The sequence below is a fragment of the Aotus nancymaae genome, unplaced genomic scaffold (genome assembly GCF_030222135.1).
Source record: "Aotus nancymaae isolate 86718 unplaced genomic scaffold, 86718_ANA_hifiasm-v0.15.2.pri h1tg000021l, whole genome shotgun sequence".
NCBI lineage: Eukaryota > Metazoa > Chordata > Mammalia > Primates > Aotidae > Aotus > Aotus nancymaae.
In genome coordinates, this window is record NW_026988433.1 from 25337042 (window position 1) to 25913757 (window position 576716).

The 576716-nt window shown below is 44.5% G+C and overlaps 4 protein-coding genes and 1 non-coding gene across 7 annotated transcripts; 1 reads left to right on the top strand and 4 right to left on the bottom strand.

Annotated features, from left to right (window-relative positions):
- Nucleotides 1-2965: 2965 nt before the first annotated feature.
- Nucleotides 2966-35050, top strand: PRDM4 (PR/SET domain 4). Of its 2 annotated transcripts, none has more exons than XM_012469160.3 (12): nucleotides 2966-3009; nucleotides 3380-3646; nucleotides 7491-7624; nucleotides 10157-10342; nucleotides 12000-12794; nucleotides 18077-18226; nucleotides 19900-20018; nucleotides 21240-21325; nucleotides 22172-22299; nucleotides 23260-23571; nucleotides 24959-25127; nucleotides 33361-35050. In XM_012469160.3, exons 2-12 carry the CDS (start codon nucleotides 3636-3638, stop codon nucleotides 33671-33673), a joined length of 2403 nt encoding a protein of 800 aa, XP_012324583.1. In that variant the 5' UTR covers nucleotides 2966-3009; nucleotides 3380-3635; the 3' UTR covers nucleotides 33674-35050. The 2 variants fall into 2 exon arrangements, with proteins under 2 accessions (XP_012324583.1, XP_064235960.1); XM_064379890.1 differs by having other exon boundaries at nucleotides 3003-3183.
- On the bottom strand, nucleotides 26376-28850 carry LOC105728661 (tax1-binding protein 1 homolog). The gene is given in 2 exon segments (XM_012469161.2): nucleotides 26376-27701; nucleotides 27703-28850. Coding segments are annotated over 2 exon segments (2313 nt in total). The 5' UTR covers nucleotides 28750-28850; the 3' UTR covers nucleotides 26376-26435.
- A 29122-nt stretch (nucleotides 35051-64172) lies between the features above and the next one.
- PWP1 (PWP1 homolog, endonuclein) lies at nucleotides 64173-95057 on the bottom strand. The gene is made up of 15 exons (XM_012469162.2): nucleotides 94864-95057; nucleotides 92202-92260; nucleotides 91909-92093; nucleotides 87456-87541; nucleotides 87259-87355; nucleotides 78131-78241; nucleotides 76818-76948; nucleotides 74663-74724; nucleotides 70931-71027; nucleotides 70239-70300; nucleotides 69250-69361; nucleotides 67797-67887; nucleotides 67579-67700; nucleotides 66306-66411; nucleotides 64173-65175 (listed from the first exon to the last, which is right to left on the bottom strand). The coding sequence occupies exons 1-15, from the start codon at nucleotides 94933-94935 to the stop codon at nucleotides 65066-65068; spliced, it is 1503 nt and encodes a 500-aa protein (XP_012324585.1). The 5' UTR covers nucleotides 94936-95057; the 3' UTR covers nucleotides 64173-65065.
- A 26707-nt stretch (nucleotides 95058-121764) lies between these two features.
- Nucleotides 121765-471981, bottom strand: ABTB3 (ankyrin repeat and BTB domain containing 3). 2 transcript variants are annotated; one of them, XM_064379892.1, is made up of 17 exons: nucleotides 470513-471677; nucleotides 264356-264505; nucleotides 239088-239292; nucleotides 202158-202310; nucleotides 172189-172354; nucleotides 169683-169772; nucleotides 167401-167502; nucleotides 165381-165474; nucleotides 165127-165262; nucleotides 164184-164404; nucleotides 162399-162577; nucleotides 147415-147520; nucleotides 141931-142033; nucleotides 139532-139613; nucleotides 131792-131860; nucleotides 129328-129441; nucleotides 121765-123887 (listed from the first exon to the last, which is right to left on the bottom strand). In XM_064379892.1, exons 1-17 carry the CDS (start codon nucleotides 471645-471647, stop codon nucleotides 123678-123680), a joined length of 3315 nt encoding a protein of 1104 aa, XP_064235962.1. In that variant the 5' UTR covers nucleotides 471648-471677; the 3' UTR covers nucleotides 121765-123677. The 2 variants fall into 2 exon arrangements, with proteins under 2 accessions (XP_064235962.1, XP_064235961.1); XM_064379891.1 differs by lacking the exons at nucleotides 164184-164404; nucleotides 165127-165262 and having other exon boundaries at nucleotides 470513-471981.
- LOC135276268 (small nucleolar RNA SNORD74) lies at nucleotides 414571-414650 on the bottom strand. Its single transcript, XR_010343844.1, has one exon. It is a non-coding gene; the product is annotated as a small nucleolar RNA SNORD74 (small nucleolar RNA).
- Nucleotides 471982-576716: the final 104735 nt, after the last annotated feature.

Here is a 576716-nt window from a genome sequence, read left to right on the forward strand (position 1 = left end):
CTGGGGCGTAGAGTCAGAACACTTCAATCTTTGGTAATCTTGACATAATTTTTTTAATTGACTTTTTAAGGTATTTTTACGTACAATAAAACTCACTGGCTGGGCGCGGTGGCTCATACCTATAATCTTAGCACTTTGGGAGGCTGAGATGGGTGAATCACGAGGTCAGCAGTTCAAACCCAGCCTGGCCAACAGAGTGAAACCCCGTATCTACTAAAAATACAAAAAATTTGCAGGGTGTAGTGGCGAGTGCCTGTTATCCCAGCTACTTGGGAGGCTGAGGCAGGAGAATTGTTTGAACCTGAGAGTTGGAGGTTGCAGTGAGCTGAGATAACACCACTGCACTCCAGCCCGGCCAACAGAGTGAGACTCCATCTCAAAAAAACAAAACAAAACAAAACCAAAAACCTCGCCAATGTCAAATTTACTATTTCCTTAATTTAGACAGATATATACACAACTGGTTTCTTTCACTCAGCATAATATGGCTTTTGAGATCCATCCATGTATCAACAGCTTGTTCCTTTTTATTTTTAAGTAGAATCCCACTGTATAGATACTGTACACTACCATTATTCATTACCAGTTGATGGACATTTGGGTCATTTCCTGTTTTGGTCTATTATAGATAAAGCAGCTATGGACATTGGTGTACAAGTCTTTGTACATGTTTTTATTTTTCTTTGGTAAATACCTAAGGAATTTGGAGAATTGTATGGTATAAGAGGTATAAGAAATTGCTGGCCAGGCATAGTGACTCACACCTGTAATCCCAGCATTTTGGGAGGCCAAGGTGGGCAGATCACTTGAGGTCAGGAGTTTGCAACCGGCCTGGCCAACATGGTAAAACCCCATCTCTACTACAAATACAAAAATTTGCCAGGCATGTTGGCAAGCACCTGTAATCCTAGCTGCTGGGGAGGCTGAGGCAGGAGAATCACTTGAACCCAGGAGGCGGAGGTTGCAGTGAGCTGTGACTGCACCACTACACTCCAGCCTGGGTGACAGAGTAAAACCGTGTCTAAAAAAGGAAAAAGAAAAGAAATTGCCATTCTAAAACGGCTGTGGCAATTTTTTTTTTTTTTGCATTCTCACCAACACTTGTTATAGTTGGTCTTTTTAATTTTAGCCATTCTAGTAGGTGTGTAATAGCACTTAATTGTGCTTTGATTTGCATTTCTTTGATACCTAATGATGTTGTACATCTTTTTCTGTGCTTAATTGCCATTCATATATCTTCTTTGGTGAACTGGCTGTTGACATTTTTGTCTCATTTTTTAAATTGAATTGTCTTCTTATTGGGTTTAAAGGGTTATTTACATATTCAATGCAAATCCTTTGTCAGATACTTGTTTTGAAAATATTTTCTCCCAGCCTCTGGCTTGACTCTTCAAAGGAACAAGCTGTTGATACATTTCGCGGTATCTTTTCAAGACCAATCATTTTAATTTTGATGAATTTTGATTTGTCCTTTTTTTTTTTTTTGAGACAGGGTCTCTGTCACCAGAGCTGGAGTGCAGTGGCACAATCTTAGCTCATTGCAACCTCATACTCCTCGGCACAGGCTATTCTCCTGCCTCACCCTCCCAAGTAGCTGGGACTACACACGCTTATCACTATGACCAGCTAATTTTTTGTAAAGACAGCGTCTTACTTTGTTGGCCAGGATGGTCTCAAACTCCTGGGCTCAAGCCATCCTCCTACCTCCGCCTCACAAAGTGCTGAGGCAAGAGCCACTGTACCTGGTCCAATTTTTTTAATAGTTGGTGGCTTTTGTGTCCTATCAAGGTCACAAAGATTTTTGCCTTTATTTTCTTCTGTAAGTATTATGGTTTTAGTTCTTACATTTATGTGACCTGATTTTTATGTTCACCTCTAAACTTAATAAAAATTGTTCCAAAAGAATAGACATCCAAACCCAAACCTAGTGAAAGCATTCGCCTGGTAATAAGACACATCATCATTCTCTAGGCTCCAGATTTGAAGTGGCATTTCAGGGAATACTGTCTGTCAGTTGGGATGATTACCTTCTTGATTTAGATTTCTATGTGTTGTCAACAGAGAGCAAAACCAATGTGACCTGCCTGCCGATGTTCAGTGCTGTTTCCTCATCTGGAATGTGCTTTCTCCCCATGAGAAGTAAAGGAAGGGAAACATTATGGGGGTTGACACCCCTCCCAGCTCTCCTCCAAAATGATGCATGTGCCTCTTCCCTTTCACATTAGACTGAATTTTCAAAATTCATCAGTCCCCACTACACTGCAGGCAGGTGAAGGTAAGGGCTTGTGCCTTGCTCTGTATCCCTAGATTTGAGATGTAATTCAACAAACGCTTTGTCAATGAGAGGAATTCCTGAGTCTGTTGTTCTGCTGGCGTATGGAAGCCGCCAGGCAGTGTGGTGTAGTTTCCACGTCTACTGCTCAGGAGCTTGGGACCATCTTCCTTTAAAACCATCTCGGTACCCTTAGCGTTAGGCGCGCAGTAGAGAACTAAGGGCAGAGAAAAGAGGAAGAAAATTTGTTTAAAATCCCAAACCCCAGCATTTATGACGGGAAGCAGGGAACTGGGCAGCCTTCAGGTGTAGCAGACGGTGAAAAATATTCAGTATAGAATCCCAATTCCTCCTGGGCAACAGCGACAACTCTCGGGGCTAAATTCCGTACTTCGAATTTTTGGGGCATTGTGTGGACCCAGACTTCCTAGCAGTGGAATACCATGAAGACTGAAATCCTGAGTCTGCGGGATTTAGGGGATTCAAAACTCACTCCCTGCGGGCACAGCAACCCTGGTCGCCTAGCAACCATGGGTCGATCGCTCGGCGCTCGATTCGACCCGGCCGGACGGAGATACTGAGCTCCCGGCGGAGCTTCTCGCGGCCTGCGCATCTTCCGTGCGCACGCGCGGAGGTGCCTGGGCTGGGAGAGGGCCTTGGCGGGGAGGGTTGCACGCACGGGGGGCCTAGTGGCGGGCGTCGAGAGTGGCTGAAGAGCCGGAAACGCACCGCGGAGGGTGCGGTCCTGAGGAGGCGGCGGGCCGGGAAGGGCCGGGCCGGGCGGGAAACGTTAGGGCAGCGGCCCCCGGGGTGAGGGGGCCGAGCGGACGGGCAGGGCCCCGAGGCGAACACTGCCCGGATGAGGAACAAAGCGGTGGGGCAGGCGCGCGCGCCCCCAGCGCAGCTGGCAGGTGGGCTGCGCGCGGGCCCCGCCGGGGCGGGGCGGGGCGGGGCGAGGCGGCGGGGCCTGCGGGCCCCCGGCAGGCAGGCGGAACCACAGCCCTTGGGAGGCGGCGTCCGCAGCGCCTGGGGCTCTCAGGTGACTAGAAGACTGGGGCTGTGACCTCCCTGTGGTTTTGGTGACCGCTCTTTTCTCCACTCCGCCAGGTTGGGAGGCCTCCCTTCCTAAGCTTCTGGACGGAAGGCCTCAGGTGTTCTTCGACATGCTCCAACCCGTGGCGGGGTGCAGGGCCTCCGGCCCTTGGGAGAAGTTGGGAGGCCCTGGGCGGCCCCGGGGACGAATGGCCGCGTCGGTGCTGCGGCTGTGAGCAAGATACTGTAGCATGTAACCCTGGAACGCAAACCCTGATGCCGGTTCCCCACCACCCGAGCGCTCCTTTCTCTGACATTTGGCCCCAAGCTGATGCATCACAGGTGAGTAGGGAGGTAGGCTTCAGCACTGGTGACGTCTTTGAAAACTGTCTGGCAAGTGAGTGTCCAGGGTCAGTGCCGTTGTTTTCTGGTGCTGTTGAGAAGGTTACAGGTGTGATTTGCAAAGGGAACAAGAAATCAAACTAGTATTGGGTGGAATGTAATCTCATGCATCCTAACTTACTCTACGTGTGAAAAGTTGTTCCCAATAGCCTCACATTTATTGTTGGCTGGCTGACACCTTTTTCCTATGTCTTTTAGTTATTTGAGTGTTCAACAATATATTTTTCTGGATTTCAACGTGTATTGTTATTTCATGCTTCACCTTGAGTTTTGCTGGTGTGGCAGGGACGTTAGAGTGAAAGAATTAAGTTCCTAATTCTCCCAGTACAGAAGCAAGCCAAATAAATCGTTGTATTTGGCTGGGGTTTTTTTTTTTGGTTTTTTTTTGTTTTGTGTTGTTTTTTCGGGGCCCTCTCAAAGGCCGTGTGTTTAGAATGAGGGAAATAAGGCACAAATATATTGAAATTATTGAAGCTCTATTGTAGTTTGCAAAGTGGCTGCATTTCAGTTAGCTTCTTATATTTTATGCGAAGAAAAAGGTGTAAAATCAGCAACTGGCAGATGGTTGCATAGGGCAGTTAGAGACACATAAACTAGAACTGTGTAGGAAATGATTTTACTCTAAATGAGTAGGGAAGATAGAGCTTAGTATCTTGATTCTTGCCTTCTGGGAGTAGAATTGCACTTTAGAATGAGAAAGTCTTATGAGGATCATATTGTAAATTCCCTTCATCTGCTTTCTCTCTGGGATACTCGTTACCTTTCGTTTATGGCTGCTGAGGTCATCACGTTTTAGTGACTGACAACAAAGCAGAAATCTGCTGAGCCTCTCGCATTAAACTCTGGTTTGAACTGGTTTGAGAAGGCCTAGGACTCAACCTAGAAACACCATGCTGATTTTTATCTTGAGATTAAATAAATATTAAGGAATTTTCAGAATGAGAGTTGAAGCTGCAGACTTACAGTTGTACTTTTAAAAAATTATTGTAACCAATTTGTGAAGTAGGCTGTTATCGCTGTAGTGATTGTAGTGTTTTAGTTATGGTTGTAGTTATAAACAGTTATAGGGAAAAGTCTGTTTTAAACCAATTCAAGGCCAGCAACTTTCAAAATTAACATAGATATGTTTTCTTTAGGCTACAGGAATTTTTTTGCTTTTTTTTTTTTTTTTTAAAGACACAGTCTCACTCCGTCACCTCAGCTGAGAGTCTACTGGTGCAATCAGAGCTCGTTGCAGCCCCGACCTCCCAAATTCAGCCTCCCCTGTAGCTGGAACCACAGGCAGGAACCACTACGCCTGGCCATTTTTAAAAAAATGTTTGGTAGAGACAGGGATCTCCCTTTGTTGCCTAGGCAGGTCTCCAACTCCTGGACTCAGGTGATCCTTGGCCTCCCAAAGTGCTGGGATTACAGATATAAATCACCACGCCTGGCCTGCTTCATTTTATAGTGTAATAAAAACTGTTATTAGCATGCTGTTCTTCATAAGGTGTACCTCATTTCCCAGGTGTTTCCAGCTGTCTTTCTGGTAAGGACGATGAGTTTGCATTGCTACATCCAATTAAAAAAAAATTTCAGAATGTCTATTCTATACAAGGTAGTAGGTTGGCCTTGTACATTTTATTGATGTCTTAGAGCTCAGTTTTATGGGATACATGGCCAGGGATAAGGGTGAAACCTATGGATGTATAATAGTGCAGGAAACAGGTCTATGTGGAACTTTAAATATACACCACAATATAAGTAGACAGACCCTAATGTATTGCAACTGTGTAAAAGGCCTAATAGTTGTTTTATTATAATTTGTCTTTTTTTTTTTTAACTATAATTAAGAGCTTGATTTCTTAAATTATATCTGAATTTAAATCCCAACTCTCCTTATTGGTTATGTGATTCTGGGTTAAGTTTCTTAGCATCGCTGAATCTTAAATTTCCTCATCTTTGAAGTGGGATTAAGACTAATAACCTCCAGCCTGGGCAATATAGGGAGATCCCATCTCTGCAAAATAAAAACAGATTAGCCAGGCATGGTGGCACATGTCTGTGGTCCCAGCTACTTGGGGGGCTGAGGTGGGAGGATCTCATAAGCCTAGGAGTTAGAGGTGGCAGTCAGCTGTGATATTGCCACTGCACTCCACCCTGCAGCAACTGAGCAAAATCCTGTCTCAAAAACAAAACAACGGCTGGGCGCAGTGGCTCACGCCTATAATCCTAGCACTTTGAGAGGCTGAGGCAGGTGGTTAACAAGGTCAGGAGATGGAGATCATCCTGGCCAACATGGTGAAACCCCATCTCTACTAAAAATACAAAAAATTAGCCAGGTGTGGTGACAGATGCCTGTAGTCCTAGCTACTTGAGAGGCTGAGGCAGGAGAATTGCTTGAACCTGGGAGGCAGAGGTTGCAATAAGCCGAGATTGCGCCACTGCACTCCAGCCTGGGCCACAAGAGTGAAACTGTCTCCAAAAAAACAAAACAACAACAACAAAAGGATTAAGAGAGATAGTGACATGTAAATCACTTAGCCCAATACATAGTAAGCCCAATACATGGTAAGGGAGCCATAAATTTTAGCTATTATTATTATCAGATTGATTGATAAAATGGCGTTGCCATTTTTCAGAATTAAAAACTATTTAGATTTGCTTTCACTGCTAAGGAATATGTAACCACATTTGATTCCTTTTCTCTGCTTTATCCCTCCAATATGCAGAAGAAGAATGCATTATGATCATGCCCAGTGTAAGGACTGGAGGTCATTAGAGAGCCTCCTTTGGGAAAGTGTGATGGCTAACCTAGTGGCTCCATAATGTTTATAATATGGCAGTCTCTAAATTCTAATGTAAGAACTAATGCTTTCTGATAACAGCCTTCAGTGCTATTTTATTCAAATCAATACTCTTATTTGAAAGACTTTTGTAATGGCAGTGCAAAATGGATTGCATAGAAAAGGTGATTTCTAGATTCTTCAACTTGCCAAAAATAGTCTGTAGTTAAAAAAAAGTTTGATGCAATAAACACTTTTTGGCAGTGTTTTGCAGTTTGATCTGTGCTCTTTCACTTAATAGCTATGTGATTTGGGGCATATGACATGACCTCTTTGAGCGATAGTTTCCTCATCTATCTTACTTTGCAGTATTGATGTGAAGATTTGAAGTCATTTTAAATGAAGTGGTAGCAAAGCTTACATAGTGACCCTCAGTATATGGAGGACATTAAGATTAGGACATGAATATACTGATACAGAATTCTGATACAGAATTTTAGTAAACCATTGCTCAATGGGGAAAATATGGTGCTTTTCATATCATTGACACTCTGGATCTTTAACTCCTGTTAAAAATCATTAGTGAAATTTATTTGAGTAGGTTAAAATGCACTGCCTGAAAAACTGGTTTGAAATAATAAGCCATTTGGAGAAAAATACCTATTATAAAAGACAAAACTTGAGTGATTTAAAAAAAACAAACTCTCATTGCCATTGTGCTCTAAGGATTGCAACTTTACTTTAGACGTTGTGCATGGAGTTTCAAACAAAGCAGAATTCAAATCTTATTTCTGCTATGTGACATTGACTTGAGTTTGTTAATGTCTCAATCTCAGTTTTCTTTCTATCAGTAAAAAGAATTTGGCACTAGCTATCTAAGAGAATGGTTGAGCATAAAAGTCAAGTAATAGTTGGCCAAGTCCCATTTCTCCATCCCCGCTGTTTCAGGTTCTTCAGTATCTTAATACAGATCATGGAGGTAAATTTTTGCATAACTAGTTGTATATGGTCTTTTCTAGGATGAATGAAATGAACCTGAGCCCAGTGGGGATGGAGCAGCTGACTTCATCCTCTGTGAGCAATGCCTTGCCAGTCTCAGGAAGTCACCTGGGATTGGCTGCCTCACCTACTCACAGTGCCATCCCTGCACCAGGTGAGTGGTAAGGGAGACCTACTGCATTTCAACACTTAACTATGTTGTCAATTCTGAATGGAGCCTAGAAGAGATCAGAGCCCCTTTAAGGGTAGAAGGGAGAAGGTAAGCAAGCCTGAATGGTGGTTCCACATGTAGTAGATAATGGAAAATAAGATTTTTGGTAGAAGTAGAGTATTAGAATTCTAGTGGATAGGAGTAGCAATTTTTTTCTGATAGTCCTCTTTCAAGTTGGTAGTTTTTGTCCAGAGCTGTAATAACTTAGCATTTTATTTAGGGTTGCCCATTCATCTAGTTCACACTGTATGCCCTGTCCATGGGTTAATAGAAGAGAGTCAGTTAAAGTTGCTCTAATAACTATTCCCAGAGAGCATGGGGGAATTGGGCTTTGTCTTCCACCAGGTTTGAAATTGAATGGCAGTAACTGCAAGTGCACCAGGTCTAGAATTATGTGGAAAGAAGTGTGGTACTAGACATGGGGCTTTTACTGCAACTCCACATGAGCCTCCAGTACAGCAAAATAGCATAGGAAAAATTCATTCTCTTATCACTGTCCTGTTTTTTTTGAAGCTGGATTGCAGTGGTGCGATCTCGAGTCATTGCAACCCCCATCCCCCTGCAGGTTCAAGCGGTTCTTCTGCCTCAGCCTCCTGAGTAGCTGAGATACAGGCACACACCACTGTGCTTGGCTAAGTTTTGTATTTTTTTAGTAGAGAGGGGGTTTCACCATGTCCAGGCTGGTCTCAAACTCCTGACCTCAGGTGATCTACCTACCTCAGCCTCCCAAAATGCTGAGATTACAGGCGTGAACCACTGCGCCTGGCCATCACTATACTTTTAAAAACTTTTTTCTGCCTAGCTTCATTTTCTTACTCTGTTGAAATGGAATAGAAATGGAATTAATATTCTATTGATTCTTACGGTGATAAGCTATCAGTTCTTTAGGATCAATGACATTGTAATGTATTGAACTTTCTTTGTCAAAGTAGGAGTTAGTGTAAATAAATATATATATTGTTTAAATAGTTCTCTAAAGAGAATTACTTGCTTAATAAAATGCAGCAGTTAAATAAGATTCATTGAAACTAGTATCTCTACATTTATTTAAGTGTCCACAAAAGAAATTTAAAAAAAATTATTAGTGGTTAACTCATTTGATTGTTTTATAGGCATTCCCTTTAGTGAACACTCTTGTTAAGGAGGAAAAACCTATTAAAAAATACTGCCGGCCAAGCATGGTGGTTCATGCCTACAGTCCCAGCACTTTGGGAGGCCAAGGCAGGATCACTTGAGCCCAGGAGTTCGAGATCAGCCTGGGTAACACAGGGAGACTCCATCTCTACAAAGAAAAAAAAATTAGCTGGGTGTGGTAGCACACACCTGTAGTCCCAGTTACTTGGGAGGCTGAGATGGGAGGACCACTTGAGCTCTGAAAGCTGAGGCTGCGTGAGCCAGATCATGCTACCACACTCCAGCCTAAGCAACAGAGCAAAACCTTGTCTCAAAAAAAAAACAAAGAAAGAAAAGAAAATATTGCCCCTGGCAAATATATGCAAATAAGCACTGACCAAGTTAGTAGGTATTTTTTATGATACTTAGGCACAGTATAAGTCACTTCACTTTGCAAGTAGATATAACCCAAAGTAGAAACAATCTAAGGTTTAAACTTTTTATTAAGCACGAAGGTATAGCATATATACAAAAGATTGTATGAAAGGGTGTATATACAGTTTTACATCTAACTAAGTTACGTTATTTTCCAGGTAGAAGTGAAATATTCTGACCATATAGAATGGTCAACATAATAAAGTTTAAAAATACCTCCCAAAATTTATAATATCACTACCTAGGGACCATTCCTATGAATATGTTATGTTTCTTTCCATTGTTTTTTTTTTTTTTTTTCTATATGTAATTTGTTTTCTTGTATTTAAACTAGGTTTTTAATTCTAAATTAAATATTTTGGCTGAGCATGGTGGCAATCTCAGCACTTTGGGAGTCTGAGATGGGCAGATCACTTGAGGCCAAGAGTTCCAGACCAGCCTGGCCAACCTGGTGAAACCCCATCTCTAACAAAAATACAAAAAATTGTTGGGCTTGGTGGTGCGTGCCTGTAATCCCAGTCACTCAGGAGGCTGAGGTAGGAGAATTGCTTGAACCTGGGAGGCAGAGGTTGCAGTGAGCCGAGATCACACCACTACACTCCAGGCTGGGTGACAGAATGAGACTCTGTCTCAAAATAAATAAATTAATTAATTAATTAAATATTTTGGTATTTAAGTGCAATACAGACAATTGGAGTATCAACTTGTCAGTTTTAAAACTAACTTAAGAACTATCTTTGGGAGTAAGACTAGTTTGTTGAGGCCTATTTGTTGATGTTTTCACGTCATCTATCTAAGGATGAAAAAGGCTACTAGGTGAGGGTTTGCCCATATGTAAAAACCTTTCTAAGAGTTCAACCAGTGGTATAGTGAGAATTTTTAATTTTGTATTTTATTTTATCTGAGAAAAAACATTTTGTTTTGTAGGCCTGCCAGTGGCAATTCCAAACCTGGGTCCCTCCCTGAGCTCCCTGCCTTCTGCTTTGTCTCTAATGCTCCCAATGGGTATTGGGGATCGAGGGGTGATGTGTGGGTTACCTGAAAGAAACTACACCCTACCTCCACCACCTTACCCTCACCTGGAGAGCAGTTATTTCAGAACCATTCTACCTGGTAAGTGTCACAGTTATTTGGGATGTTAGAAAAAAAGAACAGAGCCAGCTTTTAATCTCAGTTCCAGAAGATTTGAATGATACTTTTTTCTGTTTATCACTCTTAGATATTAATCTCTAGGCAGGAAAAATATCTTTGTTTATGTACTTTTCCTCTTAGAATGTGCATATAACATTAATACGGTTTGACTAAGTTGAATTTCTTAATTGCACATAATTTTTCTTCTCCTCCAATACCTCTTTCATTCAGTGTTTATGATTCTGCAGTTACAATTCCAGCCAAGCACTATAGAGTCTTGGTACAGTGTCATTGTTTTTTAAAGTTCATTGAATTTTTATTCTGTTATAAAATTACTATATACTTATTGCAGAAAATTAAGCAAATAAGGGAAGGGAACCACTTAGTCCCATCATCCATCTTTTTGGTGTACTTCTTCCTGCTTTTTATTTCAGTGTATAGGTATTTTTTTTTTCCAGTTTTCATAATTAAAACCATGGTGCGCTCGCTCGCTCTCTCTCTCTGTCTCTCTCTCTCTCTGTCTCTCTCTCTCTCTCTTTTTTAGAAGATGAGGTCTCACTATGTTGCCCGGGCTGGACTGGAACTCCTGGGCTTAAGTGATCCTCTCACCTCACACTCTTGAGTAACTGGGACTACAGGCACATGCTTGCCTTGAGACCATGCCATACTTTCTTTCTTTTTTATAAATAACTTTTTGAAAAAAAGAGACTGGGTTTCATGATGTTGCCCAGGCTGGTCTCGAACACCTGAGCTGAAGCCATCTGTCCACTTTGTCATCCCAAAGTGCTGGGATCACAGGCATGAGCCACTGTGCCTGGCCCAAGACCATACTTTCTTTGCTGTTACCTAGACATTTCCTTTGCTGCTACATGGTTTTCATAATTATGCTTTTTAATGATGTATTACTTTCTACTGAATGGATATTTGATTGTTTATTAATCTTTATTTTTGGACAGTTTGGTTTTTCTGGTTTTTATTACCATCGTAATTAATGCTCTTATGAACGTCTTTGTATATAATATTTACAAAATGGATTTAGAGAAGATTACCTTAAGTGGAATTTCTTGTACAAGAGGGTATGAACATTTTTGAGGTTCTTAATATATATGCTTCACAAAGAAGTTTTAGTAGTTTACCTTCTCACTGGCAGTTTAGTAAGTATTTCACCACATCCTCCCAAGTACAAGTGTTAATTTTTTTTGTTTTAATAAAACCGGTACAATTGTGACTTTGTATTAAATAGTTTAATGTGTTATGATAGTTTAATGATATGTAATTAAGTTTTATTTTACACATAGAAGATTTGTTTTTAAATCATTTTCCCTTTTAATAATTAGAGCAAATATTATTGCCGAAGGACTCAGGAATTGCAACCATATGTATATTAAAGGCAGCGTTTATGTTAGTGATTTCCAGTCGGCTTCAAAGGAACATAGTTAAATTTTGTAGGATTTTTGGAGTTTTACAGGAAAAACTCAATTATGTTATATGTATGTTGCTATTTATAAAATATGGGTATTGATTAAGGAAGCAGGAGATTATTTGAACAGTTATATTTGTAAGGAAATAGCTTCTAGTACTTGGAATTCTTTAATAATGTATTAAAAGTCTCTGATATCTCATCCTTTCCTTTTCACAGGCATTTTATCTTATTTAGCTGACAGACCACCACCTCAGTACATCCACCCCAACTCTATAAATGTTGATGGTAATACAGCATTATCTATCACCAATAACCCTTCAGCCCTAGATCCGTATCAGTCCAATGGAAATGTTGGATTAGAACCAGGCATTGTTTCAATAGACTCTCGCTCTGTGAACACACATGGTGCCCAAAGTCTTCATCCCAGTGATGGCCATGAGGTGGCCTTGGACACAGCAATCACTATGGAGAACGTTTCTAGGGTTACCAGCCCAATTTCGACAGATGGAATGGCAGAGGAGCTGACAATGGATGGTGTTGCAGGCGAGCATTCCCAAATCCCAAACAGCTCCAGAAGTCATGAACCTCTGTCTGTGGATTCTGTGAGCAACAACCTTGCAGCAGACACTGTAGGACATGGTGGTGTGATACCCATTCATGGGAATGGCCTGGAGCTCCCTGTGGTCATGGAGACAGACCACATTGCAAGTCGGGTCAATGGCATGTCTGACAGTGCCCTCAGTGACTCCATCCACACTGTGGCCATGAGCACCAACTCTGTAAGCGTGGCACTCTCTACCTCACACAACCTTGCCTCCCTAGAATCTGTTTCCCTCCATGAAGTTGGCCTCAGCCTAGAACCAGTGGCTGTCTCCTCCATCACCCAGGAGGTTGCTATGGGGACAGGTCATGTAGATGTATCTTCAGACAGTCTTTCTTTTGTACCACCTTCACTGCAAATGGAAGACTCCAATTCAAACAAGGAAAACATGGCAACCTTGTTTACAATTTGTGAGTATGCTTAGCCTTTCTTTTTTGGAAATATTTATAAAAAGGGCCATCATCCCTATCAAGTTAAGTCATAAAGTTTGGCATTGGTTAAGGGGTATAGAAAGTAATTAGATTGTGGAACTTTTCTTTGCCTTGGTATTGTCCTTTATATTAATGTGGTGCCTTTTCTTCAAGTAAGCCAAATGATGTACATACATTTAGTTGGTTCTTACAGTGTCCTCCTGAAGAAATGAAATGTAAAGCAGTTTTTTTTTTTTGAAACAGAGTCTTGCTGTATTGCCCAGGCTGCAGTGCAGTGGCACGATCTTGGCTCATGGCAACCTCCGCTTTCTGGGTTCAAGCAATTCTCCTGCCTCAGCCTCCCTAGTAGCTGGGATTACAGGCGCCTGCCACTGTGCCTGGCTAATTTTTGTATTTTTAGTAGAGATGGGGTTTCGCCATCTTGGCCAGGCTGGTCTCGAATTCCTGACCTTGTGATCCACCTGCCTTAGCCTCCCAAAGTACTGGGATTACAGGTGTGAGCTACCGTGCCCGCAAAGTAGTCATTTTTGTATTTTGCAGATAAGCTTAGTATGTGTGGTAGTGTATACCTGTAGTCCCGGCTATTATGGAGGCTGAAGCAGGAGGGTTGCTTGAGTCCAGGAGTTTCAGGCTGTAGTATGCTGCGATCACACCTGTGAATAGTCTCAGCTACTCTGGAGACTGAGGAAGGAGGGTTGCTTGAGCCCAGGGTTTCAGGCTATAGTATGCTATGATCACACCTGTGAATAGTACTGCACTGCAGCCTGGGCAACAAAGTGAGACCCTGTCTCTGAAATATAATCATAATGATAATACAATTTTTTTAAAAGTAAATTTAGCCCATTAATAGTTAAGATATCTCCCAGGGTTTCACAAATAGAGAGTTAAAGGGGTAAATTCTAGAAACATTGTTCGTGACATGCCTAGTGAAAATTATTAGGTCACTTTTATAACCCTATGGAAAAATGTAGATGGATATAAATGCATTTTTTTCTTTGCCAGAATGCATGTAAATTATTCTTAGGCATATAAAAGTTTTTCTTACTGGGCAACAACAACAAAAAGCAATATAAAAACAGTTGACTTAACTGGTGTCACTACGTTTCATTCACACAGAAAGCATGTTGAGTGCTTACTTTATTTTATTGATAGGGTTTCTCTATTGCCCAGGCTAGAGTGCAGCGGTGTGATCACAGCTCACTGCAGCCTCAACCTACTAGGCTCAAGTGATCCTCCCACTTTAGCCTCCCGAGTAACTGGGGACCCAAGTGTGTACCACCACACCTGGGTAATTTTTAAATTTTTTGCAGAGATAGGAGTCTCACTATGTTGCTTTGGCTGGTCTTGAACTAGCCTCAAGCAGTCCTCCTACCTCAACCTCCCAGAGTGCTAGAATTACAGGTGTGAGCCATCACGTCTGGTTCTTTAGTGCTTACTATGTGCTAGCCTCTGCTAGATGTAGGGATAGAACAATCTACCAACAGATGGTATGTGTACATTCCTTTAAGGAGTTTACAGTCTGGAAGCATAGGAGACTGTTGCAATGTAGTATAATAACAAGTGTTAAGATGGGATGAAGTGCGTGGTACTAAAGTAGCCTGAAGTGGAGCAACTAGCCTGGCCGTGGAAGGGTCAGAGAAGACTCAACCAAGGGAAGTAACATTCATGTTAACACAGACCTTAAGGACAAGGAAGGTATGGGCAGTTGAGAGTCAGGAATATTTACAAGTTGTGCAACCACCACCACTGTCTCCTTCCAGAACATTTTAATCACCCAGGAGTTGGCACCTGTAAGTGCCTTGAACCGAAAAAAATCATGAATGTTTCTGAATTGCTGAAGCATAAAATGAGGGTGAGAAGAGGGGTCACGTAGTGAGAGAGAAGTAGGAGCCAGAACACAAAGGGTCTTCTAAGACTAGTCAGGAGTTTTAGGGAGTGAGGGTTGGGGCAAGGAGGTGTGGAAGATACCATAATTTACATGAAAGGTGATGATTCTATGACCTAGAGTAGAGGTAATTAGGATGCAAAGAAGTGAAGGACATTTACAGAGAACCTAGTTGAGCTTATTGATTGGATAAAGTTGGAGGAGGGAAGGATTAAGGAGAAAACCCTGGTTTTTGGCTTTAGAAACTAGATAAGTAGAGAAGGCCATGTGTTGGCTCACACCTGGAATCCCAGCACTTTGGGAGACTGAGGCAGAAAGATCATTTGAGGCCAGGAGTTCAGTATCAGCCTGGGCAGCATAATGAGACCCTGTCTCAGGAAAAAAAAAAAAAAAAAAAAAAGCAAACAGAAACTAAGTAGGTAGGATAGTGAAAGGCAAAGGAGAATTAGATTTTTATTTTATTTTGGGCGGAGTGATGATGAGTCAAGTTTTAGACATGTTGATTTCCGTGTCTGTAAGATACCCAGTAGAGATGTTTCATGAAAAGTTGTGTGTGGAGCTGAGAGAGATCTGTCTGGAAATATTTAAAGATTATCAACATTAAGATAGTATTTGTGGCTCTAGAAGTGGAATGAAATCATCTAGTAAGAGTGGAATGAGAAGAGGGCTAGGGATATCAAGATAGAGCAACAGAAGAGGAGCTTCCAAATAGACTCAACGGGAGGGTCAAAAATAGGAGGAAGCCCAGAACCGTTCAGTGCCACAGAATCCATGTGGTAGAGAGACTTGTTTTAACCTTTTAAAGTATCAAATTTAGAATTTTAAAATGTTTCAATCCAAGAATGTAATTAACATAAGACTCGTTAATTTAGTAGAAGGTGAAAGGTGGCCTAAACTTATTGATTGTTTCCTAAGGGGGCAAATGGAACCTCTTCTAAGTGTTTGTATGATAATGAGATATAATTTATATATACATTTTAAATGTGCAATTTAGTGGTTTTTTAGTATATTTACAAGGTTGTTCAACCACCACCACTGTCTCCTTCCAAAACATTTTAATCACCCTGTAAAGAAACTCATACCCATTTGTCACTTGCCATTCCCTCCTTCCGCCTGTTCTCAGCAACCACTAAGCTACTTTCTGTCGCTCTGGATATGCGTTTTCTGGATGTTTCATATAAATGGAATCATGAGATACGTGGGCTTCTGGATCTAGCTTCTTGCCCTTATTGTAATATTGTCATGGCTCATCCATATTGTAGCATGTATTTGTACTTCATTTCTTTTTAGAGCTGAATAATATGGATATACCATATTTTGTTTATCCATTTATCAGTTGATGGGCATTTGGTTGTTTCTGCTTTTTGATTCTATGAATAATGCTGCTGTGAACTCTTCATGTACAAGTTTTTGTATGAACATATGTTCTTGGATATCTATCTAGGAGTGGAATTGCTTTATGTTTAACTTTTTGAAGGACTGCCACATTTTTCCAAAGTGGCGATGCCATGTTACCATCTTAGCATCAGTGGATGGGGTTCTAGTTTCTTTACATTTTTGCCAATGGTTAATTTTTTTTTTTTCTTTTTTTGAGACAGTGCCAGGCTCTCTGTCACCCAGGCTGGAGAGCAGTAGCGCAATCTCAGCTCACTGCAACCTCCACCTCCTGGGCTCAGGCCATCCTTCCACCTCAGCCTCCCTAGCAGCTGGGACTACAAGAGCTCACCACCATGCCCGGCTAATTTTTTGTATTTTTGGTAGAGACAATTTGCCATGTTCCTACCTGGTCTCATGAGTTCAAGACCAGCCTGGGCAATATGGTAAAACCCTGTCTCTACCAAAAATAATAAAAAGCCGGGTGTGGTGTTGCATGCCTGTGGTCCCAGCTACTCAGGAGGCTGAAACAGGAGTGCCGCTGCACTCCAGTCTGGGTAACAGAGCGAGTCCTTGTTTCAGGAAAAGAAAAGAAAAGAAAAGAAGACAGATAGATGGCTATAGTTCTAGAGTTTATGTATTCCAACTATTTTGTGAATGATTTTGGAGTTTGAACGTAATGATTGAATAATAGTATCATAAATGCTGTTACTTAGCAGAGTGGAAGGGAAAGTGTAAAGAATAGAGCAGAAGATTTATAAAGGAGGACACTAATAAGCTTGTGAAAGTGAAGTTGTGGTAAGAATAGAGAACAGTATATAAAGGCAGCATCCTCTGCCAGTGCAGAAAGACCATATGAAAAATAATAAATTGAGAGTTTTAAGTAAGTAAAGTCTGCTAGAATATACTTCTGTCTGCCTTTTGAAAGAATGGGCTGAAATCATTTTTGTCTTAAGAATGTGTCATCAAAACTTGGTTGACCATCTTGTTTCTAGTGAAGCAAAAGAGTACAGTGGTGCAGCTGCCTCTGAGCTCAGTGGCCTATGTTCATAGCACAGGTCAGAGCATGGGTCACTGGGGTCAGAGCCAGCTGCACCACTGTAGCCGTATTTTCGCTTTGCATGACTAACAGCATTTCAACTCAGTATCCTCTTATAGTTTAGAATTGGAATCTTTTGGACTTTAGGGCATCATATCTAAATGTATTACTTGTTTACTTAGTGTAAGGGATAATGTTCTTGATTGTTGAAGTAATGTGCTATTTTTTCTTTTATTATTTTTAATTTTTTTTTTTTAAACAGACAGAATCTCTGTTACACACAAGCTGGTCTTGAACTGCTGGGCTCAAGTGATCCTCCTACCTCAGCCTCCCAAACTGCTGGGTTTACAGGCATGAACCACCATACTCAGCCAAATTTTTGATCAGTGTTTGTCTTATGCACTGAATAGGAAACTTGTCCTGTTGGATCAAAAGAAAAAAATCGGATCTTATTGAAGTCTGAAGAGTGGTGTAAGAGTGGATATATATGTTAGTGTAAAGAAATGAGTCTTTGTTCAGAATATCTCTATTAGAACCATGCTTCTTACTGGATACATTTTAGTAATTAGCATTTAAATTAAACCTGAGGCTGGGCACGGTGGTTTACGCCTGTAATCCCAGCACTTTTGGAGGCTGAGGCAGGTGGATAATCTGAGGTCAGTAGTTCAAGACCAGGCTGGCCAACATGAGGAAACCTTGTCTCTACTAAAAATACAAAAATTAGCTGGGCATGGTGACACACCACATGTAATCCCAGCTATTTGGGAGGCGGAGGCAGGAGAATTCCTTGGACCCGGGAGGCGGAGGTTGCAGTGAGCCAAGATCACACCATTGCACTCCAGCCTGGGTGACAGAGCGAGACTCTGTCTCAAAAAAAAAAAAAAAAAAAAAAAAAAAACCCTGGTGATAATTTAACCTGCTTGAACTAAACCCATTTGTATTGCTTGAATTTGCCATCTATAGGGTGCACTCTCTGTGACCGTGCCTATCCCTCAGACTGCCCCGAACATGGACCTGTGACTTTTGTTCCTGACACTCCAATAGAAAGCAGAGCAAGGCTTTCTCTCCCAAAGCAGCTTGTTCTTCGTCAGTCAATTGTGGGAGCAGAAGTTGGTAAGAACCTTGGAACTGTAAAACACCATTACGTCTCTTCTTCCTTTGTAGGGTAGAGTTGTGAAAGTAGATGTGTATAATTTAGTAATTATTTGGACCAAAAGTCAATTCATGGCTTAAGATTTAAGCTTTTAGGGAATATTGGTCTTGTCCAATAAATCAAGTCAAAAACATTATTGGGAAACTTCTCCTTTGTTAGAATCAGTATTGAGTAAAGCAAAATATCCTAGACTCAGTCTTTGAAGATTTGACTTTTATTCTCAGCTGTCCCATCCACTAACAATTATTTTAATAACACATTTCTTAAAACTTAGTTTCTTTTATAGAAACATGGAAAATTCACCACTGATAATCACACAGATTTAGATCGAATGTTTGTAAAGTGTATAATACTCCTTAGGAAAAAGGAATAAAGAATGTAGATTGCCAGACTTTACTTAGCCATATTAGAATTTAGCATGGCTTCTGAGTTACTGTGACATTTCTTTGGAAATATAAAATTAGGTCTCAAAAAAACAAATAAACCCTGGTGATAATTTAACCTGCTTGAACTAAACCCATTTGTATTGCTGGAATTTGCCATCTACAGGGTGCACTCATTATTCTTTTTTTTTTTTTTCTGAGACGGAGTTTCGCTCTTGTTACCCAGGCTGGAGTGCAATGGCGTGATCTCGGCTCACCGCAACCTCTGCCTCCTGGATTCAGGCAATTCTCCTGCCTCAGTTTCCTGAGTAGCTGGGGTTACAGGCATGCGCCACCATGCCCAGCTAATTTTTTGTATTTTTAGTAGAGACGGGGTTTCACCATGTTGACCAAGATGGTCTCGATCTCTTGACCTCGTGATCCACCCACCTCGGCCTCCCAAAGTGCTGGGATTACAGGCGTGAGCCACTGTGCCCGGCACTCATTATTCTTTTAGCTGCAGTTTGGGCATGAGTCATTTTAAAGCACCAAACGGTTTAAGTAAAATAGAACAGTGATTTAAGCACAAAAGATTTTAGAAGTTTGATTTATTTTTATAATTGCTTTATATTTTTACAATAGAATAATGTTTTCTGTTCTTATTTATTTATTTATTTATTTTTAAGAGACTGGCTCTCACTCTGTTGTTCAGGCTGGGGTGCGTTGGCCTCACATCTGGACTGCAGCAACTCGAGTGCAACCTCAACCTCTTGGGCTCAAGCAGTCTTCCTGCCTCAACCTTCCAAGCAGCTGGGACTACAGGCATGTGCAACCATGCCCAGCCAATTAAAAAAAAATTTTTTTGTAGAGACAGCATCCCATTATGTTACCGAGGCTGGTTTCAAACTCCTGGCCTCAAGCAGTCCTGCCTTGGGCTTCCAAAGTGGTGACTCATTATATTTGTGAGTTACCATGCCAAAACTTTTTATGTTTAACTCCAAAATAATGTATTTGGAGAGACGTGTATAAAACTAGGTTCAGGAATTTCTGATACTGCTTCTTACTCAGGATTTATTGTGAGCCCTGTGTTATCTGTTCATTAGATTTTATATATTTACAGGCTAGGACCCACAAGGCTTAGCCATCTCTGAGGAGTGCTAGCATATTAGGTTCACTGAAAATAAGATTCTTTGCATGGGTGAAGCATCTCTCTCTTCTGTATCCTGCTGTTTAAATCATTGATTGTGGAGTTGGTGTCCTTCCACGGATAGGTGTATGGACTGGAGAAACCATTCCTGTGCGGACTTGCTTTGGGCCTCTAATTGGCCAGCAGAGTCACTCCATGGAAGTAGCAGAATGGACAGACAAGGCAGTTAACCATATCTGGAAGGTCAGTCTTTATGAAACTTTTCTGTGGCTTTTGGCTGTTTTTATTAGTTAGAGGTAGTTAAAAAGAAATGCTAAGAGTCAAAATCAGCCAGAACTGATACAGTGCCATTCACTGGTTAGTCGTTCATTTAATGTACATTTTTTTAAAATGTTACATTCTGTCATTCTTGGTAGCCAAGTTATAACACACAGCGAAACACCAGTGACTGGAAATAGAAGACAAACTGTTTTTGTCTGTTTTGTGAGTTAAAATGCATTTTAATTACTTGTGACAGCTGAGGCCATAGACTTTGTTTATATGATAAAAGTCTTACAGTCAACTAAAACATTTCTCAAATATTTACCTTAGGAAACAATTCTGGGATAAAAAACTAAGATTATTTTTCTAGTTTTCTTTTCTTTTTTTTTTTTGAGATGGAGTCTCACTCTGTCGCCCAGGCTGGAGTGTGCAGTGGCGCAATCTTGGCTTACTGCCACCTCCATCTCCCGGGCTCAAGTGATTCTTCCACCTCGGTTTCCTGAGTAGCTGGGATTACAAGCACCTGCCATCATGCCCAGCTAATTTTTGTATTTTTGTAGAGACAAGGTTTCCCCATGTTGGCCAGGCTGATCTTGAACTCCCGACCTCAGGTGATCTGTCCACCTCAGCCTTCCACAGTGCTGGGATTACAGGCATGAACCACCACGCTCTGCCTATTTTTCTAGTTTTCTAATGAGAGAGGTTAGAAATGCAAGATTTTCATGTAGACATCTGTTGGGAATAATGCTTGCAAAATTGTAGTAAGGGGAAAATGGGTCTTGTGATCATTGGAAAGGTAAGGTACCACTGTCATTGGGAACTTTAAATTTGGAATGCTAGGCCCAAGTGGGAAAATAATGAGAAGGAATGATCCTAATGGACATTTAATCATTTAGTGCCTACCATGTGATAGGTGATGAAGACAGGGAGACCATTTTTTTGTCTTTCCAGGCAAAGGGTGAATAATCAAAACGTTAATCTCTTCACTGAGCACTGACTGTATATCTCTGAAGATCTTTATTGTATTGCTGGAAATAGGGAGAATGTTGAAATGATAGCATGTTGGAGAAGGCAGGAATATATTTTCACACTAACTGGGAAAGCTACTGCACATGAGTAAATGAGATGATCGCTGGCCTAAGTGTAGTGTAGTACTTTATTGCATGTCAGTGCATTTGACATGTGTTTGCTTTCTGTTGGCAGATATACCACAATGGTGTCCTAGAATTCTGCATCATCACAACTGACGAAAATGAATGTAATTGGATGATGTTTGTGCGCAGAGCCAGGTATGAGTAGTCTTGGATGAGAAAAATAGTTACCATTTAGATGTTTTTCAATAGGAAGCTTTGCATGAAAGAGGGAAGAGATAAGAATCCAAATTACACCAATACTTGGACATACTTAAAGCCTAAGGCAGCCAGACATGGTGGCTCACACCTTTAATCCCAGCAGTTGGGGTGGCTGAGGTGGGAGAAGTGCTTGAAGCCAGGAGTTTGAGACCAGCCTGGGCAACACAGCAAGACCCTCATCTCTAAAAAAATTTTTTTTCAAATTAGCTGGTGTTGTGGTATACCTGTGTAGTCCCAGCTATTGGGAGGCTGAGGTGGGAGGATCACTTGAACTGAAGAGTTTGAACTATTATCGTACTATTGTGGTGCTGCTGCCTTCCGGCCTGGGTGACAAAATGAGATCCTATCTCAAAAAAAAAAAAAAGAAAGAAAAAAAAGCTTACCAAGAACAATATAGTCACCACTGAATTTGCAAGTGGGTGCCTTTTCTTTATATTGGCTGTTAGTCCACCCCTGAGTTACTGGAGTTAATTCTTGTTTAGCTAGCTATCTCTATGTCTTTGTCATACTTTTTTCTTTAAGACTTCATTTTATTTACCTTTTTTGCTTCCAGTAACAGACTCTAGTGTTTTTGACTATAAAAGGTCATTAGCTAATGTGCTGAAATAAGAATTGTGTTTCTCTACAACTGCCTCCTCATAGATAGGACAGGGAATTACAAAAACATTCCAGAGAAAATAGTTCTGCCTAAGCTTTCATATAGGATTTTGCACTGGGGGGAATGTTATGTTTAGTATGCATTTCAAAATTAATGTGCTTGATCTATTAAATGTGATAACTTAGGAACCGGGAAGAGCAGAATTTGGTGGCTTACCCTCATGATGGAAAAATCTTCTTCTGCACTTCACAAGATATCCCTCCTGAAAATGAACTGCTTTTTTATTACAGCCGAGATTATGCTCAGCAGATTGGTAAGTTAATATAAGATGCATTTATCATGAATCTAGCATAATAATAATATCAAAGACCAGGATTAAAGTTTTGTTAATTATTTACATGTTAACTGAAGCAAATCATATACCTTTGTTTGTATAAAAGCAAACTATTACTTCTATATTTGAGGTGTTATAATTTGTGAGGTTCTTCACAAGCTGAATGTTATTGACCAAGCAGTATTCATATGACATGATCTTTTATGGTAGGGCTTTGGTTTGGGGCATTGAAGTTCCTAAGGCTACTTTTCAGGCTAGCACCATTGAGATATAAATTCACAAAGGACAAAAAAGTTCCTCAGTTTGATTTAACCTGCATAGGCTTTCTCTTTGCTGTGCTGTTTAATCATGACGAGTGATATTTAAGAGTTTGTGTATGCTACAAAATCTAAATATTTTGCCTAGAAAAGAGACCTTATAATCCAGTATTTACCAAGTGCTTTCTTTGTGCCTGGTACACTATTTTATGTGTGTATTTAAAGATAAGGTTTCATTCTGTCAGGCTGGCATGTAGTAGTGCGAGCATGGCCAATTGTCACCTTGAACTCCTGGGCTCAAGCAGTCTTTCTGCTTCAGCTTCCTAATTAGCTAGGACTACAGGTGTGCACCACCATGCCCAGCCAATGATTTTTAAGTTTTTTTTATGGAGATGGGGTTTCGTTGTGTTGCCCAGGCTGATCTTAAACTCCTGGCCTCAAGTGATCCTCCCACCTTGGGCTCTCAAAGCATTAAGATAACAGGCATGAGCCACTGTGCCTGGCCCTTAGTACACTATTTTAGATGCTGGGGATAGAGCACTGAATAAGACATTTTAGTTTTATAGGAAGTGGGCAAATAGGAAATTTTGGGAGAAAGGAGAACTGCAAGCAATGATTGTTAATATCAAGAACAAGTTTTAAGATTCAAGTATCAGGAAATAATTAGTAATTTTTTTTTAAGGTGTTCCTGAACACCCAGATGTGCACCTCTGTAACTGTGGCAAGGAATGCAATTCTTACACAGAGTTCAAAGCTCATCTGACCAGCCACATTCATAACCATCTTCCTACCCAGGGCCATAGCGGCAGCCATGGGCCAAGTCACAAAGAAAGGAAGTGGAAGTGCTCAATGTGCCCCCAGGCTTTTATCTCTCCTTCTAAACTTCATGTCCACTTTATGGGTCACATGGGTATGAAGCCCCACAAGTGTGATTTCTGTAGCAAGGCTTTTAGTGATCCCAGCAACCTGCGGACCCACCTCAAGATACATACTGGTAAGTTGTGTTTGGACCAACAGAATGGAATTTTTGCAACAATTAGAAAATGTGGTAGTAAAGGCTTTGTAGAGGGATTGTAGGTGGGGTTGAGATTTGATGTCAGAGAAAGAATCCAGGGTGGTAAACCTTTGTGGTTTAACAGATTCCTTGGAAGCTGCCACTTCCAATTATTAAGATGTTCTGCTTTCCAGGTTTCCCCACCATAGTTAGAAGGTGCCTGGGAAAATGCAGTTAATAATCAGGAAGTTGATCAATGTGTTTGAACATAAAGGGAATTATATAGAAGCTTCTGAGTCTGAGCTTCTCATTAGAGCTCACCCCCTAGTCACCAGCCAGAGACAGTTTTTCTACTTTAATATTATTGCTCAGTAAATACTGCCACAATTTATTTTTTGAGCTTCCATTTTCTAAACTCCATGCAAAACAACGCCTTTCTTTTAGTATTTAAAAAAAAATTTTTTTTTTTGAGACAGGGTCTCACTCCATCACCCAGGCTGGAGTCCAGTGGCACCATCTTGGCTCACTACAAGTTCTGCCTCCAGGGTTCAGGTGATCCTTCCACCTCAGCCTCCTGAGTAGCATGGACTGCAGACCTGTGCCACTACACCTAATTTTTTTATTTTTAATATAGATGGGGTTTTGCCATGTTGCCCAGGCTGGTCTTGTACTCCTGGGCTCAAGTAATCTGCCCACCTCAGCCTCCTAAAATGCTGGGATTATAGGCCTGAGCCATCATGCCTGGCCACTGACTTTTTGAAATGCATACTACAAAATAACTGATGGTTTTAGCTTTCTTGTTTGGGTCATCTTTTCTCCAAATCTTCAGAAATTTCTTCTCATTCTTTTGCAACAGAGACCTTATGGTCCACAAAGCCTAAAACTCTAGCCTTTAAGAGGTTTGCTGACCACTGACTTAGAGGAATCTTATTTTTGCATTCCTGGAAGGATTTTTATTTCATCCCTGGTTTCTGAGGCCATATTATATGTTTTTAAAAAAAATAGAAAACTATAAAATCTAGCTTGTAAAAATGTTTCCCTATAGACAAGTCCTAGAATTCATGAAGTTTTTTGCTTAATATTTGTGTTAGGTAGGGCACTAATCTTTTTTTTTCAAGTTTTAGATATCACCTATAAATTTTTTAAAAATACATGTTTAGGTCAGAGGTCCTAAAGGAGATCAGATTAATTTGCTAGCTTTAGTTGCACAATATAAACTCAGTGGCTCTGAGTGGTCCCACATAGACAACCCCAGAAAGTAAAGTGCCACTTAGCAGTCAGCTCTGTTTCATTCCTGCCTCTGCTGCATGCCCATGTATGTACCTGCTTGTCTCAGGGATGCCAGCAGTTGTTTTCCTCATCAGTAATACTTTGGGGTGATTTTCAGGTCAGAAGAACTACAGGTGTACTTTGTGTGACAAGTCTTTCACCCAGAAGGCTCACCTGGAGTCCCACATGGTTATCCACACTGGGGAGAAGAATCTCAAGTGTGATTACTGTGACAAGTTGTTTATGCGGAGGCAGGACCTCAAGCAGCATGTGCTTATCCACACTCAGTAAGTAACCCTGCAGCCAAGACGTCGTTCCTCAGGTGGTGAGTCTTTGTGTGGCTGCAGCTCACCTGCTGATTGAAGGGCTTAGGAGTCCTGGCTCATTATCTGTTTCCTGCCTTGGTACCATGGTAGATGCCTCCTGTGTTCCATGTAGCCAAGCTAAGGTTGGAACACTGTTTTTGGTGTTAGCCTAGAAGATTTCACTTGTTGGCTTTCTTTTTCTTATTTTTCACATGTACTCTTTTGTCACATCTTCAAAAATGTAGAGGCAAAAAGGACAATTGACTACAAGTGGTTGCTTATAGTTAGATGATAGTGTGCATAGGAGAGGGTGATGGAATGAGAGGAGTGAGAGTCAGCAGCTACACCGTGAAGAGCCTTTGATCCTATTAAGAAAATTCAATTTCATTCTAGAAATAATGGTGAGACACTGAAGGATCTACCAGCCCCTGCCATTCTGGAACTGTTCTGTTGGGGTGTGTGTGTGTGTGTGTGTTTCTGAATTGCAGTAAAAAGAAATTATCATCTTAACCATTTGTAAGTGTCCAGTTCAACCGTGTTCGTTACATTCACATTGTTGTGCAAGCACTGTAGGATTTTAAGGAAAGAGTGTCATAGTGATATACCCATTCTATTAAGAAGATTACTCAGGCAGCTGAATAGAGGATGATTGAGGGTGGAGAAGACCAAATATTGGAAGGCCAATTAGGAATTTATTGCATGAATCCAAGTGTAATTAAATGTCTAGACTGCATTAGTCACAGTGATCGTAGAAAGAAGAGAGAGATTTTGTTGTCTTTAGCTTTTAGCAAGTGTCACAAGAGGAAGAAAACATATGGAGATTCTCTTTAGAAATCTGTCTTCACTGGAAACATTATATTCTTTTTTTTTTTTGATAAATGCTTTTTATTACATAATATTTAGTAATGCTCAATCAACAAGGTCAACAGAAACTTGTAAATATTCTGTTAAATAATCTAGCACACTATACATACACATTTTTCAGTGCAGTAGCATTCAAATAATCCTTGTATCTATCCTTTATTCAGACAATTCTGCAAACTAGGGAATAAATAAAGTTATGAATGCATAAGAACTTTTTTTTTCAAGCAGGTAAGATTAACAGAAATTAAAATTTATTGATAAGTCAAAGACTGACCCTGATCCCAGTAACACCAAACTCAAAGTAGCTCTTGGTCAGAAAGTACAACAGAGGGTGCATGAAAATCATCACTCCATGGTCTCTCAGTAGTCTATTTGAGGTGATTTTTTTTTAACCACTAAACTGTATTAACTCATAATAAAAAGTAACTAGTCAAAATTTAGAACATTCTGATCAAAATGGGTCTGCACATGCCTTTCAAACACCTGCTGGTCATAGTCAGGAGGGAACTGCTCACTGCACATTGGGCATACCTTCCAGTGACTTTCAACATGTTCTTCAAATTTACTCTGATCATAGTTGGGAGGGAACATTAACTCACAGAGGGGACACTTCTCGTGAACATCAAAGCTGGAATCAAAGCAAAAGCCTGTCCCATGCCCACATAAATGTTGACTTGGAAGATCAGGAACAGTAGGCACATTCTCATCTTCTTTGCTATCCTCGGGGTCCTCTAAGCCATCAGGCCGACTAAGGTTTCGAGCAGGCTGGCTGCAGACAACATTGTCTTCCAGTCCCTAAGAGAGGACTCTCACAGGTGGCCTTTGTATTTCATCTGGGTAAAAAGCACCATCTGCTCCATCTTCCATTTTCCTTTCTGCTTGATTTTCTAGAGTCCTTGTAAGTTCCTTCTCCCTAGAGAGGTTTTCCAAATGTGAAGTCAGAACACTTATTTCTTTGTCTTTTTCTGCCAACTGAAGTTTATAATTGTCCTGTACTTCAGCTAGTTCAAGTTTTACATTTTCAGCAATTTTCACTTGTTCTTTCCATTTCAGCTCCATTTTTGCAAGTTCATCAGCATATTTATTGCATTTTGTTTTCTCATCCTGTAAGAGTTGTTTACATTTATTATACTTTTCTGTTTTGTCAGCAATTTCTTTGGTCATTTCACAGACTTGCCCCTTTGTTATTATGTCAAAATCTGTCTCTGCAGAAGGTGATGATGGCTTTACATCTACAGTAGAGGCAGAAGCGGCTGGGTCTGTGTTTACTGAAGCATCATTTACTTTCTGCTGACTCCCAATATTCTTTGTGAAGACATTATTATTATTAGCTGATTGATCTGAAAGTTTGTTTATTTGTTTTTGGAGTCTTTGGCATTCCTTAAATTTTTCTTTATAATGGTCTGCAGCCATCTGAAGACGGAGTTTCAGATCTTCAACTTCTCTTCTTAGCTCATGTTCCAGTGTATCAGTCTTGTCCTGATCTTTTTTCATAGCATTTAGTTTAAGTTCTGCCACTGCATCAGCTAACTGCTTTTTCACTTTCTCGTTTTCCAAGCGTGCAGTATGCAGGTCTGCCATTGTTCTGTCTTGGACATTGACAGCATCACTAAGTTCCTTAGCCAGAAAGACAACTTCTTGCCGAGTTGCCTGAACCTGTTCTGCTTTACGAAGTTGCTCCTTTAAAAAAAAAAGTGTCTTCTTTATTACTTGAGGTTGTAAGCAGGAAAGTCCTTTGCAGATTTTCCTTTTCAGCCAAACATAACTGCAGTCTGCCAATCTCTTCTTTAAAATGAGTAATCATGCCTTCTTTGTTCCCATCTAAATTTTTTTAAGTCTGGACCTCTGACATAAGCTTGGTATTTTCTGTTTCTGTATTCTTCAAATGTACCTTATAAAGTTCCTTCTCATCCTTTTCCGTCTTCAACTGACATTCAAGTTGTTCTCTTTCTTGCTGTGCCTTCCTGAGTTTGTCCTTTAAACTGTCCAATTCAGTTTCTTTTTCAATTGCTTTATGTGTTACTGACACAATATCTTCCTCAAGCTGGAGGGCTTTGGATGTAGCATCACTGTACCTCTTCTTAAACTCTTCATTTTCCATTTTTAAACTTTGTGTTACTTCAGTAAGATCCTTTTGTTCTGCTTGCAGCTGGTCACATCTTTCTTTCTCCTGATTAAGTTCTCTTTCCATTCTACCAACTTGTTCTCGAAGTTGTGCTGTTTCTTTTTCCAGAACTGCAGTTAACTTTAACAGTTCTTTTTCTTTCATGGTTTTCTCAATTTTCAACTCAAGAAGGCCTGCTTTCGTGGTCACCACTAACATGTCAGAATTTCCTTCATCTTCCATAGTAAGCAGCTCTTCAACTGGAGAAGCAGCTCGAAACTGGAAAGGTGTACTTGCTCCACGAATCTCACCCTTATGGGTAACATAACAGAACTGATAAAATTCTCCATCATCATTTGGAAGGTAATATCCCTGGAATGCTAGTACACAATTGACTGTTAATCCTTCCACATAATGTTCAGGCATAGGGGACCACGAAAACGTGTAATAATCGTGAGCAGTACTCCATCCAACCTTGAATATACCAACCCAATCTTTTGGATGTGGATGAATATATGGAGTTAAGGTATAATGACATTCCAGGTGTGCATTAGGAAGATAACTCTTGGCCACATTTTGAAAGATGACATGGGCAAAGTTGGAAGTCTGCAATGGGACTTCCTGAAAGGATGTCATTGTGAATCCAGTGGAAGGACTCTCAGACCGAGTGAGAAAGTTAGACAGGTTTCTGGTCCAGATCCGCCATCAGCCGCCGAACCTCTTCCGCCACTACTGCCTGCCTCCATTATATTCTTAATGTAGAATTTGGATAAACACTTTGCTTTGACAGCAGTTCTGTCTCCTTACTCATCACAATGCAGCTGGAGACATTAAACAGCCAAGGAGTCTGGATCTACCTTCCTAACTCTCAGAAGGACATTCTAAAACAAGACTTCTTTAGTTTTATTGCTAGTGCGAAATTTTAGAAAATTAGACAAATTATCAAATATTACATTGGACTGTGCAATATTGGAGCCAAAAGAGATCCTCAGGATCGTCTAGTCTAAGAGCCTTTCTAGGCAGCCCAGCTTGCGATAATAAAATACCACAGATTGTGTGGCTCAAACAACAGGGGAGAGACACAGTGAGAGAAGGCAGCCATGCCAAGCCAGGAAGAGGGCCCCCACCAGAACCCAGCCAGGCTGATACCCTTATCTCAGACTTCTAGCCTCCAGGACAGTGAAAAAATACATTTCTCTTGAGAGAATGAAACAGAAAGAATGAGAGCTCTGATCTCTTCTCATAAGGATACTAATCCCATCATGGAGGGCCCATCCTCATGACCTCATCTAACCCTAGTTGCTTTCCAAAGCCTCCACCTCACATTGGGGGTTAGGGCTCCCATTACACTGGCTTTTAGGGCTTCAACATGAATTTGGGGTCGGGGGACAAATATTTGTCCAGAAGACTGCCCGTTATAATTGCTAGAAACTGTGAAAACAACAGTTGGTGCTAGGACCCTACCCATGGGAATTCTAATTTAATTGGTCAGAGTTAGAGCCCTGGCCTTGGTATTTTAAAAAGCTCTCCAAGTGACTCTCGTGCCCAGCCAGGGTTAAGGACTACTGACTTCGTCCATATGCAAGACTGATTTCCACAGTGTCTCTGGCAAGTGGATATATTGTTTCTTAAATATCACACAATTATAGTTTGAGGAAAAGTTTTGCTTCAATCAAGCTAATATCAGCCTCTATATTTCATTTTACATTTGCTTAACAAATGTGGATCTGGACTCTTTGTCAGGATGAGAAAATATGATAAGCCTCTTTGCCCTTCCATAGAATAGAAGTTTTTTGGACTGTCAAAACTTAAAGGTGGTTTAAGTCACTCATATAAGAAGCACTATTCCCTCAAAATATTTTTGAATAGACTTTAGGCTTCCTATGGAGATCATTGGTAAAATTTTCAGATGCTTGTATTTTTACTTTGGGGCGTTTCAAAGTGGATATAATAGTATTGGCAGTCTTTTTATTTATCTACTTAAAAAGAAAACAGGCTGGGCACAGTGGCTCATGCCTGTAATCCAAGCACTTTGGGAGGCCGAGGCTGGTGGATCACCTGAGGTCAGGAGTTTGAGACCAGCCTGGCCAACATGGTGAAACCCCGTCTCTACTAAAAATACAAAATTTATCTGGGTGTGGTTGTGGGCACCTGTAATACCAGCTAGTCGAGATCACGCCACTGCACTCCAACCTGGGCAGTAGAGCAAGACTCCGACTCAGAGAGAGAGAGAAAAAACAACTGTAGCTGTAAACCCAATTGTAAGAGTTCTCCCCCAGTGTTCCCCCGAGAGTGGAAGGATTGTGACAGAACCTTGCTTTGCCCTACCTGTAAGAAAGAGGAGCTGAGAGGAAGAGCAGTGATGTTTACTCCGCAGATCATTTTGTCTCATGGCTTTAGATACTTAATGATTTATGTCTCCAGCCTCATACACCTCACTATCACGCAGCAGCTCTGATGCCCTGGATGTCTACTAGGCAGCTTAAACCTAATCTGTCCAAAACTCAACTCAATAATACCCCACAAACTTGATTTCTTCAGGTGCTGAACAGCTCATTAAATGGCACCACCATTATTCACCTCAGTGGTCAAGCCAAACACCTTGGAATAATTCTCAACTCAGTTTTTCCTTCCTTCCTTCCTTCCTTCCTTCATTCAACTATCACCTTGTCCAGATTACCGGCTTTTCTTGTATGGATGGCTTCAGTAGTCTCCCAGTTGATCTCCCTGCTACTGCTTCTATTTCTCCTCATTTATTCCACGGCACAGATGAACACATATACACACAGTATTCTGTCCATAATGCCAGAGCAATCCATTTCAAATATAAGTCATTTTTGTGCCTGCCTCTACTCGTAAATCTCTGGTGGCTTTCCATCGTATTTGTATTAAAAGCTTTTTAGGCCGGGCGCGGTGGCTCATGCCTATAATCCCAGCACTTTGGGAGACCGAGACAGGTGGATCACGAGGTCAAGAGATCGAGACCATCCTGGTCAACATGGTGAAACCCCATCTCTACTAAAAATACAAAAATTAGCTGGGCATGGTGGCGCACGCATGTAGTCCCAGCTACTCGGGAGGCTGAGGCAGGAGAATTGCTTGAACCCAGGAGACGGACGTTGCGGTGAGCCGAGATCACGCCATTGCACTGCAGCCTGGGTAATGAGCAAAACTCTGTCTCAAAAAAAAAAAACAAAAAAAGCTTTTTACCATAGTCAGAGGCCCCTTATGATGTGGTAATAGTACTTAACTACCTCTCCCGTTCACCTTTTAGTTTTCATATTCTGCTTTGGCCACTCTGACCCTCCCCTTGCTACTCCTTGAGCATACCAAGCACATCCAGTCTCAGGGCCTCTGCCTTAGAAACTTCTCCCTCCAGATACCTGCATGTCTTCTTCCCTTCATTCAGGTTTCTGCTCACATAGCTCCTCAGAAGGGCCTTCCTTGACTGTCTTATCTAAAATAGGACCCATCTCTTTTACCTGGCTTCATGTGTTTTCATAGTCCTTATTGCTATCTGATATCATGTTATATACATTTGCATATGGTATAATCGCTCCACTAGAATGTAAGAATCAGGAAGGCAGGGACTTTGTTTACCCACATCCTATAGCCCTAGCAGCTAGGACGGTGCCTGGCATATATTAGACACAGTAAATGCAAACATGTAAAAACCAGAAGGCTATAAAATAAAAAGTCAGACTTCTGATTTGGGTTTTGTTGTGGCCTTGGGCAAGTTACTTAGTAGTTTTTATGCACATGTTTCCTATCTGCAGAATTAAGAGGTTGGATTAGATTGGTGGTTTTAAAACTGCTCTGGGGAATTCCAGGGATTCTTCAGTGACATCTCTTGCTAGAAGAGGATGGGAGAAATGCTAAGGAAGCCAGGCTTCAGAACCCCCAACTGCACCCTATCACTCCTTCCAGGATTTTATTAATAACTTTCTTTAACTGTTTCATATTGGGGTTTCATAAAGACATGGGATTAAGCTGCCCAAAAAAGTTAAAAAATTCCTGATCAGTGTGATCTCTAAGGTTCTTTTCAGCTCTAAAATGTCTAGGTCGGGGTTACTCAAACCTTAACACTGTTGACATTTTGACCCACTTAAGTTTTTGCTATGGGGCTGCCCTGTGCATTGTAGAATGGTTAGCAGCATCCTTGGCCTTTTCCCACTAGATGCTCATTGTACCACCCCTCCCCAATATAACAATCAGAAAGGCCTCCAGACATTGCCAGATGCCCCCATAGAGGCAGTCGCCCCCTACCTGAGAACCACTAGTCTATGAAAAGGACAGAAAAATGGCAATTCCATTAAAGTGGCATTCAGGGAATACAAATAACAGCATAATGAGATACATTATATGCTGGCTAATTGGCAAACATTTTCAAATTTTAGTCTTCCAGTTGTTGAGAATGTGAGAACCGGAACCACCAGTGATAGATGTGCATATTCAAACAACTGTATTGGAAAACAGTTTGTCATTATCTTGTAAAGTTGAAGATGTGCATATCCTTTGATTCAGCTGTATAGCTCTTGGGTATATACCCTAGAGAAACATATATACTGCAGAGCACCATACAAGTATAGAAATGTCCAAATGCCAGGTGCAGTGGCATGCACCTGTAGTCCCAGGTACTTGGGAGGCTGAGGCAGACAGATCACTTGAGCTCAGGAGTTCAAGGCTGTAGTGCACGATGATCGCACCTGTGAATAGCCATTGGACTCCAGCCTGGGCAACACAGTGGGAACCTGTCTCTAAAAAATAATAATAAACATTTTTAAAAATTTAAAAGCATTCATAGCACTCTTGCTTGTGATAATAAAAAACTGGAAGCCACCAAAATATCCATTCGCTAGAGACAAATCCAGTACCATAGTTAAGTTGTGGCATATTTGTAAATAGTATACAGCAGTGAAAGGGAGTAAGCAATTGATACATCAACTTCAATGAATTTTATCAGCATCATATTGAGAGAATGCAGCAAGACAGAAAAGAAATATGTATAGAATACATAGAATTTACATAGAATTCAAGAATTTATATAGCGTTCTAAAATAGGCAAAATCAGCCTATGCTGCTTTAAACTATGCACGTTTTATGAATCTTCTGTATATCGCCTATGCAAAAGCCTGATTCAGGAGGATAGAGTTGCTCTGACAAAGGCCTGAGGTGATGAAGAATAAGTGTTGCCTCAGTTGTTATTTGCAACCCCTAATCAAACATTTTTTCTTGTGTTCCTCTTAGAGAACGTCAGATCAAGTGTCCCAAGTGTGATAAGCTGTTCTTGAGAACAAATCACTTAAAGAAGCATCTCAATTCTCATGAAGGAAAACGGGATTATGTCTGTGAAAAATGTACAAAGGCTTATCTAACCAAATACCATCTCACCCGCCACCTGAAAACCTGCAAAGGGCCCACCTCCAGTTCATCAGCACCAGAGGAGGAAGAAGAGGATGACTCAGAAGAGGAAGATCTAGCAGACTCTGTGGGGACAGAAGACTGTAGGATTAACAGTGCTGTATATTCGGTGGATGAGTCTCTCTCTGCACATAAATAAAAGGAAAAGAAGCTATTTTGGATGAAAATACAAATGGAAAAATACACATAACCAATTATCTACTATAATGGTTTTTATATAAAATAGTTCCTGATATATTTTCAGCCAATAGTCAGAACAGACTGAATGGGAATGAATAAAGCACTTACAGAAGAGCATCCTATTGAAAACACTTTAAAACATATTAGGAAAAGAGAGCATGTGGCCTGTTTTAATGATGGACTGGGAGGGAAGTGTTAACTTCTGAGGTCTGTTTTTTATTTACATGATAACCTGGGAGATGCATTTATGCCTGAATCAGAACTGCCTTCTGCTCAAACAAATCAGATTTATTGTTTCACATTCTTCCATTAATCTGTTTTCCTTCTGGTCCTGTGACTTGGTAACATTCTAAACTTTGTTCTTGCCCCATAGCTATCCTGACTGCTGACTGTGTTTTATGCAGACTCTTGTGACTTATACTCTAAACAGCATGGATTGGGACACAGCGGCATAAGTGTGTTACTTGGCAGCTAGTAAGTTTAAAGTAGCACCTGCCTTAACTGCTCCTAGCTGCTTGGGAGTTTAGGGTAGATCTTGCTTTCCAGAGTTTCAGCAGGTGCCTATAGGGCAAATAAAAAAGCAGCAGTCAATCATTAGGCAATGATGGAGAGAAGAAGAGGAGAAGAGATGCCTGGCCTCTGGCCAAGAGACTGGCTTTGATGGACTGAGCAAGTCATCTGATTATTGTTACATAGAGATCTTTGTAGGTTTAGGCATGGCTCTCTGTCTCCAGTAAAACTTCCAGCCATTCAAACAAAGGGGCCCTGGAGGTATAGAGAGCCCAAATAATGCCTGCTGGATTGTCAAATGATGAGTACATGTGGACTCACCTGAGGAAGGGAAGGAAGGGAATAATCTTTTATGTTTTGTTTACCTTATAGAAAGCGTTAAGATGCCATTAAAACATTGCCAACTCAAAACAACAAATGACTACAAATGCATTAAATTCACGTGCAAAGTTAGGTTTTCCCAGTTGTCTCGATGCTGAGGAACCTCATCAGAGAAGTGTGGAAAAGACCAAAGGATTTGGAAGGTAAAGAAGGTTGAATGGTCACCACATGGGCCTGTTTTTAGGGTCCCAGCTTAGTTAAGTCACCTGTGCCCCCAGTCATTGTGTCTCCAATGCACATCCAGCATTTTTCAGAAGCAGACCCACCCTTAAGTTGACAGGGTTGATGGAACATGCTCTCCTGCTCAAGGCACAACCTCTGGGCTGGAGTAGAGGACTCTGGTGGGAAGGTTTTGCTGCTAATGTATTTATGGAATGAATGTATTTCATTCAAGTCTGTGTTCCTCTAGGAAGGATTGACATTAAAGCTTTTTTAAAATACAGGATTCCTCTGGTAGTCTCGTTTTATGGAGAAAGGAGACAAGTGAGTCTTCTAGAGAAAGTCAAGTACAATTTGAATTTTTCTGAGGTTAAAGGAGAGAAAGCATTTCCAGAGTATTACAGCTTTGAGATCATGTTCTTACTCTTTTGCTATTAGTGCTTAGACAAACTGCTTCTTGTGCTTCCAGCCCTCTTCTGCCCTCTTCCTCCCTAAGGTATGCCTTTACTGTTACCTCCTTGGAGAAGTGTGGCAGGTCTGCAGTGTGGAGGGTTGGGGGTTGTATTGTGGGTGGTTAGGGGTGGCTGCTGACACTGGGTCGTGATGCCTCCATAAGGGCAGCCATGGTTCCTAGGGCAGCTTCAAACTCAGTCTTTTGCCAAAGGCATCCAGCTGGCAGGCTCCCCCATTCCCAGGAAACCACTGGTACTGGGACTATAAGCTCCCCTTTCTTCCTTTATCTCAGTAGCACACACTGAGTTAATTTCCTTCATTCTCAAGACTGAAATAATGCCCAAAATAGTTATACCTAGAGTCACAGAAACACAAACAGCAGAGGAAGCTTGGAAAACTTTTTAGTGAGAATGTGGCTGTTAGTGCTTAGTATTTATAACTGTCTTTTTTTTTTTAACTTCTTAGTTTTAAATTCTAGGTCATTTTCACAAGATGAACAAATGATTAAGTGCCTTTTGACACGACTGTATTCAGCCTTTTCTGCCCATTTTGGGTGGCCTTATTTATTGCTGCTGTTGAGTAAAATGGTCACAGTGAGAGGCAGGATGTGTATGTAGGCTCTAGAGCCCTGCAGAATGTTCTCTAGTGTGGGCTTTGCTGTGTGATGGTTTGTAACCTTGGCCAAATTATGTAAGTTCTCTATGCCTCTTTACTGTAAATGGAGATTATTAAGAGTGCCACTTCATTATACTGTTAGATGTTAAGTTCATACATGTCAGTGGCTCCCACAGTGCTCAACACAGAGTAAACAATAGCTAATATTCTTCAGTTTTCCATTAGTCTACATTTTCCATTTTAACGTAGGTTTCTATGCTAAAAAAAAAAAAATTGAGGTATAGATGACCCAAGAAACCCTAGATTTTAGTAATACAACTAAAACTGGAATAATTTGAGTTTTCAGGGTCAAAGCCTATAAACTAGTTCAGAGTATTCTTGTAGCTCCCAGTGTATACTAGGCGTTTCCTTCCCAAAAAGGTGAGTTGCTCATAATCCTGGCATTTTTGTTGTGCTGAGATTCTCAGAGGGCATAGGTAACAGGAACTAGGGTCTTCAGCCTTTTCATACTGTTGACCTGTGTACTCACTTTTTAGTAAACACTCCTTTCCTGTGTCCTGATGCCAGAAGCTGTCAGCCCCTCATCAAGTATGTAAGCTTAATTATCTGATCACCAAACTGCATCTTGGAGGCACACACTAAGGAACAACATACCTCCATGTACACAAGTGATTATGGTCTGTTACAGGCTGAACAGACCACCCCCGACCAATACCCCAGATTCATATGTTGAAGTCCTAACTTCCAGTAGTCTCAAAACATGACTGCAGTTGGAGATATGGTCTTTAAAGAAGAAATTAAGTTAAAATGAAGTCCTTAAGTTAGGACCTAACCCAATATGACTAGTGTCCTTAGGAAAAGAAGATTTGGGCAAAGCCTTATACAAAGGGAAGATGTGAAAACAGAGGAAGAAGATGGCCATCTACAAGCCCAAGGAAAGAGGCCTGGAACAAGTCCTTCCCTCACAGCCCTCCGAACAATCCTGCCATTGCCGCCATCTCAGACTTCCAACCTCCAGAACTGCGACCGAGACAATATATTTCTGTTTAGTCTCCCCAGTCCATGGCAATTTCTTGTGGCAGCCCTGGCAAACTAAACAGTCTAACCAAGTATACACTCTTGATAATGACTGCTTAAAGAGGAGCAGCTTCCAATATAGTGACTTCAGTTTAACTCCGGTTTACAGATGAGCATGAACAATATAAAGGCAGTCAGCATTTCTAGTGGATTTGCTGCTAGCAGATTTCCCTACTACTCAAAGGGCTGAAATCATTCAACTTCTTTGCTCCTTAGGTTTTCTTGCATATGTTCTGTTGCAGATCATTAGGTACTCAGGCCTGTGTAGTCCTCAGACAAGGACAGCATTCTTTTCAAAAACCATTTATTAAATGCTGGCACAGTTTAAGGCATGGTAGGAAGAACAGAATAATACTTGGGCTCTGCTGCCTTTGGATAGTTTTGCAGTAGCTCTAACACCTGACCTCACTTCAGGATTATCTAAGGAAATAAGAGACGTTTTAAGTGTCCAGGTGAGCCCCAGCCCTACTGATCAGCCTCTAGGACTCCCTAGGTGATTGTGAAGCAGTCCGTCCACAGGAGTCCTATTCTGGGAACCATGCAAGATATATATGACAGATACCTATACCTAACGCAAGCCAGACTGTGGTCAGCCTTATAATAGAGGAACAGAAGGTTCTTATGATCTAGGGGCAGGAGTGAAAAGTCACTTCTAAGAAGAGAAGTCTAAGAAAACTGGTAAGAAAAGTGGGCAAGGGCTGAGCACAGAGGCCCATGCCTGTAATCCCAGCACTTTGGGAGCCTGAGGCATGTGGATTGCTTGAGGGCAGGAGTTTGAGACCAGCCTGACCAACATGGTGAAACCCTGTCTCTACTAAATAAAAAGTTAGCCGGGCATAGAGGTGCATGCCTGTAATCCCAGCTACTTGGGAGGCTGAGGCACGAGAATTGCTTGAATCCAGGAGGTGAAGGTTGCAGTGAGCTGAGATTCATGCCGCTGCACTCTAGCCTGGGCTACAGAATGGCACTCTTTAAAAAAAAACAAACAAAAATGGGCAAGACAAGCCTGGATCTGTGGTGGAGACAAAGAAGACTAGGCTTTGAGAAGAGTGAAGAGACTGTATGAAAAAATAGATCATAGATCTGAGATACAGGGCTGAACATTTTAGAATACCTAGTTTACCAAATCAGTAACAGTTATTTTCGTTTATTTCATTATTCATAATTGAAATAAATTATTTCAGTTATTTATTTTTGATATGGAGTCTCACTCCGTCACCTAGGTTACAGTGCAGTGGCACAATCTCAGCTTACTGCAGCCTTGACTTCCCAGGTTCAAGCGATTCTCCTGCCTCAGCCTCCCTAGTAGCTGAGATTACAGGCGCCCGCCACCAATGCCAGCTAATTTTTGTATTATTAGTAGAGACAGGGTTTCATCATGTTGGCCAGGCTGGTCTCGAATGCCTGACCTCAAGTGATCCATCTGCCACAGCCTCCCAAAGTGCTGGGATTACAGGCATGAGCCACCGTGGCCAGCCCAGTTTTTAAATTATTATTGTACTTTAAGTTATATACTTTATGTGTGCAGAACGTGCAGGTTTGTTACATAGTTGTACATGTGCCATGGTAGTTTGCTACATCCATCACCCCATCTAAATTAGGTATTTCTCCTAATGCTATCCCTCCCCTAGTCCCCCCAGCCTCCAACGGACCCCAGTGTGTAATGTTCCCCTCCCTGTGTCCATGTGTTCTCATTGTTCAGCACCCACTTATGAGTGAGAACATGCGGTGTTTGGTTTTCTGTTCTTGTGTCTGTTTGCTGAGAATGATGGTTTCCAGCGTCACCCATGTCCCTGCAAAGGACATGAACTCATCCTTTTTATGGCTACCTAGTATTCCATGGTGTGTATGTGCCACAATTTCCTTATCAAGTCTATCACTAATGGGCATTTGGGTTGGTTCCAAGTCTTTGCTATTGTGAACAGTGCCACAGTAAACTTACATGTGCATGTGTCTTTATAATACAATGATTTATAATCCTTTGGGTGTATACCCAGTAATGGGATTGTGGGGTCAAATGGTATTTCTAGTTCTAGATCCTTGAGGAATTGCCACACTGTCTTCCACAATGGTTGAACTAATTTACACTCCCACCAACAGTGTAAAAGTGTTCCTATTTCTCCATGTCCTCTCTAGCATCTGTTGTCTCCTGATTTTTTAATAATTTCCATTCTAACTGGCATGAGATGATATCTCATTGTGGTTTTGATTTGTATTTCAAGTGACCAGTGATGATGAGCTTTATTTCATGTTTTTTGGCCACATAGATGTCTCCTTTTGAGAAGTGTCTGTTCATATCCTTTGCCCACTTTTTGATGGGGTTGTTATTTTCTTGTAAATTTGATTCTGGATATTAGCCCTTTGTCAGGTGGGTAGATTGCAAAAATGTGCTCCCATTCTGTAGGTTGCCAGTTCACTCTAAGATAGTTTATTTTGCTGTGCAGAAGCAAATAGATAAATGGGGTTTAATTAGATCCCATTTGTCTATTTTGGCTTTTGTTGCAATTGCTTTTGGTGTTTTAGTCAGGAGATCCTTGCTCATGTGTATGTCCTGAATGGTATTACCTAGGTTTTCTTATAGGTTTTTTATGGTTTTAGGTCTTAATTTTTGTATCAGGTGTAAGAAAGGGATCCAGTTTCAGCTTTCTGCATATGGCTAGCCAGTTTTCCCAACATCATTTATTAAATAGGGAATCCTTTCCCCATTGCTTGTTTTTTTCAGGTTTGTCAAAGATCAGATGGTTGTAGATGTGTGGCATTATTTCTGAGGCTTCTGTTCTGTCCCATTGGTCTATATCTCTATTTTGGTACCAGTACCATGCTGTTTTGATTACTGTCGCATTGTAGCATAGTTTGAAGTCAGGTAGCGTAATGCCTCCAGCTTTGTTTTTTTTGTTTGTTTGTTTTCTTTGCTTAGGATTGTCTTGGCTATAAGGGCTCTTTTTTGGTTCCATATGAAATTTAAGGTGGTTTTTTCCAATTCTGTGAAGAAAGTCAATGGTATCTTGATGGGGATAGCATTGAATCTATAAATTACTTTGGGCAGTATGGCCATTTTCACAATATTGATTCTTCCTAACCATAAGCATGGAATGCTTTTCCATCTGTTTGTGTCCTCTCTTATTTCCTTGAGCAGGGGTTTGTAGTTCTTGAAGAGATCCTTCACATCCCTTATAAGTTATATTCCTAGGTATTTTATTCTCTTTGTAGCAATGGTGAGTGGGAGTTAACTCATGATTTGGCTCTCTGTCTGTTATTGGTGTATAGGAATGCTTGCGATTTTTGCACATTGATTTTGTATTCTGAGACTTTGCTGAAGTTGCTTATCAGTTTAAGGAGATTTTGGGCTGAGACAATGGGGTCTTCTAAATATACAATCATGTCATCTCCATATAGAGACAATTTGACTTCTTTTCCTAATTGAATACCCTTTATTTCTTTTTCTTGCCTGATTGCCCTGGTCAGAACTTCCAATACTATGTCAAACAGGAGTGGTGAGAGAGGGCATCATCCTTGTCTTGTGCCTGTTTTCAAAGGGAATGCTTCCAGTTTTGCCCATTCAGGATGATATTGGCTGTGGATTTGTCATAAATAGCTCTTATTATTTTGAGATATGTTCCATCAATACCTAAGAGTTTTTAGCACAAAGGGCTGTTGAATTTTGTCGAAGGCCTTCTCTGCATCTCTTGAGATAATCATGTGGTTTTTGTCTTTGGTTCTGTTTATGTGATAGATTACGTTTTATAGATTTATGTATGTTGAACCAGCTTTGCATCCTAGGGATGAAGCCAACTTGATCATGATGGATAAGCTTTTTCATGTGCTGTTGGATTTGGTTTGCCAGTATCTTATTAACAATTTTCGCATTGATGTTCATTAATATTGGCCTGAAACTTTCTTTTTTTAGTTTGTCTGCCAGGTTTTGGTATCAGGATTATGTTGGCCTCATAAAATGAGTTAGGGAGGATTCCCTCTTTTTCTATTGTTTGGAATAGTTTCAGAAGGAGTGGTACCAACTCCCCTTTGTATCTCTGGTAGAATTCAGCTGTGAACCCGTTTGGTCCTGGACTTTTTTTGGTTTGTAGGCAATTAATTGCAGCCTCAATTTTAAACCTTGTTATTGGTCTATTCAGGGATTCGACTTCTTCCTGGTTTTGTCTTGGGAGGGTGTAAGTATCCAGGAATGTATCCATTTCTTCTAGATTTTCTGGTTTATTTGCATAAAGGTGTTTATAGTATTCTCTGGTGGTAGTTTGTATTTCTGTGGGATTGGTGATGATATCACCTTTATCATTTTTTATTGCATCTATTTGATTCTTCTCTCTTTTCTTCTTTATTAATCTGGCTAGTGGTTTATCTATTTTGTTGATCTTTTCAAAAAACCAGCTCCTGGATTTATTGATTTTTTAAAGGATTTTTTTGTGTCTCTATCTCCTTCAGTTCTGCTCTGATCTTAGTTATTTCTTGTCTTCTGCTAGCTTTCAAATTTGTTTTGTTCCTCTAGTTCTTTTAATTGTGACTTTAGGATGTGAATTTTAGATCTTTCTCTTTTCTCTTGTGGGAATTTAGTCCTATAAATTTCCCTCTACACACTGCTTTAAATGTGTCCCAGAGATTCTGGTACATTGTGTCTTCGTTCTCATTGGTTTCAAAGAACATCTTTATTTCTGCCTTCATTTCATTATTTATCCAGTAGTCATTCAGGAGATGGTTGTTCATGTAGTTGTGCAGTTTTGAGTGAGTTTCTTAATCCTGAGTTCTAATTTGATTGTGGGTCTGAGAGACTGTTTGTTATGATTTCCATTCTTTTGCATTTGCTGAGGAGTGTTTTACTTCCAATTATAGGGCCAATTTTAGAATAAGTGTGATGTGGTGCTGAGAAGAATGTATGTTCTGTTGATTAGGGGTGGAGAGTTCTATAGATGTCTGTTAGGTCCTCTTGGTCCAGATCTGAGTTCAAGTCCTAGATATCTTTGTTAATTTTCTGTCTCATTGATCTGTCCAATATTGACAGTAGAGTGTTAAACTCTCCCACTATTATTGTATGAGAGCCTAAGTCTCTTTGTAGGAATCTTAAGAACTTGCTTTATGAATCTGGGTGCTCCTGTATTGGGTGCATATATATTTAGGATAGTTAGCTCTTCTTGTTGCTTTGAACCCTTTACCATTACATAATGCCCTTCTTTGTCTCTTTTGATCTTTGTTGGTTTAAAGTCTGTTTTATCAGAGATTAGGATTGCAACTAGGCTGCCAAAAAAGCAACCCCTGCTCTTTGTTTGTTGTCGTTCTTGTTTTGCTTTCCATTTGCTTGGTAAATCTTCCTCCATCCCTTTATTTTGAGCCTATGTATGTCTTTGCACATGAGATGGGTCTCCTGAATACAGCACACCAATGGGTCTTGACTCTTTATTCAATTTGCCAGTCTGTGTCTTTTAGTTGGTACATTTAGCCCATTTATATTAAAGGTTAATATTGTTATGTGTGAATTTGGTCCTGCCATTATGTTGCTAGCTGGTTGTTTTGCCTTTTAGTTGATGTAGTTTCTTCATAGCATTGATGGGCTTTACAATTTGGTATATTTTTGCAGTGGCTGGTAACGTTCATTACTTTCCATGTTTAGTGCTTCCTATAGAAGCCTTTGTAAGGCAGGCCTGGTGGCGACAAAATCTCTCAGCAGTTGCTTGTCCATAAAGGATTTTATTTCTCCTTCGCTTATGAAGCTTAGTTTGGCTGGATATGAAATTTTGGATTGAAATATCTTTTCTTTAAGAATGTTGAATATTGGCCCCTACTCTCTTCTGGCTTGTAGGGCTTATGCCGAGAGATCCGCTGTGAGTCTGATGGGCTTCCCTTTGTGGGTAACCTGACCTTTCTCTCTGCATGCCTTAGCATTTTTTCCTTCATTTCAATCCTGGAGAATCTGATGATTATGTGTCTTGGGGTTGCTCTTCTCGAGGATCTTTGTAGTGTTCTCTGTATTTCCTGGATTTGAATGTTGGCCTGCCTTACTAGGTTGGGGAAGTTCTCCCAGATGATATCCTGAAGAGTGTTTTCCAACTTGGTTTCATTCTCCCTGTCACTTTTAGGCACACTAATCAAATGTAGATTTGGTCTTTTCATGTAATCTCGTATTTCTTGGAGGCTTTGTTCATTTCTTTCCACTCTTTTTTTCTCTAATCTTGTCTTCTTGCTTTATTTCATTGAGTTGATCTTCAGTCTCTGATATCCTTTCTTCTGCTTGATCAATTTGGGTATTGAAACTTGTGTATGCTTCACGAAGTTCTTGTGCTGTGTTTTTCAGCTCCATCAGGTCGTTTATATTCTTCTCTAAACTGATTATTTTAGTTAGCATTTCATCTAACCTTTTTTCAAGGTTCTTAGCTTCCTTGCATTAGGTTAGAACATGCTCCTTTAGCTTGGAGAAGTTTGTTATTACCCACCTTTGAAGCCTGCTTGATGAATTCTGTAAATTCATCAAACTAATTTTCTGTCCAGTTTTGTTCTTGCTGGCAAGGAGTTGTGATCCCTTGGAGGAGAAGAGGTGTTCCGGTTTTTGGAATTTTCAGCCTTTTTGTGCTGGTTTCTTCCCATCTTCATAGATTTATCTACCTTTGGTCTTTGAAGTCGATGACCTTTGGATGGGGTCTGTGAGTGGACCTCCTTTTGTTGATGTTGAAACTATTTCTTTTTGTTTCTTCATTTTCCTTCTAACAGGCCCCTCTGCTGCAGGTCTGCTGGAGTTTGCTGGAGGTCCACTTCAGACACTGCTTGCCTGGGAATCACCAGCAGGGCCTGCAGAACAGCAAAGATTGCTGCCTGTTCCTTCCTCTGGTAGCTTCGTCCCAGAAGGGTACCTACCAGATGCCAGCCAGAGCCCTTCTGTATGAAGTGTCTGTCAGCCCCTACTGGAAGGTGTCTCCCAGTCAGGATACACAGGGGCAGGGAGACACTTGAGGAGGCAGTCTGTCCCTTATCAGAGCTCAAACCCTGTGTTTCCTGTGCTGGGAGATCTGCTGCTCTTTTCAGAGCTGTCAGGCAGGGACGTTCAAGTCTGCTGAAGCTGTACCCATAACCACTCCTTTTCCCAGATGCTCTGTCCCAGGATGGTGGGGGCCTTATTTATAAGTCTGCTGCCTTTTTTTTAGAGATGCCCTGCCCAGCGAGGAGGGAGTCTAGTGACATAGCCTGCCTGCAGAGGCCTTGCTCAGCTGCCATGGTCTCTTCCCAGTTTGAATTTCCCAGAGACTTTGTTTACACTGTGATGTTAAAACTGCCTACTCGAGCCTCAGCAATGATGGATGCATCTCCCCCGACCAAGCTTGACTGCCCCAAGTCAAGGTCAGACTGCTGTGCTGGCTGTGAGAATTTCAAGCCAGTGGATCTTAGCTTGCTGGTCTTTGTGGGGGTGGGATCCACCGAGCCAGATCACTTGGCTCCCTGGCTTCAGCCCCTTTCCAGGGGAGTGAATGGTTCTGTCTCACTGGCATTCCAGGTGCCACTGGGGTATGAAAAAGAAACTGCTGTGGCTAGCTTTGTGTCTTCCCAAATGGCCACCCAGTTTTGTGCTGGAAACCCAGGGCCCTTATGTCATAGGCACTGGAGAGAATCTCCTGGTCTGTGGGTTGTGAAGACTGTAGAAAAAGTGCAGTATCTGGGCCAGAGTGCAGGGGACAATCCCTAATGGATTCCCATGGCTAGTAGAGGGAATTCTCCAGCTCCTTGTGCTTCCTGCTTTGGCTCGCCCTCCTTGGGCTGCACCCACTATCTAACCAGTCCCAATGAGATCAACCAGGTACCTCAGTTGGAAATACAGAGATCATCTGCCTTCTGCATTGATCTCGCTGGGAGCTGCACTATTCGGACATCTTGCCATTAAATTATTTTTAATTGTAATGATAGTGTTTATTTATGGCAGGCATGTTCTAATGCTTTATAAATAACATTTAATCTGCACAGAAGACCTGTGATTATCCCTAATTTACAGAAGAGGCTGGGGTGCAGAGAAGTTGAGTAATTAGCAGCTCTAAGATTTAAACACAAGATTTAAACACATAAATCCTTCCCAACCATGGAAGTTTACTGATTCCTTAATAGTGGTTTGGTTAAAATTGGGATCTCACCATGGCATAATATATATCCAGGCTACAAGTCTTTATTTTTTTTTTATTTTTTGAGCTGGAGTCTCACTCTGTCACCCAGGCTGGAGTGCAGTGGTGTGATCTTGGCTCACTGCAGCCTCTGCCTCCCAGGTTCAGGTGATTCTCCTGCCTCAGCCTTCAGAGTAGCTGGGATTACAGGTGTGCACTACCAAGCCCGGCTAATTTTTATATTTTTAGTAGAGACGGGGTTTCGCCATGTTGGCCAGCCTGGTCTCGAACTTCTGAGCTCAGATGATCTGCCCGCCTTGGCCTTCCAAAGTGCTGGGATTACAGGTGTGCACTACAGTGTCCGGCCTAAGTTACAAGTCCTTAAAGGAAATCACATTAAACTATTCCATTTAGATAACACATATTTATATCCACAAGTTAGGGAGCACATGGAAAGCATGCTTTGTTCTGTGTGTTTTCTGTCCCCTGCACCTGCCACCTCACCCTCCAGCATACCTTCTTATGCTGCTACATACTTGCTGAGGCACAGGCTGGGCATGAGCTTTGGGGTTGGACAAGCATCAAGATCAGTTTATAGCAAGATTTGGGAGAGAAAAATCACTTAAGGTGAAAGTCACTTACTTTGGGAAATTTTACTTCTTGAATGATCTGTTAATTGATCAATAGACACAACTTCTTGGCTAGCACTGCCTAGGTGCTTGTGACACATTTGCTTGCAAATATGCTTTCTAGTGGTAGTAGTACATTGTAGTTTATAGTTTTAATCCTCATAATGTAGCGGGAAATCAGAGATCTGGAGAGACTGATGGGGTTGTAGGAGGATTTTATTTAACGTGATCATGGGCTCAGCAGAATCGAAAGGACAAAGAAAATGGGTTATTTTTTATGCACCTGAGATGAAGCAGCAGGTACAGAAGCCAGAACAAAGAACAGTTAATCACTTGTGACATGTACTTTACATTTGAAAAGTAACATTTTGAGAAACACATTCCTCAGTTTCTATCTGCTCTGTGACCTTGCAGCTGGTCAGCAAGAGAAACAGGAATTTCTAGATGCCTGGGAACTTTGCTAAGAATGTGAGGAGGATAGATAAGGGTTAAATGGTTTGCAGGAAGGCAGTTTAATATTCTGCCTTAGACAGAGCTGGGGAGGTATTACAGTACACAACACCACAAAATTTATTATATAGCAACTACAAATGATAAGGTTTTGTTTTACTATCATTGCTATGATTTAATTTCCTTCTTCATTTTTCACCCTTTGTTGCCTTTTAATAACATTTCAATAGAAAGCAACACCACTAATGGAAGCATCTAAGTTACTATTACCTTTAGAGGTATGCCATTTTTGGTTTGTTTTTTCTTTCCTTATTCCCTTCTTTTTATCTTTTTTGGTTTAATCTGATTGGTGTTTTAATGAGCTTATTTACTAGATTTATTTAAGTATATCTATGACCTTGTAGCTGAATGTCAGGGTGGAAGAGTTAATCAAGAGTGTTGTAGAGCCTTTTAAGGAAAGCATTTAAGAGCGCCTTTATACTTTTACTGGATGATTGACAGCAGGCTAGTGTGTCAGCTCATGGTGAACGTATAGCATTGAGTTAGATTCTTTTAAGTTGGGAGCTCCTCCCCTGCCATGAAAGGCATGAAATTAACTCTACCTTAGCTCCTGATGGTACCTTTGGGACTGTGCCTGTCTTAGGTTGTCCCTCCCCTGAGGAATCTTACCCTTCTTTGGCTAAGCAGTCATCTGCATGAGGCCAACCAGGGCAACAGTTGGAAGGTTGGAAGGCTCTTGGGGGCTGACCCACAGAGCATTGTGGGTCCAGGAACAGAGCTATTACTCACCTTTAAGTTGCTTCCTTGTTGAGTTGCCTGCTTGGGAAAGATTATTAGTAAGGATTTTTGGGCTCTTAATACTTGGCTTTGTTTCAGCTTGTTCCATCCAGACATTTGCTAACAGTTGGGTTTAGCTAGATGAACATTCCTTACATAAGCCCATAGAAAGCATCACTAATATACATGTCATTTTGAGGTAATTCCATTTTTTCTTGAGGTACAGGCTGGTACTTAGTTAATGCAATTAATTGACTGGTGGTTTACTTGGATACTATTGCTTCTATAGTTGACCAAATACTTCCAATTAGGAGGGGTAAGAGACAAGGAAGTATTAGGCATCCTCCTAATATGATTACTACTCCCACTATCAGGGTTTTAAAACCTTCAAACCATGAGAATCATCCTCCAAAGAGGGAATCTGGTGGCCCCCCTTTCCATGTCTGAACTGGAACATAAGCTAGTTTTTGCATCCTGGCTGTAATTTCCATGACTGCTTATCCATTATTATTAATTTCTAGGCAGCAGTTTGATAGGTTAAATTTTTCACGTACCCCTTCTTCTTGGGCCAAGAGATAATTTAAAGCTAGTCTGTTTTGGTAAACGGCATTCCTCATTTTTGTGGATCGTACAGCCAACAGGTTTAAAGCTTGTGCAGTTTCATTGGTAATGATTTCAAGTACTGCTTGTAACCTTGTAATGCGATTGAGCATATAGATAGGAGTACAGTATCCCCATGACCCGTCTTGTGCTTAGGTAGCTAGCACATAATATTGAGTAATTCTTTCAGAGGGCCAATCAGTGTCTTTCCAGTCTCCTATTTTTATACCTCCTCTGATATCCACACTTCTTTTACTTCTGTTTCCCACTTCATTATAAGCAGAGTAACCTAGAGGTTTTCCCAACTACTAGGGGAGCAAAAAGGAGGATGGTCTGATTGTCCCTAGTACGCAGGCCCCTGTCCAGTTGGCTGGTAACTGCTAATAGGCTGGCTGGCTGCAAATCCAATAAAGGCCAGAGGGTGCCTGCCAACTATTAGGTGCCTTAAACTGATACCAGGAGTGGTTTAAAGCTGGGAAGCGAGAGAATGAGTTGTAGCGTGGCAATCTGGAGTTAACTTTACCTTGTTTATTCCTGCCTCGCCACAAAGTTTTCCCTACTGTTTGATTGTAGTATTTCTGCTCTAGACAAGCCAGTTCTCCTACTGGATTAATGAAAGTGTTTCCCCAGTGGGCAATACAGTACTTCCCGAAAATGGAGGTTTTTAGGAGCCAAATGCTTGAGCGCTTAAGCGTAGGCTTGGGAGGGGTGAGGGTCAAGGTAAAGTTTTATTGAGGCATTAACTCTTTTGCTTCCCATGGCCATTGATTTCCCATGATAATGCCTCCACAGACATAGCAAGAAGAAACAGCTAGATTATTAGCTATACTTTTAGCCAGTTGAACAAACAGATTACTGGCTACCGGAGGGGGTTCAAAAACCTCCTGGTTAGTTCTTTTATAGTTTTCATAAAATGACTTGAAAACTCGGAACTGAGGTTGAGGGGGATGGGCCCGAGTTCCCTTTTTGATAATATACAAATGGGTGGTTGGGAATGTTTCTATAAACACTATTATGAGGTGACCTGTAGTCCATGTGGATAAATCTGGCTTTAGGATAGTAAGCTTTATAGGATTGCAGGATTTCGTTTCACAATTTGGCTTTGTTGGCATTTCGGTAAGCACAACTGGTTCCTGATGCTGCCGTTTAGGGTACCCAGCAGGGGACCGTGTTGTGCAGTACCTATAGTCCCTTCCTGGGGTCCCAGGGGAGCAAAGTGGAGCAACTTTTGGCCCACACACATATGAAGTTTGCTATGATATCTTTCCCAGGTTGGGTTACCACAGGTAGCAGAGTAGGCTATGCCTGAGTACGTTGCTTGGCAGTCATCGAAATGCAAAGGAAATGCTTCCTTATGGAAAGGTGGGACCTCAGTTCTGTTTAGGAGAGGATCTTCTTTTGATTCCCTTTGTATTTCAAACCAGATCCCAGGCACAGACCTGGGGTCATAACATACATAAGGTTGCTCATTGCCTGGGTTACCAACTGAATAAATTGTTGGATTGTAAGTACAAGCCCCTAGCTGAGTTCCTGTACACTTATAATATGTTTGTACAGCAAGGTCTTAACTACTGTATTCCTAATTCAAGTAGTCTGCAGGCAGTAAGTACATTATTTTACCGGTTGCCCTTCCTTTTGTACAGATATTGAAGTTAACAATAATAGAATAAAAATTAACATTTCTATACCACTATGCAGGAGCAGGGTAAATCTTTCCTTGGATGTAAGGGTTGGCAAAGATGACAGCATAATGATAGAATAGATAAGAACACTAAGATAGCAATTAGACTTAAAATTTCAGTCCATATTTACTTTTGATGACTCCTTAAGCTTCAGCCATGCGTGGACTGGTCAGCCTCTGGTGGTGCGACTAGAGCAGGGCTGTCGCCTTCATTGACAGTTTGGTCTCATCTCAGGATTAGCCTGTTTGCTCGCTGGTCCACTTCTAGGCTGCTGCGGGTTTTAACCGGCTATGATGAATCCAGGGCACACTGCCTGCAGCCATAACAGCAGTCAGGGTGGACAAAATTACAATATGGGGCTTATCCCAAGTTGGCCCTAAAGTAGTCAGGTTCCACTTTTTAACCCAAACCGAGTCTCCAGGTTTGAAGGGATGTCCTGGGTCTGTTAGGCTGATAGGTAATTTTTCTTGAACCCAACCTCCTATTTCTTGCATAGTTATGCCTAAGGCCTGCATTTGCTTTCTTAGGGATAATTCTCCTATCTCTCTCATTTCCCCTTTAATTTGGGTGATGATTGATTGGTGGTGGCTGGCCGAACAGAATTTCACAGGGTGAATACCCAGTCTGTTTGGTGGGAGTATACCTGATTCAGAGGAGGACCATGGGCAAGACCTGATCCCATCACAGATGGGTTTCCTGGCAGAATTTATTTAATAGTTGTTTGAGCATTTGATTTATACGCTCAGCTTTTCCTGAGCTCCATGGGTGATAGGCAGTATGCAATTTCCAGTTTCTTTTCCATAGCCGTTGTAGGTCTTGGACAATTTCAGCTACAAATGCTGGGCCATGTCTAATCCTATAGTTGAAAGTAGCACAAATCTGGGGACAATATCTTTTAATATTCTAGTTACTTCTCATGCCTTTTCTGTTTTGATGGGGAAAGCCTCTACCCAACCCAAGTAGGTACAGACAAACACTAACATAGAGCAATAGCCTCCTGCCTGGGGCAACTCTGTAAAATCTAAAAGCAAATTTTCACAAGGTGCTGACCCTACTCCTTGAATTCCTGGGGGCTGGGTTGGCCCTTGCTGTGGGTTGTTCTGAGCACAGATTAAGCATTGTTCACAAATGGCTCGGGAGATGACAGTGAGCCGTGGCACATACAAGTAGCACCTACTAGCGTTTCTAGTGCTGTCTTTCCCGTATGAGTTCCTTGGTGGAATTGTTTGACAAACCCGGGGGCTGTTACTTCAGGAATAGCTAACCTTCCATCTGAGAATTTCCACCATTCTTCTTTAGTATAGGTTCCATTTTCTTGAGCAAACCAGGCCTTCTTATTTGTGGAGTAATCTGGCTCCTCTAGAGTCAAGAGTTCTGGGAGGAGAGGCATGGCACAGACTGCCTTTCTAGCTGCTATACTAGAAGGTAGGGTATTTATTGCTGCACTCCTAGCTTCTGCATCTGCTTTCCTGTTTCCTTTGGCCTCCAGGGTTCCACCTTTCTGATGGCCTTGGCAGTGTATAACAAATTGGTTCCCATACAGAGTTGTAAGATCTCTTCTGGATATTTTACACTTGTTCCTTGGGCTGTTAAGAGTCCTGTGTATTTGTATTTGCTCCTATGTACATGCAGTGTACATAGAAGCATATACAAATATATACTTTGAGTTGATGTATATGTTGGCTTTTTTACCCTTAGCTAGCAACAGTGCTCTTGCTAAGGCTATTAATTCTCCTTTCTGGGCTGATGTTCCTGCAGGCTTTGGGCCTCTACAATTGAAGCTAAAGTTACAACTGCATATCCAGCCTGCCTGACTCCTTCTGTTACAAAGCTGCTACCATCTGTAAAGTATTCAACATCAGCATTTTGGAGGGGGCGATTTGTGAGATTTTTCCTGCTGGAGAAAACTCCATCTACTGTTTCTATATAGTCATGAAGGGGAGTTCCTGGCTGTAGTGGGAGCAAGGTAGCAAGGTTAAGAGTGTTTATAGTTTCTAAAGTTATGTGGAGATTTTCACATAACAGTCCCTGGTGTTGGGTCATTCTAGGATTTGACAGCCAGTGATGCCCTCTTTGACCCATTAGCATTAGGCCAGATTGTGGTACCCATACGGTTAACTGCTGTTGTAAGTTCTATTTTTAGCTTCCTGTATGAGCATGGCTGCAGCCGCAAGGGCTTTAAAGCAGGGTGGCCATCCCTGAGCTACTGAGTCCAGTTGCTTAGATAGGTAGGCTATTGGGTAGTGCCATGATCCCAGAATCTGAGTTAAGACCCTGATAACCATTCCCTTTCACTCATGAATGTATGGGAAGAAGGGCTTAGTTATGTGTGGTAGTCCTAAGGCAGGGGCCCTAACTAGAGCTGTTGTGATTGCATTAAATGCTTTTTTTCGCTCAGGTCCCCAGATGATGGGTTCCTCCCCCCACCCCCCACCCCCACCGCTTTGGTGGCTTCATATAGCGGTTTTGCCTATGGCAAAACTCTGCTGCCCCTAGGATCTCTCTTACTTGTTGGCAGGTTGGGGTTAGAATCCTGCACAGCTTCCTTGTGTGCACTACCTAGCATACTGTGCTCTTGGCAAGTATGTGATGCTCCCACAAAAAATCTGGGCTTTTTTTCTGGATACTTTATACCCTGCCTTCCGTAGAAGGTGGAGGAAGTCTTGGGTTCTTTGTGACAATCTTCTAAAGTGGGGGCTGCTAAAAGAAGATCATACACATACTACAGTAGGACACAGTCTTTATTTGGTGGAGTGTAGGCATTAAGGTCAGATGCCAGGGCCTCACTGAAGGTCGTGGGGGAGTTCAGTGTCCTTGGGGATGCCTGGTCCAAATAAGTTGGAAACTTCCCCATTGAAAAGCAAATAAGTGTTGACTGACTAGTGCTAGGCAAAGGCAAAAGAAGGCATCTTTTAAGTCTAAAACAGTGAACCATGCTGAATCGGAGGGGATTAGTGAGAGCAGAGTGTATGGGTTTGGCACTACTGGGTGAATAGTTACTGTAGCCTGGTTTACAGCTCATAAGTCCTATGCTGGCCTATAATCATGGGAGGTAGATATCCCATCGTCAGGTAGTGGCTTTTTCACCAGTAAGAGCGGAGTATTCCAAGGTGACTGACATGGCACCAGAATGCCATGTTTTCTGAGCCATTCTAGATGCTTTTCTATGCCTTGGACAGCCTCTGGGGCATAGGGTACTGGTGCAGCTGCACTGGGATAGCTCCTGTTTTTAGTTCTACTACCACCATGGTTTATGGCTAGCCCAGGTGGATTATCTTCAGCTCATACTTGTGGGAATTCACTAATTAGCCCTGACAATATGACTTCTTCCACTAACCTCCAGGACTGCTTTATGGATCCTTCCATATCCTTAGCAACTAGCCGCCATTCTTCAGCTTGTGGTACTGGGAGGGCTAATACCATAGCTGTTGGTTGGTTAAAATCTAGAGTCATGTGTCCCTCTGGTTTAAAGGATATCTGTGCTTGAAACTTTTGAAGCAAATCCCTTCGTAACAAAGGGACAGGGCAGCTGGGGAGATATTGGAACTCATGCTGGACCTCCCGCCCTCCAATAACACATCTTTTTGACTGGAAGATGTGTTTTCTGACACTCCTGTGGCCCCACTAATGGTGGTGTAAGTTTTAGACCGTGGCCCCACCAGTTTTGTCACCACTGAATGCTGAACACCCATGTCTATCATAAAATCTGTTTTTTGGCCCCCTACCTTTACCCTGACCATAGGCTCCTGCGGGCCTAGAGAAATGGAGCCTGATGTGTTTCAGTCTTCAAAGCTGTCTACCCTAGCCAAGCCAATTAAGCCTGTATCCTGATTATTTGGGGCCTGCTGGTCTAGGTATTGCATAGGGGTAAAATCGGTGGCTGTATGGGGATACCCGATCTTCATATACTACTCTCTCTGGGCACTCAGCTTCCCAATGTCCTTTCTCCTTGCTCACTGCACATTGATCTCTCTCTAATCTAGGCCAAGTTTCAGACTCCAGTCTGACTACACCTCTCCCATGCCCTCTTCCATGTCCTCTTGTTACACCAGCTCCCCTCTCAACTAAGACAGCCACTAACAAGTCTGCCTTTTCTTTTGCCTTTCGCCTTGCCTTTCTTTCATCCTCTTCCTCTCAATTGTGAAACACCTTGGTAGCCATCTGTATGAGTTCGGTAGCATTCTTGCCCTTAAATCCTTCTCACTTCTGTAGCTTCCACCTAATGTCTCCTTGTGCCTGGCTGACAAAAGCCACATTTACCATACATTGGTTGGCAGGGGCTTCTTGGTCAAATGGGGTATAAAGCTGGTATGCTTCACAGAGCCTCTCATAAAGTTCACTTGGGCTTTCACCAGGTTTTTGGTGGACCTCTGAGACTTTCCCTGTATTTATTATCTTCTTCCCATCTGCCTTCATCCCATTTAACAGTGCAGTCCTATATGTTTGTAGGTTTTGCAGCCCCTCCTGTTCATTGGGGTCCCAACATTGAGGGAAATGTTGCACTGCATATTGCAGGGCATCATTAATGCCTGCTGGTGCATTATTTTCTAACTATTGGAGAGCTGCTTGGTTTATTCTCCTGTGCTCTTCTGTATTAAACAGCATTAACAGCAGTTCCTGGCAATCCAACCAATTAGGATTATGAGTAGCAAAGATGGACTGTATTAGATCAGTAGCTCTTAGGGCTTCTCCGTGAAGGAGGGGATGTGTTGTTTCCAATTCAAAAGGTCAGTAGTAGAAAAGGGCTGGTGGATAAAGATTCTTTGTCCACCATGAACCTGCCCTGCTCATCTAGATAGGCTGGTGCCTGTGTTTCGCGGAAAGACATCTCTGGCTCAAGTACAGCCAGATTGGAGATGACTGGCCATGTCACTCACTTTTTCTTTCTCTTTTCTTTCCTTATGAGGGGGAGACATTGAGCTCTTGCTCCCCTCTAAGTCTGACTCTACTTGAGCCCCTGCACCTAGGCCTGGCACGGCATGGGCTCTGGCTCCTTGCTCTTCACCTTGCCTCAGGTGTGCTAGGGATGGGTATATTGGAGCAGAAGGGGGTAGAACTTCTCTTTCTTCAGGGGGAGCCTGTAAAATCAGTTTCTCTAATACCTCTTGCCCTTTCTTCTCTTCCCTTGTGGGCTTGGGGGTCTGTAGGTTCCTTGGCCTCCTTTGGCCCTGTCTGTGCCACTAAGGCTTTGTGGTAGGCAGCTAGGCAAGGTTGCAACCACTTAGGGTGTGTCTGGGGTACATTTAGCCATGCATCAATATATGGAAACTGATCTGGGTGCCCTGGCTGTCCTCCGACCCTGGTCACCACCCTAAACACTCAACCAGTGGTTTGTCTATCATTCCCTCGGCCAGCCATCCAACCCCAAAGGAAGGCCATTCTAACTCACACAAGTTCCTTAACTTCTGAGGTGACAATTTAACTCCACAGTCTCCTGAGAAGCCTTTTTAAAGTTCTCTAACATGCACTCTAGTGGTGTGGGTTTTGACTCTTTTCCTCCCATCCTCCCACACAATGTGTACTCTCACAGACTTTCACTTTGGATTGAACATCGTTTCCTGTTACGGGAGTTTTCAGACTGCCATTTAGCTAGTAGAGTGCCTTAATCCCACCATAGTCAGCTGCAACTGTCGGGCCGCTCCTGTCAGCCGTACGCGGTCAGCCCATAGTAAATCAGCCCTCACTCGCTTCAGAACATGCAATCCATGCTAAGGGATCTGTGCCTCCCCACGTTGGCTCCTCCCAGAACTGTCTCTTTCAGACACTTCCACACTCCTTCCCCCTTTCCCACTTTCCTCTACAAACTGGCTTAATGAGTTACCCCTGTTCAGTGTGCCTGTGGCGATGTGAGTTTCATCCAAATCAGCGAGCTGCTCTCCATTCCCCCAGCCTTTTTGGGCTGGATTAGTAGTTATTTCCCAGGAGTTGATCAGACTCTCCTTCCACCCTCCTGGGGCGGGCTCTTCTTCTCCCTAAATGCCTTACCGTAATTCCTGAAGTATGTTGGTCCTAGAGATCGTCCTGCAACCCCTTCCAAAGGTCTGATGTGCTGTCCAGGAGTGGATGCCAGGGCACGGCAGAGCCGGTCTCCTATCCGGGCTGATGTTCTCCCAGCAGTGCCTAGGGTCGCAGGTCTCCAGCGGCCCGGGGCCTTGGTCCCACAGGTAAAGGAGACAGTAAGCCTGCCGTTTCAAGTCCCTGTTCAGGCGCCAGAAAATGTAGCAGGAAATCGGAGATCTGGAGAGACCAATGGGGTTGCAGAGGATTTTATTTAACGTGATCACGGGCTTAGCAGAATTGCTTCCTAATTCTGAGTAAAGGACAAAGAAAATGGGGTACTTTTTATGCACCTAAAATGATGCAGTAGTTACAGAAACCAGAACAAAGAACAGTTAATCAACTTGTGACATGTCTTGTGATGTACTTTACATATGAAAAGTAACATTTTGAGAAACTCATTCCTCAGTTTCTATCTGCTTGCAGCAGGTCAGCAAGAGAAACAGGAATTTCTAGATGCCTGGGAACTTTGCTAAGAATGTGAGGAGGATAGATAAGGGTTAAATGGTTTGCAGGAAGCTAAGGAGGTATTACAGCACAAAACACAGCAAAATTTACTGTACTTTATAGGAACTACAAATTATAAGGTTTTTCTTTACTATTATTGCTATGATTTAATTTCCTTCTTCAATAGAGAATTATAAAAGTAGGTTTTACCCTCAGTTGTCTAGATGTTGAAAATGGAAGTTCAGAAAAATTACTTTTCAAGATATTCAAGAAAATCAGAACCATTCTTATTCGATAAGGGAGGAGCTACTTGTATTGGCAAGAATAATCTTTGGGGTTTTGGGTACTTGGTCATTGTAATGTTTTCAGATACCACTATTCCACATTTTGGGTTTGCATTCTTTCTTCCAAAATAATCTAATTGTTATTTAAGAAACCTGATGAAGCCATGAATTCAACCTATGTTGTATATCAGTAACCTGCAGGAATCAGACTCTGTTTCTGATTTTTCACTGTATCACTCTGTGGCTACAGAGAAAAGAAATTATTTCAGGGCAGTCATGGAAGCAAACTCCCTGCTTCTTTGATCTACCTAAACATGTCTGTTGTATATGGATAAGAAGCATGCTTCAATATTCAAATTTTCTAATTCTCCTAGTATGGATTTTCATAAGTTATGTTTTTCTAGGAATTTGTCTAATACACATTTTCAAATTTATTCACATAAAATTGTTCATATCTTCTGTTAAGTGTCTATAGGGTCTGTAGTGATGTCTTCCTTTTCAAGTCTGATGTTAGTAATTTGTGTTATGTTCACTATTCCTATATGTTTATCAACTTTCTTCCTATCATAAATCTATTTTTTCTTTGAGGATTTTCTATATTGTGTTTGTTTTCTATGACATTAATTTCTACTGTTATTTCCTTCTGTCTACATTTTTGGGTTTAAATTTCTGCACCTTTTTTTGGAGGGTGACAGGGTCTCACTCTGTCACCCAGGCTAGAGTGCAGTGGCATGATCTTGGCTCACTGTGACCTCTGCCTCCTTGGTTAAAGCAATTCTGCCTCAGTCTCCCGAGTAGCTAGGATTACAGGCACATGCCACCATGCCCAGCTAATTTTGGCATTTTTAGTGGAGATGGGGTTTGACTATGTTGGCCAGCCTGGTCTTGAACTCCGGACCTCAGGTGATTCACCCACGTTGGCCTCCCAAAGTGTGGGGATTACAGGTATGAGCCTTGGTGCCTGGCCTCCTTGCTTCTTTTGGATTAATCAAGTATTTATTATTTGCTTTCTCCCCTTTTGGCTTTTTTTCAGTACTCTTTTAGTAGTTCACCTAGAGATTACAACATGCATCCTTGATTTATTAGAGTGTAATAGTGATACTTTTGTCCCTTCCAAAACAATGCTGAGATCTTAGAATATCTTAACTCGATTTGTCTCCTTTTACCCTCTTGTCAGGCATTTTAATCTTCCAGACATTTTAAACCCTATAAAACATGATTATTACTGTTTTTTTGTGGTAATATTCACTTAAATTTACCCATGTTGATCATTATTCTTTCTTGCATTTCTGTGTTTCAATCTGGGATCATTTTTATTCTGCCTAAGTTTAGCATAACTTTATTGTTATTTGAGACCAGCTCTCACTCTGTTGCTCAGGCTGGAGTGCAGTGGTATGACCTTGGCTAACTGCAACCTCCACTTCCTGTGCTCAATCAGTCTTCCCACCTCAGCTTCCCATGTAGCTGGGACTACAGGGGAGCACCACCACATCTGGCTTTTTTTGCACTTTTGTAGAAATAGGGTTTTGCCATGTTGCCCGGTTGGTCTTGAACTTCTAGGCTCAAGCAATCTGTTTGCTTTGGTCTCCCAAAATGCTGAGATTACAGGAATGAGCCATCATGCTTAGCCAAAGTCTCTTTACTTCATCTTTTTAAACAAAGTTTTAGTTAAATATTTTTACTTACTGTAAAATCCACCCATTTTAAGTGTACAATCCATTGGTTTTTAGGATATTCAAAATAGTGCAACCATCACCACAATTCTATTTTAAAATCACTTATATCACCCAAAAAGATCCATTTTGCTCATTTGCAGTCACACCCTATTCTCACTCCCAATCCCAGGAAATGATTAAGCTACTGTCTGTATGGATTTGCCTTTTCTTCTGAAAATTTCATATAAATGGAATTATATATGTGTCCTCTTGTGTCCAACTTCTCTCATTTGGCATGTTTTAAAGGTTCATCTATGTTATAATATGTATTAGTAGTTCATTCCCTTTTATCACAGAACAGAAATCCATTTTATGGCTATCCGACATTTTGTTTATTCATTTGCCCACTGATGAATATTTGTATTGTTTCCACTTTTGGGCGGTTAAGAATGACATGGCTGCTGAACATGTGCATGTAAGTCTCTGTAAGGACATGTTTTGTTTCTCTTTGATATATACCAAGGAGTAGTTTCAGGTTCATAAACATGTTCAACTTTTGCCATATTCTTTTTGGATTTTGCCCTCCCTCATCCTATTCTGATTCCAGTTACACATATGTTAGACTTTTGTACCATGCCTGATGTGCCTCTAATGCTCTTTTGTCAGGCATTTTATATACATGTGTATATATATGTATGTGTGTGTGTATATATATATATAAAGTATATATATATAATACATATATATATGTTTTACTCTTTATTTAATGTGACCCTCAAATTCACTAATCCTTCAACCCTACTTTGTGAGTAATCTTATATAAAATTCTCTGAGTTCTAGGTTTCTCGTTTTATTCTTTATAGATTCCAATTCTTTGATGATATATTCAATCTTGTTTTTTCTTACATTTACCAATCCTGGCTGTTTCAAAGTTCGTGTCCAACATAAGTCCAATGTGTGAATTTATTACAGATCTATTTTTCTCATGGTACTTTTTTCTGAAAATATAGCTTGACTTTTTAAAAAATTAAACTTTAAGATCTGGGGTACCTGTGCAGAACATGCACGTTTGTTATATAGGTTCACATGTGCCTTGGTGGTTTGCTGCATCCATCACCCCATCATCTACATTAGGTATTTCTCCTAATGCTACCCCTCCCCTAGGTCCCCACCCCCCTGCTATCCATTCCCTAACCCCCAAACCCCTGAAAGGCCCCAGTGTGTGATGTTCCCCTGTGTCTGTGTGTTCTCATTGTTCAGCACCCACTTATGAGTGAGAACATGCAGTGTTTGGTTTTCTGTTCTTGCGTCAGTTTGCTGAGAATGATAGTTTCCAGCTTCATCCATATCCCCGCAAAGGACATGAACTCATCCTTTTTTGTGGCTACCTAGTATTCCATGGTGTATATGTGCCACATTTTCTTTATCCAGTATATTATTGATGGGCATTTGGGTTGGTTCCAAGTCTTTGCTATTGTGAACAGTGCCACAATAAACATACATGTGCATGTGTCTTTGTAATAGAATGATTTATAATCCTTTGAGTATATACCCAGCAATGGGGTTGCTGGGTCAAATGGTATTTCTAGGTTCTTGAGGATTTGCCACACTTGTCTTCCACAATGGTTGAACTAATTTACACTCCCAACAGTGTAAAAGTGTTCCTATTTCTCCATATCCTCTCCAGCGTCTGTTGTATCCTGATTTTTTAATCATTGCCATTTTAACTGGTGTGAGATGGTATATCATTGTGGTTTTGATTTGCATTTCTCTAATGACCAGTGTTGATGAGCTTTTCTTCTTATGTTTGTTGGCTGCATAAATGTCTTCTTTTGAGAAGTGTCTGTTCATATCCTTCATCCACTTTTTGATGGGGTTGTTTTCTTATAAATTTGTTTTAAGTTGTTGTAGATTCTGGATATCAGCCATTTGTTAGATGGGTAGATTGCAAACATTTTTTCCCACTCTGTTGGTTGTTGGTTCACTCTAACAATAGTTTATTTTGCTGTGCAGAAGCTCTTTAATTAGATCCATTTGTCAATTTTGGTTTTTGTTGCCATTGCTTTTGGTGTCTTACTCATGAAGTTCTTGCCCATGCCTAGGTCCTGAATGGTATTGCCTGGATTTTCTTCTTGGATCTTTATGGTGTTAGGTCTTATGTTTAAATCTTTAATTCATCTTGAGTTAATTTTTGTATAAGGTGTAAGGAAGGGATCCAGCTTCAGCTTTCTGCATATGGCTAGCCAGTTTTCCCAACACCATTTATTAAATAGGGAATCCTTTCCCCATTGCTTGTTTTTGTCAGGTTTGTCAAAGATCAGATGGCTGTAGATGTGTGGCATTATTTCTGAGGCCTCTGTTCTGTTCCATTGGTCTATATCTCTGTTTTGGTAACAGTACCATGCTGTTTTGACTGCTGTAGCCTTATAGTATAGTTTGAAGTCAGGTAGTGTGATGCCTCCAGTTTGGGTTGTTTGTTGTTATTGTTTCATTTGCTTTGGATTGTCTTAGCTGTGAGGGCTCTTTTTTGGTTACATATGAAATTTAAGGTAGGTTTTTTTTTTCCCCGATTCTGTGAAGAAAGTCAATGGTAGCTTGATGGGGATAGCATTGAAACTCTCAATTACTTTGGGCAGTATGGCCATTTTCATGATATTGATTTTTTCTAACCATGAGCATGGAATGTTTTTTCCATCTGTTTGTGTCCTCTCATTTCCTTGAGCAGTGGTTTGTAGTTTTTCTTGAAGAGGTCCTTCACATCCCTTGTTAGTTGTATTCCTAGGTATTCTCTTTGTAGTATTGTGAATGTGAGTTCACTCATGATTTGGCTCTCAGTCTGTTATTGGTGTATAGGAATGCTTGTGATTTTTGCACATGGATTTTGTATCCTGAGACTTTGCTGAAGTTGCTTATCAGCTTAAGGAGATTTTGGGCTGAGACAATGGGGCCTTCTAAATATGCAATCATGTTGTCTGCAAATAGAGAAAATTTGACTTCCTCTTTTCCTAATTGAATACCCTTTATTTCTTTTTCTTGCCTGATTGCCCTGTCCAGGACTTCTAATACTATCTTGAATAGGAGTGGCGAGAGAGGGCATCCTTGTCTTGTGCCTGTTTTCAAAGGGAATGCTTCCAGTGTTTGCCCATTCAGGATGATACTGGCTGTGGGGTGCTGTCATAAATAGCTCTTGAGATATGTTGCATCAATACCTAGTTTATTAAGAGTTTTTAGCATAAAGGCTGAATTTTGTCAAAGGTCTTCTCTGCATCTATTATATGGTTTTTATATTTGCTTCTGTTTATGTGATGGATTATGTTTATTGATTTGCGTTGTTGAACCAGTCTTCCATCCCAGGGATAAAGCCGACTTGATTGCGATGGATAAGCTTTTTGATGTGCTGTTGGATTGAGTTTGCTAGTATTTTATTGAGGATTTTTGCATCGATGTTCATCATGGATATTGGACTGAAATTTTCTTTTTTGATTTTTTCTCTGCCAGGTTTTGGTATGAGGATGATGTTGGTCTCATAAAATGAGTTAGGGAGGATTCCCTCTTTTGTATTGTTTGGAATAGTTTCAGAAGAAATGGTACCAGCTCCTCTTTGTACCTCTGGTAGAATTTGGCTGTCAACCCATCTAGTCCTGGACTTTTTTTGGTTAGTAGGCTATTAATTGCTGCCTCAACTTCAGGCCTTGTTATTGGTCTATTCAGGGATTTGACTTCTCCCTGGTTTTGTCTTGGGAGGGTGTAAGTGTCCAGGAATTTATTCATTTCTTCTAGATTTTCTGGTTTATTTGCATAGAGGTGTTTATAGTATTCTCTGATGGCATTTTATATTTATATAGGATCCATGGTGATCCCTTTTATCATTTTTTATTGCATCTATTTGATTCTCCTTTTTTTCATTATTAGACTGGCTAACGGTTTATTTTATTGATCTTTTCAAAAACCAGCTCCTGGATTCTGATTTTTTTGAAGGGTTGTGTCTCAATCTCCTTCAGTTCTGCTCTCATCTTAGTTATTTCTTTTATGCCAGCTTTTGAAATTTTGTTTGTTCTTGCTCCTCTACTTTTAATCATGATGTTGGGATGTTGATTTTAGGTCTTCCTTTCTCTTGTGGGCATTTAGTCGTCTTATATATTTCCCTCTACACACTGCTTTAAATGTGTCCCAGAGATTTTGGTACGTCGTATCTTTGTTCTCCTTGGTTTCAAAGAACATCTTTATTTCTGCCTTCGTGTTATTATTTATCCAGTAGTCATTCAGGAGCAGGCTGTTCAGTTTCCATGTGGTTGTGCAGTTTTGAGTGAGTTTCCTAATCCTAAATTCTAATTTGATTCATGGTGCTATTTCTTAGTATGCTTAGAAATTTTTGCTGGAATGCCAGAGATTGTTTGAAAAACTATAGAAGCTGTGGATGCAAGTATCCTCTTCAAGAGAGGATTCACCCTGTCCTCTCTCAAACTAGAGCAGGGACGCCTCAATCCAGTCAAAAACTGAGCTTACTCAAGGCTGGGCTTCAGATTAGTTAGCTCTACTTCTGGTTCATCTTAGCTTTCAGGGTGAATGAAGCCTTTGAAGGGTTACAATGAGAGCACCTGGAGTGTTTTTAGAGACCTTCCTTTTTAAAATCAAGTTCAATTTTTGTTTTTGCTCTGCTGCATTTTAGTTTTCTTACCTTGTACAACATAAAATTTGGTAAATGGCTAAGAAAATCAGCATAGTCACATGGGGTTCTCTGCACATCCCTTCTCCCAGGATCTTTGCCCTCAAGTCCCGGCTGCCTTAGAAGCACTTCAGTGCCTTCAAATAGATGCATGCCTCCTGTTCAAGCTTGTTTAGTATAAGGCTACACTGTCACATCTGGAAATGGGAGTATGAAACAAGTTGTTTTTGAAACAAGGCTATCTGTTCTGACAGGATGTTGTAAAATTACTTATTTTGAAAAGATCTCCCTTGGCCGGGCACAGCAGCTCACGCCTGTAATCCCAGCACTCGGGGAGGCGAGGCAGGCACATCACCTGAGGTCAGGAGTTCGAGACCAGCCTGGCCAACATGGTGAAACCCTGTCTCTACTAAAAATACAAAAATCAGCTGGGCATGGTAGCATGTGCCTATAATCCCAGCTACTCAGGAGGCTGAGGCAGAACTGCTCAAACCTGGGAGGGGGAGGTTGCAGTGAGCCGCGATAAGCCATTGCACCACTCCTGTGTCAGCAGCTGAGCCACCACACTTGTCTAAAATAAAAAACCTCCCTCCACCTAAAAAGAGTATATAAGAATACAGTATACATTTCGTACACCACCTTTACTGAAAAGAGCTTCATAAGATGTAGTTTGGGTTGTCCTGAAAAATTGAGGCCTTAAAGTTCCACCTCTATAATGCTCATAGAGTGTCATAGAAGTTGATTATTTCTAGTTTGTAAAACAATTGGTCTTGCAGAATTTGAATTCCCAGACATAATTGGCTGGCACCTGCCCACATCTGGGTAAATTTTTTTTTTTCAGACATTGTTTCACTCTTCTTGCCCAGGCTGGAGTGGTGTCTTGGCAATCTCCACCTTCCAGGTTCAAGCAATCATCCTGCCTCAGCCTCCCAAGTAGCTGGAATTACAGGTACCCACCACCACGCCTGGTTAATTTCTGTATTTTTAGTAGAGATAGGGTTTCGCCATGTTGGCTAGGCTGGTCTTGGACTCCTCACCTCAGGTGGTCTGCTCACCTCAGCCTCCCGAAGTGCTGGGATTACAAGAGTGAGCCACCATGCCCAGTTATCTGGGTAAAATGTTTTAAAACTATCAGGTTTTCACTTACACAAATATGACTGGCTCTATGGCATTTCTATGTGCTATGTAATTAAAACACCAGTCACCAACAAACTACCAGTGATGAAGACGTTACACGTTGTTCCCCAACTTTCTATGCCAGACAGGCATTCTCTCCAAGCCACACATTTTTGGGGTCAGACCTATCCACTTAGGTGCAAAATGTACCCATGGTAGGAAGTGATGGGGAACACTTTCTTCAGTCAGTATGACACAATGGAGCCTCCTTTTACATTTATAATCTGGGCTTGCATTTTAATCCCTGTTTGTTTTCCAGTTCCCACGGCTTGACTACCCCTATTTCCTGTCTACTTAGATCTTACCCACTGCCTGTACTGGCTTTTAGCAGTAACTGCAAGTCCCAGCCAGCACTCTTCTGGTTCCAGGTGCTGAGATCTGCTCTAACCAATTGCTTCAGAGGCACATTCTTTTGGCTCTGAAACCACCCCATGCTTAGTATTCACACTAGCACTTTCAAGTTGGAAACGGAGATGTCAACCTGGCTTACCATTTGAAAATTTTGGAATGTATTAAATAGAAATCCTTAGATTTATATGACTACATAAAGCAGTGGAAGTTCATGACTGGGTCTTTTCCTGAGAACTGAAAGTCCTGGGAAGATGCCTATTTTTGAGTTATTCTTCACAGAAGAAAACATCAAATTTGAGAGAGAATTAACTGAGTTTAAATCTATTAGAAGTCTCCCTCTGTTATTAATTTTTAGTGATCTGGGCCTTATTTTGAGGCCCAAATCAAAGAAACAGAATACTCTATCCTTTAATCTCTTTAATTCAGACATCTGTCCTTTGTAGAAAGGTGTTTTGGTGAACCCAAGTTGTTACACTAATAACATTCCACAGTATTAAAACCAGAATGATTGAAGTCACATTCACATTCATGAATTATACAGGAAGTATCAATGGCTCATGAACTGATTATTTTTCTACCAAGTTAGGGTTGGGTATCATCAAACTAATTTTTAATGCCTACTAAAATTCATACTTAATAGGAAGACAATCTGTAATTAAAATTGTCCCTTGTTAGGTGGAGAGCAAAGACTTATTCACGAAGAATCTCCCATGCCTTGTATTGTGCTAGTCTTTGATAACAACACTGAATATCATGCTAGGAAAATAGGGGCATGTAGCTTTTAATTCACTTACCAAATTCTAAGCGTCGCCTTGAGAATACTTTTCAATCATGATCATTAATTTGAGAACAGTTTGGAAAGTGGAGTCTCTGGGGCACTTGCCTCTGTTTACGGCCTCCTGTGCAATCTTAGCCAAGTAACAACCTTTTCAGGCCTAGGTTTACCCATCTTTTAATATTACAGGATTTTATGCTTTAAAAATTCTATAAATTACTACCTATTTACAAACCTAGATTAATTCTGACAGATGGTATGTTTAAGGAATTACTTTTAAAAAACCCTATTTATTCTTTTTAAGAAATGCAACAAGAGCCTTACAAACCATCCATCTGAAGAGCAAGCACAAATACCGGCTCTGTTTGTGGTGCCACCACAGTTGCAGAAAGGAATGTCAGACAGTCAGAAATCAATTGTGTTTCAGTCACTCTGCAAGGCTGCTGCCACACATGCAACACTTTTAGGCCAACTTTTTAAAATTCCCAGTTAAGGTAAACAGGAAATCAGATGATCTTCGTTAAGATTCCATGGGTGTGTCTGAGCTCCTGCTGCCAAAAGGGCCACTAACAGATGAATTTCTTGCACTCCCAAGAACAAGCCTCTCTCGTCTTCCAAATGCTTCATTTACTAAAATACAAATAAACAGTTAAGAAACTACCAGATCAGGAAATTAAGTCCATATAAAAAGACACTAAAATGCAGAATTGAGCAATGAGGTTCTCTATTCTGGAGCAAAAATTTTATCAAAATGTACTTGGTCATTCACATTACCCTTTATAAAGTACTAACTTAGAAGTCCAAGTTAACATTCTGAATGAAGTGAATTTTTTTTTAAATGGTCCAATTTACTTTTTGTACTTTGTTTTCTTTGCCATGTCCTGGATTTACCTGATGTGCCTTGGTAATAGACGTCCCATTCCCTTGTAAGTGACTCTCTCCTGCCCTAATTCTACCTCTGATTACTTCCTATTTTTTCTTTCACTTTTCTCTAGATAAGTTTTTGGACTTAAGACTCACACACATCAGAATAACCCAGAGAAAAATCTCAGAATCCTTCTTTTGCATGGGAGGGAGGATGCAGGAATCATATAGTGGGGAGATGATATACATATTTATTTTATCTCTGTGTTTATAGAACTCACCAGACTACCTCAAAGTAATAAATAAGCAGCCAGGATCCCCTGAAGGGAGGGGAGTGGTCCCTTCAGGAAAGCTGGATTTTGGAGAATTTTGTAGTTGAGAAAAGGGTGAATTTATTCACACTGGTAACTGTGGGGAGAGGGCTGAGACCATGCTATGTTTCTTTCCAGCTTTCCCCAAAGATCTTTCAATTTTAAGATATGTATTTGTTAAATGATCTACACTTAAAGTGTGAAGACAAACTTGTGAACATAAACATTTCCAATTACATCTGATCTTTTCTCTTTCCTAAGCAGACTATATACTACCTTTGCTATCTTCCTGATGTAGTCAAGTCACACATTCTGCACTTGGTCTAGGCCAAAATGCTGAGAAGTGATTCAAGTCGTACATTCTGTGTCAGTCCTTACAGAACTCATTCAGAAAGAGGAGAGGCCAGTGTGAGGCTCACACCTGTAATCCCAGCTACCCAGGAGGCTGAGGATCAAGGATTGTTTGAGGCCAGAAGTATGGGACCAGCCTGGGTAACACAGTGAGATCCTTTTTTTTTTTTTTTAAAAAAAAAAAAAAAGAAAGCAAAAAAGTAGGGGTGTGTGCAGAGAACTAAAACTCCTTACCTGAAGAGACTGTGCTTATATCCCAGACCCGAAGTCCTTCTTTTTGACCTCCAAAGGCATAAATAAATGGCAAGTCAGGGCAACATGAAGAACAGAAGAGAACTCCCTGGAGAGAGAAGAATAGGAAGACAGTGAATTCAGTCTTTTCAGAGAACCCTAATATCCAGATCCTTACTCTCGTCTCTGTGATTTAAATGGTTATTCAAAACCAAGTTACCAGTATCTTTTAAGTGTACTGCAAAGGTAGCTCACAGTCAAGTCAGAAGGGCTATTACTACAATACGAAGCCAGAGGAGTGCAGCACGCTGATTCTTGCATGATGATATGTGCATCTTCTGACCACTCAGGCCAAGCATCTTCGTTATCACTGTCTCTCAGAGATTTCCTAATAAACCTAATATGTTACGTATTTCCAGAAACTTTAGCTCCCCTTTTAAACAGTGACAATGAGATCAGCTTAAATCATTTTTAAACTTTGTTTTCTTTTTTACATTTTTATTAATAGGTATATATTTGTTACAGAAAAAATGAACAAGAAAAATATATAAAAATATCACAGGGAGATAACCATGGTTCATGTTCTGGGATATAATCTAGATTTAAATGTAAGCATGTAAGCAATTTTGCATTTAAAAATAAGCATGAGATGGTATAAAAATTGCTTCTGTAACCTGTCTTTCCATTATTTATACATGTATTTATTTATTCATACACAATTTTGAACAGCTGTACAGTGTTACTATGTCTGCAATCTAACTTATATAACTCAGTGGTGCCCTACAGTAGGTGCTCAGTAAATATTTCTTGAATGAATCTGGTTATTTCTAAATTTTTCCTACTACATAGTAATTCATTTCAGTGTAGTCAGAACTAGTTATGCAAAGAGACAGTGATACATAAACTGACTCTAATAACTAAGGTGCCCTGAGGTTCAAGATTTCTTGGGATGGTCCTGATTTCAGGGTAAAAAAAAGAAAACAAAAAGTGGCCATTTCACTTGTGTTCTATAAAACCCTCTCCACAGCGTTCTTTGTCTTACCAAGCAACTGTTCATCATGTGAGTGGGAAAAGAACCAGTCACTGAATTCCTCACAGTGTCCTAAGTCATAAAGATCCCACCAAATTTGACTAAGCTCAAAATTAAGTTCCCCAACACATCCATATTTGTTAATGCAATAACTCCAAGAGAAAAAAGTGCAACACAAGTTACAGAGAAAGATAAGGTCAGAAACAGAGTAAGCAAAAAAAAACAGATACCCAGGGAGATTCTTACCATTTTCATGTCCCTAGAATGAACTAGACTTGGCCTATCTCCTAAGATGTCCCAGATCTTCACGTATTTGTCTGCTGAAGCAGTCACGAGACAGCCCTTGATTTGACTGCTAAGATCAAGACCTAAAGGAAGAGAAGATTAGTTCAGAGACTCTCACTTTGAAATACAGATTTACTTCACCATAAGTTAAAAATGAAAGAAACATTATTCTTGCTCACCAGAGATTTCATCATTGTGTGCATTAAGTGTAAAAATTGGTTTATCTGAACGTGCATCCAAATTATATACAAAGCCATCATCTGTACTGGCCTAGAAAGAGTAAAAGATGGGCAAGGTCATTCTATGTGACAAATCTAACAATAGGTAAAAAGTCTAAATCATAGTCAGAATCAGCTATATGACTTACTGGTGGAGCTTATGAAAAATTAACAGGGACAGATATCATTTACTTTTGGACGACCTGAGTTTGCACTCACAAAGACTAATTCAGTTGACAAGTCTACTGGATATGAGAATGAAGCTGTGGTGAGTGGTCTGGAATGGGGCTAGAGAGGTAGAAGCAAAGAAGTCAGTTACATCCACGTAAGCAGAGGCCTGGTGAGAATGGCTACTCAAGGTGCAGGCTGAGGAGGCATCCACAGAAGTGGGTCAGAGAGGGAAGAAGGGATAGGGAAGAGTGTCAAGGAAGCCAAGGCATGACCAACAATCTAATCAGCCAGTGTGGCAGCAGAGAAATTCAGATAAGGAACTTAGGACTGAAAGGCAGATTAGAATGGGTTGTTACACTACCAAGAAAGGGAGAAGAAATGAAGGAATTAGGAGACAGAGTCAAAAATGGGAGACAGAAACCTGAGCCTGTATACAGGCCAAGGTCAACAGCCAGTACAAAAAAAAGGATAAAAAAAGGATGGCTGAGGCAGCCTCAAGGCTGGGCCAGGGAAGAGAAGGCTTGGCTCTTCTTTTGAGATGAGAGGGAAGCAGGTGAACCATTTCATCTCCTACTTTTACCTCCCACTTCCCTAAATATTTAGGATTTTAGTATCTATGACCATTTGTTAGCAAATAACCTCTGGAAGTTTATGTGCCTGAATAGTGGGAGTGGAAGTACAATACAACATTCAAGTACAACTGGACTTCATTCCTAAGCATTGTAAAGTGAGTCTGGCTTCAGGCTGCCGACTAGGAACAGCATGCACCTCTACTAACAGTGCAGAATTGAGATTAAGTATCTCAGAATCATTACTTCAGGAACCTTATTAAAAATTGTTCACGTCTTTTGAGAACGCTGTTTTTAAAAAACTCTTTCCTACCTTGGCAAAGCACTACATACTTATTTTAGGAAAACTGGGCAATACAGATTTAACTAATCTACCCTCTGGATGAAAGCTGGAACCTTCTTTTTACATGTACTGAAATGTCAGTGGAATCTTTGGATGCTGTGTGGAAACTCATCATCCTACCTACATAATAAGGGTATTTAGAGAGAGCTCTTATACTTTTTTTTCCTATTTGGGAGATTAAAAAACAAAAAACCTTATGCTTTCAACCCTAAACCCAAATACTTCATACTGTTAAAACAGAAAAAGCTTTTCAGATATTCTACCATGGAATTTTAAAAAAGTAAGTCGCTAGTAACCTAGAAAAGCAAAACAACAACATGCGTACTCTTACCAAAAAATGACAAGGTGAAAAGTGATTCCAAGTCACTCTCTCTATCTGCCCACTGAATCGCCATATTCGATGGCTTTCATCTGGACTTCGGCAGTCATACAAAGCCACTGACCTAGAAGCATTCAGGCAAAGTTAGGGTTTTAAGAGTTCAATTCTCCTATATGTTTTTAAGGTTGTTTATAATAAAATAGCACTGTGAAGTCAAGATTCATCTAAAGCCTGTTTTGAGGTTGTAAATAAAGTAGAAAAAAAATGAGCTCAGTTTCAGTAATTGGTAGATTCTGATCTTAACACTTGAAGGCACTGGTGGCTCTAATGTAACAGCTAGTCTTGACCTTCTCTAGGTCAGATCTTCCACTTGCAAGAATCCTCTCTATGTCCAAAAACCCAAACAATTTCTAATTTTCCCTTCTCTGGTCGAGCTCAGAGCCTGATTACTCATGTCTTAGGAACACTTACTCTCCACAAGCAGGTTACTGTGTTGGGGGAAGCAAGGGATACACGCTTGTAATTCTGCATGAATCACAAGAAATGTAAACATATCATGCCTTAAGAGGATAAGAAATGAAAATAAAGACTGCAAAGTTGGTTTTGGCTTCTACTATCTGTTTCTCCCACCTGGAGACCCAATCTGTAAAAAAGAGCACAGAAAGGTAGAAACCGCGGGGTTGACCACAGTGGCCCCAATTCTTCACCTCTCCCTATATCCATGCCCACTGTCATGTGACATGGGAATTCTTCCCATAAAGGCAAAGTACAGCCTCTAAAAGCCAAAGTAGTAGGTAGTTCCTATAGTTTCATTATTATGACAGAACCATGTTGTTCCTTTGTAGACTGAAAGGACCAGAGTTAAAAGGAAAAATAAGTAGTGTGAATAATTTAAACATGTAGGTGGCCTCAGGGATATATTCTGCCTGGGCATCCATTAGACTTTTTGAGTTCTAGAGGATAAAAACAGAGCAGCAATCATTCCTGCTGTGCTTGCTTACTTGTCATACGAGCCAGAAATCAGAGTCTGCGCTTCAAATGGATGAAACTGCAGCGTCTGGACCTAAAGGGAAGAAATATAAATGCAGAGATCTCTGCTCATTTGCTTTTCATAAAATTACCTAATATATGGTAAGAACTGATTTGACAGTATTTCTATAAATGCTTCCCTTTGAAATAGAGTAAACAAAAGAAACACAAATATACTTCATAATCAAAGGGCCCAAACCAGGCTCCTTAAAAAGAAAATATAGTTTCCCCAAACTGTATGGCAGAATACATATGTCCCTCAAATGTTAAAGGATACTCAGAAGACAAAGGGAAGTAGTCAAACGTATCTGATCAACTCCTCATGCTCTAGAAGTCCCAAAATAATGTGCATTAGATGCCTGAGGAATAATGCAGTAATGGATGTGAATTCTTTAATTATCATTGTGACCGACAGGATATAAATATGTTACAGGGCACTAATGTTCCTAGTAACCATACCTTTCTGTACCCATTTTTTCATTTCTACGATGGCATTATACCTACCACACAGGGCTTTGTGAAAATCCTAAGAGATAACATGTGAAAGCATGCTGCAAGCCAGATAACATTATTTTCAAAGCCATATATAAACGTTTGAGATTATTTTTAGCCAATATTTGTGTCAGATTTTTAAGAATCACTGTGATCAACTAAATCACCATACCTTGTCTGTGTGTACAGCGAGGCTAGCTACTGGCTTCCCCGTGGACATATCCCACAGAATTACAGTGTTGTCAGCTGATGCACTTGCCAAAACATTTCTGAGAAAGAGAAGAATCAAATCAGGCAATCTTTTTTAAAAGTCAAGAGCATTAAATATGAGAAAAGGATTGCATTTACAATAGCATCAGAAAGAATAAAATACTTAGGAAGAAATTTAACAAAAGAAATTTAAGACTTACATAATGAAAACTACCAAAACTTATCAAAAGAAAGGAGAGGATCTAAATAAGTTGAAAGACACCCAATGTTCATGTATTAGAAGACTTAACAGTGTTAATATGGAAATACTGTATCTACAGATGGAGCTCTAAACTGATCTGCAGAGACTAGCTTGAACCCAAGAAATGGAGGTTGGAGTGAACCTAGATCATGTCACTGGACTCCAGCCTAAGCAACAGAGCAAGACTCCGTCTCACAAAAAAAAAAAACAGAAAAAAAGAAAAAATTCATATAAAAATGCAAGGAACTCAGAATATCCAAAATAGTACTCAAAAAAAGAACAAAGCTGGCAAGCTAACACTTCCTGACGTCAAAACTTACTGACAATCTACAGCAACCACAACAATGCACTACTGGCATAAGGAAATACAGATTAATGGATTAAAACTAACAGTCCAGAAATAAACATTTATAATCACTGTTTTTTGACAAGGGTGCTAAGAAAATTGAATGTTCAATGAGGGAAAAAAGTCTTACCAACAAATGGGGCTGGGCACAGTGGCTCACACCTGTAATCCCAGCACTTTGGGAGGCCAAGGCAGACAGATCACTTGAGGTCTCGAGTTCAAAACAAACCTGGCCTAAATGGTAAAACCTCATCTCTACTAAAAATACAATAATTAGCTGTGAGTGGTGGTGCGCACCTATAATCTCAGCTATTCGGGGGGCTGAGGCAGGAGAATCACTTGAACCCTGGAGGTGGAATTTCCAGTGAGCTAATAGCACACCACTACACTCCACCTGGGTGACAGAGTAAGACCCTATCTCAAACAAAACAAAAAAACAAACAGTGCAGGGACAAATGAGTCATCCTTATGAAAAAGAATGAAGTTGGACCCCTACCTCACACCATACACATAAAAAAACTCAAAACGGACCATAGACATCAATGTAAGAACTAATACTATGAAACTCTCAGCTGGGCATGGTGGCTCATCCCTGTAATCCCAGCACTTAGGGAGGCTGAGGCGAGTAGATCACGAGATCAGGAGTTCAAGACCAGTCTGACCAACATGGTGAAACCCCATCTCGACTAAAAATACAAAAATTAGCTGGGTATGGTGGTGGGTGCCTGTAATCCCAGCTACTTAGGAGGCTGAGACAGGAGAACTGCTTGAACCCAGAGGTAGAGGCTGTAGTGAGCCAAGATCACACCACTGCACTCCGGCCTGGAAGATAGAGCAAGACTCCAGCTCAAAAACAAACAGCAAAAAAAAAAAAAAAAAAAAAAAAAAAAAACTCTCAGAAGAAAACACACATGCTTTATATACATATAAACCTTCATAACCCTGAATTAGGCAATGGTTTCTTAGATACATACATACATATGTATAAACATAACATATAAACCTTCATAACCCAGAATTAGTCAATGGTTCTTTGATACAATACCAAAAGCATGAACAACAAAAGAAATAAAGTAGACACCATCACATGAAAAACGTCTGCTACAAATGATAGCACCAAGAAAGTGAAAAAACAAACCACAGAATACAACAAAATATTTACAAATCATGTATTCGGTAAGAGTTAGTATTCAGAGTATACAAGAACTCTAAAAATTCAACATCAAATACAAAAAAATCAGGCAAAGGGAGGCCAGGCATGGTGGCTCATGCCTGTTATCCCAGCATTTTGGGAGGTGGTAGGATCACCTCAGCCCTGGGAGGGCAAGGCTGCAGTAAGCTGTGATTGTGCCACTGCACTCCAGCCTGGCTGACGGAGTGAGACCCTGTCTCAAAAAAAAGTAAGCAAAGGACTTGAAAAACATTTCTCCCAAAGATAGATAAATGGCCAATAAGCACAAAACAAAGATGTTCAACATCACTAACGATTCATTAAGAAATGCAGATTAAGCCAGGTGTGGTGGCACACCCCTGTGCTCCCAGCGACTTGGGAGGGAATGCTTGAGAACAAGAGTTTGAGACCAGCCTAAGCAACATAGTAAGACCCCCATCTTATCTTTTTTTTTAAAGGAAGGTGGTGAGGGGAAATGCAAATTAAAACCTCAATGAGATAACCACTTCATCTGCATTAGGATGGCTGCTTTGAAAAACAGAAAATAACAAGTGTTGGGATGATATGGAGATACTAGGGCCCTGTGTGCACTATTGGTGAATGTAAAATGGTGCAGCTACTATGGAAAATAGTATGGTAGCTTCTAAAAAATTAAAAATAGAATTACCGTAAGATCCAGCAATAACTGTTCTAGGTACATCCCTGAATGAATTCAAAGCAGGGACTTTAATATTTGTACACCTACATTCATAGCAGCATTATTCACACTATCCAAAGGGTAGAATCAATTCAGGTAAATTCAGATAAAGGAATGGATAGCATACATTACATACAACGGAACATTTTTTAGCCTTAAAAAGGAAGGAAACTCTGTCACTTAATAGAACATGACTCAACTTGAAGACACTAAGTAAAATAAGCCAGACACAAAGGAATAAGTCTGATTCCATTCATATGAGGTGCTTGGTCAAATTCACGGAGACAAAAAGTGGAGTAGTGGTTGCCAGGGCTGGGAGTGGGAGAAATGGGGAGTAAGTGTTTAAAGGGCAGAGCTGCAGTGTGGAAAGACGAAAATGTTCTGGAGATGCATTGTGGTGGTGGTGGTTGCACAACTCTGTGAATGTACTGAAAGCCACTGAACTGCACACTTAAAAATGGTTAAAGTGGTGATATGGTTTGGTTGTGTCCCCACCCAAATATCATCTTGAGTTGTAGCTCCCATAATTCCCATGTGTTGTTGGAGGGACCCAGTTGAAGGCAACTGAATCATGTGGGCAGGTCCTTCCTGTGCTGTTGTCATGATAGTGAATGGGTATCACGATATTGGATGGTTTTATAAAGGAGAGTTCCCCTGAACGTGCCCTTTCTCCTGCCTGCTACCATGTAAGACATGACTTTGCTCCTCATTCACTTTCTGCCATGATTGTGAGGCCTCCCCAGCCATGTGGAACTGTGAGTCAATTAAACCTTTCCTTTATAAATTATCCAGTCTTGGGTATGTCTACATTAGCAGTGTGAGAACAGACTAACACAATTGGTAAGTTTTATATGTATTTTGCCATAATTTAAAGAAAAAAGAATAAAAGAATATGTGGATAAGATGTGAAAACTAAACAGAGAGAAATGTCTTCTGGGAAGAAACACCATCCTGTTGCACCATAGGCACTGCCATACACTCTGTTTTTTTCTAGTGATGGTGGAGAAAGAGCACTTGGTCACCAAGCATGTAACGAGCACCCACAGTGATGAGCTGGCAGGTGACCTGGAGGATGCAAAGAAACAGATGGCAGAGCTCCTGCCTGCAAGCAGAGCATACTACAAGAAAGGAAGACAGATACAAAGGCCCACGGCACAAGTAAAGAGACAAGTGTAGGCATGAGGTAAGATCACAATGGCTATGGTCTTTTACAATCATTCAAATGTTACTTCTTTTTACCTGATTAGCTTATTCCATGAAAGGTCAAGGACAGCATTGGTATGCCCTTCTGCTGAGGAACTCTGTAAAAATTGTTTTAATTATTTTTTTGTATTAAAGTCTCCCCATAATAAAACTGAATATATTAATTTACAAGATTCTTTAAACCTTAAGATTATTTTGTTTTGGCCAGGCGTGGTTGCTCACGCCTGTAATCCCAGCACTTTGGGAGGCCGAGGAGGGCAGATCACCTGAGGTCGAGAATTCGAGACCAGTCTGACCAACATGGAGAAACTGTCTCTACTAAAAATACAAAATTAGCTGGGCATGCTAGTGCATGCCTGTAATCCCAGCTACTCAGAGGCTGAGGCAGGACAACCGCTTAAACCCGGGAGGCGGAGGTTGCAGTGAGCTGAGATCGTGCCATTGCACTCCATCCAGTCTGGGCAAGAAGAGCAAAACTCCATCTCAAAAACAAAAGAAAAAGAAAAAAAAAAGATTATTTTGTTTAGTTTTGTTTTGAGATAGAGTCTCACTCTGCTGCCCTGGCTGGAGTGCAGTGGCATGATCTCGGCTCACTGCAACCTCCGCCTCCTGGGTTCAAGCGATTCTCCTGCCTCAGCCTCTCGAGTAGCTGGGATTACAGATGCACTCAACCACACCTGGCTAATTTCTATATTTTTGGGGAGATGGGGTTTTGCCCTGTTTGCCAGGGTAGTCTGGAACTCCTGGCCTCGTGATCCACTAGCCTCGGCCTCCCAAAGTACTGCGATTACAGGTGTGAGCTACTGCACTCAACCTACTGATAGCATATAAACTTTTGAAGAATAAAATAAATAAAACCTCGTCTCCCTGTTACTTTAGAGGCTCATCATAAGTTTCATTATAGGGGCTGGGCGTGATGGCTCACACTTGTAATCCCAGGATGTTGGGAGGCGAATGTGGGAGCACTGCTTGAGGCTGGGAGTTTGAGATCAGCCCAGGTAACACGGCAGAACTCTGTCTCTACAAAAAAGTAAAAATTAGCCAGGCAATGGCGGAACAAACCTATAGTCCCCACTACTTAGGAAGCTAAGGCAGGAGAATTAGGGATCTCTTGAGCCTAGGAGTTCAAGGCTATAACTGTAATTGTGCCACTGCACTCTAGTCTGGGAGACAGAGCAAGACCCTACCCCTAAGGGAAAAAAAAAAAAGAAAAAAGAAAAAAGAAAAAAATTTCATTACAGGGAACAGGGAAGAAACTGTTTTTTCTTTTTTAAAGACAAAGTCTCATTCTGTCACCTAGGTGGGAGCGCAGTGGCACAATCATGGCTCACTGCAGCCTCAACCTTCTGGGCTCAAGTGACCTTCCACCTCGGCCTCCCAAATGCTAGGACTGTAGGCATGAGCTGCCATGACTGGCCGAATCGTTCCTTTTTTTGAGACAGAGTCTTACTCTGTTGCCCAGGCTAGAGTGCAGTGGTGCGATCTCAGCTCACTGCAACCTCCGCCTCTTGGGTTCAAGCAATTCTCCTGCCTCAGCCTCCAGCATAGCTGGGATTACAGGTGTGCACCACCATGCCTGGCTAATTTTTGTATTTTTAGTAGAGACAGGGTTTCACCATGTTGGCCAGGCTGGTCTCAAACTCCTGACCTCAGGTGTTCCACCCACCTCGGTTTCCTAAAGTGCTGAGATTACAGGTGTGAGCCACCGTGCCTGGCCCAGCCTAGCAGTTGTTAATCTAAGTACTATAATTATACAATATCAATATGGTTCCCAACCCTCATAAAACTTAACAGTTTTTAAAGCTACAGGAGTTAATACATGGATAGTAAGAATTCAACACGATAACAGAAATTGTTTTAAAGTTCAAGATTAGTATATCTGTATAAATAGCTACTGTATATGGAGGAGGCTCATAACCTGATAGTCCATCTGTGGTAGCTATTCATATTAATATACTAGCTTTGAACTAGTTTTGTAAAGAAAGAACAACATGACAATGGAGGTTTTATGCAATCAGAAATAAGTTTTCTTTGGATGGGCTTTTCAAAACTAAAAATTACAATAATTTCCTAACTATCCCATCTCACCAAGAATATCTGATTGAAAAAGTGTATATTCTTACCTTTCACCCCTACTCCCAAGTAAACTTATCTTTGTCATTAGAGTTTAAATATTTATTAACTTCTTTACCTTCTTTCCTTTCTTTTTCTTCTTTTTTGAAAGTTTAGTTCCAAGTGTGAAGACTGGCTCTAAAGAGTCCACTATATCAAGGTCCCACACTTCAATAACAGGGGTCATGTTTCCTACAGCAATATAATTTCCTATCGGAGGAAATAATGCACGTATGATTACACAAAAAAAGACATATAGAACTTCTAATCAAATACATTACATTGCAGGTTAACTGAAAAATGCTTTAGAGCAGTACTTCTCAAACTTATATGCAAACGCAGCATCTGAATGTTGTTAAAATGCAGACTGTAGGCCGGGTGTGGTGGCTCACACCTGTAATCCCTGGCACTTTGGGAGGCTGAGGCGGGTGGATCACCTGAGGTCGGGAGTTTGAGACCAGCCTGACCAACATGGAGAAACCCCGTCTCTACTAAAAATACAAAATTAGTCGAGCATGGTGGCACATGCCTATAATCCCAGCTACTCAGGAGGCTGAGGCAGGAGAATCGCTTGAACCTGGGAGGCAGAGGTTGCGGTGAGCTGAGATCACGTTATTGTGATCTGGGCAACGAGAGTGAAACTCTGCTCAAAAAAAAAAAAGCAGACATTTCAAGTGGTTCTGGGCAGGCAGTAGTTCTAACTAGCTCATAGGTGATGCCCATGCTGTGCTGCTGCTGGTCTTTGGCCCACAATTTTGAGTAACAAAGGCTCAATCTCTTGGCCTCAGTGTTCTCACTTATATAATGAGAATAGCCCTCCTCCTTTCCTCCTTCATGGGGTGCTGTGGGAATGAAGATCAGATCAGATCATGAACATGAACAAGGTTTGCAAACAGGATGTAAGATAGGATAATCAGTGTTTACCTTTATTAAAAAGTACAGACAGGGTCAACTAATAGAGTGCAGATTTGGTTACAAAGACTAACATGAAAACCTAATCACTTGTGACAAGCCTCTTCATTTCGATTTTACCTTATGTTTTCTAAAACAGTTTACGCCACTCAACTCTAGCTGGTAACATCTGATACATCATACTATTTAAACTGAGTCTTTATGAGAACTTTACAGTTCTATAGTGCAAAAGGCTTTCCAGGTCCTGTCCTTCAGCCTATAGTAGAGCAGCTACCTCCTTAGCCGATCTAAAGTCTGGGGATTTATGGCCCCCAAACAATAAAGTGATGGTGTGTTAAGAATTATATAACTTCATAAAATAATAGTAACCTAAGAAAATATCAGCAACAATTCTGAAAACATTCAAGAGAATAATTTATAGATCTAGGAGAAAATATCTAAGACTGGAAATCATTGAGCAACCTTAAGTTTTCTAATTACCAGTAGAATCATCTGGGCTAGGATCAAAATTCAGCCATTCCACACTCAGAGGATATGCAGACAAGAGTATATCGTGGTGTACATAAAAGGAGTCTTCTTCTTGATTATAAACTGAAAAGATTGGGAAAAGAGACTTTAGTGCATCAGAACAAGTCATCAAAAATCACATCCCACTCCTGCCTGGGGGAGAGAGAGAGACTGTCTCAAAAAAAAGATTCCAATATCATGACTAGGGAAAAATTTTGCATGTCTAATATAGTCTCAACTTCTGGCATACCCCATAGGAGACAATGAACACTGACATCTGATACTCCACCTGCATCCTTATCAGATAAACAGTCCTGTCTTCTAGCTTATTCATAGAAAACAAACGCTCATAAGGTCTCCACAAGAAGTACTTATTATTTTATCTTCTAAAGGTCTAGCTGATTATAAGTCAAAAAGAACAAACCAAAAATAGCACTGCAGAGAAATAATTCATATTTGGAATCTAAATGCTTGTCAAAAATTACTTTTTAAATATTTTTAAAAACGGTTTATGAAGACGAACAATGCAAACAAAGCTCCTGAGGAAACCCTTTTGGAATATGGCTCCTTAACATTTACAGCTATAATGTTAAGCAGCAAACACTGTAAAATCAATGACTAAGAAGTCTTTTAAAAGTTACATAGAGGGTGGGCGTGGTGGCTCACGCCTGTAATCCCAGCACTTTGGGAGACCAAGGCAGGCAGATCACAAGGTCAGGAGATCGAGATCATCCTAGCTAACACAGTGAAACCTCATCTCTACTAAAAGTACAAAACATTAGCCAGGCGTGGTGGCATGTGCCTGTAGTCCCAGCTACTCGGGAGGCTAAAACAGGAGAATACCTTGAACCCAGCAGGGGGAGGTTGCAGTGAGCCTCGTGCCACTGCACTCCAGCCTAAGGGACAGGGCGAGACTCTGTCTCAAAAAAAAAAAAAATTTCACAACAGAACCCACTAATCAGAACCCCTCCCCATATGCTTTTTATTAAAAAAGAGGTAAATATAAAACAAGCTAAGGATTTTATTTTTAATTCCTCAGATCTCTGCTTCTAGAATAGATCCTGGGATTAGCAGATTTGTGTAATGTTCTATCACAGCTCTATAAAGAGAATTCTTGTTCAAAATTATTGACTGTGGTCCTACAAAACCCTCAACCATGTTCAATGTATTCAGCTTACATTTTACATAAAATTGGTGATAATACTTTAGAACATATCTCACATTTAACATGTGAGATAAATATTTGGATCAGTTTTAGAATATAAATTTAAAGTTATTCTTGCACAGATATGCTGGGCAATTTGGAGATTCCTTCCAAACTCAAATAATAAAATATATCTATAATAACCTAACTTAGAAGGAACTGGAAATACAACAGCCTTAACTTCTTTCTCAGCTCCTCTTTGATCCTGAGTTCAAAGGAATGACTATAAGTTCTCAGATAAGAATGCATAAAAAAAAATCAATGATGACAAAAAAACTATAATAAGGTCTCAATTTTTGGAATTAGAATTGGTCTTAAAAGCAAAGTAAACAAGTAGTTTTCATTTGAAATATGTAAAAGTTCAAAGATATCAAGAGTTAGAATAATTTCACATTAAAGTGCCTGCTATTTAAAACCTTTTTAAGAAAGACTGCATAAGAGGATCACAATGAGCCACGGGATAAAATGGGCCTAATCTATAGGCTTCCAGCGGGCAACCTTAAAGATTCTGAAGAGTTACAGAAATCCAAGTTAATCAATGGAAGCTGCGATGAGGCAACCTAGAAGATGCCAATAAACATTAAGCCTAAGGGTTTTATTTTTTCAAACTGTGCCACTGCATTTCCTATAACAAAAGGACTTAGCAGGCTAATAATCTCTTTCAATCTTCAAAGTTTCAAGATGATCTGAAGACTGCTGGAGGAGGAGAGTATCTAGGCAAGGATGGACTCGTCTGAAGATATGAGCACAGTGGAAGGGGCAAAAAAAACAAAAGGGGAGAAGATCCAAGACGGCCGGTTAGGAGGAATTCGGGATTGCAGCTCCGAGAGAAAGCGCAGAGGGTGAGTGGACGCTGCATTTCCAGACGGATTTTTACTGCCCACAGACCAGGAGATTCACAGGCGGAAGAGCACCACAGGTCACCAGTGCCGCTGGTTTGACTAGCGTGGCTGCTCGGCCTGCGCCCTGAGGCAGGGGGCAGCGGCTCCTTCTGCAGAGTGAGTGAGACTGAGTACCCTGTAAGCCAGCAAGGGGAGCTGAAACAGGGAGTCAAGCCAGGAGATTCCTGGGCAAAAACGCACCACGAATCTCAGAGCCACCGCTTCAGCTGACGCAACGGCTCACAGGGCAGTGGATTTTTACTTCCCACAGACCAGGAGATTCACAGGCGGAAGAGCCCCACGGGTCGCCAGCGCCGCTGGTTTGACCGACGCAGACGCTTGGCCTGCGCCCTGAGGCAGGGGGCAGCGGCTCCTTCTGCAGAGTGAGTGAGACTGAGTCCCCTGTAAGCCAGCAAGGGGAGCTGAAACAGGGAGTCAAGCCAGGAGATTCCTGGGCAAAGAAAGCGCCACAGGAAACACAACTGAACCCGGGTTGGTCCAGCTCTGTGGAGGAGGGGCATTCTCCATCAGGACACACCCTGCAGTTCCCAGGGCAATTTGCCGTAACCAAGGCAACCCACCACTACAGAGACTCCGTCACTACAGGGGCGGGCCAACATAGCGGAAGCAGTTCAAACTGCACCCATATAAAAAGGACTGCAGGGAAGTTCATAAGGAAGCTGGGCGGAGCCCACAGCAGCTCAACGAAGCCTCTGCAGGCTGAGTGTGACTAGGCTGCCACCTTGTGGGCAGGGAAAACAACAGCAAGACAGCGGAAAATCATAAAGCCCTAACTCCCTGGGACAGAACACCTTGGGGGGAAGAAAAGGGGGTATATGAGTTCTGCTGCTGCAGACTTAAAATTACCAAAATCAGAAAGACAGCAACTACAAAGTTGATAGGCGAATAAATCCACAAAGATGGGAAGAAACCAGCGCAAAAAGGATGAAAACACCCAAAATCAGAACACTTCTCCTCCTACAAGGGAGCACAACTCCCCACCAGCAAGGGAGCAAGACTGGATGGAGAATGAGTGTGATGAAATGACAGAATCAGCTTTCAGAAAGTGGATAATAAGAAACTTTCGTGAGCTAAAAGAACATGCTCTAACCCAATGCAAAGAAACTAGGAACCTTGAAAAAAGACTTGACAAAATGCTAACGAGAATGGACAACTTAGAGGAGTATGAGTGAACTGATGGAGGTGAAAAACACAACACGAGAACTTTGCGAAGCATGCACAAGTTTCAACAGCCGAATTGACCAAGCAGAAGAAAGGATATCAGAGGTAGAAGATCAACTCAATGAAATAAAACGAGAAGGCAAGATTAGAGAAAACAGGGTAAAAAGGAAAGAACAAAGTCAACAAGAAATATGGGACTATGTGAAAAGACCTAATCTACGTTTGATAGGGGTACCTGAATGTGACGAAGAGAATGCATCCAAGCTGGAAAATACTCTCCAGGATATTATCCAGGAAAACTTCCCCAACCTAGCAAGGCAGGCCAATATTCAAGTCCAGGAAATACAGAGCACACCACAAAGATATTCCTCAAGAAGAGCAACCCCGAGGCACATAAACATCAGATTCACCAGGGTTGAAATGAAGGAGAAAATACTAAGGGCAGCCAGAAAGAAAGGTCAGGTTACCCACAAAGGGAAGCCCATCAGACTCACAGCAGATCTCTCAGCAGAAACCCTACAGGCCAGAAGAGAGTGGGGGCCGATATTCAACATCCTTAAAGAAAAGAACTTTCAACCCAGAATTTCATATCCAGTCAAACTAAGCTTCATAAGTGAAGGAAAAATAAAATCCTTTGTGAACAAGCAAGTACTCACAGATTTCATCACCACCAGACCAGCTTTACAAGAGCTCCTGAAGGAGGCACTAGACATAGAAAAGAACAACCAGAACCAGCCACTCCAAAAACACACGAAATGGTAAAGAGCATCAACACAATGAAGAATCTGCATCAACCAATGGGCAAAACAGCCAGCTAGCATCAAAATGACAGGATCAAATTCACACATAACAATATTAACCCTAAATGTAAACGGACTAAATGCCCCAATCAAAAGACACAGACCGGCAAATTGGATAAAAAGCCAAAACCCATCAGTGTGCTGTATCCAGGAAACCCATCTCACATGCAAGGATACACAAAGGCTCAAAATAAAGGGATGGAGGAAGATTTACCAAGCAAACGGAGAGCAACAAAAAAGCAGGAGTGGCAATTCTCATCTCTGATAAAATAGACTTTAAAGCAACAAAGATCAAAAGAGACAAAGAAGGACATTATATAATGGTAAAAGGATCAATGCAACAAGAAGAGCTAACAATCCTAAATATATATGCACCTAATACAGGAGCACCCAAATACATAAGGCAAGTTCTTAAAGAATTACAAAGAGACCTAGACTCCCACACAATAATAGTGGGAGACTTCAACACCCCATTGTCAATATTAGACAGATCAACGTGACAGAAAATTAACAAGGATATCCAGGACTTGAACTCGGACCTGGAACAAGCAAACCTAATAGACATTTACAGAACTCTCCACTCCAAATCCACAGAATATACATTCTTCTCAGCACCACATCACACCTACTCTAAAATTGACCACATAATTGGAAGTAAATCACTCCTCAGCAAATGCAAAAGAACGGAAACCATAACAAACAGTCTCTCAGACCACAGTGCAATCAAGTTAGAACTCAGAATTCAGAAACCAACCCAGAACCGCACAGCTTCATGGAAAATGAACAACTTTCTCCTGTATGTTGACTGGATAAACACTGAAATGAAGGCAGAAATAAAGATGTTCTTCGAAACCAATGAGAATGAAGACACCACATACCAGAATCTCTGGGACACATTTAAAGCAGTCTCTAGAGGAAAATATATAGCAATAAGTGCCCACATGAGAAGAAAGGAGAGATCTAAAATTGACACCCTATCGTCAAAATTGAAAGAGCTAGAGGAGCAAGATCAAAAAAACTCAAAACCTAGCAGAAGGCAAGAAATAACTAAGATCAAAGCAGAATTGAAGGAGATATAGACACGAAAAACCCTACAAAAAAATCAATAAATCCAGGAGCTGGTTTATTGAAAAGATCAACAAAATAGACAGACCACTAGCCAGACTAATAAAAAAGAAAAGAGAGAATAACCAAATAGATGCAATAAAAAATGAGAAAGGGGATATCACCACAGATTCCACAGAAATTCAAACCATCATCAGAGATTATTACAAGCAACTCTATGCACATAAACTAGAAAACTGGGAAGAAATGGATAAATTCCTGGACAGTTGCCTCCTCCCAAGCCTAAACCAGGAAGTAGTCGAAACCCTGAATAGACCAGTAACAAGGTCTGAAGTCGAGGCAGCAATTAAAAGCCTACCACCCAAAAAAAGCCCAGGTCCAGATGGGTTCACAGCTGAATTCTACCAGACATACAAAGAGGAACTGGTACCATTCCTACTGAAACTATTCCAAATAATCCAAAGAGAGGGAATCCTTCCCAAATCATTTTATGAGACCAACATCATCCTAATACCAAAACCCGGCAGAGACTCAACAAGAAAAGAAAACTACAGGCCAATATCCATGATGAACATAGATGCAAAAATCTTCAATAAAATACTGGCAAGCCAACTGCAACAGCACATCAAAAAGCTTATCCACCATGATCAAGTAGGATTCATCCCGGCGATGCAAGGATGGTTCAATATACGCAAGTCTATAAATGTAATTCACCACATAAACAGAACCAAAGACAAAAACCACATGATTATCTCAATTGATGCAGAGAAGGCCTTCGACAAAATTCAACAGCCCTTTATGCTAAAAACTCTCAATAAACTAGGTATTGACGGAACGTATCTCAAAATAATAAAAGCTATTTACGACAAACCAACAGCCAATATCATACTGAATGGGCAAAAACTGGAAGCATTCCCTTTGAAATGTGGCACTAGAAAAGGATGCCCTCTCTCACCACTCCTATTCAATATAGTACTGGAAGTTCTAGCCAGAGCAATCAGGCAAGAAAAAGAAATAAAGGGTATTCAATTAGGAAAGGAGGAAGTCAAATTGTCTCTATTTGCAGACGACATGATTGTATATCTAGAAGACCCCATCATCTCAGCCCAAAATCTCCTGAAACTGATAAGCAACTTCAGCAAAGTCCCAGGATACAAAATCAATGTGCAAAAATCACAAGCATTCCTATACACCAATAACAGACTTAAAGAGAGCCAAATCAAGAACAAACTGCCATTCACAATTGCTACAAAGAGAATAAAATATCTAAGAATACAACTAACAAGGAACATAAAGGACCTCTTCAAGGAGAACTACAAACCACTGCTCAACGAAATAAGAGAGGACACAAAGAGATGGAGAAACATTCCATGTTCACGGTTAGGAAGAATCAATGTCGTGAAAATGGCCATACTGCCCAAAGTAATTTACAGATTCAACGCTGTCCCCATCAAGCTACCAATAACCTTCTTCACAGAACTGGAAAAAAACACCTTAAACTTCATATGGAACCAAAAGAGAGCCCGCATAGCCAAGTCAATTCTAAGCAAAAAGAACAAAGCGGGAGGCATCACACTACCGGACATCAAACTATACTACAAGGCTACAGTAATCAAAACAGCATGGTACTGGTACCAAAACAGAGATATAGACCAACGGAACAGAACAGAGGCGTCGGAGGCGACACAACATATCTACAACCACCCAATATTTGACAAACCTGACAAAAACAAGCAATGGGGAAAGGAATCCCTGTTCAATAAGTGGTGTTGGGAAAACTGGCTAGCCATATGCAGAAAGCAGAAACTCGACCCCTTCCTGACTTACACTAAAATTGACTCCAGATGGATTAAAGACTTAAACATAGACCTAACACCATAAAAACCCTAGAAGAAAACCTAGGCAAAACCATTCAGGACATAGGCGTAGGCAAGGACTTTATGACGAAAACACCAAAAGCATTGGCAACAAAAGCCAAAATAGACAAATGGGACCTAATCAAACTCCACAGCTTCTGCACAGCGAAAGAAACAGTCAATAGTGACTTGGCAACCAACAGAATGGCAAAAATTTTTGCAGCCTACCCGTCTGACAAAGGGCTGATATCCAGAATTTACAATGAGCTAAAACAGATTTACAAGAAAAAAAAACACAAGCCCATTCAAAAATGGGTGAAGGATATGAACAGATACTTTACAAAAGAAGACATACATGAGGCCAACAAGCATATGAAAAAATGCTCATCATCACTGGTTATTAGAGAAATGCAAATCAAAACTACATTGAGATACCATCTCACGCCAGTTAGAATAACGATCATTAAAAAATCTGGAGACAACAGATGCTGGAGAGGATGTGGAGAAATAGGAACACTTTTACACTGTTGGTGGGAGTGTAAATTAGTTCAACCATTGTGGAAAACAGTGTGGTGATTCCTCAAGGACCTAGAAATAGAAATTCCATTTGACCCAGCAATCCCATTACTGGGTATATATCCAAAGGATTATAAATCGTTCTACTATAAGGACACATGCACACGAATGTTCATTGCAGCACAGTTTACAATAGCAAAGACCTGGAACCAACCCAAATGCCCATCGATGATAGACTGGACAGGAAAAATGTGGCACATATACACCATGGAATATTATGCAGTCATCAAAAACGATGAGTTCGCATCCTTTGTAGGGACATGGATGAACCTGGAAACCATCATTCTCAGCAAACTGACACAAGAACACAAAATCAAACACCACATGTTCTCACTCATAGGCGGGTGTTGAACAATGAGAACACATGGACACAGGGAGGGGAGCACTATACACTGGGGTCTGTTGGGGGGGAGTTGGGGGGACAGCGGAGGGGTGGGGAGTTGGGGAGGGATAGCATGGGGAGAAATGTGAGATATAGGTGAAGGGGAGGAAGGCAGCAAATCACACTGCCACGTATGCACCTATGCAACAACCTTGCATGTTTTTCACATGTACCCCAAAACCTAAAATGCAATAAAAAAAAACAAAAAACAAAACATAGGGAGAGTGCTCCAGACATTGTGGAAGTCTACTTTTAGGATATAAAAAATACATTTTACATTAAAATCACCCAAGTGTGAGGTAAGCCATTTAATCAACATTTATTAAATCAAAAATAGCAACATTTAAAAGTATTATTTAAAAATTCCTATTTTCATGCCTACTTCTGATTACTGCAAAGCATTCACTTCTGGCTTTGATACAAATATTCCTTGAAGTGGGAAGGACAACCAAGATGATTTGGTTCCAAAAGAGAAATGTGGCCTTTTATGTTGAATTATTATGAGGAAAATAAAACGTTTTGCAAAGGGGAAATATCTGAAATAACTCTATTTTAAAAACATGAGAAAAATCTGTCCATCCAGTATAATCCACATAAAGAAAAAGTGGCCAGAAAAAAAATTAGGAGTAAAAAACCAAGTGAGAAGTTATTAACTCAAGGAAATAGAATTATACATTTTTCTTTTCTTCTCACAGCGATAGGCTTTGTCACCCAGGCTAGAGTACAGTGGAGCAAACACAGGCTCACTGCAGCCTAGAACTCATGGGCTCAAGTGATCCTCCCGAGTTAGCCTCCCTAGTCCTCAAGTAGCTGGGATTACAGGCATGTGCCCCCAGGTCCAGCTAATTTTAAAAAATTTTTGTAGAGACAGTCTCACTATGTTGCCCAGGCTGGTCTCAAACTCCTGGGCTCATGCAATTACTCCTATGAAAAATTTCCAGGGGACTTATTTCCATAAAAAATTCAGATACCAAAGTATCTACTGGACTATACATGCCCCCAGAACAATAAACAAGAAATTAGCCACCTATGTAAAGTTTAACTATGTAACCAACTTAAATATAGGATTTGGCACCTAAAAATGAAACAGTAACTATTTCATTTATTATTTTACCATCACTTAGAAAATCTTGTAGTAAGGGATTTATCACTTACCATGCACCTCTAAATTGCACTGGTCTTGTTCAGCTCGGCCACAAACTATGAGATTATCACTGGGCTTAATCAAGAAATCTTCACGTTCATATTGTTCCTAAGTGAGAGGAAAAAAAAGTCATCGGCTAGAACAAGAGAGTCAGTAAGGTTTTTCAAACACTTAAGAGCATAATTAGAAAAACAATGTAAATATTTACCGTATCTTTCAGAGTAACGTAAGGATCCTGGTCATTACTCCCGTAGACTGTAAGACCCAAGAGAGATTCACCAAGAGTCTCAGCATCTGTAAGAAAAATTGATAAATTAAAATGAATAAAATAGTCATCTTGACAAAAACATTTTTTCTGTGACATCCATTCTTGGACTTAGATGCAACCATCTATAACTAATTCTGGATCATCTAGAGTTGGGAAAAAAACTACGTAAGAAGCAGCAGGAATTTAAAAGCTATTTGTATTTGATCTTTGCATTTTGGATAGTCTCGGAATTCACGATCTTCATATAAAGAATTGTATCAGAGCATTAGACCCTTTTAGAAAATATTAGAACTCTCTTGAGATTCTCTAGCTCCTTGCAATCATGACTGAAGGTGCTACAGAGAGGGAGTCTTGAGGACCTGGAAGTAAAATGACCCTGAAACATGAAATCAACACAATAAATAAGGACTGCCTGGTCAAAACAATTGAGAAAGGACGGCTATCAAAAAATTAACCAGGATGCATTACTGCACATGTTCTCAGAACTGCTGATAGCCCACAGACCTTATTAGCATATGAAAAATATGCACAAGAAATACTGTTTTCTACTAACTTACTTGAAAATGAAATTATTCTTTTATGGCACATCTACAAGGGTAACAAAGGATAACTCAGGAAAAGGAAGATACACTAAATTGTTAGAGGAAGCCACTTTAAGGAGGCAGGACTGATAGGTCTTAAACATCTGATATGCAACAGAGAAAGCAATTTCTGCTACCTGAGAAAGAACTGATTCTCAATGCCGTCTCTCCAGGCTGGGTTAGCTCTTTGTTTCTCTGTAAATTCACAGCACTCTGTCCCTAACGAGGTTGGAGTCCACAACCCAGAGTCAAATGGAAAAAACTATCCTCTGCTGGACTGTATCTATAGAAAAGATGCAGTGAAAAGAATAAAGGCTTTAGAGCCAGAGAGTGGTCAAAACTAAGCACTTTCACCAGCTATGTGTAAACGGAGGTAATGATTCCTTTCTAAGTACTGCAGATAAAGAAAAATGAGGTTAATAGTAACCCACAGGACAGATGACCAAGGGAATGAGGAAAAAAGAGGAATAAACATCTAGATGGAAAAATGGATAAATGACAATAAAATTCAATATAGATGGAGTAAAAAAAAATCAGGGTTACTTCTTGTCTGAAGGAAAAGAGGTACACTAGCGATAATAAGATGGAAACTAGAGGTACCAATTCTGGAAGAAAGTTCATCCACCAGGATGATGCAAAACTCCCAGCTACCTCTGCAACCCCTTTCTTCCCTGTCCTCCTCCTCATTCCTAGTGCCCCAAGCCAGGCCCTCATTGCTTCTGGCCTAATTTATCTTAAGTTTCTGCTCCTCTAAAGAGATTCACCCTATCTCCCAACCTATTCTCCACTGCTGCCCGAGTTAACTTCCTAAAGTGCATGTTCAATTATCATGTGTTCCATGCTCAAAAACCTTTAATGATTTCCTCCCACACAGAGAACACACAGATTGCTAAGCCTGGTATTCTGTTTACTGGGGCCTAATAAGTCTTTCTTCCAGACTTCACAGCAACTCCCCATCCACCTTCTCTGTTTCATTCATGCAGATCAACTTACCAAGCATTTCCCTCCTTTGGGTCTTCTTCTAGGCTCTTCCTCTCCCCATAACACACATTGGGCCAAGCTCAACATTGCTCTGGCACTAAAGGCTTCCTATAGTTTGTCACAGACCACAACATTTTCCTCTTACTTGGCTCAGGTCTACCTCTGCAAAGTTATCTACAGTCCTCAAATATGCCTGCCTGAGGCATTCAGGCCAAGTCTGCTGATTGACTTTGGTTAATCCCATCTCCATGCAGAACCTACTTTCTCATTTCTCATTGCCCGTCCATTGTTTACTGATTGTCCTGTGTTCAACACAGACCACGTCTCATGTCCTATTCTTCACGCACTCCAACCACACTGCTCTTCCAGATACCCCACAGTGCTCACCATCAACCCGTGCGTGTCTGATTTTAAAACTTTGTATTATAGAATTTTTTTTTTTTGAGACAGAGTCTCTCGCTTTGTCACCCAGGCTGGAGTGCAGTGGCAAGATCTCGGCTCACTGCAACCTCTGCTCCTGGGTAGCCTCCCAAGTAACTGGGACTACAGGCATGCACCACCACACCCAGCTAATTTTTGTACTTTTAGTAGAGATAGGGTTTCATCATATTGGCCAGGCTGGTCTCAAAGGCCTGACCTCGTGATCCGCCCGCCTCGGCCTCCCAAAGTACTGGGATTACAGGCATGAGCCACCATACCCAGCTATAGAATTTTTGAAAAATGAATAGAAGTAGAGAGGGCATCACGAACCTTGTATCACCTCACTTTAACAATTCACATTATTTTCTCAATGTCATTTTCAGCCCTCCCTCTCCCCATCTCTGGAGTTTTTCAAATTGAATCCTCGAAAGTATATTATTTTTCCTCAGATACGGTCATTTTTAAGTGCCTAATTATAATTGCTGTAAGACTTTTTTAAACTTTTATTATTTAGACATGGAGTCTCACTCTGTTGTCCAGGATGGAGTGCAGTGTCGTGATCATAGTTCACTGCAGCCTTGAACTCCTGGGCTCGGGCAATCCTGCTGCCTAAGCCCCTCATGTAGCTGGGATTACAGACATAAGCCACCATCCTCAGCTCTGCTATGACTTTCTTATGTAGTATTTCAACCATCAATGTAACAGGTAGTTGTGATTTAACAGGTAACTGTGATTTTACTTTGTAGCAGATAACATTTGTACTAAGGGTTAATTTTTGTTTCAGATCATCTACATTTTATAACTTGGGAGTAGCTGATTCTAGCTGTCAAGAGTCTCTTCAGCTTCCAGATATGCAGACTAACTAGGATTTACAAGTTAAATAAATAACTTATTTCACCTACTCAGTGTGCCAAATGCCTGTTTCTCAAACCCTAAGATTTGGGGTTAGTGCCACCTAGGGTAGCACATTCCAAAAGAAACAAAGAGAGCTTATCCAGCTTTTGTCAGCCCCTTTTCCAGTTATCTTTTTTTTTTTTTTGAGACAGGGTCTCACTCTGTGGCCCAAGCTGGAGTGCACTAGTTCAATCTCAGTGCACCGCAAACTCCACCTCCTGAGTTCAAGAGATTCTCCTGCCTCAGCCTACCAATTAGCTAGAATTACAGGTTCATGCCACCACACCCAGCTAATTTTGGTATTTTTAGTACAGATGGGGTTTCACCATTTTGGCCAGGCTGGTCTCAAATGCCTGACCTCAGGTGATCTGCCCACCTCAGCCTCCCAAAGTGCTAGGATTATAGGCGTGAGCCACCGCACCCAGCCCATTAATCTTTATACTTACTTTCCCCAGAAGAGCAATATTGTTGTTATTGCAGCTCACTTTATTCCCACCCAAGGCTTTCTCTACAACCTTCTACTTCTAATCTGTCTTCTGCTCTGCTTCCTTTTTCTCTTCCCACCCATGATTTTTTCTTATTGAGATAGAGTCTCACTGTGTCACCTAGTCTGGAGTGCAGTGACACAATCTTGGCTCACTGCAACTTCCACCTCCCAGGTTCAAGCGATTCTCCTGCCTCAGCCTCCTAAAGAGCCGGGATTACAGGGGCCTTCCACCACACCTGGCTAATTTTTAGTAGAGACAGGGTTTTGCCATGTTGGCCAGGCTGGTCTTGAACTCCTGACCTCAAGTAATACAGCTGCCTCAGCCTCCCAAAGTGCTGGGATTACAGGCATGAGCAACCGCACCCGGCCTCTTTTTCTAATCATCTCCAACAATAGTGTCTCAAAATGCTTACAGTAGTCCCCCCTTATGCATGGGGGATACATTCCAAGACCCCCAGTGGTTGTCTAAAACTGCAGTTAGTATCAAACCTTATATACATTGTTTTTTTCCTATACTTACCTAGGAATCAAATAGTTATAATATACTGTAATAAAAGTTATGTGGAAGTCATCTCTCTCAAAATACTGTACTTTACTCACTCATTTTCAGACTGCAGTTGACTACGGCTAACTGAAACCAAAGAAAGCAAAACCGTGGATAAGGAGGGACTTCTGTATTCTGAGAAAACTGACTGCAGTTGAGGAAAAGGTATATGGATATAAGTTCGAGCACACCACAGCACAACTGCATAAAAGGACTCACAAGCAGGTTACAGATTATTAAACCTGACAGACGTAATAAAATACACAGTACTTTTTTTTTTAGATCCTAGATTTATATCTTAGATTGGTGGGTTAGAGCTTATCCTCTAAACTAGTCTAGGAATCATGCTCTCTGCCCAAGTCTTCGACCAGATTATCTTACTGATGTCAGGAATAATAAAATCTCAAAGTAAAGCTTTGGAACACCACAAACATGATCCAACGCACTGAGCTTATACTTACAAACCAGAAGTGGATAAACTCTAACCTGGGTCATCTTCCTCATCGTATTTATCTAAGTCGTACTCGGCCAGCTCATCATCATTGAGGGTCCTGTCATCCTCCGCTTCACCATCCTCCAGGGGCTCTCTTGGGCGTGCCTGGGTGCGTGCACTCTGCATGCCATCTTCTGAAGGACTGCCTGTCTCCTCTTCATCACTGCCACCTTCTTCTCTATCAGCACAAAAAGAAAAAGAGAATCACCCAAATGGTACCTTCCAATAACAAGACCACCTCGTCATCATTATTTAAGGTGTAGATTTCATCTGGTCCTAAACTTACTGCAATTTCTCCTTTGCCTCAGCAATGAGACGTTTTACTTCTTCTTTATTCAGCTCTACCTGTAAGAGAGCAAACATTTCATTACAATATATGTAAGGAAATCATTAGAATTCTTTGAATTAAAAAGTAGTTTGCAAATGAATGTAAAATGTAACGCCAAGCAATGTAATCAAGAATCAAACATCAATCCAGGCACTACATTAAAAAATATAGATGTTATAGATCCTTACAATTAAGATCCCTCCCCATCTCAAACTTCAAAAATCATGCTCATTCTACTCTACCTCTCACTCAGTCTTAAAACCCCAAGACTGATTTTGGTTAAGCGGCTCTGTGGTACCCACTTGGTTTTCTTCCAGCTATCTCTGACTGCGTCTAGGGCACTTCTCCCTCTCTTCCCCGTGGATGTTCCTTAACAAACCACCCTTGCATTAGTCCTCTGTTCTTTTCTCTATTATCACTGCCACACAGTCACTCATCTGGCTCATGTCCTTGCAAAGCTCATTCATTCTCAAGACTAAAACTACTGCCTCTGAACTGATTACTCCAAACTTTCTTCCTCTAATCTTATTCCAGTTCCATTTCTCCAACTGCCTATAAAACTTCCCACCTGAACATCCTTTATCCTAGTATTACCAAATTCAAAGCTGAAGTCACTCTCTCTACTTCAAAACTGACATTCCCTCACCTAATCAATGCTTTAGTACCTTTTAAAAGCACCCAGATCACAGCTGGGTGCAGTGGCTCACACCTGTAATCCCAGCACTTTGGGAGACTGAGGTGGGAGGATTCCTTGAGTCCAGGTGTTTGAGACCTGCCTGGGCAACACTGGGAAACCCCCATCGCTACAAAAAAATTAAAAAATTAGCCAGGCATAGTGGTACGCACTGTAGTCACCTCAACAGACAGAGGTGGTCGGACTGCTTTGAGTCCAAGAGGTTGAGGCTGTAATAAGCCATGATTGCGCCACTGCACTCCAGCCTGGGTTACAGAGCAAGACTCTGTATCAACAAAACAAAAAACAAAAACATCCCTATTAAAACTGAACTGTAAACTCTTTGAAGACAGAAACTGGCTTGTCATTGCATAGTTCAGTGCCTGGCCCATGGTGGTGATGCTTAATGACTGATAAATAAATCAATCACCTAGTTTCCACTACAACGCCCCTAGTAATATGAAAATCCTCTTGAGAATTCTATTGTGGGATAGCTCTAGAAATTAAAGGTTGTTTAATTAAAAGATATTTAGTTGTCCAGTTTCTTTTAATTTTTAAGAGATGTGGCACAGGCACAGTCATAGCTCCCTGCAGCCATGAACTCCTGGGCTCATGTGATCCTCCCACCTCAGCCTCCTGAGTGACTGGGATCACAGGCACGAGCCACCACAAATGGCTTGTCCAACTTCACTTATTTGGTCCAAGTTTTTCTTTCTGGGATTTCATAAAATAAATTCAATCTCTTTTCTTCCTATAAGCTCTTCAAATAGTGATTCCCTAACTCGTCTGGGAATCTTAAAAATTTTAGGGTACACTCCAGACTAATTACAACACAAATACTTGGGAGTGGGACATAAATATCAGTATTTTTTGAACCTCCCCAAGTGTTTTCAATGTGTAGATTCCTCTGGAAATCACTGTCTTCAAGTACTTGACAGGCTATATGTCTCTTTTTAATAACTGTTTCCTCCAACAATTTTTATATGAAATGATTTTCTGTCCCTATGCTACACGCACTCACACACTGAGTGCTTACCATCAACCAACCCTGGAGAACAGTGGTAAATAAAATACAGTCCGTGCCCTGGTGGAATTTACAACTACTGGGACTACTCTAATCCCTCATTCCTGTTAACTCCATGTCCAAGCCACATTCCTATCACCATCATCATCTTGGTCAATTACATTCAAATCGACCCCTGTACTCTTTGAGCACTTACTCCCACTGACATACTATATGTGCACGTCAACTCCGTAAAAGCGGGGACTTTTTCTGTTTTGTTCATGTCTATCCCAGGACCCCGAACAATGCCTACAGAAAGCACTTAGAATCCAGTGAGTAAATTACTTAAGTAATCTTTACCTCTGCTACAGTCTTAGTCTCCAACGCCTTTAGGTTTTTCATAATGTGTTAACAGTTACCTCTCATCCTCACTGCCACCATCAACATCTCACTTGTATTACTACAAGAAATTCCGAATTCACCTCCCAGTCTCACGACATCTTAGTTTCCACACCAGTTTTTCTACAGTAAATTCATCCTCACTCCTTCAGACACCCAGCACAGGAGTGGAAAGTGGAGTTTTCATGCTCTTCCCAGTTATGCTTGAAAATGCACTGGGGTGCGAGTGAAGCTGTGGTGTTGCTAAAAACCTTTTTGGGCTATTTCCCACCAAAAGCAGCGGCTCACCGCTTTCCGACCAGAGAATTCCACGTGCGTGAGAATTGGTCTGAGCTTGAGGGTGGGGACAGTGAGGAGGCGCGGTCCCTGACTCCCTACGCTCAGGCGAACCAGACCCTCTGAGCTGCAGATCTAGTCGCGACAATCCGGGCAAAGCCGGCCTCACCCCAGCCAGTTGTGCCAGCCAACAACCTGAGTTCCGGGTCCACGTTCCGCCCGGACCGTAAAGAAGCCGCTCCCCTTATCTCCCAGCGACAAGGCCTCACCTTGTCTGGCGTCTCTTTGGCCACGCCGCAGCGGACCCAGGCCACGCACGTCACCTGGCGGCTGCGGTTCATGGTTCTCAGCTCAAGGGCACGTCAGGCTAGAAAACCGACCTTAGCGGGAGGGATCACCGCAGTACTGCAGGCTCACGCCTGGAGCTTTGCACGGAGCCGCTGCCCGCAAAGCGCATGCGCCAACTCTAGCTCGGTCAGCGTCGGCGCTCGTTTCTGACGTCATATGGAGACGCCGAAGGGAAAATGGGAGGGGACACAATGGAAGCGGAAACAGCCGGGCGAGGAATCCACGTGGGCTGGGCTGGGCTGGGCTGTGTTGAGTATCGAGAGAAGGCTTTTCAGGACTGCCTGTCACGATGCCTGCCGGCGTTGTAAAGGCAAAGAAACTATTTGGGACTGTAGGGGTCAGTCAGAAGCAAAGTCCCACCAATCTTTATTTTGTTTGCAGTTGTGTAGACTTCAGGCTGACAAATGGTAGAGGTTTGTAGTTTGCTTTTTTTAAAGCTTTCTCCGAAATTAATTTGTCGTTTCACTGAGATCCCACCATTACATTTCATTACATTCCTAAATGTTACTTTCTCACCTTGAAACATTTAACATCTATTGTATACTAAGTATGCGGTAGTGATTTAATATTGGCAAACACAAAGCGCTTGTTATATTGAAGGCGCTGTTTTTAGTGCCGTATATTCACGTGATTACTTACCCCTTTATGAGAAGTCTTATTTCCACGTTACACAAGGGAAACCAGCGATCCTTCCCAAGGTTACACTGCTAGTAAGGGGTGTAGCTGGGATAGTCACCCAGGCAGTGTGACTCCTTTGTATCTATGTCATGCTTTTCAGCTAAGATCGGTCATCAGGTAGAACTTGTGAGTGGCTGGACGACTGTAGAATGGAAAGTCTCAAACTAGCATCCCAGAAAAAATCTGGGTTTTGATCTCTTTCATGGCTGTGTGGCCCTGTCCTGGTCATTTACCCTGAATGCATCTACCTTTGAGAGAGGCAAGCAAAAGGAACAGGAAGTTGGCTGCTATGGTGAAAAGTGGCAAGGATAAACTGTACACATGGTCATCTCCAGTCGTATTATCAAAGTGGGGGTGTCCACCTGTGGGCTCCATTCGGGGACCTTTTTGCAACACATTTATCTTTATAACCAATATTTTACTTGGTTCTCACAACACTTTGTTTTAAAGATGAAGTTATAGAGTCCCCAGTAGTCAAATACCTTCCTATTCTGAGATTAACACACACAGGAGCTGATACAATTACAAGTTCTGTAACCAACTCTACACAGCCTAATGCCACTGGCGATCTCCCAGCCTAAGGAGTGATCCTCCCAGGAGTAAACTGCTCATTGTGTAGACAGATTATTTGTTCATTAAGGCTTCTCCCCTGCTCTGTTTCTCTAAAATGATTATTCTGTGGTTTCTTTGCTTTTAATCCATTTTAGAAAGACCATATGGCAGATAGTATTTTTCAAGGATGGCTGCAATAATATAGTCCTTTCCACATCTTTGCCTGCAATGTGATCTTGATACTCCTCCATCAAAGCACCCCCGCCACACACACACCAAACGTGAATCTGGATAGTTGTAGATCTCCTTTGGCCAATAGGGTATGACAGAAATGACTCTTCCAAGGTTAAGTAATAAATGGGATGCAGGTTTTGCTTCCCTGCCCTCCACACCCCCTTCTCTACTTCTACACCCCTTGCTCCCCCCACCCCATCCCCCACCAGGAGAACACTAACATTTGGAGCCCTGAGCCACCATATAAATTTTGTCTACTGTATTAGTCTGTTCTCACACTGCTAATAAAGACATACCCAAGACTGGGTAATTTATAAAGAAAAAGCGGTTTAATGGACTTACAGTTTCAGTTGGCCAGGGAAGCCTCACAATCATTGCAGAAGGTGAAAGAGAAGAAAGGCATGTCTTACATGGTGGCACACGAGAGAGTATGTGCAAGGGGACTTCCTTTTATAAAACCATCAGATCTCAAGAGACTTATTCACTATCATGAGAAGAGCACTGGAAAAACCTGCCCCCATGATTCAACTACCTCCCACTGGGTCCCTCCCACTAGGTCCCTCCCACGACACGTGGGGGTTATTACAATTCAAAGCCAGATTTGGGTAAGGACACAGAGCCAAACCGTATCAGCTACCCTGAGCCCACTATGCTGTTAGGAAAGCAGACCTCGTGGAGAGGCCACATGTGGTACTCCAGCAGACACAGATGAATCCAGCTCCCAGACATTTATTAACTCTCAGCCTTTGAGTTTGCTCAGCTGAGACCCAGCCATCATGAAACAGAGACAAGGCATCCCCACTGTGCCTTGCCGAAAGTTCTGACCCCCAGAATTTGTGAGCTTAGTAAAATATTGTTTCTAATTACTAACTTAAAAAAACTTCCAATTACTAACTTAAAAAAAAACTTCCATCTTTTTTTTATGGTAAAATATACGTAACACAAAATTTACCATTTGTTAAAAGAGACAAATATAGGGTGGGGTCAGTGGCTTGGCCTAAATCCACTCGGCTCTCCTTTGAGAGACCAGCACTTTGGGAGGCCAAGGCAGGAGGATCACTTGTGCCCAGGAGTTTGAAACCAGCTTGAGAAACATAGCAAAACCTTGTCTCTATAAATAAAAAAATTAGCTGAGCATGGTGGTACGCACCTGTGGTCCCAGTGATGGCAGCAGCTCCTGACATCATGCCAGCTGCAGCACGGAGGCACAGCTAGGGCTGCACACTCCATGGAGCTGGTGGAAGCTCTGCCCCTTTCGAGTTGGGGCAGGGACTCCCCGGGTACTGCTGCAGTTGCCCAAACCGCAGCTGCAGACCCAGGCCTTCTGCTCTGTGGAGCAGGCAGCAGCCACCCAAACTGCAGCTATGGACTGAGCCTCCAAGTCCTCTTGATGAGGGCAGCAAGAGCTGGCAGGATCTGCCCTAGCAGGTGCAGATGCAGCTGCAGCCACCTGAGCACTGGCTGCAGACCTGGGCCGCCTCCTCCACAGAGCAGGCAGGAGTTAGAGACAAGTAGGAGCCCTGCCCCTCCTGAGTTGGCGGGGTGGGAGTTCCCAGGGTGCAGCTGTGGCTGCCCTCCCAGGCATAGGACCGGGCCAACTATGCAGCCTGTGCCCTCATGGACCTGGGAAGGACCCCCCAACCCCATCACTCAGGCGTGTCTGCTCCCGCTGCCTGATTTCTCTTCTCTTTTGGAGTCCGCTCAGATCTTGGAGCAGGCTTGGGGATGAACCCCAGGGCCATGAATGGCATCAGGAGGCCAACAGATTCCTGGGCTTAAGGGGGCAGTTCCTCAGTAAGACCTGGCTTGAAGGCTGTGGGCCAGCTGCCAGCTCCAAGGCCAGGAGTGGGGACTCTGGTGCCTCTGGTTCCTCTCCCTGGCCTGAAGGCTAGGAGCCAGCTGCCAGTTTCTTTGGTGCCTCTAGTTCCTCCCTGGCCTGAAGGCTGGGAGCCAGCTGCCAGTTACAAGGCCAGGAGTGGGGACTCTGGTGCCTCTTCCGGCTGCCAGTGGCAGCCTATGGACCAATTGGCATGCACTTCCTCCCCTCTGAGGCCCATAAAAGCCCAGCCTCAGCCAGAGCACGAGAGAGGATGGCCAGAGCACGAGAGAGGATGGCCAGAGCAGGGCAGAGGATGCAGAGGATGGGGAGACTATGGGAGGACCAGCTGCAGAGAGGAGCTATCCTCTCTGCTATCCATCTGATAGCTAGAGATGACACTACGACCTGCCAGCAGAGAGTAGCCACCCTCTCTAGGGCCTCCTTTCTGCTGACAGCTGAATACTTGCCTGGATGACCTGCCTACAGGGAGGAGCTACCCACTGTGGGTCTCCTCTGAGCTGTTCTAACACTTAATAAAGCTCGTCTTCAGCTTGTTCACCCTTCACTTGTCTGCATTCCCCATTCTTCCTGGACTCAGGACAAGAACTTGGGCAAAGGCGCCACCGGCCACAGAGGTTTCTGGCCAGATAATCAACACCTCAAAGATCCCATAACACCAACTACTTGGGAGGCTAAGGTGGGAGGATTGCTTGAGCCTGGGCTCCAGCCTGGGTGAGAGTGAGATCCCATCTCAAAAAATAAAAAGTAAAACAAAAAAACCCTGAGTTGCAGGTTTGGTACTTCCTTCTTGCAGAGTCCAATAACAATAATGAAAAAAAAGTGACTTTTGGCCAGGCACGGTGGCTCACACCTGTAATCCCAGCACTTTGGGAGGCCGAGGCAGGCCTATCACTTGAGGTTAGGAGTTCGAGACCAGTTGGGCCAACATGGTGAAACACTGTCTCTCCTAAATATACAAAAATTTACTGGGCTTGCTGGCATGTGCCTGTAATCCCAGCTACTTGGGAGGCTGAGGCTGGAGATTTCCTTGAACCCAGGAGGCTGAGACTGCAGTGAGCTGAGATGGCGCAATTGCACTCCAGCCTGGGTGAAGAAGGCAGACCCTATCACAAAAAAAAAGAAAAAAAGTAACTTTTTATTCCAAAGCTAGCTTAAGGGAAGAAGTATAGGCTTCCTGCCTTAAGAGTACCGCTTCACTTCTGAGGCAGAAAGCTAGGGCTTTTAAAGGTGGGTGTGGCATAAATGGCATGCATGGGAGGGGACAGTAGGGGCCTATATGACGCTTCAGTGCCTTATCTACTAGATGGTTAAACTGGCACCTTCATGGACAGAACCAAATTGTAAAAATGGCCCTTGTCTCCTGATACTCTCCAGGCGAGACAGCATTTTGTAGGAGACACACCTTGGTTGTAAATAGACTGTTGTCCCTCAAGGCAGTCTTCCTGGTGGGAGAGATTTCCACTCTGGAGCGCCTAAGCACATAGTTAGATAAGCTTGCCCTGTAGACAGTGTCTGGGGAAGAGAAGGTAAAAGGTGATAATTGCATTTCGAAAGAGCTAAGTAGGAAGTGGGGAACAGGGTAAAAGGAGAAAAGAGAAAATGATAACAAAATTTAAAAAAATAACTCATTCTCTTAAAAAAAATGGGGTGCCTGGTTACAACTCTGTCATCCAAGCTGGAGTGCAGTAGCATGATCGTAACTCATTGCAGCCTTGAACTTGGCCATTTTTAAGAGTATAATTTAGGGATAGTAAGTACTAAATCACCAAGTTTCGAGGTCATCTTTTAAATGCAGCGATAATAGCAAGCAGGTGAGAACTGTGCTATGTGAACTGATTTATTAGCAGAGGCTGATTTATGAAGTCCTGGCGAGGCTTACGTGGGCTCACCTGGTGGACAGGAATGGGCTTAGGTTTGAGTATTTGACCCTAGGTCTTGTCCCCAGGTCTTGTCCCCACGTGGGCCACCCTCTCATGGGCCAGCTTCCGCTCCATGATGCCCCAGTCACTGTCGGGTTTGCTGTCACACCCAGCACGGCACCTACCGCAGGGTGGGCTCTTGATAACTATTAATATTTGTTAAATGAGTGAAAAACTTAAATAATAGAAGGTAGGCTAGGACTCCAGTTATTTTGGGCCTGCTAAACTCAGCCTCTTTTACAGGACTTATTTCTGACATTCTGCCACTTCACCCCAAGCTGTGAATTCCCTTTAAAAACAAAAATCACAGGGCAACAGGTATTATTAGTTCCTTATAATGAGAATTGAAAGAGATCGAGCTTAAGTAGCTCTGTTTCTAAGCCTGATTGTTGGGAACTGATGCACACATTTAACTCAGAAAAGTCTCTTTGCCAGAGGCCAGAAAAAATGTTGCCTGTGGCACATTGGCTATTCTTAGTTAAAGGTCTCAGAGGATTGAACTCTGCATGCCAGCCTCTTGTTGCACCCTCAGCTCAGTGTCATCTGTACTTAGGTTCATACACATTTTTTCTACATGGCCTTGGGTGCTGGGAAGGAGATGAAGCCTGTGGTACCCGCCTATGCCTTGCACGAGGCTCTCTTTCTTGCTCCTCCTCTAGCTGATAAGGAGTGGGAGGAATAATAGCTACCAGTTACCAGGTGCTGGGGTCATATACCATGAATAGATTAGGCAGTCACAAAATCAGGTGTACAAAATGGAACTTGATTTTTCTAGAACTCAAGTTAATTTGCATTTTCACGAGGACGAGAGCCATGAGGGTCTTGTTACCACAGTATTTGCAACACCTGGCAGAGTGCCTGGCACAGCAAATGCCAGTAAATATTCATTGAATAAATGAATAATATTAGAGTTCTAAACTGAAGTTCAAAGACACTAGGAAGGCTAGGCGTGGTGGCCCATGCCTGTAATCCCAGCACTTTAAGAGGTTGAGGCGGGTGGAACACCTGAGGTCAGGAGTACGAGACCAGCCTGGCCAGTGAAACCCATCTCTACTAAAAATACAAAACTTAGCCGGGTATGGTGGCGCGTGCTTGTAGTCCCAGCTACTTGGGAAGCTGAGGCAGAAGAATCACTTGAACTGGGGAGGCAGAGGTTACAGTGAGCGGAGATCGTGCCACTGCACTCCAGCCTGGGCAACAGAGCAAGACTGTGTCTCAAAAAAAAAGACATCAGGAAACTTGCCCTGTGTTATATAGTTAGTGATGGCAAGACAGTACCCTGACTCTTGAGATAGGATCCTGTCTGTCATGTGGCACAAGTTTTCTGGTAGAGTTGCTCATCAGTTCATTCATTCACTCCTTCGTCTTTCAGGACTCTATTGAATGTGAGTGAGCGCCAACCAACTCCAATTGCCTTAGGCAAGAAACAGAATTTATATACTTGGATAGCTCAAGAACCTACTAACATAAATAATGTCAGACATAGCTGGATCTCGGAGCTGAAACCACTGTCATCAGGATTGGACCTCTCTACCATATTTTGTCTGTCTTCCAATCTGTTGACTTAACTTTAAGCCGTCAGCAGCTTCAGGCTTGCCTCATCTTCACTACTTGCAACTTCAGCAGAAAAAGGACTTACCTTTCCCTCTACTTCTCTGTGTCTCATTTGCCTCTTCGGTTCTGGAATGATCACTAGTCACTAGTCACTGTGGAGAAGGTGATACTCTGTTTAGCAAAGCCTGAGCCACATGCCCAGCCCTGGAGCCAGGGAGACAATTAGCCACGCAGGGAACACAGAGTGTGGCAGCAAGAATTCTCTGGAGGGAACTTGGGGTGCTGCTGCGAGGAGTGGGCTGGCAAGAAGCACTTCCACTCGTGACGTGCAGCGACTGTTTTCTTTGCCATCTTTATGCAGGACAGTTTGGGAGACAGGGAGCTACCAAAATGAACGTGACACAGCCCTTCCTTTCTCCCCAGGACTTTGTGCTCTAGTGTAGGATCAGAGGTTTATGGTCAGGGGAAAGTTCAATAAGACATCCAAGCAAATGTGGCTGTGACAGCCTGATGGGTGACTGCTTCATCCTGTTCACCGTCCAGTTGCTGGGTGGCAGCTGAGTTTTCTGACTATCTACGCTTCCCCAGAAACAGCATTTCCTCCTCCTTGATGCCATCGCCATCACCACCTGTCAGAAAACTCCTTTCTATAGACTTAAGGAGTAGTTTTCTGCACCCTCTAGCTTCTGTGTAACCCTTCAGTGTTCAAGTGAAACTTCAACCCTATAAGCTTTCCAACTCAAGTTCTACCTTGGTTTTCTGCTCCAGTCTGTCTCCAGATGACCAGCTGTGTGGTACCAGGGTCACAGTCCCAGAGGTGAGGCTGGAGCAGGGTGAATGAGGAAGAGAGAGGGCAGATGGGTGGCAGGGAGCCAGATGATGCAGTGTTGCTGTGGGTGGTTAGGGAGGTATGGGGCTGTGGGGAGGGGCGTAGGATGATGAATGACACCATCCAACTTAGGTTTCAGGTCATTTCAGCTCCCATGTGTGGACTGCAGGGTGGGGTGAATGTGGGGAGAACTATGAGGAGGTCATTGCAGTAATCAAGGGGCAGATAGCGGTGACTTGGACAAGAATGTTGCCTGGCTGCGGGGTCGAGGGAAGTGGACGAAGATGCCATCTCCTGATGGGAAGGCCTGTCAATAATTTGTGCCCACATTTAATCTACCACAGCTGGGAAGACTAATGAGAAGAAGGAGGTGACTGATCTAAGACCACACACACATCATGTAAGTGTCAAGATCGGGGACGGAGCCTGGGTATTCCAGCTTCAGTCCTGTGTGGTCCCTTCTATCCCCACGCAGCCTCTTTTGGAAGGAAAGACAGAAATGTGCTCCTGGGGAAAAGTGAAGGCCTTCACCAAAGCCCTGGATATAGTGAGGTCAGTCACGTCTCTGCATCTCAAACCCCACCTGATCTGGTTTGGCTGTGTCCCCACCCAAATCTCATCTTGAATTGTAGCTCCCATAATTCCCATGTGCTGTGGGAGGGACCCGGTGGGAGATAATTGAATCATGGGAGCGGTTTCCCCATGCTGTTCCATCATAGTGAATAAGTCTCATGAGATCTGATGGTTTTATAAGGGGAAATCCCTTTCTCTTCATTCTCATTTTTGCCCTTGCCTGCTGCTCTGTAAGACATGCCTTTCACCTTGAGTCGTGTTTGTGAGGCCTCCCCAGCCCCGTGTGAGTCTATTAAACCTCTCTCTATAAATTACACAGTCTTGGGTGTGTCTTTATCAGCAGCATGATACCCACCTATGTGGCACTCACAGAGATTTCTGAGAGGATAGAGAAATGGACCAGACTGTTCACGAGAAGCAGAGGAAGGGCGATCTCTCCCTTCGTGATGGCAGAGGAGAAAGGAGGATCTGAGCATGGTTCCTGGACCTCTACAGCCAGGCTTTGGCAGGCGTCAGTCACCATATAGGTCAGGCTGAGTGGACACTGGTCATACGTTTGTCTTCTCCACTAGACGGTCTTATACATCTTGGCATGCCCAGGGCCTGGCAGAAAGTACACGCCAAATAAATACTTGAGGAAGAAATGGAAGATGACTTCTCAGACCTTGTTAAGGATGGGATGGTGTACTTGTTGCATGGCTGTGCGATTCATCACAGAAGCAAAGTTGTTGCAGGATGATAATTACAGCTCCTAAGTACCACGTTTAGTGTTGGATCCCCATGCGTGGCACAGAGTGGGTGTTGAGTAAACACTGAATGAATGAATGGATGAGTGAAACTTCTCAATCCCTCATGTATAAGCCAGATTCATGCTCTTCAAAAAAAAAAAAAAAAAGAAAGAAAAAAAAGAAAGAAATGCTCGGGAACTCAAGAATGCAGAAGTGTGGCTCCACCTAGTGGACAGTCCAAGGTTATGCCTGGACTTTTTTTTTTTTTTTTTTTTTTTTTTGAGACAATCTCTCAGCTCTGTGACCAGGCTGGAGTGCAGTGGCACGATCTCGGCTCACTGAAACCTCCACTTCCCGGGTTCAAGCGATTCTCTTGCCTCAGCCTCCCGAATAGCTGGGACTAAAGATGCGTGCCACCACGCTGAGCTAATTTTTTGTATTTTAGAGACAGGGTTTCACCATGTTGGCCAGGATGGTCTCCATCTCTTGACCTCATGATCTGCCCGCCTCAGCCTCCTAATGTGCTGAGATTACAGACATAAGCCACTGCGCCTGGACTTTTTTTTTTTTTTTAAAGACGGGGTCTGGCTCTGTTGCCCAGGCTGAAGTGCAGTAGTGTGATCTGTGCTCACTGCAACCTCTGCTTCTTGGGCTCAAGGGCTCCTCCAACCTCAGCCTCCCAAGTAGCTGGGACTACAGGTGCACACCACCATACCTGACTAATTTTTGTATATTTTGTAGAGATGGGTTTCCAACATGTTGCCCAGGCTGGTCTTGAACTCCTGGGCTCAAGAAAATCTCCTGCTTCAGCCTGCCAAAGTGCTGGCATTACAGGCATGAGCCACCACACCTAGCCTATGCCTGGACCTTGGACATTTGATTCCCACTTGCTTTATTCTGTGCCTTCTCTAGTTGTTCCCACTTTATCCACTTTGACACAGACCTCTGAGTATGGCAGCGTGGCCTTGCAGGTGGGCAGAAGCCTATCTGGAGCCCTGAAATCGGCAAGAAATTGTAGGGGGCGGGGTAGACTAGCTGAGTTGGCTTAGAACTGCCGATGCTATGCACAGGACATTGGACCAGGTGTGCGGAGGCCTGTCACTAGTTTGCTGTGTGGCCCTGGGCAGCCCACTTGCTCTCTCTGAGCCTCGCTTTTATTATCTGGGAAGGCAGAGGCTGAGATCAGACACAGCTGTGATGACTGAGCCCTTATCTGGTGCCCCTGAGCTAGTTCTCAGATTCCAACACATCCTCCCTTGCCTGGTGGGGACCATTAGGCTTTAGGTTAAAGTAAAGAGCCCAAGGCCTCACAGCTAAGAAGGGTCAAAGCAGGAATTGAACTTGGATCTCTTTAATGCCAATGCCTGAACAACTCTTTATAGACTTTCAAGGCCTTGCTATGATTCTACACATCTTGTTGAATCTGCCCCTCTTCTTATGAGAGGCTGTATGTGAAAATGGTTAAGGGCGGTGGCCTCTGAAGTGGAACTTTCTCAGTCTGACTCCTGATTCTACTTACGTATCTACTCCTGGGGTGTGTGACCTGGGGCATGTCACTCAATCACTCTCCGTTTTGGTTTATCCATCTGTAAAATAGGAAGACGACAACAAAATGTTGCTATAAAAGTTTACACAGGGCACATGCCTGTAATCCCAGCACTTCAGGAGGCTGAAGCTGGTGGATCACCTGAGGTTGAGAGTCTGAGACCAGCCTGGCCAACACGGTGAAACCCCATCTCTACTAAAAATATAAGAATTAGCTGGGCATGGTGGCAGGTGCCTGTAATTCCAGTTACTCGGGAGGCTGAGGCAGTAGAATCGCTTGAACTCAGAAGGCAGAGGTTGCAGTGAGCTGAGATCGCACCACTGCACTCCAGCCTGGGTGACAGAGTGAGACTCCATCTCAAAAACTAAAAAAAATAAAAGTTTGTACACACACATGGTCACTTAGAATGCTATCCAACATACCCAGTTTTTATGTTTTAACTATAAATGCATATTTATACATGTATGTATATAAATTCGTAAGTACTTGTATGTTTTAACTATTATTTTCTGCGTCTGAAATTTTGTTGCTCCTTATAGCCTCAAAGAGCTGTAAATTTAGATCTTTAATATTATGTCTAGGTAAGGTTATATTTACAGTTCCAGAGACACACTGACAGGACTGAGGAAAAAAAACCTTCCTTCAGATTGTACCCTGCTTTAAGGCAATCCTGTCTCTAGGGCACTAAGAATTAACATATAAATTGTATAAATATTGCAATTATATTGTGAATGTTACAAGTATATTGCATTCCATTGGTGGGGGGGTAATTTCTTACATGCAAATATTTGACTTTCTTATATGCAAATATTTAAAATAAATAGAAATTTTTATCATCTTATTTTGGCCTCTTTTTGTACTTTTGTACTTTTTTTTTTTAGTAGATTTGGGGTTTCACCGTGTTGGCCAGGCTGCTCTTGAACTCCTGACTTCAAGTAATCCTCCTGCCTCGGCCTCCCAGAGTACTGGGATTATAGGTGTGAGCCACCACATCCAGCTTCTTTTTGCTTTTATAATTGGAGCCTCCAAAATGGATGTGACCTGGGTTTCTCTTGACCTCCCAGAAGCCCTGATCTAGGCCAAAGTACTAGGATTGGAAGAAGCTAAAAGCCCCAGAAATCCCTCTGAAGGGCCGATATGTCAGTACCTGAGCTCTGCTGGCATAGGGCGCCCCGTGATGACACAGCTAAGTGGGATTGGACTTGGCTCAGGAATGCAGCACACTCTAGCTCATCCCAGAGGCTGTTCGTGTTGCTTTTCCTGTGGTTGGAGAAACCGTGGAGAGAGTCCTGGCCCCTATTCCTTCAATATTACTGTGAATATTCCTGTACTTTGCAGTGAATGGAGGCTCAACCCCATCTCCCAGTACAGAGCCTCTTAACCTCAGCACTGCTGACCTTGGGGCTGGATAACTGTGGGTTGTGGGGGACTGTCCTGCACAGTGTAGGATGTTCAGCAGCTTCCCTGGCCTCTGCCCACTAGGAGCACCCCATTGTCAGTCGTGACAGCCGCACATGTCTCTAGACATTGCCAAATCTTCCCGGGTAGAGAGCCACTGCCGTAGAATAAATAGAAGAATTCATGAGGCAGGTGGTTTGCGAAACCTTGTCCAAGTCAGGTGATGAGTCTGCCCTGGTCTGATACTTTGGAAAAGGCCGCGATGATGTTGTGTATAGTGGTAGTTGTGTGTGCGGGGGAGAGGTTGGCCTTGTATTATCTGAATAATTGATCAATCCTCCTTCATGCCGTGTAGGAGACAGGACCGTTGTCTTCTTTGGATGAAAAGGAACACTTTTTTGTACTACTGAAAAGTCATGTTTCACTAATAGGATGACAGGGACATAACCTGAAGGCTGAAATCTTAGGAGTTGGGGGCCTTCTGTCAAAAGTGGTTTCTTATTATTACTTTTATACTCTCAGAGGACATTTCTAAGGAAGACATTTCACACTGTGACCTTTGTCCCCTAGATGTACATTCAGAAGGGCCCCTTTTAGCTGCCTTAATCCATCTGGGCTGCTCTGACAAAAATGCCATAGACTGGGGGGCTTAAACACCAATTTATTTGTCATGGCTCTGGAGCTGGGAAGTTCCAGATCAAGGCACCTGCAGCTTAAGTATCTGGCGAGAGCCTGCTTCCTGGTTCATAGACTGCTGTCTTCTCCCTGCGTCCTTATATAGCAGAAGGGGTGAGGGAGCTCTCTGGGGTCTCTTCTATAGGGGCACTAATCTCATTCATTTGGACTCCACTCTCGTGAACTAAGCATCTCCCAAATACCCCATCTCCTGACACCATCACATTGACGATTATAAATTTTGGGGGGACACAGTCTATAGCACAAGCTTTACAAAAACTTCCTTCTCTTTAATCCCTGTCTCTGCTCCTTCCCTTTAGTGGCCCATCTGTCCCACTTTGGACACAAGCTAGTTTTGGCAAACCTCACACGTGTGTGTGTGTGTGTGTGTGTGTGTGTTTCTTTTTGTATTTTTAGTAGAGACAGGGTTTCACCATGTTGACCAGGCTGGTCTCAAACTCCTGACATCAGGTGATTCACCTGCCTTGGCCTCCCAAAGTGCTGGGATTACAGGCATGAGTCACTGTGCCCGGCCACATGTGTGCTTTTATAAAAAGCCCTTAACCTTCTGTGTCATCATTCTCCGGAATGGAATGGTTTTTGTCTAATGATTGGTAAAGAAGCTATTCATAAAGTTGTCAGCAGAAACAGGTGGCTGGAAAGGGTGATTGCTTGCGCAATGTTCTAAAGCTTTTTCACAGCGTTCCCCTGGTGAGAGACAGCAGGGGGAAAAAACATCTAATGGGTAAGGTAATTGAACAGACATTCATAGCGGGCTTGAAAAACATCTCACACCTCTAGTCAGAGGAGAAATCATTGGCAATAGATGGGTGCACAAATGACTATTAGAAAATGTCTCAGAGAACATGGAGTTCTTAAAATGACTTATTACAGATGAATACAGAAACATCTTAAGGATCTTACCCAAGTCCTGACCATATATATAGATTATCTTTTTTTTTGGAGACAGGGTCTCACTCTGTCATCCAGGCTGGAGTGCAGTGGTGCGATCATGGCTCACTGCAGCCTTGACCTCCCAGACTCAAGCGATCCTCCCACTTCTCCCACTTCAGCCTCTGGAGTAGCTGAGACCACAGGTGTGCACCACCACTCCCAGCTAATCTTTTATTCTTTTGTAGAGATAGGGTCTCACTATGTTACCCAGGCTTGTCCCAAACTCCTGGGCTCAAGCGATCCTCCTGCCTTGGCCTCCCAAAGTGCTAGGATTACAAGTATGAGCCACTATGCTTGACCCACATTGTCCTTTTCTTTTAGGTATAGTTTCAAGTGTCTGCTGAGAGAGAGGAACAGAAGAACCTAAGACCATCGCAGTGACCTGGGAGAACAGAGCAGTCCTTCTCAGACCTCAGTGCTCTCAGCACTGGGCCTCTGGTTAAAACGCAGATTCCATGGTAGTAGATCTGGAATCCGGGATGAGACTGAGCATTCCCAGCAAACTCCCAGTGATGCTGAAGTCCGACTCCACTCTGAAATGCAAGGAAGCAGAGTACTTATTTGTGAGAAAGCTACAAATGCTTACACAGTTGGAAAAACTGTGATCCAGCAGACAAGTTATTTGACTTGCCCAACGCTGCAAACAACAGTGGGAGTGAGTGGGGTCTGCGACTGGCGATCTGTTGCCTGAGCCGTGTTCAAGTCTAGATCATGCTGTTTCCCTCATTCCAAGTATGAGGAGCAGCTGCTGCACTGTAACTTCCCCATCTGAGAGGGAAAGGATTTTATTCAATGATGAAAAGCCCAACTTCAAGCTGCATCCTACCTATATCTACGTAAGGCGCCATTGCCCTCCTTCAAAGCAACTGTGTTTGCGTTGACCACTGAGTACAGAGACATCTCCACACAATGAGCCAGAACAGCCCGACTCAAGGCTGGCATTCCCGAAGGCTTGCACCTGGTAAGGCTCATCACTGAGTGACTGTTTGGGATTCAATTATCTCCCACCGAGTCCCTCCCACAGCACATGGGAATTATGGGAACTACAATTCAAGATGAGATTTGGGTGAGGACACAGGGCCACACCAGATCAGGTGGGGTTTGAGATGCAGGGACGTGACTGACCTCATTATATCCAGGGCTTTGGTGAAGGCCTTCACTTTTCCCCAGGAGCACATTTCTGTCTTTCCTTCCAAAAGAGGCTGCATGGGGATAGAAGGGACCGCACAGGACTGAAGCTGGAACACCCAGGCTCCGTCCCCGATCTTGACACTTACATGATGTGTGGTCTTAGATCAGTCACCTCCTTCTTCTCATTAGTCTTCCCAGCTGTGGTAGATTAAATGTGGGCACAAATTATTGACAGGCCTTCCCATCAGGAAATGGCATCTTCGTCCACTTCCCTCGACCCCGCAGCCAGACAACACTCTTGTCCTTCCGGCTGCTCAGCCCTGAGACCATACCCCAACTGTGAGCCGCTCCACGTCCTGACCTCCTGCTGCCTCGACATGAGAGCTATTTACCAATTTCCTCTCTTTGCTAAAACAACAACGCACTTCTCATGAACTGGGTCTTCTCAATCTGCCCCCTTGCTTTTGCCCCCCAAGAATATACTGCTGTATGTCCAGTGGAAATGGAAACAAATTGAACCATGTTTCAGCTGAAACTGGCACCATTAAAAAAAACAAACGCCAACCATGAAAAAACTAGAATGCCTATACAAGCTTGGAGATGTTTTGGTGCTTTATTCTTAAGACGCTTTTGAAAGGTTGCAGCTAAAAGTACAATTTGTTTTGATAGCATTCTCAGCAACAGAAAGCAAATGAATCTCCTGTCCTCCCCCTGGAAGTAAAGAGGAGCCTAGTGCTGCTCTGCAGAAAGTGGCCGCGGAATTTGCCTTCTCTGTCCTTAGAATGAAAGGCGTCAAGGCAGCCTTCATTTGCAGGCTTTGCAGGACTTTGCTGATGTAAAAAGCCTTAGCAACCGTTGAGTTTTTGAAGTCTTTCTCTGCTCTAATAGGAGGCTAAAAGCCAAGCCTCTTGAATTCTGATCATTCTCTGGGCCTGGAAAGAGACTGAAACCCAGCTTGCTGGTCACGCCACCACACCTGCTCCAGCACACTCTGCGGTAACAGACAGACCCAGAGGCCAGGAGATGCCTTTTGGGGGTGTGTCCCTGGTAAGTGAAGCGCAGCACTGAGTGACTGTTTGGGGTGAAGTCAGCCCGTAGGGAACATTTCTCAGATACTTTTCTTTCTTTACCAAATGAGGCTGAGCACCCAGATTGGTGAGACCTTGGCCCAATAAAAGCCAAAAGTCCGAGTTAGTGTATCAGTACAGAGAAAAAGAAAATGAGCATAAAGAAAAAGTCTCGTAAAAATCTGAGTTAGGAAAGGTGCAGGCTCAGACAAAAGAAGCAAAATGGGCCAGTCGCATCTCCTGTTGGCCCCAGTTTGAGCTTGACCACGGCAATCAGTAACCGTAGACACATCTGCCGGAGGCGCCCGGCCGTCCTGCGGTGGTGGGTCCTCGGTGGCCGTCCGTCCCCACTCCTGCACCTCACTTCACACCAAGAGTTGGCTTGGCAACAACTAAGTCCCCCAGGCTGTGTCTATGTGTCAAGTGTCAAGGAGCACCTCAGGGGACCCCGTCTTCCACATCTGTGTCCTCAGTCCCATGAAACATTGGTCCATCTGCATTGAATCCTTACGCCACCAACACCTCTTTCTCCCCTGAACAATACTCACCAAAAAGATGACATCCAGAACAAGCAGACCTTGTCATCACAGCTCATCACAGATACACATGACTAACATCTGTCTTAGCCCATAAAGCTTTTTCTTCCTCCTTCTCCTTTTTTTTTTTTCTTTCTTTTTTTAGAGACAGGGCCTCACTATGTTGCCCAGGCTGGCCTCGAACTCCTGGGCTGAATTGAAACTCTTACTTCAGCCTCCCCAGTAGCTTGGACACAGGCATGTGCCCCCACACCCAACTGATCATATTTATTATATTATTATTATTATTATTTTGAGACAGGGTCCCATTCTGTCACTCACCCTGGCATGATCTTGGCTCACTGCAACCTCCACCTCCTTGGATCAAGTGATCCTCCCACCTCAGCCTCCTGAGTAGCTGGGTCTATAGACACCCACCACCATGCCTGGCTCTCTCTCTCTCTCTCTCTCTCTCTCTCTCTATATATATATATATATATATATATATATATATAGTTTGTTTGTAGAGATGGGGTATCAGTTTGTTGCCCGGGTTGGTTTTGAACTCCTGGGCTCAAGCAATCCACCTGCTTCAGCTTCCCAAAGTGTTGGAATGACAGCTATGAGCACAGTGCCTGGATCGATCATATTTTTCAAAGCGGTGGAGAGGAGAGAAGCATCTTATTCTGTCCCGTGTCTCTTTAGAGGAGGCTCTGTAACTGAAGAGGCATCGGAAACAGGAGGGCTTCCAGGCCAGGTCAGCCTCGGTCCACATTCCCTCTCTGCCACTTTTTAGCATTGTTGCCTGCACCTCAGTTTCCCTATCTGTAAAAATGGGGATAAAAATTCTTACCATATAGGATTTACCATGAGAAGTGAGATAAATACATAAAAGGAGCAGCACACAATAGAAAGGAATGGAAAACACCAGCCTCCTGTGTACTGAAAAGGTCCCTGATGTTAGTCACATACACGGTCTCCGACACAGCACACGGAGGCACGGCATTCAGGCGTCGTTTCCTTTGCCTCTGGGATGAAATGTGACAACTGGCTGACGGTCACATAGTCACATTCCCTCCCGAAGATCTCAGAGCAGGAGATGAACCAAATGCTGGGGTCCTCGGGGACTCTGGGGAATGAGGCTGTCAAGAGAGTGCGGTGAATCAAACCGGACCCTGGTGAATGAACCCTCATACTCCACAGAGGAGTAAACCTGGGGCTGAAGGCTTACAGAGCCACTGCTGGCCTTTGGGGAACTGAGGCTGCTGGGGAGGTAGCATTAACCAATCCATGATAAAATCAGGGGCGGCCATGTCCAGGGCACACAAAATCCTTCTTCCCTCTTGCTTCTCCCTGCATTTTGACAGCACTGTCCCTTCCACCATTGCTGCAAGAGTGCCTCTCTGTCACCCGTTGTGTTAATGCAATGACATTCCCATTCTGCAGGAGGGAAGACTGAGGCTGACAGGAGACCTCGCTCACCAGTCACTTGTGCCAAACTGATGCATGACTCATGGTTTTTCTGAGTCTGGTTTAAATAATGCATATCAGGTGTGGTGGACGTGTGCAAATTCACATACTTGGATTTCATTCTGCTCTCAAAAATGACCTTTCCCTAACTTGATTGTTTTACTGAAACCCGTTTTTCTTTTTTTCTTTATAAAAAGAAGTCCTATTTTTCAGTGACCGAATTGCTTCTAGCTACTTTTTCTCTTCCCAGCTGGTAAGGTTTTGTGGACAATTTTTCTTCCTTCTGTATTAGATAAGTAAGAATAATGAATTGATCTGCTGCCTCACAAACCTGATGAAGATAAATAGGGTGGTGTGCTGTAATAAAATGCAGCAGTGGCCAAAAAAACCTGAAGGCTGGGAGGTCATTACAAATTCTGCATAAGCTATATCAAGATTGATATCCAGTTTCTGAGGCCAAATAGATGATCTGTGTCAGAAGGAGAGAACTGATAATGACAACACCCCTGAGTTGTAAGGAACCTTTAAATTCTACCCTGCCTTTATTGCTTGAATCTCTGTCAAAGGGTTGACTAGCATTTTCTGGAATGCCTCCTATCATGGAGAACTCACTACTCCTTTTTCACTCCATCTTTGGAAGGCATTGCTCTGACTGTTCAAAGTTCTTATTTATACTTAGTGAAATCTAAATCCTTGAAGAGTCCTTGTTATCATACTAAGCAAGCTAGTTCCTTTCTTTTCTTTCTTTCTTTTTCCTTTCTTTTCTCTTTTCTTTTCTAAGAGATGGGGTCTTGCTCTGTTGCCCAGGTTGGAGTGCAGTGGCATGCTCACCGCTGACTGCAGCCTCTAACTCCCAGGCTCAAGCAAACCTCCCACCTCAGCTTCCAGAGTAACTGGGACTACAGGCATGGACCGCTGCACCTGGCTAATGTTTTTAAATTGTTTTGTAGAGATGGGGTCATACTATGTTGCCCAGGCCAGTCTTGAACTCCTAGACGCAAGCAAACTTCCGCCTCAGCCTCCCAAAGTGTTGGGATTACAGCCATGAGTCACCACATTCAGCCTGATTCCTCTTATCTATGGGGCCTCTTTGGCTCTTTGAAGACAACTAAAATTAAGATGGTCATCAAAGTCTTCTCTCCTACAGGCCAAACATCCCAATTCCTTTGGCTGTTTTGTTTTTTTTTTTCTTTTTGAGTCTTGCTCTGTCACCCAGGCTGGAGTGCAGTGGCACGATCTCGGCTCACTGCAACCTCTGCCTCCTGGGTTCAAGAGATTCTTATGCCTTAGCCTCCTGAGTAGCTGGGATTCCAGGTGCCCACCACCACGCCTGGATAATTTTTATATTAGTATTTTGTATTTTTGTATTAGTAGAGACGGGGTTTCATCATGTTGGCCAGGTTGGTCTTGAACTCCTGGCCTCAAGTGATCCGCCTACCTCGGCCTCCTAAAGTGCGTGGATTACAGGTGTGAGCCACCCTGCCTGGCCCTTTGGCTGTTCTTTCACCTTTGGTTAGTTTCTCTGTGACTTTCATCAAGCACAGGGGACATTTGTCATGTTCATGGCCACCCATCATCTTTCTATATTTGTAGAAATCACACAGTACGTTTCCTATCTCCTGACGGAGTGGCGAGCACTGAAACTGCCAGCCTCCCCCACAGCTAAGGTGCAGGCGTGTGCCCCAGGTTCTGCCTGTCAGACGTGGATGTACCCAGTGACATTTTGATACTGAAGGGCCAACATGAGGAGATGGGAGCTTCCATTTTGCTGTGCAGGTGGAGGCAGAGCACTGAGTTTTGTGGTAGGCCGAGTTCCTGATGTAGGAAGACATGCGTGCCTGTGGAAAGGGCAGTCACTGAAGCCACGTTCCTGGCAACTACAGAAATGCTGTTACTGATTTCTGCCTCCATATCATTTGGTGGAAGCAGTGGCAGCCATGACCTCATCAGGCCGGTTTGGTGTCATGGTGTGTAAGTTATTCCAAAAGGCTCTGCCTTTAATGGTTTCTCCAGCCTTCCCAACAACTGTATAAATCCTCTATTAGTTTTGAATAAAACCTGTTGCTAGAAACCTTGACTCATACAGGACATGACCTGAGTGCATAACTCCAGCAGAGCCCTCTAGTGCACAGAGGAGCACCATCACCTCCACCATTCTAGCAATCATGCTTCTATTAATACATCCCATAGCTAAATGAACTCTTCTAAGCAGCCACATTATGCACAATCTGACTTTAACATTAAACTCACTGGTCAACTGAAACTGTCACATTTTAGGGGCAAGGAATTTCTAGAAAAAACAGACTTCATGTTCTTTCTCATTACTTATTCAACAGAAAACACTATTTGAGCTTTTCCCTTCCTCAAACAAAATATTTAACGTATGAGAGCGAGTCCTTTGAAGTGCCAAAAATGCAGTCGTTCCCTTCACAAGTAAAGAAAATAATGAGTATTTGTGGATAAAATCCTGCCACTTTTTCTTCTTCCCCACCTACTCATTCCCCACAGCACACGTCTGAGAAGTATCAAGGTCACCCGGCAACCACTTTGAACCAGATGCTCCAGCATCCCTCTCCGCTATCCGAGTGTTGTGAAGTGAACACGGAAGGGGCCGCGTCTTTGATTCTTCTGTTGTTGATTCTCCTGGGTGTCCGTGCCACCCCAGGGGGGCTCTGTGAGTGCAGAGAGAAGCCTCAAAACATAGTCTGAAAATAAACAAGAATCTTTTCTTTTCCTTCTGCTGCCAACCCTGAAGGAAACAGGACAAAGGAAAGGGGTGAGGTCGCCTTTGGTTACCTTTGGTTTATGCCATTACACAGCAAAAGTGGGTCTCTTATGTATATTAGGGCATTGATAAATACCTGCAAAATAAGCTTGATTTAGATCAACAACAGATCAGGGAAAAGTAAGGTAGGGTGAGGTTATGTGTGAGTAATTCCTCAGGCTTAATTCAGGCTGTTAGAGCCCTCCACCTAGGAAGATAGAACTTCATTTATTTATTTTTAAAATTATACTTTAAGTTCCAGGATGCATGTGCAGAATGCGCAGGCTTGTTACATAGGCATACATGTGCCATGGTGGTTTGCTGCACCCATCAACCCGTCATCTAGGTTTTAAGCCCCACATGCATTAGGTGTTTGTCCTCATGCTCTTCCTCCCCTAGCCCCCCACCCCGTGACAGGCCCCAGCGTGTGATGTTCCCTTCCACCCTGTCCACATGTTCTCATTGTTCAACTCCCACTTAGGAGTGAGAACATGCGGTGTTTGGTTTTGGAAGATAGAATTTGAAATGAGTTTTTTCAGATGTATTGTGAAAATGTCACCCCTGAGTTGGAAAGAAAGGCTCATAGTAACCCTCAAGGTTGAGACTCCAGAAAGGCTAGGTGCCAGAACAGGTGTCACAGGCAGGAAGTGTTCGAGATGAATCTCTGACCTCGACTCCACACCTTTGCTACTCAAAATGAGGTCCCTGGACCAGCAGCAGCAGCAGCAGCACCACTGGGACACTTGTTAAAAACAATGATTTCAAGCCCTACCCCAGCCCCACAGAGTCATTTTAACAAATTTGAGAAGCACTGCCCTATACCATCAGTGAGACATTTAGAAGTCGTCAGTTACAGAAAGACCTACTTCGGGAGCAGCCTGGACAGCATCGAATGACCTCATCTCTACAAAAAACAAAAAAATTAGCCAGGCGTAGCTCCCATCTGTGGTTACTCTGGAGGCTGAGGTGGGAGGATCGCTTGAGCCTGGGGAGATTGAGGCTGCAATGAGCTGTGACCATGCCACTGCACTTCAGCCTGAGTGACAGAAAGCCCCTGTTCCTCTCTGGTTAAAAGGTGAAGGGATGCTGGGGAATGCTACTCAGCAATGAAAAGGAACAAAACTCCACATGTGCAGCCTCCCCTTGAATGGGTCTCTGGGACATTCTGCCGAGTGTAAAAAGCCAATCTCGCCATTCGAGGTAGCTAACACCTGTAATCCCAGCACTTTGGGAGCCTGAGACAGTCAGATGGTTTGAACCCAGGAATTTGAGACCAGCCTGGGCAACATGGTGAGACCCTGTCTCTACAGAAAATTTAAAAAAAATTAATTTGGTAGTGGTGGTACATGCCTGTGGTCCCGCTACTCAAGAGACTGAGATGGGAGGATTGCTTGAGCCCGGGAGTTTGATACCAGCTTGGAACATGGTAAAACCCTCATCTCTACCAAAATAAATAAATAAATAAAAATTGCATGGTGGCTCATGTCTGTGATCCCATCTACTTGGGAGTCTAGTTCAGGAGCGTCCTGGACAACATAGTGTGATCTCATCACTACAAAATTTAAAAAAAATTAAAAAAATTAGCCAGGCATGGAGGCTCCCACCTGTGGCTACTCTGAGTTGGAAGGATTCTTGAGCCTGGGAGGCAAAGGCTGGAGTGAGCTGAAATCACACTACTGCACTCCAGCCAGTGCAACAGAATGAGTTCCTGTGTCCAAAAAAAAGAAAATAAAAGAACACCAATCTCCAAAGGCCACTTACTATATGGTCTCATTTACATAACATTCTTGAAATGACGAAACTCTAGAGATGGTAAACAGATTAGTGGTTGCCAGGGCCAGAGTCATTAGAAAGGGTAGCATTAGGGAGACCTTTGCGGTGAGGGAAGAGTGACTGTGGTGGTGGGTTCACGAATCCACACGTGACGAGATGTCACGGAACCACACACCCACATTGTCGATGTCAGCTTCCTGGTTTGGTTATTGTACTAGATTTATCTAAGATGTCACCATCGGGTAACTCTGTACTATCTCTGTAACTTCCTGCAAATCTGTAATTGTTTCAAAATAAAAAGTAAAAAAAAGAGAAAAAAACACCCAAACCAAAGAGGAGATGCTAAGTAGTCATGTAGCAATGATCTAGTGAGATGCCATCTTCATAAGACAGTTGAAGCCTCATTCTAAGGCTCGTATCTGGTTTCCTGCCGGAAGCCTGTTTTGCTGAAGGCATCACTGTACACTAAGGTCCCTTTTGTAAAATCCTCCTGAATGCAATCTAGAATGTTCTATCACATGAAATGATAAGGAGAGTGTGACAGGTTCCAGTCTAGGCCCACAGGACATCAACTCACAAGGAGTTGAGGAAACGGGTCCAGATGGAAAAGAAGCCTCACCAAGGTCACCCAGGTAGCAGACGGCGGATTCAGGGTCGGCGGGGAGACGTGGTGCCCAGCACAGTGCCCCTCTGTTGTACCCATCAGCCTCTTCCCCAGAGGTTTCCAATAGCATTAAAATTCAGAACTCATCTGAAGGTTAACTCCGAAAAGCAACATCCAAAGAACGTATCAGTGACATCAGGGCATCTCTTCTAATTGCCTATTCACGCAGACAGATTGTCTTTTCAGATTCAGGGCTAAACTTGGAGATGTGTCCTTTCACAGGGCACTCGTTATCTGCCTGCCTCATCAGTGATGGGAACTAAAGCGCAATGTGATTGCTGAGTATGAGTTCTATTTTTTTTCTGCCAAGCAGGAAGTTCAAAATCTGTTGAGTTATTTTTAAAGAGGGTGGAAAAAATAGGCATCATAGCAGCCTCTGCAATGGCCCTGGCCAAAGGCACGTGCTGTTTTTTTCAAGGCATTGGCCAGGCTGGGAGGAACGGAGGTGACGTGAAGTTCCACCAGGGAGGTTTCTTGATGGAGGGATGGGGGATGAGTGTCCACACACTCAAGTGGCAGCACAGGGCATACGGGCTTGCCTGATAACTTGATGATGACAGCAATCTCAGATTTTTCTAAGTGACATCTAGCAGTTTGTTTCATTTAGGGGTTTGTGGCTACCCTCTCCTTCTCCACAGAACCGTGGTCCTCAAGCCCCGAGCTGAGACTTGGCTCTGGCAGGTCTAGGCCCTGCTCAGTCATTTGTGGGGTCTTGGACCTTAGACACACACCACGGGAGTCTTGTGTCATCCAAGTCACACACGTGAATCTCACATTCCTGTGTAGACAATGAATTTGGAAGAGTGAATCCCTGCAACTCTAATCTTTTGAAAATATGTTTATACAAAAGGAAATGCAGGTGTACTCGGCTTCCATTTGCAAACATTTCTTGATTACTGACTTTGTGTGAAGCACTGTGCTAGGAACTAGAATCATAAAAGAGCTCCATTTGGGGGGAATTTCCCTATATGCCTCGGAATAAGTAGCAAAACCCTAGAGAATCACAAATCGCCATGGGAACTGCTGCTGTAGAAAGTTCTAGAAATGAAGGTAAAGTCATTGGCCTTTCTTTCCTTGTATGAATCATCAGTTTCTCTTTCCTTCCTTTCTCCTTCCTTCTGCTTCCTTCTTAGAAGTTTAAAAATGCCCTTTGCCTGCTACTAACGGTGTGGGACTTGTACAAAATATCTTTTTTAATCCTCCCGACAACACTATTCACTAGTTATGGTGTTTTGTTTTTTTTTTTTTTTGAGAGGAGTCTTGCTCTGTGGCCCAGGCTGGAGTGCAGTGGCACAATCCTGGTTTACTGCAAACTCTGCCTTCCAGGTTCAAGCGATTCTCCTGCCTCAGCCTCCCTGAGTACCTGGGATTGCAGATACCCACTACCATACCCCATTAATTCTTTTTAGTAGAGATGGGGTTTTGCCACGTTGGCCAGGCTGGTCTTGAACTCCTGACCTCAAGTAATCTGCCCACCTTGGCCTCCCAAAGTGTTGGGATTACAGGAGTGAGCCACAGCAGCTGGCCACTAGTTATAGTTAAACCCATTTTTTTTTTTTTGTAAGAGGAAGGTGAAAACTAGGCAGAGTAAGTAACTTGTCCAAAGTCTCAAAGCTACTCAGGGGTTGGATCCATTTGGAACAGGGTTTTCAGGCCTGTGCTGGAGTCCAAGGCTCAGCAACCAGCACTGCCAACAGCAGGTGCTCAGTAGGTGTCTCTCTGAATGGAACCCTCATGTGGAGAAGCCCAGGAAACTGCTGGCCATGGAGGCTGTGTAGGGGCCAGGCAGAAAGAACTAGAAGTGGGAGGATGTGAGCTCTTCTGCGGCTACTCATTCATCTGTGACTCAAGGTGGCAGATGCAAGGTGGGGGTGGAGAGAGGTGGGCACTGAATTTTGAAGCCAGAGGACCCAAGACTGGTGAAATAGATTTTCTCAAAGAACACTTTATCCACACAGCCCAATGCTAGCAAAACACTGTGTGATGAAAGTCGTGTTATGACAACATGCAGTTGGATAGCACTTTTTGCCTGGGGCTTTCCAGGAAGAAACAATGTGGGATCCAAAAGCAGAATCGCAGAACGGGGAACACAGAACAAAGGCAGAATCACAGAAACTCAGGGTGGAGGAGGTCCCAGAGGTCCTCGTCCAGCCCCACCCTATGCCTGACTGCACGGTTTCTGCTTGGGCATCTCCGTGATGGGAGCTCACATCCTGATCTTCATTTTGAGTGGATGCTCCTCCTTTTGAGGAGAATGAATGATATCCAGGGATGGTATATGTAAGACCAATGGCCATGGGGTGGGCGCAGAAGCTAAGTTGGTGTCCTCGTGTAGCTGCACATACACACTCCTTCCAGTGTCCCACTGCAAATGGAAGGGGCGGAGGGAACTTGTGGCAGGCAGCTCCCCGCTCCCCACTTTCCTCCACACCCTACGATGCTAAGGGGCCCTTGTACGGGCTTTGCTGAGGCCTGAATGTCAAAGACACCTGTCAGGTAAACGGCAAATGCAGTAGCATGCACTTTATTATTCTAAAAGCAATAAATCAAATGCCTACTCACCCTGAGGCTACACTGAGGGTGACACACAGTCAAAAATAAACCGACTTTCTGTTTCCTTGCCTGACTCACAGTTCTGGCCCCGGGCACTTGGTTGCTTCCTAAAGAAGAAACAGACCTGGATTGCTCAACAGGTTTGGGCCATCATTTCCGGGAGGTGGGGTGATATGAGCTCTTTACCAGGCCTCACTGACCCAGGTCTTCCAGGCTGTCTGGGCCTCGCCCCCAACCTGCTTGTAAGCTTTTGTGGATTAGCCAGGGGTATTCATCTCCACACACGCCTGCGTTGGGCCCAGGCTGGGTCAGGAGCCGCAGCAGAGCCACGGGGGACTTGGGTTTGTGCTAACCTACCCTATGTTAGCCTGACAGACTCCATCTTGCTGAGAGCCAGATAGACTCCACCTTAACCTCCGCCTCACCCCTCCCACCATTTCCCCCTTGAGTGCATACCTGGGTCATGCTACTGTGCTGGGCTATGCCGTGCTTAGAACTATAGAGGCACATAACCATTGTAACCATATCCTGCCTGACAAGCCCACTTGCTGTTGTGAATACCCCCTTGATTGACTGTATGGCGAGTACCGAATACCCACCTTGGTAACCAGCAATCATGGGAACCACTTGTGTATAATCTCCTTGGTAATCAACAATCATGGGAATCTCCTGCCTCCTGGTTACCAGCCTCCTTATCTAACTTGCTTGTTCCGCTTCTGTAAACTCAGCTTCAGCTAGACTCCCCCTCCCCTATCTTAAGCAACGTATAAAAAGGAATCAAGCCCCTTCCTTGGGGCTGAGAGATCTTTGAGCGTGAGCTGACTCTCCGTCACTGGCAATAAAGAACTCCTGATTCAATCTCAGAGTGTGGCGCTTTTCCTTACAACTTACTTGGTTACAACAGTTTGACCTCAGCAATGGTGACACCCAAGAAGAGCAATGCCTGTCCCTCCGTAACCCCCACCCCCATCCCATAATGCTGCCACCATCCCCTAGCATCTGCCCATGCCGGTCCTTGGTGGGGGCATGCCACGTGGAGATAACTTGACTTTCTCATCTCCCCATCCTCAAAAAGTGTCATCAAGACACACAAGTGACAGCCAGAACTCCACCCTCTGCAGGCAAGGGTTAGGCATAGGTGTTATGGCAGTGGCCCAGGCGGCACCACCCGTAGCTTCTCTGCTGATGGGAGAAAGATCCAAGGGCCTCGCTCAGAAGTGTATGCCACATGGGGACCAGGGCTTGGTTGCCACACCGCCAGGAACATCTGTCTTTCCTCTAGCATCTTCATTTCCCTCGGCTTTTTCTGCAGGGCCACATTTTCCAATCTCTTCACTGAGTGAAGTTCTCAGGCTTGAACTATTGGGATAAAGAGCTCACTCAAAGCACACAAATGATGCACGGCCTGGGAAAATCGTTTCTTTTAATGACAGAGAAAGCACACCAGACGATAACAGAAGCCCCATTGGGAGTTGCCACTGTACAAATCAATGCCTGGAGGCCCTGAACTAGCATTAGACATTCACAGGGAAGTCAGCTGAGGTTAAGGAAACATCCACGCAGCATCTCTGAGGATACAGAAGAGGGAGGAGGAAGGTGACAGCCACAACGCACGTGCTGTGTATCTGTAGCTTGAACTCTTCTTCAGGCAGTCCTTTTTTTCCTTCCATATTGGATGGTAGTGGGTTGGGGGAGGTTTGCGAATGACATGTGGAAGAGAGGCCCCATGTATCAGCCTCGCAGAAGAGCCAATACTGTAGGCAGAGGTGGCCCGGATGCTCCACAGGCCACGCCCATGAAGCTGTGGGACATCAGTCCTCTGAACAATGGTTCAGGGAGCTCGAACAACAGAAGAACAGTGGCTCCTTCACAATCTGGGGTCTGACGCAACTTCCTGAAGGCATGCTAGGAAATAGGTTTATCCACAAAACTTGGTCATCCCCTAGGGTAAAAGTCATTCTCCTAGTTTTCACTGAAGGTATCTAGGTTTCAAATTAAAGAACGAGAAGAAAGGCTGCAACTGAAAAGTTATCTCGAATATTGTGGCACTTCACCAATCTCTTTTGCTTATAATATACGGCAGAGCCAACGAAACCCTGTTGATATAAACTTTCATTATAATAATCCTATACTGTACACTCTCAGAATACGGAAAGAATCCATCCTATCGTACGTTTCATCTTTAAAAATAATCTAACATAGTCATACTCTCTGGCTAGTAACAAACTATTAACATCTTCTGAGAATACAGAGAAAACTCTGGGATTAATAGTAGATTCTCTGACAGCGTGCTGCCCCCCTCCCCCCAATTCAGCATCATCTATGAACACATTTCTGCAAAAGCATCCCCAAATCATCTGTAATTAGGAAAAGAAATGGATATGTTGGTTTCACCAAATGGACTTTTAGCTAGAAATGATGGAACATTTTTACCTTGGCAAAAATGAAGCACAAACGTAACATTTCACAGGTTTGGGCCCATGCAAATGCATGTTATGTGCGGGTGTTTTATTCTCACCCCGAAACCACGATTAGCATGCAGGTTGTTTTCAACTACTGAATTAGAGATACTTATTGGCAGTGCACCTCTTTTGTGTAATCATCATCACTAAGGCAAGATTATTTCAACTTGTATAGAATATCAGCAGTATCTTATCAGATGCATGTGTACACAGTATGGACCTGTGACTTACTATTTTAAAAAAAAAGAAAAAAAATCTCAAAACACAGATCCCTAAACACAATTTAGTTGAAAATGAATTGTTAAGCTTTTAGAAATATATTTTAAACTACAAGACTGCCCTGTTTTTGTTTTTAACGAACATTTTAAAAAGTTCCCACCCCTAAAAATTTGCCAAATTATTTCCTCGTTATGGGTCACAGCCTCACCAATTTGCTACCATGGCTGATACTCACTGAAACACAACTACCAAGGTCCTTAATGTGTAATACAATCTCTTCAGGGCTGGTACGGTTAAGTCCTCCAACTGCTAACCTGGAACCTGAGTGACCTGTAAAAGGCCTCAATCCATTCATTCGATGGCGGTCCCCGGCAGTGGGTATTCAATGGTGCTAGGGGTGCTTTCAGCTGGGGTTAGCTTGGTTGTCTAGTTGCCCGTTAAGCTCTGGACCCAGCCTATCTGATCTGCAGACCAGTGGAAAGTCCTTTGTTTTTCAACAGGAACACGTGGGAGCAGCAGAGGCAGCTCCTTGGCCCAGCCAAAAACAGATGCCAGGTGGAATTGTCTGTGTTCATGTAAAGCCAACGTGGCAGGAGAACTGGAAAGTTCCCGGGAAGCATTCGCTGCACTGGGCATTTCATACCACGGAACCCTTGGAAGATGACAAGTGGATGGACTGAATTCTGATGGCCAACGTCCTCTGTAAGTCCTGGAGCACATCCTGGCCCGTCCCTTCACCATTTTTGTCATACAGGAGCTGCTTGAATGCTTCGTTTTCGATGAGGACCATCATGTTTTTGAGAAAGTAGCCTTCACAATATGCTGAGAGCTCCGTGACTCCAAGAAACTGTGGAGAGTGGAGAGGAAGTGGGAGATGGTTATGATTCTGCCAAGCACCTTTCAGATTATGCCTTCAGATCTAATGATGGCATGCACCTGCTAAGGAAGACTGGCTGCAGAATGTCTCCGATTCCCCAACACACACCTGTGGGGTGTGACTTTGCAGCTCACCCTATCAAAGGGCCGGAGACCGTTCCTCTGCTCCTTGGCCTTGTGCCAATCAAATCAATTCTCTGGGCCTAAGTCTTCCAAGTTACAAAAGCAAGGGGGTGGACTACAGGGGTATCATGCTCTGCTGTGCCATTTAGGACAGGGACACATGAAGTCATTCTGCGGTCTCCAAGAGGTTTATAAAGCTTGATGAAGTTTATCAGTGAGTGAGCTAGTTATCCCACAAATGTCCATATGGATGCACAGAATCCTGGAGCTGGGAGAGATCTTAGCAATCCTTTCATTCCTTTTTTTTTTTTTTTTGAGACAGGGTCTCACTCTGTTGCTTAGGCTGCAGTGCAGTGGCATGATCTCGCCTCACTATGACCTCCACCTTCTGGGTTCAAGTGATTCTCCTGCCTCAGCCTCCTGAGTAGCTGAGATTACAGGTGTGCACCACCAATCCAGCTGATTTTTGTATTTTTAGTAGAGACTGAGTTTCACTGTGTTGATCAGGATGGTCTCGAACTCCTGACCTCAAGTGATCTGCCTGCCTTGGCCTCCCAATGTGCTGGGATTATAGGCCTGAACCACTGCATCCAGATTAGGAATCTTTTCATTCTTTCAACATGAATCCTGCTCTTACAATCACAGAGTACAAGGCTTCCTGGTACAGGTGGGGAAACTGAGGCTCGGAGTTGCCTATCTCTGATTCTGAGGACACAGTAAGCACCCCCCACCAGCACACCTGGCATTTGCTTTGTAGATGAGTGTCATTCAGCACAAGTTAGTGTAAGTGAAAAATAAAAGGATATATACCTACATTTATAATATTTGATAGTATTTATTGAATGATGACTGTATACCAGCCACTGGTCTATCGCCACACAACTAATTAATAACAGAACTAAGACTGGCACTCTCATTCCCTAGAACAGTGGTTGGCAAACTATAGGCCTGCAGGCCAAATCTGGTGGTTTATAAAAACCACCTGTTTTTATAAAGTTTTATTAGAATACAGCCTTACCATTCATTTACATATTATCCGACTGCTTTTTGCAAAATTGAGTAAGTACAAAGCCAACTGTGTGGTCTGGAAAGTTGGAAATGTTTATCTGGCCCTTTACAGAACATGTCTGCTGACACTCGTCCTAGACTATAATTTTTTCAAGGGCAGAGACCATATCTACTAATTTTTTTTTTTTTTTTTTTTTGAGACTGAGTCTCACTCTGTGGCTCAGGCTGGAGTATGGTGGTGTGATCTCTGTTTATGGCAGCCTTGACCTCCTGAGCTCAGGTGACCCTCCTGCCTCAGCTTTCTGAGTGGCTGGGACTAGAGGTACGTGCCACCATGCTGAGTTATGTGTGTATTTTTTTTTATTTTTATAGAGACAGGGTTTCACTATGTTACCCAGGCTGGTCTCAAACTCCTGGCCTCAAGTGATCCTCCCACCTCGGCCTCCCAAAGTGCTGGGATTATAGGCATGATCCATCATGCCCTGCTCCTTTAATTTCTTATATTCTGATGAATAGAGCTCCTAGCAAATACTGGCTACTCAATAAACACTAGTGAATAAATCCTTTGGTTTCCAAACCTGTGTTCTTCCCATGATGATGCAGTGTTGAGCTTACCCACAACAGCTGAGATTCAATATGATGAACAAGCTTGTTCTTTTTCTCAAATTAAGAGACACCCTGAAAGGGCCACCAGAAGCTCCAGGGCCTCTTTTCATGACTGAATAGCTTGTGACAGGTTTACCAGGAAAAAAGAGATGGCTGCATTTGTGGAACGAGTTTCTCCTCCGTATACAATTCCACGGCTGTCTCAAACGGTTAGATGTAGTACAGAGGTAATATTGCCAAGGTCCTCCTGCCATTTGGAACGTGGCTCTTAGCATCTAAATGCCTGTATTTCCTGGAGTTACAAACGTGGGTGGAAGCAGTGCACAGAAAGGGCAGGGGGCAGCTGGCATTGCCCTGCCCTCCACGTGACTATCACAAAGGGCAGGTATTTCTCTTGGAAACAATCCAGGTATTGGCCTGGGAGGCTGAGGCTGAGCTGGTTGTGTGTGTGTGTGTAAGAGGCAGTTTTTCTGCCATATGTGTTCTGTGCCTCTATTCCCAGCCGGGGCTCCATTGCATCAGGCTCCATTATTAAATCACGAGACGTGCTACAGAAGCTGCTTGCCAAAGAGGCTGAAAAAATTAAGATGGGATTGTGAAACAGAGGCCTCGCTGCCAAGGTGGGAGGCCACTGTGGATGCCAGGTTCACTGGGCAATTTGAGTGACCATGGTCAGGGAGGAGGGCAGAGGACCACTAGGCTAATCAGGCTTTCTGTCTTGGCGGGGAGGGGGACGGGGAGGGGGAGCTCTCTTCTGCAAAGTCATCAGTTTAAGATCGAAAAAAAAAGATGCCTGTGTCCTGAGAAACCAGATTTTGGTATAATCCTCATTTAACTAGAACACCAAGTGTATGTGTGTTTATGTGTGTACAACGTAGACTGATTACACTTTTTGATTTGCTGATAGCCAATCAGAAAATCTTCAGTATCAAGGATTATTGAAAATATTTCCAACATTTATTAAGCTGGACAGTAAACACAGGGTTAAGAACCTGTGCTTTGGAGTGAGACAAACCTGAGTTGAAAAATCTCAGTACTACAATTCTGGGAATATACCCCAAATAACCGAAAGCAGGAATTTCAGGTCAGGCATGGTGGCTCACATCTGTAATCTCAACACTTTGGGAGGCCGAGGCTGGTGGATCACCTGAGGTCAGGAGTTCAAGACCAGCCTGGCCAGCATGGCGAGAGTCTGTCTCTACTAAAAATACAAAAGTTAGCCAGGTGTGGTGGCATGTGCCTGTGGTCCCAGCTACTCAGGAGGCTGAGGCAGGAGAATCACTTGAACCTGGGAGGCGAAGGTTACAGTGAGCCGAGATCATGTCACTGCACTCCAGCCTATGTGACAGAGCAAGACTGTCTCAAAAAAAAAAAAAAAAAAAAGCAGGGATTTGAACAGTTATTTATATACCCATGTTCACGGCAACGTTATTCACAATAACCAAAAAGTGGAGGCAACCAAAGTGTCTACTGATAGATGAGTCAATAAACAAAATATGGCATGTACATACAATGGAATATTATTCAGCCTTTAAGAGGAAATCCTGATGCGTGCTACAATATGGGTGAACCTTGCGGACATCACGGCAAGAGAAATAAGTCAGTCACAAATACTATATGATTCCACCTACATGACATCCCTTGAGTAGTCAAATTCATAGAGACAGGAAGTAGAATGGTGAATAGCAGGGCCTGGGGGAGGGGAGGAATGAGGATTTAGTGTTTAAAAGGTAAAGTTTCAGTTTAGAAAGATGAAAAAATTCGATGGATGGATGGTAGTGTTGGTTGCGGCACAATTGGAATGTACTTAATGCCACTGAACTGCACATTTACACATGGTTAAAGTGGCAAATTCTATGTCACGTACATTTTACCATAATAAAAAAAAAGCTCATTCCTAGCTGCGTGACCTTAAGCAAGTCACTTCACCTCTCTGTGCTTCAGTCTCCTTATGATGACGTGGGACTAGTGATAGCATTTACCTAAAAGGGTTGTCGTGAAGATTAAAAGAGATAACGCAACAAGGTTGTTAGCACAGGTGCCTGCACATTAAAAGGGCTCACTGAATGCTGTCTAAGACAAGCAAGCAGCATCTCACATGCAGTCTGATTTTTCACAAGCAATAGCAGCGTCATGCACGTGCAGTGCCACTGTCCAGAGCTGTGTGTGATATGGAATCATGTGTACTGGGTTTCACTTATACAAAAGAGGAAATTTTTAAACTACTAAAAAAAAAATAAAAATAAAATAAAATAAACCAACTCCTTGTTTTGGCAGGGCACAGTGGCTCACACCTGTAATCCCAGCACTTTGGGAGGCTGAGGTGGGTGAATCACCTGAGGTCAGGAGTTCCAGATCAGCTTGGCCAACATGGTGAAAACCCGTCTCTACTAAAAATACAGAAAAATTAGCCGGGTGTGGTGGCATGCGCCTGTTAATCCCAGCTACTCAGGAGGCTGAGGCAGGAGAATCGCTTGAACCCGGGAGGCAGAGGTTGCAGTGAGCCTAGATTGCACCATTGCACTTAAGCCTGGGCAACAAGAGTGAAACTCCATCCCAAAAAAGAAAAAAAAAAAAAACTACTCATCTTAACTGGTTTTATTGTTTCTTCCTGCAACTGTTAATCCCCACTGTGCTCAGCACATGGAACAAGATGCAATGGGGCCTGGACAAAGTATTTTACTTCTCCTGGGCCCAGTCTTCCCACTGATGAAATGAATTGGATGAAATCAGAGGTTCCTGAAAACTGGAGTGAAGACTGGTCTGAGGGCTGATGTCACTCTAGCAGCTTGTTAAAAATATAGACTTCTGGGCTCTCTGAAGGGATATTGCTGAGGTTAGTAGGGCGGGGGGACTACACTGGCATTCAAAACGCTCCCCCAGGTGATTCTAATTAGTAGCCAGGTGTTGGGTCCACCTGATAAATAAGCAGATGCCAAAGACTTCAGCAGTGCTTACAGCCTGTTCTCAACCTTGGCCACATCTGAGGATCACCTGGGAAGCTTTGAAAGATATCTTTTCCCAGGTTCTACTCCTGGAGGCTGATTTAATTAGCCTGTGATAGGTTCCAGGCATAGGGAGTTTAAGTGAGTCCCCAGGGGATTCTAACACGCAGCAGGCATTGAGAACAATTCTGGAAGGGTGTTGACTTCTGAGCATGCATTAGAATCAGCTGGAGGGCGTGCAAAGCCACAGGTGGCTGGGCCCCACTCAAGTTCCTGATTCAGTAGATCTGAAGTACGGCCTGAAAATGTACCTTTCTGACAAGTTCCCTGACTGCTGGATTGGAGACCCACTGTTCTAGAACCTTACAAACTGTCGCTTAGACCAGCAGCAGAGACATCACCTGGGAGCTTGTTAGAAAAGCCAAACAGGGCCCATCCCAGCCTGTGGAATCCGAGTCTGCGATGTGAGTCGTATGTACATGAGAGTTTGAGAAGTACTGTTTGAGAACTCTGCCTTTGAAACTTCTGTGATCCTACCTTCCTTGTTCTTCAAGGGAGGTGAAAGGCATCTTTTCTAGAGCAGGAAGCAGACTTTGGAAGAGGCCAGCAGCTTAGCACTGAGAGAACTGGCCCAGCACTTGGTCTCTGCCCTGCCTGTGTTTGCCAAGGAAAAGCCTCCCCAGCTTCAGCGCTCCAGTGCACGCACTACACGAGTATGAGATTGATTACCTTGGCATGGTTGTAAATATCCACACAGTTGTCGGTATTGATGCTTTTCGCGCAGATAATCTCACAGTGTCGCTGCAAAGCCTCCAGCTGGAAAAACTTCGCAGCAGACAGAAGCTAAAAACCACAGAAAGAGTCTGTTAGAGGCTGGGAGATGGCTGGGAAGGAGGTAACAGTGAACTACAGTGGTGAGACAGTCTTCATCCTCATCTTCCACAGCAGCGTCACGGGTAGGGGGAGGGAAATAATGCATAAAGGTAACACTGCAGGAAGAGGACAAAGATAGGACTCCACTGTGGGTGAAGATGGGGGAGGGGAGGGCCAAGCGTACCCAGTTCACACCCATTACAACAGGATATCAAACCCAAATGCCCCAAATTGTTATGTCCAGAATAAGGATGAAAATCAGGGTATTATCAGCAAGATGGAAATCAAGGTGGCTCACTCCCTCTGTTGTCTGGGTCTCCACTCAGGTGTCACCTCCTCAGGGGAGCCTCCCTCCATCCCGTCCGTCCTCCATGCCCTGTCTCACTCCTCACAGTCACAGCACCCCAGATGTGACATCGTGTCTGCCTCCCTCGCTAGAACCCAGGAGGGCAGGGATCTTTGTCGGTTTTCATCACTGCTGTACTGGGAGATGCTCGACAGATGTGTGTTGACGGAACCACCGGCTTCCGACTTCCGGCTTCCGGGAGGGGAAGGAAGAGCCAAGAGCAATAGTTCCAACGACTGCTTTTGGGGATGGGGACTGGAGGGAGGGCAGGGTGGGCCTGGGCAGCTGCTTTGTATTCAAAGCTCTTCTGTATGATTGAAATGATTTAAATGTACATTTTTAAAATTTTTAGTTAAAATTATTTTTATTTTTGTTAAGGCTAGACAAATGAAACAGTGAGAGTGGAGAAGGAACAAAGAAATCCATAACTGTTGTGATCAATTAGCTGTAAACAGGAGGGTGCAGCGGCTCATGCCTGCAATCCCAACGCTTTGGGAGGCTGAGGTCATGAATTCGAGATCAGTCTGGCCAACATGGTGAAACCCCATCTCTACTAAAAATACAAAAAATTAGCTGGGCGTGGTGGCGGGCACCTGTAATCCCAGCTACTCAGGAGGCTGAGGCAGGAGAATCACTTGAACCAGGGAGGCAGGGGTTGCAGTGAGCAGAGATTGCACCACTGCATTCCAGCCTGGGTGACAGAGTGACACTTTGTCTCAAAAAAAAAAAAAAGTAGTTGTAAACACCACTGCACTTTTGTTTACAAAAGAGCCCACATCCTTGAGACTAAAATGGTCAGAGGAGTAGTCCAGGGAGACAAGAGAGTAACTGTGTCTGTCTGTGTGTGTGGAGGTGGGGATAGAGTGACCACGGACGGTTTCACAGAGTAAGAAGAAAAGGATAAACGGGCCATACAGTGAACACATAGTCCTAATGGCAATCACTGTGTGCCAGGCACTGTTCTAAGCAACTGAGCAATTTTTTAAGATCATCTAAAACACCCAATGAGGTAGATAGTTATCCCGTTTTATGGGTGAGGAAACTGAGGATGAGAGGTTAAATAACTCGTCCACAGTCACACAGCTCAGAAGCGGCAGAGTCTGGATTTGACTAGTCTGGCCCGGCACCCGTGTTTTAACCACTGTGTGGGGTCTCCTCTTCAATAGCTGATTGTGTCCTGACATCTGTCATCAGCCACAATCCTGGCTCTTTTGATGAGGATTAATTGGGGGTGATTTTTGGCTTCTGTTTCAAGCTTCCAGTTTCGATTAGGAAAATGAACAAGATTTCCACTTCTGGCAAAGAACGGGGAAATCTTGGCTTTGGACAAAACGGGGGCAGAAGCATGGCTCCTGGACATGCAGGGCTAGAACTGGTGGAATTACAAGAGTTAGACAGGGGGAGGGGGAGAGTGAAGGAAGCAGGCGTGGGCTGCGTGACTGTGGGACGCTCTGTCTGAGGAAAGCCGAGCGGAGACTGTAATCTGCCCTCAGCTTCTGCGTCTTGGAAGAATGATGGACAGTGTTGTGATTTGAGGGGTGTTTTTAGGGAATCTAATTCTTTTATAAATAACAAGGGAGAAGACATCATCTAGGATATTTCCTGATTATGTCACTATTAGAGCCTCAGCTGTGCCCAGAGCTACAGCTAGCCTCAGACTTTTCAAATTCCTTACCTTCCCTGCCCTCCTGCCACCAATGCCAGTTAAAATTGGGTTTCACTCAGCAGCTACTGAAAGCAGTCGGGCAAGCAAACACACTAGCACCCCAGCCTGCCAGGGAAGGGCTCTGATGAGAAGCACTTCCTGTCTGAGAGGACGAAGGCGTCAGGAAGGAACAAGAGCTCCAAGCCTTCATCCAAATGAAAACCCAACACAGGTCCTTCCTGACACTGCCATGCACGCTGGTGACCCAAGTTTACAGAGGTGCCACCCAACGGGACCCATGACAGGCAACACCACGAGGAACCCCTTACCTCCATGATCTCATTGTTTTTAATGAGCAGCGACTCTGGGCCGCCGTAGTAGAGATATTGCATAACCAGCTGGAAGAAAACACACAGAGAAGAGTGTTAACGGCAAAGATGCATCATCTTAAAACCATTTGGTGGATGTCCCTAACTTAGGCTAGTTCCTGAGACCTCTAGGACATCCATTCCAAAACGCTGCCCATTTCCAAGTCGCCAGTGACCAAGAGCTCACTACTTCAAGGAGGGAAGACTGCCCCATTTTGAACAGTTTCATCTATCAGATAGTTTGTTCTGATACCATGCTGAAACTTGGCCCCAGATAGCTTCCCACCCCCAGTTCCATGCCCACTCCCAAGACCAAACTAAACAGCCCTAAGCTGCTGCTCCTCATGATGGCTTTTCTGTCTCTGCATAATCATGGGGTCCTCTCCCACCTCCCACCCCAGTCGTGCTGCCCGGAACTGCTGCACACGTGGCGTGGCTTAAAGAACCTGCACCAGAGGGTCATTCCCCTGCCAACATGGCCCAGTTTGACTCAAAGCTTCCTGCTGAAGTCCCAGAGGGTGACTCTGGGATGCCACAGGGCCACCTGCTCCTTATTACAATGCGACGTGCTCCAGGATGAAGCCAGGAGGGATCTGGGGTTTCTGGGGATCACCGATGATATAAATGGTCCAGGCCAGGCTGTTCTTTATTCATGTGACTCATGATGCCCAAACAGCAGGCCAAGTTTCCAGAGCTTTGCAAACTGGTATCCCTTGAATGGAATGGGGCCCAGGGATGTATCTGACTTTGCTATCTTATCTTACCTACGACAACTGGGTGTTAATTTTTTAGGTGGTATGTACGCTCTCCAGTTTGTCCCAGTCTCCTCTACTTCCTAATGTCTTTTTTTTTTTTAAAAGACGGAATCTCACTCTGTCACCCAGGCTGGAGTGCAGTGGTGCAATCACAGCTCACTGCAACCTCTACCTCCTGGGTTCAAGTGATTCTCCTTCCTCAGCCCCAAGTAACTGGGACTACAGGCGCACACCACCATGCCCGCCTAGTTTTTTGTATTTTAGTAGAGGCAGGGTTTCACTGTGTTGTCCAGGCTGGTCTCAAACTACTGACCTCAGGCAATCTGCCAGCCTTGGCCTCCCAAAGTGCTAGGATTAGAGGCATGAACTACCGCTCCTGGCCCCTATTGTCTTCTACCTGCATACCCGACAAACTCACTTTACCTCTCTGGCTCTAGGGCAGCTGTATGGGCCAAATCTACAGACTGGTTACCTCCCGTTTTTGGGTACTTGTAAAATGAGCCTGGACTGGGCTGTCCTCTATGGTCCCTTCACGCTGAGAGTCCATGACCACTATGAGACACTGATGACGTGCAATGAGCCTGCAGTTGGGCTGCCTCCATTTCTGACCCGGCTCTGCCACTTAACAGCTGGGGGACCTGAGTTAAGTTAGACTCAGTTTCACGTGTGGAGTGAGGATAATGTTACCTGCCTCATGGAACTGTGACGAAGACTAAATGAGTCACTGCATAGAACAGGCCTAGCAGGGCCTTGGCGCACAGCAAGCGCTCTGCAAATGTCAGCTCTTTAATTTTCTCTGAGGCTGAAAAATCTTTTCCCATGTTTCTGCTGCATGCTGCCTGGTTTTCACCCAGGCCATCTGAAAGCCTTTGCAACTGGTCTCAAACTGCTTTTTGCATGTGTGTTTAAGTTGTTTTTAAAATGCTGTTTACAGCTTTATTGAAATTCTTATTTATCATTATTATTTTAGAAATGGTCTCATTCTGTCACTCAGGCTGTAGTGCAGAGGTGTGGTCACAGCTCACTGTAACCTCAAACTCCTGGGCTCAAGCAATCCCTTTACCTCAGCCTCCCAATTGCTAGGACTACAGGCACACAGCACTGTGCCGGGCTAATATTTTATTTATTTTTAATGTGAGACAGGGTCTCACTCTGTCACCCATGAAGTGCAGTGGTGCGATCATAGCTCACCACAAACTCTGCCTCCCAGGCTCAAGCAATCCTTCCACCTCAGCCTCCTGAGTAGCTGTGACTACAGGTGCGCGGCACCATACCTGGTTAATATTTGTATTTTTTGTAGAGACAGGTTTTCACTATGTTTCTCAGGCTGGTCTTGAACTCTTGAGCTCAAGTGATCATCCTACCTCGGCCTTCAGAGCACTGGGATTACAGGTGTGAGCCCTCATGCCTGGCCAAAACTGCCCTTTATGCTCCAACCACTTGCTTGCATCAGAACCTCCCACCCTGTCTTCCAGTCCCGTGCTTTTGCCCACACTGTTCCCTCTGCTAGGACGCCCTCCCCTTCTTCTATCCACTGCGCTCTGCCTGCTCCTTCTGCATCTAGTAAGTGGTCGTCTGCTCGAGCCTCCTCAGCTCTCCGCCCTGCCCCAGGTCACCTCAGGCAATCCCTCTTCATCCTCGACTGCAGTGCTGATTCTCACTAGAGTCTGAGGGCACAAGCATGTCTTGCCCATGGCTGTGTCCCAGGGCCTGGCGCCCAGCAATCAAACAGCCTGCAGTGTGCACACTCCACCCGTAAACACGAATCCTCGCCTCTGTGTTTGAGTCTCCCATGTACTGACTTTGGGCTCCTGGGACCATCTGCTTGGCGGCGGCTGAGGCTTTGTGAAATAACACAGCATTGTTTACCCTTCCCTCTCCCACCCTGATGGGTCATAAGCATTTAAAATACCAAGTCAGCCAGTGCTGAGATCTGGCCTTATTAAAATCAATTTACTCTCCTAGCAGTTTTCATTTATAAAGGCTACACAAATAACAATACGAGCCATAATAATGACTGCCCTGAACATTTACAAAGCATTTCCCTAGCAGGTCAACTCATATATTCCAGGTGGCGCTGTGGACTTGAACGCTGCTCCTTGGCGGACAGAGATCCCCGGGCTAAGGGAATTTAAATTGGGCCGGCCTAGGCCTCCTTCAAACTCTGCCAGCACAGGCCTTTCTACAAGGGGGTGAAATGAACACTTATTAGGCCAAAGGGCCTGTTTCTGGAGTTGTTTTTCTTGGCAGCTGCCAACCTTCATGAAGCAGGGATTCAAATGGCGCCCACAGCCTCGAGGAGGACCCCCCCCAGCAGCCTCCAGGTGCAGTCTCAGCTGTGTCCGGCCTTTGCCTGCGTGTGATGTGAAACAGACTTTGGGGAGGAGACCCGAGGCAGCCTCATTTACTAAATTCCTCTGTCAGCTTGGAGAGAAGTGAGCCGGCCCCTTGGGGTCTCCTGCTGGGTCGCATTCAGCCCTCCTTGGTCTATTTCAAGCCACAAATGAGGCTTTTCTTCGTTTATGGGGAAAGGGCAGGCATGTGGAAACGTCCCCAGGGCCTGTTAAATCTTCCCTTCCCATTACAGTAACGTGAGGCTAATGTGGCCAGGAAACCTTCCCCAGTCAAAAGCAATTACAGGCCTCAGGATTCCTCCAGGACTGCCCTTTCCCATGGAGGTCTCCTTCGCTTGGCAAGCACTTACTGAGTGCCTATTACGAGCCAAGTTCTTATTACAGGAACCGCCCCAGTTCATCCCAGGCTTCACATTGTAAGCACCCGCTTCATGAGCGCTGCAGGGGCGGGGAGGGGGGGCGGCACACATTTTCCAGCTTCCAGCTCATGCTCCAAACGAATGGGCCAGAAGATTCTTTCCTCAGGGCTGGGTGAGTTTAGGGAGGGCCCAGGTGCCCACAGAAGGGAGGAAGTTAAGAGAACGGGTCTGGGAGTCAGCCAGGCCTCGGTTTAAACCTCAGCTCTGCTAGGAGCAGCAGTGGGAACCTGGGCCACTGACTCCGCCTCTCTGAGTACCTGCCTTCGTCTGTAAGGTGGGGATTACGGCTGCCTCGCAGGGCAGCTGGAAGGATGAAATGAGGTGAGGGGCAGAGACAGGTCCAGAGCAGCAGCAGCAGCAGCACCTGGGTTCTTGTTAGAAATGTGAATTCTGACATGGTACATATATACCATGGAATACTATACAGCCATAAAGAATGAGATCACGTCCTTTATGGCAACATGAATGGAGCTGGAGACCTGAACCAATCCATCTCACGCCTGTAATCCAGCTCCATCCCTGTACTGCACCCAGGTTCTCACTTAGAAGTGAGGGTACACATGGACGCAAAGAAGCAACAGTAGCCACCGGGGCCTACATCAGGGTAGAGGGTGGGAGGAGGGTGCTATGCTATGCTTATTCCCTGGGTGACAAAATAATCGGAACACCAAACACCCATGCCACGCAATTTATCTAACGAACTTGCACATGTGCCCCTGGAACTAAAAGTTAAAATGTAAATTTTTTTTTTTAAACATAAGAACATTTTTATGTTTTTTTTTTTTTTGAGACAGACTTTCACTTGTTACCCAGGCTGGAGTGCAATGGCGCGATCTCGGCTCACCGCAACCTCCGCCTCCTGGGTTTAGGCAATTCTCCTGCCTCAGCCTCTTGAGTAGCTGGGATTATAGGCATGCGCCACCGTGCCCAGCTAATTTTTTGTATTAGTAGAGACGGGGTTTCACCATGTCGACTAGGATGGTCTCGATCTCTTGACCTCGTGATCCACCCGCCTCGGCCTCCCAAAGTGCTGGGATTACAGGCTTGAGCCACCGCGCCCGGCCAGAACACTTTTATTTTAATCACTTAACACTTGTGTAGTATTCGATTTTGAGACTGAAACACTTGTTTCCCTTTCAACTGATTAGGAAACAGTCTGAGTTGGCAGAAGTTAATCCTCACATTGTTCAGCTAATGAGACAGAACATTTGAACATTGTTGTGTTCTCTTGTTAGTTTTCATCATTTATTGTATGGTCAATTTTTAAATCTCTGTATACCTTTCCCTAGTTTTTAAGTTATTGTTACCTAAAGTTAATGAATCCAGATTATATGCTCCTTATATAACATTAAAATAAATGCTTTGCCTTGCATTGTGGGATACAGGCAGAAGCTAGAATCAGGTTTTAGGATTCTGTCTGTAAATTTTCACACCTGCAGAATCAAACTCTGGGGTGGGGTCCAGGAGTCTGCATTTTAACACATCCTCTGTGTTTTAACAAGCACCCCACCCTTCTCCAGGTATTCTGAGAGCTGTGAATGTGTAAGAAATGCTGTAACTGACAGTACAGGTTCTCCAACCTGGCTGCACACTGGGATATTGGGAGGAGGTGGGGGAGACCTCAAAATGCCGATGCCTGGCCCCCAGCCCTAGATTCTGATTTAATTGGTCTGACTTATGGCCCGGGCATTGGGAATTGTCAAAGCTCCCAGGTGATTCTAATGTGCAGCTAAGGTTCAGAACCACTGGCTTCGAGCCTTACACATAGTGCCCAAGACATGAGAACTGTTCCTACTCTCAGCACATTCCCACGTAGAAAGGGTCTTCTAGAACAATGTCCCTGGCTTTGCTACCAGGCAGACTGGGTTCAAATCCTGGCTCCATCACTGACTAGAACTAAGACTTTGTGCATATCATTTAGGTTCTCTGGGCCTCAGTTTCTTCATCTATGAAAATGAATCCCAGCACTTTGGGAGGCCAACCAAGGTGGGTGAATTGGTTGAGCTCAGGAGTTTGAGACCAGCCTGGGCAACATGGCAAAACTCCATCTCTATAAAAAGTACAAAACTTAGCTGGGTGTGATGCAGCACTTCTGTAGTCCCAGCTACTCAGGAGGCTGAGGTGGGAGGATGACTTAGAGCCCGGGAGGTAGAGGTTGCCATGAGCCAAGATGGTGCCACGGTACACCAGCCTGGGCAACAGAGCCAGAGCCTCTCTCTCTCTCAAAAACAAACAAAAAAGGGAATAACAATCCAGATAACACGTGTAAGCACAGATCAGTGCCTCACTACTCATGGTTCCACAGACATTCCTTATCTCCCTCCAAAGCAAAGCCACGCTGCATGGAACCCAGCTTTCCAACCCAACAGCTGCCATTCAGGAAAGAGCTGTGACCACTTTGCTCTCAGTAGAAAATGGTGGGGAGTGCCTAGGGTGAGGGGACATGGGCACTTGGATGTCTGAAGTATGCCAACTCCCCAGGCCAACCTTGGGGTCCAGCCTCCTCACTACTCCCCTAACCTGAGGGGGACAGCTCACCCAGGCTTGTCTTTGGAAACTTTTTTTTTTTTTTTGAGATAGGGTCTTGTTCTGTTGCTCAGGCTGGAGTGCAGTCACACAATGATGGCTCACTGCGCCTTGCTTGACCTCTCAGGCTCCAGCGGTCCTCCAGCCTCAGCCTCCTGAGTAACTGGGAGTATAGGTGTGTGTGACCATGTCTGGATAATTTTTGTATTTTTAGCAGAGACAGGGTTTTACTGTGTTGCTCAGGCTTGTCTTGAACTCCTGGGCTTAAGTGATCCTCCCACCTCAGCCCATACTGCCTCCCAAAGTGCTGGGTTTACAGGCATGAGCCGCCGCACCTGGCCTGGAAACTTCTTTCATCCTTTCTCCAACCCCTAGCTGAAAGTAACCTATTCTACAGGGTCCTGTGCTTGGTGGGGAAGTGGTTTATCAGTTATGCCTTAAAACTGTAACAACCCACTTAGAAATTGCCATGATGCAGCACATGCCAAGTTGAAGGTTTTTTCATGTTGTCCCACTTGGTCTCTGCAAGAACCCGGGATGTGGAGGTGATAAAGAATAGCATGTTAAAGATGAGGAAACGGAGGCTCAGAGAAGCAGAGTGTCTTATCCATGGCCGTTCAGGAAGGGTTCCTTATTTTGAAGCTTTAATTATAACCAAAGAAGTGCATCTCTAATGGTGGAAATTCAGGTACCTCAACAGGTTTTAGGGGATAGTGGGGGTATGGGCATGGTGCCTTCCTGGCAGCTCTCTAAACAGCAGGACCTGGGGGACCAGAGTCACTGGTGGAGGGAAGAACTTTTCCTGGCACGGTTGCATTCGAGGCCCACATTCGCTCTAATGTGTCTTTTTAGCCTCCAATATGCCTTAAGGCCCAGCTGGAGGGACTATTCATCACTTTCCCTCAGAAACACCCCAAGACGTTCTACTTCTGTGCCTCTGCTTATGCTGTTTCTCCCCCTGCAATACTCTCTCTCTCCTGTCAGCCAGATAAGGAAACTGAGCCTCAGAGTAGTTGGATAATTTGTCCAGAGTCATTCAGGAGGTATTGATTTTAAACGAGGGACTCCTGGAATGCAGCTCTGTCCTTCAAAGCCCAGATCTGGACCCTCCCCTCATGTCGCCGGGCTCAATCAAAGTGTTGGGACTCCGCACACGCTGTTCTCTTTGCCTGGAATGTTCTAACCCGCTTTCTTGAGCCCTAACCTTCCTGAGCCTCACCAGCTTCTCAGCTTTGGATGTTTTGGCTCGTAAGACCTCATCCAGGAGGTCGTCTTCACTTTCCCTGGTCTGAGTTGCTGCAGCACGTTTGCTTGTTCCTCTTGTGTCCCCTACTGTATACTGTAATTGACGAACTACTCAGTCACTGCCTCCCGCCTGCCAGACTCTGAGTTCCCACAAGAGGACATACTTTATCCTGTGTCCCCAGCCCTTAGCTCAGTGTCAGGCATAGCAGGCACTCAGTTAATGCTGCAGGGATGAATGGATGGAAATGGAAGGGGCGCTGTGAGGCGGGGCCAGGAGTTCTGGAGACTGACAGCTCATTCTAAGGACTTCTCCAAGAGGCCAGTCCTCAGGCTGAGGATCTGAGGCAACCACCTGTGCCCTGTGCCCACCAGCACAGAGTCCAGGCCACACCAGGGGCTCACCTGAAAGATGGAGTATTTCACATAACCGATCTCTATGCAGGTGCTGTCATTTGTCGGCTTGCTGGAGAGGAGTGCTTTGAACCTGAACAAGGACATAAAAAAAGAGATAAAGACTCACACAAAAATCCATGGCTTGCAAAAAACTTAGCTCTCCTGACAACAGAAATACCTTGTTTCTTCCCCTGCAACTTGGAAATATAGCAGTGGTATATCCTTACATTTCTTAATTTAAACCCTCCTATTATACCATAATCTAATTTGAAGTTAAAACTTTAAAGTTAAAAACCAGTGTTTTAAACAATAACATTCTTTCTCAAACTGGCGATTGGAAAAGAATGAATGCCTGTAAAACCCCATCCCTCTTTCAGGGCCAGTCACATGGCCGCCATCTTCCTGGCATCTTTCCTGAGCCTAGGGCTGTGGCTTCACTCCCTCCCCTCTGGTGCCCATGGAACATGCTTTGCTCCGTGAGGGCAGGGACTTCAGTGGTTCCTGCTACATCCCCACAGCCTGTCCCTGTAGGAACCTGACATATCATAGATATGTAATCAATGTTTGTTGATTACCTAATCCTCTCCCTTATGACTTTGTCTTGGGGTTTCTTTCTTTTTTTAGGATGGAGTCTCACTCTTGTCACCCAGGCTGAAGTGCAGTGGCACAATCTTAGCTCACTGCAACCTCCGCCTCCAGGGTTCAAGCGATTCTTCTGCCTCAGCCTCCTGAGTAGCAGGGATTACAGGTGCTAATTTTTGTACTTTCAGTCGAGATGGGGTTTCACCATGTCGGCCAGGCTGATCTTGAACTCCTGACCTCATGTGATCCGCCCACCTCAGCCTCCCAAAGTGTGGGGATTATAGGTGTGAGCCACCGTGCCCAGCCCTGTCTTGGGTTTTCAATGCACTTTCCTGCCCATTAACTAAAAGCTCTTTGTGGGTAGAGATCTTTGAACTAGCACATTCTTTCTCAAACTGGTGATTGGAAAAGGTTTTGTGGGTAGAGATCTTATTAATGGAACACAGTGACAATATGTTTAAGAATAAGCTGATATGTGTCTCTGTTTTTTAAACTTATTTTTGAAATTATAGATTTACAGAAGAGTTGCAAAGACAATACAGAGAGTTTCTGTTTATGCTTCACCCAGCCTCCCCTAATGTTCACATCTTACACAGCCATAGTACCTTTGTCAAAACTAAGACTCTAACATTGGTACAATATTGATCTGGTTTGTCTATAGTGTCATGACTGAAAACTGTGCAAGGGAAAACATATTTTTCTTGTGGTGGCAAAGCAGACGTGGGGTTTGTGTTTGGTTTTGCGGGAGGGGGACTGGAGATTCCTGGAAGCTTTCAGAAATGCAGGGAGTGGGCGGGCACGGTGGCTCACACCTGTAATCTCAGCACTTTGGGAGGCTGAGGCGGGCAGATCACGAGGTCAGGATATTGAGACCATCCTGGCTAACACAGTAAAACCCCATCTCTACTAAAAATACAAAAAATTAGCTGGGTGTGATGGTGCAAGCCTGTAGGCCCAGCTACTCAGGAGGCTGGGGCAGGAGAATCACTTGAACCCGGGAGGTGGAGGTTGCAGTGAGCCAAGATTGTGCCACTGCACTCCAGCCTAGGCAACAGATCAAGACTCCATCTCGACAACAACAACAACAAGATGCAGGGAAGGCTGGTGGTCACACACATTCTCTTAGTGAACTTCCTGGAAGGCAGTTCCATATTTGGGTTCCCAGTATCCTTACCCAACTCAGGTACCCCCTGCTCACCACCCAGCTGGGACTCCTGGCATTCTTTATTTCAGCATCTTTCTCTCCTGCCTCCTCCTCATTTCAGCATCAATCTCTCCTCTGCTCCAGCCGCACTGCTCCCTATTCAGGTCCCTGGATAATGTGGTTCTAAATTGTCAACTCAATCTCAGCTCAAATCAAAAGGAGAAGAAATGGCAGCTGGAGAGCTAGCAGAGAGGGTGAGCAGTTCTTCCTATTGCTACATGATACTACTGTCTGTCAATTCCACAGTTAGGGAAAAGTCAAGTCAGAACCTGTGTATTTCAGTGGCTTATGCCAAAGTCTGTTCCCTGACATTTGGAGAGTGGCCCTCTCAAGGCTGCCGTGTGTGGGGTCTCAGGTTGTTCACTGCACAAGGCCACCTAGCCAGGGGAGCCAAAATCCAACCCATGCTCTGTTCCCAAAGCTCTGCCCACTTTATTTGCTCAGAAGAGGGGGGCGCCTTCTTCTAGATTATGCTAGCAGCTGCCTTGAGCTCTTGAATTCTTGATTTACTGAAGATGATCTGTCAGTCCAGTGAAGAGACCACCGAAATTGAACTTTGAAAAATAGTAGTAGCGACAGCCAAAGTCATAATGCAGCTACTTTTAAAACCTTGGATACATACCTTGGAGAGGCTGTAAATAACAGCACTTTGTGAGCATAAAATGGTCTTCCTTCTACCAGAAAAGTAACATCAGACATTTCTTTATTGTTAAGAAAATGAGGATCTGGAATGGGAAAGGGAAAAAAAAGTAGCTTTAGTGGAAAAAAGGATGAAGTTTAGATTTTTCCTGTAGAAAGTGCGAATAAGAGTAAGCAAGGAAATCTTGGTGATAAAATACTCATTGGCAAGACAGCAACCAAACATCAGACAGGACTAATCAGAGGAACAGTCAAGTCGCTGAAATTCAGTTTTTCGTGGGAAATCCTTATAGCTTATTTGTGATTAAAAGTAGCATTTCCCCAGAGAAGACTCAGCTATAGCTAGAGTGAACTTTCCAGATGTGAAAGGCAATCGCCTGCCCACCTTGTCTCTAAGAATGCCACTCTGCGGTGGCTCACGCCTGTAATCCCAGCACTTTGGGAGGCCGAGGTGGGTGGATCATGAGGTCAAGAGATCGAGACCATCCTGGTCAACATGGTGAAACCCCGTCTCTACTAAAAATACAAAAAATTAGCTGGGCATGGTGGCGCGTGCCTGTAATCCCAGCTACTCAGGAGGCTGAGGCGGGAGAATTGCCTGAACCCAGGAGGTGGAGGTTGCGGTGAGCCAAGATCGCGCCATTGCACTCCAGCCTGGGTAACAAGAGCAAAACTCCGTCTCAAAAAAAAAAAAATAAATAAATAATGCCACTCATCCCCCCACTCCTGCTTTGTCTCAGGGCTCAGTGCTCTCCCTGCCCAAAGGAAGAGGTTTAGAAGAGCTGCCCTCTCGCCCCTGCATTCCAGGTGATTTAAGTCCAAGCCTTTCTCTCCTGGGGTCGGTAACAAATGAGCCAGTCCTCTGCCCTCATCTTCTAGGATAACAAAGATTTAGCTACTACTTACTGAGCACTTACAATGTGCAATTTGGGTGCACATTATCTTCACTGTGCAGTTGAGAAAACTGAGGCACAGAGAATTTACAGTGACTTGTTCAAGCTAGTGACAGGTGGAGAAGCCACGATTTGGACCCGGACGTTCTGATTGGATGGCCTGCTTTGTTAAACACCAGGATCCTGCAATTTGCCTGTCATTTCAGCCTTGAGACCCAAGGCTCCTGAAGGTGCCAATCTGTCCTCAGCTCAGCACTTCTGTCTTGTTGAGAATATCCATCAACACCCTCTGTCCTCCTAAGTGTTTCTTGAATCTTCCATTTCCTTTGACATTACCCTAGTTTGGGCCACATCCTCTCTTTCTGGGAACTCACAGGTGCCTCTGTTGGTCTCTCTGCCTCCACTCTTAGCCCCCTCAATCTGACAGCCCACCTCACTGCAGGAGCCATCCTTCCTCAAAGCTAGCTCTGGTCATGTCCCTCCCCTCCTCTGCTATAAATCATTCAATAGCTCCCCGGTGCTCCCATGATAGAGTCCAAACATGTTAATGAGGCCACTTGTGACTGGGCTCCACTACCTTCTCTGGCCTCTCCCTGTCAAACTGTGTGTGTGCTTGAGCTATGGGTGGCTGTCAGTTCCCCATGGGTGCTACATGCTCTCTCCCCTCTGGGCCTCTGCACACACTGTTCCTTTACCTAGAACACCCTTCCAGCCCACTCCAAACCTGGCTCATCCCTAGGTGGTCTTTAAGTTTCAGACATAGTGGTCAGATGCCCCAGGCTGGTAAGCCTTGCCAGATTCCACCACCTTCCCCAAACCCAGTAGACCCAGCTGAGTTCCCACAGCATATGCACCCCTGCTGTAGCCTCATCATGCTACGGTGTATCTGTGTCAGTCCATTTCAAACCCTTTCATCTCTGTCTAGTAGAGAAAGGTGATAAAGTTCAGTAAGAGTGTGGGCTCTGAGCTAGAAATCTCAGCTCTGTAACTTTGGGCAAGTTATTTATCCAACCCATGCCTCAGTTTCTCCTGTAAAATGGAAATTATAATACCCATTATACTCCTTCATCACAGAGTAGTGAGGAATAAACGAATGAAGGATTTATGGAGAGCATTTAGCAAAATGGCTGACAAATGAGTATCCCTCAATAAACATGACCATTATACTATTAGCAGATGCGCAACGGATGTTCTTTGAATGAATGAAAGAATGCCTTGACTCCTGTTGCACACACTTGCTCTAGAAGGCTGCAGAGGACCCTGGGGCCCTTCTTAGCCTGAAGGCCGGTTTGCTGTTGATGGGCCCTTCTCCAGGGGTTCAGGGGCTGTGCTGAAATGAAACCCCACTGCTTCCTATGGCTGGATTTATGGGTTGTCCTAAACTACTGAGGGCAGGACAAAGCCCCTGCCTTCCTGGGAGCTGTGACTGCTCAGCTGTTGGGCTCACCCTGGCTGAACCTTGGGCCCCTGGCCTGGCCGCATTTTCCCCAGACAGCTGTAACTCGGACCCAGAATTTGCCTTCCAGACTGATTCTCTTCACTCAGCCCCTGAACCCCGTGTGCCCCGATGGCAGTCCTGGTGGCCCTCCACTTACCTTGCCCCGTCAGTACAGAGCTACCTCACTTCTTCTTATTTAAAAAAAACAAAAAGGTTCTTACTTTAAAAATATCACAAAAGCATAAACAGTAAAAATCACCTGTGTATTCCCACTTTCTTTAAACACTGTAATTAAAAAACTCCCCAGAACTTCTGAAATGATCCAGGTAAAAGGAAAAGAGACTGCCAGGGAAAGCCTGAGAGTTGATGAAAACTCATTTCTTCACTTGAGTTTCTCTCTGCTCAGTAACCTGCCTCCCTCTGCTCACCCATCACACCCACCATTCATCTGCAGCCAGTCCCGCATTCCTGCTTCCCAGACGGTTACTATCCCCTCCTTATGCCTCTTTTTACCACTCTCCCAGAATTCACTGGGAGGGCAAGAGGACATCATACCACAAACAAATCAGTGCTCTCCGATTTCCCTTAGTCCCCACCACTCCCTATTGTCTAATGCTGAACCCATTTCGCTCATTTATATCACCTGCCTGGGCCCAGGAGGTGCTGGTTTGAGACCCTTGTCACTGATCATTCTTGTCTTTCTTTTAAAGCAGGTCCCAGAAGAACCACAATTTGGCGCCCTTTAGTTATGCTAGCTTGAGCTGCTAGACTGGAGATGCAAAGTGTACCTGCTCCATATTCCGTTTGGTAATACTGACATGATGCTTTTTCTTTCATATCATGAGCTTGAGCCTCTCAGGTCTGCCTTTTCTTTTCTTCTTGGTGCTAATCCTTGGAATTCTAATGGTTGGCCTGGAAACCAGCCACTTTTAAAATTTTTTTTAATTTTTTGAGATGGAATCTCACTGTGTTGTCCAGGCTGGAGGGCAGTGGCATGATCTTGGCTCACTGCAACCTCCAGCTCCCAGGTTCAAGTGATTCTCCTGCCTCAGAAAGAACCCAGTGCCTGATAGAAAGGTTTCTTCAAAGTCTCAGAAGCTGGGACTGCAGAATGACAAACTTACGGCTTCTGGGCACACCTGGGTTCAAGCTCCAGCTTCACCCTGTAGTGATACTGCAGCCGTAATGTAGGATGCATCAGAGTGCCTGCCTTGTGGGTGGCCTGAAGGGGAGTTGAGAGGGAGGTCAAGTGCGTGGCTGGAGCCGGCACAGTGCACGCCTCCTGAGTAGGTAGGACTATAGGCATGTGCCACCATGTCCGGGTAATTTTTGGTATTTTTAGTAGAGACAGGGTTTCACCACATTGGCAAGGTTGGTCTCGAATGCCTGACCTCAAGAGTAGTGAGGAATAAAGGAATGAATTTATGGAGAGCACTTAGCAAAATGGCTGACACATGAGTATCCCTCAATAAAAATGACCATTATAGTAGATGCTCAATTGGTGTTGATGCTATTTGATCTGTCTGCCTTGGCTTTCCAAAGTGCTGGGATTACAGGCGTAAGCCACCAGGTCCAGCCCTAAACCAGGCATTTTTAACTGCTGGTGAAAGAAACCTCAGCAAATTCAGGAGGAGGAAATGTTCCCTTCCCTCCTATAGCTAAAGGAAAGCAGATTTTATGCCAGTGAAAAAGACCTTGCAAAAGTTTGCTCTAAGGAGGGTGTCTTACGAGGCACCTGGACATCAGAGATTGTTGCTATGTCCAGGGAACGCACCTCTCACTCTCTTAAAGTTTGCTGATTTGACTGGTCTTTATAACATGTTGCCCTGATAACATTTTAATTAATATCTGTTTTCTATACGGTAGAAGCACTTGTGACTTGGGCACATCCCAGTTTTCCCCACACATGGTCAGAAAGAGAGACAGCCTTTGAATCAACTGCTAAAATTTTCCATTTCAGCAAAAAGTTGTGTCTCATTTAAATTAACAAGTTATTCAAGATGGGAACAAAAATAACTTAAAAATAGTCCCATGAATTCAGCCTTTTAATTAATCTAAATTGGCTCATCCCTTTCAAATGTTGCTAAAGAGTAGAAATTTCAGAGTCTTCTATTACTCAGATGTCCTTCAATCTTCTTAGGAAAGGGAAAAAGGAAGTAGGAAAGGTCTCCAACCTATCTAGAGAAAAGGAATCCTTTATCTTGAATATTTTATAACTCTCCAGGCAGCAGGGCGTCAGGCCCTTGCAACAGAAGGCTCATGTTTCAGGCCTCAAAGCAGCCTGATACTCCTTTGCCTTTTTGTAGGCTGGTCAACCAGCTGTAACAGGCCCATAACCCTCTGAAAGAACCCAGAGCCTGATGGAAAGGTTTCTTCTTCAAAGTCTTAGAAGCTGGGACTGCAGAATGGCAAAATTACGGGTTCTGGGCACAACTGGGTTCAAGCTGCAGCTTCACCCTATAGTGATACTGCAGCCGTAATGTAGGATGAGTCAGAGTGCCTGCCTTGTGGGTGGCCTGAAGGTGAGTTGAGAGGGAGGTCAAGTGCGTGGCTGGAGCCGGCACAGTGCACGCTTCCACGAGGAGGAGGTTATTGATACTCTCATGGGACTTCTGAGCATCCAGCCTCTGCAGCTCAGGTATGTACCCTCATGTTTTTATGGGTGTATGTGGGGGCGCTTTGTTCTCCCTTCTCCTAGTTCCCTGTAGAAGGATCTCCATTAGAGGAACAGCCCTGGCCCCTCACTGTCTCCTGCTCTTGCTTCTTGGTGAGGAAGGAGGACTTTTAGAGGGGAGGGTTTGGGGGACAGAGCTGCCATGTTCAGGGTGGCCTTCTTTCAAGAGCCACCTGTGCAGAGGATGTGTATGGAATTAGGAGGCCTTCCGCAGCCCCCATTGTCTGTGACTAGGGGAGAAAATCCCTTTAATTGGCAAATCTCCTTGTCCACATCCCCAAGGTATTTTCTCCAGTGTCATCACATAATGAAGGAGAAATTCTGATCTCCCCCAGCCTGACTCCTGTACCGATCCTGTTTGCCCTTGAACTCTCTCCCTCCCTCCTTTTTTATGGCATTCTAAGGCTCCTGGTCCTTAAATCACAAAGCAGCAGCCAACACAGGCCTGGGGGAGCTACTCACCCAAGCGTGAGGTCTGTTTCCGTTTGATCTCTGTCAGCTTGGGGATGGGGTAGGGCCCGTAGCAGTGTGTGAAGATGACGCACAGCTGCTGGCTGATGACTTCGTTCTGCAGAAAAGAAAGAGGTCGTGATACTGGGGGCTGTGGCCAGCCTCAGCCAAGCTGTGCCCCGGAATGCGTCCCTCCAGGCGATAAGAGCTCACGCATTTACTGCAGGCCCCAGGAGAGGTCCCCTGGGATAGCGCACAAGCCGTTTGTACTCACGGGTCCTGTGCTTACTTGCTCTGTTTTGTCCACTGTCTATTTCTAGCAGGTTCACTGGTGAAGCTTAAAAAATTTGCAATTAAATTCTTCTCTCTGGCCCTCATAATTTGCTTTCCACTTGAAAGCAGGTTTTTGTAGTTTATAGAGAAAGAAAAATAAGTTTTTACCCCAAACCCACCTTTACCAGTGCTCTAAAATTCTGGAAGCAGCGAATTACCCTGAAATTAGCCCTTTTGATCCTGTGACTGTGCTCTCCATTAACGAGACAAACCCTCCTGATTCAGCTTTCTTGTGAACTTGATTCCGGTGCTGAGGCATTTCCGGACCCAGAAGTGCTCAGCTGAATCATTAGTGCCAAACAAAAGGTGGGAGGGAGATGATTCTGCAACTCAAAACTCCAGCTGCCTGTCACTGCTGGGGACATAGGAGCCTGCTTCTCATTGACCCCCATCATCCACGTTTGCCTCTCCCCACTTTGCAGTCATTACTATTCATTATTCTCCCTCCAGCTGCAGAGTATAGGAGGAAAACACGAAACACAGCATTTTGTTTCTTTTTATTGGGTAAAAAGCTGTCGAAAGTAGGGGCTCAAAGGGGTTACATTGGAAAAAATTTACAATAGATTAAGGGAAAAAATTAGGTTACAACACAGTTTGTACCATGTCTTTTTGGAAATAAAACCCTCTACAAATATATTTGGATTGACAGATATGTATAGAAAAAGATCTAAAAAAGTAGGGTAGTTACCTTTGGGTGAGATGAGAATGTTTTTTATTTATATTTTCTACAACAAACAAGCATTGCTATTGTAATAAAAACAGTAAGTATTCTTTCGATTTTAAAAGATGGGTTTGGAGCCACTAGTGATGTCAGTGCTTCAAGCTGTTCTTAAATCTACCTAGTTCATTGTGTTCCCAAGGCAGAAGCATACACTTGGCATGTGAAAGAAAATCCAAACCCTTCAATTAAAGTGGGTAGATCACAGAGGGAACAGTGTCACCTCAGATGTGATTCACAGAAGCACAATCATAGCTGAAGGACAAAGGGACTCAACTGTCAAAGATGAGACTTTATAACCAAAGGACATTCAGTGCTCCCCTCACTTAATACTCATTAAATTAATTGGCTGCCTCTGGGCTTAATGCAGTGCTTCTCAAAGTGTGGTCCCCAGACAGGCAGTATCAGCATCACCTGGGAGCTTATTAGAAATGCAAATTCTTGGGCCTCGGCCTAGACCTTCTGATGTAAAAACTCTGGGAGTGAGGCCCAGGAATCTGTATACTAACAAATTTTCTGGTGATACTGACATTCCCTTAACCACAGGTTTCATGCACTGAAATTCTCTCACGGCTTTGACCTGGGCTGTGGTCTGCAAATTTGTTTCCTCTGGCCTAAAGCCCTGCCACCCAAAATGTGCTCCACAGACCACAAGCAGCAGCCTCCTCTGGGACCCGGTCCTTAAGAAAGGACCTGTAAGAAAGATACACTCCCGTTCAGGCCCACCAAATCAGAACCTGCATTTTTAACACACTCTGCAGGTGACTCCCATGCACATCTGTTTGGGAAGCACTGTGTGGTAAGAAGAATGATAGCCTCCTAGAGGACCGCATGCCCTAGTAGCCCCAGGACTGGGACTGGGACCGCATTGCCTTACATGGCAGAAGCTACTTTGCAGGAGTAATTAAGGTTAGTGCTTTAGTCCATTAGGGCTGCTAACAAAATACTCTAAACTGGGAGGCTTATAAAATGCAGGAAATTTGTTTCTCACAGTTCTGGAGGCTGGGAAGTCCAAGATCAAGGTGCCAGCAGACTTGGTGTCTATGAGAGCCCGCTTTCTCATAGATGGTGCCTTCTAGCTATGTCCTTACGTGGTAGAAGGGGTGCTGAGGCCTCTCTGGGGTCTCTTTTGTAGACCTACTCACCTCCCAAAGACACCACCTCCTAATATCATCACCTTGGGGGTTAGGACTTCAACACTTAAATTCCAGGGGGACAAACATTCAAAACCATAGCAGTTCCTCATGAGTTGACCTTCAAATAGAGAGATTATCCTGGATTATCTGGGTGAGCCCAAAGTAATCACATGAGCCCTTAAAAGTAGAGGCAGGGCCGGGCGCGGTGGCTCACGCCTGTAATCCCAGCACTTTGGGAGGCCGAGGCGGGTGGATCACGAGGTCAAGAGATCGAGACCATCCTGGTCAACATGGTGAAACCCCGTCTCTACTAAAAATACAAAAACTTAGCTGGGCATGGTGGCGCGTGCCTGTAATCCCAGCTACTCAGGAGGCTGAGGCAGGAGAATTGCCTGAACCCAGGAGGTGGAGGTCGTGGTGAGCCGAGATCGTGCCATTGCACTCCAGCCTGGGTAACAAGAGCAAAACTCCGTCTCAAAAAAAAAAAAAAAAAAAAAAAAAAAAAAGTAGAGGCAGAAGAGGACTTCAGAAGGCAGCGGGGAGAAGAGGATGACAAAGAGGTCCCAGTCTGAGAAACTGATGCTCTGTTGCTGGCTTGAAGATGGAGGGGCCACATGGCAAGCTTGTGAGGGGAGGAGTTAAGTGTGACACCAACAGTCAGCAAGGAAGTGGGGCCTCAGTCCCACAGCCACAGGGAACTGAATTGTACCCAAAATCTCTGAATGAGCTTGGAAGCAGTTCTTCCCCAAAGCCCCCAGAAAGGAACACAATCCTGCCGACTCCTTGATTTTGCTCTTGAGACCCTAGGCAAAGAACCAAGCAGGGCCACACTCACCCAGATTTCCAACCCAGAGACACTGTGAGGTAATAAACAAGTCTTGCCTTATACCGCTGAATTATGGTCATCTGTTACCACAGCAATAGAAAATTAACACATCTCATCTAAAGTTTACATCAGTTGGACCATATTTCATCACCTCTGTGACCCAGAGCGCCAGACACATGGTGGCCACTTGATAAAAGTTGGTCATAAAAAAGATAAGACCTGTTAACTGCAAAAACACTTTGTACAGACTGTATTATGAATGTTAGGGATGAGATCTCACTTGTCTACACCAGGGGATGTCTCATGCATCTTGCTGGTGAATCAGCTCTAATCTAACCAACTATGAGTTAAGTAATAAAAACCTGTTTCCTAGACTCTTGTGCCTTGAGAGAGACCTGTACAGCCTGTAGACTCTTCTGTGAGTTTTTCTTTTATGGCAGACAATGGTGGTGCTTTAATTCAATTCAGCAGGTATTGATTAAACATGGAAGAGGTGTCCTGCAGTGTAAGAGGCACTCTGTTGGGGCCACAGAAGCAGGCAAGGCAAGACCCCTCCTCTGCTGGAACTCACAGTTGACCTCTCTTTCAAACTTCAATGTGTACTGTATCACCTGAGAACGTAAATATAGGGCTGGCCATGCCTGTTCCGAATGGACAATCTTCAAATATTTAACAATGGTCGGGGGAGGTGCAACTCCCCACTTTTTAGGTTACAGCAGTGCATACTCGCTGCATTCCAAAGAGGACATTGTGGAAAGAGAGGAAGAGAGGAAGTTTAGAGTAGAGAAACTTGACAAACACTGCCTCAGCCAGGCAGCCCAGGTCAGCGTCAACAGCGATAACTCACCTGGATGGAATGTGCCCTTGATAAGATGTCTTTATCTCTGGGGTTTCCCTCGGAAAAATCCACAACCCAAGTCTTATCATGAGAGAAACATCAAACATATTCCACTAGAGGGGCAGTCTACACAATGCTTGACCAATACTCCTCAAAACTTTCAAGGTCACCCCAAATAAGGAAAGTCTGAGAAACTGCCTCTGTTGAAACAAGCCCAGGAGATATGACGATGAAGTGTAATGTGGTATTCTGTCTGGGATCCAGGAGCAGAATAAGACACCAGGTACAAACTAAGGAACTCTGGTTATATCTCAAAGAACTAAAAATAGAGCTACCATTCAACTAGTAATCCCGTTACTGGCTTATGCCCAAAGGGAAACAAAACATTCTACGCAAAAGACACCTGCACTCATGTGTTCATTGCAGCACTATTCACAATAGCAAAGACATGCAATCAACCAAGCTGCCCATCAATGGTGCACTGGATAAAGAAAATGTGGTACATATACATACACCATGGACTACTATGTAGCCATAAAAATGAAGGAAATCATGTCCTTTGCAGTAACATGGTTGCAGGTGGAGGCCATTATCCTACGTGAATGAATGCAGAAACAGAAAACCAAATACCCCATGTTCTCATGTGTAAGTGGGAGCTAATCACTGAGTATACATGGATATAAAGTTGAGCATAACAGACACTGGGGACTCCAAAAGAGGGGGAGGGAGAGAGGGAGGGAGGAAGAGCTGAAAAGCTACCCACTGGGCCCTAGGTTCACTAGTTGGATGACAGATTCAATTGAAGCCCAAACCTCAGCATCATGTGGTATATCCATATAAGAAACCCGCACATAAACCCTGTGAATCTAAAACAAAAAGAACAAAATCCTACGGAACTATGTATAAGGTATAGATTTTAGCTAATAATAACGTATCAATATAGTAATACAGCCTATTAATCATAGGGAAAAGTGAGTGAGGGGTTATATGGAAACTCTCTGTACCATCTTCTCAATTGTTCTGTAGATCTAAAACTGGCCTAAAAAATAAAATCTGTTTCAAAAACCTGGTGTGGTGGTGCATGCCTATAGTCCCAGCTACTTGGGAGGCCAAGGATTGCTTGGATCCAGGAGCTCGAGGCCAGCCTGGGCAACATAGTGAGAGCTTGTCTTTAAACATTTTTTAAAAAATTGGCTGGGCATGGTGGTGCATGACTGTGGTTCCAGCTACTAGGAAGGTTGAGGTGTGGGGATGGCTTGAGCCCAGGAGTTGAGGCCAGCCTAGGCAACAAGTAAAACCCCACCTCTAAAAATAAATTTAAAAAAAACTTCCCACCATGGAAATATGATTATAATGAAAGCACTAGAAGTTCAGAAGAGAAAAGGAAAGAGGGAGGGTGGAAGCTTCAAAAGGACATCAGGGGGTTCCCTACACTTCATCCATTCATTCCCCAGAGGTTTAGGGAATGCAGACTTTTCCCCACGCGCTAATCTACATATCCATCCATCCATCCAGTCAGTCTCGAAATATTTATTGAGCATCTACTAAGTGCCAAGCACTGACTGGGCCCCGAGAGTTGGACACTGCGCAGAGGATCAGGGTGCTACGCCAAGTGTCGGCACCAAAGATGCTGCCTTCTGCAAGGCTTTCTAGCTGCTGCTTTTTCAAGGAACAGAGTCCTAAGAGCAAACTCCCTGCCGCATCCTTGAATCTGTCCATGTTTGTAGCGGTGTCTGTCCTGTGCCCTTTCCAGTGCTCCTCCACTAGACAGTAGACCACCAGTGTCATTCGTCGTGATTACCTGGAACCCAGAACGATTCTGAACTTCAGGAGTGCCCCTCTGAGCATGTGGGCTGGTGTCACTCCTATCAGGTGACTGCCGTTAGGGAGTGAGATCCATGGTTCAGGGGAGTCAGATGGGGATGATAAACTGGGTTATCCTATGGGCTTGGTAAGTCCCGGATCAAAACCCAAAGACAACAGAATGGAAACAACCAAACTTGAGGCTTGCTCCATTCTGGAGGTGGTTGTGCTGAGACAGATGCCTGGATCCTCTGAGCAGCACATTTAAGCACAGTGCTTTAGGCCCAAGGCACAACAGGCTGCAGTCTCAGGGCAGCAGGTCGGTTGGTCTTCACATGCAGGATCTGACCTGGGAGGCTGGGACGAGCCCAGGAGGGCTGGGTGGGTGGGGGTTGGGTTAGGCCCGAGGACACAGCCCCAGGTTAGTGCAAGTTATTGGCATGCCACTGGGTACCTGCCATTCCAGGTCTCTCACGGAAAATTCTAGATGTGCAGATGGAGTAACTTCAGGTACTCTGGACTTGGAACTGTGTTGCCATACAAAATAACTAAAGGGGAGTGAAGCAAAATATATATATTTTTGAGATGGGTTCTCTCTTTGTTGCTCAGGCTGGAGTGCAGTGGTGCAACCTCAGCTCACTGCAACCTTAGCTCACTGCAACCTTGACCTCCTGGGCTCAACTGATCTTCCCACCTCAGCCTCCCAAGTAGCTGGGACTACAGGTATGCACCACTATACTCAGTTAATTGTGTATGTGTTAGTGTGCATGTAGATGAGGTCTCACTATGTTGCCCAGGTTGGTCTTGAACTCCTGGGCTCAAGAGAGCCTCCTGGTGCAGCCTCTCAAAGTGCTGGGATTACAGGTAGAAGCCACCGCACCCGGCCTTGCAAAATTCTTAATAGAATGGTTACCAGGAAACGCTCCTGAGATGGAGTCCTGTGGATTTGGGGGGCTAACATCTTTCTTCTTCTCTCTTGACTCCATTATTCTTCTGAAAAGATGTGGAAACACTTTCTTTTCTTCTGAAAGGAGCACTGGAATTAATCCCAAATGTCCTTTATAGGTGGCTCAGGTTGGAGTTCTATGTGGTGGTAAAAACACGGACAGTGGGGCCCGATGGAGTGGGTCCCAGTCCTGGCTCATCACTCACCTGCTCTGTGACCTTGGCAAAGTTACTCAGTTTCTCTGGGCCTCGATGTTCTTTTACAAAGCAGATTAAAAATGCTTGCTTGATGAGGTTGCTATGAGGACTAAAAAAGAATGTATCACCATATGCTGTTAGGTTGGACCAAAGGAAAGTGCCGCAATTTGACCATTTTTAACCCCTAGACAGTAATTTCTCTTTCTTTAAGAGGTCATAGAATTCATGGCAGATTTTAGGAAAAGAAAAAACTATCCTCCTTATTAAGCATATACATCCATCTTAAGACCTGTTTCAAATGAACAAATGCTCAAATGGGAAAAAAGCTGTATCTCAGAATCAAGAGAAAGTGGAATTATTATTACTTTCAGGGACACTGACAGCACGCTCCCTGTCCCAATCCAAATCAAGGAAGACTCAACTTTGGCCAGGCATGGGGCTCATGCCTATAATCCCAGCACTTTGGGAGGCCGAGGCGGGTGGATCACCTGAGGTCAGGAGTTCAAGTACAGCCTGGCCAACATGGCGAAACCCTGTCTCTACTAAATACAAAAAATTAGCCAGGAATGGTGGCACACACCTGTTAATCCTAGCTACTCAGGAGGCTGAGGCATGAGAATGGCTTGAACCTGGGAGATGGAGGTTGCACTGAGCCTAGATAGTACCACTGCACTCACTCCAGCCTGGGCAACAAGAGCAAAAATCCGTTTACCAAAAAAAAAAAAAAAAAAAAAAAAAAAAGGCTCACCTCCACAGACAGCTTCCTTGTGGAGCAGACTGGGCTTCCTTGTGAGGGGTGAACACACCTGGAAAGGTGGAGGCAGGGCTACTGGCCCCAGAAGGATCCCAGCAGGATCCTGAGGCCCTGAGCGCACCACTCATCCTACTGCTACTGTGCAGTCACATGTCTACTTTGATATGTCCCTTCTGTTCACGGCAAGTGATGTGGGGTATCTACTTATGGTAGTCATATGTTTCCTTTCTAAACACGTTTAAGAAAAAGATCAAGTAAATAATAAATTGCATCGATGGTATTTTTATTTACTTGAGGCTTTCTTTAAGTAGTATTTTTTCCAGATCTGGCAAAGATTCTGATAGCAGGATTCAGATAACTGGGTTGGGAAAATCACTGGGCTACATGATTTCCAAGGCTCCTCCCAGTGCAGATGCTAGGGGCCCATGACTGCCCCTGACTTGGGACCATCTTCCCACCAAAAGGAGTCCCCATGGCTGCAGGCTATGTCTGCTTCTGCCCTTAAAGGGGATGAAGCTGTCATTCCACAGTGAGATGTACAGTGCAGATAAACCCTGAAAGGGAGCAGAGTGACAGGGTGACCTCACAGTTAAGAGCACGGGCTTTGTGTCTGGGTCAGGATCCTGGCTCTGCAGGGTGACCTACTCTTGGGCCTCAGAGTCATCACTGCTAACATAGGAATAAAAATACAACTACCTGCCTCCCAGGAGCTGATGAGTAGGAAGTGCCTAGAATGACATGTGGCACACAGTGATCATTTTCATTAGATCTGTGTCCAGGCTTAAGCGCCTGGAGCAGGTCACTTCCTAAGCACAGGTCCTGACCATAGAGAAAAGGGAGGCCAGAGGGATGGTGAAGAACTGAATGAGGAGAGGGAAGGACTGAAGAAATAAATGAAACAAGGAATTGAGAAAGACAGGCCCAATCAGTTGCTAAATACAAACTGGTCCCTGGGGTCAACAAATTAAGAATTTTCAGCAAACTGTTTATATAAAATCTTATTTTCAAAGGTTTTGAATACACACTCTGACTTCCCTCTCTTAGATGGTTTGACTGCAGTTTTGCGTGGAACTGGGAATGTCTCAGTTGACATTCTTTGTTTAGAATTATTTTTCTTTTTTAAGAGATGGGGTCTTGTGATGTTGTCTCAAAATCCTGGACTCAAGTGATCCTCCTACCTTGGCTTCCCAAATCATACGACTTCTTGAGCTGTTTGACGCTTCTGGGATTTGATGCTGTGTCTATTGGTGGTTGTCATTTTGTTCATGGTTAATTATGAGAGAGGTAGAAGCACAAAGAAATTGGACCATTGCTTAGAGGCTTTATGGATCCCATTTATTTTTTTTCTGCTTACATGGAGGTTTTTGCTTTTGCTGACATGGATAGTCACTGTCCAACTGGGGGCTTTGGAAACAGACTCACCTCTTTGAGGGTGCCTGAGATCTCAAGGATGATAATGGTCAGACTGATGTTTTAAAACACATGATTACTTCTGCTTCTGGGAAGATGTAATAGACATTCTTTCCCTAATCCTTTTGCAAAGTGCAACTAAAAACCCTTGACATTATATATAAAAGGAACATAAGAAGACTTTGAAAGGCAGAGGGAAGAAAGCAGATGACCTAGGGAGCTTGGGACTGGAGGAGCACACGGTGGTGAGTTCATAGACTTCCTTTTTGCCTCATCATCCCATACTTGATGTTGAAGAAGCCACAACGGAGAGCACAGACGGGAAAAAAGCCACAACAAAAGCCTGCTCTCTCTAGCCAAAGGACCACTAAAGGGATAGCCTAGAAGGCAGGAAACTTTTAGACAACAGCTGCTCTACTCCAGCCAAACAGCAAAGAACACCTGTGGACTCACCTTGCCAGCAAAAGTCAAGTAGGAAGCCTAGACTTCTACCCTTGCCAGGCTGCAACAGGGCACCCCTGAAACCCCACCAAGATGGTGTTATTGAAGGTCAAGTATGGAGCCAGGACTTTTATCCCCGCCAGCCAGTAAAGAGCCTCACCCCCACCCCCTGACACCAGATGTCAGTGGAGACCCAGGAAGCCTGTGTTCCCCTCCTACCCAGCAGTAATGAGGCATCCCTCCCACTCTCTGCTGGGTGGTGTCAGAGGACGCCACTGGAGAGTCAGTCTCTCACCACTGCTCAGTAGCCATAAGGCCACCCCCACCACATATCAGATAAGACAACATGGGAGCCAGAATACTTACCTGCTCCTACCTCCCCCAATAACTAGCCCCTAACTTGGGGGCCAACAGAGGCCAAGTAGGGGAACCTGGATTTCTACATCCACCTGGCAGTAATGAGGTGACAACCACTCTTCCCCTGTCAGGGTAGTGTCAGAGAAAGTCAACTAAAGAAGGTCTAAACAAGATCAAGAGCCTCAGAAAACATCCAGATTTCAATCAAAGACCACTCGTAATACCATGGACCAAGAAGATCTCCAAGTGAATGAATAAAAACATAAATCAATGCCAGCACCAAAATAGCAGGATGAAAAGACAAGTTACAGAGTGGGAGAAAATATTTGCAAACCACATATCTGACAAAGGACTAGTATCTGCTATACATAAAGAACCCTCAAAATTTAACAGCAGAAATGCAAACAATTCATTTAGAACACAGGCTTAAGACACGAAGAGACATTTCACTTGAAGAGAATATATAGATGGTGGACAAGCATATGAAAATATATTCAACATCATTAGCCATTTAGGGAAATGCAAATTAAAACTATAATGAGATATCACTATACACCTATCAGAATGGCTAAAATGAAAAACAGTGACAACATCAAACAGTGAGGATATGGAGAAACTGAATTACTCAATCTTTGCCAGTGGGAATGTAAAAGGGTACAGTCACTCTGGAAAACAGTTTGACAATTTATATAAAAACCAAACATGCAACTACCATACAACCAAGCAGTTGTACTTACAGGCATTTATACCAGAGAAATGAAGATATATTCACACAAAAACCTGTGCATAAATGTAACAGCTTTATTTGTGATATACTAAAACTGGAAACAACTCAGATGTCCTCCAACAGCTGAGTGCTTAAACAAACTGGGGTACATCCATTCCGTGGAATACTACTCAGCAATGAACAGGAACAAGCTGTGGATATGTGTGACAACCTGGATGTTCTTCAGAGAATTATGATGACTGCCAAAAGCCCAATCTCCAAAATTACATACCATACGATTCCATTTAAATCACACTCTTTACATGACAAAACTAGAGAAACGGAGGCTAGGTCGGGGCTGAAGAGAAGGGTAGAGGCAGGAGGGAAGTGAATGTGGTTATAAAAGGGCAACATGAGGAATCCTGTGGTGATGGTAATTATCTGCATGTTGATGATCACATCACTATGTTGGTTGGGATATTTTACCATAGTGTAAGATACTGCCGTTGGGAGAAACTGAGATCCCCCGGTGTAAATGGTACACAGGAATCTCTCTGTATTACTTCTTACAACTGCACGGATCTACAATTATCTCAAAATGAAAAGCTTAAAAACTTAAAAAACCTACAGATCACACTTCGCCCCTGTATCTAAAACCTCTCTCGTCATGTTCCATTCATTACACATGGAAGAAAACCCAAACTTTACCTGGCTCGGTGCAATCTGATTTTTATCTCTTGCACTTTTTCCTTCGCCTGAGCACACAAAGCATGTTTCTACTAGGAGCCTAATCACCTGCAGTTCCCTTACATGGAATGCTTTTGCCCCAGATCTCTGCATGGCTGGAAGCTTTTCCTCACTCAGGTGGTTGTTCAAATGCCACTTTCTCAGTGAGATCTTCCTGACCATTTTGTCCCCCAGAGACCATATCATGGTCCAGTTTCATTTTGTAAACATCACTGATCATGTTCTGACTCCGTTTTGTTGATTTGTTTTCCTGCTTCCCATCAGCAAGCTCCAGGAGAATAAAGAACATGTCCGTCCCATCACCGCTGTAGTGCCTGGAACCAAGTGGGCACTCCTGATTATCTCTTGATTATGCCCAGAGGAATCAGGTGTTAGAAAAATAAGCTGTGTAATCCCAGCACTTTGGGAGGCCGAGACGGGTTGATCACGAGGTCAAGAGATCGAGACCATCCTGGTCAACAAGGTGAAACCCGTCTCTACTAAAAATACAAAAAAATTAGCTGGGCATGGTGGCACGTGCCTGTAATCCCAGCTACTCAGGAGGCTGAGGCAGGAGAATTGCCTGAACCCAGGAGGCGGAGGTTGCAGTGAGCCGAGATCACGCCATTGCACTCCAGCCTGGGTAACAAGAGTGAAACTCCGTCTCAAAAAAAAAAAGAAAAATAAGCTGGAGGCCAGGTGTGGTGGCTCATGCCTGTAATACCAGCACTTTGGGAGGCCGAGGCAGGCGGATCACCTGAAGTCAGGAGTTTGAGACCAGCCTGGCCAACATGGTGAAACCCTGTCTCTACCCAAAACATAAAAATTAGCTGGGCATAGTAGTGGGTGTCTGTAATCCTAGCTACTTGGGAGGCTGAAACATGAGAATCGCTTGAACCTGAGAGGCAGAGGTTGCAGTGAGCCGAGATCACATCCCTGCACTCCAGCCTGGGCGACAGAGTGAGACTCCATCTCAAAAAAAAAAACAAAACAAAACAAAAAACCAGAAAAATAATCTAGGAACTCTTTTTAAACAGATTTATTTTTTAAAAAAATGAATATATTGTTCTGCTCCTGGAGAAGTCTAGAGACACTGAATTCATGTGAAGTTAAAATTTAGAAGCAAGAACATAGAAGCAGATGTGCCGTCAGATTTCAAGTGTGGTTTGAGTAAGTACCAACCAAGAATGGTGGGAGGAATGTGCCCCACTTTACAGGACAGCTGTTCCCATCAGTTGACTATAAAGTGGATTTATTTGCAAGAATCTATTCACTACTCTGATAAAACAAGATATTTGGCTAGGAACAGTGGTTCACACCTGTAATCCCAGCACTTGGAGAGGTCGAAATGGAGGATCACTTGAGGTCAGGAGTTCAAGAGCAGCCTGGCCAACATAGTGAAACCCTGTTTCTACTAAAAATACAAAAATTAGCCAGGCATGGTGGTGAATGCCTGTAATCCCAACAACTTGGGACATGAGAATTACTTGAACCTGGGAGGTGGAGGTTGCAGTGAGCCGAGATTGTACCACTGCACTCCAGCCTGGGCGACAGAGAGAGAGCTTGCCTCAAAAAAGAGAAAACAAAAGATATTTGTTCTGACACACATTTGAACAGGAATCCTAGAGTGCAGGGAGAAGGAACAACGCTGGCCGGCTGTGTGATGGACAGCCACCCTGTCCCCCAATAGGAGACTGTTCTTCTCAACTTGGAATTTCTGTCATCATCTCTCTCTAGTTTTTCTTTTGACCATAAGAATATACCCCATGCTTAGGGAATGGGTGACTTCACCCTGCAGGCACGGGGAAATTGATTGCCTCCCCCACCCTGCATGGTGGTCAGTGCATCTGATGTGTAAAGCCACATTTCACCAGTAAGGGAAGCCATTGAAACCCCTTTAAAGGCAAAACGCCCTTCACTGACTCCCTACTCTTAAGACTCAACCACACCCAGCTAATTTTTGTATTTTTTTTTTAAGAGATGGAATTTCATCATGTTGCTCAGGCTTAAGCAATCCTCCCATCTCAGCCTCCCAAAGTGCTGAGATTACAGGCATGAGCCATCACACCTGGTGAGCCTGATTTTCAAATGACTATTAAACGGTGGGAATGGAGGGTAGTTTGTATGCTTCAGTCTGGAGATTCTTATACATGGGCTCAGATTCTGAGAACTATCTCCTATCTAATCCTATCTAATGAGCTGTCCAAGTCAAATGCACCGTGGCTCCAGGCAAAACAAAGTGTGGTGTTAGACGTGGCAGCCCTTTGGGAGACAGCGGCAGAGTAGGGTGAAAGGAAACCACTCGGGTGCTAGTCACGTTCCATTTCTTGGTCTGGGTGTGGATTGCACAGTTTGTCTATCTTATGAAAATTCATTTGGCTTTGTAGTTAGGAGCTGGGCACTTTTCTGTATATCTGTCATACTTCAAAGTAAAGTTTAAGAACGCACAGGTTAGGTTTACTTAACACACACAATGTCTCAGTAAATTCTGGAATTCCCAATATAGCCTGAAGAAAGGTTAAAAACAACAAGCAAACAAAGAAAACCTCAAAAACAATAGAACACCAGACCCCGGCAACAGACCCAGCAACGTTTCTCACTAAGGCAGATTCTTAGGTGATTTCACGTGAAAGCCTCTTTATTCATTTACTCATTTTTAAGTCGGGCGGGGAGTTTGGTTCTGAAATGCTTCCAGCAGGTTTTACTCCTCATGGATTCACTGAAGCTTGTTACCCTAGGCCTGGTGCACCTGCTCCCATTTGGGGTCCTGGTGGGTCTCGACCTCAAGCACAAATCCAGCCTGCAGGTGGCCCAGGGACACTGGGCTGAGGACAGGCGCTAACGAGAACACCTAATGGGACTCGCTTTGCACCCGAGGCCGGAGCTCAGAAAGCAGAGAGGCTGCGTTGCTGCCTCCTTACTGAAGGGCCTTCCCTGCTGTGTGGAGGAAGCAGCCCCAAGTCCCCTCTAACGCCCCGTGGACAGCCCCGCAGCCCAGCCCGGCAGGGGAACCCACACTGCTTTTGGTTCAGAGGCCAATTTCCCCTAAGACTTCCCAGGCTCCATGGTAGACCCCAGAGTTCCACGAAGGCTGTTCTGGGGAAAGAGGCGAGAGGGCTGGTGCTGGGGCCCTGCAGGGACTGGAGAGCGTCGCCGATCAAATGACCCCAAAGGGATTTTTAAGAATTAATGTTGTAATAGTCGAAAGGCTAAGAGGCTGCATTTCCCTGTTGCTGGGGATATAGGCATCAGCAGGGGTGAACCCCAAGGGGTCAGAGCTAGGTTCATTGACCCTCTCAACCTGAAAAGCCGCCTCCCAGGGCCTGGCTTTCCAGAAACCTCAGCAGGGTTTGTGTTTCTTTTTATCCAGAAGGCTGCACCTATTTCCCTCATCCTACCAATTCCTATCGTCCATCCCGGCATGGTCTAGTCTCAGCCCCTCAGGGAGGTCCACCCTTCCACTCCTCCCTCCTGAACTTTCTCACCTCTCCTAGCCTGCACCCCCAAATTTAATACTGTTTTATAAACTGCCTCATAATGCTGCTGGGGCACACATGTTGGTATCATCTCTCCAGCTCTACCGCCAGTTCCTTGAGTTAGAAGATACGTAAGCTGTCCCTGTGCCCAAGTGCCTTACCAAGACAGCTACCCCACAAATGAGTGCACAGATAGCTTTCATTTGCTGGGGTACATTTGCCACTGGTCGCTATGACCGTAGTGATCCCACTCAAATGGGAACACCAGGCTAAGAGACCTCAGGCTTCGTTCTCTGCCGAGGACCCCAACAGCCTCAAACCCCACATACCTTGCTGGCTTTCAAGATCTCAAACATCAGGGGCAGGCCTTGGGTGACGAGCTCCTCCGTGTATTCCTCCTCCTGAATGGTCTTAAACTCCTTTAACAAGCACTGGATGAGAGGCCTGCGGTGCTGCTGGAAGGCAATCCGCAAAGACTCCAGCCACGTGTGCAGAGTCCACGGGACGCCTGGAGCGGGGAGAGGAGCCAGGGAAGGTGGTGGGGGAGGAGGAGAGAGAGGGGAAAGGCAGAAAAGAACCAGAGGAGTAGGCGAGTTTTTATTTGGAGGTTGGCTTTCCCCAGGACACTACTAAATGATGAGACCAAGGGATTGACTTTCAATGAATAGAACCAGTGTAGGCTTTTCCCCAAAGACCTGCAAAAGTGGAAGTTAAAGGTCATAATTCAATTTCCTTAACTCTGGGTGTCCATCTCTGCATGCTACTCGTATTACTAGGGGCTGGATTTCACAACATATAATCATCGCGTAGCATACTGGAATTACTATGCACGCTACTTATGTATATTCCATACTTCTGGATTCTGAGTGCAGAGGCTCCATCCCCTCGACTTACTGGGGAGAGAGAAGCTCAGGGGGAAAAAGAGTCTTGCCCAGGATTAAAGAGGGATGTGCCCAAGCATCTAGAACTCATCCATGCCCAGATGAGAGCTCAGAGCTGGTGAAATCCACTGGTGGACTTCACCATGTACAGCTCTAAGACAGATATTTATACGCGAATAAGAAGACATGGGAGGATATTCCTGCTGCTCCTCTGTGCAAAATAACATTTCCATCTGCAGGTACTTCATCAGGTCTTCCTCCTTTAACAGGGGCCTCTCCAACAGCTGATTGCTGTAATTTGCCTCTCCCCTCTCAAGCAGAGGCACAGACGGAGGAGGACGCCTCTCACTACTGTTTATAACAAGTAGCCCATTCGGAATCTTAGCTTCATAATCATGCAAAATAGGCCCTTAGGGCAATGTCACAAACATTCCTGTACTAACCCCTCCCCACCTTCCCTGGAGAGAGGCCATTTCCAGAACAGCATTAAGGCCTGTCCTCAGCCCTCAGCCTGCCTTAATCTGCCACACTTTGTGTTTAAGGACCCATGGCCAGCTCCGGCTGCTTCCACACCAGGGCTAAAGCCACTAGACTGGTGAAGGCTAGGCTAGCCTTGTTCCCCAGACACGTGGAGGAGATGGCTCTGGGCTAGCTCGCCCAAGGAAGAGCCAGGCCAACCTTCCTGAGAGTGGCTTTGCCCTCTGAAGCTCAGCAGGACTGGTAGTGAGAAAGGGGCGCCCTCACCCTAGCCACTGCCTAGTGCTGCTTCGTGGAGTTGGGTGCTTTAAAGGCAGTGATTCCTCAACCACTGGGAACCACCTGGGATGATTGTTAAATATAAAGATTTCCAGCCTTTATCCATCCAGACCCTCGACAGCAGAGCCTCTGGGTGTAGGGCCTGGCAATCTGTATTCAGACAAGCTCCCCAGGTGATTTGAATTCCTGCCCCAGGGTCCAGAGTTTGGGAATCATGGAAAGATGGTCTGAGAAAGGGTCTTTGGGGCAGGCAGGATGCTGCTATCTATGGGGACAGTGTGGGCATCTTGGCCTGGAAGTGTTCCGACCGGTAAAGGGGAAGCTCCCTGGGCCCCCCTTGGGATGTGTGTGTGTGCATGTGTGTGTGTGCATATGCGTGTTTTGCATGCATGTGTGTATGCACGTGCACGTGTTTATGTGTGTGGACCTAAAGCTGGCGGCACCACGGTGCCTGTGGTGGAGGGCACCCAGACTGACCTATGCTCCTGATATCAATTGTGACATCCACGTAGCCATGCTCAGCGCTGTGATACATGGCCTCCCTCAGGGCCCTCAGTTTGGCCTTGCTGTTGCGGCTGGCGCACAGGGGGGGCGGGGCTGTCTCCGCCAGGTCAGTCCCCTCGGCCAGAATCTCCTCCAGGGACAGGATATCACTCTTCTCCTTCTCTGGCTGGGCGAGCAGTTTGCGGAACACATTCCTGTCAATCATAAACCCAGAGAGGATGACACTCAGAGATGGAAGTGGCTTTGCTGGGGCAGGACAGGGGCGGGCTGGGGAAGCAGGGGGCCACTAACTCGGGCAGGGTGATGACAGGATCAAGGGGTGGCAGTTTCACAGGCCTAACCGTGGGTGCCACGTTTTGGGGATGGAGGAGATGATGGGGCATGGCTGGCCTTGTTTCCTTGAGGCAACTTGAAGCTAAGTGATTTCCTCAAATATCTCGAAGGTTCTGGAACTCTGCGCTTTTCACCATCAGCCTACCCTCCCTCCACAGTGAATGTGCTTTACCAGGGGTATGTGTAATAAAAGCGGATGGGGGGAAATTCCGAAGGAGATGTAGAAGGGAAGTAACCAAATATGAGAGGTTTTATTGTTTTTAAAATGGATTCTTCTTACTTCATGACAGCTGACATGATGCACTCTGACCAAAACTGGCCAACAGTGACATCTCTCTGTGAGTTGAAAGCTGGCCAGGAGCGGGTAGAATAAGGCATTCTGAGTGGATGTGCACTGCATGGAGTTGGCTGTCAGCTGGCAGGTGGGGTCCCCCTGGCCGGGCCTGGGGCCTGGGGCCTGGACCACCTCACACTGCCTCTGGGCCCCACATCCAGAGAGGCAATGGGTCTGGGGTAGGCCTGGGAATCTGCATTTTTAACAAGCACCACTCGGGACCTCTGGCTCTGGGCCATCCTAGCCTACCTGTGTCCGTGAGCTGCAGCCTGGCTGAAAGAGTTCATATCACCCTGGGGGGTTGTAGAAATTCCATTCCTGTACATGGTTCCTATCAGGGGATCGGCACCACGCTCCAACAGCAAACTAACCAGCTCAAAATTTCCTGCAAGCCCAGAGAAGGGGGTTTTATAAGAGAATAAAGCAAAAATACAGTCACAGGCACTTCAAGGGCCAGGGCGTGCTGGAGCCCCCTGGCCGGGGTGAGAACCGGCAGCTCTTACCTACAGCGGCTGCGAGCTGCAGGGGCGTTTCCGAGTAGTTCTCCTCGCCGTGCTCCACCGAGCCTTCCACCTTGGCCCCAGCATCCAGGAGGAGCTGCGGAGGAAGAGCGGCCATGGAGACGGTGAGAGGAGATACACTGTGCTCAGGCGTCAGGAAAGACGGCTGGGATCGGTGAGATGCCAGCGCTCCTTCCCACCCTCGGGGTCGGTGACTGCGTGCACAGGCTGGAGGGCAACTGTACCTCAGAGGATGAGCTGAGAGCCTCTCATTGCTGCTAGAACCCCAGAGCACTCGGAGTGTGTTGCATGCACAACAGCATCAGCGTCACCTGGGAGCTTGTGGGAAACGCTGACTCTCAGGCCCCACCCAGAGCTACTGAATGAGAGTCTGCATTTTAGCAAGATCTCCAGGGGATGTATACATACATTAACATTTCTGGAAGCACTGGCACAGGAAGGCTGGAAGACTCCCTTCCTGGGTTGGTTACACAAAGCCTCAGAGGGCACTAGGGTAGCCTCGTAGAACCACAGACTCTCCAGAGTGCTGAAGGACTTTGGGGTCCCCCCGCCAGAGCCAACCAGGAAAAGAATCCACCTGGATGGCCCTGAGGATAGTTTAGCAAATGCTAAGGTTTCTGGCCAGCAAGATCAGTTAATAAAGTGGCAGAGTGAGCTTCCAGAAGTTTTGCTTCCTATGATGTCATTCTGTGCATCCCCTGAGATAGCTGGGCTTCTTAAAGAGGCGGGGATTCTGTCTATGCTGGATCTCATTCACAGTGAATGTGCTGTCAGCACTGCTGGTGGAAAATGGGGGGAAAATCTGCTATCTTTGCTGCCTACCTAGGGCTCCCTGAGGGCACGGCCATGGGGGAGCCGCCTACTTGGCACTCCGTGACTCATGGCCCTGTGGCAGGGAGGTGGCCTGACTTCTGTGTGGCTTGGCTGCTCACTGTTCCCATTCCTGATTTAAAGGCCGGGAATGTCCTTGCATGTTAAGGAATGATATCTGTGTCCACCAGACCATCCAATCCCCTTCTTTCTTAGTTTCTTCTTCCAGGAGTGGACTGGGCATGCTGTTCCATAGGCAGAAGCCAGCTCTCAGTGTGACACGTCACACTCTCAGCCTCCTGAAACATGACTTGGGATCTGTTCTAAGGATTCTCATGACCCAGGAAACAACAAAGGAGTCCCATGAAATTCCAGCATTACAGAGCTGTCCCTGCTCTGCATGGAATCAAGAGGCATGGACCACACAAAAGGAGGTGAGTTCCTGATGTGCCCAAAGCTCAGCACTACAGGAGCAGGTGCGTTCAGGAACCTGGATGCTGATCTCTCTTTTCTGATGAAGTAAAAAGATCAAGCTTATGATTTAGAATGTACTGTATGGCTGTTCACTGAACACCAACTCTACAACAGCCAGAAAAAATGCAAGTGATACACATTTATATGCCCAAAGGACCTCCAGCGAGAACATGTCTCTGTGCGTGGAGCTGTTTCAGAAGACACACGGCCAGCGCCCTACCCTAGACCTCCTGGATCTGATTCTCAAGAAGTGGGATCCAAGCAAGGGTCTTTTGGAAACACTCCCTTGGTGTCTTGGATGCTTCTTCCCACTGGCTGGAAACCAGTGGATTCTACACAAACACCGGGGTCACACCTCAGGAAAGGTTCTAAGGTGTCAATAGCAACCAAGTCTTACTTTCATGTTGCGACAAGCAAAATGAACAAATCCACAAAACCAGCCGAAGCCCCACCCCAGAGCAACCAGGAAGAACTTCGTGGGTCTGCCACTCTGTGTGTGAGGCTGCATGTGGATACGTGATCATTTCATATTGGTTAAAGGCTGGCCATATAGATCATTACATAAATATTTTTATTCACATGATATGAATATGCTGTATTGAATTGCAGTTAACCAATATGAATGTCTTAGAGAATATGCATGCTGGGAGAGGTATAGATGTGTGTTATGAAGAGGTAAAATCAAAGGTCAGATGTGGATAGGGAAATACGTTAATACCTGAACTACAGGAATATGTCCATGCAACACAGCAAAAGTCAGAGCCGTCCAATGGCGGGTCTCGGGGTGGACGGATGGATATTTATGAGGAGTACTGACAACCTATAAACAAATTGAAGTTATTTTCAAAATGTGACCTTCACAATACTTAGGCTAGCAAATCTAACCTATCTGTGGCTGGGCACACGGACTAGAGATGTACAAAAAGACATCCTGGAAGATGCCTTGGGCAGAGCTGGCGATACAGGGCAGGGATTTTCCACTGCTGGATGCTCCAAACACCTCTCACCAGAGCCATGGATCTGTGCTGCCTGTGCTTGTAAGAACAGAGACCAAAGCAGCTCCCCAAAGGCAGGACACTGGGAGTCCATGTTTTGGAGATTTCACCCATGGAGGCAGTCAGAAAATGTCTCAGTGACTTTAGGTCCTCTGTGCATAAGAAGGACTCCTTTCCCTCTCCTCTGAAAAGAATTAACGGATGATTCTGATCGCCTCTAAGGTGCTTTGGAGAAGCTGTAATGGCAGTTACAATGAGCCAGCTTTCTGGCCTGTCTCCTTCCTCTTTCTGCCTAACGGAGGGTGGTGGTTCTGGGAGCTACAGGATGTCAGAGAGCATGAGGTGCCACTACCATGCCATCAACACTTTTAACAGAGATTCTCAGTGGTGGCAAACCCCAGAGAAGGGACGGTCAACTTTCAGCTTTCAAGCCAGGGAAGTCCATCACTCCTCTGATGAGGAACTTCACCGTCTGATCACAGCTGGCCCCACCCTGTTCTCATTTCAGTTTCTGCTAGCTTCCTGGTTGACAAGGACCCTCTCGCACTGCCGAAATACGGGCATGAAGCTTTCCCAGGACACATCGCAAATGAACAATCTGAGATTGGTCTTTCAGAATGGGGGCCTCAAAACACCCCAGGCCAAGAGAGAAGAGAGAGGGCAGGTGAAGGCCAGCGGCTTGCAAGACCAGCACCCACACGGAGCTTTTCTACCAAACACTCCTGGGGTCACGTCACCTCAATGCCTGCTTCACTCAGAGCAGTTTGGTTCACTAAGCATCAACTGGAGGAAGGCCTGAGCTGAGATCCATGGGATGGCCTAGAGAGGACCTGAGAATGCCCCAGAACCCAACGCTGAGGAGCCCTTGCGGGGGTCTGCATGGTGCCTGAGGATTCACGGCAGGAGGGAAAATTCCCACAGATTTCAAAGTGATAGGATCCAAAATGATTCTGGATCCAAAACTATGTCTATTGTCTGCTTTCCTCAGATAAATAGAAAACTCACATTTAAAAAAATCACACACACACACACACCGTACTAAGACTGCACGGGCATCTAATTTTGAACTGAAAAGGTTTCCCAGGGTTGCTGAGTCATGATTTCAGCCTGTCAATCTCTTTGCTGTCTGAGACTGCCAATATCTGGCTGCCAGAGAGAGCAGTCTTCAGACAGCATAGCACATGGTAAAAAAGTGGGATTTCACCTAGAATGAGCTTGGGGTATGGGTGGAGAGACCAATATTAACTGAGTTCCAAACCTACTCTCTATATCCCTTCTGACAACTGTGTGAGATGGGTGTGATTATTTTCCCATTCTGCAGACTGGGAGAGAAACATGGTTAAGGCACTTGCCCAAGCACAAAAGCAAGTCACCACAGCAGCGGTGGTATCAGAACTTGAACCCAAGTCTGTCAAATTCTAAGGCCAGTGTTGCAAGGGGGAGGGGAGAGGAGGGTTCTGGGAATGTGCTTTCTGCTTAGACCACATTGTCTCAGGGAAGCTTTGAGATTAGCTTTAAGATCTGTCAACTCCGCCAACAAGGTGAGCCAAAGAGGGTTTGGAGAGGGAGCGTGGAGGATCTGGAGAGGGAAACTTCAGCTCAGGGATCGGGCCAGTGCCTCCTCTGCTGTGTGTTAGAGGAAAGAGAGGGCTGATGGTTCAGGAGTGCCCTTTCTGCCCCATCCCAGAAGAAATGGATCGGCCGTGGGAATCAGGAACTCAGGAAATCAGGACTCCAGTGCTCCTTGCAGCTAGGTTGGTTGTTTTTAAACATAACATGCATGCAGGCAGCTCCTTGGCGTTTGGTTGGGCTGGCTCATCAGGATGGACAAAATCTGTCAGGCGGTCTCGCCAGGGCCACAGCAAGTAAGAGGACACAGGAAGGAGCTATCTGTCGCACTGTGCACCCTCAGCGGTGGCTCATGGGAGAAAAAGCCCCCCTTTCTTGCTCGCCTTCCCCTGGGGACTGCCAGGCCGAGGGACCCTGCAGGCCTCTGCACCCTCACCTCCACATTCAGGTCAGCTCCGGCATCCAGCAGCATCTGAACCATTGCCTCGTCCCCACGGACGCAAGCGTACATCAGGGGAGTCATGCCCTGCGGTGAGTTAAAAACCAGAGAACGGAGAACATTTACAAGGTGGCTGTGGTCAGTCGACGATAACAAATGGAAAATCTTACTTGCGTTTTGGAGGCCATGCTTGTGCTCCAGCGTGACAAAAATAACATGTAGCCCTGTGACTCGTAAGGTCCACACAACCCTCCACATCGTGGAGACCAAAATAGAGGCAACAAGGGAGTCCCCACGCCTTCTCAGCATTTATTTTTCCTTGTATTGGAGGATTTTCGTTTGTTTGTCTGTTTTAGGATGCAACAGACCTAAGAGTGTTTGCTAAACACTCAAAGCTCTTAGAAACTTTCTAGATTGATTCTGCAATATCAGCCTTAAGCTATCTCATTGGTTTCTCTGACATTTTCTCTTTCACAAATATAACAAGTGTCATCTTTGCTCTATAAAAGCTGCTGGTCAGCACCGAGGGAAACTGAATGCCTCTGAGCACGTGGCATTGCTCATCACTGACATCTGGTTTGACATGGTCATTTGCAAGCAAAAGGCAAGCAAATGAGGAATGGCCTTCAGGAATACCAGATTCACCAATGACTCTCGCTTCTATAAATGAAGCATCACAATTAACCAGAAGGAAAGGATGGATTTTGAGTAAATAGTGTCATGAAGGCGGTTATTTGGGAAAACATCCAAATTAAAGACTTTTCTCACACCAGACACCAACATCATTTCTAGTCTGATTAGAGATATATGGGAAAAATTAAAACCATAAAAGATATCTAACTGGTCTGTGGATCCCTTTCTAGGCATAAAAGAAATAGAAGAAATCACAAATGAAAATCATTATAGCATTGAGGACACATAATTGAAAACATTATAAGCAAAATCAAAAGGTAAACAATGAATTGAGACATATTTATCACATTATCACAAAGGGTTATTTGCCTAACATGTAAACAGCTCTCCTGAATAAAGAAGAAAAACAATAAAGCTCTAATGAAAAACAGGCCAAGATAAGCAGAAAAGTAATAGTGAATACACATAGCTGGAGGGTGGGTAAAAGGAGACAAAATTCTGGGAAAGTAATTTAAGATTGAGAACCTTAAGAAAAGCTGGTGCATTTGAGTCACTATTTGCATTTTAAAAATTTCCCTAATGAAATAATCACAGATTTGAACAAAGACTCATGTAAATATGTTTAGCCCAGCATTACTAATAAAAGTAGTTTGAAACAACATCTAACAATTGAGGTGTGGTCGATGAATAAATAATGTAACCATTTTGTGTAGCTATTAAAAGTGATTAAAAAAAAAAAGACACTGGGCCCAGTGGCTCATGCCTGTAATCCCAGCATTTTGGGAGGCCAAGGTGGGAGGATCTCTTGAGGCCAAGAGTTTGGGAGCAGCCTGGGCAGTATAGCAAGACCCTGTCTCTACAGAAAATATAAAAATAAGCCGGGTGTGGTGGTGCACACCTGTAGTCCCAGCTCCTCAGGAGGATGAGGCAGGAGGATCTCTTGAGCCTAAGAGTTCAAGGCTAGCCTGGGCAACAAAGTGGGATCTCATCTCCTAAAAAAAAAAGAATATTTAACAATATTGCAAAATCACTTCAATATAAAATATTGGAAAAAGCAAGATATAATAAATCACTGGGGTTTTAAAAAGAATGTATATATACATGTATATCTGTGTTTGTGTGTGTGTGTGTGTAATAAGCTCCTTGGTGGTGTTCAATACAATTATTATAGCTGTGGTTAAATAAATAGTCCCTGTCATTTCCTCTCTGGAACTCATTGCATGAGGTGCCATGTGAGAAGCAGCCCCATCTGTCCCTTGTGACTTTCCATGTGAGACTCGCATTTAAAACTGCTGTTTGTTTTCTCTGTCCATGATGGTTCACCACACAAGGCATCTTCCTAACTGGTGGGCCCACGTGTCTCTCTCTGTACCTCAGTTTTGGGAGTTAGAGGGGATAGCTGCCTATCTCTGAGGCGCCTCCTAGGGTCCCCAGAATGACTTTTGTGTATCTTAAACACGCCCTAAAAGTTTGATGACATCTGTCTGGGCTTGTCCTGTGCAGGAACAGACAGACAAGTGGAGAACTAATTTTAACCACGCTGGAAAAAGGACTTGAAGGACAGATACTAAAGATAAATGATGGTTACATGGTGATGGCATTATTTCATTTCTGGAACGGGCCTATTTTTCCTCTCTTTTCCATTTCAGCTGCAATGATCATGTGCTACGTCTATAAAGATGAACCAGAATATTTTTATAAGATATTTTAAAAACTGAAGAAAAACACAAGCAAGCAAGCAATCTAAGCCGCCAGCAGGGGGAGCCTCTACCCAGCGCCTGCGGTGGGGATTCACCCGCTGTCTCAGTCTTGCCAGGGGTGGTGCACGCGGAGGAGGTGGGGAGCCTGTTCAGACCCTCGGGCCCTGTACCTGTTCGCTCATGGTGTTGATCCCATCCGGCCCCAGCAGAGACACCGCCTGCTTCACCAGGTCTGTTCTTCCACAGTTCAGCATCCGGAAACCCAGGTCCTGCTTAAACTTGGCTTCGATGGCCACTGCATCCAGCTTCCGAGATGCACAAAAGCAGTCGTCGGCCCTAAGGCAGGGAGAGACATCATGTGGGTGCAGCAGCTTCCCAGAGGGGTACAGGGTCAAACGCCGCAGGAAGCACCCTGGGACTTTGCATTTGCTTTTCACGTAAATTGCCTGTTCCGAGGCTCCAATTAAAATGATTGCCTCCGGATGTCTCTTGATCCTTGGTCCTTTATAACTGCTGTGAAGCTGTCTAGTCTCCTGTGTGCTCCCATAGCATACTGAGCTAAGTATCATAATGACTAATTGTACCGAATATGTACTACGGACTAGGCACTCTTGCTAAACTCTTTGCATGAATTAATTCACTGAATCCCCACATAACCCAAGAGGTAAATCCTATGGCCCCTCTTTTACCCATGGGCAAACAGACACAGATAAGGGACCTGCCCAAGGCTACCCAGTCTGAAAGCAGTGGAGCTAGGATTTGAACCCAGGAGGTCTGTGTGGAGAGCTGGCCATTCATCTACTGTCCCCCTGTCCTGCAATCACAGGACCTAACTATTTGCCTGTTCACTTGTCTGACAGCCTACTCTAGGCTGGGGACTTCTGAGAGCAAGGGACTTATCTGGAGGGCCTCTCCATCCCAGGGCTGGAGAGGTGTTAATGGGAGCTGAATAAACACAGAGTGGGTGGATTCTCTGCGTACAAAACAGTCACAAGACAGAGAACCAGCAAGATGAAACGGGAGTATGAATGGCAAGGTGCATGGGAAGCTGTCATCCAGCCAGCCCCGCGCATCGGGCATAGAGAAAGAGGTTAGGGAATGCGGGGAGGAGAATCAATGGAATCAAGAAGGTGCTACAAACTCTGCTTGTAAAGGATATTACTTCCTTCTCACAATGAACTGATCAATTAATTATTAAACCAAACCACTAAGCATTTATTGAATACCTGTTTGTGATAAGCTCTACTCTAGGTCCTGAAAACACAAAAGTAAACACGTCACCATCCCTGCCCTTGGGGCCCGACTGCCTGGAAAGGGAGAGGACACAGGCCCGGGTTGTTATAATTCAATGTGGCAAATGCAAGGTTGAGGGGTCAGAGGCACGCACGGTTACAGAACACATGTGCCGTGGGAGTGCAAGGAAGCTGCCAGGCAGAGACTAGGGGATCCAGCAAGCCTCCCTGGGGGAGATGACCATTGAGCTATCTGTGTCTTTATTTTACTTTATTATTTTTGAGACAGGGTCTTGCTCTGATGCCCAGGCTGGAATGCAGTGGTGCGATCATAGCTCACGGCAGCCTCAGACTCCTGGGCTCAAGTGATCTTCCTGCCTTAGCTTCCCCAGTAGCTGGGACTCCAGGGATGTGCCACCACACCCAGCTCATTAAAAAAAATTTTGTAAAGCCAGGATCTAGCCTTGGCCTCTTCAAGTGCTGGAATTACAAGCATGAGCAACTGTACCTGGCTTGTGCCTTAACTCAGAAGATGGGAGAAGAGAGAGCAGAAAAACTTTGAGCAGGGCCAGTATGAGCAAAAGCATGGCGTTGAGACATACAGGCTGTGTAAGGGTAACCATGGAGGTTTCAGCATTTTGGGGGCATAAACGTCTAGGCAGAAGCTGAGGTAGGCGGGGGCTAGACCACGGAGAACCTGTGACGTCGTCCTTAGGGCTTCAAACTTTATCCTTAAAAGCCATGAGGGGAGTGATATGGTTGGATGGACCAACCCTAGAGAGGATGAGGGTGGGCCTGAGCCAACCCTAGAGGCAGGGAGACGTGCTAGGGCCAACCAAACCCGCTGAGTGGATGGAAGCCACCGCCCAAGTGCGAAGTGACGAGGGGCTGAGTTTAGACAGTGGCTGCTGGGATGGAGCAGAGGCGTGGACTATGTCTTCTCCACGTGTGCCTGCCTTGCTTCTCAGATACACACCACCCTTGCCCAGAGGCAGGTTGTCAGCTGGAGTCAGAGCTGTCCCAGACCTCCTCACATTCCCTGTACTTGCCGACTCAGCCGGTGGGAAATAAGGGCAGGAGCCAGGTGTTCGAGATTCCTGGGTCTGTTCCTGCCTCTAATGAACCCATTTTGTTGTGGAAGGAAGGGCAAAGTTTGTGAGGAATCAGAGGGGCCATTGTTCCAGGTTTATGGTGCTGAGACTCCTGAGCACCTGAGGAGTGAACACCCACGAGAGCCCCAGGAAGTGGATGCAATGTGTGGGCCCCTGGCCTGTCCCTGGGTTCGACACATCACTCATTTCTGCCTGGCGGGGGAGCCTTGAAGGCTATTCACAATGGGAACCCAGGGGTAGGAGATGCTTTGGCTCTAGATGCTAGACACGAAGCGTTTGCTTCCGGCCACCAGGGGGAGCTGCTGGGACACAGACAGAATCCAAGACCCCATCTCCTGTTGAGATGGGGTCTGATCTGCACACCTGTCTCAGGAACTAAGCGTCAGGCCAGGCCTCTATTTGTAGGAGAGCCTTGGGAGAGACAATGAAAAGTACTTAGGGGCCCAGAGTTGATCAGAATCTGGACTTCAGGATTAAGACCTTTTCATGGCAGGTGGGAAAGGCGAGAACACCCCAACACTGTCAGAAGGCTCCTCAGGGAAGACAGAGGGCCACCCTGGCAGTGGGGGAGGACTGGCTGGAGGACCGGGGCCTGGCTTCAGTCTGTGGTATCAGCATCCAAGACCTGATCCTCTAGGGCACAGAATGCGGCTGAGCCACAGAGCTTCTTGGCCTAGCTTGTGGGGGCTTTGAACATGGCTCTCCTATAGCTGGGGTTACCAGATTTAACGAATAAAAGTCCTTGAAAAATGTTTCATGGGACACATTTATACTAAAAACATTATCCACTGTTTATCTGAAACTGAAATTTAACTGGGTGTCCTGTCTTTTATCTGAGATAGGACAGAGACTAGGGGCCCAGACAGAACACAAGGAGAAACCAGGGACCCTTCCAAAATGTAAATACAGCATCTATCTCCAGGGGAGGAGGGGGACCTTGGCTGCAGCTTCATCCAAGGGACCAATGATCCCTAAAAAATGGATAAGGAAAGAGCTTCAGGCAAAATTAACACAACAGAGGGAGGCAGGCCAGACTAAGAGGGCAAGGTCTCAGAGCACACATCACAGAGACTTCCTGGAGAGGTGAGCACGGGTCTGGGTGTGACATACTGAAAAGCCTGGACCCTAGACTGGGGTCGTGTGTGCACAAATCCCAGGGAGGTATCAGATTTGACTCACTGTAGAGAAAACCTTTCTTCTCACAGACCGCAATCCAATTCTGGAAGAGGCTGCTTTGTGAAAGCAAGATCTCCCTTCTTGCCTGCAAAGATGCTGTAAATCATTGTCACAGCAAGACACCCTTTGTAGCTTCTTCTTTGTTGTCTAAGTTCCTTCTGATATCCTTCATGCTTGATGGATTCAATCAAATATGCATTTTTGCATGAAAAATATGCATTCTTCATTCCATGTGACTGGATAAATGTTACTGAACGCCTACGGTGTGCTGGGCCCCACACTACGGGGCTGCAAAGGTGGGAGGCACAGACCCTGTGTTCACAGAGCTCACAGACTCGTAAATGAATAATTCCAGGAACATCAGGAGAAGTGTTTACCAGCTATTGAGGTACTTGATTTTAATTAGAAAGAGACAAATGGCAAGAAAATTACCGTAGCTAAGATGATGATGATAATTCTTATTACAGGAAGCTGACGTTTACTGAATTCTCACTGTTGAAATGTAAGCTCTTTCCATGTATGAACTCACAACCATCACAACAGGTCCTGACGTAGGAGCTGCTGAAAGCCCCACTCCACAGATGAGGAAGCTTTAAGGGAACTGTCCAAATCACAGAGCTGGTAAGTGGTGAGCCAGGTTTTGACCCGACCCCCCATCTTGTCCCCTTCAGTAGGCCCTGGCCCTCTCCCTCCACCACACCTGTGAGTCCACACATACGGCTGCCTACTTGAACTCAGCTCTGGACGGCTCTCAGACCCTCAAATTGAGCAGGTCCCAAATGGAACTTTTTATTAACGTACCTATCCCCTCCCTCCAAACTTGTCCCTCAGTCATCCCATCTCAGTAAATGGCACCACTGTCCACCCAGGTAGTAAGGCCAGAACCTTCTTTCATGCCCATATCCATTCCATCAGCTGTTGATTTTGCCAATGAAATCCCAAATCCATCCACTTCTCTCCATGTCTGCTGCCCCATCTGGGTCTCCAAAGACCAGCATCCATCTCTGATACCCAGTTACTGCCACAGCCTCCTAGCTGGTCTTCCTGCTTTCATCCTCCCCATCCAAACCAGTCTCTTACACAAGGTCAGAGTGAGCTTAACACATAAATAGAACCATGTTATGCCCCTGCTTAAAATCTTCCACTGCCTTCCAGGGTACTGAGGATAAATCCAGCTCTCCAGGCGGGGCCTGCTGGGCTCTACAGGCTCTAGGCCCCACCCCCTTCCCAGCTTCCCTTCCTCCTTCACTCTGCAGGAGCGACTGTCCTCTTTCTTCTGTCCCTTCAACAGGCAGGGGCTTTCCAGCCTCAAGGACTCAGCTCCTGCTGTTTCCTCCCCCGGAAGGTCCTTCCCCTGGCTCTCTGCAGGACATCTCTGACACGTCCATCCAAGCCAGGGCTCTCCAGGCCAATTTCATTTGTCTCCTTGTTAGCATTTTTCACAGTTTGTGACTATTTTGTTTACTTAAAAAATATTTGTTTTTTTTCCAATAGCATGTCAGCCTCCAAGGGGCAGGACCACCTCTACCTTGTCGTCTATTGTATACCCATCAGTGCCTGTGCCTGACACATACTGTACCAATGCATAGGTGAGACGTGCATGATCCACCATATTCTTTTAAAAAGGTTAATTACACTTTAACCATTAAGCATGGTATGTATTTATGGTGTACCACATGAATACACTGTGGTACGGTTAAATCAAGCTAATTGCCATAAGCATGACCTCACATAGTTACCATTTATTTATGGTGAGATCATGTGGTGTTTGTCTTTCTGTGCCTGGCTTATTTCACTTAACATAATGTCTTCCAGGTTTATCGACTTTGTCAAAATGACAGGATTTCCTTCTTTTTTTTTTTTTTTTAAGGCTGAATAGTAATTCCATTGTGTATATATACCACATTTTCTTTATCCATTCCTCTGTTGAAAGGCGGGTTGATTCCATATTTTGGCAATTGTGAATAGTGCTGCAATAAACATAGGAGTGCGGAGATCTCTTTGATATACTGATTTCATTTCCTTTGGATATATAGTCAGTGATGGGATTGCTGGATCTTATAGTAGTTCTATTTTTAATTTTTTTTAGGAACTTCCATACTGTTTTCTATAATGGCTGTAGTAATTTACATTCCCACCAGCAGTGTACAAGGCTTCCTCTTCTTGACACCCTTGCCAACACTTTTATATTTCATCTTTTTGATAACAGCCATTCTAACAGGTGTGAAGCAATATCTCATTGTGGTTTTAATTTGGATTCCCTGATGATTAGTGATGTTGAGCATTTTTTCATATACCTCTTGGCCATTTATATGTCTTCTTTTGAAAAATGACATGTTTAGGACCTTCGCTCATTATTTTTTTTCTCTCTGTCACCCAGGCTGGAATGCAGTGGCGTGATCTTAGCTCACTGCAGCCTCCGCCTCCCAGGTTCAAACGATTCTTCTACCTCAGCCACCTGAGCAGCTGGGATTATAGGCATGCACCATCATGCCCAGCTAATTTTTGTATTTTTAGTAGAGACGGGGTTTCTCTATGTTGGCCAGGCTGATCTCGAACTCTTGAGCTCAAGCGATCTGCCCGCCTTAGCCTCCCAAAGTGTTAGGATTACAGGCGTGAGTCACCGCATCTGGCCTTCACTCATTTTTTTAATCGGATCATTTCCTTGCTCTTGAGTTGAGTTCCTGATGTACTTTGGATATTAACCTTGTATCAGATGTATGGTTTGCAAGTATTTTCTCCCATTCCATAAGCTGTCTCTTCACTCTGATTGTTTCCTTTGCTGTGCAGAAGCTTGTTAATTTCATGCACTCCCATTTGTTGATGTTTGCTTCTATTGCCTGTGCTTTTGGAGTCATCACCAAAAAAATCATTGCCCAGGCCAATGTTACGGAGATTTCCACCTGTGTTTTCTAGCGATTTTATAGTTTCTGGGCTTACATTTTGAGTTGATTTGTGTACATGGATGACAAAAGGGTCTAATTTCATTCTTCTGTATGTGGATATCCAGTTTCCCCAAAATCTTTTACTGAAGAGACTGTCCTTTCCCATTGTGTGGTCTTCATTCTTGAGAGAAGACCCCCAGGAGACATCTGTTTATCAATTGGTCATCCAAAATAAATAATAAACAGTGGTTCTGATAATACTGAATTTTACCAGCTAAGTCAGGCAAGTAAACTTGAGCAGGTAAGAAACATTTTCCATAAAAATCTATGGCAACTTTGCCTTTCTGTTCAACTTGATATGTCAGAAATGTTTCACTCTGCGAGAAAAAACGTTCCTGCAGCATTCCTGTAAATGTTACTGAGAGCCCCATACAGTCTTTCCAGAAAGTACCTGAAGGATCTCTACCACCATAAACCAGCATGCCCACCTGTGGCCTGGAGAAATAAGTGTGCCCTCCTGAGTGCCTGACTTACTTATGCAGAAATCTATTCAGCTGGTCACCTGGGGCATCACTAGAAGGCAACCAGCTTTATGGTTTTCCCTTCAAGTGGCTTTCAATGACACAGTAAAAAACCTGATGAATTTAAGTGAGAGGGCAGCTTACCGAGGTAGTCAATTTCTCTGATTTCTCAAGTGCCCCAGCCCCGAGAGATAGGCTCAATATCTTCTACCACTTCAGGGACATGACTTCAGAAGGATGTTTTCCAGGAGGCCTGAGGACAGCAAGTGATGGCATTGCTTTCTCTCCCTTGGGAAGGAGGCAGTCTCGAGGTGGGGAGTTAATGCATTCTGCTGATCCCTGAATGCTGTCTGAGTGCCAAATGCAAGCTGGTGAGGCGCTGGACATCTGTATGCATTTATTATGTTTTAAAGCTAGCATAGAAATTATGAGCATAAACCTGCTATCTCAAATCCCAAATCTGCTACTTGGCAGTTGTGTGATCTTGGGGCCAGTTACTTAAACACTTTGTTGTTCAGTTTTCTCATCTGTACAGTGAACTTAGTAATACCTCTTCATAGGATTTTGGATATGAATTAAATGAGATAATTTGTGTATAATGCTTAGCAGAGTACAGCGCTCAGCACGCAGCCCTCATTAAGTGTCAGAGATCTCCTATCATAATCATTAAATACATCATAAAACATAGTGCAGACTTTGGAAAGGATATACTCTATTTGGAAGAAGCAAATACAGAGACACAGAGACTACAGTCCAGGTGTTTTTAAGGTCTCAAATTAGATATCATATCTAACAAATACCACCAGAGTCACAGTAGACCTTACCCAGTGGGGAAACCCTGGCCCCCGGGAAGGCTGCCATCCCTGTGCAGCATGGTTTTGCAAATTATAGCAGAGGATGGGGATGGAGTCAGTGCTAGATGTTTCTGGAATAGTTCAGAGCCCCTTAGAGTGCTGTTGGCCTACCCCACCAGGCTCATGGCCCTCCTTTTTCTCTCCGATTCCAAGGACCAATCCTGACTTCACTGTGGCTAGAGGTAACTGACAGGTCCCAGGTTCCCTGGGAGTTTTACTTTGGTGTAAATCTGTTAAGCCCACCCCCGAGGATCTGTGCTCAGAAGCCAGACTGCCCGGGTTCATCCCTTGGCTGTGCCCTCACTCACCAGGCAACCTGGCACAGCTTTAATTTCATTTTGTTTTCTCATATGTAAAACAGGAACACTAATCTTACTTAGCATGATTTATTTACTTAACAAATACTTACACAGCGCTTACTATGTACCAGGCATGTTATAAGCTTTTTACAAATATCAACTTGTTTAATCCTCGTAATAACCCTATAATGAAGGCATTATTATTTTAAATCTATTTCAAAGATAAGGAAAATTGGGCACAGAGAGGTTAATCAACTTGCTCTTTGTCACATGGCTGAGTAGGAGTCAGGATTTGAACCCAGCAGTCTGGCTCCACAGTCCATCCTGCTGATCGCTCTGCATGGCCCAGTTCTTAGTGACGTGCTGCCAAACACTGGGCTGCTGTGGCTTGGAAGAACAGGCTTCCAAAGGGATTCCTCATACTATGACTCTGGAATCCTGTACCCCAAAAAGCCCATGCAGCCCCAACAACCATGATCACTCATACAAACACCACCCTTTATTACATGCTTATTATGTTTCACACGGTGTGCTAAATAGACAATTTTCACCACTTGAATTGATCCTCTCTTGGGAGGAGACCATTGTTATTATTCACATTCTACCAGCAAGGAAATTGAGGCTAAGGTCTGAGTGTCTGACACCAAAGTCTTTGCCCTCTTGGAGGCAGGGGGCTTACTTGCTAAGGGATCTCCGGCAGGTGAAAAAAAACTCTCTAAGCCTCAGTTTCCCCCGCTGCCAAACAGCGATGAAAATAGTCCTCACTGTCTACATCTGCAATGAGGTTTAAGAGAGATAATACTTTTGAACCACTTAGCACGGTGTGTGATGATAATAATTGCCTAATACATGGAATGCGTAATTCATGGCTATGATTTTATAATTGCAGGTCCTCTCTCCAGGGATTTAATCAGGCCATCTGGACACCCCCCTCCACCATCCTTCAGCCACACAATCCTCCAATCCCAGGGCAGGTCTGTCCTTGCTGCCAAGGCCTTTTCCAATTGTTCTGGAGCCCGGCCCCTCTGAGCCCAGCCCTCCCTGTGGCCTGTCACTTGCGGGGCCTCGTGAGAGCTCTGCTGTGGCTCCAGTGGCTTCTCACTTCCCTGTCCCTGTGTTTCTGTTTTCATTCATCTGGGTCTCACCAGCAGGTTGGCAATCTGTGACAGAGCAACTTCCAAGCCACCTCTCCGAGGCAGCAGCCATCTGCCTGGGGAGCTGTGTGAGAGGAAAAGTCACTTTTCCTTGCTCACATGGAAGATTCCCGAAGCCCCCACTGCAGGGTGCAGGCTGAGGTGTTTGGCTGTTGTGGGGAGGAATATGAGAGGATGCTGCCCCACTCTGCTGCTCGGGCCTTGGGATCTGTGGTTTGGGTTACACTATGGTTCTGTCCAGAAGTTAGATTAGTTGTCTTGGAAGAGAGCAAAGATAATAATAATAACCAAACACTTACAAACAGCTTTCCTAATGCACTATATTTAATATAATAATGACGACTGGCATTTATAGACAGCTTTTCATTTGTTAAGCATTTCACATATAATAGCTCACTTAAATCTTCAAAATAACCCCATAAACTGTGGACTTATACTCATTTTACAGAAGAAAAATTGCGGCATCGAGGTTGCATATCACTCGCTCAAGGTCATATAGTTTGTAGGTGATGGAGCTGGCATTCAACCCAGGCATCCTGACTCCTGAGCCCACACTTGCATCTTGCTTAAACCCTCAGGAACCCCAAAAGGTAAGTTTTCATGTCCCATTTTACAGATGAGGAAATAGAGACTCAGAGGAGTTACATATATGGCCCTAAAGTCACTCAGCTTCTTAGACTTCAATTTCAACCCAGACCTGTCTCATTCCAAAGTCCAGGCTCAAGTAAGACCTGCGTTTGTAGGTCAGAGCCCATACTCCATCCCGGGCCAATCCATAGAATTCAACATTACTGAACCCCCCTCTGTGTCACGCACTGGGGATTGATTCAGAGAGCCCAATAGGATGTATGTGATTTCTGCTCTGGAGAACCTCAGAGTCTAAGGGAAGTACCATCATTCATTCATTCATACAGACCTTTTTTTAGCTTTTATTATTATTTTTAATTGGCACATAGTAATGCACACATGCATATTTACTGAGCTCCAGTACTGGCCAGGCACTGGATTAGGTGCTGTGATAACAGCAAATGAGTCAGAGCGGGGCCTCAGCCTCACAAGCCCATTGTGGAAAAGGAAGTGAGCTGTTTGGCTACTCAGGTAACTACATGATTGAAAATGAAGGTACGTGGGGAGAAAAATGAGAGTACAACACTAATAGTAATTAAGGACCAAGTCACCAGACTTTCATATTTCTCTGTGGGCATAACAGAGATGGATGCTATCCAGTAGACAATAATGCTGATCTCACTTGTCTGGATACTCAGGAAGTCACTGAAGGGCGGCAGGGGAACTAGTGGAGTTGACGTGCATGCTGACACAGCACATGACCTTGCTGGGTTACCCTGAGCAAACTATCCCATCTGTGGCTGTGCTTCCCTGCTCTTATCTATTAAATGGGGAGAACAGTACACATGTGTTAAGATTTTGGTGAGGATGAAGTGAGATTGTGCACATGGATCTGTTTTTGTCAAGCTGGGGCACTGTTTCTGGGCATGCACTGAGAAGAGTAGGATGTGTAATATTCATGTAGAGTAGGAATATCTAGAGGATGTGGATCTGGACAGCCATTTGAAATGCAGGGGAAACACTCCAGGCAGTCAACACCCCAACACCTGTTCAGGAGCTCTGGGGAATCTCATGGTGGCCTTGAAACTACACCTAAACCAAGCATGGCAGACAGGGTTCAGCTTGTGCATCAACTCTGGTTCACTGCTGTGGTTGACTGGAGGATGTTAAAGGGCATTCTGAGGCCATGTCCAGACTTAGCCAGGAAGGAGGAACACCCAGGCCCTAGAGAACCATTCTGAATGCAACTGGCAATGCAGGAGCAGAGACAGGATAAGGGCCCAGATGAATGTGGTTCTATCGCAGCTGTGTCACCCATTAGCTGTGTGACTTTGGACAAATCACATTTCTTCTAAAAGCTTTAGTTTCCTTGTCTGTAAAATCAGGCTGTCAGGTTAGTCAAGCTCTCGGCTGTCTCCCAGCATGGACATTCCCTGAGTTTATCACGTGTCCTCTGGTACTCACGAACCATTCTTTACTGTGTAATAGCTTTTCTCCCTTACTCTATCCCAACATATTAGCTTCTCTGTTTTTGCTCTTATTTCATGAAAACATTTATTCTTGTGGCCAAGAAGATCACCTGGGAAAGAAACGTGTGGCAATGAGTTTTAACCATCCCCAGCATTGTTCTCCACTTCTTCCTCATAGTAATATAGAATCACCTGTGTCACTGAGTTTTGACTGGGTATGGGGCCACATAGCTAGGGAATACATTTTCCAGACTCTGTGGCTGCTACAGTCGTGTGATTAAGTTCTCACCAACAAAACATGAGCAGAAGTGGCATGGGTAACATTTGTGTCCAGTGGTGAGCTGAAGCCAGATCTTGCTGGCTTGTGAAAGTCAACTGTGTCCATCTTCCCCATCCTGTGTTTAGTGACATCTCATTGCTAACTTGAAATCAGCCACACTGGGGGTATTTACACCATAGAAATTGGCAAACACTGCAAACCACAGCCCTCACCACCCTCCTGGGACAGATGATTGTTAAACATTTACCAGCATGACATGATGTCATTTGCTTAAAAGGAAGCTCCTAGCTCTGACTTTCCCTTTGTCCCTTTCCCCAGCTGATAAGCAGACTTGCCAGTGTCCTAGCTCTGATCATGCAGGTGAGCCTAATGCTCTAGGGCAGACTTCTTCTTAAAAGGCAACACAGTCAATAATTTAGGCTTGTAGGCCATATGGTCTTTGTTGTAATTACTCAATTCTGCTGTTAGAGCTTGAAAACAGTAAACAAATAGGTATGGCTGTGTTCCAATAAAACTTGATTTAAAAAACAGAGGGCTGAGCCAGGGGCCATAGTTTGCTAGCCCCTGCTTTCAAGGAATTGCAAAGCAACAAGATGAAAAGAACTTGGGTCCTCAAAAGATCTTGTGGAAAAGTCACCCCACCAGCCTGCAATGGCTGATATATTACATGAGAGAGAAATACCATCTCTCTTAGTTAAGCCACTGTACTCTGGAATCACTCTGTTATGGCAGCTGGCCATCTAATACATTAACTCAGAAAATACCTGCCTGCTATGGTTTGAACGTCCTCACCAAAACTAATTGAAATGTAATTGCCACTGTGATAGTGCTGTGAGGTAGGACCTTTGGAAGGTGACTGTGATGAGAGCTCTGCCCTCAAGAATGGATTAATGCTACTGTCATGGGAGTGGGATAGTTACTGCAGAGATGAGCTCCTGATAAGTTCAGCTGCCATTCTCTCTCTCTCCTGCATGCTCACTTGCCCTTCTGCCATGGGATGACTCTCACCAGATGCTGGTGCCACGCTCTTGGACTTTCCAGACTCTAGACCTTTGAGCCGACTAAAGCTCTTTTCTTTATAAATACCCGGTCTGTGGTATTCTGTTATAGCAACAGAAAATGGACTAAGACAATGCCCATTATGGCTACTCTCCTAATAGGTCAGAATGGAAACATGTCTTTCCTGGAATTTACATGGCCAGATCTGGCTGCTTTCTCCAATTTCCTAATTTCTGGAGCTCAAGATAAGAATGTTAGAATCTGCAGACACAGAATATCTAGGAGAGTAGGGGTTTCATTTACGAGAGTCTGGTGGTGCATTTATGGCCCACAGGGCATAAAAAAAGCACAACCATGTGCCATTGAGTTTGTCTGTGGTTACACTTCACTTCAGGCTGCCTGGTAGGACTCTAAGGGATACACCAGGGTTGCAGGTGTCTGCTGTGTCCAGCCCTAGATTCTCAGTTTACTGGGCACCTGAATAAAGTCAGCCTGAGATGGGACAAGACCAAGATTTGCTGGTTTATGCTTTTATTTAAAAGCAACCCAGTGATTCTCAAAGAGCCAAAAGGAAAGCTACGTTCCGTTTTTATTGTGAGGCAAGGAGGTCTCACTGGAAGACAACTTAAGGAAGGGGGTGGGTGGAGGGTTAAGGAGAGTAGGGAGGGAAGGAGGGAGAGGCTCTTGGTCTGAGTGCAGAGGGGAAATCTCTAGGGTTTGTGGCCAATGCAATCCTAAGACTCATGCTATGAGCCAAGTGTTCAAAGACCATTTGTTTTTGTTTGTTTGTTTGTTTTGTTTTTGAGATGGAGTCTCGCTCTGTCCCCCAGACTGGAGTGCGGTGGCACAATCTCAGCTCACTGCAACCTCTGCCTCCTGAGTTCAAACGATTCTCCTGCCTTAGCCTCCTGAGTAGCTGGGATTACAGGTGTCCACCAACACGCCTGGCTAATTTTTGTATTTTTAGTAGAAACGGGGTTCCACCATGTTGGCCAGGCTGGTTTTGAACTCCTGACCTCAAGTGATCCGCCCACCTCAGCCTCCCAAAGTGCTAAGATTACAGACGTGAGCCACTGCGCCTGGCCGAATTTGAAAACTTTTATGTGGGGCGTACACTGGCTCCATTCTCCCTGTTGCCTCACATCCAGCTGGGTCCACCTGCGTGTTTCCTGCCTGGCCCTTATGGCATTTGCAATTGGATCCTTGACTGGAATAGGGTGCAATGTGATCTGTTCTAGTATTACAGATGAATATTAAAAAACAAATACTTTAAGGAATCTTCATTAATTAATTCTTGTCACCTAGTAAATGTCAAACAGTGTGCTAGGCATTCTTGAGTGCTTCCATATCTAATATTTTATTGATTCGCAAATAATAATAATTATAGCAAATATACAGCATTTATTATGTGCCAGGAACTATTCTAATTACATATACACATAATATTTATAAACATATAAATGAATATATGTGGTGTATATATATACACACACAAACTTATATAAATATTACCTATATGTGAATGCATATATAACATATGTATATAAATATACATGCATATATATACTCATTCACATATGTGATCTTATCTAATCCTTACTTCAATCCTACAAAATTCACCTTCATTTTTCAGAAGACAAAATGACAGCACAGAGAGGCTAAGAAACTTGCTCAAGGTCACACAGCTAGTCAGTAGAACTGAGATCTGAAACCAGGCAGGCTATTGCTGGAGCCTGTTCTTCCTGCCCAACTCCACTGCCCCTCTGTACTATCAAAGGCCTTCTACATTCTGTTAAATTCTCTTTCAATGCTGCTGTCTGGTAGCTAACCACTAGATGCCAGACACTGGGTAGGGTGCCAAAGAAATATATATTCCTGGCCAGTGCGGTGGCTCACACCTATAATCCCAGCACTTTGGGAGGCCGAGGGGTGGATCATGAGGTCAGGAGTTTGAGATCAGCCTGACCAACGTGGTGAAACACTGTCTCTACTAAAAACACAAAAATTAGCCAGGCATGGTGGCACATTCCTGTAATCCCAGCTACTCAGGAGGCTGAGGCAGAAGAATCATTTGAACCTGGGATGCGGAGGTTGTAGTGAGCAGAGATCGCGCCACTGCACTCCAGCCTGGGTGACACAGTGAGACTTTGTCTCATATAACTATATATATATATTTCCTCATCACAGGCTTCAGGTTCCAGGCTCTCTTGCCATGCTCCTCTGGGAAGTTCCCCACCTCTCACGTATTTCTTTTCCCCCCATTGCAGCCAACAAGGCCGGCTTCTCACTCTGAACACACATTTCTCTACTGCTTTCTTGCCCGTACGCATGGGGTGCTCCTCACATCAAATCTGCACCCCTGTGGCTTGCTTTCCTTTAAAGTACATTCTAGAAACAGATCACATACAAAGCTTCTGACTTGCAGGGTCCCAGAATGTCAGTGCCAAAAGAGACTGCACAGCCCAATGCTTTACCTTCCTATAATCAGGAAACTAGAAGCCCCAGAAGGACTGACTAATTTATCTGAGTCACAGCCATGTTTAGGAATAAAATCCATCTTTTTTTCCAAAGTTATTCAGCAAGTCTTTCTGTGAACACATTTAGATTTGTATAGGTCAGTCATTCTCAACCAGGGGTGATTTTTGTCACCCAGGGGACATTTGGAGACATTTTTGGCTGTCACACAAAAAAGGTGCTGCTGGTATCTAGTAGGTAGAGGTGAGGGTGCTGTTAAACATCCCACAGTACATAGAGTGACCCCACAACAACCCCCAGCAACAAAGAATTATCCAGCCCCAAATGTCATAGTGCTGAGGTTGAAAAACCCTTGTGTGGGGTAATACAATTTTTTTTGCATCATCTTTTATATATCAAGCAGTTCCCATTATGGGATTTTGTAAGCGTGACAATAAAATGGTGCCTTCAGAAATGAGTCGTGAAATGGCAAATCAGAGGACTCTATGCCTGACTTGGACACTAGCCCCGCTCCTCAACATACTTTCCCAAGAAAGCCTGAGTCAAACTCCCTTTCATAGGCTTCCAGTCTCCCGGTTGATGAGTGTTTTCCTTTTCTTTTGGGTAGCAAAAACATGAACAAATTGAGAATGCTTTGTGCTGAGGTACGTCACACCAAGATCTCTGTGCACCTTTCTGGGAAAGAAAAAAAATTATATTATCTCAGCAAATGGAACATGTAATGCTTGCAAAAGTTCCTAAGAGAAATATTTGTCGAAAAATCATGCCCACTTGCTGTTTAATGCTGCTACTAAAGTACAGAAAAGAACCAGCTCATTAAACCTGCCTTAGATAAGGTAAAGTGATTCCAAGTCCTCCTCCCTGTCAATTCTTTCTGACTTGGGAGAGGTACCAAAAGATAAAAATTCTGGGTCTGTCTGAATATGTTTAAAAACATTTATCTCAAAAGAAAGGGTGGCAAACACAGGGGATAATGAACTATGGTGCTCATGTCTGAATGTGCTGTCATGTGATTTTGAGTAGAAAATTACAAGGCAGCATTATCTTGCTTCAGCATCATGGTTTATGTTCAAAGAGCCAAAAATGAAGGCTACCTCCAGAGAAGGAGTCACCTCTGATTAAGGATGTAAGCCCTTAATGCATCTCCTTTGGCAGAGACTGGTTGCTGTCTTTCAGACCTTACCTTTTTTATGTGTTGTTGCAGGTCTTGAATTTTTAGCTGGACACATGGCTGCTCAAATAAAGACTACATTTCCCAGAGTCTCTTGCAGCTGCATATCGGCATATAACCAAGTACTGGCCAATAGGAAGTGATGAGAAGTGACATATGCAATTCTTTGGGGCATGCCCTGCCCTTCTATTTTTTCTCTTCTCACTAGACAGATGTAGTCCTGCTGGGTGGGGCCATGCAGAGGAAGGTGTCACCCAAGGGATGACAGAGCAACAAGAGGGAAGGTGGCTGGGTCCCCAACCTCATAGAATTGCCCAGGGCTGCTTATGTCTGGACTGTTCCATGAGGGAGAATTTAAAACTCCTATCTTATCCAAGCCACAGGTATTTTGAATGTCTGTTATATCTAATGAATCGATATCCTAATTACTCCATTCCACAAATGGTTTTCAAGTTTAGATCAATTCAGCGAAGTACTTCAGTGAAATGCTAAGTATATGCTAGCTGGTGGGCTCGATGCTGGAGATTCAGAATGAAAGCACACACGCCATCCACCCTCCAAGGAATTCTAGAAAGAACTGGTGGCCTTCTTCATAACAGTTTTCACCAATAAACAAACCAAATTCCTGAAGTGTTAGGGCAAATTTCTAGTGTTCCAATCCCCAGATGCACTCCTAGTAGTACCAGTCCCTCAAGATGCTCTATGATGGACCCACATTTTTTTTTCTGCAAAGGGCCAGATAGTATGTTAGGCCTTAAGGACCACATGTTCTCTGTCATAACTACTCGACTCTGCCACTGTAGTGGGAAGGCAGCCACAGAATACTAAACAAGTGGGAGGGGCTGTCTTCTCATACAGCTTTATTTATAAAAATAGGTAGCAAGCAGCTATAGTTTGCTCACCCCTGCTCTATGGTAATATATTTAAACAGAATAACCTTCTTTTTGAGGGTTACAAGAAACATAGGATGTTAAAAAACACTGAGTATTTCTTCAAAGCTTATTTAATTTTAAGCTAGTGTTCCCCAGATTTTTTGAATCACTTAACCCTTCTTTATAATGCATATTCATATCCCAGAAGTTGCTTTCTCAATGTGTTATTGCAAATACTGGCTAAGTAGATAACTTAGTGAATTATTTTCAGCACACATAAAATATAGAGTAATATAATGACCACCTACATGCTGATCATCCAACACAATGGAAATAATAAAGTCTTACAAGCACAAAGGGCCCTGCACCCCGCCTCTTGACTCCATCATCTTGTCTACCTTTCTGCGTACCCTCTCTCCTGAATTTGACATTTGTCATTCCTATGCAGGCTTCATTCTTTTTACTACATATGTAAATTCCTAAAAATACACAGGATGTTTTACATGTTGGTGAACTTTATAGAAATGTTAGCATACTGCATAAATCCTCCTTCAACTTGCTTTTTTTGCATCATATTTGAGAGTTGGCCATGTAATAACAGGTCAATCTAGTTCATTTATTTTCACTGTTACTTGGTTTTCCATCAAATGAACACAACACAATTCATTATCCATTCTCTCTAGGCAGCTTGTTTGTTCCTCTCTTTTGCTACTACAAAATGCATTTATGAATGTCCATGTACATGTCTCTTTATTTCTATATGGGAGCCTTTCTCTAGGGTATAAACCTAGAGTAGAATTATATCTTTTCAAGTTTACTTTGAAGAAGATCCAGAGTTTCCTCCAGTGGTGTTGAAGAGTTCTCACTATTCCACATCTTTGCTTGAATCTGGTATTGTCAGATTTTAATTTTTTTTTTTCTGCCAATCTGACTGGTATGAAATGCATACCTGAGTGTGACCTTGAATTGCATTTCCAGGATTACTAGTGAGGTTGGGGCCTTTTCACATGTTTCTTGGCTATTTGATAGAATATTTCAATGCTAAGTTTTCACAGGGAGCTCTGGCATTGGAAATGCTGATGATGTTAGATGGATGTAGTGCATCTGACTTCCTAAGAGGAACTGAGGCTGGAGGCTGAGCCTTTCAAGATGAACCCAAAGGCCTGGTGCAAAAATGACTTTCACATTTCCCATGTATTCTTTATTAGGGCTGCTTTTCTAGTAGAGAGAATGTTGGCTTTGGAGTAAGACAGACCTGACTCAAATTCCAGATGGTTCACATTCTCCATATAACCGTGGGCAGGTTTCTTGACCTCCTGGAATTCCAAGTTCCTCAGGTGTGAAGAAGAAAAGGAAGCCCCTCATAGGACTGAAGGAAACTGAATGGAGGTGGGCTTGAGAAATGCCCAGAACTGTGTCTGGTCCATGCAGGCTCTTGATTGTTCCTGCCATCTTGTGGAGATATGAGAGGCCGTGAACTGCAGTTATTCTTATTTTCTTTGCCCATGACCTGCCTCAGTTTCCCCCACAGGTAACAGTGTCCCTGCCTGATATGGTCTGGATTTCTGTCTCTGCCCAAATCTCACGTTGAACTGTAATCCCCTGTGTTGGAGGAGGGGCCTGGTGAGAGGTGATTGGATCATGGGAGTAGACTTTCCCCTTGCTGTTCTCATGATAGTGAGTGAGTTCTCATGAGATCCGATTATTTAAACATGTGGAGCACCTCCCCCTTTGCCCTTTTCCTCCTGCTTCAGCCATGTAAGACCTGCCTACTTCCCCTTCCGCCATGATTGTAAGTTTCCTGAGGCTTCCCCAGCTATGCTTCCTGTACAGCCTATGGAACAGCAAATCAATTAAACCTCTTTTCTTTATAAATTACACAGTCTCAGGTTATTACTAGTTCTTTATAGCAATGTGAGAACAGACTATTACCATGTCATTTTGCATATCTAACATCCGATCACAAAACTGAATAATTTTCAGAGTTAGAAAGGACTTTGGAGATCATTCAATCTGGTGGTTCTTAACCTTTTATAGGGTGATTTAGTGAACTGATGACCATCTACTTTGGGAAAATGGCATGTTTTCGAGCTTTTAGAAGTATGAGACTGGTTCTTTGTTACCAAAAACACTTTTGTCCTGACTTTGGGCTAAGCAGTTTGTACTAAGCTCATGACTTTTTAGTGCTGGCCTAATGGCTAGGGAAAGATAATGTCCTCATGTAATTAATATTTTAAACTAGAGTTCTGGAGCTTTGCTGGCCTGAGGAAATAAGTACCTTGGTTAGAAATTTAATAGACTTAAGAGTGTACCAAAAATAAATCAATATATAATCAATAAACCCCTGTTTCCCAGAAAGCCAAATCTCACATGGCAAACTACATACCCTCAAGACTGCCAGCCTGAATCTGAAGGCTTCCTTTGGAAGTCAGCCCCAAATGCCATTTAAGATGTAGTTCCCTGTGTTGCTATAAGTACCAAATGTGTTTCTGTTTTGCTTTTAACACTTTGGAAGCTCAGAACAAATTCCATGTGTTGGCAAACTCTCTGCTGCCTGCAGTCTGGTTTCCACCCACACCAGCCTGTTGGAACGGCTGTTGTAAAGTGCACTAATGACTTCCTCACTGCCAGCCCAGTGGCCTCCTTTCTCTGCAGGTGTTGCAACCTTGGATTCTGGTGACCTCCTTCCATCTTAGTTTCCCTGGTCCCTGCTACTTCATTTTCTCTGGGCTCTTCTATGACTCTGGACCACTCTTTCTTATCTCATATTGACTGCTCTTCATCACTTGCTTCCAGCAGCAACCTCCTTCACACCATGACTTCAATAGCATTTGCCAGAATGCCCCCAAACGCTTCTTTAGTTGAGACCTCTCTTCTGAGTTCTATACCTGAGTTCTCACCTTCCTACTAATGTGTTTATGTGGAAGCCTTTTTGCATCTAAATTAGTCCAAGAGGTTGGGCGCAGTGGCTCATGCCTATAATCCCAGCACTTTGGGAGGCTGAGGAAGGTGGATCACTTGAGGTCAGGAGTTCCAGACCAGCCTGGCCAATATGGCAAAACCCTATCTCTACTATAAAAAATACAAAAATTAGCCAGGTGTGGTGATGGGTGCCTGTAGTCCCACCTACTGAGGAGGCTGAGGCAGGAGAATCACTTGAAACCAGGAGGCGGAGGTTGCAGTGAGCTGAGATTGTGCCACTGTACTCCAGTCTGAGTGATAGAGTGAGACTTCACCTCAAAAAAAAAAATTAGTCCACGAAAAGTGTCAGTCTGTTCACTTATAGCACCACCAATACACTTCTTAACAGCTCTCTGCATCCTTCATTCATTCAACAATTATTTATTGAGCCCCAACTATGTGCCAGTCCCCGTGATCAAGGCAACTTGTTTCTGCCCCAGTCCTAAAGACAGGAGGAGGCCATCTGTCTGGAATACAAATCCAGGCTGTGACCCTTTCTTCTGTAATAGTCCATGTCCCCTTGTATCTCTCCTAGCCTCTGCTCACTTGGGACAAGGCCCAGCCAATCAAGGCCATGTTTCCCGTCTGCACAGGTCCTCCTTCCCTTCTGCTATCTTTACCATTAGTGATTCCCTCTCTGGTTGCAAATGCTGGATGCAAATGATGGATGTTCAACTGCTTTGATTATGGTTTAGCACTCCAGCCAGTGATGCCTTTCCAAATCTCATATTTCAGAGGCAACAGAAAACCTGAGTCATACAGAGGAACACTGGAGTCACAGGTGGGGACAGTGGCTCCCAAGCCAGACAGCCCCAGCTGATTTTCTTCCAGCAGTGGCAGAAGGTCCAAGACACACCAGACCTCAGTGAGGGCTACCAACTGTATCCCAAATGGCATATTGTCACATCTCTCCAAGGTATTTATTTCCCCTTCTTTTCAGAGATCAACAAGGCTATTGTTTTTGGCAACCAGAAAGAACTGACCTTCCAGGTCCAGAGGGGAGAAAATAAGCTACTATTTCATATGCACTTACTATGACACAAGTATTGTGCTAAATGGTTTGTATATATTATTTCATCTAACCCTCCTCACAACCTTATGAGGTAGATATAATTATTGTCTTCATTTTACAGAAACGGAAATTGAGGCCCAGAGAGGTGAGTAACTTGCCTAAGGTCACACAGAGAGTAAGTGGTGCAGCCAGGATTCAAATCCAGGCAATCATGCTGCAAATCCTGTAGTTCTAACCACAGTGCTCTGCTTCCTTTCTGAGCAGATGCTGGAGTGTGGACTTAATTCCATGGTAACCTTGATCCAATAAAGAAGCCTGATAAAGAGTCTCTCACTTGGATGAACAATCAACATTTAAAAAAGGAAACTTGGCTGGGTGCAGTGGCTCATGCCTGTAATCCCAGCCCTTTGGGAGGCCAAGGTGCGTGGATCACCTGAGGTCAGGAGTTCTAGATCAGCCTGGCCAACGTGGTGAAACTCTGTCTCCACTAAAAATACAAAAATTAGCTGGGCGTGGTGGTACATGCCTGTAATCTCAGCTACTAGGAAGCTGAGGCAGGAGAATCACTTGAACTGGGAGGTGGAGGTTGTAGTGAGCCGAGATCATGCCACTGCACTCCAGCCTGAGTGACAGAGCAAGACTCTATCTCACGCAAGCAAGCAAACAAACAAATGAACCACACACACAAAAATGGAACCCATTAGTACTTCTCCCACATTGTCCTGTGCTGCATTTATTAAATCCATCCCTAGCTATACATGCTCCCATGCTAGAAACTTCAGAGTCAACTTTTAACGTAAACATTTGGTGAGGGGTCTCGACAACACAGGCACATGCCACAAAACCCAACAGCCAAGTCTGTTTCCCTCCAACCACTGCCTCCCAGTGTTACGGGTTGACATGTGTCCTGAAAAAGATGCGTTAAGTCCTGACTCCTTTTCCATGTCGGCATGACCTCATTTGGAAATAGGGTCTTTGCAGATATAATCAAATTAAGATGAGGCTATTAAGGTGGGTTTTAATATAATATGACTGCTTTCCTTATAACAAGATGGAAATTTGGACACAGGCACAGAGGGGAGAGGGCCATGTGAAGACAGAGGCAGAGATTGGAGTGATGCTGCCACAAGCCAAGGAATGCCTGCGGCCACCAGAGGCTGGAAAAGTCAAGGAAGGATCCTTGACTTTAGAGGGAGGCTTTTGAAGGAGTATGGCCCTGCAGCCCCTTAGTTTTGTGTTTTTAGCCTCTAGGAAGATGAGACAATAGATGTCTGTTGTTTTAAGCCAAACAGTGTGTGGTAGTTTGTAACTGGAGCCCTAGGAAACTGATCCAGCTTCCCAATTCCCCTCTTTGGAGACCACTCTGGTTATCCGTTTTTTATCCACCCTTCCAGAGACAGCATAACCATGTACTACAGATACACATGTGTGTATTTCACACAAGGCCAATGCTGACACCATATACCTGGCTATGTATGGATTTTTTTTTTTTAATTTGAGAACACCCCAGGACCATCTTTTTTATTGTGATGAAATAGACATAACATCAAATTTATCACTTTAACCACCTTTAAGTATGCAGATCTGTGCATTAAGTACATTCACATTGTTGTTTAGCCATCCCCATCATCCATCTCCGTCTGAAACTCTGTACCCTTTAAACACTCACTCCCCATTCCTGCCGCCACCACCAGCACCACTAGGACAGTTTATCACTCCCTCTTCCCGACATTCATCACCAAGTCCTGCTGCTTCTGCCTTCTCTGTTGCTCTTGCATCCTCCCCTGTTTCTCCATCCTCACTGCTCCTGCCTTCCTCCAGCTGACAGCATCCCATGTGGATCACGTGTCCCTCCCTCCTCACTTCCTCTCCACCCCCACACCCTCTACCCCCGCTCCCCTGCCCCTGCCCACGTCAGCCCACTGTCCACAATGCCAGCAGCCCCTCTTTCTAAAATATAGATCTGTTTTCATTTCCTTGTTTACAAATCTGTGACAGCCCCTACCCCCTGCAGGATACTGTCAAAGTTCTCTCGCATGGCATAAAAACCCTCCCATGGTGAGTTCGGCCCTGCCTTCAGCTCTGTGTCCCATGCCTGGTGCAGGGCCCAGCCCACAGTGGGTGCTCCCTGTTTGTCGGGCCCTCTGCTCTCTCTGTCTGAATTCCTCCAGCAGTTTCCCACCTTGAGGCCTTTGCATATGTGGTCCCCTCTGTGTGGACTTATTTCTCTAATGCTTTTTTTCCCTTCTTTCCTGTTTTCGCCTTCTCCACCTGATATATTTGTTTATCCTTCAGAATTTCAATCAAATAGTACCTCTGCAGGGAGGTCATTTCTTGTTCCCTCAAACCTAGATCTCTACTGACCTCTCTAGAGCAGTCCCCACATTCTTCTGTAATTACTTGTGGACCTCTCTGCCCACCTCCCACCCAGCTAAGCACAGAGCAGGCCAGCAGACAGCAGGTGCTCCACACATGTTCGCTGAGTGCAAGGCACTAGCCTGGCTCCTTGAGCAGGCTCTGCGGCCGGTTCCTGACTCTGTTAAGTGAGGACAGTTGAGCGCCAAAGCAGCTCCCCAGGGATCAGGGAGAGGGCAGTTTCTCTGTTTTCTGGGAGGCGCTAATGCATTGACATCAGTTCGGGGGAGGCAGCGGCTCCAAATGGGTCAGCACGGGGCCGTGGCGTGGAGTGTGATGTCTGCTAGAGGTGAAGAAGGGGTTGGCAGCCCAGCCAGAGAGTCTGTAGGGAGCCGCAGAATTTGTCCGGGGCCAGCGAAGGACAAGGGCATTCAGAGAGAGAAAAGAGAGCAGTATCTGACTCTATGAGAGGCTGGGGAGCTTTCTAAGGCCTCACGGAGCCACACGCTAGGCCCAGGTGCTCAGCCTCTGCAGATGACCTGTGGAGGGAAAGATGGGGGTCAGCGTGTGGACATGACTGGGGGAAATGGCTGGTGCAGATGTAGCTCTAGATGGCTTATGGATAGCCATAAGCCCCTTGCCCCATAAGATACCAAGGAAAGGAAGCTCCTGCTTCCTTTAAAGCAGGAGCATGACACTGTCCCTGCCCTTGTAAGGTCCTGAGGAGCTCTCCAACACCTGATGGACGTGTCCTTCCCTCCTCACTTCCTCTCTACCCCCACACCCTGTTTTGTTTTCTCTGTGGTACTCATGCTGTGTGAAATCATCTTGCTCATTTGTTTGCTATTGTTTACCATCTGCATCACCCCAGTGACATTTAGGTCCTGGGAACTCCATGTCTTCTGAGCCCAGAATAAGATCAGGTATCACACAGATCCGAGGATGGAATGGAAGGTAACTTCTGACACTAAGGGTTGGAATTCCCTTTATCTGGATGACCTTCTTCTCAAAGGGCCACAGAGGTTGTCCTGTGTGGGCTGGGCAGGCCTCAGCACCCTATTCATCTTTGGTAAATGAACCTGAACTTCCAGCTGTCATTACAGGGCTGTATAGGAAAAGTGCTGTTGAGGCCCAGCTCACCTCAGGATCCAGTTTGGCCCACACCAGACAAATAACAAAACCCGTCAGCCTCAAAAGGTGCCCAGGGACCTGGGAAGGATTGAAAGTAGCAGGTCAGAGATTGGTATAATTCGTTAAATTCATCCTTGACCCCCGCCAAGTCTCCCCAGCCCATAAGGCAGCTGTTACCACCATCTTTACACAGGATGAACCAAGTCCTGTGAGATGGGGAGGAGACTTGCCCAAGGTCACCTGCTAGAAAGCAGCAGACCCAGATGAGAACATCTGTGTGGGGATTGGCACTTAGTAGGTCCTCAATAAATATAAGAGAGTGAAGGCAAGAATGTAATGACTCAGGCTTCCTGAGGCCCATTCTAATATTCTTTGTACCTTACCACCCGTAAACTTTTCCATTCTGGAACAGCTCAAAATCTGGTTTACATTTCAGAAACACTTGCAAAAAGAGTAAGCATTTTCTGGAATAAACTCGTGGTTCAAACAGCCTCCAAATTCTGTTGATAGGTACCATTTATCAGCTAAGAGAAGGCTTAAGAACACCCCTGACAACCTTTATTTTAACACAGCTTTCAATCCAGAGCAGAAAAATGGCCTCTTATATGAGGAAAACAACAGTATTTACTCTGTATATTTCCGAAGTGTTTCAAAACCAGTAATTAAGAAAACATAAGAAGCCCTGTCAAATGTATTAACTGCTCTTTTCTTCCCTACCACCACCCTCCCCTCTCCCTCACCTTCCAAAGAACAAGAAAAAGAAAAAAAAAAAGGGAGAATTCACCAGGTTTGAATTATCTGATACTTTAATTAAGGAAGAGTAAATGGGTCACCACTGTGAGCTTAGAAACACAGCCTCATGGAATGGAATTCCTTTTTGAATAAACCTGATCAACATGGTAAGACTTTCCTATAGCTGCATAAAGACAAAAGCTGAGCTCTGGCAGCTTTTGATCAAGGTCACTCTGAAAATCAATGGCAGTGCCAGCATCAGACCCGGGAATCCTTGACTCTGGTCTCTCTGTCCCGGCTGGTATCCAGGCTGCCTCCCACCAGGAAATCTCGACCAGCTGGTAGGTAATTATATGTGCTAATAGTCACTGACACTCCAGCCACCAACACTACGTCCCAAGTTCCTGCATTTGTTAGAACACCAAACTGCCTTCCCCTTTCTAGGGCTGTTTATTTAGAGGGAAAGAGCTCAGTTCTGACTGACTCAGAACGAGGAGCCCACCTGGCAACTTCTTAAATGAATGTCTGGGAGGGGAGAGAGGCAAGGAGACTATATTTTTACGTTATTTGCCAAGTCCTCCATTCTAGACCTGCTCTGCCTCACAGCAGCTGTGTGACCTTGGACAAGTCTCATAACCTGAACGGGCCTTAGCCTTCTTATCTGTAAAATGGGCTAATAAAGGCTGTCTTGCACAGTTGTTGGGGACAGCTATGTATACGCCACAAGGACTGTGAGTGTAAAGAACAGGGTAGGTCCCTGGTATCTATCTGTTGGGCGTCTTGAGTGAACAAAACTTTGATCCTGTTATCTGCAAAATGGAGACAGTAATTCCTACTTTATATCACATTAAATGAGATTAGAAAATATACGTGTAGATGTATCTGTATGTTGATTAGTCTGAAAAATAAGTATTCTTTTTAAAAGTAATGGTTTATCCTTTCATTTCCTGAATTTTTTGTAGCTAATAGAAGTTGTAAATCCTACACTTATTATTTAGGTAAGCTAACTGAATATTTCAGTTTTCTCTTTGAAGATGATTTCCAAATCGGATGAAAATTTAGCTCGAACGATCAATTAGTATATTTTCTGTATACAAAACATCATTCAGGAGACAAATGAGTCAAGAATGAAGAGAAAAATGACTAAAAAGAGCCCAGGGACTCAGAGGAACTGATTTCTCTGCTCCTCTGTGCATTCCCGCCTGCGTGCACATCACACTCACATCCATACTGAAACTGAAATCCTTGGTGTGACTGCCAGAATGACACACACTTGGTCGCTAGACCATGCAGAAACAGCTCTGTGCTGGGCGCAGAGATGGACAGTGGCCCCTGAGGCTCATGCTCAGTCTACACAGTTGTGAAAAGGGACAGAGCTATCCAAAGAGGATTATCAGCATCCTCTGAGAGGGTTTGTCTAGGCCTAGGGTGAGGGAGCAGAAAAATGACACATGGTTCTATCAGTGGGTCTCTGGGTGTGATATCTGGCTCCCAGCTCTGTCACTTACCATCTGTGTGATATTGGCAGAGTTACCTAATGTCCCTAAGCCTTGATTTCCTCCTCTGTAAAATGGGGCAGCACTGCTTTTCCTGGATACCAATGTTTGTTTTGAGACTCTCAGGAGAATGTATTAAAGCTTTTCCAAAATTACAGAGCAATACCTAAGCAGGAGCCTCCTTATTAGTTCAGTGGTAGTAGAGACTCGGGGACTTTAGCTAACAATGACCACTTTGTAGGCACTTATCTCCTTTCAGGCATTGTTTGTATGGATACTGCATGTTCATTACCCCACTTTGTGCTCATGCCAACCTCTAGGCAGAGCTCCTATTAATATTTCCACGCAACTTATGGGAAAACTAAGGTCCAGAGAGGTTAACTAGCTTGCCCAAGGCTGCACAGTTAATGACTCCACCGGTGGGATCCGGACCCAGGCAATGGAACCTTGGAGCCCAGGCTCCTACCTTTTAAGCTGTGGGGTCTCCTGAAGGTATGACAAACAAGGAACACTTTGTCAGTTAGCATTAAGAAAACATCTGACTTTCCCTGTTACCCAGCAGCCCCGGGCTTCCTGCAAAGGGGAACAGTAGCTGCAAAGGCCTCCAGGGTCGAGAGGAGGGCAATGAGCAGGAGTGCTGGGAGTGAGCCTGCAGGCAGAATGTCCTCCCCATCCCTGAAAACAGGAGGCAGGACAATCTGGTAGCAGAGGCTAGATTTAGAATAGGACCACAGGAATCTCTTACTTGGCACCTCTACCTACAAGCTGTCCCACCAATGGCTTCCTAATCTGTAAAATGGGAAGATTATGCCAACCTCATGACGCTGCTTCAGGAATTAAAGGAGAGAAATCTTTTGTTGCAATTGATAATCAGCACATAGTAGGTTCTCAGTGAATGACTGCTCCCTCACCTCTCCCTAAGATGGGCTGTTATTGTAGGTGACAAAATGCAAGGCATGGTGGCACAGCCAGAAAAAGCCTAGACAAAAATCTGAAGGCAGGAAAGCTCAGTGGTTAGAATTATGAGCCCAGTGCTCTGGGCTGCCTGAATTCACATCCTGACTTTATTATTTACTACTATTGTAATTTTGAGCATTGTATTTGACCTATCTGTGCCTCAGTTTCCTTACCTTTGAAGTGAGAATAACAGGACCTACTTCACAGGGTTTGGGAAATATTAATCTGTGTAAAGCACTTAGAACAGTGCTAGGCATGTGGTAAACATCCACTAAATGCTAACAATTATGACTTTGACCAGCTCTCTGCATGTTCTTGGGCCCTGGGCCTTCAGGGGGCTGTTTCATACTCCAAACTCTCCACGCACACGCGTACACACACGCGCGCGCGCGCCCCACTGGGTTTCTGTGCTTTTTGCATTTAAAGCCAGATTATGACTCACCTGAGTGAGTTCTTTTATATCTCTTGCTTTGGCTCAAAATGAGCACCCACGCATGGGGCCCCTGAGTGGCCCATGAGTAATTCCCACCTTGATGGAGGAGAGCCCTGGATACAGGTCTGAGGAATGCAGAGACGACCACTCCATCCTCACGCAAGTGAGAACGCAGGGGCGCTCTGACCCAGCCAGAATTTCACTCTGCAAGGGTTGGTTAATAAAACTACAGGAAGACCGGATTTTACTAGGAGAGGAGAGAGAAAAAGAGACGGAGAAGCTAGGCGCAGAGACAACAGCCAGAGAGAAGCCACAGCAGCATCTGTAATCTTTTTTTTTTTTTTTTTTTTTTTTTTTTTTTTTTATTTATTTATTTTTTTTTTTATTGCATTTTAGGTTTTGGGGTACATGTGAAAAACATGCAAGGTTGTTGCTTAGGTGCATACGTGGCAGTGTGATTTGCTGCCTTCCTCCCCTTCACCCATATCTGGCATTTCTCCCCATGCTATCCCTCCCCAATTCCCCACCCCCCCCGCTGTCCCCCCCACTCCCCCACAACAGACCCCCATGTATAGTGCTCCCCTCCCTGTGTCCATGTGTTCTCCTTGTTCAACACCCGCCTATGAGTGAGAACATGTGGTGTTTGATTTTGTGTTCTTGTGTCAGTTTGCTGAGAATGATGTTTTCCAGGTTCATCCATGTCCCTACAAAGGACGCGAACTCCTCGTTTTTAATGGCTGCATAATATTCCATGGTGTATATGTGCCACATTTTTCCTGTCCAGTCTATCATCGATGGGCATTTGGGTTGGTTCCAGGTCTTTGCTATTGTAAACTGTGCTGCAATGAACATTCGTGTGCATGTGTCCTTATAGTAGAACGATTTATAATCCTTTGGATATATGCCCAGTAATGGGATTGCTGGGTCAAATGGAATTTCTATTTCTAGGTCCTTGAGGAATCGCCACACTGTTTTCCACAATGGTTGAACTAATTTACACTCCCACCAACAGTGTAAAAGTGTTCCTATTTCTCCACATCCTCTCCAGCATCTGTTGTCTCCAGATTTTTTAATGATTGCCATTCTAACTGGTGTGAGATGGTATCTCAATGTAGTTTTGATTTGCATTTCTCTAATGGCCAGTGATGATGAGCATTTTTTCATATGCTTGTTGGCCTCATGTATGTCTTCTTTTGTAAAGTATCTGTTCATGTCCTTCGCCCACTTTTGAATGGGCTTGTTTGTTTTTTTCTTGTAAATCTTTTTTAGCTCGTTGTAAATTCTGGATATCAGCCCTTTGTCAGATGGGTAGGCTGCAAAAATTTTTTCCCATTCTGTTGGTTGCCGATTCACTCTATTGACTGTTTCTTGGTACCAAAACAGAGATATAGACCAATGGAACAGAACAGAGGCATCGGAGGCAACACAACATATCTACAACCACCTGATCTTTGACAAACCTGATAAAAACAAGCAATGGGGAAAGGATTCCCTGTTCAATAAGTGGTGTTGGGAAAACTGGCTAGCCATATGCAGAAAGCAGAAAATGGACCCCTTCCTGACACCTTACACTAAAATTGACTCCAGATGGATTAAAGACTTAAACATAAGACCTAACACCATAAAAACACTAGAAGGAAACCTAGGCAAAACCATTCAGGACATAGGCGTAGGCAAGGACTTCATGACCAAAACACCAAAAGCATTGGCAACAAAAGCCAAAATAGACAAATGGGACCTAAGCATCTGTAATCTAAGAATCGGACCGTCCTCCACGGGCCTCGCCGCGTTCTCTTTCGTCCCTGCAACTCCAGGGACCTGCTTATCGTTCAGCCCGCGTCTGCCACTTCAACCAGGGAGCCTCCACCCTGGCGCTGCCGAGGTGTGCGGGGCTCAGGCTGCCCAGCCGGGCTCTGATTGGAGGGGTGGAGGCTGCGAGCCGGCAGCCTTCCCTCCCCCGCTGCCCCCCGCCCGCCCCCGCCCTCCCCCGCCCTACCTGAGCTGGCGCGGCTCGCAGTCCACGCCGGGCAGCAGCAGCCGGGCCGCCTGGCGGACGTCGTCGCTGTCCATGGAGAAGCTGCGGCGGTGGCCGGCGTGCGCCACGGCTACCCGGATCCACTCCATCAGCGGCGGCAGCACGAGGAAGGGCCTGCGGTGGGAGGAGGGAGCCGGAGACGCGCGTTAGGGCCTCCCTGGAGGCAGGGGCTGCTGGCTCGGCCCCACCCCCTGCTTGGGCGGATCCCTCTCCGCCTCCCGACCCCTCAGCCCACTCCCCGCTTTCCCCGGAGACCCTGCCTCTGAATTCCAGAGTAGTGGGAGAGCCTTTGGAGACATCCGGACCGCACCGGTGACCCCGGGACAGGCTCTCTGGAATCCTTGGGCCTCAGTTTCTTCATCTGTAATCTGGGGATAATGTGACTGGGAAAGGCTAGGAGGTAACTGATCTGGGGATATTATCTCTCTTGGTGATCATGTGAACATGAGGATGAGTCACTTGAAGCACCAAGCGCAGGGTCTGGAGCGGCGGAAAACCAATCAGCGCCCCGCGTTATTTCTATTTGGGGCTCCCTGATTGTGGGCCCAAGCCTAAGGTGTCCTCCAGCGCTCCCTTCCCATCCTCAGCCTGGTCCCTGTCGTCTTTCTGGGGCTCTTTCAGGCTTCAGCTGTGCCCAGGCAACATGCTGCCAAAAGGCTTTCGCACCTGGAAAAGGCTCTCTAAAGAGAGCCAGGTTAACAGGCAGCCTTCCCCAAGACCCAGCCAGGCTGGGCAGCCACCCAGTAGCGCCCGCAATTCGAGGCTCTTTGGACTTTGGTCACACCCCTGAAACTCTGAGAGCCTCAAGTTCCCAGTCTGCTAATGGTATCTTAGCAGGCTGCTGCAACAATGCCTACGACCGAAGGACAACTTTCTAAGTGCCATGCATTTGTGCCATCTTCCTATTTCTTCCAGTGATTGTAAAATTTGTCCTTACATTAGGATTACTGGAAAAGATATTGAAAAAATAATGACACTTGAGTCCTGTCCCAGGGATTCTGATTTAATTGGTATTAGGGTGTGGCTGGATACAGGTAATAGGTTTTTTTGTTGTTGTTGTTGTTGTTTTTTAGTTGGAGTCTTGCTCTGTTGCTAGGCTGGAATATAGTGGTGTGATCTTGGCTTACTGCAACCTCTGCCTCCCAGGTTCAAGCGATTCTTCTGTCTCAGCCTCCCGAGTAGCTGGGACTAGAGTTGCACACCACCACGCCCAGCTAAGTTTTGTATTTTTAGTAGAGACAGAGTTTCACCATGTTGACCAAGATGATCTCGATCTCTTGACCTCATGATCTGCCCACCTCAGCCTCCCACAGTGCTGGGATTACAGGTGTGAGCCACCACACCCAGCCAGGTACAGATAGTTTTTAAAACCTCCCCATGTGAATTGAATGTGCATCAGAATTATCTGGAGGACTCGTTAAAATACAAACTGCTGGGTCTCCTTCCCAGAGTTTCTGATTCAGTAGATCAGGAGAGGTACCCAAGAACTGCATTCCTAACTGGTTCCTATACAGATGCTCCTGGTCTGAGGACCACATTTTCAAAGAACTTCTGCTCTAAAGTCATCATGAGAGGGCCTGGGAACCATCTGGCTCTATATCCAGAGATGCTGATTGTGTTAGAGTCCAAGAACGTAATTTTAATAGGCAGCCTCTGGGATTCCGATTTAGGCGGCCCAAGGACCACATTTTGAATAACGTACTATGTAGATCCAAAAGGTTTCCTACCATTCAACAGGGGTCAGACTAGTGTGAAGCCCGTGGGGTTCCCTGGGTGCAAAACTGAAGGAGGCCAGGTTGTGCAAATATGTTCTGGGCATCTCTCGCCTCCCCCCACCCTGGTGCTGCCCTTCAGTCCAGCATGGCTGCTCTGGCATTGAGAAGAGGATGACAGGCAGATGGGCTTACAAGTCAGCCAGCCCCCTTGAGAAATGCAGATGTCATGAGCTTCCCAGAAAGTTTTTGGTGGCAGATGCCAGGCTTCCTAAAGTCAGATCTATTTATCTGATGCTATAATATTCAGCTGCTCAGCCGTTTACATCCATCTCCATTAATCTCATTCATGGTGTCATCTGAATGCCTAGGACCAATCTCTGTGCTAGTTATGATTATGCCCATTTCATTGATCAGGAGAATGATGTTGATCCAGGTTAAGTATTGTGGCCTGGATCACAAGACTAGCAAGAGCTGGGAGTCAGACCGAAGTTATTTGACTGCATAGTCTGTGTGCAGAAACCCCATGTGACATTGACATTCTCTTGTCCACCTTCATAGCATGCACTCTGTTACCCAGCATGCACCTGTCACCCCAGGGGAGCTGATCAGGCAATGGACACTTGCTGGCATGCAATGGACTCATTCCTGTGCATGCAGCTCAGCCTCCTGTCTGTAAGGCTTCGAACCCTTTAAAAATCCACATCCCACTTAACCTTCAAACCACAGGCTAAAATGCCATTTCTCCCTAGACGTTCCTTCTGACTTCACCCCACTTGAATCCCTTGCACTGTGGGCCCCGCCCCAGAGGACTCCTCTGGCCTTACCCGCTGCCTCTGCAAATGCCCCATTAGAATGTAAACTCCACCAGGGCAGGGAACTGGGACTTCTTGGATCACTGCTCCAGCCGTAGCCCCAGGACGGTGCCTGGCAGATGGTAGGCACTTAATAAATATTTGCTCATGACACAGACTAAGGTTTACCAATTTCTCACTGGGTGAAACTGATAAAATTGAGTTTCTGGACCTGTGAACCTATCTGTGGGGCAGACTCTCAGGGATTTCCTGCCTGAATCAGCCTGCTTCTTAGGCTGTCTCCCTCATTCTCTCACTCTCTCCATCACCTAAACTGAATTAGGCACTCAATAAACACACACTGACTTGAAATTGAATTGGATTCTACTGTCTCAGGTGAACAGAACTTATTTTTGTCAGTGTCTCCATCACTGTTGGAAACTAGCCCCAAGTGCTCAGAGGACTCCTCTCTGGGTTATGTTTCAGAGGCTCCTCTCCACATCATTCCTCTGCTCAGTGGCCCCAAAACACAGTCCACAACCCTGAGTCCCTGGGGGGCTGCGTCTCCATCACAGAACTGCCCTTGGGCTGCTGCCTTTCATGTAAGATGCCAAGCGAGGCTCAGGGCACACAGCCAATGCCTGGTGAATGCCAAAGAATAGCAACAAGAGGCTCTGCTGCCTTCAAAATAACACCTTTACCAAGACAGCTGGCAAGCCCCAGAATGAGACACCTTGAACCCCAAGATTCCAGCCTCTCCTGGAATTTTCTAGGTCCCTATTCTCTCCTTTCAACATTGCCTTTTCTCGTCACTCTGACCTTAATAGTTTATAAGCTCATGAATTCTTTGCTAGAAACTCATTTAAAAATCTTCTTATCTTGTCTACTCAGAGAGGAAAAAAATGGCATTATTTGTGATGTGTTCTTTGGAGGAATTGGAGATGGGAAATAATTTGAGGGCCTTGAGTCGAGGAGAGGGTGGAGAATGCTGAAGAAAAAAATCTTGCATTCTCTTTACCTATATATTTTTTTAAGAGAACAATGTTCCACTGGTTGTCGCCTTTATTCTGAAGTTGTTTGCAGTGACTAAAACCCAAAAGAAGCTTGAGGAGCTCATGGTTTAGTGAAGTGGTTCTCAGACTTCATTGAATGTCAGAATCACATGGAGAGCTTGTTAAAATGGCAATGGCCATGATTTTACACCCAGAGTTTGGGTCCAATAGGTCTTGAGGTAGGGCATGGGCATCTGCATTCTGAATGAGCTCCCCTGGAAATTCTGGAGCAAGCCAGGTTTGTTAATCCCCGACCAGGTAGCCTGAGATGAACAGAGGAGGGATGGTCCATTCAAGCAGGACAGTGGCCATGTACATCTTCACTGTGGTGTTAGAAAAGGTATGCAGGGTGGGACTGGAGGCTTTGGAAGGAAAGAGAAAGCCCTGATGGGTTTCCTGCAGGGTCAAGCCAGCAGTCAGCTCAGGAAGGTCACTGAATCCAGATTCAAATAGGAGGCGGAGAACATACACAGACACGGCCTTTCTCTGAAATGGTGGAGAGAGAGCTGGTGATGAGGCTGATCACCCGGGAAGAAAAAGGAATTTGGCTGGGGAGTCTGGGTACTAGAAAGGATGTTATGGGATGTGGGGAAAGCCTGGTTTGGGATTCTGCAGAACTGAATCCCAGCCCTGAATCTGCCAGTAACTCACTGGAGGGCTCCTCTGGCCCATCAACGTTTTGGCCTTCAGCGTCTTCACTGTAAAGTGGGGTGGGTTTGGATCAAATGGTCTATTTCAGGGCTCAGCAAACCTTTTCTGTAAAAGGCTAGCTGGTAAGTATGTTAGGCTTTATGGGCCATATGGTTAGTCTCTGTTGCTACTGCTCAACTCTGCCATTGCAGTGAGAAAGCAGAAGCAGCCCGAATGATACACAAACGAAGGAGCTTGGCTGTGTTCCAATAAAACTTTATTTACAGATTCAGATGGTAAGTCAGAGATGGCTACTATTAGCCTGTTTGCTTCTTTCCAATGCTAGTGTTCTTTGATTCTATTGAAAAAGCCAGTCGCTGGGGGCTTAGGAAGTATCTGGTGTGTGGAGCAGGGAAGATGGAGAGACCACCACGAAGGTCCTAGTGATAGGGACAGAAACTTTAGGGGAAATCAGAAGATGGAACCCTCCCACAAAGAGGTCACAGTTGGACATGGGGACTATTGAGCCACAGGCATACCCAGAGGTAGTAGATTAAAAGGTATTGAAAGGGTTGCTGAGGGCGAGGTTGGAGACGTAAAGAATGCGGAGTGGGTGCAGAACCTCGGAGTGAGAACATCCATGGGCTCAGGAATTAATCTCATATGCTAAACTGCCTTGTTCTGGGGTTCAGAGAAAATAGCTGTCTTATGGGCTGAACTGTGTTTCCCCAAATTCCTACGTAGAAGCCCTAACTCCCGGTACTCAGAATGTGCCTGTATTTGGAGAGAGAGAGCCTTTGAAGAGGTAATGAAGTTAAAATGAGGCTATTAGAGTGGCCCTAATCCAGTCTGACTGGTGTCCTTAGAAGAAGAGGAGATTAGGACACAAGAGACAGCGGGGTTGGGTGTGCGCCATGGGGCAAGGGGGTGGCCATGCACACCAAGGAGAGTGGCCTCGGAGGAAGACAGCCCTGCCAGCAGCTTGATCTGGGGCTTCCAGCCTCCAGAATGGGGAGTAAATCAATTTCTGTCGTTTAAGCCACCTAGTCCGTGGCATTTTGTTATGGCAGCCCCAGCAAACTAATATACCTGAGGTTTGACATTTTGAAGAAAACTTGAGCAAAGGGTCCCTAAACCAAGAAACCCTATTTTGAGGTTTCAGTCAGCAGCAGAGGGGCTTCAGTTGGAAGTGCAAACTCTTTAGAAAGCTGATGGTGTTTGGCTTCCTTCAACCTAGTGCAATAGGGGATGGGATCAAAGCCATCTGAGGATTGTACAGTGCTGTCTTAGGAGCATGGGCTTTGGAGAGAGACTGATTGGAACCGGATTCTAGCTCTACCTTCTAGCAGTGGGACCTTGAACAAGATATTTCAATTGTCATGCCTCAGTTCTCTCATTGGGAAAATGGGGATAATAATAGCACCCACTTCAGAGGCTGTGGTTGGCTGAAGAATGCCCCCCACCCCTAACCCAAGATGTCCACCTAGAACCTGTGAAAGCTGCTTTATCTGGCTCAACGGACTTTGCACGTGTGATGAAGTTCAGGATCCTCCAGGTGAACCCTAAATGCAATCACAAGGGTCTTTATAAAAGGGAGGCAAGAAGGTCAAAGGAGAAAGGAAAAGAAGGAGTGGAAGAGGTTGGAGCAATGAGAGGAAGGGGCCATGAGCCGGGGAATGCAGGCGGCCTCTAGAAGTTGGAAAAGACAAGGAAATTGATGATCTCCCAAAGCCTCCAGAAGGTACCAACCCTGTTTACACCTTGACTTTAGCCCAGTGAGGCTGATTTTAGACTTCTGGCTGCCAGAACTGTTAAGAGAATGATTTCGTATTGTTTTAAGAATCCATGTGTGTGGCAATTTTTTACAACAGTCACAGGGAACAAATGGACAGAGTTATTGGAAGAACTGAACGGGAATGATGTACGTAGCCTGGCACCCAGTACTGAGAAAGTGCTCAGTAAATGGTGGCTGTTATTATCATCATCACCAATATTCTTTTTAGCATCACTCACCTCCTCCCTGCCAGATGCAGGAAAAGGCCTTGCTACACAGAGCGACATGGAGGGATGTCCCTGCCTTTTCTTTTCAAATAGATGCAAACCTCTGCAGTTGCTATAGCCTTCCCTTTGTAAACGATGTGGCTGTGACTTTTCATCTTTGTTATTTGTTGAGTGTTTCTTAGACTGGGGAGGAATTTAGATATTTGTGGTTTAGGAAGCTCGTAATTCCAGAGACAGAGTGAAGGAAAAGCAGCTAAGTTGATAATAGACCATATCCAGCACTGGTTTCTATAGCAATACTCATTGTAACATCACTGGATCTGTGGGCACCAAAGCCAGGAAATGCCAAAGGTAAGAGGTGGCCACAGATGGTTATTGTAGTGGCAGCCTACTGTGCAAGGTGTGGTCCAGCTGTCCATGAGGGTGGTTTCTGCAGATGGCCTGGAGTGGGAGGAGCCAAGGTAGTGTTCTAGGTCAGTGCTTCTTACATGTTTCTATGCCTTTGAATCACCTGGGATCTTGTTAAAATGCAGATTCCAATTCAGAGGGTCTGGGGCAGAGCCTGAGATTCTGCATTTCTTTTTTTGAGATGGAGTCCCACTCTGTCACCCATGCTGGAGTGCAGTGGCATGATCTCGGCTCACTGCAACCCTCCGCCTCCCAGGTTCAAGCAATAGCAGCTGGGATCACAGGCATGCGCCACCACACCCAGCTAATTTTGTATTTTTAGTAGAGATGGCCAACCATGTTGGCCAGGCTCGTTTCGAACTCCAGACCTCAGGTGATACAGCTGCCTCGGCCTCCCAAAGTGTTGGTATTACAGGCGTAAGTCACTGCATCCAGCCAAAATTCTGCATTTCTAATGAGCTCCTAGGTGATGATGCAACTACTGGTCTATGAAACATATTTTGAGTAACCAGAACCTACAGAGAATCATGACTCAAGCCAGAACAGGGAAGCTGAATTCTGTTATTGTGTTTAAGCAGAAGAAAAAGGGGTTACAGGCCCAGGAGACAATGGAATAGAAGGAATTGAGCTGGTGCATCAGATTGGCTGAGCCTGGTTCATGAGATTTTGCCACGCTGCAAGTGAGGCTGGGAAAAGCTCTCGCCTGGTGGCTTCCGTTTTTATCATAAAGGTGGGTTTTGTCTCCACCAGGATTCTCATTTAGTCTTCCAACAATCCTATGAAGCCCTTCAGTCTTGGGGAGTTTGTTCTGAACCAGACTATTTTGTATTCATAGCAGTATTTAGTATCATCCTGGGAATATAAACACTTGAGAAAGATACCTTGTGATGTTAATTTTATGTATCTACTTGGCTAGGTCACAGTATCCAGATATTTAGTCAAACACTAGTCTGGATATAACAGTGAATTTTTAGATGAGATTAACATTTAAATCAGTAGGCTTTGAGTAAAGCAGATTATCTTCCATAATGTGGGTGGGCCTCATCCAAACAGTTGGAGGCATTAAGAGGAAAAAAAAGACGGATTTTTCCCCAAGTAGGGATTCTGCCAGCTGAATACATTTGAACTTGAGCTGCAACCTCAACTCTCCTCTGGGTCTTCAGCCTGCTGGCCTACCCTGCAGAGTTTGGACTTGCCAATATCTACAATCATGTGAGCCAATTCCTTAAATCTGTGTGTGTATATAAAATACATTAGCCAGGGCTCTTCAGAGAAACAAAACCAGCAGGATATGTGTGTGTTGATCAATCTGTCTATCTGTCCATCTGTCCACTCATCATTTATTCCATCTATCCATCTGTCTATCCATCCATCCATCTATCCACCCACCCATCTATTCCACCCACCCATCCATCGATTCATCCACCCAGCCACCCATCCATTCATTCATCCACCCACACATGCATCCATCTATCCATCCATCCATCCATCCATCTACCCACCCACCTATTCCACCCACCTATCCATCAATTCATCCACCCACACATGCATCCATCTATCCATCCATCCATCCATCCATCCATCTACCTACCCATCTATTCCACCCACCCATCCATCAATTCATCCACCCAGCCACCCATCCACTGATTCATCCACCCAGTCATCCATCCATCCACCCATCCATCCATCCATCCATCTATCCATCTACTCACCCGTCTATTCCACCCACTCATCCATTGATTCATCCACCCAGCCACCCATCCATCCATTCATCCACCCACACATGCATCCATCCATCCATCTATCCATCTACCCACCCATTTATTCCGCCCACCCATCCATCCATTCAGCCACCCAGCCACCCATCCATTGATTCATCCACCCAGTCACCCATCCATCCATCCATCCATCCATCCATCCATCCATCCATCTATCCATCTGTCCATCCATCCATCCAATCTCCCCTTCTTTCCACCAACACGTACACACATGGTATGGGTTCTGTTCCTCTGGAGAACCCTGACTGACACACATCTGCAGTGGGATTTAGTTGGATGCAGGGACATAATCTTCTCTTTCCACTGCTGATTCTGCCTCCCTCACCTTCATACACAATCGGCTGAGGCAGGGAGATCCTATGGAGTCAGGCCAGATCCCCTGGAGGATGACTTCCCCACATCCTGCCTATGCACAACACACCACTTGGGAACCAGGAATCAGAGGCCTCATGGGTAGAGTTAGTGCTTTTAGGGAAAAGTAAGCCATTTTGTACCAAAGTACAAATCTTTTGCAGTGTGAAGGTCAGCACCACTTATAAGTGATTACATAAATTGCCTGAAATGGGGCAAGTGGCAAAGGGCACAGGTGAGGAGGTGATTTCCATGGATGGTGCCCAGGCGCATGTGACTGACCAAGGAAGCATCTCTGGCTTTCCAGCTGTACATTTTAAGAGGATGACTTAGAGGGCTGAGGGGTGCAAACAGTGCTGAGGACGGGCAGGTCTAGGCAGAGCAAGCAAAAGTGATACATGAATAACAACCTCCGCCCTGCCTGCAAACAGCTGCACGTCCCCAGCCTTCATTTCCCTTCCCATCCCAGAGACGGATTCCTTTTCTCTTCCCCGCTTCTGCTTCCCTGGGGATGTGGCTCAATCTTTTATCTCCCTGCAGTCTCATGACTTCCACCTCCATCTCCTCTGTATATTTCCCATCGGTATTTAGGCATTCAACACACTCCAGGCTCTCGTAATTTAAATAGGATGTGAGCAAAACTGTAAGAATTCATGGTTCTCCTGGAGCATCAGCCTGGAAGCTCCATCTAGTTCTCCATCTTCAGGGAGCCTCCAGATCACCTGGGGAGCTGGTGAAAATGCATGTTCCTGGGTCTGTGTCCATTTGCTTGGTGTATTAGTTTCCCATGGGTGCTGCAGCAAAAGTGCAAACTTGGTGGCTTGAAGCAACAATCTGGTGGCTGTATTTTGGACTTCTGGCCTCTCACAGCTCTGGAGGCCAGAAGTCCCAAATCAAGGTGTTTGCAGGGCTTCCTGTCCCTCCTGGAGATCTAGGGGAAAGTCTGTTCCTTGCCCCTTTCAGCTTTTGGTGGTAGCTAGCATTCCTTGGCTTGTGGCTAGTCACTTTAGTCTCTGTTTCTGTCTTACATCACTTTCTCCTTTTTTGTGTCGAGCATTCCTCTCTCTTAAAAGGATACCTGTGATTAGATATAGGGCCCATTCAAATAATCCAGGAGAATCTCATGTCATAATGGAATCACATTGGCAAAGACCATTTTTCTTTATAAAGTAGGATTTTCATGTTCTGGGCATTAGGACTTGATCGCTTTGGAGTTATTCGTGATTTACCCTGTTGCACTTGGCATCTGCATCCTATCCATTCTCTGTAGGTATTTTCTGATGCCGAATCAAAGGCTGAGACCCTCAGGTCTAGAGAGTGCCAGCTCTGAACTGCAGGATGCTCAGCAAGCTCAGTGTCCATCACACACCACATGGGGACCAGCAAGCCAGCCTGTGCCTCTCTCCTTTAGCTGCTGCCTGTGCCACAGACCAACCTGGCTTAAGAAGGCAGAGGCCTCTGCGGCAGGAACCTGATCTCAAATGGGGTGGGATGACGATGGGGCCCAGGATATAAATGGCCCTGGGAGGGGAGCCGCAGCCTCAGAAGTGGAGAAGCCACAGGCTCTGTGTGGGGCTGCCACAAAACACTCCTTGCAGGCTTGGGCACAAAAAAATAAACATCCAGGAGGCCCAGAGGCTGCACAGCTTCATATCCTGGGAAAAGTGGCTCTAGAAGCCTGAAAGGGCAGGGCCTGGCCTGCTCAGGGCCAAGAGGCAAAAGCCAGAGTAGGCTCCTAGGGGTCATGCGAGCCTGCTTCTGCCTCCAAAAAAAATGATCATAAAAATTAGCAAAAGGCAGCATTCAGCCTTACAAAGGAAACCCACCACGCCTTCAAATCTGGTGCTGATATGGTAGAAAGGGTATGTTCTCTGAAGATGTCTGTGCCCGGGCCTCTTCATTTGCTAGCTGTGGGACCTTGGGCAAACTACTCACCATCTCTGTGCCTCAGTTTCCTCGTATGTGAAACAAGGGAATTGTAAGGCCACACCTCAGGATTGTTGTAAAGATTAAGGGGAGAATGTCTATAAGGTGCTTAGCATATAGTAAATGCTCAACAAACTTAGCTACTATTGAGGGCTTGTTATAGGTGAAGCAAGGCTCCGAGAATTTGCTGATGTTAGCTCATTTGATAATGACAAGAGCCCTAAAGTAACTGCTATTAGTAGATAATGAAACAGAGGCACAGAGAGGTTATCTAACTTAGCTAAGGGCACACAGCAGTGAGAGGATATATTGCAGGCAACTGGGCTCAGAGCCAGGTCTATGACCCATGCATGCTATCATTTCCAGGCAGAGGCTAATAGCATGTGCAAAGGCTGAAAGGCAGCCTGGGGCCTGGTGCTTCGAGGGGGCCTCAGCTGCTTGTGACTGGGGCTGAGATAGAGAGAGCAATGGAAGGAGAGGGACTGGTGGGAGGCAATGCTGGAAAGAGAGGCAGGGGGAGGAGCAAACAGGTTTGGCCTGCAACTTCTGGATTAAAACTGTAACTTCCTAATATTTTTATTCTTCCTCAGATAGGACTGCAGATGAAAAATACAAAATCAGAAATGTATTTGAAAAGAAACATCAAGAATGGATTGCTATCCATTCTCACTGGAAATAAGAAAAAAAAAAGGATGGACTGACAAAAACACCTCTAAGAATGTAAAACTATAGGTTAGCTGTAACCCTTTGTTTAGAAAGTTAACAAAGAAGAGCCAGGTGCGGTGGCTTACACCTGTAATCCCAGCACCTTGGGAGGCCAAGGTGGGTGGATCACCTGAAGTCAGGAGTTCGAGACCAGCCTGGCCAACATGGTGAAACCCCGCCTCTACTAAAAATACAAAAAATTATTAGCTGGGTGTGGTGGCACATGCTGTAGTTCCAGCTACTCGGGAGGTTGAAGCATGAGAATTGCTCGAATCTGGGAGGTGGAGGTTGCAGTGAGCTGAGATTGTGCCACTGCACTCCAGCCTGGCCGACAGAGTGAGACTCCATCTCAGAAAAAAAAAAAAAAAAAGAAAGTTAACAATGAATATATTTGTACTGTGGCAGAGGCTGCTGGGTTTCCCTCTATATGTGTTCCCCTCTTCTCCCTTAGTAATAAAACTCAGAATCTTTTGTTGGGCTCATGACCATCCAGCATGAAGATTATAGTTTTTAGCCTCTTTAGCACCTAGGAGAGTGGTTCTTACAATAAGACCTAAGCAGCGGTTCCTTATGAGACTTCCAGGAAGGGCCCTAAAGGGAAGAGGCCCAACCTTCTCTGGTCTTCCCTCTATAAGCAAGAATGTGGACACGATGGCTGGTGCACAAGCAGCCAAATTGGACCATGCGGTGGAAGCCACTTGTCGATGAAGGCAGAGCAACTAGAAGCAGCACCTGGATTTCTGACCATTGCTTCAGTGGCCATACCTGCCCTGGAGTTTTTGCTTTCAGGCTTTGTTTATATAATAAAATTCTATCTTGTTTAAACACCAGCTATTTGAGTTTTCTGACATTGGTAGCTGAATCCAAGTGACACTTGTATCAGTTCCCATAACATTTAAGTTATATCTCTATTTATCCTATTGGGGCAACATAGATTTATGTTTCTTTCTGTTTCCAAAAAAGGGCAAAAACCTTTTCTTTTAACAGTTATCGTCTAGGCACTATGACCTTGTAAACTTGAGACTCTGTTCTCAGAAACTACACTTGTGAAAATATTTGTTACAATGAATTGTGTTTGTTCATTTAAAGGTGTGACCTATGTCACAGGAAGTTGAATTTGTTTATCAACTTTGCGAAAATTTACCAACCATGGCTTTGAGCTTATAGTTAACCCAACCAAGAAAAATAACAATATAGACATTCTTAGAGTCAGAAACATATCTCAAAGTCTTTACCCTTGCAAAAATTCTCTTGCAAGTGAACATTTTAAATTTAAAATTAACAGATCATTTCTAAAACACCAAGCAGAATCTCTTTCTTCCACATCCCAAACCAGAAAGGAACATAAAAGAGAGGCTGAGCAGTCCAGAGCTCCCCCATGCCATCTCTGGTGTCCTTGCCACTGTGTGGTGGCTTTGAGAAGATGATATTCTAGTTCCCTTGTAATAAACCACGTGAACTCACATCAGCCTGCATTTGGCAGTATGACAGGATGGGTTAAATGTGTGCTCCAGCCCTGATCAATCAGAACCCTATTTAGGAAAACACAGACTTAGCTGATTCCCTGGGGCTCCTGTGTCGCTACAGAATGATTCGTTCATTGAGTCAGAAGCATGTTTGGACCAGCTCTGTTATTCACTAGCTGTGTGACTTGTGTGTCATCTGTTCCACCACCTGGGCTTCAATGTCTACACAAGTGGAGTTAGGAGACTGTAGAACCTTCTCTTCTAGCTTAAAATAATAGTACCATATTTTGAAAGAAAGAAATAACAAAAATATTAATATAAGGAAGTTAGGGGAAAAAACTCATGAGGGTAGCTTCCAATAGAACTTTCTGTCCAATAAAACTTTCTGCTCTGATGAAAAATGTTCTATATCCATGGTGTCCAGTTTGGTAGCTACAAGCCTCAGTGGCTACTCAGGACTAGAAACGTGACTAGTGTGACTGAGGAACTGAAACTTTAAGTAATTTAACTTCAAATAGCCACATGTGGTTAATGGCTATCTTCCCGGACAATGTAGCTCTAATAGATGTCTTTTGGGTCAGTACAATTTCAGACCAGAGTCCCAGCAGAATGGGGTAGTGGAAAGGGGGCTATGGTAGATATTAGGCAACCTGGATTTTTGACTTTGTCTTTCCATTATCATGATCTACATACGTCATCATCACCTTTACCATGATTTTATAGCTCCCACCATTTCTTGTGTGCCTATAATATATAATATTCCTATCTTACAATGATGAGAAAACTGTTAGAAGACTTAGCAAGATTCAGTAACCTGCACAGAATATCACAGCTATTGGGGCAGAGCTAGGGGTTTGATTTCTCTGCCAGAATCCAAAGTCCATTATGTTTAGTCATTATTTTATTGCTTCTCTAAAGAGCAGTACAACATTGAGTCACTGAGCATTAAGATATAGTCACGTGTTGCTTAGCCACCAGGATGGATTCTGAGAAATCCTCTGTTAGGTGATTTCATCATTGTGTGGGCATCAGCACATCAATACAACAAGAATGCACTTATACAAACCAAGATGATATAGCCCAGTGGTCCCCAACCTTTTTGGCACCAGAGACTGGTTTCATGGAAGACAGTTTTTCCACGGACTGGGGGGAAGGGGGAGTGGTTTGGGGATGAAACTGTTCCGTCTCAGATCATCAGGCATTAGATTCTCATAAGGAGCGCAACCTAGATCCCTCACATGCACAGTTCACAATAGGGTTTGTGCTCCTGTGAGAATCTAATGCTGCCACGGGAGGTGGAGTAATGCTTATTTGCCCACTGGTAATCTCCTGCTGTGCAGCCTGGTTCCTAACAAGACTGGCACTGTTCTGCAGCCTGGGGGCTGGGGACCCCTGGTGTAGCCTAGTACACACCTAGGCTACCTACCTGAAAAGCATGTGGCTGTACTGAATCCTATAGGCAAATGTAACACAATGGGAAGTATCTGTGTAACTAAACCTATTTAAATGTAGAAAAGGTACAGTAAAAATATGGTACCATAAACTCATGGGACCACCCTTGTGTATGTGGTCCATTGTCGACTGAAACACTGTCGTGTGGCACATGACGGCACTTCAGTTCTTCATCTGTGAAGTGAGGAGACTGGGCCGTATGAACTCTAAGCTCCACTTGTAGAAAAAGGTCATGATTCTTATACTCACAAGAGCGACACTTTTGTATAATGAATGCTGTCGTTTACGCCTGTCACCACGTTACCCAGAAAGACCCGGACTCCTCTGAGCACAGGTCAGTGATTTCCTTACCCCTAGACTTGATTATAGATTTAATTGATTGATTGAGACAGGGTCGTGGTTTGTCACCCAGGCTGAAGTACAGTGGTGCAATCTCTCGGCTCACTGCAGCCTTGAACTCCTGGGCTCAGATGATCCTCCCACCTGAGCTTCCTGAGTACCTGGGACCACAGACAGTTGCCACTATGCCCAGCTAATTTTTTAATCTTTTGTAGAGATGGGGGCAGTCTCCCTCTGTTACCTAGGCTGGTCTCGAACTCCTGGGCTCAAGTGATCCTCCTGCCTTGGCCCCACAACGTGCTGGAATTACAGGTGTAAGTCACTGCATCTGGTCTATAGTTGGTTTTTAAAAGCTTCTGAGGTGATTCAAATGTCCAGAAAAGGCCTAAGAGTATCAGCCCTCAACTGAACTTGCTGCAGTCGTAAAAGATCTTTCATAAACTGTCTTTTGGTAAAGATTGTGTGTGTGTGTGTGTGTGTGTGTGTATGTGTGTGTGTGTGTTTAAATTAGATGATGAAAGCTACATCATGCCTGTTTCCTTTTTTGCCTTGGTGGCTAAGAAACTCAATGCTAAATTTTGTGTTAAATTGCAATAACAAACCTTCAAGAGATTTTCTGGTACAGCGGTCTTCCTTACTCTTAATGACATGTTTTTTACATTGCTATCTTTGTTTAGTAATTCTGTTATAACTAACTCATACTGTGAGTCTGGCTCAAATCCCCTTCAGAGTTAAATTGGTTTCAAATGATGAATAAACAAACATTATTTGTCTCAGATTGCACCAAAGTCCCAAGAATAACTGGGATAATAAGAATTAGAAAAAATAGAATGGCACCATGTAGAAACAGAGGGTTCCTTTAAGGAGGCAGGGGATGGGAATGGGATAGAATTTTCTGGTAAAAAGAAAAATAAAAAAGGAACACAGAGAAAGGAAGAAAAGAAGAAAAATCCCTAGAAGAATTAAAAATCAAGGAAAAGAGGTAATTTTTGGTGCCTGCATAAAACCACCATTTGGCCATTTAGCAGATTTATGGGATCTCTATGTGCACGAGAAGAAAACATACATGCAATTTACTTCCCAGACTAAACGATACCCATTTTACATTCTGCTGAATCTGGAGGTGAAGGATGATGGAAACCAGGAGGGAAAGTTGTGATTTTAATAAAAGGAAAAATCAAAAGGGCCACTTATTAAACTATATAATTGGTACTATATAGGGAAGGACTCTTTGAATAGGCCAGGACTTCCGGGCATCTCACTCCATGGACACTAGCAAAATATTCAGGGCTGAGTATTTGGTGAGATGGAAAGGGGACCACGTGTGCCCCTGCCTGCCTACCTGTCTAATCCCTTCTCAGGAGAGTCCTGAAGTCCCTCCCTCCAAGGAAAGGGGGTGGTTTCTGGGGCCAGGTGTAGGGTGGCAGAACAACTACCAACCAGGGGGTGAGTGTAAAAGCCCACGACCAAGGAAGAACCAAACCAAGAGATGGGGGCCCGGCCAGGGCAGAAGATGGGGGCCCGGCCAGGGCAGAAGATGGGGGCCCGGCCAGGGCAGAAGATGGAGGCCCGGCCAGGCCAGAAGATGGGGGCCCAGCCAGGGCAGAAGTTGGAGGGGCACAGGCTGAAAAGCAGGGGAGTGTCTGGATCTGGCTGGGGTATGGGTGCTGGTTCTGAATGGGAACTGGTGCAAGGTTCGTGGATGAGGCACGGATGCCACCTAACCCTTTGGTGCTTCTCTCACCTAAAGAGAATAACAGAGGGAAAATGAAATAGCAGGAGGGAAGTGCAATTATATGGAAGATTTTCATTCAGGCATCTTCATCTACAGCCTCCATGCAGCACATATAGTCAGAATTGTCACAAATTTAAACATTAGATGAAGAAAAACACATTCGATTCAGAAAAAAAAAATCAGCTAACAAAGATGCCAGCAATGTGAGGATCGGGCCCATTTCCTTCAAGTCTTCCAGCCACAACTGTAGCAATACCACAAAGTGCCTAACGGGGGAGCTCCTGCATACGTGCTGCGTGCACAGCCTTGGTTCTGAAGACTTTCCCATCAGTTCTCTGCACCTGTTCTCCTTCTGTTTCCAGCTTTCCAGCCTCTCTTGGTCTTGCTATATATTCCTCTTTGCTCATCACTCGGATGTGTCCAAGTAGAAGCTTTGCTTTGCTCAAACATGGTTATATACATCAGTCACAGGCCTTGCACCTTTGCAGGTACGTCCCCTCCTGTATCCTTCTAGCATACAGATAGTTTTTCCTGGGTATAGACCGTGAAGATGGCTCCTGCATTGGGCTTGCCCCAGTGTAACAAGGAGGAAACCAGGTCTGTGCAATGGACCAAACAGAAATCACTTTCCCCTTCCGGAATAGCCCAGGCCACAAGCAAAGCCAAATAGACATTATTATAATGCTTGAGTGTGGACTCCACTGTCCAAATCTCCACAGAGGGGACCCCTGGAATAGAGTAACCATGCTTGCTCCTTACTGCCTCCACCCCATTCTATAATACCTAGGACAGGAGATTTCACATCAATCAGTGCTAAATAAATGTTTGTTGAGTTAAATTGACAGTTGTTTCCAAGAGTGCAGGCTCTGGAGCTAGACATCTTCGGGTTTTAATCCTGGTGTTGCCAAATAATTGGGCCAGTGACCAGATTTCAGCAAGTCACATGGCCAATGAGCCCAAGGTTCCAATCTGGAAATGGGGTGATATGTGCCCTGCAGGCATGCCTGGCACACAGAATTTGCTCAGGAAATTTCAGCCATTTTTAAACAGTGCAAAGCTGCACCTGAATTAGGGATTAGACTAGGTCTTTAAGCCTCAGGGAGTAAAAGTAATACTAGCTCCAGGGAGCAGATCTCTGTTCCACGTGAGTCTTGGCTCTCTGAAGCTGGGATGGGAAGTCTCAAAGCTCTCTGAAGCTAGGATGAGGTGTCTTGGTTGGATGATCCCTTGGGAAGGATGTTGGAAAGGAGAGTCAAACATACAATGGCTGGGAGGACTAGGTGACTTTCAGAGCCCCTCCCAACCCTAAGAGTCTAATACCCTCACTTTAACTGATTAGCCAAACACACACACACACACACACACGCAGAGAGAGAGAGAGAGAGAGAGAGAGAGAGAGAGAGAGAGAGAGAGAGAGAGAGACTCATTTTAAGATCAAACCATTGCATTATTTTCATAATAATTTCCTGATTCTAGTTTCTCTCTTCAATCCTTTCACATCGCTGGCAGGATTAATGCACGAACATGGAAATCTGGTCATCCAATTATAGCACAAATTTTTCAGCCTGGCCATTTATTAATTGGCCTCAACCTACATTCGCATCTGTCATGCTCCCATTCCATGACTATCTAGTGCCAGTGTGCTGTGGTCACCGCGAATGACCAGCCATTTTGGGAATACACTGTGTTGGTTCATCTCTCCCTGTCTTGGTCCCTGCTCTTGTTTTCTTTCTCCTTCCACCCTTTTCATCCAGTACAGTCCTACTTATTTTTCAAGATACTGATCCGATGTCACCTGTCCAAGCGTTCTCCCAGAGCCCCCCACAACCACAATACAGTTAATTGTCTGTTTCCCTCTTCCTCCATAGCCTTCTGTGCAATAATTCATGTCTTCACCACCACCCCAACCACACTGTAGGGACATAAAGTGTTCATCTTTTATCCTCGTAGTATTTGTCACTGCTCAAGATGACATGCTATATGAGTTTCTTGGTTTGTTCTGTCTTCTCTGCCAGACTGTCAGCTTCATGAAAGCAGGAGCTTACCATGTGTTCTGCTACCTCTCCAGAACTTGAAACAGTGCTGGTGCTTTGCAGGTCCTCAATCACCTTTCTTTGAGTGAATGAATATTAATGAATGTTAAACTGAGTTCTGTGAATTTGCTTAGCTTAAATTCTGGTGGTTTTCCCACTTTACTCCAGGGAATGGTTTGCTGGAACGGTTTATAAAGACAAAGGAAAATGATAAAAATAGCCAAGTGTGCCTTGTTTTCAGTTGCATTAAGGGTAGGAATTCCACATAATTAAGATTTAATGAGAACCAGGCTTGGATAAAAACTATGTTAAGAGTTGGGCCCAGGACCCTGCCAAGGGCCCAGAATAAATCCCAGTGACCCTCAAAGACTTCAGAGCCTGGGAAAGACAGAAACAGAAACATCAGCCTGGCATCAGGACCATATTCATCCTGCGTTCAGATGTTCCTCGGACCAGATCTGCCAACACAATGAAACTGGTTCACATAGGAAAGGCTAGTGAAAGTGTCACTGGCCAAAAGGCTTTGGGGAACAATCACAAGGCTGTGCTCATTCCAGAACAGGCAAACTGACACACGAACAGGTTTTCAAATGGCTAAATGGTACTGTTCCTAGTGCTTTTGTGTTTGTAGGCAACGAGGCAGACCTAGGATACTGTGGGGTTCAAAAATGTTTAAAGCCTATACTAAGATGATACCCAATTTGTTTTAGTTCAACTCATCTCAAATACTTCAATGTGAAAAACATTTACAGAGCTTCTCATCACATATGGAATAGAAATCAGATCCCTTTGCAGGCCTAAAAGGCCCTGTAGGACCTGACCCTGCCCACCTTGGACTCATCTCCGATCATACTCCCCACTCACTCACTCTGTTCCAGCCTCCTTGCTGGTCCTGGCACATGCCAAGAATGTTTCTGCCCCAGGGCCTTTGCACTTACTGTTTTCTCTGCCTGGCAAGATCGTTCTTCAGATATCCACATGGCTTGCTGCTTTACTTTCTTTAGCTCTCTGCTCCAATCCTGTCTCCTTAGAGAAAACTCCCCTGACCATCCTACCTCAAACAGCACCTTTCAGAAGTAGTACCTGGTTCGAGTACCCAGTTTGATTTCTCTGTATGCCAATTCTCTGTGCCTGATATTTTCTTATTTATGCAATTGTTCCTTTTCTGTCTCCCTTGGTAGAATATAAGCTCCACAAAGGCAGATATTTTGCCTGTTGGATAGTAAATGCTCTATAAATATTTGTTGAATGGATGAAAGAATAAATAGGTACCTGCTGTGTACCCGGTCCTACACCTGGTGATACTGCAGAGGTCCCAGTATTCAATGAACTCAAGTTCTAATGTGAAAAGCACGAGAAAAGAAGCTACTATGCTATCTTCTGAAAAGCTTTATGATAAATGGATGTCTAATGAGAGAAGGAAGTAGGAGCATCTAAACTAGCCACAGTTGAAGGAAGTGAATGTGCTGGAAAATGCTGCCTGGAGCCTGGAACAGAGAGGGAGAAGCGTTTAGAAACAGAATCCAGGCAGAGGGAATCAGGTGAAAAAATGCAGGGCAGTTTCAGGGGACTCTGTATGAACTGTAGTAGCTGAAGGAGTGAGAGGGTGAAGGAATAAGATGAGCCTGATAAATTAATAAATACATGAACAGGGAGAGCAGTTTATGGAGCAGACTGAGCACTTAACTGGTTCCCGATTTATTGACTCTCTCCTCGGAGCAAGGGTCTGTGTTGAGTTTTACGGAGTACACAAGGATTGAAAACCTGGTCCCTGGTGTTCAGTCTCGCAAGAAGGTTTACTGTGACTGTACATCCCTGATTTTCCAGGGCAGTCCCAATTGCAAAAAGTCTGTTTGACTTTTTAAATTATAATTATACTCCTGAATTATACTTGCATATCTTTAGATCAGGACTTTTGATTGATGGACTAGGGCATTAAGTGCTATCAAGGAAAGAAAGGCAGAAACTCTCATGCAAGGCAGACCATGAAAAGTGCCTTGTGGATGCTGCTGTAAAGTGCTCTGGAGTCTGAGGAGGGACAGTACTTCCAGGGAAGGATTTTAGAGGCAGTGGATGCTCAGTGTTTTCACCAAGTTGGTCCTTAGTCTCCTTTTACTAGTTTCTTTTTTTAATCACAAAAATATGCTTTCCCCACCTTGCTGTCCCAGGGTCTGGGGTGTGGCTGTGCAAGGAGAGGGTGGGATTCTATGTAAGGGACTAATACAGAGCAAGGGGACAAAAGACTGCAAAAAGAGCTTGCTGCAGGTGAGGAGTTTGAACCTACCAGTGAGAAGAGAATGGAAGCCTGAGAACATAGCAGCCTTCTTCGGCCAGCCCCCTTGGCCTAAATTCCTGAACAGGTTTGAACCTGACTGGCTAAATCTTGACGGAATGCCTCACATTAGTTGGAATGAATTAAGAAAGCCATCACAGGTGCTGTTTCTTATATACACAGAAAACATAAAACAGAGCCACATTTTAAAATCCAGAATTAGACACAAACACACACAACCACCAAACAAAAACCTCCTGGAATTGTGGCATCTTTCTCATCTATAGACTTGACCAAGTGTGCGTGCCATGAACTTTGCACACAGAACAAGCTCAAAATCTGCTTTCTGATGAGGCTGTCCTGCTCCTTTCCATTCTAGAAGGAATCCAGAAAGAGGAGGAAGAGTTCCCAGGGATCCCTAGAGCAGCCTTTTGGTTTCAGTTTGGCCACTCACTGCATAACTTCAGGCAAATCTCATGACTTTTTTAGAGTCAGTCTCTGTAGGTGTGAAAGCGATCTTCCCACCTCCCAGTTTTGCTGTGAGACTTGAGAGAGATCCTCAATATGAAAGTGCTCACTCCAAGAGATTCTGATCATTACTGTTGCTCTAGAAAGCTTGCAGGCCAGGCAGGCACCATTGTTTCCTACACCTCCCATAAGGCCTTGCTTCCTGGAAAAAAAGCAACAGCTGGGATTGGGCTGGGTGAGGCTCCCTCCCAGGGTTCTCCTTTTGCAGTTTCTTCCTCCTCTGGGCCACCAGGGGCCCCATGAATTAACCCCTCAGTTGCTGTACACCAAGCTGACTACTCTTTTCATATCCATTCCGTCTCCATTGATGTTTTAGTCACACCACTGTGGGTAGTTTTAAAAGAAGAGCAATTTGCACATTGGAAACAACCCAAATGCCCACCAACCCTGGAGCCATTAGGCAAATTATGGAACAGTCGCACGATGGAATATTTTGCAGTCATTAAGAATGTTTATGAATGTTCTATAGTGCTACCAGGAATATGCTTATGGTATGCTATTAAGTGAAATAAAAATAAGACATAAAATTATATATACACAATGTAACTATGTTGAAAACCCTCCCCATTTGTATTAAAAAAGAGAAGACAATAAACTAAATGATAATTTTGGCTACCTCAGGATAGCAGAATTGTAAATAATTTTAATTTTCTTCCTTATATTTTTCTGTAGTTTCCAAAATTAAAAAAACAAGCATATATACCTTTTCAGAAAAAAATAATAAAAATGGAATTTCTAGCACCTTGCACTGTAGGTATAAAAAGATGCAGGCTGTGAGGAGAGTAAAATGGAGGGATGGAGAAAATGTAATGAAATCAATAGAAATCCAGGAAACTGTATACCTGTAGAGGATTTCTTTGTGAGGTCAGACTTTGAGGAATGCACACTCAACTCAGATGCCATGTCTACTGGGCCAGTGACCAATTCTACTGCCTCGGCTACTTCCCGTAACATGTGAAAACCAGCTGTGTGCTGGCAGCTGTCAATATCACTATTTCTGAAAGGATAAAAAAAGAGTGGAAACTTGGCGCAGGGGCAGATAGTTCAAAAGTGGGCTGAGCTCAGAGAGCACTTTCTCTCTGCAGGCCCCTCTGCTCCCAGGCATTTGGGCTCCAGGCTCCCATTGGCTCCCACCATGCTGGGCCAGCCCTCAATTTGCACTGGGCAGCTTCAAGGGCTAATATTCACTAATGTTCTTTTTTCCCCTTGAGTGTTGGCCCCAGACACACAGCATGCACAGGGCTGTCAGTTCCAGGCAAATGAGAGCAAGCCAACGATCTGGGGATGCCAATGTGGCTTCCCTTGGGACCATTCAGGAGAAAGGAGGAGGCTAACTGATGATCTTTCTGGGAGACACTGAGGATGGCACTCACTCAGCCATGGGCTTGTCATCTCTCTTTGGGACTCTTGCAGGAAGTTTCCAGCTGGTCCCTACATCTCTCTGGGGGCTCCAGAGAGATGCTCTCATTCCCCTGGAGCCAGGTCCTAACTGATCCTTCTCTTCCCCCACCCATTCTGTGCCAGCCCCTGTCTGGCTGCCAGAGAGCGAAAGAAACGATCAAAGCCCAGTCCCTGCTTGTGCAGAGCTCAAATTCTGGCAGTGGAGACAGACATGGAAGCAAATAACACCAGAGCAGTCATGGGGCCCCATGGGGGTTGGGCAAGAGGACCAGGCTCTGCAATCAAAGTGCTGGAGCTCAACTTCCAGCCCAGCCACATCCTAACTTAGCTGTGTGACCTTGGGCAAGCCCCGGAACGTCTCCTCACTCTTCTCATCTGTTAAATAGGCAAAATATCTGTAGCTGAGAGGGTGACTGTGACTTTAAGTGGAATGCTCTGGAAAAGCTCTCATCACAGGGCCTGGCATGAGCTGGCGCTCAAGAGCTGTTAAAATTATTCACCGAAGGGGTTGTGAACAGAGAAGGGCTTCTCCTGCCAGGGCGCAGGTCAGCAAAGCTTTCACAGGAGAGGTGGGGCTGCAGCTGAGGCCTGCAGGATGAGCAGGCATTTGCATTTTGCTCATGCTTCTCCCCAGGCCCAAACCTTCAATCCTAACCCTGCTGTCGTTGGAACAAAGGCCCCCATGACACCTGCAGGACATAATCATCTCCCCCGCACTTTCAACTCAGGATGATATTCTAAATATTTAACTACTGTTAAGGCTCAGGCACCAATCACCTCCTGTACCCTCGGTGCAGACAGGGCAACCTGGAGCACCTGTAGGGCCAGATGCCAAGCTGTTGTTGCTGGACGGCAGGGACACCGTGGGGTTGGGAGCACTTGGGGAAGTGGCTTTTTACCAACCCATAGAAAGAAGCATTTCAGCATTTTTTTTTTTTGAGACGGAGTTTCGCTCTTGTTACCCAGGCTGGAGTGCAATGGCATGATCTCCACTCACCACAACCTCTGCCTCCCAGGTTCAAGCAATTCTGCCTCAGCCTCCTGAGTAGCTGGGACTACAGGCATGTGCCATCATGCCTGGCTAATTTTTGTATTTTTAGTAGAGACGGGGTTTCACCATGATTACCAGGATGGTCTTGATCTTTTGACCTCGTGATCCACCCGCCTTGGCCTCCCAAAGTGCTGGGATTACAGGCGTCAGCCACCGCGCCCGGCCGCATTTCAGCATTTTAACAACTGGTTAACCAGCTGCACCTCTGCAAACCAGCTGATGGGCAGTCCAGCCCCTGCACTAGTCTGACTCTGTTGGCCTATGCATCCCCAACTATCTTCAGATTTTCTACCTGGAGCCTTTGACAGCTACTCCTCTCACCTAGAACACCTTCCCCACTTCCAATCCTCAAATGCCTGGTCTTAGTCATCTTTCAAAGCCCCACTCAAATACCACCTTCCCTGATCTGCCCCACTCCTGGCAGTTCCCTTCTGACACTGCACTCTTTTTCTCCATTCTGGCTGTGCTAGATAGGAGCCGTGTGAGACTCCTGGAGTCCTCCCTGCCTAGCAAAGGGCTGGACATACAGCAGCAAAGTATGATGGTGAAGGGAGTGAGTTCTGGAGCCAGGCTGCTGGGCCCGAATCCCTGTGCTACCACTTCCAGGCCTTGTGATCTTGGGCAAATTAGCTATCCTCAGCCTCACTTTGTCTATCTGTAAAACGGGGATGACAATAATAATACATACCTCATAGAGTTATCATGGGGGATAAGTGAGTTAACTCATGTAAAGTACTTAGAATGCTGCCTGGCACATAAAGAATTTGATGAATATCATCTCTCACTATTATTGGCTTATAGCGGGCTCTTAATGCATGTTTATGGATTGAATAAATGAATGACTGATAAAAGCTTAATAATAAATAAAATCAACAATTAAAAAAATTAAAATGAAAAATGAAAAGCTCAAGTAATATTGAGGTAAAGACTTAAGAGGCAGGTTCTGTGTTTATACGCGGTTAGGCTCTACGTGATGATGACATTTTGGTCAGTAACAGATCTCATATATGATGGTGGTCCGATAAGATTATAATACCACATTTTTTTTTGAGATGGAGTCTCGATCTGGAGTGCAGTGGCGCGATCTCGGCTCACTGCAACCTCCTCCTCCCAGGTTCAAGCGATTCTCCTGCCTCAGCCTCCCGAGTACCTGGGATTATAGGCACCCACCACCATGCCCAGCTAATTTTTGCATTTTTAGTAGAGATGGGGGTTTCAACATCTTGGTCAGACTGGTCTTGAACTCCTGATCTCAGGTTCCACCTGCCTCGGCCTCCCAAAGTGCTGAGATTATAGGCGTGAGCCAACATGCCCGGCCCGTTATTCCACTTTTATTAGCAATAGTTGTTGCACCTAAGCCGGGGACTAAACTAAAAGGAAAAAGGGAAGATGGAGGGAGATGCATATTAAGGCAAGAATGTTCCTGGCCTTAGATTTTCAGGCATCTCACCTTCACAGGGACTCCTTTGCCCTTTCCTTATACCCTGCATCCTTCTCATCTTGTCCCAGCGTGGGATGCAGTTGAGAGGGTGGACTCTGCACTCAAGCTTCTTGCCTTTGCATCCCACTTCTGCCTACTGATAGCTGTTTAACCTGGGTAAGCTACATAACCTCTCTGAGCCTGATGTTCCTCATCAGATCTAGCAATAGTATAAAATGATGCTGACAGACTCATAGATTCTCGTGAGAATTCAATGAGCTAATGCACTTAGAAGGCAGCCTGACACATCATAAACACCCGGCAAAACTGGATGGTGACGGTGATGATGGTTGCTTTAAGAAACTCAGCTCTAAGAGGATCAAAACATGGTCGTGTGGCATATGTTTCAGTGGGTGAGTTGGTCCCTGGTCTCTACAATAAATCCTTCCGTGTTGAGAGTGGGATTTTCACAGTCTGTTTTTCTAGAAGGAGGGTATTACCTGCATCGAGTCTCTAGTTCAGGGCTGACCCATGGAAGTTTCTGTGATGATGGAAATGCCTATGCTGTCCAAGACAGGAGCCACATGTAGCTGTCCAGCATCTGAAATGAGGCGCATGGTGTAGAGGAGTTTATTTAGTTTAAATCCACTTAAATGTAGATAGCCACACATGGTTAGTGGTGACCGTGCTGGACAGTGTAGCTCCGGCTCCCTAGTCTTTGTATCATAGAAGTCAGATTTTTTTTCGCCCTTTTACTATGATATAAAGAGAAGCTGGGATTAGGCCAAACTGGATTGGTTTTTCAGCCAGTTTAGTGGGATTCCAAAAAGACCTGGACATTGAAATGAACAAGTGCAGCCTATCCATCTCTTCAGACTAAACGTGTGTTGGGAGAGAGAGCTGTTCTTAAACTTAAGCCTCATAGCTTGTCACCTGTGGTCAGAAACAGTTTCTTCTCCTTTGCTGAGAACTCCTGGGCAACGGAGTGGAAGCTATTTGACAAGCCCCGGAGGCCGGAGGTGTTTAACAGCCCTGAAGCGGGTGAAGTTTAGGATTTGCCCTGATGCTCTCCCCAGGGAGGACATCTGTCAAATCATGCCTAGCCTTTCCCTGGCACAGCTTGGCACTCATTTGCCATTCCTGAGCCACGTTAGAGGAGCTGGCCACCTTGTTAGGCTGAGGATGATTATTAAATTGGGATGCTGGAAGCTGTTCCTTGGCAGCCACTGCTCCGAAGCCTGAGAGTTCTGCAGGCTGGCCACGTCTGACCTTGGGAACCCACTCATTTCGGCAAATTGCAGAAGGATCCAGCCTCACATGAGGAAAGGGGAGTTGAGGCCCTGCAAGGTTCACTCCAGCCCTCAAAGTCTGAGTAATATTTATAACCACCTATGGCAGGCTAAGCTCTACTGCGGAGACAAAAGACACTACAAAAGCTGATTTCTTGCCTTTAGGTAACTTAAAAATGGAGGTTGGTTTAGGTTAAGGAACAGACATAAGACACAGGCTCAAAAAACGACCATACCTTGTTATTCACAGTGTTGTCACTGAACCAGCAGTAACAGTCTCACCTGGGAGCTTGTTAGAACTGGAGCCTCTCAAGCCCTACCCCAGTCTTAATGAATAGGAGCTGCATTTTAAGAAGATCCCAGGTGATTCAAATCATTAATGTTTGAGAGGCTCTACTAGAATGTATATCCAGGCCATAAACACCATGACCGTGAGAATAACAACGGCCATTATCTATAAAAAGCCTAATGTGTGCTGAGTTTTAAGTGCTTTAATATATTAACACAAAATTGCTTAATAACAGCCCTTTGAAGTAGATTCTATGATTAACGGATGCTCAGAATGGTTAAGTAACTTATTTAAGGCCACACAGCTAATGAGGATTAGAGCTCTGACATTTACTTAGGTGTCCTGGCTCTAGAATAAAAAATATCTAGAACCATTGTTCATAATTGATGTATACATGTATTGAAATATCACACTGTACCCCATAAGCATATCCAAATATTATTTATGAATAAAAAACGTGCTATGAAAATTCCAAATAACATTTTCCTACTAAGCAGCAATTTAGGGCCAAAGACTTTCTTATCTGCTGGTGAGGCATAACCTACTTCACAAGGTTGATGTGGTGGTTAAACTAAACTCTGTATGTAAAGTGCCTCACACAGTACAGGACACATAGTAGACGCCCATCAAATGTTCAGTATTCTCCATTACCATCCCTTATGCTTCTATTGGGGTCTCAGGCACTCAGACACAGTTCTGGTCTCTTACCTCTCTGCTCAGCATCCTTTTCTGAATTCCTCTTTTTTTTTCCTCTCTCTCTCTCTCTCTCTCTCTCTCTCTCTCTCTCTCTCGACAGAGTCTTGCTCTGTCACCCAGGCTGGACTGCAGTGGCGCAATCTCTGCTCACTGCTACCTCCACCTCCCAGGTTCAAGTGATTCTTGTGCCTCAGCCTCCCAAGTAGCTGGGACTACAGGTATGTGCCACCACGCCCAGTTAATTTTTTGTAGTTTTACTAGAAATGGCATTTTGGCATGTTGGCCAGGATGGTCTCGAATTCCTGCCCTCAAGTGATCTGCCTGCCTTGGCCTCTCAAAGTGCTGGGATTACAGGTGTAAGCCACCATGCCCAGCCTGAGAACGTCCTGCTGCCTTAATCAGTCTCTCAAGCTTCCAGCTCAGTCTGTGTCTGCATCCAAAGCCTCTTCCGGACAAGGTCTCACTCTCTGTCCACTCACATTCCTCCCCCAATGGTGCATATTCTGTTCCCTTAGCATGTAGCTCCCTTCCCTATAGTCACCGATCACTCATTTGACATTTGTGGTACTTACAGACTTGCCCCAATCTGCATAACCTTCCTCATCTATAAAATGGGAAGAGGTAAGGCTATCTGCTCCTGCCTCAAGGAGTATTGAGAAGAATGAATTAGTTAATACATATAAAGTATTTAGAGCAGGGCCTGCCATATTTGTAAGTGTTCATCAAAATCTCTTGCAATATCAAAGAGATCAGTCTGGACTCCCCACCATTTATGGATCACCTGCCATGGTGTCAATGACCATGCATGACACTCACGTAAGTTCATTTATTTGTCATTGAAAGAGTCCCATGCAGTAGAAATTTCTTGTTCACAGTTGAAGAAACTGAGGCCTGGAGGTCACACAGCACTTGAATGCAAGAACCAGTACCAAACTGAGGACTGCCTGAGTTGATTCTGCAACAGGGCTCTCTGGGCTGGAAGCAGGAACACCCAGGTTTCAGGCCCAGCTCTGTTCAGTTCTGCAAGCATTTTTGAGCCCTTACTATATGTTATGCACTGATCGTTTAGTACAATCTGAAGTGGTAGGGAAGGGTTCCTGGAGGAGATGATGCCTAAATTGGATCTTGAAGGAAGAACTTACGGAGGTAGCTAGAGGATGGCACTGAGCGGAGGAAGCATTCCAAGAGGGCAAAACGTAAGTAGAGGCACAGAAGCACTGCCTTGCAAAGCCTCTGGAAATGTGCTTGTGATCCAGACAAGTCCCTCTTCACTGTGGGCTTCTGTTTCATTAGCTTCAACATGGAAGAAGTGAACCTTCTCTGTTCTAAGATCTCTCTTGACTAAATTTCATGTCCAATGACAGAATAGTCCAATAAAAAAGCATGCTTTTGAAGGCCATCCAATGAAACAAATCAACAAAAGTAGGCGTACTCTCTGGATCCTATTGTAAAACCACCAAAACCTTTTGTATACACACAGAAAACTGGACTAGAAGAAATTACCTTAGTCATAGTACTTGTCCCTGGATACAGAGACTGGGAGTGATTCAAAGTTTCTTCTTTATATTTTTTGACTTGTCACATTTTATTTAATAAGTGTATTCATTTTATACCCTGTAAACACTAATGAAGATTATGAAAAAAATTCTAATGATGGGGGATGAGGCTTTCAAACTTTATTTCTTTAAAACCACAGCCCATGGACAGCAAAACAGACTAGTGAATAGAAGCCCAGACCATGGCTTGACTCCAAAGGTTCAAGTATTCCTCCTCCAACTTCAGGTGTGGCCTTGGGCCATTAATCAACTTCAGTTAGGTTAATATAACTGGGGTAAAAACTACGCTGATTTTAAATTTTAATTCTCACTCATTTTTCTGAAAATAAAGATTACAGCCAGCTGTGGTGGCTCACGCCTGTAATCCCAGCACTTTGGGAGGCTGAAGCAGGTGGATCAGCTGAGGTCAGGAGTTTGAGACCAGCCTGACCAATATGGCGAAACCTCATCTCTACTAAAAATACAAAATTAGCCGGGCATAGCTACTCGGGAGGCTAAGGCAAGAGAATCTCTTGAACCCAGGAGGCGGAGGTTGCAGTGAGCTGAGATTGCGCCATTGCACTCCAGCCTGGGCAACAAGAGCAAAACTCCGTTTCAAAAAAAAAGAAAAAAGGAAACGAAGATTACAACCCACATTAGAGGTCAGCAAACTTCTTCTGAGAAGGGCCAAATAGTATTTTCAACTTTCTGGACCCTAAAGTCTCTGTCATAACTAATCAACTCTGCCACAGTGCAAAGGCAGCCATAAATAATATGTAAACAAATGGGTATGGTTGTATTCCAATAAAACTTTATTTGTAAAAACAGGCAGTGGGCCAGATTGACCAGCAGGGTGTTGCTAGCTAACCTCTGCACATTTAACCACTCATGATCCGCAACCTGCAGTTTGAAACATAGTGGAACTAGAGCAGTTTTTTACCGTGGCCAGAGGAAATAAATTGACACAATGCTCAAGTTACAAATGGATCATGTTTCAAAACTTTGCTTTTTGAGTCAACGATTTAGAATTCGACGTATTTTTTTTCTCTCTCCTTAGGAATAATTTATATGGTGGTTAGGATTGCAGGTCTACAGAAAACAGATCTAATATCTCATCTTCTCTCTCTAGAATGTCCCCATTCATCCAAGAACTCTGAATTTCTCCAGAGCCATTAGCCCTGGGCTGGGCACTGCAGGGGACTGCAAAATGAGCCAGATGTGATTGCTCCCTCAGGAAGATATGGAAGTAGCATTCTTCCTCTGAGTATAGACCTTCCAAATCCCTGCTCAGGATACCAGGAATGGCTCTCCTCTCTCTTCCTTCTTGCTATTGAGGCTTCCAGAGTGTTAGACCAAGGCGTCCTTATATTGGGGTGATATTTAGGTTCTCAATTGTGATGCGTAAGCCAGTCAGGTGTGACTTGGGTGGCCAATTCACTTGTGTGTTATTTTTTAAAAGTAAATTAGCAGAGGCTGGGCACAGTGGCTCATGCCTGTAATCCCAGCACTTTGGGAGGCTGAGGCAGGTGTATCACTTGAGATCAGGAGCTTGAGACCGGTCTGGCCAAAATGGCAAAACCCCATCTCTACTAAAAATACAAAAAAAAAAAAAAAAAAAAATTAGTTAGGCATGGTAGCATGAGCCTGTAGTCCCATCTATTTGGGAAGCTGAGGTCGGAGAATCACTTGAACCTGGAAGGTGGAGGTTGCAGTGAGCTGAAATCGTGCCACTGCACTCCAACCTGGGTGACACAGCAAGGCTCTGTCTCAAAAAGACTTTGTCGGTGTTCTTTTTTTCTTTTAGCTTCCCAGAACCACTGATGATATTACTGTGTTTGGAGAATTTTCCATATTATGAGTCCACAGTTCTACAAGGTAGAAATTCACCTTCCCAGACTCCCTTGTTAGGGTCCAGGCAGGTCCGGTGACATGGGGGTTACATGGAGCCGATGTGGGTGGTGATAGACACATTCATCCTTCAGGAGCCACAGTGACAGAGGTCCTGTTGGAGTGTTCAGTGGCCAGTAACAGTGGTGTTAGGTCCAGTGTCTGTGCCTAGTACTAGTGGCTGTGAGATCTCTGCTAGAGCAGTCCTGGGGTACCACTTGGGCCCTCTTCCAGGTTATGTAGACTCAAACCCTGGCTCTCTGGCTTCAATGTCTACCAGAAGTCTTATTAAGATCTGCTAAACATTTGGACACCCTGGGCCCAGTGGGACAGTATCAGATGTCCTTGTAGCAGTTCACCCAGTCATCAGGAGCATAACTCCTGTTCAGGTGGCATGCAGGTGCAATGAGCTGAGATCCACATGGGCAATTGTGGGAGCTGCCCTGCCCTGGTTTGTAAACCAATATCTCTTGTAACAACTCCATAGCAACAGTTCCCAAGGTCTCTTCAAAGGACACAGCCAGTTACAAGAGTCAATATATTCAGGGAAGCGCACAGCTCTGGATCTTCATCAGGTATTTCTGGTACCATAGGCCAGATATAATTTGTCAATCTGGGGTCATTTTAACCATAAGCATTGTTTCCCAGAAACACAGTTGAAACTGCAATTTTTATAAGGTTTCCTCCAGGGGAACAGAACTAGAGAGTTAACTCAAGGTCAAATTTTCATGCAGAAGGGGAAAAGATTTGTTAATCTTCTACGCATACTGGTCCTCCCAGAGGTTTTCCTCCTGCTTTAAAGAGTCATGGGAGATTCAGCTTTTGCAACTAAGTATCCTGACTAATAGTGCCACTTGTATCAAGGATACCTCTACTCACTTGCATTCTGATTTACATTCCTTAATGGAAAAAAAGAGAGTAGAGCTATAACTAACATTCTGGACTTACTGCATAACTGCAGGTATGTCCATAGGAGTATGTTGAAATTTGAATCGCATTTGTCACATTCATCACTGAGATAAAAAGTGTTAAGATCTAATGTGTTGGGGGTGATCTTTTGGTAGAATGAGTATCATGGAACATGTACTTGGTTGTCATTCACTGCTAATGTCTGTTATGTCTGCTTTATTAACTCTGTTTCTTCAAGTGTAAATTCTTCCATTTGTTAAGATTATTTTGTTTCACATTATTAGTTTTCCTCAAACAGTTGGTGATTGGTGATTGTATGCTCATGTTTGTGGTTGAGATTCTCCTGGCAGAAATTTCCCTGCTATAAACATCTGTACATTCTGTTTGCAAAAGGAACAAGAGCTACCACTACCTAGGATTAAATTCTGGTTTGTTTTCAGTGAGATTGGAAGAGGGCAGAACTACTTAATTGTCTAATCTTTCAAGTGAAGCTGCCCACAGTTACCCCATGCATTACCAGCTACCTGAGGCAACAAAATACTCCCATTTATCCTACTATTTTTTCATCTTATGGTAATAAATTACTAAAACCATCCACGCCCAAAGACATCTAGGAATCACTGATATTTCCAGCAATGATACAGGGGAGGAAAACCTTATTCTAGGTTTAGGATGATTCTATTTGAAAACAATACCCTCACATGGTCCTTACCATCAAAATTAAGGTGTTTTCATTTATCATTACTATTTGGAAAATAAATATCACCTAATCATAAATATTACAAAGTTTGTCTGAGTTTTTTAAAATAGAAATATTGGAGGCACTTGAACGATTTTAGAAGCTCAAGAAATAGTAGCCAAAGTTCTGTTGAAAGTTAGACTACAGAAATCTCACACTGGCACTGAGCTTCTTCAAATCCTGCAATGAGAAAAGGAACTGTCCAAAACAAATGCAGCAACTCAAAAGCTGTGCCCACATGAAATGGTAAAATGGTGCATGCAGGCCTACTTCCAAACACGTCAGCCAAGAAAGGCTGTTCTCACAAGAAGGGATGGTTTGAGGCATAAAATAATCCACATTTTGCCAATATTTCGGCAGGCTGTCTGTTGGGTACAGATGAAAACAAATAATATACAGTCCTTGTTCTTGAAGAGCTTATAGTCTAGTAGAAAACCATATAAGAATCATGGACCTACCTGACTTTGTTAGAATAAAGATAGTCAAGGAGATGATACTGTTTGATAGATTTGCAGATTAAAAGGAAACAGAGAGAGAGAGGAGAAAGAAATAACTCCAAATTAGAGTCCTAACTGCCACTGGAAATTCTTGTTTGGAGGCTTTGGTACAGAGCTGGTATAAATAAACACTTGACTGAAAACAGAGGCCCCCTTGCCTCTGAAGTTCTTCCATGCATTTTTTCTGGTGCTAAACACCAAAGCCTATTTCATCAGGGAGCCAGAAAAAATAACGATCCCTCTAGAAAGAATTACATACAGGTTTCTTTAAAGACAATGAAAACAGCATTTTAGAGCCCCAAAATATAAGTGATTTTTTTTAGGGGAGAAGGGGATTCCCCTTGTGCCAGACGTGGCATTGGACGTCTTAGCTATGATATCTAATTCATTGTCCACACCAGTTTCATGAGGATGGTTGTGTTCTCACATTACCAAGGCCAAATGGAGGTTCAAAGAGGTGAAATAACAGAGCTATAAGAAGCCGAGCTGGGATCCAAATCTAAAGGAGTATATGACTTCCAATCCGCATGCTTCCCAGAGGATCACAGTGAACAGAACCTAGAAAATGTTAAGTTCCACTTTGTGTTTTATGCTGACTCTTGCAAAGAGGCATGGAAAGAACAAGATAAATGGCTCTGACGAATTCTGGGACATGTTCTCTTCATTCTCCTTCTCTGCTTGTGCCTCTTTAAAACTTTTCCCATAAGGTTTAGAAGCTCTAGAGGGTCCTCTTTGACTTCTAGCCACTCCAACTACATTGTGAGTTCAGAAGGAGATTCAAGAGGAAAAATGGACACTGTGTAATAGAAAGTGTAATAGGAGCTGGGCAACTGTGCTGAGCAGGAGCAGGGAGGATGTCTCATGGGGAGATTTACATTTTAGAAGTTTTGGTCTGGTAGCTATGAGGAAGATGGAGCTCATCTGAGGGTTATTCTTTTTCTTATTATTATTATTATTTGAGACAGCATCTTACTTTGTCACCCAGGTTGGAGTGCAGTAGTACAATCTCAGCTCACAATCTCGACCTCCCAGGCTCAAGCAATCCAACCGCTTCAGCCCCTTAAGTAGTTGGGACTATAAGTAGTTGGGACTACAGGCACATGCCACCATGCCCAGCTAATATTTGTATTTTTTGTAGAGATGAGTTCTTGCCATATTGCCAGGGCTAGTCTGGAACTCCTGAGTTCAAGTCATCCACCCACCTTGGCCTACCAAAGTGCTGGGATTAAAGAGTGAGCCACCATGCCCAGCCTTTGTCAGAGGAGAGAGAGAATCTCACTCTGTCGCCCAGGTTGGAGTGCAGTGGCATGATCTTGGCTCACTGCTACCTCTGCCTCCCAGGTTCAAGCAATTCTCCTGCTTCAGTATCCTGAGTAGCTAGGACTACAAGCATGCACCACCACACCTGGCTAATTTTTTGTATTTTTAATAGAGACGGGGTTTCACCATGCTGGCCAGGCTGGTCTCACACTCCTGACGTCAGATGATCCGCCCTCCTCGGCCTCCCAAGGTCAAAGGATTATTCAAGCTCACGTGCAGGGAGACTGTGTAGACATCAACAGTAGAGACTGAAGTAGGAAAGATGGGGTCCTGAGCCGTGCAGTAGCAGTGGTCTAGCGGGGAAGGAGTAAAGAAATCTTACTGATGCAGCCTCAACAAGACCTGCTGACCAGCTGGAAGTGGTGAGGGAGAGGAAGGAGTGCCAGTCAAGTCTCAGTTTTCTGACCAGGGTGACCAGGCCAACGGTGGTACCATTCTTAGAGCCTGGGGAGAAAGGAAGAGCAGTGGATTTGGGGGAGAGATGATGGCTTTAGTTTTGAGGTGGTTGTGAGCTCTCCAAATGGAAATGTCCCATAGGCACTTAGATCAATAGGTTTGTTCATTCTTTCTTTCTACAAATATTTGTGGGCTTCCACTCTGCTCCAGATGTTGAGTTTGGCATCAGCTGAGGAGTGATGGCCACAACACATGTGTTCTCTGCCTTCATGAAGCTTTACAGGCAATAAATAAACACAGAAATACACACATAGTTACAAATTACGGTAAGTGTGAGGCAGAAAAGAATAAGGTGCTAGGAGAAGAAGAAGGATCAGCCTGCAAGTATGAAATTTGTCAGTGGAAACTGGAAGTTGGCAGACTGGGATGAGAAGGTTCTGGAGCTCAGAGGAGCCAGTGTCTAGCTGTAGAGTGGGAGGGGCTCATCTGCATGGAGGTGGGAGCTGGAGATGACGTGAGGGAGCTGAGCCGGAGAAACTGCGTTACCGGACAGGCTGTCGAGGCTGGGAGTGAAGAGCCAGACACCCCACAGGCTGAGGACAGTGGTTTCCATTCCCTCAGACTCTTAGCATTTGTACCCAGAGACAGCAAAGTTTTGGTGTGTCTGAAAGATTATTTTTCACCCATGGGCATTTTACCGCCTCTCCATTTGAGGCATGTTCGCACATGAAAATATGCACAAGGTACTGACCAATTTGTTGTGGATGGTGGGAGATCTGAGTAATTTAAGGAGTTAATTCCCTGATTAAGTTAACTCCAGACTGGATTGAAATATTGATGCAAACTTGGGATTGTTAAAGAAAAAGAACAAGTAGCCTGGCACAGTGCCTCACTCCTGTAGTCCCAGCACTTTGGGAGGCTGAGGCAGGAGGATGGCTTGAGCCCAGGGTTTGGGACCAGCATGGGCAACATGGTGAAACCCTGTCTCTACAAAAAATGCAAAAGTTGGCTGGGTGTGGTGGGGCGCACCTGTAGTCCCAGCATCTTGGGGGACTGAGAAATGAGAATCGCTTGAGTTGGGAGGCAGAGGTTGCAGTGAGCAGAGATCATGTCACTGTACTCTATCTAGCCTGGGTGACAGAGGGAGACCCTGTCTCAAAAAAAAAAAAAAAAAAAAAAGAAAGAAAGAATTAAAAAAAGAAACAGCAACCTCTGTATAGCCTATGTTCCATCCTTTTCCCTTAACTGAAAGCCAAGAGACATGGTTTTGTAAGAGAGCCCAATTCAGCCCCAATCCATCTGGCAAAAACAGAGCATCCAATGAGCTTTTCAAAACCACTTGGCACAAGTAACAGAAAGGAAAATTGTAGGAGCCCAAATTGGGAGTTGTTCAGCTATATGCAGATCATATCTACAACAACAATAAAAATTAACGTTTATTGAGCACCTACTATGTGCTGGGCATTGTTCAATTTATTTAATTTTCAAATAGCCCTATGTAGGATTTACTCTTTGTATCCCCATTTTGCAGATGTCTTTCCCAAGGCCCCCCAGCTTTTAATTAGAAGAGCCTGGATTTGAATGTAGGCAGTTGGGATCACAGAGCCTGCTTTCTTAACTACTCTTTGATAAATGGGTCACACCTACAGTATTTAGAGTAAATGGGCCTGTATTGAGGAAGGGCCTGATTCGTGAGACACTGTGGGGAGATGATCTATGAACCCACCACTAAAGGAAGTGGGGAGGCAGAGAGGACACCTCCAGGCAGCCTCCAGGTCCCCTCCCAGTTCCTTCCCTCCCCATGAGGATTTGGCTTCACAGAACAGTCACACTGCCTCTCCCTGGGCAATTGAGCCCCTTGTCCACCTGAGAGGCCCACTCGGGCTGAGTAGGTGCTTCTGGGTCCCCCAGGCCCCAGGGCAGCCAGGATGAAAGAAGATGAAGGTAACTCCCACCCGAGGCAGTGGCGCCCTCCAAGACTGCCTCACAAGGAAGCCACCCTTCACCGCAGAGGCCCTTACCCCTCTGGAATTTGCAGACCCACTTATCTGACATAGGCCAGTTTTATCCTAAATAGAACCAGGCCTATAAAAACCCATATCAAGGACCCCCATATGGGTCTAAGATACCCTCTCAGGGTGCAAGTTTCCCACCCAGACCCCTCTAGCAAGTTTTAGGAAGTAAGCCCTTCCTACCTCCAATATCCTCCTCCTCCCAGACACTTGCCCTTCCCCAGAGGCAGTACCCACGCACCACAAGTCAAGGCAAGGCAATTCTTACCTTTCCACCTGGAGGTTGACTTTGGAAGGCTCCACGTTGGGGTTTTCCCATTCCATTTGTGGGCAGTGCATGAAATAGCAAAGGGTGTACAGGGCCTCGGGCTCCCAGTACAGCGCCCCCTGCTTGTGGTGCAGGGGGGTGCCATTGCCATGGTGCTTGGCATTGAGGGGCTGCAGGTGATGCATTGCACGGGACACCAGGTCACCTGTGGACAGAAGGAAGATTTCAGATCCTCCAGGCAGCCAACATTGACAGAGAAACTGGACCTGAAGATCACTGTAGACACTCTGGTCCTTGCAGTCCCTTATTTAAATGAAGTAGTTCAATGGGACCTTGAAGTCACACACCAAGCAGAGAGGAATGGATTCATTCATTCGGCACAGGAGGGCTTCCCAAATCTGGGGTGCTGTTTCAAGCACAGAGGGCTGCTAAGGTCATTTTGACCCTGCCTTTCTGAAACCGAATGTTTCTAACAAGGCGCAGGAAGCCCTTTGTGTCCTCTTCCTGCATACTGCCTCCCTCGCCTTGTGACACACCCTCTATGTTGTGGCCAACACTGCTTTAATTGTAGTCACTAGAACAGGCTATGCTTGCTCTTGATCCTGAGCCTTGTCAATATGCTATTCTCTCTGTCTAGAACATTCTCTCCCTCTTCTTCTCCAGGCTAACTCCTACTGATCATCCAGGTATCTGCTTATAAATTAATTCCTCCAGGAAACCTCCTCTGGAACCACCCCTGTCCTGACTTGATTATCACACTGTGCTTTCCTGTTAAGGCACTTAGGATGCTGTACTGGAATTGCCTTTTTCCTTGTCAATCTTTCCTAAGAATAGCAACTCACTCTTATAATGGCACTCAATTTATGCCAGGCGGAGTTCTAAGCACTTTAATTTATACCTACAAAGTAGATACCTTTAGAAGCCCATTTTACAGATGAGGAAATGGCAGCCCAGAGAGGTTCAGTAACTTCTCAAGGTTACATAGCCATAAGTACAAGAGCCAGGATTGGAACCCAGTCAGCCTGGCTCCAGGATCTATGCACTTAACCATGCTCCTGGAGGACAGGGGCTCCTTGAGAATGGGCTATGCTCTCTGTTGCCTCTGAGCTTGTGTGTATGTGATTTCCTCTGGGAATAGGGTTAGGGTTAGGGTTAGTATTATTCTCAATGCCAATAGGCCCTGGGGACGTTGGTCTCTCTTACTTCCTCAGAAGGAAACCAGCCTTTTCCTTAATCAAACCGAATCTGCATGCTCCCAGGTTGCCTGCTCAGGGAGGATTTTCCTGTGGGGAGGCTGGCTGATCCTGGAAGCCTGGAATTTTCTTGGCTAAGAGAGTGTTTCCTGAACTTGGATGGTTTGCATGCCACCTTCATGAGTGTAGCTGTATCTAAGCAGTACTTCTACTGTTATTTACTTACTTTTAAATGGACTCCTTTTGTTTTGTTTAAAGATATCTATCTAAAAAGGAAAAATTATATCACTATCATATATGAATGATAGTAGCATTGGACATAAATAGAGAGTCACTATAAGAGTAAAAAAAATTTTTTTTTTGAAATGGAGTCTTGCTCTGTCATCCAGGCTGGAATGCAGTGGCATGATCACCGCTCACTGCAACTTCCGCCTCCCAGGTTCAAGCTATTCTCCTGCTTCAGCCTCCTGAGTAGCTGGGACTACAGGCGCATGCCACCGCACCTGGTTAATTTTTGTATTTTTAGTAGAGATGGGGTTTTACCATGTTGGCCAGGCTGCTCTTGAACTCCTGACCTCAGGTAATCCTACCATCTCTGCCTCCCAAAGTGCTGGGATTACAGGTATGAGCCATCACTCCCAGCCCTGTAAAAGTAAATTTGATGACAACAAAACAGTCTACAGTTAACCCTTGAACAACGCAGGCTAGAACTGCGTGGATCCACTTACACATGGATTTTCTTCCACCTCTGCCACCCATGAGACAGCAAGAACAACCCTTGTGCTTCCTCCTCCTCCTGGCCCTACTCAACATGAAGATGACAAAGATGAAGATCTCTATGATGATCCATTCCATTTAATGAATAGTAAACATGGTTTCTCCTCCTTATGGTTTCCTTAATAATCTTTTCTTTTCTCAAGCTTACATGTTGTAAGAATATAGTATACAAAAATATGACATAAAATACATGTTAATGGACTGTTTATGTTATCAGTAAGGCTTCTGGTCAACAGTGGGATATTAGTAGTAAAAGTTACACCTAGATATTAGTCAAAAGTTACACCTAGATTTTTGGGGTTCAGTGCCCCAAAGTCCCACATTGTTCAAAAATCAAATGTAATTAATTTCTAGTTAAACTCTGGCCCCATTTTCCTTTGTTATAAATAACAGGTGTTAGAGAAGTGTTAGGGGCTTATATCAAATGGAGCCTTTCTTTTTAAAGTAATTAAGATTCAAATGAACTTAAAAGAATCACGCTATAATCAATGTTATTTAATGCACTTGCCCTGTCTCACTCACGATCAACTCAAAAACACTAGAATATGTTGCATACTTTGGGAGACAGTCACCAAAGATATCTGTGATGGTTAATTTTTTTTTGAGACAGAGTCGCACTCTGTTACCCAGGCTGGAGTGCAGTGGAGTGATCTTGGCTCACTGCAGCCTCAGCCTCCCGAGTAGCTGGGATTACAGGTGCACGCTACCATGCCAGGTTAATCTTTTTGTAATTTTAGTCGAGATGAGGTTTTGCCATGTTGGCCAGGCTGGCCTCAAACTCCTGACCTCAGGTGATCCACCTGCCTCGGCCTCCCAAAGTGCTGGGATTACAGGTATGAGCCACTATGCCCAGCCAGTGATGGTAAATTTTACGTGTCAACTTGGCCAGGCTATGGTGCCCAGTTGTTTGATCAAACACTAGTCTAGGTGTTACTATAAAGAAGGTTTTTTTCTTTCTTTCCCATTTTTATTTTAGGTTCGGGGGTACACATGCAGGTTTGTTACATGAGTAAATTGCATGTCACAGGGGTTTGGTGTACAGATTTTTTCACCAGGCAATCAGCACAGTACCCAACAGATGGTTTTTCAATCGTCACACCCCCTCATCCTCTACCCTCGAGTAGGCCCTAGTGTCTATTGTTCCCTTATGAAGGTATTTTTTTAGGTGTGATTAACATTTAAACCAATAGACTTTGAGAAAAGCAGATTATCTTCCATAATGTGGGTGGGGCTCATCCAATTAATTAAAGACCTTAAGAGAAAAGACAGAAGTTCCCTGAGGAGGAAAGCATTCTGCTTCCAGACTGCAACAACTTTTACTAGAATCTCCAGCCTGCTGGCCTGCACTGCAAAATTTTGGACTTGCCAGCTCCCATAATCACATGAGCCAATTCCTTAAAATAAATGTCTTTCTCAGTCTTTCTCTCACCGAGAAAGAGAGAGAGAGAGAAATCCTGTTGGTTCTGTTTTTCTGGAGAATGCTGACTAATACAGTGTCTGACATTATGCTAGCCCCTGTTGGGGGTATGTGTCTCCCCATCCCTTCTCATTGTCCAGCTGAAACCAGGCCTGTAGACCTCACCCCTTCTCCACCATCCTGCTGTACCTTCCAACGTGACACATTCATCTAACATCCAAACTCAAGTAAGTGAGGCAAAGTGAGAGGCAGAAGTGTCTCCACTGAAGGGTTAGGACTCACCTCCTGGCTCCCTGTTTCCTATCTGAGGGAGGGGCCACTACTTCAAAAGATGACTGACAAGAGGGCTGCTGACCAGCTTTAGGGGGAGTTGACTGAAGGAATGAGGTTCACGGAACTCTTGATTGATTGATTGATTGATTATAGATGCAGTCTTATGTCCTTCTCAAGACAAGATTTCATGCATCTACTATTTCTTTTTCTTTTTCTTTTTTTTTAAGAGACACTCTCTCACCCAGGCTGGAGTGCAGCAGTGCGATCATAGCTCACTGCAGCCTGGGCTCAAGCAATCCTCCCACCTAAGCCTCCCAAGTAGCTGGAACTACAGTCACAAGCCACCATGCCTGGCTATTTATTTATTTATTTATTTATTTATTTATTTATTTATTTATAGTAGAGATGGAGTCTTGCTTTGTTACCCAGCCTTGTCTTGAACTTCTGGCCTCAAGTGATCCTTCTGCCTCAGCCTCCCAACGTGCTAAGATCATAGGAGTGAGCCACAGCATCCATCCCCAAGCAACCCCTATTTCTAATAGGAGTTGTCAAAAGAAAGGAAACCTCTATGTTATCTAAGCCCTAAGGCCTCATCAGGACAGCCTAACTAGACTACCATCTGCTGAGCTCAGTGCCTGGCCAATAGATCAGGGCCTTGGGCTGATAGGAGCAGGGGGTATAATGGTTAATTTCAGGAGTCAACTTGACTGAATTAAGGGATACCTAGATAGCCAGGAATGCATTATTTCTGGGTGTGTCTGGTGAGAGTGCTCTCAGAAGAGACTGACTTGAATCAGTGGGCTGAGTGAGGAAGACTTGTTCTCGCCCAGTGTGGGCAGGCACCATCCAAGTGGCCAAGGCCTGGATAGAACAAAAAGGCACAGGAAAGGTAAATTTTTTTTTCTCTCTTTCTCTCTTCTAGAGCTGGGACACTCTTCCTCTCTTGCCCTTCCTCCTCCTGCCATATAAAGACATGGCAACAAGCCACCATCTTGGAGGCAGAGCCAGACCACCTGACCTTAACCTGGCTGGCATCTTGATCTCGAACTTCGCAGTCTCCAGAACTATGAGGATATACATTTCTGTTCTTTATAAATTCCCCAGTCTCAGGAGTTTTGTGAGACTAACAGACTAAAAATAGTACAAATAGACTAACACTGGGGGTTACATCCCTACACCTCTCTGCACCTTCCCATACCCAGCCCTGAGCCTGCCTCTCCTCTCTCCATTTACCACAGCTGAAAAAAAATCCAAGAAATTTTTTAAAGCAAGAAGGAATACTATTCTCTTTTAGGGGCAGATCACAGGGAAGACCCAAGGGCAGCTGCAGATGGAAAACATGGGGAACTACTGCTGAAAGGTAGGTAGGGGTTGGAGGAAAGGGTTCAAATCTCAGCTCTAGCCTGTGAAACCACAGGTGAGTCACTTAACCTCTCAGGTGAGGAATAATCTTCACCTCTCCAGCGGTTATGAGGGTTAAGTGCAAAATGTGCAAATGCTTGGCACACTTGGCATTAAATAAGCAGTTCTCCTGGGCTCATGGCCTGCCTGCTCTTCCTCCTTTCTGAGTGATGAGACCAGGATGCTGGGTACGTGGGACAGAAAGGGATAGTCCTGCCAGCACCCTGGACCTTGAGCACCTGATTTGCTGCTTCATGCCAGGGTTGACTTTTTTAGGACTCTGAACTGCAAAGCTGCTCACTCCTGGGGTCCCTTTGGGGTGCACTGAGATCCTTAGCTGCTACTGCTTCCTTTTTCTCTCCATTCTCATCTTTTAGAGATTGCACTCCCTGAGAGGAAGGAAAAAAAGGAAGCTAAAAGTGCCTGCCTCCAGACATTCAGAGCACTCTAGCCTTGTAAGGGGAAGCTCCAATCACTGGTCAGAATAAGAGCTCCCAATCAGTAAAAGTTGGGAGGCAACCTAGAAGAAAACGCAAAGATAGAGGCCCGGGGTGGGATCAGGTACTCTGACAATGTTTTTAATTTTCTGATGAGGACAGTGACCTAGAGTAGAGGAAGATGAGACAGCAGAGGTAGAAGCCCCAATATGCTGAGCACCCACCATGTCTCAGGACATTTAGACACATTTTCTGATTTGATTTCTATAAGGGCCACACGAGGTGAGTATTATTATATCCATTTCAGAGATGGGAAAATAGAGGGAGGAGGCAAGCAGCCCAGGTGTCATTCATCAAGTAGCAGGCTGTCACTCCAACCTGGAGTTTGACATACAATGTGGGCTTGTGCTGTTTGTCGCTTCAACACAGTGCCTCCAAAAACGCAGAAATCGGGAACCCACTTTTGGGTGTGGTCCTTAAAAACTCTGATGAAGAGTCTGAGGCTCAAATCCCAAACATCTCCCAAAGTCTGTGCCATCGCAGACTCCAGAGTCAGGCCCATTTGGTGGGGTGGAGGCTCAGGAGCTTGGTCGACCTGTGCTGATGGAGCAGAGCTTCCAGCTTGGGGTTCTCAGAGTCTGCCCTGTTACTGTCTGTCTGGAGGAAAGCAGGGTGGCAGATGGGTCAACCTGTATAAGTGACCAAGGAGGCTGAAAGAAATAAATCACCAAGCAGGAAGAACCTGGAGGGGTGGAAGAAGCTCAACAACAAGGGAGGCCTGGAAGGAAGCTGGTGCTGAAATCAAAAGAAGCCTGATCTCTCTGATCAGACTTCCTGCCTGGCCCCCTGTTGAACTGAAAGAGCTGCTCCCTGAAAGCTATGAAAAAGAGGAGGCGCTCAGGCAGCTCAGCTCTTGAGACACCAGAGGAGGCTAAGGTGGATGACAGCAAACCAGCAGCTAGTGCTTCCTGTGTACAGGATAATTCTCAGAACTTTATACCTAATGCACCCATGTGAGTGCCACATGACCTGATGGGGCTGGTCCTGATAGCATATGCATCTTACAAATGAGGACCATGAGGCACAGAGAGCCAATAAGACTGAAATTACACTGCCACTGGGTGCAAGAAGTGGCCTGCAAACTGCTGCCATCTGGCTCTCCCCCACACCACGCTGCCCCGTGAAGGCAGGGGTCTTCATGCCCTTGGGGCAGTACTGACACAGTGAGGCCTCTGGAGAGGCCAAGCTGCTCCCACATCCCCAGGGTTTTGGCAGGACATCTCAGCACGCCTTCCACTGGTGTCTGTTGGTGGTAGTATTCTTGGTAGGCAAAGAGGGGAAGAGCTGCATAGACTGTGGAAGCAGGGTTGATGCCAGTAGCTTTGGAAAGGCCTGGAGACTTTCCAGTCCTGCCTTTGGCTGGGAGGTCAGGGTCCTCCAAGGCAGCCCAAGCCATAGGCTCATGCAGGTTCATGGGAGGCCAAGGCCATAGGCTGTGGGCAGCCCCAAGCTGGGCCACAGCTCGGCAGGAAGAAGTGGTGGCTACACATCAGATGCCACCTGGGGACTCTGAAAAACTGCAGGATGAACTTGCAGAAGCTGGAACTCCAGTGAATCTGCATTTAAAGCGCAGAGTCTGAGAAGCTCTGAGGTTGGCCAGATCTGAGGTAGATCTGGCTTCCACTGCCCCTAGGGAGAAGCAGTTTGAAGGATGTGGGCTGCCTGGTAACTGAGCTGTATCGACACTCACTGTCCTCCGGAAGGAAAGCTGTGCTGCAGACAGTCTGGAGTGAGCAAGGGAGGGCGGAGGGAAAGCCAAGGGGGAAGGCTGGCACCAGGAAGACCTGAGAAGCAATTCTATTTTTTTTTCCATTGTAGTTGACATGTAAGAATTGCACGTATTTATGGAATACACAGTGATATTTCGATACATCTGTATAATGTATGATGATCAAATCAGGGTAATTAGCATATCCATCACTTAAACATTTATCATGTCTTTGTGCTTGGAACATTCAAAATCCTCTCTCTAGCTTTCGACATATATACAATACGTTATTGTTAACTATATTCACCCTACAGTGGCATAGAACATTAGAACTTAGTTCTTGATCTAACTGTAATTTTGTATCCATAACCAGCCTCCTCCTATCCTCTAATCCCCGCTACGCTTCTTGGCTTCTAATAACTATAATATTAGTCTCTACTTCTATGGGCTTAATATTTTTGTAAGATTCCATATATGAACAAGATCATGTGGTATTTATCTTTCTGTGCCTGACTTATTTTATTTAATATATTGTCCTCCAGTTTCATCCATGTTGCCATAAATGACAGGATTTCATTTTTAATGGTTGAAGGTATTCCATTGTGTATATATACACATTTTCTTTATACATTCATCTGTTGATGAATTCATCACAGGTTGATCCATATCTTGGTTTTATAGATAGCGTTGCAATAAACAAGAAGATGTAGACATGTCTTGGATATACTCATTTTCTTCCCTTTGGATAAATGCCCGGTAGTGGAATTGTTGGATCATACAGTAGTGCTATTCTTAGTCTTTTGAGGATCCTCCACACTGTTATCCATAATGACTGTACTAATTTACATTCCCACTAATAGTGTGTGAGGATTCCCTTTGCTCTACATCCTCACCAGTATTTGTTATTTTTTCTTTTTGATAACAGCCATTCTAACTGGGGTGAGATATCTCAGTGTGGTTTTGATTTGCATTTCCTCAATGATTATTGATATTAAGGATTTAAATATATACTTGTTGGTTATTTGTATGTTTTCTTTTGAGAAATGTCTATTTAGATCCTTTGCATACTTTAAAATCAGAATTGTGTGTGTGTTTGTGTGTGTGGTTGAGTTCCTTGTCTATTCTGGATATTAGTCCTTTGTCAGATGAATAGTTTGCAACTATTTTCTCCCACTCCATAGGCTGACTCTTCAATTTGTTCATTGTTTCCTTTGATACACAGAAGCTTTTTCGTTTGATATGGGCTCATTTATCTATTTTTGGTTTTGTTGCCTGTACTTTTAAAGTCTTACCTATAAAATCTTTGCCTAGACCAATGTCCTGAAGTGTTTCCCCTATGTTTTCTTCTAGGAGTTTTACATTTCAGGCCTTGAATTTAAAAGTCTTTAATCTAGTTTGAGTTGACTTTTGTATATGGTGAGAGATAGGAATCTGGTTTAATTCTTCTGAATATAGACATCCAGTTTCCCCAGCAGCATTTACTGAAAAGAGTGTCCTTTCCCCAATATATGTTCTTGGCGCCTTTGTTGAAAATCAGTTGACTGGAAATATGGAATTATTTCTGGGTTCTCTATTCTGTTCCATTGGTCTATGTGTCTGTTTTTATACCAATACCATGCTGTTTTGGTTACTATTGCTTAGTATACTTTGAAGTCAAGTAGTATGATGACTCCTCTTTTTGCTTAGGATTGCTTTGGCTATTTAGGGTTTTTGTGTTTCCATACAAACCTTAAGGTGTTTTTTGTTTGTTTCTTTGAAGAATGTCATTGGTGTTTTGATAAGGATTGCATTGACTATAGATTTCTTTGGGTAGAATGGTAATTTTCCAATATTAATTATTCCAGTCCATAGGCATGGAATGTCTTTCCATTTTCTGTGTTCAATTCTTTCATCAGTATTTTGTAGTTTTTACTGTAGAGATTTTTCATCTCTTTGGTTAAATTTATATCTAGGTTTTTTTTTTTTTTGGTGCTATCGTAAATGGGATTGCTTTCTGGATTTTTTTTTTTCAAGTAGTTTGTTATTGGAATAAAGAAACACTACTGATTTTTGTATGTTGATTTTGTATCCTGCAACTTGACTGAATTTGTTATTCAGTTCTAATAGTTTTTTGGTGGGGTCTTTAGATTTTTCTTTTTTTTTTTTTTTTAGCGTATTGAGCTAGATTTTATTTATTTATTTTTTTTATTTTTTTTTTTATTTTTTTATTTTTTTTTATATATTTATTTATTGCATTTTAGGTTTTGGGGTACATGTGAAAAACATGCAAGGTGTTGCATAGGTGCATACGTGGCATTGTGATTTGCTGCCTTCCTCCCCTTCACCCATATCTGGCATTTCTCCCCATGCTATCCCTCCCCAATTCCCCACCCCCCCGCTGTCCCCCCCACTCCCCCACAACAGACCCCCATGTATAGTGCTCCCCTCCCTGTGTCCATGTGTTCTCCTTGTTCAACACCCGCCTATGAGTGAGAACATGTGGTGTTTGATTTTGTGTTCTTGTGTCAGTTTGCTGAGAATGATGGTTTCCAGGTTCATCCATGTCCCTACAAAGGACGCGAACTCCTCGTTTTTAATGGCTGCATAATATTCCATGGTGTATATGTGCCACATTCCGCAAAGAGTTAATTCCTGTTTTTCCATGTGGATGCCATTTCTTTCTCTTGCCTAACTGCTTGTTAGGGCTTCCAGTACAATTTGAATAAGGTAGTGAAAGTGGGCATACTTGTTCCATTTCTTATGGCAAAGGCTTTTGGCTTTTCTACATTAAACATAATGTTAGCTGTGGGTATGTCATATATGGGCTTCACTGTGTTCAGGTTGGTTCCTTCCATGCCTAGTTTGTTGAGTTTTGGGATGCTGAATTTTGTAACATGCATTTTCTGCCTATATTAAGTGCTCACATGGTTTTTGTTCTTTATTCTGCTGATGTGATGTGTCTGTCTATTGATTTGCATATGCTGAACCATCCTTGCATTTCTAGGATTAATCCAACTAGATTATAATGTAATATTTTTCTGATGTGCTGCTGGATTTGCTTTGCTAGTATTTTGTTGGGATATTGCATTTATGTCCACTGAGGATATTGGTCTATACTTTTCTTCTTTGTTGTGATTTTGTCAGATTTTAGTATTAGGATAATATTGGCATTGAAGAATGAGTTAGGAAGAATTCTGTTGTCTTCAATTTTTTTTGAATAATTTGAGAAAAATTGTGTTAATACTTCTTTAAAAGTTTGGTAGAAGCAGTAAAGCCATCCAGCCCTGGGCTTTTCTTTGTTAAGAGACTGTTTATTACTGAGTCAATCTCATTACTTGTTATTGTTATGTTCAGGTTTTCTATTTATTCATGGTCCAATCTTGATAGACTGTAAGTGTCCAGGAATGTATCCATCCCCTCTAGGCTTTCCAACCTGTTGGTGTATAAGAGTCTCTAATGATCCTTTGTATTTCTGTCATATCAGTTGTAATGCCTCCTTTTTTTGTCCCTGATTTTGTTTATTTGGGACTTCTCTATTTCTTAGTCTATCTAAAGTTTTGTTAATTTTGTTTATCTTTTCAAAACACTTTTTATTGTATTGATCTTTTGTATTGTCTTTTAGTCTCTATTTCATTTATTTCTGCTCTAATCTTTATTATTTCTTTCCTTCCACTAATTTTGAGTTTGCTTTCTTCTTGCTTTTTTAGCTCCTTAAGGTGCATTGTTAGGTGGTTTATTTAAAATCTTCCTACTTATTTTGATTTAGTTGTTTATTGCTATAAACCTTTCTCTTAGTATTGCTTTTGCTGTATACCATAGATCTTGGTATGTTGTGTTTCCATTTTTATTTATGTCAAGGAACTTTTTAATCTTTTTTTTTTTTTTAAGAGACAGGGTATTGCTATGTTGCCCAGGCTGGAATGAAGTGGCTATTCACAGTTGTGACCACAGAACACTATAGCCTCAAACCCCTTGGCTCTGGTGATCCTCCTGCCTCAGCTTCCTCAGTAGCTGAAGCTACAGACGCGTTTCACTGTGGTTGGTTCTTTAATTTCCTTTTAAATTTCTTCACTGACCCGTTGGTTATTTAGAAGCATGTTGTTTAATGTCCATGTATTTCGAAAGTTCCTCTTGTTATTGATTTCTAGTTTTATTCCTTTGTGGTCTGAAAAGATACTTGATATGATTTCAGTTTTTGAAAATTTGTCAAAAACTGTTTTGTGACCTAACATATTGTCTAAACTGGGGAATATTCCATGTTGTTGAGAAAAATGTATATTCTATAGCTGTTGAGTAAAATGTTGTATAATGTCTGTTAAATCCATTTGGCTTAAAGTGCAGTTTAACTCTGATGTTTCTTTGTTGATTTTCTGTCTGGATGATCTGCCCATTGCTGAAAGTGGGGTGCTGACGTCCCCTACTATTATTGTATTGCAGTAAATCTCTCCCTTTAGCTCTAATAATGTTTGCTTTATATATCTGGTGCTCTGATGTTGGGTACATATATATTTAAAACTGTTATCTTACTGAAGGGATACCTTTATCATTATATAATGACCTTCTTTGTCTCTTTTTGTTTTTTTTGACTTAAAGTCTATTTTTGTCTCAAATAAATAGAGCTACTCTTGTATGATTTTGGTTTCTGTTTGTGTAGAACAATTTTTTCCATCCCTTCACTTTCAGTCTATGTATGCCTCTACAGGTGAAGAGACTTTCCTGTGAGCAGCACGTAGTTATGTCTTGCTTTTTTATTCTTTTAGCTGGTCTATACCTTTTAATTGGGGAATTTAAACTATTTACATCCACAGTTGTTATTGACAGGTGAAAACTTACTCCTGTCATTTCATTAATTGTTTTCGGATTATTCTGTATATTATATATTTTATATTGTATATGTTTCTTCCTCTCTTATGGTTTTCCTTTGCATGTTGGTGTTTTTCTGTAGTAATAATGTTTGATTCTTTTCTGTTTCTCATATGTGTATTTGCTCTATCAGCGAGTTTTATACATTCATGTGTTTTCATGAGGGTATGTCCTTTTACTTCCAGATGTAAGGCTCCCTTAAGCAGTTTTGTAGGGCAGGCATAGAGGTGGTAAATTCCCTCAGTTTTGGCTGTCCTGGAAAGACTATTTCTCCTTCATTTCTGAAAGATAATGTTGCTGGATATAGTCTTCTTGGCTGGCGGGAGTTTTTTCCCTCGCAGCACTTTGAATATATCATCCCATTCTCTCCTGGCCTGTAAAGTTTCTGCTGAGAAATCTCTTGCTACTTTGATGGGAATTCCCTTATATGTAACTTGATGCTTTTCTCTTGCTCTTTAAAATTTTTTCTCTGTCTTTGATGTTTGACAGTTTGACTATAATGTGCCCCAGAGGAACCTTTTTGGGTTTAATCTATTTGGAGATCTTTGAGCTACCTTATCTGAATGTCACTGGTATCACTCACAGGATTTTTGAAGTTTTCAGCTATTATTTTATTAAATAGGTTTTCTATGCAGTTGCTTTTTCTAATTTTATGGAGTAGCTTTTTCAAGGAAAGACTTTTTGCTGTAGATCTATCTATAGTGTTATCTGGATAGGGTTATTTGGCTTTGATTCTGGGCAGATGCAGCAGTGTAGCCTCTGTATGATTTCTTCTGCTGTAGTCAGTGTCAGCAGTGTCTACATGTTCCTCACAAGGTTAGACTATAGTTGTTTGTGATGGATGTAGTATGGCTTTGCTGGGGACAAGGATGCTGGGTGGGCCAGTCCTTGGGTTCCTGAATGGTGCACAAAGGTATATGGTGGTCCCACCACTGGAGAGGGCAGGTTCACTGAACAGCAGTGGCAGTGGGCCCTGGCTGGGCCTGTCCGGGGGCCCCCACATGGCACACATGGGTGCTGGTGATGGCAGGCCCTGGGTGAGCTGATCCTCAGGCTCTTGGGTGGTGTGTGTGGGTACTGATGCTGGCAGCCTTGTCTTTAGGTTCCTGAGTGATATGTGGTGCAAGTTTGCTATTGGTGGTGGCCCTGGGCAGGAGGCTCTCAGGTTCTGGGGAGTGGGTGCTTTGGCTTCCTATGTCCTGGAGGCAGCCTCCCTGATGTGCAGGACCACAAGTCTTGCAAGTTCCCCATGGTGTAGGGCACTGGTGGGCTTAGGTGCTGAGGATGTGGCTGCACTGCTGGGTGTAGCAGGTGTTGCAATGCTGCAGCCTTCTGGGTGGATGTGGGAGATGTTAGCTGAGTTCCAAGGATGTGGAGATGCGGGAGCTACTGGGTCCCAGGGCAGGATGTAGTCTAGTAATGATTACTCTTAAATTGGTGCCATGCTGCAGCAGCTTGGTTTTGCGGGAGTGGGGAGCAGGGAGGGACTATCCAAGAGTGAATCCTCTCTCTGGAATAATGCAGTTTCCTGGACTCTAGGCAGGTCTCTATGTTAGGCTTGAGTCCTGTGAGGGCTGAGGGGCTTTCCTGTAACTTGCCTTGCAGGTGTTCCATTTCTAAATAGCAGGCCACTCTCTGATCACTGGATTGAGAGGAACAAAGAAATTGCTGGATAACTAGCCAAATAATCAAAGAATCAGAGGCTCCTAGAGTTGGGACTGGGATTTGAGCTAGTCCTGTCTGTCCTCTCCAGAGTCCTCTCTGTGGCATACAGCAGAGAGAAACCATTATTACCATTATTACTAATAACAATAGTAAAAGCTGTGTCAGACACTGCATAAAGTACTTAATATATGTTGTTTTTAATCCTAACAGTGCCCTATAAGGTATGCATCAATATTATTTCAATTTTGCAGTAGTAATCCTCAACTGGGCTGCTTTTGCCTCCCAAGGAACAAAATGCCAAGGAGGCATTTTGATTGTCACATCCAGGGAACTGCTACTGGCATCTAGAGGTTAGAGATACTGCTAAACACACTACAATGCACCGGGCAGTTCTCACGGCAAATAATTTAGTCCAAAAGGACAACAGTGCCAAAGTTAAGGAACAGTGTTTTACAGATAGGAAACAGGCCCAAGGTTACAGGGTTAATAAGAAGCAGACAAGAGTCCAACCCAGGTCTGTCTGACTCTAAGGTCTGTGCTCTTCACTCCACAGTGATCTGAGTCCGTCTTTCAAAGGCAGCCTAATGAAGCCTTGGCCAGCTCTCAGTCCATCTTGAAGCAATTTAGCATTATGTAGCAAAGGTATTAACAACTACTCATAACTCCTGACTCAGTAATTCCATTTCTGGGAATCTATCCCAGTGTTTGAATTCAAATGCAGCAAAATCTTCATGCACAAAGATTTGCACCCAAACCTTACCTATGGGATCCAAAATTTGACAAGTGTTTAAAAATGAAAAACATGATTAAATAAACTCTAGTACATCCACATGATAAAATAAAACTTATGCAGCCATTAAAAATGTTTACATAGAACTGCAATACCAAAAAAATCCTCATGTTAAAATGTTAAGTAGAAAAGAGCAAAATTCAAAATTGTACACAGTATAATCAGGATTATGTTATTAAAAACCATGTACTAAGTAAATGCCAGTGGGGGAAAACCCCCCAAAGTGTTGACCAAGGACTTTTCTCCCTAGTGGGATTATCAGTGACAATTTTTCTGTAGTTTCTGAACTTTGAATTATGGCATGTCCTACTTGTATTACAAGAATAATAATAAGCCTACTGAGGTGGTATTTACTTTCTTGCACCTTCCATCTAAGGTGAGGATGGAAGACACTTATCTTTCCATCTGTCTCTCTCAAAAACTTCCATTAAAAAGCTCAAAACAAGAAGATTCAAAAGGAAGTGGAGAAGAGAAGAGAGTCATTTTGAGCCCCTACACCACTCATTCACTTCCCCAAGGCACTGGGAAGCCTGATGGTCAGGTGCCTTTTGCCTTAGTTGAGCTAACTCTCTCACCATCTCCTCAGAGCACCATTCAGCTTGCCCTGCATTTCCAGGCTCCCTTCCTCTGTTCTTGTTTTCCTACCTTTGATTGCCCTTTCCTGCATTCTCCCTAATTGAAGACCGAAGACCTTCAAGTCTATGACCAAACACTGCTTCTTCCATGAGGCCCTCCAGGATATCCCTGGTCAGAATCAAGTCCCCCTTTTCCCTATGTACCTGCAAAGCCTGCTTATAAAGTCTAACACATTATGTGTTTAATTACGTTGCATTTCACAGTTAATTATCCACACATTTGCTTTCCCTACTGAGTCTCAAAAGCAGAGACCATGCCTCATTTATCGTCCTATTCCGGGAAGGGGAGGCATTGTGGCATGTGGTTAGGAACATGCTCTTGAGACTCAGAGTGAGAGCCTCCAACCTGCCACTAACGAGCTGGGTGACCTTAGGTGAGTTATTTAATGTCTCTGAAAGTGAGAATGATTATGACCTAATGAATTTGTTGTGTGGATTAAGCAAGTAATACATATAAGTACCTAAACTTGGTTTCATCTGCAAAATGGGGACAATAATAGTACCTATCTCATAGTATTAAATGAAAAAATGCATATAAAGCATTTAAAGCACTTGGAACAGAGTCTGGTATACTGTATTTAATAAGTATTCAGTACTATTATTCTTTGTATCACTACCATCATCATCTTCATCTTCATCACCATCCCTATCACCAGCATCATTACCATCATTTACATCATCATCATTATCATCTCTGTCATTATCACAATCACTGTCACATCATCACCATCACCATCATCACCACCATCATCATCCCCATCATTATTGCCATCACCATCATCATCTCCATCATCATCAACACCATCACCAATATCATCATCTCAGACATCACCATAATCACCTCAGCCATCACCATCATCATCACCACCATCTTCTCCATCATCATCACCAACACCACCATCATCATCTCCATTACATCACTATCACCATCATCCATCTCCATCATCGTCATCACCATCACTACCATCATCATCTCAGACATCACCATCATCACCTCAGCCATCACCATCATCATCACCACCATCTTCTCTGTCATCATCACCATCACCACCATCATCATCTCCATTACATCACTATCAGCATCATCTCCATCATCGTCATCACCATCACTACCATCATCATCTCAGACATCACCATCATCACCTCAGCCATCACCATCATCATCACCACCATCTTCTCTGTCATCATCACCATCACCACCATCATCATCTCCATTACATCACTATCAGTATCATCTCCATCATCGTCATCACCATCACTACCATCATCATCTCAGACATCACCATCATCATCTCAGCCATCACCATCATCATCACCACCATCTTCTCCATCATCATCACCATCACCACCATCATCATCTCCATTACATCACTATCACCATCATCTCCATCATCATCATCACCATAACCACCATCATCATCTCAGATATCACCATCAGCACCAAAATCATCTCCATCATCATCACCATCACCACCATCATCTCCATCATCGTCACTATCACCATAATCATCTCCATCACCACCATCAACATCATCACCATCATCACCACAACCACCATCATCATGACCATCACCATCTCTATCATCATCTCCATCACCATCACCATCACCGCCACCATCATCACCATTAGCAGCAGCAGTAGCAACAGCAGCAGCCTAGTCCCAAGATCAGAGGTCTCAAGGATGTCTCTGAGGAGGGCCGGCCATGGGAGATGGAGTTTGCATGTTGGATCAGGACATCCTAATGGTGTAGCCGCTATTAAGATTTCATTTTTTCAATGATTAAAGTCCTACATGATCTGAGTTCAGATCAACCAAAACAACAAATCCAACTGTCACTAACTGAACTGGGTTTGGGTAGTTGGTAGTTTGATTTTAGAAGCCTACCTGAGAATCGATCCACTAATAACCACATTCCCCAAATATCAGCCATTTGGGAATCACCATCACGATGCCTCTCATATCTGTGTGCTGCTGATACAGGTTATTTACTTAATATTTTTCTTTAAATTGGCTAATTCTTTCACACATATAAATTCATTTTAAGAGGAAATTTCATATCAGTGCCAAAAATGGAAAACTAATATTGTCCTAGTACTCATAAAAATATATTGCAATTAAAATTAAAAGGTGTTTTGTGCATCACCTACTGTCATTTCCAGTGCCACCCTTGGGGAAATGCTACTCTAACCTGCCCGACTCAGCCTCATCTGTGGAGCCCCCAGGAAACCATTGTTCCTGCACACCAGGTGTGACCACCCTGGGACAAAGAATAACAAATTCCAGTGGTGGGCTCCTTCTGTCCAAACCCATGCTGATATGGCACCTTCGCTGCCTTCCCTACTCTCCCTTCCATCCATGGTCAGCTACCACTTGCTCTAGTACATTTCCCAAACCTCCCACAATCCTGGGAGAGGAGGTATTGTTACCCTTTTCTCACAGATGACAAAACTGGAAATCAGAGTGATCAAGTAACTTGCCCTAAGTCACACAGCACAGATGAGGAAACCAAGTCACTCCACAATATCATAAACTGCTGTTGAACTTGGACTGAAACCACTCTCCTTGAGAAAAAAAGAAAGAAACAAGAAAAGAAAACAGACCACATATAATCCAGGTCATTAGGTACAGAGTAATGAGAGATTTATTTTTATGGAGAAGGAGAGATCAAAGAACAGAGATGCAAAAAGAGAAGGCTGACCTCTGGATTCAGCTGGAAGCTTGCTATTCATTCATTCATTCATTCAGCAAATATGTGTCCTATAGCGTGCCAAACATTGTTTTAGGTATTAAGGATACAGTGATGTCAAAAAAAAAAAAAAAAGTCTCAGCCAGACGTGTTGGCTCACATTTGTAATTCCAGCAATTTAGGAGACCAAAGCGGGCAGATCACTTGAGTTCAGGAGTTTGAGACCAGCTTGGCCAACATGGTGAAACCTCGTCTCTACTAAAAATACAAAAATTATCCGGGCACGGTGGCACATGCCTGTAATCCCAGCTACTCAGGAGGCTGAGCCACAAGAATTGCTTGAACCCAGGAGACGGAGGTTGCAGTGAGCCAAGATCGTGCCACTGCACCCCAGCCTGGGAGACACAGCGAGACTGCATCTCAAAAAAAAAAAGTCTCGGCCGGGCGCGGTGGCTCACGCCTGTAATCCTAGCACTTTGGGAGGCCGAGGCGGGTGGATCACGAGGTCAAGAGATCGAGACCATCCTGGTCAACATGGTGAAACCCCGTCTCTACTAAAAATACAAAAAATTAGCTGGGCATGGTGGTGCGTGCCTGTAATCCCAGCTACTCGGGAGGCTGAGGCAGGAGAATTGCCTGAACCCAGGAGGCGGAGGATGCGATGAGCCGAGATCGCGCCATTGCACTCCAGCCTGGGTAACAAGAGCGAAACTCCGTCTCAAAAAAAAAAAAAAAAAAAAAGTCTCAACTCTTACGGGATTTATGGTCTTGGTGGGGGAGACAGAAAAGAAACAAATATATAGCACGTCAGTTGGTAATAAGTGCAAGAAGAAAATTATAGCAGAAGAGGGAATAGGGAGCGATACAAGGAGGGATAGGTGGGTGGGACAGTCATGGTGGGCATCTCTGAGGAGGTGACATTTTAGAAGCGGCTTGAATGAAGTGAGAGAGCTTTGAGAATATTAGGGGAAGAACTTTCCAGGCACAAGGAGGAGCAGGTGCAAAGCCTTCATGGTGGTGGCATGAGTGGAATGTTCAAGAAATATCAGGAGGCCAGTGGCCACTTTGCCACATGAGAAGGTGACAGGTATACCCTAGAGGCTGGAGGCAGGGGATGCTCAGAAAATAGCCCACTTAACATTTCAAACAAAAAGAAAGGCAACTTTGTCCAAGCAAAAAGTGCTATTTTTGTGGGTTCACTTTTTCTTCTGGTGACACTGAGGACAGACAACCCCGAAAACCTTTTTCTGCAGCTATAAATTAATGGCCCCGTTTTGATTGTCTAATTGCCTGCGGACAGCAAGTTCACACTCTGGTGTGACAAGACAACAGAAAGAGACATTTCACAAAGAAGTCCTCATTTTTTTTCTTTAAACAACAGAAAGCAAACAGTATAATTAACGACTGTCAGCTGGGGGTTTAACTGGGAGCTTGGGGGCAAGGCTGCGGTGACAGGCAGAAGAGCCGGGACAAGGTCTCAGAGGACACATATATGGACTTGGATGGGACCAAAAGCAAATTGGTCCTAAAGGGAGAGAAGCCAGGGCCTCTGCTTCCCCACAGCCCTGTGGGAGTTGGGTGGACCTGCTTCCCCCGGCCCTATTCACTGGTTCAGGGGAGAAGACCTGGACTGCCCATCACACTCTCAGCCAACTGTAAAGTCCATCGCCTTGCAAGTCTCCTAGGGCCCAGGATCAAAGAACTGCTAGCTGGTGTCAGTTTGGCAATCTTCGTGGTCTTTTGATTTAGCTTACCAGCCAAATATTTTAGAACCTGCATAGGTTCAGCTCTACGTCCCTGAGTTTAAAATTCTGCTCAATAGAAAATTTAACATCTGACTAGGTTTCATTAAGAGTCCCACTCACTTGTACCATTTTCTTCAGCTGTTCTTTCTCAGACAAGTTCACTTTAGGTCATTCATTTCTTCATTTGACATTCAAGGAAAATTTCCTGAGCTGTGGCTGAGGTGTTAGGTGCTCACAATACAAAGCTGATCTGCACACAGCACAGCAGAGGGAAAAAGAAAAAATGGTTTTCATTATGACTGCCACTTACTCGCTGAGTGGCCTTGGGAAAGACATGTATCCTTCCTAAGTCTCAGTTCGCTTATCTGTGAAATGGGAATAATAATACTTGAAAGGGATTCAAAGTAGCAGGTACACAGTAGGTGTTCCAGAAATAGTGGATATGTTTCTACCTCAGGCCATAACAGGCAGGACAAAGATAAGTGCTTTGGACATTCCGGGTGATCAAGACAGTTCTAGATTTTAATATGAAGCCCAGAGGAAACAGGCAAGTGTTACCAGGAGAAGTCCCAGCCTGCGGAGGCGGTCACCTATCTAGATACAGCCGAGCATTGCTTTACAACAGGGATGGGCTCTGAGAAATATGTTCTTAGACAATTTCGTGGTTGGATCAACATCATAGACTGCACTTACACAAACCTAGGGGAACAGCCTACTGCCCCCCCAGGCTGCAGGGTGCAGCCTGTCGCACCAAGGCTACAAAGCTGTACGGTATGTGCCTGTGCTGATACTGTGGGCAATCATAGCACAGTGGGAAGTACTTGTATATCTAAACATACCGAAACATAAAAAAGATACAGTAAAAATACAGTAATTTTTTCTCTTTTTTTTTTTTTTTTTTTTTTGAGACAGGATGTTGCTGTCACCCAGGCTGGAGTGCAGTGATGTCATCATGACTCACTGCAGCCTTAACCTCCGGGGGCAAGTGATCCTCCCACCTCAGCCTTCCGAGTAGCTGGGACTACAGCGGCATGCCACCACACCTGGGTAATTTTGTTTTATTTTTTTGTAGAGACAAAGTCTTACTATGTTGCCGAGGCTGGTCTCAAACTCCTGGGCTCAAGCAATCCTCTCGCCTCAGCCTTCCAAAGTGCTGGGATTCCAGGCGTGAGCCGCTGCACCTGGCCAGTATTATGATCTTATGGAACCACCATCATATATGTAGTCTGAATGACTGAAATGTCATTACACAGTGTCTACTGTACTTGGTAAGGTATTGGTAGGTAATCTTTGTGAATGTTCACATCTCCAGGTTAGTTTACAGGAGAGTATCCACAATGCACCCTACAGAGCAAATTGCAAATCCTCAGAGTAATTTGGAGGGAACGCAGACCCAACCAACACCCTGATGGTGCAGAGGTGGGGAATCTCAGGTCTGAGTGGAAACATCTGCTGGACTTCCCTGCAGGGAGTGTAGTTTAGTGGTTGGGTATAAAAGCTTTGCCTTGAGAAGCCTGGATTCAATTTTGAGCCATTTGATTCACAGGTGTGGTTGACCTTGGACAAATTGTTTAACCTCTTCTTGCTTCCATTCCCGTATCATCGAATGAGGACAATAATAACATATTTGAAGTGATTCCTGAAAACACTCATCATCGTTCCCTAGTTCATTAAACATCAGCTGCTGCCATTATTATTGCTATTAGCTATTAAAATAGAGCTCCACTCTTGACCCTGGCCAGACTTGTCCCTGTTTCAACAAGAGCAGGGATGACTGAGGACAAACTCTCCATCTCACCTTCGCTGGAAAAACAGTGGTTTCTACCGTCCACATTGGCAGAGCAACCTTTGAATATGAAGAACATCTCTATGTACACAGAGAGCAAGGCTGTATTGATTCAGACCACAGAGCAAGCCAGTCTAAATTACAGTCAGATCAGAAAAAAAGGCAATTTTATTCCTTTCAGCCGCAGACGTGACTTATCAAAGTGCTTCTCTGTGCACACATTCTATGTGGCTGGCTTAATGAATGTACAAAACCCATTCGCAATTAGCAACACCCATTTGTGTGCCAACAATTCATATGCAAAAGTCAACATCAATGAGGACAGCATTTAATTTACAGAACAAATTGTCCTTACAAACAATTTATGCGGCAAGCAGCTCCTGCAGGCTGCCTCTTAGGTGAAGAGCAGATTTGTTTAGCAAATCCTTTCTTCGAAGAGAGAGAGCCAGAATTATGCAGGGCCCCAGTCCAGGTGCTGGAGGCCGGGAGGGGACTTTGACGTATCCCAGGACAAAGCTCGAGACCCTCGGGACACTGCATGTGGGCCACATAGTGTGAGGGCCTCTTCTGGGGTTATCCCACAAAGCTATGACCCAACTTGGTAGCCAGATCCTAGATTTCTAGGGTCATGAGCCTGCCCTGGAAAATAGTGAAGTCCCAAATGTACGGCAGTTCTTCTTAGAGCGATGTCTCTCCAAGAGTGCTGCCCGGACCTTCTGCCTGTGAATGCCCTGAGTGCGTGTTAAAATGCGGGTGTTTCCTTACCCCATTCCACTTGTTGCAGATACCTCAAAACAGCATTCACACATACTACCCCCAAATGATGGGGTCATCTGACCTGCTGCTAGATCTTGTTATATCATGTGCTAATTAGAAAAAACAAAGAACTACTATACCACAATCGAGATTAAAAATATTTTGATAATTGAATTTTAATGTCATCAGTTTCCTTTGTAATCCTTTGCACATTATGCATTTACAAATATTATACTGAGGCAGGGTCCACAGGCTTCACCGGATTGCCAAAGGGGTTGTGGCACCCAAAAGTTTCAGAAGAATCACAGGACTGACCAGTGGCTAGGAGGCCCTGTGACAGGAGGCATTTTGTGACTTCAGAGGTTTGAAGGGAATGGAAGCGCAACTTCCAAATTCAGATGCCAGGAAAGTAGCTCTCTAGTGACCTTAAGGGCTCCCTATGGCTTGGATCAGCTACCGACTCCCTTTCCAGAGGTGCAAGCCATATGCTTAATGGAGGGTGCCTATCTGGGTGTCCAGGGAATTCCTCTAGGAAGAAGTGCAAGTTGCATTTTGGGTCTTAAATCCTTTCATAGGTCAGGATTTGCTGGAATTTCAATACCAACTCTCACTTTAACATAATCTAGCATTTCTGTAATCAGTGTTTCAATTCCATCAGTAACTAATAATATTCAGCTAATTTGTTAGTAATAGTTGAACTAATATTCAGCTAAATTGTTTGATGATCAATAGGATCATAAGTAAATACAGGATTATTTTCCTCTGGTTGGTCAGACTCAGAGAGCAAAGCCCTGAATTATATAAGCATGATAAATCATTACTTAAACTTGGGACACCCTGACCTTAATTATCCCTTCCTTCTCTGCATCTTTCTGCCTCTTTTCCCTCCTTCCTTTTTTCCCTCCCTCCCTCCCTTTCTTCCTTCCTTCCTCCCTCCCTCCCTTCCTCCCTCCCTCCCTCCCTTTCTTCCTTCCTCCTTCCCTCCCTCCCTCCCTCTCTTCCTTTCTTCCTCCCTTCCTTCCTTCCCTCCTTCCTTCCTTCCTTCTCTCCTTTGTCCCTTCCCCTAACCCATCTCTCTTTGTCTTCCTTCCTTGATATTTCCTGAGGGCCTACTATGTGCCAAGCAGTATTCCTGGTACTGGGGTTACATCAGTGAGCAAATAAAATGTTTCTACTATATTCTACATAGCAGGGAGAGAGAGACAATTAAAAAAAAATAAAATATAGACTGTGGGTGGGAGGGGAAGGGAGTAGTTGCTGATGGGTACTGGGTTTCTTGTGGTAATAAAAATGTTCTAAAATTGTTTATGGTGCTAATCACATACCCTGGTAAATATACTAAAAACTGCTGAGTTGTATGCTTTACAAAGGTAAATTGTATACAAATTATATCTCAATAAACCTATTATTAAAAACAAAACAAATAGAGTATATCTTAGGATGGCAACTTCTGGGGTCAAAAGTAAAGCAGCAAAGGGAGAAGAGCTGCCACAGTCCGAGTGTCTATGTCCCCCCAAATCCACGTGCTGAAGCCCTGAGCCCCAGTGTGATAGTGTTTGGAGACAGGGCCTTTGGCAAATGATTAGGGCTAGAAGAGTCCATGAGGGTGGGTCCTCATGATGGGGTTAGGGGACTTATAAGAAGAGGAATACCTTCCCCCACCCCAGCACCCTGTGAGAACACAGGGAGAAGGTACCCATCTGCAAGCCAGGAAGAGAAACCTCACCAGGAACTGAATCGTCTGGCGCCTTGATCTTGAACTTCAAGTCCCCAGAACCATAAGGAATAAATGTCTGTGTTTTAAGCCAAGCTGTCTATGGCATTTCATTATAGTGGCGCAAGTTGACTAAGACAAGGATCCTCAGCGTATTATGACTTTAAATAGAATAATCATGGAAAGTTTCACTGAGAAGGTAACATTTGGGTGAAATGTGAAGGCAGTGAGGGAGTGAGTCAGAGGGATACCTGGAGGAAGAGCAGTTCGGGCAGAGGGAAGAGTAAGTGCAAAGGTCCTGCGGTATGCCAGCTGTGTCAAGCAGGGGCCAGAGAGAGGGTGGAGGAAGATGCTGGGGGTGGGGAATGTAGGGGATGGGGTGGGAGCAACTGGGGACTTAGGCTTTTCCTGTGGGTCAGATAAGGAACCACTGAACCAGAGCCAGTGGAGAACTCTGAACAGAGGAGAGATGTGATCTGACATATGCTTTAAGTGGATCTCACTGTGGAATTCAACAGTGGCCAGACATTTATAGAATATTTACCATGTGCCAGGCACCTTGGCAAACCATCTTATGAAAGCTGTCAGAATCAAAATGGAATCATTTGTTAAAAACCCTGACGAAGAGAGCCAGGGAAGGCCATCAAGGGAAGATTCTCATGTACAAATGCCTGATAACAAGAACTATCATAGAAAACCTCCGCAAAAATCACAGCCTTGTACGAAGGCCATGGTAACCTTACACACACACACTACTTATATGAAGACATGTGACCAGCAACTGCCAGTCCAACTTTGGACTGGTGCCACCCTTGTTATTCATTGATCCTTGCAGCCAAGGATAATTATCTTAGAAACAATTTTATATTCCTTCTCCTCATTTTTCCTTTAAAAACCATTGTCCTCCTTTAGCTCCCTGAATACGCACGTAGTATTTCTTTCTGAGAATATACTCTGGCATGCAAATCGCATTACAAAGCCTATTCCCAGATAAACATGATTTTCTTTTAGAGAATCTCTTTCTGTTTGTTACTGAGGTCGACACCATTATGGAGGTGAGCTCATGGAATCACCGCAGCTGCACTCTGGTTAGGCATTGGTATTTTCTCTATTTTATAGAAAAGGAAGCTGAGGCTCAGAAAAGCTTAGGAACCTGACTTAATATTTGTGACAGAACCAAGAAATGTACCAGCTTCAGAGCTCTCACCTTCCCCATGCCACTGGCACTGTTTAGTGTACACAGCAGGCACTCAATAAAAGGTGTCACCCCGCTGATTACAAAGTAGTGCCCTGAGGGGTTGGCCTGAAGACAGTGTGTCACTTTGGGCACAGACAGGATATGCCCTGAGGCACGAGAGCTGGAGAACCAACATCTACTTACTCAGTTCGGCAATGCTGCCCACGCGCGTGGCCAGCAAGGACTGCTCGATGGTCCTCAGCTCCGACTGGCTGAACATGGGTAGTTCCCCCGGCTTGTTTGACCGCTGTGGGTCTCTGTGAAGATTCAGGCTGTCTGGCAGGCACAGCACCCCTGCAGTTGGAAGGGAGAGAGAATGAAAGGAAAACAGGTTGTTATTTTTCAGTTAACCAAGAGAGGAATGCAACATCTCACACAATCTCAAACCACGCCAGAGCTGGTACTGCAAAGAAAGCCTATGTAGGAACCAACACTCTGGATTCCTTTTAGAAAAGGATGTCCAGCTATTTGCAAAGGTCTCCTCAAAGTCCTGACTACTGATTTTAACAAGCATGTGGGCATTCGTCTAGACACACTCATTTCCGAAGGAGACAAAACAGAATCCTCTCCTCGGGCCTGGAAGGGTTGCTATCTACTCCTAGTTGCAACTTCTTGTGACTCTGGTGGTCACTCCCCTCGTTCTCCCCACAAAGGTAGCTGTGGTCCCTCAGTGCCCGGGGGGAATAGTCTCTGCCAAAAATTGCTTCTGAGGGCTCCTTTTGTTTGCTCAACAAATCTAGCTCTGGATGGTCAGGCTGTTATCTGTATGACAAGGCTCTGGCTTTCTTTGTAGAGCTACATGTCAGGAGGCAGAAGAGTCCCCATGGGCTTTTGTAACTTGTGTGGTGAATACCCATGGGAAGTCCCTAGAATCCAATTATTCTCTTCCCTTCCTTTCCATTCCATAAACATTCAGTAAGAAGCTGAGAACTTACTTGGGTAGATGATTCTGAAATAGTCACTCTTTCCTTTGCTACCCCAGCATGCCTAGGTCGAGTGAATTTCCTTTCTTCTTGAGTGTGGGCTTGACTGCTTGATTTACTTTGGTCAAAGCTATGTTAACAAACATAATGGAGTCAAAAGCCTGAACAGTGCTTGTAAAATTGAACGTACTCTCTTGTGCCTCTGCCTTGGTCATAAGAAAAACATGCGCTAGGCCTGGCATGGTGGTTCGTGCCTATAATCCCAGCAATTTGGGAGGCCAAGGAGGGCAGATCACCTGCAGTCAGGAGTTTGAGACCAGCCTGTCCAACATAGTGAAATCCCATCTCTACTAAAAATATAAAAATTAGCTGGGTGTGGGTGGCATGTGCCTGTAATCCTAGCTACTTGGGAGGCAGAGGTTGTGATGAGCCGAGACTGTGCCACTGCACTGCAGCCTGGGCAACAGAGCAAGACTCTGTCATTAAACAAAAGAAAAAAGAAAAACATGCCCTGTCTGCAAAGCTGGAGATCTGAAGGTGGGAGATGGAAAGAAAAACATGCCCTGGCTAGCTGGCATGAGAGACACACAGAGAAGATCCAGAACCAGCCTGTAGCTTGGAGCTGCCCTAGCTGCCAGTAAAGACATGTGCTTATTTGGTACACCACTGAGATAGTGGGGATGTTTGTTACTCACATTATTGTGGTGAAAACTAACGGATACACCTACCAAGTATCCTACTGAGAATACAAGGAACAAGGCAGACATTGTGCTGTGTTTGGGGCTGAGGATATAGTGATGAAGAGAACACACACAATCCCAGTGCTCAGTGAGTTCCCAGTGTAAGTGAAGGAGACACACTGTTATACACATAACCACAAAACCATTTGTTAAATGCTCTATGGTAGGAGAAGATTAGGAATGAAGGGATGTCTTATCAGAGATCTAAAGAATGAGTATTTCTCAATACAGTGGAAGCACTTATTGAGAACCTGCTGTGTTTCCAACCCTGCTGGGCATTTTGGAGATGCAAAAGAATAAGACCTATTCAAGTCATTTATAACTGAAGAGATGATATTGGCATGGACAAAATAATCTGGAAATAAACTAGTGTCAATATGCAAGTGCTAAATAATTTAAACCAACTAGCAGGTGAGGGGAGACAGAATGCCAAAGCCAGTAGTTAAAGTCCACCTGCCTGAACTGCACAATCTCAGCAAAGCCTCCTCCTTTGGAGATGGGCACCTTTGTAAGGTGGGCCTGTCACACTCCTGCTCTTGTCCCCACTGCCTGATTGGTGGCTCCAGCCACATGGAGCTACTTACTTTCTCCTAAATGTTTTACCTTCACATCTGACAGAGGGTGAGACAATGGGGTAGGGAACTCATTGTAGGGTGGATGGCTTTTGGATAAATAAATAATGAATAATGAATAATGGGGCTGGGTACAGTGGCTCACACCTGTAATCCCAACACATTGGGAGGTCGAGGCAGGTGGATCACCTGAGGTCAGGGGTTCAAGACCAGCCTGGCCAACATGATGAAATCCTGTCTCTACTAAAAATACAAAAAATTAGTCAACTGTGGTAGTGGACACGTGTAATCCCAGCTACTCAGGAGGCTGAGGCAGATGAATCACTTGAACTTGGGAAGTGGAGGTTGCAGTGAGCCGAGATCACACCATTGCACTCCAGCCTGGGTGACAGAGTGAGACTTTGTCTCTAAAAAAATAAAAAATAAAAAATAATGAATAATGGATGAATGATACAGATAACCATTAGATTTTAATGTTTCTATAATCAGGAAATTAGTCAAGGAATTTTTTTCTATGATTGTAATCCCATCTTGCTTTTTTCAAATATTTTTTACTGTGACTCAGGGTAAGAACACATTTTATATCACAGCCCAGTGCACGCAGGTACACATGCGTGTGTGCACACACACACACTCTTCATGTTTTCCATTAAAAATTAATGGAAAATAACACTGACCCTTACTACATGTGAAGCACTCTCATTGTTTTCCTTTTCGCTTCTCTTCCATCTTAGTAATAAAAAATGCTGACTGCAGCAACAAAAGTAAATCATGATCCACCAATGGGTCGACACGGGCAGTTTGAAAACACTGTGGATGTGACATGGATTCACCATGTCCTGGGCACTACCTACTGCTGTACTTCAGGAACTCTCAGCTTTTAGTGAAGACAAGACCTTCCCAGAAATGCTCACCATCCAAGCCCAGCCTCCTGCCTCTCCCTTGACAGCCATGTCATTCTCCTGTTCAGCCCAGGCAGGAACACACTGAGTCATCCTTGCTCCCTCTGGTTTGCCCACCTGCCAAGACATTAAGTCAGAGGCTAAGTCAAGTAGCTGTTGCCACGGCAATGAGTCTTGGGCCAATTCCTCATCTGATGCTCCTGGTGTCTCTGACTCTAATTCAGGAAATTACTGCCCCCTAAAGAGCTGACTGCAAAAAGTATCAGATGATCATGACCCACTCCACCAGGTGACCCAAGTTTCAGGGTAATGAGACCCTCTACTTAGGGAAAGGGGATGATGGTTGGGGGGTGCTTCACAGCAAAAAAGACTTGAAATCTGGGTCCTGAATGTTGGGGAGAAGGTTGTCTGATTAATAGTACAGATGACTCGCATGTTCTCAACAGGACTTCTTTCTTGGTATTTGCATTATTTGCAGCAAGTCAACAACCCAGATCTGTGTTTTAAAATGTTGCCTCACATATTGGTTGAGGCCTGAGCAAATGGGACTTGGAGACTGGAACCCAGAGCTTGAATCCTGGCTCTGCCACTCCTCACTGTGTTTGACTTTGGGCAGGTCACAGAACCTCTATGGACCTTAGTTTCCTCTTCTGTGAAATGGGGGTGATAGTAATGACCTGGTTTTCCTCATCGGACTTCTGGGGATGGGAGGGAGGTTTGAGGATGAAATGAGATCATGTGTATCAAAGTATTCTGCATGTGCTAAGCAAACAGTAGGTTCTCAACATGTGTTAACTGAGAGGAAATTCAGTTAATGTGCACTAACCCAGCTTTAGACTACTTTGTCCTTTATCACAAGAATCAACAATTTCCCTTGGAATTATTTCTTTTTCTTTTAGAGGGTTATGAAATGTAAATATAATTATTCAAAGAAATATAATTATTCAAAGAAGCTTTGAGAGTTAGATTACAGAGATTTGGGGAATCCCTAATTGATCTATTACACAAAGATTATATGCCAGGGTTTAATTTTCTTTTTCCTCATTGAAGACTCTATATGGGGTATACAGGTAAACTAGAGTTATTTATTTTTGTGTGTGTGTAAAAATCTGCTTGGTCAGGGAGAAGGTCCTAGCATCATGTTTTAGTGTCAGATGCAGGCCTGAGTTTTGGACTACTTATGAATTTCCATTATTGGAGCCAAAGACAGCCATGGCCTGGTGATGAAGACCCTAATTTAGAAACAGAGGGACCTGAGATTCAAATGTAAGTTTGAGTGGATCTAAAGGAAATAATTTCCCTGGAGAGCAAGTGAACATAAGCCAGGATTCATAGTGGGCTGGAGGGGTCAGGGACTCCCTGAAATTTTGTTACTTTGAATGTGTTGTGCATTTGTCTAAGGGGGGAGTTCATTCAAATTCTCCAAAGGGTTTATGAGTCCTAAAAAAGGGCAAACCCATGCCTTTGATTGCCCATATTCCCAATTATTTAAGGTTTCTCTGCTCTGGGACTGGCCTGGCGGTGAGTTGGGGTAGAGTGAGGCAGACAAGACACCAGCCCTGCCAGAGCCGAGATCCCATCCTACAGCTGCCCTCTGTGCAACTTGGACAAAGAACTTCCTGCTCTTCAGCCAGCTTCTGCATCAGTGAAGAGGGGTTAAACTATCTACTTCATAGGTTTGTTGCAGTGATTAAACAAGATAATATACTTAAAGCCTCTGGCCTATAGAAAGTGCCTGTTAAATACCCTGTTCCCACAAATGTGCAGTTCTGTTTATTTAATGTCTGGATTCAAATGGCCTTGCAGATCATCTTCCCAAAATCTTGTGTGACTGGAGACAGACAACCATTTGGCAAGGCCACGGTGAACAAAAAACATGAGAGCTGCTGCTCTGGGCAGAACCCTGGGCTAAACATGTTTGGCACTGTGTCTCTGATAGAGGTCACTGGAGTGCCCTGCTGCATCCCAATGTGCCTACCTTTCTAGATCTACATAGGATGGCCCCTTTGCAAATACGGTGCCCTGACATCCTTTCACTCTCCTCTGGACTTTGCTCTGTGTCTATGTTTTATTATTGAATCCAGGGTACAGGGATGCTATATTAGTCCATTCTCACACTGCTATGAAGAAATACCTGAGACTGGGTAATTTATAAAGTAAAGTGGTTTCATTGACTCACAGCTCCGCATTGCTGGGGAGGCCTCAGGAAACTTACAATCATGGCAGAAGGCAAAGGAGAAGCAGGCACCTTCTTCACAGGGCAGCAGGATGGAGTGAGTGCAAGCAGGGGAACTGACAGGCATTTATAAAACCATCAGATCTCGTGAGGACTTATTCACTATCAGGGGAACAGCATGGGGAAAACTGCCCCCATGATACAATTACCTCTATCTGCTCCCACCCTTGACATGTGGGAGTTATGGGGATTACAATTAAAGGTGAGATTTGGGTGGAGACATAGAGCCAAAGCATATCAGAGGCTGGTTATCTACAAAGAGAAGACCAAGTAAGAGAACCATCGGCTTTCATCCATCCAACCTTCAGTGACGGTAGTGGTGGTGGTGATGAAGGAGGTGAAGGAGGAGAACAGCCAGCTTTTAGGGAGTACAAACTATTGGCTGGGCACTGTGTTTAGCATTTTATATATTTAAACTCAGATTTATTTTAATCCTCACAGCCACACTATATGGTAGGAAATCCAACATTTATTAGGAGACAGTATAAGGTAACAGTTAAGAGCAAAGGCCCTGGGTTCACATTGCCTGGGTTTGAACCCTGACTGCCTTACTTACTACTTGTGTAGCTTTAGGCAAGTGAATATAATCGTTCTGTGCCTTGCTTTTTCTATCTGTAAAATGGTAATATTAACAGTACCTACCTCACAGAGTTGTAGGAGGATTAAAAAAGTTAATATGTATAAAACATTTGGAAAAGTAACTGGTATAGAGGAAGTGTTATAAAATATTTATCATTGTTATCTCTACTTTATAGAGAATGCAATAGAACTTGGAGATGTTCAATAATTTGCCTAAGGTCACAGTATATCTTAAAAATGGGGCTAGGAATTGAATACCAAGTCTTCTGATTCCAGAGCTCAATCTCTTAGCCACTCAGCATACTGCTTCTTGGTTACTCAACCCCTACTTGGTTACTTAAGCCCTACTCTCTGCTAGGTACAACTAGGGAACATGATTGTACACAGACAGCTGGATTCCTGCCCTCCTGGAGCTCCCAGTATAACCACATGTGAGATGGTTTCCTTGGCATTATCGCCTAGGAACTGACAGGCAAGTATACAAACTTTGTGGGTGCTGAAACACCATTAACTTCAAATGGAAAACCTTTACAATTTGCCCCCATGGGACAAAAGACAAAGTCTACAGATACATAGTGTAGATGCGTTTCCTACTTTGCAGTTCCTACTAGGAAGCTTACAGTCAAATTTGTAACTCATGTGTAAATAAGAAAATGCATTTTTAACATTTCTGCCTTTTGTTATCTATGGTACAATGTTGTACTATTTTTATAAGCTGCCTCAAAATCTGTTGGAGATAACAAACTAAGCACAAACAGTGAAAGAACTCATTAGCTCTGGTTCTTTAGCTTCCTGGGGTTTCCATATATTTTGCAGTCATTTTCGGGAGGATTTAGGGGATCATGGCTGGTGGGTGAACAGAACCATGTAGATTTATCAAGTATGGAGTTAGTTTTTCTTTACCAGTAGTTAGTTATTAAGTGAAAACCTGTGGGCTTGACCCAGGGTAACTACCAGTCTTCAGAGCCCTCAAAGTCCTCTTGAATTTAATGGACATCCTTAAAACCCCTAAGCTGACCAGAGTTTAAAAAAGCTTTGCTGCTGGGGCTTCCATCAGAATAGGTAAAATATTCTGGACTCCCCACTAAAACCTGGGGGCCAGGAGTCATAGTTGCTTGCTCCAGAATTAAGCAGTGTTATGCTTTACAGTCTCTGATTCCTTATCTGTTTGGGTAGACTGACTGCCAAAATTGTATCCATTTTTCACCCCTGCCTATATGCATGCAATATGATTTTGAAGTTCCTTCCATCAAGTGTCTACTTTCACATCCATTAAATCTTGGCCAGCCTGTGACTTGCTTTGGCCACTAGAATATGATGGAAATGATAGGGTACCAGTTCCAAGTGTAGACTTCAAAAGGTCTTGCCTGCTTCTTCTCTCTTAGAACCCTGCCACCACCGAGAGAAGCCTGGCTAGCCTGCTGGAGGATAAGAAGGACACGTGGAGAAGAGCCAAGGCTCTCCTAGATCAACAGACAGTCAGGCAACTCCTAAAAATGCAAGAGTCGAGCCAAGATGAGCAGAGCTGCCTATTCAACCTGTAACTGACCACAGACTCATGGGTGAGCCTGGCCAAGATCAAAGAACCGCCCAGCTGACCCACAGAGTACATACAACATGGTTGATGCTTTAAGCCACTGAGTTTTGAGGTAGTTTGTTATGCTGCATATGTGCAATATCTAACTGGTACTTATCAGTTATGAAACTGAGAGTTAACTTATTGTCTCAAAATGCTTTTCGCTTTTCCCCATATTGCTACATAGAATCTAGTAGTTCCAGGTAATTCCCAACTGCCAATTTCTTTTGGGCCTGGCCTAGGGAAGAATCTTCCTAGTGCCTAGGAAGGCAGGGATGGCAAAGATGATAAAATGACTCTCCTGGGGGTTTCTCGGATAGCAAACACATTTCCATCTCAGGGCCATAGCACTTGCTCTGCTATCTTCCTGAACTCTCTTTTCTTAGGTACATGCACAGCCTGCTCCCTTACCCAGCTAGGGCTCTCTCTGCTCAAATATCACCTCCTCAGAAAGACTTTTCTTTTCTTTTTAATTTTTTTTTTTTTTGAGACAAGATCTGGCTCCATCACCCAGGCTGGCATGCAGTGGCCTGACGTCAGCTCACTGCAAACTCCATCTCCCAGGCTCAAGTCATCCTTCAACCTCAGCCTCTCTAGTAGCTGGGACGACAGGTACACACCACCACATCCAGCTAACCCTAATTTTTGTATTTTTTATAGAGACAGAGTTTTGCCATGTTGGCCAGGCTGGTCTCAAACTCCTGAGCTTTTGTGATCCGCCCTCACTGGCCTCCCAAAGTGCTGGGATTACAGGTGTGAGCCACTGTTCTCAGCCATCAGAGAAACCTTTCCAGCTACTTTACTAAAAAATAACACCATACATCACTCTCCCAATCCCTCACTCTATTTGATTTCTTCTTTATAGCACCTAACACTACGTTATACTATATTATGTATTATTTGTTAATGTGTTGTCTATCTCCAGCACTAGAGTGTAAGAAACCAAAGGTTTATTTCCCCGTGTGTGGGGGATTGTGGTGTAGCATTGGGGACGACTAGAAGCAGCAGGTGATTGTATAAGGCTGTGCTGGAGACGGGCTGACCGTGTAAGCCTTGGTACTCTGGACACAAGCTTGGGTGCTGCCTTGTCTGTCTCTGGCTGCAGGAAGAGAGCTACTCTGCTAAGTCCTGCCTGACAAGCTAGACTCGGTCTTCTGTTAAGCAACCCCCAGAATGTAGAGGGGAGGGTCCTGGTACCAGATCTCAGCTTTAACAAAGGGGAAGGAAGCAGCTGGGGTGTGGCAGTGCACCAGCCCTTGAACAGGCATCGGACAGACCTGGCCAGGTTCAGATTCCCACCTTGCTAGCTTCCAGCTGTGTGTCCGGGGCTCTTGACTAGGCTTCTCTGAGCGTCTGTAAAGTATCAAACACTTTACAGAGAAAAAAAAGGAGCTTCTCTCTTGGAGCTTAATTTCCATTCATCTATCTGCCCCCTAGCATGGCTAGAAGGCTGTGATGAGATAATAGATAGAGACAACCTGGCACAGAGAAGGGGGTCGATAAATGCTTGCTAATAATCTAAGTGAAGGTCTCTGAAACTAAAGATTTAGGAATCCAATAACACAGGCAGTGCCAGGAGGCTTTCTTTTACTGTTAAATTTATTAAGAAACAAGACAGGAAATTATCAGATTAAGAAAAAATGTTTGTACACCAGCTTGGAAACCCCTTTTAAGAGACTTGTCAGTGGGAAACAGATTCAGGCTTGGTTTGTTGAAACCATTCCTCTGCGAGAGGCATGTCTCACTCCAATTCGGAAAAGCATCTGCATTGGCAGGTCCCAGCCCCAATGATGAGCTCCTTTGGGAAGTGTCCCTGCAGCTCTCAGGCTGACTTGGGGTCACCCTGCTGTGCTGCACAGTGGGACCCCATCACTGCTATGAGCTGCTGTTTCTCTCATAGTACACTAGTGGGGTAGGAGGTCTGTCTCCCTAGCCAGCCTGAAGCCTGTGAGGGCAGGAACACATCCTGTTCTTTGTGGTACTCAGTGTTCATGGTTGAATTAATAAATGATCCACAAATATCTTCATGTTCTTTTCAGAAGGTCACCACCTTAATCTCCAGATGTACTTCAAGCTCCGCTCTTGAACTCAAGTCTGAAAATTCTTCATCTTTGTTTCTACCTCATTTCTTCTGGTGGTTTGGCTTCAGATGGCCTAAGAACTTTCACTTTCAATGTCATCCAAACAAGATTGTTGGTTACCTTCTTTGGCATCCCTCCTTCTCTCCCACGGGTCAGTCTTTTCTTGCATTATCATTGCAACTTTCCCACAGAGCCCTGAGTGACATCTGCCTCATAGAAGCTTAAGAGGAAAGAGACTCATTCTTCCTGTTTCCTCATCTCTGTATCAGGGAGCTCCTGGGATCTGGAAGGACTTGTGAACACCTGCTTCAGTCCCCAACTCCTCCTGAAAGATCCAGGGCACCATTTCAGAACTTCCAGGCATGGAATGGTATTTTAGACCTCCAGCTAGGTCTTGGGTAGCTGTGGAAATGTCACAGGTGGTCAGATTTGGGAGATCAACTGGCACCGAGGAGCATGGGCTGTGGCCTTTGAAAGTTCTCTGAAAAGCATTTCCCTTGTCCCCTACACAGTAGTGACACTCATGTGCACAACATCATGCGGTGTGATAAAACTCAGCCCTGGAGTGTAACTAACAGGAAAATTGTGTGCTGGAGTTTTCTGAGTAAAGAAATAACCTTTAAGATTTCAATTAACATCATGGCCATAGACCAGGGTAAAATAATAAGGAGGCAGCTTTCTGGACATTGTCTACCTTGTTCTACATCAAGATGGTCATGCATACTTGCAATCCAAATTCATCCATCCATCCATCCATCCATCCATATGTCTGATCATCCTTCAATTAACTGAACAGTTTTTTAGCATCTCCTATGTGCTACTCATTGTGCTAAGCAATGGGAAACACAGGAGAAAACAAAGGAGCTCCTCTCTTGGAGCTTAACTTCCATTCATCTATCTATTAATCTACCCGTCTACCCATGCATCCATCCATCCACCCACCATCCATCTGCCTACCCACCCACACACCCATCCATCCATTCATCCATCCACTTACTCACCTACTCACCTATCCATCCATCCATCCATCCATCCATCCATCCATCCATCCATCCATCCTTCTACCCTTCTGTCAATCTACTCAATATAATGTGCCAGATTAGGACTATAATGAAAATTAAGACATAGACCCTGCATTTAAGAAACTCTCAATATAGTGGAATAGGTATACATGTTTACGAGTGTTACAGGTACTCTAAGAAAAGTCCATCCATGCTACACTGATGGCATAAACACAAATTGGATATTCCACCTGGGTGTTATGTCAGGAAAGCCTTCATTGATGAGCTGACCTAGGATGCTTGAAAGATGAGCTGATGGTCATTAGGTGACCTGGCTAGCGGGTGGGAAAGAGGAGGGCAGAGGGAAGCCCAAACTGGAGGGAGCAGCAAAAGCCAAGGCACAGAGGCAAGAACCAAGAAAACTCAAGGGTATTGTGGGGATTGCAAGAAGTTGGCCATGGCTGGCACACTGGGTTGAAGGAAATCCCCATGAGGTGGGTGGGGACCAGATCATGGAGGGGAGCACTGAAGGACTCATGTGCTTTGCTGAGGGGCTTGTTTATCATTGGGAGGAGGCAGCTGAATCCCTTGGGAACCAATTCTGGTGCCTCTGTGAGGTCAGGATTCATTGCTGGTGTTCTGGTCAGAATAACCATCAGAGGGAGGGAGTCAATGGGAGGGATGACAGAGGCAGAGAATGGCATTCTCTGCTCAGGCTGCCAGCAGACCCAGACTAGCACATCACCCCATATCATTCTTGGCCTCTCAGACCTCCTAGACTCAGAATGCTGCCTGTGCATCTTTTCTGGCTTGGCAGACATCTCTAACTTGACTTCTCCTGCTTCCCTGGACTCTGAACATCTACCTGTTTCTTCCTTATCTCTGCCGGTGCCTCTAGAGATCAACCGGTCCCTTAGGTATGGGTGAGCAGGACACCTGCCTGTATCCTCCTCACTCCTCAGCACTCTCCTGAGCGCTTCCATCCCGGACTGACCTTCTGCTTCCCTATCAACATGTTGAGATAATGTGGTGCATCATAAGTTGGCCTCTTTATACCCTCTCTTCACTGCCATCTTGAATATTCATTTTAAAAAATGTAAGCTATTTTCAAAATATGAATCACAAAGTTATCCATGCCTATTTTTAAAACTTCAATAATAAGAAAGGGATAAAACACACTGAAAGCAACCTTTTTTCCTCTCCTTGCACCTAATCCCACTCACCAGAAGTAAGCCTTATTATTAGTTTCTTGGGTAAGATTCCAGAATTTTCTATGTATTCTCATGGATGAATTCATTCACTCACTCAACAAATATTTATCAAGTACAAACAATGTGCAGGTTCTACAAGGGATAAAGGTATGAGAAAAACACCACACAAGCCCTAGCCTCATAGAGCTTCAAGTCTAGCTGGGAGGACAAACACACATCAAATAATCCCGCAAAGAAATGTACAAACACAACCATGTAAAGCGCCATGAGAAAATTACCTGTATCTCCACCATTCCCTAACCAATGTCAAAGCTGGAAAATGGTATCTAATTTGATTTCACGTAACTGTAAGAAAGATCATTTTTTCATGGTTATTAACATCTGTTTTCCTTTGTGCATGGCTTTTGTGTATCATTTGCCTAGTTTTCTATAGACATATCAAATTCTTATTGGTTTGTGAAAGTCCTCTCTATATTAAGGAAACAATCCCTTTGCCTGACATGTGTCATGCACACATATTTTCCCAGTTTTTCATCTGCCTTTTGAGTGTGCTTACGGTATTTTTCTAAGTAGAAGTATTTTTGTTCAATGCAGGCAAAGTTATCAGTCTTTCTCTTTATGGGTTCTGAGTTGAGGTTTACATTCAGAAAGCCCTCCCCCATTCAAGAGTATTAAAAATTTAACCCTGATTTCTTTTGGCAATTTTAGTTACAGTTTTAATATTAAAACTTTGGGTTGCAGAATGCATATACACTATTGGTGGGAATGTAAATTAGTTCAGTCATTGTGGAATACAGTGTGGTGATTTCTCAAAGACCTAAAAACAGAAATACCATTCAATCCAGCAGGTATATACCCAAAGGAATAGAAATCATTCTATTATAAAAACACACGCATGCATGTGTTCACTGCAGCACTATTCACAATGTGAAAGACATGGAATTAACCTAAAGGCCCATCAGTGGTAGACTAGATAAAGAACATGTGGTACATAATGCTCCCTGGAATACTATGCAGCCATAAAAAAGAATGAGGTCATGTCCTTTGCAGGAACATAGATGGAGCTGGAGGCCATTATACTTAGCAAACTAACATGGAAACAGAATATTAAATACTATATTTTCTCACTTATAAGTGGAAGCTAAATGATGAGAACACATGGACACACAGAGGGGAACAACACACATTGGAGCCTATTGGAGAGTGGATGGTGGGAGGAAGGGGAGGATCGGGAAAAATAACTAATGAATATGAGGCCTAACACCTGGATGATAAAATAATCTGTACAACAAACCCCCAATTAAAAAAAAAAAGCTTTGATCTGTCTGGCAAGATGTAGGGATCCAGTTTTTGTTTTTGTTTTCCCGAAGTAACTAATCAGTTGAGCCAATATTTGCTGAATAATCCACCTTTTTCTCACTGATTTAAAATAATCCCACTTCATCATGTGCTTTATCTCCAGATACATCTGAGAACACAGCAATACCCCCTATGTTATCTCACTGATCTAGTTCTTTTCGGTGTCAGAACCACACTGCTTAATTATTGTAGTTTCATAAATGCTTTAAAATTAGGTGGGGCTGGTCCTAATTCATTACCAAAGATATTTTGAGGCTACTTTTTTAGCTATTTATTTCCCAGATTAATTTTAATTCTGATTCATTAAGCATCTGAATATGGTTCAAATGGTGAAGATAGTCACACTAGAAAGGGAAGAGGGAGGTGATGGGCAGTTAGGGGTGGCTAGGAGGTATATATACATTTAAGAAAACTTTGGATTCACTATTGAGTATACATTATGTTCCCTGAAGTGAATTTAGCTGCACCTCTTCCTGTGACCAGCTCTCCACTTCTGTGTCTCCCTGAGACTTGTTTAATAAACACAAGTTGAATTAATGAATGAGTCCTGGGTAGAGTTCTTGGTTTAAAAAAAAAAAGTGTCAAAGAAAGGTGTTAATACCAGATGAGCACCCGACTGAGGATTTCTCCCTGGCATAGAAATCAAACGGGCTGAAAAAAATGGAGAGACTTCACACCAGCTGTCAGAGGCATTTTATGCCAAGGACAAGCATTCACGTTGGTCTCGTCGCACGGATGTCTCGAAACCATTTCCAGGTAATAGCAAGGATACCCTCTATAGTGGAAGCTGGAGTTATCTGGCAGGCTTCCAACTAAATATCCCTTTCCAGTGGAACTTCTGCAGAGTACCAGGACCATTTATATTCATAATGAAAGTCCCTAGGGCCTGGAAGATCCTGAGTCACCCAAGAAAGGAAAGATTAAATCATGTTCAACCAAGGCTTCGTGTTAGTATATTTAATTGTTTTCTAAGTCTTCAAAGACTGATTATCTTTAATTAAACAGCCTAGTGACTATAGACTTATTATTTATTTGATATGATAGAGTGGGAACTGTTCACTAGAATGTTTAATAAGTTGAAATACCCTGTGGCTGACCACATGCAATGACAGAGAGGGGTGTGGTGTGGTGTGGTGTGGGGTGTGTGTGTGTGTGTGTGTGTGTGTGTGTGTGTGTGTGTGTGTTTACGGGCATAGAGGAGATTAGACCAAGTTTGAGAGCTGACTAAATGCTGCTGTTAACGTAGTGTAGATGTTAATGGCACATAAAAGCATAAATCTGCCATTTGCAGCCATGCATGTGCACGCAGATATAAAGAACTAATAGGCCTTTCACAATCCATCGAAAATACAAAGATTACTAAATTGGCTTTTAAAAACATTAGGATCCCATTAGGCCAAATTCAGGAGCTGATTACAGAATAAAATAAACCACAGGAGGACTCTAAATTCTCCTTTGGCATTGCTGTTTAAAGTTACTGCAGGTTCCCAAGGCCATGGGCCCTTGGGGAAGGGAGCACACAGCCCTTGCTGGGGAAGCCGGGCCCTACCCAGCCGAGGAGGAAAATAGGGATGCTTCTGGGGACAGGCTTTCTCCTCGTACCTGTTCTGGGACTTGCATCAAGGACTATATGAAAGTAACCCAGATATAACTCAATATTTCTCAACTTTTTATTATCGCCCCTTCCACCCCAAGAAGCCTTTTTGGACATTTTCTTCCCTACCCCTCCACCACCACTCCACTGTATTAACCATGTCTCTTTTTCATTTCCTTCTTTTTTTTTTTTTTTGAGATAGAGTCTTGCTGTGTCACCCAGGCTGGAGTGCAGTGGCACAATCACGGCTCACTGAAGCCTCGACCTCCTGGGCTCAAGTAAGCCTCCCACCTCAGCCTCCTGAGTAGCTGAGACTGCAGGCGTGCACCACCACACCTGTCTAATGTTTGATTTTTTTGTAGAGATGGGGTCTCATTTACTGTCCAGGCTGGTCTCAAACTCCTGGACTCAAAGGATCCTCCCACCTCGGCCTCCCAAAGTGCTGGGATTACAGGTGTGAGCCACCTCACCTGGCCTTAACCATTCCTTTCATGTTCTGTATTCTGGTGCTTTGACATCTGGGGCCTTGCTGACCCTGGAGGGCAGTCCCCAGGATTGGCCTCACTCAGAGTTAACCAATTCCTAGGGATAGTAAACAACCTGCCAGCAAGCAAACTTTTCAAATGCAAACCAACCCGTCCAGAGCCCGCATTCCAGCCACCTCCTCTGTGGGGGTGTCATACTTTGGGCCACTAGCCACCTGCCCTAATCTCTCCAGGGCCAGGCACCAGACAACTAGGGACAGTCCCTATGCCTCAGAGCCTGCTGAACTTATTCTAAGTAGCTAATCCTAAGCCTGCATTCTTTGCCTCACCCGTTCCTTCCCTCAGAAGCTATAATAAAGGCTCTTGCCCACGGTTTCCTTCTGTCCCCTGACCAAGCCTGCTGCTTCCCTATGTCACCCTATAAGGCCTGGCGTGTCCCTTCCTCTTGGGAACTATAAGTAACAAACTCTCTTCTCAATGGTAATTGTCTCCTGATGCATTGGCCTTACTGCACTTCAAATTTTCTATCAAGACACTCTAATTTAAAGCAGCAGTCCCCAACCTTTTTAGCACCAGGGACCTGTTTTGTGGAAGACAATTTTTCTGCTGACAGGTGGGTTGTGGGGCCAGGGATGGTTTTGGGATGAAACTGCTCCACCTCAAATCCTCAGGTATCAGATTCTCATAAGGATCATGCAAGCTGGATCCCTCGTGAACACAGTTCACAGTGGGGTTCGTGCGCCTGTGGGAATCTAATGCTGCCGCTGATGGGACAGGAGGCGGAGCTCAGGCTGTAATGCTCGCTCACCTGCTGCTCACCTCCTCTTGTGTGGCTCAGTTCCTAACAGGCCACAGACCCGTACCAGCCTGTGGGCTGGGGTTCAGGAACCCCTGATTTAAAACATTCCACCTCATGAAATTTTAATATTGTGAATACACTGTATATATGTTTATGTACTGCAGCCCTTTTGAGGGTCACAAACCATTCTAATACCCACATTTTGTCGGAGGAGTCTTAAGAAACAACTTTCACCCTGGTGGTGGTATATTGCCTCAAATCCCATTAAGAATGCATGAGAATAGTGTGAGGAGTTTTTAATTTTCTTTTTCTGAAACACAATTTCACTCTTGTTGTCCAGGCTGGAGTGCAATGGAGGGATCTCGGCTCACTGCAACCTCCACCTTCTGGGTTCAAGCGATTCTCCTGCTTCAGCATCCCGAGTAGCTGGGATTACAGGTATCCCCCATTACACCCAGCTAATATTTTGTATTTTTAGTAGAGACGAGGTTTCATCGTGTTGGCCAGGCTAGTCTCAAACTCCTGAACTCAGGTGATCCACCTGCCTCAGCCTCCCACAGTGCTGGGATTACAGGAGTGAGCCACCATGCTCGAGAGTTTAAAAAAATGGGGACTTTAAAAAAATACCAAGGCTGTCTGGGCACGGTGGCTCACACCTATAATCCTAGCACTTTGGGAGGCCGAGGTGGGCAGATCACTTTAAGGTCAGGAGTTCGAGACCAGCCTGGCCAACGTGGTGAAACCCCGTCTCTACTAAAAAAACCCACAAAAATTAGCCAGGCTTGGTGGCACATACCTGTAATCCCAGCTGCTCAGGAGGCTGAGGCACAAGCATCTCTTGAACCCAGGAAGCAGAGGTTGCAGTGAGCTGAGATCCTGCCACTGTACTCCAGCCTGGGTGACAGAGTGAGACTCCATCATTAAAAAAAAAAGAAAGAAAGAAAAAAAGACTACCAATGCCCAGTCCCACCCCAGACCAATTAAACAAGAATCTCTGGGGACATCAGTGGTATTTTTTCAATGATCTCCACGGTAATTCCAATGTACATCCAGGTTGAAAACCTCTAAGTTGACTCAAATCACAGTTTCTGCCCCACAGCTGCCCCTCACCAAGCCCGGCCACAGCACATCACATTCGCAGTACAGACTAGAAAAACCACAAGGTAAAACCAAATGACTCAGGGCTCCATGGTGTTTCCCAGCCATGGAAGCTCTATCTCATTTGATCCCAAACATGTGCCTGGACTGTTTTTCTCCACAACAGGCAAACTCACACATGAACAGGTTTTCTTTCTTTTCCTCATTTTTTTTTTTTTTTTTTTTTTTTTTTTTTTTACAGAGTATCCTTCTGTTGCCCAGGCTGGAGTGCAGGGGTGAGATCTTGGCTCATGCAACCTCCACCTCCCGGGTTCAAGTGATTCTCCTGCCTCAGCCTCTTGAGTAGCTAGGATTACAGGCATGTGCCATAACGCCCAGCTAATTTTTTTGTATTTTTAGTAGAGACGGGGTTTTACCATATTGGTCAGGCTGGTCTCAACCTTGTGATCCTCCTGCCTCGGGCTCAAAAGTGCCGGGATTATAGGCATGACTCACTGCACCCGGCCCTTTTTTTCGTTTTTGAGACGGAGTCTCACTCTGTCACCCAGGCTGAAGTGCAGTGGTGAGATCTCAGCTCACTACAACATCTGCCTCCCAGTTCAAGTGATTCTCTTGCTTTAGCCCCCCAAGTAGCTGGGACTACAGGCGCACGCCACCACACCAGGCTAATTTTTGGGTTTTTTTTTTTGCAGAAATGCAGTATTGGCCAGGAAGGTCTTGAACTCCTGCCTCAAGCAATCTGCTTGCCTTGGCCTCCCAAAGTGCTGGGATTACAAACATGCGTCACCGTGCCCAGCCATTCTCCCCCTGGTTTTTTTTACCAGCAGCATCTCTACCTGTTCTTCAAGGTACAACTTATATGCCACTTCCTCCGACAAGCTGCCTCAATGGCTGGGATCCCTACCTCTTCTCCTACAGTAGGTGCCTTACGGAGTGTCCAAATCCATTCAGGGTTGCAGCAAGATAATAATAATACCAATGAAAACCAGAGCTAAGACTTTATATGGCCCTTACTATAAGCCAAGCACTATCAATGCTAATGCTTTACATGCATTAACTATTCTAATCCTTACAACATTTCTCTGAAGTTGCTGTTATTATTATGGCTATTATTTATTATCATTTTACAGATGATGAAACTGAGACACAGAGAGGTTAGGTTACTTTCCCAAGGTCACACAGCTGGCAATAGGTAGAGCTGGGACTAGAACCTAGTCTGTTTTACTTCAGAGTTTGTGCTGCAGAGAAAGGCAGGGGCCAAGTCAGGAAAGGGCTTATAAGGCATGTTGAAAAGTCTGGATTTTATTCTAAGATTGATGAAGAGCCACTTAAAGGCTGTAACAGAGGCAAGAGAAATAATCTTGGCGCAGAGTTAATAAAGGCTGGGCTGCAGTCCTCTGGGCCGCAAAAGCCGGTAGCCAGGTCAGGTGGGAGCACAGCTTCTCGGAGTGGAGTCTGCTTGTTGCCTGCAGGAGAATCAGTCTTGGGTGCTTTTTTAAAAAGGTGTATTCTCACGTGCAGCCGGGATGGAGGACCCCTGTTCTACGCAGTAGTGGCCTGAGCAGGGCAAAGATGTGATTCCGGTAGAAGGCAGGGATGAAGAGTCGGGGGCAACCAGCTCAGAGCCTTTAGTGACTTGTCCAAGGTCACACTGCTGATACACATGGCAGCTAGGGCTTGAACAGACTTTGTATCCCAAGTGAGGCACTGCGCTAATAATGACCAGCAGTCATAGCTAATGGAGAGACCGCTCAGGAGAGAGCGAGAGGACAGCAGCCTATCTTGGTTGCCTGGAAGCACCTTCGAGACTAGATGGTTGAAAGCAGATGAAGGTAAGCTGGGGGTGTGCATGGGAAGCACCGCCCAGACAACGAAGAAGTCATGGGGGGCCAGGGAAGGGGCAGCAGGGTGCTCGCCACCGCAGTCCTGGGGAGTGGGCACAGGCTCTTTCCTCACCCGTGGCAACTCTCAGCAGAGAAGCCAGGCCTCAGCAGCAGCAGGCTCCACAACAAATAGTCCTTATGACGTGGTCCGGCTCCGTGTCCCCATTCAAACCTCATCTCAAATTGTAACTGCCGCATGTCAGGGGAGGGACCTGGTGGGAGGTGATTTCCCCCATGCTGTTCTCATAATAGTGAGTAAATTCTCATGAAATCTGATGGTTTAAAAGTGTTTGGCAGCCAGGTACAGTGGCTCATGTCTGTAATCCCAGCACTTTGGGAGGATAAGGGGGGTGGATCACTTGAGGACAGGAGTTTGAGACCAGCCTGGCCAACATGGCAAAACCTGGTCTCTACTAAAAATACAAAAATTAGCTAGGTATGGTGATGTGTGCCTGTAGCCCCAGCTACCCGAGAGCTGAGGCAGGAGAACAGCTTGAACCTGGAAGGCAGAGGTTGTAGTGAGCCACGATGGTGCCACTGCACTCCAGCCTGGGCGACAGAGTGAGATTCTATCTCAAAAAAAAAAAAAATTGTTTGGCAGTCCCCCTGCCCGCTCTTGCCACCATGTGAAAAAGGCTCTTGCTTCTCCTTCACCTTCCAGCGTGATTGCAATTATGTTTCCTGAGGCCTCCCCAGCCATGCAGAACTGTGAGTCAACTAAACCGTTTTTTTCATTAATTACTTAGTCTCAGGTAGTTCTTTATAGCAGTGTGAAAACAGACGAATACACAGGGCAAATTTGTGAGTTAATTTATTAGAGATCCTTTGTTCAGGGAGCTCCAGCTGCTGGTTAGGTGAGAATTTTTACAATCTGAAGTTTGCACACAGGCACACACAGCGCGCACACATACACACACACGCAGAGCCTCCCTCACTGTGTGTCTCTCTGTGTGTATAATCAAATGGCTTCTAGCACACAGCACTGTGCCATCAAGAAAAATGGCACACTTTTTGCCCAGGGTCATTTCTTCACAGATGTGATTAACCATTTTGAAAGTTTACACTGTGTTATTTAGAACCAGTAAATCATGAAATCACAGGCCTTGGATGCTGGGAAGCCTTGGACAATGCTAAATCCAGCTTCCCCGAGTCAGCCACTAACATTTCCTGAGTGCCTACTATGTGCCAGGACCTGGGCATGAGAGGGCAATGGTTCCTCCTTCCAAGAGTTTGCAGCTAAACTCTTTTATCGCAGAGTTGAGAAAAAGACCCAGCGAGGCTAAGTAACTCTCTGAGGTCACACTGACTCGGTTTAACTCCATTTCTGGATGATGACTACTTTCAGCCACTTTCAGAAATGATTTACCAATTTTGAAAGAATCAGATACAGCTATGTTCCTAACATGGCATGGTCAGCATTATAATGGTCCCCAAAGATGTCCAATGTCCTAGTCCCCAGAACCTGTGAATATGCTGTTACATGGCAAGAGGGGGTCAAGGTAGTGGATGGAATTAAGACTGCTAGTCAATATCATGGTAGTGTCTGCCAGGTTTTCCCATTGTAAAGGTATTTTTCCCCCTTAAAATTAAAAAGTAATTTATATAAATAAATCTATTTTTCATTTAACTTGAAAAAAAAAGTCTGCTAATCATCTGACATTGGGATAGAGAGAGTAGCCTGGGTTTTCCAGGTGAGCCCAATGTAATCACAAGGGTCCTTTAAACCTTGAAGAGGGAGGTGGGGGATTCAGTGTCAGAGTGATGCAATGAGAGAAAGACCTAACTGACCCTTGCTGGCTTTAAAGATGATGGATCCATGAGCCAAGGAATGTGGATGGCCTCTAGAAGCTGGAAAAGGCATGGAAATGGATTCTAATTTTAGCTCCATGAGACCTGTTTCAGACTTCTGACCTCTAGCATTGTAAAAGAATAAATTTCTGTTGTCTTAGGACCTTAAGTTTGCAGTGATAAGTTCTAGCAGCAGCCACAGGAAATGAATATGCTCTGAAATGAGACTGAGCTTCACGAGGCTCCTTGGGGTGCTGGGGGGCCTGATGGTGTCATTTTGAAATGAGCATCACTTATCTTCCTAGAAGTCCAGACATCTAATTTCACTTTAAAACTCGGGATCTGTTTTCAGTCAAGTCACCTTCCTCAGCCTTTGCCTTTTTTCCCCTCTGGGTAAATTCCAGAATTTAATGCAGAAATAAAGAGATGACCAAAGAATGCCATTTCTCCTAACTCTCTTCCTCGTAACTCCCCTCCGCATCAGAATCATTTCCTCTGGCATTTTATTTTCAGAAATGCTCTCGGCATTCCTTCTGCTCAGCCCACTGAAGACATGACTTTGTGGGCCAGTGCTGCCCTCCACCCCAGGGTGCCGGGCCTCCTTCCATTTCTGTTTTTGTTCTGAACCTGTCTTCTGCTTCCAGGATGTACCTAGACTCAAGGCTCTCCTGTGTGCCTGTGTGCAAACTTCAGGAGAGAGGCTTACACAGCAAGGTCAGACTCCATGTCCTGGCAGGTGGAGGAGGGAAACTCACTTCTCCCCACTGAGGTCAGAGAGTTAAGGGGGGAATGAGTCACTTCCAGTAGAAGGAAGGATGTGCCCATCATCTCAGGGGAAGAAATTGGGCAGAAAATGGCTCCTCTGGAGATTTAGAGAATAAGAGCATCGATTTTCTGATACTGAAAAGCTGTCCCTCCCATGACGGAGAATGATTGAGAGAAATGCCCCGTCATCCATCATCCAACAGAAAATTGCTGAAAACCTTCTTAGTGTCAGGTTCTGTGCAGGGGATATAGATGATGATATTAATGGTGGTGGTGATGATGACGATGTAATGGTGGTGCTGATGATGCTGTTGATGGTTATGTGGTGGTGGTGGGATGGTGGTGGTTATGATGACGGAGGTGGTGGTTACAATGATGATGGTGATGATGGTGGTGGGGGTGACAGTGATGATGATGGTGATGATGGTGGTGTTGATGATAATGTTGATAATGGTGATGGTGGTGATGATGATAATGGCAGAGATAATGGTGGTGATGATGGTGATAGTGATAACAATGGTGGTGAGGGTACAGGTGGGGATGGTGATGGTGGTGGTGGTGATGATGATGGTGGAGGTAATGATGATGGTAGGAGCAGACACCCACTATGTGCCAGGCACTGTTCAAAGTACTTGCCATATATTCACACATTGTCTATCTCCAGGTGGTGGGCATGAAAAATGTGCTGAATTAATGAATAGAGAGGACTTTATTCCTATTACCTAAGTTCACACCTAGGGGTAGCAGGTAGGTGGAACAGAATGAAGAAAAGATGGGTAAGGGGAAATTGAAATAGAAACAATGATAATAGCACAATAAGACAGAGCAGTGATTAGGTATATGGGCTCTAGAGCCAGGCTGTCTCAGTTTAAATATAGGCTTTGTTACTTATTAACTCTCTGGCCAAATGAATGAAACTCTCCGTGCCTCAGTTTTCTCATCTGTAAAGTGGGAATGATAACAGCATCTACTTCATGGGTTGGTGTGAGGATTGCTTGAGTTGGTACGTCTCCACATCTGAACAGTGCCTGACACACAGTAGATGCTCAGTAACCCATGCTGCTGCTGCTGCTGCTTCCAAGGTACTTAGCAGAATTCATCTAAGCCACTCGGAGGCAGAGTCAGTCACTTCAGGCTCCTGGCTTGGCTTAACCCCAGACAAGCTCTCGATGTTTTATTGGTCATCTTTGCTGCCTCCATTCTTGCTACCATCCCAGACACCCTGCTTCTAACTGAAACTGACTTCTCATTTTGCATCCTTATATCTCCCCTGCTGTCTCCCACGGAAAGAATTCCAAGGGAGATTTAATCAAACAGGTGACATGTAAGCTGAGCCTTCAGGAGCGTGTAATTTTTAAAGGGGGGATTAATAAGGAAGGAAGAAGGAGCTGGTCCAGTTAGAGGGAGAAAGTGGGGCAGAGGGGTGCACACCCGGTGGGAGTGCTGGAGGACAAGTTGTACCTGGGATAAGGCAGGAGCTGGGGTGAGGTGGGGGCATTACTAGAATAGGTAAAACCTTGACTGTTGCATTCATGTTTTAGAAGGCTAATGGGGAGCCATTAAAGGCTTGAAAGCTTTATAAAACCATTATTGTTATGCATACGCTGGAGTGTGTTTATCCTAGCAGTGGTATTAGTAAGGCACAAATGATAGCGTAGTAATAATGGCACTAATAGCAGTAAAAGCAACGGTAGCAGAATTGAGGGGACTGAGACATCTCGTCATCTTCATCATTCTTACAGTTAACTTGCATTTAGTACTTACTATGTGCCATTCTAAATACTTTAAGATCTTATTTCATTTAATCCTCACAATAACCCTAGGACCCTATGGGGTAGCTACTCTTATCATCCCCATTTTACAGACAAGAAAACAGGGGCAGGGAAGAATTACGTGACCTGGGCAAAGCTGCACTGGAACCCAGAGACCCAGGGCCTGGATGCTTGCATTAGGCACAATGAGAAGCTGCCAGAAACGATACCCCAAGAGGCAATACCAGGTGGAGATACAGAAGGGCTTCCCTGAAGCTCAGGGTGTATTCATGGAGGGCAGCCTCTGAGAGGTGGTTCTGGGGTTTGGCTGTGACTTGGAGGTGGGCATGGAAGGGGGAAGCCAGTTCTAGCTTCTCTGATGCCCCTCTGGCCCCTGTCAGGGATGGAGTCCCAGGATGACTGCACTGGTTCTAATCACACACAATCCAGGGCCTATGAACAGCACACAGTGGCAGCTAGGAGGCCCCCCTGGAGGCCTCCCTTCAGCTGGGACTGGCCTGCCTGGCCATCCCCCCCGGGGCATGGAGGACAGTCTGGCCTGAGCCCCACGACTGCCTGCCTCAAGTCTGTTCTGCCTGCAGAGCACATGAACGCGGGAACACCAGAGCATGGCTGAGCCCATGCAGGTAGGCCTGGCTTCCCCCAACAGTCTGGACACCAGCGAAGTAGCCTGGCAGGAGGCAATGGCTAAGGCCAAATGTAATGACTCCAATGCATGTCACATCTTCTTTCCATTCCCCATTCCCCACCACCAAGGGAGAGGGCATGGCATCCCTGCAGATACTGGGGGTGCGGATGAGCCTCAGTCTGTAAGCACCGGAGAGGACTCCTTGGGTATTGGGGGTCCTGGCCACCCCCTACCTTCCCCTGGTTCCTAAGAAGCAACAGCCGCCTTCTCCCTATCCCTGCATTTCCGTGGCTCTGTTAGTCACTGCTCCCTTGCATCCCCCACAGTCCCATGGTAGGAGACAGAGCTTAAAAGGCCTGTTTCACAGGCTCCAGGGGGACTGCAATCCTGTCTTGCCGTGCTTTGATTAAGAATGGTCCTTGGGGCCCTGCTGTAAGAGGATGAGCTCCCCTAACAGTGTGGATAAGGGGAGGGAGAACAGGCGGCTGCAGGGCACAGCCCTCAGTAGGAAGGGGAGGTGCCACCTGGGGAAGCTGCTGAAGCCCAAGGGAGGTGGTGAGGCTGTGGAAGGCCTGCTGGGAGTCATCTGGTATTCCAGAGCAGTGGGGGAGATGCCCAGGCTCGGAAAGCTCCCCAAACAAGAACAGTAAAGAGAGCCAGAGGCAGGGTTGCTGAGGCTCTTAAAGACATTCCAGTGACCTTTTGGCTCCTGGTACCTGTGAGGCTGTCTTATCACTGGGGCCACTTGGCTCCCTGGCCATACTCAGTCCAGGCTGGGAGAGGCCTTCTACCCTGGGTCATATGCAAAACAGCCCTGGCCTTTGGTCAGCTCATGGAGGGATTTCCCCTGATTCCTAACTGCTCCTACCTCCTTGTTCCTGCCTTCCCAGACTCCTGATCAGCAGACTGAGCCCAGGATCATCTGGGAAGGTCCCAGCTCTTCTGTCAGAGCCCCTTTTACTGTGAGAGGATTGAGGGACTAGCAGGCTCATTTCATAAGCTCAGATCCCAGCTTGCCAACTGCTGACCTGGGAGTCCCACAGGGCTTCTCAGCTCTCCCTGACTTCCAACCAAGACTCAGGATCCAATGCTCATGTGAATTCCTCACTCTCCACGAGTTTGGAGAGCTGAACAAGGTCTGGGCTCTTACCCAAGTTCTTTTCTCGCTTGCCCTCTCTGAGCTCAATGCCTATTTTTGTAAAGTAGGGATCCTAATCCCTCCCTCTGTAGTGCTGTTAGGCCTAAGAAGGTAACATACCACGTTAGCTTCCAAGCACTCTCATAGCAAAATTCCACACACTTATTGACTTAAACAACAGACATTTCTTGTCTCCTACTTCTGGAAGCCAGACACTAATGCTCAAGGTGTTACAGAGTTAGCTCCTCCTAGGGACTGTGAGAAGGAGTCTGCTCCGGGCTCCTCCGTCAGCTTCTAGGGTTTTGCTGGCAATGCTTGGCATTCCCTGGTTGTACTGTAGAAGCTTCCTCCCCATCTCCACCTTCAACTTCATAGTGTTCTCCCTGAGTGTGTGTCGGTGTCCAAATTTCACCTTTGTCATGAGGACGTCAGTCCTGTTGGATTCGCACCCACACTATCTAGGATGACCTCATCTTCACTAGTTCTATCCACTATGAACCTAGCTCCAAACAAGGTCACTTTCTCAGGTACTGGGGTTAGGACCTCACAGATTTTGGCAGGCACACAATTCAAACAACAGCACCTACGTAAAGATACCAAGCACAAAATAGGTCCTCAAGAAATGCCAGGCCCCTTTCTTTCCCATGAAACAGGGGCTGGCCTCAGAGGCTGAGAGAAGGTTCTAGCACATGGGGCTGCTTTGTGGATGGATGCAAGCTTTGCTTGCTAAGAAAACGTTGCCTGCAGGTGCTGTGAGAGGGTCTGTCTCCATGCTGGGGCCTGACTTTCACAGAAGGGATGCCCTGCCCCAAAGGACACTCCCACATTGGCTAGGCTGTCCTCTACTGCTCCTCTGGCCCATGACAGTGAAGGGACAGGGACAGGGACAGGGACAGGGACAGGGCTTGCTTGGCAGAAAGAGGCTAACCGACCCATGGCTTTTCTTGCCCATGCTTCCCTACAAGGACCGTGAGTGGGGAGGCCCCCAAGTGCTACCTCGGTCCCGGGTGACGCCTCTGGACTTTCACTTGGTCTTCTCCCCTCTATTTTCTATCAAGGAAAAGACGTTTTTTTTTTCCTCCGTGGCTTGGCCCTGGGGAAGCTTTGCTCGGCTCTTCTGCCCCAGAGGTTAATGCACTTCCTGTTTCCCTAATGTCATTCTGGTCCTGACAGCAGCACCAATACCTACCAAACCCTGAGGCTGGTGGACTGCTGGTACAAAGTTCTTCCCTGCCCTCAGCTCACTCAGCACCAGCAGCTGCAGGCAAGTCAGTTTATCTCTGGGAAGGCAAGTGGCCGGGCTTTTCCCTGTGGCTGTCCCCAAAACACGCTGGCTTTCGCTGAGACACTGCTTTCTTTGGTTGGGTTAAATGTGGTTGATTTGGCCTCCTCTGGACGGACAGGGCAGGCCTCCCACAGTGGCCTTGAACTCATTCTGCAGGGAAGACAGAAGTGTCTGTGAAGGAGGCTGCAGAGATGACAGCGAGGTGAAGGCGCACAGAGGCAGAAGTGGGAGGGAGCAGGGGCGTGGCCAACGTGACTGTAGGATTGTGGGAAAAGTTTCCCTTGCCACCGGCCTTAGGAGAAGCCCGTGAGTATGGTGCGAAAGGTGCTAGCTTTGGCGCCAGGTGCACATCCTGGCATCTCCTCTGCCTCCTCAAGGGGCCCTGGGCAAGAACGCGGGTCTCTCTGATCCTTAGCTTCCCATCTGCCAGATGGAGAGAGGAACAGTACCTGGCGCAGAGGAATGTGGCAGACCCCTGGTGAGCAGCATCACCCCCAATTTTTTAGATGGGAAAACGGTGCATGGTCAAGAAACCATCATGGAGGTTCCAGTCAGTGGAGGTGAATACAAGCCTGACAGGCACGGGGCCAGGTGAGTGGGGATTCCTTCAGCTCTCATCTAAGTTCTCATTCAAGGTCGCTGTGCTTCAGAAGCATCGTTCTCTAAAGTCTCCTCAGAGGAACCCAATCTGTGTGAGGATGCGATTTCTTCGTCTCCCTCTCCCGTGACTTCACCCTGCGCTCTTTAGCCAATCAAAATGATCTCCACACTTCAGCCGACTCCAAAACCCTTGAAAGCCCTACCCTCTCCTCCGGGAGATGGACCTGAGGCTTCCTCTCCTCTCTTTGTTCAGCAGTCCTATGGCTAAACCTCTTTCTCTGCTAAAAAATATTCCCAGCGAATCACTCCCTTTTATAATCTTCTCAAAGTTCCTGGATCCCAACAGGCTGACAGCTGGGCTCAGCCAGGTTTTTTTTGTTTTTAGACAGTCTTACTCTGTTGCCTAGGCTGGAGTGCAGTGGCGTGATCTTGGCTCACTGCAACTTCTGCTACCCAAGCTCAAGCAAATTTAGTGCCTCAACCTCCCAAGCAGCTGAGACTACAGGTGTACACCACCATGTCCAATGAATTTTTGTATTTTTTAGTAGAGACAGGGTTTCACCATGTTGGCCAGACTGGTCTCAAACTCCTGGCCTCAAGTGATCCGCCTGCCTTGGCCCTCCCAAAGTGCTGGGATTACAGGCATGAGCCACCCAGTTCTTTACTGAAAATGGCTCATGGTTGTTCACCCTTCCTTCCTTCACACTGGACTGCTTTCTGCCAGGGCTAGCACTGTATTTCCCTCCCTTGCAGACCTAGTTTTTAGCACAAGGTCTGGTATGAAGGGAAGAGCTGGCTCTGTCTGTTGAATAAACAAATGAATGACTGCCCAGGGAAAGAATGAATGTATTTAAAAGGAAATGACACACTTCTGGTACCATGTTCCCTTCTGCCTACTGATGATGTGAGAGGCCTGGGGAACAGGATGTGAAGGCTGGGAGTGTGGGTGCTGCCATCATTTCAACAGGACAACCGAGGTGCTGAGGCTCAGAGTGAAGAGTCATTCACTTGGCTGATGAAAGAACAAGCGAACAGATGAATGAGTGGATCTTGGAGAGCTCGTCTCTTTATCCTTAGTTGGAGGCAGGCTGATTCCTCAGCCACAGAGGCCCACCTACTCAGATGTATGGTCATTATTATGCACACAATGACTTCTGGGAAGGTGTGGTCCCCACATGGCTTAGGAGTCTGGCAGATCTGAGTTCTAATCCCAGTGTTGCCCCTCATAGCTGTGTGGTCCTGGCTAACAATTCAATCTCTCTGAGCCTGTTTCCTCATTTACAAAAGGGGCTCTCAACAGCTCAGGACGGTTGTGAAGACTAAATTAAGTGAGGCAATGATATAAAAGCTCTGAGCCAGGCCTGGAAGCACTGCACGTGGCTAACACATCCAGCACGCTTTCTCCCCTCATCCTCTGCTATAGATGGAGAAGCAAATTGCTTTCCCCCACTACGACTTGGTTTCTCCTTCTGTGAAGCAGGACCAACACTACCTGCCTGGCCTCTGTTACCCGGCTGCGGTAATGAGATGAAGAAATTAAAAATGCTTTATACATTTAAATGTACCAGGAGACAGGGTTGTTTTTATTTTGCAGTTAACGTCTGTGAGCATTTGTTCCAATCTGATTCCTAGGGGGCATTAGGGAGAGCTTCCTTGGTTGGCTCCCACCTGGTAAATATCCACATCCCTCTTTCCCCACCACTATCATTTCTGATCCTACAGCCTAAGAAGTCCAGAGGCAGTACTATGACACCATCTGTTTCAATCCTGTCCAGGCGGAATAATATTGAAGTGGATAGAAGATGCCCTCTCCAGTCCATTGCAGGGGCTACTTCTAGTCACAACAATGGCAGTCAAGCTGTTGACCAGGACAAGATTGTCACCATCTGCTCCTTGCCCATGATATATGCCCTACTGACCTTAGGGACCAGGACTATGTGCAAGTGCAAACCCGCAGTCTCCTCAAGTAGCCCTGACTTCAGGAAGCTGGGAGGTGGAGAGGAACTAAACGACAGCCCCGACACATTCATTTGAATTGGGGGTTGCTCTCTCAGCCATGTCAAGGTACCTGGAACAGGATACAATTAGTCTGTGGACAGAGATTCACCTATGAGTGGAGCTCACTTTTGTAATAGCCTATGATTCCCTAATTGTTGCATAAAAATATAATTTTTTCTAACTATATTCTAAATGCCTCAGGGCACCTCCTTGTGTAAAGGAGCCTTGTGACACATCTTCACATTTTTTGTTTGTTTGTTGTTGTTTTGGCCATGTGTGGTGGCTCGTACCTGTAATCCCAACCACTTGGGGAGGCTGAGGATCGCTTGAGCCCAGGAGTTCAAGGCTGCAGTGAGCTATAATGGTACCACTGCACTTTAGCCTGGGTGACAGACCAAGACCTTGTTTCTAAAAAACAAAAAACAACAACGTTTAAAGGTTCATTTAAAAGAAATGTCACATTTTATCAAACTATTCCATTCATTGGGGACATTCAGGTTGCTTCCACTTCGGGGCTATTATAAAACCACCTGGGGTTCATGGATATCAACACACATATGGCTTCTGTGAATTTTGTATCATTCTGAGGCTAGCTAGATCCCTGAAAATTGAAGCACGGGATCAGAGTAAGAATTTTTTTTTTTTTTAAGATGGAATTTTGCTCGTCACTCAGCCTGGATTGCAATGGCACAGTCTTGGTTCACTGCAACCTCCACCTCCCAGGTTCAAGCGATTCTCCTGTCTCAGCCCCCCAAATATATGGGATTACAGACATGTGCCACCATGCCCAGCTGGTTTTGTATCCCTAGTAGAGATGGGGTTTTACCATGTTGGCCAGGCTGGTCTCGAATTCCCGGTCTCAAATGATCTACCCGCCTTGGCCTCCTAAAGTGCTGGGATTACAGGTGCGAGCCACCATGCCCAGCCAGGAATCATTTTTCAAATGGCCTTTGACACATATTGTTATATTAGTTTTCTAAAGGTTGTGTCCACAGTAACATGCATAAGTGCCAATCTCCCGACACCTTCGTCAGCACTATTATCAGTACAAATGTTTTAATTTTACATGACTGCCAGAATCTTGAGCCAAATAACATATAATGAAGAGAAGTATTAATATAGAGTTCGAGATGTCTTTTTACTTCTTTTTGGAAATCATAGTCATCTTTGTGACTTCTTTCTTTCTCATAATTAAATTTAAATCAATTGCACACCCTGATGGTTGCTTTTTTCCTAAGTTCTCTTTAATTCCTATACATTCATCCTGATTCGGGCCTTCAACATCTACACACACTGTTCTAAATAGCGCTGCAATAGTCTTTTTTGAGCTTTTCTCTCCTCTTGGTTATCCTGCCCAGTTCTTCTCTTAAAAACAAAGTTTTAGATGGTGGTGATGGTTGCACAACAATATGAATGTATGAAATGCCACTAATTGTACCTAAAAATGGTTAAAATGGTAAATTTTATTTTATATGTTATATATACGTGTGTGTGTGTGTGTGTGTGTGTGTGTATGTGTATATATATATATATATGTAAAATTACAATTTAAAAAAAGTTTCGATTGCTTCCTTGCTCAGAAATCTTCAGTGGTTCCCTATGCCTATAAGACAAAAGTTCAAAGTGTTCACCTATGGCTTATGAGGTTCTATGCAATCATAACACAACGCTAGTAATCATAACTTACAATGAGCCAAGTACTGGGTGAAGAACTTTATACGCATTTCTTGGTCACTCCTCACACCTTTCCAATGAGGTAGATATTATTCTGACATTCAGATGAAGAAATCTGGGCACACATTTTTTTTTCTTTTGAAAGCAACTTTTATGAGATGTAATTTACATTTAATAAAACATCCGTTTAAAGTACACTGCTTGACGAGTCAAATGGACAACCTTTGTAACTAAAACCCCAACCAAGTCCCAGAACATTGCCACCACCCATCAGGCACGAAGAGATTTAGGCTGCCGGCTAATGGTATACAGCTAGCAAAGGGGATGGTTGAAAACTGAGCCCAGGTCTGACTCTGGGACCCAGACTCTTGACTGCTCAGTACCCCCTGAATCTCCTACCCACTTTTCAGCTATTCCGTCTCAGCCATCCTTCCTTGAAGGCACCCCTGTACCTGAACCACATCTTCTGCCCTCCCACCTGTGCACCTCTGTAAACACTGCTTCCCACACTGAGAACCCCACCCCTCCCCCGTAGCTTTCATCTTATTTCCTCCAAAAGTCTTTCTGTCCCCGACCCAGCCAACCTAAAGCAGACCTCCTTTTCCCCTGAACACTCTCACCCTTATTGTCAATGTCACCCCTTGGATGCTGCTCAAATACTCAGTTGATGGTGATCAAATGTCATTTGCATCTTGCTAACTTTTTTTTCCAGTGTCCTTTCTTTTTAATAGACCAATTGACTCTCAACGGTCTTTCTGGAAATGACTCTGTGGTCCCTGTTTGTCTGCAAAAATGTAGTTGGGATCTTTGTCGATAAATAGATTTCCTTGAAGATCAACCCCACTAGAGTAGAAGGGGGTACAATTCCACTTGCTGAAATATTTCCTGGTGCTAGCAGAATTGGTGCTGATTTAATTTTTTAAGTGGAAACACGGAGGCTTTTGAAAAGGCAGCCAAGTCACATTAAACACCAGTGAGCGTAGCAGATAATGTCCTTTCCTTTCCCAAGGAACACCTCCCAGCCAAGGTAAACAGTCTCTGGCACTGAGGTACGGCTGACCTTTTCCTAATGAGAGCCCAGCAGCCGGAAACCTTGTGTCTCAGCAGCCAATACAGTGTAGAAAGGAACTAGAGCTGCAACCCCATAAGCTTAGAAAGCAGGAAGGGCACAGGTGAACCAAAAAGGGAGAGCTTCCTATTCTCAGAAAAATTCCTCCCTTCCTGACCCACTTGCTGAGCCCAACTTCTTTGAGACAGGAACAGGGATGGGTACTGGGAACCCAGTGATGAACAGATGATCTCTCTGGTCTCTAAAAGCTCATGGTCAAGAAGGTGACTCCCTCTCTATGTGCCTGAGGATCTCTATGCATTGGACACTAGGGTGTGGAGAGAGGAAGGGTACCTCTGCCCTTGAGGAAAAACTGGGAACACACATGGATTCTCTTAGAATGCAATGGAATACATGCTGTGTAGTATGCTTCCTATCTGTATAATGGGGATAATGACGGCACCGATGGCAGCCAAATGATGAATGGACTGCCAGACTACCTGGGTGCAAACCCCAGCTCATTTATTCACCAGCTATGTGACTGTAAGAAAGTTACGTTATCTTTCTCTGCCTTGATCTCCTCATTTGTAAAATGGTAATGATAAATGTACCCATCACTTAGGGTTTCTATGAAGGTTAAATTAGTTAATCACTGTGACATACTTAGAGAACAGTGTCTAGAATATGGTGTTCTATGAACATCAGTGATTTTTTCGCTATTAAAATCCCTTAGAGCTCCAGAGGAGGATGTGGTTAGCTTTCCTTGGTCTTGGGTAGCTACTAGATGGTCTCTCAGGAGAAAGAATACTCTAGTATACAGCCACACCATGCTGAACATGCCCAATCTTGTCTGATTTCGGAAGCTAAGCAGGGTCGGGCCTGGTTAATACTTGGATGGCAGAAAGAATACTCTAGTTAGGCCTTGTTGCTGCCTAGGAGTTTGCTAGATAGAATCTCTCTCTGTGTGTGAACAAGTTAGCCAACATTTTTTATAAAAGGCCAGATAATAAATATTTTCAGTTTTGTGGGCTATATAATCTTTGTAGCAACTACTCAGTTCTACTGGTGAATAAGTGTGGCTGTGTTCCAATAAAACTTCAGTTACAAAAAAGGCCCTCAGGCTAAAGATTGCCAGCCTGTGAGTTAGAAGGTTAAGGGAGCACAAATACAAGTTTATCACAGAACTAGGTCTGAACATGCCCCTCAAGATTAATGGGGCTTCTTGCAGAAATGATCCTCAGTCATGGTTCTTTCCTATAGCAGAGTTGTAAACATCAAGTAGAGGGGAAATTAGAGCCCAGAGAGAGAGAGAGAGAGAGACAGAGAGACAGAGAGAGAGAGAGAGACAGAGACAGAGAGAGAGACAGAGAGAGACAGAGACAGAGAGAGAGAGAGAGAGACAGAGAGTCAGAGAGAGAGAGACAGCGCATAACATCTTAATGTCTTCCCTTCCTGTCATTCCTGAAAGCTGTGGAATTTTAAAAAAGTAATAATTTTGGATGGCATAAAGGCCATGTCTGCCAGCATCATGGTCACTCACTGCCCCGACAACTTGATAGAATTTTCAAATGTCATCCACAGAGCCTAGATGAGATTTCTAAACATGGTGTAGTGGGGAAAACATGTGCTTTGGAGCCAGGTTTTGCCATTTACTAAATGAGTTATCTGGAGCTACTCTCTCTGCCTTAGTTCCTTACCTGTAAAACGAACTGTTGCGAGAATTTAATGAGGTAATGGATACCAAGTGTCTGAATCCATTTTGTGGTGCTATGACAGAACACCTAAGGCTGGGTGGTTTATAAAGAAAAGCGGTGGGCCAGGCACGGTGGCTCACGCCTGTAATCCCAGCACTTTGAGAGGCCGAGGCGGGCGGATCACAAGGTCAAGAGATTGAGACCATCCTAGCCAACATGGTGAAACCCCGTCTCTACTAACAATACAAAAATTAGCCGGGAGTGGTGGCACACACCTGTGGTCCCAGCTACTCGGGAGGCTGAGGCAGAAGAATCGCTTGAACCCAGGAGGCGGACATTGCAGTGAGCCGAGATTGCACCACTGTGCTCCAGCCTAGTGACAGAGCAAGACTCCATCTCAAAAAAAAAAAAGAAAAAGAAAAAGAAAAGAAAAGCGGTTTATTTGGCTTATGATTCTGGTGGCTGGAAAATTCAAGATTGGGCGGCTGCATCTGGTGAGGGACTTGAGCTGCTTCAACTCATGGTGGAAAGTGGAAGGGGAGCAGAGATGTGCAAAGAGATCACACAGCTAGAGAGGAAGCAAGAGAGAGAAACTGAGGGAGCCAGATTCTTTTTAGCAACCCACTCTCAAAGGAACTAATCTAGTCCCAAGACAGCAAGAACTCCCTTACCCTGCAGAAGGGCATTAGTCCATTCATAAGGGATCTGCCCCCATGACCCAAACACCTCCCGCTAGTCCTCAGCTCCCAACACTGTCACACTGGGGACCAAATTTCACCGTGAGTTTTCACCATCCAAACTATAGCACCAAATAGTAATGTCAAGCACGTAATTGGGAATTCAAGAATCTTGTTTATCTTTATCTGCACAGCTCTCCCAACCAGTCTGTTTTGCTGGCACTAGACTGAGATATCTCTGCTCTCTATAGTTAATGTATTTTGTTAGCAGGAACTTGGAATCAGAAAAACCTTTGCCACTTCAGCATGACTTGGAGAAACATTTAAGAGAGTAAAATAAATATATGAAGTCATTTCTTTAGATGACCCTACAGACATTATTTTCTTTCACTAAAATAATTTCAACTACAGTTTGTTGCAATCTTAGAACACTGCTTTCAAAAGAGAAAGTTATGTTGTGTGTCAAGAGAATATAAAAAGGAAGAAATCAAAAAACAATGATCCCATCTATTGCCCTACAGGTATTATATTTTTTGGTCTGGTAGAGTGGTTGATTTATTTACAAGGTTGAGGTTATTCATTTCAGAAGGTCAAGTCTTCTGCTATTTTCATTGCTTGAGCCTTCAGTGTGTAAAAACATACAGAGACACACATGGACAGACCCAGAGTCATAAAAAAAGCTTCCCTTTCAAGAAGCAAAGGGCCAGGAGCCAGAAGAAGGAGGAATTAAAGTAAGAACATCTGCATGAGGTGGTACCAATGTGATTGTCACTTACAACCCAAACTGCCTAGGACACAGCAGGAACATGGGAAAGATGAGGGTCTTAAGGTACAGGCAGGGGTTCTCTTTTCCTAGCTCAGGAGGACAATGACAGCATTCGCTGGTTAACCACTTTTCCACTAGTTTTTTTAATCGCCTGAAAAACTGAGGAAGCAGCAAGATGGAGAGGAAAGAAGAAATACATTTGGAATCAGAGGGGCTGGGGTTTGAGTTCTGTTTTGCCACATATGCATCCTGTGAGCTTTGGCCCATTATTTACCCCTAAGATGTTCAGTTTCCTCATCTCTAAAATGGGTAGATAATGTAATCTATTGGCTTAGAGTTCTTATACACATGGAAGGATAGGATGTATGTGAAGGTCTCTTTCCTTCCATAGTCTACTCCATCTCAGTGGACATCTACTGGACATCATCACTTACTGTCCAATGGGCATTGCAGACATAGCACATCCCACACTGCCCTGCTGATCTCTGCCCCATCCCCAAAGCTGTTTCTTTAGCATCTTCTCTTTCTCAGTAAATAGCACCTTCTTCCTTCCAGGGCTCAGGCCAAAAACCCTGGAGTCAGCCTTTACATCCCACGTCTAATCCATCAGCAAATCCTTTTGCCTCTTTCTTCAGAATAAGCCCAGAGCCCAACCACTTCTCAATATCCACAGAGGTAGCATCTGGTCCTGACAACTTCATCTGCCACCTTCATTGCTGACTGAGGTTATTGACACAGCCTGCCCTGGTCTTTGCCCCACTCTCACCAGTGTCCATTCTCAATGCAACAACCAGAGTGATCTTATTTAAAAAAAAAAAAGTCAGATCAAGTCCCTCCTCTGTTCAAAACCCTCCAATGCCCCGTCCCACTCAGAATAAAGTACAAAGTCCTTACAATGCCTGCAAGGGACCCATTCACCCCTGGGACTCACTTTCTCTTTTCCTCCTGGCTTATTCTGCCTGAGGCACCCTAGTCTCTTTATTACTCTTTGAACTTGTTATTTGAACTCCTACTTTAACTTACCCCCGGGCAGTTATGCCAACTCATATCTCTGCCTGGAGCCCTCTCTCTAGACACCACAGGTTCACTGGCTCACCTCCTTCAGTGCGTGCAAATGCCACTTTGTCAGGGGCTTTGGGACACCTTGTTTGAAACTACAGCTTTGGCTGCTGGTTCTTTCAATAGCTTTTCTCCACCTAGCTTTCCCCAGCTGGTAGACCCTCTACTTGACTTAATATATGTTCATGATCAGCTCTACAAAGGCAGGGATGTTCATCCCTGTATTTCCTTCTCCATCCCCAGAACCTAGGATGGGCACTCAATGGACAGCCACCCAAGGACTTACAGACACTTCTTTATGAGGCACAGGCACATCCGATTCGTGGTTTGGAATAGATTAAAAATAAACAGCCTGGCCAGGCATGGTGGCTCCTGCCTATAATCTCAGCACTTTGTGAGGCCAAGGTGGGAGGATCGCTTGAGGTCAGGAGTTCAAGACTAGCATGGGCAATATAGTAAGACCCCATCTCTACAAAATACTTTTAAAAAAATTAGACAGGCATAGTTGCACAGTTTGTAGTCCCAGCTACATGGGAGGCTAAAGTGGAAGGATTGCTTGAGCCCAGGAGTTTGAGGCTGCAGTGAGCTATGACTGTGCCACTACACTCCAGCCTGGGTGACAGAGTGAGACACTGTCTCTAAATAAATAAATAAACAGCCTGGACCACCTGGCTAACGTCATCTCCTCTACAACTGGAAAGTGCTCCAGGCAAGCATTTGGAAATCAGATCAACAAAGTTCATTCTGTCTCTAGCTGACGTCACTCAGGGAGCTGCACATGACCTGGTGGGGAAGAGAGGGAACTGAAGGGAGAAAGGGGAACTGGCATCTGGCAGGGTGCTTTGCCATGGGCAGGGAGCATCTGCAATGCCAGAGGGTCTAAGTACCCATCAGTCCCTAGGGAAGAGCAGGGGTCAAGGAAACCATGCTGGTGGGACCTTCTCCCTCAATATTCCCTTAGAAAAAATAGGCTAAAAATAATAATCAAAGGGCTGGGCATGGTGGCTTATGCCCGGCAATCTCAGCATTTTGGGAGGCTGAGGCAGGCAGATCCCTTGAGTCTAGGAATTTGAGACCAGCCTGGGCAACATGGTGAAACCCTGTCTCTCCAACACCTCCTCCCAGTGTCCCCTCCAAAATTAGCCGAGCATGGTAGTACATTCCTATAGTCCCAGCTGCTCCAGAAGCTGAGATGGGAGGACCACTTAAGCCCAGGAGGTTGAGGCTGCAGTGAGCTGAGCCATGATCGCATCACTGCACTCCAGTCTGGTGAGAGAGTGAGAATCCATCTATTAAAAAAATCAAAAAAAGAAAGCATCAAAGCAAGCTCTGGAAAAAAAAAAAAAAAAGTAAACTCTGAATGGAGCCAGGAAGAGGAGAGATCCTACACCTGCCCCTTGGCTTAGAGGGGAAGGTGAGGAGGTAGCATGCCAGGAGATGCTGCCAGTGCTGCAGGAAGGGGAATGTGGGCGACTAGAGTGGGCACTCAATGCATATTTACTAGAAGAAAGGCGAAAAGTCAAGAAGGGAGGAAAGAAGGTAATAAATGGCTGTTAAGTCACTTCCCAGCTCCTGGGTAAGGGCCCTCCCAGTCACTGCCCAAATCCAAGTCACCTGCTCCTATTCCCTTCCCACACTTCAAGCCAGTGACCCAAATCCCGGCCATGAAGACAGTAAAGCAAGATCCTGGACTCCACTGGAATGCCTGGCTCCCAGGCCTCGGGTCTTAGCCCTGGACTATCCTCTCCCCATCTTCCCCACCTTTTGCTCCCCAGGCCAAGAGTCAAAATTATGTGTGGGTTCTTTGGAGGTAGTTGTTCCACCTTAGGAAGGCTGTGTTGGAGCTGGAGGAACAGGCTAGGTATCAGGACACCTGTGCTGGGCCCAGCCACTCATTGGCTGGAGGAGTGACGTGTTATTTTGGCTCACACAGTGTCTATCCCCCTTTTTCTGGTAATAGCATCCCCAATTTTCTCCAGAGGACCACCCCTCTCCACTCCCTGCACAGGCGTCATGAACTCTCCTTTCTGCTTTGGGCTGGTCATTTAGGAAATCACTTCCTCAGAACAACAGGGGCTGGATCAGGGATGGACACATTCCCTAATTCAGACCCCATAGGTGCATTCACAGGACCACTGAGAGAAAGAGAGAGAGAGAGAGAGAGAGACTGACTCTTGATTTCTCCCTTGATTAAAGCTGTGAAGTTGAAACCTGAAAGTTCGACCATCATCTCGCCTCCAAGGCAGCTCAGACCATCCCAGGGAGAGAACAGAGTCAAGAAGTGGCCAAAGACAAGACCCAATGACATCAACAGAGTCCCCTGATCCAGCTGTGCCTGAAGGTGGAACCTGGATGTTTTGGTCACTGAATGAAGACAGCTGGCTTAATCTAGCTGGAGTAGGATTTCCTGCCACTTGCTGGGAGAGTCCTCATGGATACACAGCCACAGCCATGGGCAAGTCATTTCACCCCACTGGGCTTCCATGCCTTCTTCTGTAAACATGTGGGTGAGATATAGGTAGGGAGGAAACAAGATGGCCTCTCAGGTCCTTCCAGCTCTGTGCCGTTGGTTTGTATACAGGACCACAACCAGTGACCCAAGTCCTAAATTCCAGATAAGCAGAGGGAGATGCAACCTGGTGCTCAGAGGGAGTCAGGCCAAATGAGCCCCTGGGCAGGGCCTCCAGGGTCAGGCTTGTACCCATTCCTGAGGGTTGACGGAAATCACAAAGACTTACAGGTTCTGCTCAACATACATAGGCCTGTTACTCCACAGGAGGCTAATTAGCCCTTGGCCTCTTCTGGAAGCTGAGCACTGAAGGTACAAGGCCAGTGGTTCTGCGCAGCTCTGTGCTGGAAGGCAAGACTTCTTTTTCCTCCAAAGCAGGGTTTCTCCACCTTGGTACTATTGATATTATGAGTCTGATAATTATTTGTTGTCAATAGCACCATTCCTGTCCCCAGTTGTGACAACCAGAAATGCTACTTATCCCCTGGGAGGCAAAATCACCACTCATCGAGAGCCACTGCTCTAAAGAATGCTGATGGCCCAGAGGACACTTGGTTCCTAAGCCTCAAGTATTCATTTAACTTCTAACTTTCCCTCTTCCCACTGACATCAATCAATCAATCGGTCAATCTCTTTGTCTCTTTTCTTCTCTTTACTGTTGGTGTTGTATTGCAGGCAATGTTCCTGCAGAATTCTGGACTTCACTCTTGGGTGTGACCCCTGAGGTTTCACAATGGTTTGTCACTGTGTTTGTGGACATGGATTCCCCTAAAAAGCTGATGCAGTGGGCCATCTCCCATGACCAATCCTATTTGTGCACATGCTCACAGGACGGACACACACACACACACACACACACACACACACACCCTGTTCTGAATACAACATCGAGGAGTCCTCAGACCCCTTGTAACTAGAGCCATGACCCTTTGGAGTTCATGAGGCTTAATTCTTTCAGATCTAACAGGATCAGCTGTATCTTTGCTTGATATAGCAGAATGAATACAGATCCCCGATCTGACTGGAGTTTGGACTCTACTTTTTACTAGCTGTGTGACTGCGGACACATCGTCTCCCTCACCAAGTCTTGGTTCTGGAAAACTGGGAATATCTCATTAGTTTAGGCATCATCAAATCCAATGACTCCCCAATGTCCCGTCCCTCCACCTGACATTCCTCTGCCATGCTAATCTTTCTAGAGCACAGCTGTGGGCATGTTCTTCTCTGCCCAAAACCATTCCATGTCTCCCTGTTTCCTACAGGGTAACATTTTTTCTTTTCTGGTCATGCAAAAAAGAAAATGCCCTCCACAATCAGGTGCTGTTTTAGCCTTCCACCTACCTACACTTTAGCTAGCACTACTTCTGTGCTGAAACAGTCTCTGGGTTTTTAGCCTCTACATCTATGCTCATGCCATTCCTCCTACCTAGAATGCCTTTCCCTATCCTACTGTCCATCCTTTCTAAGGCCTGGCTCAAAGTCCACCTCTTTCAGTGGTTTGTAACCCAAACCCTACGGCAAGTGCCACCATATGTTCTGTCTGTATGCCATACCAGGAGTTTTTTATTTAGTTTATTTTATTTCTCAATCTCTGGGTAGTGGCTGAGAACATGGGATCTGAGGCTGACTATCCTGGATCAAGTCCTGGATATCATTTGCTTTCTCAGTTCCTCCCTAAGCCTTCTTTTCCTTGGCTGAAAATGGGGCTGGTCATAATGCCTACATCAAAGAATTATTGTATGCATTAAACTCTGTGTCAGGAATTGAGCCAAGCTACAGGCTCTCCCACAGGCTATAATGACAAGTGCTTTTCACAGTGTCTGGCCCAGAGGAGGGGCTCAATACATTTCAGCACGATCATCACCAACATTATTAGGCTCTGGGGAGACATTAGGATAAAAATGGTCACACCGGGCTAAGGTGAAATGATCAAGCCCAATTAAGGGACAGGGACTAACTTCTAATTCCATAGCGATCTCCAGAGAAGAAAATTAGGAATAATAACAGAAAACACCTATTTAGTGTTTAGTATCTGCCAGGCACTGTCCTAAGGATTTTACAAGCATTAACTCTGGAACCTCACCACAGCCCTATAAAGTGGAGACCATTCGCTTTCTTTTACAGATGTGGACACTGGGATGCAGAGAGGGCAGATAATTCGCCTGAGATCACACAGCTGAGCTGGGATCCAGTCCCTGGCACCTCTTCATTGTTCCGAAGACCCTTTTTCCCTAACAGGGGGTGTGTTAGTGATGTCTCTTAGAACAGAGACACCAGGTAGCTCAAGGGGCATCCTAGATAAGGAAAAGACAGTGGCAAAAGCCACAGAGGAATCTGAAAGGTGCCTTTGTGTGTGGCTGTCTGTATCCACACGTGTTTAGTCTGAGCTCTGCCTACAACCACCTGAAATTGGCTACCACTCTGCAGGGCTGGAAAACATCTGGAGCCCAGATGTGTCCATTATTCCCTGGGCAAAGTAAATGTATGCAGCACAATTTTCAAAACCTGTTCATTCTCAAAGCATTGTGAAATACCTTATGGGAAGGAGGGAAAAGGAGGTGGGAGGGCAGGGTTAGGACATCTCTGGGAAGAACCTCAGGCAAGTCCTATTCCCGCATTAGTTCCACAGTTCTGATGGTTCAGACAGGTCAAAGGTTGCTCCTGATTCGGTGTGGGTTGGGACAAACCCAGAAGCTAGTGGAGCCTGAGGGCCATTTTGAGGGGTCAGTGACTGAGATGGTGGGAAACCTTCTCAGTCAGGACAAGGAAACAACTCTTGGATTCTAGATAATGATGAGACCAGGGTCCTCTCTCCAAGAGGTGAGATGAGAGGTTTCAAGCTCTCTGCATGTCAAATATATTAGTTGTATATTAAAATGAGGGTGGTGGAGGATAGACTGGACTATCACTTAAGATCCAGTCCTTCCTGAACACAAGACATTGCTTCTTCATTTAAACTCTTCACATGATGGAAAAGCTTCAGCAGGTGTCCACTATGACTATCTTAATACACTTGGATTAATTCTTTTCTTTAATTAGTTACTAATTGCTTATCAAACTTCTATTCAATCCATATCCCTAGCCCTTCTTTCAACAAACAACTATCATGAGCACCTACTGTGTGCCAGATGCAAGACTAGGTGTGGGAGGCATCACAGTACCCTAGACCAATGTGGCTCTTCAATTTATGGGCCTGACCATCTCGCACAGTTTGAGCCCTTTCCAACCCCTCTTCATCCAACAGTCAGAGCTTTCAAAACTCAAACAAGACCATCTCTCCTTAAAAATTTAAAGTGTAAGATGTTTATGACATAATTGAACACCAGTTTTAAAATAACTGCCTACAGTTTCAGTCCTGGCACAAGAATCCCTGTGCTAAACAGACTGATACAATTGTAGGAGTGGCAGATCTGGGCATCTGAGCCATAGCCTTTCTCTCTGAATTGTGCGCTGAGGAAAGTCTATGCTGAATATTCCCTCAGTGGACAGAGCCATTTAATGCAATGTTTGACTTTGTAAGGATTTTTAAAGGGAGGTTTTGCTTTACCACACCAGATCTTCTTCCCAAAGGGCTTAGAGGAAATTCTTCGCAGGTCTCACTATCAGCCACAGTTTGCTTGTCCTGATCAATAGGTTTGTTTGATAATAACTGAGACAGTATAACCCACAAGGTTTTTCTTATCCTAATGCCTTCCTGGAAGCTTAGAGCCCTGTTTATAGTTCACCAGAGTAAGCATCTATATAGAAAGGTATATCATTTATTTAAAGATGCAACTTGTTTCTGGCTTATTTTTGCATCTTCAATCTCTTTTTCTTTTAATCTCTGTCACTGAGTTTACATTTAGTTTATCTTGCTATAAGCTAACATTAATCCTTTTTAGAACTATTTTATGCATGTTGGTGCATAAAAGAGAATGGAATCAAATCAATACAATAGAATAAACTAGCACAAAATAAAACAATGCTTTTTAGTTTAAATTTTTGAAAAATTCCAGGTCTACCTATATAGCGGGATGACATACCCATAGCATTCACTCTAAAGCATACACAAAGATGAACTTTATGGCAACACTCTAGCACCTTCTTTCCAAAGGCCCATCAATACCAATAGATTAAAATTCCCATCTCACATCCTAACTCATTTTATAAGACCAACATCATCTTGATACCAAAAACTGGCAGAGACACAACTGAAAAAGAAAATTTCAGGCCAATATCTATGATGAACATTGATGTGAAAATCCTCAACAAAATACTGGCAAACAGAATCCAGTAGCACATCAAAAAGCTTATCCATCACGATCAAGTCAGCTTCATCCCTGGGATGCAAGGCTGGCTCAACATACACAAATCTATAAATGTAATTCATCACATAAACAGAACCAAAGACAAAAACCACATGATTATCTCAATAGATGCAGAGAAGGCCTTCAACAAAATTCAACAGCAATTTATGCTAAAAACTCTCAATAAACTAGGTATCAATGGAACGTATCTCAAAATAATAAAAGCTATTTATGACAAACCCACAGCCAATATCATACTGAATAAGCAAAAACTGGAAGCATTCCCTTTGGAAACTGGCACAAGACAAGGGTGCCCTTTCTCACCACTCCTATTCAACATAGTATTGAAGTTCTGGCCAGGACAATCAGGCAAGAAAAAGAAATAAAGGTATTCAATTAGGAAAAGAGGAAGTCAAATTGTCTCTATTTGCAGATGACATGATTGTATATTTAGAAGACCCCATTGTCTCAGCCCAAAATCTCCTTAAGATGATAAGCAACTTCAGCAAAGTCTTAGGATAAAAAATCAATGTGCAAAAATCACAAGCATTCCTATACACCAATAACAGACAAACAGAGAGCCAAATCATGAGTGAACTCCCACTCACAATTGCTACAAAAAGAATAAAATACCTAGGAATACAACTAACAAGGGATATGAAGAACCTCTTCAAGAAGAACTACAAACCACAGCTCAAGGAAATAAGAGAGGACACAAACAGATGAAAAAATATTCCATGCTCATGGGTAAGAATAATAAATATCATGAAAATGGCCATACTGCCCAAAGTAATTTATAAATTCAATGCTATCCCCATCAATCTACCATTGACTTTTTTCACAGAATTGGAAAAAACCACCTTAAACATCACATGGAACCAAAAATGAGCCTAAGTAGCAAAGATAATCCTAAGCAAAAAAAAAAAAAAAAAAAAAAAAAAAAGCTGGAGGCATCACACTACCTGACTTCAAACTATACTACAAGGCTACCATCATCAAAACAGCATGGTACTGGTACCAAAACAGAGATATAGACCAATGGAACAGAGCCCTCAGAAATAATGCCACACATCTACAACCATCTGATCTTTGCCAAACCTGACAAAAACAAGCAATGAGGAAAGGATTCCCTATTTAATAAATGGTGTTGGGAAAACTGGCTAGCCATACGCAGAAAGCTGAAACTGGATTCCTCCCTTACACCTTATACAAAAATTAACTCTAGATGGATTAAAGATTTAAACGTAAGGCCTAACACCATAAAAACCCTAGAAGAAAACCTAGGCAATACCATCCAGGACATAGGCATGGGCAAGGACTTCATGACTAAAACACCAAAATCAATGGCAGCAAAAGCCAAAATAGATAAGTGAGATCTAATTAAACTTAAGAGCTTCTACACAGCAAAATAAACTATCATTAGAGTGAACCAGCAACCAACAGAATGGGAAAAAAATTTTGCAATCTGTCCATCTGACAAAGGGCTAATACCCAGAATCTATAAAGAACTTAAACAAATTTACAAGAAAAACAAACAACCCCATCAAAAAGTGGGTGAAGTATATGAACAGACACTTTTCAAAAGAAGACATTTATGCAGCCAACAAACATATGAAAAAAAGCTCATTGTCACTGGTCATTAGAGAAATGCAAATCAAAACCACATGGAGATACCCATCTCACACCAGTTAGAATGATGATCATTAAAAAATCAGGAGACAACAGATGCTGGAGAGGATGTGGAGAAATAGGAATGCTTTTACACTGTTGGTGGGAGTGTAAATTAGTTCAACCATTGTGGAAGACAGTTTGTGATTCCTCAAGGATCTAGAACTAGAAATGTCATTTCACCCAGCAATCTCATTACTGGGTATACAACCAAAGGATTATAAATCATTCGATTTTAAAGACACATGTACACATATGTTTGTTGCAGCACTGTTCACAATAGCAAAAACTTGGAACCAACCCAAATGCCCATCAATGATAGACTGGATAAAGACAATGTGGCACATATACACCATGGAATACTATGCAGCCACAAAAAAGGATGAGTTCATGTCCATTGCAGGGACATGGATGAAGCTGGAAACCATCATTCTCAGCAAACTGACACAAGAACAGATAAGCAAACACTGCATGTTTTCACTCATAAGTGGCTGCTGAGCAATGAGAATACATGGACATGGGGAGGGGGAACATCACACACTGGGGCCTGTCAGGGGGTGGGGGAATAGGGGAGGGATAGCATGAGGTTGGGAGATTGGGGAGGGATAGCATTAGGAGAAATACCTAATGTAGATGATGGGGTGATGGATACAGCAAACCACCATGGCATGTGTATACCTATGTAACAAACCTACACATCCTACACACGTACCCCAGAACTTAAAATAATATAAATAAATTTAAAATAAAATAAAATTTCCTTTTCAAAGGATGCCTCTGGCAAGGGCAAATCTTAGTGCCAGTACCTGTGAACCCACATGGCCTCCCACCCTGAGAAATACAGCTTTCTTTGTCATTTTCACACTAACAAGGAGGTAGTCCACATTTTTGTAAAAGGTAAAAGTTTCCTCTTCAAAGTTTCCCTTCTTGTTAAAAAAAAATAATAAATGTTAGAAATAATAGTTTGTTTCAAAAACTAACTTTCTTCAAAACCTTCTTGCTTTTTGCTAATAACTCTTTGTTAAGCCCTATCCTATATAGCTATTAAACATGCTCACAGGCACATAGTACATTCTATGGCCTTGTACTTTAACCAAAATATTTGTGCTAGATGCACTCACAAGCATGTCCCAGCTCGCAGCCTATGCCCCTTCCTTATTTAGACTTCCTCTTTTTCTTTGTCCTCCATTGCCTTTACCTATTCAGAAACGTTTTAAGTTGTTAGCCAGTCAAGTTCGGTTTAGACAGTGAAGTCTGGCTCCAACCAACAAAGATCGGACACAGCAGTAAAGACCCAGTGCATAAAGAATACTTATGCCTGACTTTCCTTTGTTCATTGTGCTCTGATAGCAAGATAGCTAACAAGAACACCCTTTCTGCAGAAAGTAAAATTGCCTTGCTAAGAAAACTTTTTGTCTAAATGCTAATTTTTCTTTGCAGAACCTAAGAACAAGCTTTCTGTCTCTAAAACTTTAATCTGCTTGTTTTTTACAGTGATGCCTCTTGACCTGCCCACTGAACTCTGTATCATGGACCCATGGGACAGGCAACAGCAGGAGGGAGGCCACGGACTCCCTTCACCTTACTTCAGTCAAAGAGTCAGAGGTGAGAGGTAGAAGTGGCCCTCTGAGATCTTCCAATGCATGCACACCAGTGCCTTGGTTTTTAAGTGCAGAGACCCAGTATTTTCAGACACAGGGTACAGACCTGTTTAAATGTCCCTGAGGAGCCAGCACAGAACACCAGCAGTCCTGTGGACACACCTGATGTGGATTTCTTCCAAAAGCTGGATTCCCTTCCATCAACTAGAAAACAGAGCTGCTTTTCTTCAGTCCAATTCAACAAATATTTATTGAGCATCTACTCTATGAACATCATATTGGGTACATGCATATAGATATAAAATGAATAAGGAGCATATATGTGTGTTTATGCACACACAAATAAGTTGTCATACAAATAAATCCATACATACACACACTTCATACAACCCTCACACACACACATTCCCTGCCTTCAAGGAGCTCATGGTCCGCTTGGGGGTGGGGGGTGAGAGCAGACACTTGCCAGTAATCCTGGCTCCCTGTGGTCCACGAATTTCCGGAGACTCTAGAATGTAGCTCCAGCATTGCCTCTCTTGAAAACCTATCTTGATCATCTTCATTTCCTGACCCTCCCCTTTCCTGCAGGAAACTGACAGGTTTCCTGCAGGTGTCCAATAGGCCTAGTGATAGAACTGATGTTATGGATATACCTGACACTCAAGTTGTGCTTACTACATTTCTGCCTTATTATCTCCATTTTGATGATGGCAGAACTGAGACCCTTGGAGATTGTCTGACACATCCAGGTTTCACCTCCAGGCAAACAAGGAGCTGGAACTAAATCCAGGTCTCCTAATGCCGCAAGGTGAAGGTGAAGGTCAGATGATTAAACGCCTCTGAGGTGCTCACCTTTGGCACTGGCAAGTTAAAATTCTGTGATTTTTCAGGAAACCAAAGTCTCCAGATCACAGTTTAGAAGGAGGGGTTGGGGTGGTAGAGACCCAGCTCCCAGCTCATCTGACATCTCACTGTGCCCCAGGAAGTCCCAGCAGGAGGGGCAGGCAAGGGGCTGAACAGCCTAGACAGCTGGGGGCCAGGCTAGCCAGCCCGGCACTGCCCTCCCTCAAACCTCTCCCCAACCTGCCAAAGGAAGTGGCGGTTCCAAGCTGCAAAGTAAGGAGATCAGGGCCCCAGTTGCTAGGGGGCGGATGTTTGCATCTTGCTGCATTCTGTGGAAGTGTGATCGGCGCCTTTAATCCCAGTCACCAACAACCAGTATCTCAGATGCAACATGATAGGCTCCAGAAGGCTCAGGAGATGTGAAAAATGTTCTCTGGCCAGGCCAGGAGGTCCTATCCTGAAGCACTGTTCAATCTTCAGCTGCCGGGACATGCTCTGCTGTCAAAAATTCATCCACAGTGGCCAAGGGCACTGAGAACAAACTGGCACGAAGGAAAGAACGAGGGCTTTCGTGTCAGAAGCCTTGGGTATAAGGTCCAGCTTTATTCTTGACCTCTTAGAGACTCAGCTCCCTCATTTAAAAAAAAAAGAGAGAGAGAGAGAAAATAACAATATCATCTGCATAGGTTTGTTGTAACAAGGAAACAAAACAACCCATGTAAAGTCCCAACCTTGCGGTTGAATCCAAAGAAGCTGTGGATTCACACCTAGTTTCTGTGCTGCTGGGGGCAGCAGTGCACGACGGGTCTGGGTCAGGTCTGAGTTCTATAAAGACCCCTCTGTGAGCTGTGTGGAAAAAAGGACTTGAGAGGACAAGACTGGAGATGGGGCCAGCAGGCAGGAGGCTGGTACGACGTGCCTTGGGTGATGGAAATGGTTTACACTAGCCCTTGAATACTGTTTCTGGCTGCTCTGGGTAGCTGACTGGTCAGGTGAGCTGTGTGCAGCATCTCATGTCTGTTACATCTTTGGAAATCATGAGAACTTGATGACCTAGGTGTTATTATTCCCAACCCACAGGGGTAGAACCTAAGGCCGAGAAAGGACAAAGTCAAGTCAGATCTCCACCGTGAACCCGTGAGCATGCAAAGATTGCCTCCTTACCTTGGGTCCAAGGAGATACTGCCCCTTAAAACATACCAGAGGGAGGTCAAAGTGAAATGGGGTTATTTAAAAGCAGCCGGAGGCAGCCAGGCCAGGATGGAGGTTCACTGCTGAGTTGAGTTAATGCTGCAGCCAGATGGAATGCACGGTTAAAAAATTACCCTGAGAGTGAAAGGCAGACTCAGTGCTGGGAGAGCCAAAGAAGCCAGGAGGAAAGTCAGGGACCTGGGAATCAGGAAAGCTCAGCTCCTTTTTGATGGAGGACCTAAGGGGAGCTGATGGAACTGGTCCCTTAAAACAGTTGTTTTCCAGACCTGGCTGGAAATCAGAATCACTGCTGGGGCTTGCACTATCTGCTTCTCAAGCCCCAACCTGGAGAATATGACTCAGTGGGAGGGGGTAGACCAGTTGTCTGTGTCAGACTCACTCTGCAGGGCATCTACTGCCTTAAGAAGCTAGAACCAAGCACTGCGCTAAAGGTTGGTAAAATGTAATCGCAAGTGAAGGCTCCCCGTATTGTTCTCTTTCATTCAATATATGTTTGGCCATTTTCTCCCTACCTGTCCTTCCAGGGGCATTCTAATCTCCAGTCTTTCTGGATTTCCTTCCAATGCCTCCCCTTCCTTTGTGGCCAACCACTCCCCTTCCCAGCATCCATGGTCCAGCCCCAGGTCCAGCCTGCTTTCCCCAGAGCCGAGCCCATCCAGAAGAGCACAGGTTTTGATTTCTTAATCTTTGCTTAAGCATCCCTGCTTCCCATGGCTTTTAATCATTAGGAAAGGGCCTGCTGTTTGGAGTAGTACTCCCTTAAATGTGTCGATATCATGTTATAAATCTTCCATGCTGCTCCATCCCAGGGGCCTGACTCAGGGTCACACCCTCATTAGAGAAACAGTGAGCCGAGGTGGCTCTCGGTAATGGCAGACAGCTGGGAGCCCTGAGCAGGGTTTGGCTGGGAATCTATACACAATAAACATGGGCTGGTGGCTCCTCTCCAGCCCCATGCTGGATGTCAAGTACGGAGGACTCAGCCATTCTGCTCCCAGATATACAGCCCCAAGGACTGGGTGCAGTCACCAAAAACATGCCCTAGGATGTCCACAGCAGCATGGTACATGGCAGCCCCAAACGAGAAATGGCCTCTGCTGGGCGCTGTGGCTCATGCCTATAATCTCAGCACTTTGGGAGGCTGAGGAGGGTGGATCACCTGACGTCAGGAGTTTGAGACCAGCCTGGCCAACATGGTGAAACCCCATCTCTACTAAAAATACAAAAAATGGGCCAGGCATGAGCCATCACACCTCTAGTGATGCAGGAGAATCACTTGAACCTGGGAGACAAAGGTTGCAGTGAGTTGAGATTACACCGCCATACACTCCAGCCTGGGCAACAGAGCAAGACTCCATGCCCAGCCATTTGTAGAATGTATGGTTTCTTCACCAAATGCAATAAAATACAGGCATATACAACATGGACGAATCAAACAAATATGTTGAGCAAAAGAAGCCAGACACAGAAGAGTGCATACTGTATCAGTCCATTCAGGGAAGTTCAAAAGCAGATGAAACTATTTGGGAGGCCAAGGTGGGCAGATCACTTGAGGTCAGGAGTTCAAGACCAGCCTGGCCAACATGGTGAAACCCCGTCTCTACTAAAAATACAAAAATTAGCCAGGTGAGGTGGCGGGTGCCTGTAGTCACAGCTACTCGGGAGGCTGAAGCATGAGAATCACTTGAATCTAGGAGGCAGAGCTTGCAGTGAGCCAAAATCATGCCACTGCACTCCAGCCTGGACAACAAAGCAAGACTTGGAAAAAGAAAAAAAGCAGTTGCAATGAATCCGTGTGTGGGAGTCAGGACAGCATTACGTGTGGGGAGCAGCAGTGACCGGAGGGAGGCTTAGGGGTTGGTCATGCTTGTATTCTTGATCCGAGGCCTGGTTCGCAGGTGTGTTCAGGTGGTAAAAAGGCACTGAGCTGTACACATTTGATGTGTGCACTTTCTGTATGTATATTACACTCAATTAAAAAAAAAATCTTGCCCCAGAGAAGTTCAGGAATGAAAAGAGACAAAGCTGCAAAGGATCCACAAAGCTGCCACACAGGACCTCTCTGTCCTCACTCGGCCCCTTGCTTACTGTGACCTCGCCTGTTCCCTGGCCACCCGGTGCCTTCATCTTGTCCTTCCCGTAGAAAGCAGAACACTGGAATGGTACGGCTCTGTCACCTGGTGGAACGTTCTCTGATGATGATGCTAAGGGAGGTCAGAAGGCCAAGGTCACATTCTAGATGTCTCTGACTTCCTCTAATGATCCTACTGAGTATCCCTGGAGTCGGCTAAACCTTATGGGACCCTCAATGCTTAAATCTGTCATTATGTCTTGTCCCCACCAGCCTGTGAGCTCCTCCAGTGACCATTCATCTTTCCACCATGAGGGTTCCATCAGATAAATATCTGGGGAACTGGACGGCGGATGTTCCCACTTGGTGCGGTACTGGTAACAGCAGCAGCTGAAGCTTATACGTCCCTCACTGTGTTCGTACAAGGCACTCTTCAAAGCCTTTCTCATTTACTAATCAGAGCATCCCTGTGAGGGAAGTTCTGTCTCCTAGCTCCATTTTACAGATGCAAACTGAAGAACAGAGACCCCAACCAAATTGCCTAAAGTCACACAGCTCATATACGGCACAGCAGGGTTTCAAACCAAGGGAGTCTAGCCCCAGAGTCCATGTTTTTGACCCTCTCCTTACAGTTTGCTGGGCTTTCACTTGTCCTTGCTCCTGGGGAAGCCAGAGTGCCTTGGTCCTGTGTTTGCTCTATCCTTTCTCCAGTTCCGCTTGTCACTTTATAAGCTCCCATCGTACCTCCCTTTGGCCTTTATCTTCCCAGATTCAAGAGGCCTTTAAGGTTCATGTGTATACATACATGCCAGCTGCTCTGAGCTCGTCATCACTGTGGCTGCCTTGTTCTGGAACTTCTCCCATCTGAACCTGCCTCTGCTGCAGAAATAATGGGGATGGGTGGAGAGGCTGTGTTCTGGGCTCTGTCACCCCAGACATGTACAACAGCCCCTCGATGTTTTCTCTTTGGTCCCCAATATCCTCCCTGAAAATAGCCAGCTCTTTCCTTCTTTAGGTTCAAGAGGTATCAGGAGCCCTATTGGACTGGCGCCCTAGGTTCCAGTCACCCCTTCCTTGGGTTTCATTTTCTGCATCTGAAAAGTGAGGAGATGATGCCTCTTGATGGGGGTTCTAACTAGATCTGAGGGGACAGAAGGGAGCCTCATGATCTGGGGTCAATTTTCAGTCGCATGGAAAGCTTCAGAGCAAGGGAACCCACAGTCTGAACTCTGGGCACGGGGGCAGAGTTATTGCCCCCTCTGCCCCTGAGCCTCACCACGCTCTGTGAGGGGTGATCTTCCTCCTGTTTCATAGAGAGGACACTGAGGCCTGGAGAGCTCACCCTGCCGTTGACATCAGCATGGGCAGCCCAGGGAGCCCCAGTGTTCCACCTTAAAGCCTGACCTGGGGGTCGTGGAGGGGAAGCGGCTGCTGTGTCTCCTGCAGGGATGTCAGGGTCATTTTGCAATATGCCTCATTTATAAAAGTTACAGATTGCAGACAAAGGTCACACCAACCACAAAGTACTGCTACTCTAAGGATTAAATAGAATGAAACAGAGAAAGGGCTGGGTACAGGACCTGGCACATAGAAAGGGCTCAATACCTGTTAGCTGTTATTTTTACTGACTCTCTCATCTCTTCTTTTTTCTCCCCTTGGCCTGCAATGGGAGCCTCTTCTGTACCCAATCTGAAAATTCCAGGAAGATGCAAAACCAACTTGTATTCTGGAAGATTAGGTTCACCCAGATAATCCCTACATTCCCAAATCTTGGGGCCTCTCTCTTATCTCCACCACTTGCTAGTTGTGTGGCGTTGTGATGGTGACTTCGCTTCTTTGTGCCTTGGTTTCCTCATCTGTAAAATGGGGAAATAACAACTTATAAGAGTCCTGGTGAGAACCATCGAATGACTACATATATAAATGCTAAGAATAACCCCTGACTCAAGGCTCCATGGAGGGGTTTGCTGTTCTGGAAATGTATGCGGAAAACACTGAACGCTGACTATGCACTCACAGACCCATCCATCAAGCCACTCAGCACTTTATTATTTATCAAATGCCCCCTTCGTGCCTGGCATGCTCAGTACGTCACATCTGTTCTCTCTGACAGCGACAACTGTTCTAAGGGGCTAGGGATACAGTTGGGAATAAGACATTCACATCTCGCCCTCCCTTTCCTGTCACCCCCAGATTGGCCCAAGATCTCATTTCTCCCAGCTGGCCAGTGAGGTGTCAGGCTGGCCCCAGCTTTCCAGATGGCTTGGCACCTTCTCCATGCTGGGTGGGATCCCCCGCCCTCGCTCTGGCCACCATCCCAAGTATCAGGGGCAGCCCTTCCCCACTAAGGCCCAGCCAGCCAGAGCCAGGCATTGGGAGAGGTGCCACCAGGCCAGGGTCAGTTAATTTTGTCTTTAATTAGCAATAATGATAAGTGACGAGCCCCAGGGGTGACCCTGCAGATGGCAGTATGCTCTGCTCCGTGTGACAAGTTGGGAGCATCCAGGTCTATGACAGGTCCATGCTGGGTCCTGTGGCTGCACTGGGGGTGGGGGTGGGGGTGGCTTGGCCAGCCAGGCCCTCCTCAGAGCAAAGGACACTGGGCGAGTGAGGGTGGGGAGGGTAGGCTCTCAGCGACCCCTGGGACCCCAGACTAGCTCACCTCAACCAGATTGTTTGAGAGGAAGGAACCAAATATTTATTGACCCTCTACCATAAGTACCTTGCTGAGAAATAACAAGGACAGGCCAGGCGTAGTGGCTCATGCCTAGAATCCCAGTACTTTGAGAGGCGGAGGCAGGTGGATCACTTGAGGCCAGAAGTTCAAGACCTGCCTGGCCAACGTGGCGAAAGCCTGACTCTGTTAAAAATACAAAAATTAGCCAGGTATGGTGGCACATGCCTATAATTCCAGCTACTGAGGAGGCTGAGGCATGAGAATCACCTGAGCCCAGGAGACAGGGGTTGCAGTGAGCCGAGATTACGCCACTGCACTCCAGCCTGGGAAACAGAGTAAGACTCTGTCTCATAAAAAAAAAAAAAAGAAAAAAAGAAAAGAAAAGAAAAGAAAAGAAGTAACAAGAATCATATCTGTCATTTGAAGTTGCCATTTTTATAGATCAAGAAGAATTGAATATTGATACTTCCTCAAATGATTCAAGCCACTATTCCCTAATAAGTTTTTGTGTGTGCCAGGCATTGTTCTTACATTAACCAGTTAAATCTTCACAACCACCCTATGAGGTGGGCACTGCTTGCTGCTGGGGGAACCCCTCTCTGTGGCTTTGTGTTTTAGAGTTGAGGGCTTCCTCGAGAACAGGCCAGTCTGTCACCTTGCCCTCTCCACCCCTATACCTGCCGGGCACTGTCCTAAGTGACCAACGTGCGTTTCCTAACTTACTCCTTACGAGAACCCATCAGATGGCTGCCAGTGCTGTTCCCATGTTAGGGATGAGGAAATCAAGTCTCAGAAAGGTTGGACAGCTTGTTCAAGGTCCTGCACCTAGCAGAGGGCAGAGGCAGGGTTTGAACCCCGGGCTGCCTGGTGCTGCATTCATGCCTCTATTGGTGAGTCAGCAGATGTGAGGGTAAGAGGAAGCTCAATTCAGCCCCTTCCTCCCCACCCTCTTTTCTGGTTTTTGAAGCCAGCCACTGACAGGAAACACACATTCTGCTTCTAGGGTCCCATCAGGAGGAGATGTCTGCAGGGGAGGCCTATGGCTGTCCAGAGCTGTCAGTTGCTGGGGTGGGGTGAGTCAGCATCTCATGCCAGGGTCTGTGTTTGGAAACCTACTTCAGGCCCCATAGGTAGCCACATCCCTCAACCCAGCCCTCACCCATCAACAAGAAGATGTTATTATCCTTGTCTGCCTGCCTGCTTTTGCGGGTGTGGGAAGACAGGTCTTATTTACTGAACCTCCGAAATCCCTGCAGCGGTCAGCCCCCTCTCACAGATGAGAAAGCTGAGGCACAGAACGGTTGTGTGACCCGGACATGAGCCTTCAAGGTTACATAGCCCTGCTCGTGTCTGCTGCAACAAATTATGGGTTAAGATTCCTAGAAAATGGGTTGCATTTCTGCCCCTATATCCTGCTCTATCTTTTTTCATAGTACTCAACATCATCAGAAATTATGTATTTATGTCTTTATTTACTTATTTTTTCCTATCTTGTTCTTTATATCCCCTTTGCTTAAGCACTGCCTAACGCGTAGTAGGTGCTCAATAAATACTTGTGGACTAACCTCATTTATTAAGAAAGAAGTGCTCCCTCCCACTGAGTACGGAACGCCCCTCAGCTCGCAATCCGCAGCCCATCTTTAAAGATCATTCTCACTCACCCAGCCTCGTCCATAGCGGATCTTTGAAGCAGCATTGTTTGTTTTCAAGGTCACCCTCAAAGTCTCCCGTGCACAGCCGGCAGCTCCCAGCAACACGCTACTCACTTTCAGGTCCCTGGCTATCTGCAACTTCCTGTGGCTCTGGTGGTCCCCTGCCAGAAGCTGGAGCCCCTTTAAACTCCTTATACTCACAGGGCCACTGACTGGCCAGCTTCCCTCTCTCCTAGCGTAAGAGGGAAAAGAGTGCGTACCTCCTGCCAGGCCCACAGAAGTGAAAAATAAACACCCTAGCCGGCTGGCTCCAGCTCAGCTGCACTCTTGCCAGGGAGTGCTTGGTCTTCAGACTTTCCCCTTTTTTGCTTGATTAATACAACACCAGTTCCCTGCTGCCCAGTCTTCTGGGAGGCACATTTCGCTCTTAATTCAGCTGACCTCAGCTCAGGAAGGCCTCGTGAGCTAAAATCAGGGAGCAGAGGATGAATGTGGCGTTACTCAGTTGTAAAAACCATGGATGAGTTTCAGCAAAGCCTAAGAATCTTTCAAGCCAAGACAATGACGAGGGGTCTCTGCGGGCGCCTCCTTCTCTTCTTCCTGCACATGGGGAGAGTGGGGCCTCTTCTGGCCTCTAGGTGGAGGCGGATCACATCTGGAGGGATCAGTTGGTGGCCACATCTGAGCCCTCGGAAGCCAGCCAACCCTCTGCTGTTTGTTTAATAGCGGGCAGGGAAAACGCGTGGGAAACAGTTCTTAGTAAACAAAAGGAGGGACCTTTGATGTCAACAGAAGCATTTTCTCCTGGTCTTTTCCCTAAAGTCCCTGTCTCTGACAGAGAAAGGCAGGAGAAAATGAACTTTGCTTCAATAAGCTGGCTTCTTTGGATCCCTGGGTGGGTCATGATATAGCTGGGTCTTGATGTGTGTTGGCTCTTGTGTGTGTGTGTGTGTGTGTGTGTAAGTGCACGCACATACATGTGTCAGTGGCTGGGGAGTAACGCGGTATCCAGGTGTTTCCTAAGCACGTCTTGAGGTGGCTTCTGCGTAGAGTCAATAGGCAAGATTCAGTTCAGTGAACAATTACCAAGTTCTCTGGCTGGTGTTGAGGACAAGAAGGTGCCAAGACGGCCCAGGCTGCCAGAGGTTTACAGGCTATCTATACCAAGCCAGGCCATGCCAGGCTTGAGGGGGACAAGGGATACCTGCTGGGAGCACAGGCCAGAGGTAGGCACGACTGCCGCTTATGGGAACCACACGCTCTACAACAACAAAATACAAAGGCCCGTTTTCTTCCAGGCTCCAGCTAAGCTGGGCCCAGACAGTTATGCGGATGGCTCGCCCACCTCACCTAGGTGGTCAAGGCACCTCAACTCTGCAGACAGCAAACTTAAGCCCAGACTGGCACCAAGGGGTTTCAGAATTTGAGAGCTCATTATACTAACTACATGGGACAGCTCCCATTTATTGAGGGCTCGTCACAGTTATGAGCCCTTCACTCAAATACCCTGATTTTTATCCTCCTCAACAACACTGTGAGTTAGACACTACAGAGAGACAATCACATTTCCAATGCCCTTGGGGCCAGAGGTGTTTCAGATTCAAAATTTTTTGACTTTCAAAAAGATGATATGGTGAACATATGGTATATTACACAACACTTGTGGAGGATCTGGGAGGTCGCCGGTAATCAAGCACCTGAACACTTCAGCAGCCACATGGAGGGCTATCTGTGCTTGGAATAACAAGACCATAGAGAACCAGCCTTGTGTCCTGTGGGCTGGGTTTAGCTGCCAAATGTATTTTTGCCAAACTTATTTAAAAAAAAAAGAACAAAAACCCTTCTGGTTTCCAGAACTTTGGAATTGGTTTTGGAATTGCAGATAAAGGAGCATAAAGCCCTGTTTTGCAGAGTAGAGTGTGAAACAGACATGAAGCTGGTCAGTGGGAGACCCAAGCTTTACACACAAGCAGACGGGCTCTGCAGCTGCGTGCTCAGCCCCCATGCATTGCGCACCTCCCTTACATTTATGTGGGAACTTCTAAAGGGTTACCTTCACAGAGGCAAGGGCTACAGGTTCTGCTCCCAGCATCCCTCCTAGCATCCCTTTCAGGATCTATCACTTTTCTTGCACTCGTATTCCTACTCTAGGAGCCAACTATCCAGCTTGGGGACACAACCGGTCTTTCGCTCCTCTTGGCTTTTGCAAATTCTATTCCTACTGCCTTGAATGCCCCCAACTTCTCTCACTGTCCAGCCAACTCCTATCCATCCTTCAAAGGCTACTCAAATGCACCTTCCTCGGTGAGGCATTCATTGATCCTCATTAACCCATAATGAATGGTGTGTCCCCCTTGGCCCTGCTCAAAGCAGCGCAGTTCCTAATTAAGCTCTCCAGAAACACCTTCCGCTAAGCTTTAACCAGATGCCAGAGGTCCTGCGTGCTCTTTGGGATGTGAACTAGCCTGGCATCAACCCCCTGCAGAAGTCCAAATTCCCCACCCTGCCCAAGTCTGCGGACCCCCCGGGGCGGGTCTCATTTGCAGTCCCTGTGCTCTGCAGGCTCCTCTTCCTCCAAGTGGTTTCTTTCACATGATAACCAGGCCCCTCTTTGATACTCACCGAGAAGCCACTTGACAAAGCACATGTGAGAACACCTGCCTCTGCTGGACGTGTGTGGTTGGGGAGGGTGGCACAGAAGGGACATTGACCCTGGAGTTACACAACCAGCTCACAGTGAAGGTGGTCCTGTTTTTAAATGTCCTCTTCTGGACAGCCTGGTCCAGAAGACCAGGTGGGGGGCTTGGGACACCATGGGGTAGGTGTCCCAAGCCCCAAACCTTCTCACTGGCTTTGCCCTTCCTCCTCGCCTCCCTCTGCCTTCTTCTAGCCTCTGCTCCATCCTGTTAGGTAAACACAACTGCTGTTTCCTCCTTGTAGAGGAAGTTGACCTGCTCTTTCCCTTGCTTGGGCCCCTCTGACACCTTGCTACCTATGCCCTAGGCCTAAGGCTCCCAAATACCACCACGAGCAGCTCACTAATACTTTTCCCAAAAGCAAGCAGCATCCTCCCCGGGGATTCTGAAGGCAGCAGCTAAAAGGACAAAACAGTTTGGCTTATGACAGCTGTTTACCTGCCTGTCTTGCTCGCACAGTTTGTCTGTTTTGCTCTGATCACTGTCCTCAGCCTCTAGCACGATACTGGATGCATAGTAGGGCTTTGGTAAGTGATTACAAAATGCATGCATGATAAATGAAGAATATTCCCAAGAGGCAGTATGAAGCGCAGAGATTTATCTCCTACAAGAGCACGAAAGACATAACAGGAGAGACAGAGTGCAACTGTGTGTGGATGTGTGTTTTCTGGGAGGGAAGTCAGGGATGTTTGGTCTTGGAAAAGTGTAAAGGGAGAAAGAGACAAGATGAGCCAGGCCCCTGAGGTCAGGTGGGTAAGCTCAGAGGCCTGAGGCTTGAGACAACCAAGCAGCCTAGTCATGAAGGGCAGCAGCAGTGAGCTTGACCATCCTGGTATGTAAATGAGGACAGAGCATCACAGGGTGGGTCTGTCCCCAGCACCCCCTGTCCCGGAGCAGGATGCCCACCCTGCAGAATGATGGGACTGCACCTGCTGTTACATCGAGGATGCTCACTTGCATTCAATAAACCATCACCGAATCCCTACTGTGTGCCAAGCCCTATGTTAGGTGCTGGATATATAAAGGTAGGAAGGGACTCACAGTGTGGGGAGGAACAGAGTTGTAAGCAGATGATCCTAACGCAGAGAGCAGAGCTGGGGCCCTGAGCTTGCGCCCTGGAGCTGGTCTGCTTAGGGGCAACACCACCTCAACATGTGACCTGAGGAAAGCTGTTGGACCTCTGTGCCTTTGATAACAGCGGTGCCTTCCTCGCTGTGCTGTTGTGGGCTGTAAACAAGTTAATATGCATCAAGTCCTCGAGGCACTGGAGGGCAGACAGCGTTCTCTGCCTGAGTTTGATATGCTACTCCTACTAACGATAATGGTAATTATTATTACACTGTGACAAATGCTATGGCAGTCCCTGCCATGGCACCCAAGGCCGTCCATGGTCTAGCCCTTCTCTGACCTCAATTCTTAACACTCTCCCCACCTACTGTAGATGAGGGTTTCTCAACCTAAGTATGGTTGGCATTTGGGATCCAAGATAATTATTTAGGGTGTGTGTGTGTGTGTGTGTGTGTGTGTGTGTGTGTGTGTGTGTAGGTGGGGAGGCAGGGAGGCTGTCCTATTGGCTGTAGATGTTTAGCAGCACCCTTGGCCTCTCCTCACTAGATGCCAGTAACATCACTTCCCACCCCAGCTATGCCATCCAGAAATGTCTGCATACATTGCCCAACATCCCCTGAGTGCAATGGAGAGGGAGTAAAACTGTCTCTGACAGAGAACCACTGCTCCAAACATACCCATCTCCTTGCTGTTCCTCAAATACATAAGCTTACTTAGACCTTGGGGTCTTAGCACCTGCTACTCCCTCTACCTGAATGCTCTTTCCCAGGATAACCAGATGGCTCAGTCCCTCACTGTTTTCAGGTCTCTGGTCAAATGTCATCATCAGCAAGGCCCAGTGGCTCACATCTGTAATCCCAACACTTTGGGAGACCAAGGCAGAAGGATTGCTTGAGGCCAGGAGTTTGAGGCCAGCCTGGGCAACATAGTGAGACCCCAGCTCTACAAAACTTTAAAACACTAGCCAGGCATGGTGGGATGTGATTGTAGCCCTAGCTAGTTGGGAGGCTGAGGCAGGAGGATCACTTGAGCCCAGGAGTTTGCAGCTGCAGTGAGCTATGATTGCACCACTATACTCCAGCTTGGGTGACAGAGTGATACACTGCCTCAAAACAAAAACAAAAACATCCAACCAGAGTCAGAAGTGGCCTGATTTAGAAGGCAGCAGGCCCAATCAAGGCAAGACAAGTGCCAGGCTGCATCTGCTCCTAAACTGGGCTGAGCTTTGGAGAACATCTGTATCTCCCTGTTGGTTTTGGATGAAATGACAGACATCCAGAGATGAGGGCAGATTCCCCCACAGTCCCATAGAGAGTTGGTGGCAGCATAGGATCTCCATCTTTTCAGATCCCAGGCAGGAATGGTGTTCTCTGAAAGCAAAAATTGAAAGGGTAGCTGGTTGAGGCCTCTTAAAACAGCATTAGGCAAAGTTGTTTATCTGCAGAATGAGGGTAGAAGTCCCTTGTGAGGATGCTGAGGAGATTAAATGAGAATGTTTGTGAAGCACCCAGCACATGCCTGGTACAAAGGAGATGAACAGTTAGTGCTTGCTATTTCTGATGTTATCATTATTGCAAGCACTTGTCTCATATTGAGTTTATGTGGCTTAGGGACAAGATTTGAAGTCTGACTTTCTTAGTTCAAAGCCCAGCTCTGTTGCTTACTGACTGTGTGACTCTGGTCAAGTTACTTAACCCTGTTGTGCCTTGGTTGTCTTATGTGTAAAATGGGAGTAATCACAGAACCTACCTCATAGGGAGTTTGTAAGGATAAAATGAGATAATGTGTATAAAGTGCTAATCAAGGTGGCCAGGTACATTGTCAGTGTTCATCAGGTCACTGTTACCATCATCATCAATACCATCCTCACCACCATCATCATCATCACCGCCACCACCACCATCACCCTCACTACCACCATCATCACGATCACCACCATCATCACCGATCATCACTACCACCACCACCATCATCACTGTCACTATATCATCATCACCATCATCATCACCATCACTACCACCATCATCATGACCACCATCATTATCACTGTCATATCATCATCACCATCACATCATCACCATCTATGCCACCATCATCTCTACCACCACTGTCATCATCAGTGTCACTACATCATCATCACCATCACCATCATCATCATCACTATCACTACCACCCATCATCACTACCAGCACCATCACTACCACCACCATCATCACTATCATATCATCATCATCACATCATCACCATCACTACCACCATTATCACTACCACCACCATCATTGTCACTGTCATTATATCATCATCACCATCGAAACCACCATCATCACTACCACCACCATCATCATCATTGTCACTACATCATCATCACCATCACTATCATCATCATCACCAACACTACCACCATCATCACTACCACCACCATCACTACCACTACTATCATCATCACTGTCATTATATCATCATCATCATCATCACATCATCACCATTGATACCACCATCCTCACTACCACCACCACCATCATCGTCACTACATCGTCATTACCCATCACACTACCACTACCACCATCATTATTGTCACTATATCATCATCACCTATTATCACTACCACCAGCACCATCATTATTGTTACTACATCATCATCACCATGACTACCACCATCATCACAGTCACTATATCATCATTATCACCATCACTACCACCATCATCATTACCACCACCATCACTACCACCACCATCATCACTGTCATTATATCATCATCACCATCAAAACCACCATCATCATCATTGTCACTACATCATCATCACCATCACCATCATCATCATCACCATCACTACCACCATCATCACTCCCACCATCATCACTCCCACCACCATCACTACCACTACAATCATCAACACTGTCATTATATCATCATCATCACATTATCACCATTGATACCACCATCATCACTACCACCACCACCATCATCCTTGTCACTACATTGTCATTACCCATCACACTACCACTACCACCATCATTATTGTCACTATATCATCATCACCTATTATCATTACCACTGGCACCATCATTATTGTTACTACATCATCATCACCATCACCACCATCATCACCATCACTACCACCATCATCACTATCACCACTATCATCATCACTGTCACTATAGCATCATCATCACCATCACTACCACCATTGTTACTATCACCGCCATCATCACTGTCACTATCATCATCATCATCAGCGCCATCATTACTACACCACCATAATCATCATCACCAATACCACTACATCATCACACTACATCATCGCCACCACCTTCACTGTCACTACATCATTGCCACCATCATCACTGTCACTACATCATCATATCACTGCATCACCACCACCATCATCATCACTGTCACTACATCATCACCTTCACTACCATGATCATTACCACCATCATCATCACCATCATCATCATAACCATCACTACCACCATAATCACTATCACCACCATTATCATCACTATCACTACATCATCATCATCACTACCACCATCATCATCACCATCACTACCATTACCACCACGATCACCATCACCATTCCCATTGCAAACTTACTATGAAGTCTAGCGCAATGTGGCCCACAGAAGGGTTCCACAAATCTTACTGGCTTTCAAATCCACAGCCCTTGGTTTCCAGGGAAGCTTTTACTTCCCTTCAAACACTAGTTTAGAGGACGTTTCTGCTCTCAGAAACTGTTTTGAATACAAGAAAAATTACAGGAGAGCCAAAAACTACACTCAAGATAGTTTCATTCATTGAATATTAAACTGATATTAAAATCCCATCCCTTTTTAAAGGCATTAATGAAAAGAAGACTTTAAATTTTCTGCAAATAAAGCAGTACAAAAATGAGGAAGATTTCCAGGATCTGCAAAACCCCCCTTCCTTTTCTACTAAGGAATTTCTTCTAATCTGAGGCTGACTGAAGTCTCAAAATTCTCCCCAGGGACCCCAAAGAAAAATAACCCATCAGGAAGGGCTCATATGCTTCTCCCTATACAGACCACCTTCTCCTGGGCCACCCTCTTCTTTGCCCCAACCCACAGTGCAAAATCAGATGGAACTCTCCAGAGAAACCCTGGCTCCCTCCTTATTTATTCATCAGCATATTTGAATTCCAGCTGTCTCTGGAACCATGCCAGCAGGGGAGCATTTGATTATGCTGAGTGCCAGGCTCAAGATCCCCGGCCCCAGGCCTGGCTTATTTTCTTTCTCTGGAGGCTTTGGGGCTGATGTTAATCTCTGAGGTTTGGGTTTCTGACTCCAGGCTTATTCACGTCCTCTACCTTCCCAACTTCTCTACCCTCAAAACTTTCTTTTTCAAGGCAAATCTGCAATACAAGTCTTAAGCAGAAAGTTGATTATTCAGAAACCGCAGAATAGAGGATTTATAAAACAAGGGTTGCGGGTGGATTCATTTCCTGGGGCTACTGTAACAAATTCCCACAAATGGGGTGGCTTAAAACAACACAAATGCATTCTCTTGTAGTTTGGAGGCCAGAAGTCCAAAATCAAGATGCCAGCAAGGCCAGTTCCTTCTGGAGGCTCTGAGGGCCAACTTGTGCCCCTCTCCTGGCTTCTGGGAGCTCCCAGCAACCTTGGCATTCCTTGGCTAGTAGCTGTCTCCCTCTGATCTCTGCCTCTGTCATCACGTGGCCTTCTTCCATCTGTGTCTGTGTCTCTGTGTGTCCTCTCTTCACATAAGGATGTCAGTCATACTGGATTTAAGATCTACCCTAATCCAGCATGTATGGTTTGGCTGTGTCCCCACTCAAATCTCACCTTGAATTGTAATAATCCCTATGTGTCAAGGGCAGAGCCAGGTGAAGATAATGGAATCATGGGGGCAGATTATCCCATACTGTTCTCATGGTAGTGAATAAGTTTCATGAGATCTGATGGTTACCTAAATGGGAGTTCCCCTGCACAAGCTCTCTTGCCTGCCACTATGTAAGATGTCCCTTTGCTTCTCCTTCGTCTTCTGCCATGATTGTGAGGCCTCCCCAGCCACGAGGAACTCCCTGGCCTATTACATCTCTTTCCTTTATAAATTACCCAGTCTTGGGTATGTCTTCATTGGCAGTGTGAGAACAGACTGATACAACCTTATTTTAACTAATTACAACTGCACAGCCCCTATTTCCAAATAAGATTATATATTGAGGTTCCAGGGACATGCTATTCTACCCAGTACAGTGACAAGGATTTTAAAAAAGTATTGAATATCTTTCCCCACTGGGACCCTTACATCACACAGCCCCTCGCCTCCTGACATGGGATGGAAAAGAGAGCTGTTAAGTCAGCAAGAGAAGCAACACCATGGCCCCTCTGAGGGAGAACTAGAGTTTTCTTTTTTCTTTTTCTGAGACAGACTCTCACTCTGTAGCCCAAGCTGGAGTGCAGTGGTGCGATCTTGGCTCATTGCCACTTCTAACTCCAGGGTTCAAGTGATTCTTGTGCCTCAGCCTCCTGAGGAGCTGGGACTCCACATGCATGCCACCACATCCAGTTAATTTTTTGTATTTTAGTAGAGACGGGGTTTCGCCATGTTGCCCAGGGTGGTCTCAAACTCCTAAACTCAGGAGATCTGCTCACTTCGACCCTCCAAGTGCTGGGATTACAGGCATGAGCCACCACACTCGGCCAGAAATAGAGTTTTCAAACCATTTATCCAGTCAGGATCTCAGTATAATCTCACAATCGCCACAGAGGGTGTGAGCTTTCCCATCTTCCAGTAAGTAAACAGCCCAGAGAGGTTAGGCCACTTGCCTAAAGCCACACAGCTGCTGAGTGCACAGCTGGGCCTAGAACTCAGACCTTCTCCCCCAAGACCAAGGCTCCTTCTCTTTCTGTCTTTTCTTTCCAAGGGAAGAACACTGGTGAGTTTGTAACAGAAAACAGGTGGCTTGGTACCCTGTTGAGGGTTTGGGGAGAAGTTGCCCCTTGAAAAAATAGCCATTTACCAGAATACTGACATAGCAGGACACCAGGAGGGTACAGGGAACCAGTCTGTTTTCCTAGATTCCTGCTGCAGGCTCCTTTTCTTACCGCCTCCACCCCCACCCCAGCCCCACTGGCTGCTTCAGAGTCACTGAGAGATGAATGCCAGGGGTTCTGTCTTCAGGGTGGAAGGGTCATGCTCAGTCAGGCTGTAGGGAGTGCTCTGGAGGGCTGGGCCACGTCCCTGTGACACACAGCACACGGGGCTGCCCCATAGAGGGCCTGTGCATGCCTGTGAGTGCCACCCAGCAAGCTCTGGTTTCACTCAGAAGAAAGCACGGCCACAATGCAGGTCACTTAATACACGGCTGAGGAGCCAGGGTTGGATAACTGGCCTCTTTGCCTGCACCCACCCCCATCAGGTTGTTGCATCTGCTGCCCGGAATACTCTTCCCCCAGAAGGGCACTAGGCACTTCCTCATTTGCATCAGGGCTTTGCTCAAAATCACCTTCTCTTCGAGGCCATCTCCGATCAGCCTTCTTAAAACTGCGTCTGCAGGAGTCCCCGCTCCGTTTTTATCATTTAACCTCCCACAGGTTTGGATTTTGTTTATGCCCTGTCTGGAGATGGTAAGGCCTGCAAGAGTGGGGAGTCCTATTTCGCTCACTGTTGGATCCCTAGTGTCTACCATAGTAGCTGGCACTCAGTAAATATTTGTTGAATCAATCAATCACAAATGAATGAATTTACCATGGGGTTCTGTGCAGCAACGTGAGGAGGCTCTGAATTCAGATTTTCTGGGATGGATTCTAACCCCTCACTGCCTAGCATGTGGCTTTGAGCAAATTATATAATACCTCTGGACCTCAGTTTCCTCATCTGTAAAATGGGCATAATAACAGTGCCTACTCCATAGGGTTGTGGGGGTGAGGGATCAACTGAGATGAGTCTGAGGTGCCAGATACACCGCCAGCCCTACATGTCTATGTCAGCCATTATTGGATTGTTTTTCATTATTTGCAGGGTGAGAACAGACTAATACAGAACACTGCAAAGTTCTGCAGGGGAGGACGTGAAGGAGGGAGGCCTCCATTCTTAAGGGCCTTAGAGTTTCAAGGCATCCACCAAGCTCCCAATACCTATTCCCATGCCTGGCATAGAGGAGGCCTGCAGTGGGTGGCAGATGAATAAAGAAGGGTCTCATTCCCCAGAGTCCTTGACCCAGGAAGGTTCAGTGTTTCACAGCCTCCCCGTGGGAAGCAGCAGATGAGTTGGTGGTGAGGAGAGCTGGGGACAGGCTATCTAGGGGAGTTCAGCCTGTTGGATTTCCCTTGCCCTATGGGCCCCCCCTGCCCACAGGTGTTCCCCGGGACTTCTAGGGCTCAAGTCCTGGCTCTCCCCTACCTGGCTGTGTATCTCCCAGGAGGACACTTGGCCATTCTAGATCTCATTTTCCCATCAGTAATATGAGGGGTGGATCCACCTTCCAGGAGTAATACTCTACGGTCCTTGGCAGTCCCCATCGGCCCCACCATGCCAAGTCTCCACCTTGAAGACTTTCAAAAGGAGACCCATCCCCCTAGATTCTGTCTTGTCCCATGTAACAAGGATCAATGTGGCTGCTGTTCTGGCTCCAGGCCTCTTGCCAACTGCCCAGAGGTGTGGACCTTGGCATTGGTCCTGGCTAGGCTTCAGTCCCAGCTCTGTCCTTGTTTGCTGAGTGACCTTATGCAAGTCACTTAACTTCTCTGACCCCATTCTGTTCACCTGTCAAATCAAAATAAAACTGCTTTATTCCCCTGGGAGTGGTGACAATGAAATAACAAAGCCCATTTAAGATACCTGGCATACAGTAGACACTCTTTAGTCTACACTAAATAGTATACACTATTTCCCTTTGCATCGGGCTGGGGAGAAGGGCAACGTTAGACAGGGCTTGACATAGTCTCAGCAATGATGATGAAGGTGAGGAGAAAGAACAAAAACATCAGCGTTGAACAGTTACTGGGTACTCACACCCAAACTTATACAAAGTTAAATGGCTCACCCATTTAAAATTTAATTTAAGTCTTCACAATGTCATTATTACTATTTTACAGAGGAAGAAACTGAGGCTCAGCAAGGTCAAGCAAGCTACCCAAGGTCACACCGCTACTAAAGGACAGAGCAGTGGCTTGAACCCATTTCTTTCTGTTGCCAAAGCCTCCATTCTTACTGTAATGTTCTGATTGCCTCCCATAGTGTGAACATTTGCGCCGCTGGCTCTCTTTGCCCGTTCTGCCAAGTGGGAAGGTACAGATGGAAGAACAGGACATGAGGCTTGGCACGCAACAGGCAGCCGAGGCCATGCCTCCAGGGCCCTGGGTGACAGTGCTGCTTTTTATCGAGCTGAGGAGTGCCATGTTATTGCTGTCTGCCCAGAAGGACTCTGTCCCTGGGTTGGGAATTGGGACAGCTCTGAGCTCACAGCATTTTTTCTGCTCTAACAAGATTGAACGCTGTGAATCTGTACCCAGAGACCCCATCCATTAGTTGATTAAAAGCCATAGATCAGCCTGCCTGGGACCCACCAGCACCATTATGAATAAGACGTGTCAGGAAATCTTTCGACATAACCAATGTCTTCGAAATTGCCATGGTGACAGTTAATAAAACTTCAGAGTCTATCTTTCGGCAAGCCAGCTCTGCTGCCAGGCAATAAAATTTGGGATAGCCTTTGAAGCAGTTTGTATTTAAATGAGCCGTGGGTGCCATATCTCAGCGTTCCACACCCTCAGATTAAAAACAACCATTGCCATCAAAGACAAACTTGTCAGACCATTATTCCAGGCTAACACAGGCAGCTGTGAACAATGTTCAGGTTTGTCCAGGAGTATCAAGGGAAAGAGAGACTACTGTAGTGGCCACATGCACCGTCACTAGAGCCAAACTGTCCAAGTTCAAATCCAGGTTCTATCACCTCCTAGTTGTGTGACTTCGAGCAAGTTACATCAGCAATCCCTGATCTTTTTGGTACCAGGGACTGGTTTCATGAAAGATAATTCTTCCATGGACCTGGGGGTAGGGAGGTGGTCTGGGGATGATGCAAGTGCATTACATTTATTGCACATTTTATTTATATTATTATTCCATTATAATATATAAGGAAATAATTATACAACTCATCATAATGTAGAATCAGTGGGAGCCCAGAGTTTGTTTTCCCACAACTCTACGGTCCCATCTGGAGGTGATGGGAGACAGTGGCAGATCATCAGGCATTAGATTCTCATAAGGAGCTTGCAACCTAGATCCGTCGCATGCACAGTTCACACTACGGTTCGTGCCGCTCTGAGAATCTAATGCTGCTGCTTAGGTAGAGCTTCGGTGGTAATGTGAGCAACGGGGAATAACTATAAATATAGATGAAGCTTCGCTTGTTTGCCTGCCACTCACTTTCTGCTGTGCGGCCCAGTTCCTAACGGGCCATGGGCCAGTACCAGTGGATGGTCCAGGGTTTGGTGACCCCTGAGTTACATAACCTTCCTGTGCTTCTGTTTCCTCATCTGTAAAATGGGGATAAAATGTAGTAACTCCTTCAGTGGGTAGCTGTCAGGATCAAATGTGTTTATATGGAAAAAGCTTACAGTAGTTATTGGCACATGTTAAATGCACATTTATTTAATTAATAAACATTTATGATGCATTTGTATTCAATTTCTCATGCCTCTGTTGTCCACATTCTTTGGAAGTGCCCTTGCACACTGACTCTGACCTGGACTTTGTGACTTTATTTGACCAAAAGAATATAACAAGATTGAATGGTGTGCCCAGACCTAAAGAAACCTTGTTCAATTCTGCTCCCTCTCTGGGTGCCCTAGCGTGGCCATGTGAATAGGCCTGGGTTAGCCTCCTATAGGATTAGAGACAGTGGAGGAAAACCCAGCTGTACCATCAGAGGCCATCCTAGACCAGCCTGCAGCCAGCTGACTCCAAACCTATGAGAGAGCCCAGTCTAGAAAGCAGAGCCGACTCCCCCACCTACAGCTGACGTAGGAGATGCATGAAAAAGCCCAGCTGAGACCAGAAGAACCATAGAGCTATCCCCCAGACTTGTGAATACTACTACTAAGTGCTTATTGTTTAAGTTGTTTTGAGTTTTGGGGTGGTTTGTTACACAGCAATAGCTAGCTGACACAGGACCTACTCTGCTGAGAACTGGAGCAGGCATGGAGGAAATAGTGGTGAGTGAGACATTGCTCATAACCTTCAGGAGCTCACTGCCCTGCAGGGGAAACAACACCAAAAACAAAATCCCATCCCAACTGGATCTGGTAGGACCCCCCACTGAGAAGCAGAGGGGGCACTCCAGGCAGAAAGACCAGCATGGGCGACAGCACAGAGGTATGAAAGAACCATGGACCTGAACTCTCTTTGTGCTTGGAGACAAATGCAGATGTTAAAGTGTTTCTTTAGAAAACTTGCCTAAGATCATACAGTTAAGAAGTGGTGCAGATTCATCCCCACCAATGTGGCACCATGCTGCAGCTCTAGAATCTAAGAGACAGGGGTTCAAATCCTCTGCCTCTCACTAGCTGTGTGACCTCAGGCCACATTCTTGGGCTCTCTGACCCCACTGTCCTCTTCCATAAACTGAGAGTACTAACTTAGGATTTGAGATCATGTGTAGCAGGTGCTAAATCCGTAATAGCGATGTCTCTTCTCTTTGGATAAGTGACGTGATCTTGCTAAGCCTCAGCTTCCTTCCTGTTAAATGAGAATGGAGAATAGTGCTTAACCTCAAGGGTTGTTGTGAAGGTTAAATATGACTGTGATGATAAGGTGTTCAGCACAGTCCTTGACACATCCCAAAGGCTAATTAGCAACATTTGTTATTATTATTTTCTATAATTTAAAGTAACCTGATTTAACAGAGGCACAAATATGAGAGGAAAGGGGGGAGAAAAGGAAAGGAGTGGAATGCACCGTGCACCTCCCCAAGCACACAGCCCTGGGGTCTGCAGTTTAGAGCTGGGACCTCCTGCTGCTGCCCAGGAAGGACCCCCACCCACTCGAGGGCCTGCCTTCCCACCTCCAATCTGGCCAGTGCCCATTGCACCTGGGCCTGATCGAAGAGGAGGCAAGGATGCATCATCAAGGAGAGATGCACAGCTCAATTGCTCCCCAGGACACACAAGCTGCATGCAGCCTGTCCCTGCTGGGCTCCTGGAACATCTGGGCTCCTTCTGCTGTTCTATGGAAAGTTCCACATCAGTCTTTATCTCAGAAACCCTGGATGAAAGCCCGCTAACCCTTAACCAGTCAGCTTCCTACTTAGGAGCCAAACCAGCTTCATGACCATGCAAGCTGTGCAGTGCAGAGCACCTGTGGTTGATTTAGTGATTTGCTGTCACCACCTTACACTCCTTAGTGATTTTTAACAAGGGGCCTCACCTTCTCATTTTGCACTGGGCACTGTGAAGAATGAACACTGCCCTGCTTGGGGCCTATTCAAATGTGGATCCTCTGGGCAACCCCAAATAAGATCTGCCATAGCAGGGACTAACGCTGCATCCCCGTTGATCAGGTAAATGTGTGCATGTAGTCATTCAACAAGCACTTATTGAGCAACTACTGTATGCCAGGCACAGGGTAAGTGCTAGGAATATATGTAATGAATAAGACAAGATCTCTACCTTCAAGACGTTTGCAGACTGCAACTGCATTCTTGATTTCCCCTTAAACCAGTTCTCTCTTTTCACTCCTGGATTCCCACCCCTCAGTAAACAGTGCCCCCATCCTCCCAGTCTCTCTAGCAGGAAACCCAGGAGTCATCCAATTCCTCCCCCTCCTCACCTCTATCTGCAGAACAGGAGCAAATTCCCAGGGTTTCACATTCAAAATTTAGCTCCAATCTGTGCATTTTTCTCATCTCCTCGCTGGTACCCTTGCCCTTCCAGGCCACTGTCCTTTCTTGTCTGGGGGCTCCAACAGCCTCTTCACTGCTCTTCCCACATCCATTCTTGCCCTATCCCATTTTCTGGTTTACCAGAGGAATTAAAATGTAAATGTGATCATATTACTCCCTTGTTTAGAGCCCTCATAGTGCATTTGGACTGATATAACGAAATACTATAGACTGGGTGGCTTATAAATGGCAGACATTTATTTCTCACAGTTCTGGAGGCTGGGAAGTCCAAGACCAAGACACCAGCAGATTTAGTGTCTGGCGTGGGTCCACTTCCTGGCTCATAGTTGGCACTTTCTTCCTGTGTTCTCACATGGTGGAAAAGGCTAGCTAGGTCTTTGGGGTCTCTTTTATAGGGGAAGTAATCCCAGTCATGAGGTCTCCACCTTCATGACCTCATCACTCCTCAAAAGGCCCCACCTTTTAATGCCATCACCTTGGGGATTAGAATTTCAACATTTGAATTTGGGGCTTTCGGAAGACAAACATTCAGTCTATAGCACCCTCCCATCATCTCCTGTTGCTGTTAGTATAAAACCCCAGCTCCTCACCTTGGCTTTGAACCTCAGAACTGGTCCCTGGCCTCACCTTATGCTGCTCTTCCTCAACTCCTGATTATACAGTCAGCCTGGCCTCCTTTTAGTTCCTTGAGTACAGTAAGCTCGTTCCTGCCTGGGGGTCCTCATACATGCAATTCCCTAGACCTTTCCCTCTGCTGTTCCATAGCTGACCCTTTCTCTACCTTTGGTCTTCACCAGAAATGTCACAACTTCAGAGAGGCCTTCCCTGACCACCTGTCAAAAGGCGTCTCAGCTCCACCCCATTATTCTGTATCACATCTTGTTTTAGTTTGCCTATCACTTGTTGCAACCTGTGATTATTTTAGTGATGTGGTTTTCTAAATTTTTGTTGTTGTTGTTATTTGTTTTTGTTTTTCAGACAGAGTTTTGCTCTTGTTGTCCAAGCTGGAGGGCAGTGGTGCAATCTCGGCTCACTGCAACCTCCACCTCCCAGGTTCAAGTGATTCTCCTGCCTCAGCCACCTGAGTAGCTGGGATTACAGGTGCCTGCCACCATACTGACTAATTATTTTGTATTTTTAATAGAGACAGGGTTTCATCATGTTGGCTAGGCTGGTCATGAACTCCTGACCTCAGGTGATCCACCTGCCTCAGCCTGGGATTACAGGAGTGAGCCATCGCGCCTGACCTGGTTTTCTAAATTTTTAAGACTCTTCCCTCCGTGGCTTACTCCCAGACACTGTAAGTTTTATGTGGGCAGAGATCTTTTCATCTGTCTGGGTCACTCTTATCCTTAGCATTAAACACAGTGTCTGGCACATAGTCAGTGCTCAATAATTGCTGACCAAATGAATGAATGAATGAATGAATGAGCTCACAGCTTATTGCAAGAGGCAGAGAAGAAAACCAACAATTATGGTCCAGTCTATACATGCTTCAGAAGCTCAAAAGAGGCACATCTTTAGCAAAATGGGGGGTGGATGATGGGATTAATAATAACAGTGCTTCCCTCTCAGCTTGGCTGTGACTATTGCACAGGTGTGAGTGTACATAATAGGCTTAGTTCAGTGGTTGGCATGCAGTAAACAACACTCAACCCTGTTAGCTATTGTTATAGTATTATTATTGTTATATTCTCTAATATGTCTCGAAGGGCAAATGGGAGTTAAACAGAAAGGGGGGAGCATCCTAGCAGAGGAACTGTGTAAAACAGGGAGGCAGGAAAGAGCCTGTGTGTTCAGCTGTCAGTTCAGGAGAATGGGGGTTAGGCAGAAGTGGGGGTGAGAAGAGCAGTGAGGGACACAGGAGGGGAATCAGGCAGGGAAGGCCTTGCCCACAATGCTAAGGAGCTCAGACTTTACCCCGAGGTCAGTAGAAAACCCCTGGAGAATTTTACGTGAGACAAGGTCTGTTTTTGATAGCATGTTCTGGCGCTTGTGTGCAGGATGAATTAGAGGGGACCAGGTGAAGATAGTTATTTATTAACTCCAGGGAGCACATCCATCCATTACATGCAGCCCTCTGGAGGGCTCAGCTCTGCCTAAGGCAGCAGAGGGTGGCAGGGCAGCACAGACAACCCTTCAACATTCTCCATGCAGACTCACCTTTGGAGTCTCAGCATCTAACCAAAAAAGAAATGAGGTTCCCACCTCGCCTTTTGCAAGGAAGAGAGTGAAAAGAGCTATCAAAGTGAACCAATCTCATCTCAGATTAAGTCATGAGCAAGAGAGAGAAAGAAAATCCATCTTCTATGGTGCCATATTCTTCTCTCCTTAATGTCACTTCTTTCAAACCTATCAAAGCAAAACATGCTGTACATGGCAGTTGCACAACATCACAGGGCCTGCCGCACGGAATCCGTGTGTGCTGCAGAAGGGCACCATTTCTAATGCTGAATTCCTTGACTGGAGAATCTTTAGAAATACTTCACATGCATTTTTTTGAAGGAGCACAGAGAACTTCATCCCAAAATTTGGCTCCCCGCTATAATGAGTATTTTGAATTAAAGGCCCTCAGAAATCAACAGATGCCAGAAGAGACCTTCCCCCACAAAGACCAGACAGACCTGCCAAGGAGAACAATTGTTTTTCCTCCCTGCCCCCTCCCCGCCTCTCAAGCCTCCACCTCTCCCAATGCATGGGCTGAAGTTGCTTTATGTGCCTAAAGTCCAGACAAACCAGAGAAACCAGGAACCTTCTCTGGGCTTTCATGAACTGAATGCATATCACAGGAAGGAGGACTAGAGTTTGTTGACAAACCTGGACATACTTTTGTCACAAGCCATTGTCCACTGTATGGGCAACAGACAGACCTTGTCCTTCAAGCCCACTGAATCCTCCCTAATATTCATTTATTGCCCCTCAATGGAATTTCTCTTCTCCCTATTTCCATAACCCATGTTGCCAGGACCCAACCCCCATTCTTTTTGCAACCCCAAGATGGTATAGAAGCTTCTGCACTCCATTGAGGGATTGAGTCTTTATTCTGAAGGCTCCTGTGTCATCTAAAACTATGATCAAATATATATTTGTATGCCTTTTCTTCAGTTAGTTTGCCTTTTGTGAATTGATACCTTAGTGGACCTTCCAGGGGTGAAGGGGAAGTTTTCCCTTGCCCCTACAATATCAACCTGGAGGCAAAGTTTGAATTTCTCTCCATCCTGTTAAGGGAAGAGAAGAAAATTATTTTTTGTAAAAAAAGGAAGAAAAAGTCATAAGAAAGAACAAGACAAGTGACCACCAAGAAATGCCTCAAATCATTTCCTACCAGTCTCTGAGAGCTGTTCATGACTCAGAGTTCCAGCTGCCACACACTAATCACTGGGACAGCAAAGATTTATTACAAGAAGAGCATTGGCATTCATTGAGCACCTACTGCGTACCAGGCACTGTGCTAAACTCATTATCTCAGCCAAGCCTTATGTCTTTCCATCAGAAGTGAGTACATCAGCCAGGCACAATGACTTATGCCTGTAATCCCAGCACTTTGGGAGGCTGAGGCAGGAGGATTGCTTGAAGCCAGGAGTTCGAGATAAGCAGTGAAACAAAGTGAGACTCCATCTCTATGAAAAAAAATTTGCCAGTGTGGTGGTGTACACCTGTGGTCCAAGCTACTTGGGAGGCTGAGGTGGGAGGTTTGAGTCCAAGAATTGAAGGTTGCAGTAAGCTATGATCATGCCACTGCACTTCAGCCTGAACCAAAGAGTGAGACCCCATCTCTTAAAAAAAAAAAAAAAGTAGGTACTTCATTACCCCTTTCTAGATTTAAGATCAGAAGTCTGAAAAATTAAGTGATGTGGCTAAGGGTATGCAGACAGTCTGCAACTGTTGATGCTATTATGCTCGGTGGCCAATGCAGTATGATTCTTGGAGGGATTCCAAAACAGTTGAAGGTCGGGGGCGGGTGGGGTGGAGGAATTTTCCTCTGGAAGCTCAGAGCCTCCTGGGCCAGGAAGAAAAATTTAGGCAGTGAAAGGAGAAGCAAGAGCCTTAGAGTTCTAAATTTCGGGATGTCCATTTCTTACTTGTCCATGTGGTATCTAAGGATATGATGTTGACATAGCCAGCTTAGATCCTGGGAGGTCTGCTTCATCAGAGCATGCCCAGCCTGTTCATGCATATATGAAATAGACCAGTATGAAGAACAGCAATCCAATCTGCAGAGAAGAGAAGTCCCAACAGCACCTTCTGATGCTACCTGGACTTTCTGGAAGTCTAGGCTCTGTAGTGTACTCTACCCCAGTGCTGCTGTTTTACAAGTGGGAAACCTAAGGGCCTGGACACATGGCTGCCTTGCCTAAAGTTACACGACTGACAAGTGGCCACACAACAGTGGCCCCAGGTCACCTGGCTCCAGCCAAGGCTGTCTTTTATGCTTCCTCCTGTCCCTTACTTGTCAGTACTGAGCCTGCATTCATGATGGCCTCCCTCATGCTTTTCCAGATGCTGCTTGGGTTTATTTATTCATTCAAGAACTCATCACTGAGGACTACTCTGTGCTGTCCTGAGCCCTATAATGAACAAATGGAGGCTCTAGGGCCAGGTGTGGTGGCTCAAAACACCTGTAATCCCAGCACTTTGGGAGGCCTAGGCAAGCAGATCACCTCAGGCCAGGCGTGGCAGGTGCCTGTAATCCCAACTACTTGGGAGGCTGAGGCAGGAGAATCTCTTGAACCTGGAAGGTGGAGTTTGCAGTGAACCGAGATCACGCCACTGCACTCCAGCCTGGACAACAGAGTGAGACTCCACCTCAAAAAAAAAAAAAAAAAATACAGGCTCTGTCCCAGCTTAGATGCCCTTCCTGGATGTAGCTGATGCTGGGTGCTTTGCACACCATGCCTTGTTTAGAGTTTTACTTTAAATTTAAATTATGTTTATTATTGTCTCATTTATTTGAGAACTACCTTCCATTCTTCCTGGGCATCATTTTCAGTGGCAGAGGTCACTGTTATAGCTCAGGCTCTGAATAGGGCCCCCTGTAGGCAGAGCATGGAATTAGTGGTCAAAGACAAATGCGAGACTTGGGCAACTCAGTCAACACCGATCGACATAGCTGCCTCTCTGGGAGTACCCACCAAAATTACACACCTTAATTTACTCCTCCCAGCATCCCTTAAAGTCCTTGAAAGATCCTCATTCTTGCAGGTGAATAAACCAAAGCTGAGAGGAAAAATATTTTGTGCAATCCTATCTTAAATGATGGAGCCTGGTTTGGGAGATGAATTTCCAACTCAGATCTAATTCCCACTTCAATCTGGGCCTTATTCTTCTAATCTCTAAAATGAGGATTATAGAACTTACTTTTACGAGGTTGCTCTGACGTTGACTTAAGACAATTATGGAAAAGTCTTTAGCCCATGATGAGCTCAGCTTAGCATCCTGACCCACACAACTCCTTCATAAATATTTGGAAGGGGAGTAAACCCCTTGAGCCTCAAGGGCTCCTGGGACTCACCCAGCCCAATACTGCAGGGCCCACCCAGATGGGGCTCAGAGGTTGAAGCTCAAGTTCTTTCTAAGCAATTTCAAAATCATGTATTTAGCTTGCAGGAGGTCTTCATGAAGAGGCTATTCTTGGCACTTCTGATTTCTCTCTTAGCAATGTAGGGGAGGGTGGGCTCCATAATTCATGTGGAGAAAACCATTACATGGGTTGACCTGTGAGTTCTGTTGTAGGTCTTTCTACCTGGTAATTGCAAAAACTAATACAGCACTGGGAAGCACTGCAGCTATTTGAATTTCAAATGTGGCAAAGCTTCTTGAAACAACCCAGTTGCAGGTGAGAACACGTTTCTCTTTCTAACTGCCTACACCTCCCAACCACCAGCTTGGGGTGTGGGTTTGATGGATCTGGATTCTCAGGTAACCACCAATATGAAAAACCAGGCAGGGCTGGGAGGCGGCAGGAAGTTCAAAAAGTCAATTGGTCTGGTGTGGTGGCTGTAATCCCAGCCACCTGTAATCCCAGCGATTTGGGAGGCCAAGGTGGATGGGTCACCTGAGGTCAGGAGTTCGAGACTAGCCTGACCAACATGGTGAAACCTCGTCTCTACTAAATACAAAAAATTAGGCTGGTGTGGTGGCACATGCCTGTAATCCCAGCTACTTGGGAGGCTGAGGCAGGAGAATCACTTGAACCCAGGAGGCAGAGGTTGCATTGAGCCAAGATTGTGCCATTGCACTCCAGCCTGGGCAACAAGAGTGAAAACTCTATCTCAAAAAAAAAGGTCAACTTCATGGCCTCCGCCTGTTGTATTACGTCAGCGAGCAGATGTCTGGAACTGCACACTCTGGCCCCCCACAATGTTCTGGAACAGACTGCTCTGGAAGAGTGTCCTGGTTAACTGAGAGGGACTATGAGATCCTGAGTGAGTGACCATCTTTCAAAAAGTGAGAAGATCCTTTTTAAAATCCCACCCTTTTAAAATTGTAACACTCTTATGTGGAAAGCATCGTTCAATCTTTCCACTAGCCCCCTAGAGTAGAAATTATTATACACGCTATCCAGATGAGAAAATTGAAGCTCAGAGAGGTTAAGTGACTTGCCTAGGGCCACACAACATGCTAGCAAGACAGCTGGGATCTGGGCACATTCTTCCGTATCTTCGTGTCAACCCATGTCTACCGGATACTCCACTGTGATGATTCTTTTCTTTGGGATTAAAGACTTTGCTGGCATCAGTCACCCTGGTGATGGATGCTGAGGTGCTAGACCCTGGGCTGAAGCTCTGCTGACCTCAGGATATATCCAAGAGCTGCTCCGACCTCCTTTTGGTCACCTAGGGCTTGCCTCCTTGCCCCACGTGGGGGATACAGGGGAGAAAGTGACCCTGGTCCTTAAGAGTGTTGGTGTTTCACTTCCCAACACTGCAGGGCACACTGGATTTCCAATCTTTATAATTTATAAAACCTGACCAAAAATGTGCCTGGTCCCCCTGCCACCATCTGCATGGAGTTAGGCCTCCCAGTCTCTAAACCATCCCTGCCTTCAACAAGCCACTACAAATAAACATGCCATTCGAGTAAAGACAGCATGACTGTCACCTGACACAGTAGCTTTGGAACAAGCCACTGGCCTGGTTCTAGGAGCCCACCTCATCGAGGAGGAGGTCTAAAGGGCTCCGGCTCGTTTCCTGCATTCAGCGCCATGTTTACTGTGCCTTCACTGAAGCAGTTTCCCCCGACTCTGTGCCTTCCTACTGTGGTATACAGAATAAGGGCCCTCCAAAGATGCTACACTCGAGTTCCTAGAACCTGTGAATGGGTGACCTTATAGGGCAAAAAGGGGTTGCAGATGTGATTGAGGACCTTGAGATGGGGAGATAATCCTGAATTATCCAGATGGGCGGATATAATTACAAGGCTCCCTATAAAACGGAGGCAAGAAGGTCAGAGACAGAGGAGATGGGAAAACAGGGGGAGGGGGCAGGGGGAAGGGGAGGGGGAGAGAAGGGGAAGGGGGAGAGGAAGGAGAGGAAGGAGATGGGGAGGGGGAGGGGGAGGGAGGTTTGGAGATGTTTGCTACTGGCCTTAAAGATGGAGGAAGAGGCCATAAGTCAAGAAATGTAAGCGGCCTTTATACTTTCGAAAAGATAAGGTAATGGATTCTCCTCTAAGCCTCCAGAAGAAATGCAGCTGACTTCCTACTGACACCTTTATTTCAGGGCTTCTGACCTCTAGAACTGTAAAATAATAAACTCGTGATCGTTTCTTACAGCAGCAACAGAAAGCTAATAAGCCACCCATCTCTCTGCTGAGATTGTCAGTGATCCCTCCTCTGAGATGCCCTGAGTTCTCCTCCTTCTGTCAGTGCTGTTTGTATTAATACATTAGCGGTGTCTCTGGGCAGCCACTCCTCGGCATGGCTCACAGGAGGTGCTCAGTAGCTGTTCAGTAAGTGAATACATCAGTGAACAAATGCTAATTCATGAGTTTCTTGTGGGTGCTATTTCAGCATTACTCATTTTCATATTTTCAATGGCTCATGTGGTGTGCCTGGCATATGGTAGGTGTGCAATAAATGCCTATTAAGTGAATGAATTTAGATTGTAAGCTGCTTGAGGCCAAGACACTGTCTTATTTATATCCTTGAATTCTCAGGGCCTAGCTCTGTGCCTTGGGATGGAGGTTTTGCTAAGTGCTTTTGGGTGGTGGCCCGAGCTAGTAGGACTAGACTGAACACATCATGACAGTCAACCCCTGTCCACTAAAGATGTACATGAGACCTGAGCTTCAGCTGTGCAATTATCAGCAGCAGCAGAGCTAGTATAAGCAAGATGGGGCTCCAGGCTGGGGGGAGAGCCGTGACCAGAGGCAAAGCGGTCAGCGAGGCTGATTTCTAGGGCTGCAGCCCTGCCTCAGCCAGCTCTGCGTGGAGCTCTCCTGACTGGCCCTGCCACACATCACAGTCTATCTTCCCTCTCTCTGGAGTGTTCTGTGGTCCCCCCACCCTTCCAGCCTTTGAGGGGGCTCTGTTCCCTCTCATTCCCATTTGTAGCACCTCCCTAGCTCTCATGGGGAGCCCAGCCTTAACTGTCCTGTTAGAAACAAGTCCCATTTCCACACTGCAGATAAAATCTCCCTTTTCCCCAAAAGGTTGAGTGCATATTTTTGAAGTTTATTCATTTGCCAGACGTCTTGGGGCACATAAATGAGTATGGATTTTGAAGACATTGTTAATTTTATCTCAAGCAGACATGGGTTTGGGATTCCACCTCCCTTATGAATGTTCATGTGTGGTTTCTGTGGCAAGTTACCAGCTTCCCTTGATCTCGGTTTTCTCATACATAAAACAGGACTAATAATGTCTACCTTGGAGAGCGTTCTGTTCATTTGTTTATTTATTTATTCATAAATTCACAACCTTTTTTCAGCATCTAGTCTATACTAATAGTCACTGGGCTGGCCGCTGAGCACAGTTAGGTGCTGGTCAAAGGGTTAAAACAGGTCAGGGTAACTAACAGGCCTAGCCAGGCCTGCCATACAGTGGGTGGTCAATGGACGATGGCTTTTTTCATTACCCCTTCTCTGTGTAGCCTAGGCGCTAATGTATATCCCAATGTACAGTTTAGAAAGCGAAGCCCCTCAGCTATCCTGTAGAAAGTGAAAAGAAGACCTGGGTAGGGGGCTGGCAGCACACCTCACCGCCATGCTCTGCTGCCCCAGCTTCTCTCTGCAGGACCCTGATCTTCCTCCAGCTTTCTTATCCCAACTCCCAGGAGTCCTGAGCCAATCAGACTGTGGCTGGCCATTCTATCCACTCTCTAAAGGCCAGAACTGGAGGGTGGGGGAGGTTTCGTTCCTTTCCAGGTCCGGAGACTTGAGGCTGAGGCCCTGTGTTCATCTCTGGGTTTCTACCTGCTCCCCATCCCCATCTGGGGGACCCTGTCTGAGAGGCAAGGGTTCAGGATTGGCCTTGGGTCTTGGGTCTGTCTCAGCACCTGGTGGAGCACCCACATTTCGCAGTGACATGAAGGGTCAGTCCTGTCTGAGGGCAGAGGACTGCATCCAGCCATCCAAGGTCCCCACAAGGCTCCCCACGCTGTGCTCTCTGCCCTGTTGGGGTCTTCATCACCTCCTCTCAGACCTATCGGCACAGACTATAGCTCGGATTATAACTGTGGGCCTTAGATACTGAGCATGTATTTCCAGCACAGCACTCAGAGAGAAAAGCCAACATCCTCTCTGAGCCACGACAGACTCTTTGCAACATAGGCTTTAAAACTTCTCTGACCGCATCTCCGAATCCCCTTCCCGCATTTACTCTGCTCCTGCCATACTGCTGTCCCTGCTGTTCTTGAAACTCCTGCCACACACCCACCTCAGGGCCTTTACAGCTGCTGTTCTCTCTGCTTGGACACTCTTCCTTCAGAAGTCCACCTGGCCTGCTCCCCTCCCATCTTTCAGGTCTGGTGGACAAGGTCATGTGCTGCCAAGATTGCCTTCAAAACACAGGAGGTACCTATCCAGCAGCTGGCTGCGCTGCCTCAGCTGTCAGCCTCCCTCAGGGACTGCCCCTGCTGAAGCCAACTCCTTCATGAAAGCCACGCTGGCTTCCAGGGCAGCCCACATCCAGTGAGTGGTGGATGCAGGTGAATAAAGGCCAGGGACAGCACCAAACTCCCTGCAGGATCAGCTGAGGCTTCCCCTGCATGACCCACAGCTTGTTTCTCCCTCTGCTGCTCCTGTTCCCTTTCCTTCCCCAGGTATTGCTCCCTAATAAACCTCCATAAGAATCAATCCCAGGGAGCCAACTCTAAGGAGGTCTTTGTTCAAATGTGGCATCACAGTGAGGTAGGAGGCAGGACTAGACTTCAGAGGTGGGGCTTGGACAGTGGACCAAATTGAGGACTGACTGAAACAAGTCCCCAGTGGAAGCACCTCATAAGACATGTCCACAAATGTGCCCTGTCAGTTTACCATGGCAACACCCAAATTACTGCCCCCTTCCATGGCAATGACCTGGCAATCAGAAAGTTACCACCCTCATCCTAAAAATTTCTGCGTGAACCACCCCTTAATTTGCTTATAATTAAAAGTGTGTATAAATCCAAGTGCAGACCTGGCTCTGAGCTGCTGCTCTGGGCACGCTGCCCAGGGGGTAGCCCGGCTGCACAAGGAGCGGTGCCTCTGCTGCAACTGTGCACTGCTGCTTCAGTAAAAGCTGCTAACACCACTGGCTTGCTCAAGCGTTCTTTCCTGGGTGAAGCCAAGAACGCTCCCGGGCTAAGCCTCCTCAGTTTTGGTGCTTGCTTGTCCGGCATCATCAGGGAGACCTCTCCTTATAGCTCTATGAAAACACCGCTTCCCCTCCCCAGCAACTCTCTGCATCCCCATTCCTGCTTTTTCTCCATTACTCTTGTTACTCTCCAGCACATTCTGCACTTTACTATTTATTTTCTGCCTCTCCCACTGGATGTAAGCTCCATGAGGGCAGGGGCTTTTTTTGTTCAAGGCTATATCCCTCTCTAGGTGCCGAGGCTTCAGTCATAAACAAAACATAAATTGTTATCAAATGAATGCACGAATGAGTGTCTTGTCCTTCAGGCCACACAGTTTCTAGTGGACTCCTCCAGTTTGCGGCTTCCGAACCGCCTATTCCTCCTTAGTCAATCTGGCGGTATCCAGCTCCTTGGCCCTGCCTGCTGTCAGGAAATCGTCTCTCTTCCATTTCCTGTAAGTGTCTGCCCAACTTTCCCCTTTGCTCTTTTTTTGAGACAGATTCTCACTCTGTCGCCTAGGCTGGAGTGCAGCAGCACAATCTCCACTCACTGCAATCTCCGCCTCCCAGGTTCCAGCGATTCTCCTGCCTCAGCCTCGCAAGTAGCAGGGACCACAGGTGCATGTCACCATGCCCGGCTAATTTTTATATTTTTAGTAGAGATGGGGTTTTGCCATGTTGGCCAGGCTGGTCTCGAACTGCTGGTCTCAAGTAATCCGCCCATCTTGAAGTGCTGGGATTACAGGTGTGAGCCACTGCTCCTGGCCCCTTTGCTCTTAAAAAAGCTAAAAAATCAGGCTGTGCCATTTCATTCTCTGCAATTCCTTCTGAGCAAACACATCCCACTCCCTAATAGATTTTTAATAGAATGTGTCTGTTGCTATGCTATAAATGTCATGTCCCCCACCCCAAATTCCTATGTTAAAATCCTAACCACAAAATGAGGGTGTTAGTAGGTGGGGCCCTTTGGGAGGTGATTAGGTCATGAGGATGGAGCCCTCATTGATGGGATTAGTGCTGTTATGAAGTAGGACTGAAAGAGATCCCTCGCCCCTTCCGTAAGAGGATACAGCAAGAAGGTACCCTCTATGGACTAGGAAGCCAGCCCTCACCAGACACTGAATCTGCTGGTGCCTTGATTCTGGACTTCAGAATTGTGAGAAATAAACATTGTTTATAAGCCACCCAGTTTATGCTCTTTTGTTACAGCAGGCTGAGTGGACTAAGACAGCTGCCCTGGGAATGGCGCACACCAAGTCTAGGAGAGAAGATCCCAGGAGGGCAAGCAGGCCAAGTCTCCTCCGAACCCCCTTTCCTCCTCGAAGCTCCTTACTTAAGAGTCCTCCTGGGCCTCCAGGAAGCACAATTATCTAACAGGGTTTTCACGCTTTAAGCTTTTCAGGAGTCCCTTACCACTAATCCTGGAACCATTACTAACTGGAAGGGGAAAAAAGAAAGAAAGGAAAAATGCAGGAAGAAAAAGAAATCCCACAAGCCTCTTTATTTACATATCTATTTCCTAACATTTCAGAGACTGGTAAGGAAAAGTCATCAGACATCAAGATATTCAGCCAAATAAATGTTATCCAGAGACATCAATCTTCCACATTTTGCAGTACACAATTACACAAACGAAAAAGTGCTCGGCTTCCAATAGGCAAAAAAGGAAATGAAATCTACAATCTTCTCTACTTTTCAGACACAAATTAGGTTACAGCCTTGAAAGGAGAAAAGTTATTTGAGCCTATACTCTATTAAAATTCTAATAGGACCCAAATTACTTTGAAAATTTCTTGCTTAATTAAAAAAAAATCCAAAGTAAAAACATTCATCCACTCACTCATTCATGCATCTACGTATTTAGCTAATGTTTACTGAGTACCAGCTATGCACCCTGTGCTAGGACCCAGAAATGCAGAGACTCCTCCCTGCCCTTGAGAATAAGAAAATGAAAGTGTTTCTCACAGTGTAGAACTAGGGTGTTTAAAAAACATTGATTCCGGGGCTGCATGCCAGACTTAACTAAAATCACATCTCTGGGGATGAAATCAGAATTCTGCATTCTAAGCACATACCCCAGATCCCAGATGACACTCTTTTTCTTTTCCTTTTTTTTTTTTTCTTTTTTTTTTTGAGACAGGGTCTAACTCTTGTCATCTAGGCTGGAGTACAGTGATGTGATCATGGCTCACTGCAGCCTCAACCTCCCTGGCTCAAGCAGTCCTCCCACTTCAGCCTCCCAAGTAGCTGAGACTACAGATGCGCACCACCATACCCTGCTATTCTTTTTCTTTTTCTTTCCTTTTTTTTTTTTTTTTTTTAGAGACAAAGTCTCACTATATTGCCTAGGCTGGTCTTGAACTGTTGGGCTCAAGTGATCCTCCTACCCTGGCCTCCCAAAGTGCTAGGATACTAGGCATAAGCAACTATGTCTGACCCCCCCAGGTAATTTTTTTTTTTAGTTTTAATTTTTATTTTAAGTTCTGGGGTATGCAGGATGTACAGGTTTGTTACATAGGTAAACATGTGGCATGGTGGTTCGCTACACCTATCAACCCATCATGTGGGGTATTAAGCCCAGCATACATTAACTATTTTTCCTGATGCTCTTCCTCCCCCCACCACATCCCCCAATAAGCCTCAGTGTGTGATGTTCCCCTCCCTGTGTTCGTGTGTTCGCATTGTTCAGCTCCCACTTATAAGTGAGGACATGCAGCGTTTGGCTTTCTGTTCCTGTGTTAGTTTTCTCAGGATAATGACTTCCAGCTCCATCCATGTTCCTGTAAAGGATATGATTTCATTCCTTTTTGTGACTGCATAGTATTCCATGGTGTATATGTATCACATTTTCTTTATCCAGTCTATTACTGATGGGCATTTGGGTTGATTCCATGTCTTTGCTATTGTGAATAGTGTTGCCATGAATATACGCATGAATGTAGCCAAGTGACCCCCAGGTAATTCTTAGGCACTCTAAGTTTTCGAGAATCACTAGCCTACCATCCCCACCTAAGCTGAGGCTGGGTCTGCCTCCTCCGGCACCACGCTCAGGCATTTTAACGAGTTGGCTGATGCTGAGGACTAAACCCTAACCTCAGCCCTGCCTACCGTTGTGATCTGAGCAAGTCACTTCCAACTGGAGCCTCAGGCTCCTCATCTGTAAAATGGGAGAAATGCTACAAACTTGCTAAGATTATTGTGAGAATGTAAAGATGATATATTTATGCCCTTGGCTCAGGCAGTGATTCATGCAGCTGTTATCTTTATTGTCACAAGTGTGCACCTCACCCCTTCCACCCGCTTTCACTTTTTCTTCTCTTTCCTTTTCCTGTCTCCCTTCTTTCCTTCTTCCATTCCAGAATAATTGCCATATGATACATAGGTTTCTGGTGCTGTATTAGGCAGTTGGGGAGTTGAAATAGGACCGTCACAGGCTCGGTTCCAGGTCTGGTGAAGCACGCATTCTCAGGGGGAAGACTGCATAAAAACGTGTGAATGAACAAGCAAAATAATCAAGGCCAGGCTAACTCCTATGAATGAAATAAAGAAGAAGCAGAGGCAGAGAACAAAGGAGGGGACCTAGCAAAAAGGCAAGGTAAGAAAGGCTTCTCTGAGGAGGTAGGTGACCCTCGGAAGTAGGAAGGATGAGAAGGGTCAGCCCTGAGAAGGGATTGGAGGTTAGAAGCTTCCAAGCAGAAGCAGCAGCATGGGAAAATGCCCTGAAAAGTCAGTGTGAGCTTGGGGTGTCTGGGGAACTGAAAGAAGGTCCCTGTGGCTGTGCGGAGGGCACCAAGGTATGAGCCTGGAGAGGGGAGCAGAGGATATAGAACCTACAGAACCTTGTAAGCCTTACAAGCTAGGCAGACTACGTCAGGGACCCACACAGCCTCAGGGTCGATGCTGACCACAGTGATGAAGTGGGCTTCAGCGCCACGTGTTCCAGGAGTGAACCCTTCGCAGCTGGATTGTAAGGAGCTGTGAGGGGAGGGGTTCACAGGTAATGAACCAGACAAGACTTCTAATAACCAGTATAGCCTTGCTAATGAATACCAGCTAAATATCAGGCCATCAGACAAGTCATATGAAGACATTTATATTTTATTCTAGGCACAACGGGAAGCCACTGATGAGTAAAGCAGCAGGGAATTAATACCAGCAGGTTGACATTTAAAAAGCTCACTCTGTTAGCAAATTTTAAGTATGCAACAAAACAAAACGCAATCGTAATAATAATAAAGGAAGTGGGAGGAAGATTTGAGAGGGGGTGAATATGTTCACCCTGGATGGTGGTAATGATTTCACAGGTGCATCCTTATCCCCAAACTCACTGACATGTACACGTATATTGAGACATACATGCAGCTTTTCCTATGTCAGTCACTAAAAGACAAAGCCCATTCTGGTTACTTTGTGCAGATGAACCATAGAGGTCAGAGTGAAAGGTGAGACAGGGAGGAGGTCTCTGTGCTGGGCTGGGAGAAAAGAGGGAAGCAGGGAAGGGCAGTGAGGAAGGAGAGGTGGGGTCACTGGGAGGAGCCTCAGCCCTACCTGTGTGGTCCCTAAGATGCACTGGAACCCCACCCCACAGATCAACTCTGTATCCACACGGGCTCACCATAAGGGAATGTGTAGTCTGCGAATTCCAGGCAGCAACCAAGCCAGGTAGAGGTGGGATTTCTGATCTGCAGATGCCCGACCTGGAGCAAGAAGCCTGAGTCAAGGAAGTGAGGGGCTAATTGGTCTGAGTGCTTCCTTCATATTGCGAACACTTCCACAGCTAAAGTTCAGACCCAGCTCCCATCAAACCTAACCACCAACCTTATCATTAAGCCAGGCATGTCTGGCTAAGGTTAAATCCTAGAAGAAGAAAAAAAACAGACAACTGAAGTGCTGTTATCTACAAATTACAGCACCATCAAAGACGTGCGATTATTAGCACTTCGTGTGTGTGGGTGACGGTCTTTATGTTCAAGCAACAAATAAACTGTTTGTTCTTCAAGAGACAAATGGTAGCCACACTTCCAGGGCTGTTAACAACCACAGTAATAAAATAAAAGGGGTGAAGCCTTATGTTTGCAGAACACATTACCATTTGCTAATTGCCTAGTGTTGGCACAAGCAGGAGTGTTTTCTTCAGCTACAGAGATATTAAATAATAATTTTTTGAATGGTCATGTAATTGCTTGGCATTCAAATTTATTGCACCTGGAGCACCCCCCCCCACCCCCCGCAAAGAGACAAGCAGCTGTAGCCTTCTGGCACTAGAATTTATTTTTCCATCAGCATAATCGCTAAGAAGGATCTGGTGCTGATGTGTCCTTGTGTCACATCTTCAGCACAAACTTTGGGGATGTTAAATTGAATGGCTCCAAGAACTAGAGAGGGGGAGTGAGGGCAACAATAGCAATTTACTGGTTAAGAAGAGAAAGGGAGAAGTTTTCAGATGGCTGATGCCTTTTATCTGCCAGAAGATGTGTTTCCAGAAAGCACAGATATTTGCATTTCCTGAGGATAAGGCATCAAACATGTAAAGAATATTCTAATGCCTCTCGAGGCTGCAGCTCACAAGTTTCTGGTAGGCTCAGAGAACAGCGAAGCAGGCGACTGGCTGTATTCACACACAGCTCCACTGGAGTTAAACGCCGCATGCCACCTGAAAGAGTCCATCTCGCAAGCTTCTGCAAGTGGATGGAAGACCATTTTTGAAAGGCAAACTTGTTTCTGTGGCCTGAAAAGGCATGACTTGCAAACTATCCATTCTCAGTAGAATGGCTTATAGGTGATCTCTTCCACTATTTGTTAATGCATGAAAAAGAAAGGGTGCAGTGTGAAACCCCCTCCACACTCAGTCCTTCTCGTTTCCAGAAAAGAACATCACTCAGAGTGTTCACAGTGACTGTAACCCAGGGCAGGACTAGGGACACAGGGGTGACTCAATGCCTCAGGGCCTGGTTGTATCATCTCAGAGCTTATCTGGGTCCAGCTCAGGGTCTCTGTGTCACTTCAAATGGTCTCTGCATTAGAGAATATCCTCGGGAGAGACCAACTGAGGCCAGAGAAAAACAGGTAAAATGCAACTCAGTCTCTGCTGTTGAGACTTAGCAGCTCTGATCAAGAGATGTTTGAAAATGAGTCAAGGTCAAGAAAAGGCAAACAATCCCCCCACCCCGCCCATACCCACTGTAATAGGTTGAAGGGTGGCTTTGCAAAAAGATATGTCCACATCATAATCCCCAGAGCCTGTGAATGTGACCTTATTCTGGGAAAGGGTCTTTGTGGATATAATTAATTAAATTAAAGACTTTGAGATTACTCAGGAGGGGCTTAATTCAATGGCAAATGTCTTTGTAAAATAAAAGCAGGCTGTGCACGATGGCTCTGGCCAGGTGCAGGGGCTCACACCTGTAAGCCCAGCACTTTGGGAGGCTGAGGCCTGTGGATCACCTGAGGTCAAGAGTTCAAGACCAGCCTGGCCAACATGGTGAAACCCCAGCTTTACTAAAAAAAAAAAAAATAACAAAAATTAGCCAGGTGTGGTGGCATGCACCTGTAGTCCCAACTACTAGGAAGGCTGAGGTAGAAGAATCTCTTGAACCCAGGTGGTGGAGGTTGCAGTGAGCCATAGTCACACCATTGCACTCCAGCCTGGGTGACAGAGTGAGACTCTATCTCAAAAAAAAAGAAAAAGAAAAAGAAAGTAAAGCAGAAGGAGATATGAGACTGACAAGAGGAAGAGGCAGTGTGACCATGGAGGTGAAAATTGGAGCAATGCCAGTGGCCCCAGAAACTGGAAGAGGCAAAGAACTGGATGCTCTCCTGGAACCTCAGGAATGGGTGCTGCCCTGCTGACTCCTTGACTTTGAGCTTCTGACCTCCAGAACTGTGTATGTCAGAATACATTTCTGTTGTTTTAAGCCACTCAGTTTGTGGTCATGTGTTACAGCAGCCATGGGAAACTGACCCCCATCATCAGAGGACATTAACCTATAGAACACGCCCATCCACAGCCCAGACTTTCTCAAGAAGAACCCATGGACCCCTAGGATGTTCAAGGATGACTCTTCTCCTGAAATCTCCTCCTGAAAATTCTGCGTGACTGAGCACTCAAGCATTTTTGGAGGGCAGGGGCTGGGGGAGAAAGTGTCCATAGCTTTCATCAGGCTCTCAAATGAGACTAGGACTCCCAGAAAATATCAAACACCACAGACCTTCTCCATGGAGGTCCAGAGCTGGGTCAGCAGGGTCCAGGGTCAGCCAGACAGCTCGTCATTCATTCCCTTACTCACTTAATCTAGGAGTCATTCCACAAGATTTTAAAAAATTTATTAGCAAATTTTCTAAATATTCTATTTTCAGATTTTCTTATCATTTCAATTTCTAAAATATTAGGCTGGCTGTGACACTCTGTCATGTTTTTCTGTCCTTATAAAATTATTTCTAAAATTCCAAATATGTACTATTTTCCTGCATCTTACGCTCTAGCGATATTTTTATTTATTTATTTTCCATGTGTTTTTTCTTACTGACCTACAATAGTTGCTCATAGTTTGGGGCTACGTGTTCCACAGAGATTTACAAAGCACCTATGATGTGCTAGGTGCTCGGCTGTGTGCTAATAAGCAGAGCTGGCAGAAGTCCCACTACATGCTGGGAAAACAGACACAGAGAAACTCGCTCACCCTCTGAATACTGTGCCCACGAGGGCCACATCCCTTTAAGCCCTGAACATGTTGATCTGGCAGGGTACAGTGGGCAGGATAACCATTCTGGATCCTGAGTCACTCACAGGCTCGCATATATTGCCATGTAAAATCCTCACATCCTTAGAACGTTCTAGAAATTCCAAAATGGCAACTATACCCCTGACTGCCTGCCTCCCTCAGAAATGGCTCCAAATCCTCCTTTGACCACGTGACTACATTCCTGGTGTAGAAAACACAGTCCCAAAGCTTGCTGTGCTCACATGCAGATCCCCAGGCCAAGATCGTCACTCCCGGCATGGGCTGATTCGGCCTCTTCTAACATCTGTCACCTGATTCCCAGAAGGAACACAAAGACCCGTCAACAAGCTGCATGCGGCCAGGATGGAGGGTCGATCCTAAATTCTCCCTCCTAGCACATCTGACCTCTTGGAGAGTCTTCAGTAGGTGCTACCAGAATGCAGTAATTGACAAAGTCCCCATCCCTTCTGCCGTGGTTTAGGAAGAATCATAAAAAGTCTTTGTTGGCCGATGTAGGTAACTGGGTGCACATGGGCTGTGCTGGTGGCGCAGCTAGTGGGTTCTATTTTTGAGGAGGGTGCCCTGCAAATGCAGAGCAACAGTTTAAAACGGTGTGTAGCTGCAGTGTGCAATATGGTGCCCAGTAGTCAGGCATGGCTACTTAAATTATTTAAAATTTTAAAAAATCAAAAATTCAATTTCTCAGGCACACTTGCCCCATTTCAAGTACTTAATAGGCACATGTGGCTAACAGCTGCCATACTGGACAGCACAGATACAGAACATTTCCATCAGTGCAGGAAGTTCTACTGGATTAAACAGGGATAGGCCCTCTGGCCCCATAATTCCACTTTAGGAATTACATCCCAAGGAAGTAATAAGGAAGAACAAAGTATCCTGTATAGAGAGCACCATTTAAAGCAAGTGGAAATTGGAAACATGCCCAGTACTTCTGCACAGGAGACTGGCTAAGCAAGGGATATCGGCTCAAGGGAAAAACTAATGACCCTCTTTATTTTATATGTGTACTCATTCATTCATTCAACATATAGTTACTGAGTACCTACTATGTGCCAGGCCCTGCATCAACTGCATGACACAGATGCCAAACAAGGCAGAGAAGTCCTCTGTCCTTACAGTACATTCATTCCAGAGCAGAGAAGCAAGATTATTAACAAGTAGGTGAATAAATAAAGATCATTTCAAAATATGTTAAGTATGGTCAAAGCAATAAAATCCTTGAAGCCACAGAGAATGACAGGAGGGAAGAGAGTGATGTGTACAAGGTGTTCTTGGTGCATTGCTTCCCTAAGCCTCTGAATGCCTCTGAAGCGCTCCTCCCACAATATGTGGAGTAAAGTCAGGGCCTGGGAATGTGCATACTCAGCGTCAACGTAAGCTGCAAGAGAAATGGTGGGTGTGCACTGATTCTATTTCCATCAACACATGTGCTCACGAGAGCAACAATTGGAGGAGCACTCAGAGGCATGTATGTTTAATTAATGTTCTGCAAGGCTGGTTTTGGTTTTTGTAGCACTGATGCAGTTCAGTTTCAATAAAAGAAACCTCAGCTAAGCATAAACTGCTCCAGAATTAAAGCCAGGACAATGAATGCATGAGGGACAAGGTGGCTGTTCATACCCAAGTGGCAACTGGCCACCTTCTAGGCTACCCTCCCTCGGAAGAATTATTGTCTCCTCCATGTGCCCATCCGCCTTTAATCTTGTTTTTTCAAGACAGGATGTTGCTCTGTCGCCCATGCTGGAGTGCAGTGGCGTGATCTAGGCTCACTGCAACCTCCACTTCTTGAGCTCAAGTGATCCTCCCACCTCAGCCTCTCAAGTAACTGAGACCACAGGTGAACACCAGCATGCCCTGATAACTTTTTAAACTTTTTGTAGCAAGGGGGTCTCACTTCATTGCCCAGGCTGGTCTCGAAGTCTTGGGCTCAAGCGATCCTCCTGCCTCAGACTCCCAAAATACTGGGATTACAGACTATGAGCTACCGCACCCAGCTCTGCCTTTATTCTTAATGCAGATGTAATTCTTGGACATTGAATTATAGGTAGCCTCTGGCTCCTGGGTTTGCTTTCACTATTGCGATGGAGCAACTGAGTATGTGATGAGTGTTATGGATGCAAAGAAGAACAAGACAAAAGTCCTTCCTCAAGGGCCCACTGAGAAAGGCTGTAGCAGACATTGTGGGGTGTCTTGCCCATGTGCCCTTGACTTATCACTTCAGTGCATGCCAGCTGACCTCCCACGGCCAACACCTGCATTTCTTTACCTACCAGCCTTCTTGTGCCACCAGAGCCCACTTTGTGTGGCAGGCTGAAAGTGCCTGCTGGGAGCAGCTCCTAACCACAGACTGATGGAAGCTGCCAGCTGTCTTGCCCCACAGGTGGGATAACTCTGAGACATGTGTTCTACACTGGCGACCAGTTTCCCTCGTAAGAATAAGCTCCAGTCACCCATGGTGGTGGTTGATGTTAAGGACCGGAATGTCTGTGTCCTGCAAAATCCACGTGTTGAAATTCTCACCCTCAATGTGATGGTGTTAGGAGATGGAGCCGCAAGGAGGTGATTAGGTCATGAGGATGGAGCCCTCATGAATGAGATGAGTGTCCTCATAAAACGGACCCCAGAGAGTTCTTTAGCTCTTCCACCATGTGAGGATAGGACAAGAAGTTGGCAGGTTGAAACCTAGGAAAGGACCCTGGCTAGAACCCAGCCAGTCCCTGACCTTGGACTTCCAGCCTCCATTACTGAGTAACATAGATTTCTGCTGTCTATAAGCCATCTAGTCTATGATACATGGTTATAGCAGCCAGAACAGACTACGACAGCTGGCTTGCTAGCACCCCTCTATTGGCTATCTTAGCTTTCCTGACTCACTTCCCCACTCCTCTACCATCACCTCCCATATAATTCTAGAGCTTACATCTTTGCTTAGGGTCTGCTTTTGGGGCAAAACCAACCTAAGACAATGGCCTACCTTGCTGAAGACTGTTAAGAGGATGCAGAGAGGAGAACATACAGGACACACCCAGAGTGGCACTGAGCAAATCCACCTCCCTTCCCAGGGGGCTGCTCCTTCCTCAGTGGTTCTTCTGATCCGGGGCCATCTTGCTTGTCAAATTCTGGAACACCCATGTCATGCTCTACTCTCTCCCCAACAGCTGCTTGGGTAATTACAATTCCATATCGTAACTCATCTTTATGATTTGAATAAATCCATTAGAGCCACCTCTGACAAACCGCCTTGCCTCCTCCCTCTGCTCTTCTTGTCTTGAACGTGTTCAACCCGCCCTGCCATGAAGAAGAGGCAGGCAAATAGGTGTGTGCTTGTTAATGAGTGGGCTGTGAAGAAGGAAGCTTCTCACAATACAATCTCATTAAGAATGATCACCCAGCGCATAGGTCTCAGATTGAAGCATGCATCAGAACCTAGGGGGAGCTTGTTATAAAATGCCTATAACCGGCCCTCTCCTCTAGCAATTCTGACACAGAAAATTTGTATGGAGCCCAAGAATTTGTATTTTTAGCAACTTCCCCATAGTACACACTTACAGAAACACATTCGTCATCTTCTTGTTGACCTGCACTGCTGTTCGCTGGCCTACTGCCCAAATCAGAGTAAATTCCCATCCATTCATCCATTCAACATCTCTTATTAGACACCTCCTCTGTCCCAGGCCATGAAGCTAGGCACTGGCACCATCATAAATATTTGCCAAATGAGAAAATGGCTCATACCTGCTACTTTCAGCACACTGGGAATCAGCTCTAAACACTTACTAGGTCCTCAAGAAGGAAGCAATGCCAGGGCATCCCTAAGGTAAAGAGGAAGGTTGATTTCTTCGAAGGAGCTGACAGGCCTGTCTCACTGAGGACCCAATAATTTTATTTGGAGAGGTAAAAATGTGTCAGAGTGTCTTTACACAAAATCAGCTCATAACCCATTTTCCTCTTTCTTTCTCTTCCAATTTCATCCATCTCCTCAGGCCTCAGAGTAACCTTTGACCTTTAGGGCTTTCCACCCTCAGTATCACCTGGCTACAAGCGGGTGGAGGGAGGTCATACATGCTCTGTGTTGTGCCGAACCCCTATTAACCTCAATAGGGTTGGACAGGAAAACTGCCTTATACACAGAAATGGCCCAGTGGCGGTGGGCTGGACAACATAACCACATAGCCCGGGAGCGGTCGGCCGGGCAGGAAAACTGCAACTGCTTGCAAACAGCATGCAGTAAATATGCATCTTCACTAACACCCTCCCCTTAATGACCTCCACCTGCAAGCTTCGTTTAACTCCAGACTCAGGGCCTCAATTCCCTGGATGGCCCATGTTCCATGGGCCAGGCCAGGGGCTCAGATGTTCCTTATAGACAAGGAATAAATCTCCAAGTTGGCCCCTCCTGGATTCCCTAAATGGGAACACAAATTCAGGTGCATCTGCCCTACAGGGTCATCCTCAGGGTATGCTAAGTTTACTGCTATTGGGTACATTTACCTACACTAGGGGTGTGTTTGGCTGCATGGCCTGACTTACATACATGCTGCCCCCACTCTGCAAAAGTCACAGTTTGCATTTCTTTGGATTGACTTTTTTATTTTTTGGGTGGGGGTACAGAGTCTTGCTCTTGTCACCCAGGCTGGAGTGAAATGGTGCGATCTTGTCTCACTGCAACCTCCACTTCCTGGGTTTAAGCAATTCTCCTGCCTCAGCCTCCCAAGTAGCTGGGATTACAGAACCATGCCACCACACCTGGCCAATTTTTGTATTTTTAGTAGAGACAGGGTTTCAACATGTTGGCCAGGCTGGTCTCGAACTCCTGACCTCATGCGTCTGCCTGCCTTGGCCTCCCAAAGTGCTGGAATTATAGGCGTGAGCCACCGTGTCCAGCCTGGATTAACTTTTTAAAGTACCTACTATGTACCAAACCTCCTGGGAGTGCAGAGGTGGCTAAGCCAAGGCCGCTCATGGAACGGAATGAGTGTTTTCCGTTGTATTTTGCCACGACTGGTAAGCATTTAACAAGAACAGACATCAAATTGAATGAGACTTTTTTTCAGCACAGAATCATAGTCCCCACTTGGGTCTAACAGGCTTCACCTTCAATTCATTCAGGTCACATAAGACCCTGATGCATTTACTAGAAATACTTGGAAAAAGCACAAACCTGTGCCTGTTCACATGTTTCTGATGAGTATTTCTGTGAAGGGAGAGCTAGGAAGATTTCCATTTATTTTATAAAGTAAACATAATCTTTAAATCATATGCAGTGGTGTGTTTTAAAAATGATAAGTCTTGAAGAGTTTGTTCTAATAGTACAAAGTGGTTAATATTAGGAAATTAATAATATAGTTCAATCATACTGATCAAAGGAGATGAGCAATTATCTTTGAATATGACAGAAGGTATTTCATAATCTGCTTTAATATTTGAAAAATGAATAGCACAACACATTCTTAATATTATGGGAAACATCTCTCTAATAATCAACATCATACTTAATGGTAAAACACTAGAGATATTCCCACTAAGGTCAGGCACAAGAAAAATTGACCTATCACGATTATTTTTTAACATTATTCTGGAAAGCACAGCCAATACCTTGGGAAAGGGATGGGCAGACGGATGGATGGATGGATAAACGGAAGACAACTATTTAAAAAAGGCGGCCTAAATCATGATTATATGTAGGTGTGGTGATAGTCAACCTTGAAAGCCAAGAGTGTGGGAAAATGAATATTCTTAAGCACTGACTATCAGAGTATAAACTGTACAGAATTTTCAAGAGTAAGATAGAAACAAACATCAAAGCGAAAGTGTTTTTTGCACATTTTAATCCAGTAGTTGCACATCTAGGAATGTCTTCAGAAGTAATCTGAGATGCCTGGGCAAATGTCATGTTCAAAAGTATTAGACATTATGCTATTTATAAAAGCACAAAAGCAGTAACAATCTAAATGACCAACACAGGGGGACTGGGTAAATACATTGTGATTTCTGCAGCAGAGAGATGGAATATAAAAGAGCATTTTAAAATTATATTTTAGGTGAACAACACTTATTGCAAGAAAGAGGTCGTGATATACTACCAACTGAAAACAGAACAATACAAACAGTATGCATGGCATAATATGAGTTTGTAACTTACAGCTTTAAGCATAGAAAACAGACCAGAGAGGCTCCCACACAAATGCAAAAGGTGATTATCTTGGTATTTGTGGTATGTTTTCTTCATGCTTATTAGTAAATAATTAGAAAACAAAACATGCTATTTAAAAAGAAGTTGATGCAATGTTTACAAGAGGGAAGGCTTCAAAGTCTGTCTCAAGTGCCGCCTGCTATGCTTGTTACAGCCACTCTTGTATCGCAAAAGGTCACATCTGCAATGGATACCAATGTCAGACATTGCAAAGCCTATTCACAGACCACTGACAGGTTAACATTGTTTTTTCTGTATTATGGCTGACTTGTACCATGCATATCTGTGAATTAAAGCCAGAGCTATGCATTCATAAAGCAGACTACCTGTGTGCTGAGCCCTGGAGAAAACTAATCCATGGAGTCAAACCTCTCATAGCCCTCCATTCACCCACTGGAAGCTAGTGGAGTTTCGAGAAATCAGCAGCTTCTGTGCAGCTGACCTTGCAATTCGAACCTGGCAGGTGAGGACAAGCGCCTAGAGCCCAGCCCATAGTGGGAGGAACCATTTGGCTCAGGTGAGCTAATGTGACAGCTGTGACTCACTGCACACTCAATTTCCCTACGTCCCAGTGAAGACAGCTGAGCAGGAAAGAAAATGAAAATTTAAAATTGACATGGGTGGAGAAGTATGGTTGACCGGTTGTCCAGGTTGATGGCAGTGTGGTTTTTCATGTCAAGCCCGGAGGAAAAAGATAAAGTGGGCTACCCCCATGTGAGCCCTGGGACAGCTATAGCCAAGGGTCAGCTTGGCAGCTGGTGCTACCCATTTCACAGGCTCTGCCCAGGCTGGAGCAGAACTGACTCAACTCGGAAGCAGAGCTGACAAGGAGAGAATAGATGCCTGCCAGCTGCTAACAGAAGCCCAGCACTATCTGTGCTTTAAACCAGAGAAATAAGCCCCAATCTTCACACTCACCTCACAGAACAAGTCCTCCTAATTTAAGGATGCTTCCTTTCCTCACTCTCTTTCCCCTGGACCTTCCTCCGTCACCTGCCCTAGAGGCTTAGACTGGCAGCTTGGTGAAGCAATATGGCAGCTACGTGCCTTTGAACAAACCTCATCGCCTCTCTCGGCCTTCATTTTTCATCTGTAGAAGAGGAATGGTAACAGCACCCACCTCACTAGGATGCTGTGAGGATTAAATGGTATGATGAGTGCTGCTGGCCTGTCATGGTGCCTGGCACCGAGCAGGTGCTCAATAAATGTTAGGCTTCACTATTTTAATGGGATTCTGCCTCTTCACCACGTGTGGTATTTTAGTTTGGACTTCTCCCAAACGCAAGCCCTGAGGCAGGGATTTGGGTGTAAGTTGTTGATCTCAGAGGCACAGCAAGGGAGTAGGGAGTACAAGAGAAAGGGAAGAGAGCTCATCCAGGATGCTTTAATGAGAAGGTCACTGCTATCGGGATTGGGGCTCAGTCTTGCTAAGACCCTCTGAGCGGCTGTGGAACACCCCCCAGAACTGTCCCACCAAGGAGGTGAGGATGCTGGGGTGTTTATTACTTAACTCCCATCCTTCGTTGGTGGAGGGGTGCTCCTGGGGTGTTAATTCCCCACTACTTCCAGCCTGCCCAGGTGAGGCTGAACATGCTCCAGGGGCCTGAGGACACCCAGGGGAGGACACCCAAGGCAGAAAGACACAGGGAATGGCCAGACATGCTGGGGAACTGGCAACATCTGCTATGGTGCATGAGATGGGGCTGGACAATGTGATCCTGGATGCGGACCATGTAAAGTCTAGAAGCCCTTTCAAGGCTTGGCCAGATAAGCTGGTCCTCACTCCTTTCATTCGTCTGTTTCTTCCATCTTTCATCCAGCCATTCAACAAGCACCTATTGAGCACCTACTGACTGCTGGGTGCCAGACACTGTGGGAGATGGGGCAAGAGTCAAAGAGCGAGGATCTGGATTTCAGGAGGCAGCAAGTGGCTTGGCAGGGCTGGACCTGGGACACATGAAGAGATGAGGTGGAGACAAGGAGGGCAAGGGGTTTAAGGCTGTTCTAGGGGATTCTGACTTGTGTGCAAAGGTGCTAACATGCTGGGAATATGCCAGGCTAAGCACTGAAATTGCTCCCAGATTTTGACATGGTCAGCATCCAGGGATCACATGAACTAATGCCACCTCACCCACTGTCACAGATGGACATGTGAATGCTCAATGCATTTTGACTGTCAGCATTAGACTTTGATCTACAAGCCACTGAGAGCCATCACAGATTTTATTTATTTATTTAATTAATTAATTTATTTATTTTTGAGACACAGTCTCTGTTGCCCAGGCTGGAGTGCACTGGCATGATCTCAGCTTACTGCAACCTCCACCTCCCGGGTTCAAGTGATTCTCCTGCCTCAGCCTCCTGAGTAGCTGGGATTATAGGCCCATACCACCACACCCGGCTAATTTTTGTATTTTAATAGAGGCAGGGTTTCACCATGTTGGTCAAGCTGGTCTCGAACTCCTGACCTCGTGATCCGCCTGCCTCAGTCTCCCAAAGTGCTGGGATTACAGGTGCCCGGCTGCCACTGTAGATTTCTAATGAGAGAAGTAGCGAGAATTTTGGAAAACAGCTGTGATAGGCTGAGTAATGGCACCCCAAGAATGTACTAATCTCCAGAACCCATGTCACTTTACATGGCAGAAGAGACTCTGCATATGTGGTCAATTCAGGATCTCGAGATGGGGAGATTATCCTGTATTATCTGAGTAGGACCAAGGTAATCATAAATGTCCTTTTAAGAGGGACATGGGACCAGGCACTGTGGCTCACACCTATGATCTCAGTACTTTGGGAGGTGGGAGATCACTTGAGAACAGCCTGGGCAACATAGCAAGACCCCATATCTACAAAAAATAAAAATTAGCCTGGCCTGTTGCACACATCTGTTGTCCCAACTACTTGGGAGGTTGAAACAGGGAGGTGGTTTGTGACCAGGAATTTAGGACTTCAGTGAGCCATGATTATGCCACTATACTCCAGCCTGGGTGACAGAGCAAGATCCTGTTTCTAAAAACAAAAACAAAAAAAATAGGAGCACAGGAGGTTCAGAAGTCAGAGAGAAGGCAATGTGATGATGGAAGAAGAGAATGGAGTGGTGCACCTACAAGCCAAGGTATGCCAGCAGCCTCCAGAAGCTGGAAGAGGCAAGGAAGTGTCTCCCCTGCAGCCTCGAACGGAGCCGGCTCTGCTGCCACTTTCGCTTTAGCCCCAGAAGCCTCATTTAGGACTTCTGGCCTCCATGACGCAAGAGAAGACATCTGTACTGCTTTAAGCCACAAAGTTTGTGGTAATTTGCTACAGTAACAACAGGACAACTAATACAGTGGTTCTGAGGGCAGTGGGGGTTAAAATGGATGAAACTGAGAAAAAGTAGGAGGATAACGGGGTTGCTGCCAGGTCATAGGTGATGGTGACTCAAGGGAAGGCAGTAGCAGTGGGCATGGGGGAGGTGGATGAATTAGAGAGGACTTAAGAGGACAGAACCCCTAGGACTTGGCAGAGGTAGGAGAGGAGGGGAGGGGAGAAGGAGAGATACAGCAGCGTTCTGGTCTGGGCGGCTGGGCAGATGGTGGCAGAAGGGAGAAGGCCAGGCTGAGGTGCAGGACTTTTGCTGGCTGGTGTCAAGGGAGTGTCAACCTTCAACCTCCGGCTGCCTTTCTTCGCAGCCTGACTCTCAGCAAGACCAGTACATGCCAATGAGCTAATCAGTAAACCTGGTCAAGATGTGCAAGAGACCCAGGTTGGTGCTGCAGAGGACAACATCTGGATGTTGCTGGGATGACTCTAGAAAGGAAGGGAGAGGAGTGTGGTTGAGTGGGCAGGAAGAGAGGCCAGCAGCACCCTTGATCATGACCCTGCCACAGCAGGCTCCGGGCCGGAACCATCCAGGCAGAGATTCCTGGGCTGTGTCCCATCAGGGATGCGGAGAGCAGCCCGTTGGGCTGGGCTCTGCACTGACTCATAGCAGGCTCACAGCCACTATTGCAGGCTTGCAGTCCACCCCTCCCCTCCTTGTCCCCATCCATCTACCTTTGGCCTGCCTAGACACAATGGGGCCAGCGGGCCACTACTTGTCCTTAATCATTCTAAACTGCTCCAAAAAGAGGGACATGGCACCACTATGAAGTGCTGATGGCACAAAATTGGAGAGAATAGTAAATAAAAAGGAAACACCCAGGAGAGGAGCCGAAAAGGAGACGCCAGCATTTATGCAACTAGGCCAGAGCTCTGAGTCCCCCTTGCTGGGGGTGGGAGGGAGGGAGGCCGGGAAGCCCGTGCTAGAAATGCAAATGCCTTCTGCAGCCACAGAACAGATACTGATCTGCAGAAGGCTGAACTCGAAACACGTCAGAAGGCTGTGATGGATGGTCGAACCCAACTGGGCACAGGGCTTCTCTCTTCTCCAGAACGTGAGGATTTGAAAGGTTACAACCTCCCAGAAAGACAAGGGTAGGGGAGGATTGGCACCAACTGAGCATCACCACGTCCCTGGCCCAGTTCTAGCTGAAGAAGATGGAACTTAAGGAGCTCACAGGCCACGGGGTCACAGGCATGGAGAGAAATAAGAGTAGTGAAGTTCTGGGAGTGATCTGATAAGATCTGCATGAAATATGGTGGGCATAGGGGCCACCATTAAAAGAGGGGTCTGTTTTCACCTGGGAGGTCCATGAAAGTCTTCACAAAAGGAGCAATTATTTGGGTTTATTTGTTTAATCGAGGCAAAATTCACATAATACAAAATTAACCCTTTTAAGGTGAACAGCCCAGGGGCATTTAGTACATTCACAATTTTGTGCAATCATCACCTTATCTAATTCCAAAACATTTTCATCACCCCACAAGGAAATCTGTTCCGATTAAGTCGTTGCTCCCGTTCCTTTATTCCCCTGGCAGGCCCTGGCAACCACCAGTCTGCTTTCTGTCTCTACAGATTACTCTCTTCTAGTTATTTCAGATACATGGAGTCACAACATGTGACCTTTTGTGTCTGGTGTCTTTTACTTAGCATCAAGTTTTTAACGATCACATTGTAGGTATCAGGACTTCATTCCTTTTAATGTTTAGATAGTAGAGGTGATTCTTGAGCTAATTTTGAAAAATGAGGAATTACTACACGTGCAATCCAGGAAACAAAGGGAAACTGGCACTCCAGTGGAGGGGGTGGCATTACCAAGTGCATGGAAGCACGAACCATAAGGTCAGAATGGCAGGGCCATGGATTGTTGAGAGAGAAAGCCTGGAAGGGGACAGGGCCTAGCCCGCTAGGCGGTTTGGAGTTTTATGCTTAGGTAATGGGAGCCATGGTAGGCAATAGAGGGTGTGAGATGACCGAATCTGGATTTTGGAAAAGATGCTGTGTCTGCAGCATGGACCACTGGAGCGGGGAGACCAATTAGACAGCTACTGGGAGGGACAGGGCCAAGGCAGGAGCTGAAGAACACAGAGGGAGGACCGGCCATAAGTATGTTAATCAGGCAAACCTAACAGGCTTGGCCCATTCACCTTGCATGTGAAAGTGGCACTTTGGGAAGCTGAGGCGGGTAGATCATGAGGTCAAGAGATCAAGACCATCCTGGCCAACACAGTGAAACCCCATTTCTACTAAAAATACAAAAATTAGCTGGGCGTGATGGCACACACCTGTAGTCCCAGCTACTCAGGAGACTGAGGCAGGAGAATTGCTTAAACCCAGGAGGTGGAGGTTGCAGTGAGCCGAGATCGTGCCACTGCAGTCTAGTCTGGCAACAGAGCAAGATCCTGTCTCCAAAAAAAAAGAGTGGCAGATATGGGAGTTCAGGTGAGGAGCTGGGAGGAGATGGCTTGGTGCGTGGCAATGTGGGGAGATGAGGCGTTCTGCTGTGGAGGTGCTAGGTTTTAGGGTTCTGAGGGTCATCTAGGTGGACCCTTCCAGCAGCAGCTGGGTAGTATACAGATCTGGATCAGGAGGAGTGTGGACTGAAAAGAGTTTCAAATCTTGCTTCCTTTATTCCTTACAGTGCCCATGAAGTGCATGTGATTCCCATTCTACAGCTGGGAAAATGGAAACTCAGAGAGATGAGGCTACACACTCAAAGCCACACAGCTAATAAGTAGCAGAGCTTGGGCTCAAACCCATCCTTGGCTGATTCCAAAGCCTCAGGGCTTTTCATTAAACCAAGCAGCCTTTTAAATCCTTTCACTGCATCTCTCTCTACTCCCAATTCTAAATCCACTCAGCACCTCCAGGGGAGGAGAAATATGGGCCTGAACGGACCACAGAGCAGCAATTCTGCCATCTTGATGTTTACCTGCAGTGTGCAGAGGAGTAGAGAAAGGAGACAAAGGCAGGAGGACGCTGCTTTCCCAGCAAACACTTAAAATGTCCAAGGATGCCCTGGAGAAGCGCTGAACCTGAATTAGACCCCAGGGTCTCCAGGATGAAGCCGCAGCTGATAAGGTAACCAGGCAGACACCCCCAGGGTGGAGAATCTGAACTGTTTTTTTTTGTTTCACACCACTTAAGTGCCCGCTCTGGCATCTCAAGGTAATGTCATTAACTGAGTCCTCCCACATCACGTGGGCCAGCTTATGGTGCCATGGTGGGTAGGAAGATGCAAGTTAACAATTTCATGGGCAAATTTGGGGCTTTTGGAACCTTTTTAACTGGCAGGAATAAATCAGCCCCAGAGGCAAACAAAACTAGTATAAAACTACCCAAAGCAAACAACTCAGGGAAGTAAGCAGGTGCCATTGAAAGCAAGAGAGGCAATGGAGGAACTGTTATTTTAATGAAGCAAAACCAGCGTCTTCGCAGTGTTTCTTTAAGCGAGTCCAGCTTGCATTCTCAAGGCCAAGCAGCCCAGGCTGCTGAGGGACAGGCCTGGAATGGTATCAGGTTGTCGCTGAACTTTTGTCTGAATAATTCAATGTGACTCAGCTATCCCTTTTAACAGAAAGCCTGATGTCCAGGGTCATTCGGCATCACTGGCTTCAAATCAGGACCTCTGTGCAATGTCCCCTGCTTTTTCTCATCGCCACAATCTCTTCTCCTGGCCCCACACTCCACACTATCCTGCACCATCACTGTATTTCGCTTCTCCATTCTCCTTACACAATAGCTGGATACAGTGTGCTCTCCTGTCTGAATGGAAGAAATACTGTACTGCTTTCTGGTCTCTCTGGGCTCATCGGGTGGTTACAGAACATGTGACTGTCAGCTTTTCAGGTTCGCGTTCCTTTTCTTGGCATGGAGCTATCGTGTTCTGCAGCTGGATCATGTGTGGGGAAGCACTCCGAAAACCAGTATCAAGCACATTGTAGTTCTCTTTGCTACAATTACATTTTATGTCTCCACGAAAGCATATTTTGTGACACAAGAAAAACGAGAAGGCAGAATTCTCATTTACTGAAAAGATTCTTATTATCCTTTGGTAGAATAAATCGATTAGTTTTGCCTACATAGTGTTTGTTTCCGCACTCCTAGGAATGCACAACTTTAGTGGGGAAGGGACGGCTCTCTGCCACCACTCCCAATTACAGATTGGGCACACAACAAGGCTTGGTCAAGCTGTGTATTCTATTTTCTTAGAGTGATTGTGTCAGAAAAGGGCAGATGACATAAGGTAGATGAACCATCAATTTTCTTGAAATCATAGAGGAAGAAATATTCTTTCCCTATGGCACTTGCTATCCATAAGCTTCATGTCAGCTTAGAGCTGCTGGGGGCTACCTGTGAGAAATGGAACCAAGCTAAGGTATGAAAAGAGAGAAGGCTAAATCCTGAAGGTATAATTTGCAATCCTGGAACCAACTATGCCTGAAACCCATCTATGGTTTGACTGTTCAGTTACAGGAGCCAGTCTGAGTTGGGCTTCTGCTCTTATAAGCAAGAATCTTAATTAATACAACCTAGTACAGTGCTTTGCACAAAGGAGGCATAAGAAGTTATTTCCTCATTCAATTTATTAGCAAATCTTGGTGGATCTGCCTGCAAAATAGGTCCCAAATCTTGCCAACTTCTCATCACTTCCACTACTGCCATCAAGGTCCAAGTCACCAAGATCTCTCACCTCAATGCTGTGAAAGTCTCCTGCTTGGTCTTACTGTTTCCCTGTCATCCTTCTACAGGCTATTCTCCACTTAGCAGGCTGGCAGAATTAGTCCTTTAAAGCCTAATTCAGACCATGTCACTCTTCTGCTTGGCACCATTCAATTGAAGTGGGCTCCCATTCCACTGTGGATAAACTCCAAAGACTTTCTGCAGAGCCTCATCATGGCCTGTGAGGCCTTCCATATCTGGCCCAGCTCCCTCTCTGACCCATCTTCCATCACTCTTGTCCTCGCTGTTGTCCAGCCCTGGCCATGCTGGCCTTGCTTATATCATGTCTATTCTCACGTTAGGACTTTCACACTTATTCCTTCCTCCATCTAGAGTCCTCTTTCCCCAGTATCTTCCTGGATCCCTCTCTTTGCTCAAATTTTACCTCCTTGAGGCCCCTCCTTGACTATCCCATTGAAAGTAGCTCCCAAACCCATCTACCTCCCTGCCTTACTTTTCTCTATAGCACTCTCTATTACCTAACATTATATATTTCTTTCTTCATATATTACCTTGTCTTCCCCACCAGAGTGTAAGTTCCATAAGACCAGGGACTTTGTCTCTTGTTCACTACTATAGCTCAGTGTCTAGAAGAGTGCCTGGCACATCATAAGTGCTCAGTAAGTACTTGTCGAGAGCCTGAGTAAATGCTGAATATGTAATGAATGGCCTTGGGCAAATGGAGGCCTCTCTGGTCTACCAGTTTCTCCATCTGCACAATGAAGAGACTGGATGAGATCCACGATCTTCAAAGATCAGCTCATCTCTAGGCTGAGGTGGAAGGTGCAGGGGGTACTTTGACCTTAACTTCCCTGCTTTGACTGAGCAGCTCAACTTTTATTTCTGTATATTGGGGTTCCATAGAAGAAATAAAAGTGGATCCCTGTCAAAGGTGGCTTATTTCATTTTCCAAATGATTCAGTGCTAGGCCTAGAAACACAGGATTTCCTTTTCTCTGAGGCATTTCTGCACTTTTTATATTTTCTCTTAGCAGAAGAGCTTTGCAGGATTTTTCTCTTTGCCTTAAATTCTAAGAAAGTCTAAGCAGATTCTCTTTATCATTGTTAAAGAGGCACAGAGCGGGTGCTCCCTTCTGGCACCAATATATTATCTGGTGAGTACTTGCCATCCCTCTCAGCTGTGGAAGGTCCCAGCAGAGAAGCCCAGGTGCTGTGGGTATTTAAAGGAAATCCCTTCTGTCTACTTCACTTAGTAACAGGTCTCTCCTTTTTCTTTACTTCATGCAATTTGGAGAAAGTGGCAACATGCTCTAAAACTACAGAGATGTTAAATTTAAACAGGAAGAGAAAAATCAATCCATGTATGAGGCTAATTAAAAAGCCTCTCAGTAGGACTCTGTTTCTTGCCTATTTTTGCACCTTCTCTTGGAGACAAAATTTTTCTCGATAGACTCAGCACACTGAGAAATGTACATGGAAAAAGAAAAGCCTTAGACAATAATCCTTCAGTAGACTTCCTCTCTACTGAGACCTCTCTACTCTTTTACAACAGCTTAGAAAGTTGGTAGAAGAGATAGGAAAATTTGGAACCAAGGCTTGCATCATCTGAATAGTAATGATTCATGCAGCTCCCTTGGAAAATACCTACATTTAGGGGCAAGAGGAAAAATAGAAAGCAGAAGACAGAAGGAAGCAGTGGGATGGGAAGTGTCCTCTATATACTTACAATCAGTACTCAGCTGGGTCTTTTAATCCCACAGAAAAGCTTCTGAAAGTGAGAGTTGGGTAACCTGCCTGAGTCCCACAACTAAGGCAGTGATGAGCTGTGATTCTAGTTCAGGTCTGAAGTCAGGCTTCTTTCCAGCACAACGTCCTGTCTCCCAGGAGATCTAGTAGCATATCAAGGAAGCCAAATGTGTCCCCACACAAATCTCACCTTGAATTATAGTTCCCATAATCCCAACATGTCATGGGAGGGACCTGATGAGAGGTAATTGAAGCATGGGGGTGGGTTTTTCCAGTGCTGTTCTCATGATAGTAAGTCTCACGAGATCTGATGGTTTTATAAAGGGCAGTTCCCCTGCACATGCTCTCTTGCCTGCTGCCATGTAAGACGTGCCTTTGCTCCTTCTTTGCCTTCCACCACGATTGTGAGGCCTCCCCAGTAATGTGAAACCGTTAAGTCCATTAAACCTCTTTTTCTTTATAAATAACCCAGTCTTGGGTATTTCTTCATAGAAGTATGAAAATGGACTAATACACCAAGAATGCAGAAAGGTTTTGGAGAGATGGTGTGGTCAGAAGCAGATCAGAAAGATCAAGAAGGACATCATGAGAAATACCCCCGCTGGATATATAAACTGAGGTCCTCGAGAGAGCAGTTTCAGTGGGGTAATGAAGCCCCTCGCCTTGGGTTTGACTCTCATGTGGTGAAAAAGGTGCAGGGCCATCTTTCCAACATGCACATCTGCTGAAAATCTTTCACTGGTTCCCCACTGCCAACCTCTCAACTTGGCCTACAAGGTCTTCTAGTGACTCCTCCACCGCCACTTCCTTTTTCATTCCTCAAACGTCACACTTGATCTACACCACTCTGCCTGGGCTTTCCCAGTCACAGTGCTGTGTCTGGCACTGATTCGTGCTGCTCCTTCTGCTAGGCATGTTCTTCACCTAACTCTGGTTCTTGCAGCATGTGTGTAAGAAAAGTGTCTGAAGATTCAAATCAAGGTTAGCAAGCCTGGGCTGAAATTAACAATGAGGGCAATCATGTAAATAACTAACATTCATTAAGTACTTCCTATGTGCTAGACCCAGGTCTAAGTATTCTCCCTGTATTCATTATTCCATCCTAATAACCATCCTATGTGGTACAGTGCCATGATCTCATAGGTGAGAGGCCAAGGCACAGAGGGGTTAAGCAGCTGGGGATAACAGGAGAGAGAGAGCGGCTGCAGATGAAGTGCTCCAAGCAGTTGTCTCAGAGGAGGTAGCGTTTACCCTGAAGACCTGAATGAGAAGTGAAGTGGTCATGGGAATATTAGGGGTTGGGGAGAATGCTCCAAGCAGATCAAACGGCAACTGCAAACATTCAGAGACAGGAATCAATTGACTGGTCCTAGGAGGGTCTGGCGAGGCAGGCAGAGGCCAGATCATGGGAAGCTTCTTAGGCCAAGGAGAGGAGTCTGGACTTATTGTAAGTGTCTCCACTTGCATAGACCAAGCAGGTCAGTGCCTGGAGGGGTAGGATGCAAGAGGGGAAGGTCACAGAACAAACATGTCTCCCTCATAGGCACACAGTCATGCAGGCCTCCTTCCACCCAGCTGGTTCCCCTAGGCTCTACTGTGAATGGGCCCCCGGGGGTATTCAACCTCATGACCCTGATCACCAGCCCTCAAGTCTGTCTCTGAGAGCAGGCATTCTCTAAGTGTTTGTTTCTTAATTAAATTCCAGCAACCTGTTCCTTTGAACTGCATTAAATTATCAGGCCATCTGCTACCTGCACAAGCAGGGACACTTGAAAAAAATCCTAGGGAAGCCATTGGACTTTCATGGGGGTAGGACTGAGGACAGGGAGCACTCCGCAGACATTTGAGTTACACAAAATGGGATTTGGGGAAAGATTTTAAAGCAAGTCTTACTGTTTTGTTTCTTTAAGTTGGAAAACTACTCTAAATCAACCCCATCAAGCTGTAACTGAATATCTGAGTCTTAGAGAAGTGCAGGGTCTTGCTCAAGGTCACCTAAGAGAACTGCAAAGAAGGGACATGCACTGCTGCCAGCTCTCTATCAGGCCAGCTCCCTTCTTGGATGCCCAGTTTCTGGGCTGCAACAAGCCGCTGCTCTCACAATGTTCACAGCCCTGTCCTCTGTGGAACACCTACTGTGTGGTGGATAAGAAGTGTCCTTGTCAATTCCAAATACTGAGAAAAGACCACGGTGGCTAGGCTAGGTGGGCTGGGGCTGGGCTGAGGACATGATGCAGGTCTAGCTTGACTTCTAAGAGCCAGCTTGTATTAATCAGGGTTCTCCAGAGGGACAGAACTAATAGGATACATGTATATACAAAGCGGAGTTTATTAAGTAGTATTAACTCATATGACCACAAGGTCCCACAATAGGCTGTCTGCAAGCTATGGAGCAAGGAAGCCAGTCTGAGTCCCAAAATTGAAGAAACTGGGGCCCGACGTTCAAGGGCAGGAAGCATCCAGCACAGGAGAAAGATGTAGGCTGGGAGGCTAAACCGGTCTAGCCTTTCAAGGTTTTTCTGTCTGCTTTATATTATGGCTGCATTTACAGCTGATTAGATGGTGGGGTGGGCCTGCCTCTCCCAGCCCACTGACTCAAATGTTAATCTCCTTTGGCAACACCCTCACAGACACACTCAGGATCCTTACTTTGTGTCCTTCAATCTAATCAAGTTGACACTCAGTGTTAACCATCACACAGCTGTTAGTTTCCTCTGTCCCAAAAACTGCCAGAAAGGTATCTTGCAATAAGCCGAGAAACTTTCTAGAATTGCCTCCAAGCTTTTCCCTACTGGTAAGGCCATGGGTCATTCTCTATCTGTAGGAAAACTTGGCTTTGCAGAGTTTCTGGGCACTCTCATCACTGGGTAGACCTCAGATGCACACAGGCATTAAACATAGGTTCTGCAGACTGTATCAGGGAGGGTGTGGGACTCAGCTCATCAGGGGATGCAGTGTGAGCTGAGCACAATGTCTTAGCACAGGGCGGACACTCAGTAAACAAGAGCATCTGCTGTTGATGGTGTGCATGCTATGCGTGGACACTGAAAAAGCCTTCTACTTATTCTCCCTACAGGATACATAGTAGACACATCTCCATTTTACAGCTAAAACCACCAAAACACAGAGAGGTTGAATACCTCGCCTAAGGTTGTTTAATGGGCTAAATGGTGGCCAAAGTTCCACTTAAGGGACTTTGGAGATGTGGTCAAGGATCTTGAGATGAGACGATCCTGGATTACTCAGGGGAATTATAAGGATATTATCCAACGACAAATGTCCTTCTAAGAGACAGAAGAGGAGAAAGCAAATGAGAAACAGGGGCAGAGACTGGGGTGACGCGGCCATAAGTCAGGCTGGAAAAGGTGAGGAAGGATCCACAGCCTCAGAGAAGTTTCTGCTGTGCTGAGCCACCCAGTGCATGGTATTTTGTTACAGCAGCTTTAGGACACTAAGACAAGTCCCAAGGCCAGCTGGTGGCAGACATGGTTCTGTTTGACTCCAAAGGCCCTGCTTGTAACCAATGAATGAGTGGATCCACACTTGGATGAATGAATGAGGAAACCTCCTTCCAACACAACACCATCAATATTGTTTCGATAACAGGATATGAAAGAATATCCAGGCAGGGAAAATTCAATTGCTAATTTCCTTGACTGTGGGTGTCAAATTTGACCCTCTAAATTCTGCCTGTTTATTCATCACTAGAGATCCTGTGCTCAACAGAAAGGGAAGAAGGGAGCCACCCAGCTTGTATTAAGAGGACACGGGGTTGCCAGGCACGGTGGCTCAGGCCTATGATCCTATAGCTTTGGGAGGCCAAAGTAGGAGGATTACTTGAGGCCAGGAGTTTGAGACCAGCCTGGACAACATAGTGAGACCCTATCTCTACAAAACATTTTTTAAAAATTAGGCAGGCATGGTGGCCGTCTGTAGTCACAGCTATTTGGGAGGCTGAGGCAATAGGACCACTTGATTGTGCCACTGCACTCTAGCTTGGGTGACAGAGTGAGAGCCTGTCTCTTAAAAACAAAACCAAACACAGAGGGCATGGTGTGGAAACAGGATGGAAACACCACCTGGGCCAGGTACCCAATGGCTTTCTAGTTTAATGGTAAGCGGGATACTCCTGGAAGGAGAAGACAGACAGGGAGGTGATGGGGGTTCTTAACAAACATACCTAACTAGGCATCCAGGTAGTTGAACCATTTATTCTTCAAAGGTCACAGGGCCACAGGGGTTCATCCTCCTTTCTGCTTTTCCCCAGATCCCCTCAGCCTAAAGGGGTAGGTGCAGGACCTTCTGGGCAGAGAAAGGAGCAGCTAGCTGGGTTTCCAGAAATTGCAAACAGAAATGATTCAAGTTCAGTTCCTGGCAGGTGCTCAATAAAAGGAATGAAGAATGTACATATTCAAAACCTCTCTCTGTAGATGCCAGGTCTGGATGCTTCAAGACTGCATAAGAAATGGAAGGAAATATGGAAGAGCCTCCTTTCTCCGTCAACACACACATTTGGCCCCTTTCCTTGGTTTCTGGGCTCCGTTAGGACACGTGTGCAAGCATTTCTCCAGGCTGCGTTCACCTTCTGCGGCTCCTGACCACAGGCTTTTCTCATTTGCAGCTGCGCCTGCCTGAATTATTTCAGACTCCAGAATTTTTCCAACCTCCCATTACTGGCTGGCTGTGAAACAGAGCATAAAATGCCAGTCACCTTTTTTTTTTCTTTCAAATTCCATAGTCATCTGACATCATAACAGATTTCATACTCAAACTGTCAGGGTGTGGGCCCAGACCACTCTCACCAGCCTCCAAAGAACAAGAGGCATCATGGCATGATGCAAAGAACCTTGAACTTGGGGTCATATAGGTGGGGGGGAGTTCAAATCCTAGCTCTACCATTAACTGACAGCCAGGCCTAGACAAGTGTTCTAATCTCTCTGAGTCTCGGTTTGTGTTTTTATCTAAAAAATAGTTACACAGCTCTTCCTCTGCAGTGGACACTGTCCTTCTCTGCTGGAGGAGGCAAACCAGGAACAAGCCAACAAGAAAAATATCAGACAGCGATAAATGCTACTCAGAGAATTCAAATGGGAGGTGTCCGAGTCAGTGGGTGATCTCAGCTTCACATGGAATGGCCACGGAAGGTCCTTCTGAAGAGGCAATAGTGAAAATAAGACCAGAGTGACCAGGAGAAGCCAGTAATGCAAAAACAGGAGGATGAGCATTCTATGTGGAGGAAGCAGCTCATGTGCGTCCTGAAGGCTGGGCTGCATTCGGACTTTCACATGGAAGCTGTGAGGTGAGAGTGTAGTCTGCATAGGATAAGATCGTGGTAGGGCCAGGCACAGTGGCTTCACGCCTTAATTCTAGCACGTTGGGAAGCCAAGGCAGGTGGATCACTTGAGGTCAAGAGTTTGAGATCAGCCTGACCAACATGGTGAAACCCCATGCCTACTAAAAACAAAAAAATTAGCCAGGCGTGGTGGCAGGCATCTGTAGTCCCAGCTACTTGGGAAGCTGAGGCACGAGAATCAATTGAACACAGGAGGCAGAGGTTGCAGTGAGCCAAGATCACACCACTGCACTCCAGACTGGATGACAGAGCAAGACTCTGTCTCAAAAAAAAAAAAAAAAAAAGAGAGAGAGAGATGGTGATAGATGATGCTGGAGAAAGGCAGAGACCAGATCAGGTGTGGCCTCAAACTGGGGTACAAATGGTGATTGACAGCATGCAGAAAAAAAAATGTCCAAACGTCCAGCTGCCTTTATTTTTGACTCCAAAAATTTCAGAAGGAAATTAAACTCAATTAATTTTACTATATTATTGCCCATAATATGTCTTTAATTTCCAAATGACTATGCTTATCATGAGGGTGCAAGCTTGGGTTTTTTTGGGTGGGGGTAAAAGTTTAGACATCAGGAATGCAGGAGCTGATTGATATTTTTAAAGCATGACTTTCTGTAGAATGGCACTAACATCCTCAGTCCATACCATCCACACAGGGTATTTGGAGCCCCCACTAGGATAATACAGGATGCTGTTTTTATTGCATACAGAGATGTTGTGTGGCTGAAAAAGTACTGGGACCATTACCAATTAGCAAATTATCCCTGAGAGTCTAACCAGTCTAAAAATAAATTCATGTTCGTTTGCATTAAAAAATTAGACTAGCCTCTACATGTCACACTGCCTGTCCTTGCCTCCTCTTGCTAATACCTACTCTCTCCATTCTTCTGACCTTCCTTTCCTAGCTATGCCTTCTCTTCTCTCGTGTGCCCCAGATGCCCAGGCTGAGAAAATAAACTTTCTTTTTTTTTTTTTTAATTGTATTTTAGGTTTTGGGGTACATGTGAAGAACATACAAGATTGTTGCATAGGTGCACACATGGCAGTGTGATTTGCTGCCTTCCTCCCCTTCACCTAAACTTTCTAGTTCTCCTTTTAGGGATCTATAATGTACATTTCATTGTGTATTGAAAGCCCTAAGAAGTTCTGCAATTTAAAAAGCCAGTTTAGCTGTGTCTAACCTAGTGGCTTTCAACTTGGCCACACATTAGAATTACCTGGGGACTTTTACAAATGACTTATTCCTGAATCCTGCCCCTAAGGGGGACTCAGCATTGTTGCCTGGGCAGGAGGAGTTGTCAAAGGTGATTCTAATGTGCAACCACTGTGGAAATCACTCCTTTAATGCAACAGTTCCAACACTTAAAAAACAATCTTCAACAATCTCTGTTAAAAATCTTCCAGACAGATGGGAAGCCAAGCCAGGCGGATCACCTGAGATCAGGAGTTCGAGACCACCCTGACCAACATGGAGAAACCCTGCCTCTACTAAAAATACAAAAATTAGCTGGGCATGGTGGCCCATGCCTGTAATCCCAGCTACTTGGAAGGCTGAGGAAGGAGTATCGCTTGAACCTGGGAGGCTGAGGCAGGAGTATCACTTGAACTCCCCTGGGAGGCAGAGGCTGTGGTGAGCCAAGATGGCGCCATTGCACTCTAGTCTGGGCAACAGGAGCAAAACTCTATCTCAAAAAAAAAAAAAAAATCTTCCAGACAATTTTTTTTTTTTTTTTTTTTTTTTTTAATAACACCTCCTCATGCCCCCATGGAACTGAGCTGGTGTTCTATGGAATAACTTTACTAGGGTGGCAGTTTCCAAATTTCAGTGCATATTAAAATCAGTTGGGGACTTTAAGGAAGTGCCATTTCCAGTTGCAACCTCAGACATGCTGCATCTGGAGCTCCAGGGTTGTGGCTTGGGAAATCTGAAGTTTTAGCAGGTCCTCCATATGATTCTGATAATTCTATGAGTTTGCAGGCCATCAAATGAGGTAACCCAGGCACTAGATAGATGGGTAGGGTGGAGGGTGAGGGGCAACCAGTTGCAAGTGAGATCCTTCAATTCAGAGTTCCTTTAATTCAGTGGTTTCTTACCTTCCTCCTCCTCACCCCCATGTTGCTGCCCCCAGCAAGAGCACCCTAATTAGGCAGGGTACACTAGGCAGTCACTAGGCTTCCAGTTGACTGGGTGGTCAGGGAACCGTGTGTCTTCATTGATCTGTGTGTCAGCCCTTAGCTCTTAGGGCCCCAGTTTTCTGATCTGTGAAATAATAAAATGATCTCTAAGGCCTATGCTCAAGCCTCCTATGCTTCTGTGTTCATTTCACGAACACCATTGCTATTTGGTGGACATGACGCACAAATGGCTCCCCTTCGCTGCCTCTTTCAATCTTGCAGGACTAATGTGTCCTGCTTCGACGGATAATATCAAACAGTAAGCGTGAAGGTGCAGGCGTCTGAGCTTGGTTCAGGCTGTAAGCTGTGTGGCCTTGGGCAAGCTACTTGAACTCGCCAAACTTCAGCTTCCTCATCTGCAAGATGGGGAGAATTGTATTATGCTTGCCACATGGGCTGCTGCAGGAATAAGATGAAGGGTTGTCTATACAGTATTAGCACAGTCTCTGGTATTCATTAAGAGCTCAGCAAATGTCTGTTTTTGAATAGAGGGCCACCCTATAAACACTGTCAATTGTTGTAATAAGATCCACAATTCCTAAACGACGCTGCGGTTGCTCATCCTTCATGATGAGTCAGGGTTTGCTGGGGGCCCTGGCATCCTTGAAGCAGGAATAAACACCCCTGGCTTGAAATGAGTCACTGTTCTATGGCTCTGGTACCACAGGCCACAAAAGGACTTGCACTCAGTCCCCAGAACCAGTGGTCTCAGCATGGCTAGATGCAGTTCAGCAGATCATAAACCACGCCATCCACTAATCAGATGGATAGATCAAGCAGCAGCTGGAATTTGGACAGCTCTCAGGATATAGTTGGAGAGCTCAAGGTAAAACTTCCCCTACCAGGCACAGCTAGTCTGTCCTGCAAGGTGAGGGAAGTGGTGAGAAGCCACTTGGCATAAATCTGTATAGCTCGTGAGGCCCTTGGGCTGGCAGGCCACAGAATCAGCCATGGCAGCTCAGAGTTCACAGTTCTCCTGCTATGAGGGAGCGGACAACCAGAGAAAGAATGAGGGACCTCAATATTACAATTGCCAGTGTTTACAGGGTGGTCCTCTATTACTCTGCTTCAGTGTTGCTATCAACAACAGACATTTATTGAGCTCTTAATTAGTACCAGAGACTGTGCTAATACTGTATAGACAACCCTTCATTTATTCCTGCAACAGGGATCCTCCCACCTTTCATTAATAGTGAGGCACCAAGGTGCCACACCCTGCCAGTTGAAGACCATGAAAGAAAAAAGACAGGGACACTGTATTGAGAACTACAGATTATCCCACATTCATTCTGGCAACTGTTTAAGAGTGCCAGACACCACACTTACAGGTGCCTTCCATAAACTACAGCATTTGATCCACGTTAATACCCCAACAAGTATGAATGTCTACACAGAGACATTCAAGGCTTGAGCAGGCAGCCACGGAGTTGAATTTTAAATTGTATTTCATTTCAATTATATAATTAAATTTTGGGGGTGTTGGGGGAGATGGAGTCTCACTCTGTTGCCCAGGCTGGAGTGCAGTAGTGCGATTTCGGCTCACTGCAACCTCTGCCTCCTGGGTTTTCAAGCGATTCTCGTGCCTCAGCCTCTCAAGTAGCTGGGATTACAGGCACACGCCACCACGCCCGGCTACTTTTTTGTATTTTTAGTAGAGATGAGGTTTCACCCTGTTGGCCAGGCTGGTCTCAAACTCCTGACCTCAACTGATCTGCCCACCTTAGGCTCCCAAAGTGCTGGGATTACAAGCGTGAGCCACTGAGCCTGACCTCATTAGTAACCACATGTGGCTAGTAGCTGTTGTACTGGATAGCACAGCTCTAGATGTTGTCTGCAGGTAATTTCATCCATGCTCAGAGCTTCATTCTCCCCATCCATACCTTGTGATCTCCCCAACTTCCACCTGCAGCTTGATCTAGCCAACTATTTGATTAGCATCTCTTTTAGCAAAACACCTTAAATTCAGCTAGCCTAGGATGGAACCCATGACATGCTTCCTTAAAGCCCATTCCCCTCCACTCTCCCCCTTTCCCAGCAAGGGAACTTCATTCACCCAGCAGCTCAGTAACCCTTGTCTCTTCTCTTTCCGCTTCCAATCCTTGACCACGTCTTACTGAATTCCATCTTCAAAATCCATCCAAGTCCTCCCCATCTCCACTGCCACTGCCTTGGTCCATTCCTCGGCTATTCCCTCCCCTTGCACAGCCTCTTAACTGGCCTACCCATTTCACTGCAGAAACTCTATTCCCTTCACCAAGTAGCAGCCTAACGAGGTCTTTACCAATGCAAACCTTCCTGTATCCCCCCAGCACCTTCTACTTGCAGAACAAGACTAGACTCCTTGGGTTCTTCTCTCTCTCTCCACCCACTCTCCCCTGAACTCTGCTCCCTCCTACCACAACCACTTCAGCTCCTGAACACACCACACAACCGTATGACCCAGCACCTTGCACTCTGCCTAGAACCCGCCCTGCCCTCTTCTTTAGCCTAGCTGATTTTTTTTTTTTTTTTTTTGACAACTCTGATCATTCATTTACTTGCTTTCAAAGTTTGCGTGCTGGGCATGTCTGCAGGTGCCCTGGATGGCTCTTATTCAAGCTCTCTCTCTCATATAGTTGCAATCACACAGTGGCTGGGCCGATGTCCTCTGGAAGGCTTTCTCTCTCTTACTGCTGGCAGGTGACGCTGGAACCTCGGCTGGGCCAGGGCTTCATGGGTAGACAACTTGTTCAGTTGCTCAAGGCACTACGTTTAGAAGGGCTCTATGGTTGATTTAATGCTCTGTTGTCACCATTTTGGGATTCTTAATAATTACTTTTGAACAAGAGGCCCTAAATTTTCTTTTCTTTTTTTGATATAGTGTGCTTCCTGTCTTTTTAAAAAATTTAATTTAATTTAAGTTCTGGGATATATTTTCAGAACGTGCAGGTTTGTTATGTAGGTAAACATGCACCACGGTGCTTTGCTGCACCTATCAACCCACCATCTAGGTATTAAGCCCCAAATGCATTAGCTATTTATCCTGATGCTCTTCCTCCCCCAACCCCCTCAACAAGCCCCTGTGTGTGATGTTCCCCTCCCTGTGTCCATGTGTTCTCATTGTCAGCTCCCACTTATAAGTGAGAGTAATCCCAGTAATGGGATTGCTGGGAATGGTATTTCTGGTTCTAGATCTTTAAGAAATCACCATACTGTCTTCCACAATGGTTAAACTAATTTATATTCCCACCAACGGTGTAAAAGCATTCCTATTTCACCACAGGAGAGGCCCTATATTTTCATTGTGCACTGGAGCCTCCAAACTACATAGCTGGTCCTGACTGGGGCTGTTGGCCACAGCATCTACACATGGCCCTTCCATGAGGCCTGGGCTCTCTCACAGCATGACAGCTGGGTTCCACGTGCAAGAGTATCCAGAAAGAGAGGGGAAGAGAAACAGAAAGACAGAGAGATAGAAGAGAGGGAGAGGGAGAGGGAATAGGAGGGGGAGGGGAGGGGAGAAATAGAGCTCAGCTAACTCTTCCTTTAGAGATCCATTCAAAAGTCCCTTGCTAGGGGAAGCCTTCCTAGGCCCCACAGTTTCCCTGGTCATGTGCCCTTAGGGCATCATGTTCCTACCTGGCAGCTCTGTACTTTCTACGGCGGGGCTACAAAGCCCATGAGGACAGGACCCTGGGTCTTGCTCACCACTGTGCCCCTGGAACCCAGCACAGCATCTGGCGCATGGTACAAATCTCAGTTAACACTTGCTGAATAGATGGAAGAATGAAAAGTCACCAAGTTCAGAGTAACTGACAGAGCTAGGATTTGAACCCCAGACCGCCTGACTCTGAGGCTCCTTCTCTTTCCCCAAGACAGGGAAGCCAGGGGTGGGCCCAGGATACCAAAGTCCAGTGCTGGTTTCCAATGCCAGCTTTGCTGCTTAAGAGCTTCCAGACCATCATTACACTCATCTGTACAATGGAAATCACAGAAGATGTGAGACAAAATAAAATAGATGTGTAAAACACTTAGAAGAGTATCTGATACTAAGTGCTTAGTAAATGTTAGCTATTCCTAAGTCTCCCTAAATCTAGCCCAGCTCCCCACCGCTGCCCCTATTGTCTTCCCAGAGGTGAGCCAACTCTTGTCACCCACAGTCAAAAAGCTCCCCAATCAGACTGAGTGTTTAAACCATTTCCTGACAATCTTTGAATTTGCAAATTAGAAATGTCAACAATCGTCTTGATGAGCCCAATAAGGATGGGACGGCAGCCCACAGGGCTGTGGATTTTAATAAAAGAAAAATAACCAACAATATCAATTTTTTAAAAAGCACCTGATGTACACTTTCCAAATTGCTTCTCTTTGCCTTTCTCTCCTTTATGTGCATTGCAGTTAAATTACCTTTCTCAGAAAATCTCGGCCACATGGAGCACGCCTGTCTCCTCACAAAGCCGCACACATTTTTAGCATCCGCTTGGGGTTTTATTGTAGAGAATACAATACACGGCAAGAGACCGTTTATCATATTTGGTTGGCTTGTCCCTCATTTTTCCAGCTGACAGTTTTATTTATTTCGTTGCAAAGACAGGTTTGACGCAGAGGTCAGGGGTTGGGGGGAAGCATTCCAGGACTTCGCAGTCCAGCCTTCCTGCACCCATCCTCCATCAATATACAACATTCCTGGGAGCAAAATCCCATATGATATCCCCAGGCATAGAAGGGAGGAATCTGGAATAGCAATCCTGGGAGAGCTGGTAGAGCTGAAAATACAGAGGACCTCCCTGAAGCACCGCCATCACCAGCTGCTTACGGTGATCTTCTGGGGCTCTCAGGAGACCCAGGAGATCCTATTAATGTTCCCAACTCTTCAGCCCTGCCTTCACTCACGCCTCTCGCCATGTGACTTTGCAGTGATTCCACTAAAGGGAAATTATTTCTCTACCTTTTGACTTTGAGTTTGACCATGTGATTGCTTTTCTGATTACCAACAGAATGAGGGAGAAATGACGGCATCTGCCCCAGCTCAAGCCTGACGAGGCCTTGCATGTTCACCATCTTGCACTTCTGCAGCGCCATGAGAAGCGTATCCCCTGGTAGCTACTGGACACATGTGGAGCAGATCTGAGCCCAAAACTCAGCAAGGAGCCAAGCCTTGCTGGATCTGTAGCTTGAAACACAGTGGCTCAGCTGAGCCTAGAATATTTCAGCTGCCTCACCTGACCCACGGATATGTAAGCTATTATAAATAGTTGTTGCTTTTAACCACTGGGTTTCAGAGTGATTTGTCATGCAGCAAGAATACAGGAGAGGAGAAACAGCATTCACTGTGTGCTAAGCATGGCGCCAGGCATTTTACATGCATTATCACAACGAAGCCTGCCAAAACCTGGTGAGTTGGGGACTATTTTATGCCCATTTTACAGATGGGCAAACTGAGGCTCAGAGTGACTTGCCCGAGGTCATATGGGGCAAGCACTGTTTTAAGTGCTTTATGTATAGTAACTCACTGAACCCTCACGACAGCCCTGGGATGGGGGCAATAATATTTTAAAGATGAGGAATAGGAAGGGAAAGATCACATGGCTTCCCCAAGGTCAAAGGCAACCAGGTTGCTGGGGTAGAGTCGGGACTCAAAGCCCAGGCTTCTCTGGCTCCAGAGCCCAAGCTCAGGAGACACCTAGACGAACACAGTAGGAGCGGAGGCTGGGGGAGTTTAGACTTTATACACCAGCGAGTTACAACCAGGGATAAGGATAGTGAGAATCAGAAAATCTCCTTTGGTTTTTCAAAGCAACATCTGGAGAGCCATGTTTATATTTTACATTTTATTTGTTTAATGTCTGGCTTCTCCCTACTAGATTGTAAGCTCCATAAAGACAGGGCTTTCTGCCTGTATGGGTCCCTGCCTTATCCCCAGAGCCTACAACAGTAACTGGCACGTAGCAGGTGCTCATTTAGTAGACTAAAAAGTGAATGAAGGAATGATCCGTGAATATTGGCTGTGGGTTGGCTGAGAACATCTCATGCTCTGAGCTCACTTGAGGAGCATGCCCGGTGAGGTTCCTGGGCTCAACAACAACTAGACTCTGAGGTCTGGAATGGTGGGACTAACTCTTTAAGTAGAAAAACAGAACATCATTGGTTTTTCTTTGTTTTATGTTATTTATTTTAAGAGAGACAGGGTTTCACTCTGTGCTCCAGGCTGGAGTACAGTGGTATGATCCTAGCTCACTACAGTCTCAAACTCCTAGGCTCAAGCAATCCTCCATCTCAGCCTCCCAAGTAGCTGGAGCTGCAGGCACATGTTTTCATGCCTGGCTGACTAGGACATCTTTAAGGAGCAGCCCAGCAAGTAACCAGCTCCATTTTTGGGGTGCTTCCGGTGCCAGGCACTGTTCTAAGCACTTCGTATATGAAGTCATAACCTTTGCAACAACGCCATGGACCAGGCACTGTCACAACCCTGTGCCCAACCTGTTTTACAGATGAGGAAAGTGATACACAGACAGGTTAAGTGGCTTATACCCCAGCTAAGAGAAGTGGCAAAGCCAGAACTAGAACCCAGGAGTACGACTCAGCTCCTCAGCGCCACATAACCACGACCCGACGCTGCCCCTCAAACAAACTAGAGGGGAGAAAGTACAGACTTTCCAAGGTAATCTGGTCCAAAGCCTTCATTTACAGATGGGAAAACTGAGGACACAGAGTAGAAGCATGATACCCAAGATGGGGCTGGCGAGGAGCAGAGTGGGGACCTGCACTCAGGTTTCTGATCGCCAGGCTCAATCCCTCTTTCATGTGATGATGGGCCCTGGGAGGTCAGGGAAAGAGAAGAGACCAGTTGCACAAATCCTGGGCGGAGAGGCTTCCTTGGCTGGCGGCCATGCCAGGTCTTGTGTCTGTTTTCAGCACAGCCCCCCTGGGACTGGCTTCCCTTCCCAGCGTGAGCTGGCAGATCAGATGCGTGCCGCCGTGGCTCCAGCCCAGACTTGAGGATTTCCAAGTGTCTGCCGTTCACAGCTCTCCTGCCATTGCTTGGCAGGCAGGACAACCCTGGATAACAGTGCCAGCACTTAATCCTTGCCTGCCCCACCGCTCAGAGGATGGCACCTTCAGTAAGGATGAGGCTACAGAAAGGAGAAATGAGTATTGACCCAAAGTAAAATATAAATCAATAAAAATAATGACCATTTGCCCATTTAATGACTTGCTCTTGGATCCTTACCATGACCCTGATAGGTTGCTGTTACCATTATCCCTATTTAACAGATACGGCAACTCAAGTAAAGAGCCAAGGTAACACTGCTCTAAGTGATAATCATAACCATTAACAGCATGAACAGTGGCCCAGTCACCATTTTGGTTGTGCAGTTTTTGCACTGCTTAATTCTAGAGGGTGCCATTCACATGGACTTCACAGTGATGATTGCCCTCTAGAGTTGAGCAGTGCACAACCTGGCCTACTGTATGCCATGGCCCAGACAGGGATGCCTCCCAAGGCTGGTGAATCAAACCAGTGCCTCGTGTACTTCACCCTAAGATCTGCTCACCAAAGCAGAGCATTGCAGAAAAACAGCAGGGCCTTGGGTCTGCACCAACCTGGGTTTGTATCCTGGATCTGCTACCTCACACTGATGTGAGGTCTCCAGGGAGTCCCTAAACCATGTCTCACTATGTTCATCTGCAAAATGGACAATATTAATAGTGCCTTCCCTGTAGGAGGCTATGATGTTTCCACAAGCCAAGACACATGAACGGTGTCTCAACACAGCTGGCATTTGGGACACAGTAGCTACTATGATGAGTAAGGCCTGGAGTGGGTAGAGAGAGCCCTGATTGGGGCCGCCCCAGCCAGAGAAGAGGCTGTGCCATCCGTCAGGGCAGGCTGTGGCAGTGAAAAAGCACCTACCTCAAACAAGAGCGGAGCACCATTACTCAGTGCCCCCAAACCGGTAGAAAAACCGGGTGTGCCTCACTCCTGGAAGCCAGGGGAAGTCCCGGGAGCGCCAAATCCAGCAAGTCGTTCACAAATACTCCATCTTTCGGGGTGCGACATTTTTTGGAGTTGCTTTCAAAGGCAGTCTTGGGCACATCCATCTCTAGTATGCATTTTAAAGACAGGCGGCAGTGCCGAGGAGGGGCTCCTGAGAGGCCATGCAGAGGTATGGCCCAGCCACCACACTGTCTTGAGCACAGATCAAGTCTTTGTGGGGCCAGTCCCCTAAATTACAAGTTTTTCTGGCCCTTCTCCCCTTGCTTAAGAGAATGTGCAGAGATTTTGCTGTGGAAGCAAGTTCTTTACAGCAGATGGGACATGGATCATTATGTTAAATCTGGTTGCTATCGACTCTGTCTTGCTGGGTCTCCTTTGTTCATGTCATTTACTTCTTCTTTTTTTTTTTTTTTTGAGACTGAGTCTCACTCTGTCACCTAGGCTGGAGTGCAGTGGCATGATCTCGGCTCACTACAACCTCTGCCTCCAAGGTTCAAGTGATTTTCCTGCCTCAGCCTACAAAGTAGCTGGGGTTATAGGTGCCCATCACAAGGCCCAGCTAATTTTTGTATTTTTAGTAGAGACGGGGTTTCATCATGTTGACAAAGCTGGTCTTGAACTCCTGACCTCAAGTGATCTGCCCACCTTGGCTTCCCAAAGTGCTGTGATTACAGGCATGAGCCACCACACTCAACCATGTGTCATTTACTTCTGATTTGGGTAGGGGGCCAGGAAAGGAGGGTCTCTCTCTGGCATTTTTAGAGTTCTCTAGGAAATAAGTGGCCCTTTGGAGAGGTGGGCCCTCCAAACTTCATTGCCTGAAGTTTTCCTCTGCTCTCTAGGATCTGCGACTTTCAGCTAAGCCTGACTGCAAAGTGCTTCCTGACCATTTGGTCTGTGCTCCTAGACAGCTGTACATTTTTAAAAACAAGAAAAATGTATTGGTGGAAGCTTTTGTCAAGGATCAGGTAAATAACATTTATTAAGTGTACTGTGGACACATGGTTTGCAGACATGATCTCATTTCATTCTCCCTACAGCCCTAGGAAGTCTCACTAGGTATCTTTAGGCCCACTTGTGGGAAGAGTAAACTGAGGCTCACAGGGGCAGTGAAGGCACTCCCTGGGCTGAGGAAGCTGATAGGGAGGTGTAGTAGCTGGTGGAGAGCTGCAGCACCCACCCCCAAGCTTCCCATGGATTCTGGAAATAGAGCCCGGTGAAACAACCCACTACATTCTAGGTCTGTGTCAGTCCAGGCACAGGGATGTGAGAATGAAGAAGACCTTATGCGAGTTCAGGTCTGTCACTAATGGGCCATGGGCGATATGCACATTTCTCTGCCCTTACCAGGTCTTGGTTTGCTCATCTGTCAAACGGAAGTGAATGGGGCCCACCTCACAGGCAGCCAGGAGGATTCACTGATATATGTGTTCTCTAGACCATGCCTAGGATATTACAGATCCCTCATTAAAGGGTATTCACACAATCGGAATGCATGACTTGAGTCCGAGGCCTGTGGGAGCCCTCTCCACAACCTGGAGCAGATGGGGGAGAAGAAGGAGCAGGACCCATGTCTAAGACATGTTGTGGCTGGTGACTACTCTGCCCTGTCCCACCTTCCAACAGCACAGCAGCAGGACAGACTCAAAAGCCACAGTCACTATCCTGGAAAGAGTTGGTTCACAGGTATCCAATTGACTGGGCCAGCCACACAGATGCAAATCTAGAAAGAAGAGGAATGCAGGAGGAAGCAGAAGGGGCAAGGACGTCATGAGTTAGGAATTCTGTCTGCAAGCCCTGGTGTGGGGTGAGGAGAGCTGGCAGGCCCGCTACCTCCCACCAGTCAGAATCCTGGGGGCAGAGGCAGAGGCTTGAGAGAGGTAATAAAGCAATGTTTAGGGAGCAAGGGGAGCTGCAGCTTTGTTTTGGCACTATGGGGAGCAAGGTGCAAGACTGGATGACAGCAAAAAGCCCCAGGAAGCCATTCGCAGGCCAGCCGGCATGGCTGGACCATGGCTTTCCATCAGGTGAGGAAGGAGATGGGGGAACCATATCCCAAGGGCCCTCCATAACTTTACTTTACCCTCAAAACAACCCTAGGAGGCAGCTGTCAGGAGAACCACTTTACAGATGAGACAGCAGAGGCTCCGAGAGGTTAAGAGTCAGCCTCTTAGGCAGTCAAGCCAGGATTGGAATCCGGGCCCGCCTTTCTCCCGGACCACCCTTTGCCCACATGAGAGGCAGTATTGTTAAGTGCATGGGCTGCAGGGTCAGGCTGACTGGGTGCACATTCCAGCTCTGCCACTCAAAACTGTGTGGCTTTGAGTAAGTGACTTTATTGAATAAAGTGACTATTCACTTTATTGAATAAAGTGACTAGCACATAGCAAAGATGAAGAAAAGCAGCAAATGGTGGCTGTTATCATAATTACTTTTCTACACTCATCTCCATCAAGACCAGCTTAAGAGTCGAGATACGACTGGGCTAACAGGCAAGGAGGCTTCTGAGGAGGGCACAGGGTAGGGAAGCAAGGCAGGAGAAGGCAGTAAAAAACAAAAACCCTAAGCAGTTGTTACCCTTGTTACCCACTATATAAAGAGAAGAGGTTGAGGGTAAAAAAATGCTACACATGTAGGATTTTAAAATGAAAGTGATTCCTTTTATTTCTTATTATTTTATTTTGCTTATTATGTTATTTTCTTATGTATAAAGCAGTGATGCTCAGATTCTAGGATCTCACCGATCCGGAATTTCTCCCCCACATGGAGATTAACATTAGGGGCCAAATTCTTGTTATATCAAAATGATAGAGGCAACCATGATAATCATCCTCATCATTTTGGATTTTTTAAAGGATATTTTAACACCAGGGCATCTGCTCAAGATCAAGCACCAGCCTTTAAATACATTTTGCATCATGGGAGCACTCACTACTGTGCCGTTATTTCTGTCTCTTTTTGCCAGACTACTGGAATCTTGGGCAGCGACTGGCCCCCTGTGATGGGGCATTCCTGGTATTGAATATCCCCCATCCTGCCACTTGGGAATGATGGTGGCTGGAGAGGTGTCCATTTCCTATAATTACTGAGTGTTAATATAATCACCAAAGCAGAGACCAGCTGGAAAGGATGGAGTCTGACATCCGAAAAGACAGACAGCTAAATAAGTCATACAGCTTGCAGACAGCCTGGCTGCCGGGGTTACGTAATCACCTCCCCTTGGCTCCCTTTGGGTTGGTCTAGTTCTTGGTTTGGCCTTTTTGTGCTTTTGCTTTCTGAGGCTGAGCCTCTACAATAGGCAGAGAAAATATTGCACATGAAAAGGAACCCATTGGGGAACATGGTACAGACAGCCACCTCATTTGTCTCCAGGTTCAAAACCAAACCCCAGGTTTCCATGGGAGCTGGGATTCAGCCGGGAGACAGGTCCTGGCACTACGTGGTCCTGCATGTGAACATGGGCATGGCCATCAGCCTGGCACATGTGGGCATGTGAATGTGGACTTGGTCATCAGCCTGGCACATGTGGGCACGTTAATGTGGACTTGGTCATCAGCCTGGCACATGTGGGCAGGAGGCAGGGGCTGTCCCTTCCCAGATGGGTGGCCGCTCCTTGACAAACTCAGTTAATGCATTTTAATTTGACCAGGGCCTTTAGAAACCAGCCTGCTTAGGGAGGCAGGAAGTAATCAATTCTCTGCCAGTTCATTTTCCTCCAGGCACCGGATCTGCTTGTACAAACCAGTGAAGGGAGATTAGCTTGAGCGCAGCTCGGCAGTGGACTGGTTAAAGGTCACTTCACTCAGGTAACACTCTTGCAGGGCTAAGTCTCTCTTTGTATGCTTTGTGTGTCCCTAAATAACAGTCATAACCAATAACAATGGTAACACTGACCACTTACCACATCCCAGACACTGCTTTAAGTGCTTCATCTCACTGAATGCTCACACATGGTAGGAAGTAGATCCTATTACAATTTTCATTTTACAGATGAGGAGACTCGGGCTAGAAAAGGTAAAATTCCAGCGAATGGCCACAAGCATCCAAACAGACATAAATGTTACTGTACCCAGTCAGCAAACATAAACAAGAACAGAGAGAAATCATGACTCAGTGTTTCTCAAACCCACCTGTATATAATGGTTACCTGAGTACTTGTGAAAAACACAGATTCCTGGGTCTCCACCTAGAGCTACTCAATCAGAAATCCCAGTGGAGAGGCCTGGCAACCTGGGTTGTTCATAAATGCCCCCCAGGCAATCTCATCATGGGCCCATTTGAGTGTTGATCACATATATATCATCGATTAAGTTAAAATATGTAAAGCAGAAATATCATTTGACCCAGCAATCCCATTACTGGGTATATACGCAAAGGATTATAAATCATTCTACTATAAAGACACATGCACACGTATGTTTATTATGGCACTCTTTACAATAGCGAAGACTTGGAACCAACCCAAATGACCATCAATGATAGACTAGACAAAGAAGATGTGGCACATATACACCATGGAATACTATGCAGCCATAAAAAAGGATGAGTTCATGTCCTTTGCAGGGACATGGATGAAGCTGGAAACCATCATCTTCAGCAAACTAACACAGGAACAGAAAACCAAACACTGCATGTTCTCACTTGTAAGTGGGAGTTGAATAACGAGAACACATGGGCACAGGGAGGGGAACATCGCACACTAGGCTCTGTCAGGGGGTTGGGGGCAAGCGAGGGGAGAGAATTAGGACAAATACCTGTTATATGTGGGGCTTAAAACCTAGATGACGGGTTGATAGGTGCGGCAAACCACCATGGTACGTGTATACCTAGTAACAAACCTGCACATTCTGCACATGTGGCCAGAACTTAAAGTTAAATAAAGTTAAAAAAATATGTAAAGCATGTGAGCCAGTGCTGGATACAGAGTTGTAGCTGCTATCATAGTACTATTAATCTTTATCATGATTTTTTGGCAGGTGATTCCATTCATTCTTCCAGTCAACGAGCTGATGCCTAAAATGCAGGGGAGATGGGTGCCTAGAGTCTTCTACTTCCTTGGGTGCCCTGTTACCGAGTGTTCTCCATTCCCAGCCCTGAGTATGAGTCTGGTGTTCAAAGACAGAGGCAGAGCCAGGTTCAAACGATAGAGGGAATGGGTTTGGGAGTGGGGTGCTCTGCCCCTGCTGGGGGAGCTTCCCAGGGTCTTGTTTCCACACTGTTCGCCTGACATCCTTTGTTCATGGTCCTAGCAACCATCGTGGCACCATATTACTTAAATATCTTCAACAAAGACTCACTCTTGGAGAATGTGCTCAGTGGGTACCGCTGCATTCCTCTTCTCCGGCCAGCTGGGCTTCTGTTTAAAGATAACTGGTTTTCAAATGCATCCCCTAAACACACAAGCCACCTACTTCCTCTGGTGCTCAATCAAAGAAATGGTGGTTCGCTCCAGCGAGGGAGGGAAAACTAGCGGTGGTGGACCTGCTTGAGAATGCATGTCTGTACATTACACTTCATAGGCAAAATGTGAGGGATCTTTCTAAGGTAATTTTCACCCTCAGTGCATTGGTGTGAGACTCAGTCTCCCCATCCCAACCCCATGCAAGAAAGGACACCAGTGTAGTTTATGTGGGACCATTCAGAACTCAACCCTGAGCCTGTGGTCTCCAGAGTCCAGAACTCTTAATCGGTTTACTGGTTGTACTGATTCTTAGAAGGTATTACTAAGCCAAACCATGTTTTGTAAATGGCACACAGAGATTTACTCTATGACTTCCCTGTTAAATAAGCCCTGTGTAGTGTGAGTTTGGACTCCTGTATAAGATGTAACAGTCATCCAACCCCCTACCTGCCCCTCAGCCCCAATTTAGCAGTCCTCTAAATTGCTGCTTCATGCACTGGATTTTAAAGTGAGGCTGAACAGCATGACAGCCAGGTGCCCATGCAGTGCCCTGGAATTCCAAAGCCACAATGGGAAATGAAGAGACATTTCTGAATGCCCTAGAGCATGCGCAAATGCTGCCGGAGGAACATAACAATATGAACATGCTGCCTCTCAAAGTGGCCCCAGCAACTGGCACGCCTGCTACCTCCAGCCTCCTCTTTCAGCTGGAAGACGCCTGCCCTGCCAATGAGCTTGGAGACTTTAAATCTTTCTCTGGGAACCAACCTGCAATGTTGTGTGTCTGTGTTATCTAATCTCTGTGGGGACAGGCCCATGGCTATGGTTAAATTGCTCTGAAAAATGACTCTATCGCAGTGAGGACAGGCATGCATAAACACCAGCTTCAGGAAACAACGTGGGCCTCACGTGCATGCTGCCTCCCAGAGTGGTGTGGCATCTGTTCCTGCTTGGTGCATCAGGCTTTCTTTTCCCAGTGGGAGCCCACCACAGCCCCAACCCAATGCCAGAGCTGTGCAAGGTGGCCAGGCTATGTAATGGGAAGGTCTCTAATTCACACAAAAGCTAAGAGAGCAACGAAACAGAGCAAAGGAAATGAAGGACTTCCTAAATCCCCCTGCTGTAACCTCTCATAGCAGCCTGGGCTTTCTTTTTATAGCATTTCCCACAATTATGATTAAGGAATTATTCCTATCTGGATAAAGAGAAGAAAACAGGCCTAGAAAAGACCCACATAAATACCATATGTCAACAAAGCACAGAACGAAGTTGTCATTAGAAGACACTATGGAAACGACGGGCCGTTCAAACCAAGGTATTGGGACCAGTGACTTTCCTTATGGAAGAAAAAAATTAGATTAGACCCCCATCTCACACTACACACACACACAAATTCCACATGGATGAATGACCCAAACACCAAACTGAAACACAAAGTTCAACATTATTAGAAGAAAAGAGAGGAGAGTATCTTTACATTCTCAGGTCTTAATCGAGACAAGAAAATCATCATAGAAGAAAAGATCAATACGACCATAACAAAATGTTAAACTCTGTACAACAAAAGGCCCAAGAAACAATACCTCATGATAGGCCATACCCCCAGAAAAGACATTTGCAACTTATTTAACTTGTTTAACGATAGAGGGAATGGGTAAAGAATCTGTCCAAAAATGTATCAGGAACACACATGAACACACACGAACACACACACACACACACACACACACAGAGACAAGCAATCCAATAGAAAAAATAAAGGGTAAAGAATTTGAACAGGTCTTTTACTGGATAGGAGACCCAAATATTCAGAAAACATGGTGTAACGTTCAACATCTTCATGATCAGAGATACGTAGACAAATACAGGTCTGAGCTCCATTCCACACCCAATCTGATTGGCAAAAACGAAAAAGTCTAATAATACCAAGCATTGGTGGGAATGTGGAGAAACAAGAACTCGCAGATGTTGCTAATATAAATCATCGCAAACACTTTGGAAAACAGGCCGACACTAGCCAGTCAAGCAGCAAACGTTCACGCCCTGTGATTCAGCAATTCTACTTCTAGGAATACCTCGCACTGGGGCCCCAAGGGAAGGCACAGAAGACAGATCCCCACACCTTGCTTGTGAGAGCAAAGGTTGGGGGTTGACACAGGAGCACGTAGTGATCAAAATGAATGAGCCAACTCAATGTTTTCACATGGATGGATTTGAAAAACAATATCAGGTGAAAAAATTGAGTTGCAGAATATCACCCACAGTTTGCTGTTTTATAGGTAAATGAAACACACAAAAAATCATCTATGATTTATGAACAAACAGAGACGGCACAACCTAAAGACAGACTGAAAGACTATGACCCAAATTCAAGATCAAGGCTGCCTGGAGGGAAGGAGGAAGGTCCAGGGTGAGTGGCTACCAAGAGGGGTTTTGGCCGCAGCTAAAATGTTTTACTTCTTTCATGTGAGAGAATCATGCAAATAGGAGAAATTATCAACCTCTGTTAATTCTGGTGGATGGTTTTATATTCTCTGCATTTTTAATTGTTGAAAACGGCATGAGTTTCAAAGCAAGTAAAATTAAAATTCACCATGAGAAAAAAATCATTTTTGTCACTGTTTATTTCGGACTCACCTTCCCTGAGGGCAGGGATTGGGTTTACCTTGTCTTTTGCTGCAAATCCAGAGACGAGCACAGGCTGCTGGATGAATGGGTCTTTTTAATGCATCGCCTCACTTAGTCTTCACAACTCCAACAAGTGTCTCTATTGTACAGATGAGAAAACTGAGGCTTGGCAGGATGAAACCACCTGCCAGAGCTTTCAAGGCTAGCAGATCTTGAACTTGGGCCTAACTCTACAGGCATGGGTAGGGAAAGTCCAGTGCAGGCAGGGAAGAAGGTAGGGGCAGAAGCTGTGAGTGGCAGGCATTGTTCTCAAGGCTTTGTATGCATTCACTTACAGTACAATCACCATACAAGGAAAGTATTATTAACGTGCAGAGGACAATGAGGAGAGGCAGAGGAAGACTGGGTTGGGTTCTAAAGAGTCTAAAATACAAGGGCTGGGCGAGGCATATTCTCTATTTCCTGTGCCTCCTGCACTTGGCCAAAGGACTTCCCAGGCTTAGGGCAGGAGGGGGCCAGGCGGCGGTCCTGCTGACGTCAAGACTAACAGGAAACGTGTACTTGCCTCAGCCAGGTCTGTATCTTCAGGTCTCCCTCCCTGCTGTGGGCAAGGCCAGAAAGAGCTCCAGGTCCTGGATCCCAACCAGCATCCTTCCAGGCCAGCCTCCTGTGCACACCACACCATGCTGAGTATCTCTGGTCCCCATCCCTTTGCCCCATACAGGGTTCCTGTGTTGCCTTCTGCCAATTACTCGTTTTCTCTGTGCCTTGGTTCCCTCCTGTGCAAAAATGGGAACTTGAGGGACAGACTGTGGGAGAAGGGAGGCAGCTGAGAATGGACAGGACTAGATGGAGGAAAGAGACCAGAGCAGGCCCCCACTGGGGCCGGGCAGCACTCTTACAGCACCAAAGGAGCGTGGCCGACTTGGGAGGCCATGGAAATCACAGAAAGACCCTCTGACTGGGTGGGTGGAAGCTCTGTCCTGAGCAGAGGGTGCATGTGATTGGGAAAATGCTTGGACACGGTTGGAACAGATGGTGCATCTCTAACCCTGCATAGAGTAGATGCTCAGTAAACATGTTTAACAAAACTAGGGTGAAGCTACTGGCTAGGGGGCGCACACAGCACAGGGGAGTGCCTGGGGGGACTCTTAGAGGGAATAAGTTGTGTGTCAGGGCCATAGGCAGTTCATCTGCATTCATTTCCTCATCTGAGCCTCAAGTGTTCTTAAAGCAGTGAGGCTGCACTCACTGTTACCAGGGAGGCCAAGATCAGCATGGACAGAGATTCTGGTGCTGGGAGGAAGTACTAATGAAAGTACCTAACCTAGACCCCTTGACAATGTTAGCAGAGGACCTAAATACCAAACAAGGAAACCAAGGTAGAAACACTGGTGTATGAAACAGGTCGACCCAGTAGTAGTGGGGCAGAGAATGAAGCTCAGTACACATGCAGGTAGGTGGGTGTTTGGGGCTTCAATCAGGTGAGGATAAAAGGAGCACTTCCTGATGCCACTTGCTGATGAGGGTGGGCAGCTGACCAGCTGCCTTGGTCAGAGACAGGACTAGGCCAGGTATGCAGGTGGCCGTGCTCAGGGCTCCATGGAGAGACCAGAAGAGAGGGAGAAAAACAGGTGAGAACAAGGACCCCGGGGAAACCCAAGGCCTCTGTCCAGTGCGACCACTGCAGGGCTACAGCTGGCCTGCTGGGAGTCACAGGACACCCAGAGGGAAGCCCCTGGCCTGCTTCTACTTGAGGAGGGAATCATATTTTTGATGATGAGGAGGAGGAGGAGGAGGAGGAAGACAACAACTATCATCTTATGTGCCAGGCATTGTTCTAAATGCTTTATGGCATCAACTTATTTAAATAGCACAATAACCCTATGAGGAAAATATTATTATCTTACAGAGGAAGAAACTGAGGCATAAAGAGGTTAAGTAACACAGCTAGTAACTGTTAGAGCTGGGATATGAACCCTTGTCATTTGGCCTTAAAGCCCATGCTCCAAAGAGTCAGGCTATAAAAACAGCCCACATTTGAATAGCACTTTAACATTCACAAAAGCCCATCTGCATTCATTTTCTCATTTGAGCCTCAAGTGATCTTAAAGCAGTGGTGCCATTCCCGCTGTTACCAGCGAGGCCAAGATCAGAATGGACAGAGATTTCGGTGCCAGGAGGAAGTACTAATGAAAGTCCCTTTTACTAGGAAGGTTTGCTAAAGGAAATCAAACCTTCCTGATGAAAAAGCCATGTCTTTATAGTTCTTCATTTGACTCAGGAACTCTCTCATCTATTACTCTGTGACCTGGGTAAGCTGACTTATCCTCTTGAAGCCTGTTTCCCCCTCTGTCAAATGGGTCAACAAGGGCAATCTCCAAGGACAACTGGAAGAATCATGCGTGATGTGTGCGCGTTGCCTAGGGAAACCTGTTTGGGAGATGATTGGTGGGCCTTGAGGAAGTATCCATGTGGAAACTCTTTGCAGGAGGGTTTGATGGAGCAGTTGGTTAAGGACCTGGCTTTGGAGTTCGGTGGTCACAGGTGGGAGTCCAGGCACTGCTGGCTGTGCAATATTAAGGAAGTTAATTCACCTCTCTGCGCCCTGTTTTTATCATTCATTCTAGAAACATTTACTGAGAGCCTACTGCGACACAGGCACCATGACAGGTGTGCTTCTGTAAAGTGGGGTGGACTGTGGTGAGGATTGAATGACATCACCCCCATGGAGGCCATCGCACAGTGCCTGGCTGTGGTCAGTGCCACTAGGCAGCTGCTGTGAGTTCCAGAGCTCAGTGCCCATCAGTTACCAGGGGCTCTTTGTCTCCTGGTTGCTGCGCAGTGCAGGAGGTAAAGGGAGGTTTTGGATTCCTACAGATTTTCATTTCCCTGGCTCTCCCTGGCACACCCCACCCCCACCCCAAAGTGCCTCTGCCTGATACATGAAGCGAGATCCAGAGATCACTTTCCTGCCCACCTCAGCCTTCCTACTAGAAAGCACAGAGCGCTACTTCCCGTGACCTCATTAGAAAACTAGAAAAGATTTATTTTTAAGACAGGAGGTGATGATTGCAGTTTGCAGAGCAGAGTTCCCATCCCTGCCTGATCACCCCCAAGGCCCCTCTAGGATGCATTTCCTGAGATACCTACGTATAAATCGCTGGCTTCTTCAGCAGCGGCTACAGAAGCACCAACAGAGGTCCTGCACTGGGTGTGGCCTGCACACCTGCCTCCCCTCTTCACCCCGCCAGTGGTGGTTCTGCTCCAAGACTCACCCTGAAGGAGCCGGCCTGCCACACACCTTCCCATCCTTCACCTTCCGCAGCCTTCAGTGTGTGTCCACTGTGAGCTTCTGCAGGGCAGGAGAGCTTCCCCAAGTCAGAGAAACTCTTTCCACAATCCTCAGAAAAGATGAATACAGCCCACTGTTTTACTTCACTTTAGTAAACATGTATTAAGTGCCAACTGTGTACACAACACCAGGCTTAGTTCAGCAATGGATGTGATTCCCCACCTCACAGAGCCTACAGTTGTGTAGAGGAGGTGGGCTTTCATTGCAAATTTAAATAATTGCGACGGAAACATGGAGGCCTATTGAAGGGAAGAACAGAAATGGAATTTGGTCAAAGACAGCCCTTCTGAGGGAGTGAGGCTGACATTGAGAGATCAGTCAGGGTTAGGCCGGCAAAGAGAGGGTCCCACTCTGAAAGACGAGAATGAACAAAGACTCAGTGATAAGAACGATCTGGGCCCAGATGCAGAACAGAATGACCTGCGTGGCTGGAGGTGAATGAGAAGCAGAGGCAGGAGAGGTGGGGAAGGGAGGGATAGGCAGGGCCAGATCACAGAGTGTCTAGTGTGCCATGGCAAGGGGTCTGGGTTCTAACTACCTTCCTCTAAGGGGCCTGGGTCAGATCCCCGGGAACAATTAGGAGCAGTTAGGAGAGGGTCCCTGTGAAGAAAGGAGATAAAAACACAAAAGCACTGGGCTCTATTTCCAGGAAAACAGCTTGACAGGTGGAGAGCAGGGAAGCCCAAAGAAGCTAACCCACGGGAGGGACCCCAGCCTGCTGTGATGCCCAGGAAGGCAGGGATGCCCAGAAAAAGGGGTCCTCTCCTTGTCATGGTGGGCATTTGTTAGGCACTTACTGTGTGCTATGCACAGGGCTGGACAACATCAATTCACCCACAAACAGCCCACAGGATTGGTATTGCCAGTCTGTTTACAGGTGAGAAAACCAGAGCTCAGAGACAGTAACTTGCCTTCAATTGCACAGCTAACAAGCAGCAGAACCCAGATCCGAAGTTATAAGATCCAGTTCCAGGAGCTGATCACCCTTTGTTGGTCCCAAGTGTTTCTGAGAAACTATTGAATACTATGCACCTTCTCCCTAGAAAATGCAGACGCATGCACACACACACACATAACCCATCACACAGGCAAACACACACACCCCATCACACACACAGACATTCACAAACACCCCATCACATACACATGTAAACACACACACCTCATCACACATGCACAAGCACACACCCCATCTCACACACATGAACACACATACACCATCACACACAAATACCCCATCACACACACACAAACACACATCCCCATCACACACAAACACACACACCCCATCACACACACATCACACACACCCCATCACACACACACAAACACACACCTCATCACACACACATCACACACACACCATCACACATTCACAAACACCCCATCACACACACATGTAAACACACACACCCCATCACACATGCACAAGCACACACATCCCATCTCACACACACATGAACATACACACACACCATCACACACAAACACACACAAACACCCCATCACATACACTCAAACACACATCCCCATCGCACACAAACACATCCCATCACACACACTCTGTCACACACACAAACACCATCACACACATATCACATACACAAACACCATCACATATACACACATCACACACACCCCATCACATACAGACACCCATCACACACACACCCCATCACACACAAACACACTCCATCATACACAAAAACATACCCCATCATACACACACACCCCATCATCACACATACTCCATCACACACACACAGATGCCCCATCACACACACACACAAACACCCCATCACACACACATCACACACACATGCCCCATCACACATACCCATCACAAACACACACACACCATCACACACTCCATCACACACACCCCATCACAAACACACACACCCTATCACACACACACCCCATCACATGTACACATACACACCCCATCACACACATACAAGCACACACATACCCCATCACACACACACACCCCATCACACAAACATACACATACACACCCCATCACACACACACAAGCACACACATACCCCATAAAACACACAAACACATATACACATACCCCATCACACACACACACCCCATCACACAAACATACACATACACACCCCATCACACACACACAAGCACACACATACCCCATAACACACACAAACACATATACCCCATCACACACAAACACACCCCATCACACACACACACACCCGTCACACACACAAACACACCCCATCATACACACCCCATCACACACACACCCATCACACACAAACACACACACCCCATCACACACCCACACCCACAAAGACACACACCCCATCACACACACACACCTCATCACAAACACCCCATCACACACACACAACCAATCATACACACACAAACACACATCCTCCATCACATACACACATCCCATCACACACACACACACCATCACACATACTCAAAACAAAAACACACACCCCATCACACACAGGTGCAGGAGCCTTGGAGGCCTCTATGAAGCAGAGCCCTGAACCTTGGGCTAAGAACGCCTGGCTAAGGAGCCATTACCAACATGCATGCTGGCATTCACGAGATTGACACTCAAGACCTCTGCAGCCGAAACCGTCAAACTAGGTTATTTTCTCTTTTTATGAAAAGAAGACACTGGCTTAGACAGAGAAGACGTAGGTTAAAGTCTGGGGTCCACATGTGTGCTCTTGGGGAATTCATTTTGTCTCTCTAAGTCTTGAGGTCTCTACCTGTGGAATTCAGATGATCATGCCTTTACTTCAGAAGACAGTAGGTGGGGAGGTAGAAGGATAAAATGTGTTTGTTAGTCACTGTTGTGCTCATTCCCTCTACAAGTGCTCTGTGTTTCGGCCAAGCTGGTTTACCCACCTGATCCTCCAAAAGCCTCCCCCCAGAAATCAGGCTCCCTTACAAGAGGTGGTCAGGTCTGATGATTAGGATCCCAACTGTGGTGCCACAATGCACATAATTGGAATTCGAATCCAGCTCCACACTTTACACACGTGTGAACTCAGACAGCATACCTAACCCCTCTGTGCCCCAGCTTCCTCATCTATAAAGTGGCAATAATGATGGTGCCCAATTCACTGGATTGCCTGAGGGTTCAATAAATTATTTCATTTTTATGTATTTTTTTGAATTTTTCAGCCAGAGTCTTGCTCTGTCACCCAGGCTGGAGTGTAGTGGCGCAATCTTGGCTCACTTCAACCTCCATCTCCCGGGTTCAAGCGATTCTTCTGCCTCAGCTTCCTGAGAGCTGGGATTACAGGTGCACACCACCATGCCTGGCTAATTTTTGCATTTTTAGTAGAGACGGGGTTTTGTCGTATTGGCCAGGCTGGTCTCAAACTCCCGACCTCAGGTGATCCACCCACCTTGGCCTCCCAAAGTGTTGGGAGTACAGGTGTGAGCCACTGCACTTGGCTGAGTTCAATAAATTAATTCGTTGAAAGTACTTTACAGCCTTGTGAAGCCCATGGTATGTGTTATGTAAGTTAAACTATTACCACTCCTCAGACCTTTTTCCAAATTCCAATATATTTTTTCCCAATTGTTTTTTTAAATCCCACTTTCTCTGAAGAACAGCCTGTAAGGTCATCAGTCTGTGGCCTCTCCCTCCACCCTCAGTAATACTGTGTCAGCACTAACCAGTAGTGTTGGCTTTATCTTTTCCTATTTACCTGTCTTGTCCTTGCAATCAAGTTCTCTGAGGGCAGAAACCAGGACTGACACTGTCTCCTACCTCTTCCTAGAACCTGGTACATCTTGATAATTCAGTGAGTACTTATTGGCTTGTTTAATAAGATTTTATTGAAAGTGGCAAACAGACACAAATGTGTACCACCTTCCCCGAAGAGAGGATGTCATAGAGGAAACAGCATAGGCTTTGGAATCAGGCTAACCTGTCAGAATCCAGGCTCCCCAACTCACAGGCTAGGTAGCCTTGGGCATGTTATTAAACTTCTAAGGCTATTCTCTCATCCATGAAAAGAAGATAATAATAGCTGCCTCCTAGGATTGGTGGGAGCATCAAATATAATAAAATATGCTATAGGTAAACTGCACAATAGGTACTTTTTAAAAAACTCACATAGGTTCATTGCCCATGAGCTGTGTAGAAGAAATCTCACTGTGGTAGCTGATCTCCAAAGAGGATCCCAAATGGACCACCCCTCTCAGTGCCATGCCCTTGTTTAGTCTCTTCCCACACTGAAATCTAGACAGAACTTTGGCCAGAGAATCAGGCATGGCAGCTTCTGCTTTTGAGCTGTTGGAAGCCCTGAATACCATGTAAGAAGTCCAATTATCATGCTGAAAGACCATGCAAGAGAGAACACATGCAAAGACATCACGGAAAGGCTTTGAGAAGAGGAAGTAGCTCTCTATCAGGGAAGGGGAATAGACAGACAAATACACCTACACACACACACACACACACACACACACACACACACATGCCCCAGCATCCCACCTGACCTCACAGTGGTAACCATCTCCCACCAAGGCACCAGACACATCAGTGAGTCATCCTGGATGTCCCAGTCCAATAGAGCCCCTCAGAAGTCTGCAGCCCCAGCTGACATTGTTGGAGCAGAAGAACCACCCAGCTGAGCTCAGTCAACACACAGAATTTGTGGGATAAGAGGGTTGTTGTTTTAAGTTACTACGTTTGGGGTGATTTGTTTCACATACATTAATAACTAAAATAATCACTTTAACAGGAGTGTTGGAGGAGGTCTAATCCAGAAATTTGAGTTTCCGTGCCTAAATTTGAGTTGTGATCTAAACAGGTTCTTGTTAGGGAGCAGAATATCACTGTGGGGAAGTGCATGGGCTCAAATGTCGGACTGTCTGGCTCTATCATTTATAAGCTCTATCATTTATAATCCGTGGAGAGTATTCCTGCTTATACCTCAGTTTTCCTACCTGTAAACTAAGATGATAGGGTTGTTGTGAGCTTAAATGAGATAAAGCATGCAATATGCCTAGTACATAAACATTAAAAATGTTTATTATGGGGGAGACACTAGAGAAAGTAGGTGGTTACAGCCTGACTCACCTTGCTTCTTTAAAGAGTTTTTGTTTAATTTTTAAAAATTTCTCAAACACTGTTGCAAATTTCTTAGGGTGAATCCCATAGCCTCTGGCTCCATTTTCCAACCTCAAATATTCAAAATAAGCTTGTGATCTTTGAAGTAGAGAGGTACAGTCCCAACCACACAGGTTAACACCCATCTACAGCTCATATTTGTTTCCTTGAAAAAGGAAATTAAAAACTTGAACTCTGGTTTTTAATGCTGGTTCATTTCTGAAGGAAAAATGTAAACTTGATGCTTTTCCTCCAAGGAATAGAGAACACAAAATCTGAGCAAACCCATTGAGCTTTGTTAAATTAATGTATCCATGGAAGAGTTGAAGAGAAAAGCCTGGCTCCTGATAACCATTACCATCATTACCAACTTGACCATATTCATTATTTGTCTTTGAGCATTTCCTATGTGCCAGATGTCGTGCAAACCCTTTACATCTATTAGCAGAGCCCTGGGTCAATCCAGAATACAAAGGGCAGGGAAGAAAGGAACACCCGACAGAGACCTGCTGGTGCTGTACAGATGCCACTTGCCAGGCCCCTGCGTGGGCCTTCAAGGGGTCCAGGATGGCTGGCCCAGGTTTCCAGCAGGAGGGGAGGTGGGGACGGGGGATAGGAGGAGAGAAGAAGAAAGGGTAGGACAAGGAGGGGAAAGGAGAGGAAAAGGAAGATGAAGAGGAGGAAGAGGGGAGAAGAGGATGAGAAGGAGAGGAAAAGGAGGGGGAAGAGGAGGATAAAATGGTAGAAAGAGAAGAAAGGAGGAGAAAGAGATGAGAGAAAAAGGAGGAGGAGGCAGATAATAAAGAGTAGAAGGAAGAATAGGAGGAGGAGAAGAAAGAAAAGAAGAAAGGAGGAGAAGGAGAAGAAAAGAGAAGGCAGACAAGGGATAAATAAAGAAGGGTCAGGTGCAGTGCCTCACACCTGTAATCCCAGCACTTGGGGAGGTTGAAGTGGGGAGATCTCCTGAGATCAGGAGTTTGAGACCAGCCTGGGCAACATGGTGAAACCTCATCTCTACTAAAAATACAAAAATTGGCAGGTATGGTGGCACATGCCTGTAATCCCAGCTACTAGGGAACCTGAGACAGGAGAATCACTTGAACCTGAGAAGCAGAGTTTGCAGTGAGCCAAGATCCCACCAGTACACTCCAGCCTGGGCAACAGAGCGAGACTCTGTCTCAAAGAAAAAGAAGAAGAGGAGGAGAAAAGGCAAGGAAGAGAGGAAGAGAAGGAGAGAAGGAGGAGAAGGAGAAGGAGGAAGACAAGGGAGAAAGAATCCTAAAATTATTTGGTGGAATAAGGACCAAACCCATGAAAAAGTCAGCAAAGCTCCTGTATGAGACGTGTGTTTATATTGGTGCTAAATTTGAATTAATTGCACAAGTCAAAAACTACCAAGTACCAGATGGCAGGAGCAGGTGTCCTTGGCTGTTCTGAAGAAAGAGTCACTGCTATGACCTGGTGGTCTAGGAAGGTCCCAGGGATGAGATGTACTTAACCTAGCATACTGCCTGGCACAGAGCAATTACTTTAAGATACCGTTCAACAAATGAATGAATAAATTCAAAAGTGAGACACCTACTCTGCCCCACTTCTTTGCAGTACCTGGAACACTTGTTACCATATAAATATTACATCGGGTGATTTGTTTAGCATCTGTCTTCCCCACTGAACACTCATCTATAAGCTGGCAAAGACTCTGCCTGGATTGTCACTGCTGAGCCCTCAGCACCTAGCCCAGCACTTGACACATAGTAGTCCCTCAACAAAAATTCACTGACTTAGGTGTAGGCTGATCCAGGAAACAGACTGCCTACCACCAAGAGGGACAGAAGAGACTTACCTGCAGGAACAGGCTCAAGTGGGTGGGAATGTTTAAAGTGGGTTTAGAATGCAGCTGACTGGCTGGGCGTAGTGGCTCACGCCTATAATCCCAGCATTTTGGGAGGCTGAGGCAGGTTGGATTACCCGAGGTCAGGAGTTCAAGACCAGCCTGACCAAGATATTGAAACCCCCATCTCTACTAGAAATACAAAAAAATAGCTGGGCTTGGTAGCAGGTGCCTGTAATCCCAGATACTCAGGAGGCAGGGGCAGGAGACTTGCTTGAACCCGGGAGGTGGATGTTGCAGTGAGCTGAGATTGTGCCACTGCACTCCAGCCTGGGCAACAAGAGTAAAAGTCTGTCTCAAAAAAAAAAAAAAAAAAAACTGACTGTCTGATCCACACCATCTTCTTGCAAGCACGCATGCACACACACTATCTCTCTCTCTCTCTCTCTCTCTCTCTCTCTCTCTCTCTCTCTCTCTTTCTCTTTCCATTTCCTTCGACTTCTCGGCCTCCTACCCAGGGAAGCCCAGGCTGCTGTGACATATCAAGGACATCACCGTGACATGACATAATTAGAAAGCTGTGTCTGGCAGCTGGAGGAAAAGGATGTAGCAGAGAAAGGCTGAGCAAAACCAAGCAGCCAGCCGCTCAGGGACACCCACCCTGGTCTAACAAAGGCCAAGAGAATGATCAGTCAAGGCTTAGGCTCACTAGGCACAGGCTGACTCAGGACAGAATGGGGGGCAGGTGCTCTTTTAGCTCTAGAAAAGTCACCCAAATCCCTGCAGAGCCTGAGATGCTTCCCTCAGGCCAACGTTATTATCCCACTGTTAATAAAACACCTCCCTTCTATTTACTGCTTTACATTTATAAAGGGCCTTTATGTATATAATCTCATTTGAAGAGTCATTTCCATTCTGTAACAAAAATTTATCAAGCATCTACTATACGCCAAACTCTGTGTGATGCACTGGGAATGTAGCTACAGACAAGACAGCAAGATGCCTGCCCTCACTGGGGCATGTAAGGATGGTTACTGGTCAATAATCCCATGAGAAAATACCTACTGACAACTGATTCATGATGAGGGAGGGGAATATGGTCTTCTATAGTTCTGTCAGAGTGGATAACTATGAACTAGCCCTGATAGGCAGGTAGGATGATTGATTGAGGCCTGAAGGAGGAATGGAGTCTACTAGATAAGAGGTACAGAGGTGGAGAAAAGTATTCCAGCAGAGGGAAGAGCCAGTGCAAAGGCCCTGAGGCAGGAGAGAAAAGCCGTGAGATATAGAAATAAGGTAAGTCTAGTAAGGCCTCATTTTGCAGATGAGGAACTAAAACCCAGAGAAAACTGAGTCAAGATCACACAGCAGGAGCTAGACCAGAACTCAGACTTCTCACTCAAACCCCTTGTGAAACTCCACCGAATCCTCAAAGTTCCAGGGTCCCCTTTCCCAAGCCTGCTGTGGTCCTAGCTCAGGCCAGGCTGGGCATGTCAGTGAGGATGGCAGGAGGGTGGGGGCAGGGCTGTTCTCACAAAGCCTTCCAGGCCAGCGAGGAGCAGGAAATGCCAGAGAATGCCCCTTCTCTTAAGATTGCCCAACTTGAGTCAGGGCTTGGGGAGGGTGCACATGGCTGCTGGGCCCCATTAGCCATCATGCTGGCAGAGTTGCTATTATTGGCAGCTCTGGGGGGCCTGGGCAAGGACCTAGGTGTGAGCTTTTCCAAGGAACATCTCAACCCTGCCAGGAAGAGCACTGCTGAGTCAGCAAGCACCACACCTCGGGAAGGCTTCTGGGAACCTCGCCCCAGCTGGCAGGAAGGAAGGACAGGCCACCCACCCCCGCCCCCCAATCCTGATGATGTCAGTTAAGTCAGCCTGACATCAATTACAATCAAATAAGTAATATTTGTCATGTAGTGGGAAACTACACCAGACACTGCTCTAAGCAGGCAATGCAAAGGTGTGTAGGTCAACAATTTGTCACTCAAATCCCTTGGGTGTGTTGACTTACACACCTCTGCACTGCCTGCTTAGAGCAGATCCCAACACCTTGCTTTGTTTTCATCACAGCACTCATCACTGCTGGAAAGTATTCCATGTGGTGACTTGTCTACTGTCTGTCCAGCCCACAAGAAGGCAAACTCCATGAGGACAGAGCCTGTCCATGTCCATCTTCTCACTGCTGTATCCCCAGCACCTGTCACTTACTCAATACATAATTGTGGGATGAGGAGATAATAAAAAGAATGAATGAATGACTGCCTCCAAGGAAAAAGATAGATCAGGCTTATTCTCATTGCTCAGTGAGTGGGCATCAGAGTCTAAATGCAGTCCAGGTAGAAGTGCTGAACTAAGTCCTGGTATAAGGATGGGAAGAAGTGCAAGCATTTGATGGATACACAGAAGAAAAAGCTACATGCCGTAGTGTGGAGGGGCTGAGAATGCCAGAAAGTCCAAACTATTGCCTTGGTTCTGGTTAAAACCCCTGATTTCAGAGTGATTTTTAAAAAATTGCTCAGTCAGCAATGCCTCCTGCAGTGGAAGCTGCAGGGCTTCCTTGCAAGCCCTGCCTGCAGTTCAAGGCCCTCCTGCTGCATCTCTTCCCAAGAACTGTTCAGCCTAAAGAAGGCCTTTCTCAAGGTCACACCCACTCCTGGGACAGCTGTATCCAATGACTAGTTGGTGTGGAGGTACAAAGACCTGGCCCCCTTGTCTGGACTGAGGCCAACTCTGGAGAGCCATTCCCAGGGGATGGGCTGAGGTCTATGTTGTGAGTATATCACAGCTCAACTTCTCTCTCTGCCCAGTTCTGCATCCCTGAGTTAACCCCAGGGGTAATCTCCAATAAATTTCCTTCGGGCACCTCTTAGAGTCTCTTTACCAGGAAACTCAACCTAAGACACCTGCCAAGATGCACTTAGGGAACAAAGAAACCCAACCAGGGTCTCCATTCTGGGCCAGTGCCACTGGCTCTCTCAGCTAATGTGTTTTTCCTTCTATTGATATTTGGGGAGGCTTTTTCTTCCTTGTTAGAAATGGTCACATGCCTCAGCCGGGCATGGTGGCTCACACCTGTAATCCCAGCACTTTGGAAGGCCAAGGCAGGTGGATCATGAGGTCAAGAGAACGAGACCATCCTGGCCAACGTGGTGAAACCCCATCTCTACTAAAAATACAAAAATTAGCTGGGTCTGGTGGCAGATGCCTGTAGTCCCAGCTACTCGGGAGCTGAGACAGGAGAATCGCTTGAACCCAGGAGGCGGATGTTGCCGTGAGCTGAGATCACACCACTGCACTTCAGCCTGGAGACAGACTCTGTCTCAAAATTAAAAAAAAAGAAATGGTCATGTGCTAGTTAAGGACATTATTGGCTGTGGAGCCAGGCTGCTTGACTTGGAACCCCAGCCACGCCCCTCCTAGCTACATGGCCCTAAGCAGGTCTTTTCTGCTTCCTTATTTGTAAAATCTGTTTCTACCTCCCTGAATGTTGAGAATCACACACATCAACACATAGGAAATCTTTGGAACATGACTTGCTGCTCAGCAAATGTCCCAGACATGTGAGTTCTCAGCTACTGCCATTTTTGCAAGGAGTACGCTTGTTTCCTCACTCCCGTAGAGACTGCAGGTGTGTGGGTCTGTAGCCCATCATGCTCAGCACACCTGGGCCTGACGCTCATTACTGGGTGAATGGATAGGTGGATGCCTGCACACCTGGACACTTGGAGCCATGCTTGGATGGGTGCTCTCTGGCTGTTCTATCTTACACAGCCCCCTGGAAGCTTTCAGAATGAAAGACCCTGAGCAGATGGAAGAACCTGTGATTCTCTGAACTGTCTGAAATTTGCTTATCACTAATTCCATTCACCTGGGGACACACTATTTCCATAAATCAGCCAACCACAATAGGTCCACCCAGGCAAAGCATAAAGATGACAATACTAATCATGTGTATTTATGCAGTGCCTTTGTTCTGCAAAGCTCCAAACAGTCACAATCATTATCTCATGAATCCTGCAACTGTCTCTGAAAGGTAAGGCAGGGAACAGGCTCCTGTCCCCTTGAATAGGCAGGAAAGCAGCACTGATAATAACTGTGAACACATATTGATCACTTACTATGTGTTGGGCCCTATTTAAAGGCTTTATAAATGTTAACTCACTTAGAACTCTGTAAGCCAATTGCTATGATTATCCTCATTCTACAGAAGAGAAAACCAGAATCTAGAGAGGTTAAGGAATTTACCCAGGTCACCTGGCTGGCAAGGAGTGGAAGCAGGATTCCACCCCAGGCAGCCTGACTCTGGGACCTTCTGGCTTCATCTCTGCACGAGGCTGCCTCTCAAAACGCGGCACACACACAGAGGCAAAGGCTAAAGTCAGGGCTGTGGGTGGAAGGCACACAGTGGTCTCTGGCCAGTCAGACGTGCAGGGCAATGGGGGAGGCCTATAGGAAGGCTGTGCACTTCCTATAAATGTGGCACTCACTGGCTGGCAGATCTTGCCCCAAAACGAAGAGCTGCAAAGTAAGCGGCTGCAGTCATTTGGCTCTTAGCTGGAATGAGCTTCAGGGTGGGCCTTGACGTGGGGTCAGGGAGAACATGAAGGAACTGGAAGCAATGAAGGGTGAAGGTGCCATTGAGGAGGTGAAGGGACACAGCAGGGGCACCGACAAGCCCATTTTTTTCTTCGTATCAAGGACCCTCCCACCCTGCAATGAGTCCAGGAAGCAGCTACGAGGATCTTTTAAAAGCGGGGGGGTAAATCCCATCACACATAGAAACCTCTAGTGGCTTTCCTCCCAAAACCCCTCCCTTGACAGACAAGCCCTGTGTGGCCAGGTCGTGGCCCATCTCTCCCAAAGCCTCCCTCCCCTGGGACCACTATATGGCAAACACACTCAATCTTGCAGGCCCTCAAAGACACCCAAACTCACTCCAAGTATGTCACCTCCTCCAGGGGGCCCTTATGGAATGCGCAACCTGAAGGAGTCCCATCACCTTTATACATCCGCACTCTCATTCTCTTCCTGGTCTTATTGCTGGCTGATTTGTTCTCGTTAATTTATTTCTTCATTTATTGTTTTTTTCTGCCCCAGTTAGAATGCAAGCTCCCTGCCAGAGTGGTTTATGTATGATTGGTCACAACTGTATCTCCAGCCTGGAGACCACAGGGGGCTCAATAAACATTTGTTGAATGAATTATAATAAATTGCACATAGAGTAGTTATTACATGCCAAGAGCTATCTATCGCTCTGATTTACATAAATTAGCTCATTTAATCCTCTGAATACCCTGCTGAGGCTGATCCTATTATCATCCCCATTTTACAGATGAGGGAGCCGAGACAGGAGAGGTTAAATAACTGCAAAGTCACATAGCTGGCAAATGACAGAGCCGGGATGCAAATCCAGATATCTAGCCTCTTAGTCCCTGCTCCACACAACACACCATGCTGCAGTCAGAATGGTTCTCCTGCCCTTAGGATATAACCCCAACTCCTAAAGACAACTTGGAAGCGTTTGATGAACAGATCTAAGCTCCTTTCCAGCCTCATCGGTTGCCATTAATTCCCTGACACTGCCCAGCCCTGAGGAAGACTCTGCCCTCTCTAGCCTCTTGCCATTTGCCCTTGCTATTCCCACCTGGAGCTCTCCTCTTTCTTGGCCAACTCCTTTCTCACCCTTTGGGTGCCCGTGCAGGCACCCTTCATAAGGAAGCCCCTTTGCATGCCTGAGGCTGGATCAGATGCCCACTTGGCATCCCCAGATCACTCTGCACTTGCCCTAATCCTGTACGTAGCCCACTCTTGTGGGGCATGTGTGTTCACCTGTCTGCAGAGGCTCCACATCCATTCATTTGTTTCAACAAATACTTAGCACATGCCCCCTGAGTGCCCAGTCTGCACTTCTAGGTGCTGGGGAGACAGTAGTGGGCAAACCCAAGTCTCCACCTATGCAGAGCTACCTTTCTAGTAGAGGAAACAGACCATAAACAAAAATGCAATATAGTATCAGGGAGAATGATGAAGACAAAGGCAGACTAGAGGAAAGAGAGTCATGGTGGGGGGTGGGTATAGCAGACAGAATGGTCAGGAACAGCCATGCATTCATCGAACCAGTGGTCTCCAAACAGTTTTGATCACATTCCCCTATCATTCTTATGTATACCTTCCTGATATGTGACTATATCGTTAATTATAGATTATATCAAACCTATAACTGAATATAGAGACATATACATAGCATATATAACATTGTATATACTACTGTACTACTATATTATATAGCTCATTATAAAATATACATAAAGTATATAAATACTAAAAGGATGAGAAAAAAAGAAATGTTCTAGAACATTCTTCTTGCCCCTTCGTGCACATTCATGCATGTACCTTGCTTTGGAAGCTTGTGATAGAATGGCAGCTCAGCTCAGGGTTAAAAAGAAAAATGCAGACAAAGGAACAAAGCCACTCCCTGATTTTTGCTAATTACACTCAGGAGGCACCCCAAAATCATTTGTCTAATGACTCAGGGCATGGGGTTCAGTAGATGTTAGGTAAGTCAGCCTTAGGTCATTTCCTAATTCTGGGTGTCAGTTTTCCCATCTGTAAATACAGGGTGTGGTCCTCCTTGAGACCACACAGGGACAAAAATCTAGGTTCAGTTTCACCCAGCCTGTTCCCTGACCAAGAAGGGGACAACTCAGTCATGTTGGGACATGCAGCCAAGTTCTGGCATGAGCAGGGCTTTCATCCGCTGGCATTTTATTGATTTTTACTAGTTTACACGGAAGGAAAAGAATGCAAACAAAGAAACAAAGGCACTCCATCCCTAATCCCAGCAAATTATGCAGAGATTCAGGAGAGTAATGAAAATCATAAAGCAGGCTCTGAAATAAAAGCTCCCAATCTTCCATAATCTTTGGTGATAAAACACAAAGCAGCAGGCCAGTGACACCCATTCATAAATACTGGGTCTGTTTACCAGTGCTCAGTTGAGAACACTTTTGCTGGTGCTGAGAACCTACACTGCTGTACTGTGTACTGCACCCCGGGAGTTAAGGGCAGGTCTTTTAAGGGTCACAGATGAATCACAGCATGGTGCAATGCCAGGGCTGCAAGGGGCCGGAGAATCTGTTCTGCTGTAAGGTGTATAGATGGCTGCAGGTCTGCTTCCCTCCTGAACTGCAGCCAGACACAACACTGCAAGGTATTAAGGTGAACGTAAGCCCATTGTTCAGTTAAGGAACTTGAGCCCAGAGAAATCAACCTGTTCCAGAGTCATGGAGCAAGGAGTGGAGCCCAGACTCAAAGCCAAGGCTTCCTGGCATCTTGCCCAACTGGCGCTTGTTCTTCTGGAAGGCCCTGTAAGCTCCTCAAGGCTGAGTCAGCCTTTGTCATCTCTCTGTTTCCAACTGTCCCAGCACTAGGTTTTGCTGCTTTGCTGGTAGTGGGTAATGATTAATACTGAGGAAGGAAGAAAAGGAGTGAGAGAGGACAGGTTGTGGGGGATATTCAATTTATAGCTGATGGATTGGTCTATTTTCATACTTCTATGAAGAAATATCCAAGACTGGGTAATTTATAAAGACAAAGAGGCTTAATGGATTCAGAGTTTCACATGGTTGGGGAGGCCTCACAATCATGGCGGAAGATGAAGGAGGAGCAAAGGCATGTCTTATATGGCGGCAGGTAAGACGGCATGTGCAGGGGAACTGCCCTTTATAAAACCATCAGATCTCGTGAGACTTACACACTATCACGAAAAGAGCATGAGAAAAATCCATCCCTATGATTCAATTACCTCCCACGACATGTGGGGATTATGGGAGCTACAATTCAAGATGAGAATTTGGGTGAGGACACAGCCAAACCATATCAGCTGGCCTACTAACACCAAGAGCAATGCCAACAACCATGACCATTTATGGAGCCATTGCTCTGCACCAGGTGGAGCAATGAGTGCTTTAAATGCAATGTCTCACCTACTTTCCAGCAACTGTACGGGAGTTCACTATTATCCCAATTATATAGAATGGCAAAGGGAGGCTCAGAGATGTTCAGTAAATTGTCCAAGGTCATTCAGCAGATACATGGTAAGTCCAGGATGTCAGCTTCGATGGCTCTGGTGCATAACCACTACCCCACACTGCCTGCTGCTGGGACCAAAAATCAGGCTTTTTAAATTCTTTCTGGCACTATCTGCTACTCTGTGCTATGGGAGCAGGAGCAGTTCTCACATCAGATATGGCAGAATCTCAGTGACTCCTATTTTACAGCCTCCTGGGGAACCCCAACGCTTGCCCACAGGGCAGGGCATGCAGCCAAAGACCCATCAGGGGACATTTTCACAAGTGACAGGAGATTTATTCTTATTCCCAGAGACAGAAGGAGCCAGTACAGTTATAGGTTTGGGCATGAACAGTCAGGACAGGATGTGAAAAGGGAAACAGGGAAGGCGAGCCAGTGTGTGGAGGCAGAACCAAACAGCTCAGGCGGAATGAGGGCCTGTAAGGGGACAAGGTAGGAGCCAAAAAGATGAACAGGTGGTCTTCTCCAGGTAGAAGGGCACTAAGAGGATGTGCCACATTGTTGGACAGCCCTAGCTCCCCTACTTACTTGCTACAAGACCTTGGACAAATTACCTATGCTCCCAGAACCTCAGATCCTCATCTGTACAATAGGATGATGCCTGTCTTATAAAGTTACTATAAGGATTAAATACCATAGTGTACATAAATTGCTTTAAGTGCAGGTCCCGCCATATGGTGAGTGCTCAATAATTAATAGCAATTTGTGGTGGCAGTGGTGCAGTCATTGCCAAATGATGTGCAAAGTAAGGGGATGAGCAGGGAAGATGCCAGGAGGAAGCAAACCCATCATCCCCCAATGTTTAAATGACTTGAGGTTAAGAGACCATGTCTGCATATAGCCAGGCCAAAGAAAGTGGTTAAGGGACATGCCCAAGGTTGAGTCACAAGTGTTTTCTGGACAGGGACCACGACTGAATCATCTAATATTCCGGCCCTTGGCGTTGGCTTTGCACAAAGGGAGCACTCCACTGGTTTTGTAAAATTTACACATGGCTTGGTCTCCTGAAGTCTATAATGAGATCCCCACTTTTTCCCTTTGTTTGGTTCCCTTTTACTTCCCTACCTGCTGATTCATTTATCTTCTTCCCACACTTCTTGAGCATCATGTGTGTGTTGTGGTCCTTCCGGAAACTATGAGGGGATTAAAACAAGTCTGGGATGGGACTGTCACTGAAGCAACCAGACTTAAACATTATTTGGCCACATTCCACTGCCTTCCCAGAATAAGGTCTTGTCTTGCCTTTGTGGGCTGTGTGCAATGGTAATTCCATTTCTGCCTTTCTCATTCCCAAACCATCCATCTTCAACAGGCATTTGCCAAAAAAAAGACCACGGTGTGTGTTTACAGTAGCTCAGCAAAGAGTTATTCATCTAAGCAGAAAACATCATAACTCAGTACTACAATGAGGAGCTAGACTGACAGTCACCTCCAAGCACATAGTCATCTCCAGCACATGGGGCCCTCTAAGACCTAACACAAGTCCACAGGGATCCAGGGGAGATGTCCCTGAGGCAAGTTGGGGTCCCCAAGAAGCAAATAAGGAGATGGAGATGAGCATAAGAGTAGTATACATGGGACTCATTCTCTGTCTCTTTTGTAAGTGCTCTTGGGCTCAACCCCAGAGGCAGGGAGAGGTAAGAAGCAAAACTGGACAGAGGGAGAAGTTAGAGTGTGGTGCAGTTTCAACAGAGACCTCAGCCCATTCTAATCTAGGATGATACTTCAGCGCCACCCTAAAGTGGTGTGTGGGGGACTTTTATACCCCTACATCAATCAGTCCCTAGACACCAGCTGCCTAGGGAGGGGGTGAGACTATGGTCCAGGAGCTCTCTCAAACAAGGTCAACTTCCAAAGGGGGCTGAGTGCTGAGAGCTGTGACAGCAGCACTCCCCTCAGCTGTTGGGGGAAGGCCCTTCACTCCTGAAGCGTCTGATCTGAGATGATCTGAGCAGTGCATCTCCATGTTTGAGACAGTTCAGGTAGTAGCCACTGACTCTTTTTTTCCATTGAAGAGCAGAAAAACACACAGCAGTGATGAGATATTGGGCTATGGAGTCAGACAGGCCTGGGCTCAAATGGAGAATCTGTCCCTTATACCTCTGGGCCCCTCACCCGAACAACAGGGCTGCTGAGAGCACCTTGCACATTCAGTGCAAGGGCTGTAGGGTTGACTAAAACAGCATGCGTAACTGGCATATAGTAATCACTCAATAAAAGGCAGCTCTGATCATTATTACATAACTCAGAATGAAGGAGAAAACTGTTTGCTTTGGGCCACAGCAGCAGTATTTCTTTCTCAGTCTCAGAGTGCAGCATAAATGCAATTCATTCATTCATCCATTCATCAAATACATACTCAGGGCCTACAATTATGTGCTAGGAACAGTTCTGGGGATCAGAGACACAGTGGTGGCAAAACAGAGAAAGTTGAGTGAAAGAAAAGAACCAAATATGTTTGTAACACACATCCTGTGAAGGAAAATATGGCTAGGCAAGAGGACAGAAGGGGATGGCTGGGGCGCAGGATGGTGAGGGAGGGAGAGGAAAGCATCTCCGAGGAGGTGAGCAAACACCAGACAGAAGTGAGGAAGAGCCACGGGGGTGTCTGGGGGACACTATCCCGGTAGAAAGAATTGCAAAGGCAAAGGCTGAAGCTGAGAGTTGCTGGTCTTATTCAAGGAATAGCAAAAAGGGCCCTGAGCCTGGAGAGCCATGACCAAGAGATGGGGCACTGGGCAGTGGGCTGGAGAAGCAGCCCTGAACCATCTGAGGATGGTACAGAGCCTCAGGCCCGGCAGGAACCCTGGGTTCGACCCTGAAGTGATAGGAGGGAAGCCTCTGCAGGTCTGAATAGGAGACATGGCTGAAGGGTATAGAAGAGAAGTCCATAAGGAAAAACTGTCCAGCTGGGAAGAGGGGAGTGGAGGTAGAAGGGAAGGGATCATAGAAACCAAGTGGTAAGGAACCTCAGAAATCATCTGGCCCAGGTCTGGCCTCCAGAAGCTAAGGAATGAACATTACTGTTCTACAGACCAGGAACCTGCGCCCAGAGACTTCCAGCCACCTGCTAAGGGCTCCACCGCCAGTGAGAGGCAGAAGGTTACTGGGCCCTGGTCTTCTCCCCAGGAGGTGCCCCACTGGCCCACGGGGAGAAGAGGGTTTTGGTCTTGTTGCTGTTGTTTCTGCTGTTATTTTATCTTTTTTTATTGATGATGTTGATGATGATGATTTTTGAGACCAGGTCTCACTCTGGTCCTTCACGCTAGAGTGCAGTGGCACAACCTCATCTCACTGCAGCCTCGATCTCCCAGGTTAAGGTGATCTTCTTCCCATCTCAGCCTCCTGGGTAGCCAGGATTACAGACACATGTCACCACACCTGGCTAACTTTTTGTATTTTTAGTAGAGACGAGGTCTCGCCATGTTACCCAGGGTGGTCTCAAACTTCTGGGCTCAAGCAATCCTCCCACCTCAGCCTCCCAAAGCGCTGGGATTACAGACGTGAGCCACCGCGCCCAGCCACTACTGTTATTTTAAAGGGAACCCCTAACACTTAACACCTTAGTGTTTCCATTTCAGGGAGGTTCCTCAGTCCAGGAGTCTGCTTGCTAAATGTTTTCTCTGTGCATCATATGACCAAAGGAGGCCAAAAAGACTTAACCTTTCCCCAAAGCCAGCTACTTCCTCCATCCCAAAGCATTCATTCAGGGCCCAAGAGAGAAAACAGTCAAGATCACAGGTGAGTTTGGGTACCAGAGCATGAGGAAAAATCAAATTATTCACTGTAGAGGAAAGCTACTCCTAAATGGCTTTTTAATTAGTTTGTTTTTTCCATCAGAGCCGTTGGCATTCATCAACACTCTCAGACGTCGCTACCGACAGCGGCTTCCTCAAAGGCTGTTCCTACATGTTTCAGCTGGGTGGTCCCTGTAGGAAAACATATGAGAAGATTCAGGGTCCATAAGCAGAGAAGCCACTAGCTTGAACCCTCCTTCCTCTGCCAGGGCCCAGAAAGCAAATGCTCCCCTGGGGTTCACTTTGTGTATATAAAGCATCACTTTCAGCAGGGCAGCCAAGAATCTTGGTCCCAGCAGATTGGGTGGAGCTACGGAGCTCACTTTGAAAAGGCCGGGAAGGATGAAAGTACTGAGGAAAAGGGTCTCCCCTGGCCCCAAAGTGCAAAGATTTGAAAAGCCAACTTTGAACTTGGTGTGGGAGGGTCCCAGCCTGGGAGGGGGACAATGGGAGAGAGGAGTGAGCCGGCCTCAAACCAAGCGTAGCAGGGCAGGGGAGAGATCCTGCCCAGCAGGAAATGGGAAATGTAGGTTAGACAACTAGGGCAGTTCTGAAGCCGGAACTGTGTCTGTTGCGAAGTCAGGCAGGGGCTGTAAGATGTAGGAAGTAGAAAAAGGAAAGGACACAGCTGACCTCAAAGCTTCTGATTTGGAAAACAAAGCAAAGGGGGGAGAACAAAAAGGCGTTCCAACCAGACAGGAGGAGGGTACTGGGCACCAAGGCAGACGGATGGGAGGCTGAGGCTGCCCCCAGTCCCCTTCCCTACCCGCCCCCTCGCCCTGCTGCAGGTAACGGGCTGGAGATTCCAGAGTCCTCCCACCATAGAGACACGGTGGGCTTCACGTAGGCCTCTGCCCAGGAGACACACTATCTATTCCACTGGAAAGCCCTCTCCCCCTCCCACGTGTCCCTAGCTCTCTGCATGGACTCCACTCCAGCATGACTTTTATTTGCTGGGCTCTGCATTCAGTTCCCTCACAGGTATTTATGGAGCATGAATGGAAGGCGCTAGGCTGGGGAAAGTGCAGGATGCTGAGTTACCGGGCCATCCCTCTCTCCAGGGAAGAGAAAGAGCCAGGTCCCATGGCCCAGACATCTGGGCTTTAGAGTCCGGCTCCATCACTTCCTGGCTATGTGATGTTGGGCACGTTCCTCCAGCTGACTCCATTTCAGTTGCTTTATCTATAAGATAGAGGCACTTGAAGATGGGGATGTGGGATGAAGAGCTGGAAGGGCAAGCGGGATCAGGTTAAGGCCTATCACAGCTGCCATTTATTAAGTATCTACCACTGTGTGTCAAACTATTTTAGATGCTTTATGGATATAATCTCTAAACCTCACAATCACCCCACAAGGTGGGAATTGCTCCATCTGCACACACAGATGCAACAGTAAATGGGAGAAAACCAGTGTGCGGCACACAGTAGTAGTACCATCACCCAACGCAGAGTTCATTCATTCTCCCCACACATATTTGTGTTTGCTAGGTGCTAATGTGGTTCTAGGGCAGTGGTTCTCAACCAGAAGTGATTCTGCTTCTCCCTGGGGGACATTTAGCAATGTCTGGAGGCATTCATTTGGAGGAGAGGGGATGTTAACTGGCAACCACTGGGTAAGGCCAGGGATGCTGCTTAACATCTTGCCATGCACAGGACAGCCCCTCACAACAAAGAATTGTCTGGGCCAAAATGCCAATGGTACCGAGGTTGATAAACCCTGCTCCCGGCACTGGGGAGACAGCAATGTGCCAAAGAGGCCATGCCCCTGCAGCTCACACCCCAGGGCAGGAGACAGATGATGAACAAAGACAATAATGAGTCAATGTCTACAGGTCCACTGGTTAAAAGTGCTACAAAAAAATAATGTGAGGAAAGAGAATGATGAGGTCAGCAGGGACACAGGGGACATTTGAGAAGAGCCCTGAGAAAAGCAAGGGGGTGAAGCCGTGGCTGCCAGGTATGATGGACAGAGGCCCTGGGGCGGGTGTACCCTCAAGTATGGCAGGAAGTCCATGTGGCTGAACTCAGTGAGCACAGAGGCAAATGGTTGTAGAGGAGGTCGGGAGTTATTATGCTGATTTAGTCATGCGGACACCTTATGGTCCCCTTGGTAATACATACACTCCTTGAGGACGCAGGCTGTAGCCAACCTCTCAGTGCCACACACTTGCTGGAACTAAACTGAGAAAGACACCAGGTTGAACTGAATTTCAGCTCAGGGGAGGTGGTTTCCTGTATCATAAAGTTTACATGAGACCTAACTATCCCTGCTTTGTTCCGGTTTGGGGCAGGAAATGGGCTTAAATGTACTGTCAGCTTGTATTCTACAATTGTTGCTTGGCTTTCATTCACATGTCACTGGGAAGGGAGTTGCAAGACCTAACACTGGTCCTGAATACAATTTTAACACTGTCCTCTTAGCCTTAATGAGAAGATATATTCATTCATTGATCCAACAAATAGGTATTAAAGACGACAACAGGGCAGAATTGGGATGATGCAAAAGTAAATCAAACACAGATTCTTCTCTCAAGCAACTTACAGAAATATGTCTTCACTTTTTCAGATATAGGTCTTCCCCTTTTAACGAAGTGAAGATACTTTGTAATACAGGGTACAAAGTACCAAACAGAATGAATCAAGAACTGTGAAGAAGACCAGATGACTACCCACAAGGCAGGAGAGCAAACAGCTTACATCTCACATGCCAATTCTCATCAGTAGCAGCTGCCTAGAACTGTGTTGAAAAGGATCCTGAAGTCCCATCTGACCTCAGTGAGAAAAAGTGCTGTGCTCAATTACTTATGTCTGCCATGATCAAAGAAGCCAAGTGGCAGAAGTACCAAGTATATTTGCCATCCAAGCTGAAATGGAGCTCGACTAAGTAGAAATGGAGCTTGAAGAGTGAATTATGGCTTTCCTCTTAACGTTTAACAAAAATATAGCAAGTGTATTGCACTATTGAGGTAGAAATGGAGGAGGAGTAAAAAACTCAATTTCATAATCTATCTTGAGCACACATTTATTTACCTCAACTCCAGGAGTATTTAAGAAATGAGAGGGGAAAGCAAAGAATCCTCTGCTAGTAAAGGAATAATTACAAAAGACTAGGCCAGACTTTACTGCTTAAAATCAGAAGGAACTGGCTCTGAAACGGGGCCCAGCTCTGGGCATCTGGGCTGAGGCCCCTCCCCAACCCAACTCCATACTTCTCCCCTAAAGCTTCATAGGAACCTGGCAGGAGAGAAGCTTAGTCTTATCCTAGAACGAGATTTGCTAGTCAAATCCTTCCTTCCCAGGGATTGGACAGACAATGTGAGGCTGTTTAGCAACAGGTTAGGGGCAGACTCCCCAAATCTCCTTTCTCTGCAATCCGCCAGCCTGGCAGAAGCAACCTAGAGATGGGATTTAGTCTCATTTTGACATGGCAAAGTTCCAGAATGATCTCCCTGCTTGCTAGTCAAGCTGGGATCAAGCCAGAGCCTGCACACAGGTCCCGGGATCCAGAGAGGAATGAAATTGCTTTATTAACATCATAAGGTTAGGGGAAGGGAAGAGTGTTCTGATTGGCTATGCCAGCAGTAATTCAAAACACAGTCGAAAGGAAGGAGGAGAAGTGGGGTGGGTCAGGCCGATGCTCCCTGAAATAAACGCCCTCTGAGGGCTGCCATGTAGGAGGAGGTGGTCGCCCTTCTTGGAAGGTAACAGCCTTTCTTGACCCGTGTGCTGGGTCAAAAAGAACTCTTGGATCCTCCTGCCTAGCCTGACAGCCCTTCAAGGCTCAGCAAAGAAGGTATCAGCACAGAGCTACAACCAAAGGATCAAAAGCTTAAGTCACAAAAGTGCAAAAAAAAAAAATCCCTTTTTTGAAAGGCAGCCAAAGAAACACCTTCACAGAGCTGCCTTGCATGGCCTTTCAACCAAACTATTTCCAGCAGCACAGGCTCAGCAGCCCCACCAGGCCACCCAGCCCAGAGCACGGCTGCAGCACTTCCATGCTTCCCTCAAGCCTGTGACCCAGAGTCAGTGCTTTGTCTTGATTTTATCTGTATTTTTTCAGGGGAAAGGGCTGAGAGAGGAAGGGGAGCCAGGCATAAATACTGTGTGTTCCTAAAGCCCATGTGAAGAAACAGCCAGGCAAAAGCCGCACTCTGGGGACTCGCCCAACATTCCTGGCTAAGCATCTACATCTACCTTTGCCTCCAAGCCTGTGGGCTGATTGGGTGACTGTGGAAGAGGAGAAAGTGTGTGTCCCTGGACTTCTGCAGTGCCGATGGAAGTGTGCCCATTGGTGGGAAGGCCAATGGGCAGCTTCCATGAGCCCACATGGGTCACCATGGGGATACAGAAAGAGCTGAATAGAAGCCATGCATTAGAAGGTGACAAGAGGCAGTGACATTAGGGCCATCAGGAATAATGTGTTCCCAAGTTACACCTACCTTGGTGAGGCCTGGGGAAAACCACTTGCTGTTAGAGTGACTGTCTCCTGACAATGATCAAAGGGAAAATAACGTTTACTGAAAGCTATGCTTTTACATATATTCTAGCATTTAACTCTTATAGAATTCCTAGGAGATACATCTCATCATCCCTGTCTTACAGATGGAGAAAGGGAGGCTCGGTGAGGTTGAAGAAGTTGTTTGAGTTCACATGTCTGTAAGTGGTGGAGCCAGGACCAAGCCTGGGTTCCCCTGACCCCAAGTTTCATGTTAGTTTCATTACGCCTCATCACCTCCCAGCATTACCAGAAATCATCAAGGTTTCCTTACTCAGAACACACCAGACAAATTCTGCCAAACAAAACTCATTCTGTTTTATTTCTTGAACAATAAGGTGCAGAGAGCTCAGAAGAGAATAGAAAGCTCAGAAAAAGGGGCAGGAGCAGTGACTCACGCCTGTAATCCCAGCACTTTGGGAGGCTGAGGCAGGAGGATCACGAGGTCAGAAGTTCAAGACAGAAAGGTCAGGAAAAAAAACCCATGTTTGAAACTAATTGATGATAAAAGCTGCATCTCATCTTGATGGGGAAAGGAATGGTCCTATAATGTCAAGAAAATGGGCTCACTAAATGAATTTGAATCCCTCTCAAACACAATATATAAAAGTAGAGTCTAAGGAGGACAAAAAACCTAAATGTGAAAGGAAAGCTATAAAGCTAACAGAAGAAAGTGAAACAATATCTTCGTGAACTTAGGGCATGGAAAGTCCTCTTAAATAAAATCCCCAAGGCACAAACCGAAAAACAAAAAGAAAAAAATAGTTGGTAGATTTGATTACATCAAAATTAAGGGCTCTGTTCAACCAAAGACACTGGACAGAGTTAACAGAGAGGTGGCAGAGTAGAAAGTGGTATTTACAATCTCTAAACACAACAAAGAATTAACATCTAACTACATATGTAACTCTTATAAATCAATGGGAAAAGAAAGGAAATGCGATAGAAAAATGGTCTGTGAGTATGAATAGGTAGTTCACAGAAGTGGAAACCAAAATAGTCAACAGGCAGATGAAAAGATGCTCAAATTCATTAGTAACAAGAGAAATGAAAATGAAATTAACAATGAGATTCCACGTTATACTCTACAGATTTGCAAAATTACAATGTTGAGTAGTACTGATTGTTGAACAGGATATGGGTAAATGGGAACCCACCCACACCCCTGCAGGGAGTCTAGACTGGAATAGTAGTTCCAGAAACTCACCTGGTACTGATTATTGAAAGCAAGTTTGTATAAACCTTGTGACCCGACAAACCTACTCCTGAGTATAGATACTTGCATGGGGTCCATATGGGAACAAGTAAAAGGACATTCATGACAATATTGTTGTTCATGGTAGTGGGGAATTAGAAAAAACTAGTTGCCCATCGTAAAGAATGCATAGACACAAAATATGATGGGTGCCTACTATGCGATGGTCATTACACAGTTCACCAAATATTTTCAGTGTCTCTGCCTCTTCAATTCCTAGTAGGCTTGCAGTTCCCACCCCTTAGAAAGTTGAGAATGGCCATGTGACTTGTTTTGGCCACTTCTTGGCAGAAGGCTTTAAAACTCAGTGTGCTATTTGTCATCTTCTGGACAGAGCCTTTCAGAGCCAATGTGTAATTTGCCACTTGCTCTTCTCCCTGCTATGTTGAATGGTGGAGGCTCAATCAGCCTAAGTCTCCAAAGCAAAGCTCTTTATTAAAGGGATGGATATGTCGTATGGCTAAGCTATAAACCTGCATAATTTTAAGTTGCTAAGATTTTGGTGCTATTACTGCAGCATAACTTAGCCTATCTTGATTGATTCAACTATACAGCTGTTAGAAATGATAAGCTACATGTACAACCAACATGGATAGATCTCGAGAACATAGGTGAAAATGGAAAGATCAGAACAAGCTCCTTTGTGCAATATCATTTCTATAAATCAGTAACACACACAGAGCAATGTTACATGCTTTACAAATACATGTACCTGTTCAAGAACATATATTAAACACCTTAGATGAATGCCTATAGGGGAGTGGAGATTATAGACAGAGAGAAAAAAGTGAAAAACTAAAATGAGAGAGAGAGGCAGGGAGCGGTGGCTTATTCCGGTAATCCCAGCACTTTGGAAGGCCGCAGCAGGCAGATCGCCTGAGCTCAAGAGTTTGAGACCGCCCTGGGCAACAAAGTGAAATCCTGTCTCTACTAAAATATAAAAAATCAGCCAGGCATGAGGGCACTCGTCTGTAGTCCCAGCTACTCAAGAGGCTGAGGCACAAGAATTGTTTGAGCCCAGGAGGAGGCAGGGGTTGCAGTGAGGTGAGATTTTGTCACTGCACTCGAGCTTGGGCTACAGAGTGAGGCTCTGACTCAAAAAATATATATACAGATAAATTAAAATCATAAAAATAAAATAATAATAAAACGACAGGGAAAGAGCCCTTGCATGATAAAACTTCCATGACTAATTTAACCCTCTATTGTATCCAAGATCCAAAATGAAAAGGAAAGAGAAAAAGGTGCAAATCATTTTTCTTGGTTGACTTCAGTATGCATTTTAAACTCTTCATGCCCATCAGTCTTCTATAAGCAGAGTTTCCTTTTCTTCACCAAATTTTAATCAACTTGGATGGATTTTCACTTCACAACCTCTACGGTTATCACCTTGTTGGCAGGAAGGTATAGGTTCATACCCATTCACAGCAGCTACCGCCAATGTTCCACTTCACTGTGATCTGAGGGAAGGCACCTTCCAATAAAGGACAAAGCAGCAAGCAGTCTGGAGTGACAAGAACCTGGCTGTACCAACTGTGGCAAAATCTAAGCAAATCACCTGCATCTCAACTATTTGGGGAGTGGTTAGGGACTATGCTCCAGCTGCCTGACAGGATCTCAGCAGAGAACAAATAGCCAACTGGCATGGCCAAGTGAGAAATCCTACAAGTTCTGCTCAGGTCCCACCTGCAGAAGTTGATGCAAGGCTCTCAGTGGAGTGCTTCTGGCAGCCTGACTTTGCAATGTCCCCAGGATGCCATGGGATCCCTTCTCAGCAAGAAAGAATAAACAGTAATTCAGATGCAAGGAGTCGCTTTCCTTCTCATGCATTAAAAAATATGTATTTCTGTTGATAGGGTACCAATATAGACTCGATGTGGATTATAAAAAGTCTATTTTCCACCCCATTTTCATCTTAATAGTAAACCACATTTGCTAAATATCCCAATTAGAGGCTGAAGAAAAACCATGCTTCACTCTTTAAGCTGCATTTTCACTCATTTGGTCGCTAGTTAGGGGTTGAAGAGAGATGGCAGCTCTCAAGCCTACATGCTGCCCTCCTCCTGGCCTGTTCCCCAGCAGGCATGACTAATCAATCTCTGTATGCTTTTCTCCTAAGCCTGAACTTCTTCTGAAGCCTCAAATTGTATTCTCCAGAGTCGTTTCCTGGTTTTTCGTTTTTTTACTCTCTTTTCCCCTTTTTTTTCTTTTTAAGACTTTAGAAGAGGAGAAAAATATTCACTCTTCTATTCCCAGGAGAATCATTATCCAGAGACCTTTTGTGCGATGCTTTCTCTGGAAAATAGTTGTTTTCAAGGTTCCTGATTTCCTCCCTAATTACTCGTTCAGCAGTCACCTGTGAACTGCCTACTGCATGCTGGTGCTTAGAGTGCCAAGTACTAAAAGACATTGATAAAAGGTTCAAAGGGGCACAAAGCAAAAAGGGGCCAACAAACTGGGAAGGCAGAGTGTGGCAGGGTGGGGAAGGCTTCCAAGAGAAGGTGGCACATTCTTAGCAGCCTTCTAGAACAGTGACTGTGACCTGAAAGGCACTCATGGCAGCGATGCTATCAGGGATGTGTAGTGTGTTCTGATGATATGCTATCCCAATCTGGGCTTCATCAGCTCCCAGGGGTGTCCCCCATCAAAGCTAACTGTTGGTGGATCCCAGTGTGAGGTGGTTTCTGGTGACCAGCATTCATTTGGAGGCTGTCAAATTCCATGAATGCTACCCAGCTGTGCATAAAGTCTAATTTTTCACTTTCTGGTGGGTCAATTGCTTCAGGTGGCATAACTCACTGCAGCAGGTGGGGTTATTCACTACAGTCTGTTAGGATCTGTGCCGTGCCAAGCTGGACCTACCCAACGTCACAACACATCTCCTCCTCGGTGCCTGAAATTCCATCCCATCATGGCAATGGCACTTTAGGGAGGAAAGAATATGGTGGGACAGGTTGGGGGTCATAGCAAACAACATTTACCATTAGCCCCTATGTACCCACATTGGTAGGTGCTTGTATCAGCTCATTCAACCCTCCACAACTTTGGGAGGCAGGGAAGAGTTGAAGAAGATACCCAAATAATCTCCTACAGCTGGATTGGGATTAAAATCTGACATCATTATGAAGTTGGTGCAGAAAAAAAGGAAAACGCCTATTTTTTTGGTCCACTCTGTATTGGGTCCATGTATGTGATTTCCCTCATACCCCAAACAACTCTAAAAAGTAACTATTATTCCCATTTTACAGATGAGCAAGTTGAGGGTTCAGAAAAGTTTGCTCACCATAATCATTGTCATCATCACAACACAAATAACAATTATTATCCATGAGCACTCAACTTTGTATCAGGCTCTGCAAACACTTTATATCTATTATCTTCTTTAATAATCACAGCAACCCTGTGATGAGGGCACTGCTACAACCATTTTAACTGTGAAGTCACTGCATCCAAGAAAAGTTAAATAATCTGTTCAAGGTCATACATTCAGTAGTTAGCTCTGTGATTCAAACTCAAGGCTGTCTGACTCTAAGTCCATATTCTCAAACACTGCGAATGGCTACCTCCCAAACGTGTGCTATGTATTATGTACAGAGCACTGCAGCAACCACTGTGACAGAGAGCAACATCTACTGCCTCCCAGGGGAATCCATTTGGCCTCTTAGCTTGTGTGGAAGTTATTCCTTAGATCAAATCTTCAAAGGAAGCAAAACCAGCTTTAATAAAATTTAAAATAATATTTTGGCAGCACCAGCCTTCGGCAACAATAGCTTACACTTATACGTACTGCATGCCATGCAGACTTTCGAATAAGCACTAGATACATGATGGCAAACGTACTGCTGCTCACCGATATTCCTAGTGTCCTGCTTTTGGGCCCTTTCCATCAACACGAATTCATGCATCACAACTTGCTTTGGCCAATGAAGTATAAACAGTGATTTGTGGTTTGTGATTTGTGTCACTGTCTTCAGAAGTCTTTGACAGCCAAGGCCAGGCGCAGTGGCCCACACCCATAATCCCAGCACTTTGGGAGGCTGAGGCAGGTGGATCACATGAGGTTAGGCGTTTGAGACCAGCCTGACCAATATGGTAAAACTCCATCTCTACTAAAAATATAAAAATCAGCCAGGTGTGGTGGCGTATTCCTGTAGTCCCAGCTACTCGGGAGGCTGAGGCAGGAGAATCACTTGAACCTGGGGGGCAGAGGTTGCAGTGAGCCGAGATCATGCCACGGCACTCCAGCCTGGGTGACAGAGAGACTCCATCTGATTAAAAAGAAAATTCTTTGAGGGCCAGTAAATAATTCTCCATAATCTATCTTCCCTATTGCAGCAAAAATGGAAGCATGTCGAATGAAGGGGCTGTAAATTTGAAGCAGCATGGAATATGTCCAGCCAGCTCATGGAGGGCAATTGCTCTGGAGTCAATGGACCTTCAAAAGAATCCGCATGAGTGAGAAGTACACTCTGGTTGCGTTCAACCTCTGAGATTTGGGATTTGTCTGTTACTGCAGCATAACCCAGCTTATCCTGACAAAATGTTATCCCCACTTTGCAGAAAAGAAAAGCAAAGAAGAGCTGGGTAACTTGCCTAAGAACATACAGCTAGAGGGTGCAGCCAACTGTGAGCCTCAAGAATTAGGACTCCAGAATCCACACTCTTCATCAGTATCCTATATTTCCTCACCCACATTTTTACCAGATATACTAATGCATAAATATATAGGTCTACCAATTTCTTAGTATACCTTAGCCAATCTTTAAAGAATAAGAAAATTATCACAACATGTAATTTTAAAAATACCAAAAATTCTGGCTTTAAAAAAAGAAGAAAAAACAGCCTAGTTTCAGCTTATATGGCAATTAAAACTGAAAATGGGTTACAACAGGGGTGACCGATCTTTGGGGGATTGCTTAGAACAATGGAAAACTGCTTAAAAAAACTCAGTTTCTCTTTCTTTACTCAATTTCTTCGTTTACACCCTAAAGGACAATAGACACAATTAAAAGTTTAATTAGTGTTCTCATTCTCCCCTCTCAAATTATACGTTTTCTTTTTAATCAAAAACTATTTCTTTAACAGATTCATTGTTTTCTCCCTAAATTAAAGCAAATCCTTAATGAGTCACTGCAATCCTTAAGTCAAAACTGAATCATCAGAAACCTCACTTTGTAAACTCAAGTGTGTCTCTCTTAGCTCTCTAAGAGGCAAGGACACTTGTCAACCTCCCTCTGTTGCGCACAGTCCATCATAATTGCTGCTCATGGTAATTTAGGACACGTGGTGAAGTGGTTCTCTCAAAAGCAATTAATGAATTTCATGGGAACAAGGCTGGGCAGAGGGCCTGCCCCAATGTGGTGAGGGGCATGCCATTTCAACCTGGGGACAATGACAGGTTGGCAGTCTGGCCTTTTAGCTGGATCTTCCTCTAAGTTTAAAGGTTATCACCCTTTCAAAAATCAGGTGATGTTGATGCGGAAAGGCAGCTTTACAATGGCTGAGAGTGGTCTCGAGTCAGGCTGCCTGGATTCAAATCCCAGGTCCTCTGCGTACTAGTTAGGTGATTTAGGACAGGATCCTTAATTCTCTAACTCTCAGTTTCCTCATCTACAAGATGGAAATGGACAGAATATCCATCTTATTGTTAGAAGAATCGAAAGAGAAGATACATGCAAAATATCTAGCATAGTGCTCAGTCCAAATTAGCTATCTTTTTTTTTTTTAGACAGCATTTGTTGTTCTGTCACCCAGGCTGGAGAGCAGTGTCATGATTATAGTTCACTGCAGCCTCAAACTCCTGGGCTCAAGCAATCCTCCCACCTCAGACTCCCAAGTAGCTGTGACTACAGGCAATGTGCTAACACATCAGGCTGGTTTTTTAATTTTTTTAGAGACTGGGTCTCACTACGTTGCCCAAGCTGGTCTCGAACTCCTGGCCTAAAGCAATCCCTCCACCTTGGCCTCCCAAAGTGCTGGGATTACAGGTATGAGCCACTACACCTGGTCTATCATTTTTATTGTTATTAGAGGACACTATTCCCGTCTCCTGATGTTTCCTGCCACATGGAGGGACATCCATCTGTATGATATTCCTGGCATTACTCCCTTACTGCTTCCCTGGGGAGATGGAAAGCCTCATCTGGTTAATGAGTTTGGGAAGCTGAGCTCATCCACTCATCTTCCTTGGGAGCCAGCTGCCAGCAGGAAGCAAGCATTCTGCTGAACTCCAGCACGACCATAGTTCCAGGCTGAGGTCTGCAGTTTCCTAGCACAACTCATGAGTAGACACTTACACCTGTTTCATTGCAGGCTTCAGTATCAGGAAGCCAATTGTGGCTACACAACTGAGTCCCTCTCAGTCTGTTTGGGCTGCTATAACAAAATACCATAGACTGAGTAGCTCAAATGACAAACATTTCTTTTTCACAGTCTGGAGGCTGGAATTGTCCAAGATCAAGGCGCCAGGAGATTCAATGTCTAATAAGGGCTTCTTTTCTGATTCATAGACAGTGATTCTCACTATATCCTAACATGTTGGAAGGGGCAAGTGAGCTCTCTGGGGTCTCTTTTTTATGAGGGTATTAATCCCATTCCTGAGGATGCCGCCCTCATGATCTAACCACCTCCCAAAGCCCACACCTCCTAATACTCTCATATGGGGGAAAATTCAACTTATGAGTTGGGGTGGTGGAGTGGGCCACAAACCTTCCATCTGTAGCAGCCATGTTCTACAAAGCAGTCTGTATTAGTAATAAAAGAAACATTTCAATCTCTAATTCCCTCACCTGCCCTGTCTACATCAGCTATATCAGAACTCGTGTAGAGAACAGAGGTATTATTTTTCAGATTCTCTCAAACCTCAATGGTTGTCACTGCAACCTTTCTGGAGGGCATTCAAGGCCTTTTATGAACTGGCTGGTCGAATCTAGCAATTCCACATTTAGGAATTTATCCTCAGGATATAATCAATCATACACAAAGTTACACTGCAGAGTAATTTACTCCAGAACTGGTTAAAGAACTGAAAAACTGAGAAACAATGAAATGTCCAGTATTACAGAACTGAGCATCAAACATTATGCAACCATTCTCAATGATGCTGTCAAAGAGTATGTCATGACATGTAAGGGCATTCATAATCTGACGAATGAAAAAAGCACGTACAGAACAGTATGTACAATATGATTCCAGTTTGCAAGGAAAAAAATGTAAATGCATAAAAACATGGGAAACGCTGTACATCAAGTTGCTAATTAACAGTGTTTAGGTCTAGATGGTGGGATGATGGGTCATTTACATTTTTTCCTTTTATTGCTTATGTGAATGCTCTAATTTTCTCTGATGTACGTGTAGTCAGAAATATAAAAAGAAGCTACTTTTCAGTTTTCAAAAAGCCAGGTGAGGCCAGGTGCAGTGGCTTACACCTATAATCCCAGGTGCTGCTCCTAAAGTGCTACTTTGGGAGGCCAAGGCAAGAGGATCTTTTGAGCCCACGGGTTTGACACCAGCCTGGGCAACATAGTGAAATCCTGTTTCCACAAAATAAAAATTAGCTGGGCATGGTGGCGCATGTCTGTAGTCCCAGTTACACAGGAGGCTGAGGAGAGAGGATTGCTTGAGGCTGGGAGGTGGAAGCTGTAGTGAGTCATGATCATGCCACTGCATTTCAGCCTGGGCAACAGAGCGAGACCTTGTTTCAGGAAAAAAAAAAAAAAAAAGCCACGTGCCCAGTGACTAATGGACAAAACTCCTTTGGTGAGCACAATCTCTGCTTCTTGCCTTCCAATGGGCCTGGCTCCCCTTTGGAAACAGAGCCATTAGGAAAATAGGACTGTGCATCTTCCCTGACTTTGCCAGTTAAGAGGCTGGTGGTTCAGACTCTGCTCTGAAACAAGTCAGGGCAGGGTTCTGTTGGAGCGTGGGGCACCTGTGGGACAGTCATTGCTGGCTGGGGAGGGAAGGTAGTGACCAAAGCAAGGAGCTTAGAATAACCTAGAGACAACATTCAGGAAATGGGAGCCTGGAATTTTGGGGCCTTCGCTACCTACAGGTGAAACTTCCAACTGCTCAACATCTTACATCTTACCCCACTGGCTGGGCTCCAGTCTAGCAAAACTCTTGCTGTTCCCCAATTGGTCCATATCCTAATCCCTCAAAGCCCTGATGAGTTGTTTCTTCTCCTCATCCTTCTACAACCACTTCTCATCTCTTTCAGATGGACTCCTATTCATCCTACAAAGCCCAACTCAGTGATCACCTCCCCTAGGAAGCCTTCCATTACCTTCATTCCCATTGCATGTTGTTCAGACACTGATTATGCCAGTGACCATATAGTATGACAACTATCTAGTTATGTGACTTGTTCTTACCAGCCTGGGGGTTCTCTGAGAGCAGGGACCACCTCTTATCACTGGATTTTATAACCCAGCATAAGTCTGCCACTTGGTAGGTACCTGATAGAGTTTTGAGGTAGAAAGAAAAGAAGAAAGGGATGATGACCAGAAGAGAGAGGAGAGAGGGAGGGAAAATAGGAAAGGAAGGGAAAAGATAAAATTGCCAATAATCCTGGTGCCAAACTAGTGCCCAAACCATGGACTAGCCGCAGACGATGAAAGGAGTGGTGGGAAGTGGAAAGGTCCCCATCTTTGGTTCAGACTGAGGGGGGATCAAACCCCAGTCTTGGGCAAATTACTTAAAGTTTCTGAGGCTTGGCTTTTTTGTCTGTAAAATGGGAATAAAATAACCCTACCTAACAAGTTTAGAAATGAGGTCTGCACATCACCCAGCACGTGGGATGGGGTCAAACCTGAGAGCTATCATTTGGTGACTCACAGCTACACTGAGTGCAGTTCACCAAGACAAAAACAAATTCCTAAATTAACACTCGGGGCGGCCTGGTGATAGGCTGCAGTGCCCATCTCCCTAAACCTTTCATTTTAATATGACATCATGTCAGAGGCGGCTGTAATCTCTGCTATCCGGTTTCTGCTCCCTTTGGAGCCAGCACACCACCAGCATCCTCTGAATTTACCCAGCAGCAGTGTTCTTGGGGTACCCTTAGCCCTGAGCCTGGAGGCACGATTGGAAAGGGAGCAGGTGCCTAGAAGCCCAGAGAATGCACAGCAATCTTATCTGTATCTAACTAGCAGCCTTTTCCCCTTTCTAGGCCTCGGTCTTCTCATCTGTGAAATAAGAGGCCTAGACCAGATGTCCTAAGGGTCTCTCCACCCTGACAGTCAATGATCCCATCTCTTGGGCATCAGCCCCACTTCCCTGCCTCCTACCTTTTTGCCCTCACAGTTGCCCAGCCCTGAATTTGAGCACAGGCACCACATCTGTTCTTTTTTTATTAGTCTGAATATCAATTTCCAGATGCTGAGATGATGCCATTTCATAGGGTCAGGAGGTCAGGTCAACAATGACACCCCTTCTGTCCCATGCCACACCCGCTGCTGCCCGCAGCCTTCCAGGAACACAGGAGGGGACAGCAGCCTCTTTGGAGAGAGTCAGCCATGGGATTTGGATGCTGCAGAGAGGTAGTTCCCACATTTTAGTGGACTTTGGAATCCTCCAGAAGGCCTCCTTAAAATAGATGGTGGAGGCCGGGCACAGTGGCTCACACCTGTACTTTGGGAGGCCAAGGTGGGCAGATTACCTGAGGTCAGGAGTTCAAGACCAGCCTGGTCAACATGATGAAACTCTATCTCTACTAAAAACAAAAATTAGCTGGGTGTGGTGGCCTGCACCTGTGGTCCCAGTTATTCGGAAGGCTGAGGCAGGAGAATCGCTTGAACCTGGGAGGCGAAGGTTGTGGTGAGCCAAGATCACGCCATTGCCCTCCAATCTGGGAGACAGAGCAAAACTCCATCTCAAAAAGATAAAAAATAAAAAAAGATGGTGGACCCCACCCCCAGAGTTTCTGATTCACTGGGTCTGGGGTGGTTCAGGGACCACACTTTGAGAATCATTATTTGAGACAGGATTTTAAACCCTCCCCCATTACCTTCCTGAACTTATCTCCTCCACTGTCCCTCTGCAATGCATTCCAGCAGGCCTCCTCCCTCTTCTCCAAACACACCAGGCACATTCCTACTTCAGTGCCTTTGCACATGCTGTCCCTGCTGCTTAGAAAGTCCTCCTCCAGGTATCTGTAGAGCTCATTCCCTAACTTCTTTGAAGGTCTACCAAAATGTCACTTTCTCATGCCACACCAGCAAAAATCACAATCTCCCAATACATAGATCCTCATTCCCTGGTTTATTTTTCTCTATAGCACTTATCCCCACCTAACAGGCTATATATTTCTTATTACAGATTGCATTTATCTGTGTCTCTCCCCCTCCATCACTAGAATGTGGATTCCATTGAGGGCAGAAGACTTTGTCTGTGCTATTTACTGCTGGACCCCAGAATACTGTCTGGTTCATTGTAGGCAATTTAATATTTGCAGGAGAAAGAGAAGAACAAAGGGAAAAAGGAAAGGGAAGGAAGGAAAGAAAGTAGGAGGAAGGAAGCAAGGAAAGAAGGAATTTTGCGGACATGTAATTTTTTTAATAGTTGTAAGGGATCAAAAACATGGGTGCTATGTTATTTTGCCAAATAAGGGTTTTAAAAGCCCAGAAATACCAGCTACCATCTCCCATTCCATTAGAGCCTCACAGGGCAGACCAGAGGCTGCTGAGCACATGGTGGCCTGAGTGAACGGTACCCCTGGAGTTGGGTGCTATGCAGCCCACGTGGTGCCATGCACGCTCTGAGCACAATCATTTCATGAAATAAAGCACATTTTAGCCCCAGTAAAATATAACAGAGTAACACAGCAGGGTCAGTAAATAGATTTCACTTATTTTTATTTTTTAATTTTTAATTTTTTCAGAGATAGAATCTTGCTCTGTTGCCCAGGCTAGAGTACAGTGGCATGATCATTGCTCACAGCAGCCTCAAACTCCAAAGTTCAAGCCATTCTCCCACCCCAGCCACCAGAGTAGCTGAGACTACAGATGCATGCTACCATAAGCAGCTAATTTTTTTTAAATGTTTTGTAGAGATGGGGGTCTCCCTATGTTGCTCAGGCTGGTCTCGAACTCCTGGCCTCAAGCCATCCTCCTGTCTTGGCCTTCTGAGTCTCTGAGATGACAGATTTCACTTTAAATGCCAGCTCTGAAAGCCTGGGGCATTGGGTGGAGAAGGATGCTGAGACCATCTCTGGGATGCCCACGATGGAACAGTTGGTGGGGGTGGGAGCAAAAGTGTGCTGTACACTTACCATTCTTGCAAAATATGCCCCATAACTGCTGGACCAACAAATGAGTAGCATTTGCCTGCTGAATGTGTCCATAATATGCTGGCTGTCCAAGAGAACAAGTACGGTGACATTTCAAGACATTACCCAATGCACAAGCAACTTCCCAAGCTGTAATTCAACAAGATTCCTCAGGGTCCTCTAAGCTCCTTGAGGGCAGAAAATTATCTTTGTATTCCCCTGAAGGCTGAGTTCAGATCTCTGCACACAGATAGCCTTCAATCAGTATGTGTTGAGCCGATTTGTTTTTCCTTTTTAAACTCAGAAGTCAAGTTCCAGCTTCAGTGGCTATGCCCAGAAGGTCTGATTCTGAAGGACGAGAGAATTCAGTGGCATAAGCCCAGTATTTGGCATGTAGCAGGTTCTCAGTAAACTTTGGCTGATGGGATCACTGACAGATCTTCTGACTCATGTAAATACCACAGCTCTGTGGCCTTGACTGTTGCTCAGTCTTTGCTGCTGCATTTTCTTCTAAAGGAGGTGGTGCAGAATTTGTCTGGAGTATTGCCAGGATTTGTGAGAAAGCTGGAGAAGAAGAAAAACGGCAAGTGGCATTCTGGGTGGAACCCTTTTAGCTAAAGAAACAGCCTGATGAGGGTTGACGTTTTCCATCATGGATCAAAGTGATGCGAAGGACTGTATTAAGATATCTGCGTTCACAGTCCCACAAATCAAGAGCTTGAGACACCTGGAAGGGTTTCACGTGGAGAACAGCAGGCTCCCAACCTCTCCACAGTGGTCATGGCATCATAGCTCTTAAGTACTCTGCTCCCGAGGTGCTGGGCCCCAGCCCCCAGTCAGCCTCCCCATCTTATCAAAGAGGATTCCTTCTCATCTTCTCCATAAGGAAGGGGAAGTGCCACTCATTCTTCACCTTCTCCTTGATAACTCCATTCATTCTGTCATCAGTTCATTCATCATAATGGATCTGTTATGATAACAGGTGCTCGGGATACTAAGATGAAGAAGACACAGACACAGCCCACCTGTGACAGACCAATAAGCAAATCCCCGTATACCATGCCATTTCCTACCCCCAAGTGTGGACCACCTAGCGTTGTTGGGCAAAGCTGGTCTTGGGTGGTATATGGATGAACATTTTTTTTTGTGAGTTATGTGTTTATTTATTTGAATGTGTCTTACAAAAAGAATAAAACTAGCACATCAAACCCTCTGTGTTACAGGCTTTTTAAAACAGGGTATTTTTCGTTGAACAAGAAATATGAATTTAAAGATGATTTTAAAAAAAAAAAATTAGCTAAATAACAGCACAAGAGGTAGAACCAACTCATGAAGGTGTTACACAAATAACTGAGGTCTAAGACACACTGGTAGATGAAGGCACAGACGGTCGGTTCAAAGTTACACTGGTTAAATAATTTGTTTAAAGTTGCACTGCCAATATTCAACAGCAATGCAGTTCAACAGGGCTGCTGCATACCAGCAGTATAACTAAACAAATTATTTAACCACCTGTGACCTTGATTTCTTCTTGCATAAAGTTATTATGTCTATTTCATGGGTTCTGATGTACATAATAAACCTGGTAGATGCAATTTCATTATTATTTTATACCATTATATCATATTCTCCCTGGGCCTGTAATAGAAAGGTGGTAAACTGCAGCATTCAAGGGCGGGAGGGTGGGGGATGAGGGTGGCAGTGGTCAAAGTCCCAAGCTGCAAGCCTGCCATGAAAAGATGAAAAGAGATAAGGGAACAAGAAAATGGCTTTGTTTAATCCACCCAAGGAGCTTCTGGGGCTCCCTGATGAGACAGGAGACAGCTGGACAGTGAAGGCTCAGGGCTCCCAGGCACCAGCTGTTCCACGTGGTCCAGTCCCCACCTGCCTCACTGGGCTGGAGCCCACACATGCCGCTTCCCAAGAATGGCATGTCAGAGCCACGATGCAGAGAAATTCTAATCCCAAGTGGGTCTCCACCCCAGGGAGCTCCAGTTCATAGACGGTGGGCCCAACTCTGCAGCTCAGAGGGAGCTGCAAGAGGAACAGACAGGGTCTCCTGCGAGGCGGGCGGCCTGGGGAGGCATGGGAAAGATCTCTCAAACTATAAAAAGTCCCTGGCAAAGGGAGAGGACTTGGCCCCTGATTCATTTGGCTGAGGGACCCCTCAAACTTTACTGGCCATAAGAGCAGGCACTCCCGGGGTGGCACATGCATGCAGTGGAATGCTACTTAACAACAAAAAAGAATGTGATCACTGGATGAATCTCAACTACACAATGCTATAGAGAGGAGGGCAGAGTCGAAAAGCTACATGATGTATGATTACAGCCATCATATTCCTCACAAGCAAAACTACAGGGCCAGGGAATAAACGAGTGAATTGCCAGGGAAAGGATGTATACAGGGAGACTCCACTGAGACACCACTTCACACCCACTAGGATGGCTATAATCAAAAATACAGATAACAACAGGTGTTTGGCAAGCCTGTGGAGAAGTTGGAACCCTCATAAGCTGCTCGTAGTATTGTAAAAGGTGCAACCACTTCGGAAAACTTGCAGTTTCTCAGAAAGTTACACACAGAGTGACCATACGACCCAGCAATTCCATATGAAAACACATGTCCACACAAAAGCTTGTACATGAATGATCACATCAATGTTATTCATAACAGTCAAAAAGCAGAAACAACCTAAATGTCCAGCAATTGATGGATAAACAAAATGTGTAAATCCATGCAATGGAATATTATTTAGCAATAAAAAAGGAATAAGGTACTGATATCTGCTAGAAATGGATGAATTTTGAAAACATTGTAATCAGTGAAAGAAGCCAGACACAAAAGACCAGATATTGTATCATTCCATTTCTGTGAAATGTCCAGAATAGATAAATCCATAGAGACAAAAAGTAGATTTGTGGTTGCCAGGGGTAGGACAGGGGAGGAGAAGATAGACAAAGGGAACTGGGGGAGTGTTACTGCTAGAGATTATAGGGGTTTCTTTTGGGGGCCAAAGTGTCCTAAGATGGAGTGTGGTGATAGTTGTACAACTCTCTGAACATACCAGAAAACCATTGATTTGTATACCTTAAATAGGTGAACTGTATGGTATGTGAATTATATCTCAAGAAAGCTATACAAAAACTAAGAGATAATAAATTATCACAAGGAAGAAAAGAGTGTAAGAGAGCTCGGCTCTCAAAGAGGTAGGAGACAAGAGAATTGGAGGGAAGGTTCTGGAACTATTCTGTATCATATTTGCGGTGTTGGTTCCATGGCTCTATTACTTGTCAAAACTCAGAACTGTACAACAAAGATACAAAAAAAAACAAAGCACCTGGCCTGTCTTAAACATTATTAAAAATGGCTACACTCTACTGGTCTGCTAGAGCAGTGGTCCCCAGCCTCTTTGGCACCAGGAGACCGGTTCTGTGGAAGACAGTGTTTCCATGGATGAGGGAGGTGGGGGAGGCAATGGTTTCAGGATGAAACTGTTCCACCTCGGATCATCAGGCATTAGATTCTCAAAGGAACACACATCACAGACCCCTTGAATGCACAGTTCAGAATCGGGTGCATGCTCCTATAAGAATCTAATACTGACACTGATCTGACAGGAGGCAGAGCTCAGGCAGTAATGCTGGCTTGCACACTGCTCACCTCCTGCTCTGCAGCCGAATTCGAATAGGCCATGGACCCCTGCTGGTCCACAGCCCAGGGGTTGGGGACCCCTGTACTAGAGTAAACACCATACTTCATATGCCTCAAATTACGTAATCCTTTAAGCAAACCATTTAAGTATAACCATCCCCATTTCACAGGAGGGCAAATTGAGGTTCAGAGAGTTTATGTGATTTGCCTGGGCTCACAGCTAGGAAAGTTTTCAAAGCCAGAATTTGAACCCAGTTCTGTCTGATCCCAGATCCCATGTCCATATCCTCTGTGCTCTGTCTCCCTGCACAGCTGATAATCTGGAACATTCCTTGAGCATCTCTCAGGTAGTCTTTGATGGTTAACTGTCCACGTATTACCACCCCACTAGTGAGTTCCTTGAGGGCCCAGATGGTGTCATATGGTTCTATATCTCCCCCACCAAGCTGGGCTCAGAGCCAGACACTTACATGTTTGAGCATCAGGGTATCATGAAAGAGAGGCAGGGAGAATGCTGTTCAGAAACTCTGAAGAGCCATCTACCATGACCTGGATGCCAGGGTCTCCTGGCTCTTGCCCTTGAATGTGACCACTAAGCCACAGGACCATCACCTGATGGGTCTCTCGCAGTTGAATCAAGAGTCTGAGCCAGAGTTAGAGAGCTGGCAACCAAACCTAACTCTGGCTTTTCTGGAAGCCCAGGGGCAAAACACTTACCCTCTCCACTGTGTTCTTCCTTCATTTACAATTTCTGCTTCCGAAAGAACTTTCTCACCTCACCCACTCACAGGAAGTCATGAGATCCAGGTGGTTCATCCAGGCCACTCAGCATCCTCAGTACTTGGATCCACTCATTCTCTCCAACCCCACTGCCCCCCTGGTCCCTATCATCTCTTCTTTGCCCACAGCCCCGACTCTACATCCCCTCCTATTCCTTACTCCAACAAACCCAGCAGCCAGAGAAAAGCCTGAAGAACACAGATATGATCACATCATTCTCCTGATATCAAGAACAGCCCCAGTTCTTAAGTCTCCCAGATAAGAATTAGAAAAAGGCACCCTCCTCCAGGTAGCCCCAGGCCCTGCACTGGGGCCCATGGCTTGGTATGTGGAAGGGCCCCCTTAGTTGGATACTTTTGTGCAGGGCACAATCTGGGTAACAGCTAGCACAGCCATGCCCTTTGATGCCTGCCCACTGCCCTGAGAGCAAACATCGATTTCCTCCCAGGGATCTCTGAGGTCTTACACAATGTGGTTCCTGTCTATTTCTGCATCCTCTTTTCCCTTCAGACTATTCCCTCCCCACTGCACTCTAGCCTCCATCCAGACAGTTGGCACAGTGCTCAATTCCCCAAGTGGTCCATGTGTGCCCTCGCTTTGCACAAACTGTTCCCTCTAAGTCTGGACAACTCCTAAACATCCTTTGGCACTTACCTTGGATGTCCCTCCCTTCACCAGAGCCTCGCCTGACCCCACGAAGTCCTAGACGAGGTACCCACAGCACCCTGCAGCTGCCCTCCTAACAGCCCTGTTCACCCAGTGTCATCACAGCCTGTTTACTTAGCCATCTCTCCCTAGACTCCAAGCTCTGCAAGGGCAGGAACTGTCTGCTTGGTCACCAATATCTGGGGCACATACTTGGCAAAACATAGGTATTTATTAAGTGAATTAATCAGTTAATAAAGGAGTGAGTGAGTGAAACAGAATGTCATGCCATTGGTAGGATACGTAGGAATTCATATCAGTTAAAGACCCCTCCTAGCTCAGCCTGATTCATCATTTTACTGGGGAAAATGATGCCTTAGAGAAGTTCCATGATTTTTCTCAGGTCACACACAAACGGATATGAATTGGGAGAGGGCGTGTCTTAGTCTGTTTTGTGTTGCTATGACAGACTATCTGAGACTGTGTCATTTATAATGAAAAGAAATTTATTTGGCTTATTGTTCCAGAGGCTGGGAAGTCCAAGATCAAGGAGCTGCATCTGGCGAGGGCCCTCTTGCTACATTACAACAATGGGAGAGATAGTGCAAGAGAGGGAAAAGGCCAAACTCATCCTGTTATCAGGAACTCACTCCCAAGATAACAGCATTAATCCATTCATGAGATCAGAGTCCTTGTGATCTAATCATCTCTTAAAGGTCCCACCTGTCAACACTGGTGCACTGGGGATTAACTTTCCACCACATGAACCTTGGGGGATGCATTCGAACCATAGTAGGGCATTAGAAGCCAGGCCATTCCTCCATCCACCACAGCAGGCAGAAGGAGGAGAAATACCTGTAGCAGATGGTGACACTCCCTCTGGAGAAAGTCTGATAGCAAAGTGCAGTGGAACACAATGGTAAGGCTCAAGTGCTTTGCAATCAGAAGACTTGGGGCTGCTCATTAGCCACATGGCCTCCTGGCCTCCACAAAAGCTCAAGCCCTCTGGGTCTACAATATGTAAAATGGCCACATGGATACCTATTGCATGAGGTAGGAATGAGGATCAAAACACCCTGAAAAGGTATGAAATGATCTGCACATGTACCCTAGAACCTAAAGTACAATAAAAAAACAAAAATAAATTTAAAAAAAGAAAAGAAAAGCCCCTTCGCACAGTGCCTGGCACTAATCAACTGAAATTTGCTGCAAATCCTGTAATTGAATAAATGCCTTTAATAACCTCATAGGCCCCCTTTCGTCCTCCCTTTCAGCCCCAGGCTCGGTTTCTTCCCCTTTTCCAATCTTATTAGCGCAGGCCTTAGTGCTGACTCCTTCCCATCCATCACTGTGGCACAATGGAAAACTCAAACCTCACCGGGGAGTTGGTTTCTTGAGGTGGCTAAAAGCAACCAAGAGGACTCAGAACAGACTTTAGGCTTTAGGGATTTTTAAAACAACCCTCTCCATCTAAAATATTCCCTTGCCATCTCTGGGACAGAACAGAGACCCTTCAGTAATGCTGATAGACCATGTTCAGTACCAGGTCACTCATTTACAAGAGATGACAAGAATGTGTCCAGCAGATATCACCTTTTTAAAAATGTCCCCAGTCTGCTCCAGCATTCTGATGCTTAGCACTTTACCCAAAGAGATGTTTTGGGAATTTTTTAGTGTGAAGCCAGAGACACCAATTGTGTGCCTCCTATTAGATCCCTGGGTGGCACATGGTAAATTTACCATAAGCCCTCTGGGGAAGCAGAATAATGAATTCTTACCATTTTATCTGAGAAATGCACATTACATAAAGTCAGGGAACAATATGACTTTTCCCCCTAAATTAGTTTCATTTTATTTTTAAATGGCTTATAGAAAATTAGAAATAACAAATTGCCTGTTTCCTATACAGCAAAGGTCACCCTTCGTCTTGAGAGGGAAGAAAAGAGTTCATCCTCCCAGATTACTCAATGGAAAAGCAAACTTGAACCATCTGTATTACTCAATGTGCTAGCATCTTGTGCTCACAGCATCAACCCCACAGTCACTGGGGGTATCTGACAAGTCTACTAGAAATCAGCAAGGGTGGCTCTGGATTCTTCTCATGAGCTCAAATGGAGATGCCTATGTTTCCACAGCACTCTGTCTGTGTCTCTGCCATCAGTCAAATTGCCCTTCAATGTATGATTAGCCTGTGCTCTTCCAAGAAAGGCTTTTTTTTCTTTAAATTAATCCTTATCCCTGGGTAGAGTTGCAGTTAAATATAGGATGCACAGTTAAAGTTGAATACCAGATAAACGTGCAATACTTGGCACATACTAAATAAAAAAATTCATCATTTACCTGACATTCAAATTTAATTGCTGTCCTGTCTTTATTTGCTAAATCTGGCAATCCTATCTCCAAGACTTCTCATCAAATCCTCATTAACTCTGAAAAATGACATTATACCCATTTTTTAGCTGAAGAAACAAACTTGGAGAGGTTAAATAACCTGCTGAGGTACACAGCTAGCACATGGCAGAGCTGAATTTGAACCTCTACCTTTCCATCTGCATGCTCAATCCATGTTTGGAGAGTGAATGAATAAGTGAATGAACGAATGCAGAAGATGAGCAGCTGGAGAACCTGTTACACACCTTACTCTGAGTCATCATGCCCCGTCTGGAATCCTAGCACACTTCCTTATTGGAGAAATTGCTCACTGTGATGACACCGCCCCACATTCCTCCTCTTGGGAAAGGGCCAGTTTCCAGAGAACAATTATGTAGATGAGGCCAGGCTCTCCCTAAGTGAAAACAAATCTCCCAGTGCCAGGAACAGCAGGGGGTGAGGTATCAGGACAGAACAGGCTGCTCACCCTGAGAAGCCACCTCCCCAGAGCTCAAGGCATGGAGGCTGACCACCCACCACCTGCAGCTGCCCTATTCTGTGGCTAAGACTGAGTAGAGGGCACTGAACTCTAACTGTGTGACCTCAGAAAGCCTTCAAGGTGACAAGGCAGGTTTACAGGTACAGAGAGAACCACAGTGCAAGATGGAAGCTAAGTGCCAAGACGGTTCAAATATGCTCATGTCCAAGGTCCTCTTGCAAGCTGATCCCTTTGCCTGGAACTCTGCCCAGGGCCCCCCTCACTGCTGCTCAAGTGTCACCTCCCAAGGGAGGCTTTCCCAGGTGCCCTGTCTAAAATAGCATCCCTGGCTAAGCCCTACCTTATCGCTTGACACTACCTGAAATCACATTCCATATTTCAATGTTTATTGCTGGACTCCATCACAGAACATAGGACCATGAACAGGTCTTTTTTTTTTTTTTTTTTTTTTTTTTTTGAGATAGGATCTTACTCTGTCACCCAAGCTGGAGTGCAGGGGCACGATCAAGGCTCACTGCACCCTCAACCTCTCAGGCTCAAGAAATCCTTCCACCTCAGCCTCCCGAGTAGTGGGGACCACAGAGGCACACCATCACGTTGGCATAATTTTTTAATTTTCTTTGTAGAGACAGGGTCTCACTACGTTGCCCAGGCTGGTCTCAAACTCCTGGGCTTAAGTGCTCCTCTTATCCTCGGCCTGGGATAAGAGGCATGAGCCACTGGACCAGGCATGAACAGGCCTCTTTTGACTGCTTTTGTTTTCTTCACCATCACATCTTCAGCACCTGGAATACTTTCTGGCATATACATTAGGTGCTCAGGACATATTTACTGAATGAAAGATTGAATGGAAGTCTCTATTAAAAGAAATACGTGTATGTGTGTGTGTGTGTGTGTGTGTGTGTAGATATGGGTATATACATCTATGTATATATATTTATATATACATATGTAAATACACACATATGTGTAGATACCCACATCCATGCATACACACACCCACACATACCCACACACATTAATATATATAAATAAAAGTAGTGAAGTATGGGGAGACTTTCTGGGTAAAGCCTTCATGAGGACCCCACCACCATGCCTTCCCACCTGCAGTTCTCTCTCCCTAAAGTGCACAAACTATTCATCTTTCAAAACCCATCTTTCAACCCCTGGTTGTTCTTTCTCCTGAAGCCTTCTATACCTTCTCCCCACCCCAGCCCACTGGCAAGCCTGTTCCTCCATCTCTAGGCTCCTCTTTCGGCTTGCTGGTGCTTCATTGTTGTGGTTACCACCCTGCATTATACTTTACTAAACTGCACATCTGGATGTCCTTTGTGACCAACTGCATTTTTCCAAAGAGGTAAATAATTTATCCCTTTACACATGCTTTTTGGCTCAGTGACCTTGTTACTCTCCCATCAAGGGATGCCCTGTGACTGCCTTGGCCAATGATGAAAGTAACACTGTCAGTTTTGAATGTAGCCCTTAACTGACCTGGAAGTTTCCTGACTCTTGGAAGCCAGCCACCATGTAAAAACAGCCATTACCCTGATACCTCCATGCTATAAGAAGCCCAGGTCATGTGGAGAGGCCTTGGAAGATGAGATGCAATATAGAAAGAGGGGGATCGAAACATACCAAGGCACCAAGTGTATGAGCAAGAAGCCATCTTGGGAATGGGTCCTCCAGCCCCAGCCACCCCACCTGATGCCACATGCATCACAGATGAACTACCTGGCTGAGCCCTTCCAAGGTTCCTGATGCACACAATGAAATGGTTGCTTTAAGCCACTACTTTTTGGGGTAGTTGTTATGCAGCAATAGTTAACTGAAAGATCCTCAAATGCAGGAACTTGCCCTGTCTTATTTAACTTCAGATCCCTTAGCCTAGAATAGTATGAGGCTCATAGCTGGCTCAATACAATTTGGCTGAATGGAATTGGTTTGTACTGAATTAAATATTCTCTAAGTTAGGAGGACTGCTTCAGTAAATAAAGTCAAAATGTGATCAGCTAAAGCTACTCCCTGGCCCATGTGAAAAATGGACGAGTAGCATTTATATGGAGATTTACAGAATAATATATGCTGCTCTAAATGGAAGACTTATACAGGGATGAAATAAAACTATGATTACTCCCAGTAAGTTTTAAGAATATTGGTGGTTATGATAGTCACTGTAAAAACATCACATAAAGATACCCCAGTTTTGTGCCTAGTAGCTGGCCTGTTTCTCCATTCCCTGCAGGACCAGGACAGAGATGTCATCTTTTGGCCTTCACTATTTACTCCCAAGTATTCAGAGACAGAGTCTAGCAAGCCAAGGTGTCTGTCTCCAGTAAAAATTGTACTTTTTATTGGCAAAAAATTAAGAGCAGACTCACTTCAAAGGTCTTCCTGTTATGCGATGATACCTCTTATAATGAAGAGATCTGCTACAGGTTGTCTTCTTTGGACCATCACAGAGGGCTATTTCCTGGCCCTGGATGCTTCTCCTCCTAGACACCCGCTAAGTTCCCTCAATGGGGGTGCTTCCAGAAAGTATTCTCAGTTTAGCCACCATCCCAATCTAGACCATCCATCTTCCCCTACATCATAAACTCAGAACCAAAAGGGACTTCAGGACCAGCTATTTCAGCAGCCCCTAGTTGAATCCCTGATCAGGAGAATGGGGTTTTCACTACCAGACTCCTGGTATGCAGGGCAGCTGGATGAGAATGAACACAAACTCTGCTCTCAGCCCCAGGTGTGAGTCCTGATTGTGCTACTTAATGACAAAGAGACCATGGACAAATGCACAGACCTTCCTGGGTCTGCTTCCTCATTGGTGCAACAAGGCCAAAATGAGTTCATACCTCATGAAATCACCCTGAAGATTAAGTGAGATAATGTCTTGTAAAACGTTTACAATCCAGTAACTATTGAATGAAAAGAGCAGGCATCTCCTTACTTCCAGGTAGCTTCTCTAGCTCATCATTCATTTCTTCTGTCCACTGTTTCCTCTTAAGCTCCCTAGGCTTTGTCCCACCTCCCCACTTGCCAAGCCCTACTGCCAACACCTGCCCAAAGTCAGTTCAAATTTTGGGGAAAAATACAACTGCAATGGGCAATATTTTTGTGTGTGTGTCTCCCTAGGTTTCCTTGTTTTCCTTGGGGAATTCAGCCCCTCCTCCACTCTCAGTGTGGTCTGGGAGCAGCTGATCTAGCCCCAGCTCCAGGGTTGGGAGGTCCCATCTGGCCCAAGCCAGTCAGCATGGGCAGCCCCTGATGCCAACCCTGTCCCTGGGCTTCTCTTGTACATGAATCAATAATCCCCACTTCTGCTTAAGTGAGTTTGGGTTGGATTTTTTTTTTATCACTTGCAACTGAAAATGATCTAAAGATACCAAGCCCATTTTATCCAAAGACAAAACAAACCTCCTTCCAATTCTCTTTGCTGGGCAATTCCTATAAAACTCTCTCTTCATACAGAGCTCCAAAGCCAGAGAATGGAGCATCCACTTGCTTTATGAATAGCCTTAGAGATTCATTTTTCAGGCCCATCAAGGTGTCTACTTATTTGTAAAGAGTCTTTTGCCTTTATCACACTTCATTTTGCCCATCTTTTCAACCCTGAGGTAGTCCATGATATTATACTTTATGTTTATCTCTATATACTAAATTGCCTGAAAAGAGAACACTTTCAGGTGGGTGAAAAGGGGCTCTCCTTCCAGGTAGAAAGAACCTCCTGAGCAACAGTAAAAGCAAGAGTAGTGTCCAGCTTTGTATCTTGCAAACCTGGATGAAGGACCAGGCTGGAAAATGGTTGTCGTCCACTAGAAATAAACAAGGTCTGGCCATAAAGTTATGAGGCTGAGTGCTTTCTAATCCAAGACTAATTTCTTTTAGAGACAATTTAGTCACCAGGGTGATTTTAAAAGCAAATCAATCATTTTCAAAAACCAGAAGTCACTCTTATTAATCAAGGTGCTATATTAAAACCTACAGAAATATTAAATTAAACCTGTGTTAAAGCTCAAAGTTGCGTGGACTCAAGAGTATGTTTATTGTCATGCACTAGGGACTGTGAATTTAATACAGAGGTTATTCTGGCTCTGCCTCTGCTTTAACAAATCTTTAACATGATCTGGAAAATGCCAAGACCATTCTTCAGTGGGAGGTGATGAGCTGGCCATGACAAGGGTGTCAGTCATCACCCCTCCATGAGGTCAATTATAGTTCAGTGATTTGAGGGGCTCAGGGTGATCACTTGTCTGGGAATGAGGTCCTAAAGAAACCTGACCTCCAATGTCCTGGGATTCACTGGCAAAAAACTACAAAGCCGGGGCTGGAAAATCCATTGCCTCCTCTCACAGGCATCTGCTCTGCCTGAAACACAATAGGTCCATTAACCAGCTACAGTAAGCACTATTGGTTGGCGACTCAACCAATTTCCCTTCTCTCCCGCTTCTTCGCTAACTTGATTGGGTGGTAGTGGTGAGAACACTACGTCTGGCTAAAGAACTAAACTTCTTAGCCTCCCTTGGGGATATGGTTGCTAAGGGACTAAGTGCTGGCCAAAGAGATACAAGAAGAATTATTAGGTAGACATCCAGTGACACTGCTTAAAAGAAAGACTGACTCCACTGGTAGGTATCCTTTTTCCCACCCTTTGTCACTCTCTGTTCTGCTTAAAATGCACAAGTGATGATTGAAGCTGTAGCAGCCATCTTGGGACCATGAGGCGACCTTGAGACTGGAAAGCACGTGCTAAGGCTGGCAGGGCAGAAAGACAGAAGGAGCCTGAGCTGATGCAGAACTATAGGTAAGGTTTGGCTGTGTCCCCACCCCAATCTCTCTTGAATTCTAATCCAAATTATAATCCCCAGGAGTGAAGGGAGGGACCTGGTGGGAGGTGATTGGATCGTGGGGATGGTTCCCCTCATGCTGTTCTCATGATAGTGAGTGAATTCTCACAAGATCTGATGGTTTTAAAAGTGGCAGTTTTTCCTGCACTCACATTTCTCTCTCCCTCCTGCCACCTTGTGAGGTGCCTGCTTCCCCTTTGTCTTCTGCCATGATTGTAAGTTCCTGAGGCCTCCCCAGTCATGCAGAACTATAAGTCAATTAAATCTCTTTCCTTTATAAATTACTCAGTCTCGGGCATTTCTTTAAAGCAGTGTGAAAACAGACTAATATAATTACCATCCCAGCTTTGGACTGCCTACCTGCCTTGGACTGTTACAAAAGAAAAAACCAGCTCCCTACCTTGTTTAAGCTATTGTTAGTTTGGTCTCTGACACTGGCACCCAAATATGTTGTGGCATAAGATTGGCCAATACTTTCAAATCAAATGTTATTATTGGTCAAATATGGAACATTCACCTCCAGCCACCTTTCGCAATCACAACACTCTAAGTGAATACATGGGTTTGTGCTCTAACTGAGGGAGTATTGACCAAGAGCTATCTTCATTGAGTAGAGAACAAGAAGCATATACAAAATAACTGGGAGAGGTCAGGTGTGGTAGCTCATGTCTGTAATCCCAACACTCTGGGAGGACAAGACAGGAGGGCTGCTTGAGCCCAGGAGTTCGAGACTGGCCTAAGCAACATAGGGAGACCCTATTTCTATAAAAAAATCTTAAAAATCAGCCAGGTGTGGTGATGTGTGCCTGTGGTCCCAGCTACTTGGGAGGCTGAGACGGGCAGATCCCTTAGGCCTGGGGGCTCAAGGCTGCAGTGAGCCATGATCATGCCTCTGCACTCCAGCCTGGGTGACAGAGTGAGAACTTGTCCCTAAAAATAAAAATTTTTAAATAAAAGAACTGGAAGATTCAAACCCTGCCCTAGAAGATCTTACAGTCCAATGGAGAGGCAGCTCATAGCCATAGCTAAACACTTCCCACAGAAAAAGAACATACATGACCCATTGTCCTAGCTGTATTACAGACAGCAAGCCTACAGGGGTTCAAAGGAGGAAAAGTTTGCTCAGATGTGAGCAGCGTCAAGAAAGATGTAGGGCTTGATTTGCAGCAGTGAAGCTGATAGCAGGGGAACAGAGGAGCCATTCCAGGTGGGCAAATGACTTGAGTAGAAGCTTGGAATTAGGAATGGAAGTGTTCATGGGGAGAATGGATGCTTTGCCTAGGAGGAGCAGAGGTTACACTGAGGCAGAATTAGGGGGTACCAGGATGAGGAGCTTGGACTTGACCTGCAGTCAATAGGGCAATAATAATATCAGAGGAGGGCTGATCTGGGGTGTCAGGAGGGATCAACTAAGACGATAGTAAGGTGAGGCTTCAGTAAGAAAGTTGACCAAGGGGATGAAGCAGGGCAGCTCTGGCCAGTGTGGGAGATGGGATAATAGTGACAACCACACCACCATGGTCCTTCCAGCTGGGAGCCACTCTGGACAGCCAGAAGGATAGAGCAAGCCAACTACACCTCAGCTCTCTTCTCCCTTTCCTTCTCCCCATCCTCGGGGGAGCTGCTTAGGTGGAAGCTTCAGCATTCATGCCACTCCCACCCCCACCCCCAAAAAAATTAGGAATATAAATCTGGCATCCATCTGCAAAGAAGGATGCTAGCCCTGGACCTAACAGAGAACTCAGGATTCCAGACACAGGATCACAGTGACTTAGAAAGGAAGGGACCTGTCACCAAGAAGTCACAAAATTCTAGGACAGCTTAGTCTCCTGAAAGTCTCCCTTATTAGGCTGTTCTTGCACAGCTATTAATAAATACCTGAGACTGGCCAATTTATAAAGAAAAGAGGTGTAATTGACTCATGGTTCTGTAGGCTGTAGAATCAATGCATGATGCTGGCATTGCTTAGCTTCTGGGGAGGCCTCAGGAAGCTCCCAATCATGGCAGAAGGTGAAGGGGGAGCAGCCACACCACATGGCAAAAGCAGAAGCAAGCAAGACGGTGGGGTAGGGGAAGAGAGGGAGCTGCCGCACCCTTTTAAAAGGGCAGATCTCGCGAGAACTCGCTGTGGCAAAGACTGCGCTAAACCATGAGGCATCCAAACACCCCCCACAGGCCCACCGCCAACACTGGGGATTACAATTCAACAAGGGATGTGAGCAGGGACAAATATTTAAACTATACCAGCCCCTTGGGGATCATTTCACCCACTGGTTTTCCAACTGGGTTCCATCAGGCAGTGGCATCCACCTATGCTGATCAGACCCAAACAATTCTGCTTTTTAATGTTTCATATACTGAGTTTCCCAGAAAGACTGCACAACAAACAAAGGGGTCACTATTAAGTCTGACAACCACCGACAGCCCAACTCCTTCCGTCATTTAACAGCTGAAGAAACTGAGGCCCGTGGAACCCTGCACACCCTTTCTTCTTACCCCTTCAGTCTTGCACTGACTTGGTCAATGTCTACATTTCCTGGACAGACTCACGGGGCTGGGGCAGTGGCATTCTCATTCACTGCCAACTCCTTGGCTCCAGATTGACCCTCAGCTCCTGGTACAAAGCCTGCCACAAGGTAGGTGCTTCGTAAGCCCCCACTACAGTGGCATAAAGAACAGGGATGGAGGGAGCACAGCGTGTCAGGGGCAAAGCCATGGTTACTCAATCTGGGTCCGCACCTGCAGCTTGGCGTGGCCCAGCTATTGCAGATGACGGCACTCGGGCATGTGCTAACACTGCATCCTTGGCTCTTCTGCTCACAGAGCTCCCAGCAACCTGTGACAAGGCTTGGGGCCTGTGCCCAGCCCTTCCCATGGCCCGCTGTCTGCAGCCTGCATTACGGCTCACATCATCCTAGAATTGAGTAATGGTGTGCGCTTCTCAAGGGCACCAACTGCATTGTATTCATTTTTGTCTCTCCAGCACCAGCCTGGCCAAGAACAGGCACTCACACTGCCCTTCTGTTTCTCTTCACCAAATTCCTAATTTTTGTAAGCATTTGGCAAATTTTGGAAAACATACCTGGGGACATGCAGATTGTAGAGTGACTTAGCTAGAAAAGGGCTCCATCCTGGGAGACCTCTGGTGAATTTCCCAGGAGGGTTTGTTTGTTTGTTTATTCCTGCCTGGTGCTCATTTTTTTCTTCTCTCTAAATTGGAATGGTTGGTCACTTAATCAACTCCCCAAGGGTTGCATCAGTGCTTCATGGGGCTGTAGGAAAAGGGACCAGAGAACTGAAAAAAACGAGGAGTCACATTGCCGGCACCAACTGTTGTTCCCTTCCCCACCTCCAGATCTCTGAACCCAAACATCTTCCTATCCAGATTCCCAGACAACACACAGTACCGTCTACAGGGAAGGGGGAAGAGGCAGGAGACGGCTCACTGTTTGGTTTTGTTTAAATTTTGCACTAGATTTTATTTACTGCTAACAACTGCGTAGCACCACGCAGTGTGAGTGTGTAGGCATCTGAGTATGTATGAGATGCCTCAGTCAGTGAATGAAACTCTCAGAGTGACCTTTCTGAGACCAGTCTCACCTGGGTTTCTTTATGTCAAAAGCACAAGACCATTTTTCCTCCACTAAGCAACTCAGTTCTTGGGCCTTCTTGGGTCCAAGAAAATGCCCAACACCTTAAAAATTATCAGCTCTAACACATGAAAAGAAAACCGCAAAGTCAGAATTAATAACTAGGTAATTAAGTGGTTAACAGGCTTAATGTGAAGTCAACATCATGAATTGTTGACTTCAATATTCACAACAATTTCATTGGAGGAAAAAAAGGCTGGTTAGATGTTTCTCATTTTGCAAGAATTCCTGAGGATACAAGATAATGGCAGAGAAATCAGAGCCCCCATAAAATAAGTATGATATCAACACAGCAAAAACCATTCCACAAAAGCAAAATCATTACAAATTTTTTTCTACCTAGAAATATAAAGGTAATGGTTTGTGTTTGAATGTGACACGGGATGGGGCTTCCATGGATAAGGAGTCTATGAAGATTTTAGAATTGCCTACATGACAGTCTGCAAATATTAGCTATCAAAACTCAACCCAAACTCAGAAGCTATGGCATGTGTCCAATTTCTGATAGCTCTGCTGAGTTGATATAGGCACACACACATGCAACACACACACAGGCACACACACATGCATGCACACACACAAGCTCCCTGTTTCTTGGGCACTATTGCATCAACAAATGCTTCCCATTGCTTCACCCAAATGAAAACACACTGAAGCTTCCTTTGATATACGATGTACAATCAATAACCTCCCACTTCTCCTTTCATAGAAATCTCATTTTAAGGAAAACATGATGAGTGATTAAGATCCGTAACAGAGGCCCTGTGAGCAGAATACATAAAGATTTTGATTGTGACCATCCTTTCAGTGGAAAACTTTTAGCAGAGTAAAAACAGAAGGAAATCTGTCTAGAGGCATGACTCTCACGGGGCAGGCCTCATCTCTTCAAGAACCCGGCGCAACACAGGACGACCTCTTTTGGGTGGGAGCGGAACAGATTGACAGCTGAGCCAATGCACACAGGGCTTGAGCCTCTGCACTTGTATTTTCCTTCAGAAAGAGCTTGATGCGGCTGGGCCACAGATTCCTCCAGAAAGGCTCTCTACGGGGAAAGGTGCAAGGAGCCCAGGACAGTGGCCCCTTCTTTCTGGGCCAATGGAATGCTGACTAAGGGGCTATCTGTGTTCTGCAGAACTAGCAAAACTGCAGATAATCCAGACCTCTCTCCTTTGGAGTGGACATTCCATGGACTTCCTAACATTCAAGTAGTAGCATCTGAGGTCCAAATCAAAATGCTCTGAAAAGTGGCATGCCCCTGTAGTCCCAGCTATTCTGGAGGCTGAGGCAGGAGGATGCCTTGAGCTCAGGTGTCCAAGGCTATACAGAACTATGATTACACCCGTGAATAACCACTGCACTCCAGCCTGAACAATACAGAGAGACTCTGTCTCTTAAAAATTAATTAGCTAATTAATTAGCTCTGGGTGGCTCTTGAGGAGCCCTGTCCCCTCTGATGACTGCTGATAGGAAGGTGGGGGCCAGGGCCAGCCATAAGGTTTCATAATGGCCTTAGAGGCTACAGGGGACAGAACAACTCCATATGTCCAAGAGTTGGGGGATTATGTCCCCCAACACAATATATTCCTTGAGTTGGTTGGGTTATGTCCAAGGCTGAGTCAACCTCCATGTCCTCATTAGTCACCAGATGAGACTCCTCAACCCTGGAATACTCAATCCAGGTCCTCAAGACATTTGAGCACTAACAATGTGCCCAGAAAGAGCACTGGAGTGGAATCAAACATTCACCCTGACTGCCACTTATCTGGTAACTTAGGGCAAGATACTTCACCTCTCCCACCCTCAGCTTCCCCTTGTGTGAACTAGGATACTAACACCTACGCACTCTACCATATAGGGCTGTTGCGAATATTAATAGAAATAGTTCACAGGACTCTGTAAATTATGCAAGTCTAAAGAATTAATAATAGTAAGGTATTGTCGGGTTCAAAATTACAGTCAGTATAGCCTGATTAATATTAAACATCTTCTCCTGTCTTCCTGTGGCCCCCTTTTCAGTTTCATTCAACTGACAGGTGAGTTTGGTCCCTGGGGAAGTGGGAAGAGGATACAGATTTGAGTTAGTCAGGAGGAACATTAGGTTAAACCGGCTCAGATAAAGTATTTGAATTAATTAGTATCACACTGTTCTGGAAAAAAAAAATGGTTCTGGTCTTTCCAACAACAAAAGTAGGTTAGAAGCTGACAGTAGCCTATATACTTTGCCCATCCTCTGGTGCCTGGCACTCAGTAGGCACTGAACGATTTCCTGAATGAAGAAATAGAAGAGGGATGGAGAGAGAAGAGCAAGACCACAAACAATGACTCATAAGAGGACAGACAAGTTGTTGCTTTATCTTTACAATTCTACATTTCCAATCTGATTAAATCAACAATTATTCACCTAATGGCTGATTTTTCCCCCATGGAATTCACCAGCTGCCTTAACACCAACTAGACACAGTTTTGGTGTCATCAGAGCATTGAAGGACTTTTCAACATGTCACACTGCGCCCTTGCCATATGTGGCCAACACAGTTAACAGGAGGGTCTGGTGATGATGAGCCAGGTGGCTGGGTGGGAACCCCAGCTCCTACGTCCCCACTGCATGGCCTTGAGTGTCTCTTAGCCACTCTGAGTCAGTTCCTTAATTGTGTGGTGGAACTAGTAAGACCGACATGATCGGTGGTGATGGAGCGAATGAATGAGATACTATTGCAAACGTACTCGGCAGAATCTGGTACATGGGAATCAGCCACATTAATAAGTGGGAAGTGGTGAATCACAACTAAAGAAAGAGAACAAAGCCTTGTTTCCTTTTCCCTGGGGCAGCATGGCATCGCGGAGGCACCAACCTGGGAATTCAGAGGGCTGAGATCCCGATCCAGCTGAGAAGGAAGGACTTTCCACCTTTAAAACAGGACTTCTATCACCCACTAGACTCACTCGCCTGCCAGCAGCTGTGCAACCCCATACATGTCTATTAATCCCCCTGGTTCTCAGGTGTCTAGCTTGCAAAATCCATCTGATACCCAGACTGAAGACAGCAAGGCTGCACCCGGAGAATTGTGAAGCTTCTCTCAGCTCTTAAGATCCAAAAGTCTATGCAGACACAGCTTTCAACTTTGGATTAGAACGAGGTGCCATCTCATGGGCAGAAACTGGGTATAAAGGGATAATGGGCAATCATTTCCTTTCTGTTCTTCAAAGAGAAGCAAGCTTTGAAAAGGAGCATTGTTCAGGGCTGAGAATTCAGAAATACGCAGGAAGACTCCCAGCCAGTTAACCAATGGTTAGCAACAAGCTCTGGATTTGCCTGTTAGTGAAGCTCCATTAATTCACAGTTCATTTCACAGGCTGCAAATATTTATTCAGGATGCACTATACCCTGGCACTCTTCTAGGTGTTGGGGGAATAGCAATGAATAAAACAGACAAATATCTGTGCTTGCATGAAGTTTATATTCTATGGTGTCATCTGTTCATTGAACAAGTATGTTAAAGTGCCTACTATGTGCCAGATGCTGTGCTAGAGGCACAAGATGATCTGTAAAGACTGACAGGTTAGTGGGCCATTCAGTATAATCTGATGAATGTTATAATAGAATTTTTCTATGACTGGGGAAAGACAGTCCCAACAATAACAGCCAACATGTAACAAGCACTCACTGCCACACATTAAGTGCTTATAGACATCACATCATTCTGTTTTAACCCCAAACACTCCTGTGAATTGAGCATGCTTACAAGGGAAGAAACTGAGGCTCAGAGAGAACTGGCCTGAGGTGGCCCAACTAGTAAGGGATGATGCTGCAATTTGCACCCAGACTGTCTGACTTCAGACCCTTGATGTAACTACCATATGATCCCTCCCCTTAAAATCAACCAGATTAGATGATTTAGTAAGTAACTTACACTATACAAGTCACAATATCCCAAAGTCATCATTTGCTCATGTCAGGGTTTAGGAATGCAGGACTGATCCTTTCTGTTTTCAGCCTCGGACCTTTGAGAGCCGTCAGGTGGATATGCCAACTTTGACAAATGAGAACAAGCACTCTGGCATGGAAGGTTGGGAAGTATCCGGCTGGACGGGCTATTTTTGGTTCAGAGATGGCTTTGATGAGTTCTACCTCTGCTGCTGCCAATCAGCAATGCCACCTGGGAGGTGAGGCTGCAGCAGTGAAGGAGAAACACAAAAGAGCTTTGCATGGTGGGGGGCGGGGGGAGCAGAATTGCAAATAATTGTGGGGAGCAGGAGGAGGAAGGGAGAGTCATCTTCAACTGCGAAGCATCCAGCTGTTGGACCCTGAATTCTGCCAGTTCAGTTTATTTCCCATATTGGTTCTCCTCATTCCCTTCTTCTCTCTCCCATCCCTTTTGGGTCCTGGAGCTCTGCAGTTGTTCCCAGTGCAGCACTCCCCTTTCCCTCCCCTCCTGGCCCTGTATCGCTTGCTGCTTCTCTGAGCCTCAGCAGGACACACTTTCCACGCTTGCCTCATTGACCAAAGCCAAAGCCCATATCCACTGTGGGATCCCAACTCCCTGGGTAGTCAGAGCCTCCCGAGATGCCAGAGCAGGAAGGACTTGCTCATCACCCAGGCTAATGCTCTTCAAACTCTACATCTTATGCAAAATCCCAGTATTGATAAAACAGATACAAGAGGAACAACTGTGGAAGTGTGTGTACAGGGTGGAAGTGAGAAGGCTCCCTGTCTTACTCCATGAGAACTCAGATCAAAGTCGCTGATTTAGGCTAATGCCCCTGGTTAATGGTTTACAGATGACATACTGAGGGCATTTTCCCTCTCTTTTCTTAGGAAAACTTCACAAATATCCTCTGGATCATTATGGTTAGCGTGGTTCCTAATAAGCATATCAATACAGCTTTTTTTTTTTTTTTTGAGACAAAGTCTTTCTCTGTCACCCAGACTGGAGTGTAGTGGCAAGATCATAGCTCACTGCAGCCTCAAACTCCTGCGCTTAAGTGATCCTCCCACCTCAGCCACCCGAGTAGGTGGACGACAGGTGCGTGCCACCACTCTCAGCTAACTCTTTACATTTTGTTTAGAGATAGGGTCTTGCTATGTTATCCAGGCTTATCTCGAACTCCTGGCCTCAAGCGATTCTCCCACCTTGGCCTCCCAGAGCACTGGGACGACAGGCCACTGCACTTGACCTCAACGCTGCTTCTTCATGGGACCTGAAACAGTCCCCAATGGTTGCAGGCAGAAATACTCGCAGAATTTGGGGGTGCAGTGAGAATAACTACCTTGAATACCACCTGATGCAGTGGACCACTTCCTCCTTGGGGACACACTATATTCTGTTGACTTCTAGGACGTTCCCAGTTCTCCTTCTCACTTGGCTGCTCCTTCTCAGCCTCCTCTGCTGGTTCCTCCTCTTCCATCTGGCCCAAGAAAGGGCTCTGTCTTTGGTTTCCTTGCCCCTGCCACACTCACTCCCTCAGTGACCTTGCCCACCACATGGTTTTAAAAACCATCTACATGCTTTCAACTCCCACATTTATATCTCCAAACCCTCCTCTCTCCTGAATGCTACATAACCCTGAATGAATATCCAACGCCCGGTTAACATCTCCTCCGGGACACCTAAAAGGCACCTTGAGCTTTGCATGTCCCAAGCTGGAGCCCTGATCTTCCTGCCGTCTCCAAACCTGCTCTTTCCATGGTCTTTCCCATCTCAGTTTATGGCAACTCCCTCCTCCTCGTTGTTCAAACTAAAAACCGTTGAGAGTCTTCCTTGACCCCCCTCGTTCCCTCACACCCCACACCCAATGTGTCAACACGAGCTTGTTGACTCCACCTTTTAGTTACAGCCAGAAGCCTCTTCCTAGCTCACCTCCATGGCTACCACCCTAGCTAGGCCACCATCCTCTCCTGCCTGGGCTATTGGAAGAGCCTCCACACACTCCTGCACTCTTGCTCCTCTGAAGTTCAACTAGACCTGCCAATCCTTACTCAAAACCCTGCCATGGCTTCCCAGTTCACTAGGAATAAAGCCAAAGTCTACAAGGGCCTATGGGGCCCTGCCCAACCTGGTTTGCTATGACCCTGTGTTTTCACCTCTTATGCCTCTTGGCTCACTCAAATTTCTCCACCTCAATGGGTTATTAGCTATCCCTACCTCAGGGCCCTTACACTGGCTGTTCCCTCTGCCTGAAACACTTTTCTCCCAGACAGCAACATGATCAATTCCCTCACCTCCTTCATCTTTCCACACCAATCTCATCTTTGGAGTGAGGCCACCCTGACCATGCTGTAATTGCAACCATCCCCTACCCTCCCTATTCCACTTACTCTGATTTACTTTTTCCATGGCAGGTGTCACCTTCTAACACCTTTACTTATATAGTGTGTTTATTATGTAGGGCCTCCCCCACTAGAATGTAAGTTCTATAAAGGCAATGATTTTTTTCTATGGATTAATGGATGCCAAGTATCTAGAACCATACCTAGTACATAGTAGGCTCTCGATAAATATTTTTTGAATAAATGATTGAATGAATGATTATTTTATAGTTTACAGAGCATTTTTATATCTGAGGACTCCTTTGAGCCTCAAAACAATCCTGGAAACCTGGTATATTTCTTATCTCCATTTTTCTGATGAGGAAACAAGTCCAGAGAGGTTAAGTCACTTGCCTGAGATCACACAGCTTGTTCTAAAGTGGGCCTCATGTCCCCTTCTGGTACTAAACCTTCAAGCCCTGTCTCATCTGACCACACTCATGAAACCTCTCCAAAGCCCAGGTCCCACCCAGCTCTCTCCTGCCTCCCTAAACTTGCACGCCAGCTTGCTGATGACTATATTTGCAGCTGCAATGTGTGGTCTGCTTATTTGTCCCAGAGGAGCATATGAACTCTCTCTGCTTCTCTACAGACCATCTGACTCAGACATACATTTCCAGGCTACCTTCTGACCCTAAGACCCTCCTCCAGAACATAGGAGGAAGCGTGATGCACTGCCCCAACTCCTGCCTTTTCTTTATACACAAAGGACAACTGGACATTCCATAAGGAATGAGGGAGGGGGTGAAGGCAGCAGGGAGGGGTGGGAGAGACCCTTTGCAGATCAAGCAGTAGCTCTCCTTGTTCTTCCTTAACAACCACAGGCTGAAATGTGAGGTTGCTAAATGCATCTTAATAACGGCTTCTAGTCTCCTACTGAGAAATTTCTTTCTGGCCTAAGCAACAGGCACAGCTACAGCAGCCAGTTTTATGGCTGCCTCATCCACCATACAAAGAACTGTGGAATTGGCTCATGAGTGCTCCTTTTGCACAGGCTTCTGGGAAGCTCAGCAGTGGCAAATCTGCAGCCCAACCCTAGCAAGGCAAGTAGGAGAACAGCGCTTTGCCACTGGTCACAACACAGCATGGCCTGGCCTGGAAAGACTCACGCCTTTTCCCCCCCTCCCCTCACGTGTGCTCAGGCCTTGAGGCAAGATGGCCTGGGTTCAACCCCAGCCTCTGCTGCTACTATCCATGCAATCTCGGGCCAGCTGCCTCACTTCTCTGCCCACGACAGGGGTGATGTTACTCACCCCAGGTGCCTGAGTAAGTACTACTCAGTCATCTTCCGTGATTTCTGAGTCAGATCTCTCTCAGATCGCACATTTCCTCCTCAAGGCATGGTGATTAGAAACACAGGCCAAGAACCAGGGGCAGAGTCCCCGCTCTGCATCTTACTAACTGTAGGACTTTAAGCAAGTCTCCCCACCTCTCCCAAGTGTCCTCATCTGTAAAACAGAGATGATAACCATACCTGTCTCATAGTAAATGCTCTCCATTAATAAACTGGTGGGGGCAGTGTGGCACATGCTCAGAAACAACAGCTTTTACCATGACTATGTGCTGGGTGGGCTTCCTGGTTTTCCAAAGCATGGCCTCATTAGACACTTGCAACTCTACCAACACCAGAACCAGGTGTGATCATTATTTCCAACTCCCATGTGAGGGCAATGAGGTTCAGAGAGGTCAGGAGCGTGAGGTCACACAGCACGGGCCCATCCTCCTGGGCCTGAGCCAAGCCAGGCCTTCCCATGCATTATGGGGCTCAGGCAACTTCCTGCCCCAGCACAGGCTCCCAGCTGCCCCTCGAGACTCCACATCATGGGGCCATCAGAGGCCGTGAAGGTGCCAGCTCACTCCTGGTCTGTTTCCTTGATGCATAGCTCTCATGCTGGGAGACAGAAAACTTAGAGCAGCAGCTGAATCAGCAAGAGCAGCCAGCCGACCCAGGTGGGGAGAGGTGGGGGTGGGGAGGGGGAGAGAGGCCTCCCGCTGGCCCCCCACACTGGCCCCTGCCCTCCATCCACCATGGCTGCCGCAGCAAGCTGAACAAGAGGCCTATCGTCTGTCCCAACAATGGCAGCTGTAGAATGGCAGGAGCAGGCAGAGGGTGGGGAGGGCTTCCAAAGTGAAGGAGATTGAATCAGAGGCGGTAACATGGGGATGAGATTCCCTGCTCTCTGCCCTCTGCCTGCCCTGGTGGTGCAGACTTCCAGGTGGGAAGGAGGAGCTCCAATCACCCGTGCACAGATCAAACCCTTACCACCCCATCCCTGCAGGCTTCCCCACTGCCTGCGACACCACCAGCACCAGGTGGAGGAGGCTGACAAGGAGCCTTCCACCTCTGAATGTCTGGTGTCCCAATCCCTACTGTAAGCACAAGGGAGGGGCAGCTCCCCTCCTCACAGGTACCGTCCTGGACCCACCCCACAGTCTAAGGAGGCTTCGTCTCCATCAAATGCTCCTGGCCCCGGGAACCTCTCCGGAGGAGCAACTGTCACAGGTACAGTTTGATATCTGTGTGACTATCTACGAATAAACTAAACCCACCTCAAGCCCACAAGCTCCATGAGGCCAGGAAGCACCTGTGGCTCTGCTCACGCGGGTGAGCCCAGCCCCCAAACCTCAAAGTCAGCATAGAGAAAGCTGAAAGGGGCTGAGGGAGGAGGCGGAGAGAGAAAAAGGCTGTGCCACCTCCCCAGTACTTAGGGGGTGGCAGAAGCATCCAGAGAAAGAAAAGAGGTTAATTTAGGTCCGGTGTGCTTTTTGGGCACATCATGACTGCCTGGGTGGTACCCGGAGCTGGGATTAGGAAGGAACAATGACACATGCCACACAAAGAAAATCAGTTAATCCATGCAACCTCAACCTCGGAGGCAGGCACCCTACTTGAAGATTTCACTTACCCCTCCTCAAAGCTGCCTCTCTGATTTGCTTTCAGATATGAATGCACAGGGGAACTGTTAATTTGATTCTGCATTTAGCACACCTGATCTTCACAGTAATTGCTTTCATTGGTTCAGCCACGATCTAATGGGGACCTCCACATGCTTCCAGACTAGCATTTATTTTACTGTGAGATGTATAGTAAAACCGGAGATATTACAGCCAGATCGTAAATTAATCTCCAAACTGCTGTAGACAATGCAGGCTCTCATCCCACTATGCTTTCCACGAGTGATCTGGTTTAGAGGAAACAATACATCACCGCGGATGAGAGTTGGGCTCTAAAAATCCAGAAACCTGGGATACTGCTTCCAACTCTGCTGTGTGGTCTTGGACAAGACAGTATCCTACTCTGGGCCTCAGTTTCCATATCTGTAATATGTGAGAGTTAAACCAGATGCTCCCTTGGAATAAGGCATGGTATGGTGAGAGGAAGGTCGAATTTGAAGTCCCTCAGACTTAAATTCTATATGTTTTTAAATTGAGTTCTCTACTTCCTGTCTTAACAACATCTGGCAGGTGACTTAATGTGTCACAGCCTCAGATTCTTCTTGAGCAAGACGGGGATGATGACAGTACCTAACCAGCCTTCCCACATTCACCCTTCCAGTCTGCTCTCTGAACTACTGGCAATATGATCATTATAGAACACAAATCTGATCATTGCATCTCCCTCCTTAAAAGCTTTCAAGGGCTCTCCAGTGCCCTCCGTGAAAGCCTGCTTAATCTGGCAGATGCTTAGACTAATCTCTACCAGGCTCCCCTCCCTACCCTCTCCCATTCCAGTTGCACTGGCCATTCTACCTTCCCCACATGCTCGCCTCTGCCACAGGCCCTTTGCACATGCAGTTTGCATTCACCAAGTGTTCTTCCTACCTTTTCCACCAACTTGGCCATTCTTCAGCCTCATTCAAGCCTCACTCAAGCCTTACTAAAGCCTCACTTCCTCATTTCCTTAGTGAAGCCTTACTCCCAACCACATCAAGACCCTGGCAAAGACTCTTAACAGCCTATATGTCTCTCCTTCGTAGCACATGTCACCAGTTGTAAATTTACAACTGCATAATTCTTTGATGAATAAATTAAACCCAGCACAGGCCTGCGAGCTCCATGAGCGCAAGGACTGTGTTGCTTAACATTTAACACAATTGCCTATAGAAACAGTCATAATGAATATAATAAAACCCACCAACGGCCAACATATATGAAGCAATTTCTACATGTCAGGCACTTCCCAACAGCTTTAAGAATAGGGTTTCATAGGCCAGGCGTGATGGCTCACGCCTGTAATCCCAGCACTTTGGGAGGCCAAAGCAGGCATATCACAAGGTCAGGAGTTCAACATCAGCCTGATCAACATGGTGAAACTCCATCTCTATTAAAAATACAAAAAAAATTAGCCAGGCATTGTGGCACATGCCTGTAATCCCAGCTACTTGGGAGGCTGAGACAGGAGAATTGCTTGAACCCAGGAGGCGGAGGTTGCAGTGAGCTGAGATCATGTCACTGCACTCCAGCCAGGGCAACAGAGTGAGACTCTGTCTCAAAAAACAAGAAAACAGAAAGAATTAGGTTATTCACTTATTACTCTCACATAACAAAGGGGAAGACTGAGTCACAGAGAGGTTAGGTAACTTGCCTGACATCACACAGCTAATAGGTGGTCAAAGTCCAGAAGTCTGGTTACTGACAAACTACAGAAACCTTTTCAGTCACTCAGTAAATAAGCCAGCATCCAAGGAGCAGTTCTTTAGGCAAAAAGGCTGGCACAGCATAAGCACTTATTAATAATAATGATGATTGTTAACAGACATTGAGTATTTATGACATGTCCAATATTTTTCTAGATGAATTAACTCATTTTATTCTCTCGACAACATTTTCTTTATGAGGGAGTGCTACTATTCTCCTTATTAAGCAGATGAGAAAACTGAGTCTCGGAAAGATGAACTGACTTGCCTAAGGTCACCTGGCTTGTAGGCAATAGAGCCAGAATTTGAACCCTGGTCCACCTAACTCCAGAGTCTGGGAAAAATCCAGCTCTGTGATTCTCAAGGAGGACCAGACTCAGTCTCCTCTGCAGCAGAAATGGAATCAATTCTCCACTATGCCACAGTTTTCTGAATTCAGTTCTACTTGTGAGAGGGCCTGTGCTTCTTAACGGCACTGAGCCCACCCAGCTAGGCAGGGTATGGAGGGAGCTGTCGCCTGGAGATGATAATGCCAGCTATTTCCCCAGGGCCCCAGCTGAGGAGGCTATGCTGTGATCTGATGGATAGCTGGGAAGTGACTCATGGGGCAGCCAGGGAGAGGGGAAGCCGGCGGGGACTAAAAAAAGACCTGCGACCAAATATTATGCACAAGGACAATCATCAACCATAACCACCACCACAAAGGCAAGCCCCGCCCTCCACCCCACACACCCCTTGGGCTGCACTGGATTCCTGGGATCCTCCTGGAGGCCCCTATGATCCAGATTTCACCACTTGGCTGTGGCAGTTCAGAGCACAGGCTCTTGAGCCCAAATCCTAACTCTACCACTTTGTACCTGTGGCATCTTGAACTAGTTGCTAAACTTTTCTGAGCCTCAGTTTCCTCCTCAGCAAAATAGGGATAAGAAACAGTCATTTCACAAGAAGAGTGTGGAGATTCAATGAAGTCATGTGTGTGGAAATCCTGGAAAAGTCCCTGGTTCAGCAACTGGTAGTTCCCCCTGTGGATAAAACGTGGGAGACGGCAAAGGGGAAAAGACATGTAATACAATTTCCCTGGAGCACCCACTAGGCGGAGAGCTTCATACCTATTCACTGTTAGTCCACTTTCAGCATAGAATGATGCTATCAATAACAATAAAGATAACAGTTATTAAGTGCATACCATGAATGAGATGCTAGAATAAACATTTCACATCGATTATGTCATTTTAATCCTTACAAGCATTCTATGAGGCAGACTGCCAACTGCCTAATTCAAATCTGGCTGGCCACTTGCAAGCCATGTCACCTTAAGCAAATTCATTGAACCTTCCGTTCCTCAACTTCTTAATCTGAAAAATAAGGATAATAATAGCATACCTGCTTCATAAGGTTGTTGAGATGGCTAGCTCTCTATCAAATACTTATGCCCCTCCGATAGTACAGAATTGTGGCTGTAGATTGCTGCCCTGCCAGAGACCATCATTTCCAGCCCCCTTACATCTAGTGGAGACCATGTGACTGAGTTCTGGTCATTGGAAGGAATTGACACCCATACCCAGGACGGTATCATAAAAACCTCCCACACAATCCTCCACATTCTCTATCACCCTAAATGAGAGAAGTCTCCGGGAGTTATGTGTCGAAGAGCTTCCATCAACTTCCAGAGATAGAGCACCTCTCTCCCCTGCCATCAGTTGGACTCTACCTGAATGAGAAAGCAGATTTCATTGTGTTTAGCCACTAAGATGTTAGGATGAACTGACCCATCAGCCAGCATCACCCTAACTAATATAGAACTTAGTTCCAGAACTGGGGTGCTTAAGACATGGGACATTGGCTTAGAAGTCAGGTGGCAGGTTACATTAGAGCCTGAAAAACTGGAGATATATGTGATACAGAAGTAAAATGTCTCATTAAACTGTCATCTATGATAACTTAGTAGTCAGAGCTCATGCCTACTAAGCCTGTAAGCTCTATAGAAAGAGACTGGAAAAAATAATGGTAGTAGAGTTTGCTAACTGTTCCTGGCTGAGTTAAGCAAGGTACTAGGGAAAGAAGAACTCAGGCATAAATTAACCTGTTAGAAAGTAATAATGTAGATCCTCTACAGGGGATCGCAATTCCTCATCAGCAACGGAACAAGGCTTAATGGAGAACGAGTGTGTTCCATTATCAGAAGCAGGTTTCAAAAGGTGGATGATAAGAAACTTCTGTGAATTAAAAGAACTTGTTATAACCCAATGCAAAGAAACTAAGAACCTTGAAAAAAGGTTTGATGAAATGCTAACGAGAATGGACAATTTAGAGAGGAATATAAGTGAATTGATGGAGCTGAAAAACACAACACAAGAACTTTGCGAAGTATGCACAAGTTTAAACAGTCGAATTGATCAAGCAGAAGAAAGGATATCAGATGTTGAGGACCAGCTTAGTGAAATGAAATGAGAAGATTGGAGAAAAAAGGATAAAAAGGAATGAGCAAAGTCTCCAGGAAATATGGGACTATGTGAAAAGACCTAATTTACGTTTGATAGGTGTACCTGAATGTGACGAAGAGAATGAATCCAAGTTGGAAAATACTCTTCAGGATATCATTCAGGAAAACTTTCCCAACCTGGCAAGGCAGGGTAACATTCAACTCCAGGTAATACAGAGAACACCACAAAGATATTCTTCAAGAAGACCAACCCCAAGGCACATAATCACCAGATTTATTAGGGTTGAAATGAAGGAGAAAATACTAAGGACAGCCAGAGAGAAAGGTCAGGTTACCCATAAAGGGAAACCTATCAGACTTACAGCAGATCTCTCAGCAGAAACCCTACAAGCCAGAAAAGAGCGGGGACCAATATTTAACATCCTTAAAGAAAAGAACTTTCAACCCAGAATTTCATATCCAGCCAAACTAAGCTTTACAAGCGACGGAAAAATTAAATCTTTTGCGAACAAGCAAGTACTTAGAGACTTCACCACCACCAGGCCTGCTTTACAAGAGCTTCTGGAAGAAGCACTAAACATATAAAGGAACAACCAATATCAGCCTTTCCAAAAATATATCAAAAAGCAAAGAGCATCAACACAATGAAAAATTTACACCAACTAATGGGCAAAACAGCCAGCTAGCATCAAATGGCAGTATTAAAATCATATATATTCAAATTGGATAAAAAGCCAAAACCCATCAGTATGCTGCATCCAGACCCATCTCACATGCAATGATACACAAAGACTCAAAACAAAGAGAAGGAGGAAGATTTACCAACCAAACAGAGAGTAAAAATAAACAAATAAACAAAAAGCAGGAGATGCAATTCTCGCCTCTGATAAAGTAGACTTTAAAGCAACAAAGAGCAAAAGAGGCAAAGAAGGACGTTACATAATGGCAAAAGGATCAATGTAACAAGAAGAGCTAACGATTTTATAGATCAACGAGACAGAAAATTAACAAGGACATCCAGGACTTGAACTCAGACCCGGAACAAGTAAACTTAATAAACATTTATAGAACTCTCCACTTCAAATACACAAAACATACATTACCACCTCACACCTATTCCAAAAGTGATTACATAATTGGAAGTAAATCACTCCTCAGTAATCGCATAGCATTTCATAGGTTTAAATGAAATATTGGTTGGCTGCTTGTTTGTTATTTTCTTCCCTTATTCCTTCCTGTCTACATTATTAAGTATAATTATTGGTATAAAAGAGGTTTTCAATACCCATTTCCAAACTGCATTCTAGCCTGGGCAAGAAAACAATACTCCCATTCTCTCTCTCTCTTGCTCTTCCTTTTTCTTCCTCTTCTTCATTTTTTTTTCTTTTTTTTTTAAAAAAAAAAAAAAAGAGATTGGGGGCCAGGTGTGGTGGCTCATGCCTATAATCTTAGCACTTTGGGAGGTCGGAGGCGGGCAGATCACTTGAGCCTAGTAGTTTGAGACCAGCCTGGGCAACATAGTGAGATCTCTATAAATCATAAAACAATTAGCTGGCATGATGGTGCATGCCTATGGTCCCAGCTACTTGGGAGGCTGAGCGGGGAGGATCACTTGAGCCTGGGAGGTCGAGGCTGCAGTAAGCTGTGATCACACCACTGCACTCCAGCCTGGGTGCTAGAGCAAGACCCTGTCTCAAAAAGAGAAAAAAAAACCACCCGAAAGAGTGTAATTGGATTGTTTGTAAAAAAAAAAAAAAAAGAAATATTAGAAAGGAATAGTGGAGAGGTAAAAACAGACAACTATGTCTTAACCCCAAACAATAAAAGTAAAGAGAAGACATTTAAGTGAAATAAGTATCATATTAAGAACATAAGCTTTCCACCTAAGCCTGATGGCCTCAAGGTAGCTGCCATTAAATTTAGAGAGAAAGAGAGGTATGGGGAAAAGGAAGTAATAATCTGGGCTTCAGAATTAAGTCTAGGAAATAACTTTGGGTGTGGCTACTGGCATATTAGACATCATAGATGAAAGTCCTACTAAGTTGTTGAGGGAATTGCATTGCAAAATCTACAAACCTTGATTTTAATAGTCTTTACTGTTACAGCATTAAAACAATCCTCGGGCCCCCAGAGATTCAAGGGCAAGAACTAGGTCACAAAAGATTTAGAGCCCCCAAGAAGGCCATACTCCCCATGACCAACTTCAGATGTGGCCAAGGAAAATAACAAAGAAAATCCTCCTACCAGCACAGCTGAGAGTGTGCAGAACAATGAACCAGTAAATTCCCATCAGGAGAAGAATCAGGACCTAATCCAGGAACTTCACCCACTGCTAAGATACAACCACACAATGCTTACTTAGCAAGATTTCATGACTACTGAGGACCAGTGACTGCTGTGTACCTTCTATGATTATCTTTTCCAAATGGGAGTTTCAAGATGGTTATCCCACCCTGCTCAGATGTGGGATATGGAGGCAGAGTGGCAGAAAATGTGTTTGTTTTGGCTTATGGGTCCCTGGACCATGGTACGGTGCCACATTCAGCTTCATGGATAGGATTGAACAACATCCAATGACTATGAACTTGAAGTTGGAAGTAGGGATCAGATAAAATGTGGGTTCCTCCCTTAGGGAAAAGAGAATGTGTTTTGTGCATAGGAAGAAGAAGGCACACGGGTACTAGTGGTCAGAGAGCCAGTGATACATCTGGTCAATGATATGTGGACACAAGCAATATAAGTCCCTCTAGGCTTAACCTATACCACCTTTCTTAAGTTCCTCCACACTCACTGTTAATCTCTACCTATTGGCTGGAAGAATGTCCAAGGAAGGCACTGAAGGCCACATGTAATAGATGAAAAAGGCAAATTCTACCTAAATGACCCTCCTGTCTCCTGCAACACCCCTCCTCTCCCAATCAGAGTTTAAGTGTATAAGAAATTAATTTCTATTGTGTCAAGCTACTGAGATTTTGGAACTGTCTTTAATAGTAGCTGATGAGGCCAGGTGCCGTGGCTCACGCCTGTAATGCCAGCAGTTTGGGAGGCCGAGACAGGTGGATCACCTGAGGTCAGGAGTTCGAAACCAGCCTGGCCAGCATGGTGAAATCTTGTCTCTACTAAAAATACAAAATTAGCCAGGCATGGTGGTGCATGCCTGTAATCCCAGCTACTCAGGAGGCTGAGGCAGGAGAATCACTTGAACTTGGAAGGCAGAGGCTGCAGTCAGCAGAGATTGCGCCATTGCACTGCAGCCTGGGCAACAAGAGCGAAACTTTGTGTCAATAATAATAATAGCTAATGTAACTATAATGATTATAACACATAAAGCTCTTAAAACAATGCCTGGCATGTAATAAGCTATACAAGTATAGCTGTTATTACAACACCCATTTTACAGATAGAGAAACTGCAGCTTACAAGTGTGTCTGACTCTAGAATCAATTACTATTTTACATTTACCTCTCAGTAGATAATAATCAGACCAGTTTCATAGGTTAGTTTGGTCCCTGGCTGAAGGTCACAAATACGAACAGACTCAAAATTAGAGGGCTTCTATTAAAGTTCATCAGCACCCTGCCCTTGACCCCAGGTCTTCAGGTTAGCCCCTCATTGTTTGATTTTGTTATTTATATTTTATGTTTCAGGAAACACCCAACTTCAAATGTCCCAGCACTGAACTAGCAGGTCTGCACAGAAAACCAAATAACCCTCTACTGACCCAAATTCCAGGTTTTAATTTACATCAAGTCAGTTAATTAAAACCGTGCTCTGTGAGCACAGACACTGCGATGGCTGGCTCTTGAGATAGCGTTTGCTGTGCCTCTTAAGAAGTTGGGTTTCTTCCGTGGCATTTTTGATCCAACACAGCAACACTGCACCACAGAACAGCATGACCAGTTTAGGGACAGGAAAACAGCTGAGCAAGCATTTTGTGCAGAGGCAACAGAAAAGCAAAAGACCTAAAAACCAACCTACCCACCGCGCCCGTGCTGGCAGGTGAGGGCTCGTGTTAATTAATGTTTATAAAGTGACTGGGGATCCCTGAAATGAAAGAAACTATTCAAAATCCCCAAAGTATTATTGTTATTATTATTATCATCACCAGCCAGAATAATCTGTTTTTTAAGGAAGCCATTATTATCGAGTGCCTACTATGTGGCAGGTGCTTTTATAAACTGTATCTGATTTAATCCTTGTAATTGCCCTTTGTGTTCAGTTTGGGTTTTCTTCCTTTTTAAGATACATCCTCTTTTGTTTTGTAATCCTAACTGTACAGATGAGAAAACTATGTTCAGCAAAATTAAGTCACTTGCTAGAGAATGGTAGAGTGAAACTTTGGAGTTGGATCTAAGTCTAAGGTCTTTCTTCCTTTCTCTTTCTCTTTCATCATTCCACACCATGTCTTCCAGTCTGCCCTTCAAATTGCACATTTAAAACAAAATTTAATTCAAGAATTCTTATGGCTTTTTTTTGGTGTGTCTTTTTTTACTGAAGTATATTTCACAGTACAGTAAAATGCACAAATACTAGGTTTATCTTTGGATGAGTTTTGACAAACGCATACACCTCTGAACCTACTTCCCAGTCAACATAAGGGACCACTTCCAGAAAGTGTCCTGGTGCCCCTTCACTAAAGATAGATACCATTTGAAAATACAGCTAATAAAATAAGCTACCTTAAATTTTTTTTTTTTTTTTTTTTTTGGTAGAGATGGGATCTCACTCTGTTGCTTCAGCTGGTCTCAAATTCCTGGCCTCAAGCAATCTTCCTGCCTCAGCCTCTCAAAAAGAAGCTACTTTCCTTTGACCAAAACAATCTTTTTGTGTCCCTGGCTACAGGGCTATGCCCGTGGCATCTATCCTTGAGGTGGGCATACAAGTTATTTGGTGTTATATTAAAAAGAGGATCCAGTTAAAATTCTGGGCCTTGTTGGCTCCATCCACCCTGAGCACATGGGAATGAATTAATCTAGATGTGATAGAGATGAGAGATACCATCGTGCCTGGATTATCACAACTGTTATCATCATTTTAGCATGGACCATGTGTAAGCACGATTATAATAGACTTAGACACATAATCTCATTTAATTCTTGTAATTATTACCTTGATTTTACAGCTGAGGAAACTGGAGCACAGAGAGGTTGGGTCACATACCTAAGAACATACAGCTAGAAAATGGCAGCCTTGAAATTCAAATCCAAGAGGTCTAACACCAGAGGCCATTCTCTTAACAACTGACTTTATGGCTGATAGGCAAATTTTAAATGCCTAAAATTGAATGAGCTGGTTACATTCATTTAACAAGCAGTAGAGAGCATCTGTTATACAAAGTGCCAGGCACTGTGCTGAGTGATATGGAAGGAGACACAAAGATGAATAAGAAGGGAGAAGGGGTTGCATCAGGGAAGCCCTCACAAGGAAGCCAGGAAGACCAACTCATTCTTGAAGCCAGGTCTTCAAGGATGAGTAGGAACTGGCAAGCTCTACAGGAGTTTAAGGTACAATGATTAGCACATACAAAGGCGTGGTGAAGTACTTCTGCCCACTCCTTACTCAGCTCAATCAAGTCAAATTTTTAAAACACCACAGAAACATCAATAGGGTCCCTTAGATGATGCCCCAGCCCTTCAAGACAGCTGAAAATGAGCACAAAACTCCAGTTCTGAAGAGCTTTTACAGAACCACAAAGTTCATGCCCATAGCAGGCCCATGGATGTGATTTTTGAGAGCCCCTAAGCCTTCTTTCACTTTCGAGCCAATTATCTTTTGTTTTCTAAGTCCAGTCCCATGCGACTAGCTTCACAATTCCTTAGCCTGGGCAGTTTCGTAGCAGCAAGTTAGAAAGGTGGACAGGTATAGAAAGGGCAGTAAGAAGGGGCAACCAAGGAAGCAGAACTTGGAGCCAGTGCCTGCCTGTCGTCCCGGCTACTCTGCTGAGGTGAGAGGATTGCTTGAGCTCAGGGTTCAAGGACAGCCTGGGCAACATAGCAAGACCCCTTCTTTAGAACAACAATAACAACAAAGTAGAAAAACCTGCAAAGATGATTCAAGAAACTCAAAAAGCAATCGCTTCTTTCAGGACATCATTGTGCAATACAGTACGATAGCTTGCTCAACTCAAACAGGCATCTAATAAGCTCCAACTGTGTACTAGGGCCTCTCTTAGGCTTAGCAGGGGATAGAAAAACATGTAAAATCCAGTTCTGCCCAGTTCCATTTGAGAGGAACAAAAGGTATATAAATTGGGACAGGAAGAATGTCAGGCTGTGAAAGGTCTCTGCTCACCTGTGTAGGTAATAAAGGGAAGGTGGGATGCCTGAAGGCAGGTAACTCATCTGTCACTAAATAGTCATATACACAGGGGTTAAGAGTATGGACTCTGGAACCAGGCTGTCTGCATTCAAATAAGCAAGATACTTACTTAAGTTCCCTGTGCCTCAGTTTCTTCTTCTATATAATAAGGATAATAGTAGTACCTTTTCAAGAGGTACTGAGGATAAAATGCGTCAATATACAGAATCCTGGTGGATACATGTCAGCCATTACTACCTCTTACCAGCGCTTGCTCAGACCCTTGCATTTAGCAACTGCAATAAGTACCAATGAACAAATGAATTCACAAATGAATAAATAAGTGCTGCTACCAAGTTAAAGGAGGGGAAATCTAGTAAGTAAGGTATTTTGTTCTTAATGAGGCTTGCAGATCAGAAAGACTGCGTACAAAATAGTTTAAGAAATAGGTTTGATGTTTAATGTATGATTCAGATACCTAAGGAATTAATCACTCTTTCCTTAACTCTTCTGCATAGATGACCTGACGTTTTAAACAAGCCCAAAGAAAAGAGATGAAGAGATCACAATGAAATTATAGTATATCTTATACCCAGAGGAGGCTGAAGGGGCCCCGAAACCCAGGAGTTAAGCGCTCTAGTGTGGGAAAAGCTGTGATGGCAGCAAACCCCAACCGTCACACACTCACCCTGCCCACAACCAACTCTGTGGTCTTCTCCTTCCTTAAATTATACTTCCTCCAAAAAGGATAAACACAAAAACTGTTTTTAAAAGATGTTAAGGTTCATAAAAGTAAAACCGATTTGAAAAAAATATAGAAGCTACTAACACAGAGCTACAAGAGGTGTATTACATATCTAGCCCCCTATTTTACAGATGAGGCAACTGAGACCCAGAGATGTAAAGTGACCTGCCCAAACTCACAACTTCAGGAGAATGGCAAAGACAGAAGTGGAGCAGGGTGCCCAGATTTCCACACTAGAGCCTCCCAAAAGAAATATTGAGGGAGAAAAAAGAGGAGGTTCCAGTCTCCGAAGGTAAGTAAGGAGTTGGGAGTCAGGGGCATGATTGTCAGGAGAGCCACCAGGAAGGAGGTTAAGGCCCTCTGTGCTTTTTGGTGGGGGTAGGGTTTCAAGCAAAGAGTAGTCCCGTCCAAAACTCCCAGGTTTTGCAGGTGAATCCCCGCATTCTGAAGAAGCACATACAAAGCCCAATGCCTTCTCCCCAGATGTTTCCATCTTAATCGAGATTTCAGGGTGTGTGTGTGTGTGGCCTCGAAGATATCCTCTCTTTGAGGGTTCTGCCCTCGGCTGGCAGCAGAGGGGGAACGGCTCTGGGAAAGAGACCCCGAATAGTCTCCGAGATCAGCGTGGATTCCCCTTTCCAACACACACTGCCCCCTCACCCCGCAACACACACAAACACACACCCGATTTGCGCCTTCCTTCCCCTCCCCCACTCATGATCAAATCCAGGTGAAGGGGCTGAGAACTGCAGGGTCGGTTTCCAAAGGCTTCCGCTGGAGCCCGGCGCCCCGCGCGCCCGCTGGTTCCTGCGCACACTCACAGGCACACTTACACACGTACAGACGCGCGCGCACACAGACTCTCACACACGCACATGCACACCCTTGGCACCGCCCACCGCATTGCTCCTCCAGCCCCCGGGAAACAGACAGGCAGCAACATGAATGAAATCTGCCCAGAAAGACTGCATTTCAGCTCCAACCAAGCAACCTCTGGCCAAACCGCCGAATATGTAACAAAGTTTTATTTCGTCTTTAGAGTCTCCAGTTACGCTTCTACCATTTCCTGTGGAAAATTGAAGCTTTGAAGTGTCTAGCCCCGGCTTTCGCAGACGGGCAGGACCGCCAGCGCGAGCTCTTGAAAACAAGCGCCCCGGCCCCACCCACTTCAACGGCAGAACTGTGGGTTCAAATCCACCCAGGTCAGGCCTTCAAAACAGTGGAGCGTGGAGAGAGGATGATAGAACCTGCTGGAAGCGCCGCCCTAAGCTGACAACCCCCTCCAGAACTGCCCCCTGCCAGCTCCATCCTGCCCAGATCCCCAGTGGCATTCCTTTAGCCAAGTGGTGAGAGCTGCAGCTCCCTGCCAGAGGGAATGGAGAGGCAAGAGCTGGGAGGCTGGAACTGGGGGCTTTGTCCATCCCGCAGCCCCCACCAGCTGTGTGCTCTGGCCCTCAAAAACTGCTCCGGAAAAACTTGGCACCGACAAGTCTTCCCGCACCCCAGTCTCATCACACACACCTCTCCGACTGTCTAGGCCGAGCAAGCTCTCAACTATTCAGCTTGTACGACCGCCAGGCCCCTCCTTCCCTCGTGCACTGAGTGCCCCCCCCCCCTCCGAGGGCGTGGGGGAAGTGGGAACACTGCTCTGCGGAGAGCGGAACGCGCCTCCTCCCAAGTCCTAGGGAGCCAAATTCATGCGCCTGGGGAAGTGGCATCTTCAAGGTCAAAACAAATAGTGCTGGGGTGGAGTATATGTACTAAGCGCAAATGATCTCAACCCTGCTCCAAAAAATGGTGCTGGGTTTTGCTCACTGCCTGCTGGAGGCAGTTGTCGCCCCGCCCCGCACCGGGGGCGGAACCCCGCGCTCCGGTACCTGGGACCTTATCAGCGGGGTAAAGTACGCGCACCAGAGTGCAGGAGGGAATGGGCAACTCCTGTTCTGGCTACCACCAGCCCGGCCGCCTCCTCAGCGGCTTGGGATAGCAGCGCGTGGCTGGGAAGACGCGGGAGGAGGACGCGAGGCAAACTTGCGCCAAGAGTTGGCCAGGTTGGGTGGGAGGGAGTGGCACCCGCGCGGCCACTTACCGCTGGCGTTCTTCCCGCAGATAAGGTGCTGGTAGGGCTGCAGGAGACCCCAAATCTCGGAGTCGTTGTTGACCGTGTGCTCCAGGGTCTCCACGGTGAACTTGGGTGCCTCGTGGAGCGCATGGTGGTGGTGATGGTGGTGGTTGGCGGCGGCTGCTGGCGGGATTGCGGCGGCCGCGGCGGCCGGCGGGGCGCAACAGCTGCTGCCCCCACTGGCACTGCTGGCTGCGCTGCAGGCGCCGCCGCTCGCCGCTCCTCCCCCGGGGGCCTCCCGCTCTTTATCCGCCGCGGGGGCAGCACCGGGGCCAGAGCTCGGGCCTGGGCCGGAGCCCGAGCCTGACCCAGGGCCACTGCAGCTCCGAGGCACCCCGGAGGCCACGACTCGCGAATAGATGTCCCGGAAGAGGCTCTCCATGCAGGCTGTCAGGTAGATGGCGGCGTGCTCATGGATGCGCAGCGCCACGCGGCTGTCCACCATCCAGCGATACACGCGGCCCACGGAGAAGGTGAGGCCGCAGCGTGCCGACTTGCCGCGGCCCAGGCGGTCGCCCCCGGCGCTGCTCATGTTGTAGAGGGACAGTGCGGCCAGCGCGGCCGCCGTGCAGTGCGCGGCCAGGCCCCAGGACAGCACGATCTCCATGGCGCTCTGGATCTCGTACTTGGTGCACTTGGCGAAGCGCAGGCTTAGGCGCTGCGCCTCTTTGGCGATGCGCACCAGCGCCCTGCTCACCAGCGTCGACAGCTTGGCCAGCGCGTCCTTGGGCAGGCCGCCGGGGACCGCCGGGCCTGCCCGGGGATCCCGCGAGCGCAGCAGCAGCGCCTCCAGCTCCTGGAGAGTCCAAGGGACCTCGTCGAGGTCCGGCAGCAGCCGGGAGCAGTGCTGGCCGGCGCAGTCCAGCCCCTCGGAGTCTTCCACCAGGGCAGTGTTGACGGTGTCAAAGCTGTTGTGCCGGCTGTGCATGGAGTCAGCTAGAGGCGGCCAGCAGCTCCCGCCATACGGGGACGCCGGGTGAGAGTCGGAACAGCACAAAGACAAGTTGGAGGAGCGCACCGAGTCCGCCGCGCCACCATAACCCGAGTCCAGCGTCAGATCCTCCAGCGTTCTCACCACGGGCTTCTTACCTCTCCTGGCCATCGCTGCGCCACTTCATGCTGCAGCCGCCTGGGAGCCAAGGGGAAGGAGCGGCGAGAAGCAGCGAATGCCGCGGGGCGCGGGGAGAGCCGAGTCCGCGCCGCCTCGGCTCACTTTTCCACCAGCCGCTGCTACCAACTGTTAACTACTTTCGGCTGCCTCCCCGAAACGCCGCCGCTGGAATACACAGAGCAGACCCTGGAGTCATCTTCCAGAGTCCGGGCCGGAGCTGGGCGCACTGGAGAGCGAGCCAGGCCGGGAAAGAGGCTCCCCCCGGGGCTTGCCCCTTTCTTCCAAAATAAAAAGTGTCTAGACCGCTCCTCCCTGAGCCTGGCTGGACGCAGAAGCCATCGGGCGCCGGCCACGGTGTTCGTGGGACTGAGACCACCCCAGGTGCCGCCGCCGCCGCCGAGCTCCGGGCTCCCGGCTCTTGGCTCCCAGCTCCCGGCCCCGGCTCGCTCGGCGCCAGCCTGCCCTGCACTGAAGCGCAGCAGCGGCCGCGGCAGCTGCAAACCCTGCGGAACCCCAGCAAACCCCGGGCAGCCAGTGGGACGGGCGTATGCAAAGCAGGGCCGGCGGAGAGCCAGTGGAATCGGAGAATGCTAATTACCTCTCCTTTTTCTAAAATCCCTCCTCTCCATGAGGCCCCGCCCCTCACACACGCCCCCGGCGGAGACCGAGGCTGCAGGAAGTGGGGAGCAGTGGCCAGGGAACTAGGGAACCCTTGAGAGCGTAGAGACGCGGATGCTGCCCCCTGCTGCTGTCCCTGCCCTCAGGCTCCCGGAGGGTGGTGGGTTGGGCCGGTGACCTCCCCACCGAGGTGTGCTCCCCACCGCGTTTCACAAAGTGCCTGAGGGTCGCTCTCTCCCCTGCGTTTCGGATTTCACTCCCCCCCACCACCCCCCACCTCACCCCCAGTCAACCCCTGTAAGGTTTTCCTCCCTCTCTATCCCCACTTCGGGTACACAAACCAATTAATGTGGCCCTCTTTCAGCCCGCGTTTGCTCCAGCATGGAGGGAAATAAGCCAGGCGAGCGGAGACCCGGGGCGATGGACACCACTGGGAGGCCGGATCTCCGGCCTTTAGCCACCTGCCACCAGGGCTCATTAACTCGACTCCTTTCAGCAGCAAGAAGGACCCAGCGCCCTGCTTCAAAGTCCTGGCCATGTGCTGCAGGGAGGGCTCACGCACCACTTTGCCGTCCTGGTGGATATCGTTCCGAATAACTCGGCCTTTTTAAAAGGAGTAAATTTGCTCAAAGGAGAATCTTCTTTTCTGACTTAAGAAAGATCTATATATGTGCGTGGCTTAGCTGCATTCCAGTGTCAAATAGCATCGTGTCGTCTACTTGTCTGTCCCCACCCACCGGGGCAGAAACCATATCTTATACACATGGGGATTCCTAGCTCCGCACACAGTGTCTCTCAGCTTAGAATCCCCTCCTATAGGAAGCCCGCCCAGATCCCCCAAGACTGGCTTTGGTGCTTCCACTGCCTTCGACCCATTCTGTGGTTGCTGATTTTTGGGCTCTTGCAACACTAGGTTGCAAAAGTCTGGTTCCTTGTCTGGATTCCACACTGGGCTAGGGGCTACCATGCATAGCCCTGGCACAGCACAGGTGCTCAGTAAATATTTGTTGTAAATTGATGAAGAAAGGAAGAATATGCTTTTAAACTGTTGACGTGAATGTTCAACAATGGTCTACAGGTGTATGCAATATGTTCAACATCACTAATTATTAGGGAGATGCAAATCCAAACCACAATGAGGTATCATTCACACCTGTAAGGATGGCTATTGTTAAAAAGTCAAAAGATAACAAGTGTTGGCAAGGATGTTGAAAAAAGGGAACTTTTGTACACTGATGGTGGACTGTAAATGAGTATGGCCATTGTGGAAAACAGCATGCAGGTTCCCAAAGATAAAAATAGAACTACCATGTGATCCGTCAATCCCACTTCTGAGTATACACTCAAAGAAAATACAATCTCGGCCAGGCGCAGTGCCTCATACCTGTAATGCCAGCACTTTGGGAGGCCAAGGTGGGCAGATCACTTGAGATCAGCAATTGGAGACCAGCCTGGCCAACATGGTAAAACCCTGTCTCTACTAAAAATATAAAAATTAGCTGGGCATGGTGGTGCATACCTGTAATCCCAGCTACTCAGGAGGTTGAGGCAGGAGAATCGCTTGAACCCAGGAGGCAAAGGTTCCAGTGAGACAAGATCGCACCACTGAACTCCAGCCTGATGACAGAGCGAGACTCCGTAAAAGAAGAAAAAAAAAAAGAAATGAATAAACGAAAGAAGGAAGGAAGGAAGGAGGGAGGGAGGGAGGGAGGAAAGATCTCTATCTTGAAGAGAAAAATGCACTTCCGTGTTCATTGCAGTTTATTTACAATAGTCAAGATGTGGAAACATACTTAAGTGTCCATCCACAGATAAATGGGTAAAAACAATGTGGTGTGTATACATCTGCAATGGAATACTATTCAGCTCTAAAAAAGAAGGAAATCCTGTTTGCAATAACATCATAAACTTGCAGGACATTATGCTAAATGAAACATACCAGACACAGAAAGACAAGTACTGCATGATCTCATTTATATGTGGAATCTTAACAACAACAACAAAAAGTCGAACTCATAGTAACAGAAAGTAGAATGGTGGCTACCAGCAATCGGAGAGTGGGCAAAAGGGGACAATATTGGTCAAAGGCCAGAAACTTTTTCAATTGTAAGATGAATATGTCTGGAGAACTAATGTGTAGTGTGACTATAGTTTATAATAATGTATTATATTCTTGAAATTTGTTAAAAGAATAGATCTCACATGTACTCATCACACACACAAGATAACTATGTGAGGTGATGGATCTGTTAATTAGCTTGATTGTGGTCATCATGCACAATGTATATATATGTCAAAACATCACATTGTATACCTTAAATATAGATAATTTTTATTTTTCAATCATACCTCAGTCAAGCTGGGTGGGGGTGGGAGTCATAGACTTTCTCAGATAACCTTGTTAATTTTCTCATGTTCCTCATACTTGTAAGCCTCAAATCCACCATCACCTGATAGCTGCCATTCTAATATACAAGCTGATCACCTCCCACTTTGACGTGTAATATCCTACCAATTGGTCTCCTGCTCTCCTGCCCCTACCTTCTCCAAACCATCCAGTCCAAGAATCTTCTGAAAGCCTGGTTCTCATTTTATCATTTTTTGTAATTATCAAAAAAGAAATTCAAAAACTCTCCATTACCTTCCAGATAAAGTTTCTACTGATTAGCTGGCTTTCAGGGATCTGTTTTCAGATCTCACTGTGCTTCCAGATTCTTTCCATAATATCCTAAACCTTTTATGAAGGATAGAGGGTCTTTCATGATCTGAAGTCAAAAGATAAGTGTTGGCAAGGATGTGGAGAAAACAGAACCTTTGTACACTGATGTGGAGAAAAGGGAACCCTGGTACATTGATGGAAGGAAGGTGAATTGGTACAGCCATTGCAGAAAGCAGTATGGAAGTTCCCTCCCCCACCAAAAAAAAAAAAAAAAAAAGAATGCAAATAGAACTACCATATGATCCAGTAATGCCACTTCTGAGTATATCTCTAAATGAAATAAAATATCAATCTTGAAGAGATATTTGTACTTCCTCTCTAGGGTCTCATCACACTAGCCTTCTGAACACACACTCACACTCACATAGACACATAGATATACACAGATACATTCACACACCTACACACAGATACACAGAAACATGCATGTACTTATAGGGAGGCATACTCACATATGCATGCACCCTATGCTGTAGCCATCCTGAAATCGCTCGCTGATTTTCCAGGGTAACATGTTGTCTCTTGCATCTGATATGCCTTTGCAAATGCTGTTCCCTTTGCTTGTGGCACCCTTCTCCCACCTCCACTTCTCCATCCTTCTTTCTCAATCAATAACATTCAGATCCAAGCTTAGTTCCACTGTGGAGTTTTCCCTGATCGCCACCAGCCCTGACCTGGGAAGGTGTTCCGTCTCTGAGCTTAGGGCTTGTTCCCAAGGTCTTTCTCTCTTCTCTGCATGTTTCCCTGGTGATCTCACCCACTCCGTGCCTTCAGTTACCATCTATCTAAAGTGATGACCACTCAGTAGAGTGCAGGCAGCAAGAGAATCCTCATTTTCTCCATGAGGGAAAAGCCTCATGGAGAGGAAAAAAAGAGACTGAAAGCAATGGGCTGTATGTTGACTCTTCATTCTACAGCACCAGGTTGACTTGTGTTCCAGTATGACCTCTGCTGCTTTTCCAGTCACATATCCTGAGAGATTGCTCGTTCAATCCCTTTGCACATCTATTTCCTTGCCTTTGAAATGAACGAAGTAATCACACTCACTTTATGGGGTTTCTGGGAGTGGGGAGAGGGGATTATATGAGATTTTAAAAAGTACTCAAGTAGGAACACTTTAGTGCAGTGTTCGACCTTGATCATAACCCTGTAAATGTCTGTTAATAGCTCCCACATTTTTCTGTTTTCTGTAATAAGCACTTATTTCTTACAGAGTCAGAAGAAAAATAAAACAAATGTTTCATTAAAAATTCAACTTATCCTTCAAGGCTGGACCGAAATGCCACCTCCTCTAGGAGACTTTGCCGTTTCTCAGTAGACATGCTCTTTCTCTTCTTATGCTATAAATGTCTTCTCTCCCCTTCCAGATGGCACGCTCCTCAAATGCAGAGATCTTGCCCATAACACAGTGTTAGTACCAATGAATGCGATCCTTAGAATTATGGATAAACCAAAGCACACATCCATTTGGTTGACGAAAGTAAATCATTCATGATACTGTGAAGCAACTGGGAGTGAGTGACCCCGCACACTGATAATAATAAACACATCAATCAAATGGTAAGTATTAGCCCCATAGTATTGGAAAATTCAGTGTCTGCACGCACAAAAAATTAAAAAAGTTTAAGTCACCCCAAATCCCATCCCATGGAGGAAATCAACATTAATAACTCCCTGTGGTATTTCCTTCTTGTCTTTTTAATTTTTCCCCAGTCTTTTTAAGCATATATATTTTAACATAGTTGGGATTATTCTGTAAATTATTTCACATTGTGATTTTTCTTCAAAAAAATTTCCCAAACGTTATAGTATTATAATTTCCCCATGCCATCAAGTATTCATCCAAAATATTTTCTCTCTCTCTCTCTCCGTGTGTGTGTGTGTGTGTGTGTGTGTGTGTGTGTGTGGCTACAAGATATTTCATTGTATGTTTATACTTTCATTGGTGTTCAGATTCCCCATTTGGTTATTTCTGCTTATTAACTGGTGTAAGTGATGCTGGGAGGACACTTTTTGTACCTTAATAACTGATATGGTTTGGCTGTGTCTCCACCTAAATCTCACTTAGAATTGTAATAATTCTCACATGTCAAGGGCAAGGCCAGGTGGAGATCATTGAATCATGGGGACGGTTCTCCCATACTGTTCTTGTGGTAGTGAATAAGCCTCACGAGATCTGATGGTTTTATAGATGGAAGTTCCTCTGCACAAGTCCTCCTCCTGCCACCAGGTAAGACATGAGTTTGCTCCTCATTCGCCAGCCACCATGATTGTGAAGCCTCCCTAGCCATGTAAAACTGTGAGTCAATTAAACCTCTTTCCTTTATAAATTACCCAGTCTCAGCTATGTCTTTATTAGTGTGAGAACAGACTAATACAACGACTATTCAAAACTGCCAGTAATATATGTTATCCTTTAAGAAATGCTACTAGACAATAAACATATACTAAAGATTAAAAATATTTTTAAAAACAGAAATTAAATTACTGGGATTATTTTGCCTACCAGACTGGCAAAGATTTATAAAATCAGTGATGATGAATGTATGTCATGACAGGGCATAAATTTGAGGAGGGTAGTTTACTGATAATGTATCAAAATGTCAACGAGATATAAAATCAGAAATCATACCTTCTGATGTTATCCGAGGTGATCCTTACAGATTTTTTAAAAATATAAAGGAAGGTAATGTTTTCACATAGGACTTTGAGAAACAGTCTTAAGCAGTTGCAAAGAATAATGATGGTGACCTTTATTTCTACAACATACTGGTGCGTGAAGAAATTTTTTAAAACTCGGTTTAAGGAGCACGTGTACTATGATCCTGTTTATGTACAATGCCTTATGTAGAGCTAAATATGTGTCAACTTGCCTGACAATAGCTATAACTAGTTTGTTGGATTTCTGGCAATTTTTAAGAGATGGAGTTTTACTCTGTTTCCCAGACTGGAGTGCAGTGGCAGGAGTGCTCACTGTAGCCTCGAACTCCTGAGTTCAAGGGCGCCTCCTGCCTCAGCCTCTCAAGTAGTTGGGACTATAGATGCGTGCCACCATGCCCGGCTAATGGAGTTTTGTTCATTCTAGTTTTATTCTGATGCTTCTTTTTTTATTTTTATTTTTATTTTATTCTTCTTTTTCTTTTTTAAACTTCTGAGCATTTTGTAATAAACAGATACTATTTCTACCAGGGCCACAAAGTTATTTTAAAAGAAAATAAAATGATTTTCGCCCACTATTTTGAATCCTTTCTGTCAATCAGAGTGCCAACATAATACTTTGCCTTTCAGCATTTTAGAAACCAAAGAGTAAGAACAATAACTAATCCAACAACCATAATGCAGACTAGCCTCATTTGGCTGAACTCACACGTGTTGGTGTTTTCTGGCCATCTACCATGTATGATTGTATACCAAGCAACACCACTTGGATTTGAAGCCTGTCTCTACTGCTTAACCATTAGGTTGCTGCAAAATTACGGTTTTGCCATTAAAAGTAATGACAAAACCACAATTACTTTTGCACCAACCTAAGAGCTTTGTAGCCTTGAGCAAGTTCCTCAGCCTCTCAGTGCCTAACTGTGCCTGTGTTCTTCATCTTCAGTCAGGGATAATACTACATTCCTCAGAGGCTTAGCTGTGAGGTTTAAATGAGGTAATCAGAAGAGTCTGGCTAGCACTGTAAATGCTCAATAGTGCTGGTTACTTTTATTCTAAGTCAGGCACAGTGCTGGTTGTAGGAGGCAATAGGGACTCAGTTTCCCTTCTGGAGCCTACCTTTGCTGAAATTTTAGTTGAAAAAAGACTTTAGTAAGAGCTGAAAGTGCAATGAATTTCAGAAAAGCACAAGTTTGAGAATTACACACATGAATGAACAAATTCTGTATGTTTCACTGCATCATTTCTGAGCACACGCTATGTAAATATCAGCTGTTTTCTAAATGCATAGACAGCATGTGTAAACCTCAGCAATGATCCTTGTGTTAATGCTAATGCCTATGGTGTGAATGAAAGACTCTCCCACTGGGTAGAAGTTTATAAGTGAACCCACCCAATTTCAGACTGCTTCAAATCAGAAAGAGATGTATTTTTCCACTTCTGAACTCTCTCCTGAAATAGAATTGCAAAGTCAACATAATGGCTCACTCATTTGCTGAGCAGATAGGTCATATAACTCAAAGAACTTTATTTATTTATTTTTTTTATTTTTTTGAGGCTGAGTCTCACTCTGTCTCCCAGGCTAGAGCGTAGTGGCATGATCCCAGTTCATTGTAACCTCCACCTCTCGGGTTCAAGTGATTCTCCTGTGTCAGCCTCTGGAGTAGTTGGGATTCTAGATGCCTGCCACCACGCCTGGTTAATTTTTGTATTTTTAGTAGAGGGGGGTTTCACTGTGTTGGCCAGGCTGGTCTCGAACTCCTGACCTCAAGTCATCTGCCCGCCTTGGCCTCCCGAAGTGCTTGGATTAGAGGCATGAGCCACCATGCTGGCCTCAAAGAGCTTTGGAAAAAAGCAAGGGGTATGGTTGCACCTGTTAACTTTGGTGACTCTCAGAGCATATCCCAACGTGAGCATGTCCCTCCTAGCAGTGATTATTTATGTCTTGGGGGTCAGGCATCCTTTGTCATAGTGGTAAAACCATCATCTCTCTCCCTGGAAGCACCCTCTCAACACATGCTTCTAAAACTGATGAGGCAGAAAAATGGGTGGTGGCCATAAGAATAACACTCTGATATTTTAAGGTTTTCACCTGGAAGTTACATACCAGCATTGCTTCTGCTTGTCTTTCATTGGCCAAAGCCAGTCACATGACCATATCTAACTTCAAAGGAGCAGGAAATTACAATCTTAACATATACCTGGAAAGGGAACTGGAATATTTGTGGACAATCATTACAGCTACCACAAATGCAGTGTTCTGCTCCACCAGGAATGTTATTCTATCGGAGTTCAGTTTATTGAATTGACAGACTCTGGAGGAAATGCTAACTTTTCCAAGTTCATTATCTTCAGGCAATCTGGCCTGTTAAAATCTGAGAATGTTGGTGACAAGCACTCAGAGCAGTAAGAAAACAGGACAGGCATTTCTTGGGTCTCACTTCCTTGGGGAGACTTGACCTGACCATCGAAACCCCAAGCTAGGTCACGTTCTCCCATTATCAGCTCTCATAGGATATTTACTTCTCCTTCAGTACACATGTCCCGGTTTTTACTCTAGATCTATCTCATTATTTGCTTACTATATGTCACCCAACCAGACTGTATGATGCATGAAGACGTTGACCTATTTGTCTCATTCACTGCCGTAAACCCCATCAAGAAGCACAAAGTAGGTACTCAAGAAATGCTTATTGGAGTGAACAGATAGGTGTGTGAGCACAGAATCTGCCCCCAAAATGATACTATTGTTATTTTTATCTTAAAAGTCTCTGTTTTCTAAGCAGATTCTCTCCAGTCAGTGACTCTAGGAAAAATGGACCAGCCTCTTCTCCCCAATGGCTTATTGGTGTACCAAAGTTCCCTAGTAATATGTGAGCTCCACAAAGAAAGGTTCATTGAATATCCCTAGCATTTACTAGGCACTCAATATGTGTTTGTTGATTGAATGAATGAATGGAAACTACTCCACAACCCAAGCAAAGCCCCTGGAAGGAGGATTAAGAACTCCTTCCTCTTTCTCCCATATCTTCTTTTTGCAGACCCCACACAGGAGAGTCTATGACAATCACTGATGGGATCTGAGACCAAGAAATCAATCAGATAATTCTTGAGTAACTGCTATGTCCCTCCTGTGGAATTCTAAAAATGGAGAGAGAGTCTCTGTCCCTTAAGAACTTCTGCTTTAGGTGGGGAATGTGTCAATCAGAGTCCAGTCAGGAATAGAAGCCACTCTTAAGTGTTTTAATCCAAAATAATCTGATACAAAGAATCAGTTACAGGGGCCATTGGAGAGCTGAGGAGTTAAAAGGATATGGAGGGCTGGGCATAGTGGCTCAAGCCTGTTCTCAGCACTTTGGGAGGCTGAGGTGGGTGGATCACTCAAGGTCAGGAGTTCGAGACCAGCCTGGCCAACATGGTGAAACGCTATCTCTACTAAAAATACAAAAATTAGCTGGGCTTGGTGGCAGGCTCCTATAGTCTCAAATACTTGGGAGGCTGAGGCAGGAGAATTGCTTGAACCCAGGAGGCAGAGGTTGCAGTAAACCAAGATTACGCCACTGCACTCCAGCCTGGAAGACAGAGCAAGACTCTGTCTAAAAAAAAAAAAAAAAGAAAAAGAAAGAAAAAAAAAGGACAGGGAGAAGGCATCTGGGAAATTTGCACTGACAGGCAGCCTCGGTCACACACAAGGCTGGAGGGACAGGAAAGGAGATGGTATTACCAGAAGCCAAGCCAACCAACAGGAGCTAGAACCACAGTAGAGGCTGAGCAGGAAGAGGTCTGTGTTGGGAGGGGCTGCCTGGCAGAATCGGGACTCAAAGGAAAGACACAGCTGCTGCCAGGAACACAACCTGAAGAAGACAGAGAGGGACAGAAAAGCCCAGGGATCTCCTCTCCACCTCCCTCCCATCTTCTGCCAGGGCCTCCTGCTGGCTAAACCTACCAAGCAGCTGGAGGCCGAGAGTCTGGGAAAGAGAGTTCCCCGTGATACAAAGTAGGTAAGGCAGGGCAGGAGAAAGCCAGGCATGTCTATGAGTACAGACAAGCAAAGGACGCATCAAGGAGATAAAACACACATGCAGGTAGTTTATCTTATTGTAAGACAGGTATTTGTCAGGGAGAGTATCTAAGTAATGCCACCAGTGTTCAGAGGAGGAAGCCTCAATTCTGTCCTCTTTTCCTTCCCACTGTCCTAATCTGGGTAAAATCACCCATCCCTTTTTGTTGGGATTGTCACCAAGAGCCCCTCACTTGGTGTCCTCAGTGCCAGACTCACTGTCCATGCAAACTTACGTCTACTCTGCTGCCTGGATCATTCTTCTGCACTAGCTATCATTGCATCAGAAGGCAGTAGTGCTGGTCTCTGTCCAACCTCATTAGCTATCACCCTGCTCTGATAACCAGCCCCCACACTCTTTAAAAACGAATTATAGTTCTTATAGTTTCCTAAAGACAGTGTGTGTCTTTACACATGCTGTTCCCTCTGTATTGAATGCTGTTACTTTTTTTTTCTTTCCTGTTGTACTCTTATGTATCCTTCAAAGCCCAGCTCAAATGTTACCACTTTGGTAAAAACTACCACACTACTCCTGTCCTGCCCTACAGAACTGGCCCCTCCCTTTGCTCTGCTTCTTTAAAGCATTGAAATGTACCTCCATTACCGCCCTTATCGATAATTATGAAGTTCAATCAATATCATTACCAGCAGCTGCAGCTGCCTCCTGCTCTTTGTGCAAAAGAGTAGTATTAATAGTTAAAAGTGTGGACTTGAGGTCATGAAGACCCTTGTTTAAGTATCAGTGACTGGATGTGTGATTTTTAGATAAGTTTTTAACCTCTGAATTTTCACCTATTGATTGTCTTCGTGGGGAAAGTCATAATGCCTCCTAAACCTCCTGGGGGGCTGTAATGACATGACACAGCGCCTGTAAGTGCTTTGCACAGTTTGTGGCACACAGAAAGCCTCCCCCAAAAATACCAGCTACTGTTACCTAGCTCTAATCTTTTAACCAAATTGGAATCATACTGATATACTGATTTATAGTCTACTTTTTTCATTATACCATTTTTTTCTAGGTCTTCAAATGTTTGCTTATATTTTTCCAGGTTTTTATTTTGAAAAATTTTCAACAGACAGAAAAGTTGATAAATACCCCATCCATCTTTCATCTAGATTCACCATTACTAACATTTGCTTTCTGTCGTTCTCTAATGTTTTGTGTATATCAGATATATATACATATGTTATTTTTTTCTGAACCACTTGAAAGTATGTTGCAGACACCATAACACTTTAGCATGTGTCCAATATTCTCCTACAAGGAAATGCAAGATTATTATCACACCAAGAAACCACACCGATATAATAGTATTATCTAATAATATATAGTTCATATTCTAATTCTCCCCAAAATGCCTTTTATAGTATTTTGCTTACATCATCTGTAATGATGATATAGTCTACTGAATGGATGTCCAATAATTTACTCACTAAATCTATTATTATTGGACATTTGTGTCCTTGCCAGTATTGCATAAATAAATGTACACAGCTCTGAAAACAAACCATTTACAGCTATTTGTTTATATGTTTCACTTCTTATTTCCTTGGGAAAGATTCTTGCAATGGAATTTGGTCCAGGGCAATATAGCATTCTAAGAGCTTGATGCATGATGCTAAATTGCCCTCCAAGAAGACTGGACCAATTTATATCCTTCTAGCAGCATGTAGCAGTGCCTGTGTCTCTACTACATCAGCACCACTCACCATGATCATTTTTTACATTTATCACTTTAATAAGAGAAATAATAACTAACACTTATATACCATTCCCGACATGTCAGGTACTGTTCCAAGTGCATGAAATATATCAGCTTGCCTAATACTTACAACAACCCTATAATGTTTATTTTACGGAGGAGGAAACTGAGGTCCAGAGACTTAACAGCTTGCCCAAGACCATACAAGTAGGAAGCAGCACCTCTTTGGCCCTGAGATGTCTTCTTCTTATTGGTTTATATGAACTACTTATAGAATTAAAATACTAAGTCTTTCTCTGTTATATATATTGTAGGTAGTTCTCCATGGCTTGTCATTTTCCCCCTTAAATTTATTTATTGCCCTCAGATGATTTTAATTTTCTCATCGTTAAATTTGTCAGTTCTTCTCTTTAAGGTTCGTAAGTTAAAAAGGTCTGCCCTATTCTCAAGAGGATGAAGATTATCCTATCTTTTATCTTATTTTATGTCTCCACATTTTACTTCTGAATTGTCAGTCTATCCCATTTCTTCTTACCTTTACCAACACCTTATTTCTGTAAAACCAGTCTCCAAACACCTTCTAGGGACAAAAATGGGATATTGTTAGCTGACAGGTTAATCCCAGCACATTTACTACCTCATTAAATCTGGGAATGTCACGTGAATTCCTCAGGAGCAGTGCACCAAAGACAAAAATAAGATTGCCATTTCAGTCTGTTTCATAAACGAAGTGTCCCTTTCTCACTGCTTTCCACCCAAAATATGAAACACCTGATAGACATTAGACATCAAGACAAAAGCCTTGCTTCCACTCACTGCTTCTCTGAAGCTGGCTGTTGTGGGAAGACCTTAGTTGTTGAAGAAAAAGCACGCCAAGAATTCATTTCAATTTGAAAGACCTTTTCAGGGCTTTATTTGTTCCAAGCTTTCTTTAAACATTTTAAATACAGTACAATGAAGTGTTTCAGGCACTATTTCAATACGGATTATGTCTTCTCTCCTTGAGGACAATTCTCTGCCTTAATACACATTACTGTTTTCAGTGAGGCTTTGATTTTAACATTAGCCAATTCCATTATTTCTCTCCTTTGCTCTTTGCCCAAATATTGTGGCTGAAACCATTACTCCCAAAATGAAACAATTAGCTAATTTCCAAATAGATTTAGGGAGAAACACAGCAGCGCCATTGCCCAAGCAACAATCCAGCTCTTGCAGTTCTTGCAACATAGTAGATAATCAGTCAATGTTTGCTAAATAAATTAGTGAAAGTGTGCATGTGGTCCAGGAAAAGAAGAATCGCCATTAAGCTCATAATGAACAAAAGGGGGCATACTCTGAAATTTTTGCAGGGGAGTTTAAGGCTTTAAAATTACAAGTTTAATTCATTAATTCATTTAGCTAATAGAAAATTTCTAATGTGTGTTCCACAAAACACTAGCCCTATAAAATGCCAAGCCTAAAAAAAAAGGTGTGGGATCCACCAAACACTTTCTACCCCTTTTAGAGATTCATGATTAATATTTGCATATTAAAGCTTCTATTTATTCCTGTAGGATAGAAACAGGTTTAAATTAATTAACTCCTTAAGGGCAGAACTCAATTCTATTGTGATCACTAAAATGTCCCAAGAGCCTTGCATCCACTTGCAAGATCACTCTTATGACTGTTCATGAGTCTCTGGTCCTCCCTGGCTGTTGGCTGGAGGCTGCAGTTTCTTGTCATACAGGCAGCTCCCAGCAGGACAGCTGGCTTCCCCCTAAGCAAAACAGCAAGAGAGAGAACCCAAGATGGAAGCCATGTTCTTTTTATAACCTAATCTCAGAATTGACATCCCATCACTTCTATCACAGTATATTTGTTAGAAGTGGGTCAATAAATCCAGCCCACACTCAGGAGGAGAGTGTGATACAAGGGTATGAATAACAGGAGATGCAAGTCATTGACCAGCTTACAGGCTGCCTATCACAAGAAAAATGACTAAATGAATCCAGCATTTTCCACAATTATTTGGCCCCCAACTTTTTTTCAATAGCTTTTAATCTAGAAAACTACTTAGGAAACATGTAGGACTAATACGTATTGAATGCTAAGTCCTAGGGCACAAGAATAAATAAGACACATTCCTTTATTACTTTTTTTTTTAGAAAACAAATATGGTTTGAGTACCTAGCACTAGCTCTTCAAAGAGTACAAAGGTTAGCCCACATCTAGGGATCCTTTTTAGAATGCGTCACCCTGGTAGAAACAGGCTTAACTGACCAGCAGTGCAAATTCCAACTAACAAAGAGGAGGAAAAATTCAGTCAGATTTGTGGTCTTAGGGCTGACCAGCATGTGTCTTCTCTCATGTGTCTTTCTGATGGAGCAATGTGCCAGTGGGACACTCTTTCCAGGATTTTAAATTTTAAGTGAGTAGCACAAATTACAGAGCTAGTAAGCAAACATTCATGGTGGAGGTAGTACTGGAGTTTGTGAAGTCATCAAAGCTGACCACAAATATAAAAATTCTCATTGGGGATACTTAATAGATTTGTAGTTTCCCACCCCTTATGAAATTAGGCACGCTGTGTGCCTTGCTTTCATTAATGAAATGTGAGAGGGAGGTAGCATGTGGTACATCAGAAAAAAGCTTTAAGAGCTGATGTGCAATTGGCCTCATGCTCTTCATTTTTCCGGCCTCTGGGATCATGAACACCTGAGTTGAGTTGAAATCTCTATCAACCTGGGATCTTGAGCAACTCTGACAATCAGAGTCATCCTTCCCAGTGTAGTAGACAGATAATGGGAGTAAAAGCTTAACTTTTGTCATTTAAGACATTGACATGGGGTTGTTTGTTACTGCAGCATTACCTAGCTGATACAGTATTCCAGCAGTGAACATCAGCATTCAGTATCCAGCAATGACAGACTGTCTAGTAGGGGTAATATCAGTGGTGACAGCTTAACCAGCCATGACTTTGGTTATATTCTTGCCATATAACCTCTCTTAGCTCCTGCCTATGTTATAAAGTTGTTTCTGCAAGCTATGTCACTCTAATAAATCTCTTTCCTGCTTAAATCACTCAGGACAGGTTTCTGTTGCTTGCAGCCAATAACCTAGCCTAATACCAATTCTGTTTCATCCAACAGGAATCTATTAAGCTTAATGTGGCCATTACTGTCTTAACTGTAGGCGATGTAGGCAAGTTTAGGATTGGAACTCGACAACAGATAAGACATACTCTCTAATCTTATGTAATTTACAATCTCATTAAAAAATTAAAATGCATGTAAATGATGCTAGTGGAGAAATTTAAAATAAGCATGTGACTATGAAGATACATGGGTGTGTTTTTTATCTAGAAACTTTCAGAAAAAAACATATAGATAAAAACAGGTAGGACATTTATATTTTAATTTCTTTGTCTTACCCTTCACTTACAAAAATTTAAGTCTTTTGATTTGAGAAATATTTTCTAAATGGAGTAAATATGATCATTGCAACAGTGGCTGGAACACAGTAAGCACCAAGTATATATTTGAATGACTAAATAAATGATTGTGATCATGGGTACATAGGCTTTAGAGTCAGTGGCCTAGGGCTTTGAGTCTTATCTCTACCACTTATTAGCTCCTGCAAAGCTTCCTTAAAGTTACTGAGCCTTGAAACAGAGACTTTTATAATTCTCAACACACAATGGGGTGCCACTCTTGGCTTCACAGGGTTATTGGCATAATTGAATATGTGTTATATGACCAGCATGAAGGGAGCATGCAATAAATGGAAACTAAGCTTTTAGATACCCACATATAGGTACCTATGTGTGTGTGCACACACTCCCCAGAATGAAATTTCACTTCACTTATTTATTATTATAGGAACAGTTCCTGAGCATCTAACACAGGCTACATGCACTGCTAAGCACTGAGAATCAATGGTAAGCCTGACATAAGCCAGTGACAGGGTAAAGTCAGGAAGTTATGATACTACACTGCAGAGGAAGTTTGGGCTGACTTTGGAAAATCAGCATTTCTGCTTTTTATGCTTTTTTCTAGTCCTAGGAGTTCTCCAAGTTCCACTCTCTAAATACATATCCTAGCTGAGAACAAAATCAAAGTCCAGATGTGGCTGATGGTGTAAGTCACCTCTCTGGTATCCATTTCCTCTCTCACCTTACTACCAGAACCTTGATTTCCTTTAGGGTATTAATGCATCCTGCTATGAGACTATAATTCCTATCCTCCCTTGTAGCTTGGGGTGACTCATTTCTGGCTAAAGAGATACATGCAGAAGTACACTGGGCATTTCTAGGAAGTTTTGCTTTCCTCATGTAGGTGGAAGCTCTTCCTCCCAGTCACTTTTTTTTTTAATAACCTGGAGCATGAATGAGAGACCAGAGGTGAGGCGAACATCCCGTGCTCATGAGAGTGCCATGGGGAGAATGCAAGCCACCTACCAAAGGTGGCAGAGAGGAAAGCTGGACAGCCAGGCTCTGATGGCCTTGTGCATCCACCCTACTGGCCTGAACAGGGCCCTGTTGTTTAAGTTTTCTGTTTCGCTGCAAAATTCTAAACCTATGATGTTATATTGCCTCATCTGACACACATTTATTGAGCACCTACTATATGCAAGACATGAATCCAGACCTTGGGGATATAGCAAAGAGCAAAACAGACAAAGATACCTATATTCAAGATACTTACTTTGGGGTGGAGGGGTAGAGACAAGATAAGTAAGTAAAACATATATTATGTTAGTGAAACATCCCTCAGCAAAGCACAAATCATGGAAGCAGGATAAAGGCTGTCAAGGGAGGGCTACGATTTAAGTAGAGTGACCAGGGAAGTCCCTAGGGAGAAGGCGAGTATCAAATGAAGCCTCAAGGGAAGGAAAGAAGCAAGTCATGAGGATACCTGGGGAAAAACATTCCCAGCAGAAGGACCAGCCAAGGCCAAGGCCAAGATGGAAGGGTGTATGATGCTTTAGGGAAGGAGTGTCCAATCTTTTGGCTTCCCTGAGCCACATTGAAAGAAGACTTGTCTTGGGCCACACATAAAATACACTAACACTACTGACAGCTGATTAGCTAAAAAAAAAAAAAAAAAAAAGAAAAGAAAAAAAAGAAAGAGAAAGAAAGGAAGGAAGGAAAGAAGAGAAAGAAAGAAAAATCTCATAATGTATTAAGGAAGTTTATGCATTCGACGCTATTGTGGTCCACATATGGCCCGTGGGTCATGGGTTGGACAAGTTGCTTTTAGGAGAATAGCAAAGAGCCTAGTGTGGATGCAGCAAAGTGAGCAAGGATGAGGTAGCATCTGAGAGGCAACAGTAGGGATTGGAGATGGGCCATGATGTAGGGCAGGGGTCAGCAAGATTTTCCTATAAAGGGCTGATAGTAAATACTTCAGGCTTTGCAGGATGCATGGTGTCTGCTGCAATGGCTCAACTCTGCAGCTGTCGCAAGAAAGCAGCCCTAGACAATAAATAAATGGGCATGGCTGTGTTCCATTTTAAAAAGACTTTATTTTTTAGATGGACAGCAGGCAGCCAGATTTGGAGCATGGTTGGGAGACTCCTGATGCAGGTCCTTGTAAGTCCATGTAAGGACTTTGGGTTTTACTAGAAGTAATTGGTTAGCTGTTGGAAGGATTTGAGCATAGTGACATGATCTGAATTGCATCTTAGCAGGATCACTCTGGATGTTGTGTAGAGAATAGAAAATAGAGAGGAAGAGACAAAGGTGGAAGTAGGGAGGCCAGTTAGAAGGCTACTGCAATAATCTAGGCTCATGTCACATAAAATATTTCCTTGGTTTCCAAACCCTGGGAAAGAATATGACAGTGTTACCAAAGTGATTTGTTCAGCCCCACACAGCTCTTGTATAATTAATAATACCTGCCTCCCCTCCAAACCAGGAGAACCCCAAGTGCTTCGCAACCTGATTTGCCAAGCAGAACATGAAGAACTCTTCATCTAATTGAAACAGTTGGGGGGAGATTTTAAATGGCAACATGCAATTAACCAAATGAGGACAGACACAGGACACTACAACTCACACCCCAACAAAAATAAGAAACAAAAGCAGTACAGCCCCAAGCTCAGGAGACTGGCAGAGAATGAGACCTGGAACCAAGCGGTTATTGGTATCATGGCAGAACAGGTTCATCACAAATACTGAGACTGGGACAGCAATAATGGAGCTATTTTCCTCCCTTCTACCACAGACATGGTGTCGGCCCTTGGATCAGGGAAGACTCCTATTCAGACAGCAGCCACGTCTGCGTGAGGTCTGGCTGAGATGGACATGCTCAAGGGCCATCTGTTGGGGCAAGAGCTTTCTTGAGGGGTGGGGTGGGGGCAGGAGATTGGCAGACCTTGCTGTCGCCCCACCATCACCATTCCTCTCTTCCTCCACTAAAGGAATCCTCACCTGTGTCCTCTCTGCTCTGAGTGGACAGAGCAGAGAGGACACAGGTGGCTGGGCCCTCCAGGCAGGCTGGGCCCTTCCCTGCCCCAGCAATGAATCTTTATTGGTCTGGGCCAGTTGTGGGGTTCTCAGTCTTCTCACAGTGGCCATGAGAATGTGCCTCTCAGACCCTCTAGTCTAGCGAGTGTAACTGGACATCAGCCCATCTGCTGCACACTAAAATTCATCACTGCTTTAGGTATGACTGACGTTTCACACGGGCTGCTCCCAGCCAGCGATTGAGTGAGGTAGAGATATTAAGTCAGGCTTGTTCCTGGGAGACACAGAACTCCACCCACAGGTGACTTTGCCTCAAGTACTCCCTGAAGGCCTTGTCAAATTTTCCTTAGAACTGCACTGAAGCCTAAGATGTGTTCACCTAACCTTCCTTCCCTCTTTCCTTCACCCAGGGTCAGACCTGAATTGTTGTCCGATGGCTTTCCCAGCCTCTTCTGGTTCCCTCTCCATTGACCCTCATAGCCATTTCCCCTAATAAATGTCTGCATGTTCGATCCTTTCTTGGCCTCTGCTTCTTGGAGGACCTGGATCAATATACCACAACAATTAAAGCATAGACGTGACAAATTTTGACCAATAAGATGCAAAAGGAAGTCTAAGGGGAAATGAAAACAGACAGTGGGGCTGACGGCCTGCAGGCTGCTGTTTAATGACTCCTATACTATGTCATCACACACTTGCTTCTCCTATTAGTACTCCATGGATTCTACCACCCCTGATACCACTGTGCCCATTCCCAGTGAAACGGAGTCCAGATAACTCTAGTTCAGTGTGATGGCAGGGGCTGATTACCGTGAAGCTATCAAAGCATTAGCTCCACAGGTTCACTTTGAACAAGCTCCTGCTAAGGACCTGGGTGGGCCCCCAACAATGGGATTGCATTTAATTTTCATTTAAAAAATTATATATTAATATAATACACATATCTAATTTTTTTAATTTGCATAAGGAAGATATTTTAATAATATTGCCTCTCCTCTTCTTGTTCTTATGTCAGTGGCACTGAAATGGTCATGGGTATTTTGGGGGGTCTGGTGGAAGGGAAATTTGAGTGTGGAGAAGCATCTAGTTTAGTTCTAGTGGGATGTTTGTGGGATCACAATCAGTTGTATGTATTGTTAGGCTATTGCTTGCTGCCCTAGTGTGGGAATGTCTTCCAGGACATTCTTACCACCCACCGTGACACCCACACACTCTCTCTAACTATGAAGGTACAGGCTAGAGATCCCACGGTGCTGTGGTAGTGTCCTACAATGGCTGGTGCTGGGGGGAGGAAGGAAGGGGAAAAACAAGTCTTGAAATGTGGGAAGGCAGAATTTTATCTGTGGAAAATTCCTTTAATCATCAGGCATGTAAAACTCTAAATGGAGGATTGGGTTCTTATCCATGCCCAATCAAAACAGAGTTTATCTCTTTTCAGGTCAATACTTGCTAATGCAGCATATGCCATTGTGAACATACTACAGATTTTCTATGGGTATTGCACAAGACAGCAAGGCGCTTAATGAATATTAGCTATTTAATTTCATTTTGTTCTCATTGTTCTATAAAAATGAGTGAAAAATAGAAAACCGATAATGTTGATATGAGCACTAAGAAATGTAGGTCTCAGAAATGTAACACTATTAAGAAACAAGAGAAAGAACACCCAGCAGATGAAATCAGTGAATTGTTAGCTTCCATTTGACACTTACTGATGTAAGCTAAACAACCTATACTCATTTGAGAAGGAAAAGAACAAAATGAAAGAACATGTACAAAACATAGGCGGCATGTCATTGAAAATGATGCATAAATAGGAATTCCACAGTTTTGTTTTTGGAAATGGGAAGCAGCCTCCCTTCCTTACTTGGTCCCTATGACATCTGACACACACATACTTTCAATGCTCATTTATATAAAAATCAGGAACCGACTAAAGACGCTTCATCTGAAGATGTGGAATGAAAATGTGTATCGAGTGCCCACTCTGCATCAAGTGCTATGCTGGGCATAGGCACACAATGATGGACACGACCGATGAGGTTCTTGTCCTCCTGGACCAGCACCCCAGCAGGGAAGACAGAGCAAAAGAAAGGAAAGTAAGTAAAAAGTAATATTGCAAATGGTGATGAGAGTTAAATAAGAATACAAACAGGAAGCTAAGGTAGAGGCTGCCACTTTGGGTCAGGTGGTACAGGAAGGTGACATTTAAGCCTCTCCCTAAAGGATGAGGGGAAGGCAGCCAAACAAAGGGTGAGGGTGGGGTTGGGATGCTTTGTAGGTAAAGGGAACAACATGTGCCCAGCCCTGACCCAGGAGAGTGTGGCTAGTGTGGCTGCAGCACAGGGAGAAATGGAGACACTGGCCAGAATTGAGTTTGGAGGAGTCGTCAGGGACCTGCTAACGGCAGGCTTTGTAGTGACAATAAGGAACCAGGATTTTACTGTGCCTGCCATGGGAAGCTACTGAATTTCAAAAGCATTGCTTTCTAACTGTACTTTAGTGGAGAAAAAAATGAATAGAAATAAGAAGGTTTTGATTTGGACGTTCTCCTCGAGGTAGGCTGATCGCATTAATAGCTCCCAGTCTTTGCCCTCTCTGTATCCATTTGCCACGTGACTTTCCAATTCCTGCAGTAAAGATTCACCTAGAATCTAAGCTGGGTGTGTGACTCACTTTGGCCAAAGGACTGTTGGCAAATGTGATGCAAGCAAAGACTTGATCAAGCACTTGCATATTTCTGTTTGTTCTGCCATCACCATCAAACATCCAGCCTTGATGGAAGAAGAAAGACATGGACCAGAGCTGAGACGTAGTCATCTCATTGGAGGCCATCCTGGATAAGTGGTGACCAGTCAGCTCTCACACCTATGAGTGAGCCTGGCCAGATCAGCAGAGCTGACTAGCCGAAACACAACTGACTGCAGGCACATGAGTGAGCCCAGCCATGCCCAGAACAGCTGAACCATGCAGACTTGTGAGCTAACTAAATGTTTATTGATATGCCATTGACGTTTTGTGGTTGGTTATTACATAGCACTCTAGTGGCAAGGGATAACCAATTCATGCCTCAACCGCAAACCTCTTATATCTAAACCCCTGAAACCTCAAAATCAAAGAGTTCAGGTGGATTGTTTGGATGTTTTAGCTCCTTCTAGCATGAATTCTAGAGTCGTGAGTCTGCTTTGCTCTTTACTCCTGGTCAACACTGGAACAAGGTATTTTACTTCTCTGAATCTTAGCTTCTTTATTCATAAGGTGGATTTAATGATCACATCCACCCAGTAGGGCTATTAGAGGAATCAAAGGAGAAAACACTTTGTAAATGTTAAATTCTCTCTTTGCAACTTCAAGTTATGATCATTGACATCTTCATGTACAGAGAACATGAAATCAAAGTGAAAAGGAAATAAAAGCAGCTATGGAAAGTGTGGCATGGAGAAGAGATATAAGAACTTCTACAGGGCCGTGTGTTGAGAATGCACCCTGGTTAGTAAGGTGGATCTGTCCTAGGAAGAACCAGAGATCAACAGTCTTTTTACCAGGGTGTAATATGTTTGGTTGTAAATCATCTTTTAGGTGATGGATTGAAAAAGATCACCAGAAGCTAAGAAACTGTTAACCTTGTGTTACCAGAGGCTCAGAGGTGGCCTCCAGGGCCATCTGTGCCCAGGCAGCATAAGGAAATACTGCCCAGGAGTCCTCTACTCTGTGGATCAAGATGTCTTAACTGTCAAACAGGGTCCTGAGGCTGACAGTGGCTGATTCAGGGTTAGGATCACTCACTGGTCAGGCAGCACCTGAGGGTAAATCCCTCCTCCTGTGCTCTGGCCTCGCCTCCTGCTTCCTGGGAGGCCCTGCCCTATGACTTTCACGCTTATCTCTTAAAGGTAGATGTCTACCTTTCCCATTGCTTCCCAACTCTCCGCTTCTGCTTTGACCTTTCAGAACTGTTTGATTCCACATCACTTCTTGTCCCACCCCCAACAATTAATTGCTTACAAAATTCCAGAGACTTTATACACCTCTCACTTCCATCATCCCCTTGTTGTTTTGACTGCCGTGACCTTGGTTTTGATACTTATTACTTTTGATTTAGATAATTGCAAATAATCTCTTTTCTCTTTCTTTACTAAGCTACATTTCATATTATTTCTGGTCTCTTCTTTCTGAGTAACAGATCTGAGCCTGGCTGCATCCTGTTCAACATCTCTCACTACCCAAGGAAAGAGTTAAATAAACTCCCTAAATAAACTCCTTCAAAGGCCTTTATGCTTTGGTCTCATCCAGCCTCCCAATTTTATTTCCCAACACTCTCACTCATGAATCCTGTGCTTCCATCAAAACGAATTATTCTTTTTTCCTTCTACATATTGAGTGCTTTAATACCTCCAGGCCTTTGCTCATGCTGTTCCCCCTTCCTGGAAGCCATCCTTGCAATTTCTGCACACTTGAATCATACCAAATCTTCAAAGCCCAGCATAAAGAGTTCTTCCTCCATGAATCTTTATTTTTTCTTTTCAGGAGAAATACATATTTCCCTTCTCCTTTCCTAGAAATGGATACTTTTGCACTTCTAGTATAGTTTTTGTGCATATTATATCTTCCTTACTGAACTGAGGACTTCTTTTTTTTTTTTTTTTTTTTTTTTTTGAGACGGAGTTTCGCTCTTGATACCCAGGCTGGAGTGCAATGGCGCGATCTTGGCTCACCGCAATCTCCGCCTCCTGGGTTCAGGCAATTCTCCTGCCTCAGCCTCCTGAGTAGCTGGGATTACAGGCACGCGCCACCGTGCCCAGCTAATTTTTTGTATTAGTAGAGACGGGGTTTCACCATGTTGACCAGGATGGTCTCGATCTCTTGACCTCGTGATCCACCCGCCTCGGCCTCCCAAAGTGCTGGGATTACAGGCTTGAGCCACCGCGCCCGGCCCTGAACCGAGGACTTCTTAGAGCAGGATTCGTCTTTGTTTCTTTTGGGTTTTTTGTTTGTTTGTTTGGTTGATTGGTTTTTTTGAGACAGGGTCTTGCTCTGTCGCCCAGGTTGGAATGCAATGGCATGATCTTGGCTTACTGCAACCCTCGCCCCCTCCATTCAAGTGATTCTCCTGCCTCAGCTTCCTAAGTAGCTGGGATTACAGGTGCATGGCACCATGCCCGGCTAATTTTTGTATTTTTTTGTAGAGATGGGGTTCTGTCATGTTGCCCAGGCTGGTCTCAGACTCCTGAACTCAAGTGATCCACCCACCTCGGCCTCCCAAAGTGCTGGGATTGAAGGTGTGAGTCACCGCCCCGTCTAGGATTCATCTTTGTATTACCACAATACTTAGCACAGTGCAATGCACATAGCAGCTATCCAATTACTATTTCCTGAACAATAAATATATTTCAAATTATCATTGGCATAAAGATGATTGCCATAAGCCATAATCCTAAACAATTTTACCATATGGTAAAGTCATGTTTATCATACCAATTAACCTAAGGGTTGTTAACCCAGATGATTACAGGGCCAGGCAAGTAATGTAAATGGTAAAATAGCTAGGTAAGTCCTGTGGCTAATGTTATAGTCCTGCCGCATACAACAGGAGCAGCAGCTACTTAATGCCAGCCAATTGTCACCATTTGGAGATACGGGTCCAACATTTCCAGGTCACTTGATTATTACAGATGCAAGAAATCTGAATAGTATGTGAAATCATTCCATTTTTAACAGTTGGCAACTAGTTCATTTTTTAACAATTGGGTTGTCAATTTGCAAGTACTGGGCTAGAGAACGTTGCATTCTGTTTAAATGCTACTTAATTGGCTTAACAGATAAAATATAGCCAGGCAAAGATGGTTGGCTCTCAGAGAATCAGAGCATCCTATAATGCAGTTAATGCTGGCTCCATGGTTGATTCAGAAGGCACTTTGTGGCTTTGCCATGTCTCGGCTTCTCATTTCCAACATCAGTCATCATCACGGAGAACAGAGAAGAGCTTTCTGGGAACTGGAACTCTCTGTTGTCTGTATTCCGGAGACAACTGAGCTGGTTTCTTCCAACTGCATCTATTTCTGAGACTGCTCTCATTTTCCCTGTCTTCTGCACTGAGCAACCACTCTGTGGGCCTCTTGACAGGTGTATTAGTCAGGGTTCTCTAGAGGGACAGAACTAATAGGACAGATGTATATATGCGGGGGAGTTTATTAAGGAGAGTTGACTCACATGATCACAAGGTGAAGTCCCACAATAGGCTGTCTGCAAGCTGAGGAGCAAGAAAGCCAGTCTAAGTCACAAAACCTCAAAAGTAGAGAAGCCAACAGTTCATACTTCAGTCTACAGCTTAAGGCCCACGAGTCCCTGGCAAACCGTAAGTCCAATAGTCCAAAAGCTGAAGAACTTGGAGTCTGGTGTTTGAGCACAGGAAGCATCCAGCATGGGAGACAGATGAAGGCCAGAAGACTCAGCAAGTCTGCTCTTTCCACTGTCTTCTGACTACTTTATTCTAGCTGCGCTGGCAGCTGATTAGATGGTGCCCTGCCAGACTGAGGGTGGGTCTGCCTCTCCCAGTCCACTCACTCAAATGTTTATCTCCTTTGACAGCACCCTCACAGACAAACCCAGAAACAGTACTTTGGATCCTTTAATCCAATCAAGTTGACACTCAATATGAACCATCACAGCAGGTATCAGAGAACTCCAAAGTCAGGTCTCTGGTCCTCTGAAACTCCATATGATCTCAGTGACTGGCAGGGCCCAGACTCAAGGAACTGGAGCCACATAGGAAACTGCCTGCTCCTCCACCCCTGAAGCCCCAGATCATTTGTTTAGCACCGTTCCTATGGGACTTACTAATATTTTTATGTAACAGTGACCATCTATTGAGCACCTAAGCTAGGAATTTCCCCAAGTGTGTTGAATTCTCATGATACTACAAAGTAGATAATTGAATTAACCAGGATAAGTTAATGGCTATAACAAGACAACCCCCAAATTTCAGTGACTGGACACAATCCCACATTATTTGGGTTAGGAGGGAGAGCTCTGCTCCATGCAGCCATTCAGGGACTCAGTATCCTTTCACCTTGTGGCTAGACCTTCCTGTAGGCTCTCAGGATTCTCTCTTCAGGTGGCAAATGGAGAAAAAAACATGGATTGCATATGAGAGACTTTTATTGCTCACACCTGGAAGGGGCTCATATCACCTCTGCCCGCATCTTGTAGACCAGAACTTGATCATGTGGCCATACTTAACTGAAAATATAGTCAGGCTGTATGCCAGGAAGAACAGGAGAACTAGATATTGGTGAGCTCTAGTAACCTCTGCCATAATAATCATTCCCATTTCCCACACAAGGAAATGAATTTCAGAGAAGTTACTTCATTATCTAAGGTCACATATCACTAAGTGTAGAACTGGCCCTAAAACCTAAGCTGGTCGGGCACTGACATCCACCTTTTTCCCACTGCTCCACTTGGTCCTTTTGGCATCTCCCATTCCATCTTATACTTCCAGCATTAATGAATGTGATGTCCCCACTCCCAGAAGAGCACTTGCTTCAAGGGAATGTTTTATTGGCATGTCTCCACGGGACTTTACCTAAAGAGCCTCTCAATTCTCACATCTTTAACCTTTCCTAAAGAGGCACACATTGCTTTCTTCTAGGAGAGAAAGAGGACAGTAACGGGTCACAGTGATGTACACCTCACTTGCTCATCAAGGCCACTCTCAGACGGATGGTATGCCACTCCATCTTGTTGGTTAGCTTGTATTGTGTTTGTATATGGCTTCCCCCACTCCTAGTAGCTTGAGAACATGTTGAGTCTCATACTTCTAGAATGTTCCAGAGCCCCACCATGGACCTGTGTACATCATAAATACCTATTAATACATTTTGGTTTTTTAGTTTATTAGAGTTAAGGTGGCTTACAAGGTCCATACAAATGCAACAGCATTAACTATGTGAGAGAATTTGGGAGTATAATTATCTGCAGATAATTATAGATAAATTAATGGTAAACTTGGCTGGGTGCTTCTGTTCCACACTCTGCCAGCATTCTAGATTCGCACAGACTTCCTTCATGACTGCTGATCACAATTACATTTTTGGAAATTGTCTGTATAATTATTGATTTAAAATCTGCCTAACCCCCTCAGACTATAAACTCTATCAGAGCAGAGATCATGTCTTTCTCACTCACCACTACTTGTATTGATCAGTTAATGTTGCATGATAAACAGTCCCTAAACTCAGTAACTTATAACAACTATGTAATCTCGCTTGCCTATCCACAGGTCCACTGGAATTTTAATAACCTAGGCTTGTTTTCACTGAACTTAACTCCAAACTGATGGTGTTTCTTATCCTTATCCTGCTGTCATGTTTTTCTTACAGTAATGATAGAAGTGCAAGAGGCAATGAAAGCAGTCTCGTACGACCTAGTCTAGGAACTGGCACACAGTCACACCTGCCCACACTGTAGGCTAAAGTGAGCCACATGGCCAAGCCCAACCTCAGTGGGGTGAGACAATATACTCTGCCTCTTGTAGGAGCAACTGCAAAGTCCTACAACATAGGACACAGATATAGGTGGGGTGAACAATATTTTTTTTTGAGACAGAGTCTCACTCTGTCGCCAGGCTGGAGTGCAATGGCACAATCTTGGCTCACTGCAACTTCTGCTTCCCAGATTCAAGCAGTTCTCCTGCCTCAGCCTCCCAAGTAGCTGGGACTACAGCTGCACGCCACCATGCCCAGCTAATTTTTGTATTTTTAGTAGAGATAAGGTTTCACCATGTTGGCCAGGATGGTCTTGATCTCTTGACCTCATGATCCACCCACCTCGGCCTCCCTAAGTGCTGGGATTACAGGTGTGAGTCACTGCACCCAGCCAGGAGTGAACAGTTTTAAGCAATACTGCAAGGCATCACATGGCTGTATCTCCATTAGCCAGCACATTGCATTGTACATCAGAGCTGTGAAGTAAATGTTGTTTTACTAAACGTATAGGATATTCTAAGAAAATTAATCTCTGGGTTGAAAAAAAAAATCAAACCACTGGTTGGTGAGGATTAATTAATATAGCAGAATAATATATTAAGAGATTAATTTGTATATTAATTATATGTTTAAATTGTAATTTTCATATTAATTAAGAGATTAATTCCTTTCCTATGTTTCAAGCAGGAAGCCAGGTAGAGTTTGTGGGCCTGCTCACAGGGCAAGAGAGCAGAAGCAACCTTGAGCCAAGAGCTCCTCTGATCTTTTGTTCAAGTTTCAGCAGATGCAGAGAGAATGTTGCTCTCCCTGAAAGAGGGTGGAGAGATTTTGAAGGAAGCAGACTTGCCCAGCTAGGAAGGGGGAGCTGACTGTGGGTTCATCATGCCGCTGACACACACACTGTTCTGTTCCCTTCTTCAGCACTTTGAGAGGCTGAGATGGGAGGATACCTTGAGGCCAGAAGTTCAAGACCAGTCTGGCCGATAAAGTGAGACCCCCATCTCCACAAAATTATTTTTTTTTAAAATGAGCTGAGCATGCTGGTGCATACCTATGTCCCAGCTACTGGGGCGACTGAGGCAGGATCCCTTGAGCCCAAGTTTGAGGTTGTAGTGAAATGACTGGGCCACTGTCCCCAAGGGTGATAGAGCAACATTCTGTCACCAAAGAAGAAAAAGAAAGTGGCTATTGTGTCAGGGGAACAAAAATACTCAGACACACACACACACATGTATGAGAAAAAGCCTCATAAGAAATGCAGTGAGGAATCTTCAGCAAGGACAGCTGGTGGATGTGCCTGAGGCAAGGGAGATCCTGATCCTTTTTGGAAAAATTCCCAAACCATTTTGGAAAAATTCCCAAACCCTATGAATGGCCCCAAAGCAGAGACTTGTGGACATCGAGGGTCCCCTTGGGCTTAGACAGTGAGGACACCCAACCACTTAAGCCTCTCAGATCCTGTTAAGCCCCTGGGACTTGAAGGAGTCCCCAGTATGGTTTGAGATTAAATTTCCCACATCCCAGTGGTATAAGGGTCCAGTATCATAATTAAGCTGATTTAAAGAAAGGAATGAGGCTGGGTGCATTGGCTCATGCCTATAATCCCAGCACTTTGAGAGACCAAGGCAGGCAGATCACTTGAGGTCAGGAGTTCGAGACCAGCCTGGCCAACATGGTGAAACCCTGTCTCTACTAAAAGTACAAAAATTAGCCCAGCGTGGTGGCATGCACCTATAATACAGCTATTTGGGAGGCTGAGGCACAAGAATTGTTTGAGGGCTTTATAAGAGATACTCATCAGAAAGGCAGTGAGGAGAGGAAACCGGAAGCAGGCGGTCAGCATTGCTGGGTTCTTGTTTCAGCTCCATTCCTCATTATTTGCAGAAGGTCATTTAGCTTCTTTGGGTCTCAGTTTCCTGAGTTGCAAAGTCGAGCCAACAATGCCTGCCCTACATCCTACATCTTTGATAGGGTTTGTTTTGCTTTGTTTTGTTTGTATTTGTTCCCCTGACACAAAATAGTCCCCCTCCCTTTTTTTGTGACAGAGTGTCACTCCATCACAGGGCCCTAGACATCTCACTGTAACTTCAAACTCGGGCTCAAGGACTCCTGCCTTAACCTCCACAGTAGCTAAGACTATAAGAATGCACCAGCATGCTTGGCTCATTTTAAAAATATTTTTGTAGAGATGAGAGGGGGTCTCACTTTCTTGGCCAGGCTGGTCTCTAACTCCTGGCCTCAAGGTATCCTCCTGCTTCAGCCTCCCAAAGTGCTGAGATTACAGGCATGAACCACAGGCATCTATTTTCTGAGTGTTTGTAAGGTCCCAGGACCCGGGTTGGATCCTGTGGGACTGGGGTAAAGAATAAACATAGAACCTTCCCTCCTATGCTCCCCAGGCCTCCTGACTTACTGTTATCATGGTGGTTTTCTCATTGATCTTCCTCACTTGCCCTTGACTATGAAAGACAGGGTCCAGGTCTTTTTCATTATTTACTGTTGCATCCCCGGCACCTCCCATAGTGTATGTACATTGCAGACATTTGAGAAACATTATTTGGAAGAAAGAAGGGAAACGCCCTGTCTTATATCAACAGAAAATGATCTAAATGTATTAGTGTTGCCTCATCTGCACCACAAACTCTTTGAAAACAAGGAGGGTATCTGACATTCCTTCTGGCATTTACTACAGTGCCCAGCAATTCTGAGCTCCCCTACTATGAGGAAGACTCTTTGGTAGGTGTTGAGGGCACAGCACAGAACAACACAGCCACACATTCTGCCTCATGGGAGTTACATTGGAAAGGAGAGTCAGATCTTAATGAATCATCGAACCAACAAATACTCAACCACGAATTGGGAACAGTACTGCAGCAAACGCTGCAAACTGCCTATCAAACTCCATCACTCCCACTTCTTTCTTTTGCTAACAGAACTCTGATTTGATATGTGAGGCCATACCTCCAGTTCCAAATGATTCATCATGATTTAGTCGATTTGGACTAAGCAGTCATGATATTTCTGTTTCTCTTTGCTAGTCATTGGTCTGGGTGGACATGTGACCCAGCCTGGCCTATTAGATAGTAATGAGGGAGTTCTGCTAAGTGGCTTCTGGGTAATATTTTCCTCCTCGATAAAAGAGAAAAGCTCCTTTGCCTCTTTCCCTGTCCTTCCATCTCAAGATGTCATTTGATAACGTGATATTTGCAGCTGTGGCAGCCATCTTGCAATGCTAAGGAGACATATCTCCCAGGCACAGCAGGCAAATTGAAGGTATCTGGGCTCTTGATGGTGTCTGTTGGAGTTTCTAAAGAAGTCTAATGAGTAGCTTCCTGTTTTCCCTTCTCAGTTCTGAGCAAATTGAGAACTCAGGCTTTCAGGTCATAGGTAGATTCAAATATTTTATTTCTTGGCCAGGCGCAGTGGCTCACACTTGTAATCTTAGCACTTTGGGAGGCTGAGGTGGGTAGATCACTTGAGGTCAGGGGTTCAGCATCAGCCTGGCCAACATGGCGAAACCTTGTCTCTACTAAAAACACAAAAATTAGCTAGGCGTGGTGGTGCATGCCTGTAATCCCAGCTAATAGGGAGGCTGAGGCAGGAGAATCACTTGAACCCAGGAGGTGGAGGTTGCAGAGCCGAGATCGCGCTACTGCACTCCAGCTTAGCAACAGAGTGAGACTGTCTTAAAAAAAAAATTTCTGATTGGCAACTGAAGAGTTAAGTTATTGTCTAAAGACCTAGAATCTATAGAAGGGAATGTCTAGGTTAAGGTAAGAGGTTGTGGAAACCAAGATTCCATTATGCAGAGGAAGCCTTTAGGCAGCAGGCTTCAGAGAGAGGATTGTAAATATTTCTTATCAGAGTTGATTCTCTCCTGGATCAGGAAAAAGGCCTATAGCAGGAAGGGGATCCTCTTCAGAATGTAGATTTTCCCCCAAGAGACAGACTTGCAGAACTATTTCAGGATGTGGCAAAGAAACATAATTTGGGGTAAAATACTTGGATTTCCTTCAGGGCCTGCCATCTGTCAGGTGATGCTATCCTAGGGTGAGACTGGAATTTGGTATCCTATTGCTACAAAGAGTCTGTCAGTCTTAAGATCTGTTTTAATGTTAATGCTGGTCAGCTGGGCCTGAATTCCAAAAGGGATAAGAGTATAATGAGGCATGTCTGACCCCCTTTCCATCATGGCCCAAACTAGTTTTTCAGGATAACCTTGGGATGCCCTTGGGTGAGAAGAGGGGTCCATTCAGATGGTTGGGGTAAATGGTAAATAAAAATACCATTTTTATTTGCAAGGCCAAGCACATATTCTCTGAGTCTGAATTAGTATGCCTTGTGCCAGCTTCTGTTCTTACAAAGAATGAGCCATCCACCAGCTTTTTCTTTTCTGAACCATTGCCTCTGTGACAGGATGAAGCTCTCAGAATTGGAAGGAATGCTTGAGAGCACAGACATTTAGACACCGGAGGCTGGGTTCTGTAGCTGGCATCTCATGGGGATATGGGTCTCCATAGCTCTCTCCTCCAAATAATAACTGTTCCTCCCATCTATTAGGGAGACACTCCTTGGTAGAAGCTACTAGTCATGTTCCATCCTCTGGTCTCTGGGTTGCCACCGTCACCGAAGATGGACAAATAAGAGGGCCATATTCTCTGGTCTTAGTGATTGGTTGAGTGATAGGCATGTGACCTCAGCTGAACCAATCACTGTTCAGCTTCTTTCTTTCTGGGGTGGTTTGGATGGCCCTGGGGCTGCGGGTGGCCAGCTACCCTGCCAGAGGGAGAATAGAGCCCACACAAAGAAATAGCAGAATGAGAGGCAGAGAGCCATAAGAGCATTCAAGACCTCCTGTGGCAGAAGTTTTGGGGGCCAGCCCATCCATCTCCTTGATTATACAGGGCCAAAAATTCTATGTCACTCCCACTCTCAACGTAAATTTTTTTCTTAAACTAGTTTGATTTGGGTTTCTGTTTCTCAAGTGGGAAAAATTCCTGACCAATACAGATTAACTCAGTCACAATGCCATAGCAGTATGGAATATTAGGACAGAAAGGGATAGTTTTATTCACTTATGTGATCACTCAGCAAGTATCTACCAAGTGCCTACTGATTCAAGACAGTCTAATAATGGTTAAGGGTGTAGCTTAGGAGTCAGAACTTGGGGTTCAAATCCTGACTTCATCTCTCTGTGACACTGGGCAAGTAAGCTTGCTGAGCCCCAATGTCCTCATATCTTCAAATAGTTAAAAGTATCTATATCAGGTTGTTGTGTAATTTAATTAACCTGTTTGACCATGTTCAGCGCTGAGCCTAGCATTTTCTAGGTGTTAACAGAACAACAGTTCTAAACGTAGACAGCATGTCCTGCAGAAAGAACAGGGAATTTCCCAATGTCACCCAGGACTAACTAAGGACTCGATTTATCTCTGTTTTACTCAGACTTACCAAATTCCCTTAAGGAATCAAATAATTTAGATCTAGTTCATCATCCATTACTTTTAAAGGATTATCATTAACTTAAATTAGTCAAGTAAAAGGTGAGGTTAAGAATACTTCATAACTCTCCAGTAGCCTGATATCCATTAGCTTGTATCAGCATACACTGATGCAAACTCCAAATTCAAGTAGCATAAGCACATAGGGATTTATTTTTCTCACATAATCAAATGTGGGAGAAAGGCACTTCAGGCCCGGTGTAGGGACTCTGCAGTGGCATCAAGGATCCCAAATCCTCCTGTCTTCTGTGCCATCCATGCATGCATGTGTGACCTTCATCCTCATGGTCCCACCATGGCTGCTGCACCTCAAGGCATCACATCTACATTCTAGCCAGGGCAAAGAAGGAGGAAGCAGGAAGAAGTGATACCTATATCCGAAAAATCAAAGCTTTCCCAATAAAAGTTTACCCATTCTATATCCAAATATAGCCACAGGAAGTCTAGGGAAGTGATTATTTTTTTCTGGGTACGTTGCCACCCCAAAGAAAATCAAGATTCTTTAGCAAGGAAGACAGAATAAATGTTAAGTAGAAAACTTGCAGTATTCATTGTACTCTTATCTTTCACTTGGCAACTAGGCCCACCTAAGCCCCAAAGGACCTCACTTTTTATATCCTATCAAAGTCTTCGTTACAGACAAAGAGGAATTAATTAAGTTTTTCATTTATTTATTTATTCAGCACATTGTCAGGTACTAAGCTAAGCAATGTGACATGACAGAAATAACAAGAGATGGTTCCTACATCAAAGGAGCTCTCAGGCTAATGAAGAAGATAAATAAAAACAAATGATTGCAATGTAAGTATGATGAGTGGGGTGTTAGAGGTAGGTTCACAGAGCAACTGGAGCACAGTCCAGGGAGTGGAATCTGACTCGGTCTATACAGGCAAGTCAGGGGAAGCTTCACCTCTGGCCTGGGCCTTGAAGAGTGAGTAAGTATGTTAGTTAGCATAGGCTGGGCTTTGCTATGGTAGCAAGTAAATCTCCAAATCTCAGAGGACTAACAGTACAAATTTATTTTAACTCACACAAAGTTGAAGGCAGACATACATGGTCAGGAGGATCTCCTGGCTACCTCTCCACTAACTGGTGACTCGAGGGGCACAGGCTTTTCCAGGTAGGGGCTCTACTATCGCCTGGGGGCCTCGGAGTCCTCTCCAGATACTCTAAATCCAGCCGGCCATTGAGTGAAGAGAGACTGTGTGTGGAGGATTGTGAACCCCAAACTGAACAACAAACTGTGACACCTGCAAGTGTCACATGCCATTTCTGCTCACATTCTATTGGTAGGTATTGGTTACATGGTCCCACCTAGGTGCAATGGATGCTGGGAAGTGTGGTCCCTGATTGAGCAACAACTCTGCAATATGGAAGGGTTACACTGCTTTTGTGGACCAGCTAGCCATCTCTGCTATTGCAGAGTCTGGGCAGAGGAGGGAGATAAAAGGCATTTGAGAAAGAAGGAGGGGCTTATGCAAAATCTTGGAAGTATGGTTAATTGGAGACCCTTAAAGTAAGTTTCTGTGACTGGGTTTCAGGTTACAAGGGAGGTAGGATTAGTGTCTGAGGAGGAGACTGAGAAAGTAGATATAATGAGGAAGGTCCTTGGAGGCGCTGGAGCTACATGCCTAGAATTTGGCCTTGTCTCATAGGCAGTGGGGAGACATTAGAGGTCTTTGTTATGTGAGCAGGACTTTGGTGGCTACGCAAGGGACGAATTAGAGGATGCAGAGATGGTCAGCAGGGGCCACATTTGAGAAAAAAAAAGCAAAAACCCAAGTGAGAAATGATGAAAGTCAGAGCTATGCCAATGACTGGGAAGTGGAGAGGAGAAAGCTTTGGGAAACACTGTGTCGTGGAGTTCCTTGGACGTGCCCGCAATGGAACAAAGGAAAGGGAAGCTCCAGTTAAGTACAGGATGCACCACTCAAATACTATTCTGTTCTGTGCTCCCATCTTAGTTCCTATTATGGTGACCTACATAGGGTCTAAAGGAAAACAAATAACTCCTTTCTCTCTCTTGTCAATTTGGAACCTACTCATGCAACCTGGACATCACCCTGACCCCTTGTCCTCAGAGTAAGCTACCCTATCCCAGTGCTCCTTTTGCTCCATAATTCAATAACAACACAAAATCATCATTAGGGCAGTGATATGATTTGGCTGCATCCCCACTCAAAATCTCATCTTGAATTTTAATCCTCATAATCCCCACTTGTCAAGGACAGGACCAGGTGGAGGTGATTGGATCATGAGGGCAGTTTCCTCCCATTCTGTTTTCATAATCATGAGTAAGATTCACAAGATATGATGGTTTCATAAGCACCTGACATTTCTCCTACTTGCACTCACTCCATCCTGTCACCTGTGAAGAAGGTGCCTGCTTCTCCTTTGCCTTCCACCATCAATGTAAGTTTCCTGAGGCCTTTTCAGCAATGTGGAACTGTGAGTCAATTAAACCTCTTTCCTTTATAAATTACCCAGTCTCAGATATTTCTTCATAACAGTGTGAGAATGGATTAATACAGTAAATTGTTACCAAGGAAGTCAGATACTGCTATGAGGATAAACATAAATATGGAAGTGACTTTGGAACTGGAAAACAGGCAGAGGTTGGAACAGTTTGGAGGGCTCAGAGGAAGACAGGAAAATGTGGAAAAGTTTGGAAGTTTCTAGAGACTTGTAGGGCTCAGAAGACAGGAAGATGTGGGAAAGTCTGGAACTTCCATGATTGTAAGTATCCTGAGGCCTCCCTAACAATATGGAGCTGTGAGTCAATTAAACCTCATTCCTTTATAAATTATTCAGTCTTTGGTGTTTTTTAATGTAAGAATGAACTAATACAGGCAGAATAGCATAGTGGTTAAGAGTATGACACTAGGCTGTCTATGAGGCTACCTACATTTGTATCCCAGGCTTTCCAGGTACATGTTAAATGACTGTATGCAAATTGAAGACTCTGTGCTTTAATTTCTAATGAAGTGAGGCAATTAATAATATCTACCTCATAAGGATGTAGCAAGGGTTAAACGACAGACTCTTCCATGCACTTAGAACATTGCCTAGCCCTTGGTAGGTGCTCAGTAACCATTGGTTACTATTATTGCTGTTATTATTTTTATTGAGCACTTCAACAGGCCAGCACTAGTTATTATGCCACAGCAAAGCAACCTCACCAAGTTGAAATTCATGAAAGAAAAGATTCTTATGTCTCTTGGCATATACTTTTCACTCCTGACTTCAGTACTTCCATTAGACTGGGGCTGTGCTCCTAGGAGCACTTTGCATACCATAAACATTAAAAATGAAGGTAACAAAATTGCCAGACCTGGTGGCTCACATCTACAATCTGAGCACTTTGGGAGGCAGAGGAGGGCAGATCACTTGAGGTCAGGAGTTCGAGACCATCCTGGCCAACATGGTGAAACTCCATCTCTACTGAAAATACAAAAATTAGTCGGGCATGGTAATTTAGCTGGATCCCAGCTACCTGAGAGGCTGAGGCACAAGAATTGCTTGAACCCAGGAGGCAGAGGTTGCAGTGAGCTGAAATTGCACCACTGCACTCCAGCCTGGGTGACAGAGTGAGATTCCATCTCAAAATAAGTAAGTAAATAAATAAATGTAACAAAATAAACAGATAAATAACAAAAGAAATACATAAAAATTGAATTGAAGAATACATAATCACTTAGGATCTGGCATTTAGCTCTGGTACAGCACAAACGACAACCCTAAACATCTACTCCATGATCAGCACTGTTCAGGCTCCAGAGAGATGCTTGTCTACACTGTCTTACAAAGTTAATTGTATTCAAATGCCATGAGGGTTTGTAAGTTGTGTGGCAGCTGATGTCACAGATAGACAGAGATGGAGTGTGGAAAGAACAGAAAGGATGAAGTGTTTAGGTAGGAAACAAGAAAAATGAAATAATTTTCAAATCTTTCCTCTCAGAAAACAATGCAATACATTCTTGTATAACAAAGTTTTGTTTCCCAATAGAGTCAAATGTCTGGTTGCTGCCTCTCTTCTTGCTCCAATTTGAAGTTCCAGGAATACTCATAATTCAAAGTGGCACTCACAACAGTTACATGTGGAGGCTGAGGGACATTTTACATTAATAATTCATATTATGCTTACATTTGCATAAAATTTTTGAAGTGAGATGCCAGTTATTTACATTGGCATCTGTGTAGATATTGAACACTGTGATGATAAAAAGTATAATTTTACCAAATTAGATTTAATTAGATTTTTTCTTTCTTTTTTTTTTTTTTTTTGAGACAGAGTCTCAATCTGTCAGTTAGGCTGGAGTGCAGTGGTGTGATCTTGGCTCACTGTAACCTCCACCTCTCGGGGTTCAAGTGATTCTGCCTCAGCCTCCTGAGTAGCTGGCACTACAGGTGCATGCCACCAGGCCAGCCTGATTTTTTTTTTTTCATATTTTTAGTAGAGGCGAGGTTTTGCCATGTTGGCCAGACTGGTCTGGAACTCCTGGCATCATGTGATCCACCTGCCTTGGCCTCCCAATGTGCTGGGATTACAGTCATGAGCCACTGCACCCAGCCTAATTAGAATTTCAAAACCTTAAATAACAAGCTCAGCTATTTAGACAATGAAACAATGTTGATTTAAGTTTTGATATCATTCATACTATTTTGTATTTTGCCTTTGAATTTTGGTAGGTACTTCTGAATATTTTAGAAGAACTGTTTTAAATATGTAAAATATTTCTAATTTTTGTTTTGCGCATTTTACTAGCTTTCTATTGTATAACAAATTACCACTAAATGTGCAGCTTAACATAACACATTCATTATCTCACAGCTTCTGTGGGGCAAGCAAGAGTCTGAGTCATAGGCAGGTCTTCCACTCAGGGTCTTACAAGGCTGCAATCAACCTGTCAGCAGGAGCTGCATCCTCTTCTGGAGTTTGGGGTTCTCTACTAAGTTTGTGTGAGTGTTGGCAGAATTTAGCTCCTTGTGGTTGTAGGACAAGTCCTCAGCTCCTGAGACCATCTGCAGTTCCCTACCATATAGCCCTCTCCATTACTAGTTCACGTCATAGCAGCTTGCTTCTTCAAGAGCACAAGAAAATCTTTCTCTTTAGTCTGCTAAGAAGGAGACTCATATAATGTAACCTAATCAAGAGAGTGATGTCCTATTACCTTTGCCATATCCCTTGGTGAGAAGCAATAATAGGTCCAATAGCAATAAACAAGTCCTGCCCAAACTCAAGGGGAGGAGTGGACTAAGATAAAAATCATTGGGGCCACTTTAGGGTCTGGATTCTATATTCACATCAGTCTTTTTTTAAAAAGCAAGGTTTAAATACCTCTGTGTTCATAAATTTTCTTTGTGGAAAATGCAAACAGGTAAAAAGAAGAAAATTTTTAAAAATCCATAATCCCATTCATCAGGTAGAATTAGTTAATGTTTGGGAGTATGTTTGCTTCTAGACTTTTCCCTCAAGTATCTGTATATTGACCCATTACTTTTTAAAAAGCAAATATAAGATCATATAAGTATTTCATAACTATTTCAAACATTTAATGATACCCCATGACTATTTCTCATGTCAATACATTTCTATGATTTTATATACCCTATGTAAGGATATGCCATAATTTATCTACTCAATCCTACATTCTTGAACATTTAGTATTTTTTTCTTTTCTGGTGTGTGCTATTTTAGACAACACCAAGATGAACGTCTTAATAGCTGAAACTCTGGACACATTTTAAACTTTTTCCTTCAAGTTAAGTCTTAGAAGCACAATTGTTAGGTTAATGAATATCTTAGGCTAATGGTGTCTAAAAGTGTGTCTTTTTAAAGGCTTCTAACACATGTTGTCACATTGTCATCCATACACTAATTTTCTTTTTTTCTTTTCTTTTCTTTTCTTTTCTTTTCTTCTTCTTTTTTTTTTTTTTGAGACAGAGTTTCACTCTTGTTTCCCAGGCTGGAGTGCAATGGCATGATCCTGGCTCACTGAAACTTCTGCCTCCCAGATTCAAGTGATTCTCCTGCCTCAGCCTCCTGGGTAGCTGGGATTGCAGGTGCACACCACCACACCAAGCTAATTTTTGTATTTTTGGTAGACACAGAGTTTTACCATGTTGACCAGGCTGGTCTCAAAGTCCTGACCTTAGGTAATACAACTGCCTTGCTAAGTTTTGTATTTTTAGTAGAGGCAGGGGTTCGCCATGTTGACCAAGCTGGTCTCAAACTCCTGACCTCAGGTGATCCACCCACCTCGGCCTCCCAAAGTGCTGGGATTACAAGTGTGAGCCACCACGCCTGGCTGACTAATTTTCTTAAATATTGTTTTCTCCTTGTTATTCCCTCATTTAAGAACTTACAGTGAGTTATTTCCTATGGCCAACTGTCTGTTTGTGGCATTCCGGTGCCTCCATAAATTGGCCCCAATCTTTCTTTTCACACTTATTTTCCACCAGACCTTACAAACACCCTTTCTGCCACCCAGATGTTCCATGTACTTTCTCCTCTGGACTTTTATTTACGTTATTCTCCCTGGCCCTCCCTCCAACTAAATCCTCTTCAAGGACTAACTCAAATGTCAGTTTTTAGGAAGTCAGATGCCCAGGCTGACCCCTTCTTCTCTAAATTTCTATTGCACTCATGGCTCTTCCATTGTTTCATCTTGGTAGTTACATCTCCCTAGCTAGATTGAGTCACTTTGAGCAAATGCCAAGACTGCTATACTAAAAACTAGTATTCTAGAAAGGGAAGTGATGCTCGTAGCCTGTCAGCATGGGTTCACTATGATTAAACATAATGTCATTTCCTCTTTCGAAGGGCTTGCTAGAAAGCTAGAGTAAGGGAAGGAAGGAAGAATACTATTATCTCTGTACTGTATAATAGATACATATATGTGTGTCAGTAATTTTTAAGCTCATTTTTTTCCCAACAGTTTATTCTAGACACTCTGCTAAACTCTCTGTGAGTACTATTTAAGCTTCTGCTTATAGCAGCAATATGAAGCGGATATTGGTACTATTCCCATATTCCAGATGAGGGAACTGATGCTCTGAGAACTTCAGTGACTTGTCCATAGTCACAGATGAAATTGGCAGTGAAACTGGAATTTGAACCCAAGTGGTGTGTCTCTGCAAATGGCAATTGTAACCACTACATTCTGCTAACCTCATGAATTATATACATATTCCATTTAATGCTCACGATAATCGTAAGAGGCAGGAAATACATACAGATATATATTTATAACTAAATATGTATATATTTAGTTATTTATTTTTGAGACGGAGTCTTGCTCTGTCGCCAAGCTGGAGTGCAGTGGCATGATCTCAGCTCACTGCAACCTCCGCCTCCCAGGTTCAAGCAATTCCCTTGCCTCAGCCTCCTGAGTAGCTGGGGCTACAGGTGCGTGCCACCATGCCCAGCTAATTTTTTGTATTTTAGTAGAGACAGGGTTTCACCATTTGGCCAGGATGGTCTCAATCTCCTGACCTCGTGATTCACCCACCTTGACCTCCCAAATTGCTGGGATTACATGCATGAGCCACCATGCCCAGCCAGGTAGGAATATTTTGATCCTCAATCTATAAATGAGAAACCTGAGACTGAGAGACACTAAGACATTCATGTGAGGTCACAACAGAAAATAAGTGGTGGTATTAGAATCCAACTCCAGATTATTTGATTTCCATATCTACTGGAGTTATGGTGTGGATGGATTATCAGGGTCTCCTTGAGTATGATGTATTAGATAGTGATGTAAGATCTGGATTAGGTAGATGTATAACTGGCTAATTGGCCATGCCTAAAAGATATTGCACATGCGGCCCCTCCTTTGAGAAAGATTTCTAATGTGGTGTCATAGTGCTCTGGCTGTAACACTTTCCTAACTAAGGAGCCTGCACAATGCATATCTAGTCTGGTCTCTATGTGGATCTCCATGAGGTTATATCCAGACAGAAGGGCTGGGCTCAGAAGATGCACTCTTTTGTGGAATTTCTCAGTGTCTGATGAATGTCAAAGTCATAGGCCAGAGTGGTCTGCTGCAGAGATGAGAAGGATGTCAGAACCAGCATACCATGTATGTCTCTAGCTCTGTAACTAAGACCAGCAGTGAGAATTACAAAGAGACCACTGAGATTCAAAGTCAGGAAGAACCTTCCTAAAGTCAGGACAGTTTGTTGATAGAATGGGTGATTGTGGATCCACATAAACCCAGTGTCAGGAGATTTGCAGGGAGAGTGTTTTTCCCTCAATATTTCAAAATAATGTCTGAAAATCCCAGAAGAGAAAAAAATCAAAAGGTTGGAAATGTCATAGACATAACAAAAGAACATGAAAGCAAAAAGTGAAGTGTTAAAGCAGAGGTCTATTTGTTCCACAGCCATCTAGAGTTGCAAAACTTTCAGCAAAATAGAAAATAAAAACCAAGAGTATAAGCATCAGGTTACAGAGAGCACTGGCCCATCTAGATTAGCATCAGCCGTTTGCTGCACTGTGCTAAGAGGGATAGTAAGTTTCTTGTCAATGACACATCCAAGCAGAGGACAAACAGCCGTTTTGCAGGGAGAAGATGCTGTAGCTATTCTCCAGCACTGGTGGAGAAGCAGATTCAGTGGGTTTCTTTCAGTCCTGACATTCTAGGGTTCTACAAAAGGAGGCAAGAAATTTTCAAGGAAATGTTAAAATGGAAGATAGGGAAAGAAGAGATGCTTTTTAAAGGTTGTTGATGTCAACACCTGCTTAACAGTGCCGCCTTGCCCATGCTCTTTCCCTAAGAGGAGAACTTCCGCCAGCAGCAGGCATGTTCCCTGCCATTATGGGCTGTGACAAGGCTGTGTTTGTGTTCTCACCTTGATAACAATCATTTCGAGGAGGGGCAGATGGTTATATTGTTTTAGTCTGGATAAACACAGTGCCAAAGAGAGGTCTTTCTGATGAAAGAACAGTGTCTGGGTGATATTAGAAGTGAGAATATCTCTGAGGAGTTCCGGGTATACACAATGCTGTTTCTAAAAATTCTTCATGTTAAAAGCGCTGTCCTTTTCTCGTGAATGGCAAGCACTGGGTACAAAGGATTTCCATGTCTTTTTACCTACTTTGTTAGAGAATCTTCTTAACCGAATTCTGATTCTGTCTGCTTCCAGTTTGTGGAAACAGGGCCTTCTGCATGTCAGTGTGCAGTAGGTGCTCAGTAAGTGGTGGATATGTGTTAGGTAGGAACCTCCTTACACTCTCACTTCATGTTTCCAAGTAGAGGGACCACCGCTAGCGTAACACTTCTGCCCTCTCTCCCCAGAGGAGGAGTGATTTATCTGATTGGTAACTTTAAGATAAGGAGGTGAGCCAGCTCAGTTCGTTCTTCCCCCCGACCGCACCCCGCACCTCCCCTGCTCTTCCTCTTAGGGCCAGATGTTTGTAAAGCATTATTACCAGCTCTAAACCTATCGGTCCTTGTAGGAGAGGCCTGCATTTTGGTAATTAAGTTCGGTACTGGGAAGTGTTAGCAAGCAATTTGGCAAGATCTAAGCCATGCTTATTGTTTTATCAGTAGTAAAGTTGACATTGTAACCTCCATCTGCCTGACTCCATGGAGTTCCTCTCAATTAATTAATAACTCAGGCAGGGAACAGGGGTGTCATTTATTAGCTCCCTAAATCCCAACAGTTCAATTTCCCAACTCGAAGACAAGGCCTTCCCAATGTGGCTTACCCATCTCACCACGCTTAGCCCACACTATGCCTGCCTTCCTTTCTATCCTTCAAGAACATCAGGGTGCAAGTCATTCTTTTGTACCCCTTGCTGTTTTATGTTTTTATGCCTTTGTTTATGTTATTTCTTCCGTCTGCATCTCCACTCACCTCCACTCCATTGCCCCATCTGCTAACGCTTATCCACTGATCTGTCCTGATGCCTTTTTCAAGGAACACCTCCAGGAAGTCTTCCCTGGTTGTCATCTTCCCACCATTCCCAACTCAGTTTTGGTCTCCCATAGGAATAAATGTCTGAGATGAACACGCTTACCATATTGTTTCAAAATCTCTCTCTTACCACTAGACTGTGAGCATATTGAGTAGAGACTAAGTGTTCTTCATTCTGAAACTTTCACAGAAGTCATCCGCAGTAATTGTGTGTTAAATCAGTTCATGAATTAGTCAATAGTAGGCAAAACCCAACCAGTCTGAATTGGGAAAGGTATTTACACCAAGCCAGAGGTGAGGAGCAGAATCAGTCATAGCCAAGGAGACAGGGCCAACCATGTAGTCCACAGAGCAAGGACAAAGTGAGCAGAGGTCAATACAAGCAGACAGGAGAAAGAAACTGAAAAGGAAAATGGTGCACAGAATGGGTCAGGACAAATGATATAGAACTAAAACTGTGAGGGACGCATGAGCCCCAATGTCAAGTGCATGGTCTAGGGAGGGAATGGAAGCTTAAAGCAAGGATTTGGTGACAGTGGAGTGTGGAAAATAATCATTGGAGTGAGAAGAAGGAGGTGTGGATCCTAGTCCCAGCTTTACCACTAAAAACTTGGGTGATCTTGGACAAATCTATTCCTCTTCCTAGGAGAAAATTTTCTCATCTGCAAACTTAAGCAGTATGTCTTAGGTCACTTCTAAGTTCCCTCCCAGCTTGAATGTATCCTGATCCTCCAACAACTATTCCACAGTATGATGGGGGAGAATTTTTCTGTTACATAAATAATATATAATTTTCATAAATATATAAAACATATCTTTTGTGTATAAATATATTCTAATATTGAATCTCCATTTTATTCTTTCTATTTCATCAACCAAAGGTGTTTCTTCTATATTAACCTCAGTTCTTCTTCTGAAATCAAGGAGATTAAACTCAATTATTTTTGAGACCCTTTCTAGATATAAAATGCTTATTGTTCTGTAATTTTCTTTGTTCATTGAACACTTACTCTTTGCTGCTCTTTGTGCTTGGCACTGTGGCAATCTCTGTTCTGAATGAATCTAGAACCCAGTTGCAACAATAACAACTTCAAAGTGATTGAGAGAAAACCCAAGTTGTATAACTTAGTGCTAAATTGTGTGTTATAGATGCTAACAAATTGACAGAAATGAAGGAGATGAAGAGTAGCTGAAGATATTAAGGATATAAGTTTTCCTGGAGGAAGTGAATCTGCCATGGTAGGAAAAAGATAGAGATGGATGGATGGATGGATGGATGGATGGATGGATGGAACAGGAAATAGGATATTCTTTTTTCTTTCTGTTTTTTTTTGAGACAGGGTCTTGCTCTGACACCCAGGCTGGAGTGCAGTGGCACCATCTCTTCTCACTGCAACCTCTGTCTTCTGGTCTCAGGCAGTCCTCCCATCTCAGCCTCCTCAGTAGCCACCATGCTGTCTAATTTTTATATTTTTAGTAGAGATAGGGTTTTGCCATGTTGCCCATGCTGGTCCTTGAACTCCTGGGCTCAAGTGATCTGCCTGCCCTGGCCTCCCAAAGTGCTGAAACTTCAAGAGTGAGCCACTGCACCTGGCCATAATAGGATGTTCTCTTTTTTTAACCCAAAAAAATATTTATGTTCCTTTATTGGAGCAAGATTCCTGATTGGTATACAGTGATGTATTTACTAAACAGAGACCTGTGCAAAAATTACACACTATCCATCTAGATAGCTTGTTACACTTTTGCCTATTGATGGAATAGTTCCATTTATCAAGTTTTATACATAAAAAGCTTTTGAATTTCACCAGACTGTCCATTAATTCACCTCTAAAAAAGTGGCATTTAATTTCAGCTACCATATTTTACAGCATTAAAAAGCTTATGCATTAGGGTACTTCTCTGCACAATGGCATTGAACAGACAGAGCTGAGTCCATTATCCCATCCAGATTCACATAGTCAAATTTGAGAGCTCTATACCAGAGAGCAGGGACAGTTACTGCTAACCATCACAGACTTCTTACTCTGAGAGCCTTTCTTGGCCACATTTTATATAGCCAGCGAAGACATGCCAACAACTGTCCCATGTATAACTTGGCATTATAGCACCAGGTCTGTTGGATGGTAGTGGCAGGCACTATTATTTTATATCCAGGTAAAAGGCCAATTTTAAAAACTGCAAGTTGGAGAGAAAAGTCAAGGGCACAATACACTGAGAAAGTATTGAGCAATCTGCTATCCCAAATGATGTGAATACTTTCAGAAACCAATGGCATATTGTACCCACATTTCCCAGTGATGGAGATATTAATACACTGATTCAAATCCCATTAGATCATCTTCCAAAGATACGAAGTTAGGGTGACAAAGTTTGACAGTGATGTTATATAAGTCCAACTTGGAAGATCATAGTAAGCATACCTATGCTGAGAGAAGAGCATCAAATCCTTTGTGTACACATTTAGTTTATTGTAACAAAGCAACTTATACATTTTTAATGTTTAAAACTCAGCATCATCTTTCCTTTCCAGTGAAACAAAAAGAAAATTTAAAAATAAACAGGAACAAAATTACAATACAGAATGTCAGTTCCAAATAAAATCCTACAGGTTCTGCTGATTCTCACATTGACTGGTGGGACTCAAGTCATCATTAGGAGAGAATTTATTTCAAAAGTGTCATCTTAAACTGCAAGGATGTCTGTCAAATATCATAGTTAAACATGCCAAAGGAGAAGCCATGTTGTCAAAATGCCCACTTAACCCACCCAAACTTCTCAAACCTACCCTTTGCTGACCTTCTATAACCATATTTTCATTTTTTTTCTTTTTTTAAACAAGAGAAAGTAGACAGATGCATGTTGGTAAATGCTAACTGTCATCCCCTTCCTCCTCGGTATCTTCTAATCCTTCTGCCTCTTCCTCCTCCTCATCTTCTTCTCCTTCTCCTTCTCCTTCTTCATCATCCATATTGGGAACCAAGTAGTATTGTAATGGGTTTGCCCAAATATCATCTTTGATGACTTCTCCTAACTCATCAGCACTTGCATCAGAATGGTCTGTAAACCAGGTAAAGAAGCTCTCTGGTTTCTCATGCTGCCTCTTCCTGCTGGCTGTATTCTGAGTTTGACTTGAACGTTTCATCAAATCCTTTCCAGATTTCCATTTGATTTCGGTGTACTTTGAAGATGGATCACCACTCTCATTCAGATGAAATTCTTTGAAGAGAACTTTATTTTCAAAGAATGGATTTTCATACACCCTGAATGCGCCTGATCTCGTCTGATCTCAGACAATAAGCAGGGTCGAGCCTGCTTAGTACTTGGATGGAAATAAGATATTCTTAATAAGAAGTACAGCCCAAGCAAAAGTAAAATTAGAGGACAATCATGCATGTGTATGGGCTCCTTATGGAAACCTGCTCTGCTAGAATTAGGAGAGCAGGGAGGGATAGAAGCTAGTATTGTTGTGCTCCTACTTATACTAGGTGCTTGTAGCTCATAGGTTTTGGGGTGTCTGCTCTCCTGCAGGCCCTCTCTCTAGGAACCATCCCCATACAGGGCTGAAAGGGTGGGCCTGGAGCCATGTTTATGCCATTTGTCCAGTCTCACATCCTGGTCGCAGATAATTGGATAATGGGTGAACACTGGCTCTAAGCTGAGTTAATCCAGGTCTTCCTCCAGAAACATGGCACTGGGACACAGAAAAGCTAACCAGGAGGATTTCCTATATAAAGGCTAGAGCATAGAAAGGTCCAGAGTGGGAAATAGTGAGAGGTAGAAGGGAACTGAAGAAAGCTGAGATCATTCTGCACAGTGTAGAGAAGGGAAAATGTGCAGAGAAATAGACAGGATGCTGTAAGATTCAGTAGCTACTGGGAGATGGCACATGTACCCAGATTGCAACAATCCAGTTCCTGGTTTCTCTCCTGAGGATGCTGCATTTCATTTCTTGTTCTTTGATTTCAGTGGAATTAGTTTAAGTGCTTTCCTGTTCCTTACAATAAAAACAGCCTTGGCCAAGACAGTTTGTTCACATTGTTTTAGATTATCTTATTAACAATTCATTGAAATAGATTTCATTTCCACATTATTAATATGAATATCAAAGCTTAGAGCAGCAATGTGACCTGCCTAAGCATTCAGTTAATAATGGTTGAGCTGAGAGTCAAACCCAGGCCTGTCTGGCTCTAAACACCTTACACTTCTCCCTAAGGGACCTTGGCCAGTGTTTGAATTAACAGTCGATCCCAAGAACACTTTCTCTGTAACTGCACAAAACACCCTCACTTCTGATGCTGTGTCTATTCAGGGCCAATTTGATAACTTTTAGTCATTCTGATACTCTCCTGTGGAGGTTCAAGCCCAGAAAGCTTATTTAATACATGAATTCAGAATTTGTAAGAAGACAGATGCTGCATTTATGACTCTTACTGAGTCAAATTCAAGGCAATCCTATCCTTAAAAAATATGCAGAGTCTAGTAAATAAAGAGAAACTGGTCAAAATTACTAGAATACAAATCAAGAAGATTAAGAATGTCTTTAACTTAGGGGGCAGCTATGTAATTTATTCATCCAAACAATATTCATTGAATGGTTGATATGCCTAACTCTTATATTTTAATAACCCATTACAAATACACCTTCTTTGTGCAATCTATATTCCAGTCATACTCAACTCTCATAATCCTTTCAAATACCATGCTACTCGAAGCTCTATGCCATAATATGTGTGAAAATTCATTTCCCTTTCCCTATCCATCTGGAAAACTTCCATTCTTCCTTTAGGATTCAGCCGAAGCTGTCACTTCCTCCACAAAACTGTCCACTAACTCTTAGCCTCATGCAGGTTAGTAGATCTTTTCACTATGGCCCCAGGAAACCCTGGCCTTAACTCTCATTGTTGAATTGTAATTGTCTCTTTGCAGTTAAGGTGATATGTTCTTCTCACTCCCATGCCAGGCTACTCTCTTTCCTATCTAATTCCCACTTCCCCCTCATCTCACCTAATAGGAGATGAAATGCTAATCTAATGAACTTGAGATATTGATTAGGCTACATTTCATTAGTGAGTAAGGTTGCCATGGCCAAGAGCACTCTATCCTTCCTGTAGAAACTCAGGACTTTCCTACCCTTCCCTGCCATCAAAGAAGGTCTGGGATGTGACTCAGGCAACCTCTTTTTCCTTTCATTACCTCTTTTGTATAGTTGGTAAAGTAAGAGATCATGCAGCCACGTATGTGGCGGAGGTAAGCCATCTCTGCCCCGCAGGCCCAGCCATTCTCCCCTCCCTCTGTGCCAGCATCTTCACCTGTGCATGCCTAGGTAAGCCAGGTAGGTTATGTACTACCAGCTGTGCTACCTTTTTGGAGGGAAATAAATGGGAAACCCTACTTCAGTTTCCCAGCTGAAGTCAAGTGGTCCATCTCTGGGTACCAGGGAAGCCCTAATTTGCATGAGTGGTGATGAGGTCATTGAGTGCTTACCCATTCATTAGCAAAGTGGAACTTGCTTTCCATTTTTATCTGTTTCCTTGTAAACTCTAGACTGTTGTAGAGTCTGGGCTAGGAGACTCAGAGCAGAGTTTGGCACTCAAATTCCATCCAACACCCTCCATTACACACTTTTTAGTGAATTATTCTAACCCAGTGGATTTTGACCCTGGCTACACATTAGAATCACTTTCCATACCAGAAATCCAGATGACTCTAGCATGGCTAAATTTGAGAGCCCTTGCAAAGGAGAACTTCACAGGATCCCACCCTAACCGAGATATGAGTTCTGCTATGAAGCAGCAGAAGGAAGCTTCAGGCATCAGTAGATTTGAATAGAGCTTGGAGTAACCTTGAGTTCACCTCTCTGTGCCATAGACCCATCATCTATAAAATAAGAGGTTTCACTAAGAACTCTTGACATTTTGGGAGTCATAGACACCTTTGAAATGTTCATGAAAGCTATGTACATCTCCTCAGAAAAATGAATATTTGCCTACATTCATACATTTGCATTCAGCTTCTGGGGTGCTTGGATGCCCTGACACCCTGGCATATAGGATCACTGAGATCCTTTCTAGCTTTCAGCTCCAAAGGCCAATCTCTATAATGTGTTGGAGAGGACCAAGGGGCTGGCCAGACTTCATTCTTTTTTCAATCTTATTCAAAATACACGCGCTTTCAACACTAGCACCAGCAAGATGCTCATGCTGTGAGAAGCAGGAGGCATCTGATAACTGAGAGAAGTTATCAGGGAGTGGTTAATTAGTCAAATATTTATTGAGATATTCAAGGCACCAAGCTTTAGGGATATCACTGTGAGAAAACACACATATACACACACACACACATGCAAACCCCACATTCATGATGATGGTATATGCTGGTGGGGGTTTTTAGCTTTCATCTCACACTTAGTATGGCACATATGTTCACTGAATGGAATTCACCCATTCTACTTAAAAATCTCTCTTTGTCTCTGTCTCTTTTTTTCTCTAATGACCAAAAGTGCACGGTTTACTTTTTAAAAGACATGCAGAATTTCCTTTAAAACTGGGTGAAAGACACTGCCCCTTGTTCTGCTCTGACCCTCCCTTACCTGTACCCTTCCACCCAGAGTAAGGACTCCTCGAGGTAAGGACATGTCCACTTGGGGCATGCACACCATGCTCTTGGCATCCGTGACCCTGTACTTCCTGCCCAAATGTCCCTGAATCTGTTCCTAGAGCTTTACAGGCTTCTTCTTCAGACGTCTCTTCCCAAAGCTGGGCCACACTGCTGCTTTATGTGTCCCTGGACCCGACAAGTGGCCACAGGCAGCAGTTTGCTGGGTATGTGAAGGACCTTGCACGTGCAGGATAACATATCCAGATGAATGCCAGTGAGGTCCCTTGCAGAGAGCTGGAACTGGGAAGAGAGGGCCATGGGCTGGGGCTGGGGAACTGCCTCTCTCTGGAACAGCACTTTACAGGTCTGAAACAGAATTCTAAATTCAAACCTGGCTTTCCAGGGCATTATCAAAGTATATTCGTCTAAGTAGGTGGATAAAAACATATTTTAGTGAACAGTCCTTAGCCTGAATGATAACTTTGGAGTATTTTTATAGATGGTATTTGGGCCTCTATTTGTACACTTGTTCCAGGCTCCACAAATATTAGGCGGAGAGCCTAAGGAAATAGGAATATGGTATGGACCCACCCAAGCTGCTTTGGCTCCTGATAGCTTTCCTTCATGGTCCCTTATAACAATCAAAACTCTTATTGAAGTATGGCATACATATATAAAATCTCATAATCATAGAATAAACACATCCATGTAATAGCCAACTGGATCAAAACAGAACATTAAGCAACTCTTACACACCCTGACAATAACCACTCCCTCCATCCTTCTCAAACGTGACCAGTATTCCGTATTAGTTTGCCTATTTTTGAACTTACCTAAGTGGAGTCACATCATATATATTCTTTTGCATATAGCTTCTTTCCCTCAATATTATGTTACAATTATTTAGTCATCTTATTGCATGTAGAAATAGTTTGTTCACTTTCTTCTTTTCTTTTTTTAAATTATATTTTAAATTCTGGACTCATAGGCAGATTGTGCAGGATTGTTACATAGGTATACACATGCCATAGTGGTTTGCTGCATCCATACCCCTGTCATCTACATTAGATATTTCTCCTAATGTTATCCTTCCTCAATCCCCCCACCTCCTGCTATCCCTCACATAGGCCCTGGTGAGTGATGTTCCCCTCCCTGTGTCCATGTGTTCTCATTTTTCAACACCCACTTATGAGTGAGAACATGTGGTGTTTGGTTATCTGCTCTTGTGTCAGTTTGCTGAGAATGATAGTTTCCAGCTTCATCCATGTTTCTGCAATGGACATGAACTCATCCTTTTTTATGGCTGCATAGTATTCCATGGTGTGTATGTGCCACATTTTCTTTATCCAGTCTATCATTGATGGGAATTTGGGTTGGTTCCAAGTCTTTCCTATTGTAAACAGTGCCACGATAAACATACGTGTGCATGTGTCTTTATAATAGAATGATTTATAATCCTTTGGGTATATACCCAGTAATGGGATTGCTGGGTCAAATGGTATTTCGAGTTCTAGATCCTTGAGGAATTGCCACACTGTCTTCCACAATGGTTGAACTAATTTACACTCCCAGCAACAGTGTAAAAGCATTCCTATTTCTCCACATTCTCTCCAGCATCTGTTGTCTCCTGATTTTTTAATGATTGCCATTCTAACTGGCATGAGGTGGTATCTCAATGTGGTTTTGATTTGCATCTCTTTAATGACCAATGATGATGAGCTTTTTTTCATATGTTTGTTAGCTGCATAAATGTCTTCTTTTGAAAAGTGTCTGTGCATATCCTTTGCCCAGTTTTTGATAGGGTTGTTTGTATTTTTCTTGTAAATTTGTTTAAGTTCTTTGTAGATTCTGGATATTAGCCCTTTGTCAAATGGGTAGGTTGCAAAAATATTTTTCCATTCTGTCAGTTGCCAGTTCACTCTAATAATAGTTTCTTTTGCTGTGCAGAAGCTCTTAAGTTTAATTAGATCCCATTTGTCTATGTTGGCTTTTGTTTCCAATGTTTTTGGTGTTTTAGTCATGAAGTCCTTGCCTATGCCTATGTCCTGAATAGTATTGCCTAGGTTTTCTTCTAGGGTTTCTATGGTATTAGGTCTTATGTTTAAATCTTTAATCCATCTGGAGTTAATTTTTGTATAAGGTGTAAGGAAGGGTTCCAGTTTCATCTTTCTGCATGTGGCTAGCCAGTTTTCCCAACACAATTTATTAAATAGGGAATACTTTCCCCATTGCTTGTTTTTGTGAGGTTTGTCAAAGAACAGATGGTTGTAGATGTGTGGTGTTACTTCCAAAGCCTCTATTCTGTTCCATTGGTCTACATCTCTGTTTTGGTACCAGTATCATGCTGTTTTGATGACTGTAACCTTGTAGTATAGTTTGAAGTCAGGTAGTGTGATGCCTCCAGCTTTGCTCTTTTTGCTTAGGATTGTCTTGGCTATGCAGGCTCTTTTTTGGTTCCATATGAAGTTTAAGGTGGTTTTTTCCAGTTCTGTGAAGAAAGTCGATGGTAGCTTGATGGGGGTAGCATTGAATCTATAAATTACTTTGGCCAGTATGGCCATTTTCACAATATTGATTCTTCCTAATCATGAGTGTGAAATGTTTCCCCATCTGTTTGTGCCCTCTTTTATTTCCTTGAGCAGTGGTTTGTAGTTCTCCTTGAAGAGGTCTTTCACATCCCTTGTTAGTTGTATTCCTAGGTATTTTATTCTCTTTGTAGCAATTGTGAATGGGAGTTCAGTCATGATTTGGCTCTCTGTTTGTCTGTTATTGGTGTATATGAATACATGTGATTTTTGCACACTGATTTTGTATCCTGAGACTTTGCTGAGGTTGCTGATCAGCTTACGGAGATTTGGGGCTGAGACAATGGGGTCTTCTAAATATACAATTATGTTATCTGAAAATAGAGACAATTTGACTTCTTCTTTTCCTAATTGAATACGCTTTTTTCTTTTTCTTGCCTGATTGCTGTGACCAGAACTTCCAATACTATCTTGAATAGGAGTGATAAGAGAGGGCACTCTTTTCTTATGCCAGTTTTCAAAGGGAGTGCTTCCAGTTTTTGCCCATTCCGTATGATATTGGCTATGGGTTTGTCATAAACAGCTTTTATTTTTTTGAGATACGGTCCATTGATACCTAGTTTATTGAGAGTTTTTAACATAAAGCACCGTTGAATTTTGTCGAAGACCTTCTCTGCATCTAGTGAGATAATCATGTGGTTTTTGTCTTTGGTTCTGTTTATGTGATGGATTACATTTATAGATTTACTTACATTAAAACAGCCTTCCATCCCAGGGATCAAGCCGACTTGATCATGATGGATAAGCTTTTTGATGTGCTGTTGGATTGTTTGCCAGTATTTTATTGAAGATTTTCACATCAATGTTCATCATGGATATTGGCCTGAAATTTTCAGTTAACAGCCTACCAACCAAAAAAAGTCCAGGACCAGATGGGTTCACAGCTGAATTCTACCAGAGGTACAAAGAGGAGCTGGTACCATTCCTTCTGAAACTATTCCAAACAATACAAAAAGAGGAAATCCTCTCTAACTCATTTTATGAGACCAACATCATCCTGATACCAAAACCTGGCAGTGACACAGCTCAAAAATTTCATTCACTTTCATTGTTATATAGTGTTCTTTTGAATCAATTTACCACTTTTCATTTACTTATTTGGTTGCTGGTAGACATTTGGATTGTTTTCATTTGCTACTAAGAATAATGCTGCTATATTTATTCTTGTACATGTCTTTTGGTGCCAATATACATTCCTTTATGTTGAGTATATATTCCTAGAAGTGAGATTGCAGGATTTTAGGGTGTGTGAATACATTCAGCTTTACTACTCTGCAAAAAGTTTTCCTAGGATGTTGTATAGAAAGATATTTAAACAAATTTACAAGAAAAAAGCAAACAACCCCATCACAAAGTGGGCAAAGGATATGAACAGGCACTTTTCAAAAGACATTTATGCAGCCAACAAACATATGAAAAAATGCTCATCATCACTGGTCATTAAAGAAATGCAAATCAAAACCACATTGAGATACCCATCTCATGCCAGTTAGAATGGTAATCCTTAAAAAATCAGGAGATAACAGATGCTGGAGAGGATGTGGAGAAATAGGAATGCTTTTACACTGTTGCTGGGAGTGTAAATTAGTTCAACCATTGTGGAAGACAGTGTGGCAATTCCTCAAGGATCTAGAACTCGAAATACCATTTGACCCAGCAATCCCATTACTGGGTATATACCCAAAGGATTATAAATCATTCTATTATAAAGACACATGCACACGTATGTTTATTGCGGCACTGTTTACAATAGGAAAGACTTGGAACCAACCCAAATTCCCATCAATGATAGACTGGATAAAGAAAATGTGGCACATACACACCATGGAATACTATGCAGCCATAAAAAGGATGAGTTTATATACATTTCAGGGACATGGATGAAGCTGGATACCCATCATTCTCAGCAAACTGATACAAGAACAGAAAACCAAACACCACATGTTCTCACTCATAAGTGGGTGTTGAAAAAGGTTATCTGCTTTTCAGGGAGGGGAAACAGGGAGGGGAACATTACACACCAGGGCCTGTCAGGGGGTGGGGGTACTAGAGGAGGAATAGCAGGAGGTGGGGGGTTGGGGAGGGATAACATTAGGAGAAATACCTAATGTAGATGATGGGGTGATGGATGTGGCAAACCGCCATAGCATGTGTATACCTATGTAAGAAACCTGGACGTGGAGAGAGATCCAAGATGGCTGACCACTAGCAGCTCGGGATAGTAGCTCCTAGTGAAAGTGCAGAGCATGAGAGGATGCCACACTTTCAGAGGAATTTTTGTTGCTCACGGACCAGGAGATTCCCAGCGGAGGAGCCCCACGGGTCACTAGCACGACTCTTGTGGCCGGCGCGGCGATTTTGCTGGCGCCTCAGCACAGCAGTTCTTGGTGCAGAGTGAGCGGGACTGGGTCCCCTTTTGGCTGATTCCCAGGCAGAAAAGCACCATCAATCTTAACACTGCTGTTTTGGCCGGCACAGTGGATTGCTCAGATTTCGGCGCTGGGAATCAACAAGTTCGACGTCCACTTAGAAACCTAAGTTGAAAGTCGGAAATCACAAAGACGACAGGTGGATAAATTTACAATGATGGGAAGAAACCAGCGTAAAAAGGCTGAGAATACCCAAAATCAGAATGCCTCTCCCTCTGCAGGTGATCACAGTTCCTCATCAGCAACAGAACAAGCCCTGATGGAGAACGAGTGCGTTCCATTAACAGAAGTAGACTTCAGAAGGTGGATGACAAGAAACTTCTGTGAATTAAAAGAACTTGTTCTAATCCAATGCAAAGAAACTAAGAACTTTGAAAAAAGGTTTGACGAAATGCTAACGAGAATAGACAATTTGGAGAGGAATATACATGAATTAATGGAGCCGAAAAACACAACACGAGAACTTCGCAAAGAATGCACAAGTTTTAACAGTCGAATTGATCAAGCAGAAAAAAAGATATCAGAGTTCAAAGACCAACTTAATGAAATAAAATGAGAAGTCAAGATTAGAGAAAAAAGGATAAAAAAGAATGAGCAAAGTGTCCAAGAAATACGGGACTATGTGAAAAGACCTAATCTACGTTTGATAGGTGTACCTGAATGTGACGAAGAGAATGAATCCAAGTTGGAAAATACTCTTCAGGAGATTATTCAGGAAAACTTTCCCAACCTAGTAAGACAGGACAATATTCAACTCCAGGTAATACAGAGAACACCACAAAGATATTCCTCAAGAAGACCAACCCCAAGGCACATAATCGTCAGATTTACTAGGGTTGAAATGAAGGAGAAAATACTAAGAGCAGCTAGAGAGAAAGGTCAGGTTACCCACAAAGGGAAGCCTATCAGACTTACAGCAGATCTCTCAGCAGAAACCCTACAAGCCAGAAAAGTGTGGGGGCCAATAGTCAACATCCTTAAAGAAAAGAACTTCCAACCCAAAATTTCATATCCAGCCAAACTGAGCTCCAAAAGCGAAGGAAAAATAAAATCTTTTGCAAACAAGCAAGTACTTAGAGATTTTACCATCACCAGGCCTGCTTTGCAGAAGCTTCTCAAAGAAGCACTACACATATAAATGAACAACCAGTATCAGCCTTTCCAAAAATATATCCAGCTAGCATCAAATGGCAGTATTAAACTCATATATATTATTAACTGGATAAAAAGCCAAAACCCATCGGTACGCTGTATCCAGACCTATCTCACATGCAACGATACACAAAGACTCAAAGGGACAGAGAAAGATTTACCAACCAAACAGAGAGCAAACATAAATAAATAAATAAAAAGCAGGAGTTGCAATTCTCACCTCTGATAAAATAGACCTTAAAGCAACAAAGATCAAAAGAGGCAAAGAAGGACATAACATAATGGTAAAAGGATCAATGCAACAAGAAGAGCTAACGATCCTATATATACACACACCCAATACAGGAGCACCCAGATACATAAGACAAGTTCTTAATGACTTATAAAGAGACTTAGCCTCCCACACAATAATAGTGGGAGACTGTAACATCACATTGTCAATATTAGACTGATCAAAGAGATAGAAAATTAACAAGGATATCCAGGACTTGAATTCAGTCCCAGAACAAGTAAACTTAATAAACATGTATAGAACTCTCCACTTCAAATACACAAAACATACATTCTTATCAGTACCATATCACACCTATTCCAAAAGTGACTACATAATTGCAAGTAAATCACTCCTCAATAATTGCATAGCATTTCATAGGTTTAAATGAAATATTGGTTGGTTGCTTGTTTGTTATTTTCTTCCCTTATTCCTTCCTGTCTCCATTGTTAAGCACAATTATTGGCATAAAAGAGGTTTTCAATTCCCATTTTTAGACTGCATTCTAGCCTGGGCAATAAAGCAATATTCCCATTCTCTCTCCCTCTTTCTCTTCCTTTTTCTTCCTCTTCTTCATTCTTTTTTCTTTCTCTCTTTCTTTCTTCCTTTTTCTTTTTTTTAAAAAAAAAAAGAAAATGCAAAAAAAAAAAAGAAAAAGAAACCTGGACGTCTGCCCATGTACCCCAGAACTTAAAATATAATTTTAAAAATGATTTTTCAGTTTTCCTTTATAGATAGAATGCTTTTCAGATTCCCCATTTTCTCATGTGTCACTTTTGTTAAGGCTTGATTTCCTAGGGATTTATTCATTTTCTTTAAATTTCCAAACTTAAAAATATCCTTATGTTGTTTATAACAGTCTCTATATTCTTAACACCCATAGGACATATAATAACATTTCCTTTTTATTTTTAAAATCTGTGTCTATTTTTCTTTTTCCTTTATTTATTCTTCTTTTGCAAGTGATTTATTGATGTTATGAGTCATTTCCAAAAAATACCTTTTGGTTATTATACATAACTTTATTGTACATTTGTTTTCAATTTTATTAATTTCCACTTTTATATGTATTACTTTTTCCTTCTACCTTCTATAGGTTCTACTTGCTGGATATTTTTCTAATTTCCTAAGAGATACTTAAATAATTGATTTCAGCCTTTCTTCTTTTCCAACATATGCATTTTAAGCTATTTATATTCTTTAAGCAGTGCTTTAGCTGTGATCACAGGTTTTGATATGTCATATTTTCATAACCATTCCATTCTAAGTACTTTCTGATTTCCCATGTGATTTTGTTTTTGTTTATTTAGAAGTATATTGCTAAATTTCCAAATATTTAGAGATATTGCAGTGGCCCATCATTATTTATTTCTAGCTCAATTCCACTGTGGTCAGAAAGCATGTTTATTTCAATCCCTTAAAAAGTGTTGAGATTTGCTTTAAGGCCCCATACATGGTCAATTTTGGTAAATGTCCATGTACACTTCGAAACAGTCTGTATTCTGCAGTTGTCAGGTGTAGTGCTCTATATATATCAACTAGGCCATGTTTTATAATCATGCCGACTTTTTTGCCTCCTTATTCTATCAGTTACTGGGAAAGGTATATTAAAATCTCCAACTATGCTTCTGGATTTGTCTGTTTCTCTTTTTAACTCTATCTTTATTGCTTCATACATTTTTATGTGTTTTTAATAGGTTCACATAAACTTAGAATATTTCCATTCTCCTGTGGATTGACCTTTTAATCATTTTAAAACACTTCTCTTTATCTCTTATAATTCTTCTTGCCTTAAAGTCTACTTTATCTGATGTTAATGTAACTGTACAGCTTTCCTTGGTTGGCATTACATGATATACTTTCTTTTATCCTATTACTTTCAATTTTCTGTATCTTAGTATTTAAAGTGTATGTTGTAAAAAGAATATGGTTTTATTTCATTTTTATCCAGTTTGACAATCTTTGGCTTTAAATTGGAGCATTCAGTCTTTTTGCAAATCATGGAATTATCTACAAATTTGGGTTAATTTTGTTATTTCACTATTAGTTTTCTCTTAATTTCATCTGTTCTATGTTCCCTTTTTGTTATTTTTGCCTTATTTTGGATTAATTATGTATTTTAGTAATTCCATCTACCATGAACAAGCTTTTACCTATTGTTACTATTCTTTTCAATGATTGTCCTGAAGATGACGGCACAGATAGACTCACCCAAGTCTAATATAAGTGAATAAATTTTGCCAGTTCCTGAACAATTCAGGAAACATGAACACTTCATTTACCACCCTCCCATCTTTGATGCTGTTATTGTCATATGTTTAAATTCTAAAAATGTTTTAAACCACATAAGACTTTAATATTGTTGTTTTATAAATATTCAACATTCATTTGGATATACCCAAATATTTATGCTTTCCGTTAATCTTTGTTCTTTCCTATATTTCCATGCTTTTGTAGGGTATCATTTACTTTCAGCCTCAAGAACTCCCTTTAGTATTTTTTTAGTGAAGATCTGCTGATGATGAATTCTCTCATATTTTATCTGTCTATAAATGTCTTCATTTTACTTTTATTTTAAAGGTTATTGTTAGTGGGTAAAGAAGTGTGAGTGGCAACTACTACCTTTCATCCCTTCAAAGATGTCATTCACTTGTCTTCTTCCTTTTTGTGTGTGTGTGAGATGGAGTCCTGCTCTGTCATCTGGGCTGGAGTGCAGTGGCACAGTCTTGGCTTGCAGCAACCTCCACCTCCCAGGTTCAAGAGATTCTCCTGCCTCAGCCTCCCGAGTAGCTGGGATTACAGGTACCTGCTAATTTTTGTATTTTCAGTAGAGACAGGATTTCACCATGTTGGCCAGGCTGGTCTCAAACTCCTGGCATCTGATGATCCACCCACCTCACCTTCCCAACAGCCATGAGCAACCACACCTGGCCAGCTAGTTAAAGTTAAACCCCCATTTTTTTTTTGTTTCTTCTTTAAAGGTAATATGTCTTATTTTCTAGTTGACTTTAAGACGATATGCTCTTCTTTGATTTTTTGAGTACCTTCACTTCCATGTACCTATATGTGATATTTTTTTCTGTTCTCTTTGGAGTTCATAAAACTTCTTGAATCTGTGATGCAATGTCTTTGATCAGTTTTGAAAAATTTTCAGGCTCTATCTCTTCATACGTGGTTTCTCCTCCACTCTATTCTTCTTCTTCTTCTTTTGGAGCTCCAACTACTTATTTATTTAAACTTTCACATCGTCCCATATGTTTCTTAGGTTCTCATCCATATTTTGCATTTTTTTGTTACTCCATGCTTTAGTCCAGATGTTTTCTTCTGACAAATTATTCAGTTCACTAATCCTGTTTCATCTCTTTCTGATCTAATGATAACTCCATATGTCAAGTTTTTTAATTTGGATATTGTATTTGTCAGTTCTGGAATTTTCATGTAATCATTTTCAATAGTTTTATATTCTATGCTGAAAATTACCACACCACCATCTAATTTCTTTAATGCATTTATGACAAGTATTTTAAAGTCTATTTTAGCTCCAGTATCTTTAATTTCTATTGGTTTCTTTATATTGTCTAGGTTTCTGTTCCTCGTGGTTGTTGGACATTTTGTCTTATCTCCAGGTGAATCTGGTAATTTTAGATTAGATATGAGATACTACATATTAGGCTCTTGATTATGTCATCTTCCTCCAAAGAGAGTATTAAATTTTGCTTCTGGCAGGGAACTAGGTAAAGGCAAGTTGACTCACCTTAATTAAGTCAATGAATGAACAGATTCAAAACTGGGCTTTATTCTTTATGAAGGTTGATGTATTTCTAGTTAATCCATATTTCTAGATTATCACCCTTGAAAGTTCCACCTGAAAATATTAAGTAAATATCGTGGTTCCTTTTCCTTGACCCTAAACGCCAATTTTTGTCTCCTTCAGCTCCATAAGTTTGCCAGTAGAGATGCTCAACCCTTCACCTTTCAGTCTTTTCTGTCCAGATTCCAGTTATGTAAGGTAATTTTTGTCAACGAGCAGATGCCTTGTGAGGAAAAGCAACATAGAATGTCAGGTTCATGGCTCTTTGCTTCCCTTCTCCCTGTGATCTTAGGTTCTTAAGACATCCAAGCCTTAGTAGTTCTCCAATGTCTTTACAATTATTTATTATTTATTATTTTTTGTTTTTGAGATGGAGTCTTGCTCAGGTTGGAGTTCAGTGGTGCGATTTCATCTCACTGCAAACTCCACCTTTCAGGTTCAGGTGATTCTCCTGACTCTGTCTCCCTGTTAGCTGGGATTACAGGTGCACACCACCACACCCAGCTAATTTTTATGTTTTTAGTAGAGATGAGGTTTCACCATGTTGGTCAGGCTGGTCTCGAACTCCTGATCTCAGGTGATCCATTAGCCTTGGCCTCTCAAAGTACTGGGATTACAGGCATGAGCCACAGAGCCTGGCCTAAAATTATTTTTAAAATTTTCATCCAGCTTTTCTATTTGTCCTTAGAGGGAAAGTTGGTCTGAAGCAAGATAGCTATTATGAAAATTTTGATAGCTAATATTTATGAAGAGATTAATGTGTTTCAAGCACCGTTTTACACACTTCATGTATACTCACTTCACAACGGTTCTAAAATATAAGTTATCTTATTTTCCCTGCTTTACAGAGAGAAGAAATGGATCACACAGTGATGAGTAATTTGTCCAAGATCATGTAGTGTAAGTGATACATCCAGAATTCGAAGCCAGGCAACCAGGGTTTAGGACCCAACACTTAGTCATAGAAATCTAAACCTCTTAATTATCAGCTGTCCTGTTTGCATTTGGGACCATAAAGTATACCTAATGCCTCACATTAAATACGCACTTTACTTGAGTGAATCTGAGTGGGCTTCTGTTACCTGTAATCAGATGATTCTGACCAAGCTCCTTGGACAAGCTGCCTCTCCCACCAAAATGCTTCATTAGAATAAAAGTGCATATTACTAATATCCTTTTCCCAAATGGGTCTTATTTTTCTTCCCAGAGCTTCTCATTTGTTATCATCCTCATGATATCATTTACTTTCCTTGTTTTTAAAAGAGCACTCACTGGGCAATTCCTTCACAACCATGGTTCCAGCAAACCTGTCTATGGAAGTAAAGGATATATTCAAGCTAAAAGTAGGCAGCCTCAGTGAGGGAACAAAGTCCTCCAGCAAGGTTAAAATTCCACCAGGCTTGTGTTTCAAGACCCAATGCACAGCTTGAACAGGAGAGGTAATTGAGCCAGCTGCTGAGAGGCAGCAGCCACATCCTCCCAACTCATTAATCTGCCTCCCTCTGCTATGAAAGGGACCCAGGGCTTCGATTTTAGCAGCGTGAGGAAGCACACCATTTTCATGCATGGTTCCATAAAAATCCCCTCCTGGAGCTCTTATCCAAAAAAAAATAAAAATACTCAAGAGAACAGTCTCTGTAGCTTCACATTGCTTTTTATTTAGCAATGTTACCTTATAAAATTCAACCAACTGTTTATTTTTTCCACTACTGGCCAAACATGGTACCCAGTGGCAGTTTATTTGGGGTCCACTTTGGCTCACACCAAGGTCTAGAGTTGAGGGAAGTCCAAAGGAGGATGTTTGTCTTGGGGGGAATTGGAGGTAAGAAAAACATTCTCTTCAGGGAAAATGGCCCTTCAATTATGCTGGAAACATTTCCTCTTTATCAGGACAGAACAAGGAAGAGGATAATAGAAATTCATCTTATCCAGTGGATATGCTGTTGCCTGGCATTCAGAGAGAAACCTAAAACTTAGTAAGGGCACCAAAAAGGGCTTAGGTTGCTTGCCTCAGAGGATTCCAACAGGAACTCCCACCTCCTCTATTGAGATAATGAACCGTCATCATGATCATGGTCATAATTATGTTCATGATGATGGTTCATTTTATTGGTTATCATTATTTATATACATTAACTCTGAACAGCATGAAAGGTGGTTATTTGTATCCTATTTTACAGATGAGAAAATGAAGTTAGAAAAATTATATAATTTGCCCACAGTTTATCCACAAATGGTGAAGCTGGGATTCCAGCCTAAAGGCCATGCTTTTCTCAAAACACTTCATCATCTGTCTTCTCTGTATTGTCACACCAAAGTGGTAATGAATATTTTAAAATAAGTTCAGATCTACATTGTGACAGAATAACTACTCTCCCACAAAGAAACAAAAATGCAACAAAACCATTAAAGATTATTTTACAGTAATGAGTGGGAAAGTTCCCAGTTCCAGGAAAAGACAACTAACACTGAGCAAAGTTTCCAAATATCCAACCTTCTAAATAGACCCACAACACCTGAGCAAGGCATTCACCCTGGACTTAAGAGCAGAAGATCTGGTTCAATATCAAGAGGAAAGAGGTTGTGGGAGGTCTAAGTAATTAGTCACTGGCCTAGTGGGTCCTGCCATATTGGGGTCAGAGCCTTTTCCTTCTACAGTGAATGGGAGGGGTGCTTCTCCACCTCCGAGCACAACAAATTTTGGTAGAGACAGGGTTTTACTATGTTGGCCAGATGGTCTCGATCTTTTGACCTCGTGATCCACCCACCTCAGCCTCCTAAAGTAGTCTCAGATTTTTTAGTCACAAGACCCTTTTACATGCTTAAAAATTATTGATGGCTCCAGAGAGCTTTCGTTTACAATATCTGTGAATATTGACAATATTAGAAATTAATAGAACTTTAAAAATATTTACTTACTAACTCATTTAAAAATAATAAAAATAAATCCATTACATGTTAACATAAACAAGATTTTAATGTAAATAACTGTACTTTCCAAACAAAAAATTAATGAGAGTAGCAGCCCTGTTTTACAGTGCTAAAAATCTCTTTACTGGTGAAACCCCATCTCTACTAAAAATACAAAAATTAGCCGGACATGGTGGCATGCATCTGTAATCCCAGCTACCTGGGAGGCTGAGGCAGGAGAATCACTTGAACCCAGGAGGCAGAAGTTGCAGTGAGCCAAGATGGCACCATTGCACTCCAACCTGGGCAACAAGAGTTAAACTCCATCTCAAAAAAAAACAAAAATCTTTACTGTCCACTTTAATCCAAAATTGCTAGATTCTCATAACTGCTTCTGCATTTAATCTGTTGTATTTACTTTCATTAAAGAATATGAAAAAAATTGATGGGTAATTATACTCACACAGATGTGTAATTAGAAAAAAATGAATATTTTAATAGCCATTAATGTAACTGTGGATATTCTTCTTTGATATTTCACAAAAACTTAAATGATGATTTCTAAAGGATCACTCACAATGTAGAATCTGAAACCATGTTAATCATTTATGATCTTTGCTATTAATATATTGAAATCCATTGGTCTTTCTTGTACTCAGAATGGATCTTTTTACCCATTTTTCTAACATCATCAATTGATAATATTTGGAAATATTCATTATTTGGGTTATGCAGATGTTCTAAATTGATACATTTCATTATACTAGTCAAAAACCATATTCATTATTGTCACTTATGATGTCATCAGAAAAGTGTTAAGCATGGGAAGCTGTCAAGCTTATGATTGCAGATGCAAATTTTGAAAGATTCTAATTTCTGCTTGAAAACTCTATTTTTTTTTTCCAGTGGCAACAATACTGTCAAGTTATTTTCTTGGAAGCGACAGTCTCTCTTTGCACACTTTCAAGGAAATAGCTGCCAAACTCTCAAGTTGGTATAGTAGTAATTTGTTTTTTTGACATTGTTTCAGGTAAAAATGGTGTTCCATGAAAGAAGGAGTTAGTTCAGCTTACAACTCAGTTGCAAAGTGTTTTTTTTTCACAGAAAGCCATCATACTTTGGTATGCAGCAGAAGTGCTTTATGTATATTTCCCATTCCATCACAAGGAATGTTATTATAAAGATGTATACCGGTTGGGCATGGTGGCTCATGCCTGTAATCCCAGCACTTTGCGAGGCCGAGGCAAGAAGATCACAAGGTCAAGAAATCGAGATCATCCTGGCCAACATGGTGAAAGCCTGTCTCTATGAAAAATACAAAAATTAGCTGGGTATGGTGGTACATGCCTGTAGTCCCAACTACTCAGGAGGCTGAGGCAGGAGAATCACTTGAACTCAGGAAGTAGAGGTTGCAGTGAGCCGAGATCATGCCACTGTACTCCAGCCTGGCAACAGAGTGAGACTCTATCAAAAAAAAAAAAATGTATACTCAAGGGTTGAGACTTACAAAATTTAATGATTACTGCTTCATCAAAGCATTCTTTTTTCTTTTTTTTGAAATGGAGTCTTGCTCTGTCACCCAGGCTGGAGTGCAATGGCGTGATCTTGGCTTACTGCAACCTCCACCTCCAAGGTTCAAGCGATTCTCCTGCCTCAGCCTCCCTAGTAGCTGGGATTAGAGGCACCTGCCACCACCCCTGGCTAATTTTTGTATTTTTAGTAGAGACAGGGTTTCCGCCACATTGACCAGGCTGGTCTCAAACTCCTGACCTCAGGTGATCTGCCCACCTCAATCTCCCAAAGTGCTGGGATTACAGGTATGAGCATTTTTAATAGAAACTGGAATTCTTTTTTCCTACTGGTGAGTGTGTGGTAGTGAAGAACCCAATGGATGTTAGTACATTTGGGTACCACTGCCTTCATTCATGCTGAGGTGCTAGCAGTTTCATCTACTATTACTGTACCATTAATGCAAAAGTCAACACAGTGAGAATGGCAAATAATATTTTAATATGAAAATAATTTTAACCTTGTGAATACCCTGTAAGGGTCCTGAAGGAGTCTGTGACCACACTATAAAAACAACTGTTCCATCAAACTGAAGGAAGATGAAACTTCAAGAAAATCACTGAGGGGGTTGCTTGCAAGAAGTGGAGACTGGCTCCCTTTCTGGAAGCTTGTGGAACTTCCGAGTCAGTAGGCAAACCCTGGGCTGCCATCACGGGTGAAGGGATTCTTGGGAGAACTTGGCGTGCCTGGCCTAGAATTTGGGGAAATCACAACATAGGATTGTGCATGTTTACCATTCATTAAGATGGCTGGCGGAAGGCAAGAATAGGAGCTGAGGAACAAGGAAAAAGGGTAATTTGCCCACTCAGATGAGGTGCCCTTTTACAGCCTGCACAAGGCACAATGTGTACCAGTGGCAGCTCCAGGTTGGGGGCATGCATGCACCCAAGGACTTCCTACCTGGAGATTTCTAAAATCAGGAGGCTAGCTGCAGTAGCCCACAATAGTATGGAGAGATGGGATGGGGCTGTAGATAATGTGTGTCTTGGTCCTTTGGGGCTGCTGTAACAAAAATATCATAGACTGAATGGTTTATAAACGACAGAATTCCTCATGGTTCTGGAGTCTGGGAAGTCCAAGATCACAGCAGATTTGGTGTGTGGTGGGGGTCTGCTTCCTGGTTCACAGATGGCTGTCTTCTCACTGGGTCCTCATGTGGTGGAAGGGGCAAGACAGTTCTGTGGGGCCTCTTTTATTTGGGCACTAATTTCATTCATAACCACCTAGTAAAGGCCCCATCTCGTTATACCACTGTATTGGGGATTAGGACTTCAACAAAGGATTTTTGGGGGACACAAACATTCCATCTATTGCCTTGTGCTTAGGAAGAAAATGAGGCATCTTCTACCCAGCCTAGTTTTCTGCAGCCATCTGAGAATGTTAAAGAGGATGTCAGAGAGTTCCAGGGCTTCATGTAAGGTAGCAGAGGGTTAAAGGAAAGGGCAGGGGACATGAAGATGCCCAAAGCTGGTAAGAGGAGGCATGCCCCACAAGGTAAAGGATATTAAGAGAGATTAGAGGGGTCAGGGACATCTGGGGGCAGCAGCGGCTAGGATGAGGGTCAATATTACCTCGAGAAAACCATGTATGTCAATAACACAGAGAGGAACACATCAAACAGAGGAGACCAAGGGCATCTCCTCACCTTCTGCCAGCAGGTAACTCATCTCTTCTTCCTAACTCTGAATTGAGTGCAAGGATAGACCCAGGAAGGGGAGGGGAAAGGAAATGAGCCCTGCCACTTATGTCCTCCCCTGTTTTCCCCATCCCCACCATACAATGCCCAGGGTCAGAAATAAGGAAGAGCAGCAGCTCACAATCCCCTTGTCCAAGATGGGGCAGCCTGGGAGTTTGAAATCAACATTCAGAACCACAGTTTTAAACTACACCGAATTGAGTTTCAATTGCCTGATGTGTCAAGAAAATAATTGGATCAGTTCATACTCTTGATAAGGAATCTGCTACCCAGTGAGGAAGATTTAATACAATATAACTAGGGGTAGTGAATGAAATGAATAGAATTGTTATGTGTTTATTCCCCCAAAGAGCTGAGACCACAAACCAATCACATTTAAACAACTAAAACTGGCTGGAAAGCATAACGACCAAGATTCTTTCAGCCACCTCCCTAAAATATCCATGGAAGTAAAAATAAGTGTTGTCTTTTTTCCTGACCATCATTGGCTAGAAAGGCTGCATGGAGTGATGAAGGGAACATTGGGTAGAATGAAAATACACAGCTTCTATTTTCCCAGAACCCTCTTTCCGTTGTTACAGTGCCTCCACATCCCATCTGATGCCAGTGGACTGCTAATTGCATTCCTTTTCTTGTCCTCTGGCCACAGAGGTAAACGTGTAATTAAGGATTGGCCAACCACAACTCCCCATCTCCTTGCTTACAACAATTAGTGTAATGGGCAGACTAAGATCAAAACAGGCCAATCACAGCCCCATCAAGTGAATTCACGTATGGTTGCTAGAACAGGAAGTTGTTTTCTGTTTTTTCTAAAACCTAAGGATGAACTAAGCCTATTGCTGGTAGGGACCCGCTTTAGTGAATAAAGGTGAAGAGCTAAGAAGAAAATAGGGCTGAGGGGTAGAGAGAGAGACAGAATAGTGATGTCATTGGTCCCCCTGGGTCCACCTTGGACTGAAACTGTGAAAGCTGCCCCTTGGACTTCCAAATTCTGGGACTATTGCTCTTTCGTGAATTTTTTTTCTGAGACAGGGTCTTGCTCTGTTGCCCAGGCTGAAGTTCAGTGGCATGATCATGGCTTACTGCAGCCTTGACCTCCTGGGCTCAAGCGACCATTCCTCCTCGGCCTCCCAGGTAGCTGGGACTACAGCTGCGTGCCACTACACCTGGCTAATTTTAAAAAAATTTTTTGCGGTGGCTCATGCCTGTAATCCCAGCACTTTGGGAAACCAAGGCAGGTGGATCACAAGGTCAGAAGATTGAGATCATCCTGGCTAACACGGTGAAACCCTGTCTCTACTAAAAATACAAAAAATTAGCTGGGTGTGGTGGCACACGCCTGTAGTCTCAGCTACTTGGGAGGCTGAAGCAGAAGAATCTCTTGAACCTGGGAGGAGAAGGTTGAGTGAGCCGAAATAGCGCCACTGCACTCCAGCCTAGGCAACAGAGCAAGACTCAGTCTCAAAAAAAAAAAAATTATAGAGATGGGGTCTCCCTATGTTGCCCAGGCTAGTCTCAAACTCCTGGGCTCAAACAGTCCTCTGCCTTGGCCTCCCAAAGTGCTGGGATTACAGGCATGAGCCCCTGTGCCTGACCTATTGCTCTTTTTGATTAAACTAAGCAAACTTGGGGTTTTATTCTTCTTTATGATCAAAAACAGTATGAATACACTGGATTCTAGATTCAGCTATTTCAGTTACTAACATAAGCATGTGGGCAACTTATTAAACTTTATTAATTCTTTTATTTATTTACTCATTCACTTATCCAGTAAATCATTATTGAACATGTACTAAGTAAACTCAGCACCAAAAATGAAAGATGAAACTATTTCATCCCTGTCTTTAAGGAGGTCACAGTCTTTTGGAGAGTAAAAAATGACCATAAAACAAGAAAAAAATGTTTTAAAATTCAAGAGGAGTATAGAGAAAGCACATAACATAAGTCTGTCTCGAAATATCAGGCAAGGCTTTGAGTTTGAGACTCACTGTCAGAGAGACAAGGGCATTCCAGATAGAGAAGAGCACCTGCAAGGCATGGAGGCAGGAGAGGAGTGGGCACAGGATGGCTCTAGCATAGTGTGGGAGGCAGGGAGAGGTGGACCATAAGTCAAGAGAGGTGGACAGGGTCAGATCAGAAACTGTATTATGCAAAAGAGTTTTTGCCTAAGTCATGGAGAGCCACTGAAGGATTTGTAGTAGGAAAGAAAGATTGGATAGGATTTGAAAGATTAAGAAACCCACAAAACAAATACACAATTCCAGATGATTGAAACAGGGCAAGATTGAAGACAAAGAGAACTAAGAGATGAAGTGGTAGTGAGAGTAGGGGGTTGAGAAATGTAGCTGCTGAAATTGTGTGAGATGGTGAGTGGTTGGGCTAAGTCATGTACCCAAGTGGCGAGTACATATTCTTTTTTTTAAATTATACTTTAAGTTCTGGGAAAAATGTGCAGAACGTTTGTTACATAGGTACACCTGTGCCATGGTGGTTTGCTGCACCCATCAACCTGTCATCTACATTAGGTCTTTTTCCTAATGCTATCCCTCCCCTAGGCCCCCACCCCCTGACAGGCCCCAGTGTGTGATGTTCCCCTCCCAGCGTCCATGTGTTCTCATTGCTCAACTCCAACTTATGTGTGAGAACATGCAGTATTTGGTTTTCTGTTCCTATGTTAGTTTGCTGAGAATGATGGTTTCCAGCTTCATCCATGTCCCTGCAAAGGACATGTTTTTTATGGCTGCATAGTATTTCATGGTGTATATATGCCACATTTTCTTTATCCAGTCTATCATTGATGGGCATTTGGGTTTGTTCCAAGTCTTTGCTATTGTAGTGCTGCAATAAACATTAACACATGCATGTATCTTTATGGTAGAATGATTTATAATCCTTAGGGTATATAACCAGTAAATGGATTGCTGGGTCAAATGGTAGTTCAGGTTCTAGATCCTTGAGGAATAGCCACATTGTCTTCCACAATGGTTGAACTAATTTACACTCCTACCAACAGTGTAAACATGTTCCTATTTCTCTACATCCTCTCCTATTCAGCATCTGTTGTTTCCTGACTTTTTAATAATTGCCATTCTAACTGGTGTGACATGGTATCTCATTGTGGTTTTGATTTGCATTTCTCTAATGACCAGTGATGATGAGTTTTTTTTCATGTTTTTTGGCTGCATAAATGTCTTCCCTTGAGAAGTGTTTGTTCATATCCGTCAGTGGCAAGTAGATATTCTAATTGAACAGCCAGAACATGGTGGCTCTTTGGATGTGGATAAGCAGGGAGAGGATTATATATTACTTCACAGGTAAGAATAGTTCTTACATTTCTGAGATTCTTAATTTTTTGGGAGTCATGGATCTCTTTGAGAATTTTATGAAAGCAATATTCTGTCTTCTCATAAATAGAAACATGCATAATAATAATAGCTAAAATTTGCTGAACACTTACTATATTCCAATCACTGGTCTAATACTTTATTTATTTAATTGTCATGGCAAACCTATGATGCAGTACTATTTTTTTTATCCCCATTTTATAGTTAAGGAAATTGGAGAGGTTAAATAATTTGCCCAAGTCACACAGTAAACAGCAAGGCCAGAATTTGAACCAGGTTGTCCAACTCAAGCTCTGTGATTTAATGACTATGTTTCATCAGCCCTCATACACAGTTACCTGTATTAGTCCATTGTCACACTGCTGATAAAGACATACACAAGATAAAGATATACCTGAGACTGGGCAATTCACAAAAGAAGGAAGTTTAATGGACTTACAGTTCTATGTGGCTGGGGAGGCCTCACAATCATGGCAGAAGGCAAGGAGGAGCAAGTCTTGTCTTACATGGATGGTAGCAGGCAAAGAGAGAGCTTGTGCAGGGAAACTCCTGTTTTTAAAACCATCAGATCTCGTGAGACTCATTCACTATCATGAGAACAGCCCAGAAAAAGTCTGACCCATAATTCAATCACCTCCCACTGGGTTTCTCTCACTACACATGAGAATTATGGGAGTTAAAATTCAAGATGAGAATTGAGTGGGGACACAGCCAAACCATATCGGTACCTACGTTGTGCCTACAGTTTACGGCATCACCAAAGCCAATCCACTGCCCCTTAAAAGTCCAGATCTGGGAATAAGAACACCTGCTATAAATGAAAGCCATTGGTCAACTCTAGCAAGTGAGATCAGTATAAGGGATTCTTATCAATGATTTGGGGTACCCTCAAACCTACCTCACATCACTGTGGTTGGAAGAGACCAGCCTTATGGCCTAACCAAGTGATATTTTGTCTCTCCCTAAAGGAGCATTTGAAAACATTTTTTCTTGATAGATTCCTCATGAAATGTTAATACCATATATACTGTTTATCTGTTTATGTGCTCTGTGCGTATATATATATGTGCTTTATACATTAAAAAAAGGTTTTTTCAATCTCTCCTCTCACTTAGAGTCAACTTGCCCCTGGTTGGGGGTGTTATGTCTTCACTGAGATACATATTCTAACCCTAACCACCCATCTATTAAACCTGTTTTCAATAACTCTGTCTTAGCCTACTAGAAAGAGATTTATCTCCCTTGATGGCTTGAAGCTGCTCTGCTGTGAGAGGACTTATGGAGCCTGCTTTTGGTAAGAAAAACAGCTGACAGTAGCTCCCAGTCAATAGCCAGCAAGAGAACAGGACCTCAGTTCTACAATTCCAGGGAAATGAATTCTGCCACCAACCTGAGAGAAGAGAGGAGGAAAGGGTGGGGAGGAGGGGAGAAGGGAAGGAGAGAGGGAGGAAGAAAAGAGAAGAAAAAAAGAAGTAAAATTGAAGGGGGAAACAATATTGGATGTTAACTAATATATATTATAGGACAAAGAAAAGTAGAATATTGCCACTTTCAACAAATTTGAGGAGATGCCAAAACTACTGAGTGAAAAGTTATTGAGAAATTGGTTATATACACCATCTCAAAGGATCACTCCATGAATTACTTAGTAATTACAAAAGATTAAAAGGAACCTCTACAATGGGAAAATCTGGCAATACCACCTTCATCTAATGATCAGAATAACTATCACTAATAATGAAACAAACAGATATCCTGTATCCACAGAAGTGATGGTGTGAGGAGACATCATCGTTTATGCAATATTCCTGTCTTTTTAAACCAGAATCTAATCATAAGGAAACAATCAGACCATTCTGCAGAACAACTTTCCTGGACTCCAAAACTTCTCAATGTAATGAAAAACCAAATAAAAAGGAAAAATAAAAAGTAGCACTTTTCTGGATTAAAGGAGACACAGTGGACATACAAATATAGCAACTAAAAGAAATAAAACAATAGGTGATCATGGTTTGAATCCTGGATCAATAAAAAATAAAACATTAAAGATGTTTTGGGGCATCTTCAGGAAATTTGAATTTTTGTTAGTACACAACATCATTGCAGCAATATTAATGGCTCAAGTCTGATACCTGCTGGAGAATGTCCTCATTCTTAGGAGATTCATGTTGAGTAGTTAGAAGCAAAGTGTTGTGGTATTTACAATTTCTTTTCTAATGGCTCAGTCAAAAGAAGTGTGTATGTGTGTGTGCGCACGTGCATGTGTATATATGTGTGTGTACATATATATTTGTGTACATATGTGTACATAAATGTAGCAAGAATTGATAGGTGTGATGGTTAATATTAAGTGTCAACTTGATTGGATTGAAGGATGCAAAGTATTGTTTTTTGTGTGTCTGTGAGGGTGTTGCCAGAGGAGATTAATATTTGAGTCAGTGAACTGGGAGAGGAAGACCTACCTTCAACATGGGTGTGGGTGGGCATCATCCAATCAGCTGCCAGTATGGTTAGAAAAAGCAGATGGAAGAAGGTGGAGTAAGTTGGCTTGCTGAGTCTTCAGGTTTTCATCTTCCTCCCATGCTGGATGCTTCCTGCCCTTGGACATCAGACTCCAGGGTCTTTGGGCTTTAGAACCTTAGACTTAAACCAGTGGTTTGCCATTAGCCACAGACGGAAGGCGGCACTGTTGGCTCCCCTACTTTTGAGGCTCTGGGACTTGGACTGAGCCACTACTGACTTCCTTGCTCCTTGGCTTGCAGAAATCATGGGACTTGCTCCTCAGCTTGCGAAGTTGTGGGACTTCACCTTGCGGTCATGTGACCCAATTCTCCCTGATAAACTCCCTTTGATAAATTCATATATCCCATTAGTTCTGTCCCTCTGGAAAGCCCTGACTAATACAATAGTTTAGGTGGAGGGCAAAGTTCATTATACTGTCCTTTAACTTTTCTATAGTTTTGAATTTTCTCAAAGTAAAATTTGGATACAAACAAAATGGTTTCCAAATTGTACGACCACACTTTTTTTTTCTTTTTGTACTTTAGGTTCTGGGGTACACGTGCAGACCATGCAGAATTGTTGCATAGGTACATACATGGCAAGGTGGTTTGCTGCCTTCCTCCTCTCATCACCTATATCTGGTATTTCTCCCCATGTTATCCCTCCCCACCCTCCCCTAGTTCCCCCCAACTGACTGCAGTGTGTGATGCTCCCCTCCCTCTGCCCACATATTCTAATTGTTCAACACCCGCCTATGAGTGATACCATGTGGGGTTTGATTTTCTGTTCTTGTGTCAGTTTGCTGAGAATGATGGTTTACAGATTCATCCATGTCCCTAAGAAGGACACGAACTCATCATTTTTCATGGCTGCATAGTATTCCATGGTGTATATGTGCCACATTTTCTTTATCCAGTCTATTGTTGATGGACATTTGGGTTGGTTCCAGGTCTTTGCTACTGTAAACAGTGCTGCAATGAACATATGTGTACATGTGTCTTTATACTAGAATGATTTATAATTCTTTGGGTATATACCCAGTAATGGGATTGCTGGGTCAGATGGTATTTCTATTTCTAGGTCCTTGAGGAATCGCCACACTGTCTTCTACAATGGTTGCACTAATTTGCACTCCCACCAACAGTGTAAAAGTGTTCCTATTTCTCCACATCCTCTCCAGCATCTGTTGTCTCCAGATTTTTTAATGATTACCATTCTAACTGGTATCTCAATGATACCAGTGAGATGGTATCTCAATGTGGTTTTGATTTGCATTTCTCTAATGACCAGTGATGATGAGCATTTTTTCATATGTTTGTTGGCTTCATATATGTCTTCTTTTGAAAAATGTCTGTTCATATCCTTCACCCACTTTTGAATGTGTTTGTTTGTTTGTTTCTTGTAAATCTGTTTTAGTTCTTTGTAGATTTTGGATATTAGCCCTTTGTCAGATGGGTAGATTGCAAAAATTTTTTTCCATTCTGTTGGTTGCTGGTTCACTCTAATAATTGTTTCTTTTGCTGTGCAGAAGCTCTGAAGTTTAATTAGATCCCATTTGTCAATTTTGGCTTTTGTTGCCAATGCTTTTGGTCTTTTAGTCATAAAGTCCTTGCCTATGCCTATGTCCTGAATGGTTTTGCCTAGGTTTTCTTCTAGGGTTTTTATGGTGTTAGGTCTTGTGTTTAAGTCTTTAATCCATCTGGAGTTAATTTTAGTGTAAGGTGTCAGGAAGGGGTCCAGTTTCTGCTTTCTGCACATGGCTAGCCAGTTTTTCCAACACCATTTATTAAACAGGGAATCTTTTCCCCATTGCTTGTTTTTGTGAGGTTTGTCAAAAATCAGACGGTTGTAGATGTGTGGCATTGCCTCCGAGACCTCTGTTCTGTTCCATTGGTCTATATCTCGGTTTTGGTACCAGTACCATGCTGTTTTGATGACTGTAGCCTTGTAGTATAGTTTGAAGTCAGGTGGCTGCAAGAATTTCAAGCCAGTGGATCTTAGCTTCCTGGTCTTCATGGAGGAGGGACCCACCGAGCCAGATCACTTGGCTCCCTGGCTTCAGCCCCAGTTTTCAGGGGAGTGAATGGTTCTGTTTCACTGGTGTTCCAGACACCACTGGGATATGGAAAAAAAAAAAACTGCTGTGGCTAGCTCGGTGTCTTCCTCAATGGCTGCTTAGTTTTGTGCTGGAAACCCAGGGCCCTGGTGTTGTAAGCACCAGAGGGAATCTCCTGGTCTGTAAGTTGTGAAGACCACGGTAAAAGCACAGTATCTGTGCCAGAGAGCCGGGAACAGTCCCTAATGGCTTCCCTTGGCTAGGAGAGGGAGTTCTTGTGCTTCCTGGGTGAGGCAACACCCCACTCTGTTTCAGCTCACCCTCCTTGGGCTGCACCCACTGTCCAACCAGTCCCAATGAGATGAACCAGGTACCTCAGTTGGAAATGCAGAGCTCACCCACCTTCTGCATCACTCCTGCTGGGAGCTTCACACTGGAGTTGTTCCTATTAAGCCACCTTGCCAGCAAAACCAGAAGGTATTATTATTGTTATCATTATTATTACCCTCCCTTATCTCCCATCACTCTCCCACTTTCAGCTCATTGTCTTTCTGGTAAATTCTTTGAATATATTGAGCTACTCCTTGCCTTTTAGCCTTTACATTTGCTGTTTCCTCTGCCTGAATCATTCGTGTTCTATATTTGCACAAGATAAGCTTCTTTGATTGAGATCTGTGCTCAAATGTCACCTCCTCAAGAGGAGGCCTCATCTCATGTTCCTATCTAGAGTTCACATTTGCACACACATGCACACACACACATTTTACTCTTTTATTATTATCTGCACAGCACTCACCACTATCTGAAATTATTACAAATATTAATTGCTGATTGTCTGTCTCCCTTCCTAAAATATAAGCTCCAGGAGGACAAGAACTTTGTATTCCTTGTTCATGGCCATAATCCAGTGCCAGGCATAAGAAAACACTCAATAAATATTTTCTGAATAAATGTTGAATGAGTAGGCATGACTGCTTATAATAAAAATCACTATTAACTAAGTGTTTACTCTGTGTAAGCCATTGCATTAAGTCCTGGATACGAATTGCTTCATTTAACCTTCATCAATAGCCTAAGAAACACATACAATGGCTCTCAAATTTACAGAAGACACACTTGAAGAACAGAGTTAAGTGACATATTGAAGATCACACAGTAGGTAAATGCAGGAGCTGGGCTTCAAATCCATGATTCTTGAGCAAAGCCTCCAGTCCTGACCACTGTGCATTTCAGGTAAAGACATCTCCTCTCTTTCAGCCATAACTTTTCCCTCTCATTGTCCAACCCAGCTGCTGTATCTGGCACTCAGACAGGCTGCCTTAAGGTCCACCAGGGAATATTCTGGAAAAGACCCAATTCAGCTCCTTGGAAAGGAGCCCCAGCTGGGCTGGGAGCGTCAGGTCTGTGAGGCCCCTGCTGGCTCACCTGCTGCCTGCTGGCAAATCCACATGTCCATGATTGATTCTGAGGGGAAGCTACCAGGTGTGGGAGTTGCTGAGCCAAGATCTCAACAGCCTTCTCACCCTTCACAGCCTACCCCTGCAGACCTCCTACCTTCTAGTTGTAACAGAATATGTGGTATTTCCACAAGAGGCCAACCTGTCTCTCTACTCCTTGCCTCAGAATATTATGCTCTCCTACTGTCATACCCTTCCTGCCTCCTTGTCCTCAAGCAAACTCCTGCTTATTCTTCAAGACCCAGCTCAATAGTCACCTCCTCCATGAAGCCTTCCTTGATCTTCCCCGGGCTGACTTGTCTACCCTCCTCTGTCTCCTGCCTCCGCACTGTACTGCATAGCAACTAAGCAGGTGGGCTTGGAACCAGGTTAGTTAGATTCACACATTTTCTCCTTTGCTGGTAAGCTGTATGACCTCAGCAAATTAAAGTCCTGAAGCTGAAGTTTTCCCATCTGTAAAACAGGGACAATAATAGCACTTAACTCATAGTATTGGTGTGAGGCTTAAATGAGATAACCTATGGAAAGTGCATGTGCCTGGTACATGGTGAACTCTCAAAAAATATTATCAATGATCATCATGAACTCTACCTTTCTTGGAGAACCTGTGTGTCACTTTAGACTAATCTTGGGACATTATCTTGTTCTCCTGAGCTTTGTGCTATGCCTGGAACATGCTAGTTGCTCCATAAAGGTTTGTGGAATGGATCTGGCAACTTTTTAGCAAGCGTGAATTAAGAGAAGAGAGAATGCCTGTCTGTCTGTCTGTCTCTGTCTCTGTCTCTGTCTCTCTCTCTCTCTCTCTCTCTCTCTCTCTCTCTCTCTCTCTCTCTTTCTTTCTAGACAGGACCAGAGTCTTGTTGGGATAAAATAGTAAGGATGGGGATGAGGTGGCAAACAACCCAGCAAAACCCGGTGGCTTCTGCTTACTCTCAGACTGTAGTCTCAGTTTCCCTCATCCTCTTAATCATTATATTTACAATAGGAAAATTTTTCTGGAAGATGGTTGCTGCAGGCATCTCAAAAAACCTAGGACCCAGAGAAAATTGTTGGCCCCTCTTCACCAGGCTCATATGCTCGGATTATTTCCTAAGGATTTCCTGAGGATCTATGTAACCAGATCCTTTATTGCCCTGGTGCTGGGGGACAGCAACAACATAACCTTATAGGCTAATGCAGGGGAGGTCAGGTTTCTTCCCAACTTCCCGTGCATTTGGTGGGCATGGCCTTACTGAGTGATGAATGATTCCATGACTCAAAGTGCCACATTACAGAGGAGTTCCCTGGGCATAGAAAGGTGATCCCTCTGCCATACCCCTCTCCTCATCTTTCTTTCTACAAGGGGCCAGTGTTCTGACTACAAGGGGGTACCTCCTTCCTCCCATTTCCTCCCATTTCCTCTCTCCATTCCCCCTGCCTGTCCTCATATTTACTTCTACTTGATAAGTGTCATGCTTTCAAGAGAATTTCTTATAATAAATATCCTACATTAACATAGTTCATTAATGCATATCTATTCTTTTTAAAAAATAATCTTTTTTATTAAGTAAGTAATGCATGATCATCATAAAAGATGTCAAAAATACAGGGGCATTTAAGAAAGAATATTTAAATCAACTGTAACCTCATAGCCCTGAGAAAACCACAAAAAAAAGTTTACACATTTCCTTCTTGACTATATGTGTGCTTATGTATACATTTGTACATAATTAATGCCACCCTACATATTAAACACAGATGCACACCATACACTTTGCATTTATTTAGATCTTGTGGCTTTCCATGACATGTGCCCATGATTTCTCTTTTTTCCTGGCCACCATCATAAAAAGGAAAGCAGATGTTAGTGTCCTGGGATTCTGGATACAGGAAAACTAAGACCTAAAAAAGGAACACCCTTTCTCAAGGTCATGCAGCTTGCTGGCACAGTTGGGATTGGAGCCCGGGTCTCTTGGGTCACAGCCAAGCCTTCTTTCCACTGGCCTGAAAGAAAAAAAAAATCTGCCCCAGCAGCACTGAGGAGAAGAATCTTAAGTACCAGTGCCAAATTTATAAAATCTAGAATCAGAGTTCTTAGGTTGTTTACAATTTATCCAAGGTCCAAAGATAGCAAATGCTGAAATGCTTCCATGAAGCAAATTGGAAAATGTCCTGTGGTCACTGAGGGAGGTGAGAGACACCTTAAGTTGCCTTGATTCTGACACCCTCATCCCTGCTGACCCTCTCATAGCCAGGGTTTCAAGTTGCAAACCAAAACATGACTTACCCCTAATATATGCAGAAAATTAATTTATTCAAGGATATCAGGTACATCACAGAATCTCCAGAAAGGCTAGAGAATCAGATATGGTAGCCACATTCACAGAAACAACCTAACCTAGGGACAACTGTCAAATATTTGACAACTTTACGACACAGGCTCCAAGTAATCAAAGGAGTAGAAGGTGGTAGATAACCTCTGCAACTGTCCTGGAACATACTAGCTGAGCATCAGCCCTGCCCAAATACACCTCGAAAGCACTCCAGTAGGAAATGGTATTAGTCAGGTTTCTTCTGTAGTAGTGCCATGTAACAAGTTATTCTCCAATCTCAACAACGAACATTTAATTCTGTATTCATGGATCTGTTGTGGCTTGGCTAATCTTGGCCGGGCTCAGCTGAGCAAATTGGAGTTTGGTTTAGCATTCAAGTCAGTTTCAGGTCTGTTTCAGGTGTCTTCCTTATTACCCAGATTGAACGGGCAAAGGTTACATGGAACATAGTTTTTTCATGGTGAGGAAGGAGGCTCAAGTGGGCTGATGGAAACTCACCATGCTTCTTAAGGCTTCTCTGAGATGCTGTCCCTTTCATCTACTGTCCATGGCTCAAAACAAGTCACACAACCAAACCCATGGTCAATGGTCTAGAATGTAGACTCTGTCTTCTGCCACAGGAGGCACTGCAAAGCCACATGGCTAAAGGCATGTGGATTCTATTACAGGGAGAAAATGAAGAGTGGAGACAGTTGTTTTGTCTACCATAGCCCTAGAGATGCCACCCTTGGGCATAACTTCTTCGGTTTACACTACCAACGCTGAGCCCTGCTACTACTGGAACCTCTGTTCCTACTGCCTCTTATAAATGGAGGTGTTTGACACCGTTTTCATTAGAATAGATTCTACCCAGAAGCTGCTTTTCTGCTTCACTGGTTTCCAGTTCATTATCTAGAGCAGACGCAGCCTCTTGACTGTGTCCTACCTACCAAGGCAGCTCAAAATACAAGTTTCTGGCTTCTATCTAGGTGGGGATGGGCAAGTTCATTTATTAAGGGAGGAGTTGGTTTACTAAGTGAGGAATCTCTCCCACATAGGAAGTATGGTCAGGGTATTCAGTGACCAGAAAGGAGGGCAGATGTCCACAGCATCCACCTTCACAGCAGACCTCTGGGAACATGGAGATCCAGCACAGCCCTTAACTCAGCCACGTCTACCACTGTCCTCTTGCCATCTCCATGCTCTCACCTCCCTGACTCCTCTGCTCCCTGAATTTACCTTCTCCCACTTATAACATCTGCTCTACCTCCTTTACTCTGATGATTGTCACAGAGACTGCTGGATGCACCCAACACCCATTCTCCACTTCTTTCTTTAAGAACCCTTGAGCTCTAGGTGGGTATAAGGACAACCACCTGAAGACGATACTTTCCACTTTCCTTGCAGTGAGGTGTGGCTCTGTGCCTATCTTGGGGCCAATGGAAATTAGCGGAAGGGAAGTGTGAACAAAGGCAGGACCACATTCTTAAGAGGAATTTGCTTGCTTTTTATTTCCAGCTTTTCCAATCCCATAGATTGGAATGTAGATGCATCGATGATGAGCTGTATTGATCCTGAGGGAAGGGCAGCAGCCATGGGGATTGCGAAGCAGCAAGATAGAAGGACCCAGGTCTCTGAGGGACTTGGGGAGAAGACCTGTCTACCACCCTGGACTGTCAACTCTGATTTATAGTAATGCATAAGAGAGAAATGAACTTCTATCCATTTAAGCCACTAAAATTTTTATCACTATAAAAAAATAAAACCAGCTTAACCAATATTCTAGCAAAAACAGAGACCCATCCAGTCTCTCTTTGGTGTGAGAGTAGATAAGATTAACTTACTAGCTTTGGAGATAGGCATATCTGAAGTTCAAATCCTGACTCTGCCAATTCCTAGCTTTGTGACTTCAGGCATATTATCGCAAGTTCCAAATCCTCAGTGTTTTCATCTGATAAATGGAATTATCCTATCTACTCATAAGATAGTAGTATGGCTTACTTTTTTAGATTGGATATAAAGCCCTTAGTACAGCAGTTAGCATTTAACTGATCAAATGAAAGGCATGGGTTACTATTATTTGGGAGTAGAATTTGGACTTTGGTTGCAAACATACACATATATATGTGACAACCAAAGGCTTAGGTTCCACAAGATTTTCATTCACTAACTTGAATAGTTCTTAATTCCTGTTGTGTATAAGACATTCTCCTATGTGATGTGGAAGAGATAAAAAGATGAATAAGACAAAAAGATAAAGATAAATAAGGAACAATTCTGTATTCATGTATCTTACAATTTAGTGAGAAAGGAGAAAACAGAAACAACCCACTACTCCATGACTAAATAAAATAAATGTGAAAAATAAAGTGCAGACAAAGTGTTGGGAGCAAGAAGAAGTTATACCTAAGCCCAACTAAAGTAGGATTACCAGATAAAAATGTGGGACATCCAGTTAAATTTTATGAGATGAACAACAGGTAATTTTTTTTTTTTTTGAGATGGAGTCTTGCTCTGTCACCCAGGCTAAAGTGCAGTGGCATGATCTTGGCTCACTGCAACCACCACCTCCCAGGTTCCAGTGATTCTCCTGCCTCAGCCTCCTGAGTAGCTGAAATTACAAGTGCCCACCACCATGCCCAGCTAATTTTTGTATTTTTAATAAAGACAGAGTTTCACCATCTTGGCCAGACTGGTCTCAAACTCTTGACCTCGTGATCCACGCCCCTCAGCCACGCCCCTCACACACCCAAAGGCGTGTGAGCCACCACGCCTGGCCAACAACAGGTAATTTTTCAGTATAAATATGCCCTATGAAATATTTAGCACATACTTATAGAAAAGATTATTCATTGTATGTCTGAAATTAAAATTTAACTGGGCATTCATTGTTTCATTTGCTAAATCTGGCAACTCAAAACTTGGGAGGATTAAGGGAGACTTTAGGACAAGTTGGCATATGAACTGTGCCTTAAGGATAATGAACAGGATTTCAGTAGCTGGATTATTTAAGGCTTTTCCAGGCTAGGAAGATGACAAGAATAAAGGATGAAAGATTGCAAATATCTGGCATATCTTGGTAACTATGCATAACAGTCTGGAGATTTATCTAACCTCGCCATCATCTTGGTGGATCTAGCTAATGTTGAGCCTAGAGACAGATACAGAAAAACATGCCATGTTGCAAAAGTTCGAAAACTAGGATCTGAAATCCTTAGTATTGTGTCTGTCTAACAGTACATGTCCCAAATTCTGAAGGCAAAATTAAGCCAGAAAGTGGAGAATTTAAAGAAGGAGTAGGTAGTGTAATAAGGACATTTGATTCTAGGAAAAATAGCAATCACTGCCCAGGTCTTCTTTCTTTGCAAGACGACCATAAGACACACTACTTATTCATTCTGGCAGCTTACAAAGATCCTCGTCTGTCTCCTCACCCACAGGGATTGGCCCGAGGCAGCCATGCATGTTTCTATGAGGACCATGTCACCTTACCCAAAGATGATTAAGCCAATTGTGAGTATGTGACTCAGATGGAGCCAGCTGGACTCCATTTCCTGGGTGTTTAGAATTGAAACTAGAAGATTCTAGTTCATTCTGAATCAATTGCTTGCATGGAGGATTTACAGTTATTAATAATTGCTGATAGAGCAAAGTCTTATCCCTGCATTAGCTTGGAACTCTGCTTACTCAGGGTGATGAGACAGGAAACTTGGAGACCCTTTTCTGAGTTTGCTGATTGAAAGTTGGAAAGATTCTTTGCCAGGTTCTAAAAACTGATATAGTGTCATACTGTAAAATGTGCAAACAGGCCAATAACTGAGCTTTAGCTGAGTATGTGGACAACAACCCAGCGAAACCATTTCTTTTTATTCTTCACTCGTTATGCCTTAGCTGGGGTCAGGGTTGGCCTGGGCCCCAAGGGCCCAAGGCAAGGGCCTGGCTGTCACCTGCTCTCTGGATCCCATGCTGGCCCCTTCTCCATATGTATTCTCTGAAACCGCTGTAAGGATGTATCCTGATCCCTAGGATTTTTCTGCTCTGTGCCTGCTCTAAGCTGTGAGGGCTGCTGTTTGCTTTATTGATAATGAGGCAGCGAATCTGAAAGGTCAGCACCGTGTGCCTGCCTCTAATACCTCGTTCAAGCATGGGCCTGCAAGCCACGCCCCGTCTCATGATTCAAGCTTGGTGAGCTTGGGATTTAACGAGACTCATTTGGGCTTGAACTGGTTTTGCTGTGGTCCTTTTGAATTCCCACAGAAGAGGATTCATCAGACCTATCAGGTAAGCTCTCTCTCTGGATAAAATGAAAATTAATTGCCTACAATGTCTTGCACTCGTGAATCAGGAAATGAGTCGGGGGGAAATGCTAAGGAGTTAAAGCTGGAGAATGGTTTCTCTAACCTTATTGCCTAGATGTGGCTTCGAACCCTATCAGCTTCAATGTTAACTGTGGAAGGAGGATGCTTTGAATGAAGAAACAGGAAAAGACTTGTTTCCTGGGGCAGGAGGCAGGGTATAAGGTGTAGGGGATGTGGTGTCTTTCCCCTGACACTCTCAGGCATCCCACTGAAACTGAATCCCGTTTCAAAAGTCCTCATTAAAGACCTCATTCCAGTATTATTTACAGTAGAAACACCAAAGTGGGGAGGATGCAACCAATCTTCAAATCACCCAAAGTGCTGGACAGAGATGATTTTTACAGCTAGAGCATAGAAACATGGAATTACACAAAAGCAAAAGGTAGCAAGCGTGTTAACGTACCCAGCTCAACCAGACTCGCCAAGGTTACGCAGGCTCCAGGGAAGTCCTCAATGATCAGCTTGCCTCAGATTTAGTCCTTGCCTACTGGCAAAACCTGAGAGTGGATTTGTGATTAAAAGGGTAAAGTATCTTCTTGCCAATCATAATGATCTCCGTTGCGAGGAAAAAGCCCCAGTTCTCTGAACCAAAGTAATCTTTCATCAGTGCTCATGTTTAATATCTTTCTGGAATGAGAGTAATTGTTAATATACTACTTATTTTGTGTGTGAGATTAATCTGATGTTTCATTCCTCACACCAGGCTCGGGGGAACCATAGTAATTTTCCACTTTGTAAAGCTTTCCCTCATGTTTTTCCCACTCAAAGGCAGCTGTTCTCAATTTTGAGTATCTTTTGAATGACACCAGCATTCCTTGTACTATTATGGATGGCTTTTTAGAAAAAGGTATCAGCAGGTGACTCTAGCTACACGAGCAAAACAATCTTATCACGTGAGATTACATTTCTTCCTTCCCAGGGCTCACATTCAGTGTTTTATAGACATTACCACTAGCCCTGCTCTTAATCAACTACCCATGATATGCCCATACATTAGACAGTAAAGCCTTCTAAATTATCAATAAATCACTAAAACAGGGCAATGCAGAAATGAACCACATATATTTTATTGATTCATGAGTTTTTACAAGAGCTTTATGAGAAAATAGCCTGGAGAGACACCCAGAAAAGAGAGAACCCCTGGATATCAAGAGGCACCCCTCCCCAGCTTAGGTACTGCCTTAAAGAGTAAAAAGAGGTTTTTGAAAGCGCAGCAAGTAGGTAGATAGAAATTTTACCTGATTGTGTACATCAGGTACTAGACTGAAGACAGAGACACTTGGGTTCATATTCTGACTCCACCAGTTACTATGCGATTTGAGACAAGTTACTTAATCTTCCTCTGCCTGTTTCCCCATCTATAAAATGACAATAATAAAGGCACCCACCCGATAGAGTTGTTATACAGTTAAATGAGATATTAATGCTAATATTAGCAGCTAATTTTTTTTTTTTGAAACAAGGTCTCACTCTGTTGCCCATGCTGAAGCTCAGTGGTGTGATCACAGATCACTGCAGCCTCAACCTCCTGGGCTCAAGCAATCCTCCCACCTCAGCCTCCTGAGTAGCTGGAATTATAGGAATGCACCACTATTCCTGGCTAATTTTTTATTTTTTATAGAGATGGGGAGGGGGTCTCACTTTCTTGCCCAGACTGGTCTCGAACTCCTAAGATCAAATAATCCACCTGCCTTGGCCTCCCAAAGTACTGAGATTACAGATGTGCCCAGCCTGAAGCTAACTCTTTCAACCAGGAAATATGAGCCACTTTAGGTCCTTCAATCTAAGGGAATTTAATATAGAAAATAGGTGATACAAGAGACAACAGAGATGAGAAAGCAAACCGATGCCCATAAGGCAGCTTTGAGATTAGAAGTCGTGGGAAACAGTTCCTAGGGCTGGAGGAACAGCAGGAAGCTGCCCTGTAGGAGCTGAAACCACATCAGGATCTGAGCTGGAGTACTGGAGGAGATGCCACAGGACCCAGAAAGAAGGGGGAGAAATATTCTGCCTCTATCCAAGTTCTGTCTTCTGATCTTCTTCCTCCAAATGGCTGACCCTTCATGGGAGTAACAGGGAGCCCAGAGAATGTAGTTTCCTGAAATACAGAGCAGAGCAAGGGAAGGTCCAGGACAGATCTGAATGCTAACAAGCAGTTAACCAGCAAAGCTGACACTCATTGAGCCCTTACCATAAGCCAGGTAGTGGGCTGAGTTTTACATGGGCTAATTCATTTAAACCTGTTAGTAAGTGGCAGAACCAGGGTCTGAAGTGCCCAATATGTGTTATATCTATTACTGAAGTAATCAGTGTGCAACCTGAAGGAAACAATGGCTTGTGGATGCATCCCCAAATTAAAAATAAATTGAAGGGAGGAAGCATGTCTTATTCATCTTTAAGTCTCCAGCACATGGCATGGTACCCTGCCCTTAGTGATCACTCAATTCATATGTGTTAAGCTAAGTGAAATTGGCAGCAGTAAAATCAGTGAAGTGATTATTTCAAGTAAAGGGCTGTCTCTCACCCTTCCTACTGACTTCCAAGGTGAGTTCATAAAAGACTCTCTTTATTTTAAGATAGCTTTGGAGTCCTGAGCCACGATGTAGAGCCTATCATGTTTCCCTTGAAGCCCATGCCAGAAAGATCACATGGCCAGACTACAGAGAGAGAGAGAAAGATGCCCGAGGAATTCCCAAACCCAGGCACCAGACTTGTGAATGCAGAAGCCTTTGTGCAGAAGCTGGCCACAGCCCCAGCCCAACCACAGCTGCAGAAACTGCCTGGAGCCAGGGGTCCCAAAGGACCACTTCTGAATTGATGACCCACAGATAAGAGATGTGTGTATTGCCACTTTAAGGCACAAAGTTTTGGCGTGATTTGTTATGCAGCAATAGATAATTAATATACAACTACAATACAACAATATAAAACAGGAAAAAAATCATTCAAAAGACGGGAATAATATGTCCCAAAATATGAATAGCGATTCCCTCATAGGATTGTGCGTGTGTGCGCACGTCTTCCTTCTCCTTTCTGAATTTTTTTTTTGAATGATCGGCTATTTCCCTGAAAAACTGAAAAAATAAATTTTGTATTGAAAAACACTTAACTGTGACTTGTTTTTGGCATCCAGGCTCCTTCAGCCAAGCTCGAGGCTTCCCACCAGGGATTCCTGAGAATCACAGGCAGGTACATGAAATTAAATACAGCTGACCTTAAAGGGAACCATAGCCCATCTGGCCCAGCCCCCAGCTGCTCTAAATCCATATGCACACCCATGAGATGGTTGTTGTCCAGCTTTTCTGTGAATTAAACCTCTCCATGACAGGGGATTTATCCCATCCAGAGCCAGTTCTTTCCATCTTCAGGCTTCGCTGACAGAAAGTCTTTCCTCTTAATGAACTGAAAAGTGTCTCCCTGGAGCTTCCACTCACTAGTCTTGCTCATGAAAGATTCATGACGTCTTCATCCAGTGCCTACTATGAGTCATTGTTCTAGGCTTGATCTTCAGACTTCTATATCTATCTTGATATATCAAGTGGTTATGCCCAAGGAGCTTAGATTCTAAAAGGGAAGATACACAATATTCAAACAACTATATAATTTAAAGACATAGTACTGACTACTATGAAGAAAATAAATCAAGGTGAAATAATTTAATTTTTTTACTTTCTAATTATTAGTTTTTTAGAGATGAGTCTCACTATGTTGCCAGGCTGAAGTCCAGTGGCTATTCACAGGCAGGATCATGGCACACTACAGCTTTGAATTCCTGAGATCAAGCAATCCTCCTGTCTCAACCTCCTGAACAGCTGGGACTACAGCCATGCCCCAGGGCATCTGGCTACAGAAGAGGATGAGGAGAGCATGATTTTAACATGCATGGTCACAGAAGGCCACCTGGGGAGGTGACTTTGAGTAGAGACCTGACTGAGTGAGAAAGGGCACCTTGCAAATATCTGGGGAAAATAACATTCTGGATAGAGGACCATCAAGGATGGAGTCCAGACGCTGGCAAATTCGAGAAAGAGCGTGAAGGCCATGATGGCTGGAGAATGGTGGAGATGGGCGAGAAGGAAGGAAAATGAAGTCAGGGAAGAATGAAAAAGCCAATCATACAGCCTAGAAGGCTATGTTAAGAACTTTAGATTTTATTCCAGGCGTGATGAGGAACCACTGGAGGGTTTTGTGCACCCGGGTGACAGGAGCCGATGGATGTTTTCAAAGCATCACGCTGGCTGCTGTATGAGAACAGAAAGAGAGTGGGGAGCAGAGTGGGTAGGGAGGCCCGCTAGAAGGTGGCAGTTGTTGTCCAGGCAGAAAATGGGTGAGAAGTGGTTGGATTCTGGATAGAATTTAAAGGCAGAACAAGCAGGACTCGATGGATTAGATGTGCATGTGAAAATGAAAGGGGAGTCAGAGATACGCCTAAGCTTTTTTTAAAAACGAGTAACTTTACATTAACAAATATTTGTGTAATAAGATGGTGGGGACACACCTATGAATAAAACAGCTGGCTGATAGCCGGATGTAGTGGTGTGCATCAGTGCTACTTGGGAGGCTGAGGCACGAGAATAGCTTGAACCCAGGAGGCAGAGGTTTGCAGTGAGCCGAGATCATGCCACTGCACTCCTGCCTTGGTGACAGAGTGAGACTCTGTGTAAAACAAGCAAACAAACAAACAAACAACAACAAACAGCTGGTTGATGTATGTTTTCAAAAGAGAGAGACAAACATATTTAACACATTAATGTTTAATACATTAAATACACTGTAGTTAGGCTAAATGTTAAAACGTACATCCTTGGGAACCCAGAGGAGGGACAGTAAGGGCTTCCTAGAGGATAAAACCCTCCACGAGGGTAAGGCAGGCAAACATCTTCCCAGCAGGTGGCCCTGCCTGGCTGAGGTCCAGAGGCAGGAAACTGAGGAAGGTGTTGAGGAAAACACTGAACACGGATATCACTGAGCTTAGTGTGCAAGATGGAACACGGCAGGAAATGAGGTTAGGAAAACCCACAGGCATCAAGCTCCGAGGAGGAGTGGTCATTCTAATGAGCTTGGGTTTTACCCTGAAGACAGTGAGAGCCATGCTGGGTGTGGAACCAAGGAGCTCTGTGATGCTGTAGTCCTCAGAAAGATCATTCTGGCTGCCAAAATGTAGAGAAAGATATCAGATTGCAGGCTGGTATGAAAACCATAATAGTAGCCCAGGTTAAAAAATGCTAAAAGATTGAACAAGAGAGGCAAAGAAAGAAGATGTGCCCAGAAATAAGAGGTCAAGTGGACAGATCTTCACGACTGATTGGATGTAAGGATGACAGAATGTGATCTAGGATTGTTCCAGTTTCTGTGAGATGGAACATAGCGGGAAAGGCAATGTGTGCTTCTGCACATGTGGAGTTTGTGCTGCTGACGGATACGCCAAGTGGGCTAGTCCTGCAGGCAGTTAGATATAGAAGTCTGAAGATCAAGGGAAAGGTCAGGGCTGGAAAGAAAAATGTACCCATGTCATTCTGTCCCCGGGGTTCTATAAGTCAAGTCTGATTTGCTTTCTACATGGAGGTCCTTTAAATATTTGAGGACAGCCATGACGTTATTCAACTCCACCCTACTGAGCTCCCTTGAGGCAAAAACCCTTGGTTCCTCCCATCACTGCTCACATTGTGGGCAGTCAGGCAGAGTGGCTGGAAGTCAAGCTACTCAGTGTGGTCTGTGGTTCTGCAGCATCACCTAGGAGCTGTGAAAAGCGCAGAGGCTCAGCCCCTCCCTGAATCTACTGGATGGGAGCCTGCGTTCTACCAGAATTCCTTGGTGATTTATGCGAAGTGCTGGTTTAAAGTAGACTGAATTCACACTGCAGCGTTTGCACCCTGGTCCTGATGCTTATTAGCTGTGTTGGGGGAGATCATGTAACCGCTCCATGCCTCAGCTTCTTTCTTTTTCAAATGGCAATAATTTTAGGGCTTACCCCATGAGGATGTTATAAAACCTTAAATGAAACAAGCCAGGCAGGTAAAGCACTTCCGTCAGGCATTTGGTAAGTGTGAGGTTATTGATGACAAGGCTCCAGCCCCCTTCCTAACTAACCAGCCTCCTCTAGATAGCTTCCAATTTGTCTACACCCTTTTTAAAGCAGAGCACCCAGAACTGAGCACCTCCACTGGGTGTGATCTGGCCAGCCCTGGGTAAGTTGAACTAGTTCATTCCAGATGTTCTATTTTTCTAACTGCTGCCTTCAGGTCAATAGAATAGTCAATAGCATATAATGGCAAGAAAATTGAGCTAGAGACCCAGACTGCCTGTGTTTGCATCCTATCCCTACAATGTACACTGGGTGGCCTTGCACAGGTCACTTAACCTCCCTGTGCCTATTTCCTCATCTGTAAAATGAGGATAAAACTAGTACCTACCTTACAGGGTTATTGTGAAGTTTAGAAGATTTAAAGCACATAGAATAGGACCTGGGGCATCCCAGGGTAATGTATCTTGCAAAATAATGCCATTTTAAAGGTTCAGAAAGGTTAAGATACATCCGAGCCACAACATCTGTATATAGACTTAAGACTGGTTCAGACACCACGCCCCTTGCCCCACATCTGTGTCCCCTCCTCATGCAGGTATGTTGTGGGTTGTGGGAATGGTGTCTCCATTGTGGGGATTGAACCACTTGGCCTGTGGTTCACAGTTGTACACAACAGATCTGTCCTCTGTGTGTTCAGAGCATCAGGATCCTGCTGCCTTCATGCAGGCTATGGAGGGAGAGGGAGGCTCGCCGTCTACACTCACAGAATCTTAATATCTTTGGATTTTGCTTCAGGTCAGTAATGGGTTCTGTAATTATGACTTAAATGTGGAGTTAATTTCAGCAAGAAATAATTGTGATTTTTTCCTCCTCCCTTACTGCCTTAAGTCATAAAAAACTGTTGATGGCAGGGATTTTGGTCCAGGAACCTGGTGCTGAATATATTAACTTCTGTACCTTTTCTTGTCGATGTTGGCAGAATGGAAAGAAATAATCAATCACCTTTTTCTGGTCTGGTGTTAGGCTGAGGTTTTGTTTGTTTTTGGTTTGCTGAGTGGAGGAGCAGGGGGTTATGCTGGGGCAGTGGGAACACCAGGACTGAAACTGACAACAGGATGATAAATATCAAACTCTAGAAAGCATCACAGCTGTCATTGCTAACCCTCCCTAGAAAACTGATTCAGGATAGGGTCCAGGAGCTGGCATTTCAATGCATACCCCAAAGGCTTCTGATGAAGAATATTCACCCTAAGAAACACTGCCATATAATGTAGATTAAGGTAATAGTAATTGGAGTTAGTTAGATAAGGGCTGAGTTTCCTTGTGAGATCATAACTTTTCTAAGCTTTGAATCCCCTTAGCATGGGCTAATAATTGGATCCACCTCACCAAGTTGCTGTGAGGATTAAATGAGACAAAGCATATACAACACTTAAATACTGTGCCTCGATAGTCTGTGAACTCAATGAAAGTATTGAGCACTATTCTTGAAGAGCAGTACAGTCTTTTGGTTTGAGTGCAGATACTGGAACCAAACAAATCTGGTCTCCCATCCTGTTCTACCATTTACAAAATGGGTAACCTTGGTTTCCCATACTATTAAAAAGCATGGGACTAATATAGTTCCTCCCTCATGGAGCTGTAAAGGCAGGGACATGGGTTGATTGTTCAACATAGTGCCTGGTGTAGTTATTGGTATTGTTACCCAATATTTTTGGCTCTCCTTCTTCTGGGCACATGATGGAATTGCACATTTCCAATTTAAAGTTAGATATGACTATGTGACTTATTTCGGCCCATGAAATATGAGCAGAAACAATGTATCACTTCTGAGCAGAGGTGTTAAGAGACAGTGTGCAATCGACCACATACCCCTTGCTCTACTCAGGGAGAGTGTGGAGCACAAGTCCTAATGGAGCCTCTGTTTATCTGGATCCTGAGAGTCTATGTGGAGCAGAGGCTGCTATGTAGAATTAGCAGACAAAAAAGAACTTGTGTTGTGTTAAGCCATAGGGATTTTGAGGTCATTTGTTACTATAACATAACCTAGGTCATCCTACCTAATACACCTGCTGCAAATCCTTATCAACTATGAATGTTATAATCTTTGTCCTTGAGTGGCTTACAACTCAGGTAGAGCACAAGCAAGACTATGAAAAATGAATACTAAAGAATAAGCCTTCACTGCCTATGAGAGTGCTAAATAAGTGAAAATTTTCAATATAGTAGATATTCTAGAAGGCGGTAAAGAGAAAGAGACTGTGGCCTGCAATAATTAGAAAAGGTCTGGTTTTATATTAAACCCAAATTTACTGAGACTTTTAATTTTTGTCCTATCTAAAGTAAAAAGAAATTTAATTCCTGATTTGTCTTGTCATATAACCTAGACCTTGAGTTCTTGGGAAGAATCTTCAATTGAATATTTAAGCAATTACAGCAACCAGGGCCTCCCAAAGTGTTCCCTGCTTTCATTAAATCTCAATTTCCAAGACATATGTCTTCTCTTTTAGCATTTCATTAAAGAAAAAGAAAGAAAGGAGGAAGGGAATAATGTACAGTGAATAGCTATGGGATAAATTGGTGTTTTGTTCTTTCTTACAAAAGGCATTCCTCCTCTTTCTTCCTCCCTGGTTTGAAGCATTCTGGGCTCTTGTCTGCTGTCCAAGTCACTAGGATCCAAGGAGGTCTAGCCAGTGGGATTGAGATGAGAAGGCTGCAGTGGGAAAATCTGTGACAGGGACCACAGCTTCAGCAGCAGGTGCCAGCACAGGGCACCAAAAGACCAGGCAAGAGCAGCCAGAGACCAGAACCTCAGAACAGTCAGATCTGTGAATCTATTGGGTGAGAAGCACCCTGAGAGGCCACTGAACAGATGCAAAGACCTCTCCTCTGCTGCCATGAGGCTACCTCAGCTCCTCCTTGTACCCAGATGCTTTCTTAGGACAGAGGTGGAGGAGGAGGAAAAACAGCCCCATAGAAGTTTGAACTTTGAATGGATAAAGTAAACTGAGACTTTTCCCAGAGAATGGAGACTCCGGAGAAAGATGAAATCAGTTTTAGAAAACTAAAGTACTATTTTTACTTACCATAATAAAATTTGACACCACCACATATTTAATTATAATCACATGCAGTGAAATTGCAATGATTATACTATTCACATTTGAACAGGCATGAAAAAAAAATGAACCCACAGACAGTGAGGCCCCTTCTTTGCAAGGCATTAAAACAGCATATTAATTTAGTAGTTCTCAAAATTTATGTGTGCACCAGAAATACCTAGAAAGCTCATTCTCTAGTGAGAACAAATTTTCTCTAGTTATAAATTATATCACTGTTTGTGAGCAGAATACCAATTACTGGACCCACACTCAGAGTTTCTGACTCAGTGGCTCTGGGGTGGGGACTTAGAATCTGCATTTCCTTTTTTTTTTTTTGACAGGGTCTCACTCTGTTACCAAGTCTGGAGTGCAGTGGCACGATCTCAAGCGATCCTCCTGCCTCAGCTTCCCAAGTAGCTGGGACCACAGGCACGCACTACCAGATCTGGCTAATTTTTGTATTTTTAGTAGAGACAGAGTTTCACCATGTTCCCAGGCTAGTCTTGAACTCCCAGAACCTGCATTTCTAACCAGTTTTCTGGTGATGCTGATGCTGCTGGTCCAGGGACTTCACTTTGAGAAGCACTGCACTAATTCATCTAAGTCCAGTGTTCAGCTGGCTCTTCTTTTCTATGGTTTCTCCAGGTGCTATTAAATACTAGCTGATGAAACTCTATAGAACACAGCTGCAGCTATTTCATTATTGTTATCATCATCATCATCATTTCTTCTTCATCTTCATCACCACTGACATTTACTAAGAAGTTACTATCAGCCAAGCACTGTACTAAGTACCTTATACAGCTGATCTCATTTCATCTTCACAAATACTGTTATTCTCATTTTCCAGGTCAAGGGACTGAAGCTTCAAGAAGCCAGAGAACTTATTATTCAAAGTGATTGAGCCCCCAAGTGGCACAGCTGTGTCTCACTGGGCAGTCTGACCCAGAGCAAAATTCCTGAGCCACTGGTACTTCAGTCTTCCACTTAAACAATGCTCTTTAGAATGGGGTAATTGAGGGGATATGGGGTCTCAGAACTGATAAAAACATACACAAAACCTCACTGAATATATAAGAGCTGTGTTAGTAGTTCTTAAGCCATCTCAGATTGGGGAACATTTCTGGCCCTGTTTCTCCATAACTTCTACACCTGCCACCGTTTCACTGACTTTTAATTTTTCCTTTCTTAGAGTCTCACGTTGTTGCCCTGATGGGATCATAGCACTGAAGACTCAAACTCCTGGGCTCAAGCAATCCTTGTACCTCAGACTCTTGAGTAGCTAGGACTACAGATGCTCACCACCACACACCTGGCTACTTTTTTTTTTTTTAACTTTTGCAGAGATGGGATCTTGCTATGTTGCCCAGGTTGGTCTTGAACTTCGGGCCTCAAGCAATCTTCCCACCTTGACCTCCCTAGCTGCTTGGATTATAGACAGGAGCCGCCATGCCCAGCCTCCATTTCACTGATTTTTAAAACTCTCTTCCCTTTTCTGAGCCCAAAAGTTTCTATTTATTTTCTATCAGAGAGTTTAGCTCTCTGTTTTCTGGTCACTTTCTCAACTACCCGATAGTGGGGGTGGGGGACAAAGGGAGGGGTGCTTGCCTGAGCACCTAATTAAATTGAATTTTGCTAAACAACAACAATAAAAAAAACTCATCTAGTGAGAAATTATATCACTGTTTGTGAGCAGAAGCAGCTGTCAGCAATTATGTTTTAAATAGTAGGGCTTATTTTTCTATTCAGTATGTGTGGTTTATAAAAACTCGCTTGTATGGAGAAGCAAGTCCTGTGATAATCTTGAACAGGAACAGTCCATGTCCAAGTCCACCTTTTGCAATCTGTGTTAGGTCCAAAGACTATTTTCATGGTCTCCCCTGATTCCAGCCCCCTGGTGGGCCAGATTTGGGGGCTAGCAGTGACCACTTGGCAGGTACCCCCAGCACTGTGAGCAAACCTCAGACCCAAACTTTAACTTTCAAAGAATGAATTGGGTCCATGAATCCCATTAGTCAGCTGCCAGGAACGTGCTCCCTGTGTTTTCTCCACAAGAATTTCCAATCTGGGTGTTGCACAGAGCAGGGCAAGATCGTCTTCAGGGTCCATCTGTGTAGGAGAGTATTGTTCTTGTTCTCTTGGAGGCCTGGCTCAGCTCTGCTTCCTAGGAACACAAGAGGAGTAACCTGGATGGAAAACCCACTACTCCTTCCTCCTCTCCCTGCCCCTCCTCCTCCCCCTCCCCCTTCCTTCTCCCAGGATGGAGGGATGGGTGGTTAGGAATGGCACATCCTACTGGACTCAACTCTTTACAGGGTGGGGAGGCATCTTTCCACGAATCAGCTGGATCACGACTCACTACAGCCTCCAACACCTGGGCTCAAGCTATCCTCCCACCTCAGCCTCTAGAATAGCTGGGACAACAGATGCACATCACCACGTTTGACTAATTTGTTTGTTTGTTTTTTAACTTTTGTAGAGATGGTGGGTCTCGCTATGTTGCCAGGGTTGGTCTTGAACTCCTGGCCTCAAGCAATCCTCCCACCTTGGCCTCCCAAAGTACTAAGATTACAGGCATGAGCCACCGCACCCAGCCTCTATTTCACTGACTTTTAAAGTTGAGGGTAGGGGAGATCAAGGGATGGAGGGGGGAAGAATAGGAGTATGGAAGGAAGGAAATTGGAGCCACATGTTGTAGGCGTTGCCACCAGTTGTCAAGTGTAGTCATTGGTTGGTTCTGAGCTTCCAGGCAGAGCCTCTGCACCCTCCAAGACAGAATTTATAAATATGCACAATTTTATCTCATTCACATCCTCTCATTCTTTTCCTCTTTTATATTCATTATCTTTCCTATTTTCCTGATTATTAAAGAAATGCATTCTTACCACTGAGTTTAAGAAAAACATTCAAAAAGAAATACATGCTTACTACAAAAAATATCAAAAATGAAGAAAAGAATAAATAAGAAAATAAAGACCAGGCACGTGGCTCCTGCCTGTAATCCCAGCACTTTGGGAGGTCGAGGTGGGTGGTTTACTTGAGGTCAGGAATTTGAGACCAGCCTAGCCAACGTGGTGAAACCCTGTTTCTACTAAAACTACAAAAAATTAGCTGGGCATGGTGGTGGGCACCTGTAATCCCAGCTTCTTGGGAGGCTGAGGCAGAGAATCACTTGAACTTGGAAGGCGGAGGTTGCAGTGAGCCGAGATTGCACCACTGCACTCCAGACTGGCAGGAGTGAGACTCCATCTCAAAAAAATAATAATAATAAAAAGCTCTCACTCTCCCCAAATAACCACTGTTATTTTATGTATGGTTATATATTTTTTTATATTTTTCAATATTTCATAAATATCAGATATTTATATATATTACCCAGGTTTTTCCTATATTTAAATACATAATATTCCAAATACAATTGCATGATACTGTGGGTACTGTTTCACAATCTCCTTTTTTCCCACTTTGTAATAAATTGTAGATCTCTTTCCAAGTCGATCAGTAGACATCTATGTCATTATTCCTGGTGGTACATTATATGGCAGACTATTATAATTTATTTAATGGGTTCCCTCTTGTGGAACTCCTGAGTTCAGCAAGAACTGGACTAGTCCACTTCCCTCTCTACTCCTCACCCCCACAAACTGACATATGGCAATGTTCTCCCCACAGCTATTACTGGTTTTCACTTTCCCCACTGTGTTGGGGCTCTTAGGTTTTTCTCCTGAATCTCTCCATCTGCTTCTAAGCTCCTTGTGCTGGGACCGTGACCTCTATACATCTGAAATTCCTACAGCCTTGATACCACTGCCTGCCCACTGACTGACTGATGGACAGACAGGCAGCCGCCCAAGATAAAGGAAGATTCGCTCCTTTTTTTTTTTTTGAGATAAAGTTTCATTCTTGTCACCAGGCTGGAGAGCAATGGTGCAATCTCAGCTCACTGCAACCTCTGCCTCCCAAGTTCAAGCGATTCTCCTGCCTATCAGCCTCTCAAGTAGCTGGGAATAGAGGTGCACACCACCATGCCCAACTAATTTTTGTACTTTTTTGTAGAGACAAGGCTTCACCATGTTGGACAGGCTGGTCTCGAATTCCTGACCTCAGGTGATCTGCCGACCTAGGCCTCCCAAAGTGCTGGGATTACAGGTGTGAGCCACCACGCCCTGCCAAGATTTGCTCTAAATGTTGGGTTTTCCCACCTGTGCTTATCCTCCCTCTCTCCCTTGCACACATTCTAATATTCTCTGTCTCACTTTCACCCCATCTTATATTCTCCTTAAGCTTGCTTCGGCTAACCCACATTCTAGAAATCTTCCTCTTTTTCTATATCCTCCTAATCTTTTCTTCTTTTATTCCCCTCCCAACGTACAATTCACACACCCATATCACACCCCTTGAGTTCCCCATATCCATGTCCCCCTTACACTCACACCCCCTACACACACACCCCTATAGCTGGATATCCATCCCACATACACTGGGACCCTCTGTATCTCTCCCTCCCTCTTCAGTGAGGAAACCCAGCCTTTATAAAATCAGGCTGAGCAGTCCAGCTGAATCTGATTGCAATACTATTGAGGGGAGAATTTGTCCAGGCCCTAGAGCTCGTGGAATTCCTCCAGCCCCTCAAGCAGCATCGAATTTGAGCTGCACAAAGAAGAAAGAAAAAGAGAAAAAGCAAAGTATATGTTATTCTCAATTCTCATGGTGCTAACAGGAACAGGAATTTAGGAACAATTAACACTTCACATCAATTAACAGAGACAAAACAGAGGGGTATCTTCAGGGTGTTAGGAAGATTCACAGGAAGTCTGGAAATGAGTAGGAGGTTTTTTGGGAGAGCTTCCTTCAGTTTTCAAATGAGTATCACTGTGCTTTATCTAAGGTGGAAGGATATGTTGGGGTTTTGATATATTTCACCTTTGACAATTTTCTGCCTGGCACAGTGGCTCACGCTTGTAATCCTAGCACTTTGGGAGGCCAAGGCCAGTGGATCACTTGAGGTCAGGAGTTCAAGACTGGCCTGGGCAACATAGTGAAACCCCATCTCTACTAAAAATACAAAAATTAGCCAGGCATGGTGGCACATGCTTGTAATCCCAGCTACTAGGAGGCTGAGGCAGCAGAATCGCTTGAACCTGGGAGGCAGAAGTTGCAATGAGCCAAGATTGCACAACTGCACTCTAGCCTGGGTGACAGAGCAGGGACTCCTCTCAAACAACCACAACAATAACAACAATTTTCCAAGGGAAACTTAGGAGCTTCAACATCTTTCCAGATGTATTGTTCATTTTCTTGCCATTACCTTCAACTGGGAAAATGGCAAAAAAAAAAAAGAGGCTTAAAGTGGGAAGGTGGACTTACATCTGTGTGGTGGGGGACACACAGGTCCGACCTCTGCTACTAGCTACTTGTGTGACCTTGGACAAGTCACTTGCTTTGAATCTGTTTCCTCATTAATAAAATCACAAAGGCTTTTCTAGCTCCAAATTTCTATGTGAATAATGGCTTTGCTTTAGGGAGCAGAGAGAAAACATGAAAAGGAAGGGAACTTGCAAAAAACAAGAGACAACAATCTATTTCTCAGTCTGATCACTGCTGGGTGAATACTGCTTCAAAATAAAACTCAGAATTGGAAAGAACAGAACTGTTCCTAGGGAGATGATGATGCAGCCTGTTAACCACTCTCCAGAGATGATTTCCCCCTCTTTTTTCTTTAATGAATACAGCGTTACCCTCATCCAAACAACATATCAATATTAATTACTTTCTAACATCAGCACAATGGGATATGAACAGTAATGACATGTGCAATTTTAGCATCATTTTATTATTTTTTTCTTTTTTTAAGATGGAGTTTCTCACTCTGTTGCGCAGGCTGGAGTGCAATGACACGATCTTGGCTCACTGCAACCTCTGCCCTCTGGGTTCAATTGATTCTCCTGCCTCAGCCTCCTGAGTGGCTGGGATTACAGCCGGCTAATTTTTGTATTTTTAATAGAGATGAGGTTTCGCCATATTGGCCAGACTGGTCTCAAACACATGACCTCAAGTGATCAGCCCGCCTTGGCCTCCCGAAGTGCTGGCATTACAGGCGTGAGCCACTGTACCCAGCCTCTTTGGCATCATTTTCTTAAATGTACTTGTCCTTGACTCTTTCTCCCACTTTTCACCAGCTGATCGCTGGTGACAAATGCAGTATCCTAGCAAGCCACATCATGAGTGGCAGAGCCTTCCTGCAGACCTGGACCACTCAACTATAGACTTCTACATGAGAGTAAAAACAATCCTCTACTGTTTAACAGGCTGTGTTTTGAGTCTTTCTGTTAGAGCAGATTAACCTTTAATCTAACCAATATGGAAATCTTCAGATAAGGATCTAAGAAGTTAGAAAGTAATTAATACTATCATCAGGAAAAAAGATAGAAACAGCAATGGGATTACCTTGAAAGAAGACAGGTTAAGGAGCCTGGCAGACCTGGATTTGAATCCCTGCTCTGTTGCTTACCAGTTCTGTGATTTTTTTTTTTTTTTTTTTTTGGAGACGAAGTCTCCCTCTGCCACCCAGGCTGAAGTGCAGTGGGGTGATCTTGGCTCATTTGCAACCTCTGGGTTCAAATGATTCTCCCATCTCAGCCTCCCAAGTAGCTGGGACTACAGGTGCACACCACCATGCCTGGCTAATTTTTTGTATTAACAGATCATTTACCCTGCGTCTGTTTGCTCATCTATAAAATAGCAAAATGCTGTCTGGTTTAGTTGTAAAGTAGAGATCAAGTTGGTAAAGTGCCTGACTGCTCAATAGGTGGCACTTGTGATTATTATTCAAAATGCATCACTGAAAGAATCAATTCAAGGAGGACTTAAGCAGTGGGACTCAAGGAGGAGAGGCATTTTTATTATTTTCATGTGTGGGGCAATAGCTCTCAGCTTCAGAGCCGCCAGCCTTCCCAAGTTCCCACCAACGTGAGAGAAAAGGTAGTTAGCAAAATGACTAAAAGCCCAAAGGGGAACGAAAAAGGAAATACCTTAACATAAAGGAATGACTTTTGCAGGACTGGGATCAGGACACATTTCTTTCTGGTTCTAGAATCAAGAAGAATTGTGCCTAATGGGCACTGTAAATTGCATAGCTGAGCAAGTCTCCCTCTTGCCTTGACTGCTGAAAAACTCAAAGCCAAATCTGACTGCTGGAAAACTCAAAGGTGTCACACCTAGCTGGGAAGACAGGTACTTTTCTGTTTGCTTAACTCTTGACTTCATTTCACATCTCTAACCTGAACAATATTTTTTCTCTTTCTTGCTTCTTCCAATTTGTGTTCTCTTCTGGTATATTATGAATTCCTATAAGACTCTTAAATTTTTTCTTGGAGCAAAGAATGAATGGATGGATGGATAAATGAGAGGATAATATCCTCAACAGATGGTCAGTCCAATTGCCTAATCTTGATATTTGCAGTGCTTAGAAGCTCCCATCTGATAAAATAGTCCATTTCAACGTTATTATTAGAATATGCTGGCTTACACAGTTGGTATCTGCTTCCTTATAGGAAATAATAATATTATTCATAACAAGAGGAATTTTTTTTGTTGTTTTTTTGTTTGTGTTTGCTTGTGTTTCGGAAGCAGGGTCTCACTCTCACCCAGACCGCAATGCAGACACAATCACAGCTCACTGCAGCCTCAAATTCTTTGGGGATTACTCAAGAACTCCTCCTTAGCCTCTCAAGTAGCTGGGACTACAGGTGCAGCCACTTTGAAAAACAGTCTACGTTTTGCTCAAAAGGTTAAACATAGGGTTATTGTATAATCCATCAGTTCTACTCCTAAGTGTATACCCAAGATAAATGAAAACATATGTCCACAAAAAACCCACTTTGTACACAAATGTTTAAAATAAGATTATTCACAATAGTAAAACAACCCAAATGCTCAACTGAAGAAGGAACAATGAGGTATATTCATACAATGGAATAGTTTTCAGCAATAAAGAGAAATAAAATATGATACATACTACAAAATGGATGAAACTTGAAAACTTGAAGTAAAAGAATCCAGTCTCAAAAGACCACATAATACATTATTCTATCTGTGTGAAATACCAAGAACAGACAGATACAGAAAGTAGTTTAGTGGTTACCTAGGGCTTTGGTTGGAGTGGGGTGCCAGATGTTGGGGTATGGAGGTTCTTTTAGGGGTGATGAAATTGCAGAATTGATTGTGGTGATGGTTGCACAACTTTGTGAGTATACTAGAAACAATTGATTCGTATATTTTAATTAGGTGAGTTGTATGCTATATGAATCATAGCTCAATAAATATGTTATTTTTTAAATGAGGTGCAGGTGTTGTATCGATCATTGTTCTTGGTTGCAAACAAAAGAATCTATGGTTGATAGCTGTGAACGAAAGTTCTCAGAAATGGAATTTGGAGGAAAGAAACTTTATTCCAGTGAACAGTTTGCAAACCAGGGAGCAAACTGTTTAAAATGAAGATGCATTTCAGAGAACAAAGGGAGGATCTGCGTTTTATAGTGAAAGTTCCTACCCAGGTTCCCAATCAGGTCTGTTTTTTTGCATATGAAGAGGTCAAACTTACTTAGTTCTGATTGGTCAATATAGCTGAGTCCTGATTTGTTGATATAGCTGAGCCCTGATTGGTCGATTCAGGTGAGCTCTGATTAGTTGGTTCAGATGAGCTCTGAAAGTCCCAAAGTTAAATAGAGGTGTGGGTTTTCATGACAGAGCATGTGTGTGACTTCTAGTCAGCAAATAGCTGCTTCATTCTATTTAAAATTTAAGCCCAGTTAGCCACCTGGGGATCCGTTGGAAAGACTGACTCTTTTAGGTTCACACTTGTTTATATAACTTAAGCAGAAAAGAGAATTTATTAAGGATATTAGGAATCTCATAGACTCCCCCAGTGGGTTAGGGTGTCAGTCCTCAAATGCCACCCTGGGGACTCCTCCAATGGAGTCACTACTCACCCATAGTCTATCGCTCTCACTGAAGAGGCTTGAGTGGATGCCTGTATCTATATCCCCTTACTGCTACTTGCCAAGATCTGATTATCTTCATCACCACAGCTCAAAGGAAGCTTCCTCAGGATGCCCTCTCCCGAATAGAAATCTAGAGGGAAGCCATCTGACTGACTGGCTGAGCCTCAGTCACATGCCTGCCCCTACCCTGCAAAGGAAGCTGGAAAAGTGAGATCTGGCCTCTGCATTAGTGGGGTAGGTTGCATTTGACAAATTCCAATCAAAAGAAGAATGTTTCTTTTTATATTATTTTCCTCCTTTCCATTGGATAGGGTGAATTTGAGTTGTCTTCTGCTGGTTTAAAGGTTATGTATTCCATTTTTGTTCTTATGATAGTTGCCATTAACTTCAGACCCATTTGTAGGTTTCTTAATACAATAGTGTGCTATAGACAACTTGTGCACCTCTTACTTGGCATTCATTGTACTCTGCATTTCTTGGTAGCTGGAATTCTGTCATAGCAGGAGAATATTTACACTATGGAAATTGCCAAGTGCCATCCCCACTCCAGAGAACCAATTGTTAAACACTGCCCAGCATATTACTGTCTTAATCTCTATTGATAACTAATTTGTCCCTGGAACAAGACAAGTGTTTTAGTACAGCCATACCCAATATGGATCTACAGGCCCATGGTGACCTACAAGCATTTACTCTAAGTCTGCAATAAATACAGAAATTTAGAGTAATTTACAGCAATTTGAAATTATAGTGATACCCAAATGTGTGATTTTATATTTCACAAAAGCATCAGTCCAGGATGGGTTGGAAATTTGAAACTCATCCGACACCACTGGTTGTTTGAGAAATACCGCCTTAGTGCACTGTCATGATTCTTTGTTCTATACCTCCCACCTCCTAAGACAGGTGGTGACATTGTCTTTCCAGATATTATAATAAAAGTCCTGTTATCTGGTGGTAGATGGATTCCTCATCAGCTTCTTACCCCGTGGATTTTCAAAGCTGATTCTAATATCTTTGCTCAGGTTCCACTGTTCTGACTTCTTGGCAGCCTCTTCTTCCAATTGAGGTAGCATCGAAAGTCTTAGAAGAAGTGCCAGAGTTTAAAAACAAACAAAGAAAAACTCACATAGATTATAAAATATCTCTTCCTCTCTTTATCTTTCCCATGTTTAAAACCAAGAAGGTTATCCACAGACTTATATTGATGGTTATCTTGGGGTGGTAAGATAATGAGTAGAATTTGTGTTCTTTTGTTTATATGAATTTTCAATCATAGTATATATTACAAATCAAAATCCAAATATAATCAATTATATATTAGGTTATTAAGAGAAAAACAAGTCCATCCCCCCACATCCTGGGTTTTATGGATTTGCAATGGATTTTCCTTCTTATATCCCGGTTCCCTTCAGAGGAAATGCTGAATTTTATATATAATTCCTGAAAAGTCTCAGGACACTGTCATAAAAGTTTTGTCTTGACATTCTCAGATATGAAAGCTACATTGGAATTTATCCACAAACACTGAGCTGTTACACTGTGCTTTGTCTCCTCTCCACCAATTTTCTGCTAAATCCTGAAGTCCCTACGTTTACTGAGAAATTATTCTAATCTTGAAGATTGGTTTGCTGGAATATCGTCACTAATATTCCCTACAGGAGGATATGATACATTCAACTCTGAGTTCTCCATATGTAAAGCAGAGCTCTTTCTGGGCTTATCCTAAGTATCTAAAACATGAGAACTATTTTGGCTTGTGGTCAGAACCTAAGTATTGCAAGACAGTAGTAATACATGCCTTGCATTTCTATAGAAAAATTTTATATCCAGGGGAAGTTTAATACATATAACGTCATCTCATCCTATTCTTAAGGTCCTTAAAGTAATTGTAATTAGAGAAACTGAAATTAAATCTACAATGTAATAAGGTTTTTACCTATAAACTCTAATATATTTATTTAATGCTATTATCCAATCTTGGAAAATGTATAGGGAAACTGGCACTCTCATATACTACTGATAGGAGGATAAATTGGCATAGTATTTCTGGAAAGCAATTTATCTCTCTGTATCAAAATACTAAAAATGAATGCACAGGGCCAGGCATGGTGGCTCATGCCTGTAATCCCAGCACTTTGGGAGGCCGAGGCAGGTGGATCATTTGAGGCCAGGAGTTCGAGACCAGCCTGGCCAACATGGTCAAACCCCATCTCTACTAAAAAAGAATACAAAAAAAATTTAGCTGGGCATGGTAGTGCATATCTGTAGTCTCAGCTACTTGGGAGGCCAAGGCAGGAGAATCACTTGAACCTGGGAGGTGGAGGTCGCCATGACCCAAGATCACACCACTATACTCCAGCCTAGGGGACCAAATGAGACTCTGTCTCAAAAATAAAAATAAAAAATAAAATAAAATAAAAATGCACAGATGGAACTTCTGAGTAGAGCAGAAAGACGAGGAAGGCAAATATCTCCCCGTTCCCCTAGCAATGATAAAACTGGACAAACTTATTAAAAAATAAGTATTTCAGGGCTCTGGAAGTTGACCAAAGGCAAACAGAAAATTTAAAAATGTATACTCATGAAAAGCTGCTGAACTTTGGGTAAAAACAGAAGGAGTCTACTATATTATTGTCTGGAACTATTCCCATCCTGTCGGCCAACTTGTGACTCAGTAGTGCTATCAGTGTGGGGCAGTCTGTCCATATCAGTAGCTTTGATGCTAGAAGGGATTTGATTTGGGGTGGAGGGAGGAAAATCTGTGCCCAGAAATATTGTCAGTAAAAGTAACAAACAAACAGGGAATAGTTCTGATAGTTTGAAGTTGCATTGCTAGATGCACTGAGTGACAGAATAAGGAACTATTCAGAAATTTGACAAGAAGATCCTGGAAATGATAGAATCATAGAAACTTGACATAGAAGCTCTCCACACATCCCTAGCTAACTGGCACCCTTCATGCATTGATCTATAGATCCAAGAAGTTCAACAATGCCTAAGTAGGATAAGTGCAAATAGACTCTCACCTAGACACCTAACAGTCAAACTATTAAAAGCCAAAAACAAAGACAAAATCAAAAACAGCAAAAGGAAAAATGACTTATCACCTACAGGGAAACAGCAGTATGATTAATAACTGACTTCTCATCAGAGACAACAGAGGACAGAGGCAGTGGAACAACATGTTGGAAGTGCTGAATTCTGTCAAAAAGAATTCTAGCTGGGCTCAGCGGCTCATGCCTGTAGTCCTAGCTACTTGGAAGGCTGATGCCGGAGGATGCTTGAGCTCATGAGTTTGAGATTGCAGCAAGCTATGATCATGCCACTGCACTCCAGCCTGGGCAACAGAGCAAGACTCTACCTTTAAAAAATAATTATATATCCAGCAGAGCTATTCTTCAAAAACAAAGGCAAAATAATGTTATTTGCATTTGAACAAAAATTGAGGGAGTGTTGCTAGGAGACTTGCCTTATAGTAAATACCAAAATAAGTTCTTCAGGCTGAAACAAAATGACACTGCTTGATAACCAGGGTGGACAGAAAGAGACAAATGGTAAATATGTGGGCAAGTATGAAAGACTGTATAACGTTTTGTCTCTTCTCATCCTTTAGTGTCTTTAAAAGATATTGTCTAAAGAAACAATTACTATGCTGTAAAATTTGGCTTCTAATACATATTGATATAATTTATATGACTATATATGTAATATACATGTAATATATTATTACATATATATGTAATATATATGACAATAATAGCACAAAGCAGAAAATAAAAATAAAATGGAAACATATTGCAACAAAGTTGCCATATTTTACTCAAATGAAGTCAGGAATAGCCTCAAGTAAAATGTGAAAAGTAAATGGAGCTACATATCGTTATTCCTAAAGCAGTCACCCAGAAAATAACTAAAAATATATAGACTTTACAAAATATGATCCCATTAGGTAAATACAAATCAAAACCACAGTGAAACACCACCTCATACCTTATAGGGAGGTTATAATTTTTGGAAAACAGAAAATACAGGCTGGGCAAGGTGGCTCATGCCTGTAATCCCAGCACTTTGGGAGGCTGAGGCAGGCAGACCACCTGAGGTCAGGAGTTCGAGACCAGCCTGACCAACATAGTGAAACCCTATCTCTACTAAAAATACAAAATTAGCTGGGCATGGTGGCTCTTGCCTGTAATCCCAGCTACTTGGGATGCTTAAGCAGGAGAATCACTTGAACCCAGGAGGCAGAGGTTGCAGTGAGCTGAGATCATGCCATGGCACTCTAGCCAGGGCAACAAGAGTGAAACTGTCATACCAAAAAAAAAAAAAAAAAAAAAAGACAGAAAATAATAAGTTTTGGGAAAGATGTCAAGTTTTTGGAACCTTCATGAATTGCTGGTGGTGATGTAAAATGGTACACACATTACGTAAAGCAATTTGGTGGTTTTCAAGTTAAACACAGAATTCCAATTCTCAAGTTAAACACAGCAACTCTACTCTTATGTCTACACTGAAAAGAAATCAAAATAGAGACTACTTGGACATGAATGATTATAGAAGCACTATTCACAATAGGCAAAAATGGAAACAACACAAATGTCTATTAACAGATGAAAGAATAAACAAAATATGATATAGACATACAATGGTACATTATAAAAAGGAAGGAAGAACTGATACATACTACAATATGGATGAACCTCTAAAACATTATACTAAGTGAAAGAAGGCACACACAAAATGTTGCATGTTGTATGATTCCATGTATATGAAATATACAGGATAGGTAAACCCATAGAGACAGAAAGCAGATGAATGCAAGGAGCCGGGGATTGGATGCAGGAAATTAGGGATGACTGCTTAATTGGTATGCGGTTTTCTTTTGGAATGTTATGTTTTGGAAATAGATGGGGTGGTGAATGTACTAAAGGCCACTGAATTGTATATTTTAAAATGATTAATTTTATGTTATGTGAATTTCATCTTAATTTTAAAAACCCTGATCCTATATGTTGAAAATCCTAAGGAATCTACCAAATTCTAAAAACCCTACTAAAACTAATAAAACTCTATAATTTTAGCAGGCTGCAGGAAATAAAATCAATATGCAGAAATCAGTTGAAAAATAAGAAATCAATTGTATTTCCATATACTGGCAACAAACAAATTGTACATGAAATTAAGAAAACAACTCCATTCTCAGTAGCATCAAAAAGAAAAAGCTACTTAGAATTATGAAAAGATAAGCTCTAGAATGAAATAAAATATTTGCAAATCATATATCTGATAAAGGATATGTATTTAGAATATATGAAGAACTCTTGTTTTTTCTCTTTTGTCCACTGGATGGAGTATTTTTTTAATTTTTATTATTTATTTATTTTTGTTTGTACTTCAGGTTCTGGGGTACATGTGCAGATCATGCAGGATTGTTGCATAGGTACACACATGGCAATGTGGTTTGCTACCTCCATCCCCCCGTCACCTACATCTGGCACTTCTCCCCATGTTATCCCTCCCTGACCTCCCCACTCCCCAACTGTCCTTCCCTTGACCCCACCACCAACAGACCCCAGTGTGTGATGCTCCCCACCCTGTGTCCACATGTTCTCATTGTTCATCACCCGCCTATGAGTGAGAACATGCGGTGTTTGATTTTCTGTTCTTGTGTCAGTTTGCTGAGAATTATGGTTTTCAGATTCATCCATGTCCCTACAAAGGACACAAACTCATCATTTTCACGGCTGCATAGTATTCCATGGTGTATATGTGCCACATTTTCCTTGTCCAGTC

Coding starts and splice junctions, on each gene's coding strand:
- ABTB3 (XM_064379892.1), bottom strand. CDS start 471,647: ATGGCCAGGAGAGGTAAGAAGCCCGTGGTGAGAACGCTGGAGGATCTG. Junction 167,503..169,682: donor GAGCTGACCTGAATGTGGAG/GTGAGGGTGCAG, acceptor ATTTGTTTATAG/GTTGTCAGTACTCCTCATAA. Junction 142,034..147,414: donor GAAACAGACCTCACGCTTGG/GTGAGTAGCTCC, acceptor TTCCCATTCCAG/ATCCTCATTTTCTTAACAAT.
- PWP1 (XM_012469162.2), bottom strand. CDS start 94,935: ATGAACCGCAGCCGCCAGGTGACGTGCGTGGCCTGGGTCCGCTGCGGC. Junction 69,362..70,238: donor ATTTCTGGCTCGTATGACAA/GTAAGCAAGCAC, acceptor GAATGCTTCTAG/GTCAGTGGCTTTGTATGACT. Junction 65,176..66,305: donor TATAAGCACAGTCTCTTCAG/GTAAGGAGTTTT, acceptor TTTGTATTTTAG/TAAATGAAGCATTTGGAAGA.
- PRDM4 (XM_012469160.3), top strand. Junction 12,795..18,076: donor GGCAACCTTGTTTACAATTT/GTGAGTATGCTT, acceptor TGCCATCTATAG/GGTGCACTCTCTGTGACCGT. Junction 21,326..22,171: donor ATGTTTGTGCGCAGAGCCAG/GTATGAGTAGTC, acceptor GTGATAACTTAG/GAACCGGGAAGAGCAGAATT.